We start from the raw sequence: 576716 nt of genomic DNA, 5'->3' as shown, positions 1-576716 counted from the left end.
ACTTGAAGCAATGGAGTTTGGTGGAGTTTTTTGAGAATTGCTGTTACAGTTAAAAGAAGGAAAAGGGGCTAGGGAGTTCTTGCCTTCTTAAATTTCTAAGTAGATTTCTGCACAGCTACAGTTCAGATACAGCATCTCAGTAAAGAATGTTGTTGATACACGTGTCCGAAAAACAAGATTAAAATAGTTATCATACAGGGAAAGCTACTTAGATTGGCATAATTTATATTTTGGAATGCAACATTTCCTTTCATAATCGTGATCCTTTTGATGTTGAAGTGCTTACTTTTTTGTAAGAATTTTTTTGTTTAATTTTTGTTCTATTTTCTTTACACCAACTACACTTCTCTACATTGTTTTCTAGAAATGGGAATCCCTTCATCAGTAGACCTTGTGAGCAGTGACCCAAGCCTCATGGTAGCATCATTTAACAGTGGACACACTAGCATTTTTAATATGGAGACAAGGCAACGAATTCTTACCCTGGAGTCCAGTGTGGATAATAGTATGTATCAAAAGCCCCAAACCAACCAAAGGAAAAAAATAAATTGCTTGTTTAAGATTGATACTGTTGATAATCTTTTCAGTGTTTCCAAAGAATCAGGCAGTGTCATGAGAAATTACAAGATGAATTATGAATAAGCTGTGTTCTGAGATATAGTGGTGAATTGTTACTACTACAATAGACCTCATGGGTATTGAAGTAGCAGAAGGGTGTGCATACTTTTGAAATAAGACAGAAGAAACAAGGTCACACTCTGAATTCCTCTTTAAGGGATAGTAGCACGAGAAAAAGCACAGATTTCTTTAATACAGCTTTGTGATCTTTGCAGATTCAATATATCCATTTTCTCTTCAGTCCAAAATTGCAAAATAGAGGCAATATCAGGAAGATTTATGTTAAATTTATTTAAAAATTGTGAGTGTGTGTCAATTCTTCTTTATTTTTCTTCAGAGGTATCCATCTTCTAAATTTTATTGTACTTTTGGCTCATTTGGACCTGGGCTTTATTTGAAATTTTCACTAGGAGGAAAGCAAAGCTCCAGTGAAAGAGTATTAATTCACAAGGTCTCCCATATAATGCCTTGGCTCATGGCAGTGGGCAATATTAGAAGTTTCAGAGGATACTGTGAAGCACCTGCTATCAGTAAATTATTTTACCCTGACTTTACAAAAGAGACCAGAATAAGCTGAAGCATAAGGTTTCATATTCAGGCCACAGTGGTAAAACATTGAGTCTTTTAAAATTTTGATACTTCTTCCCCCACCCTTAGGGTTTTATATCACTGAATTCTACAATTTAATTTTATTTTTTGAAAGGACTAGGCCATTCTTGTTGGCTTGGCTTGTGTGTTTTAAAATATTTAAATGATTGTCATAAGAGCCGCATCTCTTCTTTAGGTTATTCCTTACTGTGCTGTAAAAAAGATTTCTTCTTTTAACCCACATATTTGTTCCTGTCTAAAAAAACCAGTTCTAAATTAGTTAGTGCAATTCAGTAGAAGCCACCTTTCTTCTTCCCTCCCCTTCTCCCTTCTATTTTTTTATCTTCTCCTTGCTGTAATTCCACAATGTTCCTTTAGGAAAATGAGACACTGGTATGGCAACCAGCAGTCCCTGTTTAGTATCTTTAGTTACGTAAGAGTACTATAAAGCTTGCATGTATTTTAAAGAAATAAATTATTATTTCTACAAGAACTAGACAAGAGGAAAGTGTCACCTGAAATGCCCTAGCACACTACTTAGGGACTCTGCTGCTCAGTATAAGCCTGTGCTTGGCATTTTATAGCTGTGAGGATGGCTGGCTGTGATGAAGGTTCATGTGCTTTTAGTAATTTTAGGGGAGTTTGTTAATATGAATGTGGAGTTTTTTTCCTTAATTTATACTTTCACAATTTCTAAGTGTCCTGTGGGCGCTGACACTGCTTTATGGTTCAGATTTTTATAGATAGGTGTAAAATGAAATCTTTACCATTTAAGTAGCAAGTGAACCTTCAGTAATACTCTATTTTGTTTATTTTAATAAGAATTTTGATTAAATGATATGAACGTTCTTTTGAAGCAAATTACCTAAAAACAGTCAATGTGGAAGACAATATCTGTAATTTGAGGTTCTGTGTAATGACTATTTGTGGGTTTTTTCATAATCTATGCCTCTTAAGACCCCTCTTGCATTAATCTCTGCATCTCAGCAATGCCTGGACTTCAACCAAAAAATTCCTATACTTTTTTTCTCTGTGGGTGTATATATATCTACATATATGCATGCTCTTTCAGAATTACCGAAGGTGAGGAAATTGGCTCTCCTATGAATAGTCTAGCATCCTTTTTTTAAATAATAATTTCAATACATATATATCAGATAATAAGAGGTAGATTTTGTTTGCTTCAAAAATACTGCCTGCAGTGTTTATTTTCCTGTCCTGAATGTTATGAAGGAAATTTGAACTTGGCAAGAGGAGGAATTTGTGTGAATGAGGTGTTTTCACTCAGTTTTTGTTTTCACATTTTTGCCTGATGTACCTATCTAAAACCATGTCCAAAAGCTGGACCTTTTTTGGCATACATGTGTTTTATATATGTCTCTGTCCTGTGTAGTTTGGAAAGTATTTTAGAGGAAAGTGCATAACAGAAGGTGCTAGCTGTGGGTTTCCAGGATATATATGAAAGAAGTATTTTGCAAGTTCAATTGATTACAAATGTATTTCTTATTAGTAATCTTTCAAAGAACTTAGAAATTTACATATACTGACATGTGTGGGTTTTTTCTTAGCAGTCAGTTCTTCCTGTCAGATAAACAGAGTCATCAGCCATCCAACTCTTCCAATTAGTATCACTGCTCATGAAGACAGACACATCAAATTCTACGACAACAATACAGGTACGCATCTTTCCAGCAGGTCTTAGCCATAGCCATTGTATAATACAAATCATATTCCCAATTCTATTATGATCAATATTATTCACACAAATGCTAAGGGATATCAAGAATTGGATAGCCTCTGAAAGCAGAAATCTCTCATCACCAATAAAGTCTAAAGATTGCCAGCCCACTTACAGCTTTGTTGGCAAAGTGATAAGGAACTTGCATCTCTCTGTCCATTCTTTTAGAACATCCTATGTATTGGGTTTATAAATATTTAATATAAAATGCATCTTTTTCAAAATCTACGTGTTCCTATGTTTATGTTTCTTCTCTTGGTTGTCTGAATTATTTTGCTCTTGAGGGCAGGAACCTCTTGCACTCCTTTAGTGCTTCCTAGGCCTCTACCACATTCAACCCATGATTTCTTATTTTTAACATGAAATCATTGCTGTAATTATAATAAGCTGTGATAAAATATTAATTCTCTCTGAGACAACTAACATTATCCCCTATTCCCATGTAGTTTATATTCATTGCTTTTAGTATGCTCAGCCCCTGACTTCCTTCCCATTCAGGATCTTACCTGAGAACTTTATTTGCTTAAGGGGCAGTTATTTAAAATGCACAGTGATTGCAGTGTCAGAGTGGCTTTAAGCAAAAGTCTCATAAACATTGATGATACTGCTACTGTGGTTCTTGGGAACTGTAAACATTAAAATACTCACTTCTTGTATAATTTTAATGATTCAGTCAGGGGACAAGATCTTCTGGTGTTTATATCAGCTGTGGTAGGGTCATAAGCAGTGAATACAGATAACAAAGTTAAGTGCAAAAAATAACCTAAATAAATCTTTTCTTTCAAAGGAAAACTGATCCACTCCATGGTAGCTCACTTAGATGCAGTTACAAGTTTAGCTGTTGATCCTAATGGCTTATATTTGATGTCTGGCAGTAAGTACATTCAGATTTCATTTTCTTTTTCTCATAATGGTGGCAGACATGCAAATTATAAAGAAAACTGTTTTCCATTTCTTTAGGCCATGACTGCTCAATTCGCTTGTGGAATCTCGAAAGCAAGACCTGCATCCAAGAATTTACTGCTCATCGCAAAAAATTTGATGAGTCCATTCATGATGTGGCATTCCACCCATCCAAATGTTATATTGCCAGTGCAGGAGCAGATGCCCTGGCTAAAGTGTTTGTATGACAGAGTGCTTCCCATTCAACTTTAGCTTTGTATATATTTAACCAGCTGCACAAAATAGAAGAGGAGGGCATGAGTTGTTTTATCTTGCCCTATAATTCAGAGAATGTTTGTAAGTGTTTAGTTTTGCAGGGTGCTGTTTTCTAAATTGATGTTTGTTCTGGTTTCTGTGAGCTCAGCTGGTGCTGAGAGCTTGGAATCTCTCAGTTTCAAATAGTTTAAAAAAAAGAAAAAAAGGAAAAAAAAAAAAGCTTTTATTTAGAGGGTGAATTTTCGTCCAGGCAGGCCTTGGGTGAAACTAGGTCTACATATTCTCTATTAATAAAATGGAGTACTGGAAAGAAGGGGTCTAATTGCATCAGGGAGTAGGAAAAGAGGGAAACTTCCTAGGATGCTTCTCATTGAGGAATCTTAATGTACTCAAATCACTTGGAAAAAGTTAATTCCAAGTCAGTTCACATGCTCATTACTGTATCATGTGAGAGGCACTTTGTCATCCCTTTGGTATGAATAAAGTAGATCTTGTTCAGAGAGCAGTAGTGGATAGTTAATCTCAGCCACCTGGCTGCTAGTCTAAGATAAATGCAATTAAAGGAAGGCAAATTACTAACATAAATTAAAATGCAGTAAAGTTTCTGTTACATCTTCTATGTTTCTCAGTAAATATTTAGTTTGCAAAAAAATTTGTATAATTTTTTTTAAGACTGTATTAGTGTATGGTTAGAAACTGAGCCTTTAGTCTAAATCCCAATTAACAATGGACTGATGCAGTCTGTGTATACAGTAGTAGCAAATTTAACTTATTCAGATTTTAATGCTGTTTATTCTTGGAGATCTGGCACAAGAAATTATCACAAAGCTTTCTAAAGAAGCTGTCCTACAATTTTAGCTATCAAACATTCATCTCCTCTTTCTGTTTCTGCTAAAAAGGGTATCATTCTGGGCATTAAGTATAACAGTGAAATACTTTGTTTGAAGATAAAATTTGATGCTTTGTATGAGTCCTTTTAGTGGAATAGGTGAGAACTGTACAGAGCTCCATGAGTTTGAGAGATTCTGCTACTGCTAGAGATATTTTCCAGCTGCACCATTTGAGGGACTTTTTACCTTGTCCACTGCACTGGGTGTACGTGCCATTGATTGGGTTACCTGAAGAATGAGTGCTTCTCGTAATCACTCAACAGATGTGCTTTGTTTATCTATTCAGAGCTTCTCTGTTGATTTGACAAATAACTTTTAATCCAATCTGTTAGTCTCTTTTTATCCCTTCTTAACGGAAGGTGAGTGGATTCTTTTCTGTTATGTGTCATCATCAGAATTCTTACTATTCATAAGCATGAAGTTGGTGTTTTCTATGATGGGAATGGAAAGCAGAATTTCTGCTGGAGTTGATTTCTGGTGCTGATATGAGTAGGAAAGAACCCAGTGCAACTCTTCATATACCAGCCTTAGGTTAAGACTGGAAACTGATAAATAAATATTTACCTTTAAACTGACACTTCGTAAACAGGAGTCACTGAAAGATATCAACAATAAGGTTTGATTATGTTGTTTTTAGAGTGCCATTTGGGGATGGGACCACATTTGAACTTGATCTCAGAGTTTAAACCAAGTATATTATTTAGAATAAAAGGTTGACCTGTGCTGTTTGAGCCTGCAACACATTATATGTACTGCTAAAATATCCTGGAATACCTTTTATTGCTCAGAATATTCACATATGTCACTTCATGATAATGATATGCAATATATTTCCTTAGATAAGATTAGAACTTTTACCATGAAACAGATGACTACAATAATAATACAGATTATTTAGTTTTTATAAAATGTTTTGGTTATGATGAAAAGGAGGAAAACTTGGCTGCAAAACTGAGCATTCGACTTTGTGAGAATTCTCTGTACTTGACTCATATTCTTTCAGTGTCATTATTTTATTTCTTTTTGAAGAGAAAATTACAAAGATTTATTTGGAAAAATCTACAAGTTATGTATATTATATATGTGTGTATATATATTGTAAACATGTATTAAATATGTCTGGTAAGGGAAGACTCCTTGGGTGCATTTTAATGTTTTAGTATTAAGAGTTCTCTTGAGTTTGTGTACACAAAGGATAATGGTGTGTGTATGAAATGAATGTTGTGCTTTTGCTTCCACAATACAATATGTAGTCACAGTTGTTTAAATTGCTGTATATAAAAACTAATAGGCCAGCATGCTTGTTTTTAAAGACTGTCATTCTGATTACAATTGGAATGTAAGAAGTGGCTGTTCAAATGTGAATTGAAAGATGTTTCCTTCTCACTATTGAGCTCTTGCTCAAACTGAAAAGTGATTTTTTAAAAAGCTGGCAATAGCTAGAGGATGAGGTGCCTTTAAAAAACAAAACAAAACAAATGTAGCCTTACAAAGAGGTTGTGGAATATATATATTTTTGTGCTTGTCTTCATAATTGATGTCAATGTCTTTTTACTGTACTTGCTCACCTACTTGTAGGACTGCAGGGTATTGTGCATGAGCCTGTCAGATCTTCTGAGCATCATCATAGGAGATAGGGTTGAAAAAATTATTTAGGTTATCTAGTCCATATGCTCGCTAAAGCAGGGTTGTAGACTTGTGCGTTCTAGTATTGTCTTGGCCAGTGAGATTTTATATGTTCTAAAACAATTAGGCTTCCTTTTAAAGATTATTTCAATGATTGCATCTCACTGGCAGGAGGATTTATGTGATATTTAGTAGCTCTTTTTTGTAACTTCATGCCAGTATTCCAAGCCATGTTTTGTGCCATTTTACATATTCTTCATAGTCTTTGTAATTCGGAACCTGCATGCACACACTGGTTCCATATTTTCATTCCTTTCTGCTTTCTACAAGCCATTTTTTTAGTCTGCTTTTTTTTCACAGCATTTTCTTTTTTTATCCTTTAAGCTCAATTCTCCAATTATTGGTATCCATACCACCATTCCACATGCATAACTTGTTGGACTTAGTCTGAGGGTCATCTGTTAAGTGTGGCTGTTATTTGGTTGAGTTTATCCTCTGTAACGCGATGCTTTTGTGTAGGAAGACCAAGCTTTTGATGTCTGACGAACTAAAATCGTATTTCTTTATTGATGATAACTCCTTTAAATAACATTTGAGCATTTCTGCTTTTCTAGTTTCTTCTTCACTTTTAGTATGTTATAATTCTTTTGCAGCTGGAGACTTAATTCCTGTTTTGTGGTTATCCTGGATATTACAAGCTTTGAACTTCTGACCTCTGAGGGCACTAAATTATTTTTATTTGTTCCCCTTTTATGTGCAGTTCTTCCTGGTTCAGTGTAATTAGTAACTTTGATTAGTGTGATACATATGTTTATTGAAAGTGTAAACAAAACTGGACCCAAGGCTTATTCTTGGAAAAAAACATTTTTCTGCAATATCAGTATATAGCATTTTACCATTACTATTTTTCCATATCTAAATTACATGGTAATTTTTTAATGGTTAGCTCATATAATTTTTTGTGTATGTTAGCCTGTGCTAATGATTTTGATTTTACTAACTAATTTAATGAGAGAATTTTCAGTCCTTCTGTAAGTTGAAAGTTGGTCCACTAGTTTTAAACACTCTCACTTCTATTTTACTTCACTGGGCTGTTTGCTTTCACATATTTGATTCAGTTACCAAAACGTTTGCACAGAATGATTTGGAGTAGCTTGGAAGAATTGTAGAAATATTGTGTCGCTCTTACCAAATCCTAATGTCTGCATTTATTTTTGGGCCTCAGAGAGAAAACTTCCACATAAAAGATTCACTACTTTCATCTTATTCATCTTTATTTTGATAAAATACGTTCTTTAGCAAGAAGCCTGTAGAACTATATGCCGTATACTGTAGGCTATTTTTTTGGGATGTGTTTTTTCAAATAATGTTATGTTAAAGCAGTCCCGTGTAATTTGGTTGAATAAGTGGATGGTGTTAACCATACAGCTTTGTGATTAGGTCATACAACACTGTTTTTCAATTGTGAATTTAAAGTAAACAGAGGCTTATTCTTTTGAATAAATGTGTGGGAGATAAAGGATTTAGTTACACCACCTTTTCAGTACATTTGTTGGATCACAGATGTGTCCCCTTTCCCTGCCTCCTTAGGCTTTAACAGTGTAATTTTGGGGAGCAGCAATTTCTGTAAACTCATGTGTTCTTTGAGCAGTGTTTGATGGGCAAAAGTGTGGAAACAAAGAGTTGAAAAACGGGCATAACTATCAGATAATCAAGTCTTGGTTTTATTAATGTGTTTCAAAATGTGTATTTGGAAACATTTGCAGGCTGCAGCTTGGCAGTGTGTTTGCTGATTGTCCCAGGTATCCGAGAGCTACTTGGTGCCTCTGTGAAATACCTAGTCAACCTGAGATGCATTAAGGAAGAAAATTTCTTCATTTCTTCTTAGAAATGAAGAAATCAGAATATGATAGTTAACCTCTTCCATGTGGTAAATTGGTTTGTATAAAGATGTGGTGATCTTTGACATGGCAATGAGTTTTCTTGGGCAGCTGCTGTTCATGAGCATTGTAGAGATGCTTAGCACAGTTGTTACTATTGAGTGACTGAAAAGATGAGAAGATTTCCCTGAAAAAAATGCACAGGTATTTCAGGAAGCTCATTTTTTTCATACGGACATGAAGGTGTCGAGAATATTTTATCTAAATCTGATAATCTGATATTTAATCTAAATCTGATCTGTGTTTAGTTGAAGAGACTTACAATAGGTGAATATTCTTGACTCTTTCATCATCAGTGTCTTTAAGCTTAGAGAAAGCTTAAACAGAGTTACAGAAATGGTTCGCCTGTGAACTGCCAGCAGAAGCCTCTGCCACATTCCTACTGAGCAGCAGAGAAACTGGACAGCAGTGTTGATTCATCCAGTTATGTTAGGGGTATTTTACAAAAAATAACCTCTGTTGTTAAAGACAGTGTTAAATACAGCAGAGCAGATGAACAGAATCCTGGGGGGAGGTGGGGAAGGACTAGGATGACTATTGTGTAAATAGTCCTTGTTCGGGCAAATGCTCTTGTTTAGCTAATGGGAATATTCCCAGGAGAGAACATGATTGGAAATGTGACCTTTAAAAAAATGTCTGTGCCTGTGCCAATGAGCATACCTGTGCAGGTTATCTCTCCTTTTGTGCAGATTATGTATCCTTTTGATATGTGCTTCTTGATATCTTTCCACTTAAATTTTCCTTTAGGATACATTTCCTGAGAATCTTAAAATCTCATCTGCAGGGAGCTCTTACTTCAGGATAAATTTCATAAAGGTCTACTGATTCTTCTCTTGGAGCCGTTTTTTGAAGGGTGGTAAAATTTCAGCTTCAGCCCCCACCCCTCTCACCACCAAAAGGCTGATTTGTACCTCCTTACACCCAGGTCATTTAATTCTAGTGTGTTATCTCAGCCTGCCTTCTGACTTGGTATTTCTGCTCTGTAGTCAGTTGTGAAAGCTTATGAATTGCTGTTTCATTTAAGATATTTTTGAGAGTCTGGATTCCACTACAGAAGGCATAAATCCAGTTGAATGGTATAATTTGTGGATCTCATGTGATTTGTTGTCAGGAGAGACTTGATGTTAGACTACAAAATCCAAACTATGGCTGAGCTAAAAAGGCATTTGATAATATATTCTTCTTAGCCCAACTTCTTCCTGCTGAAGTGTAGATTGTGGTATTGTGTGTTAGACTAGTTTTGCCCTGCTCATGCTGCCAAGCCATGCTGTGATCCTGGGAGATCACACCAGTGTTTAGTCCATGCCCCATGCACGGGTTTCTAAGCTGCTCAAAGCCTTGTGTTGACGTGGTCCTCCAGGCCAGTCTTCTTCAATTCCCTCAAGTTTGAATTGCAGGCTCCCAAAATTACTTCCTGGCTATTTTGTGTAACCCTTGGTCCTCACACCAGAGTATTAGACTGTGGTGTTGGGAAAAGATCTATACAGCTGGATTTGTACTATTCTGAAAGGGAAAGGATGACTTACTGCCAAGCCAAATATTGTCATTATTTTTTGATTACTTGTGAAAAGCAGCCAAAAACATTGTATAAGGGATAAATGATGGACTTCAAGCTAATATTTTTCCATTAAGAATTTATTTTTTTATGCTTCCTGTCATCAAGATCCAGTGCTTTCGAATGTAGCTTGTTTTCAGATGTGTGGCTCCTAGAATTGTTTCCTTGCAGTTGGACATTTGCAAATGTGCATCAATTTTGAAAACTGTCTCATATGTGTTAGCACTTCTTTTGGAAATGCAAACTGAGCATGTTAGCTACTGATTTCTTGTACCTTTATAGTCCAAGCAGACTGAAAAGCAGTCTTGTGCTATGCTTTCCTTGAATAGTGCACCTGAAAAAACTTGTAGAAGGAACTCCATGATGAGATGACTTTTGTTGCTGTAAGGTTCTGTGTTGACATTTGTCAGCTTTGCTTTGTATTTTGCATAATTATCTTCAGTTGACTGTCAGGTTAAAAAAGACAAATTCTTTTGCCATATGGACTGTAGCTTGGATTTTTTTGTTGTTGTTGCTTGTGTTAATCCACTTTTTTCTTTTCTACTAGAACTTAGAGATACCTGACAGCTCTCTTTAGGAAAAGTTACTACAGGTAATAACCACTAACACGTTAGTAATGACAGTGGCTTCCCTTCTGGTTTGGGTCACTTCTGTGGCAGATTGTTGATATGAAAAGGCTACTGTGGCTGATATACAAACAACTAAAGGAAATTAAGGTTCCCCTTCAGAATTATGCTGAGGTTATGATTTTATACACCAATTTTGAATGACTACTTTGAAACAATGTTGGGCTTCAAGTGTCTTGCAGAATTTTGGATCCAAATGAGAAATACCTACTTGTTGAGTAATAGTCTGCTTGTCAGTTTTTTGTGTATGGCTCAGTACAAGGCCGTGTCAGAATTGCAGTACCACCAAAATTATCTTGTTTAAATGCAGCTGTTGAACAAAAGTGAATGTTATTTTGAGTGAGAAATTCTGTTTCCTAATTTATGAAGGAAATCGTTTTCTTGGGAATAGGCATCCATAAATGTAATATATTTCATGATTTTGAAAAGGCTTATTAATCATGGGACATGAGAAAAACGAAAGTGATTCATTCTCCAAAGATTTGTTTAGCGTATATTATTACAAGTATAAATTTTTGCTTTAAATGGAAATGCTTCTTCAAAAACTTAGTATTAAACTTCTTACTAAGACTCAGTAGTTTAAAATGCTGGATAAATATCTAAAATGGCAAAGACAGAAAATTCAGAGGGAGATTATTTTGAAATACGTCAATGTAATTTTGAGCTTCTCAAGTGCAGCCCTGAATTTTCTCTTTTTCACTGCAATTCATATTTTGTGAATCTTCTTGGATAGGTTATATTTAAAGCTACATTCACTTGCCTGAATAAGTCAAATAAATATTTTGTCATTTAAAATTATATAGATCTGCTTATGTTAGTGTGCCATTTAAAATGAGACCCCATTGAGGTAACCATGCAGGTATTTGTGTTGGTATGACAGTAGTGAAGTGGGGTATCTGTGTACTGTACCTGCATTCTGTGCTGAGCAAAATCACACGGACTTCCAGAAATAAGCAATGGTTTTTAAGAGCAGCTTTATTTAATGTTGCAGCAGCAAGTGTCATTTGTACCATATAATTATGTAAATTGGGTGCTAATAAATACTATTTTTCAACATTTTGCATTGTGTTCATAATTCTGCATTTTATCACAAGATATGTGTGGGTTTGGATTGAGTGCTAGGAGGGGGATGTGCATTAAGAGTAAGACAAATAGACTTATTTGCAGGGGCTTGAGGTAACTCCATGTGAAATTCCTACTGAGCTGTGCAGCATGTTACCATTCACAGAAATGCCTTGGTTTTTCTGTTCTCCGTATGTCTTGGTTTCATTCTGCTGCACCAGCCTGGCTCTCTTGACACCCCACATCCTTCCATGTGCTGAGACACGTGGTCCCTGTGTGGGGGTGAATGTGGGGTGAGCAGACACGTGGAGTGGGTGTGGTTGTGCAGGAGCTGCTCTGTCAGCAGGCGTTGTTCACAGCCACACACGTGGCTCTTCCCGAGGACAGCGTTCATTCAGCGTAAAAATAAACGCGTGGTTCTGCCCTTGGGGAGAGGATGAGGGAGAGCAAACCACACACCACAGATGGCAGCTGCCTTGCTACAGGAAGGTGCTCAGAACGGCACTGAGGGGGTGGCAGGAGAACCTACACAGAACTGAGCAGAACATGTTGTCAGTGAGCCCATCATGCTTTTTCTGAGCTTGTAGGTGGGATAAGCGAAGTTCTCATCTTTCCTTGGTAGATATAAAATAGCCTGATTTGGTCCTACTCATCTACCTCAAAGGAAAGGAGGAATTGCTTTATGAATTGACAGTACAATCTCATTCACCCCAGTGTGAATGCCTCTAGAAGATTCCTGAGGTGGGGGAAACAAGATTTAGTAAATAACTTATGAGTGACCCTCACATGTGGGAGGCCTTCTTAACATGCTTATGGGTTTGCCTATGAACAAGATATGGCTCCAGATGATTTGTATGTGAGAAAAGTGAATATACTTGGTGATAGAGTGGAGCTTCTACAATTTCTTGTGCTTAAAAAGAAGTAATTTCTACAACTGATGGAATTCTTGAACTGCACTATCAGAGTTCTTATTAGAACTCAGAGAAGGGGTTAAACTGGTGTTAAGAAAAATGACATGTTTCTTGCCATTCAGTAAGACTGGCACAGTTGATTGTGAGCAGTGTTGCTGATGCAGTGCTAAAACCCTCATCCCCCTTCCTCCCCGAGTTTAACAAGGAAAAATTATTATTTTGAGGAATTTGAAGCATTCAGCTGCATAGATGTACATTTGTAATATTTTCAATATGCAAGTGACTTAGCAGATGTAAATGGCCTGATACTGTCTAAGATGTCTCAAAATGAGATGGGAATGGAAAAGGGATCAAGTTGTTTCCATGGTGTTGCTCATGGACAGAGGAAAATAGCTAGGAGAATGATAGTGGCGTTGTTTCAACTGTGAAGTAATTTAAGGTATTTATACCACAGAAAAGTGGCTTAAATCTGGTGTCTAGGTAATACTTCTTCTGATACTACCTACTGCTTACTTTGACTTTCTAAGTAGATAACGTGGACAATTTCCTGTGGGATTACAGGTAGGGTGTTAAATCACTAAATATATTCAGATTGAGTTGATCCTGGGTGGATGCTTAAGTCCACAGCTTTTCCTCATGACTGGTAGGTTCCTCCTTTGTACTGGAGAGCCTGGAGGAAGGAGTGCAAGGCGGAATAGGGAGCTTATCTGCCCTGTCGTGGAGAAACTCTTCTGTGCAGGGTGGCACAGTGGCAGCAGAAATGCTCAGTATCCTGCTCTGGGGAAACAGGACTTTGAGTTACTTCTTTCTGAGGAGATGGCTGAATTCTTAATTGAATTTGGTGGCTCACTGAAAATGTGAGTGGCTAATGCTGGAGTTGGCTGAAACTGAGCTCCACCAAGGCTTCCAGAGCATGGACATCAGTAGGTATTTCCAGGTGAGTGTTCTGCATTGTGATTGCTGAGCACGGATAAGCCACCAGCCCAACTCTGAGTGCAAAGATGCTTATTTCTTAGGGAGAGGGTGATCAGACAACACTCTCTAGAATGTGTGTGACTTGTTCAGACAGCTCCATCTCTTCTCTTGGGGATGCCTCTGCCAGACAACAGGTTTCCACTTCGCTGGTCAGACGTCTAAAACTAAGTGGCCCAGCCTCAAGTGACTAGACATCTAGATCCTCTTTTGATTCAGTCCCACATCTAGAAAGTGTGTAGAGCCTGTTTTATTTTTTTTTTTTCAGCTTCCTTTGGAAGTCTGGTTCCAAATAAGACATGATCTTGGAGACCTTGAAAAGTACATATAATTTTGATGCCCTTCCGTCATTATGCACTGTTTCAGTTGACTGATTCCTCTGACAGGTAATTTTGTGGTAGCTCACTCTAAGGATCTTTTTCATCTGAGCATGTAAAAGGAAAACACTGAAGCACCCCGGGTTTTTCCAACCTTGCTAAGTCTTCCATAATGTAGTAATAACCTCAGCTGTGTTTCAGAAACTAAAATGTCATGGGCTGTATTTACTGTTTATTTTTTAACCCCACATGATATGACATGCACTGCCTGTGCCTTTGGGACAATTTTATTGCAAAATATATAGCAACTTATGTTGATAAGCTCAAAATAGCTTGTATATGTTACAGAAGGAGTTTGGCTGCTTTCTTCAAACAAATATACCCCTTTGAACATTTACCTATATATGTAAGTTACCTTGTTTTTTTAATAAAACACTATTTAGAGACTAGTAGGTGGGAAGTGATTTGATTACTGTGAAAGGTAAAGGTGAAAAGTAATGTGTTCTTTGATTGCATGGGAGTATTCTTCAAAATTTTGAGGCTGCTGCTTAAGGTTAAAGTGTTTATGAATAGGAAGGACATCTAAGTTTAGACAAGAGTTGGATTAAACCACTTTCACAGTTTGAGTTTTGACAATTTCAAGATCATCCCAAGAAGTAAATAAAAAAGCACATTGAGAAACAAGCATCGTAGTTGTTCTGTAAACTTAGGAAAAAGCATTTGAACAACAAACCCTGACGTGCCCTTTATAAATGCTTGAGAAGAGATAGCTGTGCAACTTCTCTGTGAAAAAGCATTTGAAATCCTAATGTCATTGCTCGAAGTTTAAGGTTGAGGAAAAAATTATATTCCATATGCATATATCCCTTATGCACATCCTAAAGAACATGTGTGCTCTAGCTGTTCCTAATGTCTTGGCCATTACTGCTGTGTTTTTGGCAGAGCACAAGTGAAGCACTGGGGAGTCTCTGCAGGGTACCAATCTTTGGTGCTGCAAGAGTACATTCAGTATGGAGAACAATATGTGGTGGTGAGCTGCTGCATTAAAAATTAAACCACAGTATTAAGAGTAACTCTAAGTGAGGATTTAGCCCTCTTTCTCAGACAGCCCCAGACAAACAGGTATTCAGACAATAGATCTGGTGTCTGAACTGAAGTCCCCAGTAAATTCTGTTTATGGGTTTGAGTTTTGTCCAGCCCATGTAATGTCCCTTGTTGACAGAGAAAGTTGTGTTCAGAACAGTAGTGAGGAGCTGGGTCAGGAAATGGGGGATATCAGGAGTTGCTGTGCTCGTGCCTAACTCTCTATCCTTAATCATTTTTTCAAGCCAAAGGCTATTGCTGTGAAGTGCAGCAGCACGGATTAGTGGTAAAAACTCTGCATACAAATGTATTTGTGGAAGCTGACAGTGTCCTGTGCTTTCAGTCTGAGTAGAGTTGAATTGATGATACTCAGTTAAAACTGGAACTTAATGTTTCCTCTAAGGGGAAGTAATGAACTTTCACTGTGTAAAACCACTGTTTTTGATGGTTTTGGTAACCTCTTGAGAAGACCCCAGCCTGGCTTATGTTACCCTACCAGGGGCATCCTGCAGAATGCTGTTTTCATTAATTTACATTATGCTTACTTAGTTGACAGGTTATGAGCTACTTCAGTTATATTTCCAAACATAACAATTTAAAAAATTGTGCTACTTTTGCTGATAAAATGAGTTTCCCTTACAGCAATTCAATTAGAATTTATGTGGCTAATAAATATATTGGCTCATGGTTATTAAAACTATAAATGCTGTTAAGAGCCTGATTTGCAAGTAAATATGGCAAATCTGAGTTTTACTTTCTTTCCATTTCCTGTTAGTTCCCCAAGCCTGGCGCAGCATGGCTTTGATTGCTGTAAGGAGTGTGAACACTCATGTTTTTATTGGCTCTTTTGATAACTTTGCTTAACGAATGTATTTTCTTTAGTGATACTGAATGAAACATAACCAGCAACTGCTGCTTCCTAAGTAAAGTGGAGTTATTTTGGTCCTCCCAGTGCATCCCTCCTCCTGCACTGACTAGTGACATGGGTAGTTCTCCACCTGAGAAACTACTGTTTGTTCTGACTGATCCAGGGCTGTAATACATACATTTTGAAACCAGTCCACAAAAGAGAAGTCAGTCCTAAATTTGAGGGAGAGTGTCTTTAAATGCTTGAAATTCTGATTTTCCCCATGTGTAATACAGAACTTCAGATAATTCCCTCTTAAATCCTGTTAATGGCTCTTGAATAGCTTTCCTGACACTAGAGACTGCACTTCTGAGTGTTGGTTTAATGACAGAGTGGTGGGTCTTAAATGATTGTGAGCAGCTTAAACCCACATTTTTTCTCAAGGAGTCTCCTGTGTCCTGACAACATTCCTGTGGTCCTGCAGGCCTTGAACCACCCAAGAGTGAAGCTAAGGGGGAAAGACACTTCTCAAGATCAAGTAATTAATGCAGTGTTGTGGGAGACCAGGTTCCAGTTCCTGCATGTTGGCTGCCTTGTGGATTTGAGGCTTTATTGGGGTTGTAGGGTTGTAAAGGAGGCAAAGGGTTGTAGGGTCCTGGGGCTTGAACCTTTCCTCTCTCTTGCTTTCCAGTTTCTCAGGGTTTGGATAAATCCCAGTGTTTGAGTTGACACCAGCTGAAGCTTAACTTATTGACAAGACAGCAGGATGGGAAGAGTGTCTGCTTTTAAGAATGTACTCAAATTAAGTTGTGTTCCTCCTGCAAAAGAAGTGTCTGGTATTTGAGCCCTGATCTGTGTGTCATCTGGTGGGCAGTGCCACGTGAAGTGTTTCTACCACAGCAGCTCAGAGGCTTGGCCATCCCTGAAGGGACCTGGTCACTTCAGGAGCAGGTGGCAGATTTTAAGGAACTCGTGTGTGTCCAAAGGTGAGAATTGGGCAAGCTGGGGCTCTATGCTGGAAACAGCTCTTCAAACAGCTGCAGTTATTTCCTCCATTTTTACTGCCTCTTCCACTATCCATGTAAATCTGATGTTTCTGATGCCCACGAGAAAAAAAAAAAAAATCAGCAATCTACACAGAGCATTATTATGCATCAGGACAGAGCTGGAATCAACCTTGCTGACTGGAAAGTGCCAGAGGGAAACACCTCCAGCATTTCTTGAACTAAGGACTGGCATTATTTCTGTGGCACTTGGCATGCCTTCAACACAGCACCCAAGGGTCCTGCCTTGCTTGAGTCCATCAGTTCCGTGGCTGGGAATTAAACTCTGTGCAAATGTTTTGGATGAGCCGATTAACATAGCGGTAGAGGTTGTCAAATTCATCCACAAAGAAGGAATGCTCTTTAGCAGGGTCTGATGCAATGGCTTCCAGTTCATCTGGGGCTGCCCAAGCAACTCCAATGGAATAAGCAATGACTCCTGGAAAGAAACCCAAAGTTTACAAAAGGCATAAAAGTTTTCATTGCGGTAAATCTAATTTAAGGTCAATACAGCAAATGAAGTTTCCAGGCCACAAAAAAATGGGGAGTGAGTTTCACTGCTTTCTGTATAAAATAGGTGTTTTCAAATGGGAGGAAAGTTCTAGCTTGTGCTTTGGAAGTACCTTTTGCTGACAGCAAAAAGGCTTAAACAATAGTGAAGTTTTTGCTCTGCGTCTAAACAACAGATCCTGAACAATAGGATATTGTCCAAGGGCAAATGTGTTGGAAGATATATGTCTATTTTGACTAGAAAGCCAAAGGAGTCCTGTGTTAGTAAGACAGCAAAAATCCCTTGAGATCTCCTAGACATAGCTGTATTTATGATGATTTATAAGGGTTTTTTTCTGAAGTTCCTTATTCAGCTATTAAGCAGGTGCTGATCTTGTTGGAGCTCAGTGGCACCCCAGGGAAAAGCACTACTCTTCCTTCATAAGGTTTCATCCAGTGCCTTCAAATTACAGCAAACTGCATTTATCTAACCTGGGTAAGTGCTGAGGCATGAGGGGAGAGCAGGCAGTGATAGATGACCTTACCATTTTGGTGAGCTGCCATAGCTGGCAGGCTGACATCATCGTAAGACCTGCCATCTGTGATGAGAATCATGATCTTCCTTTTGTTGGGTTTGGACTTGCTGAACAGCTGCTCTGAGGCGTAGCTGATGGCTGCTCCCGTGCTGGTGCCCCCACTCCAGTAGCTGATTCTTTTGATAGCGTTCAGCACGTCCTGCTTCGTGCTGTACTTGTCGAAGCTGAACTCCAGCCTCTGCTCGTAGGTGTACTGCACCGCCCCGATGCGCGTGTCGGTGTCCGAGATCTCAAACTCCTTGCTGATGTTGGCCACAAACTGGAGGACCGTGCGGAAGTTGCCGGTGCCGACGCTGCTGGAGCCGTCGATCACGAAGCCGATGTCGGCGGCATTGAGGCAGGTCTTGCTGCAGGCCAGCCTGTCTGTGTCACACACCCGCTTCACCAAGGGCTGCACCACCTTCTGCAGGCTGAACCAGCTGGGCACGTTGAGGGAATAGAAACCATTTGTCCTGCACACTGCCTGCACGGCAACAACATGAGGATAAATGCAATGGAAGTTCAGTTTGCCTGTTTCGGTTGGGGTATGTAGCTAAATTGTGAATATAGGCTCCTGGAAAGAGCAATGCCGGAGTCTGAAATGGCCTTTCCTAGAACCACCATCTGCTTCCCTGGGAAATGATGTCAGTGTAACATCACAGATACTTGTGTAATGTGACAGTTTTTCCTGCCTTTTTTTAAAGCTGTGGGATGGAGCTGATATTATAGTAGTGAAAGGACCGTAATAAGCAAGTTTGCCACCTGTCAGGCTTTTTTATGTGAGTTATACTGTTCATGGGAGAAACATCCAAATCACAGAGCTGCTCTTAGCATGGATCCCATGGACATTACAGGAGCCTGTGTGTTTGCCAGGTGGCAAATTCAGCTCCTGTCATTCAGGACAAGGAGGAAAGTTTTGTGTCCTGACAAACCCCACTGCTTTGAAGTGAAACCTGGGGCTTGAGCTGAGGATGACTTGGTTCATACCCTTCTAAGCAGAGCAAACCCATGCGCATTGTGTTGGCTCTGCCAAATAGTAAAAGAAACAACCAGAAAACCCCCATTAACTTTTATAAGTAAATACTCATTAGAGCCACATCCGTGGGAGGCTTCTGTAGGGTTAGTGGGAGTCAGATGAGTGTGGGTAGGAAGTAGGGCTGGCAGAGAAGAAGGTGTGAGAAGTCAAGGGGTGGAGGAAGGGAAGGGTGGGGCAGGGAGGGGAGTGATGCAAATAGGCTGGATCAAATTGTCTTCAGCTTTAGTGCCTTTTAAATGCCAAATCCTCAGTTCTCTGGATGAGAAAGTTTTGTTAAGCCAGGCTTTATCTATCAGCTTTGTGATGGTGTATCTGACTGTTTTAAAAGACCAAGGGACTGGTCTTGACTTGCATAAAGCCTAACAGCTCCAAGGGAGTCACAGTTCCCTCCTGTCTGGGCTCATTGTGGTGTTCTGCTCTCATTTGCTCTTCTTACTACCTCACTTCTGTTTTAGTGTTATGATGCAGCAGTATCAAGCCACCATTCCCTCATTACCTTCCTGTTCTGAGCCTACTCTACTCTCACTTCTGCTGTGTCCCGGCAGGTTTGCAGAGACTCACTGTAGCTTTGTTCTTTTAAAAACATTAAATGCAAATGAGACTATATGCTGACCAGAGACAGTGCAGCTCCTCGGAGCAGCCTGGAAACTCATGGGAGATTATTTCATGGCAGAGCAACCCAGCTCAGATGGGAACCTGTTTTCTGAAAATACCAGATAACTCAACCCTGTTTCCTAGGCCCAGCCTTGTCTGCCACTTGGTAGATATTTCCTGCCCTAACTGGGTACCAGCTTGTCCTGAAGCACTGTCGATCAGACAGCTAGTGTTGCTGCCAAATACAAATCAATCAAAGCTTGCATTTTCTTTTTTTTCTGCATATGGCAGGGATTTATCCTTTTTCCAAGAGCTACCATGAAGTCCATAGCAGCAGAAACAAATAACTGAAAAATAGCCTTCATCAATGTGAAAAGAGAATGTTTGAGTTGCCCAGTACAGCTGAAAAACTGGGATGTGCCTGTGTTGTGACTGTGCCAGCCTTTGCTTGTGTAGGACCTGTTTGTAAATGCAACATTGACCTTAGGTTGACAGGGCTCCTCACCCTTTCCCTAGTGGGAGATGCACAGCAGGAGGTTGGTGGAAAAAACAATTCTAACTTGCTCAGGCTGCAATTTTACTTTGTCACACCACTGTGTATTTTGAAGATCCCTTGTCTCAGTACAACTGCAGATGTATGCTGAGGCTTAGTCAGTCAAAAGCCATTTGCTTGATGATGTACCTTAAACCAGAACTTTACTGACTTCCTCCCCTTTCTGACCTCAGCATTACTGCCTGGTTTTTGTACAGAAAAACTCAAGACAGCATGTACAAGAAGGAAAAGTGGTAAGAAGGAAAGGGAAATGCCCCAAATGAAGTAGGTTGGAAAGTTTAGTCAGAGCCAAGCTCCTGGTCAGACTCAGCCCACTAAGTACCTTGTCCACAAAGTTTGGTTCAATTACGTTCTGCTTTTCACTTTGAGCAGCTGCTTCAACAGTGACAAAGAAAATGTTGATCCCTGATTCTCTGGCCAGCCTGGAGGCCTCTTCCACTCGGTCAGTTGGCCAACCATCCACGATCACTACAACCACATTGGGTGCTCCACCTCGGTTTCCATTAGCATCCAAAAAGAAGTTTTTGTTAACAAATGAAAGTGCCTTCCCTGCAATAGAAGAGGAGTTGAGGAGGAGTTACAGATCTGGAAGCACTCTGTCTGATAATATCCCATGAAATAGTATGCAGAGAGCTGACTCAAGTGTTGGAGGCTGCAGAGAGCTTGGGGAAAGCAGTTTCTGTGGCTGTGTGAGCAGGAGGGGAGACCACTGCTACTGGTGCCAGTGCTTCCTGACCTCACCTGCACTGAACTCCCTCCCTATGCCCCAGAGAGGCTGGGGATGATGAGCCGGGTTATCAAGGATCCCCAAAGCATTGATGGGAACTGGCCACAAGGAGACAGATCTGTCCAATCAACTTGTGATGGATTTGCAGTGCCTAGGATCAACACATGCAGGTCATGGTGGGAGCAGTGCTCTCTCACCAGCCTGGCCCTAGCACTAAGCACTTTTGGATCCAGCCTCTGCATCCTGTGAGGAGGTGTGGGCTTGCTATAGCCCAGACTCTGAAGCCCTCTCTGAGCTGAGGATATGCAAGCAGCCCCATCACCTACCAACATTGGAAAGTCCCCCTTTCTGTTGAATTTTCTCAATGGCATTCCTCAGATCCTTGGAGTTGGCATAAGTTTTTAAATTAAATTCTGTGGAAGGGTCATCACTAAAAGGAGAAAGTAGAGCAAATGTCAGTGTTTTGCTTCACATACAACACAAAAGCCGTAGGCTGTGCTACCTGGCTCCTGACTGCAAGCTGGAGTGAGGCCTTTAGCATGTATCAGCTTAGAGCTAGAGCTGCCAGAGTGTGCAGTCATGCCCTGTGGCAATGGGAATGTCTGGGAAACTCTTACCCATACTGAACAATGCCCATCAGAGGACCAGTGCTACCAATGCCAAGGGCCTGAGCCATGTTACCAAGGAACCTCTTCTGGAGCTGAAAGCGGCGTTTGCCAATGCTCCAGCTCCCATCCATTAAGAAGGACAAATCAACCTTGCAATCTGAGGAGAGATAAAGAAACATGGAAGATATTTTTAGTCCTTTCTGATTGCTGTGCTTCTTGCAAGCAGCAACAGCCTAAAAAGTCTGCATCCAGTGCCTTGTCCTGCTGTGTAAATTCTACAAAAAAGCCTTTGACAAGGACAAATCACAGTTGGCAGCTCAAGTGTGTCATACTCATTGGTAAACACAGTCCTTGGCATGACTTTGTCTCATACAGCATCTGAAGTTGGCTGTGTGACAAAAGAGCAAGGATCTTTTAACAGGGGTCTGTCTGGGAGCACTGCATTTTGGGGACTGGGAAGGTCAGCCCCAGAGGAGCAAGCTGACTTGTATATCCTGTGCCCTCAGAGCCTCATCTTGGGCTCAGCATGCTTTATTAGTAGCCCAGAGGTGATGGGAGTTTGTAAAACCAGCCATGGTGCTTGGATTTTGTGGTCTGACCACCTGCAGAGCACAAACTAAGGAGATTTCCTTGGTGACACTTTTGTGGACTTAATTAATGTAACAGACATAACAGGAACAGTTACTGTGTTAATGTTTCTCAGAAGGGAGGGAAGTTCCTGAAATGTGTGATGCTTGGGATGTACCTCAGGGGAAGGACACTGTGGGGTCTCTTTAAGGCAATTGCAATCCATGATTGCTGACAACAATTCTTGCAGCTCTGCACTTCTGAATGAGAATTGTTCATCAGTTTCCTTCTGGGCTGGAGCTAACATCATGAATGATGATTTTGCTTGGGATGTTCAGATTGAGTGGGGGCTGTTCTTTTGCGTGTTGTTATAGCCTTGTACCCATGTGTGCAGCAGCACCAGTGTGCTGTTGTGTGTTTCCTCTCTGGGCTGAAAGCAATATTCTATAAAAGGTATGCCAGTACCCAAACAAACTTTTCCCTTCAATTGCACAGATGAACTTCATCTTTGTGCTGCAAATGCTGTCTTCATCACTGCCAGCCTGCCTTCACATTTCTGCAAGTTAGTGGCGAAACATTCATCTTCAGTCTGCGACTGGGGGTGGGATCAAAATTTGGCTTAACTAGAGCGCTAATTAACATTTTCCCCCTCCAGCGTCTGGGTCATCCTCATCTCTTGATTTCCCTCTGATGATGCCTCCCACCAATCAGACTGTTCAAACTACTGTGTTTTAATCATTAGGTAGCCCAAAGGCTACAAAGCACCAATTGTTCTTAGTTGCTTATGCAACTGCCTCCCATCTCATTACCTTCAATTTTTTCTCCCATAGCTGTCTCTTTTTTCTAATTCTAATAATGCTGAATTACAGGAGCGTGACTGAGAACCGTGTCCGCTCGCAGCAGATCGTGAGGCAAGGTCGGGAACCCACAACAAATACCTCAATTAACAGCCAAGTTCTCCTGAATTTCTTGTCCTTCAAAGGGAACTAGTTCATGAGATCTATATGCAGAAAGTGGGTAGTTTGTGCAGCCAGCGGGGTCTGGGAAGACAAATATTTACATACACTTATAGACAGACTTGATTTCTGGGGAGGATTCTGATTTGGTGCCGGGACATGAGAGCGACACTGCGAGAGCACAGACTAAAGGTGCTTCATGGGGAGGTGAGCACTTTCTGATTTGCAGGGATGCAAGATCTGAATTAGGGCTTTTATACTCCTAGAGTTATCAGTGGGATGAAAATTTTGTTTCTGGTGTGACTTATTTCAGTTGAACAGCTAGAAACATAGCTGTCCTTGCTGGCATCTCTGCTGCACCGAGCTCTGTTTTCCTGCAGTGCAATGGGGTCTGTAGGGCAGAGCTTTCCCTTTTTCTTCTTCTTCTTTCCCTTATTTCTGTATCAGTTTCAGGTGTATATGACATATTTGATAGGGAAAATAATTCTTTAAATATTAAGAGGAATGCCTGTGAATACATAGACATTTGGTTCAGTAGTTACTGTAAGGAGTCCAGGCAGTCTTCAGCAGCCCAAGGATGGGCAAGAGAGGACCCAGGCACTGTTGGAAGGGTGAACCCTCTCTTTGGAGTGGCTTCTAATGAAGAGGTGGCAGGAAACCCCATCTCTCCACTAAGAACTTACTTTCTCTTTCTTCTGCTACTTTGGGCCTCAGCTAAGATGGGTTAATGGGTAAATCTGCCTTTATACATTATGGCTGTAGAGGAGGGGGGACCTGCATTTTCCTCTCTGAACTTGAGGGGTCCTTGATGCTCCCTCTGTATCCTCTCTCTCCTGGCTGTGGCAGGCATTGGGTCCCTTTCTCAGGTGGTTTTCTTGCCTCCCACCCACTGCTGTGGGAAGGGTGACTGCACACAGCATAGCTATGGGAACCTGCTCTGGTCAGCAGGGCTTGCTCATCTAACCCTGGCTGAGCACACTGGATTGCTGTCCTCTGCCACCAAAGCACCTGAGTGAGGAAGCTCTGCACGCTGGGAGCATGGAGTTGATACTGTCTGGGAAGAAGTGGTCAGAGAGAGCAGCCACTATCTCACTGCCCAGGTAAGCTAAATTTTGGCTATTTTTTCCTTCCCTGTAGAAGCAAAAACCATTTCTTTGTATAAGTGGGGTCAACAAAGAGTGCTCACTTTTTCTATGCAAGTGAAAAATGTGCTCCTGGATTTTCTTAGGCTTTCTTAAAGACTTACCTTTTGCTATTTAATTTGAATACATCCTAGCAATATGTAGTTAATAATATTGTTTAATTATGAAGTTAATTCTGAAGTACATACTCTGATTCCCCTGGGAGATGGATTCCAGTGGCTTTGCATTCAATTCTTCCTTTGAACTGAAGCCTAAAGAGAGAAAGGAAAGGATCTATCAGTGCGTGCTCAGTGGCTGCCCTTGCTCTTTAAGGAAATGAGCAACAGAGTCACTGCAGAGACCCCTTGGCCTGAGGATTGATGTGGGAGGGAAATGAGGATGGGAGGACAATCTTGGAGCTTGCCTTTTTTTCCATCTACATCACTGCTGGGGTAAAACAAAAGCAGAGACTTTTTTTTAGGAACGCCACCAAAATCTCTCTCAGCACCAGCTTTGAGGTGCTCCCCTTTGGGAGTCAGTCCCCTAACTGCAAGAGCTTGGGAGAATCATGCACAAGTAGTGGGGTCCTCAGGTGGCCACTGTGTGGGACACTGACTCCCAGCAGTCTTCCCCTGAGAACCAGCCCTGCCACCCCACTGGCTCACTGTGCCTTACAATCTGAAGTGAATGAGCAACAGATTTTTCATGTTTTCTGTCTGGAGAGGAAGGCACAGGCAGCCACTCACTCCAGCTCATTGCAGCTGGGGAAACAATGCAAGCCACAGCTCCTCAGGTGCCCCCAGAAGTCTGGGTATTTTGCAAAGCACAAAAGAAACTGTAACAGAGACCTACAGTTAAGTTAGGGGAAAGTCTCATGGGTCACTAGTAGATTCTAGTGAAGTATTTGGCTGGTAGCAGCCTTGAAAATATGACTTGATGTCCTTGTGAAAGGTACCGACTCACAGGACACCATCAGGCTGGTGTCAGAAGGTCTGAAAATGCTGAACTTCACTCATGACTTGAATGTCTGGCAAGACTCTCCTACAGTCCAGCATCTCCCTTCCAAGCAAGGGCAAAGAGCTCTTTCTTTTCAGTACAGCATGACAAGATTAAGGGGATTTAGCTGGGATAATCCTCAGAAGAGGCAGCAATGATCAGACATGCTACAAACTGAACACTCACCAAGAAAGCTGCTGGTCTAAAGAACAGCAGAACAGTTTATTATTTTTGTAAACTGAATGTTAGAACTTTTAAGAAAATTAGGAGGAAGACTTCCTTAAATCTTCATCACCAAGTAACTGAGGAAAGATTACTAATTTCAGAGAAACAGTGAAAAGGTAATTTTATGAAGCATGAGTTTTATAAAGAAAAGTATGAGAAATTACTAGATACCACAGAGTTTGTCTCTCCACAGCAGCCAGCCATGAGTAAGCCAAGCATGAGAGCATCAATGTATGTAAAGGGACATCAGGGAAGGTCACCACCTAAATATGATGGGAGATGTAACAGCCAAAGCTGAAGGTATTAAGGACCAAGCCATAATGAGGCAGAGTACTGTGAAGAAAATGGAGGGAAATACCAGCTCCATCCCCCTCTGTACCCACTCTATTTCTATTCCAGTTAAGTCTAAAAATTCACCTTGCATAATTGTCAAATACAACATTTTTGAGTCCTTCTAGCTGCCTGCTGAAACCTGCACGTAGTTTTGGGCCAGGGGCAGTGTTAGTATCAAGTCTGAGTATGCAGGAGCTGGTCTAAAGCTGACCTGATTGGTACCTGATCCCTGCTGGGAGGCTTCAGCTCACAGCAGCATCCATACTGGACAGGGGTGCTTTGGATTCTCAGTTTGGAATTCAGCTGCCAGTGCAGAAAGAGTCTGCTGCAGGGACTAAACAGAGCTGCTAACAGCAGCACCAAAGCAGTGATTTCCCTCTGCTTTGCTTGTCCCCAGGCATCAGCTATTGCCTATTGCTAGAGACAGGACGTGGAACCAGCTGGAGCACTGGGCTTGGTCTTGTACAGGAGCCCAGGAGGCTGCCTGTGAGTCAAGTGGGCAAAGTGACAGGGTTGCCCTACTTCGTTTACAGCAAGAGCTGGTGATTGCTTTGCCTGTTTTGTTTGAGAATTTCCCTGCTATGTCTAGCCAGGTTAGGAGAGCCCCAGTGCTGGTGTTCTTTTTGTCACTGTGTATGTGGTGCCTGCAGTATCTGCAAACCCATGTGCAGCTTCTCTGTGCTCCTGCCCAAACTTTGGACAGGATGCTTTCTGGACAGGGAATAGGAGCTCTCCAGCTATCCTGGTGCCAGCTCCTGTGACAGAAATGCCTCTCTCCCACAGTTAGTGGAGCTGGCCCTCTTGTGCCAGAGCAGGCTGGTTGCATTCAAAAGCAGGCTGGCAAGCCAGGCTCCAACTGGCTTCATCCCTTATTGCTGGAGCTGTTGTCCAGCACGCTGCTGGCTTGTGCCTCTTGTCTTGCCCCCTGGGGATGAGCTCCCAAGCAAAGAACAGGCAACAGTGCACCTGGTGTTGTGTATTTGCCCATGGCAACCCATTTGGATGGGGGAAACACCAGCAGGGAGAGGCAGTGTGGTGGTACTGGGGCAGCACTGCCTGAGGCTGGCCACTTGTTCCTGAGTGAGGAAAAATGATGTGGAAGAGGGGTGACACCAAAAGGTTCCATCCAGTGATATCTGCTGCAGGAAACACTTCTGACCTCTCTCAGGTCTGAAAGTCTTGCTGACATAGACCAAACTTGCCTTAAAAGGAAGGCAAATCTTGTGTGAGTTCATGGTTAGTTTATCTGATGTGGAAGATAAAGGTGACATGACTTGGCCATGCACAGCCTCTCTTGGTTAACCACATGGATGACAATGATTGGGTTGTTTGGTTTTTTTTAACCTGAGATAGTCATCAGCCTTCCTGAGTGTATACTCCAGTACAGGCTTTAATTACACAGGCACATAGTAGTTCCTCAGCAGCAGACCAAAGGCACACTTCATCCTGCAGCCTGCACACTGCATACCTCACATGTGCCAGCTTGGTATCCCATATGTGCAGTTCCCCCACACCCCCCCTTGCCTTATTTGCAGAACAGAAAGTAGGTGGATTTAACACTGTGGTGAAATTAGAAATTAACATGTACCATCCATTTTAGCAACTAAATTGTATATGAAGGATAATTCATAGTTAGCTATTTGCCTCATGCCTTTTTTAAAATCCGTATTATTTTCCCAGGCATATAGCTGACATTAGCTTTGTCAGCATTGAAAACTCAAGTGTAGGCAGTGCAGCATTTTTCATTTTTATTTGCCAGTGCAATTATCAGTTCTTGAAGGTTTTGGGTCAGCTGCCTGATTTGTGCTTAGTGGAACAATAAGGTCACCCACCAAATACTCTTCCCCAACTAATTGGTGAGGTGGTCAGTCTCTATGGGCCTCCCTGTTCTGCCAGTCCAATTTAATGTTGGTATTGCCATGGGAATTTCAACTCTCTGCATGGGCAGTCTACGCCATGCTAATTAAAGCTCCCTTCACTGATTGTCACAGCTGTCCATACTGATTAGACCTCCCATTCATTTAAGTAAGACAGCAATGATTACATCCATGCCAGAAACCACTCCTTTGAAGTGACAATCTGAATTCATCAGACTTTATCACACTAGTCTATGCTGGCACTTCAGTTGCTGAGAAACTATTAATACAACATCCCTTCCCCCATGCACAACCTTTCCTTGCATTTAATGCAATCTGTCATTTTCTACCTCAAAATATCCCTCTGCACCCTGGCCCTCGTGCTGTAGATTTTCCCTAATAAGCACACTAATGGCTTTGGGGTAAGGAGAGTATTCAAGGAAATGGCCTTTACAAGAGCCACCAGCACAGCCCTCTCCAGCATCAAGACCAGTGGTGGGAAAGACATTTTATATTGGATGGTCAGGCCCCTTGTAAGAGGGAGAGTACCATGTCAGGAATTGGTCTGTATCTTGTGTATCTGTTTTAATGTTCCCAAGGAAAGGGAACTGCTCCTGATTAAGGGTTGCACAAGTCTTGGTCTTGGTCTTGTTGCTACTAAAGCCTGTTACAGGGGTAGGGTTTTTTTCCCTCACCAGTGCTCATAAAAATATTCTTATCTCCATATTGTCAGTTTTTAAGGCTAAAATGTCAGAAAATTTCAGTGGTGTTCATTATTCTTTGCATTTGACATAAACCCTCTTTTTCTTATCTGAATGTCTTCCCTAAGTACATTGACATCAGGATAATCTGTCATGTTCTTCACTGATTGCAGCTCTAAACTGTGACCTCAGCTATGGCATTCCCAAAATACCTTCTCATTTACAAATGGATTTCAGTAGTTAGAACCCCTTTCCTGTAGGTGCCAACTCTTTCCAGAGCTTGTCTCTTCTGCTCCTGCTTTAGGCAGGAATTCAAGAGTGATGAAAGCGCAGAATAAGCTGCTAAGATGTAAACAACGTACCTTATTTATAATTTTGAATGCTGTAATTACTTCTTAAAATGAGATTGTTATCACCAGTGTCATGGGCTTGATGAATAAATAGATTTAGCTTTTCCCATGTGTGATGGAAACCACTTGTTCCCAGACTAGTTACTAGAAGCTTTATATATTTACCTGTGTCAAAAAGGCTCAGTCCAGGTTTCCATGAGTCTATTTCCATTGCTTTCACACATGAAAGAGAAAAAAAAAAACAACTATTACTGATAATAGTGCAAATACTAGAGATCACAAAGTTCTGACTCAATTTAGAAAGGTCAGTTCAGACAAAAACAACTTAAGAGCTGAGGAAATCAGTAAACCTGGGAACTTTTATGTGCACATTTCAAGCCATAATTAGGAGCCTTGTATCACTGCCCTTAGAGCACAAATCTTTTTTAAGGTTTTAAATACACCTCTCTCCATCTATTTTGGTCTTATTCCTCTAAATTGCTTTGATACTGAGGCACAGACCTCAGTATATTTTTTTTTTTTGGTTTAGGTTGTTTTTCACTGAAAATCTACAAGCACCTCTCACCTACAGATTTCTCTATCTCCTCAGCCTACCCAAACACAAAGAAGTTGTCTAAAAATTGCTTGCCACTTATTAGGCATGGATAACTTCATCAAAATTGCTGCCCTTAAAAATAAACCCCAAAATATCTTTTAAAAGATATTTTCTTCTCTGCTGAAAGATGTTCCCAAAAAGTTATGTTTTGCTCTGGGTTGCAGCCAAATGAATGCCCTTGCATCTGACTAGGACAGAAACAGTTCCTTGGAATCCCAGGAAGAAAAGATTTAACTCTATTGAAGACACAATAAGCTGCACAGAGTTGGTGTGTGCTTGACTAGACCCAGTGGGTGAACTACAATGTGGGCTTCAACAAAGTTATGCACGGGCTTGCCAGTGTCTTCCAGCCTAGAGAGAGCACTGACCTTATCCTTAGGTTGCCTTTCCCATGAGGAGCAATCAGCTTCTCTTTGAGAGGGAGACTTGCTGGAGGAGACTGATGGCTGGATAAGGTCTCCCTTGGGGCAGGAGGAACCATGTCATGTTTCACTGCTAGGGTGATTTCCCTCCTTATGCTGAGCGCTACTTAAACACCCTATGAAGGATCTAAAAACTGAGCAAAGTGAAGGGCTAAGTCAGTCATGATGCACACAGAAGTTTGGTGGTTTTTTTGGTTTTTTTTTGTGATTTTGCTTAGGAGGAGAAATTGGATAAAGGAAGGGCAGGCCTGGGTAATGGGAAAAGAAATAAGAGGAAAACCAGGAGGACTATTCGTATATTCTGGCAATCTTATTTGCCAGTTGTATACATTCTTCAGCAGAGTCATGAGCAAACAGCAGTGACAGGAACTAGGGATGATGGTTGCAGAGCAGGGGACCACACTCAGAGAAGAGCTGATGCTCATTTGTTATCAGAGTGGCCAACATGTCTCCTGAATGCTGTCACTGAGAAGAACTAATTTCAGTGAAACCAGTTTGTGAGTAGATAATCTCCAAAGGTGTGCCTCCCCCTCCCAGGTTGGAGGGGAGTACCCAGTGACTGTGGAAAAGGAAGATTTGTATTGAATCATCCTGACCAGCTGAAAAGAAAAGGCAGACAAAGAGCAAATTACTAAGGAGACCCTGCACTTCTTGAGTCTTCTGCACAAATATGCTGCTCTGTGAGTGCCAGTGGCAAAGTTGTTTAAAGCAGTAGGAACTGTATGGCACATGGAACCAGCTGAGGAGCTGCATAAAGGGTTTGCCCTCTTTTCTCCTCTTCATGTGTTGGGATGTGAACTGAAGGATCAGAACAATGGAATGTGCCCATCGCACATGTCACAGTTTTGTTTCTGCTGCCACCTTGCAGGGAGCACCCTCAGAAACCAGGCTTCTTTAACATCTCTGACTGTTTACAAAGACAGGCAGATGCTGAAAACTACTGTTTTTATCAATAGGAGCAATGCTAAGGTCTATATTAACAATTAACAACTTCTTCAGCTCAGATATCCACAGGTACTCAAGTCTGTCCAAATCCCTGTGGGTGGGAGCTGTCTATTTCTTCTTCAACCAGTCTTCTCAGTTCACCCATTTACAACTTTCTGTGGGAATTTACTATCCTAATGAAGAAGATAAGTACCAAGAACACAAGATGAGTACCAAGAATTTGAGGTAGCTCTCTGCAAATATGCAAAATATACAGCTTTTTGAGTGACCTGTTTATCCAGGCAAAAGCTCTATTTCTTGCATATTGTCCTAGACACATAATGAAGATAGCTGTCCATGAAATGCATATCTAAAAGTGAAATGATTATTTTTATAACTAGGGCTTTCTTTTTTTCCTCACTTGAAGATGCCCATAAAAAAAAAAGGGTGGATTTTTAAAATACTCCAAGACTGGTCTCTTTAAAAAAAAGAAAGACACCATCACCAAAACTCTTCAGTGTAATTGCCTTGAAAAACATTCTTGAAAACTCAAGACTAAGTGAGCACAGGATTTCAAGAGACTTAATGTGCATTGCACAAGTAACTGGTGTGTTGGGGAAGGCATTTTCCCAGCACACCTTTTTGGCAACCTGAGCTGATGAGAGGAAGTTCTTTGGCATCACGGCCAAACCCTCAGAACAATCTGCTGCTGTTTGCACACATTTGATGGGATCAAGAAGAACAACCTGCCTCTCCAAGAAAACAAGGACTGGTTCAGGAATTTTCCTTTGACTGTTAGAAAAATTTGCTGCTTGAAAGCAGCACATCTGAGCTGCCATATTCTGGACTAAAAAAAGGATCAGGACTTAGTGGAAATACTGGGAATATGTGTTTGTATTTCTTTTCCTTCTTGCTCTTTGGTGAAGAAAACAGAATAATTTATGATGGGAAATTAGTGCCTTTTAATCACTTTAGGGTGACCTTAAGGTGCCTTAAGCAATTTTGTGGAGTCAAACATTGGCTTGGGTTTAAGTAAGACTCAGCAGTATTCTCCTGTTTTTCTGGCAAAGATTTGGCTAGCCTGAGAATTAGCCAGCACATCCTGTGGTATGACCAAAAAAGTATGAAAAAGACAAACACAGATGGAAAACAGGAAGAAGAGAAGGAGATTGAAATGAGGAGGAGTAGAAAAGTGAGGGAATGGAATACACCTTAAGACAAGTGGATTTTAAATATGATGCAAATCAGTCAACTACAAATTGTCAGTTTGACCAGGAGATTGCTGGGTGAGATTACTTGGCTGGAATTATCTGGGAAGATAATAACACATCCCACATAATGACATCCTCTAACCTCCACATGAATGACCACTTGGCTCTTCCCTGCTGCAATACTCCTCCTGTGATTCCCATTTCTTTCCAAAGCCCTCAGGGCCCAGGGACACCTTCATCTGCTGGAGTCTCTCCCTCCCTGGTGGGTTTAGCTGTCCATGCCAGAGGTTAGCACTAGCACAGTACAGCACTTGCCTTTGCCAGGGCTGTGTGTGAGGAAGGGCTGTGGGAAGCATCCATGGCACAGCACAGAGGTGCACACACTTGCCTTTGCTCCTTGTACCTGTGCCTAGGCTTGTGCCTTGCTGTCTTGACCCAGACCTTGCCTCACTTGATGCCCTGCCTCAGCTGGTCAGACCTGTCTCAGTCCTGGGGACCTGCCTGGCAGCCTGGGCTGTCAGCTCATCCTGAGAACTACCATCCTGGACCTGCTCTGCTGCTCTCCTTGGGGCCTTTGGGACTGCAGCCTCTGTGCAGCCCTGCATGCCTTGGTGCAGCCCTGCATGCCTTGCTGCAGCCCTGCATGCCTTGCTGCAGCCCAGCTCCCATCCCGCACCCCACCCTGGGTGCTCCCAGACAAAACCTGTCTCTGAGAAACTCTGCTGTACATCAAGGGAGAATTAGTGTTTGATATGTTTGCTGGGAGCTCTGGAGCCCCTGGGAAGTTGTTGTAGGCCTTGCAAAGTGCCTGCTGACTGGGCTGCTTGCTGGGGAAGGGTCAATTGCACTTCCAGGAAGAGAGAACAGTCCAGAGGATGTTTCTATGCTCAGTATTAAAAGCAACCTCTACTTTCACTGTCAGCCTAGAGGTTTCTGGGAACCACAGGAACACAAGATCTAGCTCTATCGAAGACCTGATAGGCTGCACAGAGCTGGTTGGTTGTTTCCTGTTTTGACTAACAAATAAAAAAAATTGAAAATGCTTTGTAGATGTTGCTTCCCATGGCCTGAAGAACAGGTCACCAGTGGCTGAGTTTTCCTTTGCCTTTCCCTTTCAAGAAGCTGTGAGTTGGCTAGCATGTGTGCATGAGTCTTGCCCTGGTCCTCCTCCAGGTTACAGGAAAACAATGTGCAGTACAAAAGCTAATTTGTGGTTGATAAAACTATTAAAGAGAGTGGAAAATCTGCTGGTAGCAGTCTTGCTCACCCAGGTGGACTGGAGAGCTGGCAGCCCTCTGGAAGGTGGCAACAGGCTCTTGGCGCTGAGCACCTGCATGATCAGACAAAGAGGCAGAGGTTAAATAGATGCCAGTGGATGCCAGTGGGTGAGGAGGGAGAGAGAAGCATCATCACAAGGGATGCAGTGGCTCCAAATTGTCTTTCTGCACATTTTCAAACCACGCAGAAAAAGAAGATGGAAACTATGAATTAATTAAAAAAAAAAAAAAAAAAAAGACTGAAAGAGGTTGGCAAAAGAGTTTAAATGTTAGTAGGTGTTGCACAGTGCAGGTATTAGCTGGTCCACTGGAACAACTGGTAGTAGATCCTGGGATGCTGACCATGCTTAGGACCTGCGAGCTGGGTCAGGCCTTAGTCCTGCAAACCTACACAGACACAATGTTTGTCTCTCATTTTGCAACAGCAAATGTAATAAAAGACCTCTATAAATTATTTTAGACTACTGTTTTGAGAACAATTCCATGTTTAATCAATCTTGTTTACTTTTTTCCTTGAAAGTTACACTATTGTCACGCAATGACCACTGTGATGTCTTCTCTCACTGCAGCCTGCTATGAACATGGTCAGGAGGGAAAAACAGTGTGTTACTTGGTAGATGTAAGTGGTAAAAATATCTGTGGGGAGGAAATAGAGGAGGATTGCCTTTACCTGTACTGTGTCGTAAAATATTCCTGATACTTGCAGAGGTGGAAGTGCCCCTGAATGCTTTGAAAATATTATATTGGTTAGCACATGTAACTCAAAAACAAGGTTTTCTAGTATTTGAGCAGTACAAATCTACTGGTTGTTGTTAAATTAAAACATACCTGTATTCTGTCCTCTTCCTTGTGCAGCCTGAACCTGTCCTAAGTAGACATCAAAGCGGAGAAGTGTGATTTATTACACCATATTTGGTTCAGTACTACTGCTACATAGCTTTTTCACTGAGTCTCACTTTATAGCTCTCAGAATTAATGGTTCATATCTAGAGTTGTCATTAATACACCTTCTTAGATGTTAACTACATATTTTGAACCTGCTTAAAAAAGGGTTGTCTTGCTCTGTCTGCCATGTATTTTAGCCTTTTTAACATTCCCTTCAGTTATTGATATTACTTCTACAGGTCTCTGGTCTGCATTTAAGAGATCTGCAGTTACTTCAGTGATTTGCTTTCCTTTATAATTTTCTTTCTTTCACTCACACTGGTGATCTGTGTTTATTTCAGTACCATCCAATTGTCCTGGTTGTGTGACAAAGTTTTTAACCCCAAACCCAAAACATCCCTCCCAGACCAGATACTACCCTTTCTGCAGAGATTAAGTGGATATGAGCAAGCAGGCAGACTGTAAGTAATGAGACAATGGAAAAATAATGTGGGAGAATTCATGTGTCTGACATGTCTTCTACACAAAAGGCTTTTTACTAAAAGGTGGTTGGGTTATAAAATTCCCATTGTTCAAAAATACTAAAGGCTCAAAGCATTTGCAGATGAAAACCATGTCTTCAATTATGCCTTTCATTTCATTAATTATTCTTAAGAAGCCTGTTAACAAACTTATCCTTTAACAAGCCTTTATTCATTAGTTTTCCCAGAAAGATTAATTTAAAAGCCTGGTGAAATCAGTGGGAATGTTCTAGCTGGCCCTGTGAACACTGGACAGGGGCCCAGGAGGTTATTTTATCAATAAGATGTCATCAATGAGACCATTTTGAATGGTTGTCTCAGAAAACAGGAATTGCTGCTCCTTGGTAACTTGACATTGCAAAATTAGGTGACAGTAAGTAGCTTGTGTTTGACCCAAACTTGAACCTTCAGGCCACTAGAAGCCCTTTGATGGGATTTCTAGGAGCTGTCCTGAGAGACCTTGTAAACTTCAGATGCCAAAGAGATCCTGTTTATGGAAGTAAGGGGCTCATCTGCCAAAACTGGCAAGGCTTTTAAACTCTAAGCTTGTAAGGCTCCAGATGGACCACAGCTATACCAGGCTGAGTATTCAGATTTCAGAGGGAAAAATCTGTGTGTGCAGCAGTCAGTGTTGTATGGGATTGTGCAGGGCAGGCTTTACACACAGGAGATCAGTATGTGCCAAAGTGGTCGTAGAAAATTAACTCAGTCTCAGAGCTGTCCTTGTTTCATGTTTGCCATGACTGAGCCCCAATGTGTATCTAACACTATTTACAAGGTCAGTAGAAACAGAGTACAAGAGGGTAAAAGAGAGAATACCTCAGTATCCAAGTATTTTATGCCACTTTTAAATTTTAATTTGATGTTAGCAATGTGGATTTCTCTCTATGCCCCTTTTGACTGTGCTGGGCTGTGGAGCTGCTCCCTCTTGCTGTACCTCCCAAAGGTACATTACCCCCCATCCCTGTAGTAAACTGCTTTCTGCCATGCTTTTATTGGCTGGGGCAAACATGGTAGTGGTAGAGGAGGAAAAGCTGGAATTGCACTTCCACATTGCAAGGCTTGTTTTACCTCCAAGTGTGAGATGCCAATGAGGCTGTGCCATGAGAATATGTGTCCATTAGAACAGAGCCTTGTGCAAGCTGGAGGCTGAGCCAGGACTAGGAGAAGTCTATAACAAACTGGGGATGGATAGTCCCAGGAAAATTCCAAGAACTGGATGAAAAATCAAGGTAGTGGAGCAGAGAAACCTTGCTTGGGAGCAAGTGCTATGGTAAGCAGGGAGGCATGGAGGCAGAAAATTATGAGAACAGCAGTTTACGTGCAGTTTAGAGTGAACCTTCTGAGTAGTGAGAATTGATTTGAGAAGAAAAGGAGCTACTCTGTGCATGAGACATGCCTGGCCATCTGCAACTTGGCCAGCACCCTTGATGGGTTAAGTAGTCAGGGATAACTTGGGGAGAAAGGCAGCATCCAAAAATAGACACCAGCTGTTCTCCCTGGTGCCAGGATGGAATGTTTGTCCAGTGCATCCTGAAGGCATGAGCCCTACTGGTCTTCCTGCTGGAGAAGGGCTTCCAATCCCCTCTCTAGCACTTACACTGCCACTGTCTCATGTCCTTGCAATACTTTTCTGTTTCCTGCCCTATTAAGTCACAGCTGGGGATGAAATCTGTGTAGTGGACCATGGCAGGCAGTGCTCAGCTTAGAGTCCCAGTCTGAAAAGAAGTACAACCATTGAACCCATCTGGACACAGAGGGTAGGAAAGCACCTCACCTGGGGATACCCAGGCAATCACTGTCTGATGCTTGGTTGCCAGCTCAGTGCTTCAACACGGCACCAAGGATCATGACACGACTTATGATTGCAGTGCTCACAGAAGCACTGGATTTAGTCCCAGTCCTCAGCTAGGGTCCAAGCTGCTGTGCAAGAAAGGATTGCTTGAGAACAAGTGAGCTTGTGGCCCTTGGGAGTGTGCTGGGTTAGCTGCTGTTGGACAGAGGCAGAAGCCCTAGTAGGGCAGGAAGGAACCAGATGTCACACCAGTCACATTAGTGTTTCTTCATTCAGCAGTTTTGGCACATCAAGTCTTTGAGGCAGGTGTCCAGCAATGGAGCAGAGTCTCCATCATGTTTTCTGTTAATCTATTGTTGGCAAACAAAAGATAAAGGGGAAAGAACAGCAAGAAATAGGACAGCAGTTTTGCCCCTGCTCTCATGCTCTAATCTGCAGGTCCTGCTTTTCTTTTGCTCCTGTGAACTATTGCCAGTACCAGTGGCTGGAGATGGAAAGGGTGTGTTCATTCTGACTGTGCTCTGTTTCATAGCTATTTACTTTTGAGGTGTCTTTTGCAGGCAAACTACCAATGCACAGTGAGAGGTAATTTGTGAGTTTCTGTGAGCCAGGATGGACAGGAGTACATTTGATTCTGTTCAGTCAAGCCAAACTCTGGCCTGAATCATAGCAGTGGGTCCTAAAGGCTCTTCAGACAGAGAAAACTGCTTTATGTACAGTCATGACATCAAAACTCTCTTTGTACTTTCTGTATTTTTTAATTTATCCAGCTCTTCCCTTTCAGAATCAAGAAGTGTTCAGGAGAATTCAGGAAGTCAGATATCAGGTACTGACATGCTGGACATAATCCTAGGAATAAAGTCTGAAATCAGAAGTGGGTCTCTACCACTCCAGCTCACAATAACCTGTTCTTAGCTCTGATCACTTTAATATTTTGAGAATTAATTTATATTTAGAACCTCAGTAAAGAAAATTTTGAAGAAAGATGGATCAAAATTACAATTAAGTAATAACTGAATACATTGGAGAATTTGAGAGGTTTTTGGTTTGGGCTAGTTGGTTTGGTTTGTTTTGGTTTGATTTTGTTTTGTTTGGGTTTTTTTTCTGTTTTCAATTTTTGACTAAATTATTTGTCTTATTAAAGACAAATACAACCTTCCCACTGATTTCAGTGTTGCCAAAACTTCACTCTCAACACTCATCTCTTCCTGACTGGAGAACCTTAAACAGAGTTTCCTAATTTACCTAATTGGTAAAGAGAGTAAAGACTTCTACTGCGCTCAGCCTGTGGGAATAGGAAATAGGAAAGCAAGGAACACACAGAACCAAGATAACAGGCACATTAGGTACTGAATGATGCAGATTTCCACAGAGTTTAAACCCCTTTGAATTGTGTGGTCACTTCTGTAAATCTTGCCATGCACATACATACCTGCACATTTGACTTGCTAAGATTAACCCCTTCAGCCCCTGCCTTTATTCTGCACTCACAACTGAATTTTACTTAATTATGCTTTCTCTCAAGACCTGAATTATCCAAAGCCATGTTCTTGGCTGTGAATTACTTGGCAGTGGGAATGACTGTAGTAATGGATGTGAGAGGAAAGCTGAGTTGAAAGCACTCAGAAATAGCTATGGAGCATGAAAGCTAATGATAGCCCAGCTCCCTTTTCACTCAAAAGCAATCCTATCCCCATGTTCAGAACCTTTCAAACATATTGAAAATATTCTTTTCTTGACTGCACAGCTGAGCAATTGCACAGTGTATGGATAAACACGTCTATATAGTTGCATTGCAGGCTGGGGGCTGGCTTGGGAGCAGGCTCCTGGCCCAGGATGCAGCCTCCATTCTGCTGTCAATAACAAGTGGCAAGCCAGGAATAACATCCCATGTATGCCAGGCTCAGAACCACAGCCGGAGGTTTTTGAGAGAAGAGTGCTTTAACCTATGTCAGCATTTCAGAGCTTTCAGCCCTAAGCTTAGATGGCTGTGCAGCCCTCTGCATTGTATATTTTACAACTAAATCAAGTCTCCCTTTGAAAGAGTATGACAGAAGGAAGCAATAGGAAAACATGATTCCAACAGCAAAATCTTTGTCTCAAGTTTAGCAAAACCCAGCTTTTGTTACAGCTGAAATGGGCAGATACTCACTAGAAAGGCTTCCTCAGAACTGTGGGTGATCAACATCTTTGACATTCAGGCCAAGTGTCTGTTTTTCACTTTAAATCCAGAGTTGGATTCAGTCATTGAGTTTGCTGAGGCTTGAAAGGTTATTGAATCATTGCTGCCCTAAAATACACTGTGCTGCATGCCTTGTGGCGTACTTACTTCACCATACTTACTTGCTGCTGCAGCTACCACAGATGCATAGGCTGGGTGGACACTGCTAGAACCTAAAAATAAGAGATTTTAATTTTGAAGCTATTGAAGCAAAACACCACAATGCTAATGAACAATAATAAATGAAGAAGGAAAGATTAAGGAAAACCAGGTGTGCAAAAAAAAGTATGAGATGTTCACAGTGTTTTAATCTTTAAAATTCAAAAGCTGTTATAAAAAATATATTACAACTTTATTCTATTGAAAGTTATCACAAAATTAATTCTAAAATGAGTCTTCACCTATCTGTTGAACTTTCAGTCTAGACATGAGAATCAAAGGACTATTTATTGACTTCTATACCTGAAAATTATCACAGCATTTGGGGATGGAGAGCTTACCCTCACATGAATTGGTCTGCTGGACTTACATATTTTTTTTTTCCACTCCTAGTATTTCTACACTGAATTACTGAACTTGTGATCCTCTAAATCATGGTATATCCAGCTGTATATCTTACTCCTTAAATTTTAGGAAAGCTGTCAGTCTGGAGGGAAGCAATTCAAACATCCATGCTACTGACCCATGTCTCTGACCCTGTGCAGTCCAGGTCTGTTCTTGGCCGGAGCTGCTGTGGTTCTGGCAGCTGCAGGTGTTGTCTTGGGCTGTGGCAATGTGGTGGAAGGATCTGTCGTGGTGGTGGTCGGCGTGGGGGTTGTGGTGGCCATTTGTGTGGCTGGGGTTGGCACTGGAGTTGTCTGGTTCTCTTTGCAGGCTGTGTCCCCTGTAGGAATATTGACATGTCACTGTGGCTGGAGGTGTGACATGTATGAAAGGAGCAACACTCAACATTTAAGGCAACTCAGAAACTGGCATCCTCTTCAGGATGCCCACAAGCATCCTCATGTGTGGAGCCTTAGTGCCTTCATTGTGGTGCCTGCGTGATTCTCTGCTCTCAGAGGGTGCTGACAACAGCCTGTTGCAGCATTAATGTCCCCCCTACACTATTCTGCTTTGGCCAGAAACATTTATCAAACTGACAGATGTCTCAGACCTATGAAATTGTTCAACCAGCCAGTTGCAGATTCTGTTTTGGCATCATCTTTTCTCAGTGTAATTAAGCACTTAGGAGGTCCATATAAATGGAAATCAGCTGGCATCTGGTAGTAAAGATGGCCAGTCTGAGTCATATACCAGAAAAAAATTGCACTGAAATGTTTTTGACAGAAAGACAACTTTCAGATAAAGATGATTTGGGGGAGTGGGTCGGGGCCAGAGCAGGGAGCGTTAGGGCTTTGGCTGAGGGGAGTGGGGGAGAGCACCACCTGGAAGGTGCCAATCTCATCTGAGTTTGACTCATCTCACAGTTGTTACTCCTTTTAAAATGTATCATCTGTTGTGAGAACAGTGACAATTCTAGTTGCAAAATATACATCCTAAATGTCCGTATAAAATATAGTCAACGTGATTAGGTTCTTTCAAGTAATTTTCTATAAGAAGTTTCTTCACTGTTATAATTTCCATCTAGCTACACAAAACTGCCCTAAAATATATTCCATGTTAACCTCAGTGTTGTTCCTCCTCCCTGCAGATAGCCCTGGGGATGGCCTGACACCCTGTCTACATTAAAAGGATATGGTGCACACTCTAGTCACTGCTGCACAACACAAGCTTGTATTTTATTGCTATTTCTGGATGTTCTCCTTTTGGAAGGCATCGTTGTGAAACTGTCTGGTGGATTAATTATCACCTAATGCTAGGCAGTGAAAAACTCAGATCTCAGACAGTTTTAATGGAATAATGCTGAAAGAGGGCTCATAAGAAAAACAAAACAACTCAGCTGAAAAAGCCAGCATGAATGGCTCTTTTTGGGCTGAACAGTGCACTGCTCCATGAAACTGTGCTAAAAGAAAGAAAACAGAGGGCACAGTGAGTCTTCCCCTGTGATCCTGTGCTGCTGGAGCAGGGAACAGGCACACTGGCCAGCTTTATACCCCAGTCTGTGAGGAGCAAGGAAGCTGGAAGTTAACAGTATTAGCAGAAAAGCTGAGGAAGCAGCATAGTAAGAGCAGAGAAAAGCTGTTGCCTTGGTGCATGTTGGCTGGGTTTCTTGTGGATCTTTTAACACAAGAGGAGGGCTCTGGAGGGGTTGCTATTCCCAGTGCTCCTTTGGGTAGGGTACCCATCTCTTTCACAGTATCTTCAAAGGGTGTGCAGGACACATGTCCTGCATAGGAGATTGCCAAGAACCATAATGCAAGATTTTCAAGTTCACAAAACCTGAACTCATCCAAAGCACAAGCAGAAATTAAACTCTGTAGGTGCTCTCTTCTCTGAATTAGCAGGAGTTCTTCAAGCACCATTGCAGTTTGGTTTGATGAAATGGGCTGTGGAGAGGAGGTTGGGCTGGGGAGGTAAAGCTGTCTCTAGTGTCAAAATGCTTCCTATAAGCACCTCCAGACAGATTAGGTGGGTTGGATACTGTAAAGAGCAACAAGATCCTCAAGCCCTACCTTGATCCGATGCTTTTTCTGATGTGTTAGTGGCATCTGCACTCTTCATACCTTTTAGATCTTGCTCCGGTTTTTTAGGCTCTGAAGCAAAATTGAGCACATTAGAAAATGCAGCTTAGTAAGAAAATAATTTCAAAGTAAGAAAATAATTTCAAGTCTCCCATTTAGAGATTATCAGTCCGCAAAGGAAGGCATCTTATCACATGCCATTAGGTAGGTCTGGCAGTCCAATCAGAGCTTTATCACCTACTGAGAAAAAGTCATGACTGGGGAGTAGTCACCCTCTATCTTTCATGCCAAATGTAGGCATTTTTGCAGCCAAAAGCACCTGCCAGTGTCAATGGAGTTTCTGAAGTGAGCGAGAAGTGTGGGGATTTGCCACCATTAAGGCAAAACTTGTAAGATTTAATGCATCATATTTTTTTCCTCTGAGTAGTAGCATGTTCTGAGAACCAGGGTTATGATGTGTGTATGTTGTTTGGGAAATACTTACTAATATGCAATCTTTCAGTTTTTCACTGATAACATTAATTCATGTTCAGATATATTTCTTTCTTGCCTGACATTTTGAGATCATTACAGGGCCAAATGCTGAATGCCATAGACTGGCTTAGAAGGAAAAGGGAGATTTTTTAAATTTATTTATAAGACTCAGAGACATTAAAATACTTGGAATACTTATTACAGTTTATTTACTGATACCTCACAAAATAATCTGCTTCTACTTTTTTTTAATCTGACTGAGTACTGGAGGATTTTCATCTTCCTTTTTTTTTTTTTTTCATTCTCTAGCTCTTTTGGCAGCATCAAACTGTTTAGAATTTACTGCAGTGTTAATGTTTTCCTAAATTTTTTTACTGTTTTTTCTAAACATCTTTTAATAGTTTTGAGCAGCTGTGAAGAGTTACAATTTTGGGAAGGCTTTTCTTGCCATGCCCAGCATTTGAGAAGCACTGTAATCACCAGGAGCATTTAAAGAAATGTCAGGCACTATGAATCTCTGGCATCTCTGGGAGGAGAACTAAAATTGCATCTCTGACAGCTGATCAGGTATGAAGCAGGATTTTTTGTTAATCTGACAGCAGTGAGTGTAATACTCAAAAGACCACTATTGCCTCCTGCAGATAATGGATTTAAGTGTCAAAGTGAATAGTGTGGTCTCTGTAATTAAAATTAGAAGAAAAAAAGTAGCTTTTCTTAATATTAAAAGGTAATTAGGAAATTCTCTTTCACAATATGTCCCTGCCTGCATATTGCAGAGGTTTTTGTCTTAAAGACAAGCTGTTTCTGGGCTGAGTCGAGGTGGCAGATCTAAGGAGGGCTGATAGGGCCAAGTAGGGCCTGAGGAAGATAGGCTGTGACCATTGGATCTCTTTGCTACCTGTGGGACAAGGCTGGGCAGAAACAGGCAGTGACATTGGCTTTGATGGAATAGTTACTTGCTCCTCTGATAATCCTGGGCTTTCTCTGCATGAATGCACTGTCTTTGTTGTTAGGATCCTGGCAGTTTCATTCTAATTATTTGATTCAAGAACAAAGTGAAGACTTGTGTCTTTGGTTTGCTGCAGGAACAAACTCCTGGTATTTTGTTTGTGTGACAGAACCCTGGCTGATGATGCTCCCCATTTCTACACGGATTCTTATATTATGTGGCTTTTGGCACTGGTGGAAAACACCATTGTTTACAGCCTGCTGAGCTCAGTCCTGACTGTGTCTCTGGTCTGCTGGGAAATGTTTGGGCTGATATTTCAAGTATGCCTACACTTGGGAATGATAAGCTGTGATTTAATGAACATTTCTCAGAAAAAGTCAAGACTCCTGAGATATTGCCCTCCCTTCTAGCAGTGCATAATATTTGGGTCAAGTAATTTCTGCATATGTGGTCAAGAAATATACAAATCTGTACCAATGTGATTGTAAATGCAAAGGTATTACAAATTAAAGGCATGGAATTGAGCAACACATATTTCATCTGGACAACTACAGCTTTGAGATTTAAATTTGCTTTTGTTCAAGTGAAAATATAATGATGAAGAGGACCAGATGAAGCTGGTGAAGGGTCTGGAGCACAAGTCTTATGAGGAGCAGGTGAATGAACCGAGTTGTTCTAGCCTGAAAAAAAACAAAACCCCAAGACTCAGAGGGGACTTAATGGCTCTCTACAAGTACCTGAAAAGAAGTTGTAGTGAGGTGAGGGTCAGTCAAGAGGAAATGGCCTCAGGTTGCTCCAAGGAAGGTTTTGACTGGATATTAGAAAGAATTTCTTCATGGAAAGTGTTATCAAGCATTGGAGCAGGCTGTCCGGGGAAGTGATGGAGTCACCATCCGTGGAGATATTTGAAAAATGCATAGATGTGGCACTTAAGGACACAGTTATGATGGACCCAGCAGTGCTGAGTTGTGCTTGATGACCTTTTCTGACCATAATGATTCTATGATTCTGTGAGAAAAGAGCTCTGTACTTCTCTTCCAAGGACCAAACAATAATGTACAGGAAAAGAGTAGGTCTCCAAGTAGCCTCTCTGTGGTCTTGGATGAATTTATACAATGCCAGGCATTTGAGTTCATGGAGAAGATACAGCACATTTCATTATACCACAGTGGATATGGTCAGGAAGGCTCAGGCTCAGCAATCAGCAGAAAGACTATGTAAGGGAAGTGCACTGTGATATGGGACATTAATTTTCTTTTTGTTTGCATCTCCAAGGAAGAGTCTGAACCTTACACAGCTGTAACAGGGAGCAAAACCAAGTGTCATTTCAGTGACAGAGGTAATCCATGTGCACTTGAATGTCAGCTACCCACCAGTGTGAAACTTGATCAAAGACCTCTTCAAACAACTGAATTATTTAAACTGAATTGAGTCTTACCGAGTAGGATGCTGACTAAAATGATTATACAGAATAGTCCTTTATTGTAGAATTCTCAGTTAAGCTGCTGTGTATTACCATCTCTGTCATTTGTACTATTTACTATTTAATATTATACTCTCAGCACTGACTATCCCAAGAGATGAGTAACGTTAGGAAAAAGCCAACATGTATAACCTCAAATGCTTGCATATAACCAGTACAACATCATGTTCAGTAGCAGATCTAAAGCAAGGGGGAAATTATTTGGAAATGGAAGTGTGTGAAACATGGTATGATCAAAAAATAGAAATTGTCTGAGATGATTTCCATATGCTTAAGATAAAGAAAATACCATGAGTGATTTAGATGACATACTAATGGATGCACGAACTTCTGCCTCTGAATAGTTATGTCTTTGTGTTATACAACGGAGAAACTATGACAGATAGTTGTGAATGGATGTAAGGGAAAGTCAGTCACAAATACTTGCCTGATTTAACAGCTGTACTTTTTGAAGAAGAATATTCAAGAGTTGATGGATATGTCACACCTTTTCTTGGCTTGCCCTCTACAAAAAATATATATTAGAAGGCATCACAAAATATTCTATGTTTTCTTGATAAATTTATCATCTAACATAGGCATTCAGAATGAGATCTCTTTTCTTTACTGCCCAACCCATTTTCATAAAGATTTCTTTTATCTGATGGCAGAATCACAAAACCATACCACTGAAAATATTGGTGCCAGCACCATAAAAAGAGCTAGAAAGCACAAAAACACAGTAGTGGGGAGGATTTGCAGAGGTCAGTTCATTCTTTTGCTCTCAAATGATATTAAGCACAAGGGGGCCATTCCTGAAGGACATCTGTACAACTTTTAATTAAACCCACAGCTTCCCTAGGCAGTGTTCTCCAATTCCTGACTATGCAGTTGACTTGGAAAACATGTTTGATGTGGGATTTATTTCATCACGCATACAGCATTCTTCTCTGACCTCACTTTTGCAAGATGCCATTTCTGGCAACAGTCTTTTGCAATAATAACAGTGAGAGAAGGCTGTGCTTGTGTGTGGGAACATATGGTACCTATATTTAGATCTAAAATGAGAGTCCTGTCTTGAAACAATGAGGTATGTTTCCCAGTTAAGCTTTAAACCACAAATCTTTTTAGTGCCAGAGCAGACGCCATCTCTATTGGTACGAGTGGCCACGCAATTCCATTTCTTGGGACAGTTATTGTAATCACATACATCAATGAATGAGAAGTGTTGCAGAGAAGCCCAGGCAAGACTGCTTTGGCCTCTAGGAGTTGATGGATGTAGGTCTTCCAGACCCTGGTGACAGTCTCTATGTGATGCTGTGCTGCATCACGTATCTGGACCACTTCTGGGGAGACCTACCTCCACCTCCTGCAAAGCCTGAGTCAGGATGATCTCTCCTCTATTCCCTTGGGGGATTCTTTAAGGAGGTACATATGGCACTGCAGGCATGTCAGTTGTCATCCTGGGTGAATAATCCAGAGACCAACAGCACTGAACAGAATTAATTCCTACAGACTGAGCCACTCCTGGGAACTGGGAGCTGTTTCCCCCATGATGGTGATGCCCTAAGTTTTTAGCTTTAACATTTCTCAGATCCTGCATTCGTATATAACTCTGAACTCCATATAGGGTATTAGTAAGCTCCCTTCACTTCTTTGTCAGGTAAAACAATCCTTCCAGGCCTGAGAACCAGGGACACCTACTGCCTCAGGATCCAAAAGTATAAACAGAAGTGAAGAGGGGGGAAGCAAACTGGAGGTCTTCATTTCCTGAAGCTATAATTGGACAATTAATCTCTGTTATGCAAATGGACCAAACTTAAATCTGTCTGAGAAACTGGGGAACTGATGTCCATCTTGGGTGTAGTGTCTGCAAAGCTTTTGCACTGCCCAAGGTGTATCTATTGAAGGCCTTTAATAAATACCTACTTTATTATTTTAACTCTGTCTGGCCTCTGTTCTAGGTAGCCACTCCAAGGCATCAATGGCACACAAAGGAAGGTACATGCTAGAGGAACTTTAATGAGCTGGAGAATCCCTGTCTTTTGTCCATTTTCATGTCTCTATCTCCTTTGTTTTGCTCCTCTCTGAAATTTCAGATGTCATTACAAAACCATAGATAAAGAAGTTAGTTACTAATGAGGTAATGATGTAAAAAAGCTATTCTATTTCTCATTTACAGTGGTATAAGCTGAGAGCAGCTCCACTAATATCAACACCAATCCACCAAAGACTAAAGCTGGTAAGTTAGAATTTGTGGGCAAACTGGAAAGAGCTTCCTTCTCTCCTTCTGTGCTTCTCTCATGGAAGCTGGTTTAAGTGAAGGGCGGCAGGTTTTCGCATCCACTTCCCCCTGAGCTAAAACTGGAATCAGGAGCCAAGAAGGATTAGAGACATCTAATTTGGTAGAAAGACACAAAAGTTACAGGATTGCAGATGATTTCTAAATGCTTCCCTTTATCCCCAACAGAGAATGAGTTGTCAGTATGAGCAGTTGATACATGGATGCAGCAATAGCATGATAATCTGATCTTTTGGATTTGGAATGTATTTCTAATTTCTAATGCAAACCTGAAGCCTGCTGCTGTGAAAATACACCAGCTAGGGTGGAGAAGCTGGATTCTGCGATTTTTGATCAACAGCAATTTGCATCCCATATGTGACCAAGAGATAGGCCTGAATGTGGCCCTGCTCTCTGGGGCAATGGTGATATGTCTTTTTCACTATAGGGAAAAAGTTACATCTCGGTTGGAGTTTGTTTAATATACTTTAAAATGTGTTTTTATGTGGGCTGAAAACATCAGCTTTGGCCATTGAAATGCAAGCTATGGCATAGTGGCTGCTATAGTGCAGTGGCTGCTCACCCTCTCACACTTATTTGTGATTACAGACCCAGAAGTTCAGGACTATTTTCTTAACCCACTAGCTGCAAAACTCCCACTAAACTGAATGGAGTCATTCAACTGAGTGCCAAAGCATTTCAGTGCTTGAAAGTGAATACCAAGGCATTTGCACACCTCCTGTGTGCTGGCTGCTTTAGTCACAGAGGACAGACCTCCTTCTCCACTGCCCCTAAATCATGCCACTTTATTCCCTGGGTTCCCCAAGGAATTCTCTTCTGTTCTCTTTTGTGTGGATGTTCATTCACAATTTAAACATCATAAACTCAGTGACAATATCCTAACTAGGAATAAGCTGTTGGCACCTTTCCAGGGTACAGTATTGCACATAAGTCTGGTCTGATGAAAAAGAATTCAGCTGGAGAATAGGAGACTCAGTTCTAAAGCTCGAAAGCTGTACTGAAATTAATGCCTTAGGTGACTTTATATTTTTATTGGGGAATGCTTTATGCAGCTCTGGCTTTTTATGACTCATAATCATAAAAATCCATCCCTATCTGCTCTCTTTCTGAGACAGAGATCTTGTATGCATTCAGCCTCAGGCTGCTGAGATGAGCCTTCCTGGGTTTTAGTATTCTACGTTTCTCTAAAATTCTGAATTTCTCACATTTTCAGAGGTATAGTGAAAGTTTCCTTCCTGTTCACATATAAAATATGGCATGTGTGTTATATGATAGGTTAGATTTACATTTGAGCTAGTTTATAAACTTAGAGTTCTACTGTCATGAGTGAGAGCACTCAGTGTGCATAAAATTACAGTGCACAAGGGACAAATCTCATCATGCCTACACATACCCAGGTTTTTCATCATCTCCTTTGGTATGCTCTTGTAACTTTCTCTTGTATCTTTTTTAATAGTCTCATTAATTAATAATAAAGACCTATTATCATAAATAAAAAATTCCTACAGCTTCATGGAAGAATTTCTGAAGTTTTATTGGATGACAACTGAGCAGCTGCTGAGGTAAAAAAAAAGAAGAAAAAAAATTCTATTTCCCACTTATGTGCCAGGATTACAATGTGCTGTTTGTTGGAGGAAAAAACTGCAACAAGTACAAGTAGCGATTCAGCTATTCCAGGAAATCCCTACTCATCCAAAATAAATCCTTCTCATAATATGGTATACCCATGGGCAGACTACTGTAAAAAAAGTGCACACAAATATATGAATGCAAAATTAAGATGACAGCTTCGGTCAGTTTCAGAGACCTCCTTTCCTGTTTACAAATTTTCACATTATTTTTAGTAGCAGTTCAGTTGCTTGACCTGTTGATTTTTCCAGGAATGATGTAGTTAACTAACATCAGTTGATCATGCCTTTCTTAAACCTCCAAAAGTGCAGACCAGCAAGAACTGGCCCAATGTATCAAGAAGTTAGATTTAGAATTTTTATGTAAAGCAAGGTTTCACACATGTAGAGTCAGTGTAAGTAGGTTTAAGATAATCTGAAGCTGCTGTAAAGGGGGTCTAATTTGCAAAAAAAATTTAAAATCCGTGAATTTAGTTGGTAAATGCAAGTGATTCCTACATACACTATGAGGAGCAGAAAGGAACCAACATTAAATTAAGATGGATTTACTTGCACTGATAAGATATCAAAACTATTTGGCTAACAGAGGTGCAGAGAGTTCCTGACATACTTGGGATGCACCAGTCAAATTGCTTAATCTAGGGTTTGCACCCATACAGCAGGGCTATATGGGGTTTGACCTAAGTCTGAAGTCACTTCAGGAGATAGAAATTCAGGTGCAGGGATGAGGATGTTTCAAGTGGCCAAAGGGCCTTTCAGTTCCCTCAGCAGTACTGCTTACCAGGGTGGGGAGCAGTAGATTTTATGCATCAACAGCTGGAGTTTAGCCTTCCAAGGCTCAGTCCAGAGCAGGCATCACCTCCTGCAGTGGGCTCAGACCTGCACTGGAATGGCAGGGTCGTGTCTCATTGTGGGCTACGTGGGAAGCCCAGAACAAGAAGTGTCTCAAATATCCTGTTCCTGCCAAAGCTGGGTTAGGTGATTAACCAGGTGTGTGCTCAGCAGGTGGGGAGTGCCCCAGCCCAGGATGGTACCTGACACCAGGAAGGATTCCCTCCAGCGCGGCAGCGACAGGGACCGGACACCATTGGAGAAGCTTCCACGGTAAGCAGAGTGTCCTGCCACTTTCTGCACGAGAATCTTCCCACCTGCGTTGTCAATTATACCGCTGCAAGGAAGAAACACAGTGTCTTAGGGTAGAAATTCCACAAAAACCTTCAAAATTGTTCTGCAGTGCAAGAGATATGGAGTGATTTCTTTCACCTTTAAAACAGGGGTGGTGATGGGGTTGTGATGTTACTACTAAGCTTACTCCTAAGAAATATTTGTGCTCCTTCCACATAGAGAAGAGCAGTTTGTTGCAAAGTGCTGTCAGGATCTGTTTGCTCTTCCCACTGATCTACTGGTCCTCTGTTTAAGCTTGACCTAGTTGCACACAAGAAAAAGCTACTGCCTTTGTTAAAATTCCTGCAAGCTTGATTGAATGACTGAAGATACAGGCAGAGGTTCTCAGAGGAGTTTTCAGGCCAACCATGTGACAGTGTGTGTTTCTTTGAGTTTCAGTATGTGTTTTCTGCAAAAACCCAAGCATGTTTCTGACCTCAGCCTGGAGCAAACTGGACACAATATTGCTAAAAGCTGGAGAAAACCTGGCAGACTCCAGGTGTGGTGCACATCAAATGGTGTTTAACACACACTGTAACATGTACCTCAAGATGAACACAAAACCTTCAGTGTGTGCAGCCTGCTCTGGCATCACTAGGAGAGCAGATCAATTGGGAAGCAATTGCAGCTGTAGGGGAGCTGTAGGGCTGGCAGTAATGACCAGACAGGAAAATAAGTACTGGGCAGCAAAGAGGGCTGAAGAGTATGGAGGTGCATTTTCCTCTGGTAACTGAGAAACTGATGTTAAAATGAGTGTATGGAGAAGAAATTCACTGCCTGTGGAACTGCAACATGTAAGCTAACAAAGCCAGAACCAGCTGGCAAATGAGAAAAACTGAAACCTTTTCTGTAACTATGCAGCCAGCCAGGCTGCAGGGAGATTGCAGTTGCTATCAGTATTTTTTAACTTCCCTTGGGGACTAATCTGCATGCCGAGACAATTTCCATTGTGCACTAGTATCCGAGGGAGGAATTTGCTGCTGGAAAGCCATCACCTGGCAGTGATCTCCCCAGCCAGGGCTGAGCGGGCAGAGCTGCAGCCAGGAGGTGGCACAGGCACCTCAGCCTAAGCCCTGAGCAGTGCAGAGGCAAGGGGTGAGGTCTCTAAGCCTTAACTATCCCACTTTACCCCAGATCCCAGGTATTTCACAGAACCCGAAGCACAGCAGTAGCTCAAATAACTCCAAACTAAGTCAAGTTGTCAATCAGGCTTTATAACTTGCTGCATTTTTAGCTGGGTACATTCTGCCTCTGCATCCCGCCTCCAACTGCAGTGTGTTGTGATTGGGCAGTTATTCTCCATCAGAATTTTATGCACATTTTTGCATGGCTAATAAAACTCTGAAAAACTTTTGCTACAAAATTTATGTTACTCATTTCCTTGTGCAGTGTCCTTTTATGTGGCAGGAAAGCACATTACTCAGTCTTTGGTGTCAAGGACAGTTAAATTCAAACCCAGGGAACCAAACCAATCCCAGAAGTATGAGTATTATATGTATTCATCACTGGTGATATGCCTATTTTTTCTGAAGATTTATTAGTAGTAGCAGCTCCATCTCTATCTTCCACTTGAATGGTAATAGTACAATAGTAATTTGTTATGCATGAATGAGAGATCTGGAAATCTCAAGACACTTCTCCAAAGGCTGAGAAACTTCTTCAAACACAACTAATTTCTATAGGATACAGGATTGACAGCACTTTGGAAGAATGGATCCATTCCATTACACATGGACTTTCTCTCAGGTTTTCTACAGCAGCCTGCAATCAAACCTACAAGTGGGAAGTGGGAACTGTAAAGAATTTGAAGAGTCAGAAGCTCCCTGCACTGAAATGACAGTTTTGTCTGAGTGCCTCACTCATTTAAACTCACTCACCTGTGAATTGCAGCGCTGCAGACACTGGAAAAAGAAGCATAAATGTCTGTGCCATAAACACGGTATTTTACATCTTGACATCCAGGAGGGCATTTGGCAATGAATTCTGGATTGATTATCTTCCCCGCCTTGACATCACAATCAATCTGGGGTACATCTGTGAGTGCAAAATCTTGGTAAAGTCAGATTGAATGCTTTCCTGGCTGAGTGATCTTGTCATGAAACAGTGAGAAACTGAGTGACAGGGATGCCCTCCTCTTAAGCCTTCATATCAAGGGTTTTGGGATACAAGACATCCGTGTTTTCTGCATCTACAACATAACACATAATAACCCCCTACCAAGGGAAGTGGAAGTAGCTAAGGATGGAATAAGGGAGCCTGCGGATATTTCTGACCTTCAGTGTTTGCTTCTCTGAAGGAAATATCTGTTCTGACACTTTGCTGGAGAGAGAGAAGTGTAATCACCCAGCCTGTGGTTAAGGAGGGGGTGGGGATGCTTCCCAAGCCTCCTGCTGTGCTCCTGTAGCTCTGTGCCATCTATAATGTCAGGCTGAAGTCACAGCCCATTATCTTGCCCTGAATTTTTAAAACTTTTTGCTGGGTACAATTTACTTTGAACAAGGGATTTAAGTGTGTGTTTACAACCTCGCAGCAGGCTTGTTTGTCAGCTACATGAGCAAAATAATCTGTGGACAGAAATGTTCCTGCAGCAGGATAGCTGAAAGTTAAACATCCTAGTGAACAGAGATGCAGCACTTGTCTCACACTAATCAACAACATATGCTTTGTGTTACAGCTGGTTCATCTCATGTATTTATGTCTCTCTCTTTTTCAGTGAAAACCTTACTGCTTGCTTTGATCCTTGTGTGGTACCTAATGGCCAATGAAGATACATTTTAGTAGTGAATTACAAAATTTTCCCTTTATAAATGTCAAGTGACACATACTTTCCTTAGTGATTTGTTTTCAATAAAATAATCTTTTAGCTAACATATATAATGCCAGTGGCTCCAGACAATAATGAAGAGTTACCAGGATATAATCTCACTTTGCACCTTTCTTATGCATTGGACATGTCTGCTGTAAAAAAGCCAAAAATTCTACTGAGACCACTTACACAGCTTAGCCTTTTTTGTCTTCTTTGTGGCTTCCTTGGCTGTATATGTACATGTAAGAAACACACCTAGAACAAATAAACACAGTATCAGGAAAAAAGGTGGACTATCAACATCAGTAACCACAAGCTCCTCTACATGAGATTTCTCAAATTTCAATCAACAGATTGAAAACCTGAAATAGGAATATTCTCAGCCACATCTAAGTTTCTACTTGGTGGTTAAATTTGCAGTCAAGGTGGTATCTGCTGTGGGGAAGTTCTTTGAAGGGGATTAAAGATCAGTTCAGTTCACATGTTTGTCTGTGTAGCTCACTGTCTAAAGATGCCATGGATTTCATGTGGTCCAGAAAACCACACAAGTATTTCCATAAGCAGTGGGAACTCTTTGTAATTGGTGTGATAGAGATGTTAATGAATATTGTGCTCTGTGCATAAAGCAACTGGGAAGTCTGGGTGCAAAAGGTTCTTCTTAATAACCCTTTGGGAAGGTTATCCTGTAATTTTGTGTTGTGGCATTTCACTCACTGGTGGCAGCAGGTATGGGATATGGGGCAGCATTACAGACCATATGAGGTTCTAGGATGGCAATGCAAGGGCACTCATTTTCTTCAGTAAGCAAGATTATGATTTGAAAAGTGTAATAGTAAAAGGGACACATGCAGTTGCATTAAAAGATAAATCACAATATATGCATGTAGCTTACCATGTTGTGTTTACTTGCTAAGTGATGACATACAAAATCTCTTTATTCTCTGTGCTTATTTTATAGGCACTATATTATGGGAAACTGATAACTTCATTACAATATCTTGACTTTCCTATTCACCTTTCCCTTCTCTGAGCTTTCAAAGGGAATTGAAACTCTCTATGATGTGTCAGCTGATCCTTTTATCATTTGTTAATCTTACTAGAATATGCAACAGAAGTGATTTCTTTCTTTTATATTCCTCTCTCCCTAGACTGATTGCAAAGAGTTTGTAGACTTAATCACACCTAGGACTTGCTCGAAAGTAAAAGCAGTGTCAGTGTCTGAAGTGACAATGCATAGATGCAGTATTTGGGCCTTTTGTCACTGGTGTAACCATGGCAGAACTGTAGTTAGATAAAAAAAAAAGGAATGCGTGAGTGGAAAATAAAGTGCAATATCTCAACTACTTGGAATGTTACAGCATAATCTAATGTGGGGAAAGTAATCTGGTAATTTATGTAGAAGAACTACATTCAGATTGCTGTGAATTTGAACTAAGAACAACTGTCCTGACAGACTTGAGGATAACAGCTAGAGGGAATATTGCCTGGGAATGTCACAGCCAGAGGGTTCATGTAAGATGAATTGCAAGTTCTGGAGTTTCTACATGTTCCCAAAAAGTGAAATCCTGTCTGGCTGCCAGGGGAAAGAAAATAAGACACATTTATAACCTTTTGGTACCATCTTGTTCATAGAAAGAATAAGAATAGGGAGAATTGAAACAGCTGATGTTTCTTTAGAGGGAATCTTAACATTACAGACATTTTTCAGGCCCTCCTGATATAGACTGCATGTAACTGGTCATATACTTGGAGATCTTTGCAAATAATTAATATTTTTTTCTATGTCAAAGTCAAGAAGTTTGTGTAGCCCATTTCTGAAAAGCTGTGCCAAGGCTTATACCTGCCAATGAGAGCTTCATCACCTGTGCAGTCCAAAGGGAAGGGAATTAGTCAGTAGCCACTGGGCAACCAGGATGGGAGAGCACAAACCCATTGCAGCACGTCAACTGTACTTACCAAAGAAGGTTGCAATGACTGTGGCCTTCATGGTGAGTAAATCAAAATCTGGATGTTTTGCTAAGGAGCACTGAAAAGGAAAAGAAGAGTCCATCAGGCTGCATTTGGAGGTATTGCAGGTGACACTGGAGTGGTGGGGGAAGAGGGACTATGCACTCTTCTTTAACCTTTCACAGTCCTCACATGCTGCATCCTCTTATTATTTTTTAGGACAACTGATATCCTCAGAGGAGGTGATGTTTGGACTATCACATTCCCATGGACTAATTTTTTACTTCTCTCCAAAATTTGTCTTTTGCTCCAGGAAACCAAGATTTCATTCGCCTACTTATTTCAGAAGCCAATGTTGGCAGAGGGCATGATGGGCATGCTCTGGCATCTACCCAAATCTGTTCACTGCTCTTCTAAGAAATATTCATAGAATTGTATTTTCTGCACATCAAAGCACAAAGGTAATCTCACACAGATATGGGGAACATAAACAAATCCATTTACTCCTGAAAGATATTACATAAAGTATTTTGAAATTGTTCCATCTTTTGTGAGCCAATTTACTTGTTTCTTTTCTGAGGATGTGTATGTGTGTACATGTGTGTGAGCACCTGAGATTAAGAGGACTCTGTTGGAACATCTGGAAAACACTTTTTTCTGGGTCTGCATACGTGGTTTGTGACCCCTGCCATCCCTGAAGCTCTTGGCCAGGCTACAAGAATTCAAATTTATCAGAGATAACCCCCCTCAGCCCCTCCTGAACATCACCTGCTGGTTTTGCTCTTGTTTCATGATGGTTGAGGGAATCCTGTGTTGGGCACTCATAGTTAATTGTTGTCATTAAAGTACTACATAATGTTCGACAGACTAAAAAGTATGAAAGGGAGAATATCTTTGTCTGTTGTAGAGATATATAGGGAGAATCTTGAGCATCAAAATAAACTTGATCTTCAGAGGAGCTTAATACATGCTTATGAATGGAAAGATTTGTACTTAAAAAAAAAAAAAAAAAAAAAAAAAAAAAAAAAAAAAAAGAGCTAGCTATCCAAAAAGAAAATATTAATGTTAAATAAGAATGTTGAAGCTGCATATGACCAGGGAAAGAAAGCAAGATATCTGCCTCCTGGAAAAATTACAGATTTCATCCAATTTCACATAGCAATTCATATATTCGGAAGAAAGGCTTTGTTACCCCAGAAAGAAATTTAGAGAACAAGGCAGATAGAGGAGAAAAAAAAAAATCTACATTCTGTCTTCATATAAAATGTTTCCTTATTTTTACTTTAATTGCTCTTCTTTTTCAAGCAAGCCACGTGCCATGAGTGAGGATGGCTAAAGTAGTAGTATGCTAATCTAAACTGAGTTCAGCAATTTCTGGGTCTATATAATTTATAACTCTTTTTACATAGAGCAGATCCACCTCTGATTTTTGCTTCTGTGCTACAGTTGGAGAACTTCAAACATGAGGACATACTAACAGTGTCACTTCCTAATAGCACACTGTCTTTCCTTTCCTCTAACTTTGAGTCAATCACAGAAAAAGAAGAGGCAGAATAAGAGTTGCAATTAATTTGCAGAACTACCATGCACCATTAAAGATTGTACTGACAGTGGCTTAGACTTTGCAAAAGACATCTTAATATGAACATTCTCAAAATTTGCAGTGAGTAAATTTAGCATTAGCATTTTTATTTAAAGTCAAAGAGATCTGTGTGAATTTTTCCTGACAGTATTTGGGTTGGTGCTGAGGTGTTTTCATCACCAGTTAATTAGAGTAGAAGTGGTCTGAGATGGTAAAGCATCCATGTAAAATATGACTTTGTGGGTGGGCTGCTGTGTGTTGTGTGAAGAGTCCAATGCTCCCTAACTTTTCCTGTCATACAAAATGTGTAACCACCTGTATCACCAGGGCTGCACAAGGCTTCTCATTGCTTCCTGAAGGCCCTGCTGTCCCCAGGGCATGGCCAGCCACCCCAGGAGCCATCTCAGTCCTCTTGGGTGGCAGTACCCTAGGCTTGTCTGCAGTTGCATTCTCTACCTAGTCAGCTGGTGGGCATTGCTCTTCAAGGCAGCAGAAAGTGGACTTTTGTTCCTAAATTATTATGAATTAATTGCAGAAAGAATCCAATAAATCTAAAAGGATTTAAGACTTAAAACCTATCAGGGGTTCAGCAGAGTTCAGCAGACCCCTTAGCCTGCAACAGCAGATGTTTATCAATAAGAAAGATACTGGAAGAATTTAGACAAGGCTGTTAGGTTTACTTAGGTTGTCACAGCTAAAGAGAAAAGCATCTTAATGTGGACTCTGTATCTTTGGTGGTGCAGTTTATACTAGTATCCGCATGGAAATAAATTATAATAGTTTTGCCACTATATTAATTTCTACATTAGGCACTGGCACATCAGGAGAAATGCACAGACATCCTGTGACAGCTCTGGTGACAGTCCTCCAAGGGGTGGTCCTGGCCTTCAGACCTTGGGCCGTCACATGGGGAAATGCACAGGAGGATTTACATTGCTGACTATTAAGTATCAGGCATAGAAGCTCCAGGCTTTCTGTTGTGGGAAGTCTGTGTGCATTCATTGTATTGGGGGTGTTACCTGATTTAAGCTGTGTGAGATCTGTGCACTACCATGGCATCTGCTCCTTCAGACTGCTAAAGGGAGCAACAGCTTGGAAAAAAGCAGTAGGGTTTTGTGTTTCTCTGGGAAAGAAAAGCAGGGCTCCAATCCATGCTTACAACAATTTTTTAGTCTGTGTAGATCCACTGAGATATTTGGGGATGTTTCATCTGTAGCTCAAGAATGATACTTTTCTATTAAATACAGAGCTGTACTTTCTTTTTTCCTTTACAAAATGAATAGATCCCATCAAAACAAACCGAAAAGTTTCTACTTTGTATTAGTCTGGAGCATGAGTTTTGCTGAGATTTCTCCTAATTAGATTTCTGTTAAGGCAGTATTTCCAGTCCCAGTCAGAACTGGGAAGTAGTGACTAGTCACTATTGATTCTCCTAAACTGTATGCTAGATCTCTGTTTACCAGAGTACATTTTCCCATCTGAATCTTTCAGAGTGTCACAACAGAAGTTACCTTTATGTCAGAAAAGCTATTAAGTAAATGCATTTCATTAACATGTGCTTAAATTCCGTGCTGAGTACAAATGTAGTAAGAAGTGTCTCCTTCACTGTTTCCCGGCGCTGCTGATATTTCACCTTTTAAAATCAAAGTCCTATTTGAAAGAATATTGATTACTTTTTTCTGACCACAAACACTTGAAAACTCTTGAATGTTAGTGAAGAGACAGAATTAACAAACTATTCTTTCTGTGTATAAAGTAAGATTTTTATACTGACCTTTCATTAACAACTTGACTTTTATAAGGATCTGAGAGAGCTCCTACAAACTACGAACAGATGGTTTAAATGCACAAAAACTGTCACTGTATGGTAAACTGTAACATTTTCTGGAAAAAGTGCAGATTTTAAGTCCTTGATTTTTGGTGTCAGGCACTGCTGTCCGTTCCACGTGCAAGCTGAAATTCTCTGCTAGTGCCATGTGCTTTGCCTCTGCAGGAGTAAGCAGTTTATCTCCTGTAATCTCCTGTGCCACAGAAATTAATTTGTATACTCTCTTTGTACCACAATAGTGTGTGTCATTGTTCCTCTTCTCAAGGGGTTCTAATATCTCAGCAACACTGGCACCATAAAGAAAAACAGAAGTGGACTTTGTTTGAAAGCTATTTGAGCAAGTAGCATGCAGTTAACAGCATGATCTCTAAGCACTGTGGGTTGAGTTAAATATGTGCCCTTTATGGGAAAATCAAGTGGGCTTGGTGTAGGTGTGAGTAAACTGGTTTGGATAAACAATAGCTGATCATCATCTTCTAGAGGAAAACATTTTTGATTTCTTGTTTTCCTTTTTTAAAAATTATTTTATTTTTATTATTTTTTAACCCTTTATTTGTTTTGTGCTCATACTCTGTACCCATGGTCTTGTGCCTTGCTTGGCAGTGCAAGAACTGTTAATTTTGGAGCACACTAGGTAATATGACTAGCACTAGCCACATGTGATTTAATTTCACCCCCTTTCTTGTCAGAAGGATGAAGTTATGTGCCCTCAGTGCACTGTGTTGCTCTGAAAGTCTGTACATAAAAGAAAGTATCTAAGTGGCTGTTTTTTGAAAAACTGGAGGTACTGAGTTTTGCTGAGACAGAAAGGTTGAATTGATAGCTGTAGTTTTTTTTCAGAGGCCTAGACTGCAGGTGTACCAGGCCAGGTCACAAAATGTAAGATCCAAGGTGCTATTTTGTGAGGTGAACTTGTCTGCATGGGAGGATAGACTTTATTCTTTCTGACCCCATGTTTGTCATTCATGGTTGCAAAGGGGCCCTTCTTTGTCACAGAAAATTGGGATCTCCCAACATTTTGTGCCCTGGAGTCTGATGATGGGGGACTTCTTCAGTGATAAATAAAACATGGGTCCAAACTCTCTGAGGCCATGGACAATTATCCCTGATTAAGGATTCTCACTACTTGGTTCTCATCACAAGACTTTGATTGTTGTGGCTGCCATATATCACTTTAAATGGTGCCTGCTCTGCTCTGGGAGGTTCCTGACAAGAGGAACAAGACGGCTCTGGGGACTGCTGGTAGCCAGTACCTTGCAGTGCACCTTGACCTGTCAAGTCACTCTCAAGTCATTGAAGTGAGCTATGGGTGGATTCAGAGGTTTGAATTCTATCTAAGTTGCACTTTGGGCACAGGAGTAGTTGGTGATTGACCAAATGTTTATATGCAAGTTGGCAAGAGGAATTTAGTCCAAAATAGCTCTCATTCAGGTAGGTATAATGAAGAGATGATATACCCAGAAATTTAGAGACAAATGGAAACATGCAAGCAGCCTTGCACTACTCATTTTGTGTTCATGCAATGCCTTGAAATTAAAATGTAAGGTTGAAGTAACAGTGACGATAACTTCTCTACTTTCCACAGAGCTCTTTAAGAAGAAAGTAATTTATTTAAGACTACAGTGTCATTTAACTTGCCAGACCTTTCTCAGAGCTTAAATAAAACTGCAATGATTATACATTTTCGTCTGTCTCAGCAAGAAAACCATCAATTATGTTGGTCTGACCTGCCCCTTCCAGCAAAGGAAGAGATACATTTAGAATATGTCACCCACCCACAGAGAAAATATAATTTGGACTATCTGGATGATGATTTTGTTGGGGGCCATTACACTGTACTTTCCTGGTTTCTGCTAATGTATTATGCATTAATTTTTCATTTTGATGCACAGCTTTCATGCCTCATTGGGAATTTCTGCCAGCTTAAACCTGTGAATCCCTGTCCAGAAAACTTCCTCCCTCTATTCTCTTCCCCACAATGGCTTTTTTCTGCTCACGTATCTGCCACCCTCACTCTCAGGCAAACTTCTTCTGCTTTTCTGATTAGACTACTACTTCTGCTTAATATCATTTAGACCCGAGCCAGGTACCATCAGCCTCTGGCACTGCCATTTTCCCAAGAAATAGAGGGCAGAGGAAAGTACTTGCAATTCAGCAGTGCTGGAGGGCTGTGCTAGCTTTGTAGCATGAGATTTGTGGCAACATTCCTTTCTTTCCTTTTTTTTTTTCCAAAAATGTGCAATTTTCTATTTCCAACAAATGTTTTAAACAAGTCAAAGTGACTTTTTAAAGTGCAATACATGGTTTCTCAGATTGGATGCACATTAAAGAGCACTGAGTAACCCTGCTATTGTGCTGCCTGCAAACCAGGAATTAGTGTCGTGTGTCAGAATTCCCCTGAAGGTACAGATTTAGTCTAAAAGCAAGGAATTTCTGTTAAAGGCACTAAAAAACCTACACATAACCCTGGGGATGGTCTTGGAATTTCTGTAGCATGTTCAAACAAAACATTTTTTTTTTTTAGGTAGAAACTTAGAAGCAGAAATTTAGAGAAACTTTAGGATGTTTACTCTCTGCTTAAAGTTACACATAACCTGTTACTACAAAAATGAATTGTATGTCTAGATCAAAACCCAAACCCATCCTTAAGCATGCTAATAAATTTATACAACAGCTCACAGAAAACTTTTATCAATCCAGTATCTCCTATAGTTTGTATTACCAGTGATGTCCCATGCCAAAGCCGTGGCCTGTTTGGATAAGGATTCAGAAAACATTTGTAAATAAAAAAAATAAATCTGGAACTACCCTGGGACATAGCACTTGTTTGAAGTAAGGCAGGAAGTGGTGATATTAATTTATGTCTAGTAATGACAACTTGATCAAGGAAGCATCTTTCACAAAAGGTCTTCAGCAAATCAGGAAGCATGGGAATCCTGTAGAAAGCACTTTGAAAAGCTAAGCTGAAATCCACTTCTGTAGTGGAAACCAGTAAACTGAAGTTAAGAAATTAGATCCAATTTTGCAATCTCTTAAAAATGATAGTCTCACGCTCCTTGCACTGCATAACATTTTCCCTTATGTATTTTGTATTTTTCAAAAAATATTATTTCTTCCTAACTGCATTACTTCTATTTGGAAATGTTTTCTCCAAGCCTTCTCAGCTAAATATCTTTCTGATACCTTTAGTTTAGGAAGAACTAACCCATGGAACAAGGGCGGTTGCTACCAAAGGCAAACCAGAAAACAAACTGCCTTCTGCCCCTCAGTCATCTTCTACTGCTGCTTTGTTGGGACCTCCAAATCACTTTCTTCCTTGCAGACCCCATATCTCAGGATGTTCTGCATGGCCACCCTCCTGCATGCCCTGCCCCTGCCCAGCCAGTGGTCATTGCTGCTTTGGCTTTGCTACAGACTGTTCCAGCTGTGTCCCTCCCAGCTCGTCTGCAGCACATCTGCAACCCAACAGGTGCACTCAGGCTGATGTCTCTCACATGAGGCTGCTCTGGGGACAGTTTGGAAACCATGGATCTGTGAGTTTCCATTTTTTAATGATTGAAGAAGACATCTCAGGGCTCCAAGCTGCTTTTGGGAGGAAAGCGAGCTATGGATTTGGACGAGTGCCAGCATTATAAATGAGGCTCTTATGGGTAGTGCTGGTTTCCTGAAGACATTCTGTTGGTGGAGGTGCTGGTGAGAGACATGACACAGCGAGGGCCAGGCTGTGCAGCCTTATGGCAATGTGTGTTGGCAGCCCTTGGCACCTGGCAGGGGTGGCCTCTCTAACATATGGGTCATGGGGACAACATGAGGAATAGCTAAGCTTCCAAAACGACATTATTCAATGTCTGAGTGCCCTGGAGGGGAAATTAAGAGCTAGAAAACATGGTGGCAGAGAAAGTGGCCTTCAGAGCCCAATCCTGGATACTGTGACAGTGTAGGTGCAGCCAGAAATTGCTGAGAAATGTGCCTCAGAACCAGGCTAACACTGTTTTACTAATTTTGCATATTTGCATCCCTGTTCTGGTTTTGCATAGGGATGGATCACAGGATTCTGTTTCTGAGAGACCAAGATCAAAAAGGGAAACCACATGGACTGGGAGCAGGAACTCGTAATTTGTGGTCTTTTGTTTTGAAAACAAACTAAGACTGCAGTCCTCAGTATTGCATAATCTACTTCCATGCTCAGAAATTTTTAACTTTGACTTTAGGAGATTACCATATGAGCTTCTACTTCAAATCTAATTATTGCCTAACCTATGTATTTCTTTCTACATACAGATTTCACCAATAAGGATAGAAGACATAGACTACAGAAGACTGACTGTCACAAATCACCACATATTTTGAGATGCAGTTTAGTGGAAAGGCTTTCTCCAAAACAGGGCAAAAGTATGTTTTTCTGACTTACGTGATGCCAGTATTTGCCCTTGTAACATTTGTACCAAGTTGTTCCATTGGAACTACTCTAAACTTTAACTTCTCATCCTGTTCATCTGGACATTCCTCTCCTTTCCATGGAGCCTCATCTCCAAACAGCCTCTTTCTTCTTGTGCTTCGTGTTCTAAAACTTCTTCAACCAAGCCCAGAAGAGCAAAATTCTCAAGTGTTGAAGATGCATTGCAAAAGAGGTGAGAAGGATGGGCTCCCACCGAGGCAAGCAGGATGGACTCCCATCATCCTCAGCTGGCTGGCAGCTGTGAAAATACCCCTGCAGTCAGGGAGTCCTTACCCTTTTGTAGCTCTGACTCACTGAAGTTGTCCACAGCCAGAATACACAGCCCTGCTGCCAGCTTTCCTCTATGTCTCACCCCTGTTCTATGGGCTGAAGGGTGAATGATGTATTTGGGGGAAAACAAAAAAGAATGGAGCCTTCTGAGTCTCCAAAGGAACCTGGCAGGGAGATCGAGAGGCACAGACATGGCGGTGTCCAAACTTCCCTGTAAATGAGTGGTTTTGAGAGGCAAAAATTTCCACAGTTTTGTGTACAAGCCTGAAGGTGTTGGAAATCCCCACATCATCCTGATGGGGACATTAAAGGACTACATGAAGCTGCACAAGAACATTCAAAATTTTCCTGAAAATTTTGGCACGTGTGTAACTGTCACTTGACAATTATGTGCTTTTTTTCATATGAAACAAGCTGCCAGCTGAAGGACTGTTGGCTGCTGTGTTACATGTGTTACATTTACAAAGGTATTTTATAAGGTGATAGGCTGATTAACAGTTTGCAAATGCAAACTGAATGCATTTTTTATATCTGCGTCTATAGGATGTTTTGTAGAATGGGATATGTTAAGGATAACTGACACAGTTGTGTTTTTAATTTGCCACTGATCTCTGAGTGCACTCTGAAGTTCTGAAGATAAAGCAAAAATGGGATGGACTTTATGGGTGCTAGAAAGTCAGTTCAGCCACTACAGCAAGACTAATGTTAAGAACTGCTTAAATCTAGATAATTTGAATGAACCAGAGATGGTTATAAATACTCTTCTGAGTGTGAATGTGTTTCCAGTTCAGATATGAGACAGAGATTTGGGTGTTCTGCTTAAAAAAAGAAAAGAAAAAGTTGCAGATGGTGTTATTTCTTTTTTTTAATTAAAATGAATTTTCATGAGAAATATTGATGCTTCCAACCCATTGGGAAATTTTCTTTCTGATCAACACTTTCTGTTTTTTTTTTTTTTTTTGTCCCAGGCCTCAGTCACTGAGAAATGAGCCCAAAGCAGAAAGGCAGCCCAAGGCAACCCAGCCATGTCCTGCTGCAGAGAAGACCAGAGAAGATGGCAAGAGAGATGAGGGTGAGATGGCTGCAGGAAGCAGGAATGAGCTCTGTTCTCTGCTGGCAGGGCACCTGCAGAGGATGTGCTAGCAGCCCTCAAACACCACTAAATGTAGAGCTGCCCCAGAAGAGTTAGGAGCAGAATGTTTGCAGAGCCCAGAGCAAATACTAGGGTAGCTGGCCCATGAGTGCCATGCTGCCAGGACTGCCCAAAGCTGGCACCTCCCGGTGTTTGCAAGGGGCAGCTACACCCACACCAGCTGCAATCACAGCTGGCCAGTACAGCTTCCCCATAGATGCCTTTGGAGCCTACAGAATTTCAGTAGATCCTGACTTGTCTGTGGGCCACAGTGCTGGAAGAAAAGTTCATCAGTAATACATGCTCCTGTTTTATCTGAACAAGTCCCTTCACATCCCTCTCTTTGCTTTCCACAGGGCATTATCACGAGTCAGCACAAAGCATTTTTACTCCAGCCCTGCATTGTGCTCACAGCAGTGCCTGCAACCCCTTTGGCTGGGGGCTCACAGAGTTCACAAGGGCCATGCAGGCTCTGGCAAGAGTTTAATTTACTAACAGAGATAGACTCTGAACAGCTACAGATTTTTCTGGGCTTTTCTGCACCTTTCTTAGCCTCTTGTGTGGCAGCAGGAAGCTGTGCTGTCTGTGCAGCATTTACCCAGGTTTTCCAAGAGGGAAATATGCAGCAAATAAAGGAACGGGGATGCAAAAGAGTGGCAGCTGCTTTAGGACTGTTAGAGAGGCTCTTTTACAGACGAATGAACCGTCAATTTGTAGTAAGACATTGTTTTCTAAACATAGCATGAAAACTGTTATCTTGCCTGGCTGGTCATTAGAAGAGAGATAATTATAGTCTCTGTGCGACAGCCGGGCCCAGAACAGGGGCTGCATTGTCCCAGCTCCAGCTGAGCTCCAGCACAGCCTCCCCAGGCAGCGCTGGGACAAGGGGGCTCCTTGTGCCCCGGCAAGTTCAAAAGAGGAATTGAAGTGCTCTAAGTAGGTGTTAAGCACCTATTTCTCTCTCTGACTGCGGACTTAAAAATCTGCTCCACAGGAGAAAGATGTGGAGGGCAGACTCGTGACTACTGTAGCTGCATCCTCCCTGGCTTTTTGTAGATACATGCTGTGATTATTATTTTTCTTTTATTAATATATATATGTATATATATATATACACACGCATATACATACACATATATATATACATATATATGTATATATATGTATATGTGTATATATATGTACACATATATATACACATATGCATATATATACATATATATGTATATGTATATATATACATATACATATATATAATGTGTATATATACACACACATTATATATATTATATATAATGTATATATAATGTATATATATACACATATAGATATACACACATATTATATATATGTATATAATAAAAAAAAAAAAAAATCAAACCCCAAACCATCAGTTTTGCAGTTCTGTGTTTCTGTTTTTCAACACAGATTAATGGGATCTGTATGATGGACAGATTTTCAGAAAGAAGGACATATCATATGTTCAGTGTCCATTCCTGAGCCCTGAATGAGAAACCTAAGCCTCAGCTGATGCTGCAGCAGGCCAGAGGAGCCTTGTGTGTACCCAGAGCTTCAGGGGGCTAGGACATCCCTCCAGGACTGCCAGAAAATTCCAGACTTTTGTCTTTTTTTATCCAGAAAAGACACTGCCACCATAACCAACTGCAATGGGCCAACACACACCTCACTGCTCTGGCCCCTGTCCATGCCAGTCCCACTATGTGGCCAGTGCATGTCTACAAGTGCCACAGCACTTTTTTTTTCAGGAATACAGTCATAGTTGCAGGGAGTAAACTGAGCTGTCACTTTTTCTTGCTCATTTCATCCAGATGCCTTAGATGACTTACCTATTGACCCTTAAACTGAAAGAGAGTAGGTTTAGATTAGATATTAGGAGGAAATTCTTCACTGTGAGGGTGCTGAGGTGCTGCCACAGCTTGCCCAGAGAAGTTGTGGATGTCACATGAAGTGTTTTCTGACTAGAGCTTTATTTGTGGTTCAGAGAGGAAAATGTTCAAAGTTCTCCAGGCAGACCAGATACAGTCAAGTTTTTTATGGCATTGTGACATAAACTTCAGGTTTATTCTTAGCAATATTTTCTAAGAAGCAATGGCCAGAAATAATAAATAATTCTGACATTTCACATGAAGTAATTGGCCTGTTTTTCAGCTTCTGTGTTCACTATGCCTCAGGTAGTCCCCTTTTAGAAATACTCCAATTAATTTTGACAAAAAGCAGTGTAATAATGAATTTCCTACTACTTCTGTGGAAGTCAGTAACTGGGTGAAAAGAGAACACTTTGTTAATGCCTCCTCTAAAGGAAAGGCTTTTGTAGGATTTCATCCTTATTAGACAGAAGAGACTCCACATGGAATACCTTTCTTGAATTCCAACTGTGAGGAAACCTGGTGCAGCCAGTAAAACTGCTTGGTTCAACCAGTCAGTGGTTAAGTGCTGTAATTATTCCACCAGGGATAGAAGTGTCTTACATCAAGAAAAGGTAGGCGCAATTACAGACCAAATGAGGCACATAACTTTACTATACAGGTGGAAACACAGTATTGGCAGTATATTCAAAGTTTTTTCCTAAAAACCCCCTTTTTTTTGTCCTGAATAACTAAAAGACAGAGAGTCCTTTTTGTCATCCCAGTGACAACAACCCCAGCAACTCAAAGGATTAAATAAAACATGCAAGCAAAATAAGTCTGTTTAATATACCAACTTACTATCTGAAAATTAATGTTTGTAATGCAGTTATTTTTTCTTGAGTTCTTTTTGCATCTTGAAAGAGATCAGTCTTACAGTCATGACTGTCATTCAAGTGATGAATTGAGTAAAGTCTGAAGAAGATGGTAATATAGAAAAACAAAGATTTTCTTTGAGAGTAGACAAATGCAAAATGTTTTTCATTTCAGGATGTATATAGGAAAACACAAGATATAAATATATACAACTCCATGGCTTTTCTCACTAAAATGTATTTTAAAAGAAATCTAAACAAAATTTTCTCTCTGTGTGTTTTCTTGTTTTGATATTTTGTTTAAATTTTGGAGAGGTTAAAGAAAAAACAGTGTTCTCTAAGGAGGACTTTCCTCTGTGTAAGTTTGCTTTTTGCTTTGAATGTGGAGTAGTTCCCATAAACTCTAGGAACAAAATATTAACTAGAGTTGATATTTAGCTTGGGGCACTTGGTTCATGTTTGTACTAGTTGGAGAGGAATCACATTTTGAAGAGACTTATCAAGACTCTAATCTCTCTGCAGAGAGCTGAGTGGCTGTGGCAGGCTTGACAATGCTATTCATTTTTGGAGCCTAACCACCAAAACAAGCACTCAGCACAAAAGGATGTATAGAGTCTAGGCTACTGTACTGTTCATACATCTGTAAATATCCATTACCAAGAGAATTCACACCACAGAAACACACATCACTGGCATAATACCATTTTCCATTCCGTGCCTTGGAGATTAATGTTCCCCAGTGTCAGGTAGTGTTTATTAATGGTTTATTAACACACACCTTCCTATTGATCAAAAAGACTTTGTGAAAAAGTCCTGAAAGCAAAACAGTTTTAAACCTAGAAACAAGTTGCATTGTCTATCACAAACTGTTTGAACACAAGGCTTATGTCTGTTGGTGTGTGGCTTATATACACCATTTTTTATCACATAGTTAAGCCCTTGCTGTTCAGGCAGTGAGTATATGTGTCCACTTTAACAGTAGGGGCTTAATGCTTTCATAAATACTTCATGAAGTGTATATGAGTAAAGTACAGTTTCATTCTACAGTTATGTCTTCATCTTCTTAGGTCTTTGATCCTAAGCACACAGCTGGAATGCTAAATAAAACATTATGTCCCTTTCAATTTCTCAGCAGTGAAAATATTTAACTATTATCAACAGGCAAAACCCCCCAACTTCCCCCCTCTCCCCTCTAAATAAATATAGCAGAAAAACAACATCAGAATTACCTTGCTTGAGGTGTGTAACTTTTTATTCCTTTTCTCCACACAGTATGAAAGTGCGTTTTTTTCCAAGCTTTTCTGTACCCCAAACTCCAGCCAACATTATTCTAGAGAAGGAGAGGCAGGCAGCAGAGGGAGGCCTGGACACCTTTTTTCTTTCAGAGAGGAGCTAATCAAACATTCCCATCAAGCTCCGAGCTCTGTGAAAGGCACATTGCTCTCTCTCTCCCCCTCCCTCCCTCTGCTCCTCTCTCCCTCTGTGTCTCTCTCTCTGTGTCTTTCCCTCTCCCTCCCGCACACACGTACAGAGCTCTTACACTGATTTAGCAGCAGAATTAGGCGGTCCTATTTTAAATATACGTTCCCTCCCACATATTTTTGGTAGGGATTTCTCTGCTCCTTTTGCACTAGCCTGTCAGATTTGTCAAGTTTTTCTGTTTTGGGAAGTGAGGCTTTACTCAACTGATGCTGTGGCTCATTTTTTTTCAGTCTCCCCATGCAGTTCAGCACTGTAGTGACATGACTAGTAGATGAGAGTAAACCACACAGCCTTAAAGATTATAGCTACCAGATTAGTTGGATACAGATCAGGTTAAAATAGAAAAAATATCTTTTGAAGAGACAGACTGTGATGCCTTTATTTATGTGAATAGCATCATATTCCCCCAGCAGTTTCCCTGAAGTCAGAGGATTAGTGACAGAATAACTCTGCAAGTTTGGGCACAGAGAAGTAGAAGTATGGCATGAGGGTTCTTTCTGATGAAGTTGGACAGGACAATTTAATAAAATGCTCTCAAAGACTTATAAACTGGTACTTGTTAAATGTGACCTGGCCAAATGAGATGTACAAAAGGAGTAATTTCTTTAAGTATCTGTATGCAGATCTCCTAAAATTCTTGGGTAACTCTAAGAAGAAAGATATATTGAGATAATCAAGATCATAACATTCACAAGATTATCACAGAAAGTGCTGGTATCGTATTCCAGGATACTAGAATGTAAACTATAATTTGCAATTCCATCTAGGTATTCAGAAGTGTATAGATAACATCCATGGGTGAGCATACACTGTTTTATCTAGGATTATTATGGAGCAAAAAAAATCTAATATAAATACAGAAGATTGACTTCCAAACACACATTTTTGAGAAAGACATATAATTCCTGATTTAACAATCCCCTAAATGTGTTTAGTTCAAAGGGAAAGTGCTTATCTGATATTTATAAATATCTACGCCAGTACCTGCAGAAACTGTGCAACAGCTCAGCATATTAATGAACAGTACAATATCAAAAGTTCATCAACAAGTTCCAACTGTGTTACTAAGATATAATGATCCATAATTCATTTGATTCTCCTAGTACAGGAGCTCTGGCTTGCTGTGGTGAGTCCATGCAAGGCAGGATGCAGTGGACTGGCAGAAAGCCTCTTCAGACAGCAAATATATTACCAGTTCTACCTAGAAGATCTACTGAAAAATCCTGAAACACCACCTCCCACTCCCCCAAATCTTATTAATTCAAGTTAAAAATTTCAGAATATCATAATCCTTTTAATAAAGGCTTTGTGAGGTTTAATTATTCAGATAATGAGGGACAAAAGGGCCAAGACCATAGGACTACAAGTTTAGAGGCATATAGGTAACTAGGGGACAAATATCTAAATACTGAGGTCCTGTGTCATTTCCCAGCACTGGTGAAAGGCTGAAGTCCCCATGACAGCTCCTTACCTGGAGATGCTGATAGATATACTCAAAAATCTTTGGGCACAGACCTTCACTTGTCTTTAGCCACTTTCCATTCATGCAGCTTATTTTCAGAAATCCAAGGGAATCTGTAGACACTGATTTGCCTGTATTGCTTTACAGTCTCAGGTCAATGGATTACCAAAGAATCTTGATCTCAAACCAGTGCAAGTGAGAGGATTGAAGACTGAACTTCTGGCAAACCAAGCCATGACTGGGTGGCAAAGACACCTGCAGAGCAAGCAACAAAACTGCATCAAACTAGCTGGACTGGTGTTGAGTGAAGGACCTGAGAAGCCAGACACATCAGATGATTGGGATGACTGGTCCAGACAGAAAGTCCTCCTGAGGTTCATCTTCTGGTTCCAGTGTCAGCTCACTGAGGGGTGTAGCTGTTGGCATGTGGAACGTTGTCGACAAGGCGTCAAAGCAAGAGCAACGGCGCCAACACCAAGGTCATGCTTCATTGTTGTTGCTGCAGGGTGGCAGTTTTACAAAAGAAACAGCTGATAGATCCACTTTTCATTTTCCATGGATGGATTATCTTATTTGAGGGTAAATTGTATCATGGGCAAAGAGCCAGCGTGGTCCTGGCAGACTTTGCCCAAAGGCAGTGGTGTGAGAACACATCTTTATTGCTTCCAGAAATACAGCAATAGTGGAGCCCTGTCCACTCTGCACCCACCTTACTCTCCCAGCCTTGCTGGCTCCACTCCTGGCTCAGGGTCAAGAATGCTGCCAGTTGGATGGCATATTTCTGCATTGCTGCCCGAGACCTAACCTGGCATCCTGGAAATGAGCATCCCAGGAATTGAGGAGCAGAAACACTGAGTGGGCAGAAAAAGAAAACTATCTGGTTTGTTGTTATTCAGGGTATTCAGCCTCTCATTATCGTTTGTAATGGAGAACTGAAGAGTATCAAAACAAAACACTGAGGAGGGCACTGACTGTCTCTTTTTATCACAACATTTCCGAGTGCCGTCGCCTGTGCTCTTTCCTGACAGAGGCAATTTCCAGCCACCCAAGAGCTGGCAACACAAAGAGCAGAAACAAGAGGTAGACCACATTGAATGGCTCTACTTTGGTGCTGGGATTTGCCACAGGGAAAGATTTGTTTGCAAAAGAGGTGGCTGTGCAGTCAGGAAGCCACTAATTTGAAGACAAAAGCTATTTAACACCATTGTCTAGGGGATGGACAAGTGCTCCATATCTGTATGTGTTCATGTATCCCGCCATTGCTTCTAGTCTGAGGCCTCTACCTGAGTTTTCTGATAACTCTTAGTAATATTTGTGGCAGTAGTTTTTAAATTTTACTGTACTGTATTTTCATTTGTTAGTTAAAGCAGGATTTATTTGTTAATTAAAGCAGGATTTATCACAATCCATTGAAAAAAAGCCTGAAAGCAAAAGAATGCCGACCTCTTATCTGTCCCCTGAAGTGGCTAGTGAATTAGAGAGTCAAAGAGAGCTGAGATGGTTTTTGAAACTTTTTGAAGAAAATTTAGTGTCCTACATAGATATTATCTTCACTCTGAAAGATAATAAGGCAGGAAGAGATATAGGATGTGTATAAGCAGTGTTAGCACTGACAGAGGAGATAATCTGGCCAAGACTCATTAAGGAAGTTTGGAATTTTCAAATAGAGAACAACAACGAGAAGACTAGACACTTGTCAATGGACCTTAGTCACAGACCCTTAAACAAATCTGTATTTTGAGATCATCTGTCATGTAGAATTTTCAAAGTACACAGAGTTTGTTTAAAAAACATTGCTTTGGGTAACAGCTGGATGGTAGCAGCTGAAAATCTGACTTCACTGAAGGGAAGCTCACTGCACTTAATCTAATCCTCATTAAAATCTGACTTCAATAATTTTTAACAAAGCATTTTAAATGACATAACTAGTGGATTTACATATTTCAACTGACACAAAAATGTAGGATTCCTCACGCTTCTCTCTCTCTGCATGCAGTCATTCACAGGTAGATGAAATAGGGAAAATCTCCCCTATTCTGAAGTGCAAATAAACTCACACATTCTGGGTTTGATGCTCACCAACGGTTATGGCCCCTGATCTGAGAAGAGGCTACTGTGAGGGAACCATCAGAGAAAGCTGTAGTTTTGCACTTTTTGCACTTACATGTCCAAATTCAGTCCAAGTTCATTACTGACTTGGTCCATTATCTTTTGATCATAGCTGGCCTTTCTGTAGTGATTCACATGAACAGGTCAAACTTTTGTTGAAAGAGGAAGAAAGAAAGGTTATACTGTGTAGTAGGTTCACAGAGTAGGTCAAAATCTAAATGAGAGCAGAGGATGGTGGTTTCAAAGGCCATAAATTGCTTCCAAAAGGTCTGTGCAAAGGGTTGTCAGGCATATAGATCCTGTAGAGCAGGTATATGCCGCAGCCCAATCCATTCTGTTCATCTCCCCAACACTCAGGAGGGATTTTTGGCTCCACTGCTATAGGCATAGGCAAAGAGAATACTCTTCAAGTATGTTATGAAATAAGATATGCCTGCACAATTTTTAGAGAAATCTAAACTTTGTCTGGGAATTTTTTCCCACTGGAAAGTAGAGATTTTCTCACATACCAGATCTTTGTCCCACTTGTGGGACCCAAGGCGCACACTGCTCGTCTGGTACGAGGCTGTGGCCACTCTTCTAAAATCATGGGATCATTTTCTCTCCAGGTTATTAGTAGGAAATATCTAAGACCTAAGACTGAACTAACTGGGTTGTGATCATTACACAGAAAGTGCTGAATGTATCTTCTCAGCTGATCACTGTGGGCTTAGTAAGGTAGTCCTGACTTCACATACAAGGACAGAAAACAGACAAATTAAATGATTTCTGCAAGACAACATGTAGCTATGTCACATCTAATCCCATCCAGGTGCTTAAACAGAAAGGAAAAAGTTTTCTGCTCTCAAGCAATTACCCTCGAGCCTTTTCAACCAAATACTACCTCAGGAATCAGAGACCAGAATTTTACAACACCCCACAATGTCACGCACAGCCTGTCAGTGCTGGCTCTGTTCAGAGAGCATAGTTGCACATGTGAGAGCTAACCCCTAACAAGTGGCAGTGGAGTTCAAGTTCTCCAGTTTTTCCACATTTCTCAAACTCTGTGAAATAGAATCTTAACTTATGCACTATTGCATTTAAGGTAAATTCATCTTAAAAGCCATTTATATCTGAAAATAAGTCAGAGAGAACAGAGTGGGGAGTTAAAAGTATAATTAGGATGGCAAGACAACTAGGGGGTTAACATTGTTTGGCTTTAGCTGCTTAAAGCACTTGTATTGAAATGGGCCTGAGGTAAATAAAATAACCAATGTCCTGTAAGGCTTATATAAAATACACTGATGTGTTTGTCTAGTTTTTGAGAAAGGTAGGGAGGCTGAATTATGTGTGCTGTAGCCCTTGCCAGGATCAGAAATGTCTTTAAATAATTAGAGCAATTGGGTAGCCAAGGCTCTGCTTTTACTTGTTTATGAATGAGGAGACCTCATGGGTCAAATGAATACATAATGTTGGCATGCTTGGTTAAATGGATGTATACCAAACTCACAGTGTGTAAATATGAACCACTGTGTGTTTCTCAGAGAAAATGGCAAAGGCCATGTTTCCTGAGACTGTAGAGAAGTTGGCTCTGTCAGTAAGTCCCAAGTCTCCCGTTCATTTGTGTGCCTCAGACTGAAAAAAAAGTGACAAAAGAAGCCCAAATCAGCCCTTTTAGTTTTGGTGGGGCAATGTTCAAGAGAGAGCTGATAAATCCCTTACCCTGGGTCTTCTGCCACATATAGCAGGGAATGGGGCCCTGGGAGCCTGCTATCCTTATCCCAGCTGGGTAGGCTCACAGGCTCCAAGGATGAAGGTTCGTAGTGGGGAATGGGAAGGGACCCTTTTTCTGTGATTGATGTGTGAAGAGTTTGAGTCTTTCCAGTTGAACAGTAACAATTTTAACTTTCATGGATTTTTATTGTTGGTTTTTTTGTAAAGCTCTAGGCAGTCATTTTTGGAAACTTTTGACCTTGCCAACTTCTACACTTACCAAAAGACGTAAGGAAAAGTGAACTTGGGCTTGAAAGGAGAATCCAATAAGGCATTTGAGCAAACTCAGAAGTTAGTACTCTCTGTTCAGTGTTTGTACACTCTGAGAGCATTTTAACATGTACTACATTAACTGGACATGCAGGCAATATTAGTTAGGACCAACAAGTCTGGTCTTTTGCTTATAGTTCTCAGACTGTAGCAGAAAGAAGCAATGCTCAGATATTGCTTTCCTTTATTATTTCAAGATATATCTCTATAGGAAAAAAGAAAAGAGGTGCTCTTGCACTTGAAGTACAACACAGAGCTGCCGTGAGCATCAAGAAATTGCCGTTATTTTTGCCATGCAGCTGAATGTACCCATACTTCCCATGCCCCATATTCCCAATGCCTGATTTAGAACAGAGGTTGCTACAAATGCTGTGCTTAAATAAAGTGAACAGTAAATGCAGGGGCTGGAAAAGCCTCCATCACATTTGGGATCAGGAAATCCCAAGGGTGGTACTGAGGAGAAATTTGCCTCGATTGTGTCCACAGACCTTTGGATCTGAAGAGGTGTAACCAGCTTTAAAAGCTGTGACACTATGGAAGTGGACTGTGCTGTTTGTATCTCTCCAGTGTGCTTTCAGAACCCAAGATGCTGCCACAATGGAAATCAATTTTAGGTACCATTTTTTGAGCAGAACTTGCAGACAGAAGTGTATTGCAACTGAACAGAACTGGATCTGTAAGAAATGCAGCACATGGATTTTGTTAATCTAGAATCCAGTATAGCTAGGGATTGAGTCTTCCTGGGTTAAGTGGGATATATTCATTGCTCTACTACCTCATATAAAACCTGATTCATCACCATAAGTCTTCTTTTATGAGGAGTAAAATCATCTGTTCAGGAGGGTGCTCTTTGTTAATCAAAAGTCTCAGCAGTGATGGATTCAGTGTTGAAATTTGCAGCTGAGGACCAGAGCCCTCAGAAAATACAAATGACTTTTTCAGCATACTTTCCCTGTCTTGCCCACTTCCAGTGCAAGCCATGTGCTATCATTGGCCCCGTTAATTCCATTTGCCAAGGTCTCATTCTGGATACCAGTGCCCCTTACCTTGGCAGTAAAACTCAACTATTCACTTCAAATCAGGCCTGGAAAATGTAAACCCAGTAACAGTCTTCTGTCTGTTTTCCTGACTATTTTCCAGATGCGTTTTCTGTTTATGCTCTGTAGGGCATCAGGTGTCAGAGCAAATAGGTGATGCCAGTAAAAGCCACTTCACAGTAGAGAGCTCATGGCTGCCTCCCAGCAACTGAATGCATCCCCTCTGTGGTGCCCTTAGCCTTGTCTCCTCCAGCTTTGGCTCTTGGCACTGAAGACTGTTCAAAATTCAGGTTGTTTCTGGAGGCAACATGCAGAAATTAAAGTGCTGCCCTGGCAAGCAGAAGTGTCCAAACATGCAGCAGGGCCAGAACTGCCAGCGTGTTTAGCGGGTGGATTGATGTATTTTCTTTACTGGTATTTGCCAGAGTTCATGAAAAACCCTTCTGCGCATGACCCTGTGCACAGCTTCATCATGTAAGACTTAACACTGTTCTCTCCAGTTGAGTGCTGGTGGCTTGGCCCCCCTCTAGGCTCTCCTTGTCCACTGTTCTTGTAGAGACCTTTGCCTCTAGGGAGGAAAAAATTTTCAAGAAGACTGTAACTGGTGGAAGGGGAAATGGGGTTGCTTGGCCTTGTGCCGGTGTGTAATGAGGGATCTCAGTATGGGATGGGAATACACAGGTTCCCTTAACTCCAGGATGGTGGTACACCCGTAGGAAGCTCTTTTTGTGTGGATCCAGGTCCCAGCAACACCATCATTGGAAGAAGGCATGCATTATGGAAGTAGACTGTCCCAAGTTTCCTCACGGTTGAATTGAACTCGGAAGGAAAGGAGTGAGACCATAGGGGTGCTGGGGGCTGTCAGAGTGGGGGAAAGAGAAGGGGAAAGCTGGGTTCCTACTGGAGGGATGGGGCAGGAAATAGGTGCTGGGGGTGCACCTGGGGACCTATGATCCAGGTACAAAGAGGATACAGAGTAATGCAAGGGCCTCCCTGGGCACACAGACTGCAGTAAACTGGCAGAAATGTCAGCACTATTCCTTCTTGACATCCCTGTCCTGAGCCTGTCCTCCTTTCACTTCCAGCAGGATGTGAGAGAATGTTTCTGGCGTTTCTTTAACTGGTCACCACCAAGGTGTTCATTGCTGTGAACAATACTGTGAGAGTATTGAAGCTCCAGACTGCTGGAAACTACCTAAAACCACTCAAAAAATGATTCTGCTTTGTGTGAACCAGCCTGACATTGGAAAGGCTTTTGTCTGGCCATGGCAGCAGGGGAGTCAGGGCTGCAAGCAGGAAACTCACCTCCCTTCCTCCTCCTCAGGATATTTGTGACCAAGGTTTTATTGCTGTATGTGTGCAAAGGGGTCAGGGTTGGGGAATGCAGGCTGTGCCCCTTTTTGCTGCTAATTTCCCACCATTTTACCCAGGCAGCAATTTTCCAGCCCCATTGCCCAGAGCAATACATTTCCAGTCATAGAGAGGGATAAGGTGTTCCCTAAGGGACAGAAGATCTAGACACAAGTTTCTGCAGTGCAGTAGCCTACATCTATGCTTTTTATAAGCCACCTATTTTTCATGATCAATTTCTACTCAAAATGCAGAAAACAGGCAGTCTGCATAAACATCACTCAATGCAGTAGCAATACAATTAACTATAAACTCAGTAACGTAGAAATACAGTAGCAAAGAGAGTGATCTTTCTTTTATGATACTTTTGAGGGCCACAAAAATTTCTAATGTGATTTTAAAACCTTCTCTGAAATCAGGCCTTGAGAAGAAATGCTGCTCTTTTGTTACACGTAAAAGAAAGGAAAAACTCTCCAAATTTTATTAGCAAAATAAATCTGTCTGAATAAGCTCTATTTTCCATTCCTTGCCTCCAGTGACACAACCATATATCAGAAGGTGAGTTTGGTATTTTGATCCACAAATCAAATAAATGACTTCTAATAAACTGCTTAGTCACAAGCACAGTTTAGCTGGAAACACCATTTGCATTCTTATAATTGCCAGCATTAAATCTCCCAAAGAATTGTAAGAGGAAAATCTCTACATTTTCTACTTGCTAACTCCTCAGAGTATTTTATACTGTGAAAAATACTGTAAATGCTTTCCAAGTATTTCAAAAATTGACATTTCCACCTTTGGTTTTCAAAGAAGGGCAAACAACAAAAGAAAATGAAAAATAGTTTTGGGAGAGAAAAACCCCATGCATGTTCTTAAAAAGTATCAGAAGAAAAAAAATGCAAGCAGCTTTTACAGAAAAAAAAGCTGAGATGTGCCGAGCTTACAGAACCAAGCCTGAGAAGGTATTTTCAGTACTTTCAGAATTACAAGTAAGACAGGGACAGACTTTTTAGCAGGGCTGGTTGCAATAGGTCAAGAGGTAGTGGTTTTAAACTGAAGAAATAAGAATGAGGGTGGTAAAACACCAGAACAGGTTGCCCAGTGAGGTGGTGGGTGCCCCATCCCTGGAAACTTCAAGGTCAGGCTGGATGGAGCTCTAAGCAACCTGACTGACCTGAAAATTTCCCAGCTCATTGTAGAGGGGTTAGAGCAGATGACCCTTAAATGTCCCTTCTAACCCAAACTATTCTATGATTCTATGAAAATTGCCTACTTTTAATAAAAAACCCAAACATACAAACCAAACAACCAACAACAACAACAAAAAAACCCACTTTGCAAACAGGTTTTGGGTTTACCAGCCCTATGAGGGATGCCCACAATCCCACAGACATTAATAGAATCATAGAATCAAAGACAACTCAATATTGAAAGAGACCTTTAGACCATTAAGACCAGCTGTCCACCCAACACTCCCACTATAATCCTTAAAGCACTAAACCACCACCCAGGGCCACCCAGGCCTCTAAAACACCTCCAGGCATGGTGACTCTACCTCTTCCCTGGGCATCCTATTCCAATGCCTGACTATGATAAAAGTGAAAATATTTTTTTCTAATATCAAACCTGAATCTTCACTGTATCAGTTTACGGCCATTCTCTCTGGTCCTCTCACTGCAGGCATGGTAGAAGAAACTGGTCCCCAGCTCACTACAATCTCTTTCCAGGTGGTTGTAGAGAGTGATGAGATCCCATCTGAGCCTTCTCAAGAGCAAACAAACCCAGCTCTCTCAGCTGTTCCTCATCAGGCATGTTTTCTCGTCCTTTTACAAGCCTTTTTGCTGGACATACTGCAGCACCTCAACATCCTTTGTAAAGTGAGGAGCCCAGAACAGTATGCAGTGCAGCCTCATCAATGCTGAGTACAGGGCAATGACCAATTTCCTAATCCTAATCCTGCTGGCCTCATTATTCTTGAAACATACCAGGATGCCTTCTTGGCCACCTTGGCACATGCTTGCTCATGTTCAGCCAGCTGTCAACCAGCATCCCCAAGTTTCTTTCTGCAGAGCAGTCCTCCAGCCATTCTTCCCCCAGCCTTGAGTGCTGTAGAGGGCTGTTGTGACCAAAGTACAGACCTGGCACTTCTCCTTATTGAGCCTCCTCCAGTTGTGCTCAGCCCATTGATAACTCTGTCCAGATCTCTGCAAAGCCTTCCTACCCTCAAGGAGATCAACATTCCCAGGCAACCTAGTGTCCTCTGGAAATCTACTGAAGGTGCACTCAATCCCCACATCCAGATCATCAATGCAGATGTCAAATGGGACTGGTCCCAAAACTGGGCCTGGGGGAGCATCACTAAGTGATTGGCTGCCAAGTGGATTTGACTCCATTGACCACAAATCTCTGGGCCTGGCCATCCAGCCAGTATTTTACCCATCAAAGAGTCCACCTGTCCAAGACATAAGCAGCCAGTTTTTCTAGTAGGATGCTGTGGAAAACAGTGTCAAACACTTAGTTGAAGTCTGGAAAGACCACATTCACAGCCCTCCCCTCATTCACCAGGCAGGTCACCTTGTCATTCAGGGTTCTGAAGACACATGCTATGAAAATGCATGTGCTGGGGAACAAGCAGCTCAGGACCAGACAAAAGGGAAAAGTTTCCTGCTGCTTCATCTGCAGCCCTGCAACACCCTGATGTGTGCTGGGATCAGTGTTTGGGCTTCAGTTTGCAAAATTGGATGGTTTTTCTTGCATCCTGGTAGGGGTTGTGAGCCCCAGGCAGAAGGCCAGGGAAAAATAAGGTCAGAGGAATGCTGAGTGAGGCCTCTGTTGTGTTAATTTTAGTGAGTTACAGCCACAGCCATACCTTGGTGTGCCCAGACCCTGGTTCAACTCTTCTGTGTCTCCAGACACCTCACCAAGAGTTGTCACCAAGACAGCTCACCAAGGCAGAGCAGCCCAAATGTGCTTTGAACTCTGCTTGGTGAGTTTATTCTAGGCTGTTCAGTGCTAGTGATGGTTTCTGTGAGCCCCTTACCATAGAGTAAAAGACATTTATTATCAGAGAGAAACATCTGGCATGTTGTGTTTGTGCAATGCACTCGCAGGGGGAACAGAGGAGACAATCCTGATTCCCACCAGTATAAGAGAAGCAGGTGTCAGGCCTGCAGAGATGCCTAAAATGGTGTGTTCCCCTCCTGAGTGAGCTAATAAAGCAGGAAACCAAGCTGTGCCAGCTGCAATGTGAAATATTACATGCTAGTCTCTTTTACAGCTCCCTGATGGCCTTGGCTGTTTGCTCCAGTGTGCTGGAGCAGGGAAGCTGCTGCTGCCAGCCCAGGTGAGCTGTAAACAGTGGCTGCTGAGGCCTCTGGTGCAGTGGTTCTGTGTACAGCCCCTGCTGTGTTTGGTGAGCTCCCTTTTCATGTGTCCTCCTCATGGATTTTCTGCCATCCAGCTTTCACTGTTGTGGATTAGGATGGCTTATCTGTATACACTCTGAATCACTACTTACAGGAGTTGCCTGACAAGACACCATCAGAGGCTCAACTTTGTCTCCTTTGTGGCAGTAAAGAACCTGCAAGTACTAACTGTAATTGTTTCCATCCAACTATTCTAGTCCAGCTAAGCAGACACTAATCTTTTTGGAAATGACGTTTTAAAGATTCTACTGCTTTAAAGTGAATTTCTTTGGTCTTCAGAAAATGAATGCTTTACAGCTTTCTTTTTAAATTTTTTTTCTCCAATGACTGAAGAGGTTTTATCATCTAGAAAAAAGTGAATTTACAAGAATGAGTGAGAAAATTGAAACAAGTCCTGATTTGTATGCAATAAATAAATAGAGTTAATTTGTGGAAAGTAATTTTTTTTTTTTAAGTCTGTTGCTTCATTTGTTTCTTTTCACATGCAGGGGTGGGGACAGGAATTAGTGTTACAGTGACACATTTTGCCAAACAACTCTGCCTAGCTATAGGAAGTTCTGAGTAAACTCCCTGTTTAGTTTGCTTCATGTTTCCAAACTCTCTGAAGGGGTTGGGGCACAGAGTTGGGGCACAAAATCAAGGTGATGTCTGCTAAAGATCCAATAAATGAAAGAAAAGAGATAAATTGAATTCAAAAGTGGCTTTTTTTCCATCATCATTTCTTCTCTTCTACAACAGTGATTCATGCAAATTAAGACAGACAAACAAGAAAAATGAGTGATCAGAAAGTGAGTGATCAAGAGCTTAGCAGCACCTCTAGGAAACTGGTACAAATTCTACATTTCATTTATTTCTCTCTCTATTTATTTTTTTTGAAGAGGTTTTTGAAAACATTTTGCAATGTCTTTGGTGTTTCATCTGTAGGAAATTGTGGCAGTCCAAGTGAACCTTCACAGTCGATTGGTATGAATAAGACAGAAACTAGAAACTAGATGCTAGTACTTGGGCTGGTATTGCAGAAGACATTTACACCATCCTCATTTCTACCATCAACTGTTTTACAGAGTGGAAATCAACTGATTGTCTCAGGCACTCCATCAGTGGAAGAGTGGAAGTGGGATGTGCATGTTCTATGCCATAAACAGTTGACAGAGAGTGTCTAATTCACTGCTGTCAGTGTGGTTATTGTTTCTAATCTACAAAACTTCAAAAAGCTTGGGAAGAGTTTTATGCACAAGAATTTCAATAAGAGAGACTAGCCTTATCCTGCAGCACCCAAGCACTTGGCCTTGGTGTTCTCCTTTCTCAACATTTCACATGTTCTATGGCTTGGCCTCATTTTAGGGTCATGTGGACGAAGTCTTTGCAAGTTGCAATTAATTGTTTTTCTGTCTCATATCTCCAGGATATAGGGATGGCTTTTTCTCTTCCCGCTCCAAGGGACATACAAACATGTAAGCAAGGGCATGATGGAGAAGGAGAGGGGATGTTTCCTCTCTGATGCCCTCTATTTCTCCTTCCTTCAGTACTCTGGAGGGAAGCTGTAGGGTGGCTGCAGCATGATCCTGGCTGTTGGGTGTATCAGAAGCAAATGGAGAATACCAACAGCTTTTTCTTCAGTCCATCAACAACAAATCTCACAGGTCTGGTTGTGTCCTGATATTTCTGTGGCCATAAACACCAATGTTGAGTCATTACTTGAGACTGGGAGTAATTTCATCCTGGATTTGTAAGGGTTAATATTTGTAGTGACTCTTCCTAAAAAAGCTGTCCATGGTGGAGTTTGTTGTAGTCACATATCTTTTCTATCACAAGACTTGACACAGTGAGGCTGAGGATTGGAGAAGTGGTACAAGGAATTTGAACCAAAGCCCTGAATTTCCATTCTTCCAGGCAGGCAGAGGAGTTCTCTCTCTCTCTAAATGATATTTAGGGATTTCTGCAGCTGAATGCCATTATCAAAGACAACATTTCAAATGAATAGCCCTACACATATTCTCCATGGCTGCCATATGAATAACTATGAACACTTCTCAATCTTCCTCTTCCCACTCCCCTCTCCCACCTCAGCTAAAGCACAAACACTCATTTCAGGGCTAAAGATATACTCTTAAATAACTTCTGACATTTCTTTGTTGCTGCCTAGTGAAGGCTGGGTTGATGAGCTAGAGAGAAGTTTTACATAAGTCCTCGCTGAGATGTGATCATAGGATCAGAAGTGGGCAGCACTGACATGACAATTGTTAGCATTTGTCTCTGGAGTTAATTTAACTGCAGGTCTGCATGGCATACTGGGCTTTGTTGTGTTGGTTTTGAGCCCCAGTGATGTGTCACAGTCCTGAGGACTGCGGGGTTCAAAGAGCAAGCCACACTGCTGTCCCCACTGTGCTAACAAGGAGTTTCTGTGTGCCTTTGTTTGGAGGGAGATGCCCCACCAGGGACGTGCCAGCTGCTCCTCTTGGCTTCTCCAACCCTTTCAAAATACTTTTACACTCTGCTTCTTCCATTAATTGGATTATTTGTTTTTTAAGCTTGTAGCTGAGGAAGTCAAATTGACCACGCCTGGTTAACAAAGCCTGAAATAACTGTGAATAATTCAAAGCAGTGCTGAAGGGGAGGCCAGCTACAGAGACCAGGCCAGTTTCCTGGCCCTGCTGAGAGTATTTAATCCTTGCTGGATTTATCCAGGTGTCATGAAAGGATATCTGCATGGCAGCCAGAGATGGGAAGCATGACCCCTTGGTACCTGGTCTGGTTGTTCATCCTCTGTTTGTAACCTGTGCTAATACAGGGATTTACAGACCAACAGGATTGAGCTGGTTTTCCTGTGGGATGTCTGGAAAAGCTGTCTTTGCTGTGTTGACCTTAACCTAACAAATGAAAATGCTTAGTTCAAAAATGAGGGCTTCCTATCCTTCCTATCTGTAGGTAAGGGTGGCAGGACACTTCTGCCCTTTGAAGGTTAGGTTGGTCAACAAGATGCCATAAGTCTGGGAGACCAACAGATGAGGTAAACCTGCTGTTGTGATTAAACACCTTTAATGACTGCAACTGCCCATACAATAGCTAGTTTTTACTTTGCTTACTACAATAAAAAATTAAGATAAAGATTTTTTTATTTTTGTGGCAGAAGTTCTTTGAGTACATTCTGGTACTCAACAATCAAATTCTCCAGGATTAGAGGCAGATGAGGTATGTCATCTTCATCAAAACCTTTGGGATCTACAGCTGAGAGACCATATGCTTAGCATCCTTAGACCTGACTGTGCTCACTGAACTACAACTGAACTTGCTGGGTGAAGTTCTATACCACATTTTGCAGATGGAAGCATTAGGGAAAAGTCTTTAGGTTATTGAGCAGATTTACTGAGTGGGTCTTATTTGGAGACTATAGTTTTATAAGGCCAGAAAAATCATTCCAGGAATAGATTGTGGCAATCTGACTAATGTTGTTACTTTCATTTCTATTGCATATATTTGTAAAGGTATATTCAAAATCCATGTTGTCTTTGCAGGAGACATTCAGGGAGATTACTCTCAGTACTGAGTTTTTGATGCATAGGCTAGACCTGTTCTTTTCTGTTAGCATGGTAAGTGTTTAAAGGGCTCTTTGTATGAGAACCAGGTATGAGTTAACCTTGTGTCCCCATGATTTCCTATTCCATGGTGTTGCTCCACTTTCATAGTAGGTTGGGTGAAAAAAAGCATTTGGCAAAAAATGTACTCTTCATAGAAAGAATTCCTATTACAAAGTTTTGGTGGTGTATTCACCCCTGCTATCTTTCTGATTGTTGTGATTGTTGACTGTGCTCTTCTCCATCTGTTGCCAAAACCCACCCCTGACAATGCATGTTGGGTTATTATGGGATGTGCCAATAAAACAAGCTGAAAACATGAAGCTTAAAACATGTGATTTCTGTTAGACTGAAAATGGGGAACTGCAATGCTGCTTCTCCTCAAGTCATGGTGAATCGACAGAGAAGTGAGTGGACACCACCAACCATTACAGAGAGCCAGTGAGTGGGGCATGAGCAAACAGGAGGTCTAACCTAACCTGAGAAAGACTCAAGTGTGCTGCAGCCCAGGAGTTGATACAGTCCTCCTCATAACTGTTTTAATTTCTGATGTCAAGCTTTTTGGCTCCTTTATCACCATAAATACCTGTCTAGTCATCCTACTGCTAGCCAGGTCTTTTCTTACAGCCCACTGAGAGTCACGTTTTCGCAGACTTCCTGAGTCCATGTGCTTCACCTCTTGTAAAAGCTCTGATTTTCCTCAGAAGTCAAAATACTTAAGACTTCCTTGTGAAGAATGTGTAGCAACTTTCAAAAACTAAAGTGTATCTGCTTTCCAAAGTGGATGACTCCAATGACGTGGAATGGTCTGGCAATAGCTCCTCCAAATTGTAGATATGGGTCTCTTCTCTGGGGCCAAGAACTTAAACTTCCAAATTCTTGAACTGGTCATTTGTCTGTGATGATTTTTTTCTGATAGGGCACACAATAATATTGATGTACTGCCTTTCAACAAAGGAAGCTGAAGGCTTGTAACATGGTATCAGTTAAGGATGAGCTAAAGTCCATTTTCTATTCCCTTTAAATCCTTGTATAGGCTGCATGTTATTTCATGATTGGCTAGCTTGTTCTCAGAGAGGTTAGTATTGTTCATTTCCCACAGCAATTTTCCAGTGGTGCAAAACATGCCCTGAGTTCTCCCAATTCACTGTATGAACATTAATGTGATATGAATCCATCAGAAATTTGTCTTTGGCACATGATAAGGCTTTGCCAGGTCACATCACAAAGAGATGCTCATGCTCTCACTTGTGCTGCCAGACATTATTCTTGACTTCACACTTTGTTTTGTGAATACTGTGGCAGATGTGACACACAGAGGTGCCTTGTGCTTGGGCAGCTTGCAGTGACCTTGTGCTGGACCTAGCAGAGGTGCCTCTGGCCACACATGCACCCTCCAGGACCGTCCCAGCTTTGCTCTAACAGTGGTCCTTTCCAGAAGCCAGGCTGGCTGGTGTACAGTGTCAAAGGCTATAGAAGGCTGTCAAATATCAGCCAGGGAGGGCCTTTATTGCAGTGATTTTTGTAAGTCCTTCCACTCTCCTTTTATTAGGTTACATCCTATTACATAATTAAATGCTGTATGTTTGTTATCCCCGGAGGGCTTTTGTCTCATTCACTGAGCATCAAAGAAGATGACTATTAGCACAGACAGCTGGTAGTTATTTTTTAATTTTTATTATTCAGTGTGGCCCTGTTTTCTCTATCAGCAATGGACTTATTACATTCCATTTAGTAATTTTCCTATTGTTCTGTGTTCCTACCATAGTACTATTGGACATTCTTTAAATCTTATATTTATTCTTGTGCTTCTCCTGCACACTAAGACATTTTCAGTCTTGCTTCCCTTTCATGATGATACAGAAATAATCCAACCCAGAAAAGAAAGTAATTTCAGAAGTATGTGTTAAATGCACATGTGGGTACTCAAAGCTATAGAGAAAAGCATAGGTCTACATGACAAGCTTCTGCTCTCTCCTGCAGCCAATGCAATTCACTTACCTCTTTTAATCTGATATATGAAGCTCTTTAAGAGTCTTCCAGGCACGAAGCTTCTTGCAGGATCTGTGGATATGTGTATCCAGTAGTACTGTTACTCCATCCTTCTGGAGAAGACCGTGTTTTCCATTTTAGCTTGCTTTATCTGGAATCGCCTAATTGCCATCTCCCTGAAAGGAGGAGTATATGCTGATAATGAAGACCTTGGAGGTATTTTTTCCCAACTGCACAAGATTGTAGCTTTTCATATTCCCTCATCATCAATGCAGGAAGAGATTAGGGAGTCTTTGCTGCAGATGGGAATTAGGCACTTCAGACCAAAACAAAGCACAGGGCCATTTTACCCCACAGGCACCTTCACTTGGGTCTGCAGAGCTCCTGAAGTACTTGCAAAAACCTTTCGTATTTGTTGATTTACTGAGAAGGTTGGACTCCATGCTTTCAGCAATTTCAGAGGTAGGCAGAGGGACAAACAGCATTGCAAGAAAACTTGGTTTGCCAGGCTGGCTCAAAAACAGAGCCAAGGTAGTGTTACCAACCCTTTTTGTTACTGCCTGAGGTGAAACTATTCACCGGGGTAGCAGCAGAACAATGTTCTTGTTGAGCCCTATCCTCAGGAAGGGGTTTTGTCTCCATCTGTCTCTCCTGAGGAAACTGCTAAACCATAGGCCATACTTGGATGGGCACACTCTAAATCTCTCTTATTGTGTCAAGAATTAAGAACTTGTGAAGAGAGAGCAAGGGGGTGCAAGCCTGAGTAATTCACACAGTAACAAAATCACTGTCTTAAGGGAGGATGAAAGGTTTCTTGTTTTCTGGTCTGTGCTACAAGAAATAATTTTACATGAGTCACTAGATAAAAATGCATAACAACACTGAAAACAGGGACTGGACTGGAGTAGGCTATCCCACTCCCTCCAACTACACACTCAAGTTATTCACGTTTGCATTAGAAATGTCAAAGCTATTAAGAAATGCTGTTACGTATTTCGATGTGCCAACATCTTGAAGGATTTTCAGCTTGGCAAAAATGCTAGCGGGAGAAATGTGGGCCCCAAAGGTTTTCTTGGCATAAATAAACAAAGGATTATAATTCTTTCCCTCTCCCCAGTCTAGAAGAGGCTATTTTTAAATGTGGAAACTGAATAGAAGTAATCCTGAATTAACTTAATTGTTTGAAATCTGTAGCCCTAGTGAAAGGGTTGTGTCAGTGACAGGGATGTTGGAAATCCACTTACAAGGCCAGGTTGTACATGTGAGAATTAATAACTGCACTTCATGATTAATAACTGCAGTGATTTTGGTATAATACTGGTATGTTGATAATTATGAATAATATTGATAATAAGAAGTAATCAAGTAAGATCTGATGAGATTTTGATACACATGAATTATGTGGCCATTAAGAACTCACCTGCTGAGTATACTAATCAATAGCTAATCAAAACAGTTGGGAAATTGTTGGAAATTAATATGTAGAGCATCTAAAGTCATAATTTAAAGGGTGGCTTAAGGGCTTCAAGCACTTTTCAAGGTGACTTCATTATGCATATAATTTTTGCCAGGGTGTTTTAGCAATGTCAAAAAGGCTGTGATTACAGAAATGGATACTGAACAGCTAGCAAGGAGATTTTGGGTGGGTTCCTTTCATCTAGAATAAGATCTCTGTCTCAGATCCTGTTGGAACAAGCCAGAAAATGCTGACAGCATCCTTCAAAAATGGTAGAATTGGTTGGCCTACTACCTTTTACCAGATGCTGCTATTGTTTTGGTGTGCCATACATGAAAACAACCCCAACAATTACAAAATATCACAGTAGAATCCAGGGCTGATCAAGAGAGACAGAAGGAGCCTACAAGGCAAGAATTTCTATGCCAAAGGGAGACAGATCTAAATATTGTTCTCCTACCTCATGACAAGAGACCATTTGGATACTAGCTATAGACATGAGATCTCATTTGTGCAGGCTGGCACTAAACCATTCAGTATAAACCACATTGAAATAGGCCCATGGCTGAGGCCGTGGAAGAACTAGGTCCTGTTGTGGGGCCCATGCAGACTGCCTGCTCTGTGCCCTCACAAAATGGGAAGAGGCAGCACTATAATAGATCACTATGTCACGGAGGTATGACATACAGCCCTGCCTTTGGTACATCTATCAGCTTTTGGTATTAGAGAAATGTAAGACATAGTGTTGCTAAGCAGGAAACATTGGGAGAAGGTTCATTGTTCATCGAGGTGAGTAGGACCTCCCTTGTAAGACTATCTCAGATGGAGAACATTCAAACCTGCAATTTTCCAGAGAAGCCTCCTTGCCACCAGAATATCAGTCAGGACAACAGCTTTCTCACATGTCTGCTGCTAAAAATCACTGGCTGTAAAAGAAAATCCAAGGCTGTGAGGAGCAGCAAGGTTATGGGGAGAAGTGAAAAACATATTTTTCCTCTGCTCTGCTCCTATTTGGCTTTTTTTTTTGTACTCCCTCTTCTTCCCCCAGTCTAACCTCACCATGTGTGCCCAATGGTGTGTGAACTATTAGAGATTTCAGCTGGAGTTTGGTGAGAGTCTTGGAAATGGTTTTGTGCTCTGCCTTCCTCCTTGCCTGTTCCACATCTTTCTATGTCTAAGTCTGAATCCTGCACGTCAACAGCATTTTGCAATTCTCTCTAGGTATCTGTAAAGTAGCAGAAATACAGATTACAAACCAGACTGGCACCTATAGCCACAGAGGGCTTCTGGGCAGGTGTCTGGCACACCTGTGGCTGTGGGTGTCTCTGGGAATGCAAGGGGGCTGCACGGCCCTGCTGCCTCTCTGTGGAGCAAAACCCAAGCACTTCCAGCAGTGAGAAATCTCAGTCCATCATAGTTACTAAAGTGGATTTTGTGCTACATTTAGAAGCTTTCAAAGCAGTGTTCTAGCTTTGGTTACCCCAGCCTGGCTTTATCCAGCTGCTATAGGATTTTGCACGAAACAATTTCATCTATTTCTGCAGCTACTGCATGCACTTTCATCTGAAAGCAAACTATTTACTTATTTTCTTTTAATTATTTATGGTAATGAAATAGCATCCATATCTCAAAATTTTCCATAAAAATGAATACTCTTTTAGTTCAGATCTGTGGCCATGAAAGAAAGCACAGTTTCCCAGTGTTGCTTATAATGTTTATTTGTTTTTAACTTCAAAACACAGGTGATTTTCTCAAAACAAATAGAGTAATGGGGGGAATGGAAGTGGGCTCTCTTAGTAACTTTCCCAAGAAACACATCTGGAAGAGCATATTTTCGCAAAACAACTACATTTCAGCACACCCAGGCAGCAAGGTTTCAAAAGTTCATAAATAGCAGAGGTTAGCAAAGAGTGTTGCTGGTTTTTTTCTTTTTTAGTTTTTTCCCTTCTTTTCCCCTGTTTAAGTTGCAAATGGCACTAAACCCCCAATTTCCATGGCTAACACAGGGACATTTCAAAAGAAGTCTTTGAGTATGCAGTTAATTTACAAGATGGGGAATTATGAAAACATATCTCCTCATTTTGATTCTGTAAAATAAACTTGGTGATATAATTGGATATTATAACATCTGGTAGTCTGGCAATTGATTTAGGCCTACAGTATAGCTATTAAAATCATTAAACTTAGTTGCTACTTAGTTGGGTTTACAGAAAAGTCACTTTTTACCCATAAGCAGGTAACAACACTTTCTTTAGAAGCAAAAGTGAAGTGTTTGATTATATTTTGTAAATAACACTGCTGCCACATCTCATCAGTACTCTTAAAACCTAAGTCACTTTGGTTTCACTACCTGTACATCTCTTGCTCCACCTTCAGAAGAAGGTAGAAAAACAGTCAGTTTGGGGACAGATCAGTAAAATCAAAGGCCAGATTTCCTGAATCAGAATGCCACAGCCAGGCCCTGCTCACCAGGAAGGTCGGTGGGGGTAGAAAAAATTCTGCTAACCAATGAGGAAAATATGAAGCCACTGCTCAGACTACAGTGACTAGAAAATACCAGGCTAGTACTTTCAATATATCACAACTCCTAGTCCTTGCACAGACACGCAGAGAGTCAGGCAGAGGCCATCAGAAAATGGCCTATGAAGGCGATCTATGAAGACAGGCTGAGAGCTGGGGCTGTTTAGTCTGGAGGAGGCTTTGGGGAAACCTTACAGAAGCCTTCCAGTACAAAAGGGGAGCCTAGAAGAGAGATGGAGAGGGACTTTTTAGAACTGATAGGACAAGAGGGAAAGACTTTAAACTGAAAGACAGTACGTTCAGATTACCTATGAGGAAGAAGTTCTTTACTGTGAGGGCAGTGAGACACTGCAACAGGTTGCCCAGGGAAGCTGTGGGCGCTCCGTCCATGGAAGCATTCAAGGCTAGGTTGGGTGGGGCTCTGACCTGGTCTAGGGGAAGCTGTCCCTGTCCATGGCAGGGGGTTGAAACAAGATGATCTATAAGGTTCCTTCCAACACAAAGTATTCTCTGATCCTATGATCAGACACACTCCCATGAGGTGCCTGTGAGCCCTGGGAGCCCTGTGGAGGGCACACCTGTGGAGGGTACCATGCAGGAGGAACATAGCTTTTCCCATCACCTTGCAGCCTTTGGAACTGTAGCAGCTCCACAGCAATCTCAGCAGGGCTTGCCTTTTCCTACAGCCATAGCTGTGAAGTACCGCAGAGTTAAAACCGTCATCTATGCCTGTTACTGTTAAAGAGCAAATGACATGTTTGGAAATGTAGTCCAGAATTGATAAAATTTGGATAGGAACATATTAGTTAATTTTGCTAGCTAATGCCTGCTCTCCTGAAGTCAGTGTTCTCTATGAAAATCAAATGTTTCTGGCACTGGGTGTGCTGCCCACATTTTAATGTTCTTTGGAGCATTTTGTACCTACATAGAAGGAAATTATCCCTTTACCATCTGATTTGCTTGAGTTGCATAGTCATCAGTGCTATAGCAAGTAACAGATGGAATGGGAATTAGTAAATTACTCAAGCACTGCTCTGCAGAGGGTCTTCCTGAACACAAAGTGTGTGTGCATTGAGCAGCCACAAAACTTACAATCTATCACATTCAATATTGGGGTTATTGGATGGTGTATCAAGGATACCAAAATACACTTCCCTGTTTGCTGGAGGTGGGGTGTTGGTTGGGCTTCCCACCCCAGAATCGGGGCTTGGTGCAGGGTGCATTTCTGGTGCATACTTCTCTTCTTTCTGAGAAGGCTGTGGCTGCTTTGGTTTGAGGTTTTTGAAACGTTTGAGCTTCACAGGGTCCTTGACTTCCTTGGCACAATGGAACAAGACGAAAATGTCCCTTCGAAATTTGGAGCTCATTCCAAAGTAGATAATGGGATTGTAGAAGCTAGCAGACTTAGCAAACAAACTGGCAAGGATGCTGGTAAGGTTGGGCACTGGGTGACCATAGGCAGACCATATAGAGATGACAGCATATGGTGACCATGCAATAATGAAGGCAGTGCAAATGACAATAGAAACCTAAAAGACAGAAGAAGAATAATCTTTAATCTATTTTGGAAGACGACATCAGGGAGCAAAACACTGAGAACAGTAACTTGAACACTTGGCTGGAAGGGAAAGGTCCGGATAACCCTGAGGGTATGGCTTATAAGAGAATATGGGCAAGGAAATGGTTTGCTTTGATGCAGCCAGGCAGACCTAAGAGCTACATCCTGAATTTTGGCCTGGTGGTGTGGTAGAGAAATGCCTCATCTAACAGAATGAAAATAGCTACATTCCCATGTGTTTATCTGAATACCCAGGGTTTCAGGTCGATTTAACTAAACAGTAAATAAGCTGAAATCTCTACTCTAAATTCTGAGTATGGTCAGACATAGTGTAACTTCTGAAAGAAAAGACCACATGGCAAACCAAATTTTTGGGGTTTGTGCTATATAACCCACTCCAATTATATTTAGATTATTTTTCAAATGTGATGTAGCACCAATATTAACCAATCGATGCAGTAGAAATTTTAAACAAACCTCATATTCTTCAGGGACTTCAGACTCTGTTGCTAGAGTTATAGAGAAAGGAAATGCAATTGATTGGTTTTGTTCTCTTCTGTCCTAGCTGAGATCAATTTTTGGAAAGACAGATTTCTTTGAGAGGAATCCCACTCAACATGAAACCCAAACTCACCCTGGTGACGTCCCGCTCTATTCTCCTCTGTCTGTCTGTGGGATCACCCAGCCCTGTCAATGTATGGCTTAGTTTGACAGTGTTGATGATTGACACGTAGGAGAAGACCATGACTGTGACAGGTAGGAAAAAACAGCAGATAAAAATGGAGACAATGTAGGACTTGTAGATTGTAGAGAAGTTGGCTTTTGCCCAGTCTATCTCACATGTGCCATACATACGATCTGGAAAGCAAGAATATGTTGGTTAGCATTTTTAGAATATTTATCTACTTTTGAGCAATTAAGTTATTAGTTAAAATGCTGTGTTTGTCTTCTGTTAAGCACTACTGAATGGGTTGATCTTTCTGATTAAATGAGACATGGCATTATTTCCTACATAAACAATTTTTCAAGACCATTTAGACTGTAACAAATTTTGATGTGTATTATCATTCTGTTGTATGGCCAGTGTAAATCTATAAGGAAAAAACTGTTCTTTTAGGATAGGAAATTATCCTATGATGACATTGAGCAAGGTTTTATATTCTTGAGTGATATGTACTCTTATTTGTCATAATACTCTACATAGTAACTATGTAAGATGAGCACTGTAACAGCATAACAAGCAATTCCATAGACAATATGCCAAATGTAAAAAAGTCACTACTTAGATAACTAAGCAGGAAATAAAAATATTGAGAGTCCTTGAGGAAATGGAGCTTCTACTGCAGTGAGAGCCATGAGACTAAATTGCTACAGCTAATGATAAAGATTATGAGAAGGTAAAACATATAAAATACTTAGAAATATATGAGACCTTTCAATAAATGGGAAACACATAGTCCTGCATACTTTTAAAAATTAAGTCAGTCAGGTTGCAGGGTCTATCACCAGTGACACACTAGCTGATCAGGGGCTTAAGGAAAAGACAGTGGGAATAATGTGTAGTCTTTGGCTTGAACACTTTTATGAATAACAGTTTAGTTCTTTAGGTCCCCTGATATGTTTGCAAAGATGTCCTGATAGAAATCTTGAGTTCTATAACATTGGAGGTTTTTCTATAGATTGTGAATTACATATTTTTCTTTTTAAGTGGAAAAAGCTGGGTTTGTTTTTTTTTTTTTTTCTGACAGCTATGGTAACAAATTGAATTACATATAAATGAAGCATGAATCAAAATTAGGTAAGTCAAGTATTAACAGGTCCCAGAGAAACTATACAGGTGAAGACTACATGACTTAGTAGCAGATCTCTCCCTAACATCCAGTGGTAATTTTGAAGAAAAAAATTCCCTTAATTCCTCATAGGTGATAGGAGATTTAAACAGGAGGAATTAAATGAGCAAAAGTTTGAAATCTCTTTTGTGATTCTCATCAAAAAGAGCTCGGTATTTTTATCACTGAAAGCTCTATCTGTTGCTGTCTGAATGTGTTCTGTAATAGAAATAGATTTTTCTCTCCTTTGCCTTTTTTGTCAGTAGCCCTCAAGATTCAAAAATATAACCATAAAGTCTGGCTTGATTCTGGGTTTCTGCTTTTGAAAACTTCTGCCTGAAAAATGAAACCAGCCTCCAGATGACAGGAAAATAAAATCCAGCAGATTTTCCACAAGTCAGAATTCAGAGCTATGTTTTCCCCCTCCACAGGGGCACAAACATGTGGCTTTCCCAAAAGTCAGTGCGGGCCTGGGGGCCCCTGAAGATGCTGTGTAGTAGTGAAAGGCTCGAGGCAGCCAGCTGTAATGTGCTGTGGTCTGCTGGTGCCTGCTGCTGGATTTGCTGCTGCTGGGCTCCCTCATCTCTGTGGGTGCCCTCACTGGAGCTGTGTTTAGAGACAGACAGCCCAGGAACCCGAAATTGCTGTGAGTCTCAGCAGGGGAAAGCACTCCTAGAAGCAGTCTTGAAAACCACTGTCAAGGAATTGAATTCAAAAAGGATGCATGGAGGCACTTGAATGTCCTGACAAAGTAGTGTTGCCCAAAAAGTCCCTGGCTCCAGTTTAAGGCCAAAACCAGACATTAGAAGTCCCCCTATAAATGAAGAGCTGGTAGATTAATATAAAAACACAGATCACCAGAAGATACACAGAAAATTACCAGTCCAAACCAACCAAATTCATGACATGTCCAGAGTGCAAAAATATGACATAAAATTCAGACAGTCTAAGAAACAGTTTGGATTTGTCTCAAACCAAAGGTTCATTGAGCCTAATATCTTGAGAGTATTTTGGTTTATAAAGGATGGAACATTTAACCAACCATAGGAATGGCTGCTTTTTTCACATCCATACTTCAAGAGTCCAGAGGTACCTCAAAGCTTATGTACTTAGTAAGTAAGAGAATATATGCACTCTTAACATAGCTTAATATATATTCTTAATAAACAGAATATAGCTGCTTCAGTAAGTCTCCATAGATTTCATGACTTGTCAAAAAATGCAGAGGCCTACAGGATCCAGACAGGTAACTACTGGACAATGTCACACAGATGATTTCAGTAGTTGGGACTTCTGTATCATTATTATTTGTTCCTAGATATTTGTTTTGTTGAATTCTTATGGGCTTAAATTGAGGCAATTTCTCCATCTTTCCCCCATGAAGAAATTTTCTGGTCTGTTACATGCCTTAGCCACTGAATTTCTGCAATATTCACTATACATTTTTTTTCCCCATTTTTTCCCTCACCCTCCTTTTTTGGTATGGCCTTATCTTGCACCCCAATTCTTCCTTGGACTGGCAAACTTCCCAACACCTTTGAGTTCCTGTGCTATGTAAGTTTTCATATTTTCAACAAATTGTTTTGCCAGATCTTTCTGGCTTTTCTTATTATAGTTTCAAGTTTAACTTGCTGGAACTTGTGTTCTTTGCTAGTTTCCTAAACTTGACAGTTTTTGAAGGATGTATTTTGATAGTTTTCTTTATCTCACTGCTTAACCATGCCAAGCATTTCTGGCCTCTCTTTTTCCATAGGCGATATGTACTTGGTCCAAGTCAAGTGATATCTTTAAAAAAATCTCTTTATAGCTGATGCCAAGGCAGCAACACTGTGCCTACGTCACACATGATGAATGATCTTCTCAGTTCCACTGATAATCGGTCTGGTTTATCACAAACAGCAAGAAGGAAAGGTAAGTGTCTTTGTTGAGTGGAGAGGTGCCAAGCAAGTACAACTGGAAGGTACCTGTTACCTGTATAACTGCCCCAGCCAAGCAATGGGGCTGCAGACCAGAAGAAAGCTGCCACCCAAATGAGAACCAGAGACACCGACATGCTGCTGTTGCTGATGCAGTGACCTGCAATGACATGCTTGGGTCAGAAAATAGTACTTGGAAAGGCAAACATATCTCTGAAATCCAAATGTACTCCTACACCTCCAGCTAAAAAGTAAAACACAACTATTTAAAAAATATTCAGATAGAAAAATGCATATTCATAAGAAAAGTTTGATTTTGAAACCATCTATCAGGCCTGTGTTAGCATTGAAGAGTGGAAATTAATCTTTTTTAAACAGGAGACAATGGGTTTGTTGAGCACTGTGGAATTAGCGAATTTTGTTAGACTTATGCTTTGAAATCCTGTAAAATGCAGGAAAGAGTTGTGTTTTACATAGAAATGAACAAGATAAATCTAAATTCAGGGGATTTTCTTACTCACTTCAAGATTTTTCCCTGTTAAAAAGGAGAAAATATCTCAGACTGTATTAACCATTCAGTACAAAAGATTCAATCTGTCCTGCTGTTGCCATACACTGTGGTTATTTCTTCATTTATGTGGGAAATATTTATGCATCCACCAGTTTCTCTTCCTCAAAATTTCTGTGATGTTATACTGGGTACTTGCTCAGATTTACTTGAGATTCAAACATAAATTGCGCACACCATCAGATGGATATGTGGTAGAGCTTCACAAAAGAGAAATGTGGGTTTTAAATATGACTTCTTACATGCAATGAATAGAAGATGTGGGATTATATCACAGCCAAGCCCTATCAGCTACAGCAGTACTTTGTGCTGAAAGTTAACTTCAACAAGTCTATCATTACACCAAACTGCAGAAGAACTTTCTGTGGAAAAACTTACCTCCCTGCAGAAGTTCTTTTCACAGAAAATATTCCTCATGCTAGTAAAGAGAAAAACTCATCTGATGTATCCCATGTACTTACACATACTTTCCCTGCAGATATTGATAGGTGCCTGCATGAAAGATGGTGCAAGCCACTTGCAACAAAGGCATGAAAACTGATCTGATCCCTGACCAGGAACTTCTCAAACATCATCTCATAGAAGATGGATTTTTTTTTTTCAGTGAGATCCAGACAATGATGTGAAACTTAGGAGCAATTTGAGTCATATTTTGAGGAATACAGAGGGTCAGGAGTACCTGTGGTGTCTTTGGCACAAGGATGAATTTACCCATGGCGACCCAAGCACACTTGTAATAATTTGGCTCTTACTGGAGTTAACCCTAAAGGATTCTATAAAAACATGTTTGTAATGTAAATGACTGTATTATGTCCTGGTTTTCAATGAATTTAATTTATATTTAACATAACCTGCCTGACTGCTAATAGTGACTGAGTGAAATAGAGATTTGCACCAGGTTCAGTGAAGGCAGAACTGGACTTGCCTATGTTCCTTACCTCTCTCAGGATGGCAGCCCTTGATATAGCGTGTCACACTGATCACTGTAAGGGTATTAATGCTAGCCAAGCCAAAAAGAAGTGTCAGGAAGCCATCAACCTGAAAAACAAAGCAGTACAGGATGTTCTGTTACTGCAGAGATTTGATGGGGAAAAGAACTACAGGAATTTTTCCTGTCATTTTCATGTTAATGAACCCGAAAGTTTTTCCAGAAACCCAACTAGCAGGGAAATACAAAATGTCAGGTGCAGTTATCTTCTATAGGATCAGTGAGCAAGTAAATGTTCAAAAATTATATAAGTGCTCTGTCATGTACATACAATAAGCAAGCAAGCACACCCATACATCTATGCTTCCCTTAAATGACTTGCTAAATGAAGGAGAAAAACTTTAAACTGGAAAGAAGAAAAGCCCTGAACAGGCAAAAATGCCTCGGATGCAGCTGCCCTGCTCATACAGAACATGCAAACATGCAAACTGATCCTGAAGAAATTCAGGCCAAAGAGGGAACAATGTAGGAGGTGAAGGGCTGAGTGAGATAATACCTTTTTTTTTTTTTTTTTTTTTAAAGGTCTCAAAACCTAAATGGATCCAATAGATTGAGTGTCAATGTGTGATGTTGCTGGTTGCCTGCTATTTCTGCAGCCCTGAGCCTCATCCCCTGGCTATGACGCAGGGAGGGCTGTGCAGCTCTGTGACTCCTGCTGACATCAGTGCCTCAGCCACATCCCAGGACAGCCACAGCTCTGTGAGCTTCATGTCCAGCTATAACCAGGAAGATCTGTTTGCTGTAAAGGACATGGATGCAGCCATCTGCTAGGGAAATGATCCAGGCAAAATGCTGACAGCCGGTCCCTTATTTTTTTGGAAACTTGCAATGGTACATTAAACTGTCCAGAGCAGAGGAGCTCTTGGAGGTGCCAGTTTTACACCTAGTGAAGCAAGAATATTAAGCAAATGTCTCTGGATTGTAACTTGACGTTAAAATACTAAAATTATTGGCAGAAAGGTACATCATTGTTCTACAGGAACAAGCTCTGTATTAATGGGCACAACTCCTGTGGAATTCAGTTTGTCCCAGCACTGAATCTGGGACTTTAATCCAGGCTTAAAGCTAAGACCCTGGCAGATTGTAGAAATTAAATTGGGTGAAGGGTTAGAAAAAGGACTGCTTCATCACTTCCTTCACTGGTGCTTTTTCTTACTACCAGTGCCCTCACATTGACTCTAAATACTTCTTATTGCCAACTTTTACAGACCCATCACATTCTAAATGCACGCAAGGCTTGCAACTACAGCAATCTACACTCACCTATGCTCCAATTACAGTCAGCTCATGCTTGGTGTATGAATACAACCATGTTTAAAGCAGACTTTCTTGGTTGTCTCAGCTACTTGAAGAAGAAGCTGCACTTGACTGAATTTCTTCTGCTCTGTGCTGTGGATGTTGTAGAAATATCTGGATATGTAAATGTGCTCTGCGTTTCATTAGCCTCACTTGTGCAAATAGCTGCCACTTCTCCATTTGCTCTAATACTTCATGGATGCAGAAAATATAATGGCCATAATCTTAAGTAATTGCATTCGTTATTAGATTAGAAAAGAAACAGTATTTCAAGAAGGATGTAAATAAACACTTTGAAATTAAGCCTAAAGAGCTATGAGATTGAATGCTAAAAGAGCAGAACAGGCTTCTCACAATGTATCATAGGCCTAGTTAAAAGTGGGGGGGGGGTTCTGAAATAAATCTGGTTTTTTAATCACTGGCATATGTGACTATTTTTCTCCTCCTTTCCTGATGTCAAAGGGAAACAATTATATCCAGTCATCAGTTCAAACAGCCTTTGAGCACACCTACAAGGGAGGAAGGTGGGTCTAAAAATACACTGTTGGCCTTTAAGAGGAAGCTGTCACCATAAGAAAGAAAAGCCTAAATGTTTTCTTTGGAGTGGTGCCTTGCTAAAAAAAAATGCGGTTTCATCTAAATCAGCATAGTTCATAGGACTGAGCCATTGTCAACACCACTCTTGTTCTCATACTGTTTCAAGCCAGCATTTCATCAGCTCTTCTGCTGGTGTGGTGGCTACCAGCAGAGATGTTACCAGGGCCTAATGGTTTGTAAGTGGCTGAGTGGCACCTCCCAGGGCAGCTGTCACTGCCCCCATGCTGACCACAGGCTTGGTGGCTTTGCAACAGGTGACAGCATAAAATGTCATGAAGCCGAAGGAGCTCTGGGGATGACAAGAGATGAATAAAAGAGGAAAATGGTGGCTCTCAAGCTGCAGAAGAGCCCATACAGGAGCCACAGCATCTGGAACATTTAACTGCTAGAGACCATCCAACAGGCTGCTTTGGGATGGTCAGACCACTCTTGTCCCAAACTTTTATTGGCAACAAGTGGCTTTTGAGCCCTGCTGTGCATAAACCATTTCCCAGCAAGTTTGTCAATGCTGCAACACTTTCATATCATTGTCACTTAGACATATGTCTTCAGAAGAAGACAGGGGATCTTCCTCTAGATACAGCCAACTTACTTCAAGCTTACACCTACAGAGTTTGGAAGAAAGATCTCTGCTACTTTTTCTGTTCTTGAACAGACAACACTGACTGTAGGTACCAAGGCAACTGCTAGGCACCCAAGTAGATAACAACAGAAAAACTGCTTTGACATAGTCCCAATTTCTATAGACAAAGATAAATATCTGCAGGTTACAAAAATGTGGGATAGTTTCAGTTTTCTGTGTCTTTAAAGATATATGGAATGACAGCCAAGGAAATACTAGAATAGTAAATAACATTTAATTACTTTAGAAGATTGATGCTCTTCCCCTTAACGCAGTTCTGGTTTTCCTTTTATTCTAACCCCCAGCCAGCTCCTTCCTTCCATAGTCATAATATTTCCTCCATTTTTGTGTAATGCAATTTTGTCCTTCCTTATTATTAATTATGATCAAATAGCAGCAGTGTTAACAGGCAATAATGAATTCTGACATAAACACAAAGTTGATTGCATGGTAATTTTAATAAACCAGCTTTCCTTTTTACCCATTAAGAAGCAGGAGTAGATTAGCAATTTTAAAAGCTTTTCTCTCAGTGCTCTACCAGCATTACTCCCTTGGCTATATAGATACGGATGGAAGGTGCTCATTATCTTTATGCTGCCTGGAAGCTAAGACACAACTGAAGAAAAAACTGTGGGGTTTTTTTTTCTGCTTTGTACTTGTGCCTGACTTTAAATCTCACTAATGCTCTTGGAGCACTATTTACAACCCACAATAAATAGAGCTCCTACTGCATGCAAATTCATTTACTTCAACACCAGGAGAGTTAGGAATCCCCAGTGCACTACAAAATCTTTAGCTGTGAGCTTGGGTGTGCCTCACTTTTACTACCTTTAATACTTATGAATCCCTACTGATTCATAAGGGTTGTCTTCATTTAAATCAGAATAAAATACAACTTATTGTTCTTATTATTGGATTAATCAAGGTTTAATTGCACAAAAGCAGATTGCCAAAAGAGCTATTACATTTCACTTTGGGCCAAAACATTGATCTCACCAGCCACAGAGGCTGCCTCACTCCCTCCTCTGGCCAACTGCTAAATCTGTTAGAATTTCCCAAAGTCCATTTGTTTCCCTTCAGAACCACAGCATCCTGTGTTTTTCTTCTGTTGAAAATGACACAATGAATATATAATGAAAAGCATAAACTTCAAACAAACAGGGATTAATTGCCCACAGCATATACTTAAAGCTGCCACAATAAGCTCTCTCAGAATTATTATTTTTTTAAATACAGATCAGATTATTGTGAGATCATAATGCAAATAGATAATGGCAACAAACCTCATTCAACATCAAGAAACAGAAAAGCACTTGAATCAATCTTCACAAAACACATATGTAAAAGCAATTATGGATACCTTTGAATAGATGTTTTAAAATTAAGAACCTTAATTTTAAATTAAACTATTTCTTAAAGTTTGAAGTAATTTTGAAAATATTCCACCTGAGTCTGATGACAATATAATTCTCCCATCTCTCAAATATACTATGATTTGTCAACTGGACAACAGTAACTCTTTAGTCACTGGGGTTCTAGAAGAATTACTGAATTCAATAATCAAAACTAATCTTCACAGAAGACTAGTTAAAACTCACAATGCATAGTGTTCCTAAAGCACTCAGATAGTTTCTTTGAGATTTCCTACAATGCGGGAGCTGAAAGACACTCATCATTTATTACAGTTCCCACAACATCTTCTGCTCATGAGACATTGTTCTGGTATGTTTTCATTCTGCCTTTTAAAAGGCCTCTGTAGGCTTCAAGGGTAGTTATGCTTAGAGGTGATCAACACAAGGCATTAGAGGCCTCTGACACAAATGTCACTCCATATGTAAGTAAACAATGAGAATTTATATGCTACATAATTAGAGAATTTAAACCATTAAATGAGAGGATCAGACATTCAGTATTTTCCACTCACAAAGTGATTAAATCTTCCTGTGGATGGCATATATTCTAAAGATAGAAAACTATGAATGCAGTATTTAGAGTATACTATTATGTGTCCAGCTATGTAATTATACTAATTATACTATATAGTTAATGTATGTTCAGTGCCACTATTAATTTGGCTTTAGTTAATCTGGGGAAACCAGTTTCATCTAGCAGGTTAATCTACTGAGTTTCAAGGTATACTTACTTTGGGCTGACCTTTGGCTATTTGTAGCTGTAGCCTCTCAGGCCATAATTTCTGCTCCTAGTTGTACCTGCCCCCATCAAGGGGAAACAACCCCACCTTTGGCAGGGATGCCCTTGAGTGCATGGCATTTAGTGAACAAACAGAATTTTCTTACACAGCCTCATCAGATAATAATCTTACTTCAAATACTCCCTCTCCAAATGCTTGGGAACACCTCCTTTCTAGCTCTGGGTAGATGCTGTGGAGACACAGCAGCTTTTATGCCTCTCATGTCCCCTCATGAAGAATAAATGGGGAGCATGCAGTTCATACCCCCAGTTGATCCAGACACAATGGAAAGATTCCCATCTTCAGGTTAAATGCTGAATTGCCACTGTCTTTCTGTGAATTAGTGTAGAGGGAAATTAAGAAGCGCTAGATAGGAAAATCCAGCATTGCCCTTTGAGAACATCTGTGCTACACTGTAAAATGCTTTTCAGTGAGTCTGAGCCAAAACTGCTCTCTACTTTAGTGATGTTAATTCAGAGTCTACTGGTTTATTGTTAACATCACCATTAAGACAAACAAAAATACACAGATAAAAGAAGAGAAGAGTCATCTGTCTTATCTTTACATTACCATAGAAGGCAAGCCTTGGCTTTGTGGCCTGTAGATAATTGAGATCCATGAACAACAGATTAAAATCATCCTTTTGTGTTCAAAGTATTTTCTTTTCTACTTCAGAATATCATGTTAAATGTTTCTTGAGGTTTACACACCTCAAGAGAATCAGAGGTTCCACTGCTCATGGACTTTGCCAGGGCAACACAGAGACTACAAAAGACCCTCCACATTCTCCAAAGTACAATCCTCTGGGCTGTTTCCCAACAAGAAGGAATCTGCTTATGTAGCCACTCTCAGGTTTATACAAGGACATCTCTGACTGCTGGCTGAATGCCTACAGTTGAACTTGTTCTTCTGCTCATGAAGGTCCTAGGCAAAGGGCAGGGCAGATTAGTGATGATACCAGCCCGGCCTAAAGTGGAAGTCAAGTCTGGAACATGTTATTTTCCTGAAAATCTGAAAAAGCTGTGTGACTACTAGCAGATCTTCTCCTAGGTTAATACTCTTTTCCTCTACCTATATGGATCCTATACCAAAATAACAGGAGAGTCACAAGCATTTCCAAGGAGTCCTAGTAGACCAGGGAGAGCATGGAAGGAAGTATAAAAGATACAGTTTATTCTTGGCCTTAAAGAGTGATCTGGAAACATGCCAGGTACAACTTCATCCCTTTCTGCAGGGACAGTGGTGTGGAAGTTCTGGATGTCATGTCATATACAGCCCATTACAAGCAACAGTCATCTTGTCTTTGATTCACTCAGCACAAGATATAGGTCAGGACCTGTTTTACTTCCTAAGTACTATCAGTGTACTCCCTTAATGGAATATATTTTCGTGATAGACAAGATGAGTAAATACGAGATAGAACTATATAAGATATTTACAAATTTTATCAGAGTAATATTTTAATTTCAGATCAAATTTTGCTTAAAAGCCAGTGAGAGGATGTAGCACACAGAGAGAAGTCAGAAGGATATGATTTGTTCAGCCCTGTGGTGAGAAGAGCTTGAATGATGGAGTGATTGTCAGGATTTTTTGAAAGAAAACATTTAATATCTTAAACATCAGCACAGAAGGATGTGGAAGGCTACTATTTTCCACATACAGAAATAAGAAAAGGGTATTTCAAAGCCCTCTGGGAGGAAAAGCAAATACAGAAATCAAAGCTTAGGTTTGTAAGTTCCTGGTTCTCTAGGAACACTCTCAGGCAAAGAATGCCCAATCCAGGCAGCAATGTGTGGTTTGACACAGTGCTCGGGTATCACAGCAGGGGCTACATCAGACTTGTTAAACAAGGAAACAGATAGTTTGGATATTCATAGTTTTTCACCACCAAATATCTAACTCACCTAATTAGTTGCAATTGACTGCAGAAATAATAATTTAGAGGAAAATGAAGGAGAATTCATGACTAATGAAAACTGGCGGAACTTCCCTGAAGTCACATTAGTTACACTGAAATGATCTTCTATGTTGCTAATGATTCTGTTTGTGCAAAGGCAGTCTTTCCCCCCTTGCCTGCAGATGAAGCATTTTTCTCATTAAAATTCAGCTCACAGATGTCTACATGAGTTGCTTTTACCTCTTTGACTGCAATGTGTACACTCTTTAGACTATATGAAGGCTGACCAGAAATTAAGAAATAGGGAAGACTAGTACCTTTGCAACTTTATATTTCAGTATCCAAATCTCAGGTAGGCAAGGAAACAAGAATGAGGATACATTCCAGTGCTCATAATTGAGATATACATTTGTTTCAGAAAAAGTGAAGGGAAAAAAATGAATGGATGCTGGAGCAATGTGAATGGGTGGTTAAGCTGGAACAAGTCTGAAAAACAATGCATACAGACATTTGGCAGTAGTGGCTGTCTGTCATTTTCCTCAGTAATCTCCCTAGCAGCAGTGCAGGGAAGGCAGTAAAAAGAAAACTTGTGAGGTTTAATTTTGTCCCTTCCTGTCTGACACTGCTTTTATTACTGGACTTCACATGGTCTGTGGAGCTATCACTGGTCTCTCATCTCCCCAGAATGTGAGGGAGTACTACTCCACATAAAGTAATGTGTAAACATTTTCTTGGTATTTATAAAACACATAAAAAAAATCCTAATCAAGTCAAGAGAGTCAATAGTCTAGCTAAATAAACAATTGGTTGGCATTATGAGTTATATTAAATAGACAGAAATCAATGTGCTCTAAATTTACTCTGTTTATAAGAACATAAAGGACTTCAGAGTTTTTGATTTATCAGACAATTTACAGAAGATTTTGTTACAAGAGGAAAGTATTAATCCTCTGTTTCCTCCTCAGACAAGATTAAGCAATATTTTACAATCTGTGTATAGGAAAAGAGATAAATGCATGTTCTGAGAAAGCAAATGCTATTAATAAAATACAAAAGAATTTGTTCAAGATGAAAAGCCTTGCCCTCAAAACTTCTGAAAAGAGCCCATGTGTTTTTATCATACTTTTCTCAGCATTTCTTACTGTTGTGATTTTCTTTTTGGTGTTTCAGGTATTCAGTTCTAATTTTACACAAGGTGGACATTATTTCTTCTCAGAAATGTCATGATAGAGCCCTAGATATTTAATAACATCCAAAATACTGGAGTTTTTCAAGTGCTAGCCAGAGGGAGTGGCTGGAAGTTTAATCTCCAAAAAGGGGCAAGGGTTAATGTGCTCAGCTTTTCAGGTCATTTGCCTGGTGAGAGGAGGGTTGTTGCTCTGAGCTCTGCTCCCAGATTGGAGGTGGCAAAGCTGGTGAGTAAATGAGGCTCCTAAGGGAGCCAACAGAACAAGGTGATGGACATGTCTCACCCTCTGTTTGATTGTTCATGTTTTACTTTTCAATGTAAAAGATTGTGATTCACTGGTATTCACAGCCATTTTCTTCCCTTAACTGTACAAGACCTTTCAAAAATTAAGCAGTGTCACTGTAAAAAGCAGAGGGGTTGATGCCCCATTCTCCCTTTACCCCTATGGACTGTGTGGGAGAGCTGGATTCACTTTTCTCCATCTAAAGGTGCTCAGACCCACATTCCCTACCTTGGAACACAAACCCAAGACTATTCATCATAAGGAGGTGCCCAACTATTCCTAAAGCAAACCAATGCTAGAGACTAAAAGAGGCTTCCTACATTAGTATCATACATCCATTGGAGGGAAGGGAACCCTCTTTGTTCAACAGCAGCCTTGTTAAAACAGTGATTTCGCATGTCTAATTTAGCTTTTCTTAGACATTCCCATTTATCTGGGATTTCAGATGGCAACTTGGTGAGCTACACCACCACAGTCTGGAAAATCAGCTAAAATGCAAGAAATCCCAGACATCTGTGGGCCACTTACTCCTCAATGCATACACACTAAGTGTGGTGCTTCCAAATAATTTTTGACTTCCTGGCCACACCATGCCCTTTTGAGATGCATATACTCCACAGATCTGGTGCTGTCAGGCAAGCTGTGCATGAATGCATTAGGGCTAACAGAGTAGAACAACAGCTGTGTGCATTGTGGGGCTCACTGCTGACCACCACATTGCCTTGTGCTTCTATCCAGAGCATGCCAGAAGTGCTGTGTGAAGCATGGAAACACTGCAGGATTCAAAACCAGATTTCCTCCCTGCTTTGTAGTAAACCAAGCCACAGGATGAAAAAGTAATTTCTCTTTCTTCTGCTCCCCTCAGTGTCTTTATTATTCTGCACTACATGAAGTAGCTTTGTGAGGCTGAAGGCAGGTCCTTGAAGGCTGGCCCTTGTGATGCTGAGAGCAGGGACAGACTCAGTGGGGGCTGTCCAACAAGCTACTCTGGTGCTCACTAATACCTCAAAGTGGAACTTTTTTTTTTTTACATGGCTGCTCCAGAGGCTGTTTCTGTGCAGAGACAGATCTGCTGGAGATGCTTTGGCACCATCTGGCTGGCCAGATGGACTGGGAATACCTGGGCTGACAGGGAGGTGAGTGGTAACAGCATCAGTCAGCACATCAGGGACAGGGGGTACCATGACCTGGAGATAACCACCCTGTGCTCTGGGGTGCACAGCCCAGACACATCTTACACGTAAGAAACAGTCAGAAATAAGAAATGTTTTTTAAAAGAAGCCTATGCCAACAGAGTGAGCACATGGTAAGAACAGCCAGTTTTCTTGATCCTCATAGTAAAACATTTAAGTGTTTGAAAAATCAATGTTTAAATAACCAAACTGCATTATCAAAAAGAATTAAAAAAATTAGAAAAGTGAACTACTGGAGAGAAATTTAAACTGAAATAGCAGGATTGTGAAGGATTTCAAATTCTAAGGCATTAGAATTAGAATTCATTCTTGTTTTCAGACATGACTGCAATGTACCTATGGAGTCCAGATAGGTTATAATCCTTTCCCTGTATTTAGAGGCCTCCTGAAGTCTGCATCTTCTGTTGTATTTTTCACGTGAATAAAAAATAAAAGAAAAACTTTCTATCCTTTGATAAACAAAGTTCAGAAGAAGTCCTATTTGCCTGTTGATGATGAGTATTTCTCTATTCCTACACGTAGGAACATTTGCACACTGTTACTTACAGATTTCAGTGCAACTTCTGATTCAGCAAAACATACAAATAAAAAAATACATGAAGGACAAAAATATATTCTGAGATAGCTTTTTACTAGGAATATGGTTAGTGGGAGAACAGATGGCTCTTGGTCACTGGGTTACATTCCCTGACCTGAAATTTACTATATGAACCAGTTTACTTACTGATCATATTGGGAGGGGCTGAAAAATGGATGGGCCAGACACTGACTGTCCTTCCTCCGTCCAGTTCAGGAGTGAGACAGTGATAGAGCAGAGTCATAAAAGTGAAAGCAGATACCAAAAGCCTCAGTGGAAAACTGTATTTGTACAGAGCATTCAGCAGAGGCAGCATTTGGATACAGACATACCACGTAACCTTATTAATGAGAGAAAAGCCCTGTCAGACTCAAAAAATAATGTTTGGCATGGGAAAGAAAAATGTTGCTTTTTCTATACAGAGGAGGACAGGAGAACCCCCTCTGTCCCTTTCAGTGAGGTGGTCCTTGTAGCTGGAGATATATTTTTTGTTACAGAGAGTTTTCAAAGACTAGACTCTTTTGAGAGAAGTACTCTTTGTCTGTCTTTCCCCCACTCCCTTCAACCGGGGCAGCCAAGGATGGTGAACCTTAATGTTGAAAAATGTTACCTGAGGGCACAGAAGGAGACCCGAGTCAGAGGAAAACAAAATAGTTAGGTGGATTAAGTGAGGTGAGCTCATGAAGTTTCTTCATAAACAGAAATGACAGGTTAGCTTGGGAAAATAAAATTTCCCTAAGCATACCTGACAGAAGAAGCTGACTGATCAATAGCAGCAAATGTGTAGTGAACCAGACAACAACAGAAAGCCAAGTAAGGCCATCCTCTGGACTTGGCAAAACAAAGCAAGTAAGGGAAAACTCATGGGCCATGCTAAGGAAAGGGCCATGCTCATGGATGCAAAGTGCCACCCCAGATACTTGCAGGGAAGCCTGAGTGCATGAGGGGAGCAAGAGCCACCAACTTCAGCAGGTCCTGACAGAAAGCATGGGCTTTGCTTTCATGGGACAAAGGTTCTCATTCCTCACGCTCTACCTGTGTGACCCCTTCTAGTAAAATTACAAATTCTGACTATAGCAATCAAAATACTATTGCTGTTCAACTTTAAACATTTTCAGAATTACCTTTGTGCTGGCTGCCCATAGACACATGGAAAATTTTGCACCTTTTATGCACAGAAGCTTACTGCTATTTCTGCACAATATTCTTGCTAGAATCCAGCCACTCTACTTCTGTAACCTATCTTTGCATCACTGGCTTCTGTTTTGTCAAATTTATAATTCAAGAAGATGGATGTCAGGGTTTACATATATTTTTGAGGTTCCCCGAGACAGAACAAAATCTTGATGGAAATAGGAATCCTACATGATGTTCTCTCAACAGGCCATAACTAGCTTGACCACTCGACAAGTCACAACAAATCCAAACCTAATTCAAAGTATGAATTGACTTTTCCAGATTACCATTAATTTTTAATTAGTATTAATAACAAATTCCTATTTTGAATGGTTAATGTTACCCTCTAGAGCCTACAGAGGATTACCAAAGCAAAAACTTTAGTGTTTTGCAAATCAGATGTTAAGAAAAGCCAATACATTTTTAATGTCCTGCACAACGTCTTTGGATCCCAATACCTTAAAAGCTTGCTTGATATCCCAATTTTACAAATGAATAGTCTTTTAAACAAGAAGATCCAAACCCGATTACTTAACACACCCTGAACAATAAACTATCTGGGTACTCTAAAAATGTTAGGACCACTTCTCCACTTGAAAAGGCAGATCAAGCACAGCAAAATTAAGCATACATCCATCTCACAAAGTTCAAACACTCCTCTATCCCAGTATTTTTAAATCTTAAAAAAAAAAAAAGTCAGATCATCATAACAAGGCTTAGTAGCTCCAAGTCAGCCAAAGAGAGATTCCCAGGCAGAAGCATTATGGAAGAAATCTGCAATACTGCTGACAGAAGTTCCCATGCAAACCAAGATGCATAGATGCAGTGTGCCATTCCTTGCCAATTCCTGTGTGCTGTTTTATATGGCCCCCCAAAAAGGAGTCACAGTACAGACAGGGATATAAAAGACCTCGGAGTAGGGATGCAGAAAGGTCATTTAATGCTACTTCTTTCAACCTTGTGAATTGTAAGCATTAAGTAATGCCACTGACCTTGGATCAGGATTTCATACTGAAGGGCTTACCCTGTCTTACACAGGAAATCTGCAACAAAGCTAGACCTGAACCTGGAGATGCAGATTTTATCTTTCTCAGTCATAGCTCCAGCCTTCCTTGAAAGAGAGGGAAAATCTGTTTAATTCTGAGTATGGATGGGAATTTTACAGTTTTCAGGTATGTGTTTATTTATCTGATGACTTTTAGGTTTTCCATTAATAAAAAAATTCAAAGTTCCTGCTCAACAGTTGCTTAGATTGCAACTGTAGGTGATCTCATTAGAGAAAGAGTGTGATTTTACTGAAAAAATAATTAGCTTCATTTTAATAAATCCTTTTCTGCCAAATGACTATAGAAATACATTTCAAATAACAAAATAATTTTTTAGATCAAGGTACAGCTCCTAGGCTAATCAGTCTCCTACAGGAAGTCTTTCTCTCTGCATAAACTGAACCTTTTTATTGAAATGGAGGAGACATGACCTGTAAATGTTCTTTCATCTATGTTGCACAATAGCTCAACTTCCTCCTTAAAAAAACCCAAAAAACCAAACCTCCAAGAAAAGAGGATTATTTCTCTTTCCCTTTTCCTTCATCATGATCTTTCTTATTCCTTGCCGTAGGCTATCCTGTCATTTTCAGATTTTTGATTCCCTGATGAAACAGAGTATAATCTTTCTCACAAAGATTGCTGAAAGCACCAGGGAGCCAGCTTTGTGTGTATCTGTCCATGGGGCGCATTTATAGTCTGCTCACGCAGGTATGTTTCAGAATTAACAATAATAACTTTTTCCAAGTACTCCAACAAAAAGCTCCCCCCGAGATCAGGGATGATTGTGCCATAAAGTTAAATCACTCATTCTATCACAGGCAATGAATCAACCAAGAGTTTAGGAATGTGAGTGAAGAGTTACAACAGAGTTAGTTGTATGCTAAAATGTATGGGTATGCCCAAATGCTGTGTGGAGGCTTTGCTCTACATGCCTTGTCAAGCAGAAGTTGACATCGGCACTTTAACATTTGGCTTAAGGCAACAACCAGTTTGGCTTCAGGTGTCCTGAAGACAAGCACAGCCTATACCTTGATTTTCCAACATGAGTGTGATTTCTGACATGAAGTAAAAATGTCCCAAACTAGTAAGAACTATTACGAATACACAGGAAAAAACCTCACTGAAAATTGGTGAAGCACCAATCAAATGCATGGATTTTTAGATGTAACAAAAGAGAACATTGTCCTTTTGAAAGGTTGGTGACTACCTTTCATTCTTTGGGTGCTGTCTGGTTATTTATATACAGCACACCTGCAGATATAGCTACATCCCTTTTGTCTAATTAAGTGTAATCCAGTCTTACCTGGCAAGTCCATACTGACGTGATAATGAATCCATCATCTCTGAAGACATTGAAGATTTCAATGATGCCCCGTGAGTAACCAAACACAGAGATACTGGCGTCTGACACTGCCAGGTTAAATGTGAGGTAGTCGGTAGGCTGCAGAAGATGTCTTTGTTTATACAGGACAAAAATCACAATGCTGTTTCCAAACCAAGACAACCAACCTGGAAAAAAAAATTAAATCCATGGAACTTGATGACTTTTAAGGTCCCTTCCAATTCAGTCCATTCTATGACTCTATGAAATCCAAAAGCAAATAAAGAAAGAAGCTGTTGAGTATGTAAATGTATGACATATCTTCTAAAATTCCCTTTTGTTCCATTAGAAGCATATTAAACTAGATTATCCACTAGAAAACTATACGTGAAACCTTTTTGAGCAGCTGGGTACATTTCAGAAGTAGAGCAAGTGAGTGAGTGTAGCAATAAAACAGAACAAACACAAAGAGCTGCTGTAACACCTTCTAAAGATGCACCATTTAAGGGCCTAAAGTGGATTTTTTTGCTAAAGCTTTTTTCCTTAAGTGGAAAGATGAAACTTATAAATGTTACACCTGGGAAAAATAGGAAGGAATAAAGATTTGCTAGAGTGGAGCAGAGACTACTAACAATCTGCCAAAATTTGCAGCTGTTTAAGTTCTTCATATACAATAACGGATACAGAAAGTTCATGCACATATCCAGAGAGCTGCTTTATCAGTACTCCTTGGAAAAGTGCAGCTAATACAACTAGGTTTCTTCTCTTAGGACAATCTAGAACCTTGCAGCAAAGTCTGCCAGACGGGAATATTTTTCAGTAATGCACATAATCCTATATGAAGAGAATGTTTGGAATAGGACTTCAAAGTCTCTTTTATTTAATTTTAAAGAAAATTGAATATTCTCTTACTGTCCAGGAACAGAGATGCCTGCCCTGTATGTGTCAAAGTATGTGAGCAAAACACAAGGGAGATAACTGTAAAGCTGGTGAAAGTCAGACACCTATTCTTCTGGAGAGACCTAGAGTTTCCAAATGTCCATGGCTATTGCTCTGCCCATCAGTGCAAGACCCTGGTAGCTTGCATCCCCCTTTTTGAAATTACATAGATGTGCAGAGATGAATGACTTTTTAAAAGTATACTGATAAGTGTCAGGTTCAGTGGCTTGGCTGGTTAAGGTGGTGGAGGGCTGAGCAGTGTGTCAGGCAGCACCTGGCTCCCTGCTGGCTCCTGCTTCTATCCCACAAATCAGCTCTGCCACTGGTGGCCTCACTTCACCTTGGCAAGATAGAGCAAGATGTGACCTCTTTTGAGTGTCTGCTGCCTACGACAGGATAAGGAATGCAACACATGGTGACTTATGCCAGGTTACAATATTACCAGGTGAGGGAGAAAAGAACTGACCCACAGCCCTCTGCTCAGGCACAAGCAGTAGATACCCCAGAGTAAGGCGGCTGCTTTATACTGACCCAGCAAGAGATGAACAAACACAATAAAGAGGGATGTGACATGATGGCACTGCACAGCATCTCTGGATATTCAAAGGAGTCTCTGTGATGAAAGAGATCTTGTTCTGGCCACTAGGTGACAATGTTTCTTAATCAAGACTTGTTTTGAACAACTGCATGCACTTTAACTCAGGGATTTTCTGACTTTTATTTTAGTCTAGGTATTATAGATAGGCAGAGCAGGGCACCGGGAGAAGAAGGCTTTGGAAAAGAATGAGGATAGCCTGCAATGCAAACATGGGAATTGTGTTGTTTGTGTATGTTGGTTCTACCCTCTGCAAGGTAAGATAGTTATAAAGGCAGTAGGTATAAAATATTTTTCCCTGTCCATACAAAGACATAGTACTAAAGTGGCAGACAAAATAAAATGGCACCTCCTTTGTAAATAGCAAAATTTTGCCAGTGTAGTGTAATGGGTAGGAGGGCTACCCTCACAATGTCAGACACCTGCTCTTCCTGGGAATATAGAGAGCAAATTCCCCCTAGCCTGGAGGGTAAGGCAGTTTTCAGTTAAAATGTCTTAAGGAAGAACTTAAGTAAAATGTCACATCGAACAAGATTGCACATTTTAGAACAATGAGAGGTGGGAGAGACACAATACCTGCAAAAATTTTTGGGAGCTACATTCACAAACTGAGCCTGGAGATGAGGGAAGCATTGAGGGAGATAAGGTTACAGAGCGAGTATAATTTCTGCAGATAGGCACAATTCTTTTAAGCAAAGCAGTTGAGAACCTGCACTGGCATATCCAGTCCCTAAAATGGTCTGTCTGGGTAGAAGACTATATTAATTTGGATTTAAAAAAAAAAAAAAAAAAAAGAAATGGAAGAAAACCAATTCTTGGTAACCCATGTAGTAACAAAAGCACTGCTCACATAAAAGTAGACTACTTTTGCACATAATTTTTTTTTTACACATAACATTACTTTTTACACATAAAATCACTACTCTGTCACCTAGAGTAGTGACTATGGGACACTGAATCTCTGTGCCATCAGATACATTTGCTAGTCTGTATTGCTGCCTGTATTGACTGATTGACTTAAAAAAACTCAAACAGGCCACCCCAAAACAGAAAATCACCCCAATCAAAAGAGCATCTCAAACCAAACAACCCCTCACCCTTCCTCCCCCAAGCCCTGACAGTATAAGAGGGAAGAAGGTTGAAAATGCAAGGCAAACACAGCAATAGCTCTGACACTATCAGTGAGGGCAGAGATCTCCTCAACTGCATTGCAGGGGGTGCTTGCCTCAGGGGACATGAGAGGTAGATCAAGAGCCTAGAAAAGAAACCTCTGAACTTTGCAGTGCCTCCATGTTACCAGGTGTCATCTCAGTAAAACAGAAGATAGAAAAGAAACAATTGAGGGAACTTGTTCTATGTTTTGCAAGCTGTCCCTAATATTCACTCCGAAGTGCATGCAGAAAAAAATCTCAAACCAACATCAAAATCCAAACTCAGCATACTAAGGTAATCCTGGTGAAAGAGACAGATTTCAACTGAGGTCAAAGTGTGGCAAGAAAGAAAAAAAATAGCAGCTAGGTATACACTGAGCACTGCCACTCAGCATAAGGTTCAGAGAGAGATCATCACATCTTTCCCATGAGCACACTCTGACATGAGGTGTTCTTTAGAGAGATGCTGGATGTTCTGACGTGGCAAAATACATATGCAAATACTGAAGTAGTTTTGCAAACATAATGAGGTAGGAGGAATAGGATGGACAGCAGTATTAAAAATGTTGTATCGCCCCAACATAACTCGGTAGTAATCCTTCTCCTGCAATAACTCTCCCTAAGAGAGCATTTTAATCCACAGATGTCAAAAGCACTCCACAAGGGAGTCTGGTGCTGTTATCCATGATTTCTTGGGGAGGTACAGAAGAGCTGCCAGCAAGCTGGTGAAAGTCAGCTTGCTTGGCAGCCCTTCAGCTATCCACAAATTCCTGTCCCAGTGTGGTGTCCACCAGCCCATGCAAAGAAAGGACCAGAAAAGTAGCCAGAAAAAGTGACTAAGGAGGCTGAAAATTTTTCCACTGAAAGTAACTGAGAACGCTGAGATTAACTTTAAAAATACTGAAAAAGTATGTTATAATTTTACAAATATTTCTGTCAAATCACACAAGATTTGACATCGCTATGCATTCAGACATGCCCTATTTTTCTCTCATGTACCTGAGATGGTCTTTGAACAAGCATTAGGAACTGGAGGCTGCATGCAGTTTCATTGTTAACCTTGTTTCTGAAGAACTAAATATGGCAAAAGTGAATTGACAGCTCTGAGCTGGTCATCCACATTTCCAATAAATTAGTTCACCTGTGCCCAGCCAAAATTAGTTATTATGCTTTCTACTTAGACTTGCTCTTATTAGACATTGTTGTATGGCGTTTACTTGTAAAACTTGGCAAGATTGAAATAGAAAAATGGGTGTTACAACTCAGCCATACACAATTTAATATATGTAGTCTTAAGTGGAAGAATTCAAGAAATGATAGTGAAAGGTGAGGCTCAGTGTCACAGGACAAACTAGGCTCTTTCCTCAGCAAATAACCCTTCTCTAGGACAGAAATGGGATTGAGCACCTTAATGCAGAGCAGGGATGAATGAAATGAGTTACTTACACAACTACATATACACAAGCATAAATGCCTATCAGAAGAGGCTTGCCGCAAAAGATTTTCCACCCAGGAAACTTTAATTAAAACAGTGAGAAAATCCAGAGACTTTGCAAAGCTGTCATTAACTATTGCAACTGTGAAGTGACCCTACTCTGTTTTCACTCTTCACTGCCAATTATACACACAATATCCTGTCCAGGGCATATTGCCAGTTCTGGCAGGAAGGAGAAGAGTCATCTTGTTTTAGACTTGACAAAGCATGGACAGATTATTTGTTCAATAAATGCAATAATTTTGGGGATGAATGTTCTGTGAATAGCTTGTTTCCTTTCCCACCTTCTCAGATTTATCTGTCAAGCAAAATCTCAAAATAACACTCATTCTGTCACTTGTCAAGTAACAGTTTACTATTACCATTCGGAAGTGTGTGCCTTTTAAAGGCATGTTTGGATTTTGTGGTCTGTTCTGATGGGATCAGTAATGCATTCAGCATGCCTTTCTGAAGGAAGCACTCACAAAAAGTCAGAATTTGTTCTTTAATAAATACTCTCTCCTATTAATTTAAAATTTCCTTTTATGCTTTGTATTTACTCTAACAAGCCCAGTTAAATGTGAAACTTGGGGAAAAAAACAGAGAACAGATTGTGTATAAATGCAGAAAGAAACTCAAGTTAAGAATTCCAGTTAAAAATAATGACGCAAAACATGCTTTATATTTTTCCCCCGTGTCTAGCAGCCAGCAGCAATGGGCAATGCTTTTAAATTGCCCATCATTTAAACTGTACAAGGATTTTGCACAGTACTGCACCACTTATGGCATAGGCAAAAAGGGGTCAGATGTAATCCCAGCAGCAGGACAAGCTTTCACCTGTCTGTTAGACACAGTTCTGAGGTCATTGAAGGGAAGGACAGGAGCAGAGTGCTGCCTTCAGAAAGAGGATGCTGACGCAGGTGACCTGATGCAGGGTAACACAGCAGTTCTTATCCCTTGCAGACAGCCTCTCTAAGAATGGATCACTGCTGTTGGATGGGCACTGCACCTTCCCCCCACTTTGCTGGTCCCCTGGCCAAAGCTTTAGCAAGGAGAATGGTGGAACAGTGGCTTGGGTGTCAAGAAGCAGTGCAGTGACCTCAACATCCATCAGCATTTGCAAAATGCACCACGCACTTCCCACTGGTTTTCTTGTGACATCTGCGTGCAACACCACCGTGCTCAGGCTTCCATGCAGGGTGCTGGGGACTCCTTATCTGCATCCAAAACTGCCTGGCTGCTGTACCATATACAACACCTACATCAGTGTCCTGTCTGTCACAAATAACAGCTGTGCTACCTGTGACCTGTGAGAATTTCCAGAAGGTGGACACACAGAGGTGTGTCAGCAAAAGGTTTCAGATCATGGTTCTTGGATATTTGTGTCCTCTGTCAAGATGTGTGACTCTGGGAAGGCTTGGCCAAATATAGTTAGGTTTTTAGGACTTTATCCTGTGAAGGTGAGGAGGTTCAGAAGAACACCATCTTCTGGATAAATGCTAACATCGATCACAGACATCTCTGGTTTTGGAAAAGTACATCAGAATTTGCAAGAAGCTGCACTGCCATACTTGGATTCAAAAGAGAAGCAAACATTTAGTAACTACAGAAGTGTAATCACTGAAGCCATTTTCCAAGGCATCAAAAAACCAAGAGTATGGAATATGACCATCTTTGGAGCTTTGTGTGAGAAAGTATCCATAGACTCCTGCCAATGTAGATTGTCTTGCCTGACCCCTAAAGCACCAGAAGTACAGGAAGCTAGCACATGGACTGGCCTTTTTTCTCTACTGCCAGAAGGGCAAGAGGGTGTCTGTATGACAGAGAACTTGCCCTGCCACCTCACAGCTCCCTGGATAGAAAGAGTTATTGGTGTACAGAAAACTAATAACTATAAATATGCAGTGCCTGATGCTTGCAGAAGTGGACAGTAGACCTTTGAGAAGAAAAGAAATTAGGACTTTCCTGATTTATGTATGACTAACAGATTTTTTCAAAAGTTAAAATTTCCAAAAGGTATACTTACATCCATCAATCTTAACCAGACCTATACTATACTTAACTTGGTGTAGTGCTACTGCTGGTTGTACATACTTTGCAAAAAAAGGAACTTGAGTTTTGAATCTTGAGGTAAGTTTCAAGAACATAACTATGAAATGCAGAGCACTTCTAAGCTTGGCTGAAGGATCTGAAGAAATCAAACCCCAACAGCCTGCAGTCTCAGGCACCTAGATATTTGCTAGAAGATGTGAGATCACTCCCAGGAGGCAGGAGAGGAGAACATCTCCTGACCGATTGACGGAAGAAATTTGAACTACCAGTGTGATGCAGAGGCAATACTGGGAGGGATCAGTGGAGTTGATAGAGTGTAAATATGAATGTGAATAGTAATGGCAAGATCTTGCTTGGATGCTGTATTCAGTCCTGCCTATAAGACTGCTGGGATGATAGGGGAAGAGATATTATGAGAGTAGATAAATAAATCAACAATCAATCAATCAATCAACAAAATAAAATTCTCCCAGTTGCTTAATATAGGAATACAGAGGTTAACCTCAAGGTATGATTGTTCCTCCAAGAACATAGATTGGCTATAGGATATAACTTGCAGGCAAAAAATAAAAAGAAAGAAAGAAAGAAAGAAAGAAAGAAAGAAAAAAATCAATTAAAAGGAGTGACCAAAATTTGTATTTGTATAAAGTTGTTGTCATCACTTTAGCTAATAATTTAGGTGAAGGCTCCTATCCAACCAAGAAACAAAATCAGGAACATGCTTTCAATTGGAAGAGTGATAACAACACCAATAAACTCCCTAGCCAGTTATAGGAAGGAGCATAATAGCTGTGTAAATGAGATTATACATTGTCTCAGTAGGGAACTGGCCTTGCTGACCCAAGATGTTCTTTCTAGTCTTAAATGCAACTGCTTAATTCTTTAGTTGATCTTGCAGACATTTCCCAGCCATTCATGAGGGGGATACACATACATGAACAGAGTGGGAATAAATTGGAATACCTCTGATTTACCTTACAACCACTCTCCTAATCAACTCTCCTAAGATAGAAGCCGTGTATATTTCTACTAGAATATCTGGTTTTGTTCTAAGCACAACTTTCCCTAGTTCCTATAGACAAAAGTAAGAAAGTCTCACGTAAACATAATAAAATATTTAACATTAACATTTTAACTTCCTCAGGCCTTTGTCAAGTATAAGCAGAGGGTTAATAAGTTAATTGAAATATATAATAAATTTAGAATTAAAAAAAAATCTGTTAGGCCAATCATTCAAAAACAGAAACATTTTTGTACATCCTGTTTAGAAGAACAGATTTAATAAAAGTAAAATTTTCTTCTATTTTTCTGTGAGGTTCTATGGTTGAAATTTTTTAGTACCTAGCATGCTTGCACTCTTTGAAATTACATAAAATTTCCTTGTTTCAGGCAATAAGTCTGCCCAAAATAGATAATATTTCTACAAAGAAAACAAAATTACAAAAATGAGACCAGAGTGCATTTATACTGAGTGCCATTTTCAAATCCCTGTTATACACTTACACTAACTGTCTTCCAGAAAAACTAAAAGAAACACTTGTGACTAACACAGGATAAGGCTGCAGTACCGAGATCTTTCTTAGAGCAATTTCTATTTGCATCCAGCATTTAAAGCAAGAAAAATACAAACAATAAAGTTGAGAACGACAAAAGATAATTTGTGTCTCTCCAGAAAATAATTGTAGGATGCCAACTGATGGTCAACAGCCACAACTCTGAAAATCAGGGAATATTTATTCAGTGCTGCTAAAACACAAGAAGACACGGAATTATCATATACTTTGCATAAGGTACTTCTTTTATCTTCCTACATATTAAGCTTAATGAACATTAGTTGAAAGTTTACAGGCTTGACTATTTATTTTTCCTCAAGATTTCTGCATTGATTATAAATCTCTTTTTAACAAAAGCAAGCTGTACCTCTCTGATCTTGCAACTACTGAAAAAAAAAAGTTACATTTTCTACTATCCTGTTCCATTAGGGATGAAACCCAAATGAATCACTTTCAATTTGACAGCAACATCTATTTAAGAGTTTCCTTTCACACCCAAGCCAAATACCTACCTAAAGCCAAGAGGTAGAAACCGATGATAGTCTCTCCTTGCTCTGTTACAGCTGCCTCTCTGGTCAGAAAACTGATGTTGTTGTTCCTCCAGGGTGCCTGTGCAGAAAACTGGACAGACATTTTCAGTGGAGCTTCTGACCCAGAAATCACCCTTCCCCAGAATTTCCTGGTGAATAAGATGGTTCCAGCCTTTTCCTCAGTTTCTGCTCGCTGTACTCTAGGAGCTCTCAATAAGACTAATGATCTAAAGAAGGAAATCTCTAGGGACAGGAGCTTTGCAGCCTTCTGACCTATTCTCTTCACTAATCCTATCTATTAATACAGCCTGTGAACCTGTGGCCAGCAAAAGACAGCGGATTTCCTTGTATCCTCATTACTGCTATGTGCAAAAATCTCTAATGAAGAGTGTGTATCTTACAAAACAGACAACTTCCTTTAAAATAAGGTGACACCATGAAAGCTACAGGCTCACAGGCACACTCACACCATACTGATATATTGCTTACCTAGCTGTACTTTCATCTTTTTTTCTTCACTGAAGATGAGTAGAATATCAGTTCAAATGAAATTCAGGAAAAATCTCACACAAATTAAAAAAAATGGCCCAGTGGAAAAAAACCCCAACAAAACAGGGAGGAGTCACCACCTGAGAATACGACTTTAACATAGCAGAAAAAACAATCTATTAACTTACTTTTCTAGCAGGATAGTTGTTAATTTAAAAAGAAGGTAAGGTAATTTCCAGTACAGGTTGAAAAAAAAAGTAAGTACTTTGGATCATTTTTTTAGACTGCTATGCACCCTCCAGTCTTGGAGTAAGCTCCAAGTATGATGTGAGATCTATCCCATAGTGTTGAAAAATGAGATCTTGTGTTGTTGAAGTGCATGGGATTTGAGTCAGCCAGGAATACTTTTAGTCTTCTCTGAGGTATCAGTGATTGTAACTAAGATATGGCCTCTCTTACCAATCAGGTAGGTAGTAGTCATAACTAGAAAATTTGAGCTCAAATTAATTAATCTGAAGCAGCAAAGTTTCCTGGTGAGGAACACATTCCTATGGCACTGAAATCCCTGTGCCTGTCTTGCACTGGCTTGTCCTTTCTCATGCTGGGCAGCAAACTGGGCCCAGTGGTGGGACCCAGCAAAAGGAAGCAGAGCTCCTCACTGTGATCTCCCCTGTCCAGAGGCTGAACTTGTCCTTCCTGGAGCAGACTGACTGCTCCTGTCAAGCTTTCCCTGTTTGTTATGAAAGCATCACCACATGGGAGGGGAATAATGGTAATGTGAAAAGAATTAAAAGGGAGAGCAGTCCTCTACAGTGAGGAGGGGCACACAGCCATGTTGTCATGAAAGAGGGAAGCCTCTCACCTTCCTGCTAAAGGTGAGGACAGTGACCCACACACTTGCTTCAGCAAAGTGCCTTGCAAGGGTCGCAGGCTCGACTTGTCCCCAGCCTCCCGCTCTTGTAGCAGGCATTGAACTGCTGTTCTCTCTTTCTCTGGCCTAAAGTCTGCAAGACGTGTCTGGCAGCTCCTAAAGATCACATTTCTGCAGCTGAGTGGCCTGATTTTCCCAGCCCACCTCCTGACTCCTTGTGAGACCTATCAATAGACAGCTGGAGTTGGAGCCTGACAAGCCTCCCAAAGCTCACTGCTTGGCAGACTGTGGTGGAGTGACCAGGCTTTACTAGTTTAGTGATTAAAAATGGCCCTAGCAGGGCTCTTTAGGCCAAAGGACTTCACTGCTGTGCTTCTGAACAGTTCCAGGTTGGCCCAAATATTCCCATCCCACCTAACTAACTTCAGTCATCTCTTGACCTCACTAGGCTGTCTGACATGCCTGCCACATGTGGCCTTTCTCTGTTGAGATGCTGCTCTCTGAGGTTGCCATTTAAGTACCCTGGGCCCCAAGCAAAACCCTGGATGTGCACCAGCTTTCCCAGGGAACATGTGCACAATCACACATTTTCAGCAATGAGCTGCAGCAGACATTTCTAGGTAGTTATTCACCTGTGAGTGGATCAGATCACTGCTCACATGGAGGGTAGAGATAGAGTTCTTGCTGAAGGCAGTGACCAAGGACATTCATAAATGCTCAAGAGGGCCCACAACAAAGCATGACAATGTCACTTACTTTCAGAACAAGGAATTTGGGTCATAGAGGAGGTCCTCAGCATAGAATCCATCACAAAATCTCTGTCCATGAAAGCTTATGTCTTCATTGGAATGTATTTTATCAACTATTGAGTGAAAGATGTACAAAAGGGTAACCCTTTACATTGGGCAGAAACCTGGTCCATGCCCCCTCTACTCTCTCACTGGAAATGAAACAGCCACCCAACAGCCCATTTGTGGGACAAGTCCAAGGGTCCTGGGCAAGGCTCCTCAGCTTAGTGAGAGGAAAGATAAAAGCCCCCCAAGAGTTTCCCCCTGCATGAGACACAACCTCACACAGTGCAGGTCTCTCCTGCTGTGCAGCCAGGACCTGCTATCCCAGAATCAGGTGTTGTTTCCCACCTTGCAGGAATCCACATTTGTTGTAATTCTCTAGGGAAATGGTTTCTCCCTCCTGACCCCCTGGATTCCCTGACCACTTAGAATGACCCTTACTTCCTTCCTTGACCCCATTGGCCGTGGTCCAGCTATCTCTCCTCTGAGCTGGGAGGCTACAAATTGTCTCCCCTTCCTTTGTACGCTCTCTTTCCCCCCTGGAAACTCGAAGAATAAATGTCTGGGACAAATGTCCTGGGGGAAAGGGCCTCTTCTGAGATATCTCGCCTCGTCCTTGATATAATTCTCTCCAAATCCTCCTAATAACTGAGCTAGCTGAGCCCCCGGGAGGAGGGCAGGAGAAGGAGTATATCACACACTCATGGCAAGCATAGGGTGTATAGATCTGCTACATCACAGGCAGGGCTGAGGTGGCAGAGCATGCTTGCTAACCACTTATCTTTGTGCACAAGCAGTTTTCCATGGCATCTGACACAGGCCTGGACTTCCAAGTCTGAGTTTGGCATCTGTGGTCACACTAGTGCTAGTTCTCCCTACTTCGATTAATTATGAAGAGGGACAACCAGCAGAGAGGGTTTTTCATGCAAGGAAACTGCATTATTTACATAAATGTGACCTCTTTAGGCACAGGCACTTTAAATAGTAATAAGTAACAATGATAATTATTTGCTTTTGCCAAAATAAAAGGTAAGTTATATTATTTGCCCTGATACCCTGAACTTGAATTTTGATTTTTCCCAGCTGTGAATTTCTTCTGGCTTCATAGAAATACCACAGCTCCACGGACACTTCGACTTTACATTTTAATGAGAAAGTCTTTTGCCAAGCCTTATCCCTTGTAATAATAGTGAGAAGGAAGAAAGAGAGAAAAAAACCTTTTTTTGGTATTTAAGGAAAAAAAAAATAACTAGAGTAAACTGCTCTCCATGGTTAATCATCCTTTTTGATGATTGTTTCCCCCTCACCCCGGTCTTGACACACTAAGAGTAATTAATACCTTGACAGGCTTGCAGTTTTCTTCTTCCTCCCTCTAGTGGCATCCTCCAGTGAAGAACAGAGGCTTTGCAAACTGATGTGGATTGTTTGGTGGGTCTGCAGGTCACCGTGCTTCCAAACGAGAGAAAGGCTCCCTCTGCAGATTACAGGAGCCTGGTTTAATGTCTCTTAGTGCTTCAGTGGCGACCAATTTAGTGGCTTCACAGAGATTATCCCCGAGTGCCTTCACTATCTTCACAAAGTGCTTTGAAAGGATTACAGCAGCATATGCTCTAGGCAGTTCTATAAGAGGACAAGAAAACAAAAAGCTGTGGTGGTACAGAGAAATTTGACACACCTGTGAGTGTGGGAAGGCATGTGAGAAATGGACTCGGATATGAAAGGACACTAAAGCAATGGACTGCAGGCTGGGTCTGCCTGCAGAAGGGACACGGACAAGGCGAGCGCGCCTGGGGACACCGCGGCCCCTCTACTGCCCCAGCTCAGCCACCCCTCCACACGGTGACCTGTCCCTGCAGGGACAGCAGGAACCCACCTGTGCAGGGACAGCTCCGGAGCAAGCCCTGGCTGGGAGCAGCCACAGGGCACCTCAGCGCTGCTGCTCCAGGACCTTCGGTGGCTGCGGTCCCCCTGCCAGAGGTGTCCCGCCATCACCGCTCGGGGCTGTGCCTGAGAGCCCAGGGCAGCTGCTCCCCAAGGGAAATGAGCCAGGAAAGCCCCTGAAACCACTGATGTCTTGGAATATCTGACTTATGGTCCTTCCGAGCTTGTCTGTCCGGCTAGCTCTGCTCTTCAGACACCATACAAACGAGTTAATCCTTTGGGTCCAGAGTTCAGACAGAGACGTGACCTTGCTTAGAAGAATGGAGCGGACTCACACTTGGTGTTGCTTAGGAAGGGGTTTATTCAGGGCGAAGGCCCAGGTGGTCAAAGCGTGAGTGGTTGCAAAAGTTCTGGCTTGTTCTTATCAACATGGGCGTTACAGATGGAAATGAAGGGGAAGGATTTAGGTACAGGGGGGCTGGACTTCGACATGTAGGGGAAAAAGGGGTGTGGATGATACCCGAGGCCTGGCAGAGCCACCTGGCTTCGACAGCCATCAAGTACTTGAGAGTGTCCACAGGTAACATACAAAGTTATACAATGGGCTAGGCCAAGCTATCAGACATACATCGGGGATGGCTTGGGCCTATTATGTGAGTTGATGACAGCCATTGGGGTGGGGGTGGATGAACACTTACAGAAACTTATTAACAAAAATTACAGACATTTTAGAAAACCCAAAATGCACACTGCAACACTGACTAAAGAAAGAGATTAAATGACCGGATTAAGACACAATGCATCAATAAAGCCCACTTCACATCACGAATACACCAAACCAAGCAGTGGTCTCTGCGGTAGCAGGCAAAGCCAATTTAGAGCAGATATAAGGCAGCAGTAACTTCTATTTGTGCTGCTAAAGTGTGTAACAGCCTTTGAATTCTCCCTATTTGCCTCTCTAAGTGCTTTCAAAGTGACATATACACCAGAACAAAAAGGCAAGCAGCACTAACTGGCCTGACATACTGAGTCTGGTTACATTAGAATCCAGTGTACTGTTTCCAATACAGAAAAACAGAAAAATCCTAAAAATGAAAATCTTTATGTGACAGAAAACATATGATGAATGTTTCTAACAAGCACCTGTTTTCCCTGAGGAGGAGAAGAGAGATTTGGGCAATAGCCAAAGGAGTAATTATGTCAGAAAGCTGGTGTAAATTCTCACAGCACTATTTTTTCACAGTATCTGTTATACATGGGTTAAAGGAAGGGACCACAGAAGGAGGAGGCAAGGGGTGGGTTAAAATAAACCATAAGCAGATAGAAAATTGGTTGTGTGGAATGAAAATGCAGTTTTGTCTCTGTAAGGCATAAAATTTTCTGAGATTTTACAGAAACATAATTGAGGGATTTCAAGGAAAATACAATGGTATGTTAGTTGGAACATGCCTACATAGATTCTTTGTGATAAATTATTTTCATTTTTACTTCACATTTTTAATTAGTATATTCACTACAAAATGAAAAAACTGTCTCTATTCAACAAGATATCACTTAGCCTTGCAATGAACAGTCACACAATGATCAGGTATGCCTATGGACTTCATGGAGGTAGCCAGAAAATGCGCTTTATATCATTGACAGAAGATCTTTCCAAGTTCAGATCACATATTTTTCCCCTGCCTCCAATAAAATACACTTCTTGAAAGTATTTGCACAGATTCTTTCTAACACACATTGAATGAAAAGGAAAAAAATCCTGAGATCAAGTATGTAATGCTTAAAACATGTTGATGGACAAATGGGAATGACTGTGCCTGCTGCAAGCCATTTGGAATTGCTTACCTGTAAGAACCAGATCTGAATCTGCTCTTTTGTTGCCAATGTTCAATTTTGTGGAACAAAACCACATTTGAAATATTTAAACTGAAGAGTGATCATTATGTGGAACATGCTTGACCACTTATATTTCAAAACATGCCTGTTTAAACCTGGACATTAACCTTTGCTGTGACATTTTAGCATGAAAACAATTGCACTGTATGTATTCTCTAGTTAAATGTCTGAACCACATTTCTTCCCCTATGTTGGGTTATTTGCCAAACTTAATTAAGAAAATGGTTATATCATATAATGAATATATTGTAAAATCCATACTCCTACCTTGATTTCTGCGGACTTTAGCCTATTCAGTTTCATGCATTATTATTGTTCTCATCAATCCTGAATGCTAAGTTCTCTGAGGATTTGTGTTCTATAGCTTGTGTCAGATATAGAAAACTACCAGACAGAAAAAAAAAAACCAAACAACAGCTTAGTCAGTGCTTATTACCACAGTATGCAGTTTGAAATGAACTATTTCTCAAGGAACACTGCTTAGATTGATGGTAATGTTAAGACATATTAAACCTCGCTTCTTCAGATACATTCTATTTTCATGTTGAAAGATGATTGAAGAGAATGAAAAATATTTTGTGCAGATTAGGCAGCTGAAGTTTTTATTGTTTAAACTCCCTGCTCTGAGCTCAACTTATACCAAGCAGGTTAGGTGATGGTAAATGAAATTAAAACCTTTTGGGCAGCTGAATCATTTTGTGAAAAATCTCAAGGGAAGTCCTGCTTCTGAAGTGATAGAGAGTTTCCTAATAAGAGGTGGGGCCACTCTTGGCAACCACTGTCAGAGTGGCTAAAAGGCAGGAATCCCTCTGTGGCACAGAGGAATCCAAGATTTGAGCTCTTTTATTTCTAACCTGCCTTCATGAGTTGTACTGATTTTTTTTTCTTTTTAATTATTGAAAGAATGTTACTGTAGCTCCTGCTACAGTAAAACTTGGCTTTAAAAGCCTTCCAGTCATACTTGGTGAGCTCATTATAGTAGCAGGTTTAAACAAACCCACTTCAAAAGAGTGGCTGGCTGGTGTTTTGTCATTGGGGTGCTTTTACTCTCTCTGTTGCAGCAGTGCTTCACTGCTCTAGTTCAGAGGGGAGCTCAGTGAGAGCATCAATTTTCCCCAATTATGAGCTTACATCATATGCCTGCAACTTCAAAATGGTACGTGTTTTAAAACATGAAAAGTGATCCCTAATTTCTTAGATGTTGGTTCAAAAATGGAGAATGTATTGGGTTTTTTCTGCTTACCAAGATCTCAAGTACACTAACAGGGGTAGGTGCATTGGATGATCTGTGACTTTGACTCATGTGAAGAAACTCTGGAGAAAAGGCAGAACAAAACCTCCACCATTTCATGTATCAGCAGGACTTTAATGTCAGGAGAATTTTAAAGTTGCATTCTAGGAACTAAGCAACCTATTGCAAATTCAGCAAATTAGGGAATAAGACAGGGGAAGAAAAAGGGAAGCATAAAGCCTTTCAAATGTATTTAATTTAAGACAAAAGCAAATAAATAAAGAACACTATAATGGGGAAAAAGTCTCAATAACTACAATAACTATTCAATACAATGCATACTTCCTAGCACCTACCATTCTCCCTGGTGTTATACTTACCTTTCCACTCTTTCTCTTGAGTCTTCAGGCAGTTGGCTTCAGTCAGGGGAGGAAATGGTTACAGGAAGCATCATTTTTCCTTTTTTTTTTTTTTTTTTTTTTTTTTTTTTTTTTTTTTTTTTTTTTTTTTTTTTTCCTGGAAGGAGCACAATGGTGGTGTTCAAACAGCATGATATTGAAATCACTGATTTCTTCCTTCTCTTTCTAAAGTCCGCTAGGGGCTTCTTTTGGTACATTTTCTTTCTTATTTTACAGCTTGTTCTCTTTATTTGGTCTGCAACTCCCCATTATGTCTGAATGACCTTTATAAAAAAAAAATATATATATATATATGTTTTATATCTCTTATCTCTTTCCTCTGCTACCTATAAACCAGTTTTGCCTATATCCAAGGTTTACATATAATTGTGTGCTGCTGAGCTGTCCATAGCTCTTAACTGACATTCCCATGCTCTCTTCTCTTATCCTCTTTATGTCTGCACTCCTCTCCCCTGCATCTTGGGTTGCAGGCAGCCCTCAATCACCAGGCCAGGCCTTTTTTCTTTTCCATAGCAATATTAAGATGATGGAATAAATACTTCTCTTTACACAAAATAATTACTCGCTATTCTTGTCTGTACAAAAACTGTGATTATATCCCATGATCAAATCAGGAAATAGTAACATGATAATTAAAATAAACTGCTGTCACAGCTAAGCCAGCTAGAATGAAGTTCCAGGCAGGCTAAGGCAATTTGAGGCAAAGCAAATCTGACATGCCTTAATACTGCAGTGCCAGTACATAACCTGTGGTGTATCACTAGCAATAGAAATATCTGTATTTGTGGGCCCACAGGTTACACAGATCAGGCAGTGGCTGGACAGAGCTGCACTGGCTTCACTAAAGCTTTTTCCATCACATGAAATTATAGAAAAAAGCAAGCCTCCTGGTTAACTCCATCTGTTCTTGTGCTATGTCAAATTATGCACAAGTTGATTCCGACCACTTTGAAAAAGTGTGGGTTTCCTTTTGGATGATGCTTTTTAATCACTTTTGATGACACTGAGCATGATCAGCTCCAACATCCAAAACAGCAAAACAACAGACTTTTATCTTAGCATGTTCATATTGTGTGCAGAGATTGTGTGCAGGCAGCATCAAATAGAACAAAACCTAGGGCACTGTGGTTTCATAGCATCACCCTTCCCATCATGTCCAAGAACAGACCCTGTGAGGCTTCTGTCTTCTTTACTGTTACTTGTGTTTGCCTTGCACAAAACAACCAGAACTTACAGGGTAGCAAGGTTCACAGCCTGAAACTTCCCATTCAAACCTCAGGTATGTTGTCTTCCTAGAACTTCCATTTGAAGTGATGAGCTTTCCAAGGACTTACACCACAATTAGAATTTAATCCTGGATTAAGAGAATACACAACAGGAGGAGGAAATCACTGAAAATAAAAATAATCTAAACTTGGTGTTATGCTTCTGTCAGCTGAATCCATGTCAATTTTTCCAGGTGCCAGTTGCTATTACAAACTACATCCTGTAGACTCCTATGAAATATTTAATATTAGCATTCCAGAAGGTGGGGGAGCAGGTAGTAGGAGTGGCTCATAACAATGACCAGTCTAGGAAACTTCTGCATCAGAGGAGTCCTAGACATGCTGGTTTCTCCTCTTTATGGACTCTTACCCCTTATGGACTTCTGGTAACTTTCTGTGGAAAATCGGAAAGAATGCATCCTCCCAGAATCCTGAAAAGGAAAGATGTTTTTCTTCTGATACCTAGTTCATGCTCCTGCACATCTCACACACTCACAGGGATAATGGACATTTCCAGAATACCAAGAATGTAATTCACACAAACAAGATTAGAGCTCGGAAAACATCTAACCTATTAGGAGGTCACTTGAAAACAGTACAAGTATTTAGAGAATCACTTGCCAGCTACATAACAATCCACAATCAATTCAAGACTATGAAGTTTTATGGACAACAAGACACTTTTCCTTACTTCCTACGTTGTTGCTTAACATAACTATTAACCTTCTTCTTTTATACTGGGCTTTGATCCATACATTGAAATACCAGTACTCACAAGTCTTTATGTCTGAGCTCTCAAGAAAGATGAAAACAGAAATTTTCTTTCCTTTATATGATTTAGTTTACTTCAGGCTAGTACTTTGCTATATATATATGAAAAGGACCCAAACATTGTATTTATACTTACACAATGGTAAAGGTCACTTGTTCCCTTGTTGAACAGGATGTATGACTCTAACATCCACACTCTGGGAAGTTAGTGGGACCATTATTCTTGGACAAACCATATCAGTTTTTCTTCCAAACTTGGGGAAGAACTTAGAGTACAATTTCTAGAAAAGCAAACTGAGGTTTGGATTGCCACTATGTACCTACTGGCTCTTAAGTGTGACTGCCAAAGGAATTCAGCATAAATCTCAGGTATCTAGGGCATATGGTAAAACCCACAAATTTTATCACAGACATTATTTCCTGACATGAACAGTTTTAACAGAAGCATCATTATGCCACAGAATACAAGTGTTGGGTGAAGGGACTGCATTCTGGCTCAGAATTTAATTTGGCATTTTATAGCAGACAGATTTCTGCCAACAAACTGTGTATAGACAATATTTTATAACCAAATTGGACATACTCACCCTATTAGAGAGGAAGGAGCTGCACATCCATAAAAGCAGTGGGATTTTACAGAAGCAAGTTTGTCTCCATTAAACTTTTATTTACTAAAGACAAGACTCATGCTCATTTGCAACACCACCGGTGAAAGAAAGTGAAAAATGTCACCAACTATGTATATTTCTTAATGCTAGAAAGCTCTGTCAAATTTCAGAGCTTTGGCTTCCCTAAGACTATTTTGGAAGCACAATAAATACATTATAGGCTACCCTGTAGATGAAACACAATCAGTTGGTGATTCCAAAACAGTGCACCTCAGAGGAAGAGCAGCAGAGGCAGCACTGCTGCTCCTCTGACTTTCTAACACCTGAGCACCAGCACCAGCTGTGCTTCAGCCCCAGCACCTGTGAGGAACAGCTCGTGCCTCTTGAACTCCCAGTGCAAGAGTGCCTGGTTTCACCTTGAAGGTGGATAAAGCCTGCATGCAGTCACACACGTTTGCCAAAGAACTGGGGTGATGGGATGACAAGAGCACAGGCAGATGCCCGTGTCTGTTGCAGCACTTCAGCTCCCCTCGTCACCCCTGCCCACCCCACTCTCTCTTCCTGGGCTTTTGGGTTGAGAAAGGCTGATTCCCTTTACAGTCCCTTCTGTAAGGATTTAATGAAGCTGAAGTACTCATATATTTTCTTTCCCTTCCAAAACCCAGGACTTGTACAAAATCAGAATTTATTCTTTCAATTCACTGGGTTTATTTGAAGCTGACTGGTTTCCAGCAATGTTTCCTAAAGAAAAAAAAGCAGGTGTGCCATCAACCTGCTCCTCCCTGCAAATTTGAAGCAATATGCCAGTCCCAACACCTGCAACAGAGAAGTAGTTTCAGATGTGAGGATTATAAGAGGTTTCAGGTAAAGCTTTCTCAGCCTATAGTAATGCCAAGTGAGAATTACTAATAAACATTCCTAGCCTCTCCTCTTAAAAAGGTATAAAAAAGGGCAATAGTGGTTATTTGTCTGTGTCTTCACCACAAGACTGGTATCAACAGTCTTACAGAAGACAGAGATACCATCACCTCAGCAGTCTTCAAGATGCCATGGTGGTACACAGGCTATAGCTGCCAGCATTCCTTATGGGAAACATTGATGCAAGACAAAAATAAAGACAAAAATTTTATTTTGTTTTTTTGTTAAGCTTCCAAGCATTTCACATTTCTAAGTTGATCTCTATAACAAAATGGTATTGACACTGCAACTTGAAATTAATAGGCTGACAAAAATGTAATGAGTACCAGTAACTTTCACTGAAAAACCATATGGAGCTACAAAGAGCTTTTCCGTGTGAATGAATGCAGCATTTCTACAAGAGAAATAGATTCAGAACAACATAAGACCTACAGAAAAGTAAACACTGTCTCTCTTTTCCCTGGAAAGTTTTAAAACATCAATGCTCTTTGCAGGGACTCTGCACTGAGATGAATTTAGGGAAAGGAAGAAAGCAGAAGACCTCTTAGAGAAGAAACAGGAAGAGTCAACTCCAGTAGGGATTTCATAGTGGCTTGCCTGAAAATTACAGTCTCTTTGATCTTGTAAATAAATGGCAAAGTCTTCAGCACATCAAAAGAAGCAGTATCAGCTTTACAGGGCTGTTTGCCTGGTGTGTATACAAATGGGCTGCTTATTTGGGCAAGAGCACATCCTACCAAGCAAGGTCAGAAGAGGTGAGGAGTACATCCAAACTGCTGCTTGACATGGTCAAGAAGTTGGGCACTTCATCACATTGCCCACTTTTGCTCATAATCCTTTCAGCAGGTCAGCCAAGGCTGTATCTGCTGAGGCAAAACAGAGACCATCACTGTTCACAGACACACAAGAAGTGAGCTTTCTAAACACTCTCAGTTCTCAGGTCACTTTACCAGTGCAAACCAGAAAAATAAAGGATAAAATTTGAATGGCATTTTGCACCATTAGGTGCAAAGCCAAAGTTTTTCACAAAGAACATTTTATTTTCCCAGGCAAACCCAAAAATCCCTGTCAGTCTCAGGGCTTGGCCACAACTCAGGCAAGTGATCTGAGCCTCGCTTGCACCTGAGGGGAGTTTTAAGGTTCTTTTCTGATACTAGAACAGAGATATTTGCTTTCTCATAACTCTTTCAATTACATGGTATCTCTTGAGAAGGAGAAGTGTAAAGCTCAAGGCTACTGGAAGTTTCCTTTAAAAGGCTACAAGAACTGATTCTCTAACATCCTGACTTGAAAGAAGAGTTGGTAGAGCTATCCATATTGTGGCAGTACTACTACCAAACATTCACTCCCACTTGGAGCAAGAAAAAGTCAGACTGAATCTGTGTAATTTCAAGTGACAGAGCAAACTCAAAAAGCAATAGCAACTGGTCACACACAGAAGGTTTTGTCTCCATTTTCTATGAGGTTCCTTCTTTCCCCACAGCAAAACATCCAAGGAAGTAATTCACAGCATGGCAGCCAAGATTGTTCTCTGCAGAAACGCTAGATTTTCTAGCCTGTTTGGGATTTGTGGGAATGAAAACTGATGGCAACAGGAGACTGAGAATGGATGAATATAAACACTGCAATCAGCTGTTAGTCAAGAACAAAAACCTTCTGACCTGTATAAACAACAGAAGGAAATGTCCTATCAGATGCCTTGTGATGCTCTTGATGAGCTCAGGAGCCTGCATTGCTGCTGCAGGAACAGGAAGTGGATAACTCTGACAGAACACACCTAATTCACAATTATCCTCCTAAATCTTTACATCTGTAACCTAAATCTCTATGCCGTGTGAGATCATACAGATATTGCCAATAGCTCAATTGCTCCCTCTCCTTACATAGAGCTGCTAGAATCTCAGGGAGGAGGAGGTACACTTTGTTAAATAGATCCTTGATCCCGCCTCTGGCCTGACACTCTCAATGATGGTAAATCTCAGCTGTGCCTTTCCTACCTCCCTCAGGATTTTCCACGTGTTGTTTTGTTTTCTGACTCTAAGCATCTTCACACCCATCACCAAAGAGTATGATTTTTGTCACTTTAGATTTGAATGTGCCCCCATCTACCCCCATTATATGCAGCCAACACTGGAAGGAGTATGTCTCCCACACCATGGGAAAAAGGGTTCTGCAGTAAAGAGAAGCTCAAGTCTTTCTTCCCTCAGTACTGTTGTATTCCCAGCATAGCCTCAGATTATTGACTCTGGTGATATGAAAATGTGTCATCCCAGTATTATACTGTCACAGGATATATTCCTTCAAATACCTGAAATGACTATGCAGACCTCAAAGGGACATGGCATCAAACAGTTGAGCAAAGACTTTCAGGGCACTTTCCATCATCTGTGCAAGAAAATAAGATCAACAAAAATAACATATTTTTTGGATTGCTCTGGAACAGCAGCTGATGCATTTCTACATGGACTAGCAGAAGCAGCCAGGGAAATCTACCTATCAGAGTGCTATTACCAGCTTTAAGAAAATTCCATGCCTTCTCTGGTACTGGGCTCTCCATACTGAGTCATATGAGAATATTATTAGCAAGACAGTTGACATTTATAGCATCCTTTTGTTTCTCATTGTGAAGCTAAGATTTGCCTTCATCTTACACTTTTACTTTGCTACCTCTGTCATGGTGAAGCTGAGCACCCCATCTCAAGCTGCCTGGAGGAGCCCAAGTCTGCTCCTCTGAAGTCCAGGGCCTTCTCCCTATCACTTGCCTTCCTCACACCCCCTTTCACATCAGCCACCATGTAGACTTGCTCATCCCTGGCTTTATGCTCTGCTGGAGGAGTTTCTAGTCTCTAGTGCTTGCACAGGCACAGGCCAGCTCCGGTTCTGTGAGCAACTGAGACACCTCTGCAGAAGCACCATTAGGGTTAGCACAGCTCATGTTTGTAGTAATTTCTTAATTTCTAGTCTTAGGGGTGAGAGAGACTGGCCCTGCACTCTGGTGCACACCCGCAGTGCTGGACCCCTGGCTGAAGGCAGCATGATTTACTGTCTGCCAGGGCAGACAGCTTGCTGGCTACAAATCCTATTTTGCCTCTGCACTTTTTGAGGTTTAAAACTGTATTCTCTAACAGAAAGGATCAGCTTTCATGAAGTAAGGTCTTTGAAGAGTAATTTAATTTCACAAGATTCTTTACATGTTAATGGCTATAAAGCCCCCTCAGCTTTCACAGAGTCTTGCTTTTACCAGTCAGTGCTGGGGCAAGTCACTGACCACAGAACCAACCAGGGACTGCTACAAGTGTGGTCAGATGCATGGATATAAAATTAATTTATTGTTTCAGAAGATATGACAGCAAACTCATTATAAGAAGTTGTATAGTAATTACTGGCTCCAGGCACTGAATGTCTTCAAAAAGGCCCTGAATTCCAGGGAAAAAGAAGGTATATTGCAGATGGGCATCGCGCTGTAGTAATGCATAGTTTATATGGCCTTAGGAAGAGGAAACACAGGCCTAAAGGTGAAAACCCCTCAGATATTGGTAGGAAATACGTGCTCACTGGGGAACACTAAAAAGAGATTACTTACCTTACCCGCAGTATTCAACCCTCCACAGGATGAACTCCCATACTAACTGCTATATGAGAAAGTATTCAGAACTCATCCCTAAGGTCAGCTTTTGTTGCTAAGCAAATTATCACACTGTAAAAAACGTTGTAAACCACGGCCTAAATTAATAATGAGTAAGTGCACACAAAGCCTTTCCTGTGCTTGTCATATCACCTTCACAAACTGATCATCGCCTGTGAATAGCTTATCTTTGGGCTTCGTCTTGAGATGCAACGCTGGAACTGAGCGACGCTTCAGTGCTGACGGATTGCTGCCATCCTGTGGCAAGCACATGCATTTCAGACTGACACTTGCCTGAGAGAAAACAGTCCTCTAAGGGTGTCATTTTAGAAAGAACTAAACAGTATTATTCTTAAATGCCGCAGAAGCCAGTCATCTGTAACCTGCGATATTCAGATCTTAGAAAGCCATGAGCCATTACAGCGATTCTACTACAAACTACTTTCTGAAGGAGAAAATAAGGACCAGGTGGGAACGGGCTCATGTCACCTTTTAACTTGGAGAGGTATTGCAGCATTCAGTGTTTTAACTCCAGAAAAGATGTTAACCTTAGCCCAGTTTTAATCCTAACCATTTTGGATTGCTAGTTCCAGAATGGACATAAATAAAAGAATATCCCTGTTTCTGATGGCAACTGTCCCGGCGTCTTCAATTGGAAAAGCCATCAGACAGCTCAAATAATGTGAGCCCTCTGCTGAGATTATATCCAAACTCAATACAAATAGCACCATTCCTAGCACTGAGTCTAAAGGGTGCATTTAGGGAGGAGTGTGGCATAAATGAAGAAGTGAATGACCAGTAGATAGTTACTTTCTGAGATTCTGTTTCTCACATCAGTAGAATCCTGGGGTGCATTAGGAGGGGCACTGCCAGCAGGTCAAGGGAGGTGATCCTGCCCCTCTGTCCAGCCCTGCTGAGGCACATCTGCAGTGCTGTGTCCAGTTCTGGGCTCCTCAGGACAAGAGACATGGAGCTCCTGCAGTGGCTCCAGTGGAGGGGAACAAGGATGATTGAGGCACTGGAGCATCTCTCTGCTGAGGAAAGGCTGAGGGAGCTGGGCCTGTTCAGCCTCAAGAAGAGGCACTGAGAGGGGACCCCATCCATGTCTGTGAGTGTCTGCAGGGAGGTGCCAAGGGGATGGAGCCAGGCTCTGCTCAGTGGTGCTGAGCAATGGGACAGGAGGCAACGGGCAGAAACTGATGCACAGCAAGTTCCACCTGAACATGAGGAAGAACTTGACTGTGACTGAGCACTGGAACAGATTGCCCAGAGATGTTGTGGAGTCTCCCTGACTGGAGACATTCCAGAACTGTGGGGACACAATCCTGTGTAATGTGCTCTAGGATGACAATCCTGGTATCCAAGTTCTAGACACTATAAAGGAAAAAAAAGGAGGAAAAAGTGCAGCAACAAAATTCAGTAACTAGATCTCCTGGTTCATAGAGTTTCTTTATGTACTGTTAGGATGGAACAGCTAATCCAGACAGCCATTGCTGATCAAAACATTCAAACAAAACAGCCAGAATTGCTGAGGTAGGTCCTGGTCAAAAACTTTAGCAAGGGAACAAGACAGTTCATTTCACCAGGACAAACCACTTGAACACATTGTTTCTGGTTCCTCAGGTGTAAGAAACTTCACACGGAAGGTAACTAGCACTTCTCCATCATTAGATGGCCCCTATAAAATGCTCCAATCACACTGCTATCTGCAAAATTGTAGATACCCTGAAATTTAATTGTATTGTCTTTGCATTAGAACAGGTACACTGCCTGTATCACACAGTGTTTCTGTTCAGGATTAAAATAAACACTGCTGGGTCCACAAGAAAAGCAGAACGCTAAATTCACACAATGTGACTCAAGATCAATTTTGTTCTGAGATTTTGTATTTTACTCTATGACAGTCTTAGTAGTTTTTGGAGCGTCTTTATATCCAGGTTTAACTTGGGAGGTTCATCAGTTTTAAAAATCAGAATCAAACAACAATTCTATCATTGTGCAAAAGAAAGATATACTGCAGAATGACATGAGGAGTCAGTAGGTTCTGGTTTGCATCCATCAGAACCAGCAGCACTCTGCTAGAAAGATTTGCCAGTAAGGCTGCTGCTGTTGGCCACTGCCTTGGCTGCCAGAGCTGGAGAAGCAGGCTTCCTGCTGCACAGGCTCTGCACCATCTACAGCTTCATAAGCTGAAACCCAGATCATAAATTGTCCCTTTGGAAATGAGGAGGCAGCTGCTGTGAAGGGTCCTCTGCAAATACACACTTGATTATCAACACTCTATCCAAGCATGCAGGGTGCCATTTCTAGTCTGGCTACAGTTTCCAAGTGACAAGCACACAAAGAATCCCAAGGTAATCCACTCTGGAAGCAACAATCATGTGAACAGCTACCATAGTACTCCAATTTAAAGGCTACAATTACCTGGCACAGTCAACAGCAGATGTTCTTTATCACCAATTCCCTACACCAGCTGCGAGTCCAGTTACATCATTATCTATCACCAGAAGGGAACTGATGTTGTTTTCAAGTTTCTTCCCTTAACCAAAAGCACATAATTTTAGGACTCTTGACTACCTCTGACATTCTGTCCAGACAGACTCTGACTTAGAATTTTAACTTGATTCATGAAGAGAATAAACTTCAAACAAAATAGCTGAAACACAGAAAGAGGGTTAGATAAAAACAAATAAACAAACAAAGCAGGTGATACAAATAAATTAAGTACCTTAAAATTCAATTACTTTAGGGCAACTTCATTTCCAGGACTCTTCATATCAAAAATGGAGTGAATTTTCACAAAATCTCTGCTAAGGTATCTGTCAGCTGGTTTTGGGTGGCCATTTACAATTGTCACATGCTAAAACTAAAAAGAAGAATGAAATCCATCTCCCTGAAAGAATGGAAGATTCAATACCGGACCTGGAAAAAAAGGGTGGATAGTAGAAAATACGAAGTACAGAGAATTCAGCAGAAAAGCAGATTTGCACAGTTCTTTTTATTCAAATATTTTGAGATCTGTTTTTATTATGTACATATATAGGTATACATATAATACTTGCCACATTTGGCAGCTGTTGTTTAATGCATACAAGGTAAACAGGTACTTTTCATAATGAAATCTTGTTTAGTCTTTGAGAGGCATGAAATTCTCAAGCAGATGCTTAGCTCACTAAAACTCTTTCTGGTCTGTATTTCCAGTTTCATTACTTTTAGTAGTTTGTGACTTAAAGTCATCCAAGATTTGTTACAAGTAACATAAACTTTGACAGAAGTTTTTTTGTTGTTGTCCTTTTCTTTTCTTTTTTTTTACTCTTCTCTTAATTTTTGTTGTTTTATTTTGCTCCATCTTGTCACTTCAAGCCTCATCAGGAGATTGAAGCACCTCTGAATAATCTCACACAGAGACATGGTGGGTTTCACATGTGCACCTTTTTTAAAATAAAGCAGGGTCATCCCCTTTGCCCATTTCCAGGCATCAACAGACAACATCAAGAATTTCTATATAAAAAGCATGCTGTAAAATGAATTTATAACACATCAGCTACAGAAATAAATGGCTGCTTTCTTTTTAGAGAAACCACAAATGAATTAAAATAAAGCAACAAAAAGCTTCTTCACATATGCCACACTTATGGAGAGGATCTATTTATTCCTGAGCAGGCTGGCAAGTATCCACTGGTGGCCAAGTGGGGGAGAGGGAGGAGAAAAAGAATTTTAAGCTGAAAAAGGCACAAAAGACAAAAATATTGAGGCCTTTTAGAAAAAAACCCAAACATCATGAGAACTATCTTCAAACCATGTTGTTTTACTGATCAAAGTAGTATTTGCTGATGATGATAAAGTTGAACATTAAAGATGATGCAAGGTATTCAGGATCAAATTTCTCTTTAACTAACAAAAGCCATGAGGGCTTTAGATGGAAAAACCTGAAGAAAACACGTTTATCTCTTTAGAACCTTATATTCCAACACCTTCAGATATTCAGTATATACATCTGGATGAAGAATCAACAGGAATTCAACCTAGAAAAAAGTGAGTTTTTAGGGGGGTTTTGGTGGTTTTTTTAAAATTATTTTTAATTTTTTAAATTAGTACTCCTTATATTTGAATCTCATCTTTTAGACTGGGAAAATTACTTGTGATAACTATTTAAAGTTGAGATTTTGGGGTATGTTTCTTTTACAGGACTTGTAAAATACATTCTCATCTGTTTGAATACATCATCACAGAGGAGACAGTGCATACAATTTACAAGAGATATTTGTAGTAAAATTCAGAGATACACAATAACAAATATTTCAATATAATACTACCTTTGAAGCCAGGTGCAAGTTTTTCAAACTGTACATGTATTTTTAAAAAGATACTGCCTTTTAAAATGTTTATATATTGAAGCATTTTCATTAAGATCAAACACCTTTTAAAACCAGTAAAATTATAGCAGCAATATGGGAGAATATCTAAGCCACATGAACATTATTAATTAAAATAAAACCAAACATGAAATATTACATTAGTCAGATGTTTGTGTTAATACCAAGAACAAATAACATACAATTATTCATGTCAAACCAAGAAATCTGGATTTGTTAATCTATGAACAAATCTGTTATACAGTTCAAAGTTACCACTTACAAAGCAGTGTTGATTGCTGACTTTCACAATCATCTTTCTGGAGTGTTATGGAGAACTCACTTGAATCTTAAATTCCAAGTCGACTAAGATTTTTTTTTTTTTCATCTTCATTAAGGAACTAAGGATGTTTTTAAATATGGGTTCTTTAAAATGAGGCTTATTTTATTTACACTATTCAAAGTTTACCTTTCCTTCCAACAACAAAATGTGCAGGAGGATTTACTACATGCTATACAATGTAAAAATAGACTTTAAAAAGGCAGAACAATGCAAGTAAAACTGTACAATGTTTGTTCCCTGCTCCAGTTCATTGCACTATTAAGTTAAACTGGATGAGTTGTCATGCCCAGATGACTTACTGTAGGATCAGAAAATCCACACACACAGAGGAGGTAAATGAATACTGCTTTAGGTATAGTGCCAAATGAAAAAATACTATGAGTTATATCCAAGGAAAGCTTCTCATCACTGAAAGGAGCATGGCTAATTCTGAAAGGCAGCCCTCTTCATGTAGGACACAGAACTGCAAAAAAACCACAAATACACATTGATAAATATCAGTGAAGTGGTCTGCCTAAAAATGTATATACTAAAATACTTAAATTTTGGATTCTACCCTATTAGTAACACAGTAAAATCTAGTAATTAATTGAAACCAGCAATTAAGTTTTCAGCCTCTCTCAAAAGGTAACGAAGTGACACAACCCACTATCTTTAACTAGTTATTTATCCAGAAATGAGTTAACTAAAGGTCATGTCTTAAATAGTGTTTTTTAAAGTGCTACATCAGAAAACAGAACATTAAGTAACAGGTGACGCATGCAGTTATATTTTAAAAATATGCCCTGACAATTTGAGATTCTAACTCTACTTTCTAATTCTGGTGCGTGTACTAGAGTCACATAGTGGCAAGATAAGACATGTCCTTCATGTGTTTCTCATTCCTGTTTTGATATAAGACACAAACCTCAGAGCAATCCAGCTTTCAAACCAATGCTAGCACAACACAAAAGCAAATAAAGAAGTCAGGTGTAACAATACAAACAAAAACTTCAAAGGCAAGAAAATAAATGTTCTCATTAACTGAAATACTTGCATAATTTAAAAGTAGAACAAGATGCAAATTCTTGCTTCATTAAAACAAAAAGAAGTTTTTACTTGAAAGATCAGGTATGAAATAGCAAGGAGAAAGACGGGTAATTCTCTGCTTTCAAGACATCTACATTCAGAAAAAAGAAGAAAACAATACTAGACACTTCATGCATTTTACTAACTAGTAATGTATAGCATATTATTTTTAGCACTCTATTTTGCTACAATTACTGTTTGAGGACAATTAGAAATGAACACAGCTCAGAAAAAAATAAATGTTATAAAGTTTACTGTAATAACACATCTGATTTCAAAGGCAAACATTTCAGCTGTAACTACATACTTACTTATTTTATATAATAGCTACATAAAAATTATCCTTGCACACAAAGCTAAATCTTCACATTTTGTAAAAATTGGAAGTAAAGGAGTAGCAATCTTGAAATAATGTGTCTAGATGTGATACCAGACAACCTCCCCTAACACTTAATTCTGTGTATACACTGATTATATTTCATATATATCATTGATTTGTTCTGGAAGTAGCTAAATTAAGGAACTCTTGTTTCCAGCAGATTTTGTCAGATATTCTTCACTACCCATATAGCAATAAAACAAGCTAATTCCCCTTCTCACAATGCTGTCCTCAGCTTCTACTTTAAACCTGCTGTGAATTCCATCCCAGCAGGCTCTCCCCATGTTCTGATGCCCCCAAAGAAACAGGAGCCCCTGTATGGGCATGGAAGTAGGTGAATACATCAGACCCAAGGAGATGTTGGCTTTTCAAGGCAACAGCCATCAGCTCAATGCAAACAGCAGCTTGAGTCCTTCTCCTACCTAAATGCTGTTCCCTACAGTATTCCTGTTACTCCCACAACACCTGCTTCTGTCTTCTGTGGGGTTGAAATTGGCAATTACTATTTGTGAGACTGAAGAGACAAACAACTGCACTGAGGCATTTTCTTCAGAAAGCAACCTAAACTTGCATACTGCAAAGATTACAGAAGCAACTATGCTACATATAATATACATAATACTACTAATAAAAATATTTGTTTTTATAATATATAAAAAATACTACTTGCATTATCGTACTTGGCAAATTAATCATTATGCAGAAAGTCATTACATTATACACGCAACAAGAAAGACTGAAAGCTTTAAAAAGAAAGTAAAAATTCAATGAGCACTGTCCATACAAACACACTTTCATCAAAGGACTTATTACTGTTGCAACACCTAAACCCAATGCAGCTACAAGTTGTGACAGAGATATCTCCATCTGCTTTACAGCTTAATTTGTGCACAAAAAACTTAGCTTATTTAGGTCCTTCAATGGACATAAGCAGAGTGTTTTCAAATCACATTGCATTAGTTCAACCATCAAAAAAGGTTAATACAAAGATGAGAACAAAGAGCATTTAAATACTGTGACCTTACTAATCTACCAGCTTCAGTCCAGAAATGTGCTTTCTAAGATAAAGAATTTCACTCTTGGTTTGGTATTTCTTTCCCTGTCAGTAAATTCATTCCCCTACCCTTTTTCAAATCCCAGTTTCTTCTTCATGACTCCTAGTGATAAAATATAATAACAATATTGATATATTAAAATACATTCGGAAAAAATCAAGAACAATTGCAAATGCTGATCAGTTTCATGTTACCATTAATTTTAAGTCTAAATCTATAAAATGTAATATGAATCATATGCTAGTGGGAGAACAACTAGAGTTCACTTGCAAAGCAAATCACTAATCCCCTTTCATTATTATTAAGTTCAGGATAGAAATGTTCATTGAGAAGTAAAAACAAACAGAATCTCACAAAAGGAAAAATATCCCATTGAAAATAATTTAGGCTGCAATAAGAGGAACACGAACAAGAGAAGATAAGCCGCTACACTGTACCAGACTCTTCAGAGGGTATGTACTTAGTCTGGTTTTGGGATACTTACCTTTGAGGAGATTTTCCTTACAGAAAAGATCCAGGGGAGAGCTAAATGACCCCTGGAAAGAGGGACTTAAGCATGACAAGGAAAATGATGATATTTTTAACATTTTGGGGGACACAAGGGGGCAGTAGAAATTGGGGAAAGAAGGTTCTTTAAAGAAAGCAAGTGCCAGAAATAATTTCAAAACTAATAATCCCATTGAGAAATGCATATAGAGGTGGTTTTATCCCCTAACATGAAATGCACTGAGTTGTTCTTTTTAATTTCTTTATTACACTGGATTTGCACACACCATGTTTTGAAGATTTCTATTTCCAGCATTTCAGAAGCTGGTTATGAAAAAAAAAAAAAAATCTAAGAACAATCTGTGGTAAATACAGGTCAATATCAGATCTGGCTGCAGAACTGTAGAACTGTCCTTCAAGTTCCAGCTCTTGTTCAAACAACTTTACTCAATCATTACTAAATGAAGATAGTGAGTATTAGCACACACAGAGGGGGTCTGTGTGTGTCTTCCTACATGATCCAAATTTCAGAATTATTGGATATTTAGTTCAAGTTATTCAGGATAACTGAGAATTTGTGAATCCTACAAAACACGCTGGAATTCAGAGAAAATATAAATTTATTTCAATACCCTCAGAACACCAGTCACGTGGTAAGATTTCTTGTTACATCAACAGTTATGCTCAATCTTACAGTTCCATTCACAATTCCATGTTCACAGCATTTGTTCCTTTACACTGTACTAACATTAGTCAGTTCTTGCTTCTGAACAATTCTGAACTTTTCAAAAGTGACCACTAATATCTGGGCAAGTCTATTAATAATTCTGTGGACAGTTTAACACCCACATAAGACTATATATCCTAATTTTTTACACACCACAGAATAGCAAGACAGTGCTGCTTTAAAAAAATAATCAAGACCATGTTTGTAAGATTTTTTTTTCTGCACTGAAAAAAAAATAAATATATAGAACAGAATATGAAGTTTGAAAAAGAGTTTTACCTCTGTGCAATCAGATGCCAAACTGGATTTCCCATAAAGCTACACATATCCTAATGTCATATGTAATTTATTGTCTGCTTTTTCTGCTGCAAGACTGGAAAAAAATGATCCTCAAAGGAACACGTACTTAACAGATTTTAACAGAACCAACTACCTTTGGTGATATAATTCACATGTTTCAAAATTTCATTTCTTGATTAAAGCTTAAGAAAAAGCAATAAAATCCATTCAGTGTAAAATGAATACAATTACCACTATACTATATGGATTATACCACTGGGTTTTGAACTTCTTTCAGAAAACAAATTTAAACCCTCAATCTCCTTAAACATTTTTACCTTGCCAAGACCTTGTTAATTGTTACAGTGAAGAGAGCAGAATCCTCAAAAAGTAGGTCACTCCTTTTATTTTGGAATTTAAGAAATAGGTTAGAATTTCAGGTATTAAAGCTCAGCTGAAAGTTGATCTAAGTGGTTGTAAAGAATTCAACCAAACTCTTCTTAACAAGCTTTAAAAATAATGTCCCAACAATGGAGTGGTGGCTGAGAGTATTTTGTGCCATGAAAGCCTTGCGGGAGTTTCAGGTCAGAAATTTAAGTGGCAGATAAAGAGCAATAGGTTACAACATCAGAAACAACTGGGAGACTTTGCCTGTGCCACAGAATAAATCTACAGTACAAGGTAACTCTGTTAGCTGAGTTATAAATATTTAACATAATGTCAGCCTAGCAAATGAAGCTTAGTTGAAGCTATACTGAAAGGAAGAGTAAAATTCCATGCTCACTAGCTCTGTGCTCACAACTGTCTGCCATGGAGCACACAAACACACACAGGATGAAGAAAGGCTTGTTTCTGTTCACTAAGGAAGCGGTAGCTGGTGGCAAATTGCCTTTTCCTTTCACTATGAGTGACCTGAGTGATTACTCTTCATGTTCCCACAATTTGTGTTACAAAGTTTAAAGATAACACAGTTTGCATATGACCCACGACCAGTTTCATCCAAGACACTTAATGCATGATCTTTTTGCAATTGTTGCATCTCACTAGAAGAACATCCTTCATGATTTTTAAGTAATGAACATACAAGAGGCAGGAAGGAACTGCAGTTCAAGCTTCCTAGATCATCCTCTCAATATGTTCACGTCATCTACTTTTATAAGCCCTCTTTGCTTTTAAAAAAGATTTCTCCATTTCCCTAACCTGCCAATTTCTTCTCAATATCCCAGTAATCTGAAAGTTCTTTTGGATAGCTACATCTAAAAATAGGAGAAGACACTGTGAAGAATACTGTTAAATCCAGCCACTTACTACCAGTTGTATTATGAAGAGCAAACAGTTTTAATTACCGACAACAGTCTATCCTCTTGGGTCAAAGATTCTGCTCCACTACAGTTTAGTGCCATCACCACTAAAAAAAGTCTTGACCATGATCCCACATGTCACACATCTGTCTAATTCAGGAAGAACTTTCAGAAAGAATAAGTAAACAATGGAAAATCAAAGGAATCAACTGGGAGGATCTCTACATTCTTATTGCATGTGGCAGTTCTTCAACCCTACACAAAACTTAGAAATGGATCTCTTTCAACAGGAAGTCTGTTGGAGCTTCCAGAATATTGAATGGCTTTTTTCAGGTTTTTTGAGTGACAGCACACTATATGTCACCCATAACTTAAACCTAAAAGTACTTTCAAATACTTGTGAGATGAGATTATGAGAGTAAGTTTGTGTAAGAAACTCAAAAACCTTTAAAAATCATATGGAGTGAGTTAAGTCAAAAGACAGTATATTTGAAAAAAACATGAGACTTGGAATGTATGAGACCCAAAGAAAATAAAAACTTTTGGGGCATATGAAAATCAGACTATTATAAACATTTTGGTGGCAAACAAAATGGCCTTCATCCTCCTTCTGTACAGGTATTTGCTCAGATCTCAGGAGTTTGATGCATTTGCTAAACTTTAAACACTGATGAAAATTGTATCATATGCCAAGAATTAAGTAAGAACATAAGCATTAGCAAGATCTAAGCAAAAATGAAGTCAGATGAAGACATTTTAAAATAATTTAACTACCTGGAACAACTCCTTTAAGCTAAGGCAAACAGTATTTTTCAATGTCTGACATTTTTTAAACACGATCAATGTGTAAGACTGGAAAAGAAATGACTTATACAAAAACTTTTAAAACAAGATCTGAAGAAGGCATAGTAAGTAAAATAAATACTTTTTTTTATTGCTCAGAAGGTAAAACTTGAAATGAAGCTGTAAGCACTTTGCATAGCAAATGCATTATTACCATGGGCAGTTTGAGTTCCAGCTACTGAAAGAACTGTACAATGGAAGATTTTAACTATACCCATTTCACTTCATAAGTCAGATTCCTTTGTTCCTACTGATTTCCTTCAGCAGTTTGCTGTATTTTACTAACACAAACAAAATAAACATATTTTATTTATGAACTGTATGCTCAGAATGCCTGGACAAAACAGAACATAAATGAGAACAGTGTTTGATTGAAAGGCAACATAATTCATGAATCCTGTAGGATCACTATTTTCAAATACACATTATATGTAAACTAAGTTAATTTCAAATCAAATCCCAGCTGAGAAAGATACTCACCCTTTAAAATGTAGTCTGTTAACAAGCTTGGCACTTTCTCGCTATCCTCTTTCATGGCATGCAGAACTAAAATATGAAAAAAAAAATCAGATACTTAGCATAAATTAAACACAACACTTAAAAGAAATACCTTGGAGCAGTTCCAACTACTCATAGAGATACTACTATGGAATGTAAGAAATCTCTTAACTGAAAGGTGAGAAGATACAATGAGACATCACATCCTCTCCACCTTTCACTTGTGTAATTCTCACTGAGCTCCACAGTTTATGGATACAAGAGTCCCTTTTCATGTGGTTAATATTACAGTAAAATGCCATCAGTCATAACAACCACAAATACAACAAGCACCTCTTCCCTATCAAAAATTCTCACCAAAAGAAAGCCACAACATCCAATACTAAAGTATGCTAACAACTATTGATGAGCTGGAAATCTCAGGACAAAAAAGTCTGCTACATTACTTAATATGTTTGATCATTACCTCATATAATGGAAAAATTATGTTAATGATTCAATGGAAGTATTAGTGGTGCTTTTTTTCCCCTCCTTGAAATGATGATTATTATCTGCTGTGGGTTTGAAAAATCTTAACTACATGACTAAATGTGTCATTAACTTACAATAATGCAAAAATGTAATTTTGTGACATACATGAATGGATCTTGTCCATCTTGCCTATTTCTGAAGAAGGAAAACACAAGGACAAGTTTGACTGGACACATATAAGCCTGGCTGTCACTACATAAAGAAAAACAATAACTATTCTTTATTAAGTGCTCAGGACATGACTGAAAGAAGCAAAAATACAAAATTATACTGAAAAGCAATATTTAATAAACTCTAAATTCCTCATATGAGACTCCAAATTATAATGTGGTTTTTTTAACTTTTATGTTGAAGTAAGACATTAGTGTTCATAACTATGGAGTAATACAGACCTTTGAAATAAAAACCAACTGAACAACCCTGAACACCTGCTTTACAGCCTGCCTTAACAACAGCAGAGACAGTGAGTCACAAATCTGTAACTGACTCACAGGCTCAAGTTCCAACCAGCCCACAGAAATCAATATTGTTAATACTCTTTACAATGCATTTGTGTAAGACATTTTGTTAATAAACCATCGAACAACACAAAACGTTTTCAAGAGGCTTTAACACACGCTTAATAGTGTCAAGTGAAATTTAAATATGGCAGGAGGATAAAATTTCATTGCAAAAATAAACATAAAATGAGAAATCCTTTGTCACAAAGTAAGTATGAATTAACACCTAAGGCTGCCAACTATAGAAAAATAAAGGGAACTTTAATTCCTATTTAAACATTTCATTTACTCTGAAATTAATGTAATATTTATTTTCTCTTTCCAGGAACCAACCAGTGAGCCTTTTACCACCCCTCAACCACCTGTGGAATCACAGAACTGCTGCTGAAAATCACCTTAAGACACAGTGAGATTCTCCACTGAGAGCTGATCAAATGCATTGATGCCCTCTACCATCTATTTTTAAATTGTTCCTATAAACATCCAATGAAGGAGATGCTATTGACTCCTAGTGATGCTCTGTTGTATTAAACCACCTTAATAAGTAATTTTTTTTAAACACAACCTTGACTTCTTGCAAACTAGAATTAAATAAAACAATAAAATCAAACAACTACAGGGCTTAGAACTTAAAATAATTTTGAGGATCTGGCCTAAAAAAGGTGTGAAGAATGGGGAATTCAAAGCATTGCCAAAACTCTGGTTTGGAATTTCTAATTATCAAAATTTATTAACAGCAAAACTCCCCCACTAAAACCACAGAGAGAAGCTATTTTAAAGGCAATCAAGTGCAGTCATTATGGAACTAGTTCTAAGTGTCTTGACATCCGCTCCATTTCATCAAAGTCAGTACAATAACCTCAATAAAGGAAATGTAAACAAACAGGGATATGTCAGGCTCTGTAAGACCCAATTGCATGATATGTGGCCAACATCAAAACATGGCAATATTTACTTCCTGATACATGCAGGTTTCTGGCCTTTGGAGTTTCAGACAACAGCTAGGAAACAAACCCAACATGAAGGCTCAGAAAAATCTATGGTTAAAATCATATCTTTACATACATGCCTTAGGGGAAGGGGAAAGAGAGAACTGGATGGATTCATTGGCTTTGAGGAGCCACAACAGAAAATACGAGGAAAGGATATGGGGAATTTCATATGCTCACTTTTGGTTAATGTTTGAAGATCTTCCACAGATGGGGGTCCATTTTTCTTCTCATAAGGGATGACGGTTGTTAAGTACTGTCAAATGAAAAACAGAGTTACTTGACAGTCCTTTCATGCAACTCTGTTGTTTGCATTTTATTTTGTAAAATTTGTAGCAAGTGAAATTGCTAGCCACAAATAATCATATTTCAGAAGAGATTAAGATTCTACCTTTCTATCTCAGAGCTTTTATCACAGAAATCAAGGTTGTTTTATTTTTTCCAAATCAGGTGGCCACTAGAAGTCATGCAGCTAACTGTTCTCTCTGAAAAGAAAATGATGTTGCCCCACAGTTAGGTGAAAATTGAAACAGATGGCTTTCACCTTCTGCTGCTATACACTTCCAACAAAAAAGAACAGAGCAAGCCTAACAAAACACAGTACCCCAGAATACAGAATTTGATTTAAATTATCAGTTTTGATAGTTGACTGTGCCAACGGATAATTTCAAACCAACTCCTTTTTATTTCTATTTACTGAAATCTTTAATTCCTGTCTGCTTTAAAAAAAAAACAAAAAACAAAAAACAAAAAAAAAAAAAAAAAACCCAACAAAAAAAATAAACACAACAAAATTTCTTAAATCTTTCAAGATTTTCACACCTGCAGTGCAACTAAGATTAATTTTCAAATTCTTGACGTAACCCTGCTGGTCTTTTATTACAGGCATTTTAGGTGACATCTTACTTTGCAGCCTATATGAATGCATAATCTCCTTAAAGAGGTCAGAATTTCAAAAGTACTAAAATAGCTGGAATTTTCCCCAATGGAAAAGTTTCCTAAAATTTCCCTCAAGTCAATTTTTAAAGAAGTAAACAGGAACTTTATTCTGGTTTTAGAGCTACAAGGCAGTAGGCAAAGTAACCCTCAATTTTCAATTTCTTTTCCAGGAGATGTAACCAACAAGTATCACCAGAGAGCTGTGCTCTTAATAAAATGACCAGAATTGATAGCTAGATATAAGGCTGCTGAATCTGCCAATGGCAGAGATGAAAGTGGATCTACTAACACAAAAATCAGATTTCTGGCTGTTTTTTCCAGCCTTCAGAACTAACCTTCATTCTACCCTTTACCTGGACAATAAAATACTAGGATATTTTGCTGTAACAGATATCAACTAACCGTGTTTCCCTTCTCCTGTAAACTTCACCTTCCATTTTTCCTCTCTAACAGTAGCAATTAAAAACAAAAAAAAGGAATTCCTTCATTTCCAGAAATACTTTCCTTCTACTCATCAACTTCACAGCTGTAACAATCAGTCTCTATAATAGCACTATAAAAACTCATTTCCTGAATTGCTGTGGGAAGGATAACGTATTATGAAAAGAAGGAAGGAGTGACTGAAGTGTAGCTTACTGACGAGACCAAATGTTAAATCTGCTGTGACCTCTAAATTTTTGAAGCAGATTTGATGACATGATAAAGCCGCAATTCCCACTGCAATTTTTCATCACCTATGAAAAGTGTTTGATATGCCTCAAAATCAAAATGAAGATGACTGTCTTGAATTTTCTTTTGGATATATGATCACAGGAAGAGCTACCAATATTTCAGTATCTTTTTTTTTTTTTATTATTACATTATCAGGGAGTTCCCACTGGAAGTTTCTCTTTACATGGTGAAAATCTCTTAAGTAATTTTTACTTATGTCTCAAACACATGCAGAGAAAATGGGACTAAGATTTTAAAAAGGGAAGTACCCACTATGAGATGGTAGTAGAAGGTAGTAAATACCATTAAAATTAAAAAGTGGAAAAGAGTTATGAAAAAACTATAGAAACCTGTCAAACTTTTTTCCATTGTAACCTTATGCATAGGAACTTCTGGCTTCCAAGGTACACAAAAAATTGTCTGTCCTTGCATTTTTTTTCATCACAATTCCAGATTTCTAACTGACTCCTCCCTGCTAGTAGAAAACACTTGAACGTGAGTTTATAATGACATCCTGAAAAAAACCTCTCAAATTTATACTGTGAGAGCAGCATTAAGAAATCGAAGATTTGATACTTGTTCAATTTTGCAACTTGTTGCAAAAAGATTACACCAGCATCTCAAAAGCAGGGCTAGGGTCTGGTAATGAGACAAAGAATCCTAATCAAATAAAAACCTTCCAAACAGAAAACAAATGCCATAGGAAAATGGATTTCCAGGCATAAATCATAACAGAGCTGGTATCTTTTCTACCTTTCTACCCTGTATTTAATTTTAAGTTCATATTACTTCCATGATTTGCTTTAATCAGGAAGGGGAATTAAAAAAACCCCATAACCATAAGGATACAGAAAAAGATAAATCAGAAGAAAAGCATGATCAACATGAAGAATAACATTAGTAAATTAACTCAAAAAATGACTGGAAGAGTTACTCAATCACTGTTATTTTTAACATATGATTACGCTACTTATGTTTGCATAGGAGGCAGTGAAAGTCTTTTAGCCAAAAGTATGATGGAGTGGCATAGCTAAATAAGCTCACTTTATGAAAATATATTATATTTAAAATACCTAAAGATACAGGTATAAACAGCTGTAATTTATGATGAAGATAACCAAGAAAAAAACAAAACAGCACATTGGTACAGCTTTACCAGTACTGTGATAATGCAGAGTGATAAAAACTCCCGTAAGGTAAGCTCTGTGCATGTGTTCAAGATCCCCAAAGCTGAAGACAAACAAATAACTGGATCAATGTATTCATAAATTCTCATACATACACCTTGCCTGAGAAAGTAGGCAGGTCTTTGATTTCTAGCCTCATGATTACAGAATTACTTGAAAGGAGTTGTTTTACTTATCAAACTCCTCTGCAGGATACAACACTCATCTTCCAGACAAAAGCCTAATCAGCCTTGACTTCTAAACTACCAGTCAATTTATTGCCTCAGTGGACTTCTCACCAGGGAAAAAGAATAACTCTAATGGACTCCTCTGACAAAACTGCATAAACTAAAATAGTGGGTACACATTAAATAATGTAAAATACCAATACTTTGTAGTGTGCCAAAAGACTAAACAACAGCATAAGCATTAGCAGTTCACTAAAATTCAGAATGCAGTTAATAAAATACACACTACAGATGTGAAACAGCAGGCAATTTATTAGTTGGAAATAAGGCATAAGAATCTTGCTTCCAGGGTACACACAACATCGATGTGATGCCCACTGAAGCTGTCTCTCTGCTCTACATCTCAGTATTTAAATAGCCAATGAAAAGACACAAACTTGCTCATAGCTCATGTATTTTACATTGGTAATCTGCATTGCACATATTTGGCTACTTTTAAAATCATGCCGTTTTCAAAGGCAAAAGACAATACAGTCTATACATTTTCCAGGTGCTACTCTGTAGATGTATCAGCTATGAACATTTGAAGAAAAAAGAAAACAAACCCTTTTTTCATTATGCAAGTTGCTAATGCTGAAGGCTGAAACACTACATCTAACATGATCTACATTCTTTGACTGGTTATTGGATTTTTATAGACAATGTAAATGTTATGCAATGTATCTAAAGCATGCATCATGCTAAAAGAGACTTTTAGTCTGGGCTAAGAAATAGGGGTTATTAGCTCAGTGCAGCAGACTATGAAGTGTTGAATCTTTTGAGCTGCTGAGGAGAGAAAGAGACTGCAGGCTGATCAGAAACCTGAGGTAGGGAAGTAGAGATTCCAGCATTTTTCCTGCTTTTTCCTGTCTCAGCATTTATCTTCAGCTACTGTCAAATTTCAAGCTCTCAGCTCCTACCAAAAGTGCAGGCAAAGAATGAGAAAAAAGGGAGAAGATAGCCCAGCACCTGTTTCTCTCCACTGGAGTTTCCAAAGGTGTGGCGGAAGCCATTCTGTATGACATTTGAGATCCCTTCCATGCTGAAGCGCTAGAAGTAGTGAAAACATAGCAGAAAGAAAAAAAAAAAGAAAAAAAAAAAGGGACAGACAAAAGTTCAGAAGACTAATAATCAGCATTTATCAAGGCTATGAAAGACAAATGGCAAAGATAAGCTCCAAAATGTATTTCAGCACATTTGTATTTCTTCACTCACCTAATTAATTTTTTAAATTAAAAATCAAACCTTATAACGGCAGTTAAGCCTTATTTCTGCACCAAAATTTATTCAAACGGAATCTTCACACTGCAGACTTGATAAGAGACTTGCCTTTTATGGCTGTTTCATTTAGAAATGTAAAAAAATAGCATTTTTCAAAGTTCAGCTCACAGTAAAATCCCCTCTAACATTTGTGTTTGAACAATGTAAGTTCAGAAACATTACTGACACCCATTTTTCAGATTTTAAGCATGTACTAGAAACACCAATTACACATTGGACTAATTTTCAGTTCCACCTCTTTAAAACTTTTTATGCTTTCATGCTTCCTTTTCCACAATTGAAACAACAATTAGTATTCTCTATTTTCTGTAACATCATAAAATATACACAATTAGATAATAACACTCCCATATTGATTTCAAGCTTCATTGCATGGAATCATGGAATCCAAGTGAAGAAGATACAGTATCTAATCCAACTACATATTTTTCCTTTGCAATCCCTTTTGCTTGCTGGAGAAGTAAAAAAAAATAAAAAAAATCAAAACAGTTTTGATGTTTAGCATGTGATATAAAATCAGCAAGTGACATGAACATAAAGAGAAGAAACAGCCAAGCTGCTGACACGGGGCACTATGATAAGCACACCTCAGCATGTTTATCTGAATGTATTTATTTACGTGAGGGGAATAAAATGTGCTGGAATACAGTATTCTTTTACTTTCTAAAGCGCACAAGGTCAGTAAAGACATCAATTTTGCTGAAGCCATCTTAACTCTTTTAAGATATCCTACTTGAAGGAACGGGTATCTTCAAGCCCTGACTATTTCTAACTGCTCCCTGATTTCCCCTTGTGAGAGAGGTAAAAGTTTAGAAGTCTAAGAAACTAAATTATCCAAAGATAGTAAGAAGGAAAAAAAAAATTAATATGCCTTTTTTTATATGCCTTTTTTTTCAGTTATAGTATCTACAGAAGAACTCATTTTCTTAAGAGTATGAGAATTTAATTCTTCTTCCAATCTTTGTATTTAAATTAGACATTATTATATTAAACAAAATGACCAATGAATACATTAGCAGAAACTCAGTCTTCACTGAGCTACTAGAACATACATACTATATGCACATTCTCAGCACGTAAAAAAAAAAAAAAAAAAAAGGAATAAAAAGGATTGTTGAAGAAAGGAACCTTGAACCTTGCACCTCTTTCTGGGAGATGGCTCTCAAATCTGTCCTTGACGGCAGTGAAATCTATTTTCAAAGGAATCACACACATGCAGCTGCTGTCTCACCTGCGAGGTACTCTGTTCAATCCCTCTTAGAAAGAACCTGACACATCTGTATCTTAAAGCAACCAAATATGAAAATGTCTTATCCTGGGACCATGTAAATTATACCTGAAAGCATCATTCAAGTTTCTCATCTTTAAACTAACCAGAACACGTTTGTCAATCACTTGATTCAAACTTCAAAACAAAGTAATTATTTTTCTTTCGAGGCAGAATATCCCTTTTTGGTTTTCCATGACTAGGAAGGAAAAGGGAACTATTCACTGTGCTCTTATAAAAGGATGACAATTTTGTATGGTTTTCCAGACATACACTTTAAATTTCAGTAAAACTTGCCACACACACAAACATCTCTCATTTGACAGACAAGATCAGAATCCTACTGGAGTTACCTGATATGACAGGTATCTTATGCTTGTAAGTTTAGAAATAAATTCTGAATTATTAATATTTCATTATAAATGTTTATTCCTTACATTTCAAAAGCAAACCCCAAAACCTTCTGATGATGAACTGAAGCATTCTTTCTGGGACTTAACCAAGATCTACAAAACCACATTTTCTGCATCCCAGAAGAGGCACTAAGAAATTCAAACATTAATACGTCACCTAAGTAATTTTAAATTATACTAGACAGATAAGAAAAAAAAAATTGCATTGACAAGGTGACAAGCTAATGACCTAATTTCTTTTGCTCTTTGACTCCTCTTATCCAACTCTACTTGAAAGACATTTTTTCCTTTTGTTGCTATGTTCTGTAAAGAATAAAAAATTTATCTCCTCCCTGTACACATGCACTACACTTTGGCATCCTTCCTGTCTCTTGTTGAATGTAGTAACTCTGCCACAGGTTAGGAGATCCATGGTAGGACATTCACTTTTTCCTACCTAGAAACCAGCATGATCAATAAATATCTGTGCAACTACAGCAATAATAGTACTGAATTTCCTGCAAGACTAACACATACTAAAATTCACCCAGTGAAACCAAACATATAAATGAATTTGCCAACTGACAATAGAACACAGAGCAGTACATCCAAAGACAGTATTTTTTTGCAAGAAAGGTATGCTAGTTCCAGGTTGATTTGCAAACAGTTGAAGAAACCTTTTCTGAATATGAGAAGAGTAAAATGTATGACCCTGTGAAAAAAAAATCTCAATAGGAAGAGCTTAAGCCTTGTTTGTGAATGAAGGCATGGAAGTAGGAGTACCAGGTATCTTAATATAATCTAGGACTACTACTTTCCATAGTGAGAAAAAAAATTAAATGTATAAAGACTTATAAAAATTTTCTTACTGTTCCAGGCATATGACCTCTTTCTTGTTTGCCATTCTGAGGACTACCATTTTTCAGCTTCTTTTTCTTCTTTGCTGTTTCTTTGTGTTCTCTCTGTTTGTTTTGTACTTCGATGAGGACAGAAATGAAGCTGTTTTTCACTTCCTTCTCAAACTCCAACTCATCTCGCAGAGCTAGCTGCTGCACCAGTTCCTCAGAATAATCCTTAATAGCAGTCTCAATTTCTTCTAACAGTTCATTTAATTCAGCAACAGACAATCTTTTCACTCCTACAAACAGTTCATACAAAAAGTAGTATGTCAAGATTTTAAGCATGAGAAAACTTGTGGGAGTTACAAGAAAAACATACTCTGAAATTTCTCAAAACAAAAAATTCAGTTTTAAAGCCACATAGAACAGAACAATATTCCTAAAGGAATAAACACATCCCAGAGGTGACAAGATTAGCAACAAAATATAAAAGATGGTTACACTTTCTACTTACTTCCGAGAAATCTGTGATAATCTGTAAATATGAAGAATGTGCTGGTAGTTTATGCTGGAAGCTGAAGTAAGTGCTATAAACTATTACTATAAACTATAAACTATTCCTTTCCTCTGCACTCACTGTTCAAAGGAAAAGGCTTTCATATTTTCTGAACTATTGGATGATGCATTACAGATAGTGCAAGTATGACCAAGAAAATGTTTTGAGGCTTGCTTGGGTTAAAAGTGAGCAGATCTTTGAGGAATGCTTTCTGTTCCAGTTTAGGTCTGAAACACCCAGGAAGCTGGCAAGTCCCAACAGTTGCTTTGTCAAAGAACATAATCTTATTTGGCACTTGAGAAGCAGCTAGTCCTGATTACACTGACAGGTACAATCTGTTTAAGGACACTGCATGGATGCTTTAGATGCTTGCAATTATTTAGTTTCATTGAATTAGTATAGCAAATATCCTGTTTCTTGTAAGGGAAAGCACATAAAGACAGGTGTTGAAAAATACAAATAAGACAACAAACTACAAGAAAGTGTAGCTCTTAGAAGCATCAAAGGTAGTAAATAAAATCTGAATTTTTTCTCTTAAATTTCAGCAGGGAAAATTGATTGGAGAAAGCTCCTTGTCACTTAACTGAAGAGAAGGCAATGAAACCTGTTAAGACAATTCTGTGTCAAGGAGCCACAGTTTTTCAAGGTAGCTCAGGCCTTAAACTCTGTTCCAACACTGTAACAGTACTGAGAGTGAGCACCCGTGAGGCCTGACACTTAAGAACCAGCCTCACAGCCTGAAATACCAATTGTTGTAAAAACATAGCTGTAGGTTACCCAACTGCAGTCCTGACTGATGACAGACCAGTTGTCATTATCAAAGTCTTGGAAGGGCTGCATAGGAAATACACAGCTAATGCAGTTGAGTGGAGACAGAGGAATTCAAGTGCAGGAGACTACATGGACTGCAACTTAGTAGGCTGAAGAACCCACTCGTGCAACCAAGCTTTATTTTTGGACTGCCTTAATGTATGTCTTTTCCTATCCAAGAAAAAAGTAAATACAAGTGATTTCCTACTCTAAATCCTAAACGAATGAAAATCTCTGATCTATCCTATAAAAACCAGACAGTTTTGAGGAAAAACCTGTAAAAATTTCAGAGACATTCAGACCAATTCTGAAGCACCTTCACACACTAAAAATAGGTAGCAAGAGCTTTTAATAAAATAGTGACCTGAAAGACATGAAAGCAGATTCTGAGAAAACTGGTGAAGCAAAGTTAAATTATCTGTCAAAATAACTCAAGGCATTATTTGGTCCAGACTGACCTTTAAACTGTAAAGATGCAACAGACAAGATGGGCTCCTGAGGCAAAGCAAAATAGATATGATATGAAATACCAAGCAAGCTTGATTAGCTCCAAACCTTAAGACATATGGAACTGTCAGAAAAGCAGGAAGCCCTGCTGAACACAATACATTTTGCTTTCACATTCCTGAAATTTATGTGTTGAGACAGTTAAGAGACCATTTTCATGGTTGGAATCTCTTCCATAAATCTGAAATGTAGCAGAAACTCTAAGTCATGCCACAAGAGGTCAGCCAGTTTTCTGAATCTCCTACAGAGTTGACCCAGACTACAGGAAAGAAAGCACCAAACTTTTAAAGAAAGGGCAAAGTAAAAAGATCATCTACCAAATATTCTTTGTGTCCCTACTACCTTCTAGAATTCATGTTGGCAAATGCACAGATTAAATAAAATTTTCCATCACAAAACTGATTAGTCACAGGTTTTTTACATACAGTTCAACCTACTACAATTAAATTATTCATCTAATTTCTCTTTTGCTTCTGTATAGGGAAGCACAGATGATTTCATTTGAGTAGAAGATACAAAGGATATTTTTAACTTTTAAGCTTTCTGAAGAGGAATGGAAAGGGAGGGCTGAAAAATATGCATGGTCCTTATGGGGCAAAAAAGAAATGGTTGCTTATTTGTGTTACTGTCTATCAAGATATGTTACAATGACTGAAACTGTATCAAAGGTATGGCAAAACTTTATTTACTGAATAAGCTTTCAAGAACTTTAGCTGATCTTACACAGTGTACTGGCATCAAGAAAGTGTCTCACTTTACAGAAAATAATGAACTTTAATAAAAAATGACCAACTTACCACTTTACCCATGAAGGAATTTCACAGTATTTGCTTTAAATTGAAATTTCTATAAGGTCTTATTTTTGTTCTTAGTCATAAGAAAGCTGACAAAGGTTAAGTCCTCTATGTACTAAATCTAAGCTATTATTTCAAGACATTTTGAAAATACTTATGAATGCAGATATTTCATAAGAAGGATTTGCTAAGAATCAAACACATGACAAACTTACCCTTTAAAATATTTTCACTAAGCATAAGAGCAAAAATACTAAATAAATACCACTTACTCTCTTCATAGCTGTTGTTTGTACTGGATCTCTTGAGGGTCTGAATTTCCTGGGAAAGGATAGAGAGTCGATCTGATTGGGTGGGTGTTTCATCGTCTTCTGGATCAGGCGATTCCTGCATCATTTCCTCTATTTCTTCAATCACCTTTGAAAAATGAAAACCTTTATGAAAACCCTCCTACATGAAGAGCTTGCAATTTGAAGCAAAGCTGGATGAAACTACCACCAAGACTGGATGGAAGAGGATCAGTAGAATTGTACTGACATGTCCTCCTCATCCTTGCTCTCTCAGCATAATCACACCTTGGAACAGTAAATTGGTGATGGCATAGCAAGCATGTGTTGAAACCAAGGGGGAATTTCTATATGAAGGTATTCATGATTCTATTTAAGAGAACTAAATTAAAGACTAAGCTGGAGTATTTTTTCTGAGTATTCAGTTGAAGGAATACACAACAAAAATCAATTATCTCTCCCACTCTCTATTTTATCACATTTCTCTATGTAAAAGAAACACTTCTTCCTCCCTCAACAACAACAACAACAACAAAACCCAGAAAAGAAAACAAACAAAAACAACAAAGAAAAACTCACAAAAACCCCTTTGAAAAACCAGAAAGCCCCTCTTAACATGCTGAAAATCAACTGTGCTTGTGAGAAGTTTTTTGAACTGATCCACACCATAACCTGAAGCTGATTTGCATCCCTGGGCATAAGACCTGAGCCAAACAGAAAGTATGACAACAGAAATTCTGTGCATGGATAGCTTACTTTACATCACATAAATGATTACATTTCTACAGGCTAAATTATTAACAAAACATCTGAATAGATAACACAGCAACTTTTAGAAGTGTATAGGCTGTAGTCAGTGCTGAGATCCAATTCAAGTAAAAAAGAGCCAAGGCAGTTCAAGCAGTCCTGTCTCCTGTACTATTAATAATCGTGTTCATCAGAGTTCACAGCTTAACCATTGCTTAACCATTTAAGCAACAACAAAATAGATTACTTGTTTGCTTACTAAAGCAGGATCTTAACAGACCTTATTCTCATTAACCTTACTCAGAAGAGTAATTTTCAAGATAATTGAAGTAAATCCATGGATTTAAAGACTTTAGATACCAAGTAATTTGAAAACTTAGTAGCAGAAACACTGATCTGCCCTCAAGTTAGGCAAAAACTTCAAAGAGTTTTTGCTAACAACAAAGCCCTGTGAAACCATGAACTGCCCAACAGCCATGCTGGAAAACTACAAACTCGACCATACCACTAAGATTCTGAAAGTATCTTTGCTTTTTAACACATATATTTAATTTAGTAGCATTCCTGACTAATTCATGGTAAGAAATAGACACAGATTTTGAAGACCCTGCACTATCAACCTCACCTGAAGTACTGAAACATTTTTCAAATCTGAATGATGTAATGATATCTCCCACATTATTAAAACCCTAAACAAAGAACAACCAAGAAGCTCAGCTACAGTGAAGAGCAACAACAACAACAAATAAAAATAACAGATTAAAAAACCATTCTACACCAACAACACTGTCTTGCAGAACACTTTACCTGCTCTGCTGTGAAGAGTGGCTCTTCATTGATGCAGGAAACAATGATAGAATGCATATCCAACTGTTCTCTCAGCTCTTCATCATCTGACAAGTCAAGGTTCAAGTTGTCATTTACCTAAAAAGCATGAAAAGGTGTATTTATATAAATATATATACACACCTAATGTGAGGGTATAAAATGCACGTAACGCGTACCAAAAACAAAAGGGGAACTATCATTGAATTTTAAGAATGAAACTGAATTTTGGCCTACAATAACAGAATCAATAGTTCTTTCTGTCAAATAGCCTGGAAAATGAAATTAAAACTGCAACTGGACAAAGTTAAAATTGCTGTCAGTCTTTAATGTTGGTAAATAATGTCCTTACATGAAGACAATATACACACTGACATGCAGATATCTACATGGGAGGTTGTCAAGTAAATACTTAAATCTTAACTGAAGACTGACAGATGTCTACGTGGGGTGAAAAACTTGCCTATAATGTCTAATGTTACACAAACCTCTGACTTTAAGTGCTTTTATGGTTCCACTTTGTCACGTAACAAAAGACATGGAAAAAAGCTGAGAAGAGTCGATATTGAATGGTGATATCAGAACACTGGTATCATCTCAGATTATTAAAAAAAAAAAAAAAAAAGTGTTGTTGACTATCTCAGGGTCTTTTCAAAAAGAGAAGTAACACTATTCCCATATATATACCACCAAATGATATTCATCCTTTCAAACCAGAGATATACTTACACTAAGAGACGTAAGTCCCCTCTTTAATAAGTCAGGCATATTTTACTCTCACACAGTGATATATCCTGGTTTATTTACAAAATTGTTTCTGTACTTTGTTTATTACTAGATTCCAGCCTAGAAAAGCCCCTCAAAGCTGCAACATCTGCCATTTGAGCTCAACTTCTTCAGCTGATCTTCCTAATTTACAAGCATCATGACTGGCTGTACGAAGTCCTTGGTCCCACAGCATCAGTTTTCAATTTTTCTTGTAATTCCTTCAACTTTCTCAGTTTCTCCAGAAACCTTAATAATTCTCAGATTAATTTTGAACCTGCAACCAATATCCTCAGATAGCTCATCTGCAGTGGAAAACACACAATTTGCACTTCTTCAGCCCTCAGTACGAAGTCAAATGTCCACTTTTTTCCACAATCTGAATTCCAGTGACTGTGAAGTGACAAGGCTCCACTAGGACTCTCTCTTCCCCTACTACACAGACACACTCCAATTTGACATTGTTTAAATGTCTGCTTTCCTCAAATATTTTTTCATGCACATAGGATATGACAACAATGATAGGACAGTAAGCAAGGATAACAGTTTATCTAGAAGGAGATTTGCTTTCCCTCCTGACATTTTCAGAAACATTTTGAGAGACCTTTGAATACATTTTGATAATATAGACTAATAAACCACCAAAAATGGCATCAGCTGTAATCTGGACTAAAAGGAACATCTGGCTTTCCACCCAGCCACACTCCATGCCTCCTCCTGTCCTCCTGCTACCAGGGAATGACCCATTTAAAAGTAATCTAGTGAAAACAAAGCAAACAAGGAATTGCACAACCCCATTCCTTGTACCACTATGCACAACACTTCCACCCAGCCACTTCTTTCAGTGTCAGAGATGTATAAAAAACCCAAATGTATAAAAGTGTGCATAGACCCGCCATGCAAAGGAACCAAGACCTTATTGAATTTGTATCCTTCCCTACTACAACAGGAGGAGAAATCTTTCTGCACTATTTCAGTAGCATATTATTAGGTTCAAATGCATCAGGGAAGTGTTGCTTAGCTGTTAGTTTTCATTGTAAGAAGATAAAACAAGATACTAGCTGGTCCATATGTGCTGTCACACATCCAGCAATACTGCTGAACACAAGGCAGGAGAAGAAAAGTATGTCAGAAGTTCCTCACAGCCTTTACACATCAGAAGGCATGCCATGTGGAGTGAAAGCTGAAAAAACTTGAGATACGTTTAATTTATGAACTGGTTTTCTCTCTACTGGCAGCATACCTAAGATTTTTTCTAATCCAGCAACACCACTTTCCACTTTTCAATGTACTTTCTTCATAACTTCCTGCAAGGAACTTTCAAAAACTATATGAAGCATTTTCTTATATATTATATTTAGCTCTTTTTTCAAGAAATCCATTAGCCTTCCAGTCCATTTTTCCCTAACACAAGGTAACAGCATGGCAAGGTTGTATTTTTAGTTAGAATGTAAGAGTTTAATTACTCTAAAACCACTTATAAAATCTGAACAAGGACTCAATGAAAATTAGAAAAAAAACAAGTCAGATTCAAGGGATAACCATGAGACTCAAACCAAGGAAATGAGTTCCAAATTTGCACCTTTCTCTACTGAACCCCAACGTCTCCTCTTCAGCAGAACAATCTTTGCTCCTGTCACAGTAAAAAGCATCTATTGATTACCTAATGGATGGGAGAAGCCAAAGCATTACCTGATTCTCAGATTACACACACTCAGGTATTTTTACAACATAACTGAACTTCACTATGTATAAAAGATAAGCCACTAATTTCCTCAGAAAACCTGTGAGATAGGAATTTCTCCTAGCTTTTCCTTCTGAAGTGTTTTAATCCACTTTTAAGATCATCAGAGGACAACCCTTTTTATAAACCTCTCTGAAGCTCTTAATTCCCTGTTCCTGCCCCAGAGAACAATTTTAACTCTTAAATAAGGAAAACAAAACAAACTCTTGCACTTCAGTGTCTCCTGGGCCACCTTTCTTGTTAAAGAAGTCATCTGACTGTGGAATTAGATGAACTTTAGAAAGTCTTCACTGGATTTACTAAATCAGAATACTCCTGCCTCTTTTCCTCCCTTACCCAGACCAGGTTTTAACATGAATCACAGAGCAAAAAGATTTTATGTGAAGCACTTTCTCATTTTATGTTTTTTTCTATCATGCTCTGGCTCTAATGAAGAGTCGTTCAAAACTAACCCTGAATTATTCCAGCCCAGGGAGATGCAAACATACATCAATGTTTTTTTTATTTTATTTTTAAAAAGCCCTCATGTATAATGGCAAGTACTAAAAATATTTTCAGCCACTTAATAACAACATTAACATTAATAACAATACAAGTGCAAACAGTTTTACTTCCCTGCTGAGAACTAAAGATCCAAAGAGGTACTTCTGCTGATCAGAGCTTACCCCTTTTTCTGAAAGATTCAGTGTTGGCAAGTGCAAAGCTCTGGTGTGGGAAGATTTCCAGTCAACTGGCATCACGTTACCATAATTATCAGTCAAGGCATTCCAAATCCTGGAGAAAAGAATAAAGGAACAAAAATGCAGACCCTAAAACAAGCAGCAACTGAATCAGCAATAACCATAATCCTAATAATCATACATCTCTACTAGTAACTCTATTTTCCTCCCTAAATATTCATCTGCAAGTTACTGACAATAGTGTTTTAAAGCAATGAGGAAATGTTTTTTGAGAAACATAATTTACCTCCCTTTTTAAACAACAAGGTATGCACAGCAGTGAAACAAAACAATAAATGAAGACACGGCTTCCACACTAATTATGTAACTACACTCAAAATCCTTTCTGGGGGTGGATCAGCCTTTCCTTCAATGAAATTTGAGCTGAGCTATAAATTACATTCCTAATGCTGTTTAGCACAGGCTGAGTAGCAAATTCTGAGCCAAACATTTTCTTTTTTTTCCTTTCCATTTATAACAGAATAATGAAAATGCACAGATCAGACTAAAATTTTGGAAGATTTTTTTTTTTTCCCTAAAAGTACTCAGCCCATCACTCCTGTCCTTGGTCAGTCTTTACTGTTTTTCTAGAGTGTACATCCTCTCTGGCTTCATGGTTCACTGAACTTACCTCACTGCTTACACCACAGAGCTACTATTTTGCTAACAGGCTTTTTTTTTTTTTCTTTCTTTCTTTCTTTCTTTTTTTTTTCCTTTTTTTTAAATATTTTTTTAAAATTTTTTCCTTTTTAATTTTTTTAATTTTTTATTTAATTTTTGAATTTTTTTCCTTTTTTATTTTTTTTTTTTTAATTTTTTTTCTTTTTTTTATTTTTTCTTATCTCAGACCAAGACATACAAAATTTACTATAAAATAAGAAATAAAAATATCAGTAAAATAACCTTAAAAAGTGTACAGCAGCACGGCTCAGAAAGCCTCTATTCCTCAGGGGGAAAAAAACCCCCAAACAATTATCACAGTTACAGCTGTAATTCTGCTCTTCGCCTGCTTTCTGCAGTTTCCACGCTCAATTCCAAGCACTGAGACAGCGGGCACTTTGCAAGAAGCTAAACAAACACTAACCACCACTAAGCACTTCAGAATAAGTACTTCTCTCTCTCCCGGCGGGGTAGGGAGCTCTGGGATGCTCACACGCCTCCCTGGCAGTCGGGGGGATGAAGCCGGAGGGCTCCAGGTCCAACCCGCCCCGGGAGGCCGAGAGTGCCCCTTGCCAGGCCCAGAAAGGCTCCGGCCGCAGCCCCGGGGCGGGGAAAGCTCCGCTCCCGCAGCCCACAAGCCCCGCCGGGCTCGGCCAGGCCCAGGGGCAGCTCTGACACGGCAGGGCAGGGCAGGGCTGGGCTGGCGGGCAGCCCCGTCCCCTCCGGCCGGGCCCCCTGTCCGCTCCCCCCCGGCCCGCACTCACTCGTCGTCCTGCAGCGCGCTCTGCTCCGTCAGCGGCCGCGGCGCAGCGCGGCTCTCACTGCCGGGCCGGGCCTGCGGGGGCTCGAAGCACAGGGACAGCTTCGCCCCGAGATCCGCACCGCCCCAGCCGCCCTTGTCGCCGGCAGCCTCGGGGCCGCTCCCGGCGGAGGGCTGGAATCCCGAGAAGTCCTGCCAATCGCCCGGGTCTCGCTGCGAAGCCGCCGCCGCCGCCGCCATGGCCGCTGCCGCCGCAGCCGGGGACGCGCCGCTGCGCGCTCCCGCCACTGCGCGCTCCCGGGGGCGGGCGGGGCCGGGCCGGGCCGGGCTGAGGCAGCGGTCACAGAGCTGGGCTGAGGGCTGGGACAGCGGTCAAAGGGCCGGGCCGGGCCGTGTTACTTTTGACTTTTTTGCTTTTGAGTGTTTGAGTTTTTGCAGCAGCTTCTCACGCTGCTTTGTGTAAACAATATTGTATTCTTAGAATTTATTTGTATGTTTTGCATACTTGTTCTCTAAGAGAGAACTTGACTGATGTTCATAGTGACCAATGGAGTCAGGAGGTTGTAACCTCCTTGGGCCAATGTATATAAGCTATTGGAGTCAGATAATAAGGAGCCTTCCATGTTTGACCCTGCTGCTGCTGCTGTCCTCTGTGAGGGTCCACACCCAGTCACAACGTGTTGCCCCTCTAAGGGCAGGGGTAACAGAGCTGGACAGCGATCACAGCAATGGGCCGGGCTGGCAGAGCCACAAACACACACACACCCACCACACACACACAGACAGACACAGCGGTGCCCGTCCTGACTCACAGCTCCAGCAGGGCTTGATGGGGAAGGCATAGAATGGTTTGGGTTGGAAGGGACCTTTAAAGATCACCCAATTCCAGCGCCTCTGCCGTGGTAGGAGTATTTACAGTTTTGTTGTAATTTGTTTTTATTACTGTCACTGATGCCTCCATTCAGTCACCTAGCAGGCAAGAATCTGAGCTTTGCAGATACTTTCCTTACCAGCACTGTGACTCCCCTGCCCATCCTTTGCTGGCTTTGTATTGTGCCCTTATGCGCCATAACTTAGGATGGGCTTTTGTATCCTGTATTTTTTTTTGAGCAGCCACGATCTTTTGATATCCTAAAGTACATAGCAGGAATTTTCTCTGTTAACTTACTTGATTCAGTTTGAGCCTTCTTTAATTTTCCTTTCTATACTTTCTACTTGATGTCTGGCAACAGTGCAAGTGGAAAATGCATTCCTAGTTAAGCATCCGAGTGCCACTGAGGTCATTGAAAGGATTTGCATCCTATCCTACTCAGGATTATGACAAGCTGACAAACCCAAGTGTAAATAGGCATTCCAGATATGATTCTTTCAGACATTCTAAGGCAGAGGAGGCCAGGACTACTTATAAGTGTTAAAATGGGGATGCACCGTTGTTTTATACATTGGTACAACGATGTTTTCTGTTTCATTCTGATGAAAACCCAAAACGCTTGCAGAGTTTTAAGATGCTCTTCTAGAAGATGTAAGTCTTCCGCAGTCTTAGTCTTGGGAAGGAGCAATAATGCTGGAACAGGTAACTAGAAAAGGAGAAAAAAAATCAGCATATGGAAATGTAAAGGGATGCTGTCCTGGGTTGTAGTGTAGGATGTACACAAAGTATTTATTCTATCACCATCTTCATGAACTGTTGAAACCAAGTGGGGCAGTGCTCTAGTGTTGGGCTGTCTTCTGCTAATGGCCCATCAACGCCTGGCCCATGACTCACAGGTAACTCCCTCCAGGAGTTATCTCTGTTTAATGGGCCATCAAGGACCCACTTCACACTCATCATCCCATTGGGAGATGCTCTGCCCAGGGGGAGGAGCCAAGCATTCTCACCTGGATATAAACTGGGATTTGGGATAGTACAAGCAGCCCTTACCTACTGGATTCCCAGAGGACTAGAGCTCCCAGACCTTTCTACAGGATCACTGCTTCAGGAAGAGCACCTCACCTGGACTGCTTCCACCATCCTGCTCAGGTTGTATTCTGACTCTGTCAGTGGTCCTTTGTGTTATTGCATTTATTTTATTTTTACCTTTTAACCTTTTTTCTTATTAAATTGTATCTCTGACTTGGAGCCTCTTACTTGTTTTGCTTTCAAACCATGACAGCTTGCAGAGTTTTAAGATGCTCTTCTAGAAGATGTAAGTCTTCCATAGCCTTAGTCTTGGGAAGGAGCAATAATGCTGGAACAGGTAACTAGCAAGGGAGAAAAAAAATCAGCATATGGAAATGTAAAGGGATGCACATAAATACAGATCTGTCCTAGTTAAAGTCAATTATGGGCTTTGCAATAACCACTGGGCATTTTGTATTATTGCAGCTGGCTCTGCAAGAACACTGACTCAGTGGTCAGTAAACACCACGCTGGATCCAGGGAGTACCACGTGTGACCAATGTGGACATTTTCAGTCCCCTAACCCTTCATCTTAAAGGATGTTCATGGAAGTACAATGAATGGCAACGTTGGCCATAAGGCATGGAACTACTCCTGAAGAATCGCATCTCAGGATTCTTAAGAAAAAGTGGAAAAAAGATCAAGGTCTCTAAATTAATGGGTGCCATATAAATACTGACCTACTGCTGCTTTGAATACAGTGTCAGGGGTGTTAAATGAAACCATTAGGAGAGTAGGTTCAAAGAAAGGAGGCAGTTTTTTACAGAGCAAATAGTTAAGCTGAAAACCATCTTGCCTCAGGATCTTTCATACCAGAACTTGGACATCAAGGTAATTAACTTAAAAATTACTAGAAATAAACCCCCCCATTATAGCCTAAGAGATAAGTAGTTGATCTGCAGTTCAGAAACTCCATGAAGTGCAAATTCTGATTCCATACACTTTTTGTAGGATCTTGCATTAGAATCTTATATGGTTAATCATGGCTTTCTGTCAGGTAAGACTAGACCACACAAACTCCATGGCAGGGAAAAAGCCTAACTTTGCATTTGATTCATCTTTACTGTACGTTGGAACTACCTGGAATTCCACAAAGCTCTCTAATGTGAAAGTCCTTTAGTGTAATATGCAGAACTTTCTGCAGCTGCAAACTCTTCTTTACCCTCAGGACTTTCTGACCTGTTCTGATCTCAGGTCAGCATGACAATAATACGAATTCCTACTCACCACAATATTAAACTATAAACTAATGTCTCAAGGACCAGCGTCCAGAAGTAATAAGTATGAGTATTTAAGAAGACACACATCCATAGGTTTAAAATTTTTTATTGTGCTGCCAAGAGCCAAATTACAAGAAACCGCCTTACAGTTAAAAAAGTAAACAAGCAATCTGCTGAACCGCAGTGCACTCCAAGTGCCACATATGCATCTATTTTTCAGAAAATTATATCTGCATTTCTCTTACAAGAGCACAACAGGAACCAAAGTAGAAGAATGTAATGGATACAGCACATAGGATAAATCATATCTTTAAAATAATAATAATAAAATAATAATAATAAAAACATTTTACACCATGTCCTATATCCTGCTAATATTTTCAGAATATGGCCTTGATTGTAAAACAAAAGCAAGCATTTACAATTTCTGGATAAAGACTGCTTACTCTTATGCAAGGAATGGATGTTTTGTCTTGACAAAATCTCTGTAGTTACTGGACAGAAACATCTCTGTTTCATTATCAGATTGAGTACAAAACACTGGGGAGACTACATTTTTTCTTATTGGTGGTTGGAAACTGAAGTTATATAAGCAGAAAAAATGTTGACCCTTAATGATACACCTATCTTTTTCTTTGATGCGAACAGCTAGAACACCTTTTTTGATATTCTAAAACAAAACAAAAAAAATTGTTAATCTTCAGATTAATAAATTAGGTCATTATAATAATAAATTAGGTTTTTTTTTTCAGTTTTAAAGTTCAGCAATCTCTGACCAAGTATTTACAACAATACTTGAGAGTTCCTTTACAAAAAATACATTTTCTTTTCACATTAAGCATACTGGGTATCTGTGTCTCTTATGACAAGCATTTGTAAAAGAAAAAAGGCAATGCACAAATGGGTAATTAGTATAAAAGTGCCAAGACCTGTTTGGAAAGTTAACATTGTATTATACAGTCAGAGTTATAAATGAGGCAAGCTACAACAAACTTCCAGCTTAATGCGGACAATATTCCAGTAGTTGTTTCAAACAATTGTTTGCAAAAAAACAAAAAAACAACCAAACAAAACAAAACAAAACAAAACAAAACAAAAAAAAAAAGAAAAAAAAACAACAAAACAAAAAAAGAAAAACAAACCCAAGCAAAATCCAGGAGCTGATTGTGTTATTTTAAGGAGTTGATTAGTGCTGCACTTATATTGTCATCAGTGTCTCTAGCCAATGCATTCATTAAAAAGCCTTTTTAAGGCTAAGCAGGAAAAGAAAAATAAGAAACACCCTGAAATGTAGCAAGTAGCAAGAGCAACGCTTACTGCTATAATCGTGCACAAACTGAACACACGCCAACACAAGAGTGCACACACACACGCACGCACACACACACACACAAACACTATCAAATCAAATCCAAATCAAATCAAATCAAACTGTAGGTAGAATGAGATGCTCTTTTCTTGTCTTTCCTAAACTCACAAGCAATTAAGCATTGATATGGAATGCCTGTTATCTGTTTCTGCTCTGGGTAAAATCTCTCTCAGATAAAAATACATTCAACAAGAAAAAAAAATAGAAAAAATATATACTGTATACATAGTATTTTATATATACAGTATATATATGTATAGTGTATATACACATGCACGTATATATACATATGTATACCTACATGCATTTGTATATACATATATATACACAAACATACAAATACTTTTTGTTGTTTTTTAAGCATAATTATATTTACATAAATATTCCTATAATGCTAAAGTTTAAAGAAGCATGATCTCCTTTTTTTTTCTGAGCTTCAAAAAAGGTGCTTGAGTAATATACAATTAAAATTAAGCAGCTTCCTAGCATGGAAGTAGTTTCTAAATCTGCATACCAGTAAATAAGAACATCAACAGGAAAAAAAACAACAACCTTAAAACAGTCTCTTTTTTACTCTCTTGTATGCAAGAGCTTTGTCCAACAAAAATATTTTTCCTTCTCCTGTATGAACAACCAGAGAGTGATATAAAATAACAAAACAAAACCACAACAGACAAAACAAACAAACAAAAGCCCCTGGAACTGCATGGTGTTCTTGACTTTTCCTTCCATCCTTCCTTCCTTCCTTCCTTCCTCCCTTCAATACTGCTGTCAAAAGATCCAGTGCTCATATCAGGAATTACTTAGGCCTCAGTCATTTGCTAACTCTGCTGAAGTCTGGCTAATCTAGCCAATCAGCTTTGAAGAAAACAAAAATAAAAACAAAATAAAAACAAAAAAGCAGCACAAGGTATAATTTTATACATCCTTAATAAACCCACCCTTTATTTTCTGCTATAATCTTTTCCTTGCTATTTCATTAACTACTGCAGCTTCTCATCATATAGAAAAATATTTGCAGCTACACCACACCTGTGATGTGACAGATTCTGTTCTAGGAGTATATTACTGTAGCAACAGCTGGAAAAAAAATAATCAGACCTTTTCATTTTTTTTTTCACCTGGGGTTAGGCTTTTGCTGCAACAGATGCAATTTCAGAGCAACAAGGAAAACCACTATCCTGCTGCTCGGCAGTGTATTTTTATCTCTATCCAAGCATGACCAGCTTTTCTCCTCTGAAGCTTCTTTTCACTTCATTGCCTACCCCTAGCCCCTGATTCCCCCTCCCAGAAAACCTCTATAGCTATGTTACAAGCAAATACATCTTAACAAGTTTTAAAACTTTGGTTCTAAGAAAACACTTGGTCAGTTATCTCAAGGGAAAGTTGGGAATGCTTTTTCTGGCATATTGCAGGAGTCAGAGCTCATCCCAGAAAGGTCTTAGAGCTGTACATGTAGTCACAAATCCAATACAATCCACTAAGCAACTGCACAATTCTAGTTTTATTTTAATAGCAGACTGTCTCTCTCTTTCTCTCTCTCTTTCTTAAATCCTTGGTAAGGGTGCAATTCTTCAAACTGTTTGATAGAAATTATCTGCCTGTAGGTTGTTCTGTTTCTGCATGCTGTAAAATCCACTGTATCTTGAATCTGGGTCTGCAATTCTTAGCATCCTCTGAGAACTGTCCACCTGGACCATGGTACCTTTCTTGCAGTCCACATATACCAGTTGATTGTTTAGGCAAGAAGGCTGTTAAAACAGAAAGGAAATATTGAGTAAATCATACAATTTTTTATTCTACACATAATTTTAAAAGTCCATTTGGTTCAAGTCCATAAGCACAAAACAAAATCAAATGGAAGGGCTTGGACTTTGGTTAAAGTTGGCTTATATCAGACATAGTAACACACCAACACTCTCTTCAGAGTCACCATTTTTCATCTTCTGAATGGAGCTCTGGTATTCTCCTATCCCAGCTGGGCTGGCTTAACTATTCTCTGTTAATTCATCACCACACAAAGGCTTAACCTGGTTGCCCCAGATGTGCAGCAGCTTTTTTCCCAGACTTTTAACAGCCTCTTTATTGCTTAACATTTTCCACAATGTTTTGTTGCTGGTTTTGTAAAAATGGGAAAGCCTGGAAAATAGACACGGCACCTTTGTTGGGGCTTTGTAGCAGAACACTGGAATCCACTGCTTTTTCTGGTTGAGGAGCAGGAAGCCGATGATCAGTAACAGAGCTATCGTGATTGGGATTGTCACCAAGGCAACAGAGCTGATGGATGTGTCTTCACTGGGGTGGGGCCCGCTGCCACTCCGGTATTCTCCCTGGAGATGGTTCATGTCTACAAGGCAATGGGAGTGTTTGTTAGTAATTATAAACGGGCCTTGGCCCTAAGGAAGGATGAAAATATAAAAGTCTCTTTATAAAGTACATCTTGCCACTCATATGAATTTGGACCTTCTCTCCTGCAATGTCACCTTATTTACATAAATTAGAACAGCTAGTATCTTGTAGAGGGACTATGTTAGTCAGGAAAAGGCCATCAAAAAGAGAGGAGATAGAAGGAAACCTAAAGCACAGTAACAACCAAGTCCAACAATAACCTCTTAACTCAGTTGTGTTTGCATGATCTTATCTGATCACAACCAAATTCCGACTTGTAAAAAAAAAAAATCAGACTGTGTTTCCAGGCTGAGGAGAACTTGGAAATCTTAGGATGAAAGTAATTTTTTCTTTTCTATTTTTAAAAACTGGTAGGACAAGTACAATGTGTTCACTCTCTCATTTGCTGAGAGCGTATTGCAATACCTGCAGCACTCAGCCTGTGAAAACAGACTGCTGGCAGCCTACTAGACTGTAGCAAGCTTTGTGTGCAGTTTCTAAGAATGGTAACTTCCAATGACATATACAAAATTCCCTCACAGTTTGTTGTGTGTGTTTGGAATTCCCAGGCATGATAGTTGCAAGCCAGCTACTGATGTTTGAGAAATTAAAATGCTGTAGTTATAAAAGGGTAAGCTCAGAACTTTGTTCTAAGTTACATTTCATGCATCCTTTCTCCAAACAATAGAATACTATGAGATCATCCTCAGATTAAATAAAAGACATCCTCAGATTTAAAAAAAATACATAGTTTAGGTTGTCCTCCCATTAGGAAAGGTTAACAAAAACTGTGGCACAGAGTGTTTCCTCTATGCTGGAAGAATATTACAGTGCAGTTTTAAATAGAAGACGCATTTACATCCTTAGACAACCTTATTGGCTGTATATCACTATATCTGAGGTGCTTTTTTTGTCTAAGATATCATGGCTATATGTTGGGCTGTGGAACATGTTTTTCCACCTTTATCTATTCCTGAGAATGTCAAATGGATCAAATGAAGGTCTATCAACTCCAATGGCTTGCTTTCTAGTTTTTGAATAAGAAAAGATACTGAAGAATCGCTTCTGATTCATCATTTTGTTGTATTCTAAATTTTACAGAACTTCATCATACCAATACAGATGTTTCTTCTATTCAGAACATGGACTGATAATGAGACCAGAATGTATAAACATAATTTAATCGACTGACTCATCTTTACTCAAAGCAAAATGCACATAAGAATTAAGCACTGAATAATATTCTCAGATAAAACTGCTACTTGAATAGAAAAAGTAGATGCATTTAAACATGGGGAATAAACACAGTCCTAAAATATCCCAGTTTATATCAGTTCTGACCTCTGTGAATGTGGATTATATCATTTTCACCCGGTGTTGGCCAGTTTGGTACTTCTAGTTCAACATCTCCTCGATGGTTTGTCTTCTCAATGGGGATGTTAGTGGGTTCAGGTACATACATCTCTGTGAAATGAGAAAAATGTGTTTCACACGTTACAGGCTGCTTAACTTCTCAGTGCTGCTCTTAATTCAGGAAATATACTTGCCCATTTGCAGTCCTTTAAATTCTTTTATTTGTTTCAGAATTCTCATCATTAGCCTGGGATTTTGTTTGAAAACTTATTCCATATTTATATGGGATACATGCCTGTTGCCATTATCATAATGTGAACGGGACAAAGGACTGGTGAGGACAAACTTGCTTTTGAAAATACCATTTCAGAATAGATGCTTTATGACAGACTTGCTCCTCTATGATACTCAACAACCACCCAAACCAAACCAAACCCCCTCCACAAAAAAAAAAAAAAAATTAAAAAAAAAAAAAAAAAAAAAAATTAAGGGAAGGCTATATCTTCCCAGCTGATATGTTAACAGCCCCACAGCCCCTACTGGTTTCTTTGCCTTGCTTTTTTTGTAATCCTCAATGGAGGGGAATTGGAAGAAGGGGCATTGCTGAATCTCCCTAGTTGTCCTGCCTGAAGCAGTTACCAGCTGACTGAATAAAGCGAGCAAACTTCTGCAGAAGTATATAAGGACTCACATTAAAAACCACTTGCAATTCTTATGGCCCTTGTGCTGATAGCTAAGAAAATGTCACATTGCTTTTAAGTCAAGTGATAAATAAAGCAATGTGATATTTGAAAAGTAACCAAGAGTCTCAAAAAAGACAGAAATGTTAATCACTGTGACATAATCTGCAGAGATGTAAGGATATTAATTTTCCCACTTCATTAACATATTTCCATAGCCTTGTGAAAGGACAAAATGGGGGCAAGGAAGTAATTTTTCAGTTCACAGTTCTCAGAATAAGTGAAATTCAAACTATGTTTTTGCACAATGTGCCTATCTGTTAAGAATATTAATTTTCCTGAAATCTAAAAGTCTCTTGCCTTTGTGATGCTGTTCAAACATGGACTGACATTCAAAACCCAATTTAAAAACCTTCTTATCGGCCCTAGGAAACCAGCATCACAATAAACTGGGTTGTCACATCAGGTTACCTGGACACATGGGACAGCAGCTCCCCTCCACATTGATGGGTTCAGCACAAGGCAGAGGTGGGCAGCTGACAGTGGAGCAGAGAGTCTGACCCTGCAGGCAGTAACAGTGTGTGCAGCTGTCAATGTCCCAGCGTTCCTCATCTCTATACGTTTCTCCACTGAAGTGGCAGACCACTTTCTTTGAATCTGTATCTTCTGTGGAAGGAAAACATTGCTGTGATCATGCAGTAACAGCCAATTTCACACCAACCTGATTTCTTTCCTAGACACAGAAGTGAAACAATTGGCACAAAGAAATCCCAGTGGTAATTAAAAGATCCTCTCTTCGTCTTCCAGAAAATCTTTGGGAAAATTATGTAATTTCTGCTTCTTTATGAAGTACATAATTAGCCTGGGCTGCTTCTCCTCATTTTCATAATGCAAGAGGCTAGAGGATGGATGATTGGGACATGAAAAGATGATATCAAAAGTGCTGTGAAAATGAAGAAAAATGCATTCTCTTTGACTGTTTGAGGCTGCCAACTACTCATCTTCCTCCTTGTTTCCTAGTGAATCCTATTAAGCTAAAATAACCCCTAACCCGTAACTACCTAAATTTCTAACTACCAAAGCTCAAGAATGATGAACTCTGTCTAGAATACTTAAAAAAGCAGATTAGGCAGGATGCTAAAAAAGATTGGAGCAACTCTCAAGTTAAATAACGAGAAGTGTTTAGACTAATGATAAAACAGATTTGAAGGGGATCTGATATTTTTCTGCAACTGCATCAGTGGAATACCCCAGGAAAAGAGCAACAACTAAACTCAGTATATCTTTTTTTCCATAGTTAATATTATATAAATTGGAAATCAATGTGATCTTTCCGCCTAGGCATTCAATTCACCAGTTTTTAATGTTGCATCCTATGCAAGCCTTTTAGGTGGTCTGCAATAAACATGTTTCAGTGAGAGAAGGCAGTAATGAATCCCTTAGCCTAGGATGTGTTTTGGTGCTGGAGCTCTTTAAGGTTAGCCAAAAGAGACACACAACAGAAACTCCAAAAGCCAAGCAGTGCCTCATTTTCATCTTAGCTTCTTCCTACCTTTGTTTCTTAGAGGCAAAAAATATTACAAAACCTGCTGATGAAATGAGCTTGCACATTAAAGATACAAATGAGATAACAGAATGAAATCATAAACTTAAAGTTTCAGATAAACACTCGTTTAGCATTCACACAGATTACATCTTTAAGTATGCCAGTTAGACATAATTACCCTATGTCAGCCTTATTATATATTTTGGCCATGAGTAGAGGTGTTAATTAGTGACAAAACAATAGAGTGACATAATCTGGAATAACAAGGCTAACAGTCAGCACACCAGTCCAACGGATCTGAGAGAGTGAATTCAAATACAAAAGAAGACCAGCAAGAAGTGCCATTGTGAAAACATTAATGGAATCATCTAAAAAGTACAAATGGTTTCTGAGGTCCTTGGTATCTCATGTCTTTTATGGCTTTTGGTGATCTTGTCTGTAATCAAATAGATACCTCTTTACCCTCCCTAAACTAGAAGGTTATCTTTCCAAATTAATCTTTCTTTGGATGAGAAAGAGGCATGTTGAACAAACACAGGATGAATTTGAAGATTCAAACAACAAAGCATCCAAGACTGTAAAATTTTGAATTTGAGTCTATACAAACTGGATCCAGAAAGAATCAAAATAAAATAATGCAGTGCTAAAATACTGCATAACTTTTCAAATTCCAAAAAATGAAAAGGGCTGTTTCCAAAGAGTTTGCCTATGCCCAAAGAAATGACAGAATCACCATCCCTAGGGGTATTTAAAAGATGTGTGGACACAGCATTTGGGGACATGATCTAGTGGTGGACTTGGCAATGCAGGGTTAACAGCTGGACTTGTTGATCTTAAAGGTACTTTCCAAGCTAAATGATTCTGTGATTCTAAACATTTTATCAAATATTACATGAAAACAATTAGAAGGAATCTATATAGAGATGTTCTTCACAGTTCTCAAAAATGAAGAGTAAACCAGTATGAACCAGAAAGATGAAAATTAAGTGCATGACCTCACTCCTCTAACATCCAAAAGTATATATATTTCATGGAAACCATAAAAAAATTAAATTTCCATGAATTTCAGTTATTTAAACCACAAAAAAATCTGACTATATAGGACAACATGTATTAATAAAATGTAGCATCACTGAAAATCTTTATATCTGAGTGTTAATTAAAATCTGGCTTCTGTATTTTGCTTTGCTGAGAGTTGCTACTAAAAAAAATCCTTAAGCTTTCATAGCTCACACGTTTACATATTTGCGATATTATACAACTATTTAGGATTCAAAGTAAATTATTTAAAGCTATATCTACGTGCTGTGTGTATATATTTGCAAACCTGACATACAAGATGTAGGAAACAAGGTTTTAAAGGTTTCATTTTTGTAGCTCATTGCACAAGTTGCCCCATGTGCATCTCCTCCTCATCCACAGGATATTCCAGTGTAGTACTAAGGCTCATGTTCTGACTCTACGGGTTTGATTGCCCAACTTTTCAAACACTCTGTATTTTTTTTAATGTTAAAATGTTTTCTGGCTTAAAATCATTTCATGGCTCAAACTCCCTGGAAGGAAAGCCTGCAGCAAGACAGCTGTCATGGAAGATTTAAATTCTCCCCATTGTGTATGCAAACCATGAGAAGAAATAGTAATAGGATTAACATTTTACTTTTGCCTCAAAATGTCCTCATCAGAGGTCTTCATGAGAAAACCTCATCAGTTTCCAAAGGCAACTGAAGCTTGGATACTTTGTAACTTTTCCAGGGATTCTTCCATGGAATTCCTTGTACATCATATAAAACTGTATCACCTGTTATTAAAGCTATTCTATCTGCAATGATATAAAGATTTCAAGAGTTGTATCAATGTCTGAACATACTTCACAATCTTTCTGACATCTTTCTGAAGAAGGACTGTTTTCTTTATAGACAGGCAAGTTGACTCACATGTTCAATTAAATATTTAAAGCCCATCAATTTTCATATACTCCTTCTTACTGTTCTTTTCTACTGTATCTCTCCCTACTACTTTTGCACATGAAGGTAAGAAAGCTTTGAATGTTTTCCAATAATGCTACAAAGACTTAAATTCAGTAACCATGTTATATGATTTTTCTCTATCAGCAGCTTCCATCCTACAGCTTTTGTACTTACTGTGGACTCACAAAATAAGTCATCTGTACATAAATACTCCTATTCAAAACACAGCAGAAAAGTGATCAGCAATCTCCAATTTTGCTACTCTAAAAAGGCCTGGCAATTTTTGCCGTCTACAGCAACGACCATTTACTTCAGCTTCAAATTCAACACCAGTGCATGGCCCTAGTTCTTTATGCATTTTCAGTATTTAAAAATATTTTCCCTATTTTTATCTCACAGATATTACCATTAATGAAATTCCATTTCTTCCTGTATTTTTATTTAGATACCTTATTAACAGTTCTCCATTCTATGAAATTTTAGAATACTTCAGTTCATCATCTGCAATCATAATTCATGTTTTCCTCAAATTATCACATAAATCTTGTCATAACATACATGTTACCTGGCAGATCTTCCTTTAAAAAGTAATTTTTTTGTAATGCCTTCATTCAATAAGGTGTTTTACTAAGATTCCAGAAGGATGGCCTCTGGACTTTGTAGGCAAATTAGATGTGTATCTCCATGCTCTTCTACCTAAAAACCACAAATCATGACCCTCAAAGCTCCCTATGCAGACTTCACTCTCCAGTTCAACTGGGGGCATAGACTGCCTCTCACCAAACAGGGAAAACATTTCTGTTTGGAAATAAAACTTCTCTCTTATTCCCAAGAAGGGAACAGCAAATTAACAACTATTTTTATTCACTCACCAATACAGTAAGGACAACACTGTCCCTTTCTCAAAACAGGTCTCTCACAGGATACTGGTGGGCAAGACTCGGAGTAGCATCTAATCACACCATCCATGCAAATGCAGCTAGTGCAGACATTGGGCTTCCAGGACTCAGCTGTCAGGAAAATATCTCCCTCATCGTTTTTGCAGTAACTGGGCATGCTGTCATTGCTAGATGGAGAGGGTTGAAGAGTCTCATCTGTAAATAGAAACATTATACAGTGGGTAACTTCTCTCATAGCTCCTTAACAGAGGGTTCACTCTTGAAGAACACAATGGAATTGTTACACATTGGCTTACTACTTCAGAACAACTAGAAGGACAGAGCCTCATGCCTTTTCAGTCCTTATATAGGATGAAGACCACATGATATGCTCTAGCATAATGTTTATTTAGACCTTTGGTACAAAGAAAAAATAGAAAATTAAGCAAGAAAAAAAAAAAAAAACTTGAAAAAAGGAAAGCAAAGTGAAAAACAATCACCATCAGAAGCAGCCTCTCAGAAAGTGACTCCGAATGCTCTAAATTGCATGGTGTATAGGAATTCATCTCAAAAAAGAGATCTAAAACCTGAATCCCATCTTCTACCATGTTAGCCCAAGTTTTTGAATGATGCAAAGTGAAAAGCTATTATGCTGCTATCACCTTCACTAGTGGCCTTAGATGAGCTAATTATAAGCTGTTGAGAAACAAATGGAACTTGATCGTGCTTCAGCCTGATGCCAATGGTTTACTTTAATTCTCATGCCTGTCCATGGGGGAGACATATTCCTGCAATGAAGCTGTAGCTTAACAGACATTACGGGTCAAAAAACAGGATTAAGAGAAGAAAAGAAAGGATTCATAAGAGCACTGAGATCACATTCTCAATCTAACTGCATTAAGCTATGAGACTAAGCTTATTATATAGCCAGTAAGGAAAGATCAGCTCCCCTGAAACGGTATTTTGAAGTAAGCAAATGTTCATTATTAATAATGAAAAAAATGTAACTCAGGAGAACTGGCTACCTTGTTTACTGAAAATATTTTATCAGGAAAAAAAGCCCCACACTCAAACCCAAACAAATACTTTGTAGCAAAACCTAATGTCAAAAACCTAACTTCTGTTTTTTCCTAGAGTAAATTTTTAAATTTTGGTTTTAATAAAGGCGCACTTTCTTTGTGAGTTTACATGCAATTCACAGGTTTGTACTAATTTCCACTGCAATGAACTCCCCATTTTCTATGTAAAATAGGAATTTATGTTCATTTATAATTGAATATCTTTCCTTGGGGGAAAGCAAATCCTGTTATCTTCCTGACACTGTGAGGCAGTTCTAGGAAGAGTCTGGCACACCTGCCAGGCTGGAATGCTTTGATATTACTCAGCTGCCTTCAAATCATTCTCTGAATGACACCACGTGAAAGTAAAAACAAGCAGAAGTATTTTTGAGACTAAAGCCCAAATAGACAAGATAGTAATAAAAAAGTTCATAGAAACCAGGGTGTGTGGAAAGAAAAAGAAACAAGCCTGTATCTACTTAACACTTTGATTGTTTTCAAAGTTTCTCTAATCCTGCATATCTCCATAAGCGAGTACATGTTTCAAAAACCTTCCAAGGATTCTGGGTCTTACACAATCCCTACATTTTTAGATTGCCTTCAAGATTTTCTGACTTCAGGGCGACAACTCCCCTTTACACATAAGACCTCACTTGCACAGTCAAGTTTTCCATCTGAATTAGAGGACTGCAGGCTGTCACTCCAAACTGCTGAAGAACAAAGGCACCACAACAACCACCTACCTGAGCACACACTGAAGCATTCTCACACTGAAACATCAGACATGCTCAGATCAAGGAAGGGCTGTGATAAAAGCTGGATGCCAGCACATACCTGGGCACTGGGGACAGCAGGAGTCCTGTGTGCGAGTGGGGTTCTGACAGAGAAGAGGTGGACACACTTCAGTCTCACAGAGGACACGGCCACTGTGGCATGTGCATTGTGTGCAAGAGTCAATGTTCCATGTCTCTCCTTCTACAAAGGATCCCCCACCAGGAGCATGACAGATTGATGGACTGGTGAGATCCGGCTTTTGGACTATTATTTCATCTGGGAAAAACAGAATTGGAAGACAGGCAAAATCAACACTGAATCTTATAGTTAACAACTGTACACAAGATGAAAAATTTCTGTTATTATTGAAAATACATATATAAATTATTCTTAATGAAGTTCTTTTGATTTTATGGCATCTCATGAAAAATAGGATATATCTATAAACAAGAAATAATTTGAAAATAAGTTTGAATAAAGACTAGTTAATATAAATCCGAGATAACTTCAAGCATTTTTGGCATTTCAGAAAAAAACAAACTAACTTGTGATTTAGGAATTTCAAGAGACAATTGTCATTTTCTGAAAAATTCTAACGATCAGACAGTTTCTTAACTGCTAAATATTAACTTCAGATACAGTTCCTGAAAGGATGGATAAGTAAGATTCTCCTCTGGGATTTAGGAAGTCCAGGTAAAGTTTAAGTTTCCCAACAGATATGTCTATATTATCTGTATCATTAGATGCTACATTAAAAAAACCACCAAACAACTCCCCCTCAAAGCCCCACCCCACCAGAAAAGAAAAAGCAAAATACAGAATCCCCTCCTCCCAGTTCCCTAAAAATGTATAAGCACTTAACATTGGTGGAAGTGCTTCATCACTGTTCCATAAAAAAATGTATCTGCCATATTTGAAAAAATCCCCGGCTGGATCCAAGGAAATGCTACAGTGTGTAGCCTCATCCTTCTAGCAATTGTATCTCACCAAATGAACCTTACTTTCTTTTCAAACAATTACATCACCTCTGCAGCCCTGGCTAAAAGATTCACCCTGGCACTCTAGAGAACAAATTTCACCTCTTTCATGTTAAGGAAGAAACTGAAACTTTCCCTTGTTCAGCATGAGTATCCTCCAGCCTCTGGAGCATTAAAAAAAATGGGGCAACTCTTCACCTCTTGGTGCTTTAAAATAAAAAAGAAACCTATCTGGTACCTTGAGTGCTTAAGCACTTACCATCAAGAAAAGGTTATGCCATCCTCAGCTTGCTTAAAATCCTTTGAAGTGTATCCCACACTAGGGGCAATAATAGTTGCCTACTTGCCATGCTGATTGTTTTGGACCTGGAGTGAGTCCACCAGGTTTTTTTCCATGCATTATGCATAGATACCAAGATGCCTCACACAACAATTTTTTTTTCAGCTACAGAAGCCATGAGTTTGAAAGCTGCAGGCTATAAAGTGAAACTTCAGGCTTATAAGTGATGCCCTTCAACTGGAATTCAACCCATTTGACATTAGAAAGCTAAGTTAGTTGCCTCTGTTAAGAACTGAACATCCTCAGCTTTCCTATGCTATGAATGAAGGAGAAGAAAAAAGTGACTTCTTGCTAATTGTGCTACATCTCTAAACCACTTTCTGAAGGTGCCTCTCTCTTACATCATTATAGTGATGCCTAAAGTGAACATCATCCTAACCCAAATATCTATGGTTAGGGAGAGAAAAATTAAGTGTATAGCAGCTCCTCTAGTCTTTTAGGCAGGCCAATGTTCACAAAGTGCTTGTGGCTTCTCTTCATGTTTCTAGTACTGTTGTTCCTGTCTGGTGAATGGTGTTTGTGCCCTTTGCTCTATGGCACTGCCACATAGAAGAAACACCACTCAATTGTTTGTTTTCATTTCTGGAGAATGATCAGCAGAATTCAAGGAAGCTGACTCTGGCTGATCTTACTTTATTCACAAAGTACCTGTGCTTTTCTTTCAGGGAATTATTTTATCTTTCACCAATTTGCTTACGCTACGCTTTTCCAGTTGTTTGCATTTATGAACCACATACATGATTCAGCAGCATTTACCTGAAATACGATTGCTAGTCTGCTGCCTGGTCACTGTTAGATTTTTATTTCAGGTGGAACATGTTATGCAATGGCATCATAACTCACCATGGCAAAGGCAATACTAAGATTTTCTGTAAATCTTCTGAGTCATCTCCTTTCCATTTAGTTTTCTGCAAAGTCACAGGCCTGTTTTGCTACATCTCATTACTGTTTCTGAACAAAAAGCACAACCAGATAGCACTGCTGTATATGTTGCCCACTGTTCCCTTAGCAGCATCGATAATGAGGTATCACTGCAACTGAAGTGCCACAAATGTGCAACTACGTTACCTCAAGAAACAATTGGTCAAACAAATACTTTCTACATGGCAGGGTTCTGTGAAACACTAGCAATTAATGGCTTTTAGATCTTACAGGAAACCCTAAGATTTTCACAAGCATTGTGATGATCCATATAAACATCTTAATATATAGAAACATGATTATAAGGGATGTTTTAACATTCAAGGTATATTTCAGCTCTGCTGAAAACTAACTAAATGTGGAATTGAATGTAACCACACTTTTTTTTCAGTTTGCAAAATGATCTCTGAGGGCTGCCACTTCCCTGTTGATAGGTTAAGAGTGAAATTCCAAACCCAGTACATCAAGAGTGCTAATTACTTCAATATCCTTATGGCATATACATTTGAGTGACATGCTCACAATCTCACAATCCCAAACTGCATTCCAATCTACTTATGGCCATGATGTGTATTTAACATCATCAGCGGGGAATCAATATGTTGCAAAATAAAATCAGAATTACATTTCTAACAAATATAAGACCTCAGTGGGGAAAAACCTCCCACCCTGAGACTAATTTGGCCACAGTAATTCCTACACTTATATATGTCATCTTTAAAATGCCGTGTTTGCCCTAGCATTGTAAGCGTTTACACCAAGTATGACTTTCCTTATACAGAAGCTAGGTGACCAGTGATTGATGTCAGACAGTGAAACCTATACAGACCCTCTCTCTTGAAGGAATGGACACTGCTGGCTAAGCAACTGCTCTTTTAATAAAGAGACCAACATTGCTGGTGCTCAGAATCAAGTGCTGATCTCATCCACAAGAAATGTCCAGTGTGAGATAATAGGGTCTGCTAAATTCATATGGACCTTTCTTCTACAAACTGAGCATTAGGCTTGTGAATGATTTACCCACAGTCACTCTCCATACACAAAGTAACTAGCTGCTGGTCAGCTGAAAGACCAAAATTACCATTGCTCTTATTTGAATGCTCTGAGGTGTTCTGTACATGTTCAGTAGATCAAGATGCATGAGTATGCTGATAGTAGAATGAAGTCAAGAATGACTCTTGGGGACCTAACAAGAGAATTGCTGGAATTCCAACTATCAACATACATTTTAAATTTTGAATCTTGTTTGTTTATATAAGGCAAGAGTGATATGTTAACCTGCCTCCATCTATATGAAGTATATCATCCCCTACAATACTACACAAATCATTGTGAAAAAGCTGAAAGAGAGACAGACTCTTTGGAATCTTCCATCTTTCTGGGGACTTACTGAATTTTTCCAGTTACCACAAGGTGTGAACTGGATGGATCATCATTGTCTAAGCAATCTAAAGAGATCAGTTATCTTAGGTCACAGGGAGGATGCACTCTTCTCTCACTTTCAGAAAGAGGATCTGCTTATTTTGCCCCTAAGATTTCCCTTTCTTTACAAAGAATTTGAAAAAGTTCCTAATTGCTTATATCCTGCCAGTACTGTCTTATTGTTCTGCTATTTATAGAAGTTTCATGAGCCTCATTGTTCTTACTCCTAGCAGGAGTTCCAATAAAGTCATAGACAATATCACTGTATTACAAATTAATCTACTTAGCACATAAAATACTGTAGGAATAATTCTGAAAACAGAGGCATTAATCTACCCATACTTTTTCACAGATGTTTTTCATATTACACTTATTAAAATTGTATTGGAATGCAATATGAACTGTACTTTGCCTTCCCACTGAAAGTATTGAAATAATCTACTGCTGGTGGCATAGGAGCCTTCCCTCAGAACACAGAATCATAATGTTTAATTACATAAGACATCTGTTTGTGTACATCTTCGAGGGGTTGTAAAACATACATCAAGAGATACATTTTAATAAAACTCCACTTTAAAATTGAACGTGAAAATGTAATGGCTTATTATAGGTAACACACTAGAAACTTTTATTTACTTTTACTAGTTTAAAGATTCCAATGTGTCAAAGATTAACATGTTAGGACCCACAACTTGCATATGCTTTAAATATGTAAGTTCCCATTCTCCACAGCTGAGAACTTAATGGAATTAGGGCATAGAAACCTTCAATCTCTGCCTGCTACTGAAGTATGCATGAGATTATTTTCATGCATTAAGAAACAGAAGAGAAATGAAATGAAACTCCATTACAAAGCATGTAGAAGAAATCATGTGTTACCTGGACATGATGGACAACACTGTCCTGGATGTATGGTGGGGTTGGCACAAGTGGGAACGGGGCAGGTGATCAAGGCACACATTTCCCGTCCGTTGTGACAATAACATTCCCTGCATCCATCGTGCCAGCTCTCCTCATTCTCATGCCGGTGCCCATCCATGGACAGGCAAGAGCCTGTTTTTACAGGAGGCAGAAGAGAAGCTGATGCCTCTGCAAAATATCAAAGGAAAATGAGGTGTCCTGATAAGCATCTGTTCCTTAGGAAGAAACACCAACTTTGTGTCTGGGTTGCAGACACACTGGGTTATTTTTTAAGCACATATAAGACCAAATAAATAATAGTTCTATTCTTTACACTTAAAAATAAAGTAAAACCAGACAGGAAACAATTAAAAGGTATAATAGGATGTAGTAGAATGTATTTCCTTGTAAAATATAATCACTTCCCACAGTTAAACTTATACTTTTTTTAATCAACCAGAAATGCAGTAGCATCTAAATAATATTTAAAAAAAGGAAGAAATGCAATGGAGAGAAATAGCAGAAGACATGAAGCATATTTAAAACAAAATATTTAAATACCATAGCACATTAGATTTTTCTATAATGTATCTGTTAGCAAGTAGAATATAAAAACATTTAAATGAGCTGTGGATGGTCTTATGAATGATAAAACATTGCAATCAGGTGCTAACAGGGTAATGGTAGATACTGGAAACATTGCATAAAGTACTTCCTGTGAGATATTATTTGTTTATATGACTATGATAAATAAGATATTTGGAAGAGAATGATAAAAATTCCATCCCTCATTTCTTTCAGCTTTTACTGAGATAAGTATACAATAGCTTAGACTGTGGCATTACTTGTACTCTGTCAGAACACATAAGCAGTTGGCCTAGGGAGGAGAGTTTCACTTGTATCTTAAGGTGTATTTAAGTGCTGGAGGATTCAGCCTCAATATATTGTTTGTTAATCAGCAGAGTCAATTTAGATCCAAACACTCCCTCATCCACATCACTGTTATAATGAAGGATGCAGGATCAGTTTGTCAGTGAATTGACTTGTTTTCAGAGGTATGTCAACCATGTTCTGCTGACATATTTATAGGGTTATTTGTACTCAGTTCTTTTTTTCTTGTACTCATTTTCTTTTAAAAAAGGATCATGTATGAGAAGCAGTAATGTTTACATGTAATTTTAGGAAGTGTTCAGTTTTTTTGCTTTTTTGGCTGGTTGGGGTGTTTGTTGTTTCTTTTTTTTTTTTTTTTCTTCCCACACTAGTATGTAGGTCAGCGCTTCTTTGGCTGTGACAGATCTATCAAAGATGATCTCACAAGCAGATGGTACAAAGTTAGTTTGAGGCATATTATCAGAATAGAAAGCCAGTATGCAGAAGTTACATTAGTGTACATTTTGCCAAACAAGCAAAAATGCTGCATAAGGATAAAATACTTCTTAGAACAGACTTCATCCTGTTGCATGAACAGAAATACTATTAAAAAACTAAAATTCAGTTACTATACTTTCATACTTAAGCATCAAAGTATTTAAATTATGATTTTAATTAAAGATATTAGTATTAAATTCTCTGTCTATTAAAATTATTATTGACACTCAGAAGTCCTAGATAGTAAGAGTTCATTTATTTAGCAAGGGAAAAGGGTATCTGAAGCAATCAGACTTTTTTTTCTGAAATATTTTAAAGTACTTCATAATTTGGAGAAACATATATAAGCAGGTATTGAAAATTAAGTTCACAAACCGAGATTGTAATTAAAAATTGGAAAGTGAAAACAATTAGTACAAAAGCTAATACTTGAAAAAACCTAATGTGTAAATACAAAATGGGAGTAACTAGCTAACTAGAGGTATGGTTGAAATGATCTGAGATACAGTAGTTCACAAGGAAAGGAAGTTGTGATACCACTGCAGAAAAGGCAAGTTCAATATAAGACACAAGTACAGGAGCACTGTAAATTTAAATACTGCACAACTACTTCTACTAGTCTGAAGATTTTACTACGGCTAAAGTACAGTATGAAATTTTTGAACAGTGATGAGAAACCACAGTAACTGGGTTTGTTTGACTTAGAAACCTATTTCCCACCCAAAAATGTTTATAAGTCTCCAGTTCCAACCCCTTCAACATTGCAAGAATTCTAAAGGGAATGGTGCTTAGCTACTCCATGTGTCTGCTAAGCTCAGGACAAGAAGTAACCAGTTCAATGTGTATAAAGGCAGACAATAATTTTAGAAAATTAATTTTAAAATGTCATATGTTTCTAACCACGGGAAAATGTTATTTTAGAAAGGTTTGGTTTTTTCTCTTTCTGTTTTCTTCTGGTTTTTGGTGTCTTTTGAAAGTGGAAATTCTGAATAAATTAAATCTTAGACAAACATCTGTCAAGGATTATCCAGATACACTCTATTTTATGCAAGGGTAAAGAAGTGGACTCTCAGTTTTTCAGAGTACTACTCCAGGCTGTACTTCTATAGTTCTATTAATCCTAGCATAAGCTATTTCTGGCAGAAGCAATTTAGAAAGTGGAGCTAATTCACAGGCAGGGGATTTACCCAACCCTTCCTCTTACTTAAGGATTCTGGGTCAAAATTTTAACAAGGGCTCACATTTTCCCCAGAACATACTGGTGATTGTTCTAATCATTCTTTGACAAAGCTGCTAATGAAGTGATGTTGAAGTGATATGCTCATGGTTTAGTATCTTTATCGTGACAACAAAAAATACTACTTAGAGATGGATCAAGTTAATTTCACTAAATAATTGTGCATGTTTCAAAATCCATACTTGTTAGGCTAAACACTTAAATGTGTGCATACACATAATTAGTGACCAAAGTTTATAGCCTGGGAGGCAATTATGGTACCTCTAAGGGAACACTTTGTGTCTATTTAGTCACAGCACTATGACAATCAGGAAAAGTGTTCTGATTGTGAACATGGAGACAAATGAAAAGCTGAGTGGTAAGAATTATCTCAATGGGACACCATTCAGCAGTTACCCTTTCTTATTTAATTTTTTAAATTTTGATTTCTAGTAAAAGTGATATATTGTAGCTTGTGTCAATGAAATCTCTGCTTCTCACATCTGCAAAATATGTTTATAACAATGCAACTTTTATTTTGCTATAAGTCTGAACGTTTCTTAAACTATCTGCAGTGTATTATGTTATATAGAAAAAAAGATAATGTTGGATATTTTTGATTCATATTATTGCATGTTTGCCTCCAACTACAGGAGAGTGACTTCAAGAACTCATACATTTTTTTTTCCAGTGCTATCTTCCCATAGCTTGTCCTTTTACATTTTATAATGCTTTTAAAATGCAGAAGAAATAATGAAAAGTTAAGAATAGAGTCATTACGCAAAGCAATGGGAAAGTAATAAAATTTACTTGACTGCAGCTAAAAATCAAAACACACAAGTAAGAGTCAAAGAAAATAAGCTTGAAAGAGTAGTTAGGAACAGAGAGACACTGAGCAAAACCAAAAAGTTATTAAATGCAATACATGGAGATGAGCAATGAATGAAGTCTGATATCCAGACTAATATAGAACATAACCTGAAAATAAAGAAGAGATGTGCTAAAAGCAGCACAAGTATACAGCAGACAACAAATGAACATCTGATCTCAATATCCACCTTGAACTTGGTGGTTACAGGTTTGGGATGTGGCATGTGTGAAATTTTTAGCTTAAGAATACCAAGTCCTTTCTCCTGGGCAGCTGCCCTCTCTACTCATTGTTCATTAAGATTGCCTGAAAAGCATCCAAGAAACAGCACTCCATTTTTAGGTGATAGATTGGATAGCTATCAAGTCCAACACTTGTATGTAAAGAAAAGGCAACGGTGAAGAAGCCAAGATGATCATCAGTACTAAAAAAAATGCCCTCAACTAGCTTATTACTAGTAGTTGCTTATTAAAAGCCTAATCCAAATTTTATTAACGATAACTTTTTGTGACTTTGTAGTGGGAGGTGAAAGCAGAGCTGAAGCTTTCAGTTGAAGCCAAGATGAATAGATAATAACAAACACCAGCAAAACAACACATTCCTTTAAGCAATGTTGAACTGGTTCTTCCCAGTTACCATATTTCAATTTGTAAATATTCTGTGCAGTGTTGCTTTTCCTTCACCTTGGTTTCCACCTGCTTTGAAAACAAGTTGTAGTTAGAGGTGGTGATGCATTGGCACGTACCTCTGCACTTGCAGATGACACAGCCATGACTGTTCTGCTGGAAGCCCAATGGACAAATTTTACCACAAGGCAGGTTGGGGCACTTCTTACACCGACAGATTTCACAGCCATGCTTGTTCTTCCTAGATGACCAAAATAATTTGTAAAAGGTCAGCAAGTCACTTTAAATATCTACATCTTTAAAGCAAGAGCGTTCCCCCCTAAGGAAGTGACTGATGAGCAAAGAAAATTATTGTTAAATGTCGCCCTTAGATTCAGTGGTTTTTTGGGCTGTACAAGTCTCCATGCCTGGCATACACTCCCTCCATTCAGAAGATTCTATGCTGAATGTTTCCTTGTCTTTTTTCACAAAGGCAGATAATACTATTCAAACTTTCAGCACAGATGTACGAAACAATGAAAAGACATGGGAAGTTACAGAACATGATCTAGGAGGATAGAGTAGAAATAAATTATGTAAATCTCTAGAAAGCCTGGCTTCAAGTTGTAGAAAACTTTATTTAATTTTTAGTTAAAAGGCTGAGAATAACGAGTTGCAATACAGTAAAGTGGAGAATGAAAGGCTTTCTGTCTTCCTATCCCATTAAAAGGAACACTTCTTTCCATTACTGTGTAGCTTTCAAACAGTGAGCTTTATCTAGCAGATTTTTTCAGTTATGAAGAGGTTTTGGTTTCTTTAAAGATACACAAACTCAGTATTTCCAATTATAAGCTTTTAACAGTTTAAAAAAATCACAAATACGATGATTACTCCTTAACTGTTCCTTCTCTAATATACTTTTCTTGTAATATTTCCTTCTTTTGTTTCCTATTTTTGACTAAATGTTTACATTAAAATAGAGATTTTTCCTCCATTTACACCCCATGTTTTTAATGATCACAACACACATGGAAGTCAAATACATGGCATTTTAAAAAAGAATTTGGCCCAGTGGCAGTAAGCAAATATGCTATCCAACCATAAATCTAAATAATTTTCACACCAAGGTAAAACTCTAAGTGAAGTGATCCTAAAGTAGTTCTTGCCACAACTTGAGCCCTTTATACTACAAACAGTTCCATACAAATGTATCTTTAAATGTTATTAATTTCATTCAGTGTAATTATTCATATATTTTGTAGAAAATGACAAGATTAAAGTACTCAATTGCAGTTTCTAAAAAATTATCTTAAGACTTTATTCAACATTCATAATTTAAAAATATCAGCCATTGTGCATGATAAAATTACATTCTGCATGTAAACTCAGAATTGAAATTGAAAACAATTTTCCAAATAGCTCAAAAGTTTTAAAGTTCATCTATTTTTCAAGTGTACAAAATGTATGGGAAAAATCATCCCAAAGACAGGGTTCCTGAAAACACTGGCATCAGCTTAAAATCAACTGTTTTTTAAAATATCTCAATCTTACTACTACCATACTATGTCCATTAAAATGGGCTGCCATTTTTAATATGCTTTTGCTATATAGTTCACATATATTTTCTAATTAAACTGTTTAACACACAACTGAGTAAAAAAATAAAAAGGAAGAAGAGTGTGGGTCATCTTATCCAAGTAGAAAAATCACATACATGAATTGTAATTATGCTCTGTAGGCCAATATATTAAACTCATGATGCATACACACTAAAATTACTGCTCTTTACAGGATTCCTTTTCTATAACTTCCCTCTGGTTCTACTTCCTCTCACTTGCAAAACTGACAATAAGTCTCAACCACTCCTGAAGTCAACATGCCTGAAGATAATTTTGTTAACTCCTTAATTTAAAATCCCTTGTTTTCTTCTCTCATTTACTATTCAGTGCACTAAGAGGACACATCACATTAAAGATAGCTATTAAAAAGCATGCAACATTTATGAACAAGGGCCAAAGAGAACTCTAAAATGAACCAGAAATTTAAGTATTACTATCAAACACTAGGAGCTGCAAATGTAGTAAATTTCATGAAAATCCTAAAAAAACCACCCCAAACATTTGAATGTTATTTGAAGATCTGCTGTCATGAGATAGAAATTTAACTATTATGAAAAGCAGGCAGCAACATGGAATGAACTCATTAAAAAAAAATTACTGGTAAGATATATAGATGCACCAGAACTAATGAGAAATTTCTGTGACAAAAGATCCGCTCAGTTTTCATCACCTGTTTCACAATTGAATAAATACCAGAAATATTTGCTTTTATGGAAAAAGAAGTCCAACACGAATAAAAATTTTGAACGCATTTAGAAAAACATAGATAAGATATAGTACGATTCTTCACAAATCCTGTAATTACCAAAAATGTCTAACTACAACTAGTCTGCTGTCAGATCAAGATTAAAAGAAACTAGATAATAATTTGAATAAAATTAATGGACTATAAAATGAAAGGTTATCAAAGCATGCCAAAAGAATCTCAAAAAGAGATATTACTTGTAAGTAGCTTTCTTATCTTATTTGTCAAATTCTTCAAAAAAAATTTAGCACTGCTTTCCTTTTTATAATCTGTTGTTTTTTGAGCTTTTGTTTCTACATCTGTTTAGCAAAATCCATTTTGAAGAATTCTGCACTCTCGCATCTGTAATGCCATTTCTCTTTTCCTACACTTCCCCCCGCTTTGCCACAAAGCAAACACAAATACTATGCCTGGATTTTTGCGTATTTTCAGAACACACAGGGGTTGCATTAAGCACGCTTTCAGGATGAGAATACGTACAAGTATCCAAAGGGACAGTACTTGTCACATACAATGGGTTTGCACTTCTTGGGCCGTGGCCGGCACTGACAGATCTCACAGTTGTGCGCGTCGGTCTGGAAGCCGAAGGAACAATCCAAGGAACAGCCCGAAATGAGGCCGGTGCACAGTTCCTCCCCTGCAAAGGACACACACAGCTTAGCACAATATGAAAACTGTTTATATCAAACACATCCTCAGCACACTAAACCCTCTGCTCCCTTTTACTTTCTAACTTTATTAATACTGCTAGGCCTTACCTTCAGACTGTCCTATTTTTAAAGTATTTGACAGAATTCTCCAGTAACAACCCAAACTGTATGAGCAGACACTACAGGATTCTTCAGTTCCTGTCAGCAGCTTGGGGAGTACCACTTGGTACCACAAACTAACAAGATTTTATAAACAGATGCACACCCAATGGAGTCCAACATCCATCACTCCATTGGCTTTTAATAATACATCTAAAATAACATGTAACTGCCACACATATGGGTTTAGTAGGCTTTTGTTCAATATAGATCATCTTTATTTCTCTTCTATTTATTTTAAATAAGTACTGAAAGCGTGGGATATATTAAAAACTTTTATTCTGTATGCTGTTTGCTGTCAATTTCATTAAGATCTGCTTTTTAAAAATATAACTGCAATACTCTAAGATGTGATCAAAGCTTAGAGATGCTAGACTAAAAGATCTGTCTCTTGAAGTCCAGTACCAAGTTTCATCTGCTTCTTGGGGCATAAGGAAGATGTTGAACTGTTGGCACCTCAATTTTTCTAGTACAGAGATAAATAATGGTCATTAAATCCCCTCTCATTGCAATTTACTATTTTGAGATTGATCAGTTTCTTTTTGCTTTTCTTGTAAAAAAAAGTTCCAGAAAGACAACTCTTAACATATTGTGGGATACAATGTTCTTTTATTGGTTGCAGAGGTGAGAGGAAACAAAAAAACATGGGTTTTTTTACATTAAGGATGCAAAACACAAGGGAAAGAAATGACCATTATTACGATAGCCAAAGTGAGATCAAAATAGAAAAAGTGGAAAATGAAATTAAGATTCTTCAATAGAAGAATATGACGGATGATAGCGAAAGGCCTGACTTTGGCAGTGATATTTAAAGGATGGCTAATCTCTGGCTGGAACATCCACACCACTATAAAATACTGGTTGAACAGAGGTCAGCTGAAGATTATTCTTCCAAATTTGCTCCTCATTTGAGACCTGAAGACCACTTCATTCAGGGGGATGAACATTTAGGGACATGGTTTTTCCAAAGAGGAGATCAGTTTTTAAGACTGACTTATTCTCTAAAAGGGTAATTTACAGAAGGAAAACTACAGAAGGAATCTTGCTTTACTTAAATGCTTCCTCTTCTGTTTTTGTAATATTGCATTTAAGATTCCAAAATACAGACTTAACAAGAAGTGTTTCCTTATATATTGTACCAAGTTAATGCTCATTTGGTAAAGAAGGCATGTTCCTTACTGTGTCAGAAAGAGACCAAAACGTCAGAAAAACCCAGCAAATTCACTGCCTACTTCTAAGGTGAAATTTGGGCATGCAAGTGCCATACAACTTAGAATCTCCTTATCCCAAACAACAGTGCTCAGTTGAATAGGATGAATATAATCAGGGTCATGGCTCTAACCTCTCCACTTTTATGCAAATTTGGTGTCTGAAGCAAAAAGGGTGCACGTTTGGGGTTGGTTTTGCCATTCAGAATACAAAAAAAGAAATGCCAAATCCTTTCATAACCTCTAGAGATTGTGTCTGGAAGCAGAGAATCAATATCACAAGATTTAAGCATTTACTTTCAGTCAGATCTAACCTTTGCACAGCAATAGTAACCCTTGTTTTAGGTTCTTGCTTTAGAGAGAAACACAGATAAAAAGATCTTCATGAAGTTTTACACATTTTTAGAAGATTAAGTCAGGCCGATCTACAAAGAACACTAATCTTTTTAATATGCAGCCACTAATGCTCATTTTAAAGTGTTATAATGCAGAAGAAACTGATATTTTTCTCTGGTAAAGAGTGAGTTATGTGTAATACAAAGACTTTTCTTGAAGCAAGTTAAAATAATGAGAATTTGTCTTTCATTTATAAGCTTTTATACTAAGATGTTTTTACAGAATTACTCTCTAGCAAGATGATTGTACAGAATTACTCCTCAGCAACACAAAGTGATAATAAAATTAACTAAACTTTCCATTATGCAAGACTTTATAAAGTAGCCATTATTTTTAAAGCTAGGCATGAACTTTATAAAGAATGTATGGAGAAGTACACTAGGATATCTCCAAAAAGAATTAAGTCCAGGTATGACCTTTGATATAATGTAAGTTATGGTATCTCCTGCAGATGCTCAGAACTGATCAGTGAATAAACCTGGAATTGCACAGGTTGAACTGAGCAGAGCCATTTCTTTCCTGAAGCAGACTCTGTCAGGGAAATGAAATGTTTACATGGCTGTCTATAAACAGTAGGATCATTAAGACAGGTAAAGAAAAAAGAAGGTATATATGCAAAGGGGTGGGAGAAATAAATAGGTATTTTAAAAAAGTAAAAGGAAGAGCTGGAGTTAACAATTTAAAAAAAATCTAAAAAACCAGAAAAAAGAACTTTTTTTTTTAGTCGGCTTATTTCTTAATCCTTTTTTGTTTCCAGATTATCTGTTAAGGAGAGGTATCAAAATATGACATCCAGGTTTGACTACAAAGTTACAGAAGATGACAAAATAATGATGCCTCAGAATCCCACAGCCAAAAACTTTGTTTTCAGTCTTCTATTTTGCTGTGATTTGGCTAGTGAAACTGGTTTTCAGAGATGCAGAACAAGTTTGTTATATGTAAATTTAGTATACTTCATTAAAAGGCCCAGGGTGTCTAAGGTCAGTGCTACACAAGCAGGAAGACATCCCAAGTGTCTCATCCCAAGTAGCTTATGATGTTAAATATACTTAAAACTCAAATAGTCAACTGATATACTAACCAGGAGATCCAGTCTCGAAGCAATATCCTCCTTGCTTAATCCTTTACATAGTGAGTTATCCTTAAAAGAATTTTCACTTTGTAAGTGGCCAAGAAAGAAAAGCTCTTTAGAGCCTTGAGGTGGGTGACTAATAATCACCATTACTTCTCAGGAATAGACAGTAAAGAGCATAGGAAAAATCATTAAAAGTCTGGCTATGTGAAACAAAAAGGGAAAGCTTGCTGAAGTTAGTGCAGACAACTGTTAATGTATGGACTTTCTAGTGTTATGCCCATATTATGTATGAGGTGATCAGAAAAATATCCACACACCTCTGCTTACAGTCTTTCTAATAAGATGCTGAAAATTAAATTCTGATGCTTTTTACTGAAATTAAATTATTGCACTTAAATTTCTGAAAGTATGACAGTGCAAACTGTAGAAATAGATTTTAAATAGTTTTTGAAAAAAATTCTCTATGAAGAAATGTAGTGTCGTGAAACTAAGAATGTGAATTCTGGTCTGCTTTCTGAATTTACATCTAATCATTGAAATGTCTCCTATTAAAACATTATTAAAAACACGACAACAGCAGGGATTCTCTAAACGAAGTACCATCTAGAACACAGAGTTTATGTCTGCTGCACAGGCCTGATGAAAAGTATAGTCAGCATTTTAGGCCAGGGTTTTTTTCAGAAAATTAAGTCAATCACCAATGTCACAAAGCAAAGTGTAGCTATCAGAGAAAGAAAGAAAAAAAGAGAAAAAGATTGAAAAGATTGCAAAACTAAATATTCAAAAGTGGATGAAATTCAGCATATACAATTGTCATCCTGACAATTCTCCTATAGCCTTAGCTATTGCTTTTAATTAATCACTACTAAAATTATGACAAATTCATTATGAAAAAAAAGTAAAACCAGATTTTTTACTAAGGTTTTGAATTTCAAGTGACACATATGAAAGAACAAGTAAAGTTCATGAAAGTCAACTGCAATGAACTGAGGAAATCTATTATGACAAAATATTAGGAGGGTATTTGATTGAGGGTGTTTTCCATCTCTGCCTAGATAAATTTCATGAGGAAACTGAATCCCAAATCATGAATGTATTTGCAGAGAAGAGATACAGTCCTACCTGGTCTAATAACTGCTTCAAAAGTGTACCAGAGCAACAAGACAGACTGAAATGAGGGTAAAACAAACATTTTAAAAGCTAATGCAGAAGAAAATTACCATTTGACAGAACTGCACTATGCACTTGAACATCACTGCAACTCTAACAGAATGGGATTAAGCTTCTAAACACACAGTGTAAGCTATTTTTTTTTTTGGTAACTGATTAGTTATAGGGATGTCACATAGGGAACTAAACTGATGGTTAGAGAGGAAGTAGAAGACTAAAACAAACAAAATGATGAACAGGAAATCAAAGGGAAGACATCTCTCATTGTGCTGCTTAGGGAAATAACTGGATGAAGAGTAAAGCTCTAAAAGGTTGGTAGAAACATGTTTATTATTTTTTCTTATGAAACATGAATTGTCAAATAAGGTCATGCCAATGTACAAAACGATTTGCACAACAAGCTCAGAGTTCGGATGCAGGATATTGGATGATTCCAGAATGATACTGATGAGCTGTGACTTTAGGAAAAGATGAATGCGTTCCTCAATGTCTCAGGCTCATAGAACTGTATTTTTACTACAAATACTTAGCTTTTTAATGTGATTACATTAGCTGAAATACCACATAAAATGCTGAAAGAATCAAGTACAGTAGAAGGCTAAGACACTAAACATGGAAAGGCTGTTTGTCCTGAACCAATGATGTTATTAAATAATCTCCTGCTTAGAACTCATTCTCACTTGAGGACTAACAAGCACTGAGTCCTTATAGCAGTGAATCCTGCCCACACAACAAGACCATGCAGTTTTCTTTGCTGTGTGCAACCACAACTGCAAAAGCAGCAGCAAAGTCAGTTACCAACAGGTCCAGTGGGTTGACAATCCAGTCACAGTCTTTTACTAGTCCTCATCACACTGGCAAAAGCTATTGCTTACAGACTTTGAGTCCTCTAAAGACTACAGTACTAGCAAATACTTTGTTCTGTACTTTGATGCAGTTAAACACATTATATTCTGACTTGAATATGGGAATTTCAAATAATTGGATTCATTTGGATCAATTTAATGTGATGCTGTTGGAAAAACTACAAGCAGAAAGAACAGCTGAAGATGAATTAGTCTTCCAAAAAAACCCACTTGTGAATTATTAACAAACAAACAGATATTGGTGAGGTATTTAAGCCTGGTTACCATTGCCCATAAACTCCTTTTAAATATAGAGATTTCTTTCCCCACTTTCTCCACACACTTACAATCCCTTCCATACACACAGACTATAATAAAACAAATACTGAAAGTTTTGAAAGAGCATTACACTGTTTAAGAGGAATCTCTTTGGGATATGGAGGATGGAACAACACTGTAGAAGAAGTCTTGAGAACTGAAGATATGGTGAGCATGCTACACACAAACTATCTGGTATTTTAAAATTCTTTTCCAGTAAGTATCTTACTCTCAAAGGCTGTCTGGTGTCTAAACTGAGTCATTAGCTGCTGAAGGAAGGAAAAGCACGTTCACAAATCTGCACATAAGAGCAGCTGACATGCTGATGTGACCTACTACAGTTGAAGTCCCACCTTGTAAACAAGACAACAAAAACATTCTGTCCCATGATACGTTAGCAATGTCTGCATTTGGCAGAATTAACTTAGCAGTGGAATATTTTGGATACAATGCAACCTCTCCTTCACAGGTATGGCATCTCAGGGGCAACGCATCTCAAAAGGAATCACAGCTCTTCATCCTAAATTCAAGCCACTATTTGCATTACTTATTCCCAATTTCAGAGTGCTTAAATCCCTACCTCATGTGAACCTATGAATATTAGGAATGTTATAAAATATTGCCCAGAACCCCTTAAAAAGTAAACAAATTCAATTCCATGAATTGCATGTTAGCTCTAAAAAGGGTCTTCTGCTTGAATTTCTAATAGCTTGATTGTAATTCCAGCTCTTTAAAAAAAAAAAAAATTCCTTTTTCTAGCATATATTTAGTATTTAAAAGCCTCTAGGCTCTTAAACTGGAATATTTATATTATTTTTCAATATATTATTTTACATACGGACACACTGATATTTGTCCCTTAAGGACTGAAAATTATCTTACTTTAAAAAGTTTTGAAAATGCATTCTATGTTGAAATACTTTTAGTTTTCAGTCCTGTAATTCACAGATGAAAAAAAAAACAACTGCCAGAGAATATTAACAGATACATGACAAGAATTATGTCAGTATTCAACTTGGCTTAGGCTGGTGTCCATTTTTACAAATTTGTAGCATGGCTACACAAAGCTAGCTACATACCTTTACCAGTATTATTTTCTTGATGCTGAGGACAGATCATATCAGGAGAACTGTTTCACAGTACCTTTATAATTAAGCACTCCTCAGCCGTCCTCTTGGTGTGGATTGCTACTGCTGCTTAATCTTCGGGGGTGGGGATCTGGGGAGGCAAATTTATGAAGGAGAAAACTAGGTTACTTAACAGTAACTGGAATTCTCTGAATATATTGCCTCCACAGATCCACACTAACCCTCCCTCCTTTTGTTAGACTTAAATCATGATTCACAAAAGCTGGATAAAAATGAAGGGACTGGGCGTTGTGATGCTAGAAAACTCTGTTTAAAGAAATCATCTTATGAGTCCGTTGAGGCAAATTAACCACTTGGGTGTGTGCTCTAAACAAATCTAGGATTCACATACAACACATGAATTCATGAAAATGAAACTGTAGCAGTGATATCTCAAAGGTGGAATTACTGTAGAATGATCAAGCTTCAAGCACACTGGCTTTTTGGGTTTTTTTTTCAGAAGTCAAGCCAAATGAAATTCTTATCTGCTTCTGTTGCACTAGATATATTGTAAGCAGTAACTCCAATATATTGTAATCTTCAGAAATCCTGCCAAAAACTCACTCTAATGAAAATACAGGTAATATTTATTTGGCATGAGTTGTTCATCATAATTCCATCCTCTTCGGGGAGTATGTACACTATCTTGCACGTGTGCTTAGAGTTAGTACTTTTGTTCTACTAAGAATATGTATTTTTTTCAGATCTGAGCCTTAAATTTTTAGGAAATGTACTTCATCCTGAATTTTCTAAGGTTGTATTTCATTAACTGAAGTCTTGCATGTAAGAGCTATTCCCTTTTACATCACTGCAGAAGGATAATAAAACAAACATCCTTTTTCTGTCTTACAGAATTACTCAAAAATCTAATACGTGCTCTTCTTCGCACTAAGAAAGATTACCTACATTTTTATTTTATAACTTTCATTTTCCATGGAATTTGTTGTGAAATCAAAGTAACAATGGAAGACAATTGCTACTAAGACAGGAAAGCGTTACCTAACTTGTATTTTACTTTACTATTTCCAGGATTTTTGCATTGCCTGGAGTACATTTTGTGTGATTAGTGCAATTACTGTCTGACCTCAGTTTGACATAGAAATAAACATAAAGTAAGTTTATTTAAATGGGAAAAATTAGCACTGAGAGAGTTTAAGTGTAGAGAACACACATCCCTGACTAAGGACTACTTACAGAAATACAGGAATGAAATATTCAAATTTTGGCTATAGGATTGAAAGGCTAGGACTCTAACTATTGAAGAACTAGCACCAAAACGAGGAATTAAGATGGATTTTCTCACTACAGTCCCTGCAAAGTTCTCTTAAGCTTTTTCCCATCATCAGTCTCTAGGCTTTTTTAGAGCCTCAACTGTTGCTATTTATAGACAGCCTGCAGATAAACCTAGCTGCCTTTTCTCAAACCCACCAATCCTGCCTATGAATGCCTATACAACTAAATAAAGACCCACATTGTCAAACCTAAACTCCATGCTGGAATTTCACTCTGCTTCATCAGCTGTAAAGGGAGATGGTGTGACTTGCCAGAATATTGAGGACCATGCTTCTGGTGTGTGCTAGTATAGACTGAATGTTAATGCCTCCTTTTAACTCCATGGTAGAAAACATGTTCTTCTCTTTAAAGGAAAAAGTACCAACACCTCCAAAGTTATTTCTGTGTGTATCCATAGGATGTGTTTTGGGAAGAAGGTGGTTTCATATTGAGAAGACTGTGCAAACACATAATATAGTAAGATTTCTTATTTTTGACTAGTGATTGCATGACTTGCTTTGACAGACAAAAGAGACCACGACATGAAGTGGAAGGTGACGAATTACAATGTGCAGGGAAAACAACTCATCTCAGCCTTCTCCAGTTGCATCTCTCCACAAAGAGCCTGAAATTAATGAAACTGCATGACAGTTGCATCTTGGAGCAGCAAAGGTAAGCATTCTGAATGATGCAAACCATTTTTAAAATTGACAGCAGCACTCTAATTCCATTTTAGTAAGATTTGAAATGTTAAAAAAAAAATTAAAGTCATACATGTTCAGTAATATCCTGAAGAGTACTATATGTTCAATTCATTTGGGGTAAAACACTAGTCTCAGTCGCAGGAGAGATTTTAAAGTTGGTTTTTTTTTTTTTTTTTTTTTTCCCATGAAACTAATCCAGGGAACAAGACAACACTGCAGATGCCTGCTGAAGAATGACTTTGTGTGCAGCAGCAACTAACAATCAGATTTTAAATCCTATGTTGCTTCAATCAGCAGGCATTGTTTAATATGCCATTAGTTTCCCTTGGGACAAAAGGAGTCCTGCCTCACAAACAGCAGACCACTGGTCTTCCACAGAGACTCCTCTGAATGGATTTGTCTTCCTAAAGACTTTATTCCACTCCAGTTCTCCCTATGAACGTAAAGGCCTAGACAATCCAAACACAAGAGCAATTGCTGCACACCACAATTCTTTTCTTATTTACATTTTTCTGTTTGTGTTTTCCTCCTCTATCATCTTATACCATCCTTTCTTTCTCTCTCTCTCTTTTTTTTTTTTTTTTTTTTTTTTTTTTTTTTTTTTTTTTTGGGGGGGGGTGGGGTGGGGTGGGGTGGTAATGCTTAACACAAATTTTTCCTACTTGTTTTAGTTTTATTCTTGGTATTCTCCAGTTGTTCTTCCTAGATTCTGGATTCTACTTTTTACCTTTTACTGGATTTTACTTTTTACCTTTTCATGTAGTGCTGCTTTGGCTTCTAGATGCTTCTGGTCAGTATGATGATTCTTTCTTCCTCATCATTTGTGGTTCCATGTGTACTGAACTTTCTTCCCATGTCAGTCTGTGCTCACTCTTTGCTCAGTGTTTGTTTTTTTTTTCTCCCTTCTCTTACAACTATGGTCTAGCTCTGCTACTTCAAAAAAATATTTCATTTTACTTTACAGTATGTATGTTTTCACTTTGTGTTGCTACAGAATGTTTTTGCATTCCCTGCAGAAACAGAAAGAACGATAAAAGACAAAGTAAACTACTTCTATTAAAATAATATTCTAGAAATGTTTTGATTTGCTTCTTTCTTCCTTCTCACTCTGCAGTTGGCTTGAACCAGGTGAGTGACTTAAAACTAGATTACAATGAAGCACCAAACAAGTTTCATTATACTGTGCTTACATAACCATTCCAAATAAACCTGTTGTACTTATTTCTGGCAACATGAATGTAAATGAAGGTAATAAAGAAGAACAAATTACACCTTCACTCTATGTTCTTCCGTTTTATTATTTTGTTTTTTATTTTTCCTGAAATGACTGAAGTATAACAAAACTTCAGCAGAGGTACATAAAGATAAATTAACAAAAAATGAAACTTTATTGGAAATAGATTAGCAGAATTAGGATATGATGACTTCAAATGTTAGTGTGGGCACAGGGGTTTCCTCACTGAGGCAGTTAAATTGACTCTGTTGAGCAGCTTAGACAAGCAAAAAAGCAACTGGACGCAGTATAAAGATAATGATGTTCCCAAAAGCCCACAGGAGTCCTACATGAGCTAAAGATAATACATGTCCTGACGTCCTTAAGAGAACCAAGATGCAACTGAACGAGTTTGGACATTAAAGCACACAGGATCTCAAAACACAGAGAGCTAGCACAGTACATTTTCAGCATATTTGACCTAAGACTCTTCTCTTCTCATTTCTCACACACACTTTTGTCCAGAGGATGAGCCTTGCAAGTGACAGACATCACTTGACAGAAAAATTCAATTTCTGTCGTCTTGATTGATAACCACTAAAAGATGAAGATTTCCAAGCTGTTATTTTTCTTCACTTCCTTAGAAAATAAAGGTCCCTTCTTTCTAAATGACTGAGATTTTTAAGCAATCTACTAGTCACATTATTTAACTGAGAAAAAGAGATGATAAATGATACTATTAACTTTGCTCCAGACAGTTTGCTACTGTAAAGTGAAGAAAGTTTAAAGCAAACCGGGCAAGAGAAAAATTCCCCTGAAGAGGTTCTTATGCACTATTTAATCAGAAATTCTCTAAGCAAGAACATCCTGAGATGGTTTGTGTTCATATGCAGCCTGGTAACCTAGGACAAAAGAAATCATTCTTTGGAGTAGTGTGCCTCCAGTGCACCAAATTGGAGGGAAGGACTGCATGCACAGGCATAGATGATGAAATTTGCCAAGTATGTCCATCTTCTTGTTTGTGCCAAACTCCCCAGTCAATTTAATAATAATAGAAGGAAAAAGAAAATCAAATTACAATGTTAAAAGCAGACCTTAACATTTCTCCTGTTTTCCTTAGGAAGAATTAAGTAAGGCAAGTATGCAGTAGTTTGGATGTAACCTAAGGAAAGTCATTCTTCCACAAATACAACTTGTGATCAAAGGTAGTATTTCTGTATTGCCATGAGAATGTTATGGCTTACCATCTATTTACTTTTGTAAAGATGTCCTCTCCAACACCAATCCATTCCTAAAGCTCTTTAGTTTGTACTACTTAAGAATTTTATTATGACCATTTCTCCTTGGGACCTCTATAACAGTCATATTGGTTTAGAAAGTGGCTGAGAATGACTGGACTGAAACCAAGAGAAGAGGAATAGTGTAATACTTTAGCTGTGGAAGCCTTAGAGGCTATAAGAAAGCTGAAAAACTCCAATAACATTACAAAGAGAGTTTAAACCTAGGTTGGGTTGGCAGCCACAGAGATGCATCCTGCAGCTGAGACTAGTACTCCACAGGTGTTCTGTGTTGGCCAATTCCAAAAACCAACCTGATATTGCTTTACATTTCATCTGTAAACACTGAAGTCTTAAGGAAACACATACAGAAAATATGTTTTTCTTGATACACACAAAGTTCTCACAAGGCACAGGGTTTTTCCTTTGGGAAGAAATAGGTGTTAAAGCCTGCAAAAATGGTAACTAAAATATTATATATGTATATAAAATACATATAAAAATGTTATAGAAATAAATATAAATATGGATATACTTGTATATATACAAACACCCACTCCCAAGCATATAATCTTCAAACATTTATCCTCAAAATCTAAATTTTGACAAAAAAAGCTAAGTTGGAAATAGGCTGTTTAGCAATAGGAGTTTTTGAAGTGCAGAAACCTAGATGCTCTTAAAATTCTTTAAGCAGAGGAAAATAAAATGTAGAAGTCTTGTAACACTTCTCAAAGTCTATATGAATATTAGGTCCCAAATCATTACCTTTTTTGCCAGCTGTCAATTTTTCACCTCAAAAGTCAAACACTGTACATTTTCCTCCAAACACATTTTAAGCAAGCAAGCAATGCCAGAAATCAGGAACCAATTCTAGAAAGATGAACAACTATAAAGTGCACATGTGCTAACACAACACATAATCAACATTATGAATGGAAAAAAACACCATAGTACCATTTTCACATATAGCTTGATATAAAAGGTAGAAGGCACTGTATTTCTGCATACTCACTAGTTTTGCACTGACAAATGCGACAACCATTTTGGTCCAGTTTGAAGCCATAGATACAGTCCTTTTCAGTCAGAGTGCAGTTCACCAAAACCTCACAGATGGGTGGACCTATTGTGATATATGTTGGTTCTGCGGGTAAGAAAAAAAAAAAAATTGAGATTCTTGAATATTTTAATTAGGTTCACAAAAATCCATACACAATGTAACAGTAAAGAGAGTAACTTTAATTACTTTTGTTTCTGATGAATATTCCTAGTATTTCAGAAACTATTTGATAAACAGACTTTGTTTCAAAGTGAGGTACACTCAACAAAAACAGCATGAAGCTTCAGAAAACTTTTGAAGTATTGAAACAGAAAAAAAAATCACTTTTTTTTGTTCACTATGAAATCAGCTTTCCTGCACATGCAGTTTCAAACTAAATGCAAAATATTTATTTTGCCCACTTTTCTCCAGAAGTATTTAATCAAAACTTCATGCAGATTTCTTTGCTTGAACAGACTTTCTCTAAATCTGAACTGATTGATACTACCAAGCTGCACATCAAATATAGAACTCAGAAGTCAAATCTTTCTCTGTGTGAATAACATCCCATCTTCTGAAATTTATAGCAGAAGAGACTCTGAATACCAAAAGGAAATGTAAGATGCACTATATGTAAAAGATCTCTGGAAAGCATTTAACATGGTGATTTATCAAAAACATCACTTCTTATAATATACTTTGCAGCCCCAGATTATAATTTCTGAAGTTAAAGATATTATTGGCAATTACAAGTTATTTATCAACAGTATAATACTTACTTTTTGACACCATTTAAGTATACTGGAGTATGAAATTTGTTTTGATACATAGGGTAAAAGGAAATATTAAAGTGCTCTGATGTAGAAAGTTGTTAAAATAGAACAAAATCCAGAGACTTACAGAAATGACGAGAAACCTCAAAACGACCATCATAAAACAGGATACAGAAGGAAAGCAATACCTATCTTTTCTTGAACAAATTTTTGCTCTCTGAGACTAATTTTGTCTATCTTGTGTTTTTCATTGAACTCAGGCACTGAAGAACCAATGAATTCATAATTATGAGCATTATTAACATTATACAAAATATTCAGGAAATAAAAATTGCATGATGTAAAGAACTGTGATCTTTCAGTGCTTCAAGTGTTTAAGTGTACTCTATTCTCCATCTCAAAAAATGAAGACTTATACAAAATAAAATTTAAAAAGCCTTTCATACTTTAAGTGATAAATTGTAAAAATATGGAGGAATTTTATGGAGCGAGATGGCCACATGTTGCCATCGTTCATCCTCAGACCACAGATTTTGCCATTTATACAGGCAGCTAGTCTTTACTTTCACAGTTAGGGTAAAATATTACTCAATGTAGATTAAGCTGCTAGAAATATACATTATTGAACAAAATACTGATTTCTGTGCCTATTGGCTACATTCCAACAGGCAGCTTTTGCACCCATGCCTTCCAGTGAACTGAAAATTGTTCTATTACAAGAATTAACTTTTCTGCTTTCATTGTCTTTCACAATTTTCAGCTTTCGTAGCTTCTCTCCAGCTTTGCTCTTCCCAGCACAACAATGAACATTTTTAATCCTTTTAAAATTAGGTCAGCTAACTAGAGTTTGGAGTGAAAAAACAGCATTAAAGACACTACAATTAAATTAGATAACTTGAAACTTATCTCAGAGGTCATGGTTCAGATTATACATTTGCTGAGTAACATTCAAATTCTGTTGCTTGTATAATTTCTAGCAGAAAAGTAGCAATACATTTAAAAAATACATAGAAAAGCACCAATAGCTTTGTTCATGCACAAACTGGAAGTCTGGATAATGGCATCAGGTCTCTCTAGATTCCTCAAATATCATCTTATTTAAATTAATTTTTTTTTGGTAGGGATTTATTATAAATAACGAGTTTGGAGGTCAAAGGGTTGGTTTCCATCAATTCTTCATTTCACAGCTCTGAGTGTGCATGTGTAGCGTAGAAGAAAAGCCATAATGAGCAAAGTGTTCCAAAATCCATGGACTTCCAAACTAGACTTCTAGTCTAAATGAACTCTTTGTAGTGGTTTCCAAATTCATATAGTACAGTATGGACTAAATCACATTCACATCTAATACTTAACATTTGCAACTTCACCAAACCATTTGTTTAGGAATCATGAACATTTTGCTATATACTAACATATATCAATAACACAATAAATTGCATTAATTAATCCTGGCTGTTCAGGCCCCTGAGTACATAAACTAGTTCTGCAACCAAACTGATTTTTAGCATCGCTCTGTTCTCTAAGCAAAATATCCTAAACCATAACTTTATATATCTATCTATTTGTTGTATAATTTTTGGTGGCTTTCCAAATTAAACATCTGTATTTTCATGCTCCCTTGCCTTGGACACAGTTTTTGTGCCTTTGATACATGCAGCAATATGTTATTTTTTACAAAGGATGAAATTAAACTGTTGTTATATTAATCTGAAAAGTTTTTGCTTGTCCTCTAGTCATTGTGTTTTATTATTCTGTTACTTTCCAATTTTGGGCCTGCTTTCAGCATCCTCAGTGTTTCCAGTCAAGCCTACAAATCTGTTTCTTTCTCCCTTCTCTCCCTAAAGGTAAGCCCTGAGATACAGTAATTTTATATGCATGCCTGCTTCTCAATGAGCTGCAAGCAGAGGACAAAAGAAATAATTTCATTCCCTACCCCCACATGTGCAAAAATGCAGCCAGAAAAAAAAAAAAAAAAAATCAGGCCTTTTCACTTCACTAGACAAGACTCAACAAATAAAGCCAGATCTGCTCTGCCAGACTTCTGGCTATTTGAATAGGCAAGCAGTAGCTAAGCTTGAAAAAGCAAGTACCAGCACACGATCTGAACTGGGCTTCCACTGCTGCTCTTGGTAGAAACGGCTAAAGAAAGATCCAGTGCACAAATGCACAGACAATGGCTGGGAAAAACGGGTGCTGTTTCTGCCTGTGTGCTTTACCAACAATACAGCTATACCATAGAAAGAAAGAGAGAAGAAAATAAAGAAAAGGGGATTGAAGAGAGTCTGGATGAAAACAATGGATTATTTAATGGAGCACAGATTTTGCTGATACCAAGTGCTTATATATAAAGTTAAAGGCAGATTCCTATTAGAACACCATGCTTCCATAAATCATCTCCAATACTTTCTCTGCTGAATTTTGGTGCAGATTATTAATTTGCTTGCTGTGAAGTTGATAAAAATATTTGAATTAATTGTTTGCAATGCCATTTACTTAAAAACAACTTCAATGATTTTAAAATCTACACCAGATATTTCAGCTGCCCGTGGACCTTCAGTCTGATTAGTCCACTGAAAAATGCTACAATGTGTGATCAAACCCTGAATCTTATCATTCCAGCTTGAAATCAAACTGCATTTATGGTGAAAGAAGAGTGACATTCATTTAATGCCTGGAGCTAGCTTTGTTCTTAAGGACCTATATTAACAATAAAATGGAAGAAGATATCAAGGTGGAATAGTATTTTCACTGTTTTTTTTCAATCTAGAATACTTTTGTTATATGAGCAAAACCAATCCCTATACCCCTCTTTTTTGATTTCTGAGACCTCCCACTTCTCCTGAGTGATGTGACACAGCTTGCAGTACAAAGAGCAGATATTTTCTTATTTTAACAATGTGAACTACTATATACAAATGCACAAGAACACAGGATGGTCAATCTGGTCTAATACTGTATTTGTTATATTTTGGTCTAGTTACTGGTCTAGTACTATATTTGTTATATTTTGATGAGTATTGAAGTAGTAAGATACTGCTCAAGTGTTCAGATATGGAGAAAAATTGGTACACCCATGTTTCAGTGAGAGTAGGGAAAATTTGTTTCTCAGCATTGCAGTTTTATTATATACATAATTTGATCAATTATTAAAAAAAAAAAAAAGAAAAAAAAAGAAGAGAATGAACACTGAAATATACCGTTGATTGCTGAAGCCTTGGAAAACAAATAAAAACTCAGGGACTATTTACAATTTATTGCAATCTTGTTAACTTCTAGTGTTTATTTGCATGTCAAAAACAAACCATTCACTGAAGATTTAACAATATCTGCTGTCTGCCCCTCCTTAACCTGGGGGTACAAAGATGACAAGGTCTGGCTAATCTTGGAGGTGGCTACAGGCTACGATGGGAGGCAACAAACACAAGCATGAAATGGGAAAAGACAGCTTGATAAAAGCTGTTTTGATCTTTCTTTTAAACCACTTGGGTCATCAAATTACAACATGGTCACGGAGACTTGGGTGATCACCATCCTTCAAAATATTCAAAATTTAACTGAGACAGGGTCCTGATATCCTTCTGGCACTGGACCTGCTTTGAGCAGGTATGATAGGACCAGAAAAATCTCTGATGGTCCTTTCAAACTTGCATGACTCTGTGAATTTCACTTCCAAATAAACTCAGGACATTTCCAGTGAAAGCAGCAATATTCTTGGTGGATCCTAATCAAGGAACTGAAATCAAAATTTAAATTTCTGATTATTTTTGTGGGCTTTTTTCAAGTACTGATTACCTTCCTTTTGCAAAATAAGAACATATTTGCCTAACACTATCTCTCTGAATCTACTTCATGATTTAAAAAGTAGCTTTTTTTATTCAGGAAGCAAAATTTATTCCAGGTGTTTGTAAAAATAATTCTCTGTTAAGCATTATTTGGTAACAGCCACAACCAGCTTTAATCAGTCTAATTTTTTTGTTCTCCTTTAACACATTACGCAGGCTTCACCTCTCGGCAAAGTACTTTTTATTATTATTACATGAAAAACAATCTCTTTGCTTTGTTTCATTTGGAATGCAATATTTTTACTCCAAAAAGGTTTTGTTTCATACTTTCAGTAACATCATGTGAGGGAAATAGCTACTCCATGGTTTTACAAAATTGGTTTTAAGTAGGAAAGTAACTATTGTATTCTAAGCTTTTTTCTCTGTACAACATTTCTTCTGAACAAGCTCAACGAATAGGATTCTAGAATGTCCAACATCTCTTTTGTTTTCATAAAATGAAAACCTCTTCTAGGGGAAAAAAGAAAAAAATTAATAAAAATCATATACTAAACAAGGAGAGAGATCTCCAGCATGAATAATAAAGAACATGCCCATGTTTGGGGAAAGTGAAATAGCTCCCTCTTCTGTAGTAATTCATAACACAGACTACATTTTAAAAGAAGCAAGACGTTTTGATCCTATGAAAGTATCAACTGACTTAAAAAAATTAAAAATCAGTGCATTTCAAATTCAATTCAAAATTCAAACATTTACCATTAAAAAAAAAAAAAAGGAAAAAATCCTCAACCAAACAGTAGTCTAACTTTTAACCTAATGTTTTAAGTGATAACTGGCTCAAAAATGAGCCTGAAGGGCCTGAAGGGTGTGCTGCTCAACAGCCTTTCATTCGAGTCTGCATACTTGTTTAAATTTTGTCTACTGTCCAAAAAAGTTAACTGCAGCCTACTAAGCAGCAGCATGTGTGTTTACTTAAGCTTCCTGTAAAAACATTCATATCATTCCAAGAGTGGCTAAATGTTTTCCATCCTCATAGTTCACATTCCAGGCTTCCCCGCCCCTCCAATTCATTACATGAAAAATATCAGTCCTGAGTACTAGGCTAAAGAATTTCCTTCCTGGGTTTGAAATACCTAATGCCTCACAGGAAATTTTTTCCCAGAAAGTAGCTCTCTGTGTCAGCTTTCAGGGTTCAACAATTCAGCATCACATAACAATTTATAAATGCATGCAAGGACTTAGGTGATATAATTTTCTAATGTCACAAGTAACTCTGAAAATACATTCATTAATATCTTAAAACACATAGTTCAGTTTGGCAGCCTTTTGTCTCAAATTTTATTCATGCTGCCAACCTAAAACTGCTAAAATATATATTTTTTCTTTGAAAGTAACTATTATAATCAAAGACTATTTATTGCTGCAGAGTAAAGAAGCCAGGTGTATATGTATGCCTTTTTTGCAGTGATGCAATCAAAATATATACTCTCTACTCCCAAAATGTGAAGTTAAAACCTTTTGTCTTCATAATCAATTCTAGCAATTTTTGGTTTAACAGGCACATATGCTCTTCAAATCAATTTTAATGCTGATAAGAACTTTTTTGGACAATTTTAGGTGGAATGACACTAAGAAACCACAACCTTGTTGAAGCAGAATCAGTTAAGTCTATCAAGAAATGTCCAAATACATTAAGAAGGCCATTCACTTATTTTATAGCTGAAGATAAACTCTAAATTAGTGGACATCTGGGTCGAATCTATGAAAACCATTGGTGCTGAAAAAAATTAGGAGGATCCATGAGGTTTTTATAAGTGAGACATCCTCTAATACATATTCATTAGGATTCTCTCGTTATTTATCCTTTCAGCAGCCTTCCACTGAATTCAACGATGAAAACCATGAAAACGTTATTTCATACTTGTATAGTCTTCCTGAATTTCACTGGCTTGCACTGGACAGTTTGGTTTCATCATACAGTGGTTCAACAGGCTCAGCTGCCTTCTCTAGAACCACTATATGAAATTATGATCTGGCAAACAGAAGCCCAGTTCTCTGCAGAGTGGCGTTTGCATCTCTTAATTGACTTTGATGAAAAGGCTGGTTGAGATCTCCAGTGCTGCTGCCGAACAATAACTCACATTTCATGCTCGAAGGAGGACTCTGGGCCCACACCCCGTGTCAGTGAACACTGCTCACTAGCACTGACTTCATCCTGAATGAATCAAATTTCTTTTCACTGGACTCTGCTGCCTGTTTTTACTTAATGAAGTGCTAGACACGCTAAAGGAACTGAACTGAATTACATCTCAGCTAGAGTTTGGATTCCTTTATTGATGAAAATGTTAATTTCTTTTTGTGAAGATAAAGTGTCAGCCATAATGACAGCAAAGTACCTTGGGTCTTATTCATGAAAATCCTCTGAGGGGATTTTGTTTAACACTTAATTTCTCATTCACAGCTTATGCTGGCACCCTGCCATTTGTACCTGGGGGCTCTCTTGCAGAAGGACGTGCTGTGAGATAACCAATTACTGTGTATCAGCTTCCTCTATGAATAGCCTGAGCCTCTGAGAGATGCATGGCAATAGAAGCAACTACAGACTTTCCTAAGAGACATTTTTGGCATCAATGCCAGTGCTGAACACTTGAATTTATTATCTTGTTAAAAAAAAATTCATGCTATCCTAACCAATATTTACTTCCTGTGAAGACAGCTATTATTCGAATTTGCAGATGGCTGCCCATAGATGCAGATGGCCTGAGGGAAACAGTTATTTCTATCGCTGTATCTTCTTTAGTATTATTCACATGCTATTATATATTCATATGGTATATTCCCTCTGTTTTTGTAAAATTTGTTTAAAATGGAATTGCTATTTAAACCACAGTAATGTTACTTAGGAAGCAAAGTTGTTAGCCCAGCAAGAAACAATCAGGTCTGTGAGCAGCAGTGGTAACTGCAGCTGATTGCCAATGAATCTGGTTAGCTGCAATGGAACAAGAACCCAGACCAGCCCCCATGAAGAGCTGGTCTGGGCTTAAAGAAGTGTGAGCACATATCAAAATTTTGCAGTCCCTTATGGCACTCTTTCTCCCTAGCTGTCTCTTTTAATCTGAAGAAATGTGATCCCTTCCTTGTGCTGCGAAAAGAAGCCATTGGCTCTAAAACCATGGGGAAAGTACAGAAGAGCAGTATGATTGCCTAAGCCTTGGTGCTTAATGAAGAGAAGTCTAGAAAACAAAGAAAAACAAATGAAACAGATAAACAGATAATAGATTAAATAAACAAAGTCAAACCCCAGAGGGCCAATATCACTACAGGAGCTATAGAAGCTATACAGAAGCATCCACCAGAGCTTAAAACTAATCCTTTGTGCTGGATCCACAGAAGTGAATGGGCCTGCTCTTCCCAGCTCTCACCACAGAAAGAAGGTACATACCTTAAAAAGCTGTATCAACTGAAGAGCTTGAGTTTTTGGATAGGCCAAGGATAAAGGAAGGTCTTGCCCTCCACACTATCGTGTCTCAATATGCCTCTGTCTCTAATTTCATGCCTTTTCCGTGGAAAGGCTTTCCACCTTTATCCCTATGGAAACACCCACCTCAAAGTACCCAGTCCCCTGCCTCATACATTGGGTATTTATTAATCCACCCCATGCACAGCCCATGGGCCTTGGTGCGTCAGGTAACTGGAAAGAAGTGATTTAAGGGGACATACTATAACAAGGTGTCTTGCTAAAAGGGTTGTGATCACTTTGATGTTTAGTTAAAAAGACCCCCAACCACCCTCCCCCTCCAAGCCCGCAGCTATATTTTGGGCTCTATATTGGTAAGATACAGTCGTCACTTGCACGAACACTGAAACCTACACGTGAATTACCATTACTGCTTTCAGTTATGCAAGCAATTTCCTGAGCAAATCTCTTTTCAGTGAGGCTGAAAATACAACTGCCATGCCCTGAACACATCAAAAGGACAATCTTAGTCACAACATGCCACAGAGGGAACTTTGTTTTCCTCAACAACTTTCTGCCTTCCTCTAAATCCCATCTTTCTCTTTTGTAATCCAATTCCATTATTTTTGCCTTATCTTTTTCTTTGCAACAACCTTTCAGGCACTTGAGGACTGCTATGTTCACATTCTGACTTCACAGTTTTATTTTAAGCTGAACCAATCCCATTTATTCAGTCTGTCTCCCTAGGATGTGTTTTACAAATTTTGGACCGCGCTCATAGCACTCCAGCTTCCACCTTTATCAGAGAAGCAACGTACAGAAAAGAACCAAGTACCTATGATGTCATCCAGGGACATACCAACCCACTGGAAAGAGAGCAAAAAGGATTATTTCAGATCTTGTGAATTCTCCTCTTGATCTTAATTTCAGTATGGTATTTGCCTTTCTCAAGGCCCTGTTAATCCATGTTCAACATGTTCTTTCCCCATAATCACCAAACCTCTCCTGGAAAGCTGCTATTTAACAATCACTCTGGTTCAGGACTCCTGAGGAATCTCCTCCAAGCATGTCACATTCCACTAAGTGGGAACCGCAGGGGGTTCTTTTAAAACAGGTGATCCAGGATGGAATTAAGCCAAACGAGGCAAATGTTTTATCTGAGGATTGTTTATTGGTAATGCCCAACCAAAGAAGAGTAGGAAAAAGATAGAAAAGGAGGAAGGAGAAGGAAAAATAATTGGGAGGGGAAGAGAGAGGAGAGAGAGAAAAAGTGCGTGTTACCACCAGAACTTCATCAATGTCCATGCGGACACATCATGGGGTCTGTGCACACTCCCTGCCAAGGAGCCCATGCAGCTCCTGGACAGGCACAACTCCACAGGTACAGCTCCTGTGGCCACAGGACTGGACATGAGGTGTGTGGGGATTGGGCAGGAGGTTCAGAACCCTGGACTGGGTTGTGCCAGGGATTGTGGTAACAGGCTGGATTGGCAACACGGGGCTGGAAGCAGGTGGTTCAGGCAGGAACATGGGCAGGACAGGTGACGGTGAAGCAGGTGAGGAAGATGGAAGTGGGAGGACAGGACACAAGAGGTGGTCAACAAGTGTCCAGCCAGCAAGAGGGAGAGCGAGCGAGCAAGAGCAAGCAAAAAAGGTGAGGGCAAAAAAAGAGGCCAGCAGCTTGTGACACAGTTACTATACCCCCCAGCTCCTCCCAAGGTCTGCTCACTAGCAGGAGGCCACCGGCCCAGTTGAATGTTTGACTACAGTCCCTTGGTAGAGACCTTTTGCCACACAATTGGAGAATCCCTCTGGAGGACACAGTGTCTTTGGTGGTCTCCTGCTGACTGCCTATTCCATGTGAGAAATGAAATGGCTGTCAGGCAAAATCTTTCTAGAGACAGGGCTTTCCTCCATCTTCTCCTAGCTGCCTCCTGCAAGTGGCACATGTGGAGACCTTCCCTCATATACCACTGGTCAAATAATGTGGAGACAAAAATCAAAATTTATCTAGTTCCTCACAGCATAGCACGTTGTATTTTCCCTTGTTGAATTTGGTCAGCATCTTTCTGTCAGTTCTCTACTTTTAAACACATATAAATTCATACTCTGCCTTCCAAGACACTGGCTGTTCTTTTTAGCTTTGTTGTCTATAGCTAAAATAAATTTAGCTTTGATCTGAGCTAGTAAAAACATCAAACAGAGCTAGTAAAGATACTAGTGGATACCAGCTACAGCGCAACTCAAGAGAGGCTGCCCACAGATTTGGAAATTAAATCCAATTAAACCCATTGTATTGGCACACCATATCCACAAATACCTCTCTCCTTCATGTACCCACCCTCCTGTGCTCCTGCCTCTTCCTCCTCATCAATCTTCCCAGGGAGCTCCAGTGTAAAGCATCTCAAGAACCTCACTCAGCCTCTCTCTCCCTCCAGCAGCAGCAGGAAAGACTGAAGTGAGGGGATTGTTATCATCCTCCCTAGGCAAACCCAAGGCAGGCATATGGAAAATAATACATTTCAAACCAATCTGAGCATCCAATCAACACAGGAACGTGTATTGCATAGCACACATACAGAATATACACCATGGATATACATACAGCAGCATGTCAGGAAGAACTGAAAAGGGTTTACTGCAGAGAAGAGATACAAATCAACTCTTTATAGTAACAGAACTATCACAATTGCTCCAAGTTGGTCTATAATTTAGAAAAGTGTTAACAGCTACTTTTTTGTAACTTCAGTCTCTACAATTCTCACAGCCTCGTTTTCTCACTGCAGTAGTAAGAACATCAGGATTTTCTTCAGGAGGGAACGGGAATGTTCTAGTTTGGTCTGAATTTACCATATTCAAAGGCTGAATACACTTGTGTGCTGACATACTGTGCTCATATTTCAGGAATCTTTATACACAGAAATTCTAGTATGTTATATGTGATCTCTGGCAGCAAAATTTTTTTGCGAGTGTAAGCCAAGAAAAAATTTATCCTTATGAAGCTGCTGGAATGTAAACTTATCTACAGGAACAAATATGTCCTTCATTGAAACTGATTATAAACCAGCCAAGAAATAACTGAATTGGCAGAATTGCAGGTACAGCAGCATTTAGATCAAAGACAGAGAGGAAGAGTCAGAAGTGACTGATACTAATAACCTTTTACTCTGGATGAACCACAGCCAGGCAGATCCACAAGCAGTTTTGATTAGAATTTTCTTATCAGTTTCATGCCCCACAAATCCCTGTATCTCTCAACTCTCAAAACAAAATATATGATAGAAATACCTTTGACTAAATGTTTTAGTTTGCATATTAAAGAGCTTATATCTGACATGCTTAAATTAAGCTCACACAACTGAAGCTGGCTGCTGGAAGTGGGTTCTCTTTCAAATGTAAATAGAAGTCCAATGAGAAATAAATGCATGCTTAAAAATAGTGATAAGCATATAAAATGTCTTCCTTATTATTTATCTAATACTTATTTCTAAATAGAAATATGGGCATGAACTGGTCCATCAGCAACTAAACTAAGATAGTAGGGAGTTCTCAGCATGTCCCATTCTTCCTGCTTTAGATCTGATGCATAGTTAAGATTCTAAAATATAAATAATTATTTCCTACATTATTCTGCATTAATCTCCACAAAAAAAGTGAAAAAGTTAATGGAAAAAGTAAGAGCTAGAGCTGAATCAAGAAGTGTAGTATACAAGTAAAAGCAAAAAGAGAAGTCTATTCATGATATGATTACATAATTCAACGTTTTAAAAGAAATAATTTTAAACTAATCTGCAAAAACGATGTTATTTCTCTATGGTATATGTTCTTGTTGAGAGTGTTGAGATGTTAGTGAGGACTGGAAGTCATTCAAAAAAGGAGTGCAAAATGAGGTACGCTTATCTTTACAATCACTAGTAAACTACTATTTCAAAATCAGCGGCAAAGTTTACATTATTTTTGCCAATTTGTTGAACATATCACTAAAGTACACTGCTTTTTCCCCTTTAATCACTTACATAGTTGAAAATATGACACTTATATAACATCACCGATGCCAGACCTTTGCCCACACTAGGTAAGAATTCTGCTTCTCTTTCCTGAACAGGAGGAAATTAGAGAAGCAGAAGGATGGAGAACGCAAACTGGAGAGCACAGGGCAGTCAATGCTTCTGCTCATACAGTGCACTGCAAAATTCAGGTTAAGCTGTGGATATGCAAGTGCAATGAGGTGGTATGCAGAAAAGTATGAAATGGTTGACAATGGTGCATTTTAATTCCTCTTTAGGAAAAAATGTGCCTGGAATTTACTTCATTGCTTGTAGCTCCATTAAAAGGTACTGCACATCTTTTTCATTAGAATCATTAAAATCAAGGGATTGATTTGTCAGCCAACTTCCCAGCCAGGACATCATTCTCCCCTGTTCCCACCACCCCTGCAGGTCATGGACAACACAGTGAGCATCATCAGCAGAACTTCATCATCAACAACAAAAAAATGCTCTGGAGAAAGAGTCAGAAGCTGATTTAAAATGGGAAGGAGCACTGATCCATGCAGCTTACCTGATTAAGAGAACAGAGATGTCAGGTGGTTGGATGATGGCAGAAACAAAATAGCATTTTGGATGGGACTAGGTAGTCATTAAAATGATAGCACTAAAATTCAGGAAAAATCAATTGTGCAAAGGAAGTAAGAGTTTTTATCTGTCTTCCCATGGCATGCATACTTAGAATGAGGAGAAAACCAGAGAAGAGAAATCTAAAGAAGCTCCTTGCCTACTGGGTTAGCAAGCAACAGTTGCATTGTAATGAAAGCAGAAGTACTTGTTTCCTACCCCACGCATTAAACTCCAAGTAGAAACACTACTAATCTCAGATTTAAGGCTTAAAACACATGAAGCTATTTGACCTTGGAGGTGGGCCAGAAGTCTACAGCTAACACACAAGTCCCTGCTGCCATCAGCTCAAGCATCACCTTTTTAAAAAATAATTTTAAGATACACATTCTTAATGTTAAATGCAGACAGTCAACATCTAACATTGTTTTTTTTTCCTAATGTTTCGGGATTTTCTCAATGTGTGCTTTTAAAGAAAAATGTTAACAGATTCAGAAAGACACACAGGGCTCATACTTCAAATCAGGGAACACCTTACTCTCATGTATCTAAATACTTTTATTTAGTACTTTTATTAGTATTAGGCTGCTAATCACAAGGGCTAACAGCCTTGAACTTATTTGATGCCCCAAATTCAAGAGATTTGCCAGTACCCTTAATGGTTCATTTCTCAAGGATTTTTAAATTTAATTTTATTGCAAGGTAAGTTGTTAAGTCTCAGATGCTGAATAACTTCTCATCAAATCATCCAAATGTGCTTATTGCAAACTCAATTTTTAAATCCTAGGTGCTAGCATCTGAACTCGCTATTGTGTTTTAAGAGTCCAGTATTTTTTGATCCTTGAAATAATCCTATATCTGGATTCTTGGAATTAAATAATTTGCAATAATGAACCATAATAATCTGTTTTGGTTATATTTGTTTGCTGTGGGAGAGGGAAGGGAAAAAAAGAGGAGAGGATTCAAGTGTTTTCAGATGTTCTCTGACCACTGGTACCTAAGTATGCTGAAACTTTGTCCTAGCATGAACTAGAAGCACTTCTACTAATTGTTGGTTACACCAATTACATAATTTCATTACCTGTTGAAAGAAACCACGAAGGCAAATGTGATGCTTTTAAGCTTAAAACTTAGCAAGTTCCACAAAATACCATTCAGTACCACTGCCCTCCAGACGACACACTCAAAACTAGATGACTACAATTAAGCATACATTATACAACAGCTAACATGACAAACAAGTAAGAAGTCAGATTATTTTTTAATAAAACATAATATAGATCACACAAGGACCCCATTTAAATATTGATCCCACAATTCTATTGTGTCAGTTTTCATCCATTTGTATCATAAGTATGATTGCACTCCCTATGTCACTCACTCCAGCAACTACAAAACAACTTTTATGGACTTAAAACACAGTTGTAGCTACATCTTCTTCTAAAAGTAGAAATATGTTATTGCACAGAATTACACAGCCTACTCCAGAGCTTGTGTCCTGAGAGCTCTGCAGAGGCATTACTGTGGTGTGTTAACGAAGCACCAGCTTATGTTGCAACCTTCAGCAGTGAAGGATGGAAGCCTACACTTGACCCTGTGTTTGCTTCCCACAGTTCTTCATAATTAGCTTATATACATACATATATATATATATGCATTTAATTCAATTATCTCTCATCTATTTTCTCCAGTCTGGAAGGGGAAAATAGAGACAATTTGTCTATCCTTCCTTCATTAGAGGAAAAGAATCCTCTCAGTGTATTAACATGTTGAAAATATCAGCCTCTCTCTCTGCACTGCCTTCCCAAGCTGGCTCAGACACCTGGATAATGAGGGGTGACAGCACAGGCTCTGTGATCCCCATCCTGAGGTGATAACTGAGGATTAACAGCAGTTAATCTGCTTCCGAGCAGTGACATTAATTCAGTACAAGTAGCGCAATTCATGGGCAGCTTTTACACCTTGTATCAAACACCTTTTTCATACCTAGTGATGCAAATTCTGCAGTTAAAGAGCACCTGTAAGAAATCCTTATGCTTCTCAGATTTATCTTAGAAAGTATCCCAGTGGATGGATACAGCAATCCAAGAAGGGCCCTGAGACACATGTAGACATACAATTTTTTTTTTTTTTTTTTTTTTTAAATCAGAGATGGAATGAGAAAAACTTAAGTGGCAACTCACTGGGCAGCACCCACAAGTGTCTGCATACTGTGAAGATGGCTCTATGTCTAGATGAACCATTTCTAATTTATCTGGTGTTTTTCCTGATGAACATCTACTCCATAAAATGCAGCTTTAAATGTACATTTACACATACAATTAAAAGTATTTTTTTAAGGTCTCAGTTTGCAGGTCTTCATGCTTCCATTGTCAGGCTGGGCAAGCATTTTACTTTACAGTTAGGTTAAACCTCAGTCAGTTATATCATATACATGTATTTCCACAAATGAAAAAATAATTGTAAAGTTCAAACATTAATCTATCTCCCAGGTAATACCCCTTTTTATAACTTTCACTGAAATAATTATGCCCAATATCAAACTATGTTGTACAAAGAGATCTTAGTTGCAACTAAATGACATGATGAAGAAGAAAACAGGAATAATCCAATTAACAGCAATACCTAGTGATAAACATTTTGGCCTTCAAACTTCTCCTGTATTTATTAATAAGGTTTAAGCAAAGCTAAGAGAGAAGTTAGTAAACAATGCTGATCTTAACCACCTCTTACTGCTGAAAGAGCACCAGGGATTGCCAACGTACAGGTGTAGTTAAACCGCACTAACGTTTTCTGCCCTCAGCAATTATTCAGTAATCAGCCAAAGTCATACCAGCTTCTTAAATCCTCCAAAATTTTAAAGTAAACTCTTTACTCTTACCTTCACAGACCGGGCAGCACTCCCCAGGGACCTTGACGGGGTTGAGGCAGCTCTGCCCGCAGGCCGTGGCCACGCAGTGCGGGTCCCCGTTGATGCACTGGCAGAATGTGCAGTCGTCCTCGCGCCAGCGGTCGCCGTGAGCCTGGATCTGCCCATTGGCATAGCAGCCAGCAGGGTTATTGACTGGAGAAAGTGGGTCTGAAATGAGAGCAATTGCAAGAGAATGCGTGTCTTAATTAATGTTTTAATATTTTGGTTTTGTTCTTCAGGACAAAATGGTTCCTGGGTCTGTTGATTCTTTTTTCGTACCAACATTTCTAAATGACCCACTGGAATGACTCATGTCAGCACTGCAACAACTCTCTTTTACACTATGAGCAAAGATGAGGCCTCTGACACATTTGTTGCTGCACCTCATCCCAGTTTTGGAGATATACTACCTTTTTGAACAGGGTCAGTTTTCAATTTCATTTCAGTTGAATTTCAATTCATTTCAATTTCATTTTCAGTTTGCCCTTTGAAAGCCACAAGTCCCACTTAACTGCCGGCAACCAAATTAAGATATGGGTATTTAAAAAACAGAATTTTAGAGAGCACACTTTGTGCAAGATTTCTCCTTGAGTTCCACACAAGACTGTATATGTCAAGCCACTACTTGAAATAAAACAGCTTTTACTCTTCAGAAATAATAGTACTCCAGAGACGTGGTAAGTTGCACTGATATTAATAGTTAAAAAGACATATACATTACATGAATGCATACAACTTATCATAGTGGCTAATAAAAGGTACCTGTCAGGCTCAGAAATGAATTATCTGAGAATGTACAGTAAGTAGGTCAGGTTTGCAAAGCAAGCAATACTACAAATTACATATTAAAGCAAATCTAATAGGTTAAAAGCAATAAATATAGCTGAAAACATCTTTTTTAGCAGACATCAAATAAGCACAGGTTATTTACTGTAAGTTAATTTTCCTGGAGTGCTAAGATAGAAGGACGTGGGAGAAATAAGTTGCCCTATCTGAAGGAAAAAAAAAAGGATTGAATGAAACCTGGATTATTTCTTTGAAGTTTATCAGTCCCCTTTGGAAGGCAGGCAATGCATTTTGAATGTAGATAAAACCTATAGCAGTGCCAGTAGCTGTTGTCCTATTCTAAGCCACTTTATGACACTCTAAACATTTAGAGTGAAATGGCACACAGTGTCATCCCCATCCTTAGCTGTATCGATATTCAGAAATTTAGTAAAATTCTGGCTAAGCCCCAATCCAGATGGTGGTGAAAATAATGCATGTAAAAATTAAAATGCTTCCTAAATTCTTAACTTTGCACCTTTCATACTTTAGGATGACCTTGCATCTGTAAATAAATGGTTTGACCTAGCCAAAAATCAAATCATACACAAAGAAATGAAGTGAATTTTATCATTCAACTGCTGTACAGAATTCTGATTGAGAGAGGAATACAGAAAAAGCACAGAAAAGGCATACAAGACTTGTGCTATATGCAATAGTCTTCTGTGCAACTCAAAGCACAAAGTTCCTGGCACCCTTAAAAAGTCAGTAGCATTAAAACTATAAATTGAGTCCAGCAAATTACATTTCCTAATGCTGTTATAGCCTACAGAACTCTGAGAAAGAACTCCTCCTGGAGTTAAGTCAAGAAGGACTTTCTGTGCCTGTACTATGCAACTCACACCAAATTTAGTACTTACCATCTTAGAGGTCTTGGTAAAAAAAGCTTTCTATTTCTTGATAGCTCTATAATCAAGTAAATATTTGCAGGAAGTAACTAATCACCTTGACAACAAACCATGAAATACTCAACAGAAGAAGAGCAGGTAGAAAAAATGCCAATTCTTCAACAACTAGAAAAGCATGAATGGGTGGGCTGATATGTTCTGCTCATTTAAAATACTTGACCTTGTCAATTTAGGTGTCAGCTTTACCAAAGTTATTTAAAGAGGGACCAGAGTCACCTTTTTTTGTCTCTTTATTTTCAAAGTGTGTAAAGGAACCAGGACAATTATAACATGTTAATGGAGCCAGATGTCTAGGCTCACTTAAAAGAATGTCACTAAATCAAGAGGGATTTCTAGTAAAAAACCACCATGTATCTTACTATCCAATCATTTAAAATTTAGAAGTCAGACTTCCTTCCTTTAGTGCCATAACCCCTATCAGAAGAACATACAACAGAAAGAAGCAAGCCATACAAGACCAGATGGTTTAACAAAGGACCCTGTAACTTGGCATTAAGCCACGGTGATTACTAGAAAAAAAAAAAAGACTACTTATATAATTATGTAAGATTATCCTTTTTATTCTTACTAAGGACCCATTTTAAAGAAATTTCCAGTGCAGACTAATACACCCCAAATCATCAATCTGAAATGAAATGTTACCAGGTTTTCTTGCTAGCCTGATTCAAACGTTGCAAAAATGAAGAAATCAAATTTTACTGTGGTATGACGATACGACAGAACAATTTATTGATAAATAATAAGGTAGCTGAATATTTAAATCATCAAAGAAGACAAATAACATATATCTACATGTGCAAGTCCAATGTGGAAAATCAGCACCCATATCTTAATATGAGAGAGAGAACAGATAGAGCAGATAAAGAGACACATTATTTATATATCTATATATATTGTCACAATGATTTCATAATGCCATATATTGGAATACTCACATATGAGAAAAAGTAGTAATTATGGGAAATGAGCCCAAGAGATTTTATATATTCTATAAAGTCAGTGGCTCACACAGCAATTTCTTCAGGAGCGGATAGGCACTTGCTTAGGGGGGATTCATCACATCAGACACACCTTCCCTAGACTTTTTCAATCTGTCATTAAATGACAATATTGCACAGGTTTCTGGGTTGTTTTCTTACAGCATGAAGGCTCTTGTAAGTGTTGGTGTAACTGCACCAGGAAAGACCAAAAATCTTGGATCCTGCCTTCAAATATAGTCAGCAATGAATGTCTAATGCCAGATCTTAAACTCAGGGCATACATGGATTGGTATCTCTCTGGAATACTTAAACTTACAATATTTGCCTTTCAGTTTCTCTGCACATGAACATCATGTCTCAATCTGATACAAACTTACACTAAAATATGTAATATATACACCAGAATATTAAAAAAATATATAAATACTCTTTAAAAAATGGCTTCCTAACTTACCCACCACATGATATTTTGTTATTCAGATTTTGGGTTTAAATCTCTGAAGCTTTCAGTAGCTTATAACAAAACAAGCCATTTTTCACCAGATCCTGTCCTGAATGAGAAGGTCCAGCTCTTACAGCTGCCTCTATTAGATATATTTTTATGGGGTACTTTCTAATTCTCTGCTGGGAATAAAACATGACTACAATGGATCATCTGGCTTATTTGCTCCTGCAAAGAACTACAGGAATACTGATATTAAGGAGACTGCAAAATGTTTGAAATTCATAGTAATTACTAGATTCTTCTCTTCTGAGGAGGAGATTTCAGATTTCCAGGTGATTTCACTTATTGAGAAGATATTCCCAGCTCCACGTTAAAACAAAGGGACTAGAGGTGCTTTCACAGGCCATAACACGACACTCAACTGGGGCAAGAGCCAAGTGCACAGCACCACCCTGGTCTTCCTCTGCTGGAATCCTGGTTGTATTCTGGCAGAAGCTGCCTCCAATACTTTCTAATATAAGCAAGAGGGTCAATGTGAAATGGAGTAAGGGAAAAAACACTGACATTGGGTTGCTGCCCCATTGCTGTGTTTAATTGTAGAGGAAAGCCAGTTGTGTGTGTTACTCTAGCTGAACAGAATATAAGAAGCAGGTCACAAAGCAACCAAAATTTCTCTCAGGGCCACAACTGCAGCTCTGGAGGTGGCTGTCTAAATGTCTGTGCAGAAATTAGAATCAGCTTTTTATGTTGTCAAGAAGGCCCCCCCAAAAAGCACTGCACACTTGACCATGTCTAAGATGTAGTGTCAAGGTCAGAGAAGCACTGCAAAGAACATGACAGCACATTCAGGCACAGCAAAAATGTAGAAATAAACTGAATTATAGAGGAACCTGCAAACTTCAGAAGAACAAAACCCCTTGTTTGCTAATTTCTATTGAACAGGCAATTAAAAAAAACCCAAAAAAGCAGCAGAATTAAAAGCAGACAGGATTAGAGACTGTACCTTCACAGACTGGGCAGCACTCTCCTTCTGGCACGTAGTACCTGTCGCAGTGTAGCTCACCACACTGGGCAGAGAAACAGATGGAGACTCCCCCTTGGCACCGACAGAATCGACAAGCATCCGTGCGAAACATTTCTCCATCATGATATTCCACATTGTTAAATATGCAAGTTGGCTTCACTTCTGAAAGAAAAAAAGAGAAAAAAAGTACCTTACAGATATTGTTCAAACAGGAAATAGTTAAGCTTATGTTGCTACTGACAAAAACTGATATAAGAGAGACAGTTTATTTTTCTTTCATGTGGCAAACTAAAATATTATTTCATTTTAAGAACATGGTATCTTTTATTTTATGTTCCAACAATAGAAGAAAAAATACTGTTCAAAGTAACCTTCAGAGCAACTGTCTACAATTAAAAGTCTCAATTAAAAAAATTAAAATCCTGGGAAAAGGCTGCAGTGCTGATATTTCTTTGTAGGTGCTAAATATTTCTCATTCTCATGAATCTGAAGCTACTTCAAATTTCATCACATGAAACAATGTATTTTTTCTGTTTTAAAAAAGTCAGTTTCTGATGTTTCTTAAGTGTAATCTTCCTCTCTGTAGGCCTTGGTACTCAGGTGGATAAATTGCACTAAAGCTATCCAATCGACAAGTTTAAAAAAAAACCAACACAAAACCCAAGAATTGTGACTGCATGATCTATTATGCTGAACTGAAAACTTCTTTTTCAAGCAACCTGAAGCTGTAACAGCCAGCTCACAACCATATTCCCACAAAAAACCCCAAACAAACAAAACCAAAAAAACAACAAAACTAAAAAAACCCAACAAAAAACTAAACCAAACCAACAAAAAAAACCAAACAAAAAACCCAAAAAAAAAACCAAAACAAAAAAACCAAAACCAAACAAAACAAACAAACAAAAACCCAAACAAAAAACAAACAAACCAACACCCCCACCCCCCCCCAATTTTAGTAATAGATGCATGACTCTAGTGTTTCAAAAACATAAGATGGGTATATCTTGTTTGCCTCCATCTATAGCAGAGCCTTGACATATAATTATAGCCAAACTTTGTGGGAAACTAACAGCCTCTCAAAATTTTGAAATATTTTGGGAAGAACACTGCCTGTTTACTTTGTTAACATTAAAAAAAAAAAATAGATGCTAATTAAACCAATGAAGTCTGCCGATTTAATCAGCTTTTTCTCACTATTATTATTATTTCATAACAAAGAGATTTGGTTCCAGATTATGAAGAAGGTCTACACATCATGTATATATCTTAAGGCCTTCACAGGGGTTTCGACCTTGCAGTTACCCCACATTTATGAACCCACTTCCATCACCTATTGCCAGCAAAGCCCACTCAGTTCAACCAGCCCAACTGATCCCTCCCCTTCCATGACACTGTGCAGCTCCATGGCTTAGGGCTGAATTATTTTGACTCAAGACACTGTAGAAAATACACTCCAAATTTATGTTCAACTACAGTACTCCACATTAGTCATTAGGAAACATTGACTTCACAGTATCATCATTATACTACTCAATGACTTAAGCTCCTTCCCTCTTCTCCACTTCAGAATAAAATTTTGGCCTCCTATGACACTAGCCCAAAATCTGTGAAAGCAGCCACCTGAAGTACAGCAGTATCTAGTCCACCAGTCTGTGTTTTTCCAGAAGCTGTAACTCTAGCAGTCTGGAAAAACAAAGGTTCTGCAAACAGGAAGCTATTTATTTCAGCAACAGCATTATCAAATACTGTCGGTAAACCCAACATATTTCATTGACAATTGTCCATGTTTCTGATTTCTGTAGAACAGGTGGTAAAGACTATTTACTTACATATGTAATGATGCCTAGCCCCACACAGTTGAAAACTTCGCCCACTTTATGTTCAGGTGATTTTTCTTTTGCTTAGTGATCAATCTCACATGGGATATAAAATATACTTAAATGAAAAATCAGCATTTGCAGATTCCTTTCAATCCACCCAATTCTCTTAACTTTTGGGAGCTAAGAACTTTACATCTGAGTTTCTCTTGACAATGACACAGGTTTTCTTTAAAACTCTAAAGCATTTCAAGTATTTCTTTCAACATATGCTTATACTGTGGTCCAGCCTTGAGTAATTTGAAACGATTGTAAAACATTAGAGCTGAAACTTGGAAGTATCCTGAGCAATGTTTGATTTTTATATGCCTGTTCTGTCTTCAAGACACAACGTAGAAAGCAGCATTAAAAATAAGAGCAAGAGGAGGAAATACCACTGTGTCCGGGAAAACAGCTATGACCTCATTAGAAAGCAATTCACATAAACAAACACTTGAGAAACATTTCAAGTTTATGCAGCTCAAGCTGTTAGTTTAAAAACCTTCTCAAAAAGGAAAAATGCCAATACAACTCAAAAGGCCTTTAATCCATTTGCTTCTGGCTTCACTGTTTTGATTGCAGCTTTCCAGATTTTTACTGATTTCCCCATATCCAAACAGTAGAGATGAATTCCTGCCTCATTAGAAGTAGAAACATCATCTCCCATTAATTATCATTATTTTTACACATCCAAACAAGACTATGCAAGTAACTGCAAATCCTGGAAGGAAACAGCATTTTTTTTCCTACAATGAAAACCACTGTAGAATTTCACTATGTGTGCATTTTTACCATCCAGTCTTATGGTAAGCATATATATCCAGACTAAGCTATAGACCTAAGCCTATACATGCAGCTATGAGACAAGGATTACTTTTGTTAGAACCATCTGTAAGACTCCAGTCTTGAGACTGAATCAAGGCAAAATGAGCCTAAAACAAACTCTAGCTTTAGATATTCCAGGTGGAAACCTGATGGAGTGAGCAACACACAGTAAAATTACAATAATACATTTCTTCCACCAAATATGCTGAAAGATCTTTCAGTTTCCTGGTTTGTTTTTTTTTTTAAGTGTCAAATTCATTGCCTTATTGATCTAAGCATGACAGTCACCAAGGGATAAAAGAACATAAAGCTAACATTAAATAAATGCATCTTTTCCTAAATTCACGAATTCATTGTTCTGCCAAAAAAGAGAAAACTACAGGTAGGATTCTTCAAGCTTAACTGTGTCACAAAGGAATTCAAATTGCCAAAAGTTTTAGCACAAAGCAGTTAAACATATCTGAGACTCCAAATCCTGTTTGTGATGCAGACTACCCCAACAAAGCAATGAGCATGAGACACAGGCCATGACTTTGTGAACATAAATTCAGTGTCTGCAAGCTCTCAGATAACCCAGTAATACAAGATCGATTCAGCCCAAGCACTGACACACACCTGGCCATCTGTGAAAGAAGCCAGGACAGAGTGGACAGTCCCCAGGAAGATATAGGGTTTTTTCGGCAGTGGAAGAACAAATGACATCTCTGCTTCTATATAAAGCCAAGCATGACTACGATTGACTTGATTTGGTATTGAAGTCCTTGTCACAGAGTTCTGTGGCAAAAAATAGTGCTGACACAAATTTAGCTCTACAGCTCCCATGGCCACAGCCTTTTTATTCTGGGGGTGAGAGCCAAAAAGGTGGCACTAAACTCCACAGCCTCACACTACACAAACAATGATCATTTCTCAAAACTTTATCACTAATCTAAACTACAAAGGGACACTGTTTCATCAAATTAGTTTTCAAAGGTATTTTACCTTCTACATGTAAATCTAATGAAATACATATTAGTTCAATGGGCTGAGCTACTCCAAAGTAAAACTTCTGTTATTGAGATTTCTGTAGTTTCCTAATACTTATGGTTTTCTTTATTTAGAGTCATGGAACAGCTCAGAAACACATGCAAGTTTAGCAAACCATCCCTTGTGAGGAAGCACACCAAGCACATGAGATGCTTCAGGGCATCAGCTCTCTGCAGGCAACTTTGGGCATTTTCTTTTGCAGTATCAGAAATTCCAGCTCTCCCAAAGCGGAAGCAAGATTCAAAACAATTTTCTGTTGTTCAAAGGATTAAATGGTTCATGATTCCAGGACTTCAGATGTTCCTTCGGTATAATGAAGTATTTGTACCAGAGCCTTGGAAGGAACTTGGGTAAATGCTGTGAACTTTCAATTAAGTGAAAGGGAAGGAAACTGATAAATTTGAATCCTGTGTCTGAATAAACAAAATACAGAAAAGCTTTCCATTTCTCAAAAGCTGAGCTGATAGAGAGTTTAAAAAAGAGAAGGTTACATGACATTGGAATTGGCCCATAACAATATTACAGGACAACTGTATGCTGTTGCTTCCTTGCAAGCATATAAAAAAAAGCTAGACAGAAAAAAAAACTATTTGGATTCTAACTCTTCAGGTTGTGCTTAGTTTCCCTAAGCAGCATATTCCTTATTATTGCAGCATATTCCCTGTTAACACAATTACAGGGCTGCTCACAAAGTCCTTTGGTCTTGGGATATTCTAAAAAGGTCATCCAGAAACAGAGAAACCCAAATTAAAATAAAACTGTAACTATTACTTGCAAATGAATGCATTTATTTATACAATAATATAATTTCACAGCTTAAAGGAATGTAATACTATTTTGTGGTAATGGTAGTCTGCAAAAGAAATTAAAAGTTAGTTGGGATGCTGAATACAGCCGATACACCCCTGTCTCAATCTTTTCTTTAAAACCATCAGTAATGGAGGAACTCCAACCTGCCTATTAAACAATTCCACAGTTTTATTTACTGTAACAGCAAAAATCATGGAAGGGGTAATTCAGGTTAGACAGAAACAGCAAACAAATAGAAAGGAAGCTTCCTCAGCTTCATTACACTCCTCATCTTTGACATCTCATGTTCTACAGTTTTTTTCTATCCTCCAGTATACAAATTTCTCGCTAAGAGGACTCATCCTCAGGACACCTCAGAGTGTCCCTGCCTACATCCTCTCTTACAAATAAAATGTACACCTTTCCTTCAATCTTAATTTTTCCTCCATCAGGCAATGTTTTTTAGTGTTTGAGTGTTTCTATGACTTTCTACAAGACTGATCCCCTTCTTTCTCCTAACTCCTTCTAGAAATTAAACAGTGCTGCTTTTTAACATCCTCCAGTCCTATTACAGGAAAATCCCAGGACAACAAAGGAAGAGCTGGAGCCACAGAGGGTGGTGGCTATGCTCTAAAACCCCCAAACAGTGACAGTTGTTCTTGATGAAATTGCCAAACAATCTTTTGAAGCAAGATGCATTCTTCACAACAGAAGAATATGTTTAAGTCCCAGTGGTCTCTGTCAGTCCATCACAAGAGAAAATACATGTTGCGATCTGGTCAGACATAGGCATGTCAATAGGGCACAGACATCTGAAACAGTACCACTAGTAGGTACTGGCACAGCCCATCATGCATTGCCAGGACATTTGTGAGAAGTGCATGAGAGAAATTAAAAAATAGCAGAAAGGGGAAAAAAACCCCAACTCTAAAGCTGTAACACAAGGCTATGGTCTGGCGTTATAACAGGTCTAGCCATGTCTTCCATGCTTTGAGGAAAATACTGAATTCTAACCTTGTCCTCCAAAGTACTGGCAATTTTGTCCAAGTTTAAAAATCCAGCAGTATCTGAGCCAGAGCATTACTGAAGATATTAGTCTACCAAGACAATTCACTTTGGCAAAAAAATTTACTATTTTACCAAAGTAAACACTAGAAGTTTAGACTTAATTTCTTTTAAACTTAAACCCAGGCAGAACTGCACCATTTGACATCTAATATTCTTTGTACATGTCATATAATTTCACAGAATCTATACAGCATCTTGTGTTTCATTAGCTGACATGAAATAAGTAAAACAGATTTTGTCTCATTTTATTTAAAAAAATAACTTTGTTTTTAAAGCTCCGTCTCTCCTTCCCATTGAAAAACTGTCCTGCTCCTAGTTAACCACTGTCTAGTTTTGAGACTGGTTTCACATCCAGCTGTGATCCTGACAATCTCTACCCCATCTTTATCTATTTATCTACAGACTATTTTTTACCAGGAATTTTGGATTGCCCAGCCTTCAGTTTTCTACATTATCTCTCCTGTTTTAAATGAAACTGGTAATGACTTGCACTGCTTCACACACTTTTCCCAATTTGACTAGGGCAAGTTATATAGGTTAAAAGGATCTAAAACATTTTACTTGGTTTGGCAGACTGACCAAATTTTCATTATACTAGACTAAATTCTCATCCAGCTGTGATTAGCCATGATTTTCAAATACCTTTCAGATGTTCTGACTGAATTAAAGACAAAAAATACACCCCAAAACCAAACCTCAGCCCACAACAACTAAATCCTTCTACCTTTTTGGTATCAGATTATCTTCCTTTAATGTTAATCTTACTACATACCAAACAATTTGTTATCTTTTGCATCTCACAAGCTGCATTTTGCATCTTATTTTTTTAAGCAGCTGCCTATTTGAAATCCACCACAAAAATCTGGGGTTTTGGATGGCCAAAGAGTAATATGCAGTACTGTTCAATTAGTATTGGACTATTTAGTTCTCTGCTCTGAGATAGACTGTTACCTTGGTCAAATCCTTATTTCTTTAGAGCACATATAAAGTAAGTTTAATGAAAGTGCAATAAAGACTGCCAAGATTAATGCAATAAATAATGCGAACTCCATGGTAGGCAGTGTCTGTGAAGTACTTCACTTAGACTTCATTCCTCTTTCTAAGGTGAGTCCTTTCCTTCCTGACCCTATATTCCCCATCAAATCCTTTCAGTACTAATTGATGTTCCCTTTAGAAACAGGCCATTCTTATTTCCTTTTAGAAATAGAGGAACGACCTTCATCCTTTCCTGCATTATTAATCTCATATTCCTGTGAGATTAATAATGGATCTGCAATTGCTGTGAGGAGCAAGTGCACCAATAGGTGACAAGAAGTGTGATTAAAGAGGATTTTTAATCTCTCTTCAGTACCACTGTGTCGAGATGCAAGCATGAAAATAGCCAGAATGCACAGAGAAAAAAGAAATGTTTCCTTTATGTCAATTTATCTTTTCAAATGAGAAAAAAAAAAAAAAAAAAAAAAAAAAAAAAAAAAAAAAAAAAAAAAAAAAAAATCACAGAAACAGTTATAAATACTGAGTATGAGTCACATCCAAGTGGTCTTACTGATGTAGGAGATCACTTCTGTAATACCACACAATTATCAATACAGCCTACACCAGTAGTATAGGAAGGGTCAAAGTCTTAAGTCCTGGGGAAGGTGTAATTTGATCTTCCCAAGATCAATGCCAGTTATTTTCATGCATCCATCAGGCAGTCCCACTTTCAATGGATAGGGCAATGAAAGTCCACACCTCAACCCCCAGGGAAAATGGATTGGGACTCCACAGCCATCCTTGGCAGATCTGGACTCTAAAATCACAGTGCACACACAGCCATGGCAGAAAGCAGCCTGGTCCCCTTGACCCAGCACCATGCTGACACATTGATGATGACCACTCACACAAGTAATTTATCATATTTCACAAAACAATTGACAATATTTTTGAAGTAGCAGTTGTTTTCAAGGAAAATTACTGAGAAGTGAAAGCCCTGACTGACAGAATGCAGCAGCTGCAGGATGCCTGGTAATTGCTCTCTCAAATTTCTAAGGCACAGCTCACAGTCAGTATGTGCCTTAACTGCAACTTACATTCAAGAGATCCACGCATCAATACCTAATTAGAGAGCAGGCAAGTTTGGATACTCTCCCTTGTTTCCAAGCACTTGAACTCTTGCTGCACATGCAGTTTTTAATCTCTTTAGACTCACTTGTTGATGCTTGTAATTTAATGCTGAATCAATTTTCTTTCTTTACAAGGTCCCCATGATAAAAGCAGCAGACCAGGATTAGCAGACAAAAGTCCTAGTGAATAATATATTTTGTATGGATCAGAAGAAACTAGCTTCTGTAAAAAAATGCAGGATTTTTGGAAGACTGCACGTCTTGGGAATTTTTCACTCAATTTTCCCCAAATAAGTATCACATACTATCTAGTATTCTCTAGATGAAAAGTAGTTTTCAGGTAAGTGCAGGTGGGGAAACTTCACAGCAGTTGGCATAGTCTGCCTTTAAACAAAGCAACACTAACTCTCGGTTTCCCTTAAACAGAGCAGCAGAACCACACAACAGACAAAATCTCTTTGTTCAGTTTCATGGAGTAAGATGAAATTATTTACTACAGATTACCCATGTTGCCTTATTTCCTTTATATCGACTTCAAACTTCTCAGAAATGAATACATTTGACTATGGGTGTAGCTCTTCCCTGAAAACTTTACTACTGAACACCACTGTGCAAATCTCTGATTCCCATAGGCAAAAAGCAGTGATGTATTTACCTGCATCATTATACCTCTAGTGATACTATTTTATGGCAGCCAGAGATCTAAATTCAGCCATTTGTACTTCTGTCTCCTTCAGGCTAAAATTGTGTTACATGCACAAACTAGGCCTTGTTCTGATGGTCATCAAGAATATAAGATTAGGAGAAACAGCCAGCCAGCCATCTAAGCACAGATGACTGACAAAATCATATCCCTATTGCATTTTAATTCACTGTTTGCCAACAGTTCCATAGAGTTCAAAGGTTTAAGTTAAAAATTAAACCTTTTTTTTCCAGACAAGGAAAAAGGAGCAAAAAGAAATAAGAATATTGCAGCCATCATTCTTGTCAGAGCTCTCATTTTGACATCCAAGAAGCAGGCAAGATATGCTCAGGGATGGCTCAAATACTCAACCTAGATAAACCATGACAAGGAACTTGATCACATCAAAAGGGAACTTTGGATTGATTCCTACCACCATTTAACAACGCAGAATGATTTTACTTACAAAGATGCTTCCCTTCAAAATGAAGGAATCAATGCATGCCTTAAAACTGACCTTTTCAATTGACTGACCTTAGGAACAAGAATCACATTCTAATGACAGTAAGCATTAACTGTAATAGTGGAATCTTTTAAATACAGCAGTGCTTCAAAAAGTACAACTTTATGTCTCTAGTTAGTGTAACAGCGAAATACTCTGATATCTGCATACATTCATGACATTTAAAATATCACACAGAACAACTGTAATCTATTTGCAATGTAGTTTTTTTCTTCTCACCAATAAGAAAGTTGTTCTCAAGACTTCCTAATTTTTTTTTGTATTAAAAAAATCCCCAAAAAGCTTGACCTATGCAAAGATTGGACAGTTACAGATGTAGCTACTTAACAACAAGCTCCAATTAAATGAAAATACCAGGATCATTTTCCAAGCAGGAATAAATGTTATTTTGATGATTTATAATGTCTATATAATTATAGAATAAACTATGAGAAGTAGCAGATTGCATATGATGTGAAGCATAAGGACACACCCAATATAAATCTGAAGCAGGAAAGGAAAGTGTATTGACTTAATGCCATATTTATAATCAAATAACACCACCTACTGCAGAAGTTTCTTTTGCCACAGATTAATATGCTTTTGTTAGACAGACTAACCAAAAGCTAGTTTGAGACAGTGTATATCAGTAACAAAGATAACCACACAAAATCATATATTGTAGAGCTTCTACATCAAGTTTTATATTAAATCCAGAAAAAACATGTGCAAAAGAATAACTGATCTGTCCCTAAACTGTTGGCAAAAAACAAAGAGAACATACTGCAGAGTCTCTCCATGACATGTATTTTGCAGGCATTATTAACTATCCCTTCAACACTGGCCATTGTTATTCTACAATTCCAGCAGAGCTCTTTCCTACACAGCAAAGCCAACCTACCCATGTAACTCTGCATCTATCAGATTAGCCCAAAATTCCAATAAATATCACTGAAGTCTGGCCTGCTTTAACACTCTGATCATCATTAGAGTTACCTAAATATTTAACTTGGATCTTTTGCAGTCTACATACACTAATTTGTAATGGTTTATTTTAAGATAATGATGATCAGTATTCTTTCTGATCAGTATTGCTCCCCCCACCACTGCCAAAGGAGTAATTTAATTCTTTTAATTATTTAATGCAATAGATGTTACAATAGCAGGAAAACTATACTAATGTGAGTATGCAAATTTCTTTTTTATTCCATCTTCTTGCTTGTTTTCAGAGGTTTTCAAACACAGGAGTAACTAATGAAACTTGTTGGTAATGCTGATTATACAACTTCCCCACTTACTATCTATAAACTCATTAAATTCCATTTGATTAAAACACATGCTTTAAAAAGGCATCTGATCCTAATTGGAAAGGATGAAGATAAGGAATTCAGCATCCTCCCAGCACTTTGTGCCAACAGTTAACCACCCTCATTGCTGAGAACAGCTTGTCCTAGATCTTACAGATTTGACTCTTCTTACTCTGAAGTCATTTTTTTAATGAAGCAAAGACATTGATCTAAGCCTATCACTGTAAGATATTTTCTCCATCTGTTACTGATATCGATTGTATCTCCTCTGCACTTGTTAGTATTTCAAAATCCTGTAAAAAAACAGAACTGGACATTGAATTCAACTATCAGTTCCACTAAGAACATTCCCTCCTCATCTTCATTTTAAATTGACAAAAGTAATGGTAGGGATTTATTACATACATACATGTACCAGTTTGTTACTGCATTAAACATTCATCTAGAAGTTCTTGCCACTAGTTTTCTAGGAATTTAGAGGTTTCTAGAGGGCTTATTTGTAGTATTTGTCCATGATATAAAAACCACCTGAACATGCTAAAACGCATTTGAAAAAACCTGAATTATAAATCAATGCAGATCATCTTCTCTGAATATTCTGTCTTCTCTACCAATGATATGCCACACAATACAAATGTCACACACTCATGAGCAGTTTCACAATTGCTCACAGATTGTTATTAAAAATATTTATCAACTTCAGTTTTATAACTATTTCTCCTTTCCAAAATGGAGCATCATTAATAACTGCACCTGGAAGTTTGCTTGAAGCACTTCAAAATCACATCATACAGCATTAGTTTTTAAAACTTGATAGCAGCATTAAGTACCATAATGATAAATATGTTTTTCTAAATAAAGTATTTAACTTTTCTGACTTTTCAGTTTTCTCAGGATTATTTTCTTTTTGTAATGGAGAACTTACTGAAGATAATTTTAAGATTGGCCTGGAATATATTAAAACTTATTTTTAAGGACATATATAAGACAAAACCCTTAATTTTTCTCCAATCTACCCTTTCTGCTCCCTTCTGTGGCATCACCTTCCCTTCAAAAACTCCTATTTTTTCTTCCAATTTACTCTGTATTCATAGGCTACCAAGGTATAGAAAGCCTGAGAGGCAAAAAGGAATTTTGACCCAAAAGCAGCTTGGATCTCTAGAGTGAGCCACAGTGCACAATAAAGCAGTGAAGCCCAGGGCAACAGTGCTAAAAGACAGTCCAAATTCACTGATATCAATGAAAAATTAATCTAACTTCTACTTGGAGAAAAATTGATACACATAGCACTAAACAAGAGCAAATACTGCTGGATAAATATTAATTAATAAATACCGCAACAGCTTGTAATTTTTAATGGCCAGAAATTATTATGCAATCCTTCAAGAGTATTTTCCCCCTTATCAATGGTCAAATATTGTTTCTTCACAATTTACCATATACACAGCATATATGTATATATACATATACAGCTCTATATATAGAACAGTTGTCAGATGAGAGACACTTGCATTGACAAATTTAAGGTTTTTAAGTATTTACTAAACTTTTAGACTGAGAAGCAAAGAACAATAATAAATATATTCCTACACTGTCTTATAATTTCTAAAGATTGTACACATGTGTTAAAAATTACTTTGCAATTGATTCTTAAAGCAACCCCCATAGTCTAACCAGCATGCTTCCACTTATGTGCTGCTACAAGCAGCTGTGATGATGGTTAACAAAAATTTCACTTCTAGAAGGCCTCTAGTGTTTGCTACTGGAAAAAGACTACATGAAAGACATGCAGTCTTGCTAAAACTAATTTCCTGAGTCACAGAGAAAAGTGCTTCAGAAACTAAAGCAGCATGACAACTTCAAAATGACAGTTTCCCACCTCAGTGTCTTCACCTCAACTTCCAATTCCTTCTTACTGAATGAAATTCAAGAAAATTAATTCTCTTAGATCTTGGCAACATAATAAAAAAACCCCAAATGCCCAGCACCCCCTAGACAGACATAAACCCCTCCTCTTCAGGTGCAAGAGAGAGTTTCACATACCATTGACACATTCAAAGACATCACAGCACTTGCCAGGCGTTCCATCTCCACGCGAGACTATCTGCGGCACGGAGCCTGCCTCGCACATGGGGAAACCACAGAGACCAGTGGGACACTCGCACCTGAAACCAAAGAGCAGCAAGGAAAAACCCGTAAATAAAGGGAGCAACGTACAAGGTGAAAGAATAAGCAAGATAAAAAGTCAGAGCACAAGTTACAGCTTTGACGTTCATGTCTTAGAATCATCTTTTATTAACTCAACAACCAAAATGTTTTGTCAACATGAAGGGTTCTTTTTAACCAGCCAAACGCTGTTGGCTGTCAAGCAAACAAAAAGGCAGTAGTGTGCAATACCAATGGGGCTCTTCTGCTCTCTGTCAAAATTTGAAAACTGTAATAACTGTGTTCTCCAGACTTGCAAAATAAGGCTTCTCCTCCAATTCTGTCTTGAATAATCAAAATTGATGAAACACTAATAACAGAAATTGCATTCCCTCATCAGAAGGGTGTTCTCTCATTAGGAAACCACATTATATCCAGTGTAGTCTTGGGAAAGATTAAAGAGAAAGGAAGACCAGAATCACTAAATCTAAGCTGAATGAAAATAACTGGAAGTTCCCTTTTGGTGTTGATGGTGCTGCAGTTTGCAGAGGGGGAGCCAATTACGTGGGACGCCAAATAACGTGGGAAGCTAGGTATATTGAATACTGTGGTTAGTTTTGGATCGTTCTAAAAGGACCATTTTCTCCATGTAAGTAGTATTTATTTGCTTATTTAAGAAAACAGCCTAACAAACTGGGAGATATCAAATGTGGATCAACAAGTCACGTTTGCTTCCAGATTCTTTGCTTTATGATTAACGTAACAGTTTAAAAGTCAAACACTTCAGACTTTTGATAAGTTTACATTTAACAGAGTTCTTGCCCTGAACAATGGGCACATTATAGGGATAAGCAGCAATGACTCCTTCATAGAAGATCCTGTAATTATGAGTTAAAAAAGTAAGAACTCTAGTTGTTAATAACTATTTCAAATATTTTAAATATCCCAAGATAATCCCCACATTAAACAACCCGTTAGGAAGAAGCGGCACCAGCCCTTAATGCATTTGCTTACTCTTTATGCTCAAAAAGCAAGAAGTTTGGTTCTCCTCTGCCATTCATGTCTCCTTAATTGCCCAGCAGCCATTTCATCTCAGATCAGCATCCAATGAATGAGGAAGAACCATCTCTCAACAGACAGGTTTTTAATATCTCTCCCTTTAACCTCATCAGTGTTTGATAAAATTGCTATATTCTCCAGTGTAAGGTATTACTCAAAAGGAAGTTTGCAAGAAATACAAGTCAAGGAATCTCACAGAACCTCTATTAAACTATTTGAAAAGGATTCTTAAAATACTGCATTACAGAAACATGTTACTGTAAAGAGATAAAGTCCATTTCATGAATAATGTTAAATACATCAAGATAAAGTGAAACAACTTAACTTTATGTGCACATGTATGCTACAGTATAGTAATAACTTTAAAGCAGGCATTTGAAGGTTTGGTGGGTTTTTTCTTTGTTGGTTTGGTTTGATTGGGGTTGGTTTGTTTGTTTTTAATTATACTATGCTTCTCATAACAATAAGGGATAATGGATTAAACAAAAAAGTAAGAGTACAAAAATCAAAGTTTTATTTATCACACCTTTGCTTGTGACATTTTCTTCTCAACTTATTTGTAAATACAAAGACAGAGGGAACCCAATTATTTTCTTTACCATCTGTTATTTGCCATTAGAGACCTAGAAGGAAGAAAACACATTCTGGCTTCTACTGCATGCGATCAAAAAATCTAAAGGATTTGTGACAGCAATGATTCCCTTTAAGATACTTTAAATAATTTTACAGAATTACAAGTATCTTTTACTTTTTCTGTCACAATAGTACAGGAAGATTTTGGGGGGAAACAAAAAGATGACCTCAAGTAATCAATGAAAAAGAAAAATTAGCACTGTTGGGTTCATGGAATTTGTACCTCAACCCACGTAGCAGACTGTTTTGAAAGATGCTTTTAGTTTCTGAGAAGGATGAAACCCAGAAATAACTATCTACATATTACTAATGAAAAATAATTTTTAAAATATCGATGACAGAAAAAAAAAATGCAAATGCAATCTGAAAGTGGTATTAAAAGCTTAAATAAAAATTCAAGTCTCACTTCAATAACCCTATATTCACAACATCCTGATAACCTCTGGGAAAAAAGGTAGATCAAACTTCCTAAAAATTCAGAGAAAATAGCACATATTAGGAAGATAGTGTGGACGTTGATTTTCCAAGTTTCACGAGATGAAATTACTACTCTTAGTTCTACTGCCTTCACAGTAAGCTTTCTCAGAAGTATCTTCTTTCTTTTTGTCTCACATTCCTTGTAACTCATGGAACTGCAACATTAAATTATTAGATTAATAACTTGTACTTTCCCCCTCTCATTTTTTTTCCCAGTCAACAGCTTAAAAAAAACCCCAAAACAACCCAAACCACAAAACTAAACCACAAGAAACTATGAATCACCATTTTAAATAACTTAAGATAGGACAATCTTCCATAAAAAAGGATGAAAGAGATATTTAAAAGATTGGTAGGAGCCGATGTTCCTTTCTGCAGAAAAGACTTCCTCCTATTTAGAGTCATGAAAGTTTTGCATACTCATAGTGTAAGCAAACAAAACCTCAACACTCCAAAATTTTATAAATTGACTTCTCATTTGGTTAAAACACAATCCATGCATAGGAGAATGTCAAAGTAGAAAATGATCTCAGATGGACTTTTAAATAGTCTGCATTCTTTTCAGCCAGCTCTGCTAGGAAAACCTTTGACCATTGTCCAGGCTATTAGCATGGAAAACATTGTTTTGGAGACAGAAGTCTGTCAGAAAGAAACCCAAGGAATTCTGGTAGCTGAGCATGGCTGTCACGCTGCCAAAACAACATCTGGAAATTCACAATAAGTGATCCCATTCTCAAGCAAGAGAGCAAGATGAGCTTTATAGAGCCAGCTTTTTCTGAAGTGCTTTCTGGAGCAGAGGGATGGATGAAAGACAAGTTGCAGCCCAGGTCTGTGCTCTATCCACCTGTGTGTATCTTACCCTTGGTAATGGAACACTAGATTTGAAGAAGTTCAGCAGGTCAGTTTAAGTTAATATTGCAAATACAGAATCAACCTGACTGATAAAAGAAATTAGCTCTTCAGGCTAAACAAAACCAAATGAAACAAGCCAAACCTCCAACCCAACACCAAAAAACCATCACCCTAAGAAAAACCCACCCAACAACAACAGTAATCCTAGAAATTTCAACAAATGAGCAAGGCAAACTTCAGTACATAAAGAAACAGAAATGAGATGATGTACATTAACCAATGCTTTATAGATTGAGGAAGGTGACTCCTTCAGTAATATAAATGGCCTGATTTTTAAAATCAGCTTTTAAGTTCTTCAGAAGATAAATTAAACTGATAACAAACTTACATATGTTTGAGATGTGTTAGAGGTGGGGTTGTTTTGGTTTGATTTTTGTTGTTTGGGTTTTTTTTTTAAGGAAAAGATGAAAAAAATCAAATCGAATACTTGTAAATGACAACTTTTACTTCAAATCCAATTATCTTGGTTCATTTACTTCTGTTGTTAAACAGATTTAAAGAGAGAAGGGCTTGCTTAGCCTCAGAAAAGCTGTTTTGATGGTAGGATCAAAAGAGTTCTCCAGGCACAAGGCATAATGGCTATGAAAATAAGAACAGGCACCCTGGAAAAAAAGATTTATCAGTGAATGGGAGGGTTGAGGCAGGGGTGTATTGACGAGAGGGATATTTATTTTGAGGATCAAAACAAAATTAAAGTCTAAAGCGCTGAGACTAGAGAAAAGCATTCCTGAAACATACATCACATTCCTGTGGAGATTTTATCACAGTCCTTTTTTCCCCCCTTGCAGCAATCTAGTACAATTTCCATTAACATTATTAACACTTATATCAGTCAGTGTAGTAGATAAAACTTCCACAGATATGTTAATAATAAAAGGACTTAAGGGTCCTGTGAAATCAGGAATTTTCAGAAGAGCATTATCAGAGCTTGACAGTGGCAAAGAAAAGTTTAACAGCAAAACCCCAGCTACCACCAAGCACATGATAGAAGTGATGATGATACAGCAAAATTAAATATTGACATAGAAATCTCATGGAATTATTGAAGAATTATCTCCATGCTATTCACACCTGAATCCACAATGTGAGTTAAGCAGGCAGGACAAAGCCACAGCCCGCACTGCAATCAAAGCCAAAGCCATTGGGACACCATCATACAAGAATTTCAACTAGAATCTTCCTACATCTTCAGTCAGAGACTGGAGAGTGTTTGCTCACAATTTCAGTATCACTATTTCATGCATTTTTTGTTTTAAAGATAGTATTCAGAAAATCAGTAATGACAACATTCATTTTTTCATGGAAATCTTTCAGTATTTTATTTCAAAGATCAATAATAAACCTCTAAAGAGAGATGACAGAAAAATTGTGGAAGCTGCATATAACACTTACTATGAGACTGTTCACAAATGCTCAAAAGTTTTTATATCATTGCTATGTAAATAGACTCATATGGAAGTTCTTCCTATTTTAATTTTTCAGGGGTTTACTCATTAGAAATCAAAGTTAGTGTGCTCCCAAGTAAGAATTCCTTTTTAAAATCTGGATATTGTTAGAGACATCGAACATAACAGTGAATTTTTCCATGAGTATAGTAATCTTTGTACATAGGGGGCTTTCAAATATTACAGAAGCCAACTATCTAGCTTTTAATTAAAGATACCATGAAAGGGAACTTTTTTTGGTGCATCTTTTGCATATTATTAGCATTAAGAAATTGCAAACAGATGCTAAGCAAGGGAAGTTGTCATAAAAATCAGCATTCACATCAAATAGACTCTAATGCTGATACGGATCTAAAGAGTCCATTTGACTAAAGAACTTCATTTCATCCTTTGACTAATATTAAATCAGTTCCTCTGTTTCCCTGAGGGCCAAGACAGAAGAAGAGGGTAGTCACAAAAGAGTGATGCCAGAAACACAGTAGGCATATAACCAATGGCCAAAATGCACTGACTTTTCAAGTGTGCTGATTTTTTTCAAGTACACAAATATATGTATAAACCCTTTTGATTTCATCAGTATAGGAAATAAAATACAACATAAACTAGTTCGACCTTGTATTTTTCTCACATTTTGGATACCAGCAGATTACTTTTTCTGTTGATGGCCTCTATGGTTTTTACCACTGTGTTCCAGTTACTCTTTTTTTAGATTCACCAACTTCACCTTCATAACAAACATTTCAAATCTAAAAATAAGGTACCAGTTAAGATGTCACACAAATGTCAGTTTTCTGATATTATGAAAAGCTATTTCTTTTTTTATTCAACCACTGTTTAATGAGGAATTATAAATATCTGACCCTCTTACAAATAAAGCACAATTCCTGAGCACATCTTGTCAAAAATCACTTACAGATAATTGCTTTATAAATAATGAATAAACTTCCATATTCCTATAACTCCAAACTTTCTTGCTCCTGGATGATACATCTCCCTACAACTAAGTCATCAGAGATGGTTTTGCCATAAGAAAAAAAAAATCCTGGAAACCAACAAAAAAGCAAAATCCCCCACATACCTCCCCAAAATTCATTTTTGTTTAATTTCTTTGACTGTTTAGTTTCATGACCAGTTTTTCCTCTTTGCAAGAAAAGACCCAAAACCCTAATAATTATTTCGCATTTAGTTTTTCCATGCCATTCATGGAAACGCTTTCTCAAATCCCTGAAGGCAATTCTGTACAAGTTTAGGAAAGGTAAGAAAAAATGGATTAGGTTGAAAAGGAACCTTTAAAGGTCGTCTGGTTCACTCCCACCCCACGCAATGATCAGGGACATCTTCAACTACATCACGTTGCTCAGTCCCATTCAACCTGACCTTGAATAAAAACAAAGACCAAAATTTGCTCCAAAATCTAAGTGGTTTGAGACCAAACAACTCCACTCAACTAATTTCTGTGTAGTAGAAACCATGCATGCAAGAACTTTAACATTTCTGTACAAACCAGATTGTAATTCACCAATGACGTTTCAAAAAACCGCACTGAGAAACTTATTTTCATTTTAAAATGGTCCACTTCAGTTCCACTTTTCAATTATTCAATAATTTGAGAAGGAAGAAAGAAGCAGAATTTGTGACTGCTGAATTCTGACACAATGTTTCCTACTGTTTCCTAGAGGAAACACAACTTCACACTCTTCATATAACCTCTGTAATGCTGATATTATCATCTGTCCCAAGTACCATTGGAAACTGCTGGGGAATTCTCATATCTACTTCCCTTTTAAAATGCAAGCATCCAAATTATATTTCTATTGTTTTATTATGTACATAGGTCTCCCTAGACATCTGTGCACCTGCAAGTCTGAAGACAACAGTCAGACATTATTGATCTTTGTGATGCAAACAGATATTTGCCTGTTCAAGTCAGAAATCATTCTCAGCTAAATCACTTGCTCAATTTCCAAACAAGCTAACAGCTGATTAAGTAGAACAAATGAAACAAAACACAGTGGGAAGTCTCAGGAGAAAGACGAAAAACAATACTCAGTGTGATCAGGGCACACACTAATTGTTAGACTGACAATTGAAAACAAAAACTGAAACAGAAAGACGCATCTACCAGCTTATTAGAAGCTGAAAGAGTTGAAACACCAGCTTGCTTATAAAGAAGGGGAGCAAACCCAAATTCTATAGACACTACAACCTCATTCTAATTTCGAGCATAAAACACCACCTAAAAGTAGATTCGATTAGGAGTCACTTCAGTTTATTTGGCTTAAAATTTCTTTCCCAGTTTCACAGTGGAGGAGTAAATATACCATTAACTCAGCATGTGGTCAGATTAGAGTATTACAGATATTTTTCCATAAAAAGGAAACTGCTTGCATAGCTATCATTGATACTTCCTTCCCAAGTGCAAATGGGGTTTTTTGTTTTGCTCTTGGGAAATGTGCTTCTTCCTTTAGGTGGCATTGTCTTTCAGGTTTTCCAATTCAGTATTTCCTAGAAGTTGGTGAAAGACCATGGATGCACATTTTTAACAGATCATACAGGCACAAAATGCTAATCTTATAAAAACTGCAAGCAGGGACTCTGTATTTACAATGTCTTACAGCTTCTTCTACAAAAGATTTACATGCTATTCCTTCTGCAAATGTTCTCATGTTTCCTCTCCTTGTCTGAGGTCTCTGACACTCAGGAGTCAGCCATCGGGCTCCAGAAATGTCTCGTGTTTCAAGAGCTTCTGTTCAAGTTTTACTGAGATGGCTTTAAAGAAACAACCAACCAAACAACCAACATGTCATCTTTTTCTCATTTGTGTACTTCAGGAAAATATGGTTGCTGGCCAGAACAACCCACATGGTGAGGATCAATGCCAAGGCAGCAATAACTACCATCACATTGAGAACACATGGGAATTCCTAAGGCAGCTGTAGTAGGGAGGAAGGGTAATGCTTGAACTCTGAGTTCAGCAATTCATTACCTCTCCTGGAAGACATCAGGAGTAGACAGTCAGGAAACATGGGTCACCTATAAAGGTTACACACCATGCCCTGTTATATTTGTGTCTTGTGGACATTTAGTACAGTGCAGTCTGTAAGCAGGATTTAATATCTCAGCAGACCTGAATGAAGCAAAATGGTTTTCCTGGGAAAAATATTCACTATTTCCTAACTTCCGAGGATTTTAAAGACTAAAATGAAAATGCCTAAGCACCTATTTCCAGATATTACAAAACTTAAAAAAAAGTGCAGTGTTCTATTCATCAACCACTTCATTAAACAAAAGCCTGCTGCAAGCCTGGATTGAACATGGGATGGCTTCAGCTGTCATCAATGTAGAGCTTTCCTCCAATATAAACGTGCCTCTTCGATAAGAAAGTCTCCAATTCAACACCAAGTGTTACACCACCATGGTATTGATGCACTTGAGATGGCAAAGTGGTCTGCTGGAGTTAAAGCGCAGGAGAAACAACCTGAGCAAGTTGGCCAGGATTAGAAATCAGAGTTTTTAAGAAGCTGATGATAGAACTGAAGGCATAAAAAGCTTCTGCAGAGTCCTTAACACAGACCTTTGATCCAGCTACCCAGGTTACTCAGAAGCCAATCCCTGAATAGAAGTCTCAGGAAGATACAGGTCTTGCATCAATGACTAGTCTTACCAGTTCCAGCTCAACCTTCCTTTAACAAAAAATCCACAACCATTTTCTCCTGGATACAATTCTTGATGATGAGATGGGTGGAGGAGAAGAATCTAAAATTCTAGAACAAATACAAGGGAGACCTCTGTATCAGCAAGAGTTGCTTAAGAGAGGTGACTGGCACAGGGGAAAATGAAGAAAAAGTTACACTTGCTGGAAAATCACGACTGTCTCCTAAAGAGGTTTGAAGGAATCCAAGTGGTAAATGCTGTATGGAACACCAAAACCTTATCATAAAATAAAGGTCTTCCAGAGACAGAAAGACCTAAGAAAATCTAGACAAATGTGAGAATCACAAGGAATGACATAAGGAGATCTGAAACAGCCAAAAAGCTGAGAGGAAGGAACAGAACACACAATACCCTTCCTACTAAATGGTATATGTGCAAAGTTAATCAGGGACTCAGAAGTGCTCTCAAATACAATGCTAATATATTTGATAATAGCTTTAAAGAGAACTTAGAACAGTAAACTTCCCAGTTATTATTCTGGTGCTGACACAGAATAAAAAGAACTGTGGTGATTTTTGTGTTGCTGGCACTAGATTGCCTAGACACTGGTGTAACACGAAATACACAACACTGGCTGGTAGGTCTAATGCTGTGACAAGTTGTAGACACAACACAGGATACAAGTCCAAGTGCCATAAAGGCAGATAAAGTAAAAGCGATTGCTTACTGGACAAAGTCAGCTAGGACTATAAAAGATCATAGAATCATAGAACAGCTGCCATGTGTAGGGACAGCTTCTGCTAGACCGGGCTGATCAAAGCCCCATCCAAGCTGGCCTTGAACACTTCCCGTTTGTTCTCCAGGAAACTTGTTCCAGTGTTTTACCACCCTGATGGTGAAAAATTTCTTCCTAATATCTAATTTGAATTGACCCTCTTTTAGTTCAAAACCATTACCCCTTGCCCCATCACTACACTAATTCTACATAAATTTAAATGCTCTCTGAAGAGGTGTGATTTTTTGCATAATTATCTGCCACAGGACCCTTGTTTCAATTCACTTACATGAAAAGGCAACAATGTCTTTTAACATATCTACAGGTTTTCTGAAAAATTCAAGTGAAACTGCTAATGGTGAATTTCTCAAGTGGCATCTATGTTGTGCCTAAAACAGCACAAGTTTTTATTAGAAACGAAAGATTAAAAGTAACAAAATAGGTAATTTCTTCCTTTGGAATCAAACCCAATTCAGCAACAGTATATACAAATTTAAGAGACTGATTGCTAATTTTGATTGCTACTTAGCCTTAATGCCTTTAGAACTGCAAAATAATGCACACTCATGTTAAAAATATTTTAGCACAGGACAGATAAAAAAAGAGCATTCTCTTAAGAAGACTCTTAAAGTGAAGTACATTTTTGTAGATTTACTCTTCTTCCTATCATGTTATAAATTGAAAAGTAATTAAAATTCTAGTCTAGTTCTGTTCAAAGTTATATTCCATTGCTATCCAGATAAAGCCTAAATTAAACCTTATCTAAAAAACTACTACATCAAGATATTACTCATTTTAGTGAGCTGTATAAAAATAAAAGTATTTAAAAACTGGGGTGAAGAACTGGGTTGTTTCCTATGTAAATCTGTAATGCACCCTCTGACCTTCCAGTGGGGCTGAGTAGATGGTGAAAATATAAAACGAGGTTTTATCATCCAGAGACTTAACACTTGGATTTGCTGTCTAAGCACATTTCGCCTCTTTACCAGACTGCAAATCAAACAGTTGCCACTGTTTTGCCACTGAATTGCCATTCACAGCAGCCCCAGATTGAGACATTTTAGCCACATACAAGGAAAAAATGACATGGCAAAGACTGTTAAACAAGAAAAAAGGAATTCTATGACTAATTCATTCAGAAATTTTTTTCAGAGGTTTTCTTCTAAACAATACAAATATAATTCTACTCCTTCATGCTACTTGAGCCAACTGAGAGGCTTGCATTTGTAATGCCATTCAGCTATCTGTAACTAAGTGATAGTGAAATGGTCCAATTCAAATCATCTTCGTTTGCTCATCCATCAAGTCCAAGCCTTTTGAGCTCCAATCTTGCAAGACTATCTGTAAAAAGCTTTTAACCACTATTTTGGCATATGAAATTTATCTGCTCCTGTTATGCTCAACTTAGAATTGCGTTTTCTTCTCCTCATCCCACCACATCTTTCTTGAAATGGCTTTTTTTAAAGATACGACATAGGTAGAAAAAGTAATGGAAATTTTGATAGATAAACTTATATAAATCATTTCTGATTTTTTTCCAATCTAGAACATATTCAGCATTATGGTGTGTGCTTTTTTAAGAAGTATGTGAAACAAACTGATTAATGGGATTTAGTGAACATACTCCTGGATGCTTCTCTCCTCTCAGAAGAATACTGCAATGTCCTATATTATCAGCAAGATAGTGAAGCCAGCATACATATGCTGCAAGAATTCCTCTCAGGAGCTAAAGGACAATGATGCTGACTCATTGAGACTGAGTCACTCCCCAAATCTGAGGAAGTATGGGAAATGTCCTTCAATGTTAAGTGGTTTGGGGAGGGGGATACATTTCCATTTTATAAAGTAAACTCTGAGACAAAAATAAGTAAAGTCCTAGTTGGTTTTTCATTTGTTTGTTTTGTTTAATGCCAGAATCCAATTAAAAACAAACAAGCAAACCAACCTAGTGATGATGGAAGACAAAAATTGAAAACGAAGGCACTCTGATGATCAACTTCTAAAGGCAAGCTTAGTATCTCCAGAAGACAAAATGAGATTCCAGCAACTTTGGTTGCTTCTAGCTATAATTACATCCCTTAATCCTTAATTCAGTCCTCTATCAGTTTTCCTACTATTTTTCTCAGAACTGATAACAAGACAACCAGATTTAATTACTTGGGTTTTGTTCATTTTAATATTGGCACAGTGCTAACATTGCACTGTTTTCTATTGAGTTTTCTTGGTTATCTGCTTTTATTAAAAGACTGACCAGAAATAGCTGGGGGTGGGGGGAGGAGTGTGTATATGAAATATCTCTGAGAACAGAGCATTGAGTGATTCTTGAAATTACCAAATCTGTAACAGATGACAGCACAGAAGCAGGGGTATAAAACATTAGCAAGAAGCAGAGACCTAATAAAGACTAAACTTCCAAATAATTCTGACAACAGTCACAAGAAAAAAAGATAATACAAAAATATTTGGTGCAAAGCTATCCAAACAGGCCATGTACTATGTTGTAAAAATCTTATGAAATGTACAAAACTATGTGAGTAATAAAATATAAGCTGTTTATAATCACTCCCTGTTCCACTTTTCACAGATAAAGATTTTTACACCTAAAAATCAATTCCCAAACGAATCTGAAAACTTGAAGAACCTTCATTTAAGCAGGAAAAACTTGGAACATCTGAAGAGAATAGATTCTGTAAACTTGATCTTGATCACATTCAACTTTCTAATTGAAGACCACAAACTTACATTGAAAAAACCACAGCAATGTTTTCTGTTAGAGCTGTAATACATTTTTTGTTCAAAAACCTCCTTGGAGAAGTGAGCATCTTTACCAAGACCAGAGACAGACTGTTCTAAGCTTTTCTAACATAATAGCTGTTTTCCTGTTTTCCAAACATTCAGCTTTCTTAACATAATTGCTGGAAATTTAAGATACGTGTCTCATAACAGCCTGATGAAAGGTGAAGTAACTGGTATTTTGATGTTGATGCCAAATCAGTATGTTCTGTTCTGTCAGAACCACTGCATTAGAAATCAGTGCAACACTAAATGTAACCTCTGAGTGCAAGAACAAGAATTTATGGTATCAGATGTTTACCATTCTCACTTTTCCCCGGCATTGCTCAAGGAGTTTTCATTGTTATGAATACGCATTCAAGAGTTTGCTCACAAAAGAAATGCCAATTCATCATCAGATTTAAGGATCTCCATTTTCCTAGCACATTATGTACAAAAAACACACCAAGAACAGGACGTGAGGCAGAAGTCAATCTGCTCCTACTGTATATGACAATATCAACTACTTGTTAACCAGCTCAGTGACACATCATCTGTCCTTAACCAGGGCACCTTCCTTTGTTTTTTGGTTCTGCTTGTTTTACGCTTTTATTTCAGTGGAAGTATATGAAAAAGATGACCATAACTTCTTCAAAGAGTTCATAGTCTTAAAACCACAATCTCATCTAGTCTAAATGATTGTCTCAATCTTATAGAACAACGTCTCTGCTTTTAATAAATTATTCTCAAATATACAATAAAAAATTACAGTGCCGCTTCTTTTGAACTTAATTCTAACAATGAAAAAGATGTGATATGCAATTAGGTGATTCTAAACTGAATCTCAGAAAAGGGAATGTTGATATTTCACCATTCTTAATATTTTATTATGAAATTTTGAGATTATGGAAAACCATCCCGCTTTCCTATTGTAGACTCATTCATCCATAAATCTGCACTTTTTTTCTACAATTTTGACATGCAAGTCTCACAGAGACCCTTCAAACATGAACGGTGTCTCCTCAAATCTGAGGAAACACTGAACCTGAAGTCAACTGGCTCAATTTTCATGTTCCAAGAAACTGCTATTTTGTTTCCCTTTTAGTTTTCTCTTTTTTATACATGCACTTCTCTTTCCTCTAATATTTTTAAAGCTTTCTTTACTCTTATTCCCTTGCCTGTGTTCCTTTATTCCCGCCTTCAAATAAAATCTTTACTTAGAGCACATGAATGATGAGTATGGCACTGTCTTCGTTAAGAAGCCCAGTGGTATATGAAAATCAAAGTAATTAAATATATTTCTAGCAGGTACACAACATATAAAGCATCTACATGATCACACTGCTGCCAGATTCAGTTTTTCTTCTTTCCTTCTCACCCACTCCATTTGAAAGTGTAGTATTGCCTTCAGCTGATTGAAGGCAATCCAAATAGGAACCCACATAATAACAACACACAGCAACGTAGACTGAGCCATGAAATTAAAAAATAATGGAGGACTACAAGACACCTACAATTGTTTCTACCTCCCTGCAGACATACTAGGTTATGCTAATTGTGGAGGTATTTTGTGGTTTTATACATCAAGGAGGGCAGAGGTATTAACACAAAACCCCCTTCGATCGTAAGACCAGATTCTAAGACTCCAGGAGCTAAGTACTCATCTGTCCTAGCTCTGATCTCTTGTTAAACCCTGATCCCAGGAATGCACAACAACTGATTTCAAAGAAGTCTCAGGAATTCACAATTATCTAGTAATTCACACGCTATAAGCTTGCTTGGACAATTGGGACCTTTGTGCAAAGGAGAAGAGAATACTTGTTTTATCACTGACTTGCCATACACACAGACAAGGACACTTCAGACATCAGTTAGTGCTTAGCAAACCAACTTTATTTTTAAACATTCTCAACAAAATAAAATTATTCTTTCAAGAACATGCTTGCTCTAGGTGTTTTATTTAAAGTCAGTTCCCATGTGTGTACTAGAAAAAGAAGGTATTTCAAACTGGTAATTTATCTGAAGCAAATTAAGATATATTTTCTTGATATTTCCTGATAGAAGGAATATTGAAGTTATCACTGACAAAGAATAAAGTAGAGATTTTTCATTCCCTTCACCCAAGCACTAGAAAAATCAAACGAGCTATACTAGACTGCACAAAAATAGAACATAATTTTACTTTTGTGAAACCAAAATAATTTGGCTTATGTATCACTTTTTAATCCAACAAGTTGAAACAAATTTGGAAGTAAAAAAGTACCATTAATCTTCCTGATGTATCAATGTTACTAAGTGTTAACCTAAACTCTAAATTTATGAAATATTAATCTGTGACTGCTTCTTTTACTTTATAATCTATCTTTCTGAATACAGTCCTTAGCAGCATTTTATTCTAGTTGTCTTGGAAATGCTGAGCTATATTAGCAACAATGGCAATATGATAACTGTATAAAATCTGCAGACTCCTGCACAGTCCCAGTTAGCCATGTCAGCTCTAAACTAATACATGATTGCAGGTCCTAGGAAGTTTACAGAAAATATGTCAAAGAATAAAGGGAGGATACTAGAAACCATACCATGGTCTGCTACACAAAACTCTGAATTAAATAACATTTGTAGCATTCACTAAGTAAGCATAATAAGAATAAGACTAATATTAGTACTCTATTCGATTAGTATTCTATTCTACAATTACAAATGAAACCTGTCAGGTTTAGAAATATATTTTCAAATTTTAAGAGGTAGGATTAGTGCAGTAAATTATTTTCCATATCTCTTTTTCTGCCTTAATTTTAATAAAGGTCTTTGATGCAATAAGAGACTCTCATATGTCACAGAAACAACAGTTTTAAAGAAAATGCCACAGTAAATGGGCACCCAAAGGGTACTCAAAAGAGAACAACCTTGATTATACAATCTTTGTTGTCATCTACTATCTGAATTCTTTGCAACTTTTTTACTACTTTATACAAGAGGCTGAGAATATGACAATATTATATGGCTGCAAAACCTTCCACTAAGTAAGCTTACTAGCTACATCTACAAGAAAAACTTTCTTTTTGGTGTAAAATCTTTTCATTTATGTTAATTTTTTCTTGAATATGTATTTATTTGGCATATTCATGAATTGGGGTTTGGGAAATTTGTTGTAAAAACACAAACTCAAATAGTGGTGCATAATTGTGGAACAAAACCAACTCTAAAACTTTTTTCTAATCACAGTAAGTTATACTTGAACAACAACAGAAGGAAAATGTAAGCAAGACCTTGAAATTTCTGTTCCCCTACAGTTCTGGATCACTTTTTACAGTGATTTTCCACTTACAAAATATTAGATTTTTTTTTCTCCTTCAACTAGATGAGATTTTTACTAGCATGTCTTCTGTCATCTTCATCACTTAACTCCCTACCATCAAACACCTTGAAAAGTTAACTTTTGCAAAATTAATTGAATTAATTAAAAATCAATCTAGAGATACAAACTCCTCAAATAATTTAAGCAGAAACCAATTTCACTCACACCTGTACCATAACAACTTCTTTTCTGCTTTGAAAATACAAGAGTCTGGATTTCCATCAGACTGATACAACCTACTTCAGTCTGCTTTTAGCTTCAGTAGCTTTTATTCAGTATCAAGATTTATTGTCACAAAAGTAGGCATTATTATCTGATATTTACAATACTTGAATTGTGGAGAAGGAGTTAAAAGTACCGAGCCATTGAGACACCAACCTTGTGGGCAGGGTGCAGCAGCCATCGGCCGTCAGCCTGACTTGGGTTTCATAGCTATCCAGGGGGCAAACAACTTGCTGAACAGGAGGGCATTCCACTGTGCTGCAATCCACACTGAACACTAGGGAGGAAGGGAAGAAGAACATTTCTTTTACTCATGCTTTAGAGAGCTTTCTGCAAATTACTTCCTCATAAGCAACCACTTATGCATCCACCTTTTAAGTCATAAAAATTATCCAGTGAATGTGTGCCTGCTAGGTAACATACACAAAAAGCCTCCCTTTCTCTTTAAGATTCACTTTTTAAAATTATTAGGGAGCAACTGAACTGGTATTAGTTAATAAAAAAACTTACAGAAGTTTGACAGGCAACTTTACACAATCATCACAGTTGTGAATATAGAAGTACCCTAGTTATGAAGAATATGGATCACCCATAGCTTTTAAAACGGTAAACAAATCATTGTTTAATTTTTAACTAATTAAAGTCTGTCTAAACAGCAAAACACTTGGGTTATAGGAAAAAAATACATTATAGATATATGCATGTGTAAAGTACATTTTTAAAGACTATTTTAGACTATTTTATTAGATTGTCTTATTTGTGTATTTATATATGGCAAAAATTAAATGCAAATTAACAAATCTTTCTGCATTAGTGAGATGAAGAATTCTACTTAACAAGACTGACCGACAGTTTTTAGAGAGCAACAAATGTCTAGAAATGCTAAAGAAAAAAACCCCACAACCTCAAACCAGACTAAATATATATATATTTAATGTTCCAAGTCATACTCAGGAAAGCTGAAACACATCCTTCTCTTACTTGGTACTAAATCTTCCATGTAACAAATACTACCATCTCAGGTAATATGTATCTGCTATACCTTTTCATAATTATACTAAAAAAGTGCAGAATAAAACATAGTTCCTTCTTTAAGCAATGAGCTACTTTCTGACTGAGCAAGCAGGATGAACAGAATGTTACCAGACTGCAAATTATGCAGTATGATAACCCTGATTACTGATTAAATTTCACTGCAATATTGACACTATCACAGCAGCTTACTGAACTGCTAAAACAGCTTGACAATGCTACCCACATTTCTTGCAAGAACTTATTATCTTCAAAGGGCCATTTTTTCTCTTCCTGTCCTACATTTTTCAAGCTTGATCCTCAGTGGTACATAGCAATAACTGACTCTGTCATCATGAGACATCAGTCTCAGAATTACCTGCTTTGCACATCTTCATTGCAGTGGTTATAGAGTGATAGTACATGGCTCACTAATACTGAAAAGCAGCCCAGTCTGTCATTTTTAATCAAGTACAAACTTAAAATTATCATGAACAACCCCTAAGTTAAGACTACTCAAATAGAACTTTTTCTCTTTATGACTACATTATTAGATTAATCATAAAACAGCTGAGGTAGGATAGGACCTCTTAGAGGTTCCCAAGCCAGCCCATGTAGATCTGGCTGCCCAAGATTATATCCAGGTGGCTTTTCAGTATCTCCATGGATGGGGACTCCACTACATCTCTGGGAAAACTGTGTCAGTGTCCAGTCACCCTCGTTGTGAAAAAGTGTTTCCTGATGTTCACAGAGAACCTCCTGTGTTTCTATTTGTGCCTCTTGCCTCTCTGGTCCTGGTCCTGGGCATCACTGAAAAGAACTTGGCTATGTTTTTACACCCTCTTCAGATATTCATACACATTCATGAGATCTTCCCTGAGCCTTCTCTTCTCCAGGTGGAACAGACCCATCTCTCTCATAATTTTCTCACAGGAGAGAGATGAAAACAGATAAGAAATGAAGAATATTTGAAAAAGGAAAAAAAGTTGCTATTTTCTTTCAGATTTAAACAGGTTTCTCAAACTGGAAAAAGCACTGACACAAACTTAAGAGATAAGCTGAAAATATTCTGAGGTTACAGAACAGCCTGAAATTGGATTCTTCGTTTCTTTAAAAGGTATCTCCCAGATTGGCTCCACTACTGTCCTGAAAAATAAGACTGCAAACATTTGCCACTGACTGTTTAGTTTTCTTTTCACATCCTACTGTGACTCCAATAAGTAACACGTGTACATTTCATGAACAGTTTATTATAAACTGTTATTATATATCTTATTCTAAACTAGTTTTTTTGCATATCATAGAAACTTTAAGCTTTAAATACTTAAAGCTTTCAATACTTACATCTGTGTCTCCAAGAACAATGTCCTATCAGTGAAGATTCACCCAATCACTTACAAGTCTTTGAGAATTTTCTCATGTACTGAATTTGTATATAGAAGCACCTGAGAGTGACCACTTTTCCACAAGAATGTAGCAGAAACCCTGCCATGGTTGCAGGGCCTGTAGTAATATACCTGCACTAATGTACTACCTCCTTTGTAGACTACAAAACCAAAGGCTTTGAAACCACTAATGAAACCAAGTGAAAAAAGACTTTGTAGTAGAGTAAGTTAACAAAGTATATTAAGTATGTTAAATTCCACCTTTACATATTTCAATTAATAAAATGTCTGGCTTTTCAACTAAAACAATATACAGTTTAGGGCAAAACCTAAATAAATACCTATGCATCTAATGGTGAAGGAGCAAGTCAGTATTTGCATTTCTGATGAAACAGTGGCTCAGCACAGGCTAATGTTTCAGAAGTTGCAAATTTCTGATGGTTCAGTACAAGGATACAAAATCTGCTTTTACAGCATGAAAATATCAAATGACATCATCTGCTTTCAGTTCAGATGCATTTCAACTGGTTCCTCATGAACAATGCAACACAACAAAACTACATGTGATAATGGCAGCCACATTGTCTGCTGTGGGAGAAGTAGAAAGGAAATATCTCTCCACAACAAAGGATAATTCCTTTTTACATTCCATGGCACTTCAGAACATGTTACATACAACCATAGCATTCCTGGACCTTCAATGCAGCTGTATCATTGCCTGAACCACTTTCCTAACTGCCCTATCCCAGGTATTTCCCAATGTGGATCTCCATATTTGCTGATTTTTCCCCCTCCTTCACCTTCACTGTCAACTAAAAAGCCAGCTCATTTCTCCAGCTCCATTAGAAATGCATCTGTAATTCTTCCTCACTCATTTTGTCCAATCCTTTCCCATTCTTATCTCAAGTTCTGTCAACACAAGCCTTTAACAAATCATCCAATAAAACAATGTAAGTACTATTCTGTAAGTAACAGAGGATAAAGAAAAACGTTACAGAATTCTATTTCTCTGAGCTGTGTATAAAAACTTGATTTTGCTGAGCACTGTCCTTAGTGCAAGATTGTATGAGCTACAGACCTGATTTTCAATGCTGAAGCTGTATCAGGGTGGAGCACAAGCTACTTCCCTGTGCCTCATTACACACTACCTACTAAATTATGCTGCTGATCTCAGACTTTCCATCTAGCCCTGTCTGCATAGAATTCCCCAAAGAAGTAAGGCAAACAATAACATTTTCTTTACAATTGTGTTTAAACCAATATTTGGAACAGGAAAAAAAAGAGCAATTTTCAGGCCATGCTGCAGATAAGTGAATGAAAGCTCTGCCAAAAAGACTTCTGAAAAAAAAATGACAAATGAGTGGTCTTTTCAACACAGGTTATGTCTACCATGACAGACATTTCCCAACACTTACCCAAAGATGTTAGAAACTAAAAGATGACACCCTCCTTTGCACCATATACAACAACAAAAATTATCAAAAAAGGCACAAAAAACATCTGTTGGACAACTGCCAAAGTAAACTATCTAGCTTGTGATATTCAGAAGTGACAGCTACAGTTCCCATCAACACTTGAGCAAAATAAATTTTAATTTAGATTTTAACTCAAACTCTTTAAATAAACAAACATGATTTTAAAAGCATCCTTGTTCATAGTGGTTTAGCACATACACTCACACAAATCTTGGGTTATTTTTATTTTTGCTATTAACACATTATGCAGTTCTATTTGAGATTGCTCATTCAAACTATCTTTAAGAAAAAAAAATCTTGAAAATACATTTTGAGAAATGTAATCCCCAGCTTAAAACTAAATTCAATGCACATAGACTGAACTCCCTACTTGTGAATGGACAGTTATACACATCTTGTAGGAATAAAAAAGGTTGCTAATGGAACCAAACTAGGGTTATCTCATCTCTGAACTCTGCAACCACAGTAAAACAATGAGCATGACACACTTGTTCTTGTTGCAGCAGCCTCCTTGTTAGAGGGTGGAAATGAGCTGAGACACAGACTTCTTGTTTATCACAGCATGAACAGGGTCCTGGTTTATTCCTCTTTACAGCTCAACCATCCTGACTCCAACCATTCACTGACTCTGGCTGCAGCAAGCTCCTGCTGGAGGTTTCCCTTACAGCCTTTAACTGCTGGTATTAGTATTATTTCCTGCTAAACTGGGATTGCAGGTATTAGTTTGCAGACTCTGAATGCAGCTGTTACCCAACTAGACTGTGACTGCAGGTTCCAACAACAGGCTCTAACTGCAGACCAAGACTGACCTCACAGCAGGTGATTCTCTCTCCCCAGGAGCCTTCTTCCTCACGGTTTTCCATAATGAATCCCTCACCAGCTAACCCCACTCCCTTTTATCACTGGCATCTTTATTGGCTATAGCTGTGACTCATCAGGGGCAATTCTTGATTGGGTAATTAACACAGCTGTTACTTATCAGCAACAAGGTCACCTGTATTCCCTTCTGTATAGTTCTCAGTAGGTGCCACAACTGTGATGAGATGCTTGGTGGAGCAACAGGTAAGAACATTTAAAGCAAATTAATCTGGAGGTTAATAGACATGTATGACTAAGCTACTAAGTTTCTTCAGTATTCATTTTAACTGAGTATCAATGCCTTCAATTGTATTCCTAAAGTAAAATGGGCAGAAGAGGAAGTGGATCTCAAGATGAAATATATAATTTTTATTCTAGCATTTAGTGTTGAGGAAACGCTTTCTATTTTCCTTTCACTAACTCCACTGCCAGTCACAGCACTTGAACATACATATTTCTCAGCCAAAGGCTCCCAACTCAAAAGCCGGAGTAAACTAGGGAGAAGTGATATTTTTTTAAGGAAGAAAAATAAACACAATTTATGCTTTAATTGCACAAGCACTTTATCTTGGCATAAAGCAGCACTGCTGTCATAGGAAGTGGTCCTCCCAGTTTTATTTCCACTAGAAAGCCCTTGCTGTTGCAAAATCCCTGTTGAGGCTGGTTAAGCAGACATGGAGGTGCGTGAAGAGTGCTTTGGAAACATTACTCACAGGACTGAAGTTTTTAAGTCTGTGGCAAATAATGGAAAAATATATTTCTCTGTTCAATGTGGTAAGTCCATAGACCTGCTGACAAGTTTACTTGCTGTAAAACTGATGACATCAGCCCCACAAGAGTCTCTGCATGAACACCAGCCTCCAAGGCTTTACTCTGCCCTTTACCCATATTTTTCTAGCAGCATGGCATTTCAGTAATAATTCATGTAGTTCACTTTCTCTGTAACTCTTGCCTACAATTCTTCAGGATACCAAGTCAGACTCCAAAGATGCAGGGTTTATTACCAGGTGTGCTGGTTTTGCATTGATTTACAATCAGTGAGGAGAGAAGCCACCCACAGAAGCGATTTTTCTAAGAAAAGCTGTGACAAAACCAATCTGTGCCTAGTTTTGAATATTGACCTGTTGTTAAAGCACTAGAAAGCTGGACACGCCTCTGTGAACACACGTGAAGAATTTCAGCCTAAAACTAGGCATCTTCTCATTCTCTTCTCATCTAAGACTTGACTCCTCCTTCCCTGACCTTGATGTCTTCATATTGTCTCTCTACATGTTTTCACTCTGTTCTTTTCTCTCTTCTGAAATTCTTTTGTAAGGCCATAGTGATGGACTGTAATATGCTAGAATATCCCTATGTCTTGGAAGACATGTATGGGCAGATGAAGAGTGTTCAAAATGCAGATATGAGCAGAAGTATTTGTTCTAAAGAAAATAAATGTTGAAGTAGCTGTGATCTTATGAAAAGTTTGAACAGAGAGAGAGAGAGATGAGATGAAGACCTGCTCCCAGGAACAGAAGAAGATGACTTCTGTTCCCAGAGATAAAAATTATCTCAGAGAGAGATGAAGAGAAGCTTTGCTTTTGAACCGCTCATCTTTAAAACGGTAACCCATGAGTTTACATGGCCCAAAATGCAGCTGTGGGAAGGCTGCATGAAATGGGAGGGACTTCATGAATGTAGATTCCTGGGCAGCTGACATTTGTGATAATTGAAGCCAAAAGATAACTGTTTTTCTTGTGGAGAAGTTTCCACAGCATGGAAAAAGAGACTTTCCCTCTAAAAGAACTGGTGAAAGGCTATTTTTAGAGGTGGTAAACTGACCTAAGTTCTGAGTTTTGTCTGGGCACACTGTCAGTGAGAAGGAAAAGGAGCTCGTGGGGGAGAGGAAAAGTGTTTTGAAGGTTTTATCCTGGTTGTTCTTCTTTTTTCTTTCTCCTTATAGTTTTGGTAATAAAGCTTTCTTTATACCTTTTAAAGTCTGAGCCTGCTTTGCTTTTTTTCTCTTAATCCTATCTCACAGCAGAAAGAGTAAATAATTCTGGTGGGCACTCAACCCTCCACACCAGGTCTCCTCATTTCTAACCCCCATTTACAAAGCTCTACACTTCCCTTATATCCTGTTAGTTTCTTTCCTTCCCCAATCTCTTCAAAGGCCCTGCTCTTCTACCCTCCTAAAAAACACCTTCATTCTTCCAGTCCCATGTACCTTCACCTCTACAGCAAAAACCCAAACCGCTTCAGAAAACAATACAGATAGAGTTACATAAATTCGCTACTGTAATACACAGTCACATTCAATTGGAAGATTCTGTAAAACTAGCAAGCTGAAAACAGCCTTGAAGAAGTAATTTCTATGCGGAAGTCTGGATGGACTTATTTGCCAACTACAAGATGGGAATTCAAATATTTGGAGGACAAGATCAGAGCTAAAATTTCTTTTGAAGATGATAAAAAATCCAAAGTCAGCAAGACAAAATTTAGTAAAGGCATAATTGAAGTATATAGGAAGAATTAAAACAGACAAATATAACATCTCAGTAGCAATCATATTACAAGAAAGATCCTGACATCACAGAAATAACTAGAAATAACTCTCACAGAACAGTTAAAATCTTAAGTTTTGCATGAGAAACAGAAGACCATTTTTCTGAAGTATTTAGTGCTGATGACTCTCCCAAAATATTAGTCTACTTTTGGATACCACATATTAAAGTGTGAACTAACTGAAAAAACTTATAGAAGGAAAACATAACCAGGGAGGAGTCCAAAAACACCATGTCACAAGAAATTACAGCTAATTCTAGATGAAAGAAGCCCATGGTTGACAAAATGTTCCAGAACAAAAAATTATAGTAAAGACTTGTTCACCAATACTCAGGACAGGGTACAAAAATTTTTGCTTATTTCCACACAGATTTGCACTGAGTAGTAGGAAAAAAACACAAAGAGAAGCACTAGAAGATACAAAGACTGTACAATCTTCTTCTGTGGAAGATTAAAGAAAATGTTAAATAAACAGAGGAAAGGCACAGTTTAAGAACACTTGAAACTGTTTGCTTATAATGTTTTGGATTATATAATTTTATATGCTCACTTTCAGTCCTCTGCTTTGACTATTTATATTGCCAAAGTCTGGATCAAAGAGCGAATTACATCTTCCACTTCACTTGGAATAATAAATCACAAGAAAGGGTGATTTGTGTTCTTATGAAATGGAAGATGAGTAAATACTGAAAATGCTGTACAGTCTTCTACTATGCCTCTCCATAATCCTTTTGCTCTGCAGTTTTTTCAGGGTCAACACTTGATCATCTAGAGAGACCTTAAAACAGAAATCCTAATACCCTGTCCATGCACATTCCTATTATGAAAAATCTCTTTATAATCTTATCAAAATATGAAGTATGTCACTTGCACTAGTAGCATTCACAGAAATGCAATATTCTCACTAGGTCACTTTTACTTTTCCCTTACTATTCAGTTTAAATTATTGTCTAAAGAAAAAAGGAAGTAAAATTTACCATAATATTTTTATCCTTTTTTTAAAAATGGGCATTGCTTACATATAATAATTAACTTTCAAGAATAATCAGAAGAATTTAGAGGCTCTATAGGCTTTATTGTATGCAATTACATAGATTATTTTGCTTGTCAGACAGAAAAAGTTAAAAGATGAGAAAAGAAATTGTATCTGCTTTTACCTGGCTTGCATTCATAGAGATCACAGCATTCCCCTGGCTTTCCTGATGCCTTAGAAACCAATATATTCAAATAGCCAGGTTGGCAAACCTTCCTCAAGCAGCCTGCAGGATTACACACACAACGGCTTGGGAGTGGACAGCATTCACCAGGAGGTGCATAGCCTTCAATCAAGATGGAATCTTCTGGACATCGAGGAGAAAACTGGACCTCACAGCGAGCCTTGGAGCAATCAGGTTTCTCTTCTGAAAGGGAGAGAAAAATCATCATGCCATATGTGTCAGTAAAACACTGAAGTTGTAAAGATAAACTCGGATAAGCTCCCTCTCTTCTCCCTCCCACCAAAACAATAAAAAAAGGAAACAGCTGCTGATGAACTGATTAGCAAAAATTATCAAGCACCTTTTAAAAACTATAGTGTTTTCAAGATGCTAGGTGTCTTATGAAATCTTTTAAAAAATTTTTAATTCATGCCATGTGCATGATGGCTGAACCTACACAGCCTCAAGCAGAGCTGTGAACTTACATTTGGCCAGGATGTTAACAAACACCTTTTCATACCATGTCAGCCCTGATGTTCACACCTATTCATTCAGTTTTCCTAAGACCTTCCATTATGGACTGATTCAAATTGATTGATTATTAACCTGAACTAAGCTGTCACATATTCAAAAAGCAAATGAAAAGTTCAACAGCTAACATATTTGAATACATTAGCAGAAGAGGATTTTTCCTGTACACACTTCCAATATTCACATTAGAAGTGTTGTTCCTATGTACTTCAGCAGCTTGAATACTAAGAGATAAGAGGGTTGACTATGGTGATGATGAGGTTTGTTGATGATCCTTATGCATTTCTTCTAACTCAGGATATTCTACAATTCCTTCAGGTACAAGTACTTTATGTTTTTTCTTACAACCAAAGATTACTAACCTAAATGTGCTACTAGATAGCGTTACAGTTCTTTTCTTATAGTTAAAAATCCTACTATTTCTATCTTTAAAACAGCTTTGACTAGGTATGTATTTTGCCTAGAACTTTAAATAATATTTTTAAGACCAATGTTTTTTTTTCCTATTCCTTATGTTTAGGTTCTTGTCTGCTTTATTAAACACATTGTTCAGACAGAACATTACTGGTTACAGAGGTTCACTGCAGAGAGCTGTATAAATAATAGATAACATAGTAGTTTTAGTATTTTATTGATAGCCTTTAGTTTATGGATATAATAAAAGGCTTGACATTCTAGCTTTCAAAATTATTTTCATTTTCCACTGCATGTTTGCTCAACATGGACAGAGAAGTGATAGAACTGTTGCAGTAGCAGTCCTTAAAGTACATACTCACGACAGGCTCTTGATACACCACTTGTACTCATGATGATCCTTAAATTCCCACTGTTCATTACTTTATATGCCCTAGCATTATGCATACAGTGATCTTCCAATTTCCATGACTAATAGATAATCCCATTCTCATGCAATCTCCCTCATGAAAATACTTTGAATTATAAGAATTTTTAAAAGCTCACCTGCTCTTTTTTACTTGACTACATTTGCACACATATATGTATCTATATGAAGATAAATGTTTCCTTAAGGACTGCTTAGATAATTCAATACAAATAAAATTTGAGCAATGCAAATGGTCAAACACAACAAAAACTATTTTTGACCAATTTGGCTAACTTTCCAAAAGGCAAGGTTTGTCAGAAATGCACATCGACTGTTTGAATTCAGACTATTCAGGACTCTAAATGTATAATTTTTGAAGACCAATGCAAAGTCTACTGCTCTAGTTGGTAAGATCATCCATCAATGGTATGAAAACAAGGATATGACACTATCAACACTTAAGAAGCATCACAAGCAACAGAAGAGAGAAATTTAAAATAGAGAACCACAACAAGTATTTTTGTATGAAAAATTCACTCAGTGTTTTGCAGTTATTTTTGATAGACTTTTCCACATTAGAGCATTGTGCTCAATGTAGTTAAAGGTTACAGACAGTGACAGGACTCTTACATAGAGCCAGCACCATTTCCAGAGGAAATGATTTAAACATAACCACCACCTTACAAAGACATGTTTATAATAACAGGGAATATTATACCACCAAAGGTTTTCTTCTTAATCCAGTGTCACTATTACTTTTGTACTTCATAGTCCCAAAAAATAAACAAACACAGAAAGCCCTACTAATAACTCCCTATTAATACTCATGTAAATATTGTGCTTCCAAACTACATCTCAAACTATGTACATGTTGAAACATTTCCTTCCCAATACACAAATGCAGCTGAGCAATAGGAAAGTCAAATATATTCACCCAAGCTGGATCAATCGATGGACAATTACCTTTCAGCTTCCCAAATTCTAGCCCACAGCACAGTCAAAAGCAGGCTAAGAAACTTTTTGCAGACTATGGCACAATTTTTTTCTTGATTTAGATGTTGTTTTCCTTTATGGAAAGCAGCTACCGACTAAAACAATATGTGGTCAGTAGTATATAAAGTGTTTCCTTGAACATAATCATTATCTAATACATGAAAATCCAGCAGCTCCAGGTAGAGCATTACTAAATGTTAAATCTTTAATTAATTAGCGTAATGCTAGTGTAATTGCTTTCCAAGTCCAGAATTCACTGCTATGTAAGAAGATGGGAGTTCAGTTTTACTGCATTTCAGTAAAAGTTGATGTGGGCTCCTCATTTTGACACCAAGTTTGGATAAAAGACATTACTACTAAGCAACCATTCAGAAAAGTTCCAAGGTTTTTCTTCTTGCTATCTCAGCAAATGACAAAATCCTATCTATCCACAGGGATTCATTACACTAAACTAGTTCTACCTTCATGTTACTTCATCGAAGAAGGCATCCAAATTTAATCTGTTCTCAAAATAAATTACAAACATTAATACAGCCATAAATGTCACTGCTACAGCAGAATTCCTATTGATACAGCTATTTAAGATTTCATCAAACAAGAATTGTTTAATATCTCTTTTTTCCTTTATTAATAGACACTTCTACCCCTTATAAAAGGAATATTAAAAAAACCATGTAAGAACAAAATAATTAAAAATACACCAACAGCCTCAAAAGACAGAAGGCAGGGTAATGCCAAGCTCTATTCCACAAAAAAAAAACCCCTGTCAAATCACTCACAAGAGCCTACTGCCTCTCTGTCAAATAGACACATACACTACAAAGCCCCAACCTGTCCCTTGGATGTTTTAAGCTACTGCCTGTTACACCAATCATGTTTTTCCTGACCAACATCTTCATAGTCAAACAATGCATCAGGACTTAAACTTCATTTTGATAATAAATATATTATAAACAAATATTATGCGCGTCCAAGAACAGGAGAACTTCATTTTTCAAAGCACTGTGGTGAACCTAAAGAATAAGGCTTTTAAGGAAAGGGAGAACTATGCATGAGACTCTATATATGACTTACTATGAAATAAATTAGTACAGCAAATATATACCTATTCCTGTATAGTAGGGTATCTTAACAAACAGATTACACAGCAAGATACATGTGTCACATCATTCTCATCCATAGTACAATTTCCTTCACAAAAAGAATTTCATACAACCCTAAGTGCATGTAGAGACTGTAAGATTGCTATAGCATAAAACTCAAATCTCATTTCAGTATGTCATTTAAAAAAATACCCCGACCATTAATAAGGGGAACAATCACTTTTCACGGATGCATCCATCAAGCTTGGAAGTTTGCACAGATAACCTACAACTCACTAAGAAAAACATAGTTGGTGGCAAGTACTGCCTTTATGTTCAAAAAAGCAACATTTAAGTAGCTACAGAAAGAACAGAAAATATTGGTTGGTTTTCTGAAGTGTCTCTGTGGTACACATTCTCTTTATAGCCTTTTGTCAAACACCACTGAAGCTGGAAGTGTTCTGGTATCCCTGACATCTCAGCAGCCTGAGCCAACAAAGAATCTCTGCAGAGATAAAGGAAGAGTCTGGATCAATCAAGCTTTAGCAAGCTATCTACTCTGAGACAGACAATTTTCTCAAGAATTTCTGAAATGTAGCTAGAAATACAACATTCTTAATAAACTGAACACAATCCAGACAGGAAAATTAACATTTTGATAAATTCCAAGTAAGTTTTCTATCCTTGGAAACAAACTTAATCCCTACTCTAAAAGGCATCTCTAGAGATAATTTCAAAGTTCTTCAGTCTACCAGTGACAGCATTATGCTTAGATATAAATTATACTAGAAGATGTTTTTCAATTCAAGACAAACTTTACAAGAAGCCTGAAGGTTCAGGCTTCTTGTACTTCGCTATAAGCCTATAAGAAGAACTGTTGCTGTTATTGAGCACATGAGGGAGTACACCCTACAGTTATTAAGAATAACCTAAGTTACAATGTATAATGGAAAAAAAATAGCTGAATAAGATATAACACACTGTGTGCTTTATTTATTAAAACAGGCATCAATCACTTAAAAATTAGGATGTCTCACAAAATCTCAGAAGTGCACAGGAAAGTTGAGCATCTCAAGCTGAGATACAACATTCAAACTGACCTTTCATTTCCACAGCATACTTGCTATAAAGTGAAGGAGAGGAGAACCATCTTCAAAAGATATAATAATAAGAAGAAATCAGGACACACATTTGGTTTTTTTTTTCTTTCAATTAACTTTGGAAAGTGTCTGTCATAAAGCAACAGCCATAAATCCAGAACTTTGTCACAAAGTTTCTCCATATCAAAAACTACAATGTATTTTTAAAATTATACTTCCCATGACTGTACAAAGTTATTAGGGGGAAGTTGTGATATGATAGCAAGTTACTGAAGCACTCGTACTGCAACCAATGCTTTCCTTGAGAGAAGGCAGCTTCTTTACCTTCCTGAAAGGTTTATCCAATACTCAAACTGGGTACTAGTTAGATATGTTTTTATTAAGACAGTCATTGAATATAGGAAGTCTAAATCTCATGCATTTTCTATTCATTTTGTAAAAGTAGAGCAGTTGTAACAAAAGCCAACCAAGCGAAACCATATCCCAACCCTCCCCATCTTTGTTAATACCAAAGCAGCATGGAAATAAAAATAGCTCCTTCAGAAAAATTAAGCACTTTGCTTTCACCTCTGTATTAAATTCTTTTCCTTTATTATGTTTGCATCCTCTGCTTTGACACGCAGAGAAAGTACATACCAAGTTTATTTAATGAGAAAAGCAGAACAGTTAAAACATTGGTTAGTACAGTGAAAGGATCTCTTAGGGTATAATCTGGTGTGGGAGAAACAGAGAAGAAAAGCCCTGACAGGAGGGGATGGGAGGGTCTTCTCATTCTTCAGGTGAAACAGAACAGATCTGTGCTTCTCAGGAAACCATTTCGGGGAGGAATTTTTATCATTTTGTCAGAACTTCATGTGATGCTCTTACTCAGTCACCATAGAAACGAGGGCAGAATGTTATACTGGAGGAGATGGCTGAAGAGAAACTGGTATTTCTCAGGTCCAAATGTTTCCATTGAGATATTTAAATGGTTCTACAGTTGATTCTTTAATATCAATTTTTTAATACATATACATATGGATATACACATATGTGTATATACACAGAGATGGACGAAATACATTTTTTTTTTTCCTGTTAGGTCCATACAGAGAACACAGAATAAAAAACACTTTGAAACAGCAAGCTTCATATTTCATTTTTCTGAGCAGTTCAGAATAGGATATGGTTTATAAAGACGAACATTTTGCATGACTAAACAAACAAAGCAATGCACTACAGTTGGCACACATGCTTTGAAGGAAAGTGTTCAGCTTCACATGTTTGTTTCACTATAAACCATTTTTGTGAAATCTAGGCTAAAACACAGCCACTTTTATTGCACAGTCTTACAGTCATCATTGAGATACATTCCAAACAATGGGCATACTGTACTGTTATACAGTGGCAGGAAGGAAATATTAAAAGGATTAGGGATAAACAAGAAAAATGATTACCCAGCTGAAGCAGTCAGACAGACAGGGATCGATATCGGAATGCAAAATACCCAAAAGGATTTTGAAGAATCAAAAGGGCAGTTATAGTAGATTAAAAAATGAGATTAACTTACACATACAACATGCACAGTACTGTATACGGATGAGCTGCTACAAATAAAAAAGGGAAGTGGAGCCTGACCTTTTACCTGAAACTGAACTTTATTTAAAATCCATTCTATTTTCTACATGAGTCTTGCTACACTTCCCAGCATTCTGGTGCTCTGCATTTTTTGTATCACACAGTGGGGCAACCTGTCTTACCCACATTATAGCGTCATCTTCTAATGGAACAGCCTGGAACTAACCTGGGTTAAAAAAATCACACAGAAAAAGACAGTCACAGAAATCAGTTTTAAGAAACATGCATTCATTGATACATGTCTTTGCAACACAGTATTCACTACAGATTTGCCAAAGCTTTTCCATCTCGAGGACCAAATAACCAGAAAAAGGGTTATATCATTTGAGACACCTACAGTCAAGGAAGACAATAATCCCCTTTGGGTAGATAGCAAAGCTATTACAATTTCATAATTCCATTTCCTGAACTAGTTTCTTTTCCTGTACTGGAAATATTAAAAAGAAGGGTGGTAATTCAAAACAAACAAACAGACCCCCCCCAAAAAAGGACAGCAGAATCACAAACAATCCTGACCTCAAACTGATGTCTTGCAAAGAAAGAGTTAACTGACTCAATGAGGATCTATCAAATACCTGCACCTCAATGGAAATGCAAGTTATATAAAATCAGTAGCGTTTGTGGAAGTAGTTGCATTTGGGTTCAGACCTCCCAGCTCACAGCATTCCTCTGTTATGCTTAGAAAAAATCAGATCTTGAAAACTCAAAGAAATTTTACTTTTCCTCTGTTTCATTCAAAACCTGCTTTTAACAAATATGTATTAGCTTGACATCAACAAGTTAATCCCAATCAATAATGGATGATGTTAGCTGACAGAACTGCACATGAAGGTGTCCTGGGTTGCAGTGTAGGATGTACACAAAGTATTTATTCTATCACCACCTTCATGAACTGTTAAACCAAGTTGGGGCAGTGCTCTAGTGTTGGGCTGTCTTCTGCTAATGGCCCATCAATGCCTTGCCCATGACTCACAGGTAACTCCCTCCAGGAGTTATCTCTGTTTAATGGGCCATCAAGGACCCACTTCACAACTCATCATCCCATTGTGAGATGCTCTGCCCAGGAGAAGGAGCCAAGCATTCCCACCTGGATATAAGCTGGGATTTGGGACAGGACAAGCAGCCCTTACCCACTGGATTCCCAGAGGAGCAGAGCTACCAGACCTTTCTACAGGATCACTGCTTCAGGAACCTTCACTGCACCTCACCTGGACTGCTTCCACCATCCTGCTCAGGTTGTATTCTGACTCTGTCAGTGGTCTTTTGTGTTATTGCATTTATTTTTTTTTATTTTTACCTTTTTACCTTTCTTCTTATTAAATTGTATTTCTGACTTGGAGCCTCTCACTCGTTTTGCTTTCAAACCACAACAGAAGGACAGAGCCCAGCCCACTGTACAGAACACAGCAAGCTGTGCTATCCCTGGGAAAGGATCCATTTCTACTGCTAACTGCACTGCTTTCAACAGAAATAAAACACCTTTAAACTTCAGTAGTAACAATCCTTCAGAAGTTAGTTGGAGAAATGAGCAGATAGCTGTAGTCAGATTTGCAGCTGTGTTGCCTCTACTGTAAAATAACATTTAAAAATGTTTTCAATATTGTCATGGATGGAATAACATGGTACATAGTAATTTCTTTATATAGGAGAGCCTATTATGCTGGATGAATGATACTACTACTATTGCTCAATCTTTATATTGGAATCTCAACTGAAATTTTCAAAGAAAGACTATGTAAACAGTAATGAGATGGTCTCAGCTACAGAGTTAAGACTTTGAAGAATGCCAAATCATTCTGGGAATAAACCAAAAAAGGAAATACTAGATTTATAATCAGTATAAATGACATATACTTTGATGACTTACAAAAATGTATACCAGTAGTAGATTTACTTAAAGCAGAAAGCGTTATTTATTGCAACTATATATTCAGCTGCAAGACTAAAGGTAACGTTGAGTAAGTACCAAAATAATGATAAAACACAACTATTTGGAACAATTCTGCCTAATGCAGCTTAAGAAAACAAAAGGAGCCTAGCTGACATCTAGAGAAAGAATCACAAATATTCACTGAAAGAGAAGCACCATAACACAATGTTTCATGTGACAAGGAAAAAGGGATTTGAGGGCACAGCATATATTTATCAAACCTCTGAAGGCAGCTCAGAATGGAAGGAGCACCAAACAATTTACCACATAATCATGCCCAGACTAAAGTTACAAATTATTCCTCACTTCTTACTCAAAATCTAAAAACATAAACAGAACAAGGCCTTAGAAAACACTTTCATTTCAATAAATGCAAATTATAATGAAAATACATACATGAGTTTACAAAGAATAAGAATTCACATATGTATGAAGCTAGCAACTGAGACTGAACAGCAGGAAGGGCAATCAGATTTCTAGATGTGATTAACAAAAGCAACAGAGTTGTAAACATTAACTTAGAAATGAGGGGTTTGGTATTCAAAGAAATGTAATTTTTGTTGTTAGTGAAATTGAATCAACTCCTGTCTGCCCCTCAGTGCTTTGCTTTGTTAATATAAATGAATTTAAGGTATGTGATTTCTTTTAGTTGTCTTTGATAATTGCTAGTGTTAAAAAGCCCCACCAAAACCCACAACACCAAGCCCATGCACAGTAAAAGAAGAACCTAAATGCTTTAAGACACTTCTGGCAAGTAAACCCCAGCATGCAAATTATTTTTCCAGTTACTATGTTCAAAGAACCTCTGTCTCTTACCAGCTTAACCTTTGTATGTTTATTAGGCGTTTAACCACGTGTTTCTAAAATTCTTTCACAAAAAGATGCATAACATTTGACTAAAAACACATAATATTAGGAAAATCAACCCTGTTCAACGTTTCAGTCTACTCTTTATTAACCTAAGACATCACAATAGTCAGAAACTACAAAGAGAAGCATGGCTTTCCTTCTTTTAGGCAAACAGAAAGTGACTGCTTTCAATGGAGAAGGCCAACATTGTTTCAAGATATTTTCACACTCCAGTTGCTATGATTAATCACTCTTGACTTCTCTGAGTTAGCTTCTTCCTAAGCCCTTCAAAATAACCTCTCTAATTTAGAATTTAAACTCATTTTTATTGCACAGGATTTTCCATACAACCAGAGATCTTCCCAAATGCTTTTTTTCCCTCTATTTCTTTTTTTAACATTAACATTTCTGTCTCCCCAGAACGAGTTTCAATGCCAACTAACTGTTCCTTTGTTACTCATCAGTTACCAAATCTATATCATTATTGAAGAACATTTCCATGCATTACTTAAGACAACAGGAAAAAAAACTCTACCTGCAATAAGAAATACGACAAAGCAAAAAGGGGTCATTATAATTTTAGGGGAAATCTACGCTGACAGAGATAATTTTGATGCAAACTTTCTTGGTGTCCTGCAGGGAAGAGGTTTTACAAACTTTTGGGTAGTTTCCAAATTTCTGCATTTCCAAATAGAAGAGAAATTATCAACCTGAAGGAATTTTAACAGCTCAGTCCTCCAGAAAAAGTAGATGTTGGTTCTTACCAGATTTATTTTTGGTGAGAAATGAAACCAAACAAAACTGTAGTTAGGAGCATTTCACTGAACACAGAAATGGTGGATATTTCACATAAAACATTATCTTTTCTCCAAAGGCAAAGTCTTCTAACAAACTGCCATATATGACACTTAAAATGCAAAATCCAGAAATAAGCAGCTTATCAGAAGACTCCAATGTAAAAGAAAGAACTCTGTTCTTGGGTTCTTATACTGAAGGCAACTTTCTCATATTCCATGTAAAATTATGGAATAAATAAAAATAACAAAAACTGTGCTTTCTTGACTCCAGAGAACATTTGCACTAGGCAAAATAAAATTAAATAAAGCATCTAAAAATCATGCAAGGAATTCCACTGAATTCTGAGTGCTCCCGCTTGCAATACCTGTTTTCAGTGCTAGTTTGAATGTGTTTCTGCATTTTTACAACTGTCATTCACACAAATAAAAAAGGAAAACCAAAATATCTATTGAAAAAATCCCAAAAAGACAAAAGAAGGACAAGAAATTTTGATTTTATTCTAAGATCCAGACAGTTTAAGCTTGAGAAGACAGCTACTCGACTGCTTGACCAAAGGGTTTTGAGAACTCTTTGGAAAAATGAACAGACATTTGAGAAGTTTGAGAATCATCTTACTCATCCTGCTTTCAAACTACAGCAATATCCTAAGCAGAAATACCTACACATTTCAGGGGTGGTGGGGGGTGGCATGTGTGCAATACATAACCAGCCCTCACACATAGTAACACCACAAGGAATCACAGTATGAGAAGTTTATTCTGCTCTGCAGTACTGCTGCATAAAATCTAAGAAACCAGATTACTTTTAAGACAAATTGAGAGTCATGCAATATCCACAGTCTTTATTCCTCAGATCTTCACTAAACAGGTGCCTGCACAGGACTATGCAGGTAAACAAATAAAATATTTGATGATTCCAAATAAACACAGTTTCAAGACCACACTAAATGCTACTAGATATCACAACCTTCTTGCAGCATCCCTTATTCTATCTTAAAGCAGAGGGAATTAAATGTCGAAACTACAAAAAAGCAGAAAGTCAGAGTTTACACAGTCCTGAGCTTCTGTTAACACTAGAGTACAAGTATTTTGCTGACTTCAGTAGCCATTAAACTTGGACCCCTCTGTTTCAAACTGGACGAAAGCCAACACCTTGTATTACAAACAAAAGACAGCAAGGTTGGAAAAAGACCAACAATCCTATGCCAAATATATAAAAATAATCTCTCAATTTCAGAATGCTGTTGGCTGTAATGTTCTTTTAATTAGATTCAGTTTCTGATCTCATTTGAAGCATACAATTGTGTATTAACTACCTGGAAAGTTTTTTTCCAAGAGCAGCTTAAAGGGGAACGATCTAGAGGATTGCAAGCATGGTAATCTGTTTTTTCCCAAGTATATTTGTTTAATTTTTTTTATTTTTAAATCATAACTACCAAAAAGTATCACAAATCATCCTGGCTCATGCATTTTTTCTGATTCATTATCCTCTGCTTTTCTTACTCTTTCTACTTCATTGACCTCTCCTCTTAAGTTTTCCACTTATTGTTTATGTCCTCTTTAAAGCAAACCTCAAATACTACTTACTTCACACCTCTTCTAAACTGTCTTTCCCATTATATATCTCCATCAGTACAATACACAGCAATGTACTTGTTTTGTGTAAAAATCTACCTTAATACAAAACATTACTTTCTCTTAAGCTCTAAGGAAAAGCACATTTGTGGCATTTTGCACAGCAACTTCCATGACGCAACTGAAAAAAGAACCAACTAGGAAATTCAGATGTAGAAGCTTTAGATAAGCATAATCTCTTAGGGCAGTCTGCCTTGAATGCAGACTGAATTTACAAGGACTAAAATGCAGGTTACATACCATTGTGGAACATGGAAGAAGCTAAAGGAAACTGCAGATACAGTTGCACTTCCCAAATGAAGCAAATCAGTATTATTTCCAGCAAGATTCCCCTGATGGCACCCATTGCAGAAAGTCACATCCAAAGCCATTCCAATTTTAGATTGAACCCAGTCCAGTGCATGGCACAGGAGACAGTGTACAATCAATTCATCCTACGTATAAAGGTTTCCAGCACATGTTACAGTGTACATGATTCCATCACCAGAGACATGCAAATGGGCTTATTAATAAATTGGTCAAGTATGAAGATGGTGCACTATCCACAAAAGTTATCAGCATCTTATAAAACAGCTGAGAGACACCAGGGTTGTATTTGGTGAGGACAGACTCCTCGGCAAACCTGGAAAAACCCTAGTGGGGGAAGACAGCAAATGGAATTTTGAACAATATCTACTGAGTACCCCAAGGAAGGGACTGTACACTCTCATGCTACAATGACAGTGGATTCTACCTCACAAGCACACCCTGGGAGGCAATGGGAGCAGCAAGACCAGAATTTTAATTGAGAGCTATTGTGAACAAAATGAAACTTCAGCGTGCTTGAAACAGACTAATGAAAAGAGAAGAGACGAGTTGAGGTTACTAGCAAACACTAAGAAATTTTTTTCTCAAAAGATGCAATGATCCTTAGAACCATGATACTGCACTGACCCTATAAACTCACACAATACATTCAAGAAATCCCAAAACTCTAAATTTATTCCTTCATATATGCCAGGCATTGCAGAAGTGAGCAAAGCCTGAGCAGTGCTAACCAGGAAAGCCTGGTGACATTCAAAAAGGTAACAGCAGAAAGCAAAAGCCACAAAAAAGCCTCATCAGATACCACAACCACCATCTCAAAGCCAAGATTTCATTGTTTTCCCCAATTTGACTGGAAAAAGACAGCAGAAAGTATTAAATCTATTATTACATGATGAGGTATTGCAAATGTCCCTTAAGATATCTCCTCCACAGTACACCTCAGTGAACAGCAGTCCTCACAGTAAAGCAGCAACAACAGAAGTAAATAAGAAAAAGTGAAGAAACCAGGTCTTTGCTTAAAGCAGCTGTAGGTGCTCGTTGCTAACAAAGGCAATATTAATAAAGTTTTAAAGGAGACTTTTTATTAGCAAAACTCAAAATTTACTTTTCAACAAAAAGATTAAGGTGCAAAACATGCCACTGAGTATTACTGTTGCCAATCAAATAATTCTGCTCTAATCTTTCATCCAATCTATGCAATGAATGCACTTTCTCAAGACAGAATAAGTACTTGCTTTCACTGAAATCTAGATCAAGACATACTAACATTTATCCGAAGTCTCTGTGATATAACCAAGCAGGAAAGATGAGATTAAATAATACTGATAAATCAACAATAGCAAAACAGAATGCAACAATGTCAATTCTGTCACCTGCATGCCTTGTGAAACATGCCTTTAGAATCTCACCAGCATAAAAGGAAAGAATTATTGAAATACAATAGAAGAAAGTTAGAAATTTTATTTCAAATTTCTTACTACATGCATACCCTCCCCATGCACTATGACCTATAAATGCCTTAGGTGAATGCTTAAAAGGAAACAAAGTTAAGTTGAATAAATCTCTTGCACTTAACCTACTAATGTCCTATAAAGCAAGATTTTAATTATCAGTTTTAACAAACTGGCCTTCTCCCATTTCACATAATTTTCTTGAATTATGCTGTAGATTTTAAGACATTTTAAAATATATTTAAGCATCGACTATTTCAGAAAAAAGGTTAAAAAATAAAAATTAAGCTGAGTAAATGTCAAGTTTAGCTACAATTTCTATTAGGCCACAAAAAGAAGCAACACTTGGATCACATAAGAGTGGACAGTACAAGCTTAAATAACCTGTAAATGCACTGTTTAAGAAACGTGGAAAGACAGTCTCACCAGATGAATTATTTATGCAACAAGATGTAAGAACAAATATTCTGTTAGCATAAATTGCCTTAGCTGCTTGACTTAGAAAGAACTTAGAAGTATTTGTGAGGATTTATACTGTCTCTTGTCCTGTGAATTACTACGTGGTAACTAAGATCACAGACTTAAAAAAACCCGAAACAACAAAACCCCACAAAACCATTCCCTACACCCCAACAAAACAACAAACAAAAAACCCCACCCAAAACCAAATTTTAAAAAGTGCATCACAAAAAGAGAAGAAAATCAACAAAAACATGACCAAAGGAATAGAGACACTTATATAACAATGAAGTATTCAAACCAAGACATACTTAACCAAAATAGAAAGGATACAGCAATGGACAGAAAGTTCAGAAGACTTAGGATCAAATTTCAGGACCACATTTAACTGGACTTAGTTTCTACTCCTGATTTCAGTAAATTCAGACAAGCTATTTTGATTGTTTCACTCCCCAATTTACCATCCTTTTTAGCAACACAAGTTTTCACAAGCACAGAGGAATTTGATTTGCATGTGATATCATGCTTTGTGTAACGCATAATCCTTTTTCCAGTCAGAATTCTTAGGTGCTACAAAAAAACACACTCCACTCTAACCACACAAAATCCCATCTCTGTAGTATGTATCAGAAAATGCTTTACAGCTGCTAAAAAATCTGAGTATTCAAGAAAAAATGGACAAGTTTTTCTTCAATAGAAAAATTGCATCCGAGTAGTCATCCTTCACTAGATTCAGTTGAAAAAAAGGTAATACAGATATATTTTCACCAGCCAGTCACTGGCAACTAGTTGTGAATTGGTGTCCTGCAAAGAAACTTCAGTTCACTCAGTTCTCAACAGGCAAAATTCAGTCTAAACCAAAGCATGATGTATCCATTTCTCTTCTTTAAATTAACCAATACGCCCTAGGCTATAGACCCATATGCAGTTGAGAGAGTTTGCTTGAATTGTGCTATTCTAAATAGAACAAACAAGAATGGAAGAAAACACGTTTTGGTTAACTGCTCCCAAACAATTTTCTGAGAAGGGAGCTGCTCCTAAGAAAAAAAGAGCCAACCACTGTCCCAGCAGGGTGAGCTCTATGGAGTAAATTTGCACACTATCTCAAATGAATCCTAGAAATAAAGATACAGGAGATAGAAACAGCAGATAAACCAATCAGGTTATGTAATATATTAATGTCTCATAGGTATCACCTTCTAATGTACTCATGTCTCACAGAAATTATCTGTTCCAACTGACATCATACAGAGAAAGAGAATACCAAACCCCTTCAGGTAATAAGCAGTCCAGAACTGCTTCCAAGAATGGTGCCACTAAGTCAAATTCCTGAGCATTTCCCCCACAGCAAGTATTTTCAAAACTTTCAAGACAAGTCTGAGACTTTCTTCCAGTTTTGGTGAGGATCTATCACTTTCAAGTCTGCCAACTGCAGAGTAATTCCAGTGCAACTGGACATCGTAGGGTCATCTGGTCTGCTCCCCTACCCTTATGCTAGTCAGCTGTTCAGATCCAGGTGAGTTCAGATAACCCTGAGGATGGCAATTCCACTTCCTCTCCTCCCGCATCCCACTGTGCATTCAGCATGTTTTTGTTGCAGCTGATGTCTGATGTTTCTCATCCTTCCACTATGCACCTTGGTCTATATCTACATCTATCTACCTACATCTTCTCTGCGGCCAGATACGAGGCTGCTGAAAACAGCATCAAAGTCCCTTCTTCCTTTTTTTTAGACAGAACAAAACGTCTCCCGGCTGTAGACGGTGTCCCCCAGCCTCTGCTTCGATCAGCTTCTCCCGTGGGCAAAACAATTTCTACAACTAGTAACATATTGCTCCAGTGGAGCATTTTAGTACACTAAAATAGTGGGCTATTTCTCATAGTATAAACTTTAAAATTTGTAATTATTTTAGTTTGAAGCTAGAAGTCTATGACCAAGAGATGTAACAAAACAAAGTTCAAGGACATGTATTTTTAACCTTGGATTCAGCTTTTGGATACATCCTCCATCTATCTCAGTTATGTCTCCTGAAGCTGTTCAAATGTTCAGGAGTAGCACAGGCTTATGCATGGCAAAAAATAGAAATTAATTTTGTCCACAAATTGCAGTGGGGAGTTTATGCACTCCTCATCTCAAACTGTGACCTGAATTCAACTTTACCTGTAGTAGACAAATTCTGAATAAAGAAGAGGAAATTTTCAGAGTACTTCACCATATTTACTGCTCTGTTTGTAGAGAAGTATTTATTATTTTTATTATAAACTTCAGCTTATTTGGGCTATGAAGGAAACAATCTTGACTAGTATTTTGTCATCCACCCTTCACAGTTTTGGTATGCAATATAATCTCCACAGAGTCAGATCAGATACTCTTTTCTGCCCTTGATCTAAATATTAACTCTGAACTTAGATTAAATCATTAGTTGAGAGAGCCATATAGACACTAATGTGCCTCCTAGAGTTAACATATGTTCTTCAATAATTTACTGACTTGATTTGACCTAAGGGGATAGTGCCAGAAGCATTAGGGTGAGATATGACAACCTTCCCTCTCATCTCAGCATTGCTATTTCTAGTACTTGAGGATGGTGTACAAGGGGTGTGCTGTACAGAATAACAGCTGAGGAGAAACAATAGTGCTCTTCCCCTCAACTCCAAGACAAATTTGTCCCTAAATATTTAACTTATCCTAGAAGCTCTTTTATTTCCAAGCAAAAAGACTGACACCCAAGAGGGTGGTGCAGTTTAGGAGTTACCATGTCCTGCATCTCCACTCACTGCAGCTCCTCTTCAGATGCCCACTCTTGTCCAGAAAAGACCACAGCCACGTTCATACAGAGTCTAAAAAGACTACAGCCATGTTTACACAGGTCAAGTAGGAGCCTAGTCCCAGCATAACAAACTTTGCTACAACAGGCTACATTCTTCCATCTAAACACACCCACCCTTATCAACAGCCACAGTTCAGCTATCACAAACTTCTGATGACATCGAGGTTTACCATGCATGTTGTGGTAAATCAAAGTGACCACACAGAGTAATGAGACACACATGTTACTGACACCAACACTGTGTTTACAGAAATAACTAGCCTGCAGTAACATTTTCTCTTCTTCTACAACTCAACATTAGGAGTGCAAGATTTTCAATAAGAAATAATTTCCGTTTCCACTACAAAGCCTTTGACTCCAAAAAAAAGAGACTTGCTTGTGACAAATACTGGAATAAAACAAACACACTTGCATTCATGCCCATAGCCACAGCTCTGTGGCTGTAATACCAGTCACACAGATGCTCCAATTGTGGATGCAGTTATTATTACAAAACATAGCACTGTAGTAATCATCTGAAAATAAAGTTGTACAGTGGCCAACATTAAGTGGTTGACATTTGTTATGCTAACAAGGCTCAGACGCTATAGCTACATAACTTTTGTGCTTCAATAACACTATCCTATTACAGCTAGGTAAAAATAATGATCTATTTTACAGTGGTGCAAAATGCAAATTATTTTAATACCTCCGTAGCTTTCAGAGATTTTAAGTACTCTTTTTCTTTATATATAATATACTTAAACATTATTAGAATATTTAATGTGACATAACTAGTGTATTAATATATTTGTATTTTTATACATAGATTAAATTCAGATCTGTATACTAAGAAAGACTAAATGGCAAATGCACCACTGAGAAACAAGAATACTGAAGGGTTTTTTCTCTTCTTTTAAAGTTAAAATCTTTTTTTTTAAATTTTATTTTTTAAACAGAAAATAAACACTGCTTGGACTTTAAAAGAAAACATACTGAGGACATAGTGACAGGACACTAGAATCTTGTATATTAAAACCAAACAATATGCATATTAAACAACACCCATACATCATCTTACAATATGTATGTGTGGAGTAGAAAAACTTCAACTGTAGCAGGCTCACTGCAGCCTCAACTTCACTACGGTGATTCAACTTCATGAACACTAGTATCAAAGAAATAGTTTCTGTAATACTTTAGATTCCAGAAGAAGAAGTCAAAGTAAAACAGAGAAGCAAAATGTCAAACCTAACAAATATGGTGAAAGCTCCATATAAGCAAGCAAATCCTTAAAGCACCTATAGAGGAATGTACACAACACGCCACTAGCAGATTGTGAAAGCATGTGAGAGTCTAGATTACTATTCATATTAACTCAAAACATTCAGCAGACAACCAGCCAAACTTTTCAAGACTTCATTTTGATAACTTCTGTTCATTTTTGAAGGTTTATGTCATGGTTTAATCCCAGTTCAAGTACCACACAGCCGCTGGCTCACTGCCCACCCACCACTGGGATGCGGAGAGAACTGGAAGGGCAAAAGTGCAAAAACTCATGAATTGAGATAAAGATAACTTAATAAGGAAAAGGGAGTAGTATAAAAAGAAAAACAAAAAAACCTCACCACAAATAATGCAAAAATCCCACAATTGCTCATCAACGGCCAACCTATTGAACTTCAGCCAGTCCCAGAGAAGAAGCAGTGCTGACAAACCTCTCCCCTTCTCCCCAGGCTCTGTTGCTGAGCACGACATGGTATGGTGCAGTTGTGGTCAGCTGTGTACCCTCCCATCTCCTTTGGCACCCCCAGACAACTCACTGCTGGGGCAACAGGAGAAGCAGAAAAGGCCCCAACTCCATGTTAATGCTGTTTAGCAATTCCTAAAACACCAGTATATTATCAAAACTATTTCATCACAAATCCCAAACACACGAGTCCCATACAAACCACTACGGAGAAAAGCAATTCTTTCACATTCTAAACCAGCACAAGGTAATATCAGAAGTCAACTTGCAAGTTAGTATCCTAGTGAATGCACACAGCTTTAACCACCCTTAAGTACAGCTCTTAGAGATCAACCCTTTCTGATTATTCTGAGATATTCAAAGAGAATCAGAATTTAGTTAAATACCATATTTTCTTTCAGCAGAATATTTTCCCTAACAACTCAGTTTCCAGACCAACTCCATGCCCATTACTTTATGCATTTCCAAGCCCCACTACTGTTGCCTAGTAAATAATTAAATGCAGAAACATTTTACTCTACTACAGCAACTGGAAGACTATTAAAAACATAAAATACAGGATATATTTACAGATCCTTTTGAATGTAACTCCACATGTACCACGTGAATTCAAGGATTTGTGAGACAGCACTTCTTTTAGAAAGTTGCAAATTTGTATTCTATCCTAAAAATAAATGCATCACTTGGAGTTTTATTCATTCACAAATAAGAAGGATATTTATTATATTCACCATAGATTTACAATGCTTGCAAATATTTTCCAATGATAATAAGGAAGTAAGGCAGGGGAACTCATGAATTTCTATCTGGACCAACATTAGAGTGACTCAAGACCTAACTAACTTGGTAAGTAAATACATGAAACCTGTCAATTATTCCAAGCTTGAATTGCAGAGAAAGTACAAAACCACAAACCTTTGCATATCTTCCTTCCCTACCTCCTCTCCAACCAGCCCTTATCACTCTCCCAACTGCCCTAGTTCTTCCTTTCTAAATTCCCCCCTCTGTTTCCCTCATCATCCATTCAGCTCATGTTTAATTGCCTAGCCCTCCTTCAGATCCCATCCCTATTCCATTTAATTCAAACCTCCTTGCAATGCACTGTCCAGATTCAAGGGGAGAAGAAAGAGCCCAAAAGTCTGTCCTTGCTTTCAATCCTTACACCTGACAACACAGAGTTACAATACTGCATGAAATCCTCCCTTGCCTTCTCATGTCCAAAAGCCCACTGGAAAAATTTTTTTTTCTTAAATCTCTACTGATCTTTTGCAAACATTTTTTGAATGGTTTATATCCTGGCCAACTACAAGCAGTGTCTATTTTGACAGATAATGTCCTATCAAAAAACCAAGAGACAGCTGGTAAGAGTATAATGAATACAGATTCCCTACTGGTTATCTCCAAGTACAAAAATCATCAATGTTAAAGTAAAATCTGAGGTACAGAGTTCTTCGTGGGTTTTTTGGTGGTTTTTTTGTTGTTGTTGTTTTGGCTTTTTTTTTTTTTTTTTTTTTTTTTAATAATGAACATTAAAATGTACTTAAAATCTTTAAAGAAAAAAAAAAATCTAAACTGATTATTTGCTCTGGGATTGCACTTTGTTGTTTTTACTTTGGTTTATAATCAACCAGAAGCAGATGTAGCAGAAAGCACTTCAATTTACATGTTTAAAATTCAGCAACAAAAATATTTGAATCAGTAATCTAATCTCAACACTAACTGTAATTTGCTCCCTCCCTTACCTTTCTGACAGGAAATGTCACCAAGAATGCAGGAGAAGAATACAGTAACGATCAGGGCAGGTGTTGCCTTTTTGTCCCACACCATACCATGCACACAAAGAAACAAAACAGTAGAAGGAAATATGCCTCATTCACCCTCTTAGGACTTTTAAGTGGTACATTCACCTATATTTAAATGTATACATGCTGAAGCACAAAAACTAGACCTCATCCTTAGCTTGAAAGAAGATTTGATGAAGAACGGACAGACAGAACCCAATAATTGCTGAAATATCTTCTGGAGATAATAATACAACTGAGAGGCTAGTAATACTAAACTTGCACCTGAAACATGGTACCAAACAAGGTCCTGATCTAGTCACTAACACACAGAGAACTAACACCTACTGTATTTGCATGTTTGCTACACACAGCACAGCTGTACCAAAAAATAACCACAAGAGTGCCCTAATGGCCTAAGCCACCAAAATTCAGGCAACTTTAGTTGCTGCTAGTTCTGTTGACTTCATGGGTATCATGCTAGCAAAGCTATCCATTGTGGCTACACACATGGACCAGGCTTTCTGAGATGCATGTGTTAAAATGTTACACTTGTAGTAAGTACTTTGTAATTGCCATAGTGGTTAGGCAGCAAACTTCTAGAGAAATCAAGCCTGCAACTGGACATTTACCCTCCTCAAAATGTCAGCAGAACATCAGCAATGAAACAGTGTAAGTCAACTACAGTTTTCATACAAAGACATTTTCACAGAACAGCACAAAATGATGCAAAATTAAAACCTGATGAACTTTTTATTGACAGGAAAAGACGCCATAACTATTACAAACAAAACTAGGTTGTTAAGATTACGTACTGCACCTGAGGTATTCCATCAGTGGTGGAATAAACACTGTGCTCTTAAAAAGTAAAAGTAAGTTAATTGTAAGGACTTTATGGCAGAGGAGTAAACACATGCAGGCACACCCTAACAAGTAAAAACATTCTAAGTTTACATGCCTAGCTGGCAACAAACAGTAAGAATTGTGTCATTTGCTGTCTGCTGGGATTCCTTTCTACCTTTTTTTAGAGTAGTTTCTTGTTGGTTCCAGCTGAAACCTGACAGAGTAAAGACTCATTACTGCTGACTCAAGAAAAAAATGCAGTAAAAAGAGAACACAGAGAAGCAGTCCTCATAAACGAGATCCTTAGAAGTATAAATTAAAAGTGAAGCTTTTAACATAATTGCATCAGATTTCAAGAGAACTAATTTGTAGCACTGAAAAGGAAAGAGACTACTTTAAGACTAAATGCACCCTCCCCATGACAGTATGGGTTTGGTTACTGCACCAGAGATGATATAATGGAAGCAACTACACACATGTATGAATGCAGATGCAAAATGCATAATCCAATGAAGTATAAAGCACAGTAATTTCTTTGAAAAAGTAAAAATGCAATAGACAAGAATGATAACTAAGAAGGGCTACTCCCTAATATCAGATGGTTTTTATGAGAGAAGAAAAAGGTATGGAAACACCTTCTGTAATAGTAAATAAGCAAACAGCAGAATGAGTATGCAGACCTGAAATAATTGGTTGGATGTTACACCATGTGTATGCTGTTTCTTTGTTGTGTCCAGTAACAGAGGCTATAAACATCTCACAGACATGGTGCTAGAGTTTCTATGGATATGGGAACAATCAAATTAGCCTACTTGAACAGCTTCCAAGCTCATACCAGAAGTCACCATCTTAATATCAAATTAAATGGAATTTTTTTGTAGCAAATTTTTTTTACTAATTTAAACTATAAACAAATGTTACATACAAACAAATGTTTAATATTCTATTCTGTATTACAAGGATGGAAGAAAGCAAAAAAATTATTAAATCTTGTTGGGAGACAAAAATGTTAATCAATAAAACTGTCAATCTGTTTATACAAACAAAGGTTCAGAGAACTGGAAATGCCTCTGGCTTATAACATATATTTATTTAATCCTGGATATATAATCTCTTCAGCATCAACACATAGCAGCTTCATTACATACAAAGAAGCCTGCCTTAATAGTACGCCACAATAAATGAAGCTAAATACCATTGATTACAATAACAACAACAAAAAAGCAATTTAGCAATTGCTAATTTACTAATGATTACTAATTTAAGACTGATAACCTTTGGGGAAAACCAAACAGACACCCTCTATTCCATTACCATTACCAGTGTATTTTTCTCACCAGCATACTGGTTTACCCCAGTTATTTCTGACCATGTTGAACTACACATAACATTGGAAATATATGCAGCTATTCTTTGAAATGATACATAAACAATAGGCACTTTAGATAGGTTATGAACCAGTGCTGCATCACATTATGAAATTTTAGTCAGATGGGTCTGTAGGTTTAGTTTATGTTTATATATATGCACACACACACACACACACACATGTATATCAACAAACCCCCCCCCCCCCCCCCCGAGCATTATGACATTATGGAAAATCCATTCATTAAAATAATTACTGAATTTGCCACAATATTATTTATATATCTCCTGCTACTGATAATAGCTATGAAATACATCAGTGAATTTTTGTCCTATTATTGTTAACAGTAAAACAGAAGCATAAAGATCACTGGGAAAAAGAAATAGCTACCAGACCTGTACCTACAGAAAATATGCTACTGTCTCTTTGAAAAATATATTTCTAGAGTAGTCAAATCTCTTCAGTCATACTCTAATTTCTCTGCATCACCACAAATGCGGATGAGAAAGAAACACGTATCAAGATCAATCAAAAAAACTCTACTGTATTAAAAAGAAAAGGTGTTTGCTATTGCACTGGCACTACAGAGAACACCAAGAATGCCTCCCTCAGGCAGCACCACACAAGTGGCTAAAAGTAAAGGAAAAAAACACTTTTGTCCGGAGACAGAAGAGTTACTCAAGGGTACCACAAATCTGGGAAGAGTTAATTATGTTTGATAGATCATGAGGAACGGCACAACTGCAGAAGAGCACAGAAAAGACTGAGAAAAATCCTGTTCTTCAAACAGGGAAAATTGCATAGAGAGAATCATTGGCATTGACAGCAGGCATTTCTCGTGCAAACTTCCCTGGCTTGGCCTCCTGACGGGACCAACAGCACCACAGAAGCCACAGGAAGCTAAGAAATAAAAGATGCAGCTAATGGAGAAAAAGTCAATGTTTTGATCAGCCTGGCACAGAGTGTGCGCTCAGAAACATGCTGGAAGCCATGAATCAAGAACACATCCAAATAAACCTGCAAGCAGGTCAAAGCCTCCTTCCCCCCCTCAAACAACCCTCAGCTGCATTTTGCACACCTGCTCCAAGCATATGCTTTCTCCATTAAATGTTACTGCCAGAACCAAACAAGCTATGAACTCATCCACTTTGTCCATAAAAGCACATGTCGGAGAAGAAATATTCAAATTAACTTCTACTGTGATTTTAAATGATGATAAGAAATATTCAGAGCTGACTAGAATATCAATTTAACTGGGCAGCTGAGGAGTCCAATACAATTCTGCCTGCAGGTCGAATCAATATCAAAAAAAAGGTCTTGTGCTACCAAGAATATTTACCATCAGATGTGCAAAAAACTAGTTTGGGAGAAGTTTAAAGGGGTGGAAGAGGTGATAAAGTTGAGAAGGAGTATCATACTGCGTAAATGGCTTTTATTCAGTGACGCAGTAAATGTGAAAATTCTCCCTCGGTGCGAGGCAGAGTAAACAGAAGAGGATTAACACCACGGTTCAGATCTCTACCTGAAGGCAGTGCCAGGGCAGGCGTCTGACTGCCCACACACTGCTGCAGGAGCTGGCACCACGGCTGTGCACGGAGCAGAGGGAAAGCTGGCAGGGCTGCTCGCTCACTTACATCCCAAAACAATCTCGAGCTGGACTCGGTCAGCATCCTGCTCCTCTGTGGTGTCTCTGCAAGCCAAAGCAGCTTTGGCCACCTGCCCACTATGGGTTTCTCTGCAATGAAAATCACTCCTGTTGCTGGCTAAGAAGTCAAAGACTGCAGATAAACACAGGCACACACCTACCATTTCTCTCTCTGATCAGTTCTCTATGGTGGGATTGAAAATACATGCATCAAAGGCAATTTTCATACCACCTTCAGCCTTCATTCTACTAGTGAAAAATGTTTTCAAGATACATTTCTGACAAATGTATAACATGTAACTTCATTCTCCAAAGATCTTTCCACACAGAGCAAAGGGAAACAATTGTGCAATGGAATTCTAAAAATCTTCACATCAGATACTTAACACAAAGATGATTCCTTTCACAGACACCAAATAGCTACATTCACTATGTGGATGTGGTATTTGTGTGTCAACCATGTCAGTTTTAATAGAGAAGAGTATCCCATCCCTTCCCAAGTCTAACATCTATTTAAAATATCATTCAATTAACCAGACTCAATAATATGAACCAAAAAGACTGATAAAAACAATGATATAATAGTCATTTGAGTGCAGATACTGCTTAGTCTCTACCTTGTATTAAGGTTGATTAAGACATGTAAAAAACAAGCACAAAAATATAAGCCACCCCTTAGCCACTCTTACTGTAATTATAACACCACCACCACTCATCATTTAATGCATAAACCAGTGCTGCAGTTGTCTGCAGAACTCATTAAAAGAACAAGACACAAGCATCTCCTCATAGTATCTGTTAGGATTTACCACCTTAGATGATATCAGTAGCTGGTTGTTTGGGGGGTTTTTTAACCTTCTGTATTTTCTAACATTAATGCAACAGTAGCAATACATTACTTAACACTGGACTGGACAACAGTTCAAACAGTTCATGTTAACTGATATTATTTTTCTGGAAGGATTTTTCCTATCAAAACAAAGTATAGAGAAAAAGTGAAGGATTACAAGAAGTAATGTACAACCAAGACCAAGACAGCAGTAAAGAAACATCAGCCATAAAATGTTTCAAGAAACTGAAGACAGTATTTCTTTCAAAGTTTTTCACATCAACTACAAGTTGAAATGAGAAAAGCTCCAAATTAACATAGTAAAGTTAATCTGATTTTGTAAACAATGCATTGGTTTTTAAACTGAATTTAACATTTCTTACATTGCCCTGAATAACGATTCGCTAAGTCTACTTTAATTGACCACCATTATATATAATATGGAATTCTGTAAAACAGTCCTCAACTCAGATGTTGAGTGCCTAAATTTGAGTACTATTTAATTAGGCAAATGAATGGAGATTCTAATAAATTATATTGTCTTTAAAAAAGATTATATAATCTTTGTATAAGGTAAAAAAATACTTATGCAGGTACCATGAAAGCCTTCTCCACCTCAAAGTACATTGACTTCAGAAATCGCCTCTTATTCTATTTTGCTTGCTTACACATTTTTTGTAGACAAGAGGTGCTTATTTTAAGTAATGGAAGATGCTAAGGAACGGCAATGATCCTTTTACCACCACTTTCTTTACAGTCACTACAAATTACTATCTAGTGCTGGTCCACAAACTCAAGCACTCATTAACTAAATGCTTTAACAGATTATTGTCACTAAATCTTGAGTAGATGAACCTTTCAGATGCTCATTTGGTACTAACAGCTACTATATAGCTTTTGAACTACAATGGTTTATTTTAAAGACAGCATTATGCAAATCCTAAATGGAGCTACTAGCTAACAAAGTAATGCTCAGCATGAAGGTGACTTAATCCCACCACTTAAGGAAAGCAAAACTTTGATAGTTTGAAAAAGCTTGTCTAACTTGTTGAATCAAGGACCATTTCAAAGCACCACTTTCAACCAACATGAAAAACTTCATGATCAGTGGTTAAGTATCTTGTTGAACAACTTCAGGCAAAAGATAAGAAATTGGTCTTTAAAAAGAAGAAAAACCAAATATATTGTTTTAACCGATGATTTTCTTTTAGCTAGGCCAAAACATACCTCCAAAAATATACAGGTTACAGGACTCCTACTGTAAAAAAAAAAACCACAACAAACCAAACTAAAAAAGATAAGTTTTGTTGGTTCTTCCCACACCCATTGCTAACTAGCAGTCCTGCACATCTCTACCATTCCTAAGAAAGCAGGACTCCAGATTTCATCAGTGACAGATCGATGAAGAAAAAGAAAGAGGAAGCAGCAGAGTATGTTCAAGTCATGACCTATAACACTTTGTGGTCTCTTAGCTTTGTGACCAAGATTTCTGATGGAAGGAATCACAGACACTGAGATGCCCATGGGAATGGAGGCTTCTTTCTCACTGCAGTTAACAGACTAACCAGGAGCTTCCACACAACTGGGAGGCTATAAAGATAAAAAAATTTCCCCCAGATAAAAAAAAAATTGTAACAAGACCTCCTCCACCCTGCCTGTAAACTGGAGGGAAATGCAAATGCTGCATGCCAAAAACGTAGAGTTGGAGAGGAATTCACAGGCTGCCTGGCAAGAAGAGAATAGGGGCAAGTAGGTAGGAGGAGAGGCACTACTGTCCAGGCCTCCATCCCAATGGCCTCTACTCACCCATGGAATGGCTGAGGCTGCTCCTCCTGCAAGGAGATCATCTGGGCATCAGCAGCAGTGGGAAAAGTCCCACTGTGCAACCAGGAAAGTGGGGAGAGCACCTACAAACAAAATGGAACAAAATGTAAAACTGAATTTAAGGAAGATGAGCTCACTGGATTCTAAATTCTGAGGAAATATATTTGAAACTTGAAAGGAAATCAAATCATATATCCCAATCATAGCAACTGTTGTCTAGTGTGTTTTCATCCCAAAGAAATTCCTGGAAATATCCTGACTATAAACAGCTATATGAGAAATTCAGTTTACATACAAACTAACTTAATGAACAACAGATACAAGTTAATTAGAAGAAATCACGAGAAATCTGCAGCCAGTAAATTAAATCTGTATTCCATGTACTAATATTTTCACACACATGTCAATCTACAGCAAAACAATGATGTCTTTGTAATGACTTACTGTCATCTAGGACAAAACCAAAATAAAAGTACACATGCTCTATCTGAAAAAAACTGAGACCATCCAAGTGGTATTTGTTTATGTAAATATTTCCCTTCTGCAATTCCCAAATTCTTGTTACATCAGAAGAAAATTATAGAGGATTACATAGCACCACAGTGTGACACCCATTACAGCACAGTATCCTAGTCTGGGCCTTGAGGTCTACCAGTATTAATAAAAAATAGATGAAATTGCCCATATAAGCTCTATGACAAGGAGCTTATGAGTTTGTTTATAACATTTGATGTAAACACAAAAAACCATGAACTCCACTACTAATCTTTTTTGTCTGTGCTACAATGTAAGCCTTCAATGGATCTATTACCTACAGCTACTGTTAATTAAACATGTATACAAAGAGAATATTTTCTTCCATGTAAAAGACAGCTGGCTAGCACCATCTTAATTAAACTGTAAATCCTGTATTGAAAAATTATTAGATAAAAACATCTTAATCACCTTTGACAATCAATCTCACCCTAAATGTTTAAAATAATTAATCATGTTGAAGACAGATGAGTTATTTGTTTAAAGGCTGCAGTCATAAAACCAATAAGGTCTCACATTTATAGAGCTATTTAGAACTAACACAAAGGCATTTTTTGCATGAATAGCTTCCTGCAATTCCAGAATCCCTGGAATGCAAATTCAGTTATGAAACCAATTAATCTTTTTAATTACTTAATTATCTCTCAGATCCAACAAACAGGCAATTGTAAAATACGAGAGAAACAGGAGGCAGAATGAAGGCATTTGTAACTGTACAATGTCTAACCTATTCCAGAAAAACAACTGCCCTCTGGAAGTGGCAATTTCCTGTGCCAGGCAGGAGCCCTGGTATATCTGCAAGCAGCTGAGCTTGCAGCACTCTGGCTGGAGTGTTTCTCAAGTGCCTGGGTATACTCCATTTGAGATCTGCACATACTGTCACCAGAAAAGGTAAATGTGAAACAGATTGTCAAGTGCAACAAGTACCTTGGATTCAGCCTTCACTTCAAAAGGCTCATTTCAACCTTTCTGGAGCAGGAGGTTCATCTGTCTCTCCTACCCTGAAGTAGCCTGAGCAATAGTCTGAGTAATTTTACTTTATATATAAATATATATATTAATTCTGAGGAAAAGTTAGGTTTTCTTCACTCCAATCTATCAGGTTTATTCTCATTTAGCACCTGACCCCATTAAGAAATACTTTTTCCCCAATTTACTTGATTTTTACTAATTTTCTCCTATTTTGTCTACTTGCTGCATTAACCCTGCACTTTCCTCTGCAGAGGTTTGCCCTGATATAACACTGGGAACAGTGGTAAATATGCGCTTCATGTTCTCCAGAGACCAATGCAGTACTTTACACACTTGCCTATTACAGACTCCCAACCTTTTCTTCACGTCTGGGTAGATCATGGTAGTTACTTTCTTTTGCTAGCAGTAACTGTTCACTTTTTAGAAATGTCAACATAAATGATTTTTAATATCACTTGTTTTTTTAAAAGCAGCCTTGGCCTATTCCATTAAAAAAAAAAAGTCTTAAAATAGCCTGTTTCTATTGTTTGCCACCCAGTCATTAGGTCTGCAAGCCCATTCAACACACTGCCCTTGAACTCTTGATTCCAAACACATTTCAGATGCATGTCTGGTTTTCTTTGAAACCAAACCACAAGTGCCATAGATATTGCTCAAAGTTTTAAAATAAAAAATGCATTATGTTGAAAGACTATATATAGAGAAAAAAAAAAACACAAAAGAACAAAATAAGGTAGCAGTAAAAGTCTGGTTTAGATTACATTTCATCATTAGAAACTGTAACTAACACTTTTTATCATTTCCCATTGAAATTGTATTTTGGTTGTTTCTAGCTGGCAAACTTAGCCCTTTAACCCAGAACTCCTTGTATTTCAGCACCAGTATTTTCTATTAAGGAGAAAAAACATCACATTTTAGCAATGTCAACACTGATTTCTTCAAAGAATCGAGAGAAGAGAAGCAATACTGGCATTTCTTGCAGTGCTAAAAGCAAGTTAATCCTTTTTTATTTGAATTTCTCAAGATTATGCAATCTACTAGCACCTCTACCTGAGAGGTTTTAAACTGGTTGCCAATTCCAGTCAAACATGGACAGAGTTTAAAATACAGGAAAATTAACTCTTAAAAGGTAATTATAAGGAAGAATAAAGCCAATATCTGATTATTGCCATTATCTAGTAACCTGAGGGACAGAAAAGCTGAAAAGGTGGTTTCTTTGCGGTTGGGTTTGGGTTCGTTTTTCAGAGGGATGGGGTGGGTGTTGTAATTTTTTAAAATTCAATTGCCTTTTAGAAAAGTTGGCAATCACCATATGTTTAGTTGTTAATTACATACCATGCATCTTTCTTTGCCTAGTGCAGGTACCGTGGAAAATGCAAAAAGAGGCAGAAAAAACATAACACAGCACAAGCTTTTCTAACAATGAAAAGGAGCTTTCTATCACCTAGACATGCTCAACTTGAGACATCCAGCTGAAGTATCTGAACTATGAATCCAATTTCCCCATCCTGACATTATGCTATGGACAAGCTGGATACCTGCAAAGGCATTTCAGACCTTTGGTGACCTGGGTCATCTTTCCCACTTTCCCTGTTAACCACAGTGCAACATATCCATACTTCTGACACACTAAAAAATGTGCAGAATGTATTACAATCACACCTACCAGAAACTATCCTAATCCAAACAGCCCAGTAAAATCTTCAACCCTTTAAAAGAACAGATGTATCACTACACATATATAGGTTTTCTGGGCTTTTCTTTGAATAGAGACATGGTAAAATAAGACTGTGATGCAAGGACAAAGCACTCTAGAAAGGAACAGTTTAATTACTTGCTCATATTTTTAGTATTATGAGTAATTTTTACACTAAACCTATGTTTATATGCTAATAACCCTACCAAAGCTAAAAGAGATGCCGCAGTGCTGCTAGACACCATAGTCTGCTATGAAAGAGACTGTTTTAAGTAAACTAGAAGTAGCAAGAAAATATATATTTTTTATTTATAAACTTTGTTTGGGCCTTGTACAGGAATGTATGGGAGAAGGTAAGATCTGCAGTATAGAAGAGACATTTCAGAGGGGTCAGAATTGGCTGATCTAGACAGACAGCTGGAAGAGGGCTGAGAGGAGCTGTTCAGCCAGTGGAGGAGAGAAACTCTCCATGCTAGAAGCACTCACCATTAGTCATCTGGTAGTTTCAACTGCTAGTTGAGAGGACAGCTTTAAACTCTATGACTCTTCTACAGGGCTGCTTTTTGAAGGCCTTCTACTTCAGACACAGAAGTAAGTTCAAGTGCCCTCACTAAATGAAGAAGTTTTGTCAACCTGGTAATACAGACTAGTGGCAGATGATAACTTCAGGACATCCTTTAAGGTTATACTGCAAGCAGCAAATGTAAAAAGTGAGCAAGTACAACTTGATTTTCACACCTTCCTCAATGAGGCTTTAGAGATCAAAGTCTGGAAACAAGATGTCCTTGTTCCTTGACTTCAAGAAGTTCAAGGAACTTCTCACACAATAAAACATTATTTTTTGTCTTGCTGAAGTTCTCTTATTGGAACAAGTCAGCATGACATGAAAACCATTTTGAAAGACAGAAATTCTGTAGTTTTACAATACTTTCTTAGCTTTAAACTAGCTCTATGAATCAAATAATTATACACTTAATAGGGAAGTAGAGAACGGTCTAAAAATTCTACAGTACCTTTCAACTTCTTGAATTTAAAGCAGCTATCACTATAAAAACAGAAAAGTAAGGTTTAGTCTACTGTGCAAGACAGTATTTTGACCCTGTTAAAATGCTAAACACTGTAGCACTTTCGGTGAACCAGAAAAACACCAAAAGATTGCTGAGGCAAAGTAGGACACTCATGAAAAGCAGCAGGGAGAGAGGTACAAAACCCCAAAAGCAGAACAACAAAAAAGCTCTTGCCGTTACTCTATATTTACTTGCAACAAACTTTCTTGGAAAAATTAATTTTGGATGTCAACATTTGTTGGACTTTTTCCTCCCCCAAAAGATATATGCAGAGAAAATGTTGATCTATATTTTCAAACTGTTTTAAAGACTGGATTTTTCATAACTTCATGGTTACTTCTTCTACAGTTCCGAAACAAGAAAAGAATGTCTCAATTGAACTATGAAATTAAAATCTAGATGCTGTATACGAGGTGAGACACACTACCAAGAGTCAATTTTCTTCCAAATCTGAATGGCAATTGTATGAAAATTAAGTCACACTCTAAAGAATAATAATTACACATGCCTCATGCAAGGTTTTAGGGCAAGAGATTGCAATAACCTTTCAAAACATACATGAAAGTTATATGGAAAATGATCACTTTCTTGCAATATTTTGGCATTGTGACACAACTATTAAAGCAATAATTTATTGTAGCTTTTATACTTTTACATATTACAACCCTTGCAGTTTGAAGATAATAAGATGGAAGCATACTAAGAATACAGAAGAATAAATTCAAATATTTAGTTCGCAATTATCACAATTTCTGAATTGGATGTTATTTCTACTGCTCTACAATTTTTCAAAGAAACAAATCCCTTAAGGCTTTATTTTAAAAGTTGCACTGACAACAATGATTAGTCTCTCTGTTCAAAGGAAAGAACAGCATGATCCAGCTAGTGCCTTCCTGTCTTACATGCCTACCCTAGAAAATTTCCCCTGCAGTAAACACTGAATTTTTTTTCAGCCAAGTAATAGATACATCACTCATCCTCTTCCTTGAAGACCTATGCTGAAGTTCACAGTTGTGTGGAAGAGAACATAAAAGCCCTTGCAAGTAGCCTTTTCATTTTTAATAAATTCATTTTCTTTTCTTCCATAGAACAAAGTCAGTTGTATTATTTTATTTTAATCAGGAAGACAGAAATACACAAGGACCAAATCTACCCAAGCAGGGCAATCCTGAACAAGCTGCCCAGGATCACATCTAGATGGCTTCTGCATATCTCTAAGGATTAAGACTTTGGTTCAACCTTTGCCAGCACTTCACTCTCACAATGAAAATGTTTCCTGATGCTCAGAGGGAACCTACTGAATTTCAGTGTGTGACCATTGCCTCTGGTTCTGTCACTGGGCACCACTGGAAAGAGCCTGGCTCTGTCTACTGTACACCACACCTTCAGCTAATAATTGTAGAGACCACTCCTGAGCGTCTTCTTCTACAAGCAGAACAGCTCCAGCTTTCTCAAACCCTTCATCATGAGAGACATGCTCCAGTCAGTAATCATCCTTGTCCTCTTTGATGGACACTCTGCTATGGGCACAGCTCTCTTATGAACCCTACGGCTGGACACAATACTCCAGGTATAGCCTCATCAGGCTTGAGTAATGGGAAAGGATCACCTCCCTTCACCTGATGGCAACATACAAATGCAGCCCAAAGATACCATCAGCCTTCTTTGCTGCAAGGGCTCAGAGCTGGCCCATGCTCATCCAGACAGCTTTGTCAAGCTGCTTACCAGCTGGGCAGCCCCCAGCATGTACTGGTGTTGTCTGGGTTTTTTTCTCTTCAGATGCAGAACTTGGTGCTCCACCTTGTTGATCCTGCCAGCCCATTTCTCTAGGCTGTTAGGGCCCTTATGGATGGCAGCACAACCTTCTGGTGTACCAGCCAGCCCACCCAGTTCTGTATCATCAACAAATTTGCCCCATCATCCAAATCATTAAGGAAGATGTTCAACAGGACTGGTTCCAGTACTCAGTCCTGGGTACGCCACTAGCTTCCAGACTCCAGATAGGCTTTGAACTGGTGACCACCACTCTGTGGACCTGGCCATCCAGCCAGTTTTTACCTTACTGTCTGCTCACCCAGGCCCTATTTAATCACCTTCTCCATGAGGATTTTATTGGAAGCAGTGCCAAAAGCCTTACTGAAGCCAAGGCAGGCAACTGTCCACTGTTCTCCTCATCTGCCAAGCCAGTTATATCATTATAGAAGGTTATTGAGCTGGGCAAGTGTGACTTCACCATGGTGAATCCGTGCTGACTGGTCCAGATGACTTTGTCTTTACTAGTGTAGACCATTACTCCTTTGCTTTACACTCCATTCAAATAAATTTGTAATCATTCATACATATGCATCCCCAAACTATTTCAATACCAAGTGGGAGAATCAGTATTATATGAACTGATTTTTGTTACACTCACATAGCATCCTACCAAAACAAACAAAAAAGCAGCTATTGTCTCCAATGAAGCCTATGAATCTTTTTAGAAAGAAACCCAGAGCTTGACTTTAAAAGTGCAAATGATAGGAAAAACACTAATTTAAAGCTTAACCAACCTTAACATTAATGATTTTTTTCCTAAGTTTTAGCTTGCAAGTTCTAGATCTTCTACATCTTCATCTGTAAAATCCATGTATGTACTCCATTCAATGGGATCTTTTCTGCTGTTACAGAATTATAATAAAAATAACCGTAACACTTCTCTTTATACACTAAACAGACTGAAGAAAGTAGAATGAACTTTTTTTTTAATTCTAAAAAAGTTACAAACACATCTAGGAACCTTTTCCTAAGAGCACAAGCTAGTTATCATTACTAAGGTTCTTGAACTGATTAAAAAAAAAAGAGCTATGCACTAAGAGCAAGTCAAAATGAAAACAAGCAGAACACATATCTAACTCCAATACCTAAGGCAAGGTTTGGCTCACTGCCATGCAAAAGCAATCTATATTTTAAAATCACCTGTATTTAAAATGTCCTGCTTAATAATCAAGTAATGAATATTCAAGTAGCATAATTATTCAGATACATTACTTATGTCCCACTGTAACCATAACCTAAGAAAAAACAGACAAGAAAGATAACAATTAAATAGCAAGGTTGAAGAACAAATGATCACTCTCACAAAAAGTGCAGCTGCCACCCTCAGATTACCAGACTGTCCCACAGTGTCATTATCCCTAGATCCTTATTAAGCTCTTGCTAAGATACCAAATACAAATCTTGACGCTGCTACATTTCCAATGCTAGCCTTCATGCTAACCAGATTTCCCGATTCTTTGCAGTTACACATTTGTTGGTATCCTGTGCTTACTTTCTATATAAGTTGAACAGAAAAAGACAGGTTTTTAAAATCTGCATAAGCCTTAATCTAATTCGAGATGCTTATCCAGGCTTAAATTATGGCAATGCCCTTTTAAAAATCAAAAAAGCATCACCACCTCAAAACACGATCAAATGCAGCCTGTCTATATTGCTAGCCACATTGATCAAGCTATTTAACTGCTATCCTTGATTACAACACCTCACAACAAATAAATATTGGTTCTTAATACATACTATAGGTAAAATAAAGTGAAAACTACTCATGAACATATGACTACAGCACAAGACTATGATGTAATATTAAAGTTGTTATCTTCCGTAATTCAAGATTCCTGACCAGTCACATCAGCTAAATGTCAATAAAAGTAAGCTTTCTACACAAACCAGCTGGTAAGTATGCACTTTGAAACAGTATGATAGATGACAGGGCAGGAGACCAGAATGGGTGACTACACCTCAAAAAAAGAACTGCAGTCCTCAGCATAGGACAGACTGGTAGGGAGTTCAGCTCATATTAAATAATCACAGGGAAAGTTCAAGGTTTGGCTGAAGATGCTAATTCCTTGTGGAAGTAAAATGTCCTTCAGAAATACAACACTTGGGAATGGGTTATTATTACAAAGCCTTAGTGAAAAATCACAGTGGAAAAAGATGAGGCTTATTTTAGATAACTGACTTTGATTTATGTCCTTTCCTTGGACTTACTATTTGTAGAAGCCTTTGGAGCTGTACCAGCATTGGAAACAGCAGCTGGCAATGGTCTTGAGCCAGATTTCCTATGATTCACCACAAAGCAACTACCCTGTGGTGAACCATAAGCTGCAGGGCTGTGGGGACACTGCAGCAACCCAAGGCACACCACAGTTGCTGTGGAATTCTGCCTGGTTCCCATATAGACACATCTGTCAGGAGAGACAAAGGATTAACCTGTCAAGTGCTCCTTAAGACAGCTATGCTCTTCCTGTTGAAGTATTGAAGTCAGGTACCAGAATGTGCAGGGTATCCCCAGGGCAGGAGCACACTTGTACTACTCAGTCCTAAGTGTGTTATTCTTCAATTAAACAAACACTCAGCATTTGGTTAAAATCCATGAAGGAGATTGCATGTTTGCTGTGTCCAGTGTGCTGAGCTCTTTCAGGTGAGATCTTATGGAAGACACCAAGTGTCCCTTTCCCTGGGGGCAGCTAACCATACCCAGGCCAGGGGAAGCTGCCACAGTCCCAGGATGAGACAGCAGACAGGCAGAGGCACAGCAAGCCCAGGATCCCAGTGCACAGGAGATCCCTCAGAAGGCACACAACAGGTGAATAAAACAGCCACAGACATGGAAAATACAGCAGAATCTTCTCAAGGCTTAAATGGGGATTTGGAAAGGCTTACCATGAATTAGAAAGCCTGTGAAAACTGCCTGGTTGGAAAGAAAAATGCTGCAAGACAGAATAGATAGCTCTGATTCTAAACCATTAATGTTAACATTTCACCAAGCAGACATGAGTTCTTGTGGTATGCAGTTTGACCTAATATTTTGTACTCTTACATAATCTATTTTTAAAGCAAAAACTTAACATTTTGGGAGACTTACTGTAAGCATGGTACAGGACAGTTCTACCTGAAGGCATCCAAACCAGAAAATCCAGTATAGCAAGTAGAAAAAGGATCTTTGCTTCTCTTTCCAAAATGTTAAAATTATTATGAGCTTAAGTTCTGATGTTACATACATCCAATTTTTTATCCAGCACCCTTGCTTTTATTACATAATCTGAAAAAAACAGCCTGAATGCTCATTTTTGTTGTAGTGTAAGGAAGGCCTGAATTTCAATGTAAAGGTGTTTTGGGGAAGAGTCAGAAAGAGTTCTATGGTTTATGGTGTGTACTGCATTTCAGTATTTTCACTGGTTATTGCATATGAGTAATCTTGCTATCAATCTCTTGGCTAAAATTATAGTTGTAATTTTAAACTGGAGGTCAGATTGGATGGTATCTGAAGGCTTAAAATACAAGAATCTGGTGTTAGAAAATGCTGTAACCTGAAAGTATGCTGAATTTTATCAACTAAAATTATGTAGGAGATGAGGCATAATTAGAACTCTACTGGAACTACTACTCCAACTATAAATGCTCCCTTTCTTTTAGAGTAATATCCAAGAAATAGGTGCCTGGGTTTCATTAATTTCTATTATTTCAGAGTTAAACCTGTTACAGGCAGCACTATAACTCTCCATATTTGTACTGCAGTGCGAGGTAAAGCCTGACATGACTTGCAACTTAACAAGAGAATCCTTAGAATGAATACTAAGCATATTCTCCATTGTGTCTTGTCTTGTCCTCTGAAAAATATTCCACTTTGTGCTGAAAATATTTCTCCTTTCATTCATAAATATCCTTCCAGAAATTTAGAAACTAAGAACTGGAGTATGATTTTAAAATGAAGTATCAATTAAAATCTTAAGAGCTCTTAAGAAACTACTGAAGTAGGAATTTATAATTAATGAGCAATGCAATTGCATGAAAAACTAAATGTTAAGGACAGAGTAAAAATAAAGTGCCAAATTTCCTTGAATGACGCAGTTCCCAGAATGTTATTTTCCTGTAAGCTACTGCTAGATCTGACTGTGTTACAGTCCAAGTCAGAAAGTTTTAAACTGCATAAAGTGTTCTTTCACATCCTAAAAATATGACTGATACACACATTGAAACATGCTTGCTTTAAAAACAGGGAGCCCTGAAATTGCAAAAACCTGCATTTACTTCTCTGTGCAGAGATTGCTCAAGAGACTGATTATAAAAAGTAGGAGATAAAGGAAATAACAACTATGATTTACCAGCCCTAAAATGCCTATTTATGAAATCTCAATATTAATAGATGCCATGTATATATATTTGGAAAGAAAAAAAAAAAAAAAAACAACAAAAAAAAAAACCAAAACAAAACCAAAAAACAAACAACTATTGAAGGAAGAAAAATTAAAACCTTGACTCTCAGCAGAGCTTCAGGGAAGATCTTTTATTCCAGGTCAAATGACCTAATTACAGTATGCCCTTTCAGCTCTATCCCAACAGACTTTCAGTTCATTAAATAATCAGTTTTTAGTCTCCCCTCTCCCTCCATAATGATTAAGTTTCTTTCTCTTTTGCCTCCCTACAAAATATAAGCAGCATAGTCAGAAACTCCTGGTTTCCCTGGACATACATAATATACTTTACCTCTTGCATAATTCAATCATGTGGAAGCATTAATACATATCCTACCATTTCCAGAACTGATTACAATACAAAAATCTACTCTTTTAACAGGACACAGTATCCCAATGTACTGATGCTCCAGCATTCAATGTTCCAGCATTTAGGATTGCCCTTCATTATACTTATGCTGCTCTCCAATACCTCTATTTCAGCTTCTGGTGCAATTGAAGTCTTGCTTTATTATATTAATAAGTCTGTGTTATGCAAGGTGTTAATTACTCAGTATTCCTGAAGAGCAAAGTGAATAATCGTCATCATCACAAAAACAAACTCACTGTTTTTGCCACCCTTCTTTCCTATCTTGCTTAACATTATATGACTCATGAGCCACCTATACAGCTCCCATCACCTACTTAATAAAGCAAGTATGAGGAATTGCTGCAGTAAATTATAGTCAACGAAAACAACGAGGAGACTACAGATCACCAAGTCAATGCAAAAAATCACAGGGAAGAAGAGCTACAAAGCACAGAATTCTTCCCTCAAGTGTACACACAATGTGTTAAATCTCCACAGGAGAAGCCTCACAAAAATGCTTTAATCTGAACTTTTTGCTGAGCAACTAAGTGGGAAGTGCTGCTCTGCCCTGCAATATTTATTAATCACATACCCAGGCACAGCACTCTCTTGCTTACCTTCATCATGTATGGCACATTTGCTGTTCAAAACAGGTATTAGAACTTTCTGAATGCTTCAATTTGCTAGGAAAGCATGAAAAGAAACTTATAGACAGCTATTGTCATTTTCTTTCATAGATTTTCACATATACTGGAATAAGGCCAATTTCCTGTCAATGCCAAAACCAATTCAATTAGGACTAAGCAAGAAACTCCCAAATGCTCATCATCTGGCCTTTTGTTTTAGTGATAAAATTTATCAAATGTTGCTTTTCTGAAGCTTTTAAACGCACTTCAGCCATGAATATTTTTCTCCATACTATGTTATCAAGGAAGACAATGTGGCACAGTATCTTGGGAGAAGAGACAGACTACAATAATGCTTTTCACCAAAATTTTAATGCTGAGTTTAGAAAAGCCTCTTTCCTTCTTGTGTACCTGAAAGATAGCTAACCCCACTGCTGCAAATATTTATTAAAATTTGCTGTCCTTGTTTTTCAAAGGTCAAGTTTTTCCTCAGTCTACAGTGTAGACCAGTTCATATATTCAGTATACAATAACCAAAGTTAACGCACAGCTTAAAGTCCAGGTACTTCCAGAGTAATTTATATAAACTCAAAATATAGTGTATGCAGAGTTGGGCTACTCAGAGACAATTGCTCAGACACACCAGGATGACACTGAGAGAGCCAAAGCTGTACTTGAAACTGGTAGTGGGGGTAAAAACCACAGGGACCTCTGAAGGCTACAATGACAGAAAAAAAAGATTAAAGGAAAGCAAGAGCAGCTACCCAATGGAAGGAAGACCTAGCAGTAAAAAAAAAAAAAAAAAAAAAAAAAAAAAAAAAAAAAAAAAAAAGAAAAAAAAGAGGCTGATTTACTCTATGTATCCAGCAAACTGGACTTGCAGAATTCCTCATATAGAAGAGTAATATAGAGCTTGTTACTGTGGAAGTTACTTCTGGGTACATGAAGTGGCTCAGAACAGCCACCACTGTTGGAATTACACCTCATCACTGCCTACACTAAAGACTGGTTTGGTGGATGAGAGGAGAGCAGTGGATGTCATTTACCTTCACTTTAATGAAGCTTTGAACATGGGTCCCTTGTAACACCTCTGCAACCAAAGGAAGGAATTGACTGGACAGGTGGAATGCAAAGTGAGTGAATAGCACAGCAGACTAGCAGCCTCAAAGCACAGTGGCTACAGCACTGATGACAGCAAGTGACTCCTTACTGGCAGTGCTGCTCTAACTGCTGGCTCCAAGTGCCTGACTGGAGCTACAAAAAAAGCAGCACACAACTCTTCAGCAAGATGCCAAGTACGAGAGTGGGCACAATTGAGTCACAAACCACAGCAAGTGCCGCTCCAGTTCAACACACACAAAACATGCTTCATGCAAGGGTGGTCAAACACCAAATCTGCCTGCCTGGAAAGCAGCCTGCAAACATCACACTTTCAAAGTGTTACTTCAGTTACATTTACTTCTCAGCTCTAAACAATTTCTGGGTTATGTGTGAGTTGTTTTGAACAAACTATTTCAGCCCAATGTACTAGGTTACAGTAGGCATTTCTTGTTTCATAGGAAGTTGGCTGCATGCTTCACCACTTAAGACTTCAGGGTTGATTTTTGTTGTGTTTACGTTTTTTGTTGGTTTTTCTTTTTTTTAAATCACACTGCAGTACTTCTCATTCCATATCACTCTACTGCTTTCTGCAACACCGTTCATCTTTAATTCTACAAAAATTTCCTAACTAACCTGTCGTCTTTTCTCCCTTACTCTAAGTAGAACACACATTTGAAACAATTTCTGGTCTTGGAGTATTTTTTTTCTCTTTAAGGTCCATGCATAATTTATAACAACCACCATTAGCTATAATCACCTATAAGTTATCAATTATTAGCCAGGTTGCTAATGGCTCCCTGTGCATGGAATGGAGTAGCAGTAACTATGGCACTTCCACATCACATCATACACTATTTTGTAGTTAATGTCTTTTTATCATCTCCATATGGGAAATTTCACACATAAGCAGAAGTTATTCATTATACTCATATATTTCCTTTGAGGAGGAAAATCAGCTGTTGCCAGAGTGGGGAAATGCCACTTTTTCAAAACGCATGGGAACAAGTGGAATGGGAAATACAAGCTGCACAGAACCCTGCAAGAATATTATGACTACAATTTTCTGAACAACTCAGAGGAGTAGGAAGAGGGAAGAAAGCGATTAAGGAGACTTCTCATGTTTTCTAAAAAAAGTGAGAAAAATAAAAAAGGACCCATCTTGCATTGAATCTGTTTGCTTCTTCTTGCAGCTGACTATCATGCCCTTTGCTCCCAATCAGAAGCAGTAAGATGGCATGGGTACTAACTAGATGTATCAAAGCAGAAATCAATGCTGTTTACAGCCAGAACTACTAATGGACATTCTCCCAGTAGCATCAGTGCAAGAGACAAACTGTTTGTGAAAGGGTCACTGTGTAACTCACAGCAAATTAAGGACTAAAGACTTATTTGCCAGCTCTTAACACACCTTTTATTTGACACGTGTAGCCAAAGTGTTTCTTTCTCCTTTAAGATGTCTGCAAATAGATGCAAGGTAAATACTTATGACTTTTAATAGCTCCAAGGAGATGCCAGTAAAGTAAGTTCTCAGAACTAATTCACTATTTTCTTTTCAGCTCCAATAACCTCACCAAAATGTAACTGTCCACTAAAATCAGCTAGAATAACTCCATTTATCTTCAGAGCCCAGCAAGCCTGGCTCTTTAGCCTCAACTGCCTTGGTTATTAGAGATACTAAAATACTAGAGCACCCTCTAATTTTTATTAAATTCACAGAGATACATAGTAGTTTCTCACATTTAGAAATTGAAGCAGAAAGAATATCTCTACTTCAAAGGGCTTAGGAGGAACCCTGCCACTTACAGAAGACTTCATATATTCTGTCTTTCTGTACTTGCTGAGCTACCAGACTACATACATATAGAGCTGAAGTTAAGAAAGTCTGATCAAGCATTAATATGTTTTTAAGACATTAATATGCTTTCAAGGCATGAAGGGTGAAAATCTATGACAGCATGGTAACATTGCCAAAAATAACTCCGTCTTGCAAAGTTGATGACAATAAAACCAAGGGAAGTATTCAATTACGAATCAACTGATTTTTTTTTAAGTAAAACCCTCTGAAGGCAATGCTTTTATGTAATTGGAGGTCAAGTAAAAGTTTGACATTTGCAAAGATTACAAGATTAGTTTATATTTACATATTTAATGAAAAGCCCAATAACAAATCAAGTGTGTCTCATCCTCTAATGTTTCCCATTCTTGTTAAAGTACTGTTGAAAGATGCAAGAGATATCAATTTTAATTTGTAACAATGCTTTATTTTATCCTGTAGAAAGAAACCATTTATCCTTGCATAGTCAAGATCCTAAGGCAAATTCATGTGACACTCATTTGTAATCCATCTGTCCTGCTGCTTTGCCCATAGCTTGTTTTTTATCATCATGCAGATTTCAGCAAATAATGGGAAAAATTACTTGCTTAAGCAGATTTCTTTATCAGCATAACTACCTTAGCAACTCTTCTCAAGGCCTTCTGAAGACTTAGGTTCTGAAAACACAAATTTATCCCAACTCATTGCTAACTCAGAAGGATGGCAGCCACTGTTCGATGATCGATCATTCCACAACCTGTTTCTGTGATTACACCTGCAAAACTATTGCAAAATTTACCTGTAAAGCACTGTAACTTTCCCTGTTTACTCTGACCAGATTTTTTACCATGTGCTATCATTGCATTCTAATACCTTATGAAACTTACCAGGCGGCCAAGGGCAATCAAGGACAATTCCTGAAACCTCTATAGTAATTTTTAGTGCCAGCTCTGGCAAAGTAATCACACTCATGCAGTTTACACTGAAAATCAACACCAAAAAAGAGCTGCAATGTTGATGCTGTACATAAAACTAGTAATTTTCATCACACAGCATCAAGAAGTTGAGAATCATTTTCAACACAAAGCATGGGGAAGTCACCAGCTTTTCAAGGCTATACTAATGGCAACACATACTGATTTTAAGTGGTACCACTCATTTTGCTCAAGTACAGATGGACAAGACAGGCAGCTGTCATTTTTCACCCTTCTCTTCCTCTAGTTACAAATACATGTGCTTTTTTACTGGGATTTACTGATACCAATATCCAAACACCGAGTAGTCCATCCTCAAGCCTATTTTACCACCACCCAGAAATCTTAAAGATTTTAAGAGTACTAGAATGAAACACATAATTCCAAACACATATCAGAGGCAACTGAATTAATGAACATACATTTGTCTACAACATCAAAATGCTATACAGATAAAGAGCAGACATAGTTTTGTAATGTCTGTATTCCTTTTGCAGGGAAACCATGCTCTTCTATTTAACAGATAATAATAGAAAATTCAACTGCAGCAAAAATTAATACACTGCCCAACATTATATTTGAGCACTTTTAATCCAGAAATATAGTGGAAATACCTGCTACTCTGAAGCCTTTCATATTGAGACTGCCCTTGGCACCCTCAAAACTTGAAACAACTATTCTTAGCTATTCTAACATTCTGAGAGATTAAGATATGTCACTAGGTAATACAGAACATTTTCTGGGAAGCCTCAGGAATGGACCTTTTCATTCAGATTCAAACATTTTTTCCAGAACAATTGCCATAAATTGGGAGTGCTTTTATGGGAGGGGGGATAAGTGTTACTTACCAGTAATCCTCTTTATTGCAGTCTTCCTCTTCCTCCAGCCTACAACAGAGTCCTTATACTAAGAGTTACGGCTCCCACCTACCAGGAAGCAAAAGAATTGTCAATCATGGTCATCAGGGAAGTACCAGACTGTGCACTTCTGTGTCAGCCACATCTCCATATCATGGAGACCTAAACTGCATGTGAAAATCATCACAACTCAGAATGCAGAACAACAAAGGAAAGTAATTGCTTATTGTAGTAGGAGGCCAGAGAGAAGCATTGGCTCATTGATATCTCTTTCTCCCCTGCCACATTTTTCTTACATAAGAATCTCTGCTGAAGAAATCAGAGAGGAAAGAAAGATTGCTATAAATAGTTACTAGAGGCCAAATGCACACTTGAGGCGTGCATCCAAACCTGTGCAATGTAAACACTAGGGGAACTGTTGAAGCTTAATGAGGTGTAGCAAGTTACACAGGAGTAGGTTTATTGCTACTACAGACACTTACTGGTTTTGCTATGGCAAGACCATGTGCTCTTAGGCAACAAAACTTCAACTGTCTGCAGTATTTAGCTGCATTGGCTACTGTCCTTTGAAGGCCAAGGATATGAAAGGACTTACGCTTTTCTACTAATGCAATCTTCTCTAGCCTCCAGAGAATGATCACACAAAGATTACATGCATCACCTCTATATTAAACTATTCTGTCTGTACACGTGTATAAGTAAATTCTTTGACTGCATTGTAGACACAGAGATTTTTAAAAAGGGCCTGGACAAGCACGTTATATTTACCTATTCCTTTTGTTGGAATTTAGGAAAGTTTCTGCAAAATTGATCTAATCTTTGTACAGAGGGGGAAAGAATTATCAATTCTCAGAAGTCTTTGAAGAGGAGGAATATAAAATGTATTGACTAGCGCAAAAGATTGTTTTTAGGAACTGTGTGAGCTAATTTAAGACAATTAACCTGTCTAAAATGAGGACACATGACAAAGTTGTCATAAGATTTCATGCTTCTAACATGCTTTTTACAAGTATTACAACTGTTTTATCAAAAAAGGTGGCTTTTATTTTAAAGTAAAAGTGACAGGCATCTCAGTTGCCAAAGTTATTTGCATTATCACATTTGAAACTCAATCTTTGTGGAACTTAGAGGTATAAAATCTTAGCTACAGACAAGAGGTTGATGTGATGACACATAAGATGATTAGAGAAAACAAGAATGAGATCATCTTTCTATCTGAGGTTCACCTTCCCCTGATGTTAACTTCCTTTACAAGAAAGTTTTCTAAATAAAGTTTTTGAAATTCCATTATTTAGGAGCTGAGAATCAAAAATAACCCACTGATTCCACAAATTATATAAAGTTTTCAAGGACAGTCACATTTTACTATCACTTACAGAAAACACTCTATAACTCAAAAGCCTCAAAAAAATAGCTTTTTCTATATTAGCTCTGTCCATCATATTACATGTAGTTGTAAGCATCCTTGAACTGTAGCTCCCTAGGAAAGAGGGGTGAAATGAGAATGATAGTAAATAAGAAAAATTGTCATTATTTGATAAAATAAAACCACGGAAAACATCCTGTGTGTCAAATAAAGACAACACATCAATGAAGTCACATCTGTTAGAATTATTGACTTGAGATACCTGTCAAGATTACTTCACTTAAGGTAAGCATGGCTCACACAACACCCCAACACCAAGGTGAAAAAGTTGAAGGAATAGAGTCTCTTCTTTACAGACTGCCAAGGAATATTCCTGGAGGGATACTCACAGGGATAGCTCAAAATGTTAGCTGGAGGAGCAGGCCCATGGGAATTTCATGTGGTTTAGTAAGAGCAAGGGGCTGCACCTGGGTTGGGGCACCCCTGGTGTCAACACAGGCTGGAAGTGAATGTAGTGACAGGACAAGGGGCAATGGCTTTAAATTGAGAGCAGGTTTAGATTAGATATTAAAAAGAAACTCTTTACAGTGAGAGTGGTGAGACATTTGAACAGGGTGCCCAGGGAAGTTGAGGATGTACCATCCCTGGAAGTGTTCAGTGCCAGGGTGGATGGCAGAAGGAGTTCCTGCTCAGAGCAGGGGTGTGGAATTAGATGATCTTTAAGATCCTTTCCAACCCAAACCATTTGATGAATCTCTGATTCTATGGAAAGGTCATAGTTTTATTTCTCCAGAAAAAGAGAGTTGGATGTTTACATTTGGGCCTCTGTATTTTTCAGACAGTGCTTAAAAAAACCACTCAATCAAAATTATGGTAAAACATTTACCAGCAAAATACAAGCAGGAAAACAACAGCAAAGGAAAGTCTGGAGTTATAATAAATGGGGAATGAAACAAGCATTAAGCTTGCGTATGAACAGAAGGAAAATAGAAGTGTACCCAATCTTCCTGCCATGCAAACAAATGCAACACCTCTATGAAAATTAAGAATATTTGCATATGGAATTAGCCAGGATAACTGAAGAGGAGCTAAAGATTCCCAGTTTGAAGTCAGAAGCTGAATAGCTCCAAAATTTTAAAGCTTAATACATGTCTCTTTAAGCATGAAGACCAGCAGGTTTAAAATAAAAAATAATATTAAAAAAAAAAAAAAAAAAAAAAAAAACCAAAAAAAAAAAAAAAACCACAACCACACCCCAGGGCACTGAAGGTTTAACCCATACTATGCAATCAAAAATCTTGACCCAGCAGGTACTCTACAATGAAGTGCTCAAAACACCTTCAAACACCTAACCAACGCTTTTAACGTTGCTTTAAGTGCTACTCCCACTCACTGCCCATGAATATAAAATTAATTACAGTAACAGAAGGATGTTCTTCAAACAGATCCATTGACCTAGAAAAACAAGCTTGTAAGTGGGCAGTACTGTAGTTCTTCACTCTGACAGACTGTACCTTGCCACTACTCAGTATCTATCTTATCAAATGCTCTCTGAACATATTTGTAAACCACCAGGCTGCCAAAAGCCCTTCAACAGGTATTTAACACTACAATGACTTTCCAGGATGGCAGTATCACTTCTGTTAGCTGTCATGTTTCTGTCAAAATCAAAAGCAAAGAGAGCCCTTAAATTCCAAATCCACAGCTGACCTTTCTGCCCCAGAGAATTAATACTCTTCACTTTGCTCAGCTGTATCTTCTGTACTTTTCCCTGTCAGTGATTCATCATCCAGTGAGACAACTTTGCTTAAGAGTGACACTCTTCCACCTGCAGTGACAGGTGTTCTTCTCAACTGCTCTCAAGCAGTTCAAGCATCTTGCAGCCTTCTCAAGCCTGTCTTATCCTCACATAGCTACAGAGCTGGGCTTTTATTTAGTTATTGCCTTCTTCACCCTTTTCCTCTTCTCAAAACTGCACATAGCTTAAACACACTCAGTTATCTTCCTCAGTAATGTTATTAACACCTCTTTTGTTACTTCCATTCCTAGACTTTCCTGTGCACCACACCAGCTACCATCACACCTCAGCCTTTCTTCTTTGATACCCACACAGACCTTAAGCTGTCAACTTTATAATCTATTTAGTCTCTCTCTTCTGTTTTTATATCTAAATCATCCAGTTCTTGGTCACACCACTGCCTGTTTTTCTTTAGTCAAAGTTCCCATCAACAGGCATTTCTTACTCTATTCCATTTCAGTTTTCAGTTCTTTGGCAGGTTAACAGAATTCACGTACACACACTGATGCTTGTCTGGTATCACTTCACATCTTGAAGACAGGCATCTCAGGACAAATGCAGCTTGTAAGAGAGCTTTTGTGAGGCAGCATCAGTCTCTCAATATTCAAATAGATGGCTTTAAGTTTTCTGTCCCTTGAATTTTTCTGTCTCATAGCTAAAATTAACTTTGAGTGATGGAAGTCCCTTAGGGCCTTAAGCTCCAAAATACTACCTAGAGACAGCATGGCATTTACTTCAGTCCTTACTGCAGTTAACAGATGTTTCTATGAATGTTTAATAAAAAAATTGTCACAGAAAGCCTGTTTGCTTCTCAAGGTTCACTATTAACTACGCCAGTAATTATAATATGGAAAAGCTTTACCAGGAATGACAGCACCAGAAAACCAAAATGCTATTGAGAGTTTTCAACAGCTGTGCAGCAGAGAGGACAACTAGTATTTCAGAAAGTGTTTTTGCTTTTGTTAATGTAAGCAAAGTTTGTAAGACAAGCAAGCAGAGATTTGCTTAAAATACAATCTCTCAAGCCATTAAGAACCATGCTTGACAACAATGAATGGAAACAAGGATTCCAGCCTATACTGATGGAAAGCCTGCTACATGCTGCTCCTCCCAAAAAAGGAAAGAAAAAATTAAAGTGCACAAAAGTTCTAGGTCTCACTGGCATAAAATCATTTATGGTCTGAGCATAACATCTGTAAAAATTTTCAGTCAATGACAAACATCTAACATCTGAAGCTATTCAGAACTATGCATGTGAAGGTGTCTGGAGTTGACAGAATTGACTAATGAAAAAGTGTATTTGAAACTTTGCAGAGGTAGGGGTAAGGAGTGTAGGGAGAATTAATTCAGAGCAAAGAAAACCCAAAGCACCTGAAAATGCCTGTGTAAATTTTTCCAGGAAGTTACCATAATGAAAGGTTCTCTAAAAAGTTACGAGAATCTATTTTATTATTGAAGGCTTCTCTTGGGCTTACAAAACAAAAACCCAACCCAAACCAAAAGTTTAATGTAGAACAGCAGTAATGTATAAAGCAAACACAAAGAGAATAGAAATTAAGGATTGATAATAATGGTCAAATTTAAAATTTCCACTTCCAGCGATATCAAGAACACAAATCATGCTACATAAGCCATGTTAATATTACCTTGCCTTAAAATGACAGCATGGATCAGCTAATCAGTGACAAGAAATGACAGGGTGCTCACTGTGTCCCAACTGCAAATTCCAACTAAATCTAGAAATCTGAGTTTGCATTTGCAGTAAGCTAAGCATGTGGACAAGAGCAGTTACAATTTAATGAGCTGACATTCACCTAGATATTATCAGATCACATATCCCCCACATCTTGGAGAGACAAAGTAAATCTGATTACAGAAGGTTCAAAATGGTTTGAGTGTAACAAGCACTCAACATAGTTAGCAAATAAGCAGCACGACTTTAAATGCAGATCCAAGACACTTTCATACATGCTTCCATGGATACTGCAGGAAGGAATTTCCCCCTCCACCAAAAAAAGTAGTGCTTTAATTATGTGGATAAGCAGAGTTGCTGCTGAGAAATATTCTTCCTGTGAAAGGAACAGGAGAATATACTGTAAGGAAGAAAGCCAGTCAAGACAGGTAGCAGCCTAGGGAAAGCAACATCTTATATTGTCTGAAAGAAATGGACAACTCTAGATCAAAGATGAGAGAAGAAATATATTAGACAGATGATTAACTTAGCATCATTCAACTTGAAAAGCAAGCATACATTTTCATCTAAACAGTAGTCCTGTTACAGGACTGCTAAAATTAAAAGACCATAGACAATGTTTTTCCAGTTCATTTAGTACACTTACCAGCACTTGCTGTATAGACAATTTCATTGATGAGTCAGTTGTACTTCCTCTCTAAAGTGCTTTGAGGGGAGCTCAAGTGCATCCTCTTCCTCAATCTTTGAAGTGTTTACCTGTACCACCAGCTTTGAAAGTAAAAGGCAACAGGCAGGCAATGCAGAGACAGGAATGAGGCTGAGTACAATTGTATATTACTCCAAAAATATTTTGGTGTTGCTTTTGAAATCTTACAGGGACAGACTGTCCTTTTATTTTTTAACTGAGACTTTAGATACTATTTAAAAGACACTTTTTAAAATTAACATTTTAAAATTCAGTCAGCAATATATCAGTTGACAAGAATATGAGAACAAATAATCTGAAATCATATACATTATATACACAAATACATAAAGCAAACAGGATTTTTTTCAGTGAATAAAATCATAGGTGTGTTATCACAGAAAACAATTAGAAAACTCCCAATATTAAATAAAACAGCATCAACAGTGGGAACTAAGAACTACTGGGAGGACATTGTAATAGGAATGTTATGAATGTGGAATTACAAAAAATAAACTGTATAAACATGGCAGAGTAAAAAGAATTCCAACAGCGGTGGAAATACTACAGGTGAAGACTACAACTGGCAAAGGTTTATCCACACAGTGGGGAGTGAACAGAAGAGGGGAACTAACAAAGAGAGAAATTTTGAGATTTATTTAATATCCAGATTAAATATTTTATATTTCAAAAGTGATTAGAAAAGCTAAAGGACTCCGCAGTCTGTCACAACTATAAAATTAATAAAGTTATCTCCAAACTCCATAAATAAATAAATCTTAAGAAAGAAATGTTTCACAAGAATTAAAAAGAACTAGCAAGGAGTCAGTATTGAGTACTTCCATTTATGTTACTCCTCTTCACGTTGAAAGGACAAGCATGTTGTGAAAGCATGAGAATGAGGTTATGTCTGAGCTGAAGACTGCAACTAAGCAATTTCCACCACACTTAAATGTTAGGAATCTCTCCAAGCACTAATGCTTTCATGGTATTTCTTTCGTGTCTGCTGACCTAGGAAAAGTAACCTGCTTCTTATATAACTTGGAACTTTAGGAAAATAAAAAAAATCGACTTTTTTTATCAAATCTAACTGGGACACAGGCAGGCTGCATAGTACTAGAGAATCTAAACATGATTATGCAAGAGCAAAATACTGAAAATTAAGGCAGTTTAGATTTTAGCTCTTCTTTATAGGGAAGACATTGAAAGGAAAAGACAGTGGTTGTCACTTCTACCTTATCCAAATATTGGGCTTTTTTTCATTTTGGGATGTTTCAGGATTTTTTGTTGTTTTGGCAATGTTTTTGGTTAAATTTAATTTTTAAAATTTTCATTAATAACATCTAAAAACACACTTTAGATTTTTTTTGTCCTTGACCATGAAAGTATAGAAATGAAAGTATTGTAAACAGCGATAAAAACTTATCCTGTACTTCCACATAAAATTAGCAAGGAGCATTTGTAGCATAATATTGAAGTGGGAACATTTCATAGTTTCTGGGGAATACAGGACAGAATAAGGCAGATGTCTTGACTAGAAGAGAAAGGATTTTTTTTACCAGAACAATGAACTTCTCCCTAAAATTTTCATCCTGTAATGTTTTCATAATGTAAGAATATAAAGCTCCCTCAACTAGCTGAGAAAAAGTCAACAAATGTTAGCATGTAAAAAAGAAAGTGACTACAGTTAGAAAACCTAAAATCAATGACAAAAATAGAAAAGAGTCGGTTACTGTTTGTTGACTGAACAAGAGGAAGTTTCCATGTCAAGCTACCTACAATGTAGCATGGATAACAGCTCATATTTGCTACATCAGAAAATTCAGTATGAAAACTACAGTGCACCAGTACTATAATGTCAGTGAATGTTCGCTCATGATTCAGCACCTGTTTTCCAAGCAAAAAAAATAGAAATATGGCAAGACAAATTCAGTATCCTCTGCAGAGATGCTTCAAATGGATCTGAAACCGAATATCTCTCATTATTGTCTAGAAAGCAAGTCGGGAACAGTTCTTAACATTTATCCCTCTTCCCCAGTTTTTTAATTCTTCCATCACTTTTTTCTTCATGCTCTTTCCTCTGTTTAACTGCTTTTTCAAATTCTATAGAACCAAAAACTGAAATGCATTTGAATTCCTATGTGGTCAAGACCTGAGGTGGGGGCAGGTGAGTTGATTCAGACAATGATCATCATTCCTTGCACTGCTGCACAATATTCACTGTGGAACAGTAAGACTTGTAAATATCCAGACATTCTCTTATGCCACAGAGGGTGGAAGTCTCAATCACGTCCCTACTTTTGGGCAAAACCACAATCCATTGATGAACTTCTAAACAAGAGAGAGAAAGTTGTATGACCTAACTCTACCTGAGAGACACAAATGTTTTCCACAAACATCTGTGAACTAAACATTCCTTTTGTTAAATCTTAACGAGGTAGTGAAGGCAATAACCACTTTTTGCACTTGAAAGAAGATAATTCTACCATAATTTTCAGGAAAGGAGGTCAGCACCTTCACACACACACACACACACACACAAGGAGAGTGCCTCCAAACATTTGGAAGGCATGGCTCTTGCTCAGCTCATTTGTTTCTGCACAGTTCTTTGGATCAGCTGCAACCCCACCACTGCAGAGTGAGATGAGCAAGAACATCCTTCAATAGTTTCTGCAGATGCTTGGTGCCAGCAACTGCAGCCTGGAATTTGTCTCCCACCCTGTCCAAACAGGACTACACAAGGAAGAGCCACAGAACTGCTCTTGAGCACTTTGTGATCCCCCTGGATCCGGCAGAACTTTGTCAGACTCAAAAAGTCACACTGAGAAACACAAGAGCTATACTCCAGGTTATGGTATTTGGCACATGCAGCATTAGTAATAAAGGGCTAAATACAGAGCACTGACTCTTCCAATTGCCTCCCCAAAATTAACTGAAAGTGATGCTGGGTTTGATGGGGTGGTTTTATTCCAAAGAAAATTCCCTTTTAAGGGACTTACCTTTTCCAGTGCCAACGAATCCACAGGCTCAAGACTGATGGAAGCCAGGGACTGCAGAGCTGATAGACTTAATCCACCTGCTAAAAAGGATCATGCTGGAGCTGGTAAGAACCACTGGCTGCACAGTCCAAATCTAATTCACTTAACACAGTGTGACATCTCTAGAGAGCCTTACTGCCCAGCTTCTTGGCCAGGCAGAGGCACAGAAGCTCTTTGAAGCCAACAGCCCTGGGTCACTGAGGTCCCTAAGGGACACAACACACACCAGATTGATGCATCACTCCCCAGACACACCCCGGTAAATTCGCAGAAAAATAATACACCACATCAAGCTACACTAGAGAATTAAAATATTTGCATCCCAGTTAGCAATTACATCTACCATGAAATGAAAAAAGACTCGCAAGGGTGAAATTAAATTTCTTCACACAGAAGTCAGCAGAAAATTCATTTGAACCACAGCCACGATCTGGACATTCAAACAAGCATTGTCAGTCTTCTGTGCATCTTGTTTTAAGAAGGACTAAAAGGACCATCATTATCATTTCAGGAATTTCTAAATAAAGCTCACTGCAGTCATACAGCCTCAGTACAACCCTATATACATCAGGACAAAAGAGTGTTTTGAAGCCAAGCCTCTTTTCAAGAGTGTCACCCAACCTCATGGGCAGATATCACACACTGTTTCACACATTTCAAAACAAGGCTGATGAGTTACACAAGGTATTTTCTCCCACAGTGGATTTCCAGTTCTTCTCTTTCTAAACAAAAACCCATCAAGACCCCATGCAAGACCTCTATCACAAAGGGGAACAACTCTGCAGTGTTAGTCACTGCCTCATGAACAGGACAGAAATACACCATTATCTCTAACAGTGCTGTTCTTAATGCATACTCCACAGCTATCTTTGCAATTTTAGTATTTTCAGTGTCTCCACATGCCTGCTACATTTCCCTTCAGTAACCCCCTTCACCAACACTGAACTCATCAGCATCTCACATCTGCCAAGGCTGCTTTAAGGAGTTTATTTTCTCTCCACCTCACTGCAATAGCTTCAACAGGAATCACCACCACTCCCAAATAGTCAACGAAATTGGGATGTTGCATCCAGACAACACTGCCCAGTACAAACTTGCTTTCATCATCACTTTAGTAGGCTAGGTTTATACTGTCTCAAATGGCGATAGCAAGATTCACCAGGCATTACAGAAATCTTGTGTGTTGGAGCTCCAAGTTGCAACTATCCAACCATTAACTATTTTCAACACATGCCAGGAAAATACCAAGTCAACAAATTTCCTGGGAGGAAGACTGCTTTCTATGCACAATTTTTAAAGCTCTACTTACAAGTAGGAAAAATAAAACATAATGTAATTTATAACAACCAACCTCAAACTTTGAGGAAATACCATCTTTCCTACTGTATTACGTAGGAAAACAATAACTTAAGCATAACTTGGAACTGAAAGCATATTATGCATAAATACCCCAGGCTGTTACACCACAAATAAAGCCTGTTGAATGATATCCATGGTATTGGTTTGCAAGTGGAAATTAGACAGAGCTAATAACTTGAACAGGATACAAAAGGGAAACTACACACAATTCTGAACATGAAGATGCTTCAGGCATTTCTGTCAGCGTAGTGTATTTTTTAAAATATACATAAATTAAAAGCAGATGACTTTTTTGGTATTTGGAGTTGTTATTTCAATTTACCTTTCTGTGATAAAGAGACTGAGATCCAAAGTAGCACTTTCCTGAAAACTACTCTACTTTTGGCTGAATTTCTTTCCTTTACAGTACTGTAAAGTCATAAATTAGCTAATTTTTACTCAACAAATGAAGTAAACTGTTATCCCTTCATATTTCTTTATAGGTGGTTAGAAACATCTGAATAAAACTACCCTTATGTAGCACAGCTTCAACTGTATACAAAATGCCGAGTAGGTATCACAATGTGTTAATTCTAATTAACAGATTAATTAGAGATTAAAGCTTGATTCTAATAGCTTTTGAAAACCCTAATCACATTGCTTTGAAATCTGACACTTTAGTCTTAATACTCCAAAGCAAAATATCTACATGATGTTCCTCAAATCCAGGGCCAAAAGAAACAGACCCAAACTGCTTCTAGATTCATCAATCAGTATTTATCAGATTCATTACCAAGCATGCACTCAGATGTCCTCATTAAAAGAGATGGCATATTTATGAGTAGATCACAAGGACATGGATGTCTCCTGCCTTAGCAGCACTGTACCCCCTGATACAAGATAAGGGCTGTATCCCAGTTAATACAACATGGATTTGTACACAATACATCATTGCAGAATTTATCCTGTCCCCACCACCCACAACTACATAGCCCTCTACTAGTAAATAGAGGCAGGCAATCACCCTATTCTTGGACTCTTTTCAGCCACCATCCCAGCTGCTCTATAAGTCAAAACAGCAATAAAAGAAAGCCAAAATGATTTCCCACAATGAATGGATGACAAGCACATTGCAATCAAAGACAAGCACTAAGAGGAGCCTTATTGAAAAGAATCATTAACAGGTATACTTCAACACACATTTGTTTCCCAACTACTCATCTACAAGGGTCTCACCAACAGAAATTAGTCACTCCAAAACAATAAGGTTCCCACACTTGAAAATCACACCTTCTACCACAGGTTAAACCATTCACCATCTCCATGTTCCTGCCACTGTATTCTTTACAAAGCATTCCTCTTAAATGCCATTGTCATGTTTTCATTTCTCATCTATTAACAACAGGATCAAGAAAAATGGAAAGAGTTGTGTTGACATCTAAGTGCAACTAAATGCAAGGAACTGCTTTGAGTAGCAGGCTTTTCAGAAGGGGTAGCAGTCTGAACAAGTAAGAATAAGAGTGTGTTGCAAGCCCTCCACGTTTCCCACAACAGCAGCCAACAGGAGCCCAATTAGGATAGCATGTAAACATCCCTACTGATGTCTATTCTCATTACATGATAGCTGAACAGTATTTTCATTCAGAAGTTTCATACTCATATGAAGAATTAAGGCACAAAAAGAAATCCACAAAATAGATGCAGGGGTTCTGCCACCTAGTGGCATCTAGAGCCTCAAATCACTGTATCTACCATATTATTATTGCTTTTCTTTTTTTATGGGAAGCATTTAACAGCAGAGAACAGAATAGAGAACGCATAGTTTCACTAGCACTGAAATTACTAAGCCTGGCTCCCTGCGGCTTCGTTTCAGAAAAGCATTCTGCAGCACTCAAGATGATGAGAGTTTCAATTGAAGCTTTTCTAGTTGTTCAAACAGTAATAGTGTACCTCTCTTCATCAGTCCTCCAGCTCCCACAGGTTCTCTGGTGCCTCATGCTGAAACTGGGTTTCCTCTTGTATAGTCTCATAGTCACCTGCCCGTATTCAGTACTTGCAGAATGGTAATATCTTTGAATATTCATTGAAATTGTTTAAATATAATAAATCTCAAAAGTAATCATGAGCAGGAAACAGGGAAAAGCAGAGACAGAGAGACAAAAGCAGCAGAATGATAAAGGCCTCATTTCTTCACAACACCATCTGAATTGCAATTTGTCAATAAAATCTTTGTTGGCCTCAATAGCTTAAGGGATTCCCCTCCCCAGGTCACAGCATGGACACAGAGCATGGGAGAAGGGACACAGAGGAGCATAGAGAAATGAACTCCTTAAGGCAAGAGGCAGCAGAAACCCCCCTTTTCACCAGGCCATAAACTCAAAAGCCCCCTTTTCCACTTGGGATTCAAAGCCAGAAACATTTTAATGCCTAAACTAGGTCAGTCTTTGTTTACACAAAACACAGATGAGAAAGGAAGTATCAATTCATTCAACTTAGTCCGGATGGGTCAAAAACACCAGACTACAAGGCACAGAGCAGCTTGCTGGTTTTTTTATTTATTTATAAGAAAATGAATCTTTTCAAAGGCACATTCAGAGAACACATCTCATACAGATGTAGCCAGGCAACAAGCAATTACTTTAATTTAGGACAGATACGCTTCTTCTATGGGAAAATTGACAAAACTTAAAGTCATGTCACTCTCTTAATAGGCTATACCTCACAGCTACTTTAGGTTTCAGCTCCCATTTGCCAACTTTCATAACCCTGGAACACCAGGAGGACTTCTGGTCTGTATCTACTACACATACCTTAGTAAATAATACACAGGTTGAGGTATTTTAACTTCAGTCCAGAAAAAAACCTAACTAACGCATCCCAAAGAACAACAAAAGCCCTCACTAAGCAGAGGAAAACAAGCCATCATGCTACAAAACAGAAAGGATAAAAACCCCCAAAACACAAGCAAAATAACAAACATGATACAGTTGTCTTATCTTTTGGACAAGTTTCCTTTGCCTTCTCAAGTTTTTCCTCCAACTCCATAGCAACCCTTGCACTCCCCATAAAGGTTCCTTAACTATATGCAGCCTATGACAATTTTGCTTTTAAGAGGTGGGGAAGAAGAGGGAGGAGAAAAACAATAAAAAAAGGGGAAGATCTGCCACAAGGGGTTCACAGGTGAGCTGCCTATCCTGAAGACCTAAGCAATGATTCACAGATTTCCACTGGGCTTTTAGGAGAAAATAAGATTTCAGTAAGTTTTATTTCTTGCTCCATATTCCACAGATTTGAATTTCAGTTATGTAAAATACGAAGCAAGTAAGAACTACCATAGTGATGGGAAGAGGTGCACGAGTGACTTGATGTGAAACCGTTTGATCTCAGTGATGAGTTTTGTGGACTGCAGCTGTAAAAACAGACTAGATTTCTGCTAGAAAACAAAGCACTCTTTCCCTTGTCAATGATCTCGTAGTTTTTACAGCAATAGGATTGAGAAGAGAAACATGGATTATTGGAATAAGTGCACTGGCAAATCAATGCTTCACAAATGCAGGACTCTGAGTAAATTCAATGTTAGACACTTCTGTCTACAACCTCCTGAACCAAACAAATGGTGGCTTACAGAAAGTGTGGGGCTTTCTTACCATGAGCACTCATGCTCTGGGGTCTGCATGGAGGACAGCTACTCACATTATTGGAATGTTAGAGTGCCATTCAAAAGAAGTTTGAATGTGCTATTGTGAAGTTTCAGCTTTACCTCAGTTTTCAAGTTTCACTTAATCTCATTTCACATTAGTACTGAACAGATCTGCTGAAACTCCTCTGCAGTGTAAGGAACCTGCAGAACACAGCAGTAAAGCACAGTTCCCTATACAGGACAATCCACATAAGGGATTGTTAAGTAGGTTAGCCAGAGTCCTTGTTTAACCTCATTTCAATAAACAGCTTGCTCAGACAATGGCAAAGGAGAGAGTAAACCGTTTTTGGTAGTACCAATGTGTACCATCCCTTTATATGATGTTAGCTCCTGTAGACCTGGTTTAGAAATCCCAGTAATACTCCACAGAGTTTTGAATAAGACTAAGCAAGCACATACCTAGAAAACAAAAAATCTTGCTAAAGCTAGAATAACTTTATGCAGTAATGACAAGTTCTAAAACAGCCCACTTTACTTGTTGAAAACGGCACCATTTTCCTCTTCTCCTCATTTTCCACCACACCTCAGACTCATTCATTTGGTGTTATGTATACATGTTCTGTAAGAGACTCAGACCTCTCAGTGAACCAGTCAGATTCTTTGTAAGGGTCCTGCTACCCAGGTACAGCCCTTGAACCAGGATCTGAATCCCATCCACCCTCGGTTACCTGCATGCTCTCCCAAATATCCACTGAGCTGGAATACTCTGTTTCTTGCCTAACACACCTAAGGCCACGCAACAAACAGCATTAGCATGCTGATCCATTAAGCATTTTAACTCTCCAACACTAGGAGGAGATGTCAGGGGAAAAAAAAGATGAGTATATCTTTCTCTTTTCATTCTCCCCACCACTCACACACACACTGCACTTTGATCTTGCTTGGCTCACTTGGAGTTTCCAGTTTCCAGTAAAGCTGGGATGAGGAGTCCTGCCTTACTGTCACGAGTAAGGAGTCTGCTCTTTTTACTCATGACTTGGCAGCTGCCAGCATCTTGTTCAAGGACAGATCCAGTTCAAGGAGACTGACAGCATTTAAATCCCAATAGTTCTTCAGCCTTAGCAGATGAGTTCCAGGCTCAAGGTGTTTGTCCTTCTACCTGGTATGCCTACACTGCAGGATATTCTAAAGCCCTAGCAGAAGGTATCCAGTCATTGAAGGCTGGAAGCCATGGCATGCACCATGGCAAGGATTAGATGCTCAGAGTGACGGAACAGACTGAAGTATATGCCTTAACTCTTCAACTGATATGGCAGTATGAAGTGCAAGACTTCTGAAAAGCAACAGCATCAAGATTGCTCTTTTAGTTTTCTGTCACAAGTGACCTACCCAAGTAAAGAATACCCACACTACCCACAAACTATAGCAGCACAGTAATTTAAAAAAATAAAATTGTTTAACAGACTTTACATCTTGTTTTCTATCCATCTTTGTAGTATGGTGTATCAGTCACAAGTCTATTAAACCATTCTAGATGCTTGAAGTGGTTTTCTTCAGAAGCACCCAGATTAGCTTTTTAAAAATATATTCTTTTTACTCAAGTTGTAAAACCTTGATCCTAGTATTCTATCCTGACTTCTAAACATTAACAAGAGTTTAGGAACTTGTATTCAAAATTCCCATAAGGCAGTAAATACAAAATACGGAAAGACCCAAAGTAGAAAGATGAAATATGTTGCTTTTGGCATTACCCTGTTTCATATTTACGTCTACAAGAAGCCTGACGTGACAACTGCAAAGAAAGACCTCAGACATACCCATATAAGTGTGCCAAAAGGGCTGGAAGCCTCAGCTCACATGAGGAGAATGTAAAGCATTTCCTCTGCTGCTGTGTATGACTGCACCTCCTAACCAGGGGTCAAAAGCAGATTTCCAGTTTGGGGCTTGGGAGTCTTTTTATACTTGTTTTAAATCAAGAGTGTTTTCTTTGTCCTTCTAAAGTTTTATGCTAGTGCCAAAAATGTTCAACATTTAACATTATTAGTGCAGTCATTTATAGAAGCTGCAATTTTGGCATATATATCTGACAAGTCATTTAAATTCTAGCACCTTAAATTATGTAGATTGGTTTGTCACTATGACAACAATTTTTACATGCCTAAAACATACAAAAGTACTATTTTTTCTGTTCCTTAATGAAGTCAAGAATTATTGAAAGGTTTACCTCTTCTGGACAGAAAGGCAGAACTTACATAATATCTGACTCTAGACAAACTATGCAGGTTACTTGTTGAATGAAGAAGGAAGCTTTAATGAACTTGAACAGGTATAATTTAAAAAAATACTTTGAACACAGAACACTTGAAGGAATCTAGAACAACAGGGAAGAGAACATATGCAGGAATTCAGGAATGGGTAGAGCTCCTTCTTATCATTAAGGCTAAGAAAGTCATTGAATGGCTTTCTCAAAAGAAAATCCAACCAATCTCAAGGTCAGGCTTCACACTTAAACCTGAAGTTTCTCTAAAAGCCACCTGGTTAAAGAATCTTGCTTCAATTCAAGTCTCCATACATCTTAGACACAAATACATTGCTGGTAATGCTTCATTCTGTTAGAAAGAAAAATTAGTCTGATGATGTGGAAGTGGTATAATGTTTGTTTTATTTAGAAATCAACACCACAACAACATCAAGGCCAAAATTTGGAGACAGAGTGCTAAAATAGTTTGTCCCATGCTATACAACTGTTCAGAATTGCAAAATATTAGTAAATCATTCATTTAAAGAGTCAATTGTGAAGTTACTGGAGGTGATCTGACAACAACAAAAAAAGGTTGATTTTACAATAAACTGTTTCTTATTATTTATAGAGACATAGCCACTGTACTAAAATTGTCAAATTGACTAGTATGTCATTGATACCAGTATCACTGCATACAGTCATTCAACACCCAGTTATCTCAGTCAGCATCAATGCCACATATATCCAAACAAGACTTGCCCTGTCAAAACAAGACCTGTGACCCAGGCACAGGAATATAGTTTCCTGCTACTATACAACGTTAACCCAGTGTTTACACACCATTCCATTTGAGATCTTTGCTCAGGTCTCTTCTGTCACTTTTGATCCTTAAAATCAACACTGCATCTGCTGAAAGTCACCTGCTTCATTTTCACTCTCTTCCTCAACTTGAACAGAAGTAAGGTCAAGCATTCATTTAAACCTGTAGATTGCCACTACAGTTAAAGTGGACATACTTCAAGCACAGCCTACTTGCCAACATGGAAAAGAGCTTTTGGGAAGCACAGAATTTATCAAGTGCAAGATCTGACCAGCTGTAAGATACCTGCCCTGTTTTTTCCTAGTCTCATAGAAGCTCCGGGTACAATCAGTTATCTTGTATTCAGTTTCAGGTGAATGCAGGTAAGCATTTGAAACAAAAAAAAGGCAAGAAGAATGCTCCTTTGTCTCAAGGAACAACTCTGCCTTGGCCATCACATCTGACTGCTGGCTTTGTAGGAGGCATTTGTTACGCAGCCCTGTCCCAGGGCCAACAGTAAAGGTTACACTTCTGTCCACAGCAATCTTGAAAACTGCCAGGTTTGAAGGAAACTGAAGTGTCACAAATTGAAGATCCAGTATGCTCTCCATACACACGACACGCCCAAGCATAGAGATGTAGAAAAGCAGGCATGGCATCTGTACAGCAGCTCACATAAGCAATTGCAGCACAGCAAGGCAATAAGCTCAGTTACTACACTGCCAAAACACCACATATTTACATAAAATGGCAAGGAAAAATAGAAAAGATACAGCACTAATTCCAATTGTCAACAATTTTTGTGATGGTAACACTATAGGGTTTTTTAACCAGCTGCTCAATTTTGTGTTCTATATTCAATCTTCCCACCTAACAGTTCCTGCAATGCAGCTTTTCCCCTGTTAACACAAACTGCATTATTCATAATCTAATTAAGCCTAAAATTAGGTATCCAGCCACATCAATACAGAAATACGAAAGTCTGTTTTCTCTTTTGATATCTTTCTGAAACTTCTATAAGATTTTCCTCTGGTTAGCTTGAAATCTCATAGCATAGATTTTGTCTGTGTGTGATCTTGCCTTAAAAACAGGACATGCTAATATTGCCAATATATTGGCTAAAAAGTTCATACCTCCTTGATCAGGGAACAGATCTCTGAGCAACCAGAGTCAGGCAAAAGTGACAAGTGCTGCAAATGTAACACTGCACTGTCATGCCGTGAAAGCAACTGCACTGCCAGATGTGCCACTGTCACAGAACCATCTCATCGAGTTAATGATGGAGTTCTCTTCCCTTTTTTGTTTTGGAAAAATGCTTTGTATATTGAAGTTTCTATTAGCAATCGGTATTATTTCCATATCAAATGTGTTTTTTCCCTTCTGTCTCTATGCATTCAGAAAAATAAGCCCAAAAGCTACACTTCTGGTTTTCTCTGTGTTCATGTGAAAATTTGCCTCCAAATGCACTCTACTTGGCTCTCACAAGCATGTTTAAAGGTAAAATCTGGATCTTTGCCACAACTGCATTCCTTATTGCAAATACATGCCAACCTTCAAAGTTCAGTTATTTGAGCAAAAACATACGTTAATTGTTGTGCAAGGGGAGTGGAAAGTATATCAGATTAAGCACATCTGAAAGTATTTCACTCTTTGCTTGATAAATCAGCATAAAGCTGGATCTATTCTCTTCTAATTTTTCAACACAGCCATTAAGACCACACAAGTGAAGTTTTACACAAAATCAAACTTAACAACAACCCAACAAGAATTCAGAATAAAATTACCTTCTCATATTTGTTATTCCAGGACTGGTCTAACAGGTATTGCAACATTTGTCAGCATAAAGTTATTCAGTTACATGTAAAAAATAATGGAATGCAAGGAGTGTGTTGCAATAAGCCAGTTTAATAGACACCAGCAACTTAAAAGGTCTTTTCCTTTCACCTATGAAGGACAGTAGTGAATAGCTTGGAAAGGTGCAAGCCAGGTAACCAAGAAGCATTCTTAAAACAACCGTTTCAATGATTCAGTATCAGCAGGACGTTTTACATGTGGACAGAGATAGAAGTGAAAGAAGCTCATTTACCTAAAGTATTAACCATATCTTTCACCAAAAAGGGCACAAATTTTATCCTTCACATTTGTTCTGATTAAAGACTGAGTTGAAGTTTGACATGGAAAATGCTTATGGTTTGGAGAGAGTAGAACTGATGAAGTTGACTGGTTTCTCATCTCAGAGCTCAAGTGCACACCAAAGCTATGAGGCAAAACCACCATCATTGTTATGACTGATGGCACCTATTCTCTCCCTAGAAAACATGTTTGTCTGTATCACATCACAACCTGGTATTATCAAAGCAAACTTTTTGAAAGAATCTGCCAAGATTCAAGAAGTCCAAAGTTTTTATTAAATCAGTTTAAGAGAACCCAGCCCACTTAGTGAAAGACTGGATACACTGACCCCCAACTTCCCCTTCACTTCCTAGAGGGAAGAGGAGATAGCTATTCTAGCAGGGAACTTTTAGTAAGAAATCAGCTATCATTTGAAGACCTGATAATGCCTCTGAAGCAGCAGCTCATAAGAGCACATATCCAGGCCTGCTCTAGTAGAGGAGGAGCAGCAGGCTCAAGAACATCCTTAGGTTCCTGTTCTTTAAAGCTCTGTAGGGCTATCTGAACTAGTGCCAGTTGGGCATAGAGGGAGAAAAAGCAGAAGACTGCAGAACTGGAGTAATTGAAATTAGATTTTCAGCTAAATGAACAAGCACTACATTACAAGTTTTCCATGCTACTTCCTACCGATGCCCGACAAATTTATCTTGATGAAAACAAATTACTTCCTCTCTTAATTCCTCATCCCCGATCCTCAGCATCTCACACCAAGTCTGAAAAACTGACTCTTTTGGCTGCAGCTAATTCTTCACAAATTGTGACTGCAAGAATGCATAGATGCAGTTTATTAAGACTCCTGTCTGTTAACTGTGGCTCACAAACAGAAGACATCTCGTCACTTTCCTGGCCGTATTTTTCACAGTCCACTCCAGCAGTCCAAGTTCAACCAAGCTGTCATTATTAGCAGGCTCCTGAATAAAAACAAGCTTTCTAAGCTCAAGAACACAGGATTTCCTGAACCATATCAGAACAGGCACTCATCAAGACAATAACCAAAAGCATTTTAAACAACAATAACAAAAATGAAACCAAACCCAAACACCACAAGACAGGAATCTATTATTGTTAGTATTATTATTACTAGGTATACAATAGCTTTTCCAGACAGTTTCTTTCTAGGCCCAAATGTGTGCATTTCCTCATAGTAGGATGGTTCATGCCCTCCATTTAAACCCTCTCTACGAAAAGTCACTGATGGTCCATGGAGAGAAACAGGCACTTCAAGCCTGGTGATGGAGTTGGGAGGCCTCTAAGCATAAATGTCCTTTATGCTTTATACTCTATTGAAGTAACAGCTCTTTAAACATTTCCAGCATGTCTACATGAAAATTAGACAGAATTTGGCTACCAATCCTTTCAAATGTATCTAATCCTACTGTTTTCCAGGAAAACAAAGGCAAGGGAGGGAGACAACAATTGCCTTGAGTACCTGCATTACTGAAAGTTGCACTTTAGCCTCACCACTCTACTCTCCCTACAGACATCAGTGCCCTGAAGAGGTTACACACAATTAAGTAGGGATTAATTTCTTCTCATTATAGGCTTTCCCAGAACAGGGTAGAGCAATTCTCAGGGAGACAAAATAAAGAACATGGCTCCAGGGCCTGTCAATGACATCTCAACAACATGACATTAGAGCCCATATGATCTGATTTTGGGAAGGAGGGATAGAGGAAGTTGTTTTAAGTGAGCTGGGATATAAACAGAATTAAATAGGTAGGCAAAGAAAGGGACAGAGAGGTAAAGTCGGAATGAAATATGAAGAGCCCAGGAAGGCATGCAGAACCCAAGCCAATAGGAAAAGAAAGATCCTACATGAAGTGAGCAAGAGAAAACTTTAGGTTAACAGAATAAGAAAGCTAGAATTGATATCAAGCCCAGAAGAGAAGACCACACACAGCTGAAAAGCTTAAGTATAAGGCAAACCAGATAAAGAAGGAAGATGACTGCAAAGGCTCTTGAAAGGGAAGATGTTAGCAGAAAAAGGCACAAGAAAATGAAGTACATGCAAAAGCCTCAATCCCTTAGCACATTCCTATATGGAAAACAGGATTCCAGCTTTCAGCTCACTGTTTGTTACTTTGTCAGGTTGTATCTATGCAACAGATTCCTTATCTGCAGGCTTTCAGCAATCTGCGCAGTTTTCTTCAGAACCTCTGATTATGGTGTATCCATTATTCAGGTATTCAACTTATGTCTTTTTAATCACACTGTGTATTTAATTATCCATGTAAAGTGTGGTTAGGAGAGAGAAGTTAGACTACCCTCCTATAGTTGCCACTTTCCATGGCAACAGATTCTATTAGAGTATTTAAAGGTTTAAATTACTAGTTTCAAATCTTCCTGCTATTGTCTTTAACAGACAAGCCAAAAGAGTGAACTATACATCAGTACTTCAGATTTCAGGAAAATCTTAATTTGACATATTTAACAGATCTTATGAATCACCCCTTTTTACATGACACTACACTTTAAGATTTATCTTGCCTGAAATAAACTGAGATTTCTCTATTTTAACATGCTCATTGAGCCCTCTGGTTTGTGTACCACCTAAGCCATGTTTCAGGTGGACTTTCCAAGTGGTTGAATTTCATTTTCAGAGTACTAAAATCTGAAAACCTGACATATTCAAGGAATAAATACTGGCTCGGACACACCAAAGTGTCTATTCCATTTTACCTAAGAGACTTGGCTTGCTTAGCAAACAGGGACGTGGCAAGCACCAGTGGAAAAAAGTTATTCTTCTTTTCCGTTAGCTTAGGTACAGGATGAAGCATTACTTTGGTTTTAATTACCAAAACAAGGACTAATGCATTTAAAGACACAACCTCTATTAGCAGTCAGCATTCAATTACCAATCCTAGTTGGAGAAGCATTTACAGTGCAAAACTCAGTAGGCAAATTTAACAGACTACATCTGTAAAATGCAGAAATCAAAATTATATTATGACTTCTGCCTGTCTATTAGGAAATACAAAGGGATTTACCTTCCAACATCCCTCAGTGGTACAGTCTGACGGTCTGAGGATGCAAATGCAAATTCACATTCTTATGAGTAAAAGCTGGACTGTTATAACACTCAAGTCATAACTGCCAGACTTCTGTTATTTAAAGGTACCGTTGTTGCTTCAACACTTGCATCAGCCATCCTTTCCAACTGTGAAAAATTAAAAGTTAACAGGCCCTAAACACTTCTACTGGTGCCCCACAGTCTGAGGCTTTGGAAGAACACCCCTCCCCCCCTGCTCCACAAAGAAAAAAAAAACTGAGGGGAAAAAAAGAAAATTACACCTCTGAAAAAATAACTCCACTCCAGCTCTTATACCAGACAGTTTACATGTAGAATATTGTTACCTCATGGCTAATTATAAAATGCTGATGCTTTAAAATGAAAATTTAGCTGAAAAAAAGAGTTCACTGAAAGCGAGTGACTCAGAATCAACCTGCTTCAGCTATGCCATTCCCCAAGTTAAGTCCATTTCTTCCAAGGCTGCAAAGCACAAAAAGACAACCCACAGCAGATTTTCATAGTGAGTTAAACACACAATGAACTGCCATGCCAGTGGAGTCCTGCTGAAGTAGTACAGACTTAGTCACATATTCACAAGTCAAAAAAGAAGTGGTAAGACTGAAGAACCCACACGTGCTATCACCCACTATCACAACAACAACAGACCAAAGGTTCTGCCTCTGCTCTTCCTAGGGCTACAAAAGGAAAAATCCCCACAAAAATCCAAGACCAAGCACTTGTACACCTTTAGTGAGCAACATCATGAACAACAATCATGAGAATGTTTCTTCAGCTTCTCACAACATCTTCATGTAAGTCTGTAGCACAAAATCAATTTTCCTGACACAAGAGAAGTACAAGAAATGACATCACATCACACTTCTTTAAGTCAAGGATTCTCCTAACTTAAAATATGGTCAGTAGCCTTATAACTACATTAACTTTTTCAATGCTTTAAACATTGGTTTAAAGTAGTCTAATTAGCAGGTCCACACCACTAATCAACTCCTGAACACTTTGGAGAATAAACAGTTTTTACAGCATCATCTAAATGGTCCAAGATCACTCCTTTAATTGCTGTTCAGAACAATCCAGAAATACACCATGCAAATTTAATTCCAGCTGGATATATTTGAGCCAACTCATTTCCAGTTTAGCCATAAGCAACAAAAAGAAAAAAAAAAAGCAAAACAAATATGGATGCATGCATAAGCATAAACATATGGGGCCTAATACATATCTTATCAAAAGAACATAGGAACCGTAAAATACGAGCAGTAAGGTAAGGTTATGTAAACTTCAAGAAAATAGCATTTTCTACATTCATATAATAAAAGATATAAGTATAATCAGTAACAATTCCTTTTTCTATGCCTTTACACTTAAAATCCACTGTATTTATTCACAATTCAGTCACATCAACACACCTAAGGAGTGTTCCACACTGCTCTGCAGCTGAAGATAAGCAAAGGTAGCTACCACAAACTACAAACAGAACCGTCTAGTCTTAAAATCTGCAAACATCACAGCACACCAAGCATGTTTTTTGTCATCTTAAACTTAAGCATTTGGAATTCCAAGCTTGAGAGGTACTATTTTCCTCTAAAACATACACCTGTTTTCTGAAATGCAGAAGACCAGAGGTATCTGAAACTACACAAGTCATCCTTAAACATATACACTATATCTCTAGTTTTTCATCAACTACACAGAAAAAATTACTAACTCTGAATTACTGAAGAGGAGTGCTTACCTTCAATCCTTTTCAAGGCTGACAGACAAGTATCCCGGCTTGGAAACTCAAATGGATTATTACAGGTCCGAATGGTGTCACAGTCGCACTTCCCGTTTATTATGTTACAACCTGTTATAAGGTTTTCATTGCACGGTTCAAATCCAAGAAGCTGATCATCATCCCAGTTTTCATCTAAAATAAACAAACAAACTCACTCACTACTGGATTTCAGCTGCAGCACATAAATTTCAGCTGCTTTAGAGTTGGGTGCGATTCACTTCAAGTTCAACACAGTGCTAAACAGAAGATAACATTAAAAAAAAACAGATTAATCTAAACAGTGGGATTTGCCAAATACTATGTCTTCCAGACATTTTACTGCCCATTTTGCTAGAGCAACAGGCATTGTTTACTTCCATCTGTATGAAAAACCATGGCATCTCAGGAAAACGCATAACTGTAGTACAAGTGAGCACTATTCTAACAGAAATAACTTTTACAGATAGATGAAGTTATATTTATAATGGAAGTGAGAACATTGTACAGAATCTGCAACTGTTACAGAAGTCAAAATTGAGTCAGAAAGAGAGCATTTTAAAAGATGATTAAAAAGTGCTTCACATAGAATTCGCTCCACAGAGATAACTTTTTATTACAGAAAATATGCCAGACCTCTGATTCTGTTATATGATCAAAAATGAGTTTTCCAGCAGCCCTGAATTATCATACATATTCTTGGAGAATTGATCAAGCACATTGCACTGCTTGGTGTCAAGGGTCTAGGGATAGTGGGGCCAGGATGAGTCTCTCTGCTTAAATAACTCTGTTCCTTTTGAATCAGTTCTGTCAAATGTGTGTAACTGGCGTTCCCACTCTACAACTGTCCATCTTCTTCTAAGAGGCCACGTGCAATGAGATTTACTTTTTTCCCCCCCCTCCAGAAAGAAATACAAATCTAGTCAATCCAGAATTGCATTGATTACCAGTCCTACAGTACCTCAGTTTCCCTAGATCAAGTGCACGTACAGCAACATCCCACCAAACTCTGAAGATTAATCAAGGTAGAAAAACAGAACACCCTGGATTTGAAGAGACCTTCAAGACCAGCCTGTTCCAACCCCCCTGCCATGGACAGGGACACCTTCCACTAGACCAGGTTGCTCAAAGTTGCATCCAGCCTGGCCTTGAACACTTCCAGGGCATTGACAACATCTCTGGGCAACCTGTTCCAGGGCTTACCACCCTCACAGTAAAGAATTTATTTCTAAAATCAAATATAAGCCTAGTCTCTTTCAGTTTTAAACCATTCCTTCTTGTCCTATCACATGCCTTTTTTAAGCAAGATAGAAGAAACTAAACTGGGCATTATGTATTCTTCACTACACAACACCAGATGTTTTATAGACAGACAAGCTGGGAAAATTTAGTGCTACAAAACAATTCCATAGAGTCCACTAACTTCTACTAACAACAAAAGGAAAAATAGGTATTTTCAATCTTTATATCCTAACATTCACAGCAGCACTCCCATTGTGCATTCTAAGTAGTTCACGCCAATTTTATTTATCATCAACAAGCAAGTTTCCAATATAGATCCTGCCAAGAAACACTTTAAAAAAGTTAAAATATCCTCCAGTTAAACCAGGGTGGGTTTCTTCTTGTTGTTGGGGTTATCAGAGGCTGTCCTCCAGTATGAGAGGCCACAGCAAATACAAAACTGTCATTCAGTAGCCTGATGCTCAACAGAAGCCTAAAAACTAATAGCAAATAACAGTATATACACACATATGCTGACGTTGGCAAGTAAATTCTTTCAGAATATCTGCTAACCTGAAGTTTTTCCTGTTTTGGAAAAAAATAAAAATCTAGGCAGAGCTGTTTACCAATTCAGTACTGTACATGATCTACAGGAAGTGTCACAGCAGATTCTCAAAGGTATATTTCTCCCTGTACAACAAACTCCTCGCCTTCTATTGTGAGCTGGCAAAGTACTCTGCTGACAAAAAAGCACTGATAAACAAAAAAGTCCATTTTAGATGCGAAGATGGGAACCTCCATGGGAACCTCATGGCTCTTCTCCATAAAAAATAACAAAGGAAGAGTAGTCAGTAACCCGAGGAAGTAATTTTTTTTTTCTAGCTTAACCTATCATCCAATACAGCACTCTATCAATGAAAGTCAAAGGAAGCGCAGAAGTTCCTGAAGAGAAACTATTAAAATTCTTTCAAAGGAAGATTCCTCTCCAGTAATGCTTGGGACACTCATTGTGATAAGGCCATGCATACAAGGGAAAAAAAAAAAAAACCCTGAGAATTTGGAGAACAATAATACATCCTGTTTTTGAGAAGCCGGAATACAGCCTGGACAATTTGTATTTTAGAAGTCACAGCAGCAATCCCTCTAAAGATAAGAACACAAGCTACACCTATGGCCCAGGATTTGCTGTTTGAAACTCTGTACCTGCAAGGACCACAGCTTCATCATGATCAGCCTAACAGCTTAAAGTGTTTGTGTTGCTCTCTGTTTCTGACACTCCTCCTGCACTCCTGGGTGCAGAACAGGAGCCCAGAGGCAGTGCATGCACCCTCAGCCCTGCTCTCATAAGTTTCCAGAAAAGGAAATAGTAGGTGCACCTAAAGTCTTCACTGCCACACACCTCAAAAATTAGCTCAGTCCATTAAAGTCTTAATGAGAAGAGAAATCGCTCAGTAATGCTTGTTCAGGCTATACTTCTAACATGCTGAATCTTCAAAGAAGGTGTTTATTTTTCATTACTTGATGTGAATAGAAAAAAGTTACATTCAGACAGGAAGAATGCAAATCCAGTTTTAGCCTGCACATCTTCTACTAGCCTGCTTTTCACACAAGCTTATTTAGAAACAAGATTTCCATCAATGAAGTAGCAAACATGTAGCAAGAGCTTATTTTAGTTCAGTAAATCAGTGCCAAGTCTATCATGATTTTTCGTGCAGACTGAAGACTCACTCCTTTTCCCAGTTGATTCAGTCCTTTTATGAACAGAATTTCAAGGTCCTGTTAGATGAATAATTGTTTACCACTTTGAACAAACTCTCAGAAGTCACGTCAATACAGGCAGAACAAAATTCTTTTTAATGGAAGGTACAACCACATGAAAGTATTCACATAACCTAAAGGGATGTGAATATCCAGCATATCCCTTAATTCCAAGCTTTGGAAACTTGATGCAGATAAACAGTGGTCCAGTACAGCTCACACCTTTAGAGATCAGTAATATTCAACTGACAATAGAATAACTTGTACAAAACATATAATCTAGTCTCTATTACTCACAAAAGTCATCATGTTCTGGGGACTATTCAAAAAATAAACTTGTACATGCCAGTGGTTTGGGACCTGGGACAGTTCACAAACCATTCCAGCTGTATACATTTTCCTGCATGCCCTGCTTGACCTCTATGGCTTCTTTTTCAAAAGACTGGTTTTTTATGCCTACCTCTCAAATCTGGATGATGTCAGCAAAGAAACTGAAGAGTAATAATTTGTGAAAGCTTTATTTCTCCACAAGCAGGGGCAACAAACCCCAAATATAGGAATCTGCCTCAAACCTTGGTATGCACATCCTATCCCCTAGCTATTTCTAAGACACTTAAATCAAGTATGTACTTGACACTCTGGAGTTTTTAGAAGCAATGCAGCTGAAAAGAAGCCTAAGTAAACTACTAGTTTTCATCCAAACTGATCTTTGTTTAGCACTGATTTTCACCATCTCATTGTGCTGGCATGATCAGGTAAAGGGCTGCTCTTTTTAGCCATCCTGAGTTGTCACTGGAGTCTTGTTATATGGTCACATAAGTACCTTTTGCACACAAGCCTCATAGCAGTTCAAATGCTCCCAGCAGGTTCATAACTACAGCTTCAAAGTCATTTCTCTTTCAAATAATTTCTATCTGCATGCAGTTCCCCACTCTTTCCAACTCATTCAGGCAAGTTCCAGATAATAAAGTAGTTCTGCATTTACTCAGATCAAAGTTAAGTCTTGGACATAATACCTTTTTAATTCTTCTAACTGTGCTTTCATACCAAAAGGAAGCCACACAGGAAGGGAGACTTCACATTAATTCCAAACTCTTTTCCTTTTCTCTTCTATCATTCATATAATCACTTGTTTTCTGCAAAGCAAATGTTTCAGCTTGCTAAAAATTCACATATTGCTCTGGGTTGCTGAATTCCCAAGTCCTGTCATAGCATGCATCTAAAGTAGGGAAGAGGATTAAGGCATTAACAAGTTGAACAAGAGGTCCTTAAACAGGTCTAGTCTGGGAAATAGCTTGAGAAATATGTCTCTGGTAAGCAGCATTCCATCACTTCTTCCATACTAAATCCTACATACCAGCACCATGCAAAGCATGATGGTCATGATTGAAGCATTCATCTTCTTTGCCTGAAGAGCTGCCTGTGTTTTCAGAAAAGCAAGAAACTAACTGAGAAACTAACTTTAAGCCTTACTTCCAAGGCACACACAACCTCACTATAGTTACATTTATTATTTATTACTCCCCATTGGCAAAGGTTCATCTCAAAACTGGTGCAAGCTAAAAGTACAAGCAAGGAAAGACCTTTTTAGAGACTGCTTCTCCATTGTTTAATTTTTTTCTTTCCCTTCCTTCAAGTTCTTGATTTCTCCTGCCTACCACAGAAACTTCTCTTTTGTGCCCCAACCCTCCTCTTTCTTTCTGGACATCTAATGAATATCAGCTATTGTTTGGAGAATGCTATACTGTGCACCTTCATAGTTTAGATAATGCATCACCTCAAAAACAGCAAGAAACACACTGAAATGATCACTAAAGTATCACTGTTGAAAACAAATGCACAAGCATTTTGCCCACAATAATCTTCTGTTTACCACTCTATCCTTTTGAACTGTAATTTAACTGGAATGGATTGAGTCAACTCCTATAATTTACATTTAACTGCAGCATGTTACTCCGCTACTTCCACCTGTAGCTCTTAGGATGCAGAGAAGAGCAAAGACATCATAAAATACATTGAGGACCTGAAAATTAAACTGTCCAAGTCACAGTTTACAGACTCTTGCATCCTTTTAAATCTGCATTTGAATATAAGAGAGAAGCAATCCTTTCTGAGACTGGTACTGCCCTCTGGGAACTGGGAGGCAGAGGGGGAGAACCTTTCAGAAACTCCTGCATGAAACTAGACCCCAGGTCTGACCTCCAGCACACTCACATACACAACAGCATTTTCAAATCAGTGGTATTCATTAAGATGGTATGACACTCTGAAAGGATTCTAACTTGCTAAAATAAAAATAAGGAAATGCTTCTTGCCAGTAGACTCTCGCTTCTCTTTGAACAGGAAAAAAGAATGATGGAAAGGAAATTCATGTTTTGGAGGAGTTGAACAATAGAAATGACTAATTACCACGAAAGAATGCTTGAAACTCAGCCCCAGACCTTGAAAAGCAGCAGAAGGAAAGACTAGCCTCAAAGTGAGTTTGAGCTCATACACTGGCTTCAATCCTCTTCCCTTTGCAACTTATTCCTCCACTGAAGTCATGAATCAAGGACTACAGCCGGCAGAAACTCTTATGGTAAGACACACAGCTGAGAGTTTTGTGAGAAACCATTTTTTTTTTTTTCCACATTTTGGAATGGTCCATTTTCCAAGATCAAATCTTCGTGTGGAATATACAGCAGTACAAAAGGGTTTTGCAGCTGCCTGAGAAAATTTCTAGTCAAAGCTAGAAAGCAGAACTGTACCATAACATTTAGATACCTCAGAAACACAAGCATGTAATACTTGTCTCCAACCTGACTGCCTGCTTTATCTTTATCTCAGGTGATCAAATCCCCAACGTAATGAGAAAGATTTTCACTGCAGCAGCTCTTCATGTGTTCGAAAGACAGTTATTTCATACTAAGGAATGCAGAAAGTATTTAAACAGACCAGCTTTCCAGTGAATTATCTCTAGAAACTCTACAGAAGTTTGGAGGAAGGCAAGGAAATGTTAAGTGAAGCATGTGACCTGGACAACTATTGCAAGTTTAGAAGTCTTCTTTTCCCCACACTGTCTGGAATATTTTACTTCTCCAGGTATTCCTCTCCCCACCTTTTTGGGGGGTGTGGGGAAGGGGGAATGGAGGGAGGGATGGGGAGGAATGTGTTTCATCTTTTGGTTTTTTATGACTTTCACTCTTAGGGTTCCCTACAGCAAAAATAGATGGTACTTCCAAAAGCCTTCCCCAAAGATGGTCTGAAATAATAACTCATGAGTTTTGAAGTTTGACCCCTACCCATTTACACACCTGAAAAAAGACTCACAAGCAAATTATTTTAATCCCATGACCAGAAACATGTCTTGTTTGTAAATAGCTGACTGAAAACACTGCACTGTGTCCCAGGATTTAACTGGTCAGAAAAAGCCTCTGCCAGTACTCCCCTGATTAGAACAAGCATGGACAGCAGTGTTTCAGCTGTCATAGCAAATTTTTCCTCTAGCTCTAGAAAATTCTTTGCAAAAATAATCGCTAAAGCCTCAGAAAAGGGCCAAAGCTTCATAACCATTTTCCAAAGCAGTCTTAAATTCCAAATTTCTTTTTATTTTCCCAAGCTGCACTCTGCACCCACAAGCTTCAGAAGGCTGCATGTACAGCAGCACGCATCAGCTTCACTGCAAACAAGCACTTGGCTGGCAGCTTGCTGAAGCTGCTAGGCAAAGGCAAAGCTGACGGGAATAGGAAAAGTTTTGTCAAAGACAAATTCTGAAAGAGGGCCATGAGTAAAGCAACCTATACCAAGAACAGTCCATATTGTAGAAATCTGATATCCTAAATATTTTCCCACTCCCGCCCCCCAGTCATTAATGCAGCACCACTGAACACCATAATTACAACCTATTTCAGAGGAATTGCACCTCATCTCCTAGTCTCAGAAGACTACAGGGAAAACTCAAGCCTGGATTTAGAATTACCCTCAAGGTTTCTTTTCCTAAAACCTAACTTAGAGATAGACATTCAGTTTGTCATTTCTATTGTGAAAGCAGCACAGGTTACATCAGTGCATGTAACACCATCATCAGTATGATCCCAGCTTCTTATCAACAACTCATCAGTGAGTGGAAGAAATACTTCCACACACACATCCAGCCTTTCTGAAAAAATCTTGAGGAGATTACAACACAGCCTGTAGCAAAACACTAAACTTTAATTTCAAGGATAAATAACCCAATAGAATGGGCTCTCTTGGATTCAGAAACATTACACTTGCTAGATTTTTCACCAATAAAAAGAAAAACCCAAGCCCATCCAAACAAACAAACCCCAACCAAGAACTGAAGCCTAACTGTGGTTATGTAAGGCTTAAAGTTTAGGGAATGAGTAAGAACATGGGAATTGGTGCATGCCTAAAGTCAGTGCTTTTCCTCCTGCCCACAACCCTTGTTCCCAAGTTCCTTTTCTTATTCAGTGTTAATAAAGACCTGCACAATCATGACCCACAAGGTGGTGTTAACATGATTTGCAGATTCTCAAGTTAAGTACCCACTAAACCCAGTGAAAGTTGCTGGAGACTGAGTATTGCCTCTGGTAAAGGTGTGAACTGCTTCCATTCTTCTCAAAACATTAGCATGGGCTTCCTTCCCCAAAACAAGGCCAGGCTAGTCTGTTTAGATGAGAGCTCCCCCAGGGACTATTGTTAATCCACATGCTTATGTGGAATTTAATCTAGATGGTCTCTATGCAAATTTATCTTCCCATCTCAGTTTATGTGGGTAAGTTTCTCCATATACATAAGCTTTCTGTGTCAATATTAGTCATTTTCCAAATTCCAGTATTGTCAGACCCAACCTGTGTCACTCAAAGTCTCAGGCAAAACCCTGAGTTCATGATTTCCAAGTTTACATTCCCTGTGGATTAAATGCATTCTCAAATGAAAAGCAGTTTATAAGTCACAAGAGATACTTAATAGGTCACCTCTACAAAGTATTTAATCCATTAAAACACAGAACATTTGGTTCTGTCTGTAAGATCCTATAAACTTTGGTTATTAAGATGAAGAATACTGAAGGGGGGCACAATGGAAGGAGGGGAAAAGGACAGCATTTTTGAACCATATTAATGGGTTAATTATTGCATAATATGCCTGTCAGTGAAATAACATTTTGGTTGACTAAGTACCAGGCAAGAAGTTAAATTATGCAAGAATCCTTGAATTAGCTAGAGGGTGCTTAAACCAGCAAAGATGCCTAGGGGCAAGTTTGAAGGTAGTTAAAAAAAAATTAAAAAGGAAAAAAAAAAATCTTTATAAGCATCATGATTTTGGGGAACCTGGTGAAATAATCACTTTCTCTGTGGAAAAATTCACAGAAGCAGAGAGGATGCTTATACAAAGTTTTAAAAAACTAAAACTAAATAAAAATAATAGTTCTTTTACAAAAGTTAAAAAACTTAGCAATCCAGCCTATGCACAGTGAGATTTCTAGTTTTAAACTAACTGTGCTGATCCACAACAACAAAATCCTACTAATTCCTGCATCGTATCTGTTAGACTTTTCAATTTAATTTTTGCTGAAATACTGGAACCAAGTTATTTCTGAAATTGAAACACGATGCACAGAAACAGAGAGGAAACCATTTCCAAGTCAAATAAGCACCTGATCCAATTCAAATTCCATGCCACACTCAGAGTTACATGTTCTTACTGATGTTGAGATTTCAGCATTGATGGAATACAGAATAGAAATAGCTTATAAATTATCCAGTCTGTGTGTAAGAAGTCAGCATTCTCTTAGTAAGTGTTTTTGGGGGCAGCAGGGAGGAGGAGTAGGGGAAGGGAATTGGTAAATTTGATCAAAACTAGCATATCAGAAGCTGAATCTTCACCAAAGAACTACTTCTCATTCCAGATACACAATTTAACTAATTTTTCTGATGGTTTTCCTTTTTGACAACATAAATATTTTTTTTCTGTTTGTCACCCTGATAGTCTGGATTGCTGACAGCCTTTGAACAAAGTATTTTGACTGTCTTCACACCAACAACCATTGGTACACCACTTAATATTGATGAATACAGATCATCAGTTCTAACATTTGATGTTGCCACTTGCACTTGCACTTGCACTGAGGGACATCAGAACCACTTGGACATTTCCCCAGCCACTCACTGCAGAACAAAGAAAAAACCCAACCAAACAAAAAGTTAAGAAATCTGGGCAGCACTGTTCCAGTCCAAAGTGATGTAAACAACTGGGTTACCCACATGCAACTTCCAGACTACTTGAACTTCAGTAACTTGTAAGGAAAGCAAAATACTGCCTGATCTTTAGGGGTCTGGACTGCATCACAGGCAAGAAGCCAAGCATGTAGTATAGCAGTCTGTCTGAAAACAGAGCACCAAGTTGAGGGCTTTGTGTCCATTGACCCATTAGAGAGCACAGGACTGAAAACAACTGAAAACAAGGTTATCCAAAGGGTACTAGCTATCAAAGTCACTTATGATAAAAATACTATCAAGTCTGCAGGTAGGTTGTTCTTACTTTAGTAAAGCAGGGAAGAACTGCATTAGCACAAATGTAAACCAATGCCTGAACAAAATAAAGAAACAAACTCAGCTTTCCTCTTCCAAATTTTGAAAAACCCCTAGGCTTTCAAGGTCTAAATGCGTCTCATCAGCTCCAGTTTCACTAAGCTTTAGCTACATACCATACACTGTGCCCTTATATATTTCTCAGGGAGGAAAACTAGGCAGACTTATGGGTGAGGAGAGGAAATTGGACACATCCAAGCTCTCCCAGCTTGCCCCAGACTGTAATGCTCCAAACTCCCCAAAAGATGTAATTCAATAAATGAGATTAGGACTAGCCACAGTAAGGAATCATCCTACAAGATTAACAAACACACTTCCCAATCCTTGCCTAAAATCTGCTACAGCAAACTTCTCCTGGTCCCAAGGGAACTTCGGTTCAGAAGTTATGTACTAGGCAAACAAGCCTCAAGTACTCAAGGCAAGCCTTAAATTATCTACAGTAAGAAAAAAGAATACAACAGTAACTATATACCCTCACCAAAAAAAAGACCCCAACTAACTAAAGCAAGAAAACACACTCAAACCCCACTAAAACCATGCTAACAAACCAAAACCAAACAAAGTAATAGATATTATTGGTAAGCTAGTTGCACAGTGATACCTTCTTTCAATGTCTACCTAGAGGCTAATTCATATGGAAGTATATTCTAAAGAGAAACTAAGAACACCTTCAGACTGGTGGTTTTGTTAACTATGTATTTCAAATATATCACAAAACTTACGTTTCTGTTACACAGTCAAAAATTATTTCTAATCATTTTCAGTGTTATATTATTTGCTTCTATCACGACTTTGAAAAGTTTGGCAAAGCAAGCTAGGCCTCTTCATCTAATAGCACCAGAAACTGGGGAAGGATGGAAACAGACAAGACAGTCATCTCAAGAAATGCCTTCATAGAGTAACCTAACTTCTTTGGCAGAGCTTTTTCAAGGCTCTCTGATCCTCTGGAAAGCCAGAGCCCTGCCCAGCTGCAGAAGCCAAAGCTAAAGTGTTTCTGGAGAACTTCAGTCTGATTCAGTGGTGGCTCTAGGACCACCTTTAAAGTTAGATACTAAGGGTAGTTCATGTTTTGCATTCAAAATTTCTCAACCTTGAGTCTTTGGAAGGGGGTGTAGCCTCTCAACACCTCGCAGAACTAATCCAGCAAACCCCTGTAAAGGATGTTGTAAAGTCAGCAGAGGCTGGAGGTGTGCAAACTCTCTCAAGAATGCTCTTTAGGAGGTGCAGCTACCAGCACCAGGACCTCAGAATAATTACTTACTAAGAATACAACTGCATTCAGGAAAGGCATTTGCTCACTTCAGGATAACAACAGAAACAGAATGGTAGAACTGCTTAGAGATGTGAATAGTTAAGGTGGTGAGAGAAACAAGAACTTCCTTCAGCTTTTAGAATGATAAAGGTAAAAAAACCCTCAGGTTCAGCAACAGATTTCATTAATAAACAGTGCTTTAACAAAGAATAGTCTGTTTGTAATTTCAGAAAGAGAAGCTACTAGCAACAGATGCCACGGAGACTTCTCCGTCAGGTGTTAGGGAACTCGTTTATGTCAAGAGTGTCAAATGCTAAAAACAAGTTAGCAGACCAGTGTTTCTACCTGTTGCTATTGCAGCTCTCAAAGTCTTCTGTAACCTAGCATATGCTGATACTCTGAAATAAGACAGGGATGAAGCTTCAAAAATGATACAAAAAAAATGCTTATAACTGTAGCCAGTAGGGGTCATTTCAGTGTAAAAAATTGCAATGAAAGAAAAGGCTAGAGACAGGAAGGAAAGTAAAAACATGAATTTCTATTCACAAATTCCATAAGACACTTCCATTTCCTCCTCACTGGACTGGGGAAGGAAAGGGCTTGCACTCCCAATGTGCAAGACAATAAAAAAAGCAGAGTCTTTATTCTGTTAACGGATAAAGGCATGGCTTAATACTACTCAGCCTGTTGCATGTGTGCCTGTCAACTGAACAACTGTTTAGGTCATCACAATCAAAAAAACAGAGCTATTCAACCTCATCTTAGTGATCAGAGGCAGTACAATCAGTACCCTTTTATCCTTGCTGCCACCTCATGTGCAAAACATGCACCAGGAAGAACAACATATTACCTCTGCTCCTTAGAATGTGGCACTTCCCTGACAATTCACTGATAGGACTATTCCAGGACTATTTATTAGGCTGACAGCTCAGCTCAGTTCCTTTTAATTTATGAGAATGAAAATGACATAGGTAAGTTAAAATAAGAAAATTAAATAGGAAAGTTATCTCCCTTAGTTATAGTTAATAGATCATTATCTCCATCCCCCAGGACTATTGCTATAGGGACAGCTGGAACTAGTTTCTAACCACAACACTAATTGAAACACAATCTTGCCAACAAATGCTTCATACTATTTTCAACAGTAGATGGGACGTGTTATGAGTTGAACTATAGCAATGTACAGATTGCATCACTTCAAAGGAATGAAATACTCCTAAACTGCCAGAGATGTCCATACTGTGATACAGTAAGAGAACTGGAACATTAAAGCCTTTAATGACTGTAGGCTTTTAGCTCCTTTAACCATCGAGATGGCCCAGCTTTTACTCAAAAACACACGACAAGAGAAACTCCTGCAAAACCAGGTAGGTTTTCCAAGTACCTCTGCTTGTACTTTTCTATTTACAAAAACTTTTTCAATACATATTAAAAATAAGAGACTACAGCAGTGTACATAATTCAACGACACAGTCCCAACCAAAATCTTCAAAATAGTTAAGAGACATTTTAAAATGCTTAAAAATCCAGCTTTTAACCTAGAGCTCATTTTACCCAAGCATCAGCACAGGTGGGGACAGACTGCGTGCACTGCTTTGCAATTTATTTGTTATCGAGGCAAATGGAGTTTTAAACTAATAACGAGCGAGCGCCAGGACAAAGGTCAACTGCCCACTAAAAATGACCCGGTTCAGCTTTCTTAAAATAGTGCATCATTTTAAATGCAAGTTTTTTTGGACAGATGCTGCCTCACCAGCTCTCTGGACTTTCTACTGCCCTCTACCCGCCGAGAGGAGACCGCTGCCGTCTCCTTTTCCAGAATTGTCGAAGCTCCCGCTCCCAATCACATATACATTTATACATTTCCCAAACTACTGCTTATTTGCCATCTCTTTACAGCGCCATGTTTCTCCTCAACTTGGGGGAAAAGGCAATTGGAGGTAAAAGAGAAAGAAAGACTAAAAATTTGTCTCTGGCCTTTCACTAATTTATAACACATAAAAAAAATAAATATTAGGAATTCTGATAGATAAAAACCGGAAGGGGGGTAAAGTCCTTTTTGCATTTCATACCAATTCATCACCTCACAAGAAGTGACTTTGAGAGGAGTTCTACCGTGGGTGTTTTCCCCTCCTTGATGCTCCAGCAGGGAAAAAGCCACCCCTTATTATCATTATATGGCAAGCAGGACAGGCAGGGAGATATTAAATGACAGGAACAGGAAAGAAAACTTTATAACAGATGATCAGCCTTTGTTGTTCCTTTACACAGGAGGGAATACGGAACAGGCATCAATGTGCACGACTGACCTGGCCGGTCTCCATCTGCCAAACTCTTCCCGAGCCTTTTATCAAGGAATTTTACTTGGGCATCAGCAGCTCATACAAGCTATTAGCCGTATACCAGTGACACGCCACGGAGAATTAGTAAAACCCTGAAGTTTAGGGTAAGGAAAATTAAGGGCGAAAGTTCTAAGTAGGAGTTTGCGGGGGTTTTTAAGCAGGGAAGGTTAGAGGATGGGAAGGTTAGACGCAGATGGGACGGGGCGGGCTGGAAGGGAAGGGAAGGAGGGAGCACCGGCGCCTAAAACATCTTAGGTGCGCCCTCCTCCCTTTCCCGGCGCCCACTGGGCACCCCAACCCGGGGATGGAGGGATGGAGGGATGGATGGATGGATAGAGGGAAGGATGGAGGGGGTCCCGGCGGTCTCACCTTCGCAGACCCCCACTTCGTACTCGGTGATGGAGTCCCCGTTGAGCGGCGGGCGGATGACACAGCGCAAGCCGCGGTCGCACGCCCCGTGCAGCCCATAGACTCCCCCGCAGCTCTCGTTCCGCTGCCGGGCGCACATGAAGCAGCAGCGGCAGATGCCCAGCACGACGCTGCCGGGGCAGCTCTTGGGCTCCTCGCATTTGGACTCGTCGCAGGGCAGGCAGACGAGAGCCCGCGTCCCCGACTCGCCCAGCAGCAGCAGCAGGGCCAGCAGGAGCAGCCACCCCGCCAGGTGCCGGCCGCCGTCTCCGCCCGGGCGTCTCCTCCCCGCCGAGACCGCTGCCAGGTACATCCCCGCCGCCGCAGCCCGGCCTGGGCCGGGGGAGCCTCTGGAAGCCCCCTGGCCGGGCTCCTTCCCGCCGCCCCCGCCTCCGGCCCCCCGAGGAAAGTTTCCTCTCTCTCGGCGGCGGCGGCTTCGGCCAAACTTCTCCTCCGGGTGGCGGCTCCGCCCGCTGCCCCCTCCGGGAGGCGGCGTCCCTCAGTCCGTTGGTCCGCGGTTCCCGGTTGGCGGCGCGGTGTGTGCGGGGAGCGGCGGCGGCTGGCTGTGCCCGTCCCCCGCGCGTCCCGAGCCCCGACTCGCCTCCTGCCTCACTCTCGCCCCGCTCCAAGTGCGCCCTCCGCCCTGCCCCCATTGGCCGACGGCCGCCTCCGCCCCGCCCCCAGCGCCCGTCCTCGCCGCTCTCATTGGGCAGCGCCGGGGCGGGCCCGCCCCCTTCCCTCCCGCGCCCCCCCGGTCCCGATCCTGAGCTGGAAGAGGCGCAGCGGAGGCGAGGAGCGGCCTGGGCCCCACGGCGGCCGCGCCTCCGCCTCCTCCTGCACCTCCCCTCCCCCTCCGGGGCTCCGGGCGCGGAGCGGAGCGGGGCGGCGGCGCCAGACCGCGGGGACGGGACACCGGGGGCGGGGAGAGAGAGAGGGCCCCGCGAAGGGCGCAGCCCCAGCGGGGCGATGCTGAGGGGAGCCGCGAATGGGGCCCCGCCGGCCCCGGCCGTGGCGGCGAGAGCCTCCTCCTCTTCCTCCGCCCGCTCCCTCGAGGGGCGGCGGGGATCCGGGACGGGGAGCGGCTCCGCGCCCTCTCAGCGCCGTTCAGCGCCGGGAGAGGCGGCCCCGCCCCGTTGGGTGCCCTCAGCCCGGCTCGGGCGCGCCCAGGTGCCCGCGCTGTGGGGCGGCCCAGGCGGGGCCGGGAGGGGCCGTGCCGCTCTGGCGGCGGCGCAGCGCTACCCCGGGCTCATAAACAAGCGGCGGTGCCCGCCGACCTCGGCACCGAAAGCCGGCCCCCGCCCGCCCGCTGCCCTTGGCCGGCACACGGGCAAAAGGCGCCCGCGGCTGCCGGCCAGCCTTCGCCACCGAGCGGCCGCCGCCACTGCCCAGAGCTGCCCGGGGCTGTGCGGGCCCAGGCCGGCCCGGAGCGGCGGCGGGAGGCGCTGTGGCGCTGGCCCGGCCAGGCCAGGCCGGCAGGCGGCGGCGCTCGGCCCGAGGTGCTGCCCCGAGCCGGGGCGAGGAGGGAAACCGAGAGAACGGTGTTGCCGAAGGTCAAAACGCTGCCTGTCCGCGGGCGGAGGAGACGGCAGGGAACAGGAGGTAGCTGGCCGCACCGAGCAGCCCCTCGGTGTAATCTCAGAGCGGGACCTGCCGCTGCCGTGTCCCGCCCAGCCCCAGGTGCGATGGCAGCTTTGGGAACGATGGATCTGGCGGTCAGGAATGCCCGGAGCTGGGGTCATTTAGAGTATGAAGCCATTAGCCAATCCACGAGTGGATTTTGTCAGCTGAAGGGTGCTGAGCCCGGCAAGGCTCCCCACTGCCAACAGTTTGGGAAGGAGGCTCTGGAACCTTAATACACATTATTACAGAGAGGCCAAGGTATGGTTTCTACCGTTTCTCTAGTCCCACACACATGTCCACTTTGGCACAACCTGCTCTCATATCAGCCTAGGAGTTGCCATGGAAGAGCAAAGCTCCAAACTGGCAATGCAAAGTTGCCACCAGGAAGAGTCAACGCTGTAGTGTAAAGCTCTGTCAGTGCTAACATACCCTTTAGGTGAGTTTTAAAAGCACTGTAATTCATGGTTGTTGACTCCAGCCTAAATATCTACTGTATCAAAGAAAAGAAAAGGCCCACTGGTAATGGAAACAGTGTAACCATGTAACATGAAGTTGAGAAATAAAGCATTTCCATATTTGTCTAAAAAAGTGTTTTCCATATTTGTCTTTTTTTAAATAGACATCGTTAGACATTATTGCAATGTTTATAGCAGGATAGCAGGCTATATTGTGATCCATTCAGATCTTAGACTAAATTGTAGGAGATACTTTTCAAGAGCTACAATGTTTTTATTAGTCTCAATAGTTTGCAAGACATTGGTCTTTCTCAGTGAAACCCCATTATTGCAATAAAACACTTGATACAGCATACATTACATGGATTAGGGCCATTCAGCTGACATATCTCAACAACAAATGGACAAGCAGCGATTTACTGGGCAGTAGTATCTGAAGTAATACTGTGATATATTTTTTAGTAGATTTAGAAAGTAAATGACAAGCTGGTCTTGCTAAATGCACTGTGTTTTGGTGTAAACAAACCCAGTGTATACCTTTGAGGACAACCAAAAACATTGTGTGTTTCTGAATTCTGAAAAGCAGTAGGTCAGGAAAGCACCTTGAAGGTCATATTAGACAAGGCCTCAATCTCTGAATGTTATGCAAAATGAACGATACTCCCTGGTGAAACAACACACCAAGTAAAAAGTTTTGTACCGTTTCCTCCAAAATGCAAATTTTTCTTCCCCTCATCCTCAGCCCTCTCGTGTCACTTTGCCGAAGCACCTGCAGGGGTCAGAGTACCTTTTATTCACCAGAAATTTCCACCAAAAAACCCGCTGTGATTTGGACGAGAGTAGTTTGTAAAAACCTACTGTTTCCTACAACCTGGAAACACTGCCTTTTGGATATGTATTTTACTGACGAGGCACATGAAGGGGTTTTGCCTTCCATGTATGGCATCACTGAGATTGCTTTTTGAATGAGGCACACAGTTGCTGCGACTGTATTTTTAAAACACTGTTCACAAACCTGAGATTGTGCAGAAAGGAATCACAACAGTGATTTTAGCGCTAGGGAGGATGCTGCACCGTACAATACGTGGTCAGAGGCTTGAATTTAATAGGCTTAGTTTATCAAAAGATGAAAAGTGAACTGATTACAATGTATTAATCCCCTCATGTGAAAAAATGAACTGGTCTATGAAAAATACGTAGGTATTTTTCCAGGACTTATGTACATAGCCAGCATGGAAATCCCAGACATGTTGGATTGCATGCTCAGGCAGTTCAATATTTCCCAGACATGCCAGACCTACCCGTCATGTACTGTACTGATGTACAGTATATTCAACACACAAAGAATTCACTGGACCTACTGTGCCTGTTTGCTTGTGTGGGAATGAACAAAGAAGCTCTAGAAGCAGTACAAAAACAGATGAAGAGTAAAGCTATGGACAGCTTAGATAAGAATGTTGTAGGGCCCTGAGAAAAAGAGAGCAAACTTCTGAGCTGACTGCCAAGTGAGAGAGGCTTCAGCTGCAAACAGGATTAGTACCCTGATTCATACACTGTTTACCCTGTGGTAGCTGCATGTAAGAGAGGAAAATACAGAAATATGTATGGAACAAGGACCAAAAGTTAGGCTTCTTGTCTCCTTAGGTCTTGCCCTTTAGGTACAAGTCACAAATTGTTCATGCTTAGACTTGTGTTACCCTCTTCTGGCTCCAGGAATCAAAATACTTCAGTGCACAGTGTCACAGATTCAACAGGAAAGTAGAGAATTCTCTTGCCCCAAACCTGAGAGGAGTCTGTAGGGACAATGAGGTACTCCTTGGAAATCAGCAGATCTGATACCTGATGACTTTACAGGGAAAGTGAATATTCTGCTTTTTCCCCAGCAAAAAAACACTGGATCTATCTTCTTCTTATCCCTACTCCTACCTGCTTCATGATTTATTAAGGGTCCTACTGATCCAAATAGCTTAGGAGTAAGTGGATTCAGCTACTGAAGTGAAACCCAGCTCCTTATTTCCCCTAGAAACAGGTTAGTAAATACTGCTGAATACAACTGTGGGAGGAATTCTGATAAACAGGCTGTAGCAGCTGGAATTTCCTGGGCTTGTTCCCCTGTAATGTTACTGTTGTACTGAGGCCACATTTGGATGAAGTTGCAGCAGTGACTGAGTGGAGCTGTATGGCTGTCTTGGTCATCGTGGAATGCGGAGCTTTTGTGAAACCACAAAGTGATATGAGAAAACTACCATCCCCTTCACAGATTCCTCACTGTACTCACTACCCTTTCTTCTGGTATATTTCCCCATGTGAAAAATACGTGTTCAGTGTAAATTTCCTGTAAGTCTGAAATTCACAATAACAATAACTGAAATTATTTCATTTTATTACATGGTTGAAAACATTTATACTACCAAAAATAAAAACATCTCCTCCCCTCCCCCCCAACACTAAATAAAATATCAAAATGTCCCCATTTCAATTCAAAAGGCTGTTTCCACTGTGCTGATATATGCTGGTAACTCCCTATACATCTCTGAATTTGGGAACATGGATGCTTTTAATATCAAAACTGTATTTTTTTCCTACACAAATCTTTTGTTTCTATTCTGTACTTCATTGCATTGTCTTTGCAGCACATTAAATTTCTTTTTTCATTCTTTAGTTTGTTAAGATCATTTATGTCTCCTTTGTAGCAGTCTCTTGACATAAATTCTTTTGTAAACAGGTTATACACATGAGCAATCTCTACTACCAGAAAAGAAAAAGGATCAAGATGAAACCTGCCACTAATACAAGCAGTGCTGAATCAGTCTAAACCGCATGAGAATAATTTCTGTCATCTTCACAGAAATATCATGGGCTTATTACATTAGTAGCTGCAAGGTGTTTCAAAACCCCTAAATGGAAATAGGTGGGAAATTGAGAAAGTGAATATAAGAGTTCATTTTAATACAAACAATCTGTGTATGGATTGTTTTGAACCATTTCATGTGAATATATATCCCATCAGTAAGTCTCTGGGGTGTTTTTTAGCCCTTCAAGTTTCTTCTCTCAGTTGAATCCTTAGCTTGGGACAGCTCAGTAGTTCAAAATTTAAGTCTGGAATACCCAACAAGCAGGTTTGCAGCTTTTTCCTAATACATCTTTGATTCCTCATGTGGAACATAGAAGTAAAAGTATCTGGTTTTTTAACGGCCTTAGAGCAACTGCATAAGCAATTTTGAAATACAATTGCCTGACTAATTTACTTTTGAATATTTTTTTCTTAAATTTAGAAGCTATATATTAATGCAAATTGCAAACAAATAAGCTATAAATGAATAGGAATGACCATTTACACATGTAGTTCTTCAATTTGCACTTAAGTCACTGAAACTGTGCATTCAACCCCAGAATTTTTTGAGACCTTAATGTGCTAGAATATATAACTTCAAAATTGCAAAGCTGAGGAACTAGAGAGTCAATATCTATTTAAGGATATGTACCAGAAACATACTGGGAGAAATTCCTACTATATCTAGAAATACAGTGTTGTATGTAAATTGATCACGCTCAAGGTCATGTTGGATTTAGCTTCTTTAGCATGAAGAAAATATTCTTAACAAATAAGCATACTTAGCAAGGAAAGACAATTTGCTGTCAGTTTACTGAAGAAAAGTAGAAGTATTTAAACTGGTATGTCATTCTAGGGATTATTTGCATTTTTATTACAGGAAATCTGGCCACCAGAAAAGTAGGTGGATTAGATCAGCATCCACAATCCTCTTCATAGTGCTGCATACTGATAAGATTTAAAATGTTAGAATATAAATCTGAAAATACTGTGTTTATTTCACTGCAATCTGCCATGTATCAATAACTGCAGTATAAAATAGATGAAATCAAATAGGATCAGGGATACACTGGATGTGAACGAGGGTTTGTCATAGCTAATCCCCTAGCTTAGTAGGTCCGTGGAAAGTTCATAGCATTCTAGTCAAGGCACTTCCTATTCTGGACACAGTTTTGAGCTCTTGAAGGAAAAGCAGGAGGGCTGAAGCTGGTGGGTACAGACAAAGCTGGTGGACAAAGCTTCTTACCAGGGTAAGTCAGGGCCCAGCTGTAATACTTTCTATTTCAGCTCAAACTCATCAAAACTTGTCTGAGCTTCAAATGATTGATTCAAATGTCTCTTCAAATGACTGATTGGAATAGGGACAAAACAGCTTGTCTTCTGGCTTTCAGCTTAATCAAATGCTGAAAAGGGAAAGAAACAAAACACCTGAAACCCAACTCTAACTCAAACCCCAGGAAGTTTAGGATGAATGCAAGATGGTCTATGAGATCACTCCATGAGAATGAAATGGGGAAAAGAGAGATCTGATGGCAGTGGTGACTGCAGAGTGTGGAGGCCTGGTGGATATGGAGCACATCAGTGTGTCAGTGTCCTGCCAACACAACTCTCCTTCTCATGGATTTGAGCTGGCTCATGCAGAGCCTTTCAGGAGTCTCTGGATTTGCAATGCAAGTAGTACATAACCCAGGCAAGCCATCAGTAGCTGATTGAGAGGCAATTATAGCTGATCCTGCTTTATGGCAAGAGGGCGATATAACCCCCTGTGAGTTTCCTGACAATGCTTCTATAACCTTTCCAGGCACTGTTGCGTATTCTGGCTGGAACTCACAGATGCCAGAGGTTGCTAACGACAATTTCAACCTACCCCATTACTTACTTAGCAAATTAAATCTATTTTTGATGTCTTTATTAAAGCTGGATACAAGCTTTCATTCCAAGAAATCACAGCAAATGTCCAGTGTTTTTTCTAGCTCTTTTTAGATTTTAATGCTGATAGATATAACTGGCCGTAAAAGCCACCTATCCCTACCAACTCGATTTCCTTCATGTCTATAATCACCTTCTCAATTTCTGTGGATGATGATATGGTTTAGCAAAAATGTTTAGGACACTGTGAAAGCCTGTTATGATTACAGCAACTTCATATATGCCAAATTAAGAAGTTTGTCTCCTGGTATCTACCAACTATGTTGAGGGAATCAGATTTTGCTAGTTCATCCATTAATCCTTGGAAGATAATGCTGCTTATGACAGTAAAGCAGAGACATTTTTCCAGAGTATTTCCAGTGTATTTCTATAAAATGTTTGAGCTTCTTTATTTCTCTTGATGGGTAATTAGCAGACAGTCTATCTGCCCACCATTCTAATATCTTGGTTAGAACCACGTACAGCTTGGATACCATTTGCAAAGTCCACATGTCTAAAGTTACTGGAGTATGGTTACAGTGAGAGAACAAGGTGGTATAGGTCAGCATTCATAACAATTGTTTAGTCTGTGTTAGTTTTTATAACATCTTAGGGCAAACCCCCACATATAACTGCTTTTTCTGTTTAGACCTTACTCATACTGGGATTTTTTTGTTAATATTTTCTTATTCATATCATGATACGAATTGGCTTTCCATGACTGATTTCAGTATATTAGCAATATCTATTTGCTAATCTCTGGGTTTTATTGGGGTTTTTTTTCTGTACATAATTAGAAATATTGTGATTCATATTGTAAATTGCTAAATAGCCTAAGAGATGTTGCAAGTCTGGATTTTGTTGTAGGCTTCAACAAATGTTAATAATACACCCATCTGACATTAGGAGATACTCAACGTCATGCAAGTTCATACACCTTTTCTTTCATTCTGCAGGAAGACACATTTAGTAGCTTTCCTGATCAGGCTTGGCTGCAAGAAGCAAATGAATGTAGCTGCATACCCAGTGCTTTGAACAGCACATGTCTGTTCAAGTGTGACCTTGGAATCTTAACTTTAGAGACTTGGATGGGAGTTAAGGAAACAAGCAGGAAGGTAAGATGACTTGCTTGTAACAGGGGCAGTGATGCAGACAGGAAGAGAACACAGCATCTCCTGCTTCTTAAAACATTTCTGCCTCACAAATTGCCATTTCACATGAAAAATGATGGTGAGAGAAAACAAGCCCTGAGGAGAAGTCTCAGCAATAAGAAAGATGGGAAGGAAGATGTTTTGATTAGTTCAGACTCATAGAGAATAGGCAGACAAGAAAAGTTTTCTCAGATCAGGGGGATAGATGGGTTGGATGGAGTTATGGGGAATAGCATCCTATAATTGGTAGGAATTTACAATTATTAGCAGTTTTCTAGATATATCAAATTCTACCACTTCCTAACAATAAAAGGATAAAAACACAAGACATTATCAGTATTATTGTCCCAGTCCTTCCCTCTTAATATATAGGGGATTAATGTCAACAGCCTATTATTGCTATCCCTTTTAAATCAGAAGAGTTCTTCTCCCAGTGTTCAGGTCAACATTGCTTTTGAGCTGAAGCTGACCCTCTTTCTAGCAAATGCCTTATTTTTGGGATTATGTTAAAGCAACAATTCCCATCTCCTTTCCTAGTTAGTTGCTCTAGCCCCCACAGCTGATTACAGCCTTTTATAACCCGCCCCCATGGTAACTAGGTCCTAGAGCATGTAGGTAGATTTTCAGTGTGATTTGACTTGACTGTTTTGGTTTTTTTTTTCTCTTTGCATTTTTATTATTAATTTTTTTTCTTCAGAAAAAAACAAAGAGTTTAGGTTAGAAGTTTGAAAAAAAGTTACTCAACCCTCACAAGCTAATCTTTGAATTCTACCAGGAACACTGCTACAGGGCTCCTGTTACCTTATGGCAGTGAAGCTGTTAGAGTTTTCGTAGTTAGTAATAAGGAGAAAGATTTGCTGTTATGCTGTGTCTGCTAAACTCTTCACAACTATACAGAGTAGGAGTAAAAAGGCTGTTTCCAGTTTACTGTGCAGTTGATTTGGTTCTACAGGTAATTTTTTTATTACTAGATTTGCAAGCAGCAAGTAGATGACACTTGTGGCTATTGTACAGGCTGTATACAGCTTTTTCACCCTCTGTCTCAGCTACAGTCCATTTTGGGAAAGTGTAGCACTGTCACTGTACTGATGTACATTTTGGAAATGTTTTTCTCAGCCTTCAGCTGGATTTTTTTGTCAGACCAAGACTAGAGTGGTGTTCCAGTCCTGTTGATATACCAGTCTTTGTAGTAGATTTTATGAGGATAAAACCACTGATACTGTCTCAAGAACTTGAGCAGGCAATAGGAAAAGGGCAACAATTTGCAGTTCCTTTGACTTACGGGAAAGAGACTCAGAGCAGCAGGCAGTGGGATGTAAAAAAGTCCATGTCCTCTCTAAACAATTCTTAATTTATGTCCAGCATCAAGGCAGGGCAAAAGCATCTTGAATCACCTTCCTTTCCTTGGTCATCCAATATTACTTTCAGCAGATCAAGGTGCCAACACATTATTTTTTTAATAAAGTTTTCTTATCTCTCAAATTACAGAGAGAGTTTGGTGGTTTTTTTGTTTCTTTGCTTTGTTTTGGTTTTTTTTTTTTTTTTAATTTTTTTTTATTTTCACTTGTACAAGAAAGCAGGGTCCTTGATTCAGCTTAAATGATGCAATTGGGTTTAGATCATATGTTTTATTGAGGACCTTTTGGAATAAACACAAACAAACTGTACAAATGGACTCTTCTAATTCTTAAAGTTCTATGGGTATTCATTCTCAAGATAACAATTCTGAGACACAACTTTAAAAATATGAAAAAGATATGGTATTTTTAATTCTTTACCTGAAGCTTTAAAAACCTGTAATTATGCAGTCTGCAGTATTTCAAGTCCACCTGGGTGTTTATATTACGAATTATTCCATAATACCTTTGATATTTTACATCTGTTATAAGAAAAGGATTTTAAAAAAAAATACAAAATGGTCGAAGAAGAGTGAAAATTATCAAAAGGAATACTCCTAGGACGTTCATTATTCTCTCTGTATCAATTAATTTTTCCAGATCACCCTGAATAATTCAAACAGACATCTCAGTTTATATTCAACGCTTTGTCTTTTTGCTATTAAAATGCAATTTTTAGTAAGTGAAATTTAAAGCGTAAGAGTGACAAAAAGAGTTTAGTTTAACTATTACTGTCTGATGAACATATTTTTAGTAGAAAAATCTTAATTTGTCTCACTCCTAAAACCCACTGAAGCTAATATTCCATTAGAAGAACTTTATGCACATAACTAAAGGACAGAACACCTAGGGAAGCTGGTAAAAATGCTCTAATCAACTTCATAAAGTTCTACTTAATAGTTACTTATGTGAAATACATGTAACTTTATTCAACTATAATTCTGATTTTTTTTTTTTTTTTTTTTTTTTTTTTTTAACAGAGAAGGAATGTACAAATCTGGAATGCTGGAATGCTTACTTTCACTCTAAATCTCTCTTCTCTCAGAATTTTTGTACATATGTATTAATAATTTATCTGGACTGTAACCATGACAATTTTGATGGCATATGTAGAATAAATAGGAAACAAGACTACTTACCCAGGAAACATCAACACATGGAGTATTATCAGAATATTTGAAATTCTCAGATATGAACAAGCCATTAGTTATTAATAATGTTTCTTATATTATAAGGTATTACAGGTTATTTTTTTTTAGTTGTTTTTCCCCTGTTATATATTTGTCTATCAATAGTCTCAACCATTCAACAGTCGTGACATGTAAAAGGTTAAACCTGACAGTTGTCCTTTAGATTATATTGCTTTAAATGCCAAAGTGTGTCTTTCTATTTAAACCTTCTTCTGGGGAAAATATTAATTGAGGAAGAGTATTTAGTATTCAATATGTAAATATTAGATTACATTGCTGCCATATTATCTGAAATTACTCTTTGGAGTTCAAATCAGAGCAATTAGGTGCTCTGTCTTTTGCAAAACTTCCCATTCATTCCAAAACACTATTTTATTTTTGCCTGTTTTCTCAGTTACTTTCCTGTTTTATTGTTCACAGCTTTCATTCATTGGAATCAATACCAAGGTGCACTAGGGCTATAAAATGAACTTTTTCAACAGTTTTGGGACAGTGCAGACAACGTCTGTCGCCTGTTGTGACATGTATTTCAGATGAATGAGATGAAAGCTCAAGTTCTACCGTGCACTGGCAGTTTCTGTCAGGTGGGACAGGTTATTGATGACCTTTACTGCTGGATAAAACCTAAAGGAAATCAGAAACTGTCAATATTTTTGGGGAAGAGGGGCAGAAAAATGGTTCTTTGGTAGTCCTAGGATGCCATTTAGATGTATTTTTCTGCTTATTTCACAGCTACAACATGTGCAAGACACTTCCTTTCTCTTTATTACTATTGTTAGAACAGCAACAAAATCACCAGTATCTTTAAAAATAACATTGAAATGGCCAATATTAATGTTAATCAAAGTGCTGTTTCTACATCTACATATATTTGTAGGTCTTCCTTCAGGTTATATGAGAGTTAAAACTATACTAATAAAATATTCCAAATAGAAAACCTGAAAAATCAGCAATTACAAATAAATATAATCTCAACCTAATATAAGAAAAAGGTAGTTTCTAAAGGCCACTAACTAATGCTGAACTTCTAGAGTGATGATTTTCTGTCAGAATTGCATGTTAGTTTAACCTCTGTATTGCTTTAAATGCAATTAGAGCCAGTGCTGGTGAAGGAAGGGAGTGGTGGTGTTTGAAAAGGAGGGCTGGACATTGTTGCATCCTTTGAGTAAGATGTGACAGGGAAGTTGGTGCCTGGCAATTTTGTCCTCTTTGAGTAGTACAGTTACCTTCACATTTTGGGGTACCACTGGTTCCTAATCTCATCTGTCAGGTATTGCAATCTTTGGAGACAACACCTCCAAATTCATCTTTACCTGGAATTCTGCTAAGGAATCCCTAAGGCCCAAGGAAAGTCTTACTATATGCAAACAAAATTTCTCTGAGATATAGGTATGTATGCATGTGTTAAACAATGAAATTTGGACATTTAGGGGAACCATCTGTAAGCTGCCTTTACATCTGTAAGACAATTCTCACCTCTGTGAATATTCAGCCTTGGTCTTCTTTAGTATCCTGGCTTCAATTGCTTCCTCTCCTCTCCTCTCCTCTCCTCTCCTCTCCTCTCCTCTCCTCTCCTCTCCTCTCCTCTCCTCTCCTCTCCTCTCCTCTCCTCTCCTCTCCTCTCCTCTCCTCTCCTCTCCTCTCCTCTCCTCTCCTCTCCTCTCCTCTCCTCTCCTCTCCTCTCCTGTGATAGGCAAGTTTAAAAAGCACACATTTTCTACAGATTTCACAGAATTTCAGCTATCTCTATTCACACAGTCCTGTGAATTTGAAACTGGATTTATAAAAAACTCAGAAAAAGATTTCTGTATTTTGAGTATTTAACAGAGCTCATTTCTTATTTGAATGAACTCTGTTATGTTATGTGTAAGTTCTCCCAAAGATTTTTGGAATTATTTAAAGTACTGTCTAAAACTGTAACCTTAGTAAAGAAATGGAGGCAATAGGAAAAGGATATAGTAGTAAATGAGGGAAGAACAGTAGCTCAGAAGAGAGGCTGAAGTTCCTATATACAGCGTACTCTGGCACCAAATACACACCACAAAAAAAAAGATAGAGTTGAAGGTGAATGTTGCCAGTTGGAAAAAGTGATAGTTAATAGACTAAATTATCATTTTACATGAATTTACCCATATCACATCAGTCAACAAGAGCATATTCTGTCTGGGAAAAATGACATTTTATGACATGCATTAAAATTCAGTATTAATTAAAATAATTTGTTCAAATACCACTTTTTGTATGAAGAACATTTTGTAACAGATAATATAACTAGATTATCCAGATTCTTGGAAATAGAAACATATGTGCTCAACAGATGACGTTTTTAGCTCAAGTCTCTTCTTTTTATACAAAAGCAAACAACAGCAAATGTAGTAATAACATCTTTTCCAGTACAGGAGATATGGTAACAATGATATTACTGTGTCTCAGTGACCATTCACCTCCATCAGCAAAAATTAGCTGGAAATCTAAGGGATAATGTGACAATTTTTTATACCCCAGCGAGGCAGATGAGAAAGCTGAACATCTTTACGTGTATCCAAGTGTGCTCTACATGATCACATGGATTCTTGACAAGCCAACTATCATGAAATTCAGTAAGAAAACAGAAAATGAATTATTCAACACAATCTGAAAGAGTTTGTCCTTGAAGGGTGACACTCATTTTTACTGCATTACACAAAGGACCTTGCTTGGGGGGCAAAGACTCTGAAGTGGTTTCTTGGTGGGTTTTTTCTATTTATTTTTGGGTTTTGGTTTGTGCCAATTTTTTATTCAGCTGTCAAACCAATTACACAGACAATAAAGCCATTTGAATATTTTTATTTCTCTTCATTGAGATTAAAATCTGGAAAATTGAATGGAACCCAATTCACCCACATTGGGGAAATCTGATTTTTGATTCTCCAGAGCTGAAATATTTTGGTAGCTTTTAGTCATTAGTTTGCCATTTAGGACACATTAAAGTATTTTGGGTTTTAGGTACACACTAATAAAAGTCACATACATAAACAATATTATGTTGAAACAAACAATCCATTATGTAGATACGCCAATTACTACTTTTTTATACTTTAAAAATTATTCTGCTAATATTGCATGGCAAATTAAAACCAAACTAGTGACCATTTTCTGTATGATTTGGTGACATTCTCACAAAATGTTATTAACATATAATGTCAGTTTCTTTGCAGCAAAGCCACTATAAGAAGTCTAAATACACTCTGAATGACAAAATTTTAAAATATTAAATTCTGTATTATTTTAACAAAATATTACAGAAAGGTAAATTAGAAAAGGGAACTCTACAAACAAAAAACTGTACTCCATTACATTCCTACTATCCAGGGAAAGCCATTTCCATTAGAATACTTACAGAATTATTGCCACAGAGAATAAATCAGGAATTCATAACATTTCATTTCTGTTTCTGCCTTCTTAAGAAAAATGATCATTCAGATAATCTTTCTTGATACAGTTGTTTCAAGTTACTCATAGACATGGTTAATTCATTTAATGAAGTCTGATTTCTTGCTGTTTTGGTAATAATTTGATCCTATAGAAACTACTGTACTCTCTTGTGGCAGCCAGGTCTCCTTCACAGCAGTCTTCTCTTTTCCTGACGTATTTTGGGTAAACCAAGCTGTAATGTAGTTTCCTAAGCTCTGAGTATTATGCTGTCCTCTTTGGCTCTTCGCAGGACATGGTGATCTTACAGAAAAAACTTTACCCAGAATTACTGCCACACAAGAAAAGTAAAATAGGAATCTGCTTAGAAATAGTTTAAATTAAATACTAGTGCCATAACTTTTCACACCTTTCTACCTGAAGCCTTTTCTCCCAATTAATTTGGTCTCAAGTAGAATCAGCAACCAGTTGATGACTTTCTCTTAGAACAGACACCTCAAATGCTCACGCTTTAAGCAAAAATACATAATTTTCTTCTTCTTTTTTTTAAATATATATATATAAAATTTTATATATGCCATTTGGCAACAAGAGAGGAAGAACATCATAATACAATTTTTGGGAGAAATAGATCAAAAATGCCATCAGAAGACATAGGAGTTTTATGTGTGATTGATACTCCTAGACCCTGAAGAATCCTGTGAGAGCCCCTTGGACTGGGCCCACTGATCATTCTGTGGGAACACAACCCCTCTTTCTCCCTACAAGAACAATACCATGGAAAATCTGCTAAGAGTTTGCCATGGAATTTCCATCCCCCCTGAAGGATTTTCCAATACAGGATTAATCTGGACAGTTAATGGCTTCTTAGCTGAGCTTTAACTTAGGTTCAAAAGCATATGAATGCTCTCTTGGGTGGAATAGCAGGCTACTGGAGGATATGAAATATTTCCTCAATGGAGGCATTTACCAAAGCCTCTGTAGGACTTCCATGAATCTGTGAAAGCCAAGCCTTCTGAATATTCTCATGTTAATTTATATAGATGTTTTAAAAAAGGAGTCATGGAATCCCATACCTCATATACATTAATTTTCCATGCAGCAGAATAACTTTGGCCATCTTGCACTTCAATGAAAACCTTCTCTGTAAGCAGAATGTTCCTGAATAATGGAAAGTTTCACTTCCAAAATATAATAAAAGTGCAGGAATAGTGAAGGAAATGAACATTACTTGCACTTATGGTACACTCATTTATGAGTTTACGAATATGAATTTGTGGTTTCCTTTTATGCTGTTGTTTTGTATAAATGAAATCTACCACAGCATTTAAAACTGGATTAAAATGTTTCTTTTGTTTCTGCTTTGGAGCCTTTTACAAAACAATTATGTTTTAATGTTAGTATTATAAATGTTTATGCATGGGCCTAGTCCAATTACCTCTTAACTTGGTGGAAAGATCCCTTCGATGTTGATGGGAGCAGGATCAGGCAAATACATTAGTATACAAAATTGTTAATGATCCATAAATTAACAAAGATCTTCCTGTCATCTGATTTTCCAATGTGGATATATTACCTAAATCAAGTAGTTCCATAAACAGTGGAACTAATGAAGCCTTATTTTATATTATTTTTTTCTGAGGGTGAACTTCCATGTGGATTCTCCTATGCCTAACCACGACTGCACTCATGCTGCAGCCTTTGCTGCCAGCACAGCAATGTCTGTATCCCCTTGACCTTTGAGGCCACTTATTTTCATGAGACTTGTAGGAAATGTAGACAGATGAGTCTTTCAGCTCCCTGTTGAATTTGGGCAGAAGTAGCTAACAGATTTTCCAGGGGCTGGCAGATAGGCAACACGAAAAGCTTACAAATGCTATAGCCGCAAGCCATACTCCTGGGGAAACTGAACTAAAAGTAAAGGAATGCACATACTGGACTTTGTATCATCAGACTTTGATAATATGCTAAAAGAATGGTTAATAAGAAACCACAAATGTAGACTTAAAAGGAACAAGAAGTAATCTAAGTTTTAATAAGCAACACAGGAAGCCTGGTTATCCCCGTAAGCACAGCTCAGCATTACACAACCTCATGACTTCCCAGGGGAGGCATCTTGTTCCACTGAGACCCCAATGCCTCCTGGAGCTTCCCAGCGTACAGTTGGTATTTGAAATATTTATGGTACTGCTACATGCCTTTGGGAGCAGTTGACTCCACCAAGAATTAAGACTTTTTTTATAAGCCAGAACAGGATGGGAACAGACCTTGGCTTGCTTCCCTCTGCCCTTTGGTAAGCAAAATAGGGAATGATTTTACTTAATTTCTGGGGAATGCACTCTTAAGAATGAGGAAAGAGTTCTTAAACTAGCTAGAAGGGGGAAATGAAGAATTCATAGTGTCAGGCCTTATAGTCTTTATTTCATTCTTCTTTATTCTTTCCATCCTTCTAGTCTCCATTTTCAAAAAGACTGCTCCAGAAGTAATAGTAAGTGTACTGACCATTGGAATTGATCTTGCTTCAGTTATTCTTGGATGACGTTAGTCCTTACACTTTTAAAGTGAATTGATTAATAATTAATAATTGAGAACATACTATAATGTTCTATAAATGTAAAAGCTTTAATTCCAACACATTTCCTCATTATGGAGTAGATACTTCTATGCTGCCACCCTGGAGCTCAGATATGGGATATTACTGGGGCTCCCTGAACTAATTCAGCCCCCTGATTATTACTCTCTGCTGGTTATCCACATGGGCAGTGATAAGGTTGATAAGAAAAGTACCAGGGTAATTAAAAAGGACTTCAAGGCTCTGGATCAATTGGTTGATGGGACAGGAGTGCAGGTGCTCTGCTCACTTCCGTTGGTAGCAAGGATGGATGATCAAAGGAACAAGACATAACCCTTGTTATCTATAAATTTCTAAAGGACTGGTGCCCAATCAGCACAATTTTAGGAGCAGAATAGACCCCTGTAATCCAGGAGGAAGCAACAAGTGATCTGCTGAGCCACTTGGATGCTCACAAGTCTATGAGACCAGATGGGATCCATCCTAGGGTGATGAGGGAGCTGGCAGATGAGCTTGCCAAGCCACTCTCCATGATTTATCATCAGTCCTGGCTCACTGGGGAGGTCCCAGATGACTGGAAGATGCCCAGTGTGATGCCCATCCATTAGAAGGGCTGAAAAGAAGATCTGGGAAACTACAGGCCTGTCAGCCTGACCTTGGTGCCTGGCAAGGTTATGGAACAGATCACCTTGAGTGCCACCACACAGTACCTACAGGATGGCTGGGGGATCAGACCCAGGCAGCACAAATTTAGGAGGGGCAGGTTGTGCTGACCACCTTGATCTTCTTTTGTGTCCTGGTGACATGCCGGGTGGATGCAAAAAAGGCTGTGGGTATTGCCTACCTGGACCACTGGCAGCCCATGGCTTGGACAGGAGCACTCTTTGCTGGGTTAAGAACTGGCTGATGGCTGGGCCCTAAGAGTGGTGGGATGAGAATTAGGGGATTGAGTTCATCATTAGCAAGTGTGCAGATGACACCAAGTTGGGTTGATCTGCTGGAGGGTAGGAGGGCTCTGCAGAGGGACCTGGACAGACTGGATAGATGGGCTGAATCCAACAATATGAGGTTTAACAGTACCAGGTGCCAGGTCCTGCACTTCTCCCCCAAAACCCCCCTGCAACACAGTCAGTTGGGGTCAGAGTGGCTGGACAGCAGGCAGGCAGAAACGGACCTGAGGGTACTGATTGACAGCAGGATGAACTTGAGCCAACAGTGTGCACAGGTGGCTAGGAGGGCCAATGGCAGCCTGGCCTGTGTCAGCAATAGCATAGCTAGCAGAACTAGGGAAGCAGTTTTCCTGCACTTGGCACTGGTTAGGCCATAGCTTGAGTCCTGTTCTGGCTCCTCAATTTAGGAAGGATATTGACATGCTGGAGTATCTCCAGAGAAGGGCAATGGAGCTGGGAAACAGTCTGGAACACAAGTTCTATAAGGAGCAGCTGAGGAGCTGGGGTGTTTAACCAGGAGGCTCAGGTATGACCTTCTCACTCTCTACAACTCCCTGAAAGAAGAGTGTAGCCAGGTGGGGATGAATCTCTTCTCCCAGGCAACCAGCAACAGGATAAGAGGACACAGTCTTAAGCTGTGCCAGGGGAGGTTTAGTTTGGGTATTAGGGAGAAGTTCTTCACAGAAGGAGTGTCTGGGCATTGGAATGGGCTGCCTGGGTGGGTGGAACAGAGGATTCACATCTATTCTTTTTTCCAAGCAGATTTTTTATTTTAACTTAAATTCAAAAGAAAAATAATGAATTAAAGGGAAAGAAGTGTCTCTGCAAATGTTCAGTCATCTCTTTTAACAAATCATTACTTACTAGAACCATGCCACTGCCATCAAGATTACTTTAAGAGATAGAAAGAACAGTCCTGATATAAGACAGATGAATGTACCAATCTAAGCAATATGCAGGCAGAATTATCTAAATTATAAACCTTTGAGGATATAATTTCTATATCCTCAGTAGAGTTTGTTAAAGATGTACTGATAAAAGGCTCAAAATTTCTTATTTACACTTCCTGACTAAACACTTGAAGTGGATGTCATTAATTTTGTGCACATTACATGTTTTGTAGCCTTCATTTGGCTAATTTATATGCCTAATTTACGCTGTATCCCTCTCTGCCATTTAGAGTTGGAGATAGATGGTGAATGAAGCAAGAGAGATAGAAAGAGGAAATAAATTTTCTCTTTTACTTAGTTTTACCAAAGTGAGATCTGCAAAAGCTTTTCCTTGCCAGGAACTTTTGTGTACTGCAGAACAAGACTGTTACAGTGCATATGTTCAAGTAGGTTAAACCAAAGTTCTTTAATTCAATGACATTTTATCATTTTCCTACTTTAATGTACTTCCAAGACAATTTTAATTTAAAATCAAGCACATCTGATTGCGTTAAAATCTACTACTTTAGTTAACAGACCATAATTTACCTGTGACATGCATTAAAAGATTAATCAATTGTTGTTCTTTAAAGGATGTTAGAACTCATGGTGCTCTAGGGAATGATTTGTATCCTACTGGATGCTCAAGAGGGTAATTTTTCAAAACTCTAAGTGTGTCAGTGTTTTTCTTGCAAATGTTCTTCTGGACATAAAATGTAACATGGAGAATGTTATATCCTGAATAGGTAGTTTATAGTTCATTTAGTGGTGTATCATCTTATGAACTTGTTGCCATATTTTTGTGACTGTGTATCCATCCTGTTGCAGACTTCCTCCCAAAGTATTTCTTTGTGGGCGTTTTCCACAAGATGAATGATTAAAGAGTTTGAAATCAATGCTTCATGCTCTGCCATGTAGGTGGTATATAAAAATCTCTTCCAAATATAGCTATGTGTTTTGTAGCACCTGTTTCACAAGTTCTTGGTGCCTGCTCTGCTTATGGGTGAAAATTAGCATTTACCCCAGTAGATAAAACATCTGGTCCAGTTTTTGTTGGTAGTCCCACAGGATATCAATAGCTGTACTACTAGAAGGAAAAAAAAGCTTCAGAAGAGCATGAAATACTGGCTCACAGGTCCTTCTTGTCTTAATCCTTTGGCTATTTCTATTAGACTTTGGAATTTACTACTCTGGTAAAATGGGGAGGATGCAAAAGCTATACTTCCCTGTGTGATTGTGGTAAAAACAACAGGATACAGAGAAAAGTTTGCACAGTATGGCTTTCACAGATGCTTTATGCAATCCTCAGGATTTTTTTTTTTTTTTTTTTTTTTTTTTTTTTTTTTTTTTTTTTTTTTTTAAAATAATACAGCATACAGCTGACTTGGGAGGGCAGCCAGTGAGCCTGTACAGTCTACCTCTGCCACTCTGGAGGTCAGAGCAGCTCAGGTCTGCACTGGGGAGTGCTTCATTTGCTGTGGCTTTGTGAGGCTGTGAAAGATCTATCCTTAGCCACTGACAATATTCTAGGCAGTAGAATTTGAGGCTTAGCAAGCAAGCATTTTAATGGAGCACTGCAACACTTAGAGGGGCCAGGACAACACACAAGAACGTTTGTGCTGTCTATTGTGACAGCTTATGAGATCAGAAGAGTTTATGTGTAAATTCTTAGTTAGAATTCTATCTTCTGCTTATAAAATGCCCAAAAGTGCAATGGTGGCTACAAATTAGGCTTCCTGATTTTTTTATTACAGTATTTCACAATAAGTGTATATTACATCCCTGGGAAAACTCTGATTTATGAGAACTTTGAGGTTTAAGTTTTAAGATTCTTTTAGCTTACCAGAACAGAATAAAAATTTTTAGCATATTTGAGAAACAGGGACAGAAATTTAAACTTTGCTGGTACATACTTGATCATCATTGAACAGACTGACATTCTTTACTATTTAAAGGAAAAATGCTCTAACAATTACCAATGACCATTCATTTGTCTCCTATTGTTTCAATTAAAAAATAAATGTAAGGATTGTAGTATTGTCATTAAACATTTTGAAGCACTGTATAGAAGAGATCAAGACAATAATAATAGAGAAACTGAGGAAGAGCAGGAAACAAAGGAAAGGAAGAATATGACCCCGCAGTATTTTTCTCAGTGTTGCCAGGTCCGTAACACAAGTAGTCCATGCTCAAACTATGGGACATGAAGAGACAAAAAGGAAGATAGCTTTACAGCCCATTGCAAAGCTAAAATCTGGACAATCTTAGCTTCTCCATTGGAGGAGGGAAGCAGCATATTCTACCCCTTTTTTCCCCTTTCATCTCAGGACTAAAACCTGGGAAAAGTGCTCTGTACTTATTTTTTAAAGAACATGGTCTAAAATGAAAATGCTTTGCTAAATTTAATATTAGCTTCTCAGGTAAAGTTAGTTTGCTACTTTTCCTGGGCCTAAAAAAAAAAAAAAAAGTAAACAAATTCTTAATGTTCAATGTACAGCCATTATTTACTATTAAGATTCCTGTATGCTTGAACTGGTGGTAATTTTTTTCCAGTCTTATGAATCTTCATTTGGCACAAATTTGTTCAATATATCCTAATTTGTTCTAAGTTATTATTGCCTTTGCAGCTGAACTTAAGCACTGATTCTGAAAAAAAATGAGGAGTGCAAAAGCAACTCTTTGCAAGGCAGAGCTAGATAGAGGTTTTATCAGAGTAAGAAGTTCAGGATTTCATCCCCTGAGCAGATTTTATTTACAAGGCGGTTTCCCAGAAGCCACACAGAAAAGGGAAACAAAGCTAAAATTGGGACAAGGTCAGCTGGATATAGACATGACTGTAACAAACCTCAAATAGTCCTGTTATTTTTGTTTCAGCTAAAGTTCACAGAATTTTTATTAGGAATCTAACCTAGATATTTACATAGGAATCGGAAAGAACAACTTTCTAACGGCTGCTCAGCAGGGAGGTTGTATTCATAACTGGTGTTAACTTCTTACTCCATGCTGACAGATGTCACTTTAAACATTCAAATATTGGGAAGCCTCCCTTTCCTAAGGGTATATGATATTAGGAAGTAAGAGATTGGAAAAATATTTTGAGTCAATTTTTAAATTACTTATTTCTTGGAAAAAAAATATACACACACATGTAAATATACACACATATCATATAATCCTGTAAACACACGTATTTTATCAGAGTAAGATGTGTATCTTTTTCATTTTAAGGGCTTCACAATTAATGTGAGTAAGAATGTCAGTTCTTATTTAAACAAGATGCAAATGCAGATAGTGCATATTTTCCAGGTAGAAATTCATGACTTCAAATCAATTGTTAGGATTAGTTTATCTCAATTAAAGAAAGACACACCTTTTACTTTAGACACTCCTCTTCTAAAAGGAACTTTATCATAGATGTAGCAAATACTTGCATGCCTATGGTGTTTTCATGCAGGACTTCATTCTGCTGCCACCCCTCCAAAAACTGCTCAGAAACATTAGGTATCAGATAACATAAGTCACAGAGGTGCTCAAAATTTCCTCTGTTGCTAAGAATAGACATTGCTGTTAGAGGTTTCTCTGAGAAGGTGTCTGCAAATTAGAATTCATTTTTTGTCCAAACAAAAATAGCTTAAATTTATTTGTTCTCCTAGAAGACATGTTACTTTAAAATGAGAAATGCTGAATATCCTGAGTTGGTGTTTACTTGGAAGTTTTAGATCTTGGAAGATTTAATTTAGATAATTTCTATATTTTGTTCCTGATGTGCATATACAAAGAATATTCTGTCATTTTTACTTTACATGTTTGTGATGATTTTTAGCTTATTTTTCACTGTTGAAGCATACAGGTATTATTTTCTTTTATGTGCATTTAAGTGAATATTAAGCCAATATGTAAAATACATAAACAGCATACTGGGAGCGTAGGTATACTCTGTATGCTTGCAGTGAAGGCTGCTGTCCATTCTTCTGAAAGACGACACTTGACAATTCATGCGACATGGAAAATACAGAGGTTTAAATAAGGATACAGCTAAAATGCAAAACTCAGCCAAGGGCAACAATATCCCTTGCAAACCGTTTTTAACAGTCACATACTGCCAAATCCTTTAACAACAGAATTAAGTCTAATTGACAGCTGAAGAAAAGCACACCTGATACTTAGAGATAAACATGTATCATTTTCAGTGTCATAAAAAAGTTATGCTAGATCTAACCTTCAGCCTGGATTCACAATATCATGATACAAAGGGAAATGCAGTTTCTTTTCGTTCAATCTTGGTCATTATCATACAGGCTAAGTCAGGAGCTGTCTCTAAGTCTTTCTTAAAAATTAGAGCAAGATGACAATTTAATGGCCCCTAACTGCAAATATACCACAGTAGTCTTTCATACTGTGTGACTAATCCTAAGGACCCTGTATAGAAAGGCCATATAAAGAGCATCTCAGTGGGACTACTCCTATTCTTAAAATCACAAATATGTTAAATTTGTTCACAAATTATGCTTCTTATTGTATAATTAGTGAAAGCTCTTGATTCTCATTGCATAAAGTTGCAGTAATGCGTGAAGATGGAGACTAAGAGATGAACTACAGTTTTTCCATTTTACAACAGGTAAACTTGGGTGCAAGAAGATGAAGAGTCCTGTCCAGGATGGGCAGGGAAATCCTGGTGAAGCCTAGAACTCTTAGGTTTCATCTGGGTACATTTTCTTGACAGCTGTAATTTTAGTTTCAATAAAAAAAGCTATTTATTTACTAATTCAATCTAATGACAGTTGACTAAAGGACTAATTTCAAGTAATTCAAGTAATTTGAAAAGAGAGGATTTTTTTTTTCTGCTGTCCACCTTAAAAGAGCATGAATAAATTAAACAATTAGAACTGGTTACAAAGGTAAGCTAAAATCTACACATAATAAGACACTGTTTTCAGCATTTCAAAAGAACGAAATACAACACATCAGCAGCTTCAAAATCCTTTTGAATAAGTGCACTCAGAAACAACTAACTAGCAAACAAAGCTTTTTATGAAGACATTGTGGTCAGTGAACTTTTGGCATGTCAATTCTATAAAATGTAGGCCTCTAGAAATATTCCTCACATTTGAGTAAGTAGAAAAGAGCCAAATTTAGCAACAGATGCTCTGGATGGGGCATGATGATTTGCTGCTTTTTACAAAGCTTGACAGGAAAGAATTTCTGTGAAAAGAAAAACATACTCCTTATGTATTGTTAAAAGAACAAAGTTTTTCTTAAATTTTGAAGGATTGAGAATAATAAAGTGATCAGAATCTCAGAGACCAGTGAGATGATTTTATCAGATTACTTTATATTTAAGTGAACTTTGATTCTTTTAAAGTAATAAAATGATTAAACAACATCCTGTATCAAGGGATAGCTGTTCTATATCCTAGCATTTATCATAGTTTCTAGGCAATAAAGCTAATTCTATTGATAGGTAGACCCTCTTTGTCTAAGAGAGTGGGTCAAATAGTACAGAATCACAGAATATTCTGAGCTGGAAGGGACACATAAGGATCATTGAAGTCCAGCTGCTGGCCCTGCACAGGAAAGCCCCAAGAATTACATCATGAGCACTACATAAAAATGAATGTCCTTTGAAAATAAAAAGCTTTACGTTTGGATTTTGTATTTTTTAGCTATTGATTTCATGTAAATATGCACATGAAGATTTATAGGAGGAAAAAGTGCTTCAACCTCAGTAATAATAAAAGTGAAATAAGTAGGTAACTGTATCTCATTGTCTTTGGTGAATGTCAAAGCAGAATCAGCATATTCAGCAAACATAGTGTTGGGGTGTCTCCCTTCCCATGTCTTTCAGAAGGGCTATTTTACAACTCCAATAGGAAATCTTCATGCTTAATGTAGGATTGTAAAAATGCCAAATGAGAATATCAATTATTAAAAAGGATAAGGGCATCAAGGTGGATTGATTCTACTGATATGACAAAAATTGCTCTGCCAACAAAAGCTATTAAAAATTGCACCAACAAAGTTGATTTTCTAGGTTTTGATTCAGGAAAGGGATTAAGCACACGCTTAAAGTTAACTTTCCTGAACTGGAGGCCTTTAAGAATTAATATAGGCCTCTGAAAATGGGATACAGGATATTCAGAAATATACTAGGCTCCAGATAAAACAGGGCAGAAGTTATAAGCCGATATAACAGTGTCTCTTGTACCACCAGAACCACTAAAAGAATCACTACAGCAAATGCAAAGCCAGAGATGCTTGGCTTCAGCACATGACAAGAACAATCTTGCCTTTTTGGTTTTGCTCTTTATTAGTTCTCATTTTGCTCAGAATTCACAACAAAGTTGCTTGTACCAACTGAATACATCAATTGCTTTAATAAATTTTGTTGTAAGCTGGAATTGTTTCAGCACTTTTTATTTTGTCTTCCTTTATACTTGCATACTTTAGAGTTACATAATCTATTTGTTTGATTTCTGAACATCTTTTTTTAGATAGTGCATGGATTCTTAAAATAGGAAAGATATTGTGTATGCTTGTGTCATTAGAACATTGTTCAGCATATTGTTTCATTAAGAATGGATATGTTGCAAACTTATCATGGCAATTACTGCAATAGAAGCTCTTGTTTCCTTAAGTTTTTTTCCCCACTTGGTTTCCTACTATTAGATTTAGATAACCTTTTAAATGATGTCATGGTTCTCATGAAACCTTCATAGGTTTAAGACATGGTGATATGAAAGATACAAAAAATAACATGTTGATATAAAATCAAAATGCAAACTCTGGGCAGCATAATTCAGATCCCAATAGTTAAAAATAGAAATGTAGCATTAAATGAGAGGGAAAAAGAAGAGGGAAAGGAATTAAGATTAGACAGCAAATCAAAGCTGATAAAGTATGTTGAAAAGGACAATGCTGTTCCTCACTGGCATCAATGGATATAACTAAAATTAGCTCTGTGTCATTTTGATAGACATAAACATTAATTCAAATGACAACTGTAATTTTTTTTTTTCTTGAGAGTTAACCAAAACAAATAAGAGTGCCCTCCCCAAATGATCCACAATGAAAATGCATTCAGTGCATTTTAAAATTCAATTATCATTTGCTCAAGTATCATTATTAGACATTTAAACTATTAACTGGTATGCTTAATTGAGTAAGCATGGTAAGCCACATATTATTCATGTTACCTGATAAGATGAGCATGCAAGCAAGTATTAATAAAATAATGAATGGTCTAAAGTCTACTTCTACAAGTTCAAGCCTGCAGTTTTTAAGTTCAGCAAACATGAATGTCCCAAATTTAATTGCTAAATATTCCCAGAAAATATGTGTTGAGGATGTATTTTTTTTTAACATGGGTGATTGAATAATTTGAGTTTTTGCAACAATATCCTGACCCTTTTTTTTTTGTTCGTTTATTTTTCTCTCTTGTTTTCTGCCTGATCACTGTTCTAGGCACAAGCTCAAAGCTATTTATGGGTAAAAACACCAATGATGAAACAAAAGCCAGAATACAGAATATATGAACAACTTCTTAAATATTTTATGATACTTGGAAAAAACAGAAAGTGAATTCAACTGTTCAGACTAGGATACTGTCTTTTGCTAAATCTGCATGGGATACAATAAGGATAGACAAATTACTCAAAAGTGAAAGTTTGCTACAGCCTTTGAATCCCTAACAAGTAGACCTGTGGAACTATTGTAATATAAGTATGAATTTATATGGAATGTAAGGACTGAAATGAATGAAAAATGTGGAAGAAAAACGATGGAAAATAAAATTTCCATGAAATATTGTTATTTATAGGATATGTCTTTTATCATTTGTCTTTTATATAGTATATTTGTTTTCCTTAATGTAAAGCTGTTGAAGAGAGCAGAAAATGTACAAAGCCTAGGTACTCCTAATCATCATTCAGAGCACCTAAATTTGACACCAGCTTTGATTTTGATATCCCTGTTTTAAAGCTGATCTAATACTGTTGTCCTGGAAAAGAGCAGTCCTGTCTTTTCCCCTTTCCATCCCATCCAGAACTGATTGTTTCTCCCCATTGCCTTGCAACAGCTACAGTGACTTGTTCAGTCTCAGGGAGATCAGGTCAATGCACTAATGTTGCTTAAAACTCATCATATTCTTCCAGGATTAACTTTAAATTGATTTACCTTGGTAATAGAAAAGAAGCAGCAGAAATGGGGTGAAAGCTGGACCATGCATCTTTGCATCAGGCTGTTTTTAGGTCAGCTTAAATTCATCATGAAACTGATCTTCAACAAGATGTCTAAAAAATATGATACGAACAGAGTTTGGTTTCCTCACTTCCATAAAGAATGGTGATGATATGAAATTTCTCAGCCAACACGCACTTGGGCTTTTATTCACTTTTCTTGCTTGTTTAATGACAGGGGACATAGAGAACATTTTTCACTCTAGTTTCTGCTGCATCTGTTGAACATCGGTTCCAGAACCATATTTACCTTCTCTTACTTCCTCAACTATACTCCCTGTTTTCAATCACTCACTTTACCATGGTGCTCCTCTTTACATCAGTGGTAGCTATTACTGTCAAGACTTATATTCAAGACTTATATTCAAGACTTAAATGGATACATATATGTTCCTCTTTATATCAGAACTCATAGTTCAATGCTTAATAGCAAAGGAGATTTTACTTATCATGTTCCCAACAAAACCTCTTAAAACCTTCTCATATTCAGGCTCAGAGGTAATTCTCCATCCTTACCCAGAATGTCTTTCCTAGACAATAAGTAGCCCCCTTTTCTTCAACATCACACATGCCTCTGATATCACTGAGGCTTCTCTACAGTTGTGCTGCAGTGCTGTGTTTAAACCCACTAATATTTCCATTATAGCATCTCTGAATATGCCATTTCTTTTTACTCTGTGAGACATGTGCTACATCTCAAAACCATTCTTGTTTTTAACATTTACTTCTTTTTTTTTTTCCCTGTAAGGCTGACAAAAGGAAGGGGATTCATTGACAATTCTGCTGCAAAGGCTGGTTTTCTCTTTCTTGTCTTTGACATCGTCTCATCTGTTCCTGTGCATCAACATGTGGCCTCCCTGTTCTTCAACCCTACAGAGCAGTGTCCTGCTCTTCCCACTCAGGCTTCTTCCTGTATCAGTCCTCCCACTCATCTCTTTAGATCAGGTTTAAAATCCTGCCTCCGCTTCCTGTCATGTTAAGATTCTAGCATCTATCATCCACCTGTTAACATTTTGGATACGCCTTTCCAAGTTTGCTTTTCACATAGTGAGAAGGCCATGGGCTGTCCCTGTGAACCTGTGCAAAAGGAGCATGTCATCTGCCTGTAAATATTTCCTAAATAGTCTCCTGGGTGACATTTTCTGCAAATGACTTGGAAAAACCCCATTATAATATATTAACAATTATTAATTTGCTCATATAAAAATAATATACCACAACCAAACCCTAAGTCTTTCGTTACATTTGCAACCAGACAAATGTTAGTGTTTTATCAAATTAAAAATTACTTTATCTATTTAAAAATCTCTTCATTCTTTAAATTAAAATATTACAACAATACAAAAACATTGGTAGAGTTTCTATACTTGAAAATTGCGAATTAAGTCACACACACACAAAGATGGCACATTTCTTGGGGCTTTCTTTCACCTCTCTAGGTGACCTCTTTAGTCAAAGAAAAGGGCCATGAATGGCTATGGAAGTTGCTGGTATTATTATGGTAGGAATTTTATATTTATACAAAGGAGAGATCAAGTTATCAAGTTATCTAATTATCTAATTATCTAAGAACAAAAAAGTAACTAATTGCAGATTTTAAGCATATGTACGAATAGAGAAGAAATACTGTTTTTCCAGATTGGATTCTTGTTTTCTTAAGGTAAGAAATGGTGATGGCTCTTCACAGAAAGCAAACAAGGTCTCGGTAAGATGTAGACATTCCTTATTTTCATTAGCTTCATTTTAGCAGATCAGAAAGATCCTGAGTATAGAGAGGAGATGAGCTGGATCCATTACCACATGTGTATTATTCATAGGGTTAGACCTGATTATGCCTTCTGGCATCAAAATCTAGAACAGTAATCTAGTAGTAATCCGTGAGGACAGCCCTCATTCAGAGTAATCTAACTTTTTAAGTTTCTGCTTTTCAGTGTCCTTTCAGTTGCTGCAGATGAAGACACACTGCTCCAGGGCACCTACTCTGAGCTCCCTCAGGTCCCCAGTCTCTTTGTGTTGGGGAGGTCAGGGATGGCCTATGACAGCTTGGTGATGAGCAGCTTGGTGATGAAGTGCTCAACACTTAGGACTTTATATATTGAAGGGAGGCATGAAGGAATGATTTAACAGATGTATTTGTGCCTGCAGAAATTTATGGGCACGTGGATATTCTGCGCCAGGACTTTTGAGCTGCTGGCAAATATCCTTGCCAAAAGTCATGGAGCTCAGATTTACACAGAGTACATTTGTCATTAGGGTTGGTATTCATCAAATGTAACCTCAGTATCTTGTATTACTAAATGTCTCAATGCGAGTTGTTTTAATTTTTTCCAGAGATAACCCTGGAATTATCTTTAGAGCACTCAACATTCAATCCCCCTCTCTGCTTTTGCCTTTGCTCAAGTCCCAGCTCTCTGTGTTGACTGTGATTGGTGACATTTCTAAAGAAAGGCATCATGACTGAAAGTTGCCTCACTGTCAATGTCCATACTGTTACAGTTTGGAGGCAATGGGGTTTTGTTGGTTTGTTGTTTTTTTTCCTTCTGAAATACCATAAAAGCTTTGGCTTTATAGAAGATTTCACATTGCTACAAGATGATGACTGCAACTTGAGGGGGTGGCCTCTACAAGCCGCTGGCATATGGGTTTTATGTATTAGGGTCTGTAAAGGAGATACCACTTGCAAGGATTTACAGTGTGCCAGGACTGTGTGCCAGATGGGAAAAGCCATATGAGAGTTCTTGAAGGATTTTTTTTTAGTTTGTTTTTGTTTATCATAGAGAATACACTTCTGGGTTCATAAAGTTTCAGCATGTTCTGCCTACTGCGTCATGGAGAAAAATATTAACTCCATCCTGAATCCAGGCCACCCGGAGAATAAAAATAGTATTTAAAAAAGGAGGTAGGCAGGCCATTTCCTGGGACAGAAAAAATAGTTGGTTTAAAATACATTCTTGCTATTTTAATACTAAAATGAATAGATTGTTATGGCTGTTATTCTCTGAAACAACTTATCAGAACATTAAGCAGAGTTCTTTGAAACAAGTGTATTTAAACACGCTGCTTATCCTGTTCACCAGGAAATGCAAAGTTTTTCTTGTTAAGAAGAATTACTCACATTTGAGTTTGAGCCTATGTTCACTCAGCATCATGGAGGGGCTTCCCCTACCACAAAGATGAATATCGGTGTAATATGGCACATATGGCACACATGGCAAACCCCTGTGATGTGAGGCCACAGGTAAGGGAAACACATGTAACTCAGGGGACACTGGACCTGCAGGAACTCCAGGTACACCCCACATGGTGTGTAGGGGAGTAAGGGATTAAGGGAGTAAGGGATAAAGGGAGTAAGGGAGTAAAGGGAATAAGGGAGTAAAGGGAGTAAAGGAGTAAGGGAGTAAAGGAGTAAGGGAGTGAGGGAGAAAGGGAGTAAGGGAGAAAAGGAGTAAAGGGAGTAAAGGAGTAAAGAGTAAGAGAGTAAGGGATAAAGGGAGTAAGGGAGTAAGGGACTAAGGGAGTAAGGGAGTAAAGGGAGTAAGGGAGTAAAGGGAGTAAAGGAGTAAGGGAGTGAGGGATTAAGGGAGTAAGGGATTGAGGGAGTAAGGGAGTAAGGGCACAGTGTGCATGGGCTGTAGGGGGGTGGTCGCAAACCCACAACATTTGAAGCCAACTACTCTGTTTGTGAAAATTCCTCTAAACCCACCATTTCTCCACCAGGACATGCGGTGGTCAGGAAGACTATGGAGACCCCGGGCTGAGGGGAGCCTGAGGGCAGAGAGGTCCATCCCTCGGGCTGCGGGCGGGCTCTGGGCAGGGAGCTCTCCCCCCCGGTCCGCCGCTCCCCCTCGAGCTCCGGTTCGGCTCCGTGTTGGGGTCGGGGCCCGGGCTGGTGCCGGTGCCGCCAGGTGGCGGAGCGGGCGGCGTGTTCCTGTTATTGTCCCTAAATATCTGACCTTGGGAGAGCCCGCCTTATCTCTCAGCCGCTTGTTTGGCTGGGCGAGCCCCAGCCCCGCCTGCCCGCCCCGCCAGCGGCCCCGGGGTTTTTCCACCAGCCCCCACGGATTTCACTTGTCTCCTCACAGCAAAGCCTCTCGAAGCACCGGGTAATGCCCCGGTTTTACAGCCCGTGTCCCCCGTGGGGTGCGACCAAAGCCGGCTCCGAGCCACACCCAGAACGCCGCAAGTTTATGTGAAAATGAAATAATCGCAGGTTCCCTATAAATTCCTGTGTTAAACCCCCCGCTACGTGCTTCGAGTCTGAGTCACTGCAGCTCCACCATTGACATACAGGCGATGGACGGGATCCAGGAAAACAAGATATTTTGGGAGCGGTGAAGGGCATCTCAAGTTTGTATTGCTTACCAGTGAAATTATTCATTTTTTTGTTGAAACCTGCGACTCCTGGCTGAGCCATGCTGTGATAAATAGGGGGAAAACACGGTTTGGGTGACTATTGATAGTAAGCAGCATGCAGTTTTTTGTGAGGGAGAGATCACTGCTGCTGGTGGAGGCGTCCCCGTCTAATCCCTTCCACAGACAGAACTGACAGCACACAGCAGATGAAACTGCATCAATGCTTTATATTTATGTTATTAAATTCGAAGTGTAAATTGCTAGTGAGAATTCTGTTGTAACCACCAAAAACACCCGTCCCTCGTGGAATTCTCCTCCATGTTTCCTGATACATCTTTGGGGTTTTTTCCTTCCTTTTTGTCTGCTGCAAAATATAGAGGGTTTTAGTCAGTCTCTCAGCCATTTCAAGGATTTTTTTTTCCTAACTGAGCTAGTACAGTCTTGTTTTCAGGCACCTGGGCCTAAGAGATTTCAATGGACATGGCCATTTATGTTCTGAATGCACTGAACACCCTCATTTTACTCTCAGTTATTTGGAGCCAGTTTGCTAACTTAAATGTGCCACTGTACACACTTAGGTGATTGCTTTTTTTCCTTTTTCTATTCTTTTTCTCTGTAATAGCTCAAAAATATACTTTTACACAACAAAAATTACAACACAGGCCAAAGTATAAAGTGTTGAGGAGCTCCCAGTCAGACCCAAACTTGTAGCTGCTGATCCAAAGTTTTAAGCCAATTTTTGATACATCTCATATATGGGAATGATTCATCACACAGAAGCCCTTTAAAACCAAGCAGCCAGATGCAACCTATATTTCCAGCAGCAAACAGATCCATAAAAAGAGACAACAAGTGTATAGAAAATAATTCAAATAATTCTTACCAAACAGATCTAGTTGGCCTTTTTTTTTTTTTTTTTTTTTTTTTTTTTTTTTTTTTTTCATTTGTTTATTTTATTTTGATAGAAAAAGACTTTGGAGCTGTTTTTCAGAAGTTAGTGCAGCTGTTAGTTTAGTTGAGTAGAAGGAGGTTTTGGCTTTCAGTGTAAAGTAAATATTTTCAGGGATCAAAGAGGTAGAAAATGGGGGTGAGGTGAGTGTGCACGTTGAGAGGTCTGAGTGGGCTATTACACAAACAGGTATTATGTCTAGGTATTTGTCTACCACACATCTAATACCCTGCCAGTGAACAAAAATGTATATTGACTTATGTTTTGGATAATTTGAATAAAACAAATCCAGAAAGAAAACCAGAGAAGTTTCTTGTTTTTATGGTCTCCTTTCTCCCTTATGACTCCAAGAGATGTGGTGTCTTGCCACACCTTTCTCTACTGACAGAAATGCTTTGAGTTTCATTTGGAGGGATTTGGATTAACCACTAGATAGAGGTCAAGAAATTCTCCATTCATGTGGAGATGAGCCCTCAGACTGAGTGTTCTCCTTAATCTAGCAACTGCACCTCAAGGTTTGTCTTAAAAGCAGGTAGAAGGATCTATTAGGTGTTTCAATTGTTTTCACTTCTGAGGATTTCGGGATTTAGGCACAAATATTCATAAAACTGACACCTCTAAAGCAACAGCTTGAAGCAAGGGCCTGAGTCTGAAGGGATCTCACAAGGCAAGGAATGGAGGCCCCATGGAGGCTTCTCACACCTTTTTCCCAATAGTCTGACCAAAGTGATACCACTGCTCCAAAATGTGGCTGTCCTTAGGTACAGGCAGCCAAATCACAGAGATGGAGGAGGAGACAGGTTGTAGAACCCCTGAGAATATTCAGGGGCCTGATAGATGTCAGCTGTCATGAACACAAGAATCAAAATAACTGCTCGGAGATTTTTACACCATTCCTCAACATTTTCTTTATACACAGCAAAAAGGAGGAGATGTAACTTGTTGTGTCACAGAAGAGGAACAAAGCACAACACTCCCATTAGGCCTGCAAACTCTTTCAGCCTGAAGTCTGATGGTTCAGTAACAATCAGGTTGAAAGGACCACCTCAGCTTCTTGCCTGAATTAAGTCCTTCCTCTGACTCCCCATGCTTTTGGTCCTTACTTTCAGAGGTCCTTGGGAGTTCCCTGGTCAGTCCCTGCAGCAGCCACCTTCTTTCCCCATAAAGTTTGCATTTGTCAGTCTCTGCTACAGAAGTCACCAACTTCTGCTGCTCTGTGCTGCTCTGTGTTTATGGAGAGCCTCCCTTGAAATTATTTGGAGAGCCATTCAGGCTCTACTTTTTCAGATCATCTGCCTTAAAATTCTTCCTAAGGAGGAGGCATTTAGAAAATCAGTCAATTATCCTAATGGTGGCTAATCTGAGGGGAAGGTAGGAAGAGGGTAGGGGGTTTCAGGTATTATAATTTTTAAATAATAATTATTTATTAACATGTTTCTAAAATTATTTAAAGTTTAGAGGCATGTTTTTTACCAATCACTCAATTTCAAAATTTTTATTAGTTTTAGACACAATCTTTCATCTTGAAATAATTTTCTTTCACTATCTAAAAGAGGTGATTTTAAGAGGTGATCTTAATTAAGAACATCTTAATTATGCTCTGATTCAGAAAAACAGACAAATTAAGTATGTCCTAAAGAGCTATGCAAAACTGGAACCAAAATTACTAGTGTTTCTTGTAGTATAATTTTGGTCTGTATTAATTTGTTACCTTTTTCTTAATTGTAAAAAAATTACTTCTTTCTCTGCTGGGGATCTGAGCAGTGAGAGTATTTGATGCATCAGGTTAAGCTATGGGACTGTCTTTTAGAACTTCCATGGAAATTTTATTTTTCTTCTTTGCCTTAATTTAAACACCATCTCTGATTTGTCATGAGCAAGGAAAAAGATCATAAAGGATGGCAATAGTTAGTAGGTTCTATCCAGTGTTAGCATGCCCAGCCTACTAGCAGCATAATATTTCTTTTAACAAATATGCTGGAGTTTTTATGTCCTGAATTGGAAGAGTTCAAAAACACTCCTAAAGCATGAAGGAGAGGGCACTGAAAGGGTGCCATAGTTAGTATGCAAAATTACTTTGAATAAGTAGGCTTTTGAAAGAGCAGCCTCAGAAAATACTCTGCTTCCTGAGAATGCAGTTTGTAACTTTAATAACTGCTCTGGATGGTAAAGTGACAGAAAACAAATGGGATTGAAATCCTTCACTTTGTCACAGGACATATAAATGAGATAGAAATTATCTAGATTTCACAGAGATTAATAATCAGTCATGTTGGTAGCTGTAGCTGGTTCTCGTCCCAGCACATAGCTTTGTTGACTGGCCAGAATATCAAAAACTCATGGAGTTTATTGATCATTTCTGGATTATCTGAAGAAATTGTTTGATAATAGTCTACTATTGTTTTGAAACAATTTCAAACACATTCACTAAAGCATGTTAGAACTGCTGCTTATCTCCCAGGATCAAATGGATAAACAAGGCTTTTGTACATACATTTGAAAAGGCTCTGGGGAAAATTAAGTAGAATTTTATTTGCAGATACAAACTCTATATCAAAGTCTACCATACCGGCAACTTTAATCAAAGGCTCTCTAGACTTTATGATTTGTTACAGATAGCATATATTTTGCACAGGAACTGGATAAATATGGTGGAGGAAGTAGAATCTATAATATATGGCTCCCAGACATTCTGCATCCATCAGTAGGATGTGCATAAAATTACAAAGGATGAAACAATTAGGACAAAGGTGTTGTCAAGAAGGTATATTACTGGGATCATGGCATGGCTGATTTTGAAAAAAGAGGCATAATGAAGAAATATATTGACCAGCTGTTACGAGACAAAAAGGTTTAGGAAGAGAAAAGTGTGCTGAAATTAAAGCTGATGTCCATGCAGTAACTGAGGAGGAAAATGATTATGCTTTTTATTGGCCTGAAGGGGTTGTAAATGAAAATGTTACAGTAGGATGTGAATCTTTTAATGCACATGAAGGACTGAGAATGAAAAAATGCCAATTCTCTTCCTAGCAAGCTACCTTCAGCCATAGGGCAGATACAGAATAAAACTTAGCCTTAAACATGTCATGGAAACGTGTTCGGTATATGTCACACATGGTTCTGTTATTTGTGAATCCATTACAATGAACAGTAATTAATAAATATATGCACTATATGTGTATTTATATATAAAAAACCATCCTGATTTATGAAGACTTTGAGTTATGTGATTAAAGAAAGCCTCTATTTAAGTCCCATGAATTTAGAGCTGGGCTTGAATCCTTTCTTGATCTGGGACCTTAGGCAGTTACTTTCCTTTTCTGGGCATCATGACATCTTGAAACTCACATTTTGCAAGGCAGAGTCAATATGATATGCTACAGAAAAGTATTTTCTCATGAAGACTTTGTTATTGTTCCCATTTTCTTTCATCTCAAATAAAAATAACTCATGCTGAAAATGCAGTCTGTGTATACTGGCAATTAAAAACAAATCAGGAAATCTCTCAGCTATATTAAATCACACATGCCTAGTTATGATTTAACATGCTGGGGAATGAAACCAAATTCCACCCTGAAGTATCAAACACTGCTTTTGTAAACACTAGGTTTCTCATTCAGAACAACTTTTTTTTCCCCATGCTTATACCATTAATGTATGCATCCCAAAATTCCTGTGGAGAATGAAATTATTGGGTTGCCTACCAGTAAATACATGTGGTTCCTGTTTAAAGCAATGTTCCAGGTAAGTGAAAATGAGAAATCTTGGAGAGCAGCCAGGTTTGCTTTTTTAAATGCAAGTAAGCTATCTTGCAATTGGCTATGCTTCTTTAGGGAAAAGGCAGCAAGAGGAGATATTAAAAATAGAGAGGAAGCAAGAGAAAGAAAGAGCATGTGGGAACCTAACACAGCACACTAGGTACAAGTTCCACCTTTGCTTTTACTGAAGCAACACCACTGAAATAACTTCTGCAGGAAATAAAACTTGGCTTATCAAGATATCCAGTAAACAAAATATCACTGATGTCACAGTACCTCAAAGTGGAGGAGATGTGCCAAAGATTCTGATGTAGGACATTCAGCCAAGCTTCTTATTCTCATCAGAACAAGTTAATTCTCTTGTTTTTCACAGATTTGTTTCAACTGCTGTCTTTCTAAGCAGTGAGACAGTCTACTGAGTGTATGTAAAATATTTTCTATGAATAAGCACAGAGTCACGAGGCTGAGATCCAGAGCACATGTAGGCAGTTCTATGGAGAATTAATATTGAAAAGTATGATGATGATTATTATTAATATTGACTTCTGAGGGAATATTGAAACAGGCCTAAATGTAGATAGCAAGTTCATATGGCTGCAATACAAGATGGCAGTAGAAAAACAACATGGTAATTTGATGCTGCAACACAGAGAAGCTGTATCAGAGGGGAATGAGAGAGCTGCAGGAAAGCAACGGTGTAAACACTACCTGGAATTCTCTTTTTAGATTGCTGGCCAGGATGCATTGCCAGATAAATGACACCTAAAGAGCAGCAAAATACCAGGGAAATGTTCAAGGTAAGACTACAGTCTTGAGAACATGGTGGTGTTTTTTTTTTTTTTTTTTTTTTTTTTTTTTTTTTTTCCCTGAGAATGACTGAAGAGAAATGTATTTTAAGTATGTAGATTTAAATGCCAAATAAATGCAAGGATAACAATTAGAGAACTTTTGGCACTTCTTTGTATCAGGGGCACTTGGTGTGCTTGTTGACCTTGCATACATTTTTCTCAGCCTCTCTCATTTAGACTAGCTGCTAGATATGACCTGATTGCAGTGAACTATCTCAGGACACTTGTCATCTCTGATGCTTGCAATTAGCCTCGTCAAAATGTTAGAACTACAGGCTGTTGAGGATATGGCTGCAGGCAGAGGGGAGTCATAACAGGCATTGTTGGAGCCTGTCTCAGTCAGGAAGGCAAGGCAGCTTGTAAGCTGGTGCACCAGAGAAGACCCTGTTCTTTGGGTGTCTCATTCAAGACAGACAGGGCCAACTTGCCGCTCAGGCAGAGCAGTCAGTAGACTGCAGTAGCAGAGCCAACAGCTTTGCCTGTGCCAAAGGGCACAAGGACTGTTTGTAAGAGGAGAGCTTGCTGCATAAACAGCAAATTCCTGCCTACTTCCCCTCCTCCTCTTCCTCCTCCTCCTCTGTTCCGTGGCTGAGAAAGGGGAAGAGTTTGCCAAAAGACAAACATTACTAAAATCCTGTTTTACAGACACCTCAACAAAGGTCCACTGCTTTGTCTCAGTTTGACCCTCATACCCCAGGGTCTTTCCAAATTCTTCCAGCCCCACCATCTGCCCCAGTGCCCATTAGCTGTCTTTTAAGTCCTTTCACTCCACTGGTGTGCTGAGCCACCTTAGTCTTTTCCCACCACCAGCTTCTGTACAGTACATTTCCTGAGACAAAGTGAGTTCTCCCCGTATAGTGAGTTGCTTTGAGGGATTCAGTTTTACCACCCAAAAGACAGATGATTAGTCACATAAGGCTGATTCTTCACTGCCTCAAAGGGACATCCTAGCTAAGGATAGACAAGTCGGTATAGTAACTTTCACAGGATGAAAGTGTGTCCCAGACTAGGTCTGCATTAGCCAGCAGAAAATCTCAGGGTGTGCAAGTCTGTAGACCAAAGCAATTGGGAGTCCCTATGTACATGCCTCATGCATTTTGAGAGTTTGTACTCATTTAGATTTCTTCTGATACAGTCTGGAGTTTAAGTACACAGTAGCATTTGAAAAGTCACAGGTCTGGTTTATGCCTGCATATTCTGATTTAGATCTGCCTGGAAGAAAACCTTGTGCATTCTGAGGCAGCTCCACATTGTAACTCAAACCACAGGAGGTGGGGAAGATTTGAATTAAAACTCTGCTGTAGATGTACTCTCAGATGACTTCCAAATATTCTTAAGAGCCACTTGTAGGAGATTTGATTTTCAAAAGTCTTTGCAAAGAACAAATTAGTTGTATCCATCAGTTTGCTCTTATCTATCATTGTGTTATTTTTTTCTGAGAATTTTAATGGGATAGACATGTTTACTATTACAGAAACTGAATTGTTTAGTTCTTATCATTTTATATTAATCAGTGGTGCTTTTCAACTCTCTATTCAATTATGTTCTCATCTGTTTTTCTTTGCACTGAAATAAGACTATAAACAGAGTCCACAAACATAATATTGACTGTGTAAAGCATCTCTTCTCAATGTATCAAGTGAAAGGAGGTTGTTTTATGAGAGGAATTTTGGAAGATCTTTGCCAGATTTTCTGCCTTTCAAATGTTTATACCAGTTGGAACAGTGAACATATCACTGAATAGATGGTGACTAAAATCTTCCCATTCAATGAGACCAGGAGATCAGATACTAGATCAGACACCATGTCTGGGAGATTATCTTAAAGGCCTTTCTTGGTCTAAGTGTAATTGTCATGGCTCAGTGGGACAACAGAGAGCATAAACAGAGGAAAACAGAGGATTTCCTGTGAATATGTAAGAGGTAGGGGTGGGCATTGATAGGAGTCAATAAAAGAATGAGCCAGGGTCTGCTGCTGAGCAATGTAATGTTTGCATATGTCTTGTATGACCTGAAACTGAGGGAGAAGGGTCCTAGGAACTGTACTGCGAGAAAAGAAAGACTAAAACTCTGAAGAAAGGATTTCTCTTGAATCTTAGGTTCACACATTCTGATCAGCTTTGCAGCTTGTTATTTTTCACCCTTTCTTTGACTCCTAGCGATCATGTTCAGGTAAACAATGCTGCTTCTCAGAAAGTTGAGGGTTCCCAGGATATCCCTTTTCAGCAGCCAGAAGCTGGCACTGCAGGGCCCTTCTGTGTGTGCATGAAGACTGCAGCTCTGTAAACTCTTGATGGGGCAGGGATTGGCCTATCTGCCCTACTGCAGTGGGGTACCCTGCCTGTAGAAGGGCTCAAAGGCATCTGGAGAAATGGTAATTTCAATATAAAGGAGGTTATAATTGTGAACATGAGAATAATAGCACAAAAAATAATAAATCTTGTCCTTTCCATGTAGCAGTGCCATGCATACTGGCACTGAGTTAAATCTGACTCAGTTAACACTCAGTTAAATTTGAACTACAGAGCTCTAAGTAGATGTGCAGGAAAAGATAGCACACAATAGGCCAGAGAAAGAAACATAGTTAATTCAACAGCACTATCTTTCACATGCATTTGTTGTGGGGAGAGCTAATGAATTTTGATTTTTTTAGGTCTGATGCAGTCAAATTCTCAAGGAAATCAGGATCATTCATACTTTCTCTCTACCAGCAGAAATGTTCATCTGATAGGATATGATCTCTGTTTGTCATCTGCAATGCATGATGGAATCCTTTTGAGTCATGTTTTAAAAAATATTAATGAAAGCAAGAAGACAACTGGAAAAATTGCAAAGAGAAAGTGCCAAAACAAATTAAGTAACTTTCTGTAGAAAAATTCTGAAGCAAGGCTTCAAGTGCAATTTAGGACATCACATAAAGGAAATAAGATACAGGACAGAAGATAAGCTTTCTTTTGGAGCTTGAAATTAGATTGTGAATCAGCAAGGTACAGAAATATAATGCAAATATTTCAGACAGGAGGTGCTGCAACTAAGTCCTTGTGAATATTATATAGCTAATTACTTTTGTGTTTTCTGTGTAAACCTAATTTTAGGTCTTTTTTAATAGATTCACAAATAATCTTCTGATAACCGTATTTGTGGTTTAAAGCATCTTCTGTTATTAAAGTTGGGAATCAATTGCTGCTTACCAAACAAGTTTTGGTTTCTAAGAGGTATATCTTATTTATGTATAAAATTCTGTCTTAATTAGGATTTAAGGTGATTTTTTTTCTCAAACAAAAATGTCAGACAAGGAAAGGGAAAATATAGATTTTTTTTTTTTCCTGAAGTATACGCCTTTGATTTTTATATAAGGTACTGGTACCTGAGAATGCAGAATATCTCAGGTCAGAGAAGAGGCTGGAACTAAGTTAAAATTGGGGATTGATTGAAGGGCATTGATAAAATGTAACCACTTTCATGACACAGAGTTCAAATGACTTTATGTTACTTGAAAACAAGTTTGAAACAAGAAATATACACAAACTAAGAAAGGGATAGACGATGCAAACACAATTAGGTTTGTCAAAAACAAAGCCAGCTCTCACTGAATTAGTTTATTAATTTCTCAGCCTATGAAAAATATATCAGGCTTCATTCCAAAATACTCTATTGTCATTTTGAGAAAAACAACTCCAAACAACCTTGGAATGTCTAAAACAGTTTGAAATGAATCAGTTAGCATTCACATTTTGGAACTGTTCACAAAAATGTTGACAAGCACTATATTCTTCTAACAAGTTTCAGATTTGACGGATTTGGGTCTTTACTCAGAGTTCTGGAGTTTTAGATTGAAGCCTGTTTTTCTTTTTGCAGCTATCTAAATTGGCTGTTGCCATTGTCCCTGCAGCTCTCACATTTTACAGGGAGAAGGGTACAAAATGCAAAATTGAATTGAGGAAAAATCAGACAAGGTCACTTCTGTAGGCTGCAGAGGAGGCATCCATGACCTGATAGCCTATGCATCAGCCTGTTGTAATAATTTGCGCATTATCAATGCCGAATAAAAAATAGTCAAAATAAGATCCGTGCTGTTGTGAAAGTTTAAATAGAGCTTTCAGTAACTTGCTTTTTAGCCTGCACCCAATAGAGAGCTTGATGATGTGGGGTGCAGCAACTCAGGGTGTGCATGTGCACTGTTCTGGGGTGCTTTTTCACCAGATGCAGGTAGTGCATTGTGGATTGTAGGGTGCAGCATGGTTCCTCATGAAGTGACAGCATCCACATCTCCCTCTGGAGGTGTCTGCAAGTATCTGGACTCTCAGAAGAGGAGAACTTGTGATCCAACTCCACTGTATGTGTGTGTGCATGAATGTGTACTTATCTGTGTGTATGGGGCAATAGTTCTTCTTGGGATTACTTGTAGAAGGCAATTTAGAAACTTATGGGTATTTATGAACATTTCATGGCATATAATATTATGGTTTATTTGTTTTGTTTATTGATATTGGTCATGATTGCCAGTTAATGATGTCATTAACAAAACACTATGATTGTAGTTTGGTTAAGGTAAGTGTAATGAGCAGATTTTCCCTGGGACAGGAGAAGAGAGGAGAAATCTCTTCTATTTCAGGAATAGGAGGGAATGCAGGTTGCCAAAGAAGAATGGATAAGCAGTCCTACATTTGCAGTACAAATGGAGTGGCAGAGGTGGATTCATGGGCTACACAGAAGAAAAAATCTAACTAACATAGATAGCAAAACTAAGTTGAAGAGTGAGACCTGGAGAATTTTTGGACAAGCCCTGCAGAAACACATTCTCACACATGTTGGTGGGAGTCTGAGTAGCAGAAGTAAAGGTGAAAACAGAAACTTTCCTGGACCAGGGGAACAGTCAGTATTAGCTGTGTTTGAAGGCATTGGGAAAATGCATCATGAAGAGCCTGACAAGTTTCATAGAACAACTGAAGTTGCCAGCTGAGGTAATGAAGAGATAGAAAGAGCAAAGTCTGAGACTTTATAAGGGAAAGAACTAAGGAGAGATGACCTGGTAAATTATAAAAAGGAGTGTAGATGGAAGTGGAGGTTAATCTACTGTTGTTTTTCACGGCTTTGGAGAGAAGAAATACTCCAAGTGTAGACCTGAGCAGTTAGAGCTAGGCTGCTCTAGAAGGAACATGATTGCTCCATATCCTGTGACTATATCTGTACCACTGCAGCAGCACTTGTCTTGTCTGTGCATACAAATCTCTGGAAACAAAACTAGAAGCTAAACCTTGAAAGAATTACAAAACTTTGGTAATTTTCAGGAGAAATAGGGAATGTGTGGCACCACTAAGATTATACCAATAAAAAAACCCTACCATTTTTTACTCCATACAATTTATGAGATTCTATATTTATGTGGTGGGTTTGTTTATTATGCTTACATAGTAGCTACTTCCTCCTCAAAATCACTCACTTTTTATAATCTCTACAGATTTTTGGCAACATTGAAATGTTACATTCTTGAATATTTCTTAACTTCATCCAACTTTACTAATGGCAGGTAAATTCTTTTTCTTAAATTTGTTGGTTTTCAATCACAGACTAATGATGGCATTTCTCACAAAAAATTTTGGAAAATATTAGTTTCTCAGTATAAATATAATTGAAAACTATTTTAAATGTGCTGATTTGGAAGTACAGGATGACTTACTGAGACTCTCAGTGCTATTTCTTATTGTGATAGTATAAATATAATTAATGATTCTCAATAATTTTCAAGTCTTTCAATGACAGTCAAAGCCCCTTTCCCTGCATTTTAACTTTGATAAAGTTTAGCAGTATGAAAACATGTGTGAATATTGAAATTATTTATATATATACATATATACACACTTTTAAGTCACGAGGAAATGTATGTAGAAAACTTTTGAAGGAAAATATGATATTGTGATAATTTTACATAAATTGTAATTGGGAAAATTGTGATTAGATAGGTAAAATAACAACAGTTATTAAATGAGTGGCCTCATGCTTTCACATATACTTAAAAATCTAATGTCAAACTGACAGTTAGAAGAAGTTGGTTCAGGATGACTTTTGACACCTTTTGTTCCCTCTCTGATTCTTTCTCGAGCTGAACACTTTTTTTCCTTTACCAGTTTTATGAAAAGTTTGTTAACTTTTATAGCTCTTCCTTTCCTATCATAAATTAAAAGGCTTAGGGAGGAGCTGCTCCCTTGAGTTACTTCTAAGTTCCGAAATTTTTGGCACAACCAGCTTCTAATGTTCAGTAACTTTCTAAAGAATACGAGCTTTCTGAGAGACCTGCAACAGCTTCATCCTGTAACTTTGGGATTGCATTCACTGTTCCAAAGAGGAGTGGCCTTTCAACTTGGCACAGAGTCAGTGTGGTCTGATCAGTGTTGTCAAGAGTTTGCTGCTTACAAGTTATTGGAATGAGGAGGTAGTCAAGAAAAGTTGCTATGGTGAAGGATTGTTTTGATTAAAAAAAAAAAAATAGGGAGGAGGGCAGCACAGACCTACCACCAAGAATGACTCTGTTGTGCTTTTGTATTATGAATCAAAATAATGTAAATACTGTGTTAGTAAAATGACAGTTCTGAAGGCAGTGGTGATGTAGGCCTGAAAACAGATTAAGGTGAAAAGAAGTGAAACAAATTGCCTTTGGAATTAATAAAGACAAAATGGAAAATTTCACTTTTAGATCAGATCTATAATTAATTTTCATTTGGTAGTGACTAAGCTGTATTTTATGAATGGTATGAATAGTTTAAAAGGGATACCAAACTTTTGGGGAAAACCTAATGAAACTGTGACTAATTTTTACATAAGTTTGGAGCCCCCCAAAGTATTTTCTATGGCAATTTCAAGGCTTTATCCTGTGCATTATTTAAATTGTTTTTCAGGTAAACCATATGGCTTCATTCTAACGTTGCAAATTTCTCACAGGGTTAATGAAGCCATTGTCTTTGGGGCAGCTGGTCCCCTCCCCTCCACTCAAATTCACATAACAATAGTCAGATATGCAAACCATCCTGTCATCCCCTTTAATTTAGTGATTCTTGTGAACTTTACTGGATTGGAGAGTGCTCCTTATTTTGAAAACGTTTCCTCATGGGGTGGGGAACCAAGACTGACAGAATGAGTGCTTGCTTGGAGATCTGTGCAAGCCAGGGTTCCAATTTGCTGTCAGCAGCTTATAGTCATGCACATCCTTATCAGACACTGTGCTTCCAGACAAGAAAATACATTGATGCTTTGCTTTTTTTTTTCCTTTTTTTTTTTAACCAAACTCTGCCAGCCCTCAACAGAGAGAGTGAGGAAGTGTGAGGAAGAGGTTTTTACCTTGGCTGGCACAGTGCAGGTAGTCCAGTGGGGATCACTGCCCAAGTGACACAACAAAGGATGGATCTTGTGAGACATTATGTCCCATAATGGGAGTGTGGGAATAAGAAAGGAAGCACCCAAACCAGTGGATGTTGTGCACTGGGGTATACAGGACTCATGAAGACAGGCCCAGCTCTAGAATGGGCCAGAGCTCATGATGGATCTTCTACCTTTCAGCTGCAGGAGACAGGGGAATTGGAACAAGAGTTTGGGCAGTGAATACAAGAGAAGTATTTAACTGCCAAGAGTGTGGTGTTGTGATCACTGCTGTAGAGGAGCTTTGACCAGTATCTACACAGCTGAACAAAACATAAATAAATTACCCGTAATACTCTGTTCTTACACAATGCTCTCCACCCATAGATTTCAAAGTTCTTTCCAAAGAAGCCTGACATTATTATTCATACTTTTCTGTGGGGAAAGCTGTGGTAGAAGACAAGGGAATGACTTCTCCATGGTTACCCAGCAAAGCAATGATACACCTGGGACAAGGACACAGTTCTCCCAAATGCCAGTGTGCAGCTATGCACATGAGAAGCCTGCCTTCCCATGTGTGCTGGTATCCTGCTCTTTATAAAGGATTTTTCTGGTACTAAGAATGTGTTTTTTAATATTTCAAGGTAAATAGTAAAAAAATCTTGCTAATCTAAAAACTAGCATAGGCAGATTTCATGCTTGAGCATAGAATTAAACTAACTATTTTCACAGTTCTTAAGAACTTGACCAAAAAGCAGAATCCATTTTTTACCTTTTCATTCTGTGTATCCATGTGATTCTCTAACAACATCTGTAGGAGATCATCAATAGCCTGTGATCTGTCCTTTCACCTTTGCAGATGATTTACTGGTGGTGTTTTTTTTTTTGTTTTTTTTTTTTTCCTAAATTGTTTGATGGGTGATACAAGATTGTTGTCTTCAGTAAATTATTAATGGTGATGTTGCAGCCTCAAAATCTCAAACCCATCCTTTTTCAATGCAACAGCAAAATTTGTGGCTAACAAGTAGGTTTCAGCCTTTATTTTTCCAGTGGGCTAAAATCACATCCTCAAAGGCCACCCCTTCTGAATGTGAAGTGATTCAAAATGCCTCTGTCTGTATCTCCAAGCCAGAGAGAACAGCATAAGTGTAGGGCCATGCACCAAGGCAACCAGAGATGAAAAATCTATGGAAAATTGGCAATGAAACATTCCTGGAGACATCCTTGTAGCAGAAATTATGTGCAACAAAAGGACAGTCAATGCTAATAATTCATTCAGATCTAGAAAGGACTTACTATGTTTTCCTTGATTGAAATGATAGCTAAATGATGTCTGTCCAAGATTTTGTGTGCCCAGTGGGGAAGACGTAGCCTTGATCTGCCTAGAACCTCTAGTAAATCCATGACTGCCTTAACACATCATTAACAGAACAGTTTAATACATACAGTATTAAAATGATCAGATCCTTTGAAAGTCAGCCAAACAGCACAGAAACTCATTTCCAGAACTGACTTCTACTGCTCTATAGCTGCCCTCCTTGTTCTCTCCAAAAACCACAGGGTGAGAGAAAATCCTGAATTCTTACCTTTTTGCCTGAAATCAGGAGCAAATTCCCAAGCTACTCTGCATGTTTTAATTTTTAGCTAATATGTTTTGTTCTTTTTCCCCTAGCCTAGGTGTTGTTTCAGCATGTTTATGCACTTTGTCACATGTGCAGCCCAAGGTGCGGAGAAAAATCTTGCAGCCTTGGGTTGTGCCCCAGCTCTTCTGTTCGGTGCTTTCCATGGGCTTAGCACTGATCAGTTGATGAAAATAGTACAGGGCTAAAAACTGGGGAAGGCCTGAAGGAAGTATTTCCCATGAGCCCTCAGAAACATGAGTAGGCAGGGCATAGTCAACATTCCTGGGGCAAGAAAAAATCACAGTGATGAGTTTGGGGAGCAGCCCCACCATTAGGTGTGCCAGTGGGATGGATGGATTACTGCTGCTCCAATAGTGCTCATGGCCAGTGCTGGGCTAGGGCTGGTGCTTCTGGAGTCTTCTCTTCTCCAGCATCCCTGACTCCTCCAGTCTCTCACACAGTGTGTGTCAGCAACTGTGCCTACATGCATGATGCCAGGCAGGGATCAGGCTAAATGCAGCTGGTGTCAGCAGCTTGAATTGCAATAAATTATACCTGTATGAGGCAGCTGAGTCGTGGACTCGCTGTTAGATCACTGGTTCTATTTTCCTTGTCTGTCTTCGTTTTGCAAAATGGTGGGTAAGGACCTGAACTGAAAGACTATTAAGAATCAAGTTCTTTAATGCTTTTTGGACACACATTGAGAGAGAGAGAAAACTATTTACTGAGGAATTTCATCTGGAACCTGGAAAACTGCTTTCTTGAACACAAATGAAATGAGCACTCTATGTCACAGTCTTTAGGAAACACTGCATTTCGTTTTAGTTTAGAAGCAGCTGGTTATTGCTGGATGGTGACAAGGTAGAGGATGCAGTGGAGGGGTCACCCTTCCACAGAGCCATTTACCAAGTTCTGATCTAAAGGCAATCTTTAAAAATAAATGAAAAGGGGACACAATCTGTGTGAATTCAGAGATGACCTAGCACATACTTTTAAGATGCTTATAAGAGGAGAATTCAGTCAGTGTGTGTGTGGGATGCTGGAGAGCTGCCCTGTGTTTGGATATGCAAAATAAAGATCTGTTTTGTAAAGGAGCTGAGCACCTGGAACTTTCTTTTGGCATTAGCCTACTAGTCAGATAAAACAGGTAAATGCTAATCTAATCAATCTATTAAATAATTATTTTTCAATTAAATAGAAGCTAAAAAAAAAATCTTAGTAACAAAGCTCTCCAGTCAATATCTTTGCATAAGTAGTGTGTGGGTACAGAATGCTAAATTGAAGCTACACTGATATTTGTGTATATACAGAATGTACACACACACATATTTCTTCTCCCACCCATATCTATACTAGAAAAGACAGGATAGCTGATGAATGAGCCAAGAAAAACATTTGTTTTGGACGATACCTTTTTAGAACTGACTTCTCTGCAGAATTCAAAAAATATGTTTGAAATTAGAGAGGACTTTTTATAGAGGATATAAAAAAGTAGATGGAAGAAGAAATCACTTAGAGAAATGCTAATCTCCTCCTCCACAAACTGCCCTTTGCTATGACCCTGACCTTTACTTCTGTCAGTTGAAAAGATCCTTAAATATTTGTTGTGATATTTTGGGAATAGACAGGTACAGATAGAGCTATATGCTGAGTACTCTGACTCATTCCTTCCCTCCAGATGAAGGTGTAAGGAAAAAATCTATCTAAACAGTCTTACAGACACATTTTTTGTCGTGAACTAAGGCATGCCTGTTTAAATCAAAACAGTCTCTCCAAGTTATTAATTTTTATTAGTGGAAAACTGAGCTCTGAAACACGAAATAAGTAAATAGTGATTTCAGTAATCATCATATTTGCATATTTTCTTACTGCCTAATTACTTAATTTCTATACTATCTGTGCTCTCATGGACATCCTCTTTGCTGAGCACGTTTGTTCTGTCACAATCCACAGTTTTCTGTGCTGTAGATGTCCTGTTTGTCTGCACCAAATGTGGTTTCACACAGGAGAGAGACTGTGAGACATGCAACTGTGAAAACAGTTTCTGCTTTTATTTGCCACTGCCAAGTACTGTGCAGTAATTACAGCAAACTACTTAATATAGTGGCCAGTGGGAGAGGAGGAGACTCTTTCTGCCTTAGTGGTGTAGTCAAATGCAGTAGCTGTTTTAGGGATACAAACATGCACACAGCTGGCTTCTGGGCAGTTGCTTTTGTTCACTAAAACACTTGCTGTAACTACACATAAGCAAAGCATGAATTTCACATTCTTGGCATTATAATTCAAGATCTCTAGTTGACTTTTTGGAGAGCGAGTTTCTGTCATGCACTCCAAGTTTTTATTATATGAACATCAAACAATGTGTGTGTTGATTGCGTTCCTTGAACTCAAGTTCTGAAAGACTTTGGAATCTGTCCCTCTTTCCTTTGTGATAATCTCAGGATGTAACCAAAACTCTTTTGAATAAGAAGGTAACTTGGAAAGGATATATTGGCCTAGTCCAGTGCATACTGGTTGCTACCCCTTTGCAAATAAGGCTCCTTTCAGATGTGTTGCTATTTGTACACCTGAAACTGCTGCTTATCTGTGCAAAAGTAAGCCACTCCGTTTAAACAAATGACGGAAAACATAAAATCAATAGGATATCCTGTACAGAACACTGGGGGATTTTTTTAGTGTTATCAAGTTTATGGCATATCAGTAATTTGAAATTACTGTTGAGCCAATAGCACTTATTATAGGAAGAATGAACCCTGTGATAATTTTTGATATGATTATTTGGTTTACCGTACAGCCACATTTTACTTTGTCTAATTGTTTCTTTCCCAAAGTTCAGAGTTGGGTTGCAGTATTTCATGCCTACTTTGCATGACCAGAAAGGACCCATCACACATGTGACAAAACAACCAAAAGCCAAACTCAGACTTGCAATTTTATAAACCCTTAAGAAGTGATTGCAGCCTCCTCCTAATGTGTTGTGTTTCTGCAGTTAAAAATCTTACTTATTATAACTAAAAGACGGGTTTCATAAGCTAATTTAAAGCTGAAGTGTGCCTTGTTTTCTGCGTGTCACACAGAAGAATGCACTATCTGCTCAAAAATTAATTTATCTTTTCTCTTGGAATTCCTTTGCAGCTGTGCTGCAGAGATAACATAACAGTGTCAAACATGCCTTCTTTTTTCCAAAGAAACCAAGCAAACAGCTGGGAGTGATTCCCCAAACCATCATTCATTGTGCAACGTTCAGAAAGTCACAAGTGGAGATGTGGATTTCTCTCTCACATCCAGGGCTGCCCTACGTATGTAGGACAATTGACTTCCTTACAGTAGCCATTGGAAAACTGGAGCTTCTGTAGTTGTGTGCTTATTTATAATCAGTTATAATTTAATATAATTTATAATCAGTTAGTGTAAAGTCAGAATCTCAGAACAAGCCGATAGCTCACGAATACAGCAAAAATGTGGATTTATGATGTGTATTATCAGTTTTTGTCTTTTTTACAAAGAAAATCCCTCCCTTTTTGTCCATCTCTATTTTCTCCTGAAGCCAAGCTGATTAGAAACAGCCTGTACTAATATCTTAGAGCACATACACTCTCTCAAGTGATAAGATCTTGGTCAGAGAGATTGACTATTGATTAGTTAGTGCTCTTGAGGTCTCATATTTAAAGGAAAAATGTTGATATTTTGAACATTTTTTTAGTAGATCCTGATGTTTTATAAATGAAACTGACAATTCAAAAATCTGAGGTTCAGTAACACAAAATATAGCACACTGAAAATCCACATGCTGTGATTTTATCAGGAGTGAAAACTTACTGTTACTCTAGAGAGTACAGAGATTTCTCACAGTTCAAATAATAGAAAAAAGAAGAGTGCTTTCCTGGCATTTTTAGGTCATGTTTCAATACATACTGAAATATTCTCTTTTATTCCAGTGTTGTTCCAGATTTAATTATTTTCATATTTCTTCCAGCAAATTCTTTAATGGAATTTTGAACTCTCATTAGAGCAATGATTTATTTTCTCCTTTCAGTTGTGTAAAGCTGCTGGAGCTGTGTGGCTATATTGGGAGCTAACTGGATGGCAGATGTACAGAGGTATAATTAATACAAACCAAATGCACATCCACTGTAATAATTATATTTGCACTTAATCTAGTATGTATTCATAGCATGGGTGAGGGGATGACTTCTTACTCTTTCACCTTCAGAGTTTAAAGTAATAAATGCCACTACGCAGGAAAAAGACAACAGTGAATCTAGAACTCAGTAACGTAAATGAAGAAGAATCTGCTTTCTGTTTTGCAAGTAAAATGTTGGGAGTTTTTTCCAAAAAAAGGAAGGTGGTCGGTGTTAAAAGTGCTGCTATGTGTGCCTGTAGCAGCTTCCCAAGTGAGTCATCAGCTGTGTTTGGATCCAGACCTTCAATTTCACTGCACAGACACCACTGACTTAAAGGAAAGGATTTCCTACATTAGCTGGCAGGAACAGTAGGTTTTTATAGTCTGAGGATCATCGACTTGAGAAAAAGAACTTACACTGAGTTGCAACTTCAGGAATTGCTTCACGACTACGTTAGACAGAGCCTGTCCTGTGGTGCTGTAGCTGCTTGGTTCAAGGGAGAAATGGACAGATTGGTTTCACCTCTCGTTCTGCAAAAGATGCAGCCTCTGGCTCCCCATTTATTCCTCAATAATTAATGCTGCAAAGCACATGGCAATGCCATAGGGAGCTGAAATATACAATTCACAATTCATAATACCCCTGTGTCAGGTCTAGTATGAAGTGCTACCTGGACCTGAGATAAACAGTAAAAGCATCTTTCCTCTGTCCTTAGAATTATGTATCTGGGTGCCATTGGGCATGTCATTAGGTGCTTATCTGCATTTTCCAACACTTTTTAGTTTAAGGAAGTCTGTATTCCAACATCTTTTTTGCCTGTGAAGAGAATCTAGAATAAAGATAAACCAAGTCTAACTGTTACAGAAGGAATTTAGTTCTGTACAGATTCTGAAATAGAGGAGAATTTGGTTACGGTTTCTTTTGACAGATATTGTAAAAGATGATCCTAACTTAGTTAAAAATAATATTAACTGTTTTGAAGAAGAAGCCTCGGTGGGTTTTGGCAAGCCTTTTTTTTTTTTTTTTTTTTTTTTTTTTTAAATTAATACTGATTTTTGCCTAAGTGATTTTCTGTATGAAAAATCAAAATGGAACAAAAGAATGACATAAGTGAAGATGTCAGTCTTTTAATATGAAGATGTCAGATGGCAAAAAAACCCCCAAGCCACTTTCTGAACAATTTTATTGAGCTTGGAAATATTCTGTTCATCTTAGTGGAGTTTTAGTAATTTCATGTTACTTTTGTTCATTATTTTTTCCCCTGTAAGAAAGGGAAGAATTGAGGATCTGCACAATTTGTTGTGATTGATATCTCATTTTGGCTGTCAGTCAGCAGTGGGCTTTGTTGGCAGTGGAGGTCAGCTGTGAGCAGGCAGAATGCCCACAGGTACATCCCCATCCTGGGCAGAGCTCGGCCGTCATTTCCAAGCCCGGGGGCTCTCAGGTGTCTCCTGAGATAACTGTAATGAAATCTGCTCCCACATATTCAGTAGATGGACTCAAAATGAACTGTTACAATTCTTTTGTTCATTGGTTCTAGCTATATTCTTTGCCGATAGCCAGTGTCAGTACAGGTTCTCCTGCAATGTTCTATGCAAACATAAAATTACAGTTAGTCAAAAGTCAGGGTGTGAAAGCAGAGTGATACCTTCACTCAAATACCATTACCCCAGAGTTTTAGCCATTTCTTCATGCTTCTTAATCATACTTGGTTCAGATGGATCAAAGGCACATTTCCCTTTGCATGGAAGTCTCACTGAGCTTTCTGTGAAACAGGCTGATTAATCTCATTCAATTTATGCTTGTTTCCTTTGGGGACAGATGTCAGTGTCTGGGAAGGGAAAGTCCATCTGTGCCTACAGGGATCAATCACATGGGGGCAATTAGTCTATAACAGTTCATAGCCTCAGATCAGTTCTGTATGAGAATGCTTTTCACAGCTGGCTCTGGCTTGCTTGGATGAATTCAGAGTCACACAAGTTATTAAAAATTGCCTTGCAAAGTTTGAGTTTTAGCTGCTGGACAGAAATAAATGTTCATATGTCCATTTCTGGGATATTTCTCCTAAGAGATTTGAGTGGTGACAAGAACACTTTCTCTCAGCTGCAAATGCAATCCACATTTTAAGTACAATGCTTTTATAATCCTGGGCTAGGAACAAATTCATCAGAAAGCTAGAATTATTTTCAATTCTTATAATTACCATTTTACATACTGTAACTATGTTGATTTTTCTTTTCTTTTGAGAGGCTGGAAAAATAGAAGAAGCCCACTCTTCACTTCTTAATAGTGTTTGAATGGATAGATACTTTAGACTTTACTGTGCTATTGTTGTCATGTATCACAGACTATTTTTACTCAAAATAAAACATTTCTTACACAAGCGAAATTTTCCCACATTATCACAGCTTTAGAGGATGGTTGAATGAATTTTAAGGGACCATTTTAGGCAATTAGAATAGATGAATATGTAGTCTGACACAGTTTGATCATTTTGATGCCCATGGCTGGGAGAACAAGCACACCCTTAACCTTAAAATACAGACTGTTTTCATTCTCTACACCAAAAAGTGTCAGATATGTGGTATCAAAGCACACTGACTTACTTGCTGTGTGTTCTGCTCTGTGTTGTCAACATACTCTGTACTAAAGAAATGACAATGTACACTGGTCCTGTACATATTCTGTAGTGTCCATTTACACCAGCTGCTGCAATCTTGCATCTTTGCTCTCCTGCACTGCAATAGAGAGTATTCCATGTAAACTTGTTTCCAGAAAAAATTAAGCCATATGTCATCCACTGATAAGACTTTTCCACATGGTTATAAATGAAAGTGCTGTTCTGCTTCCTTGTCACAGAATTTAATTAACTTACACATCTGTGTCTACAGAACCAGTTTGGCCACTCAGTTGGTTAGTCACAAGTTCAAAACCCAGGCAGAGGCTTGCAGCCCAGTGCAGACTTGCCATAAGCCAGTATCTCTAGCATGCAGAGAGTCCAAGCTGTTTGAAGAAAAATGCTTTTTTTTTTTTTTTTCTTTTTTTTTTTCTTTTTTTTTTCTTTTTTTTTTTTTCCCCCAACAAAAAGATATGTTACTGAGGTGAAAACTCAAAGTTATACACACCATACAGCAAAATTACTGTAAAGAAGTTCTTAGATGAGCATCCTGTGGTCTGGATGTGCCTAGAAAGGGGTATGTTAATGGAAAATATATTAGCAATGCAAGCAAAATACCTGCAAACAAAATTAACTCTCAATGTGAACCATTAGGAAAATAAAAAACCAGAACACATTTAAAAAACTGAAGGTGTCTCCTGGTGCTCCTTCCAAACAGTGAAATAAAATTATTCAGAGAAACACAGAAGGGGTTTTTATTGTTAGTATTACTTTTTCTTTATTAATAGACTTTAGTAAACAGATAAAAGAAAAGGCACACATTTGAAAAACATCCAGCTGTAGCCTGGAGTTACATGAAAGCTGCAGGAAGGCAGGCCAGGTGTGTGGATGGTGGCAACAATGAGAATAAGAGGAAACAGGGCTGCTCTTGCTCCTTTAAAACCTCACTCAAGGGCTGCATGCCCATGTGAGGGCATCTCCTCAGCTGCTGCTCACCAAGAGTGTGGAAATCATGGGGCTGAATAGTTAAGGGAGAACCATGAACTCTTTCTCAGCAGAAGTAACTCTTCTGTGGCCTTTTTGTTTAATGAATCAGTTATTTGAATTATTCAACAGCGGCCTGAAGTATCACTGCAATGGCAAAAATTGCTTTGATTGACTTTGCTTTTGGTTCTCCCTTGAACTACTCTCAATTTTTGTCTCTAGGAGGCTGTATTGGGTTCATCATGCAAAGGGATGGAGGCTGCAACAAAAGGTTGAGAAGCATCAGTGAAAATAAATGGTGGGAAGTAAACTTTTCAGTGTATTTTGGCCCTGCCCAGGACTTCTGAGAGGTGAGGTGTTCCTCACTCCCAGGCTGGAGTGACTTCCCATATTTCCTGTGACTTTTATTGGTGTAAAATTAGTTACTCCTGGCTGTTTGTTTCTCTGCACAGGTGGTGAAAGACATATCAGGTTCTGAGTATTTTACATGTCTGCAGTGAGAAGTCTTCATTCATCCATATAATTGCTACATGCTTTGTCCATATAAAGGTAGATTGGGATTTTTGTCATTTGACACTATTGTCATTGAGCTACACAATTCTTAAAATTTATTAGTTCCACAATTCCATAAAGCAGCAATTAGCTAAAAAGGAAAATAGTTATTTCTGTTTAAGCATAAAGAGGAAAAAAAATACCTGAAAAAGTATAGTAACTTAACTTCTTTTCAGAAGTTTACCAGGGGTGATCTGGCCTTAAGGTTTAGAATCTAAAATACTGGGGGAAAAAAAATATTTTGACAATATACTCTGTCTTTCCTATTATCTCCCAGCTATGAATCTTTAACTTTTATTTTACTAAAATCTCAGTTATAAAATTTATTCTCTCTAACAATAGGTTTAGCAAGTAGGTCAGTCTTTTTCACATCCCATTGCTACTGCCATATTCTAGGCAGTTGTGTAGATACTTTAATATGTTCAACTGGGCATAAATTATCTTGGAGGACATTCATAGTTGTTTTGGGGTGTGCACTGGAGCCAAAACAGTATTGCTATGGAAAATCATCAAAACTTGTAAGTCTCCATAGCAACTTAAAAAAATAATGACAGCTGTACCAAGAAATTTGCTAATAGAAGGCCTTAACACATTTGTCTAGACTCAGTCATACTTCATACTCATTATAACCTGTAGAAGGATTGAAAAAAAATGAAATGTAGAGAAAAAATATAGGGAATATCTGATTTTCCTGGAATTTCACACTGGCTTCATTTAAGTTACCTGACATTGTCTATGGCAAATATAACCATAACAGTGAAATTTAAAAATATTTAATAAAATAGATTAATTGCAACTTATTTGATTCCAATATATATAGCATTTCATTTATTATGTGCTATATACACAGTGGAATTTTCCCAATAATTAGCATAAAGCTAGATGTTCTGAAAACAAACAAGAAGACTCCCATGTTGATAATGTTAAATTTTTTGGCTGTAACAATGTGAGAAGATTGAATGAAAAATGCAGCAGCATGAGAGAGATTCTGTTTTAAAATGGCCTCACTCAAGTTCAAATTACAGGCCGTGGCTAAAAAAAGAGAAACACAAAAGAATTGGCCAGCTTTGGTCTGCTAGAAATGCACAAACACACTAGAGAATAAGAAAATTGTCTGTGCAACCATTAAACTACAATATGTAGCAAGAACAAATATTTTTATGGGTTGGCATTAGTTCGAAAGACGTGATATAAGTTGCTGATTTTAAGGCAGCCTTTGAATTTTTAAAATTTTATATATAAAAATTTCCTATACAAACAAAAATTGTTTCTAATGGGGTAGAACTCTATTCAAGACCTTACGAAGTGAAGAGTTAATCACAGAACTGAAAAAATAGATGAAACTGATTTTATCTTGATTACATTTTTATTGTGAGTTCTGCCAAGAATACATATTCTCAGGGGGTTGAAAAGGACAAGTTAATAAAGCTGAAAATAATATTGGGACCATCAACTGGAGAAAATGTAAACAGAAACATGAGAAATATAATTGTCCATTGTTGAATAACATTTTACTGGATGCCCAAATTGCCCATTTCAGAATGATGTTGTCGCAGTGACTTAAGGAAAGAACAGTATGGGTCAAAGTAAAATGAAAAACATCTCTAAATCATAGTGAAATATGAAAAAAAAAAAAAAGCTGGAACAATCATAGTAACAAGTCTCATGGATTTTAGGAAGTAGATGGTGGAAGTAAAACGTTAAACACAAATATCTATGGTTATCAGAGCTAAGAATGGAAAGGTAGATAAAGGAATTCCCAGTTGTATCAGGAATCCCGATGATACTATTGCTCCATGACTACAGTATGATAGCAGAACTGACAAAAATTCAAGAGAAGCAGAATCTCAGTCATTTGGAGTCTGTACCTGGGGAAAGCCAGATGGTAGAGTCATAGGACAGGATGATGCAGGCCTTTTAATTCTAACCAATTACACAGTAGTTTGTTTAAGTTAGACATTTTAAAATCTGCATGTCTAAGTAACTTTCATCTGGTAGTTTTAAAAGAACAAGTAGAAGACTCTCATAGGCATTTTATTTTGGTGATTACAGGGTTGAAACATGGGACTTTCAAGCTGGGAAAAATTTAAAGTGTACCAGTATTTGAAAATGGTAACAGGACTAGCCAGGAAATTAAGAACCTATCAAGATAAGATTTCTTAAACAGAATTAATGTCTATCAACATTAGTTTCACAAAAATATTTTTTGTCAGACTAATTTGATCCCATCTTTTGATAAAATTACAAGTTCTTTTCAATCAGGATAGTTATTGTTGATGTAATAAAGTTTTCAGAGGACACTTCTGGCGCCAGAAGACATTTTTTAAGAAAATGAAGGAATAGAAAACCAACCAAACACCTATGAATTTTATTAAAAATATATTTAAATATAACTGCAAATGAGGAGCCATCATGATGAAAATTTGGTCCTCATGAGGATCATCTCTCTCAAACTTTATCTTTCTTAATGAGACAAGAAAACATGACATTTTCTTCATAAAGTTTTCTTATACCATTAAAACTAGTGGAGGATTAAATGATAAATAAAGCTGGTGAATGACAGCGCAATCTGATTTTCTTTACAAAATGGGAAAAGTTATTTTTTTGGAAGCCTGTGCAGTGAGGAACAATGTGAGCCATGCTTGTAGGATGGAAAAGACTCCATGCTGGGAAGTAGGGACTGAAAGGGATTTGATTTTATAATGGATAATCAAATACACGTGGAGCTCCTGCAGTGCGCCACAGCCAAAGTGCTAAAATGATCATTGGACTATAATGAGGAGAATATGAATAAAAGCAGAGAGCTTGCGTTATTCAGGTGAAGATTTACTGTGAGGGGAAAGGGAAAGTGCTACACAGGCCGTAGTCCCTTGGCAAGCGAAGTCTGGGGCTTTGTGCCCCTGTTGGAGGAGAAAGAGAGGCACTGCACAGCTGCTCCCAAGTGCCACTGCTGGGGTCCAGCAGCCTGCCACCGTGCTTCATCACTGCTCATCCTGCCCTGTGGAAAAGCATTTTGGTCTTCTTTCTAATTTTTTTTGGCCTTCTTTCTAATTTATATATTTTTATTTATTTATTTCTTTTTACATTCTTATTTATTTGGTTTTCTTTAGAAAGAAGGGTTTGATAGCAATTCTGGTTGAGCTTAAAGTGCAAAATATGCTGAAAATGAGGGACTACAAATAAAAGGCTTGATTTACTAAATAATAGAAAAATGATACAAAGGCATCTCTAATTTCTCTGGAAAAGACTAGCAAAATCCATTGTCTGGAATTAAAGAAATTTAGCCTTGAAGTAATTTACCTCAGAGAAGGGAACTGACCACTGGAAAAACTTACTGTAGCCTGCAGTGGGCTTTGTCTGAAGAGAAAATTTGAAACCATGATCAGTTTTTATTCTGGCTTAGCTGCACTATTGCTCTTTGATAACAGAAATTCATTTAGGGGAGTCCTGTAAATGTGTGATATAAGAAGTCACATTAAATAATCAACAGAAACCTTCTTATATTAATGTATTTTGGTCAAAAATATGAAGTGATCATGTTATTCTGTTGAGATGATCTGCAATAAGGTCTTAGTGATGTTTTAAAAAAAATTGCAAATAATTTGCAACTAATTTTAATTTATGAGTTAAATAGCAGACGTATAAGATATGAAAACTTTAAGTTCTCTACTAAGTAATAAAAGATTGATTTTTGTTTGATATAAAGAACAGAAATTCATCTAGATCACAAAATGTGGTCTTTTGTCTCCAAATATGCATGTCAGGAGGCTCTGTCCTGCTGTGGGAATACAGCCCACAGCCCCAGCCTGCCCGTGGGACACCCCTGTGGTGGGGTTATGCAGGAGATGTGTTGGGGCTGGGCTCGGGGACAAGGGGAGGAGGTAACAGAGGGGCTGGAGTAAGGGCATAGACAGAGACTGCTGCCACTGCTATGATATTAGAAAATCTCCTTTATACTTTATACTAAAGATTTCTTTATTTGTATAGTTTGCAAAGTTTTGGTTATTTTAATTTTTGACATTTCTACTTTAAATTACATCTTACCTCAAGCCATCTTGTTTCTTCTTTCTTGTTTCACCTGCTGGCATGAGTTTCACCTCATTATACCCACTGGCATAATGTCACTTGCCTTTTGAGTATTGGAGCTGATTAAGCCATCTACTCCTCTGCCACCCTGCCCTTCCTGCTTGAAGTAACTCAGAGCCTGGACTTCACATGCGACCTTCACCAAGAAGTCAACAAAAAAGGGAAGAAAGCCTTTTAAAACACACCACCACACCCTGCTTCTTGTACGGTTGGTCATTTGGTCTGTGTTACAGGCACGCTGTCTGCACTATCAGTGAAGTGACAAAAACTGTGCCTTCTTGTATGTTCTTGGCTGGCAAAAAATTCCAAGATAATCTGTGCAGTCTGTGAACAACATCTGTGCTAAAAGAAAGAAAGGCTGAAGTGACTAGGGAATAGGATGGAGTTGATTTCAGTGGGCTGGGGAACGGTTCCATGTTCCTTGGGAGAAAGCACTGCTGCAGGTTGCCCCTAGAAAGACCAACATCCCAAAAGACAAGCATTCTGCTGATGTAAACGGGGAAGGGCATGTCTCCTGTCTTCTTCAGCCAACTGATAACATTCAGGGTAACCTGAACACCCAAGTCCCTTCAGAGGTTGCCTCAGAAAACATACCATATCTTTGTTTTATTCTCCATCTTTTAATTTTTTCCTCTCCCCTCCTTTTTTTTGAGATTAGTACCCACCTGCCCTCTGAAATTCTCCTGGGTTACCCTCTGCCTCAGATACATTTTTATAAAGGTGCAGCCTCAGCATTACTTCACTTTTACGTGTGTTTGAGTGTGTGTATGTACTATCTACATCTGGAATGAGGGGCTGTATTAAAAATAAAATAATTATAAAAATAAAATGAAATGGCCTCACATGGAAAGCATTTGGAAAGGAAAATACCAGAGTAAAAATGGAAAAATAAGTACGTGTCAGGCCAGCTGCAGGTTAGGAGCAGCCCTCTGGGAAGCCAGTGGGATTTGCTGGTGCCCTGCATGGGAAGGCAGAGACCAAGTCAGCACAGCTGCCCTGAAGCACTCTGGTGACCAGGACTTCAGGTATGCCTGCAGGAAGACTTTAACCTTGCTGGCCCCAGGAGTATTTCTCAGAAGCTAAAGACATCAACTTTAGCAAGACTCTGCCCATAGATAGTAATGACCAAAAGGGAAATCCCTGGGGTTGGCTGCAGGAAGCTTTTGAAGGTACTTGTGCCAAATGATATCTGGGGCATGGGAATAAGAAAGGGAAGTTCCTTAACAGTCAAATTCATATATTAAAGCCTTCTCAATTCATTCCAGCACAAAGGATAAAGGGACTCTATGCTGCAAACAAAGACATCATACACTGAGTTATTTGTCAGCCTCTAAATTAAGAAAGTATTTTAACACCTTGCTTTGAGAGATATATTCACATGATTAAAGTTCGGCATAAATTTAGGAACCTCAGAAGATCAGCCACATGATAAACTTCCTGCTTCAGGTTAAAATAAATTACATTAAAAAAGCATGTTTCTTGAAAAAAAAAACACAAGGAAGAAATATTATAGCAACAAAAATTTGTCGTCAAAATTATTAAATCGTTTGGTCTCTCAATAATTGAAAAGGCTTCATTACCATGCAAACAAAAAACAGGTTGGCTATTCACCTTTTGGAAGATGGCATTTGCATTGCTATAAGAGGAGAGAAGAACCTTAGAAAACTAATGAAGGAGCATAAAAATGCAAATTACTGCAGCTAATTGGCTGTGCCTTCTTACACCTTCTGAATTATTAATTTATGACCGAGTAAATCTGCCCCTTTTAAATAATATAATAAAGAACAACATTGTGTTCTATGCTGTTGAGTGGATAGTGTTTGTTCCCTTAATTTTATGGTGAGTTGCTCTTGTTTGCACTAGCAAGATGCTTGCAGTGCTCTGTATAACTCTGCAGGTCCAGCACTCTTCTCATGCAGACTGACACCATTTTATTTCCTTCTTCTAGTTCCTGACTGGGAAAAAACAAGACAAAAGATGATGCCATTATTACAATAATGCTAATTACATCTTTATTGCCATTGGCAGTAAAGTTTAATCATAAAGCAGGCTCAGAATTCTGCAGAGACCTATTTACATGTCAATATGTGAGTAATTCCATCCAGTTCAGTGTAGTAACTTAGAGCTGGTTGCTGCCCAGGGGGTTGAAGAAATCAAAAGAAAATATTTGATAACTGGGGTTGATATATGCACTTGTTTTCCCCTGAATATTATCTCTTCTCCCATGAAAAATTTGGGAAGACTCTGAGGAGCTGCTTATTTTACCTGGGATTTCTAGCCCTGTGATACAGCCCTTTGGCATACATGAGCACAATTTTCCAAGTGCCAGATATTCTACCTGGCAGACCTGTAGATTCACAGTGTACATGTATTCACAGGAAGGCCCTCACATTCCCTGTGCACACTCACTGGGAATGTGCAGGGCATGAGCAGTGTGTCCATTACTTTCTGAACTTGCCTTACATTGCTTGAATGCTCCACAGTTATCTGAAAAACCTTGGAGTCATGTGTTCAAGTAATTCTGTGCAACAAGGGCTTAGAAATTTAGCTCAGCTTCTATGATTTCCTTTTTCCCTGATGGCTTCGTGTATATCCCTGTAGCATACTTAAATTAACAATTTTTCATTTAAAAATAGATATGCTACAGCACTGGGCACTTCTGTGTAGGTGCCACCTGCAAGACCAAGATTGGAAGAATTTGGCCTGTGGGATGGATCATTGCTTTAGAGGACACAGGCAGCCACCATATGCAGCAGGTGGGAATGCCTCTCCTTTTCTCTTTCTGTAAGGCAAAATGTTTTTTATTACAAAAATCAGCCCATTGCGATGAAGTTTCTCATTCTCCATTTTAGTCTTCAAATGATTTCTTCTTTTAAATGTAGCCAAAACAGGTTAAAAGTTTTGTTGCATTTGATTATATGTCGCTTAGTGCATGCTACTCCAAACCAAAAATAAATCCACGTCCCAAAAGAACTCTTTGTTTGTAACAGCCACTGCTGTGGCTGGGGTGCCTAAACCACAATGAGGCACCTCATGGAAAAAGCTTTGCCTAAATTTAAGCGACCTGGCCAGCTCAAGGCTTCAGTTATGAAGACAACAACAAGGGAATAGCAGTGAGCACAGGGAAATTCCAGTGTTGAAGGTATGTAAACAAAAGCCAAAGAATATTAAATCTGATTTATTTTGTTTGTCTTTTAGGACTTTTATAATTTGACTGTGCACAAGCTTTGCCTAGGTCTTCCTTTATAGCATCCAAATATCTCACTAGTATCAGTGCATTTCCCAGGTGGGAAAGGAACATTATCTTCAGTTTATAGAAGTGAAATTGAGAGATACAGGTTGGGTAAAATAGCTCCCCAAGGCTGCCTATGAAAACTTGGGCTGGAATTCGGTCTGTCATCTCACTTGCTGAAAAAACTACTGAGCCATCTTTTTTTGCAGTCTCAATTTTCAGAATATTTTCTAAACAAAAGAATACAAACCTTGCTCTAGGATGACAAAGAGTTATGGTTTTCTTAGGCAAAAGAAACTTGGTGGCTCTAGCATGCCAGTTTTTGTTGACTAAATTTCCATATATCAATCACTGAGAAACTCTCTGTAGTGGATCTGTGGAATATTAAAGTCCAGGATCAAAACCAAACTTATTGCTATTGCAAATGGGTCATATTAAACATTAGGTTTATATTATGTGTTACCTAAAATATTAATGATGTATTTAAGAGCTGTTAAACTAACGCCAACAGAAGCAGGGAAGAAGATACCCTGATGTATTACCCAGAAAAGCAAGGAAGCAAAGACTCCAGGGACAAGTTTCAGTAAGAGCCTATTAATTAAAAGTGGTAATTAAAGGCACTTAGACACAAAAGAATTTCATCCAGATAGATGTATGGGGAATATAGCATTTATCAAAAACTTGCTGATAGTGTCTCCTTCAGTCATCTCTGCACACCTGGAATCTTTTCTCTTAACTAGGAAGGAGAAGAGTAGCAGATGTTTTTGTGCTCTTAGAGTTGTTGAAGAAACAAAAATTACCTGAAACAGACAATAAGTGCCCATAGATCCACAGAGAGAAGGAACAGGAGTACAGAGACTAGTCATTTTTGTTTGTCAACAGGCCAAAAACTAAAGGGATTAGCCTGCAGAAAATCAGATTAAATATCAAGGAAAAATATGAATTAGTCATGAAGGGAACATTTTAGAATTAACACCATTGCGACTAAGGCTAAACTTGCTAAAGCACGGCTGGAGATGGTTAAGGTCAGTTTAAGTCTTCCATCACAACAAACCATAGTGCAGTTTATGAGGAGAGGGGTTCTGTCATGTTCCAGCCATGGGCTCTTTTGAACCTCAGAGAGGGTTTTCTTCTCCCTTCTGGAAAGTGGCTGTCTGATCGAGTAGCCCTCTCTCCTCCTTCATATTTTAGCCTGTACACTTCTTAAGCGAGTTTCTCATTAGCATCTGAGGAAAAGCAGAGGCCTGGAAATGCACTGTTCTCCCTGCCTTGGAGGGAGGAGGTGGAGATGTTCATCCACAAAGGCATTTTCTGCAAGACGGGAGAGTAGGCGCAATCTGAGCTTCTTTAAAACCAGAGTTTTGAAGACAAAGCCAAAAGAATACTTAGTACCCCACGAGGAAAGAAACCCAGTACGGCGATTGAGAAATGCTACACTGATTATTCGTTTGGGAAGAGCCACTTTGCTTCCTCCCAAGCTCTGTGCCTCAGCCCTGAGGTGACTTTTGTTTATCCCTGCTGGCGAGGCTGCAGTGTCTCCTGCCCAGCCCTTCACTGGCAGCATGAACCGCCCATATCCCCTCCACTGTGCTGGGCAGGGGGAACGGGCTGCTCCCATCCCATCCCGCCGCGGGTGTCCCGGGGGGAAACGCCACGGCCCCGGGGGTGGATGGCGGAGCGGCGCTTCCCGGTGCCGGAGCGCCCTCTAGCGCCGGCAGCAGGGCACGGCCCCGCCGGGAGCGGCCCCAACATGGCAGGCGCCCCCTTGGCACCCAATATGGCAGGCGCCCCTTCAGCACGGCCCCGCCGGGAGCGGCCCCAACATGGCAGGCGCCCCCTTGACACCCTCGGCGCGGCCCCAACATGGCAGGCGCCCCCTTTCTCTGGTTTTATTCCGGTTGTTTCCTCACCCGAGATTCCAAGGCTGGTGGTGGTTCGTCTGGGCACGAAGGGAGTGATTTTCCCTCTCGACCTCGGAAGGATTTAGGGTCTGCTGTCTGACTCTGTGTCTCCGTGTTCTGTGCTGAGCTCGGTGCTCGGTGTTCAGTGCGAGAATGATGAGGAGTCTCAAGGTCTTGGTTTTCTGGTTTCTCGCGTTGTTTATTAGTTCTTATCTTACAATTCTCCGTGTCCAGCCAAGATGTTCACAGCAGCCTGGACACGAGGTGACTCCCCCTGTGATGGGAGGTTGCTACCTCTTATACAGATAACTACGTACCCATTGTTTACAATTCTGTGCCAATGTCTATCACCTATACTAACAGGGTCATTTCTACTTTGATCCAATCCACTGAAACTACTTTGTGCCCACGTCACTGCAGAAGATGGATGCCAAGGGAGAAGAAGAAGAACCCAGGGCACTGCTCCAAAAATCTCCATCTTGTCCTTTTGCATCTACATTCTAAAAATCCAAAACTACAAAATCTTCTGCACAGTGATAACTACACTACTCTCAGTAACACCTTTGTGACTTGCAATTCTTCTCTCTGTTGGATGTTTTTCTCATGGACCAAAATCAAAGACTGTGTCTTCCTGGGCTCTGTCCCAGGCAAACCCCCCTGCACAGACCCCAGACCCTCTTTTTCGGGTCCCAGGCCTCTCTACCGAGGTCTGTGACTTCCCAGGGTGCCCAGAGGGATGCTCTGGACTCCAACACCCTTGGCGCGGCCCCAACATGGCAGGCACCCCTTGGCACGGCCTGGCCCGCAGGAATGGGAGCGAAGGCGGGACAGCGCCCGCGGCTGCTCGTCTGCCCCCAACGCAGCCCCTCACTGCCCACCCCTGTACGAGAGGAGCCTGGTCTGGCCAGAAGTACTTTTGCCACAGGATGCTCTTGTTTTACCTTAATTTTCCATAAAGCAGTTCAGTACGGAAGACACAAAGCAATGGGCAACCCATGCTTGGAATATTCGTGATGAATAAACCCAAACCATTTTATGGATACAGTTTTATTTAAACTCATTAGACTCAGAAGAGCATATTCACTAAATGTGGGCAGGGAAGCTTGCTCTTTGTAAGGGAAAGGTGACAATGTGTTGCTCAGCAAATTGTGTACCTGGGACTGTTTGAACTAAGAGAAAATTATTGGCTATATGTGATGCAAACAGACTAAAAATGAAGAAGGAAAAGATTTTTAGTTCTTGTCAAGCCTCACCTCCTTTGTTGTGTATTTTAATTTCCCAGCTGATGGGAATTTTATTTTTAAAATTATAGTGTGAGGCAGCTTTATAATACTGCTTATTTCCAGGTGACTTTTGATGCCAAATCTCATCTTTTCAATATCTAGGTCTCCCAAATCAAGAAGAATTAAGATAAAATTATCTACTTTTCATTAAATCTGCTGCTGGAAAAGTGTTGACAAACCAGCAAGTCTATTAGGGACTGCAGGGCAAAAAACCCGTGTGACATTCCACTCCTGTGGAACATGTCACATCTGCTCTCAGTGAATCACTCACTGTGGGTTTGGGTTTTCTTTTTGAAGAAGATACTACTACCAGTTCTGACTATTGTGGAGATAGAGTTGGGATGTAGGTGAAGACCCTGTTGTGGTTTGACACACAGGAAGATGCCTCAAGAAGCTCAAGAAAGTGAGTGACATGCCCTTCAAACCCAGATGGGGTCTTCAGAGAAGAGCCTGGGTGAGATCTTTTGAGAAAAGCTTTACATCTCTTCTCGAAAGATTTGCCAGCACTGAATGCACTGTTTTTTTAAGGACTGGGGAAATTATTGGCAACATGTCTTCAAACACTTCTCTGGTAGGAATTTCCATTTTGTGTTATATTCAGAGTTAGTCAACCCACATAATTCCATTTGTTATGTTACTCACTGTTGTGGGTGAGGTCTGCTTCTGCAGTAGCCATCATTTGCTACTTCAGGTAGTAACTAAGGAACCAAGAAATGGTCATTTAGCAGGGGGGGCTACATCAGAGGGAGTAAATCACTTATGACTAGATAAAGACATAATATTTACCCTTCCTGAGAAACTGCTCCCATCTGTGTATTCAGTACCAAAGTCTATCTGAAAGATTTTTATGATTTTGTTAGGGAACACTTTCTGGCATTTGAGCAAATATTAAAAAAAAAACAAATAAACTGCTCTTGATACAGTTTTCAAATGTGACATCTCACCACACATTTAATCTCTTTAGCAGCAAAAGATAATTGTCTCAAGAAGATAAGAGCCTCTTGGGGAAGAAGGCCATCAAACTGGTAATACTACTGGTAATACATGATGAACATGAACATGTTTTGTTGAATTAAAATGAAAACTCTTTTTCCTATGTTTGAAATAGCTCACATTGGATTGCTATCTAATCTTTTACTTGGAATAACAGAGGGTAACTACAGCTTTAGCACCTGTGCATGACAGAACTTACCTGTGATGGCAGAGCCATAATTAACCAAGTGATTTATTAAGGGAAGGGACTTTAGAAGAACGACTTGGATTAAGTCATGTGAAATACTAAAGCAGCTTCTTAAGATATTTTTCTTTGGCATGCTCTAGAATTTCTTGAAAAACTAAAAGTTTTCTAAAGTGTCAGGAAATTTACTGGCTTGTGAAACTTGTGGAAAAATGACAGCTAGGTTGAAGTGACTCAGAAATCTGTTCAGAGATTCCTATTGAACTGAATGTTTAATCTACTTGAAATAACAGTATAAAAAAAGCTTTGCTTTTGGTTATTTTAAAAACAAACCCCAAAATTCTGTTTCACTTTGACCTTTTCTTTCACATGCCTTATGATTTTTTGGCATAGCTACTGACAATGAAGCTGAAGAAGAAAGCCAGCTAGGGCTCCAGAAGAACTTACTTGGTGTGGTAGAATGATGCCTTCTACAATTGCTTTGCAAATGCTCTTCTTGCAACAGTCTTGTTTATGCAAGATTCTGGAAAAATAGCAAAATGACAAAACCAGAAGCTTTGTTCAAATATTTCCCTTTTACTAAGTGATAACTTCCTTAACTGAAGTCAAATGCTTCTGTGGAATGTATGTCAATCTGTGCAGGCATGTAGGAAAGAAAGGCTGAGATCAGCCTAAATAATTTCTGGGGGCTTTGGGTATGTTCTGTGGATGGCAGTGCTGTAAAAATGTTGATAATTAATAATATTTCCAGAGAAAGAAATTTAAATTGCTCTGTTATCTTTAGCACGTAGCGTCCCCAGATTTCTGCTCATAGTTTTTGCTTATGAGATGGCCCTAAAGCATGTACAGACCAGGCAAGCTTTCTCTAAAATTTCTAAAATGCTGCTGCAGGCCTAGTTTTGTGGATGTTATTTACTTGTTTTGGACATCTGGAGTGTCATGTAAAGTTTGTTTCCTTTCTCCAAAATGATGTGGTTAAGGACTTTAAAAATAAGTGGTATGCAAAATTTTACTTCCAAATATAAAGATTTAAAAATGCTTAGCAGTTTAATTTGGTTTCAGAGAGATCAGTGCTTTAGAAAAATCAAATTATTTTTTAACCTAAATTTAGACACTTACATTAAAAAGCTCTGATGAGTGTTCCAAAGAAATAAGTTAATAGAAATTAATTATCACCCTAACACTTAGCTTTAAAGAAAAGTATTTTGAGTAATAAGAATCTGGTAAAAAAATTCCTTCAGATAAAGGTACTTTAAAATATGAAAATTATTAGAAACCAGTGTGAAGGCCACCTGGAATAATTTCTTGACAGAAATAGGTACAACAAAAATCAAGATGGTAAGAGCAAACATCCCAGACACAGTGGAAAGGTTCAAATAATTTTTCCTAAGCAATCAGTAGGTCTTCAAAAATTATAGTGTTACTTAACAGAATGAAATAGAGGACAAAAAAGATGAGAATTCAGACATGTGGGAAAGATGGGAAACACAAATAACCAGAGATAAAGAAGACCAAATAAAGCTTAAGTCTTCAATAATGTGAAATCAGAAAACCTGCATGAAAACCTGTAAGTTTTCTGAGCTGTAGCTAAGGAGAATGAATACTGAAATATGCTGAAAGATTTGTCTCCATCTTTACCATGTGAATTAATAGCAGATATATTTTTCTGAAAACAGTTCTTTATAAGGAACAAAAGTAAAGGATTTTATAAGATCAGGGTGGTGACACATGGAGATACTGAAATAATATTCAGATATTTTTAATCCATATTCTGTTTCATATGACAAATCATAACTGTATTAAAAAACCACAACACATTGAATAAATTAACAGAAATCTAGTAAAGAACAAGATGGCATTTAAGTTGGATTTTTCTTTCAGAAAATTCTTTATCTCTCATTAGAGGTATGACTGAGGTTTTCCTGGAAGAAGGGCTGAAGAGCTGCAGCATCCTGACTGAAAAACAAGAAAACCTCACTAAAGTGGGATTAAATGGTTAAATCTTAGTAGGGGAAAAGGTTAATACTAAAGTGCCTCTGGCTCCCTTTCTGCATATACATGTTTACATGTATACTTTTCTTGAAAAGCAGGTGAACAGAGATGAAAAATATGCAGTAGGCAAAGTGATCAAGGTTAGCTTGGATGAGAGATGACTGAAGGACTTAGAGGAACAAAAGCAAGCTAAAGCATGGTAGAGTGGGAAGCTAAAAAATATCCCTCAGTAGTGCTAGGCAAAGAACATGGAAAAAGTAATTGGAAAAAATAGCTTCAGCTACTCTGGAAAAAGGAAGAACAAAATGTTATTGCTATTTTAAGTGGAGGTCAAAGTAAAAAAAATATATTGTAGGTATCTTAAAAGAAAAAAAAAACATAAACAAAACCCCAAACCCCAGGATAAACCAATTTGACAAATTAAGAACCACTCCCAGTCACAGTTATGGGTGATATTTTTCTGTTAGAGAGGTAAGTGGAAGAAAATATCCTGCTGACAACTTTAGCGTTAGGAATTCACTTGTTTTCATTTATAGTTATGCTTTAATCACAAGGATATTAAAGTTGAAGACCAAGTTCATCACACAGCTGCATTAGAACTGTGGTTGTTAGGAATATCACCTAGTGGACCACTGGTCCAGTCCAGCATTATTATTGTTCTTCTGGGAAAGCAAGCATTTGCTAAAAATCAATTTTAAAAAAAAAGGATCCTATGCAAACATGTCATAATTAGAAATGCTCAGTGAAGGTTTATGATAAATATATTGAAATGCATGGAAAAAAATTATTAATCTGTCACTCATTTTTCATGACAGGATGACACCTTCATTCACTATTTATCTATTTTTGGACTTAAGTGTATGGGTTTGGTTGCATTTACCATATCTCTATTGTTTTATAAACCTGCTATGTTTATAAATAATTGTGTAATTTAATATTTGTAAAGTGTGAGTTTTACAGAAGCACAGCACCCTGGTAGCTGTCACTAATATTACCTTATAAAGCAGATAATATAAAGTGCTTTAATTTATTTTTAATGTAATAACCACAAAGCTGTAGGTGTGGAGCTGAATGCAAAGTCAGTGAGTCATTTCAGTTCCCCAGTGATTTGTATCATTTCTCTGTTCAATACTGATCCCTTGCCAGGCTGTTGGCTTTATTTCACAATATGTGGCACAGCAGACACAGTGCATAACAGAGCTCTCAGTGAATCAGATTTTACCAGGGGAAGAAGTGGGCACGGTTTTGGCCTTGATCTTGCCAATATCACAGCCTTGGCACATAAATGTAGGCACTACCTGGCTTTCCTCTAAGGCAGCCTTCTGAACAAAAAAAGGAGCATAGCTACCAGGGGGTTTGAGAAAGCAAAAATGTCTGTTGCATTTCAGCTTAAGCAAGAGAGAGCTCATGCCTTCCTCTTTGTCTTGGTATTGCAAGAATAAGAGTTACAAGTTAAAAAAGAGAAAATATAAGCATATGTTGCCACTCAGACTTTGGGAAAGCTGGCAATGCTCTCTAGAGGACCAGTTTCTTTTGGTCCCTTTCTTCCCTGCAGAACAAGAGCATCTGGTGCCAGTTAACAGAAAAATGATGCTGCTCTACTTCCTCACCTGGTGAGAGCTGTACTCTGGGGGAGGAGGCAAAGATAGCAGAAGAAGAGCTTGTTTATCTTAACATGGATTTCAGACTGTGAGTTCACCAGCATAATGGCATCCACTGGTTTGCATTCCTGTAAAGTTTGTAAGAACTCCCAGTGTGCATTTTTTTGTACTGATTTCAATTAGTTGGAAGCTCACTGTGTAGGAAACCTAACTCCTCATGAAGTTGAACAATGACACTTGCAGAAGTCATGTTTTGAGAGAGGTGTTTTGCTTCTAAAATTTTCAGTTTCCACTTAATATAATATCTAGCACAATACAAAGGTTTTTATTCTTTTTAGGGCTTGGAGGGTAGTCTGTGGGGTATAATGTACTTTTAGCTACCAAAACAAACCACCTCACTGGTTCTGAGGAGAGGCTTGTAATGGCACCATTTGTTCAAATACTCAAATAAAAGTGAAGCAGTTAATCTAAGAAGTTCTGACAGACAAAAAGCAGTAGCAATAAAAGCTAATTGTCTGTTAGCTCCAGGTATATTTTTATTGAGTGTTTCAATCCTAGCCTTGAAGCATATATTAAGAAAAGGCTCTGCGATTTTCACAGATCAAGCAGCAATCGGAGCAGGCTGCAGTCTCATTTCTCTCTTTGCTTCCCTTCCCAGCCCATCCCTGCCTCACTGTCTGCTTCCATTTCAGGGAGCTTTTAATGCCTTCACGTAGCTACTGAAGCTCTTCTCAGTAGATGACAGGCCACGGTTAATAAGGTGATTCCTGATATCCCCACTTACATCTAGTGAAGCATAGAGTTAAGGAGGAGGTCACTGTAGATCATATGTAGAAGGAAGGAGCAGCTCATTTTCACATGAGTTTGTTTTTTTTCAGTGGCAGAAAGCATTTTTTTCTCAAGGTCAGTAGCATAATCAAGACTTTAATTAATTACTTAATGTGCTTTGTGTATGGCACACTTTTGACATTTCCTTGGTAGGTAGAGGACCTGCAAATTTTGTGATATTCTTTTGTGTCTGATTTTGTTTTATGCAGCCTTTCCGTCTGGGCATCAAGAAATTGGACTTTTTTATGATGAGATGCCCCAAGTTATCTACTATCTTCTGTGACTCCATCCGATCTGGGTTTCTGTCAATGGAGCCTCCTCATGTTTTCCACTAATTTGTTTATTCACCCAGCAACAACAAAAGCCACATACTTCAGTGACTTTAAGCTCCAACACCTATCTTGAAATATCAGGGCTTTGGTTTCTCTGGTATATTTACACTAATAATAAATAATAAACCAATTTTTTGCTGTTACCCTCCAGATCATGACCAGTAAGACTGTGCACAAGTGAAAAAAAGAAGTTATTTTCTATTTCAGGGAAGTTTTATGAATCAGATAACCCTTAGTAGACCAAAGATGTGAAATGAGTTTTTCCTTTATAAGACTTTGTCGTAACCCACAATGATCAGCACTGTTGTGAACACACTGTATTTGGTTATTTTTATCTAGCACATGGCAGCAACTTGTGCATCACTGCTGAAACCGTCAATTGAGCTATTAAGAAGGAAGACACACTTAGTAATCCCTGCAGTTCCCATCGCAGCAGGGCTAAGTCTAACAGTGACGTTAGTAGCATCAGCACTGAATTTCAGTGCTTTTTTTTACATTGGCCTTGTTTCATTAGAATTCAGCATTCTTCAGGTTTCTTAAAAAATGTATACTTTGTACTTTGCAAATTCTGTTGGCTGTTGTGGGTGGACTGGTGTGGCTAGAAGACCAAGTGTCAGTGTTCACAAAACAGAGGGGAAAATCAATTTAACTAAAATGCAAGCACTTACTGAGGCTAGAGATTAAATAATGGAGGCAGGCTCTTCTGACTAGCATGACAGGGGGATCTGAAAGCAAAGTAAGATACAGAGGAAAAACAGAGTAAGCAGCTGGAGTGAAATGCCATGTTTGTTAGGCAAGAAATCAATAATCTTTGATGGGCAAATCTTATACACACCTTTATTCTGGGCCTGCTCTGTTTGGAAATTTCAACAGAAGGAACAAAAGTTTATTACTTGGAAAAATCCAGTCTCTTGTTGTGCATGTTTACCAAGCTGAAGAAGTGCCTGGAATCGTTCTTTTGCAGAAGAAAGGCGAGTGAGGAGGATTTTGCTGGTGAAGGCTGAATATGTACCCCTCTGGGAACAGAAAACACATGGATTTGATCACACCTCTTTTCCTGCTTCCAGATATCTGTGCTTGCCTGAAGAACGCTACTTTCCCTGGGGTAGTTCAAAAAACCAATGTGGTCGTTAACTTTTCCAAAGATAGCAATGGGGAAGCAGAAGCTCAGGCAATGCAGTGGTTCCTGATGTGACCCTGGGGAGTCCCTGGTGCATCTCAGAAGAAGGTCATTTCAGGAGATGCAGTCTGGTGGAACCAGTGGGAAGTAGACCCTAGGGAGCAGCTGGATTGTAGGAATATGTTTTCCAACCTGCTTACTCAGATTGCAGCACTGCCAATCCCAGATGTTCACAAATCACAAGAAAAGCCTGAGAAAGGCCTGATATTGGTTAAAAACTTAAACCTCAGATTTTAAAAATAAAATAAGTTTAGGGTGTGGTTTATTACCTTCAGGTTTCTTAGCCTTTAGGGTGCACTTGAGTAATGTTTTAAAGTTTCTCTTTGCTACTATGAGGTCTAGGAAACTTACTTAAAACCATAAGCCAAGATTCTCACCTAATCATTTGGCTGTGGAAGCTGAAAAATACAAACTTATGAGAGGTGCAGCACTGACTAATGGGGCCATACATATGGCAAATACTTGGGAAAGCATATTCTCTTGGAGAGAGAGGGGAGGCAGCCTGAGAAGGGAGTGCAGCAAAAAGGCCTGGGAATTCAGTGTGGATAAATGTTGAGAGGATGGCAGGGGAAGATGAGCTCCTGTGGAAAATGAAGTTGAACATACCAAATTCAAATTTGGAAAGGAGATGGTAAAGTGTTTCCTACTATGAACCCCATCAGTTAAGCCCTGTGGTTTCTGTTTACCAGGTGAATTTGCTTTCCCACAGAGACTATTTGGTTGATTTACAGAGATTATGCCAGCACAAAATGTCACCAGCTCAAGGGAGGTGATCCTGCCCCTCTGCCCAGCCCTGCTGAGGCACATCTGCAGTGCTGTGTCCAGTTCTGGGCTCCTCAGGACAAGAGACATGGAGCTCCTGCAGTGGCTCCAGTGGAGGGGAACAAGGATGATTGAGGCACTGGAGCATCTCTCTGCTGAGGAAGGGCTGAGGGAGCTGGGCCTGTTCAGCCTCAAGAAGAGGCACTGAGAGGGGACCCCATCCATGTCTGTGAGTGTCTGCAGGGAGGTGCCAAGGGGATGGAGCCAGGCTCTGCTCAGTGGTGCTGAGCAATGGGACAGGAGGCAACGGGCAGAAACTGATGCACACAGCAAGTTCCACCTGAGCATGAGGAAGAGCTACTTTACTGTGTGGGTGACTGAGCACTGGAACAGATTGCTCAGAGAGGCTGTGGACTCTCTCTGACTGGAGATATTCAGGAACCATCTGGACACAATCCCATGCCATGTGCTCTAGGATGGCCCTGCTTGAGGAAGGAGGTTGGCCCAGATGACCCACTGTGGTCCCTTCCATCCCAGCCCATTCCACGAATCTGTGATTCTGTAATTGTTACTTAGAGAAGTGGATGCTTGGTCTGAGTGGAAGATGATGAGTGACAAGTCCAGACTTAAACTAACTGATAAGAAGGTGACCTGTGGCAGCCCTAACTTAGCTTTTCAGCATAATAATACAGTAAAAATCAATCTCTTTAGAGTCTGAAGAAAGACAAAGAGCAACTGAACTGAAAAGATGATACAGTTTTAAGGTCATGAACATTTACATTTCTCAATCTTTTAAAATATCAAGTCAAGACAGGGGTGCATGAGGGTGTTGAGAACTGTGAATTAGCCTCACTTTAGCTATGGGGTGCTTGCAAATGCAATGCAGAAGTGTAGACAAGGCTGCCTCACAGTTCAAACACAAGGTGAAGATTTTGGAAATTGCAGTCCTGCTGTCAGCTCAGTCACCACTGGCATGGTGAGTATACTCAGTGTGACGATGTTACAGGTGAACGTAAGGAGCTGTGCATGCAGACCTGAATCACTCTTCCTTTCATTGACTGTGGAGCAAAGAAATGGCACAAAACATTCCACGAGGGGTCTTCCTCACAATTCAGCCGTCCCTGCCTCCTACCAGAAACCCCTCAGCTGAATGCAAAAATTGCATTTGCATTTCTGCATGCTCCGTGGACTATTTGCTCTACCCAGTGTTAGGCATATAATTTAGAGGACTGGTCTCTGACAGGTGGAAGAAATAAGTTCTTGCAAGTGGTGACTGTAAGTGCAGCCTTCTGTCTCCTCTTGCAGTGCAGGTGCATGTGGACTCTATCTGGATACTTCAGATAGCTGTGCCCAGGTGTGCAAATACCCTTTTGCTCTGTCCAGAAGCATCCTTGGGTGGCTCATGGTATACAATCATGGAAGTTCTGTTCTATCTTAGACATTGTTGAAAAGGATTACTGTCAAGAAAATAAAAAAAGTCAAAAGGAAACAGAGCTTTTCCTCTTCCCCCAATACCTACTGCATTGGATGATGCTTTTGTTATGCTTACTGCTGTACTGAGCAAACTCCTTGCTGCACTGAGAGCTAGTTGGTATTTTGGGTTGGTTAGCTCATACTTACCCATGTCTTCAAAGACTCTGCAGTGGTGCTGCATACTGAAAAAATTGTGCAGATTAGGCACTTTTGAAAATCCCATTTGAAGGATCAGTTCAATATATTTTGTTAAGAAACTTGAAGTAAAGTAGGACCATGAAATCAAAGCCAATCTAGCATTAATATTCCACGAAAGTAAAAGTGGAGTATTACAGACATCAAATCAAAATCAAGTCAACAAATTGACTGTGGGCCTGGATCAGAATAAAACCAAATTGCCAACTTGATGAAAATGCACAGTGTTTATGAACTCCAACAGTCTATGAAAGCACGTGTCTGTTTAGCCAGGAATTTCAAAAAGCATGTTTTCCCAGAGCCAGACAGAAATGTAGCACTGAGCTGGGTTATTTTATGGTGAAACCACCATTTCAGAGCCAGTTATCTAGCTTCCTTCTTCAGATCCTATTCCTCAGTAATGAGTAAATCCTACCCCTGCCTCCCAAGTGCCATCATATGTACCACAGAAAAGGACATTCCTGACAAACAAGAAGTTTGATGAAAGTTATTTACCAGAAATTGCAGCTGACAATTTCAGGTCTTTCAGGATCAAACAGAAGCCCCAGAAAATACAGTAAAGAGCAATTTTATGCAATGTTATATATAACTTCTAAGCTTCAGAAACTTTCCTTTCCACCTCTTCTCTTTTGTGCATACCTGGAAATATAAAGCTGCATTTTAGCACTAGGAAACTGAAAAGTATAAAAAGACCTGGGTGTCTTCTACATAACAAAATAAAGAAAAAATAGATGACTAAGACAAAGGAGTGTAACTGCCTCTTGAACTCTCTTACTCCTTCACACTTGCAGAAGAGTGGTGAGAACTACAGTTGAAGAGGGAAATGGAAGTGGTCAGAGCCCTGTTTGAAATCAAGGGTTTCCTACTTTTGAAAAAGACTCATGAAATTCTGATGCTGCTGGCTGGTGCCATAATTCCAGATAGCCAGAGTTTTTAGAAGATCTTAAGTTTCAGTCCTTTTCCAGCAATACAAGCTTCTGTCCTAAAGTCAAAGCATGTTTGAATTTTCAGATGTCCCTCAATCAGGTTTGTAGTACTTTCTTCCAAGGATGAGCCTTGCAATTTGGTATAACAGGGCTCAAATGCACTCTTACACATCAAGTATCATTTGAAAAAAAGCTTTTTAAATCACAAGAATATTGTGCTTTGAAAGCCACAGAAATGGGTACCTTAATAGACTCAAATGCATCATATGGATACATGTCACTAAATAGCAGGAGCACAGCTGACTGCTTTTGGGAAAACTGCCATTATTTTGATGAGGCAGAGGTTTCAAGATTGCACCATGCCATTATCCTATGGAGTGCTCTCAACATTCAAAAGAGTTTTTTAAAAGGTAGCTGTTTGGGAAAAATAAACTCCAGAACAACTTGGCAACAAGTGGTGTTGATACTGTCAGCAAAATTAAGAAATAAAAATGTAATATGTGTCTCATCACCTCAGCTACATTTTAGAAGTTCTTGCTTTATGTCTTAGAAATGAACCAGACAGCTTCTCAGCAGGAATCTTTGTCTTCATATGCTTTATACAACAATATTTATCAATATGAAAGTTACCATAAAATCTTTCATTTTTATATGCAATCTGCACATAAGCTATTTTTTTTCAAAACTGTATTTTAATCTTGTATTTTCACAGTACCATTTCTGAATTTGTTATCATTCTTGATCCACTTGATTTTTACTGCCAGAGTCACTGCTAGATGTTAAAATGCCAAAGGACCAACCCATGACCAAAAGGACATTATGCTTCCTGCCTGAAACCTACTGATTTAACATCATGTGGGCCAAATTTTCAGATGCAAAGTTCTGATTTTTTTGCCACTTTTATTTTTTATGGTAGACAACATTCTGTCAACACTGTGGGAGAAATTGTGCATCTCAAATTCTCACCCTTCTAGCTAGCATGAGTGCATGCTTCTCCCTTTTAACAAGTTATTGCACCCCTGACTCATGGCTCTTGTATGTGCAGCATGGGTGACAATAATGATTTTTCTCATAAGAACAACTGATTTAATATTTGAGATTTAAGGCATTGTGTATTTCCCATTTTATTAAGAGTAAAAATTAATGCTTAGATTTAAACTTTTTTTTTTCACCAGTGGATATATATATATATATGTGGTTCATTTATTTATTTATTTATTTATTTATTTATTGAAAAAAAAAATTAAAAAAACAAGCAAAAAAACCCAACAAAAACCCCAAAAAACAAAACAAACCAACCAACCAGCCAAACAAACAAAAAAACTAACTGTGCAGAGCACTAGACAGGAGGGTGACTGAAGAAGTGTAAGGACAATTTGTGCCCAAGCAAGAATAGCTGAAGTAGAATAAACTTTGGGTCAGTAATTTTCATTCTAATAAAGTTCCTTCAGAGTTAGGAAAGTGTAAGGGTTTTTTTTTTTCTTTCTTTAGTTAAGTGAAAACTCAAGATTGAAGTCAGCCAGTAAAAGAGAAGCCTGCCTTGTCAGATCTTTTGATTATGATAAATTTAATCAAAATTTAACTTCCACATTGAAGCTCTTAAGCCGATTTTACTACTGAATTTAAGTTAGAATGCACGGGAAGCTAGGAAAAGTTAAATATAAAACAATCTCCAACTTAGAGATCCTGCAATCTCGAATTGTTTTGAGGGGAAAAAGGAAAAATTCTGAGATAATATCTGAGATAATTGGAAGTTTAGGATTGCCTCCAACTTCAGAACACCATTTTTATATTTTAATAAAACTTGAGTTGTTCTCTTGCTTTGTAGAGCTTAGCTGGAAAAAAAACCCCAAAAATGAACAAAGAACTGTGCCCATATTGAGTCTTAAGGTTACAAACATGTTGCTGTTATTTCTTCTGCACAAAGTTTTGCAAAGAAAATTGCAGTTGTGTATAAAATGCTTGTTCAAAAATCGTTTGCTATAAGGGAACATACTAAGCATAAATACAAAGCAGCAAGTTAAGTTGGAACCTTCAGGTTAGCTTTTTTGGAATGAACTTCCTCTGTGTTAGAGACAGGCAGCTGAGATGAATGATAAAGTGACTGGGTAAAAGCTCTCTTCCCAGTCTGTGATCTCAGAGATCACAAACGAAAATAAATGGGATCATATCATAAGCCCTCAGAGCCTTTGCCTAAAACTGCAGTTATATTACATATTTTAGTAAATGCATAATCCCTGTAATATGTACTGCTAATGAATGCAAAGGCTAATTCCAATGCTTTCTTCCTAACAGAAAATATTTCCTGTCTTTTTAATAGCAGAATTCAGCAGATATTTACATCAGCTGATGCTAGTGGCCTGTTCCACACTTGCTGCAGTGAGGACTGGGACTCATTTCTGTTACTTTTAATTCTTGTCTTTTTATTCAGCAGAAGACATAGAGATGAGCTTTCTTTTTGATGAGAGAGCTGTGAGTTTCTATCAGAATTAAACCTCAGGTCTGGTTGTCTCCTGCCTCCTTGTACCCCTCCTCCTGTCATCCTCCTGATCAGAGAAACAACACTTGCAGTAGTTACTCAGGTTTCAAATATATATTTTTAAGAGAGTTCTATACTACAGATTCACAGGCATTTCCTTCGTTTGGAAGAGGGATGTCAATCAGCAGCACTGCTACTTTATCAACTGCTCCTTTTTCCAAAATCATTTCTATTGTTACAGTGTGACAAACTACCCAGAGAGCTCAAAAAATTTCTGGCTGCAGGGGCTAATTCAGATCATTTTTTTGGCGTTTCATTCTTTCGCCCTGCTATGATTACTGTCCTTTTTTTTTTTTTTTTTTTTTCTTTTATAATTATGTATTATCAAAGCTCCACATAACAGAGGAGTTTGCCTCGTGATTGGTGTATATAAAAACAAGCCAGGTGAGTGAGTCAGTGAGGGTACAGATGTGCCACTCCACCTGGTGCCTGTGGTAGCACTTATTCACGCCTTCCCTTTGTTCTTCTGGGCTTCTTTTGCTTTTTACTGCACAGCTAGAATAGGTACTGACTGCTGCATTATGTGTGCTTTAATGTTTTTTTATTATTACTAGGGGAGAACAAAAATACTGATAAAGGTTTATTTTCTTTCTGGCAAAATTTCTCAGAAATGCAGTAGCTTCTTTGTTGGGGAACTTTAACCTTGGAGAATGTGACAAAGATTACTAGATGCCCACTTAGTTTCCTAGCTGCTCAGGCAGTTATTTGGAAGAAATGAAAAATCCCTAAGCCTCCTTCCACGCTGGTATGAGTTCAACAGTCTGCAAATATCAATGTAGAAATTTTCATGCTTATCCCTTGAGAAGTCTGTGCACATATGGTATTCTTTTTCAAATTATTTAATTAAAGCTCAAAAAGCACATGAAATCTGGAATGCTCACTTCCGAGAACACCTACCACATTAAGTCAAACTCCCCAGGTTGAAACATGGAGGGATTAAAAAAAATGTAATTTACCTTTCCTTTTTGTATTCTTCCCCCCTCTCCCCCAATTCCCTCACCTCTAGCAACAGTGGGAGACCTAAATTCTCTTTGGCAATTTACTCAATTGCACAAGTGAACCTGTGCAGAGATGAATCTCTGCAATACTGAAATATGAAGGTTTCTACTTTACATGTTAACTATGGGGTTTTTATTATATAGAGGTAAAAGTAAAGGTTTTTGTTGTCTGCAGAGTCTTGTTCATGTTGATAGGTAGAAATTCTAAATTTTCAGGTCTCAATGTGACCTGACAGCATTCCTTCTATGTTTGTTTAGTACTTGGCAGTTGAAGAAATACACAGAAAGGGAAGAGAGAATTACCCACTCTGGGGTAGGAGGTTGGGAATTGCCTACTATATTCAGCTGCCACTACTTGAAAAGAGATACTGAGCTTGCCAAAGCACACTGCCTATAATTATTAAACCTGTCCATTTGATTTCTGCTTTGAACAAATGGGGGAAAAAAGTGCCAAAATCAAAGAAAAACTCCCACCTTTGGTAATGAGATTGTAACTACTTTTCAGAAAAATGTGATTTCCTTTGCCCAGTTGCTTATCTTGGTACCTGAGTGCATGGGAAACAAATCCTGGATTTTCACTGGGCTGTTCTCAAAGGAGAATGTGGAGCTATTACTGGCTTTGTAATGAACACCCACAGCCTTCTGTGAGAAAGTTGTTCTGCCAGAGCCCCTCTCTCTGCATCATGTACATGGGCTGGCAGGTTACCCTACAGTCTACAGCCCTGTGGTGTGCTCTACCTGGTGGACTACTGTAATAACCAAACCAGCTCACAAAGAAATGGGCACAATTTCTCCCATTTCACATGTGGATTCAATAACTTCTGCCTTGTGCTGTCGTACATGCATGGTCAGAAAAGATCAATGTTTTTCAGCTCCAGCTTTTATAGCTCAAGCGTGTTTTTAAAGAGAAAAAACATGGAGCCGTGTAGCCCCATCTGCTCTCTTGCCAAAACTGCTTCTGATGTTCATATGGACACGCCCAGCCTGGCTTGAAGCAGGTGATAATGTAGCTGTGGTAGCCCACAGAGCCAAGGTCTTGTTGCCAAGCCTTTGGCTCCCTGGGCAGCTGCAGAGCTTGGTCGCTAGCTGCCATGGCTGCCTGCCTGGCAGGGCTTCAAACAGGGGTCTAAAGATTGGCTCCCTTATGGTCTCAGGGTTTAATTTGGTTGTTTCTCACTCGAGATTCCAAGGCTGGTGGTGGTTCGTCTGGGCACGAAGGGAGTGATTTTCCCTCTCGACCTCGGAAGGATTTAGGGTCTGCTGTCTGACTCTATGTCTCTGTGTTCTGTGCTGAGCTCAGTGTTCAGTGAGAAAATGAAGGGAGTCTCAAGGTCTTGGTTTTCTTGGTTTCTCGCATTGTTTATTAGTTCTTATCTTACAATTCTCTGTGTCCAGCCAAGATGTTCACAGCAGCTCGGACACAAGGTGACTCCCCCCGTGTCTGGCCGAGGTGTTCACAGCAGCCTGGACAAGAGGTGACTCCCCCTGTGATGGGAGGTCGCTGCCTCTTATACAGATAGCTACGTACCCATTGTTTACAATTCTGTGCCAATGTCTATCACCTGTACTAACAGGGTCATGTCTACTCTGATCCAATCCACTGAAACTACTTTGTGCCCACGTCACTGCAGAAGATGGATGCCAAGGGAGAAGAAGAAGAACCCAGGGCACCGCCCTAAAAACTCCATCTTGTCCCTTTGCATCTACATTCTAAAAATCCAAAACTACAAAATCTTCTGCACAGTGATAACTACACTACTCTCAGTAACACCTTTGTGACTTGCAATTCTTCTCTCTGTTAGATGTTTTTCTCATGGACCAAAATCAAAGACTGTGTCTTCCTGGGCTCTGTCCCAGGCAAACCCCCCTGCACAGACCCCAGACCCTCTTTTTCGGGTCCCAGGCCTCTCTACCAAGGTCTGTGACTTCCCAGGGCGCCCAGAGGGATGCCCTGGACTCCAACATTATGGTACACACAGGCTTTTGTCACAAGCAAATAACAAAGTCTCTAAGTACGTTTGTAGGGTTATATCCATAAATACAAGAGAATGCAAGCCATTGAAATCTCACATTTCCACAGGGTTCCTCCTTCCCCCCGCCTTGTTTCCCCTCTCAAAGTGTCCCTCTGGAAAATATGCAGCTAATTGCAGCTTGTCAAATTACTGGGGAACTTCGGATGGCTTAGGCAATTAACAGAAGTTTCATTTTGATTACTTTGTGCAAGTTTTGTACAGAAACGATGCTCTGAAGGCTCGTTTTAGGGAGAACACTATTATATCAATGTAGGTGGCAATTTCTATCTGATACAGTAACTTTTTGGTTTCAGTGAGGAAAACTCCAAGACTGCCTCTTCCAGCAGTGAGATCTAGTGATTCTTAAAATGAGGGACCCTTAAAACTGAAATGTGAGAAGTAAATAATTACCTTCAGTTATAAACAGTGCTAATTGTAGAAGTAAAGGAACCATTAAAAGCTGCAAACAGAGGGTTCTACGACTTCTTTTCTGATTTTGTGTGCTGTAGCCAGACAAACCCATTTGGTTGAGGGAACCTGGCAGTGAAAAATGCTGTTCTACAACATTTACCTGAAAGTGACAGCCCAGAGAAAAAATAGGTTCAAACTTGCATCAACAGTCCTTGGATTATTTTCATGTGAATGGCAGAGTGAAATAATTTGTGATTGCAGATAATGGCTTGAAGCAATTACCAGAAATATGGTATTTTGGCCCAAGGAAATTCGTGTTCAGGCAATAATTTTGAATGTTTTAAATTCTACACTTCTGTAGTAGGTGACACAAAATCCTTTTTTGGTAATGATTATATCACTAAGTCTGTCCTTGCATGCCCTTCCTTGTTAGCTATTCAAGCATTAAAAAGATTTATTAACCTTGTCTTAATTTCAGTAGTCTCTTTTTTTCTACTTTTTTAGTTTGCAGTATTTGAGTGTATATATATATATGCAAAATGTTATGGCTTTTTAAACCAAGTGCTCCAAGTAATAAACTACTGAATTTAAGAATAAATAAGTGGCTTTACTCTTCTTACTTGGACCTGGAGAAGTCTGTACAGTTACAGAAACCCAAATAATTCTATTCTTGGTCAGCCTAGTCCAGCTACTAACAATGAAGCTGAAAATATTAGATATTCCAGAGGTATAAGCAAGATATTTCAAGATGAACAGTATAAAGCAATCAATTCTTTAATAATATACTAAGAATAATGTGTGGATGTTTATTCTGAATTGCTTTTAAACCTATGCAATGACTTTCTGAAAATTTGACAATTTAAATTAATAAATAGACTTCCACCAAGCCTTGAAAGAAATTCAAGTCCAAAGGCATCTTTCCTTTATAGCACAAAAAAAGGATATATTGAATTACTTTCTCTAAAAATCCATTATTAGATATATGTACTGCATATCATCTTTTTCATTTTGCTCTGTAAATCTTTACAGTCTGTCTTCTTACGGATAGTCTTCCAGTTTCTTTATCTTTTCAAAGTATATTTTCAGAACCCTTCCTGTATCTAACTTTTTTTTTTTAATAACATGAGAAATACAACATTCCATATGCAACACTGAAAGAAAATGGAATAAAACTGTCAGTATTTTTTTTCATTCTCTGCATTTTGCATCCTTTCATAGCTTCTGGGTTACACAGGTGACTCTCAGGTTTTTTTATTTTATTTTATTTTATTTTATTGAATACTGCTACTTAAATTATGTGCATAATATTTGAAGAAACTCGAATTAAAATGAAACAAGAACAGAAATTGAAATCAGAGGGGCAAATAAATGGAGCTGCAATAAATGACCAGAGAAAAAGTAAAGAGATCAGCCAACAGAACCCAGGCTTTTCTATTATTAATATCTCCTGGAATAAAAATAAATTTGCTTTCAGGAGAAATGCTTCAAAACTTTTAGCTGCTGTAAATCTTTGATCCATTTCCTCTATTGGGAGCAGGGAAGCTGTGCAGGGACATGCACTGGACACAGCCAATTCAGCAGCATTTCCAGCCTGAAGAATGACATATCTTCAGGAGAGAAGCAAGCTGCAGTTTGTCAGTTTGCAGGGAGAGGAAAGCCAGGGGCAGCATTATCCTCAGCCAGTTTTCTACATGACTAGAGCTGTCAGCAGTCTCTAGCAGCTGGAAGGAAGGTGTTGGTGGGCAGCCTGGGTGGCATGGGCTCTGCCACCATGGGCAGCTTTAGAACACCGCCAAATGTGGCTCAGGTACAATTGCAACATTTGCTCTTGACGGGAGTAAGTGACAATTTGCATGCCTGAGGTTGTGGAGGTCTAATCAGTGCCCAGAGAGTGCAGCCTCAGGCTGTGCCCCCAGCAACACCATCCCAGTGGTCACAGCTGTGGGCTGGGGTGGACCATGCCCACAGCTGTGGTGTGATGTGTATTGGTGTATGTCTGCACCACAGGGCCCTCCTGTTCTCAGTGAACCTGCAAGTGTGACCTTCAACATTGCCTGGAGTGCTTCCCTTCCTGGAAGTGTGGGCAACTCCACACACTGGGGTGACTCTGGTAGACCCTACTTTGCACAGCCCCACATTGATGAACTGGGGAGCACACTGTGATCTGGAGTGCTCCTGCAGCTAGCCTTCAGCAGGAAAGAAACTCTGTTTTGGGGTCAAAAACTTGAGGTCACTTATTTCAATTTCAGCATCCGCCTCAGAGAAATGCAGTGAGCTTGCTGAGCAGCACACAAGGCCTGGCACTTTTCTGCTACCCTTGGGAGGACACTTTTGGGTTGGTGGGGGAGCTCTGGCAGTGACAGGCTTTCTTTTCTGGTACTCTTTGGTGCCAGTCTGGCATTGTGGGGTCAAGGGGAAACTCATGTCCCTGAGGCAGGAGGCTGCCTTCAGCCTACAGAAAGGGAGGTACAACATATGCCTGCTGTAGCACATGGGAATAGAAATGTGGGAAATCACACCCAAAATCACAGAATATCCTGAGCTGGAAGGGACACACAAGGATCATGGAGTCCAACTCCTGTGCCTGCACAGGACACCCCAAGAGTCACACCATGTGCCTGAGAGAATTGTCCCAAATCTGTCAGGTTTGGTGCTGTGACCACACCCTGGGAGCCTGTTCCAGTATCCAGCCACCCTCTGGGTGAATATCTTAAACTTCCCATGACACATCTTCAGGCCATTCCCTTTGGTCCTGTCACTGGTCACCACAGAGAAGAGATCAGTGAGGGAAGTGCAATGAGATCTCCCCTCAGTTTCCTCTTCTTCAAGCTGAACAACCCAAGACCCTCAGCTGCTCCTCATACAGCTTCCCCTCAAGATCCTTCACCATCTCTGTTGCCCTCTGGATGCTCTCTAATTGCTCAATGTCTTTTTTATATTGTGTTACCCAAAACTGCCCCCAGCACTGGAGGTGAGGCTGCCCCAGTGCAGAGCAGAGCAGGACAATCCCCTCCCTTGCCTGGCTGGTGATGCTGTGCCTGATGCCCCCCAGGACAGGGTTGGCCCTCCTGGCTGCCAGGGCACTGCTGACTCTTGTTCAACTTGCCAGTGACCAGGACTCCTGGGTCCCTTTCCATGGAGTAGCTCTCCAACTTCTTGTTTCCCCAGTCTGTATGTACCACAAGAGTTGCCCTGTAAAAAGCTAAGAATGCTCCTCCTACCCCAAATGGGACGCTAGCATGAACTATAACAACACATGCTGTAGTACAGCTGTCTGCCTCAAGTGTACATGGCATGCCTGGGTAGATGTCATTTCATAATGACCTGATACCATCTGTAAGTTTGCTTTGGATAACAGGGTTGAGCAGCCATTCTCCCAGCTGTGGATGAAGAGCTGAAAATATGTGCACGTATTGCTTATGTGCTGTGGATGTGTTAAAGTGCTTTTTTCCCTCCCAGGAATGATGTAGCGTGACAGGGTGGGGATGTGATCAGTCACTGGTGTTACTGTTACTTTTACAATAATGATCTTTTGATATTTGCTCTTAAACTCTGTCACATATTTTTATTCCATCTTCAACAGGTGTTAATCTCTTTGCAGAAACAGCTGAGCATTTGGCTTTGCTCAGCTGTTTCTAATCAGAGCCAAAGGCGGCCCTGAAGCAATCACAGTATTTTTCTTTTTAAATCGTCTATGCATATTTTAAAAGAAATATTGCATTTCTGTGTGGCTCTAGCTAAATGCATGTCTTCCTCTGCCTCCATAATACCTGTTTAAAATAACGCAGAACCAGCTGTAGCCCAGTTGGCCAATTTTGCTCTTCCAATACACACTGAAATGTCCAGGGGACAGACACAAAGCAGGGGAAGAGCCAACCAGTGAGCCTCCCCTTCATTCTGATTTGCTGCAGGGACCCAGTGCTCTGTAAGGTGGTTGGGATGGATGGGCAAAGTCCTTGAAAGATGAAATCATCTATACAATAGTGGTGGTGTCATGCACAGAGCAGGCAGCATCACTGGCTTTAATAACTGTAGGTTAACATTCAGCAAAACACCTCTAATAACCTTGCAAAATAATCACATGGAGAGCAAAGAATATATTGCAAATCTGCCACAGAAACACACTCTGAATGCAGCAGCTCAAGGGATGTCTGTGCCTTGCTGAGCTTGCAACTGATTTTGGGGTTGCCACTGCCTGTTCTCCCTGACCATGGGTTCATCAGAGAGAACCTTCTGGGATGGCCTTTTAGGCTTTGGCCACTAGAAGTAATTTCATCAGGCTGCACCATGTGTTTATTGCCAGTATGCTGAATGAGTTTTGGCCCTTGATGTCAATAACAATTACTGCTTTTATAAGTCCCATCAGACATTCTGGTCCATCATGGACTCACATATGAAATGTCTGCGTTTGAGGACCATGTTGTTACAACAACAACGATGCCTGCTCTAGTAGAGGGGTACTTGACTATCTGTAAATCTCATATTGCTTTACAAAGGAAATTCCAGAACATAAATCCTGGAAATTGACAGTAAATGTCAAACCCAGAAGAAATCCAAGGACATAGTGGTATTAAAATGTGCATACCTGAAAATGTTATTTATTTGGTTTCCAAAGCAGAGAAGGCTGGTAAGCAGTCAGTTAGGCATTCCTTTCTATTGATCTAGGGCTATTGAAGTAGCCCTATAGAAAAAACCTGGAATAAGGATATCTCAATGAAATGGTTTGTGGTCTTGTGGCAAACCAAATCCTCACTTCTTTCTCTTTCTCTCTGCAGCTGCTCTGCCCCTGCCATCTAAAATTATTTCTTTCTTTCCTTAATGTTGTAACCCAGAGGCAGTGCTGGTGGCTGCAGAGCCCTTGAGCTGTCCACAAGGAGCTGGGGAGAAGGAGGAAGCAGTGACCAGGGTGTAGGAGGTCTGGCACTGCCAGATCACTCTGCCCTGAGGCTGGAGGGAATTTCCCTGGCATTCCTCCTTACCAGGTGTCCTACATATAAAAATATCCTCCAGAAAATCACAATAGTAAAATGTGGCTTATTTGTGTTACTTCTCAGTGTGACAGGGAGATGGGAGGGCCCTACTGCAACCCCAAAAATGTCCTAATGGCTACAACTATTTCTCCACATCTCTTTTTTTTTTTTTTTTTTTTTTTTTTTTTTTTTTTGAATAACAAAGAGATCTGGATATAGTCAAAGCCCCCATATTTTAGAATCATTTCTATAATCTTTGTGTCCTATATTAGATTGTGTTACAGATCTAGAGTATTGTTAAAGAAGTCTATTTTAATTTTTGTTCCACTCTATCACACAGGGGGCTGTTTCATCTGAAGTACATATAATAAGGGGGCAGGGAGAGTATAAGATACTCTCAGAAAGCTCTGAGAGGCAACTTAGGTGTCAAGACAAAATACCTATTAAGTCTTGCAGTTAGAGCAGCAAATTTGGTGGGCTGTGCTAGAAAGGCTGCTCAAGGGTTAAGGCATCAGTGCATTCAGTATCAACACTGGAGGAGCCTGGGCTAATGTGGAACAAACTGGTAGTTAGCTGCAAGATGATGGGCTCTGTGTGGCAGTGTAGGAAGTACAGACCTTTGGGCAGGGCTTGTTTGCCCTTGACTGTGAAATCTGCCCTTGACTCTGACTCTCCATGCATCCTCATTTACTCATGAGCATCATACTTACTAAGTCATTAGGTAAGGTCTTGAAGGAGCAGGGAGAGAAAGAAAATTGTAAGCTTTTGACAAATGCAGGAAGCAAAGAACACAACAGGGAAAGCTTTAAAGAACTAAACAATTTTTGCTTGTTTTCTTCTTTAAGAATTAAACTGGCCAGTCTGATTATTTTGCTTTATCAGTTTGTAGATATTGAACAAATAGGCAAGAAATGAAAATGCATCTCTCCAATTAAGGCTTTTTCAGCAGTATTAAAACTAGAACTGCTTCTGATCAGGTGCCAAAAGAAACGTTACCTACTGTATGATGTCAGAAAGAGAATTTCCCAATTCTTATTTCTGCTCTGATGTTGTACTTGCGTATGCTAAGAAAAGAAAAGAAAATTGAACACTGTGGAGAACACATAGGGTTACTATTCTACAATAGGCAGACCATTGGACAAATCAATATCTGAGTTTCTATTTGCTTTTTCCTCCTCCCCAGATTCAAATACAGCTATTAATTAGTGTTATTCATGGTGCTGCTGCCCTTTGCAAAATATACTCATTAAAAATGCTTCTTGGTTCAAATGGTGCTTCATAAATTGTTCTCAAATGCGGTTTACAAATTAGAGAGTTTGAAGCAAAAGTACATATTGTCCAAGAGGCAATCAGAAAATAATAAATAGAAAAAGATTTTTCTCTAGAACACGTGTAGCACAGTAACATTATTATACTTCAAGCCTAAACAATAAAATGAAGAAAATCGTTAAGTACCTATTAGGATTACCTACAGGAGCTCTAGAGAGTTGGATACCTTATTTAAAAAAGAGGCATTATAAAACCACACCAAATTCCCCAGCTCAGACTGGAGTTCATTATGGGCCTTTTTGCACACACCCATCTGTGGGTTAAAAAGGGGCCTTACTACACAGCCCTTTGTGCTGGAGAGTGCTGGTCATGGTCATGCAACACCTCAGAAATGGGGCCGGGGGCAAATTCCCTGAAATCTGTTTCTTTACCACTTGAGCAGCTGTCTTGGGATGGCTAGACACAATGAAGTGCTGTACATAATTATTTTATCCATGGCTGAATGATGGCCAGCTTTGCTGGAAAGCCAACAGCTGTTTAATGGTGTATAGTCACATGCTGTACCAGCCTATCGAGGGAAGGGATAAATACATAATCCAGCTGATGTCTTAGGTCATACTTGAATAACCCAATTTGGAAGTAAGTCAGAACAAAAAAGGCATCCTGATGGGTTCATTTTTACCATAAAGCCTTTAGTAGCACCAGGGATGCCCAGGTGATGCCTTTCACCCAGGTGGCTTCTGAGGAGTGCAGTGTCTCAGAGCAATATTTGTGCTGAGCACTTGGCATAGGGCTGTTTAACAGCTGTGACACTCCTCTGAGTATCCTTTTGAGACTCAAACATTTCATATATTATGTCTTGCACTGTATTTGCATTCTTAGCAAGGCTCATTGCTCCATGTTTTCATAGTAAAATACGTATTTCCCAAATCTGGTCAGTGCTACAGGGTTTATTAAACATTTCCCTGTTGGTCTTCCCAGGAAGTCCTGGAAGGAATGTGAGTCACATCTACAGTCACCTTACAGGCTGGTGTCTGTGGGGGATGCCAGAAAGGACAAGGCTGAGCCTCTTTCCCAGCTTCCAGAGGCAGGATGGAGAGGATGAGTAGGGCTGTCTGTTGACCCATGGCTGGTGCAGCTCCAAGGCTGGATGCTGCCTCGTTCCCTGGGCAAGGGGCCAGTGGTGGGGACAACCTCTTGCATGCCCCACAGCACAGCATGGAGGAGTTTAGGGCTGCAGCTGCCTTTTGGAGGCCTGTGTTGTTCTGATAATAATATTTTCTGCCTTTCCTAAATTAAGTCTTGTACTTATTCGTATATCAAATCCTTTTCTTATGAACTGTAGCATAAATGACATACATGAAAAGCCACAGTCCTCTCTCCCCAAGAACTTGAACTCCGTATGGCAGCTGGTGTCCAATGCTTCCCTTCCCTTCTCCTGGTGCTGCATTTGGTTGTCAAAGCAAAGCATAGGAAGGCAGCCAGGTTGTGAACCCTTTTAACAATGTGATGGATTCTACTTCTATTAAAATTTACTGTCAGTGGAGCCTAGAGGAAGGAAAAACTTGAGTTTCTTTTGTCTTTTCTCTTTTATTGCTACCTGTCCTATCTCAAATTTCCTTCCAAAGTCTAGTGGTTTGGACTGTACTCCTTTCCTTCTGTCCCAGAAGGTTCTGGCTTTGAGGAAGGAAACTAATTTCTGGTACCTGTATATGTGTTTCATTTACAAGGTGCAATGAGAGGTCCTGCTATCAGTTTCTGATTCATGCTGTCAGATAGGGTCAAGTCCTTAACATGACAAATGAGTAGGGCAAAAGCAGGCTGCTTGGAGCTTATTAATTAAGCTTCAACAAATGAATCTTTCAGAATAATTTAACCCCCCCCTACCATTCATAGAGTAAGAATCATACATCCAGAAAGTAGTGAAAAGTCGCCTTCCAAAATTGGCATGTAAATGTAGCACCTTGTGATACAGATATTGGGTTTCTCATAAATTATTTTTTAAACTGGAATTAAGAAACTTTATATTAAAGCATCTTTAAGGCTAATATGAAACGAGACTCATCTCTTCTCAGGAATATCTTTGAAAAATATTGGCATCTTGATAATTTCCCATTTTGCTTATTATCAGCTAAGACATATCAGAGTGCTATCAGTGTGAATAAAATACCTTTCCTTTGAGAGAAATTATTTAAAAATTATGATTTGTGGTTTAGAGTGACAAAAATGGGAAAAGACAATCTTCAGCATTGTCATTAAAGAAAAAAAACACACCATTTAAAGAATATATTATTCTCCAAGGAAAACGCTAAGACAAATGGGACAAATAGTCCATATTTTGCAAAAAGAACATTTGAGGTCTTCCAGTGCTTTACGCTAGTTGTCAAAAATACTTCAAAATAATTTATCCTCTTTCTTATATTATGTAGTGTGGGGTACTTCTTAGCTCTGTATTCCTAGTCCAGGATCCAGGATGAGAGGAAATGTGAAAATACAGGTTGTATTTATCAGCAAACAAAGATGAGAAATTTGTCACCTGAGCAATGAATTGCCTAAAAAGAATTGTCAAAGATGGTGTGGGACACTGCAAATGTTCATGCTGCCATAGAGCTTCATGTCACTAGAGGTATTGGGCTGCTTTTAATTGGATGCTGTATTTCTATAATGGCCTGTGAAGGCAGATCCTGTATTGAGATTGAATTTCTTTAAATTAGCATAAAAATGGATGACTTTTTGATCTCTTTCATGCAGCATACAGAAGCGTTTTCACAAAACCCAGGATCCAGTCACTGAATCACAGTAGAAAATAATTAGAAACGGAAACGCCCTGCTGGGTTATTGAGTTCTTTCCTCTTAAAATGCAAATATATTTCCTGTGATACATTTTTTTTTTGTGAAGTTCACTCTTGAATCATGCTTCATGACCATTTCATCATTTTCCTGTGCATATCATCCCACAGATTCAACTATTAAGTGCCTCACTTATGTCTCATTAATCTTGGTTTTACCTCTTGACTGTATCCTTGTTATCATGTTCTCTAAGAATTAAGGAGAGCTGTGGGAAAATCTGTTTGCATGAAATGACATTTAGATTTCTCCAAAACTGCAAATGTAACATTTTTGAGGTTCAAATATGTTTTGCTAACCTTTCACGTTTGTTCATCCTTTGAATTTTTTTTATTTCTGATCAGGACAAGAATCTGAAATAGCAAAATACATCAAGAAAATTATTCCTATGGTATTTTGGGACAGAAAGAAAATTAGCATCTCATAAAGCCTCCCTTCTGTCTAGGTAGTTCTTGAGAACCAGAAGGAAAATTAATTAATTTTGTGTTCTTCTGATTTCCCATGAAATTATCCCAAGTAGTGTTTCATTTGGTGGGCTGTTTCCCATATGGTGGACATTAAATATGACCTATACTTCAGAGGAATCCTGAAAAATAGAAATAAGAAATATACATATTTAATCACAGACATTACAAATATTCAAAATAAACTTTATCCTCTTAGTTTGGAAATCCTAAGTTGACAGCATTCTTGGAGAATGATGATCTACTAATAATCCTGGATACAATTGAGAGAATAAGGTAGAAAATTACTGGTGTGCATTCTTGTTAATTTAATAGAGTATTTTAAAGCTTGTTCTGGGCAAAGTAGCTGTAGCCCTAATAAGTCTGTTACCTTGATGGAGGAGAACGACCATGCCATGGCTCAGGAAAGGAAGTCCCTAAGGTGCAGACAGGCACAGGAGTCACCATCTGGAACTGAGGGAAGGTTCAGACAGACATTGCCATGGATACCTGGTCCAGTAGCATCCAGGAAGATATTGTGACCACTCACCAAGTCATGCAATTACTAAGAGTCAGCAGAGGCAGAGGTCTGCCCTGCAAGAGGATTGCCCATGGAGAGCAGAAGACGACTCTTGCTGACTGCTTCATATACCTTATAAAAAATATTACTTTATTTTGAAATCCTCATGGCTCTTCTGTAGACAAAATAACTACTCACTCTAGGTCTGAGTAACAGCTCCAAATTCAGGTCCTGTCTCTGAATTATTCATCAATTTCTCCAGCTCCCTGTGAACATTTTGTGATCCTGGGAGTGAGTGATTTGATATGCCAAAGTCCTACCTAATCCTCTGTGAAGGGGGCTACATTTCATCTCCTCTTGTCCTGAATGCAGCAGCTCACCAAGGAAGTGTTGGGACACCAATTTTTGTCCCTTTGTCCAGCCACACTTGATGGTGAATCAGATAAAATTTAATGGAGGTGATAATTGCTTTTCCCAGTCACTGTATTTTTCTTTTTAATTTCATTGTTGGCTAATGATCTGTCTATTTTTTCATCTTGCTTGTCTGTGGGGCTGAAGAACAGTTCCTCAAATTGCTCCCAGGTGAATACATCAGCAAGTGGCTACTTCCTAGGCATTTTATGATATTCCACAAGTAATTAAATCTATTTCAGGAGATGTAAATCAGGAAGGATTTTTTCTTATCCAGCACTTTAAAGCTACATATCTGAAAATTTTCTATGAACAGGAAGGAAATGCCTTTATCCATTTGTGATCAATAAAGCTTCTTTTTTGATGATTTTTTTGTTTTGTAGCTCAGGTGCATGCCTCATAGACCAGACTGACATTGCTGTTATTGGCCTTGCTCACAGGGACTGTCCTTATCCACTAAGTGCTTTGGACATTTCTGGCTTGTGGACAGCCTCTGCAAGCAACAGATATTTTCATTACTATGTAGAATTTGCAGCTAGGAACACAGAGCTATTGCATGACACAGAAAATCTGTCAGAGAACTCAAAGATCTGACTCAGATGGTGCATGACAACTTTGCATTTGGTCTGAGCCCTGTCCAGACATAGAAAACATGTAAGGCCATAATAGTTAAAAAGTGATAATTTTGAAATGATTGAAAATGGACTTTTGTTTGTGAGTTCAAAGACAGCAAAGTGTTCTATGGGCCAGTAGTGGTTTTGACAGTTTTTTGTGAAGAAAGCACCTTGTTAGGGGCCACTGCTTTCTTTTCTCAGTGTTGTCCTGCCCAAGAGTGAGGAAATGGCAAGCAGAAGAACAGACAGAGTTCATATCTTTACAAAAGTATTCCTACCTTCCCCATTTCCTGTCTTCCCTGTCTTCTGATGAATGCCATGCTATGCCACTCATTCATCATTTATATTACCTCAGTAAGGTAGCATAACCCCATGTGGATTTTATGGAATCTGGAAGGCATTATGTAAATGTTGAAAAGACAAACTTCTCCAAAATGTTGTTAGCCCACATATTCCAACATGTCTTCCATCAATATTTGGCATTTATGTACAGATACTTTTTTGTAATTGAGCACTTCAAGCTCAGGCATCTAAATAGGATGGGTGTTCTCAGTAGATGATGGATGATTTTGTGTGTTTGCAGAAACACAGTTGCATTCTTTTCTTAGTCAATCATCTGAAAGTGGAGGAATGAAATGCAAATTATTACTTACATATTTTCTCTGTTTGCACATCTAGAAAACTAATTGTGAGATAATTCACTTTGATAATGAGCTATGACCAAAATTTTCTGGTCATTAAAAGGTAAAGAAACTTGGGATATGAGAAGTAGAGAGACCAGACAACGGCAGCCTAACTAGACAATGGAAAGGGGTGATGTAAAAACAAGAAAAGTTGCCTTTTCCCTCTAACTTAGCCAAAGATTTGTTCAGTATTTGCAAGTAGTAAGTCCATTATGCAAATGCAATATATTGGTTTACTGCTGTTTTCTTCAGGTTCTTTCTGTTCTGACAAAAGCTACCAATATATAAGCACAAAGTTGAAAGTCCTGTAGTTATCAAAACTAGAATTTGTTTTAAATCTTTTCCTGTGGGGCAGAGACATTTTCTTGCCTCTCAGATTTATTATGTTGCTTAGCATCCCCTTGGTTTTCTGACAGTACAAATGTTAGTGGAATCATATTGAAAAGTGGATCAATGACATGAGAAATCATCACAGACAAAACCAGGTCAGGACTTCTCCATTGACCCCCAAACGAGGATGGTTAATTTCTGCAGAATCACCCAGTGAGGTGATCCTGCTGACGCTAATGAGGAAGACAGGTTTTAATTATGAAACAATTGAGGAATACAATGAAGCAACAGATTAGGTGGAGATGACTGAGAAGAGTTGGTGACTTTTCTTTAGAAGGTACAGACAGCAGAAGAGAGGATCTGGGGTTAATTAAATCCTAGCCAGCAGGCTGTGAGTGTTAGGGAGTGTGAGGAAGGGAGGAAAGCACAGAGCTTCTGACTTCGGGGGCAGGAAAGAGAAAAAGCAGCAAAATGGACACCACAGGTAGGCAGAAATCTGGACTCAGCTGAATCAGTGGTGATCTTGTTCAGGGCCCTCAGGAAGCAAATCTGGGTAAAAGGAGCTGAGGTGAGTTGTGTGTTGCTGACAAAGACAGTAGGAAGAGCACAGCTAAAAACCCTCTTTGTGCTAGGACAGAGAGGATGGGTAGTGAGAGACCCACTGGCTGAATCACCATCTTCTCACTTACCCAAACCAAAGAAACATTTGTACAGAAATTGGAAATTAGGTTGACTTAGACAAGCAGGAGTATAAAAAGTTATTACAGACAAAATAAGAAGGCTCTACTGTATGGTTTGATGGTTACAAAGGCTGCTTTGAAAATGAGCAAAAGTTGGATATGTATAAACAACACTAGAAAGAAAATGGTTGTACTTGCCTCACCCTGTCACTTGATTATTTTTTTCTGTTGTTCTGGAATATTTGCTGAACTCCTTTTTTTTTTTTTTTTTTTTTTTTTTTTTTTTTTTTTTTTTTTTTTTTACCTTCTCATATCCCTGTCCTTTTTAAAAAAAGGAGCATTTCTTGTCATATTACTTTATTAGTTTTGGGACAATGGGACAGATTTGCTACAATGAATATGGAAAAAGAATCCAAAAAACAGTGAGAAAACCACAGAATTCTTAGTTTAAAATCTCAAAGAAAATGGGGTGATTTAAATTAAGAATGACTTGCAAAAGCAGGGCTCCCTTATAATGTACCCTCTGTAGGGCTGAATTGTGAAAATTATAAAAATTCCAAATTCCCCAGAGCAAAGCAAGCACCTGACATGCAGATGTATATGAACAGCTTAAAACTATCTGCTGTAGCAAAAGCCTGGGGCAACGCCCCCCTTTTAATGTACTCCTAAATACATGAGAGAAGGGATGAGAAAAGATGTGCTCCAAGAGACTCTTGTCTCAGCTGGAGCTGACCCCTGGGCGAGTACCAGGGTTTCTTAACCCTGTTGCCCAGCCATCTGAGTGAACAGTTCCATCACCTGGCCTGTAAAGGAATTCAATTCAATCTGAGTTTAATCTTCCCTAAAAGCAGGTCTTGGGACTTCCTACCTATTATCTGTGACCTCCTTTGTAGTTTTCAACTATCCTTTGGTTATCCTTTGCTTAACCCTCTGCTGCATCCTTTTTCTTTCCAGACTTGCCTTCACCCCTTTCCTGCTGTAATGACTGTCTGTCTCTGTGCTATGCCTGCTCATTTTTTGTCATTGAATTGTCTGGATTGGTTTCTCCTAGATGCCTCTTTTCTTAGAATTACATATTTTGTTCTTTCATCCTTCACCTCAGGTACAGCTTAGTGTGCTTTTCTTCTAAGTAGGTGCTTAGCAGGTAAAGTTCACTTGCTAAAGTTCAGATCCTGTGAAGAGAGAATTGATTCTTACCAGGTGTGGCTATTCAATAAGCTTTTTAGTGGGAGAACTTCATCTGGTTCCTTATATCCTTCATTGTTTGGTAATAGGGCAGGATCTTCATGCACATGTGTTTGAAGTCAGCATAGAGCCCTGCATCCTAGTCACTAATGATGCTTCAAAATCTTTCCTGCTATATCCATTACCAGATTGTTTTTTTCTTTTCAGTATTTTGGATGGAATGTGTATTCTACACATGGAATGTGTACAATGGAATTTTCAGTCATTTCTTGGTGTCTATGTAAAGCAATCTATTTGTGGCATTTGAAGAAATTGGAGACTGAGAAAATTTTAAATTATTGTCAAATCGGTGGCAATGAAAGTGAAGCAGAAGCTGTGATCAAGAGTCCTTATCTTGTTTTTTATTTTGGCAAGAGAATTTTAAAAATGCCTGCAGTGCAAGCTGACTGTTGCACTTCCCTTTCTTAAGAAGCTCCCTTTCTTTAGTCTTCAGTGTTTCTAATTATTTCTCTCTAGTGGTATGTGTTAAAACCCTGTCATTTATTTCTTGTTCACTGTTCTACCTATGTGGGGAGGGCAAGGAAAAGCTCATTAGATGAGTCACACCCCCTGGAAACATAACAATGATTTGAATTAGGGCAAAGGCTTCCCTGAAATACACCTTCTCTTGCTCCTTCAAACACCTCAATGTTTGCTCATTATTAGACACCTGCAAGTATGTGAATGTATGTGATATTTGTATAAAGGCTGTGGAGATCTGTATTCTATTGTACATTCATTTACACAAATATGATGATGGTATCATTATAGCAGGCTTTCAGTACCTGAAGGGGACCTAAAAAAAAGTCAGAGGGGGACATTTTACAAAGGCATGTAGATGACTTCAAACGGAAAAAAGGAAGGCTTTGATCAGATATGAGGAAGAAATTCTTTACCGTGAGGATGGTGAGGGGCAGATTGCCCAGAGAAGCTGTGGATGCCCCATCCCTGAAAGTGTTCACGGCCAAGTTGGATGGGGCTTTGAGCAACTTGGTCTAGTGGAAGGCATCCCTACCCATGGCAAGAGGATCAAAATTTTTTGATCATTAAGGTCTTTTCCAACCCAAACCATTCTATGACTGTATTCATGATGATTCTATTTGTGTCATTCTTGTCTGCAGTAGTAAAGCTCTCTAAAAAGAAAACTAGAGGGGGGAAAAGTGGACAAGGAGAGTTCTACCTGATGACCCACTGATGACGTGATTATTCTTGGCTAAAGTCAGATGATGAAAGGAAAAAATGAAACTTTTGTTTCTTTTCTCACAGGCTATATACCAGGAGATTATGTGACTTTGGTTTATGCTTGTATTACAGTAACATGACTGATTTTGAAGGACTCTTGTTACACAGCTTCTTATAACATTTGCATTTATATATTTCTCTGGAATTGTTTATTACAGTTATGAAACCATGAAACTAATTTTAAAATGTATATTTAAAGGAAAAATTAATATAAAACATTTAAAAGGTCACTTTGTATTTCAATCCTTGAGTTTTTTATTTGATTTTATTTTTTTCCTTTAAAAAATATGTTTATATCTTGATCAAGATGTATTAAATTTTTTTATCTAAGCCTTTTTCAATATTAGTGAAAAAAATTATCTACAAATTGCTTCTATAAGAATAGGAGTAAATTACTCCATCTAACTCATGGCCCCAGTTGTCTTACCAGTGCTTTCCAAATGAAGTTTATAATGAAACAAGTTATATTATTATGCTCATTAAAGTAAGACTAATGCTGAGTTTGAGCTCAAAATTAAGTAATAGACAAGCACATTTTAAGAAGCAGTTGCTGTTGCTAGGGCAGCAAGAGGAGCAAAAGGCAGGTATGGGTGAGTAAAATTGCAGAAGCTCCGCATCGCAAAGGATGCTCCCATCCCAAAGCCTTGAGGCTCATTAATATCCCTTCTAGCAGTCAGGATGGCAAAAACCTGCCTAAATCTCTTGGTTTGATGAAAAACTAGACCTTGCAGCAATCTCTTTGCAGAAAAGCAAACTTCTGCCCTACCTGGTCCTGCTCTGAAACTGTTAGTTGTCCTTAAATGTATTTCCAGTGGATATTGTTTCTCACCCTTGTCTGACAATCAGATGCATTTCCTCTATACCTCAAGAGGTCTAATGCATTCTACTTTTTGTGCCCCTCTGATCTCTCAGGTGCTTCTTACTTTCCTCTGTCCTGCTGCTGGTGCTTTTGGCATCATTTCTGGGCTGTCTCCTTGTGTAACACACCATTCCCCAATGCCTCCCACCTCCAGCACCTCCTATTAATCTTCCCTGACAAGATTGGCTTCCTGTGCCTCCCCTTCATGAAATGACTCTTATGGAGGGAAGGGATGGGGACATTTATTTCCCTCTGCTGTCAAGCCTGTTGTTGCCTCTGTGAGCCTTTGGAGACTGGAGAGGAAGAATCATCCCTTTCTTCTTTGGGGTGGCTGACTGCCCTTCATACTCTTTCCATGATCCTTACTCCTTAGGTCCTCTAAACATTAAAGTAATTTGTGGTGCTTCTAGGGAGATCCCAGGATATTGTTCTTAGAATGGAAATATTAAAGATTTTGCACAAAACTTATTGAAAACCTTTGGGATTCTTTTTATTGTTTGAAAGCTTTCAAGATCTAGGCCCACATTTTCCAAATATTTGGGATTAAGTTGTTTGCAATGTGATGCTCTATCCTCTGGAATGCATGTCTTCAAAAATGTGTCCCATATTGTTTATAATAGAGAAAAAAGTGTATGAAAGGCGTTTCATTCAGGTTTGTGGGCAAGGAGAATTGCTACCAAAATCTTTGGAAGTCAGCCTGGAGTGAGGATGATTTCCACATTTTTGTTAGTTGTCTTTCCCTTTTCTATACACTTCGCTAATTTCTTACATGTATGGTGTTTTTTTTTTTTTTTTTTTTGTTTTTTTTTTTTTTTTTTTTTTTCCCAGCATTGATAATTTGCTCAAAACTTGGTTAAATGATAATAATGCTATGGGCAATTTTACCACATTATTTCAGATGAAATTAGAATTTACTGTCTAGCCTAATACTGTGGTAAGACAAAACAAAAAAATACTTGAGCATCCTGTTAGTAATGGATAAAATAATTTCATCTCAGCTGCAGAAACATTTTGAATAATCTTTTTTTCTTTCATGAAATTTAAAACATGGAAAGTCAGGATCTTGGTTTCACTTTCTTAAAATGAGGCCAGTGTAGTAACTCAGACACTGTCTGGTGTAATTGAGAGAAGAATCTGATCCTTGTATTTCTGCTGAATTGTGCCTCGCAAATAAAAATGAAAATAAATGAGAAAAAACCAGACTCAATTTACTAACAGCCTGCATGACACAATCTCCATAAATTGTGCTAATAGAGCAATTTATAAAAATTGTGGTAGTATACTAAGGAGTGCAATTTACAAAATCCTTTTAGAATAATAAGCTAAGAATTGCTGGTAATGCATCCATATTTTCAAATATTGTTTATGTATAAAACAAATTGACTGTCTGTTCTTGTTTACTCTATGTTATGTTAATACCAAGTATAGACAAGTGTGAATAATGATATACTCAGATTTTTTGTTTATCTACAGATTGCATTGATGGTCAACACATATTTTAGATACATCACACTTTTTTATGAGATAAAAAACTTTCTCAGCTGGACCATTGCTGGGGTTTTTGTTTATGAGTTACTGAAAAATGTTTCTCTGAAACTGTTTATCTTGTCACTCTGATGTAAAGCTCAGCATATGAAATTAATACATTTGGACTGTAGTAAGCCACGCTCAGCTAAATGAAATGCTTCAAAATCCATTTGGAGTTTAGTTGTCACTCCTAACATAACAATGAAGATTTAACAGTGAAGTTTTACATGGCTGACACTGTGTAAGGATTTTAAGACAAATCCTTAACAGACAAAATAATGGAAAGACTGCAAGATGTGCTGCTTTATCCTTGATCATGGAGGGATAAATCCTGCCCTGCAGTTGCTCAGGTCCTGGAGGCAGGCTCCTCTGAAGAATGGCTGCATTGTCCCAGGTCGTTTGGAGAAGCATGATGACATGAAGTCCTGAAGGCAACTGAGTTTGCATCCCAAGTGTAGGGGACTCCCCTTGGCTGAACACAGACTCCCTTGAAGAGATGGGTCTGTCCTGCCAACCTTCTGCTGCCTCCTCCTCACTCACTTTCTTCTGTAGCACCTTGCTGCAGTGTGTGGTGCCCCTCAGCTAAGAGAACAAATTGAAAATACCTCTGGCTAAAGCTGGCTAGATGGGACTGCAGAGTGCTGTGCATATCCAGCTACTGATGAAGCCAGGATGAGGTGGTGGTGGGAACAACTCCATCTGCTACTTTCAAGGAATCAGTGTACATGGAATGATTCCCCAGGGCCTGAGTATAAGGTTTTCCCCCCTGCTGAGCTCCAGGATGACAAAAGCTCACCTCAAGCAAGGACTATGCCATGGCTTGGGTAAGTTAGGGGGAGTCAGGGGTTGAACACAGGTTTGGACTTGTTTAAAGAAAAATGTATATGCAGTCATGGGATTTTCATTCATGTTGTTTTATCTGGCAAAGACACATGGCACTGCAGAAGAGCAAACGTAGGAATCGAGGTGGATCAGTGTGTGCACAAATGGAAGTCAGAAATATGATGACCTGCTCCAGGGGTGGGGTTGGTGGTTTACTGCTTCCCATCTCTGGCACATCAGGGTGGTGGAAACAAGTCTGAAGCTGCAAAAAGGCCCTCAGGCAGTGCCTTGCACCTCCCTGCAGGGAAACAGCATGTACAAACTCTCACTGCTTATGGGTACAGTCTAAATTCTCTTTAACATCCCCTCCTGGAGGGGACTGCTCAGCTCTTCCCATTGTCGGCACATTCTGCTGCCACAAAGACAAATAATTTAGTTAGAGCCCTGGGGCATGGAGCAGAGATTCACTGCATGTTTCTTGGTGTTTTGTGGTGACTTACTCACCTTTAAGGAACCCTGAATCTGCTTAAAAATGTTCAAGGGATTTTTTAAATAATAGCATAACACTGAAATAATATGAGAGTACCATCTTCCTTCTCACACTATTTGAAAGAGTTCTTTGCCTAGCTCTGCCACTATTGAACACCTCAATTTTCAGCAGAAAATTTAATTTAATTTTCATTAAAAGGCATCGTTCAGTTTGCTTTAAGGAAGTGGAAGATTAGCCAACTAGTCTCTCAATATTCAGGGGAGTGAAGACAGATATATTTGCATATTCTTTTAAAACACTGCTGAAAGTGAATGTTTCATGATAACATTTTTAATAGAAGTTAGAATAATTTGTAAGCCAGTTCATATGCCTGAAAGAAATCCTAGTAGACAGTGACATAAAGAAATACACAGACATAAAATACAAAATATTTTCAGTACATACTATTTTACTTCTTAGTTTGTAAAACATTGAAAAAAAAAGGTTTTGAACACTGAAAAATTCCAATTTATCAATTAATTACTTAATTACTTCTATGCATACAAACACATAGCACTCTTACGACATCTATTTTTGTGCCAATAAAGTGTCCATATACTTTTAATACCAGTCTTTGTTCTTCCACTGGCTGCAACCTTATTTTATTTTATTTTGATTCCTTTCTTTTCTTGCACTTCAGTTGTTGAAGAGATTTCTGGGATGTTAACTTGCCTGCTGTCACCACCAGTTCCTGCCAATGACTGATAAGTGGACATTCCTCCAGTCCCTTCTTTCTTCTTGCTGAGTGATGCAAGAAGGGGGAGGAGGAATCAGAGCACAGGCACACTATGCACACAGTGAAGTGGACTACAGCCACAAGGCTTGACAAAGAATGTGAAGAGAAGATGGAGATAGAGTGGGATTTTCTTATTTACTAAATGCAAGATGTTATCTCAACATAACTTTGAAGAAAGCATAAATATATGGTTAAGACCAGAGTAGTCAAACAAAACCCCCTAAAACTTGCCCTGTCATTGACTGTCAAACTGTCTACAGACAAAGCATTTTGTACATCTCATCTTCAATCAGTTTATTAATTTGAGAAAATATATGGTACTGATACAATTAAGAGTTTATTTTCTCTGTGGTGAGACTTACAGAATGGTCTGACTATTATGGAAGAATAGATAGAGCAAGGCACACTGTTCCTAATAACTGAGTTTTTTAAGTTAGTGGGCAAAGGTGTCTAACACCCTAAGAACCTTGGACATTGTAAACTGTGGAAATTATAGTTAGTAATCTGTGTGTCAGATTACTGTAAATTCTGAACTTGCCATGAAGTTCATATCAAAGTAGTTTTCTGAAACAAGTGGTGGCCATGGGTAGTTGTCTCAGCACATCCACAGGCTACAGAAGGAGTAACATGAGGACAATGATTTCTTTCTCTATAATTGGGGGAAAGGATGGGCATAAGAATCTGAGTTCCATTGTGTGGAAATGGACATGTACTGGCAAAATTCAAGAAAGAGAATACTAACCAGGAGTAAAGTATTAGATTTCTATGTCTCATTTGGTTCATAAACCCTGGAGGAAGTTGAGGTGCTTGTGACAAATCTGTTTGTGCTTGATGGTATTTAATAGAAGACTTTGTGGACAGAGTTTTGTACCTACAAACCAAATTGCTGATAAAGCTAAATATTTGCACGTAGAAAATGTAAAATGGTACTGGAATATCTATTTTGCCTTTTGGGTAGACAGCAGCGTATTTGAGCAAACAGCACTCAGCCAGAAGGAAAGTGCTTATTTCCTATGGATTGCCTAAACTGAAGGAATATCTTTTTCTAATTTTTGGGTTGGACACAGCTTGTTCTTTCAGTTGGGAATAGATTTTGATCTCAAATTATCCTCAAAGCACTAGATGAAGAGGCAGATTCTTTCACTGATATAGCACTACAGTAGTCAGGGCACTCACATTTTCTGGCTAGTTAGCAGGACATCTGGGTCAGCTCAGAATCTCATACTCACTGTAAAAACATCCCAACAATTTGTTGGCTCTTTCTATATGAACTATTTACTCTTGAAAGAACCCTGGAAATCAGGCAACCACAAGATATTAACCATAACAAAAATTAATAATTGTTTCAAGTAGCTCAAGTGTCCCCACTTTTAGTGGGGCAATGGAAATTTTTTATAATCTCTTTTAAGGAAAATATTTGATTCAGCTGAATTAGTTTTAATGGGTGAGATGGAGAGAACTGGTAGATGGTGTGGCAGTGAGTAGTTATAGGGAGAGTGACTCATTTTGGGGAAGCATGACCAGGTACCTGAGAAATGGAACCTTAAGTCTGGGTGTTCAGAGAACAGGATAATGTTACAAGGGGACAAAGAGTATAAAGTGCTGTCCCCATACCAAAGATTAGAAATCAGAGACCTTACACACATGGGGTCATAATTGCTTCCAAATTCTTTAACATTTTTATTGGAGAAGAGGTGGAGGCTATGGTGAGGTAGTAGTTTCCTTTAGCTAATGGTGATGTAGGCATGCTTTGGAAAAGGGATTGCAGATGGATAGGCTATTTTGTTTTTTAGAGAAATCATGATTTCTCCTGATTTTCTACTGCTAAAATGATAATTTAATGGATATGATGGTAATTGGTTCTGATTCTGTTTGTAACTAGTTTAAAACCTGGGCCAAGTATTTGTGGGAATTTTTGTCTCATTGAAAGAAAGGAAGGACTGATTTCTGTAGAGTCTAATAGAGTTGAGTGCAGGGGGTGGGGTGGGTGATAATAAACATAGTGGGGTGGGTGAAAATAAACACAGTGGTGTAGGTGGAAGGAATAATGAACCTAGTCATGAAGTATGTAGCATGGTGTTGTCAGATCAGAGAAACACCCCCCTCCACCCTGTATTTCCTTAAAAGAAGGAAACATTCACAGAGTGTGTATACCCCTAGTTAAGATATAATAAAAAAAGAAAATGCATAAAATCTGCTCTCAGCTTGCAGAAGCTTCCTGAAATAACTTGGGAAATTCTTTGTTCTGAAGTGCTTCAAAAATAGAGATCTGAGACAGGAAAGTGTCATGAACTTCTTATCTGATAGAGTGACCAAGGGAAGAACAAATAGGAAACTTCTGCCAGATCCTTCAACTCATTAGGAGAGCCAATGACATCAATTATATTCCTGCTAGCAGGTGCTGAAAAAATGGCCAAACCAAAACAGGATGAGATTCAAGTGGGAGGGTGGTAAACCTTTGGAGCAGGCATACACACCCAGCTACAGATGGGGACTTTGTAACAGGTGATGAGAGAAGGACATAGGGCTGTGAAAGTTGAGAGTGGAGGGGTCTGAATGAACATGATATCATAAAGACATAGGAGGTTCAGCAGTGACAAATGAGGAAATCACTACAGGTATGCCCAAAGCCTCTCAAGAGATTGTTGGCACATGTGACATCTCCTGGATACTCCATATTCTTAAATCTGCACCTTTACCCTGAGGCTCCCTTTGAAGATCCCCTTCATTTGTTTCTGAGATGCTTCCCTGAGGACTCTCCTGCTGAGCTGTGCCAGGGGCTGGTGGTGGGATTTCTTTGCAGTGCTGGTGGTGTGCTCTGTGCTGAGGAAGACAAGGATGAACTCGTGCTGTGAGCTATGTGTGCAGTCCTGGGAGATGTGATCACTCATCTCAGCTGTATCTGGATAGCGTTGGCTCGTGTTTCCTATTAATGCAAAGTAATAAAAATATTATTATTACAAAAGTCAGGCTCAATGACAGCCTGAAATAATGAGGGAAAATTCTTGGCTGCCTTACAAAGTCCTCTTCTGAATAGCATAAAAGTACTTTTATTTTTGTTACTGTTTTATTTTGAACACAAAGTATGCCCTGGAAGTAAAGGGAATGTATTGTTTTGCAGTGCTTCAATAACACATTAGCTTAGGAATTCTTTTTCATTTGTAGAAGAAAAATCTCAGTTCAGGATTTGAGAAAAAACCCCGAGAGCAACAACAGCAGCAGAAACCACTCTGAAATACCACAGAGTCACCTTCGGGATTCCTATGGTGCTTTTGTTGAGTAGTGAACACCTTGAATTTAATTGACAATGATCAGCCATATCCCATCCTTTCCCTCAGCTATGTATGTTCAGTGTGATTCACTGAGAAAAGTTTCAGCCTTTTTTGTTGTTGGTTTTTTTTTTTTTTTTTTTTTTTTTTCCTTCTCTTTTCCCTGCAGTAAACAAAACCAGCTCCAGAATTAGAGGTGTTGGCCTGGTGCTGCTGTGGCTGGAGGGGGACCAGGCACTGCTAGTGGAGAGCTTCCACAGAAAGTCCTGTCTGTGTCTGCTGCTGCTCAGGGTGGTCTGCCTGGGCCACATTAAACACAGAGAAAAACTGGATTATTGCCAGACATGGGGCTCTGAAGCTGAAATGATTCCATTGGCTTCAATCCTGTTTTGGCCACGCTGCTCTGCAGAAGGGGGTACAAGGTACAGGGTGAGACTGGTTTTGGAAGGGTGGCAGGGTGGCAACAAGCCTGTTTATCAGAGGTTATGGCTGGTGTGCTTATCTGCTCTTGGCCTTCCCTGTGAATGCTTGCCTGAATTAACTCTGTGCAGAGCTAAGCCCAAGATGCTGCCTCATACCAGTGCCTGGACCGAGCCAACTTTTCTTCTAGGAGGGCCTTATCTGTCTTGACAAAAAGTCACATTTTTCTTAACAATTAATAAAAAAAAGAAAAAAAAAATAGAAAGGAAAGGAGGCCCAGCCTGGCTCTACTTTACTTCAAGTGTATGTAACAGGATTTTGTCAGAACCTAAATCCATCTGAAGAGGCATTCTCCTCACAACTGCACCTGAAAGTACATACCTGCTTCAGGACAGTAAATGGAGATCTGAGACTGAGGTTCCTGCTCAAGTCAAGAAGCCAAAACACTTACCTGATCTGTATGAATGGGGAGGGTGCAAAATCATTATTAATTAATTATCATTATCATTATATAGTTCTCCTATGTGCTGAACTCAGCCAGATTTATGAACTGACCTGTTCCACCTTGGGACGGAAGAAAAAGGAGATAAACAAAATGGCATGGAGTGGAGAAAAGACAGAAGCAAACTTCATTTTCTGTGGCAAATCTCCCAAAGTCACTTCTTATTAGCAGGGTCTCCAGCATTCAAGCATGGAGTTACAAGTCCCAGTCTGCCTCTTTGTCCAGTATTACTCATATAAGATAATTGCTCAGTCCTGTAGTCCATCTACCCCACTCTTCTCTGTCTTCTCCATGGGGTTCAGGGTACATTTATCTTCTCAAGGCCATTCCTTGGAGAATGGTAAGCTGTGGAAGTTATTGAATGAACTTAAATAATACTTATCAGATAATTAAAACAATGAAAATGAACATTACTAAGCATTGGATTTCTAGGTTATTTCTGCTTGCTCTTGGATGCTGAAGTTTTGTGAAGAATTCAGAATTAGTCTAAGGCAAATGTCAGGAAATACAGATGTGAAATGAAGCCAAACCACAATATAATTTCAATAAGTGTAACAGGCTAAATTAGTTAGTCCGTTTCTTATTTTACGGCACCAATTTGTGCTTTAGTGGTTCAGATACCAGAATTCCTTCTGATCTCTCTATATGTGTCAGGTGTGACTGGAAGGCCATTCCCATGCACTGGGTCAGGAAAAAGGATGATAAATCTTAGATAGAACAATCCAACAAAATGACTAAAATAAGCAGAGATTATGTTCTATTTAATTTTGTATTTTTTTGCAATAAAAAAATACAGAGCTCAATTGCAAACACATGCAGCAACACAGATCTGTCCTTGGAGTTCAGAGGTGTATGAAGCTTTAGGTCAAGAGATGGCTTTCCCAAGTATAAAAAGAAAATACATTCATATTATCACTGTTCACCAGTGTACTTGAGTAATTAATTGAGGATCTTACCATCATAAAAGTAATTCATCTAAAGTTTGTCATGGTGCTTGCTTAGAGAAGATTTTGTGCTTAAAATCTCCAAACAGGACTTAAAAAAATGGGAAGTTCATCTTTAGAATGGATTGGGAAGCACATGAGGAAATATAGGAATAAGAAAAAAGGAAAACAAGGGGATGAAATTAGCACCTCAGAATTTATTTTAAATTAAAGGATAAAAGCTTGGGACTTGTACACTCAAACAAATCTGCCACAGGACATGATTAGCATCTTCAGAAGGAAAAAAAATCAATTTCTTAGATAATGCAGTCAACACATTATAATTAATGCTTTTAAATATGTGCATTTCTTAAGGGCAGGTATTATGTTAGCAATTATGGTTTCAGTAATTTTTGCAAAAGAAGCTATATCTCATTATGTAATCTTTTAGACCCATGTTATTCTTTCATAAAGGAGCCAGTTACTTTGTTTATGGATTCTTGAGAGAGCAAAGCTGGAAGCATAAAGTATTAATGCAAATGCCTGAAAGTACATCACTGAAAATTCAATCTCTCTTTTCCTTTTCAGATTTTTTCCTTTTTCTAAAACTGTTTTTGTTGCATTCAGAATGTTACATATGTCTGTGGAAAAAACAAGCCAGCTTTTCATTTACAGAAGCTACAGACTTATACTTTTTGCTCAGGCAAAGCATCTGATTTAGAATCCTTCTCTCATAACATGTAAATTTCAAATTTATATCAAATATAATGAATCAAATAATTAGTATAAAACCAAATTAACTCTTAAAATATTAAGGAAGAGAAGGCCTTATGTTACAGTGTTAAATTTGTATTTAGTGTCTCCTGGTGCTTCACAGAACAAAGCAGAAGATGATTAACTCTGTTCTCAAATAATTTAATATGGGTTTTCAGTTACTTTAAGTAGAAGCAGAATTAGAATAAAAGGAATAGGCTTTTACTTGCCTCTTTCAGCGCCCAGTCTCTGATGACAACTTAGAATTGCATCTGAAATGTTGCAAGTAGAAAATGCAGGGGTGGTGAAAGCTGTTTATACAGAGAGACACTTTGCAAGTTTACACCAGAGTGAGTTTTATACACTCACAGTCTCTGGATCAAGTTCATGAAACGGTCAGGCCCCTGAGTGATTGCTGTGCACCCAACTTTCTTTGCCCTGTGCTGGCCATGCTTGTCCTGGCTGCTGCCCATCAATCCAATCTGCCAGACAGAACCACTGGGAAACACTGAAAACACAGAAGTGTCCACATATAGGGACAAGCTGGACACCCCATGGCACAGGGTTAGGGCACAACTCTGCCATTGCTTGAGATTTCCCCAAGCACTGTGACAGGTGCCAGCTGAGGAGCTTGTGTGAGGCTCTTGCATGAGACTGTATAAGGTGCCTTCTGTGTAAAATGAGGTCACTGTGTTTTCTGACCTAGTGTAGGGCAACTCAGAACTTATATTTAATGCATTTGAATTAATGTACATAACACTCCACTGTTCATCTCCAGAGGTCTGTGTAACCCTGAAGATGCACACTAAGGCACTCAGGATTTCTCAGAAAGGAACTAGAGACTCCTTTCATTTTCCAGCTTATTTTGAAGTCTTCCTCATCACAGATACAACTGTAGAGACTGAGAATTTTCCTGTCCTGATTAACACTTGCACCACAGTGCTACCTTGTAGGGAGTAAAAAAACCAAACCAAAAAACCAAAACCAAATACCTTTGTAAGCCAGAGGTTCCAGTTTCTCTCATCTAACTCTAGATGTTCATAAAGTCATTTGAGCCATACTGTGATCACTTTATAATCAATGGAAAAAAAGAAGAGCTCCAGGAGGGAAATTTATTGTATCCTCATGTAGAAGTCACAAACTGGTCAGATGAAATACACCCTAAAGGATCTATTTTCTTCAATTGACTATAAAGACAAGGATTTGGCTGAGGTGTAGATATGTTTGCTTTAACTGCACAAGGTTAAAAGAGGGGAATACCATTCTATCCTGGGTTGTAGTGTAGGATGTACACAAAGTATTTATTCTATCACCATCTTCATGAACTGTTGAAACCAAGTGGGGCAGTGCTCTAGTGTTGGGCTGTCTTCTGCTAATGGCCCATCAACGGCTTGCCCATGACTCACAGGTAACTCCCTCCAGGAGTTATCTCTGTTTAATGGGCCATCAAGGACCCACTTCACACTCCTCATCCCATTGTGAGATGCTCTGCCCAGGGGGAGGAGCCAAGCATTCTCACCTGGATATAAGCTGGGATTTAGAACAGTACAAGCAGCCCTTACCTACTGGATTCCCAGAGGACCAGAACTGCCAGACCTTTCTACAGGATCACTGCTTCAGGAAGAGCACCTCATCTGGACTGCTTCCACCATCCTGCTCAGGTTGTATTCTGACTCTGTCAGTGGTCCTTTGTGTTATTGCATTTATTTTATTTTTACCTTTTTACCTTTTTACCTTTCTTCTTATTAAATTGTATCTCTGACTTGGAGCCTCTCACTCGTTTTGCTTTCAAACCACAACACATCTCAAGTGACTTCAGTGGGCATTGGATCAGGTCTGCTATGAGAGGTAAGGACATGCATCTGAAATCTGTATAATGTGTTCAGATTTGCCCTTTGAATACAATGCCATTGTGTAGCTTTAATGCTCAGCAGCCTTTTGGAAGGAGGGCAGTAAAACTGTGACTGCTTCATTGATGATACTGCCAAGCAGGCTTGGCTTAACCTAAAGGTCAGGAGGAGAGATTGTAATTCACTGGTTTCTACTTTGCTCTCTGCTGGTTAAAAGGTTTCAAGGAGAGAGGAATCGTGCATAGTATGATTTGCAATGTCCAATGACCCTCCCAATAATGTGGATTCCAAATGAATTTTTTTGATAATCACCCAAAAATTAAAAATTGTTTTACTCAAATTGTTTGGTGAATCTTCATGTTCAGAACAAATTCCTATGTTCTTGGACTATTTGAGAGCAAGCACAAATTAGAAATGTTTAAAAATCAGAAAATTTGCTTGTGGGCAGGAGAAATAATGTTTGCAGGATCAGGTTTTTAATTTGAAAAAATAATACTATAACCAAGGAAAAAAATAAAACATTTTTACTGATAACATTATATTCTCTGGTTCACTGGGAGGTAAATTCCATTTTACTTACTCAACAGCTTCACAGGGCACAATGGTTTTCTGAGGTAACCATCATAGATCAGAACTTCTTCAGATAAATACATAAATAAGAGTTTATCTTATTTACATTACAGTAATTTTCGCCCTGTATGTAATATAATTTTTCCTGTATTCTGTGACTGTAATTGCCTTTTCTCTTTTATAGTATGTAATCAATTATTTTTTATAGTCGGGTACTTCCATTTAAGTGAATTGAAGTTTTATCATTATATTGCAAATATTCATCAGAATTTACTTTCTTACAGGTGAGAATAATTTCTGGCCTTCCCCAAGAGATGCTGAAAGCTGATGTCTATTGATTTAGGTGTTTCCCTGAATTTAGCCCTTCTTGCATACATCCAAATATTTTTAATCAACCTCCTCCTTTATACTCACAAGCAGTAGTCTTTTACTCTTGGCAGCTGAGTCAGCCCTGGGTTTTCTGTTGTGTGGCAGTGACACATACAAGACTTCAAACATGATTTATTTTAAATATAGTGCTGATAGAATACTAGAGTTTGTTGTTGATGGACTAAAAATTCCCCTGCCAGTCTGGAACTGTATATTATGCACTAAATGTGATCTAATAGTGGAGCTGTGTGAGTGTATCTACACACATACGTACTTAAAGTGTTTCAGAGGGTATGGACAAATGTCCTCTCAAAGACCAGAGTGGTTGGGAGATACATATTTTTATAAATCTGTTATAGAGCCTCCTATGAGGATGTATTCATTGGAAGTTCAGCCTCTTTTCTCTTATCCCACATTGCTCCAGAAATAGAGGGAAGAAGAGATGCCCTCCATCTATGACTTCTTGACCTGAAGTGAAGCTTTTTCAAAGCTGAGGACACAGGGATTTATGGACAGGATGAGGAGGAAAGGGGAGTCAAATGGGTTGCAGTTCACCCACTAGCTCTCTGGCAATGCAGATCCCCAGACATGTGCCATGGTTGTTTTTGCCCAGTCTGCTGGTTCATATTACAGTTGTGTCTTCCCATAAATGATGCCTGTCTTATAAATTAGTATAATCTTATGTGTCAAGGCTCTTGGGAGGTCTAGAGACATCTAGTAGCCTTTATGTAGCTCTGGTTGTTAGGACCTTCCATTTTAAGTTAATTGTTGCAGTGAGTTAATGTTCCAAACTATTAAAAGGCTGTTCTCCTGTGATTATCTTTTGAATATTCAATGGGAATGAAGAAGTGAGAGTTTTTGTTAGTGATCTTCATAAATTTCAGGATGTTTATTCCTGAAAGTGAGGAGCAGTTTAGTTATAACAGAGAGCTTATTCTCTTGTCACAAAAAAATGGATAAAAAACTGTGTGGAAGTTATAGATTGTGAAAAACGAGGTTCACTTTTTGGTAAATTTAAAAAAAACTATGTTTAATAAAATAATTAAGACAATTAGGAGATAAGAAAAAACCAAGAACAGCCGGCCGGGTGACTTGGTATTCAGCCAAGTCCACACCTTGCTTTCTCAGAGAGACTCATTAAATACCCTTCCCGTTATATTGATATATGAAATTCCATAAACTAGTTTCCATATTCCAGGAACCGTTTTGCATGGCCCCTCCTTGGGTCCGCCTTTTTAGAGCATGCGTGTTTCGTGGCTGTGTCCTTTTTATCGCTTCCAGTTTGGGCCTTGGTCCGTGCTTTCTGCGGGTGGTAGATGCTGATAGTTGGTGTTATCAGTAGCAGAGTCTTCTTTACATGTTCACTGGATGTTATCCCAACCAAACAGACAGTTTAAGCATACTTACATCAACTACTCCCTTTATATCTAGTCTTCTTTTACCAATAGCAGAAATAAACTTATATCCTATATCCTTACTATGTTATTAATCATATAGCATACATCTCGCAAAAAGCCAATTTTATAATACACATTTACAACAAGATTGAGATGTAAGTGCTGATAATTGTCTCCTGTTTTGTCAGAACAAGGTCCTAACCTGACATTTCTGTTCAATACTGAAGAATGAGGATATCTGTTTCCTCTAGAGCTGTCCCATTCCAGCCTTGCTTAACTGTTCCTTTGCCTGCAAAAGGAGAAATGTGACACTATTGTGTGATCATAACACTCCCTTCTGGCCTTAGAAAGCTGTGAACCTTCTTAGCCATGGGGACAGACCAACAGGGCATTCCTGCTCTGCTCCCTTGGGAGCCTTGATAATGTGCTGCTCTGACTGCTGCAATGACTGCCACAGGGCATTTTGCCTTTAGTAAATAGATCCTTCCATGTTGCAGCAACCTGTACTATCACAGGCATGTGAAAACACTAACAAAACATCCACAGGAAGCTCCTGTTGAGAGCACTATTGTATGAGAGGACATAGTTCATGTTTACATTGGATAGGAAAGGATCTTGATTATATAAGAGTTTCCTTTAATTAAATCCAACTTAAATCTTACCTACATAGTCTACTGCATCCATCTATCTTTTTCTGGAGGGTGGGAGTTAAAGACAGATCTACTTGAAGGATTACAAACCAAGCTGAACATGGGATCTCTATATATGTTTGAGAGAGTTACATGGTTTTGTTTTAAAACCAGTATTGGCCAAAAAAAGAAGTTTTTGAGAAGGTAGGAGGACAATGGGCTGTTGCAACATGCTTGCACTTGGTGGGCATTTCTTTTAGAAGATCCCATCTGGAATTTGTAATTCCATTCAAAGCTCAGTAACCTCCAAAATACAGAGCTGAATACCTCAATATTTGGACAAAATAATTGTCTGTTCGTTCTACTGTTCTTGGACTCTCGTGTTGGTGACTTTTCCCAAAACTGTTAGTTTTTTAATATTTGTTTGCCAAATGATTTAAACAACTCTCTCTGGTTTGTGGAAATCCATAAATTGCGAGCAGTGAGTCTGAAATTTGGTAGTTCCTTTTTACCTGGCTTGTGATCTAATTCATAGGATGGAATTTCCTTTTCCTAATCAGGTGTCCAGATTCAATGAACAGAACAGCTGATTAAGCAAATAATTGCAGGTTATCCAAGCAGAATGAAAACTGAGCTATTCAGCAAAAGAGATGGCTTGCCTAGGGAGCTACAGACACAGATTTCTTTTATAAATCTTTCCCTCACTTCATTGTAAATTGAAATATTTTTCATAATACTTACAGGTATCAGTTGTAAGTTCCTGAGCTTGACTCTTGTGGCCATTCCACTGATCCCAATAGTTGCTTCTGAGTTGGAGAACCCATTGCACAGTCTGGGTCATGCCACATTGACCTTTCTCAGTGAGGTGCTTGGAGCTGATGTGTGTGTGATAAACTCCTGAGCTTGAATTTAGATATTTGAGGAATAATTTGGTGTATTCATTTAAAGATACCTGTGCTGTACTTGAAAAAGAGAAAATATGCAGTCCTCTTGGTGCCTACCTACCTGACTTTATATCCTGTTTTATTTTATCACTGTCACACTATTGCAGTAAATAACAATCATTTTCTCTGTTTATATTATGGGATTAGATGCTCTGACATTTATTTAACTTGTTCCATGTTAATATGCCAGGACTGAGATCACTGGAAATAGGAAGCTGCTGTGTATTCTTTGTACAATCAAATACATCTGCCACATATGTGGCTTAAGTTCACAATCTTTAATGGCACATCCTTATCCAAGCCTTTCACTTTATTGTGCAGCTTATAAAGGGTCTCTCAAGACGCTGCTGTGCCTTTTCCACTGATTTCATTGTAATAAAAGCAGTGGACCATGGGTGAGCCAGCAAGAGTTTTGACTGTTATTTGCTAGGGAATGTATCTGAAATACATTTTAAAAAAATTAGGTAGTTTCCTTATGACCAATACAACAGGCAAAATTGAGGATGAATCAAATGAAAAGTAGATTTTACTCAGAAATAAAATATTTTCAAGCCCTTTGAAAATGCTCAGCTGCATGTAGAGCTCTGCTGTTGCCAGGTAAGAGTGGTGAGAAAGGAGCTTGTCCAGCAGAGATGTGGCTGGATTTCATTCCCATTTTTCCAGCAGCCAGCCCTTGGCCCTGCTTTTGAAAAACCTGTAAATTAACACAGGTGCACACTGTTGCTCCAAATAGTGTTATTAAATATATTGTTTACTGGGATCATTAACTACTGATGTAAAGTACAGAAAAAAAAAAAAAAAAAAAAAAAAAGCAGCCTGGTTTCAATGCAATTTATCTTGTGCCTCTTCAGAGAATGAAGGAAAACAGTGATCATCACATTGACTCTTTCCCTGCCATGTTAGAGATAATCACATATGGGATCATGCAGCCCTGTGAGCTCTAGAAGCCTTTACCTGTGGCCTGTCTGTGGTTACTGAACGTCTCTGAGCCTGTGCCAGTGAAACCTTCCAGATGGGACCCCAGGCTCTCTATCAAGAGCACACAAGAGACTTTGCTATTAGGTAAGTATGTACATTCATGACCACCAAGAGACAGAATGAAATATGAAAACACAGGAGAGAGAGCACAAAGAGTAGACATGTAGGCAGGTTTGCTGCCAGATTTGGGTGACTTATGGCTCCTCTGGTGCCTGGGAGCTTCTGGAAAAGGTCAGAAGGTTCCTCCTATTTTGAAACATGAAACCAGCACTCAGGAAAGGGCTTCTCATAAAGACTGCTGTGCACAGAGCAAGGAAGGTATTTCAGTGAGGAAGTGAGGGTGTGGGAGATAGTAGGGATGTTAAACAGTAAAAATGTGTGTGAAAGGGGTCAGCAGCTCTTGTGTATGTCTTACTTCAAGGCAAGGACTGAGATATGCCATTGGTGGAATACTTTGGGTGAGCCTCAAAGCCAAAACCTCAATCAGGTGCTCCTGAAAGGCAATGTATGCATAGAACTGAGGCAAGGGGAATTCCCCTTATGTAGATAAAAGTGATTAAAGAAGTGCAAGTATAAAAGTATAGCTTTGCAACAGATTTTTGCACTGTTTCTTTTTATTATTTTTGGTTTGGTGGCACCAGAAACAAGCTCTGACCTGAAGGAATTCAAGTAATAGTGAAATGTATCAATAATTTTGATTATTGTAGCAATAGGTACAAATTCTTCATACCAAACAATCTCTACTGTAAGATTCAATGTACTGTGATGAAAATAAATCTGATTTGTGGGAAATTTATCTGGATATGAGAAAATATTTTAGGTGATGTGAGACTGATTGCATTTCTTGCAACAGGCAAAGCTCACTGTTAACTGGGAAGAGATTTTGAATAAGTATTGATATTTGGATATGGTCTATTTTTTCTGAAAACACACTTGTGTAAACTTTTTACATTCTCTAGTACTATGAGATCTTTGTTTATATAAGTCAACAACATAAAAAAAATGGAACTGAAAACCCTAAAGTTTTTGGTAGGTTTTTCATCACTCCTAGGTGCAAATAATTATTGCTTGGTTTTGCATGCTCTTCTCTTCATAAACAGATGTTTTGAATATTCTCATAAACAAATAAAAGAAAATGTCCTGGGCAATCTCTTCATAAATTTCATGCAAACACTAGGAACAGTTTTTTCATTATTTGCTTGCTATTCAAGTTCTAATATTTTTTGTGAAGTGGGATTTGAGGAAGGAGGAAAAAGATATGGTTATATATTGCATTATCTCTATACAGGTTTAGGAAGGGATACTTTGTTTTGGGCTAGGAAGGGATCACATAGCATAGTACTGTAATGGAAACAGAGTAATAGAAATAATAGTAATAGCACTGTCATCACAGCTAAAGTTCTGCCCTACCTGGATTTGTTGTACATAATAGCAGAACAATTTTGTCCTGGAGCACACATTCTCCAGAAACCTTTGGAAAAGAAAGAGGAGACAATAATTATAGAGCTTGGGCAAAACATCTCTAACCTAGTCAATTGCTACCTGGACTTGCAAAAAGCTACAGTGCAACTTTTTTGCATCTACTCCCTGTGGAACAATTAACTTTAGTTAGTTAAAACCCCATGACATTCTGGGGGACTTTTCATTATTTGCCACATTTTAAGGTTAAATTTGGCACATACACAAGTAAAAGCACTACAGTGGTGGTTTAGGTGGATCAAAGAAAAAGCAAAAAAGAGAAAATTAAATTACACTTTCTATATTAAAAAAAATCAAGAGAAAGGAAAGGTTGTAATTTAGGTCAGTTAAATCAAAGATAGTACAACATAAAGTATTGTGTCTCATAAAAGTAATTCATTTAAGTAGTAAAAAAAAGACCCAAAATAAGCACTAACATATATTTGTAAAAACATAATCCTAAGCATTTAATAAACAGAAACCCTTCATAAAGCCACCAGATCTCTCTTTTTAAAGCCTCCTTATGATTTGTTAGTGGGATTTGTTTAGAAATAAAAAAATACAGGGAACAAAACTCTACTGATGTTAAAGACTGTCCAACCAGTTAAGCACATACTTATCTTTCAGCACACAGGACAGGCAATCATATTTGGTAAAACACTTCAGCGTGCGTTTACTTTCACATATGTGATATATCAGCTATATTTGTCATACGGGGATACATTTTGAACTTAAATTTTAAAAATGCATTGAAAGTTAATCATGTGCCTAATGTTTTGCGGAAGTGAGGCCAGTTCACAAGAGAAGCTTTGTCTGCTGTAATATTAAAATGCTTTTGTTGGATATAAGACGAAAGGAAAGATATTGGAAAAACCCTCTCAGTTGCTGAGAGCTTTTGGAAAGCTTTTGAAAGGGTGGAGTGGAACAGCCCCTTGCTGTTTAGATGATATAAACTTGGGCATGGGGATACATAAATCCTGAAGATTCAAGGTACAGTGAGATATATTTCAGGAGGATTTCCTTTGCATTAAAGCCAAGAATGTTAACACTAACCTTTATTATTTGCTATCCTAAATGAAACTTCAAATAAGTGCTTAGGTAAAATGAAAACACCATGGGTGAAAAATAACTGCCAGTGGACATAAAATACCTGAATATGCAGATGCATGATTGTATTTCCAGTAAAGCCAATTATCTCCCCAAATTTAATACCTTTAGATGAACTGTTTGAATAGTTCTGTAGATTTAAAATGTAAGAGTTAGCATGTAGTACCAGAAATTCCTATTTCAGTCTCTTAAAAATTGCCTGGACCTATAGCTTTATTAAAAAACCCCATACTTTATAAAAGCACTTTACAGTGACTACAGTTAGGTAAAATGTATATTTGTATATTCTTTTTTTTAATACCCTCTTCAGGGACAGAGGATCACTAAAATCTTTTTATCTCAAATAACTGTAACTTACATTTTGGAAATAAATTTTCAAACTTATTTTGCTTGTAGAAATAGTTCCTATAGCATTGTCTCAGTCTTTCCAAAACCACTAAAATTTTTCATATGCTTTCATATGTTTTCATATGTTCCATAGTGGTTTACTAAAACAGATAATCGAATGTTTCCTCTGTAGTGCATCATCTACTGTTATTTAACTAGTTAAATAAAAATTAGGGAAAATTAAAAAAACCTGATTTTACGAATCAAACTAGAAGTTTGCCTAATAATAATCATCATCCTAATAATCATAGTAAGTAGTATTTTTGCCTGATCTCTCTAAATACGCAAGTAAGATTTATGGTGGATGTTATAATGGTTTATATCACTGGTTTCAAGGAGTGTGAGACTCCAGGCTCTCCATTAGGGATTTGATCACTTGTGGTGACAGAGATTTCCCCTTAATACACCTTGTGTGTATCCAACCATTGCAGTTTTTAAGGTCATAACACAAAAAAATTGTATCTTCTTTAGCCACACTGGAGATGGCAGAAGGTTATGAAGACAGCATATTAGAATCATAGAGTCATTTTGGTTGGAAAATTTATAATTTACATTAAGATCATCAAGTCTAACCACGAACCCAGCACTGCCAAGTCCACCACAAAACCACGTTCCCAAGTGCCCCATCTACACATCTTTTAAATGCTTCCAGGGGGTGGTGAGTCAACCACTTCCCTGGGCAGCCCATTGAAGTGTTTAAGAACCCTTTCCATGAAGAAATGTTCGTAAATATCCAATATAACCTCCCCTGACACAACTTAAGGCAGGTCTCCTGTCTCGAGTAGTGGGGCCTGTGTGCAACTTCTCCCCTTGAACTCTGCAACCGCTTTAGCTCAGAGGGCTTTGAGGTGTTTCATGCCTCAACAATACTTAATGTACATTTAGGGAGGCACACAGAGAGGATTTTCTACTTGTTTCTTGATGAACTGTGAGGACATCTGAGAGGCTAAAAAACACCAATGTGACACTGTGTGAGCTGGCTGCTTAAGGCTTTCTGCAGTGCCAGACTCCAATGACTTCTCATGGAGAGTGTTTTGCTCCAAACACATACATTTCTCTCTGAATGGACACGGCACTCCCTTCCTGTGTTCATAAAAAGGCTTCCAAAAGACAATTAACAGATTCTTTCCTGTGCTCTGGTGTTCCTGAGAACGTTCCCAGTTACTACTCTGCTGGAACGTGTAGTCCTGCAGGAAGGTAAAGGCAGGAGTTTTCCATGCCCAACATCACACAACAGAGTTTGCTGTGAAATAAAATGTTTCAGCCCATTTTGTTTAGTGAAATTTAAAAGAGGATAAGAAAATAATTTAACTAAGCTCGCTCAATTTTTTTTCATAATTTTTTCATGTTTATCCACAGCTACAGATTATTTTTTGTCCTTCTATAATTTTGCATGCAAAATACCTTCATTGACAGGTTGTGAGTAGCCACCTGCTATTTAGGCTATTGCCTTTCACCATAACACCTGCCTAAGGGCACAAACCTGATCAAAATGCTGAAATGAAGCAATATCACAAGCAGCCAAAGATGTGTGCCAGTGTTATGCAGAAGACACATAATCTCAGGATCAGATTATGTCTTCTCAGGCCATGGTGTAAGAAGAAGGCAGAAGAAATGTCTTCATAACATATATACATGTGAAAGGAGGAGCCCAGATTCCAGTTTCTAAATAGCAATGTTGAAAGTCATGCTTTGTACTTGTCTCAGTCAGACAAGGTGAGACAAGTGCAAAGTGTTTGTCCTAGATGACTTCTAGGTCTACTGGCAAAGCTGTCCTCTCCTGAAGGAAACAGTGGGTGTTGGCAGGACTGAAACGTTATCCCTTCTTTATCTGAAACATCCTGTTCCTGTTGCCTTGGCAGCACTTGCTGGGTGTGTGTCTGCATCCCAGCATTTCTCCTCTTTTTTGTGTCTAGCATGCAAATAGGTCAGGCGAAAGGAGGGCTGTGTCTGAGGGCAGCCCTGAAATAGTTATTGGCTGGGACAGGGTGAATAAAGTAGAAGATTAAAGCCTCCAGAAGATATATTGTGATATTGAGGTCTACCCTTCTGCAGAAAACTTTCCATAATGAACTGCAAAAGCTTAAATGCTTTGGTCATTTAAAACTAAATTTAACAAAAAATTGTGTGTAGAGTTTTAATTTTAGATTAATTTTAGAGTGTCATGTCTATGAAAAAGATTACCTAGCTGGTATTGACTTCATGTGGTTATTGAACTCTTTGGTATGTTGTAGATACAGTCTGCACTGTAACATTTGAAACTAAATTATACCGAGCATACCTCTATTTGGTACTTAGCTGCACTGAGCAAGCATGGAAAAGTTAGTTTCTCAGCAAAGAGCACCACTGATCAAAAGCATTTTTTAAAGTTTGCATCAAACAGGAAAATAATACAAAAAATACAATAGTTTTTTCTTATACCACTTCTGTGTGTATAAAACCCAAATATTTGTGCAGAAAGAAGTAGCATAAAATGATACAGGATTTCATTTACTTTGTTGAAGATTGAGTGCCATATAATAGAATTATTTCCAAAGGACGAAGGTTAAAAACATTGAAGTAGAGAAAGTAATTGTAAGCCATTGCATTTTAAAAAATTATTGATTTTACATGCCAATTGACAGCAGACTTGAAGCTTCACAGTGGGATACGTGAGGAATGTGCAAACTTTATCTGTCCATTAACAGTGTTGAACTGGGAAACTAAAATTGTCAAATTACAATTAAGGCAGCAGAAGAACAACTTAATCAAACACAGAGCAATGTACCAGCTTAGCTGTTCAACACAATTTGGTGTTAAATACACACTACTGGTCCTGATTCAATTTTTAGACATGTCTGATGGGACACAAGAGGGCATCTGAAATTTCCATTATGAACTACAGATAATAAAAAATGAGTTTGCTAGTAGGATTAAGCAACACCTTAGCTTTTACTTAGTACTCAGAAAATAATCTCTGTTTCAGTTGAAATGAAAGTGGGCCTCATAAATAAAAAGAAAAAATCCAGCCATCAACAACCCTAAGACCTGCACATTGCTAAAAACAACAGTGGGAAGAAGTATTGCAATGATAGACTATTACTTTATTTCTTTTACTTTGCAATAGAATACAAAGTATTTAGAATGCAATCAGTATGTTCTGAAGAGAAGTCAGTATAATTCCCACTTTGAGAGGCATCAAATAATAATTTAAAAGAACTGTTGAAATTAAAATGCATTCATTTTAGAAATATAATCTAGGCTACCTGTGAGCAGTGAAGTGATATTACACTGAGGACTGTGATTTGCAGCCTGTTACAGGAGACTTCTGGGGGGTTTTTTGAGACTAGGATGCTCCCTTGCCTGATGCACAAGCAGTGGCCTGGAGGCAGAGGCAAGCTTTCCTGGGGATGAACTCCATGGCCTGTCCAGGACCATCCATGCCATGATGTTCCACATCTCCATCTGCGTTGCTTGTGAATCTAGTCTTGAATTTAACATCCCAACAAACCTTGACGATAATCCTTGGAGTCCATGTTGTTCCTGGCAAAATGGCAATATTTTGGTTTAGAATAACATAGATATCATCCAAATAGTCTGATAAGGAAAGAAATGGCTTTCACTTAGGCTCCTGCAGAAAGTGTAAAGACAGAACTGACTGGGAGGAGAAGACAGGAATGGGAGGGATTGAGGGCATAGGTGTCCCAAACCAAAGTTTACTTAATGCCCAGCTAGCCTCTGGCTTGCCTGGGAGGTGAAAGTTGACCTCAGGAACTGTGGTTTTTTGGCATTGTTCTCACTAGCAACAGCTAGATCAATTCAGTTCTGTACAAATAATTTACTCTTAAGCTGGGGACACACTTGCCAAGATTTAGCCTGATGTGAATAAAAATGGCCACATTATAAAACACTCAAATAGGCAGGTCTTAATGGGAGACCTGAAAGACCCTATGACCATTCAGTGTGACTTCCCAGTTGGGTGCCACTCTCTTAAATAGTGAGAGAAAGCAGGCCTTTGGAAAAAACCCCATCTTTATATAAAAAAAGTTAATTATAAAGACACATGATGTAACGTTAAGTGCCTTTGGACCACAGAAAGTAAGATTTTATTTTCTTTTCAGGGGTTTTAAGAAAGGCACCCGAGAGACAGGATTGAATAGAATTCTCTGGAGGTTAAAATAAACAGCACAGCTATTATACTGAGACCTAGATTATACACTTGCATTGCTTATGAGTTTCAAGGAATGGCAACGCAATTGTGTGTTATTGTGAAAATGTTCAGTTTCCGATTGAGGAGAGTAGTGAGATATCAGTCAGCTGCAGCTTTCCAAGTAGCAGACCCACAATTGAAATAAGGGTCCCTTTGTTTTACTTTAGTAATTAAAATAAAGATTTATGTATTCACTCCCTGATCAGTGACAGCCAATTTTTAACATAAATGCAAATGTAAATGTTCTATGGCTTTCCCATGGAAAAAAATTCTATTGGAACATAAAATTTATGTAGCAAGTCTTACTGTAAAATAGTATCTGAAAAATAAACTGTTTAAATTCTATTTGAAAAAAAATATATATTTCCCAGAGTGTGAACTTCTATATCATTGGTATAAATTAAATTTACATTCCTCTACAATAATTGTTTTGGTAATCTTCTGTATAGTTTATAGTTATCTTATATGGAGCCTTATCACCAAACGTTAAAAATACAAAAAGGTTTCAGTAATAAACCCTCTTTTCTTAGACTAATAAATTATTAAGGGTGATTTGTCTCTGCAGATCCTACTTTCTTTTTTTGGCTTCCCCCCCAAATGCATATTTTTGAAGAAATGAGCAGAAAAAAAATTTATCTGGTTTTAATCTGGCTAAGGAGAAAATCAAAGATGTCACTCTACACCTCTCAGCAAAGAAAAAAAGTTCCACAAACCACCAAATAATTTTTAAACAAAATCTCTAGTCAATCACTTTCCAACAGGTAACTAGTCTGATATCATATAGATGCCTCACTGTGTGTTTCTTGGAAAAATGAAACAAGGATGGCTAAATAAAAAACTGAGTAACTGTAAATTTTGAGATGCCTTGCAAGAAAAGTTCTACTAGCAAGGTGCTTTCAGTTCTTTGTAAACACCAAAGTCTTATCTGACCATGGAAAATATAATTTTGGATGGCTTTAATGTGTAAGTTAATAGACAGGAGAAAAAAACGCTAATTGTGCTCAAATGTTCAAAGGTGTAATAACTAACTGCTATTCACTAAATAATCACTAAAGCTACAATAGGCAATATTTTATTAGACTTGATTTAGGTAAGCAGCAAGTGAAGCTGTAGAAGAAATGATATTATAGAAAATAACTGTGAACCAAGTGAACATGAACTAATCCCATTTGAGGCACAAATAGGACAGCTAAGACCAATAAATTGTAAAACTTAAGTTTGATTAAATGTGGCAGATAATTTTCATGAGACTGGACTGGAGAATATAAAACCTTAGTGCAGAGGAGTGTCACAAAGCTGTTTGTATCATTAAGAGTTTGTATCAGAAGTGACATGGAAAGGTTTTTGACAAGAAGCACTGGATGTAAACACATAAATAACTACCTTATTGATATTGAGCCTGGGCAGTCAGACAGAGAGCCTCTAAGAAACAGAAAAAAATTGTGATGGGTGGAGAGAGCTGTGTGTTATGAGTGAAAAATCGTAGTGCTGAGGTGAGAATTGCTAAGTCAAGCTGACACATAACTCAGAAGGAACACTCAAAAAGAGGCATGAAGTTCTTCAGCTGCATATTTTTAAAGAAAATAGTGAAAGAGAAGGTGAAGTGGATACAGATTCAGAATAGGCAGGTATTACTCAGAACTCAAATAAAGACTGCAACTTTTTGCAATAGATGAAATGAAGTTGGATATGGAGATAAAGACAAGACTTTGGATAGCAGGAATGCATCTGGCAATGGATACTAGAGGCAGAAGTAAAACTGAAAGAGGTTCCTGTAGTCAACAAAGGATAAATGCTTTCCCAGGATTTTGGCAGAACATTTGCATGAATTTGCTTGTCCAACAGTATATTTCTTTTAGAAAATGATAAAAATGTGTTAATATCCTAAAGCTGGATATTAGGAAAGATGATACACGTATTTAAGAAGAGGGGAAAGGAGACAAGGTGTTGGTAAATCCATTTGTGTGTGCATGGATGAGACCTCTTGTAGAAATGTTTAATCTTGCTGATGCCTTTCATCTCTGCTGAGTAGAGTCAAAGGTAATTCAACTTTGCTGTCTACTGAGGGCATGAAGGGCCTCAAGTGTTCTATCCCTTTGTAATAAATAAGCACTCTACAAGATAAAATTTTAATAGTCCTTTAATAAATGTTGAGGGCTTTTGTGGCAATTGAAACTTGTTTAACAAAAATGTGTTGTACAGGTGACCAAAAGTAAAGCCAGAGTATCAATAGGGAATAGGAAAGAGGTTTGGCTAAATTTCTCAAAGCTGGGAAAAAATTCTCAGAAGACTCAATAAATACAGAAAAATATCATTCTGAAAACCAGGACATGAATAAAAGTTTCCCAAAGGAGAGGAGAGAGGGTTGATTCCTATGAGTTTCTTTGACCTCTCCATTTGTATATATTTCTCATGTAGGAATTGAATTTTACATGAATGATGAGATCATCCAAAGTAAAATTAATAGTGGTAATAAAAGGATCCCAGAAGGCCTGAAACTTTATGTTTTGGAGTGGAAGGAAATCTCTGATTTGGGAGCAAGGAAGAAGACTTCCTGTTTGCAGACATGGGTCTTTTCAAGGGACCTCTTGCACTGTTTTCTACAGCCCTGGCTTCCCTTGAGGAGGAGACATTGCGTGGGAGGGTTGTGTGGTGACTTGGAGGGTCCATGAGTGGATCTTGGTTTGTCCCTGGCTCTGTGTCTGCTCTGTGCACCCTTTGTGGGGCCACGTTTGTCACCAGGTCAGATCAAACACAACAGGACAGAGCAGGAGGTAAGAAAAATTTAGGTCACTCAACCCTAAGCATTAAGTATGGGAAATTTTGATTTTGGACTCCTCTAGTGATTTCCGGAGTCATTATTTTATTTCTTAGCATCTTAATGCCGTCTTGCAAGAAAAGGGGCAATAACACCTACTTTGTCTCCTGTAGATAGATTGTAAACCTTCAGACACAAGGACTTTTACTTTTCTGTGTAAAGAACACCTGGAAAAAAGCAGTGTTGTTATCTCAGCTGGAGCCTCTTTGTGTTACTGTACTACAAATAAATCCTACATGCATATTTTCACCTTTAGACATGCAGGAAAAGAAGGCCTCTTTCTATGAGAGACCTCCTGCTGTATATGCAGGAAAATTCACTAAAGTCTAGAGGTTGTTTATGCTGATTATCAGTAGCTACATCACTTTCTTTTCCTCAGAGAAACTCAGAAGGATGAGCAAAAATCACAGATACTCCAAAGTAAGGTATTTAGATAAGACCAAAGGCTGACATTTCTTGTCTGTGGATTAAAAATGTAGTTTCCTAAAGGATATCTCAAGTACGCAGAGGCTGTAGGTCGTAGCACCAGTTATCTTTATACAATTCTCAATGTAAGTCTCTTTTTCTCCTGTGTTTTCCTTTTCCTGTTCAATTTTTTAAGTGCTTTTTTCCAAACCATCATATGAATACCTCTTCTCTTCCTTTTCATGTTAAGAGTGACCACCAGCAGGGCAAACCTGGTGAGGAACATCAAGATGAGAACCACAGAAAAAGAGACTTTTCCTAAATATTTCCTGAACTTAAGGGTTCTGAGTGCCATATCCTACCAATCTCTGCCTGAATAGCATTATTTTCTCCAGGGCACAGCCAGTGGAACTGCAGTCCAGCAGGGAGCAGCAGGGATTTAGGAACTTGCCCATATTGGATAAAAAGGGTTCTACTGCTGTGCTGTGAAGGGGAGGCTGAGGTTGACTTGTAACTTGACAATATTCATGGGGACATAAACATTGCAAAATGCACAGCCTATATGCCATCCCTTATAATATACAAGCAACCACCATCACCTTCTGGGTTGTAATGGAGTTTTAAATATTGTGTGCTTCATGGAAAATTTGCTATCTTTTAGGGAAAAAACCAAGTTCCTTCCACTGGTAACGAGGAAACCTGTATGAATTCCTGCCAAACTGTTCTGTGACACACTGCTAGTAATGTTAGCCAATGGTTATTTTGCACTTTAAAAACACGATTTGTTTTGCTTATCATATTTCCAAAGAACACTGCATCCTTAAGTGTTTAACACCTAACTTGATAAGGGAACCCTTTTTCATTTTTATATGATATGGACATAATGCAATATAATGTATTTGTTATTTTATTGTAATTATTTAACAGAAGCGAAATATGTTAATTTTTATACTCTACTTGAAATTTTGAGGTCTTGGTCACAAAAGACCCAGTTTGACAGTGAGACTGGCACAAAGATGTGTTCTGTGAGGTTTTGCATTTTTTCTTATAAAGAAACCCTGCAGGGTGGCAGTAACTGAACTTGTAGAAAGGAGGAAAAAATTTGGTGAAAATTGTATGAAAATCTACTTGTTCTTGGCAGAGTTTAAATGAACTAGCAACCTGGTGCCCCTTTAGGGAAAAGATCAGGGAGAAGAGAAACATTAAACAGCTTAGCTCAGTCTAAGCTTTGATGAAAGTAAAATTTCTGGGCCAACCTGATGTAACCAAGCCCCCTTTCCATGTATAACTAGGGGTGATTTTAAAGAAAAATTTTCTCCCAGGGAGAAAAAATAATCCTTAATATTTCTCACAGACTCTTATGTTGAATGTGTTTCTGATTTTACCCCCTTTCCCCACAGACCATCAGTTCCCTTTCAGCATTTCCACTGAGCAGATTAAAATGTGAAGGGATAAGAAGGTAGGAAAAAAATCAATTCACTAAATACTTACAAACCCCCTTGACTTTTAATAGGAAAAAGCCATAAATAACAGAAATTCCACCGTATGTTTCTTTCAAAATCCTCTTTCACACCTTCCTGTCAGATGAGGAGACTCACAGCCAACAGCACTCTGATGCTTCATAGATGGCCAGGCTACAACATAAACTTGTGGACAAAACTCAGAACTGAAAGAAAATCATCCTTTTGACAGAGATCTGCCTTAAGTGGTGTCAGCCTTGCATTAGGTTGGAGTCAAGCCCTAATTAGTGGCTCTCCTTTGGCCCAAAGTCCTGCAAAATCTCCTAGCCTTTTGCCTGCTGGGTCTTCTCCTGATTGACAGAAAGACCATCATGGACAGATATCCCACTGAAACTGTGCAATCCATCAAAGCTCCAGGTGCCCAGGCTTTTGCACAGCGCCTCTGGGAGTGTGTGAGGTGGATCCGGATGAGAAGGTGTGTGCAGTATGTTCCTGTTGCTCAGCTGCAGACTGAGAGATCCAGTTGAGGCAAATTAGATGATGTGTTCATTTTCTGCATGTTTTCCTAATGCTTTCTTGGTTCTGTAAGCATTACAGATGGCACGTCCTGAGAGTTTAATTTCACTGAGATATTCTGCTTAGCAGAAGATGACTTTTAGCGAGAAGTTGGTTGCCAGTGTTTTGTAGGAGGCCTTCAGGAAGCCCACCTGTTTCCATTTCAGCCCCATACGCCCATTAATACTTATGCACTTTCAAATGCCACACAGATTTCAGTATCAGTCTGCTAAAGGGTACCTTTTAGTGTAGAAGTACTTGCTGAAGAGTAAAGATGAATTACAGCTGCTGTAGTCAGTTTTCAGTGTCTACATCTGCATAGCCTGAAGAGTTAATAGTGGGGGATGACAGTCATCTTCTTGAGAAAAATGGTAGGGAATGAGAGAAAATCCAGGTGAATTGCAGCCTTTCCCCTCCCCATCACTGCTATCTGTTATTGCCATGGTCCCTACTGAATCCTCTGGACGACTTCTGTATTTGGTGGCAGCTATTCCAGATGCCTTGGGATATCAGCTATCTTTACATGTATTCACAGACACAGACTGACACACTGGTAGCTGTCTACTGCTGAAGGTATATGGGAAGAGACAGCAGGCAGTATTTTTAGAGTTTCTAAGTTTCTCTCTGGCTAAGATTAATTCACACTTTTTATCTCCTTTTCCTTCTGGCTCTGTTCAAAGTTTGCCACATTTCCTTAGCACTCAGATTGTTCTTGGGCTTTTTATTTATTATTATTACAATTTTAGTTTCTAGGACGCTGGTACTCAAGGTAAAGCTAGAGATAGCAGCAAATCATTTGACTGATAATACCACCATTAAATTTAACTTTGTTTTTTTTTCAATCCAAGAAGTTGTTCTTAGGCTCACGAATGAACATCTCTGAGATGGCAAACAGTCCTGTAATATTAAAATCACTAAAATAGTGTCAAAGAGCTAAGCAAGAGAGTCTGCTTATCTACTGAAGGAATTTAACAACTCAGAAATCTACATAACTGACATGGGTTCTAATTGCAATTAAATCACATTCCAAAACTGAGCAAATAATTCTTGTTCATGCCTTGGTTATCTCTGAAGTGGATAGGGGAGTGTTCACTAAGCATTCAGATGTAAAGGCTCCAACATTTCTTATTAGAGAGATGAAAGTTGTTGCCTGGCTGCTGGCCTCACTTTTCCGCCAGAGCTACTGACCCTGCACAGTGGCCAAAGAGCAGCCCATGGACCTGCCCCTCTGCTGTGGGAGTTTGCTGTTCACTGCATTAGGTTAGAGCATTATTTAGGTTTATACTGAGTTCCACAAAGTATGTGGAAGTCTATGGACAGTAGTTTTAATTATTAGCTTTTGAAATGGAGGAGTAAAAATTTTGCACAAGAAGTCTGCGCAAGGTCCTAGGTTTACTGACTTGAATAAGTATTGATTTGTTGGAATCCTCAGTGGTACAGCTGAGAATTATCTATATAGATATATAATGGTATATACAGTGGTTGTGTTTGAAGCCTTTCAGCTGCCCTAGTGAAGGTCCAGAGCGACACAGGGTGCCAAAGAATAAGTGCATGAGCAGTTACAAGGTTATGTTTCATGTATTGTTCAGCTGCTTAATAAAATGGTGGAAGGGTTTCCACACTCAGAAGACAAAAAGCCTTGTAAAAATGAATACCTCTGAGGACTAAGAGGAACACATGAACTTTACCAGTGCATCAATAGAAATGGCAGAGGTGATTCCTCTAAATGTCTTCAAGCCAGGGTTTCTTTAAATAAAAAGTAACATTGTGTGTGACAGAGGTGAAATAATGGTCTATCAAAAGATAATGAAGCTGGAGTCTGACAACAAGAATGAAATGTAAGGATGACGAGCTGATGTGGCAAAGCAGTGTGGTGCATACATATGAACAAAATGGCACTGGATATGTTTGGACAGGAGGTTAAGAAGAAAATATAACTGAGGGCTCTGATAGTACAGCAAGGTTTTTGTTAAAAATTGAAAGGGAAAGAATAGACCCACACTGCATTTACCTGGAGCTTTATTTGGAAGTTAACCTCTTAACCAACGTATAAGGAGGAAAGAGAGTTGAAGTCTCTCTTGACATCACTTTCAATGCAAAATTAAAGGGTGTATAAAGACCTGCCTCTCCCAAATTCTCCTTAACCTAACAACAGTTCTCCCTGCAGAGCACACATCTCTGTCTTTAGTCCATTGCTCTAAGCAGCCCTTGACAAAGGTGTTGCCAACACCTGTACTCTCTGTGTTATAAACAGTGGCCACAAACAGCTTTTGCACAGTCTTGTTGTGAATCTTCTTGATTGCCATTGGCTAAAAGACATTCACTCTTTCTCCCTGAGTTTCATTCTTAGGAGAATGCACCTCATAACATAAGAGTGAATGCTGCAAGAGGTATAAGAGGAGAAAGAGAAAGGTATTCAGGAAAACATTCATTTGCATGGTGAGAAAGAACAGTGTCCCAGCCTGAGCCCTGGCTTTTACCCTGTGCTGGGCTTCTATTGCAGAACTGTACAAAGACATAGGAGATCTGCCCAGACACATTTTAGCCTAATAGCCGTTATTTGGGAATGAAAGAAAAATATTTGGCTGTCGGCTGTAACTAGAAAATTATAATCAGTAATCAAATAACTACCACCTCCTTTCCCCCAGAGTTAAGCAAGCATTAATAATTAGCTGTGGTACATGGGTGTAATTCATTACGACTGATTATTTGTAAATGTCCGTAACATTTTGCCACAGCAATTAGTCATTCTTGTTTTACTTATCTGAATTCTTACATGACAACCATGAAATCATAAAATATAAGTATTGACAGCATTGATAGTTGGCTTAAGCTACTATTTTCTTGAGGGCAGGTTTTAGAAAGATCACAGTTTATTAAGTACAATGTTAGCTTACCACCCAAGTAAAAAATAATATGCTTACAGAGCAAAAATATAAATATAGATATTATTTTTTTCCTTTCAGGAAGAAGTATGAATTGTAGTCCTTCATGAAACAACAAAGCTTGTTCTTTGAAAGAAAAACAAACAGACTATTTTGTCTGTATGCAATGCAGATATCAACTCAACAGTGACCAAAACGCCCCCTCACATGTTGAACTGATTAATTCTTTGCCAGGAGGGATCACGAGAAACCTGGATCTAAAAGGCTTTTTAAAATGTCATTTGTCTACAAAGACTGCTGCAGTTGGTTTGGTCAGTCAGAAACCTGATATCTATTCTTTAGTAAATACTACAGAAGAAGAAAGGCTGTGTGTTTCATTACAATATGTGGTCCACTCTGATTTTTTGTCCTGCTCATGTTTCCTATCTTATGTATATTTGTTTTCAGATGCAAGACAGATAGCAAATAACAGGCTTCATGGTATAGAGTGGATGTGCGAAAGGGATGTGAAAACCTGCTGAGCTGGGTACAGATCTGCTCCATAGGGTATCTCAGACCCTGTGCTCATCTCTCTGAGGAACTGAGGAAATAAAATAAAAAACATAATACAAGTTCTTCAAATAAAACTGGTTAAGATATTAAGAACATATTAAGAACTCGTTCCTTGGGAAAAGTAATTAGGATTTGTAGGTATTTCTTACATAATTCCAACACTGGGCTAATTTCTTCTGGGGAAAATTTCACAAGAACCTGAGCAAACCTTGAGTTCAAGTCCAGTTTTTAAACTTGTAATTGTACACAGATCTGAAATACCTAAGGATAATAACACTGTTATAAACAATTTTGCATTGCAAAAAGCATCTTACTGGAAAATGGGAACTTAATACTTCTCAGCACTATTTAATGCTTCTGAATTTTGAATGTTTGGTGCAAGGATACCATCAACACCTGCAAGAAGCTGTGCAACTCAACACCCTCCATGTAGCTGCCTGTGTAGGGATGGTTTGCCTTGGTCTCTTACTCAGTGCTTCCATAGGGACAGGGTCGAACACCTCCTCGATCCTTTTGTGACATCCCACTCACCAGGGTTGGACTGAAGCATGTTGCAAGGATGTTTAAGCTCTTTTGAAATTACCTGTGCCAACTTGGGCAGTGGCCCCCAGTGCACTCCTGCCTCACACCCATTGTCACCGTGCCCCAAGCACATAAACGTCTTGGAAGGAAGATGGCCTTGTGCCTATCTGTTATTGGGATTTTTCTGTCTGTTGCTGGTGGCATGCTATAACACTTCTCTCTTCTGCGTAAATTATAGAAACTCTTGTGCAAAACAAGGTAATGAATGCCTGGAATATTTTGTGGAGTAAACAGTTGCACTGAGTTTCCAAGACTTGCAAGGACATTTAGAGTGCAGCCTAGACACCCGAGTGCTTCTTGAATATTGAATATCATGAAGCTACAAATCAGGATAGTCTATGCCTGTGGTTTTCATATGAGGAAGGAAAATTCAAATGAATTCTTAATAGAATTTTTTATCCATCTTTAGTTACAAGACTAATAAAGCAAAGGCAGACTAAGCTAAAAGAAAAAACTGTATCCCCTCATGTGAAGATAACATCTAAGCCCCAGTGCACACGACTACAACACCTATGATTTAGTTTGGGTCTGTATTTTAAGCTTCACATTTCACTTTTAGGTCAACATTTTCTCGCCACATCAGACTCCTAACAATTACCTAGAACTTTTGCAAAAATACACAGAGTACATGCAAAAGTGAAAAATCATGAGTCTGCTCCCAGATGCCTTTTATCAGCCTGTTTTTCCTGACACATTGGATGTGATGCACAGCCAGCTTCTCTGAAAGCGGGCTGAGACCTCCCACACTTGATAATGCTTTCACAACTCTTGGACAGAGTCCTACCATTACTAAACTCAGTTCCTTGTTTATTCCCATAAAGCCAAGGTTTTACCTTCAGAATATGTTATTTCAGTTCATTTGCGAAACAAAAGTTTTCCTGATGAAACATACAAATTTAAGGCTCATAATAAGTGAAAACTGTATTTACAGCTCTTATTGCTTCATTATGATAATAAAAGTGCAGAGTCCTTAAACACTGTTCATTTTCTCTATCACAATCACAAAAGGGCAAAGAGAATTTGCACTTACTTATTTCAGCCTAGATTTTGTGTAGGCTTAAGGATCTTCTAAATGTGTTGATTGTTGAAAATTACCTTGCATTTTATGAGCAGAAGTTAAGTTTAAGTTTAAAATAAATGGAGTCATTTCAGGAGGGCAAAGTTTGTGAAATTGAACAAAGTGGTCAGTAAAGTCAACTAGACTGAAGTGTTCAAGGGTTTGAATTTAGAGGAGGCTTGAACTCTCCTCCAATCAAAATCACAAAACCTAGAAGGAATTTGCCAAACAAGCAGAGGGTGAAAATTGTAAGAAAAGATTCGCAAAGCTATTTGATTCAACAACTGCCTGTGAATGATGGTAGGAATGGGCACATCCAGCAAACAAAAATTATTACAGGGACACATCAGGAAAGAAGTCAATTCATACAGATCAGAAAACACAGGAAAATGTAAAAACCACCAAATATTAGGGTGAAATAAGCCTTCTAAAAATGTTTTTAAAAAATGAGAAAATTATTTAGCCTTCAAGTGATGGGCTTGAAAAAAGTAACACGGTGTCCTGGGTTGCAGTGTGGGATGTACACAAAGTATTTATTCTATCACCATCTTCATGAACTGTTGAAACCAAGTGGGGCAGTGCTCTAGTGTTGGGCTGTCTTCTGCTAATGGCCCATCAACGCCTTGCCCATGACTCACAGGTAACTCCCTCCAGGAGTTATCTCTGTTTAATGGGCCATCAAGGACCCACTTCACAACTCATCATCCCATTGTGAGATGCTCCGCCCAGGGGGAGGAGCCAAGCATTCTCACCTGGATAGAATCTGGGATTTGAGACAGTACAAGCAGGCCTTACCTACTGTATTCCCAGAGGAGCAGAGCTCCCAGACCTTTCTACAGAATCACTGCTTCAGGAAGACCATCTCACCTAGACTGCTTCCACCATCCTGCTCAGGTTGTATTCTGACTCTGTCAGTGGTCCTTTGTGTTATTGCATTTATTTTATTTTATTTTATTTTTACATTTTAACCTTTCTTCTTATTAAATTATATTTCTGACTTGGAGCCTTTCACTCGTTTTGCTTTCAAACCACGACACATGGGTGGAGGAATACATTCAATATGGGACAGAGGTTCAAGTTGACTAAGAGTAGCTCAAATTCAAAAGTATTTTTTTAACCAGAAAGAGAAGGAAAATGGCTCCTAGGAATCGGGAGTGGCAGGAGAAGGCATTGGAAGAGAGGAAAAAAAATCAGCTGGCAGTAGGAATTTTTTCCATAATTCTGAAATATCTCTGAAATAGCACATCTGTTTCTTTAGGCATGGCAGGAGCAGAGCATGTGTCCCTGAGCTTTTTGGGATGCCCTAGTTGAGCAGCTGGAAACTCAGCCTTGGAACCTTCAGTCTCAGACCCTTTCCCAGAGCCTGTATCATCAAGGAGGAGCCACCTGTGGACCTGCTCTGTACTTCTGTTTGCAGCAGTAGCAGAAACCCCTGATCCCAGGAGCAGGTGGGTGAGAGTGAGAGATGGGATTTGTGCACTCCCCAGCCCTGGGTGAGGTTGAGGCTCTCACTGTAGGGCACTGGTTTCTGAACATAGGTCAGAGGCCAAAGGCTGAGTGAAGGGTGTTGGATCCAAAGCTGAGAGAGAGCACTCAATACAAAGACTGGGCACACACAGGCAAGAACAAGGAATTTGGCACAGGAATCTTATGGGACAGTTCTGGAGTTTCTTCTGCTCTCTTAACATACCCTGTGATTTCTCTATGTAAGAGCAGCACCATAAAACAAATACAGGATTTGAAATTTGCCAGTAAAAGCCAATAATTCTAGTCTCACTCAATAGAAATTAACAAAGTCGCAGTGCTGAATTTCCGGTTTTTTAACCATGTACATTTAAGATGTAGCCTACCCAGTGTTGTGAGTATAAAGTTATGGCACCACAGATGAATAGCTAGTTTTTCAGGTGAATGGCTCATTTAGTAGCCTGCCATAAACAAAACTTAAGGAGCATTCAGTAGAGGAAGAACGGATTTTGAAAGAAACAATAATGAAAAATAGAGGTAAGTGGAACAGAGGACAGAATTCAACAAAACCTGCCAAAGAGAGGTTCACACTGGACTAATCTGATATTTAAATACTGATAAGGTTAGTGATTTTCTGGGATAGTGAAAAATAGTACATGTACAAGATCAAGGAGTGAGATCCAGAATATGTACAGATAACATGATGCCTAAATATTACACTTGGAATTGAATTAACTTTCAGGTGTCAGGCTTGTAGCCTCCTAATTTGTATTTGTACAGTGAAATGGCACTATAGACATTTATGATCAATTATACAGTTGTATATATAAGAAGAAACTGCATAGAAGCCATAATGTTTATCAGGGGAACACAAAAAGCTAATTAGTAGAAGGTACAACAGGCATGTTCGAAATGCTCTTTCTTGCCTCATTTTAGTACATCTGTAAAAATGGGATTAATGGAATAAATCTTTTCTCACACACCTAAAAATCCTTTTTTACACACCTAAATGGTCTCTTTTGGAACCAAGCAAGGGAACAATACTATTTTAGGTAATTTTCATTTAAGAAAACCTCTGGGTCTTGTAGGGAGTGTTGCTCCTTTTCCCCCTCCTCAGCTGGAATGTTTTCTTCCTGATTGTGGCACTTCTCCACAGTTTTCTGATGCCCCATGTCTCCAGATTTCATGCCCAGGCATAGGGTCTTTCTGTTCATCTTGTTTGTATTCTGTTTGTATTACAGGACAGGGAAGGAGATGCAGCCTGTGGGCAGGAAAAATAATATGGTCTTCTCCCATCCAGGAAGAACTTTCTTATCCCATTTGCAGTGTGTTGTGGGGCTCTCCTAACTGAGTTTTCAAATTAGGCTACTTCTTACAACAAGTTCTTCTCCCTGGAAAACCACAGGATTCTCCTAGTCAAAGTCCCAGAGGCAGAGATGTCCCAGAGGCAGAGAGGTACCAATCCCTAATCTCTGGGAGAAAAAATTGTGCTGATTAAGATCTGCTCCTCTATTTTAGCATGTCTTGAAAACATAAAGGAGAAACCAGCATTTACCCAGCCAGTGAAACTAGCAGAGAAACACAACTGTCCTTTTGCCTTCTGAAGAATGCTTCCTCTCCTGGTCAGTGGCACTCTGCTGGACAGAGAGTATCCTGCTTTTCAATTCATATCTGAAGAATCTCTGGCTGCTATGGTCAAAGTTCCTCTTTCAATCTTTCAAACCTGTAATTGCTCGGATTAGAGAGAAGGACAGATGATAGAGGGACAAGGGAGGGCAGTACAGCAAAAACTTGGATAAACCCTTAGAAATGGGTCATAGCTCTGGCCAGCTCTTGTAGCCTGTCCTCTATTCTTGTAAAAAAGAGGAAAGTTCACCCAAAAGACCCGATATATCTACAAATTTGTTAGAAATGCCAGAATATTTTGAGCTGATTCTCTGTGAAAAGGACCTCTGGAGTGCTGGGGCCACATTACCAAGCAGGGTCCTTGAGGAACAAGGAAGCACCTCAGAGGAGTGCTAAATAAAGAGCTGTGGCCTTCAGCTGTTGACCCATCCCTTCACTACTGAGTATCTTGCATGTCTCAGCTGGTTTCCTTGCAAGACCATCTCAAAGTTTGGGTGCCAGACATGTCTGGACATCAGTTACTGTCTCCTCATATTCCCAAGAGGTGACAATAAAAGAGAACCAGATGTATTGATCTTCCCAACCCTTTTATGAGTTTAACACTCACAATGGAAGCTCCTCATGTGGCAAATGCTGAAAGTAATTGCTTCATCAAGTCCTTTTTTCTTTTTTTTCCTCTCCGTACAACCAGACTTCAATTCTGAAAAGGCTTTTAGCTGTTTTAAAACTGCATGTCTGATGGCTAAATATTTTGCAGGAAAATGTCCCATACAATCTGTCTGTAACTGTGAAAGAGTGACTTCCTTCAGTGATAGTGTTTCATTTGCTCTAGGTCAATGTTCTTATCAAAGCCCATCTGCCACGTTTCCTTCGCCTTCTGCTCTCCTTATCTGTAAAAATTATGCTGTTCCTACCAACAAACAGAGAGGCCATCACAATAGGGCAGGATACAACAAGTGGAGGAAATGATTCAGGCATGGGCAATATCATCATACATGTCTTTGTCAACTAACATTGGTTCAAAACCGGCATTTTTCAAAGTGGCTCCTAGGTGATTTTTGCTCACCCTCGGCTGCTACAGGTTTTCATTCCTTGTCAGCATCCCAGAATAGGTACGTCATGAGGAGGAACTTGAAGAAGGAGATAAGAAGTATCTTTCTGCCTTGATTCAGGGAGTATGTGCAAAAGGATCAGTGAGGGAAATTCGCCTGAAGCTTTACAGATACACCAGCAAAAAAGAGAGAAATATGCATTCCAGATTGGCAAAACTGGAGCGGGAGAGCCAGAAATTATGTGACAGGAGACATGATAGATGTAACTATTATGGTAATGCTGCTTTGGTCTGCTACAAGAAAATTTAAAGCCGTACATATTTTTGTAGCCCATTCACTTTACCTCAACTTTTTTCAGCTATGCCTTGATGTAGGGCAGGATGTTCTGCATAGTGATACTGAGAAATTCTGTTTGCCTACAGCTTTCCAAAGCTGTTTGCAGATAATTTCTTAATCCATTACCAGGATGGATATTTGACAGATTCACTTGCATTAATTAAGCAGATGTAGGAATAGATGGGTCATTTTTCAACAACCCTTCAGGACTTGTTGAAGAATCCGATGGAACAGTTCTGTATTTTTTTCCTTAGGAAATAATAGGAAATGTATGCTCTATAGATTATTTGCATATTTAGCTAGTTGTCCATTTAAAAACATTTGCTCACAGCATTTTTTCCTCTTGTCTCTACTGACAAAACATCAGCTGTTCACTGGTAAAAAATTTCCTATTGAAGGGGGAAAGTCCCTATTAAAAGCAAATACTTTTATTGTTATTATGAAATTATAATCAATGTACTATTTATATTTTCTAATATTTTGCAAATGCTTTATCCAAATTATTTTTAACGTCTTGACAGAAACTCTGCATTTCCTGAAAATGGCTTATTTATTTAGAAATGAAACCTTTCTTTCTTGCACATTCTGAAAATAGATTTATTATATCGAAAACTATTTTCCAAAGCATACAATGTGAATGATTGTCACATGTCTGTGCTATAGCCTCAAAATCATGGAAGTGTAGCATGATCTGATGCCCATGTTAATATGGATTTGAATATAAATGTGGTTAAGGTAGCACAGCTAATTTCCTGAGATGCTCAGGACTCCTTTGATAATGCCTTTGTTTAGAGTGCTACTTACTTCCAGGAGGGCTCCAGGAGGTACAAGGCGATCTACACACCCTCCTTTCAGTTGTTCCCAAAGAAAACATTTGTCTTGAAAAATACCCTTCCTCTTGTTTTTATCAGTAACATTTGCTTTTTAAAAACTGTTATCAAACTGTACTGCAAAATACTCTTCTTGTATATGCAAATAAATCTGGAGCATGACATGTTTCTCAAATGCGACACTGGCTCTGCCTTGAGGAAGTATAAGGTACCTAAGCTCACAATGAACCGTGAAGAAAACAAACCTTGCTCTACTTTTTGAACTTTCTTAGTAGTTTAATTTGAAAAGATGTTCAGGTTATGATAACTGGAGCAGAATTTCCTGCAGATATCTGCTACAAACACAACCATCTCTTTCTTTCTGTGCTCTAAAAGATTTTTTGATGGTGTCTTTTTTTCACTGTAGATGCTTTCAAAGAAAGAAAAATCCCCCTGAACTTAGGAATCACAAACTCTCATAGGGCAATATATACTAAGGAGATTTTTATAAGGTACAGCCAGATTCTAGATTCATGCTACAGGGTATGAGCAAAGTTTGATCCTCTACAACTTTGCAATGTTTTTTAGTTAGGCCTCTTGCTTTTATAGGTAATTTACTAACATGGGACAGAATATTTTTTTCAGCACTTGGACATTTTCAGTATTTTTCAAGGGCCTTCCCTCTGATCAATGGGCACATTTTCAAGCCTGAAGACCTCAAAGTATTTGTTTGAAGAAACCACTAATTATTAATTTTCCCTATTTTTTTTTAATTAACAGAAAGGATTTTTAAACAAATTAAGTAAACCCAGTTACTCATCTTGGCCTAATTCTTTTTGGAGATTTTCCGCATACGAGAATTGGTAAAAATCAGGCAAATATTTTCCAATTTGGTCACTTTACCCTCTGTGAAGGTGAGGGATCCTCTCCAGGGCCTTGCCAATGGCTGGGATAGTTCCTTTTCCATGGAGGCACAGTAGGATATGTCAACCAACCATTGCAGTAATGTTACAGTGTGTGCTCTGCATCATACAGCCTCATTCTGTTTTGTGACTCGTGGACATTTTACTGGATGGGATTGAAGATGTAGGAGGACAGTTTGGTTCACACTGTTCGGAGCTCATTTTGGCTTTGAACAGCTGGGCTGCATTTGGGAGACCTCACAGCTGCACTGATGTAAACAGAGCCCTTGGCAATTTCTGGCTGGAGGAAGGACAGCCTCCCCACAGCTGCAAACCGCAGGACAATCCGCACCCGGCTCAATGGAGGAAGCGGCAGCAGCTTCATTTTCTGTGACCAGATGGGGTCTGCTGGCCGGCCAAGGATTTGAGACCCCCACCCAGCTTCCTCCTGGCTGCCTCCCTGGCCGTGACCACAGTGTGAATGTGCCAGGGTGAATGAGCATCTCTCCAGGAGCCAGCTGTGCCTGGCTGGCACGTGGGATGCTGGAGTGAGCCCCAGGAGCTGTGGGATGCTGGAGAGGGCTGTGCTCCAGGCACATCACCTCCTGCTCTTCAGCAGCTCTGCAGAGGAAATCTTTTATGTCTTCATCCCTGCTCCCTGCGTGCTCGTGCGATGGCCAGAGACAAACAACCTAGCCATTATTGTATTACCCAATGCAGAGAAAAACCACCCCAGCTAATCTTGTTTTGTGTCAAGGGAAAATAAAGTTGTTTTTGGTGGTTTTTTTTTTTTTTTTTTTTTTTTTTTTTTTTTTTTTTTTAAACCCAAATGAAATCATGGTGCTTTATGGATATTTGTGTCATCCTAAGAGAATGATTCCATTAAGATTAAAACAAAGGCTTCTTTTTGCTAATAACCTTTGAAATGAAATTTGTTTTCTCAAGAGTACTTCTTTTAAATAGGAGTCTTTCTCTTAACTCCAGGGAAGAAAAACTGGTATTGTTTTTCATAATTATTCAAGAGGAATTTGTATTACAGTAAATATGTGGCTATGTTTCTCACAAGGAACAATGATTAATGTTACTTAGCTAAGAGATACACATTTTAAAGCTAATCAACTCTTTCTCTTTAAAACCTTAGGAAAATACTATTATTTAAATTTAGAATTATTATCCTAAATGCACTATATCTAAGTAGCATCATTGTGTTGAATTCAATGTAATCTTAGATAAAAATGGTAAATTATGTATTTAAGGCAGTGGATAAAATAATTGCTATATGAAACAAATGCAATTGTAGATGAAATTAAATATCACAGCTGAAATTTTGAAATTTGCCTACTAAATAGGTTATAGCCACATAGATGCAAAAAATATAGGATCTGCATAGCTTTTAATAATCTCTTCTTGTGCTATTGTCAGTGCAGATGTTTGCAGTGGGAACAGTCACTCCTTGTGGGACTCGATACTATAGATTACTTCCTGGAAAATTTGGCACAGGGTGGTTTAGAGAGAAGTTTGCAGATTTTGGTTTTGCACTGGCAAGTGGAAGAGAAAGAGAAAAATTGTGTAGTAAGTGAAACAAAAACACAGAGAACTTACACATCCCTTGCCAGCTTTTAGGGGAATGAAAGCACTTGGGATTTTGCAGTCTTACTGGAATAATTAGAACTACATAATATTTGGAATACTTAAGCCCAAGAAAATCTTGGGAATATTATTAAAAGGGTGATGTTAAATCCCCTGTCAAGGAAGGAAGAGCCTGGCCAGGCTTTGAAAGGATGCACAAAAGGGATGATCTGTGGTCTGCGCTGGATGTGCTGTCTCATTGCTAACAAATTCACGCAGATGTGAGAAATACAGCATGAATGAAAGCTAAAAGAAGATCCATCTGGAAGAAAAAACATAAAGTAATGCTTTTATTTTTCCAGCTTCCTACAGGTCTGGTGATGCAGCCTTCTCAGCTTCCACTTTTGGTAAACTGATTTTATCACCTGGAGCTGTACAGTGTCAGATAAGGACAGTGTGTTGGCATTTATAGGGGAAGTTGTTTGCAGTGTCCCACCTGTCTGGTCCTGCTGCCAAAGGGTCAGTGGCTGTTTAATGATAGGAGCTCTGATTTTGAAAAGCAATATGACAAGTGTGATGCCAGGCTCGTTTCTGATAGCTTTATCATACACTGTGGGACTATTCATAAACTCTGCTCATGACTTTATGTACTACACACCATGAATAGTAGCAAAAATTGAACAGCTGGAAAATAGTCAGATCCATGGTAGCAACAGCATGAGTGACCCCAGTGTCTTAATCCCTGAGCTCAAAGATGGGGATAGAAAGACTGCTGGCACTGACCCACAGCTCAGGAACAAATGACAAATGCATGTAAGGAGGATTACATTCAAGATTAGACAGGCATTTTTGTTGCCTTTGATCTTGGTTTCATAGATGACAGCAGGTTGCTAAAATCTTCAAGGCTTAAGAGAACAGAGAGGATATTCCATTAAAGGTGGGAGTTACACCATGAAAATGCAGAAGGGATGAGTGAGGTTACCACTGGTGGTTTTCAGCTGGCTGGCCCATACGAGATGAAGGCTATGCTCAAACTCTACTTGGATTTCACCATCCCTCCCTTCTTAGGGCTGGATGAAACTGAATACCTCTAGAAAGTCACACTTTGACCATGAATTAGAGATAGGTGTAATTCCAGCAGGTTGGAGGGAAAAAGCTCTGCTCTTTTTTTTCATCCGAGGTATGCGCCTTAAATTATAGGAAATCTGTCTGACGTCTTACATTAACTGTTGTCAGCAACAATTGCACAGGAATCAAATGGAAACCCTTGAGGTGCTGATGTCAGACTGACCCCTGTCTCTCACCAAGCAGATCCAGACCAAAACCTGTGATGTGACTAAGATAAAACAAGGATAAGATATCCTCCTTACTACCTTTATATCACTGTGGGGGCAAACACCTCTCTCTGTCTCTTAACTTAGAAACATTCTTTGGACTAAAGTGTCAGTTTTTACAAATTCATATTTTCCAGTAAAGGAACTGGCCAGAAAATTCCTGGCCAGTTCCAATCACAGAGTCAAGTCCTGTTTGCCAACATTTAGCTGAGACTAGAAAATGTTTACTTTAGTCCTAACAGGCTTAGCAAGACTTAAGCAAGGCATCAGAGTTGACAGAAGAAATTCTCTGTTGCCAATTACCAGCTGTCATCTTGATTTGCAGGAAAATGGTCTTCAGTGTCATCCTTCTTTCTTCTGAGGAGGGAAGCACACCTATGTTTGACCAACCAATAATCCTTTTGGCATCTCTAAGACATGTTCACACTGACTGTCTCAATCTGTTTCATGCCAAAACCTAACAGGACCCCTGGAAACATGAGCCATGCTTTCCAGTTTAAACAAAGGGAGTATTAACTGCTTTTCCTAATGTCCTAGGTTAGACCTTAAGATATGAACAATTTCCTTACTGCCTCCACAGAAGGCAGCAAACTTCATTCCCCTCTATTTCTGCTCCATTATGTTGCTGGATGCAAATCTTTCCTCATCAAACTGCCCTGCATAGCCCTGATGATCTATTTCCTTCAGCACAAAAGCTTTCCTGAGAGCTTCTGTGCTTCACTCTGCCTGTGATCAGAACTAGGAGGCATCTATGGCTCTTGCTGTCTGTTTGGGCTTATTTCTTCCCTGCAACACATGTTGAACATGTGCTGGGTGAGCATTTTCCTTTCTAACATAAGTTCACATTCCTGGTACTGCTGCACCAGCAGCATCTGACTGGCTGGGAGCAAGGAAGGAAACAGTGAATGCATTTGAAAAATCACTGATGGCCAGGCAGCTGAGTGACATGACATATAAACTTTTCAGAAAATGTTTTAAGGGGCAGACATCCACTTAACCCCATCTGGAGCACGTAGCAGGCTGTTTGATTTTGTTCATTCTTCTGGACAATTGTAGTGATGACAGCATTGGATACTATTTTTATGAAGAATACCACATTGTGAGCACCTGCATGAATAATGCTCTCAGTCCACAGCATTTTGTCTTACATGCTCTTAGTAGTCTCCTTTTCTGTGCTGAGTTGCATAGTTTTACCAGTTTAATAATGCAGAATTGGTATTTTTTCACAGAGACTGCAGGACAGGTAAAACCAGCCAAAAAATATATATTAAAAAAATCTGAGTTCTGAGAGGAAATGGATTCTTGAAAAATGTCAGATGAAAGAGACTCTGATCCTGACAAATCCATTATGTTGTCCTCATGCAATAGCAAAGGCATGGGAAGGAAGAAAGCTGTAATGAGAACAGAAAATATTTATTGTTTGCAGTGAGAGAGGTTAAAGTGTGCTAACCAGTTATCAGGTACACAGAGAGGATATTGTGCCAGATGCACAGATTGATGGGTTATAAAATGATTTGAAAACTGAAGGTCATATAGATGGCATACTGCAAATTAGACATTTAAGCAGATGGCATGGATATTCACTAGTCCACCTGGCTGGAAGAGGAAATTTTCCAATGCTGTACAAAAATTTCAGCAGATAAATAATAAAAACCAATTCAGATAAGTGGGGTAAACTGTTCTAATTACTTTCTCGTCGTTTTCCACATTTCTGATCTTGTTCATTTTTCACTTGTAACAGTTTGTTTTCCTATATGATAACAACCAGCCTAGTCTCAGGCAGTACAAGATATCAAAAGCAAGGAGTGGGGAAATTCTGGGTGAAATTTCATGTCCAATAATTGTGGTACCTACCTTTAAGATTTTTCCTCTAGGAGTGCAAAAGTAATTAGTAAGAAGGAAGGAAATTTAAATAGCCACTCTTGTACCTTGTCACTGTCATAAGCAGCAGAGAGGGGGACATGGAAAAGTGAACAGGAAGGGGAAAATAACCCTGTGAGAAAGTCAGGATGAGCAAGAGAAAAAGTAATGAGATAGAAAATGTGACTCTCCAACTGCAAGCCCTCACAAAATTCCCTGTGTAGAGACATGATGTGGTTGACTTAGCACAAAGGCAGCATCATGCCAACTATCTGGAAAGTAGAAATAAATGTAATTTTGATTTTGAGGCAGAACTAGGAAATTTTTGGCACCTGGTCCTCCCAACAGACCCCTTGGCACCTCTTGCTTGTCCATGTCACATATGACCCTCTAGCTGAAAGAAAACCACCTTCCTTCCACCATCAGTTCTTGAAGCAGATACAGCTGTAATAGAGAAGGAGGGAGATTTCATTAGCACCACTAAGCAGCGGCCCGTGCTCTTTCTGGGATGGGATTCATTGGCATTAAAATTCAATGGCAAAGAGCCACACACACAGGATAGATGCTGGATTGATGGGAATAGTTTATATTCTCCTGCTGTTTTGTTTTTCGTGGATTTTCTCTTTGGTATCAAATAAGAGGCTCAAGAGGAAGTGAGTGCTGAAGAGAGACAGTGCAGTATCAGACGGCTGTGATCCCACCAAGCAACACATTACTGAGGCAAAAACAGAGCCTCTTTCTCTGCTCCTTGAATAGTCTTAGTCAAATCCTGAGAGTGGAAAGGTCAGAATAATTAGATAGAAGCACTCAGCTCCCTATTCAGTGGTGAGAGAAGGGAACTTTGAGAGTTTTGTTTTGTGCTAAGGGAGGATGCATTGCTATGTGTTCTTGTTAAACACAGTTCAAAATAAATCTCAGCTACAGAAGTACATGTCACGGCCTCAGGATATCTTTTCTTTCTTGAAATAATATGCAGCTATGTTAGAGATGAAGGCAATACTAAGAAAATGATGGGTCCTGCTGCAGAAAGGACATGACAGTCCACAGCACTACGCAACTGAGCTGTTTTCCACCACACCCTTCTGCTCAACAGAGAGGTCTGATTGCAATATTTGCTTATTTTTCCCAGCTGACATAGTATTACTTCAAGAAGCATTCTCAGAACAGCAATAGAGAAGTATTCTCAGAACACTGAGTTGGCAGTGGCCTTGTTTTGAAGACAAGCATTGACTTCCACCAGAAAAAAATAGGCTGTGTTTTAAGGATCATGCTAAATATTGAAGGAAGAGTAAGACCGTAAATATTTTGTGATTTTATTAAGAAATGATTTTATGCAAAAATGCATTAAAATTCATGAAATTAATTGATTATTTGCTTTCCAGCTAGTATAACGACCTTGTTTCTAGTCAGCAACCTGATTAATCCACAACAGTCCTACCTGCACATGGATGGGATTCATGTGATTCTGAGATGTTCATTGTTAGCTATCAGAGTAAAATTTGTCCTCTCCTTTCCCACCATGGTGGGATCTTAGAAGAAAAAGGAAAAAAAGTTGGTTGTCCTGGGGCAGGGTAACAGTTTAGCTAGTCCAGTGCCCAGTTTCCTAGAGGAATGACAGTGGATGCCTTGGACAGAACATGAGGCAAGGGCCAGGCAATACTTTCCTAGACCTCTCTCCAGCTCCCAGCAGCTTGTATTTCTGGTGTCCTGAATTAAAAATAATGTCCTTGCATTTAACATCCTTATTGGGTGCTCCACACAGCACTGCATGAGAGTGGGGAAATATTGCCTCTTTTGGCAGCAACCTGTCTGTGGGTAAGTGGGAGAAAGCAGGAGCAGAAGGAGCATCTCCTCTCAATTACACAGCCTACAGGAAGCTGATCTTCTGCTTCAAGGCCTGTGGGTTTCATGGAGTGCCAAGGACTCCTGGAATGGTAAAGCCAATATTTTCCTGTCTACCCTAGAGCACACTTGTGGGGATGGGTGGGTTCGGAAGCACATGAGGAAATGTGTCCATATATGACTGCCTGCCACATGCCTGGCTCTTGGGGCAAGTCCTTGCCCCAAAACTCCGCAGCTCAGCCCTGCATCCACAGGTTCTGTGGTAATCAGGCACCACAGAGCTTTCCTTCCCTAAAAAATGGCATTTAATGTGTCTTTGAGCTTTGTGCTTATTTTTAAAAGGAATATCTGCCACCAAGTGGAAAATGTTATCACTTCACCAATATTTATAGATTATTACCAGGAATGATCTTAGCATTAATCTTGCTTATTACTCTAAAAGAGTTCAAAACAAGCAGAGAGATAGAAAAATGTGGTGCTGGAATAGAGCATCCGTTGTCGTGCTGGTTCCTTTTCAGCACAGGTTAGAGACCTTGCTGAGGCACAGCCTGCTGCATGCCTAAACACAGAAAAATGACAGAGGGGCTGTGCTGTGGAGACAGACTTTCATTCTTCAGCTCTACAGCTGGGCCTCTTGACATCAAAGATGATTCTCCTGAAATACAGGAACAGCAGAAATTCACACTAAAATTTGAAACTGCTGGAGCATTGGTTTCTAATTCTTGTAACAAGCCTCATTTTTTGCTTTGACTTAAGCCATTTTCAACTAACCCTAATTACAGCATGTGTAATGTTGCAGAAATCTTAGGAGGAGTGCCTTGATGCATCAGTGACTGATAAGAACAACTGTTTTGTTTTTTCCTTTCGCATCCATTATATTTTCTATAAGAGCTTCAGGAGGGACCAAAGAGACCTCTGAAAAAGACACCTCTGAGAAACCAAAGAGAAATTATTGCCCTGGCCTGTGGATGTGTTGTCAGCAGTTCCCAGCTGCTCATGGCCAGAACCTCAAATGGCTAGAAGTCAGCTCTTACACTTCTAGCTCTGCTCCAGGCTCTTGACCTATTTCCAGACACAGAAGAGATGACATCAGGGAAAAAAAAATCATGACACAGTGGCAAAGATAGGATAGCGTAGAAGCAAAACTGAAAGAAAAAAAATCAGCAACATTTGGGTTTGATTCTTCCAACAGGGCTAGTACTTCACTCTGTTTGCTGGGATGTCCAGGTTCTACAGGAGATGGTCCCAGTACTCTGGCCTAAACTTAAGAACAGGCAAGAGGCGGAGAAGATGGACTTGGGGAAGGTCTGGTGCTGGTGGAGACCTGAAACATTACAGAACACAAGGCCAAAATAAGTGCAGATTGAGCCTGTACTTAAGAAGCCACACATAAGTAAAATCAGTGGGTAGCTGCTGGCGTATTGACCAGATGGACACAACCAGAATGACCAGCTCCCATCATCCCAGCCTACTGCAGAACTCCAAAATGAAATTGGAGTCCTGGGTATTTGAAGCAGGGAACCCTTTAAAAATAAATGGCAAGTTGGACAAGAGCAACGCAGATCCAACCAATATGGTTAACATACTTTCTCCGTTTAATCTGTCTAAAATGGAAGGTTATATACACTTCAATATAGTTTACAATTACAAATACATTCTCATTGGTATACAGCATAAGGAAAAATGCAAACAGACATTGTTTATCTCATTCTTAAGGTGGCTAAAGTGTTCACACTACAAACTATACGTATTAATACATAGAAAAACCACTGTCCTTCGCTGGTACCTTAACACAATTTCTAACTGTGCCACAGGCTTCACAGAGGGCCCAGCGACCTCAATCCAAATATAAATCATGCCCTCGTTCTCTGAGAAATTCTGCTACAGGTATTCACCCAGTGCCTCCCCTAAAGGGGTTGGACAGGCTTCCTGAGAGGATCTTCCATGACTTAGAAGTAATTTTGTCAAAGCTTCTGTGCTTAAACAAACTGGATGTTAAAAGAAGTTTTATTTGCTACTGGTAAGGCAGGAACAAGCAAGACGCAGTGACATTTTCTTTTGCCACTGGCTGGACCATCAGCTCCACAAAATTACTTTCTTCTACTTGGGAAGCCAGGCAAAATGTGTAGGTACTTAATGACCTTTTAAAAATTTCTAGATACAACACATTTTATTCAGCTTTGGGTACTCTAAGATAGGTTAGAGGTCTCTGCCTATAGAAAAATGCCATAAAATGCAGAAAATTTTACTAGGTAGTAGGGAATGTTTACAAGATAGCTTTTGTATAAAACAACACTTTTTGTGTTTGCTTGTAGACAATGCAGGTTGTACTCTAAAGGCCTCAAGGCTGTATAGCAAGTAATTTTTGGGAGGAAGGGATAGATTTTTAAAGTAAGTATTTTCTTTAGTTATGTTTTCTTATCTGATCAGCTCTCCAGCATGGAAGGCAGTAAATCACTTTTTAGATGAAGGCTGTACAGAGATGCTGTTGTTTCTGGTTCTTTTAGACATTGCTGGCTTGCTCCAAAGAGCAAGTTCACACTTGCCACCTTACATGAGTATGAAGCAAGCTTTGAATAATACTATAAGCTCATCCTGGAGTAGCAGTGGTGGTCCTTAACACAAATGTTTGGGCTTTTGAATGATAAATCCTGGACCAGGTCTCAACTGTGCAATGCAGGAGGCAGAAGATAGGCAAAATGATAATATTGAAAATACTTTATCTTGACTGTAGAAAGAGAAATCCAGCCAAGGAAAGTGATGTTCAATTCCATATCAATTGAAATTGAGATGTAGGAAAAATTATATGCACTGTAAGTAGATATAAATTTTTATTCTGTGTATATACTGGTTGAAATAAATTTATTCATAACTCATATATTTGAATGCCCTCGTGAACTATTGAAACTGCGTGTCTCTGGGATGGTGTAGTGGTGTGGAATTGGGGTTTTTAATATTTGTATAATTTTTGTATCTAAGTTCTGTAAATGTTCATCCACTCCCATCTCCCTTCCCATATACCTGTAGTTAAGTCACATAATAGGCCCGGGCTAGCTCATTGTATGTCCCTTAATGGCCCAGGCCCAGTCTATTGTATGTTATCAATACCCAAGGCCAGTCTTTTCTATGCTGATAGCCTTGGCTCCAGTTGTTAAGAATCTATTATATCTTATCTGTGAACACATCCAAGGTTCTTGATGGCCTGGGCAGGCCAGATGGCCAGATGAGGCCTCAGGTATCATCCCACCCCCTTCAACCCTAAATGGTAATGTCACATCCTCTCCTTTTTGGGTCACTCCCCTTAATTTACATTGAGTTCCACCCCTGTTCATAAGAGCAAGAGAGACCCAAAAATCGCTCTCTGGTCTTCACTCTCAGACACACACTCAAGCTTTGACCACCTGGGCCTTTGCCCTGAATAAACACCTTCTTTACCACTGATTGTGAGTTGCTCCTTCTCTGAAATAGGCACGCTTCTGCCTGGGGTCTGGACCTGCCTAAAACTTCACCATATCACGACAGAGCCCAGCAAGCTGGAGGGCGAACTGGGAGCGGTGATAGGGTGGATGCAAAAGCATTACGTCGTTTATGTCTCTACATATGCAGTCATCAGAATTATTGGCACAAACAACTCGTGGTGCTCTGTGTGGACCATTTTCCATGAAAACTCAGTCCACCTTGGGCTTTCATTAGGTTTACATGGTAGTCTATAATGTTATCAGCTGTAGGGAAGGTTCTAAGTAAACAACCTATATTTTTCTGTTCCAGCATATCATCTTAGCAAGCTCAATTTCACAACCTTCAGGAGAAACAGAGTTCCTGATCTTTTACCCAAAATACTTGCACTCTCCTCCCTTGAGGGAGCATGTAGTCTCCCAACTCTTCCATACTTCCCTCCCCTCTGCTGATCTCCAAACAGAGCCAGGATAGCTTCAGTTTCTATGTCAGCATCTCCTTTGCCAGAAGTCAGCTGGAACTGACTCCTGCCTTGCTGCTGTGAGCTCTCTGTTCCTCAAATCTTGGATTCTAAGTGTGTCCATCTGAGTGAAACACAGTTTTGCAAACACCTTCCCAGTGTGTCAGCCTCAACAGCAGCAATGATCTCAGTCTGCAACTCCTTGGGGGAGAACCAGGTTTGTCCACCCTGGATACAGGCAGGGCTCTGGCAGCCTGTGCAGAGCTGCTTTGCTGCTATGAAACTGTCCCCAGATGCTGCTTTTCCTTGCTCTGCCCCCTTATTTCTCTGGCACTTCCCAGGGCTGCCCACACATACAGCTTTAATTGCTTTGCTGCCACCCTGCAGTCTGAGCACTTCCTGCAGGACAGATTTATTCTGGTTCATCCTTTTCCTTTTTCAAGTGCCAGACACACTTAAACCAGAGTCTTAAAATCTTTAAAGATATCTCTAAAATATTTAAGGATAAGAAAGACTGGAACCAAGTAAAAAAGGAGAAAAATGCAGTTTGACTTAAACTCATCCAATAGGTACCTTATTGTGTTGTGTATTTAATCCAGTCAAAGCATATCCTGGCTGCCAGATGTCAGCCCTGGTCTCCACTGCCCACAGCAGCAATCCTAGCCCCAGGCAACATCCTCAGACAGCTGGAGTCTGCAGTGACACCCTTTTAAGACAATCTTACAAGACGTTCACATGCATATCCTGATGACTGATGGCTCTATCTGGAACTGGATATTAATTGGACGCTCAATAGTGGCAATTTCCTCCTTGCCCAGGCTAGGAGCTACCATGAGAATTCCATCTGGATATGTTTCTGAAGCATTAAAGTTAATTTTTTTCTCTTTTTCATATGTTCTACTGAGTGAATGATGTAAGCTGCTGTGTCCATAATGAAGTTACTAGTAGCATTTTTTAGGGTTTATACCAGTAAAAGGCTTTACACTAGAGGAAGCCCATGGTCTCTAGCATATTGTTATCTGTATTTGGAGAGCACATGGCATATTACTAACATGTGACAGATCTCATTAGAAGTTGCTTTGCTGGATGTTTCTGAAGAAATAAGCTTTTCTTTAACTTGGAGGTCACATCACACCACTCCATCATTCTTCTGGCTTCCTTCTCAGCTACTTCTTAGCTTCAAGAACCTCCTCCACACCTTCAGGGGCTTCAGCTGTGCTACTTCCCATTCTCTCTCTTTCTGGTTGCTTCAGCCTCTTTGTACCTTTCCAACAGCTGCCTCTTGGCCTTCAGCTATCCTCTATCCATCTGGGATATAGGATATATCCTCCAAGGCACTATTCATCTATAAGTCAAACCCTTACTAGGAGCAAACTTAAGCTGTGGTACTTATTCTACATAAACAGCTGAATAAATTTGGCTGAACAATCTCATTACTTCAGTGATAACTTATGGACATTGCTTCACTTTCTTGGACCTTATAATTGTGATATATTTGATGCAAATTTTCCAAGGAAGTGATTATGGCTGATCTGTGTTGGTAGATCCCTAAAACACCATGGGGTACTATACAATAACCCTAAAAGGACCCATTAAATTGGGTCTCGAAGCTGAGAATATAGGAGTACTTTTAAAAGTTCAAGAGGTATATTGTCCTTATTACAAATCTCAGCGTTAGCAAAGTTGAAAAATCCAGATTTCAGATTGTTAGAAGGATATCAAAATGTGTTATATGAGAGGATGCTTAAAATTTCCATATAGGTTTAACTCAGTCTGGCCATAGGAACAACCAAAGGAATGCCATTAAGAATTACAGTAAGAGTGAGAAACTGGGAAGAACTAAACAAACAACAAGAAGAGAGAAGTAGAAACTATTGGAACTACTTCAGTGTATCCAATATCTAAACTCACAAATTTAGTTTAGCAGATGCAGCTAACCTGAGACGGTTTGGATAAGAGCTTATTTTAGTTTTTAGTGTTTGAAATGACTGGGATGTTATTATTTTATTCCAAGTGGTCTTATAGTAGTTTTACCTTCTTCAGGGTGTTGATGACAATGAAAGCTTCCATTTGTCATGGAACAGATGACAACTTAAAGAAGAAGTTTTGTTGGGCATACAGCAACATTAAAATTGAGAACAATTTGAGTGAGTAAAACACAGGGGTTACAAGGTAGATTTATCTGCTTCAGAAAATATTTCAATGTAAAATTAAGTTGATATCAAGGGGTTTAAATTCAGCTCATCCATCACACACTTATTTAAAATATTGCAAAGCAATATTTCATTATTTGCAGCAGAATAATTTGATGTTTCAAAAGGCCTTTCAAAATTACTTATGACATAATTATTAGGAGTTATTCACTGAGTTCATGGGTAGACATTGTTTACAACATATTTCTGCCAAATTTTGTTTTCTCTAAATGTTTAAAAACTTTAGGGAGCTCTATACTGTATATAACAATATGCAGTGGGTAACCTTAAAAATAACACATTTTTTCTTACTGCATTTATGCAGAACTACAGGTCAGTTTACTTAACAAAATTCAGCAAATGCTTCTAAAGATTATCTAATAATTCCTGTGTTCTCATCAGTAGCAGAGGATTGTCGTGCTACATAGTATTGGGAATGATGCTGATCTATAGGAAAGAAGATAAGAAAGTGTTACCATGCTAATTGCATGTGATTAGTGATGGCAGCCTACTGCCAACCATTCTTAGCCCTATGGTCTTGCTTAATTTGAGGTAGCTATATATGGGCATTGTCTCAAAGACATCTCTATCCTCTCCTCCTTGGGATCAGTGTCTTTTAAAATAAAAACCTATAATTTTTTTGAGTTTTTGTTGTATTGCTTCTCACTCGAGCTGAGCCCTCATTGATATAGAAACATCCAGAACAGACACTGGAAAAGATTTTCCAATCATCTTTGTGGGATCCATGTGTCTATAAGGTGCTTGCCAGAGCTGGGAGTTTGAGTAAGGTCTCTCATGCCAACAAAGACTATGGAGCCTTCAGAAAACCCATCCAAGCCAGTGGATGTTTTGGGGGACCTTTATGGTTGTTTCTAGTTTTGAAATCCAGCAAAGATTCTAACACTACTGAGAAAACCATAATGAAGCAGCGGGGTGATTTATTTCTCATTGTTACAGGTTGGCAGCTGGGTGACCTGGAGGCCATCTCAGCCCAGCTGGAGAAAAAAAATACTGGCTTTCAGTAAATAATACAGTGATAGAGGATTTTCTCTACATTTCTACAAAATATTTTTTGCTTTCATTTCAAAAAAGGAAAAATCAAGAAATTAAAACAAGAAATTGTGTTCTGCTGTGGTTTAAAATGTGACAGTGCATGATGATCAAAATGTTACTATAAATATTAATTGTAACTAATTTGTTGTCATTGCCCTCGTAAAAGGCAGCAGTAAACAAATGAGGGGATAGAAGAAGATGATAGAGAGGACTTGCCTTCGCTTTACTGTTAATTGATTTTAATCTTGATGCCTTCTCCTGGTGATCAATTGATGTCTGAGTTTTGTGTATCCTTCCAAATGCCAAATCTGCACATGACAGAGATAGACAGCATTCATGTTATGGACTTTGATATCATCTCTGTATCCTTGCCAGCTTGAATTCACATTAGTAAATGAATAATTCATTCGATGTATCATTATTCTTTGTAAAGAGTATTTTGATATGCTTTTATGGCACTGAACTAATATTACTTAAAGAATACCTTTTTAGGACAAGGAGTTTTAGAAAATTTTGTGGAAGAAACTTTCTGTGTATCTCATACAAAATATTTGTTTGCATGTGCCAGCACAGTTACACTTCTTGAAACAATATGAGATTGGTAATTCATGTTCAACCTTTGATTAGTCTATAGGTCTCAGTGTTCCCTTCATGAAGATTTGATGTCAAGTGAATATTTCTACAGAACATTTTTTCAGTTTGTTAAGACCTTTTTAAATTCTTACCTCGTTTTCTAATTTACTGTGTCATATGAAAATGTAGTAACCATACCTTCTTCACTGTTTGCAAGCCATTAATAAAGAGTAATGTGAGCTCAGGATATATCTGTGGTGAAATGCTGATGGAAACTGCCTTCCTTTTTGACTATGAACATTCCTCTGCACATCTGAGCAGCTTTCCTCCAGGCATTTTAGTAGTTTCACCTGTTCCAAGTTTCTCTACTTGAGACAATGTCAAGAACCTCAAGAAACGAAGACTTTTGATATGTTTTCCTCTGTCCACAAAGCGTGTTCCCTGTCAAAGAGGGAAATTGTATGGGTTCAGATTGATATATGCTTCACAGACCAACCTGTCCTCCTACTTGCTTCTTTGGAGTCTTAGTTTTTACAAACAGTTTGTCTAATTTTTCTGGAATTTCCTGGGAACTGATTTTAACTGAAGTCTCCATTCTCTTACCTACAGCTTTTTGAACAGTTGGCTTGTTTGATCTTTTTCAGTTCCCCAGACCAAAACTTTATGAAGGCAATCACTAATGACTCTAACACTTACCACATTTCAGCAGCTAAGGTGAATTCTACTAGGCCAAGCAATTTGGAAAAAATAGAAAAATGGATCCCAAACCAAAGTGTTCAGTAGCTTGTCTCTCCCTTAAGTAGCCTAGATCTTTTTTCCTCATGTGTGATAGCTTATCTTTTCATGTGGAATTTAATGAAGATTGAGTCAAAGGACTATACCAAGCATTTCAGCCTTTTAGCTTCCTCTGTCCTTTTTACAAACTTTGTCTCTGTCTCTGTCTGTTTAACCTGCTGTAGTGGACTTCTGGATTGTTTTGTCATCCCTGACTTGAGTCATATCTCATTTCACACAATGACCTCTATGACTGTAGTAATTCTGAGTAGTCAAACTTTATTTCCACTTCTGGTATACCTCTTTCTTCTCTCAGAGATCCGCATGGTTTATCAAACTGCATTCCTGATACATCTCCTACCCAGCTTGCTAGAATATTCCACAATTTTGCTCTTATTATCTCCTTAGGGGTCAACAATTCTGAACTCATTTCCCTGTTTCCCATGGGATCTTATTTATTGGGTCTTTGAGATCCTCTTTGCAGTCCAATATCTTGTCTTTGGTTTTTTTTTTTTTTTTTTACTTGTGGAGACTCTTTAACTCCCATTTTCTCAGCTCACTCTTATTTTTACCTTCCACTGTAACATTTTCAAATAACTTTTCTACAGGCTACACTGAGATTCAGACCTACTTCCCTCCTGGTTGCTTGCACAGTTTTCTGCATCAAAAAATCATCAAACTTCAAACTTCCTCTTTGGGAAGTTTCTGGAGAGCCTGCTCTCCTCTTTCCCAAGAGATGCTTGAGCTTTCAAGCTTCTTACTGTGAAGCCTTGTACCTTAGGGGTTTTCTGCTAATTTCTCACAAAGTGTCTTCCACTTGATCCCCTTGGTTTGACGGCTGACATGTACCAGGATAACATCTTTGCTTTTTCCTCATTATCATCAAGATGCTTCTCTAGAGATCTTTTTACATTCTGCCTCTTAGCAGCACCTCTTCCCTGTCTGAATTAGCTGGTGAGTATTCCAGCCATGTGAGTATTCCCACCAGGTCCCTATTCTAGTTGACTCATAATTTTGTTCTTGTTTAAGGACATCCAGCTCTGCCAGATAGCTCCTCATGCTTTTTGTATTAATACACAGGCATCTGAGATGTTCAGAAATGCAGTCTGTTCTCGGCCCTTTTTGTTCTTCCTATGATGTTGTTTTCCTCCGTTCTGTTACTCTTGTCCCTCATCCAAGTCAGCACTGCTTACACTTACTTGTCTCACTTGTTCCCAGCTATCAGGCTTTTGTCCCAAGATGCTGTTTTTCTTTGGAATGAGAGAGATCCCTTTTCTTCTCACACATTCTTCTGAGACCCTCTTAACAAAGTTAGCTGTGCATGAAATTATTCTAAGGATGTCTCCGTCTATGTAGCTATTAAAAAACAAAAACATTATTAACCTTTTGATATAAAATGGAGGATTTGGCAATGCTGCTGAAAGTGTGTTTTTGTGTTGTATCACTTCCCACTGCTGCTTACAGTGCCTCTTCTATTGTTATTATTTCAGATATTTCCTGGGAATGTTTTAGTATCTTGGAATGAAGACCTGGTCTGATTGCATATCCGGAAGAGAGAGATAACTGCTACTAGCTGTTCTTTGGAGTATATATCATCACAACAGATCACTCACTCACCTGCTTACAGAGCTTTTTTCCCTAGGCTTACTTTGCAGTAATGCATCAGAATTTTATTATGTTTATCCATTTTCTTTTCTTCATAGCTCTTTGCACTCCCACCTTGTGCCTGGAAATTTTTCTGAGACAATTTTTATGCCTCCTGTGATGACAGAGTTTCATACCTACCTAGGACAGTTACATATTTTGGGTTTTTTTCTTCTTTGTGGGTTTACATAGAGTCATGGGGAAGAGATCTTTGCACTTTAAAAAAAATACAATATTTTCCTGTATTTGTTTACCTTTTTCTATTATCTTTTATCTTGTTATCTGATTGCAGCATAACTGATCCTTATCATACATTGACATGATTAATATATTTTCAAATTTCTGGTTTTATTGTATGAAATGCTGTTGGTCCAGAAGGCTTGCTAACTTGTTCAAGGCCACTGTGTCTTATTATTACAAAGTATGCACTTCTATGCCTGAAGATTTTCTGGAGGCTTACCAAAAAAAAAAAAAAAAAAAAAAAAAAAAAAAAAAAAAAAAAAACAAAAAAACCACACTTACTGCAATCTAAAACCAATTCTATTTGTTTGATTATTTTCTTTTAAAGCAAACATGTCTTTCTAAAGCTGAAAATAGCTCCAGGGAATACAATACTGCAGAAAGATATTCAAAAGATTGCTTAAAATTTTACATAGGTATTATACAGACCTATAGTAAGAAAAATTTTACTAGAGAGGGAAAAAAGTCCTGTTCTTATTCCAGATTATGCATTGCACTATTAACACCGCAAAAATAAATGTGGGGTTTTTTTTCCCATCTAACCTAGGAGAGTATGTGAATAATCATTTAAATCAAGCACTGACATCTGCATGTGCTTTACTTGGCTTGCTTTTAACCAACAAACTGTCAGCCTATGATATTACAGTAAGTACACAGTTCAAGTGCCAAGAAATTACAGGCCATTTTAAGTCCTGGGTCTGTGTTGGTTAGTGAGTTAATACAAGTGCATCTAAGATGTATGCCTCGTGCCTGAACAGATACAAAGTATGCTTATTTTGGCTGGTGGAAGTACATCCTGGAGTGTGTTTTTTGATTTAGAACAGCTTGATGAAAAAAAAAGAAAAAGGAATAGTAAAAAAAAAAAAAAAAAAAAAAAAAAAAGAGAGAGAGAGAGACAAGAAGACGATTCTAACTAAATGCCAGTTTGGTTTATGAGTTATTAAGTCACCAAGGATTTAAAAGTAGAATAGTTGCTGGTCTATGATGGGAATATATGTGTAAAGAATACCAGAAGAAAAACCAGGGTGGAGGAAAGGGCAATCAGGAGGTGAGATTTAGTGCAGTTTTAGTTGCATTACTCCATGTTTGCTCTCACTTGCCATGAAATGGCTGAAGATGCTCTTCCTTTGATGTGACCGCAGCAGCTCAGTTGACCCTTTCAGCAGCAGCTCTACAAGGTCTGCTCGGAGTCCTGGGACTTGCTTCACAAAGCAAGGCAGAGGCCAGTTGGCATGATGGAGTTTGGTTCATTGACTGTAGCATGATGGAAAACATCCCCATTCATCAGAAAGTTGTGAATGTGAAACTCTGCTATACCGATCCTTTTCCTTTCTTATGTATTTTTCCTTCTTTTTCTCTCATTTTCTCATGTTTTTTTTTGTCCCAGAACAGGAAGTCAGCAGTGCCTCAGAAAGTAACCCTCAGCACTGCTTCTCCAGCCTTCTTTAATTGGAGAAAACAAAGCTGGAGAGAAAGAGGGGCTGGTGTTAGCCTCGTTTGGTACCCATCATCAGAGATGCCACAGACTTCAAGAGAGTCTGGCAGTCCTTGTGTTAGCAGTGCTCTTGGAGGAAACTCCACTGCTAAGATGACTGAGAGCAAAGTGGCAAGTCTTCAAGGAAAAGCTGCCTTGATTTTGTGCTAAGGCTCTTTGGACATTTAATCAGCTGGGCAGTGTGTGACAAACAGCATTGGAAGGCCAGGTTGACCTGTAGTAACTCTTGTACCCACAGAAGAAATTGTCAGCTGAGAAACAGAGGACAAATAAAAGTGCTGCTTTGCCATGCTCATATCCAGGTTGCAAATAAAAAGTCATACTCAGCAAGAAATCAGTTTCTGAGCAAAATTTGAGGATGTGAATGTGATGCTATATTGATAGGGACATATATGCAAATGATAAGTTGCAGAAAGGGGAAAAAGAGATGCAGCCAATTTTCCCATTTAGAGAAGAAACAATGAAGTCACTTAAAATCCTGCTTCCTATAATCCCACTGCATGGTTGAACAGATACATTTTCTTTTTCACATCTCTGGCTTCTGAGACATCAGATACTATCTGTTGTTAGATGCAGGATGCTGGGTTAGGTATGGTCGTTCTTGTGTTCCCAAGGGATTGCTCTACTGGGGTTGCCACTGTGTGTCTGCATTCAAAGATGGATTTAACTGAACTGATAAAGAAAGAAAACTTGTAAAAGCATACAGAAACTCATTCTGTTAAGGATTTGGCATGGCATTCAAGGGAAACCAATTATGATTTATGTCAATACAGCACAGATAATTTCCCATTGATTGACTGCCAGATCCTTCATAAAATAATGAGTTAGGCCTGATGCCAGTGATTCTTGAGCACCATCAGGCCAGTGTTTCTATTTCATATGCCCTTGACAAGGCTTCTCTCAAAAATTTGTGAGTTAAATGAGTTTATAAGTTCTCTTCAAATATGCAGACTCAAACAAACATAAGCTGTGATTCCCTTTTGTGTTAGTGGAGTTTTAATATGCATGCTCTTGTCTAGGCATTTGGCCACAGGTCTAGCAAAAGTGAGTTTTCATTCATCACTTAAAAACCAAACAAACAATAGGAGTTTCTCTGTTTGCTAAGAATTCCTCTTAGGAGATTAGTGCATGCCCATATTCCAAGTAGTTCTCAGGGAAAAATAACTCATGTTCAAGCCTGAGGTTGTCTGGAAAGAAACTGTATATCTTGAGGACTAACCGGAGTGGGGAAAATCCTCTGTGCTTAATCTGGAAGAGTCATTTACAGAATTTCTATTGCTGACCAATGCCAGTCATTGTGTAGTGTGTGTGCTTATTATTCAAGAGACACAGAACTGAATTTTCCTGCCTTAAGAATGAGGAGATAGGGGCTGGCCATGTCTGAACTGCTTGTAGTGTGGGATGGGTAAGTGGCTAAATCTCCCTTTTCAAAGGTGTGAGCAGAGTCAAGGCAGAAGCTGGTGCTTCTAGAGAGGACATATACCCTCTGTATCAGGAGATTTTGCCATCCCAAACATAGAACTTATCCCTTGAAAGTATCTCCAGCTATTCTGTTCTTCTGCTCCATTGCAATAAGTGGTCAGGTCACAGACATCTAGTGTGAGCAGTGCAGTCCTTTTTGTGCTGATTTTGGCTACAGTGGAGTTAAATTTCTTCCTAGTAGCTCGTAAGGGGCTGTGTTTTGGATTTCTGCTGAAGACAGTGTTGATAACACAGGGATGTTTTGGTTATTGCTGCACACTGTTTACACAGAGCCAAGGCCTTTTCTGCTTCTCATCCCAGCCCACCAGTGAATGAGGTGGCAGTGCACAAGAAGTTGGGAAGGAACATGGCCCCAACTGACCTGAGGGATATCCTGTAAAATATGATGTCACTCTCAGTATGTAAAGCTGTGGGAAGAGGAGGGAGGCAGGGATATTCAGAGTGATGGCATTTTTCTTCCTGAGTAACCATTTCCCATGACAAAACCTGGGTTCCCTGGAGATGCCTGAACACCTGCCTGCCCATGGGAAGTAGTGAATGAATTCCTTGTTTTGTTTGCTTGAGTGTGCAGTTTTTGCTTTACCTATTAAACTGCCTTTATGTCAGCCTATGAGTTTTCTCACTATTACCCTTCCAGTTCTCTCCCCAGTCCAAGGCAAAAGGAGTGAGAAGTTGTGTGGTGCCTTGTTGCCAGCTGGGGCTAAACCCATACACTTTCCTATTGCTGACTTCTGTCTTAGGATACTGCCTTTCTTGCCTATCCAAGTGACATCCAAATATGTTTCCATGGATGCTGCATATCTAACTATTTAGAGAATTCCACAAACTAAGTTTTTTCTTTCCAAGCAGAAAATCTAGAGAATGTCTTATAAACAGCCTCCATCTCCCCTTCTGAGATAAGAGTAAACCTGTTTGGTGATGTTCATCTGGAGGCTCACAGCCTCAAGGGAATTTGAGTAGGAACGCAAAAGAAATAAAACCTAGATATGGTGAAGAAGAAATAAATTTTAAAGGAGAAAGCAAAAAGATATCAACTGGAGGAGGTAGAATTTCTAGAAATGAAATAAGTCTTACCAAGCCTGGCATTTTTTAAAGAGTGGGTAAAGTGAACCAGCTAAAGCTGAAATTAATTAATATATGGAAGGTAATGGGAATGTGCAGTGTTTTAAATGCTAATGTAAAGTTTTAAGTATTTTTCTAATGGCTGTGTGCTTTTTGGTTAATAAATACTCCACTCTTTTCAATGGAAGAAATTTCTTGTGTGCACTTAAACCAAAAGTAGCCTCCTAAATGCAAAACTATTGCAATGGCAGTTATGTCCATAGTTAATTATAGATGGAAAAGCAGAGGAACTACAAACTCAGACGCTATTTAATAGTAGGTGAGCTACAGATATTTTTTCTGTGAGAGGAAGACTCCACTTTGAAAAACTCTACTTTTAGTGCTACAAGCCTAAAAGCACTACTCACCTTATGACTGTGGGAGAGGTGAATGAGAACATCCATAAAATACAGACCCTTCCAGATCTCCTTTCCTTACACACACAGAGGTCAGAGCCAAACAGGCTCCACAGGTGTCCCGGCTCCCAACCAGATTTTTACATGATACTTTTCCCAGCTGCCCTTCCTGCCGACCTGGCAGGAAGGGTGAGAACTGGCTGTGTTAACTTCAGCAAGAACAAGGCTTAGTCCTAAGGAAGCTTTAATGTTTGCCAGAATTTTAGCCATTAACAGCTTGAATCCTTGTGAAACTGCCAGCTCTCTACTTCAGCTGGTACGACATGAGCTTGTAAATTCACACACAATTCATGGAGGTAGCAATTTCTTCTCTTCTGCATAAAGCAGTGAGGAGGGGTCAGATGGACTAGGAAATGTGGTGTAATTCACCATCTTCTGTGTACAAAGATTTCTGATAGATCACCCTTACCCTGGCAGCATCCTGTAATTGTTCAGTGTTATTCAAGAAAACACACAAGGTGCTCTCTTTGCATGATAATTTTTCTGGTGAGCACTGAGGCATATTGATTTTTTACTTCATTGAGGTTTTCACAGAGGTTATGACATTTAATGTTCAGATTTAGCTGCTCATTGCTATCTGGGATATGAACTGAATGTGGCCCTGCAAAATTGTCTCTCTTCGTAGCACTTCAGCAGATGTAAATAACAATCTGCTGCTCCAAGTTGTCCACACATGAATGTTAAGAAAAAAAATGAAAATTCAGTTCCACCAGACTAGTTTCCATATGCAGACTGCAACAATTCTCTAGAATAATAAATTTTCTCTTCTATCCCCAATCCCAATCAAGAATCCTATGGGAACACCCTGAGCAGGATGATAAGATTTCTGCATGCCTTGATGGCCAGGACATCTGGTTTCTGCTGGAAGAAGAGGCAGGCTGGCTTCCTTCAATGAATAGTCTTTAAACAAGGACTTGCTTTCACCAAGTCACCCAGTGCCTTAGCTGTAAAACTGCTCCTTCAGAGTTGCAGCCTGTCCCATTAGGTGCAGTCTACAAAGAGGGAAGGAGGTTTCTAAAGTGCCCTCAGCTTATGCCACAAATGATCCTGGGGTTTAAATCAAATACATTTGACCTGGTAACCAATGTGTGCTGTTGAAGATGTTCCTTCCCTAGGAAGCACCTGGTGGGTTGGGTGCAGATGCAGAACAAAGTGAAACGTTTCACCTGAACTCAAATGCAGGGCACAAGATGGAGCAGAACAGTGCTTGGTGCAGAATAAGCTGAAACATCTAATGTCAAAATGTAAAGAGGTCACAGCTGGCAAGGAAAGAGGTCTTAAGAGGGATGTTTCTACACAAGGGCAAACCCAAAAGAGGTGTCCAAGCAGCCCCGTGTTTGTTCATGTTCTGTTAAAGGCTGCAGGGCATCAAGAGAAGCTGAAGCTGACTGAACATGGCTCTAACTCTGTGATGTGTTTGGCTCAAAAATTCAGCAAACAGGAGCCAGCTTCCACAGCTTTTCCTCTCTCTCTTTCTCAGGTACAGGAGATAATCAGCCTCAGTTACCTCACTGACATAATGTGGGAAAGAGTTCTCGAAATTGGCGCTAAAAAGCAGTGGACATATGCCAGTTTTCCATTTTTTAATTTTAAATGGTTCATAGAAAAATATTGCTGGTTTGATTTTCTTAAACATTGTGTGTTTAGCAACAGCCTAATTTTCATCAAGTGTATTGCCTAGGTGCTCCGGGAGTGCTTAGGCAGCCTCGTTTGGAAGCCAATCAGGTTCTTTGAGGGCCAATTTTCTCCTCTCACATTAGAGTGACCGTCGAGCTCAGTTTTCCACTGCCAATTCATACAGCAAAGACTACAATTCACTAAATGGATGACCAGCCAGCTCATTAAGAAGTAGTTATTCCATAATTTTGTTCAGACTGACAACAAAATCCATGCAAAGAATTTGAGTGATGGCACTCCTGTAGGAAAGCATCTGTATCACCACAAACTCTTTGTGTAGACGAATTAAGGGGTATTTGAAAGTCAGGCTTATAGATTTGTCTATTGGTTTTGAAAATTAAGTTAGGTAATATTAAAAAACCTTGAAACTCTATTCATTCATAGGTCCTACAGGATCAAAAATATAGCAGATTCTTTTGTCTGAATGGGAATCAGTCTATAAGTATATAATCTTACCTTAATCCTTGTAATAAGGTGTAATTAAAAATTGAGTTTTATTTTTGTATCATTTATATTAAAAACATTGAATAAATCATTGTCTAAGAGATCATGTTTTAGGTCAGTTGCAAAAGAAACAATTAGTATTAACTGTGTGCCACACTAAACTTTGTTTTGTTTTCTAGTATCACCAAGATGTTTGATAATCTTACCCATTCTCTTTTGCTCATAATTTTTCTCAGTATTTGAGAGCCAGGATGCTTTTGTACTCATGAAAAACAAGCAAATATATTGGTTCATATTTTTGCCCCACCTTTTTCCCTATAGGACACACAGTATGTCTGTGTTTTTGCTAACTGTTGTTTCCTCACCTCACTTGTTACTGACAGCTGTTTTCAAGGGTTCCTTTACTTGTACTAAAAGGTTTGTACACAGCCTTTTTTTCCCCATGTAACTTAAGGCTAAAGAGAGGGAATATTCTAGATCCCTTCTTTGCCGAAGCGTAGAAATTATGATGGTTTCAGTTCCAATTGTAGTATTTTGCCACCTAACCTGTTGCTCGTGGATTTAACACTGGATGCATCTAATCTGTTGATGAAGGGAGTGCCACTGTCTTTGATTTTTTGAGTCATTTGAGTACACATAGAGAGGACAGTCCCTGAACAAGGGCATGTGAACTGTAAATAAGAACAAAATTTAGAGAAGAAGAAGACTGAACAGTTCCTCTCGTTGTTGCAAGATCATTACTTATTGTAGGTTTGCTTATATTTGTCAAAGTCTATTTTTAAAGTTCCAGACAATGCAACTTCCACCTCATCCCTTGGGAAGTTATTCACCAACTAATACATCTTGCCATCTGGAAGTTTTTTCCTTATATTCTCTGTTAATTTTTCCTTTGTTAATACCTTTTCTCTATCAGAAAAACTTATTAAATCACTTACAAAATTACAGCTTCTCTGTGGGTTATTTGAATCATCAGGATAAACCGAGCAATTATACCTCCTGTACCAAATTCTATATGATGAAATTAACTCCCCACCAAATTTATAGAATAAAATATGCTGAGTTGGAAGGGACCCTCAGGATTATAGTATGGAGTCATAGCATAGTGTATCCTGAGTTGGACAGGATCCACAAGGATCATGAAGTCCAACTCCCAGCCCTGCACAGGATGTCCCAAATATTCTATCATATGCCTGACAATGTTGTCCAAATACATTTTGGTGCTGCAACCACATCTCTGGGGAGCCTGTTGCAGTGCCCAACCACCCTCTGAGTGAAGAACCTTTTCCTGACATCCAAACTAAACCTACTGTGACTCAGCTTCATGCTGTTTTCTTGAGCCCTGTTGCTGCTTATGCGATTTAAGAGATCAAGGTCTGCCCCTCTGCTTTCCCTTGTGACAATGTTGAAGAGCACAATGAGGTCTCTCCTCAGTCTCATATTCTTCAGGCTGAACAAACCAAAAGACCTCAGCTGCTCCTCATAAGGTAGTTCTGTATTATATTCATCACAATTGATCTGAAATACAGCTTTGGAACAAATGGAAGAAAAAAGACTCCAGCACTCTGCTGGTAAGTTATACTGAACTCAGTGTCCAGCCTGCTGTGCTCTACTCTTTTTCAAGTGTGTCATACTTTACACACTATTTTATCACCTTATCAGAAACCAATTTTTCAGCTACTGGTTTCAGGACATCTGAAAATTAAGGATTGTTGTTTGGTATTGTTATCTTATAGTATCTGGGGAAAAAAAATTCCCTTTATCAAAATACTTCTTATCCTATGTTTTTTCTGTCTGAGGGCATAGCTAATCATTATGGGCTGTTTTAACCCTGGATAATGTAAACTACTCTCAGCTGTTTTCTGCCCGAGTTTTAATGTGCTCTTCCCGTAGTTTTAGAGGAGATGAACAAGGCATGCAGCTCTTCCCTGGACACACAGCTTTGTGGCCCAGAGTACTAACATAGACCAAAATTGAATCACTGGACATGATCTAACTGGAATTAAAGGTGCAATGTGAGTGTTATTGCAGGGTGACTCCACAGAGAACTCTGTTGCTTGCATGAGGCTGAGATCTTTGAAATATGAGGCTGGAGGGAATTATGTGATTGTCACAATTGCCTTATTTATTAAATCTTCTCTGCCATTGCTCAGAGAAGATGGGATTCCAGTGTCAAAGAATGGCTTTGCAATATATAAACTGAAGAATGAAGGAATGTATATTCTGAACAAATTCAAGCATAGAAAACTACTGTCAAACAGCAGCTAACCTCTATCTCTGCTTGATAAATGTCAACCTATGATGTTTATTAACTTATACTACCAAAATAAAGGTGGGTAAAGAAATTTAGTTGCCATAATTTGATACATCCTTTAAGAACCTGGGATGTTTAATCAACAGGTCTTAATTGACAATCAGCAGTGCCTATTTCCAGAAAAAATAAATGGAAATAGACTGATAACAATAGAAATGAGCCACAAAAAAAAAAAAAAAAAAAAAAAAAAAAAAAAAAAAAAAAAAAAGAGCCTAATATGTGAATCAAATTGTTTGAGAGTCTAAATAAGAAAGGGAAAGAAGGAAAAGATGGTTATTTAGCCTTTGCTGAGAACCTAATGAGTGTAACAAACAGATTTGCAAAGGGCCATTACAATTTGCTTTTGAGACATGACAGAAGTTCAGAGTATTTAACAAATCAGACGATTCTACTGCATTTTGGCAAAGCCATCTGGATGTAATGAATGCAAAGATGTGCATATTTCCCATATCCTTTTGGGAGCTACAGTGTGTGCAAACTGCCTTCTGACCACCTTGATGGTCACCAAAGTCAGGGAGAGGAATACAGTGATGAACCAGGGCTTTGAGGGTAAGACAAAAGGGAGAGGAATGCCTGGATTATTCCTTTGTTTGTTTTATTTAGGTTTAAAAAGCTTTAAATGTTCATTTTATCTGTTAAGTCCTGCAGACAAAATTTCTGATAGGGCAAAACAATTTTTCTTTCATATGAAGAAGTTTTTCCCCACTGATGCAGTAGTAAATTCCTCTTCAGAGAATTACAGAGATTTCTCTGCCTTTCACAGGCACAAATTAGGAGCATATCCTTTGTGTCTAGTACCCAAATGAACACCAGTGTACTAGGGACTGGAATTTGATGTGCTGTCTTGATTTGGCAATGGACTTGAGAGACTCATGATTTAGGAGCTGTTGTACAAAATGGCTTGAAGAAAACAAGACGACTTGTTCCAAAAGAAGGATGGTTTTTCCCAGGAGAAATGATGATATTTTATGAAGCTGAATCAAAAACTAGAGAAATTTGTGTCAAAAATGTCCAGGCCTATGAGTAAAGTTGAAGCATATTCTTGCAGGGCTATTTGGTACATTTATCCACAAACTTGGCTGATACTAAAAATAGTCAAAAACCCCCAACACATGCAATGTGATGTTCATCACAATTCAAAGTACTCAATACTCTTGTGTCAAGTTACCACTAGAAATGTCAACATGTCTCAAAGGCTGAATCAGGAGATTTTTGACCACAACTGAGTGGTAAAGATTAGAGATTTATTATTGGAGTGTATTGAAATTTGACACATTACATCATGGATCTGCACATTATTGCAACAAAGATATTTTCTTTGAATACTGTCTTAAAAAAGCAACTGAGATAAGTGAATCTGTAACATAAACTGTCTGGTTGGTTATATAAATTGTGTTTCTTGTCTGTTTGATTCTGTTTGATTTGTGCAGCTTTTTGTATAGCTCCAGGTTCATGTTTTGTCCCAGCCACTTAGCTTGGCTGAAGGGGGAATGAACAGGCTGCCTCATAGGAGCTAGAACTATCACAAGGCTGCTCTGACCTGGCTCCTGTACCCAGGTCCTCAAAATGTAACTGCATGGGAGTGAGAAGACTCAATGAAACCTGGGCCCTTTTGACTTACAACATGGGGAGGGCAAAACAGGAAAAACAGAGTAAGAAGAGGAAAACTTACTTCTGCACATTTTATCCAGTATGTGGTGTTTAGTTCTGCTGTACAGCTGTCTAACCCAATCTAATTTAGGATTAGTAGTCAAAAGGTGCAAAAGGCATAAGATCCTGGGGAGAGGAGGGTGCAAAATGCTGCCTTCCTGAGTCTGTGGATATATTCAATGTTCAGAGAGGAACATTGAATGTGGCAACAGAATGTGTGAGCCACAGGTAGGGATAACAGTCTGTCATTGCCAGAGATACTTGGGTTCTGTTAACTGGAACAATTCAGAATATTATTTTATTCTGGGAACCAATTAAGACAAGTTATGTAAAAAACCAATTCTCCCTTAAAGCTGATTATTCCATAAGCACACCCAGCTTTGTCCTTGGTATTATTGCCCATGGCAGGCACTGCACTGATCACTCTGTCCATTCTTCATATTGTCCATGGCTCTGTGCCTCAAGTTATTCCCCCTGGTGAACCAGCCCTTCGTCAGCCTTTTAGCCTGTTGTTCTGGGAGCTTAACTCCCCAGAGGAGATTCTCCATCTTGAAGAGTGCTGTTGAGCATAGCTAGATACCTGATGGGCGTCTCCAGCATGGCTCATACTCTTCATACAATGCCAGTGTTACTCTTTACTAATAGCTGGTGAGTACAACCCTTGTCAGGCTTTGTTTGTGCTCATACTTGGATAATTCTGGTTTTTTCAATGCCAAAAAAATGTTCCACAAAGGGAAAAACATGAGCAAGTTAGAAAAAAAGCAAAAGATGTCTAATGAAGAAGGATGATCCTGTTATGCACTGTCTTTTGACATTTTTCCAACATTTAGAGACTGTAGGAGTACCCAAAAAGGAAAAATAAATTTATTTCCCAGCAAATGTCTTTCTTCACAAGGGGTTCAGAGTTGATTACAAGCATATGCACATGCAGACACACACAACTGTTCCACCTGTGGAAGGAGACAATTTCCAACAGAGTAGTTGCTTGTGAGCCAATAGTGAGAGTCAAGAGTCCAGTTGTGGTGCAGCTGGTTTCTGCTGGGATGAAGCTGACCCTGGGGCACTGGGCTGTCCTAGAGGCAATCACTGTCCAGGTCCTGGTGTGGGCATTGCAACAAACAGGAATGAATGTGCAGAGCTGCTTCCAGTTGAGACCCACTGGAAAAGCACTCCTCTAGAAGATATTCACGGCTTCAGCACTCTGAATATGATCTTAAAATAAGGACCTGTTGTCGAAGGTGTGTTTGGGGAGCCTGGCCTTTTTCTTCACCAGAAACTGACTATCAAGCTTGGCATCATTAGATTTTCCCCAGTTGTACTGGATGAGGTATTACAGCCCAACGCATACAGCTTTTTCTTGTAAACTTGCTTATGGATCTGTTAAAACTTCTCAGAAAACACCATCCATCTTTATATGTACCATCACAAATTGGGATCCAGAAAATGTGTCAAGAGAACAATAACCGCATATCATTGCCTGATACTCAATAACATTTTGCGTGCTGTTGGAGAGGCACATAGCAGATGCCTGCTTTAGCATCACTGACAAAGGATGTGTTGAATGCCAGGGCTTTCCAGATGTGTGGGTGTTTTACGAGAGAATAAAATTGACATTAGTCTACATACACAAATTTTCCTTTAAAAACCCACTAAGAAACCATAAATGAGCACAAGCAACCAGCAAATGGTGACATCAGAATACTGTATATCAAATTCTTTCCTTCTATCAGCTACATTTGCACAGGATTTTAGGCAAGATTTCTGCTTCATTAGGGATTCGAAATAAAGGTAAGAAGGGGAGCTTTGCCCAGCAGAAATACTCAAATGCTTTTTAATCACTCCTTTCCTGATCAAAGCATTTTATTTTAAATAATGGTTACTGCTCACAACAAAGATTTCCCAAAGTTTGGGAAGCAGGTATCTTGAAATAATTTCTACAATGCAGAGTAGGTATTTTCCTGCTCCCCAGTTACACAAACTGTTAATGGGTAATTGGTGGCAGGCTAAGTGCAAAAATCTGGTACCATTACATTGAATGACACTCTATAAAATAACATCTGTCTGTGTGTAACATGGCCTTAATTCCCAGCACACTGACAATCTGTAATGAAAACAGCATGCTGTAAGCACTGGACATATGTATTTTAAAAAAAGGAAGCACAAGTAGAGTGCTTTTCTGATAGAATTCAAATAGGAAAAAGGCAGCCTTATTTGTTATCTTCCTGTAGTTTATAATATAATTTTATTTTATAAAGTGCATTTATACATCTATCTTTCTATTCCTCTACAGCATATATACATATACACACACACACAAATATATGAAAGCATAACTATTAATGTGTGTATATACATATATATATAAACATAAATAGGGTTAAATGGAGTTTCATAAAAAAATTAAATACTACTCAGATACTAAATTCAGTGCAAAGATTCCAACTGGATTTACAGCTGGAATCAAGATGAGGCTGTAACAAGCTCTAAATCTGCAGACCTTTCTTTTGCAATGATCACAATATTACCTTTGTCTTTGCTGCATCCTCCTCCTAAGAGTTACTTAAAGATTCCTGATGTTAGATGGGCCACATATAAGGTAAAAATAATTTTGTGTGAGTACCCCATTACAGTGTATTTTGTGTTTACAGATGATGTCACAAACTGCTTGCAGTTAAACTGATCTCAGTCAGGGAAATCCAGCCTCTGATGTGTGAAATACCAACTTCAACAACCAATTGAGACAATACATTCAGTGATGGGGGTTTTAGGACTCAAGAGCTGAAACAACAGAACTGATGAACCAGTGATGAAATTTTATCTTGACCATCAGATAATTTTCAATGTTGAAATTTAGCCTTGTGTTTTTCTTTTTTATCACATTTCATTTGATGTAAGATAAGCTTACTAAAAATGTTAGTACATGTTCATAATAATAGCTATCATTTTTGATTTCTATGCCAAAGGACAAGAGCAATGTCTCAGTACATTCCCACATGATGTATCTTTATTTTTTTAAGCTGTGGCTTGATAATTAGTACAGCACTATCTTATCAATTAGTAAAACATTATCCAATAATGATATCAGCTCTGACACATCCAGGTAACATTTGAATAAAGATATATTTGCAGTTACATTCTCATTTACCACAAAGTCATGTTTTTTGGCAGGAACAAAAAATGGAAATATTGGTATGTGCTCAATGTTAGGAAAATCCTTCAGCAATGTATAAGATTATTTGCCGCTGACAAAAGCTCATTATAAAGAACCATTATATTAGTCCTGGAATAACAAAACCAAAATTATAACAGAAAAACAACCTCAAAACTAAACATAACACCACTCCATAAAATAAAAGAAGAATGAAAAAAAAAAGTGGAAATAAAGACATGCTGTCATGACATTTTTGTGTTTTCTGTAGAAAAACTGTAATTTCTTAACATAAACTGATTTAAAGTGGGATTTCCCCCCATAATGTGTTTTAGAAACGCCTCATTTTTCCTGTTAAGGGTGTTGAAACTTCTTATCTGGTATAATTTTATACAGAATTTTTTGACATCCTCTGCACATATCTATTCTAGGGAAGGAAAACATATTTTACCAGGTAACAATTTTTTCCTAGTTGAAGAAGTTCTGTGAGAACATGATCGTTAGGTAGCAGCATCCCAGGCTTGGTGACAAGATTGTGTTTTTCCTATGTCCTCACACATATGAGCTACACAGACAGACATTAGTCTGGTTATTATATGCTATTTTTCTCCATGGGTTTCCTATTCTTCATGACTCAGCTGCATTTGTAAAGCACATGCTAACATAAAGAAAAGGTAGTGCTTAAGCATCTCCTTCTGGAGTTTTGGGTGAGGCAGAGATTTCTGCATGTACCTGTGTGTGGTTGTTTTGTGTTTTTTTTTTTTTTTTTTTTTTTTTTTTTTTTTTGTGCATTTGTTTTTGGGAACAAGCACTTCTCTCATTTTCAGATTTCCAAATTGTTTTGTAGTGCAGGAACTGATGAAGGGAACATTTCTGTTTTGCAGTCACTGGCACAGCTCAAGTATTTAATGATCCTCCTCAAGGAAAACTTCAGCAGTCCTTATGAAAAGGAATATGCAGGCTGTGTAACTAACCAGAGCAGGGAATGAGAGTGTCCATTCTCCATCATAAGCACTGCAGGTCCTATGGAGTTTTTTGTATTTCTGAGTCCTCAGAGATGATAAAGTCTTTGCTTGTGATGGTTAGTTTGCAAAGGTACCTCATGCTGCCATGCAGACTACTATAGGACAGAAAGAGAAAATTCTCTATCAGGTCACATTCTCCCGCATATTCCAAACTGCTTGTAAAAAATAAGTCAATGGCAATCAGTCCTTCAGTAATCTCTAATGTAATTCTGCTTTATCTTTTCACATGTAAAACCCTGTTTACTTCATATTTTCAAGTTATAAAAATTATATTCTATGATTCATTTGCTCAGATTCCTGATACACATTAGTTATTTTCCCCCATATATTATGAAGAAAAGTCCTTTGCTTGAAAGCTTCATGCTCTCCTTTTCATTTTCTTTTACCTGCTATTTCCACTCTCATCATGCTTTTCAGGAAAATAAAATTAATTTCTTTTCCCCGTTCCCAGATAGTCCATTATGGGGAAAACAAAAGCAAAACCATAAGTTGTCTGGATTTATATCCTGTCACTGCTTAAGTCCTCATGCTTGAGCCTGGAGAAAAGATGGAGATAAAATTGGAAAATCCAAGACAGACCATTGTCTCAACTCAGCTCCTTTGAACACTTCAGGTATTTGGGATTATACAGGAAAAAAAAAAAAAATCAGTTTCACAATGACAAGGCAAACCTCAGCAAATTTAGCAATGTATTGGCAGAACTGTGCCTCGTTGCTAGATGTGTTGGTAAGTAGGTGTCCAAGAACAATTTGTCTGCAACATACAAACAGGCTACTGTGACTGTGGTTGATGCCAAGATTACCCTGGGGAATGATGTGCCTGTTAGCTGGAGGCAGAATATCATAAATGTGAAGGCATTTCTCACAATGATGTGGAATGATCAGTGTGGGCTCCCTGGAGATCCCTGGAGCATGGATGTGGAAGATGGAGGAGGAAAAGGAGGAGAAGGAGGAGGAGGAGGAGGAGGAAGGAGAACTCTGGGGAAGAATGCAGGCAGTGATAAATACAGCCTATCTGTATGTATCTCCCAGGTGTGTTTCTGTGTGACACAGTAGGGAAGCCAGGGATCTCTATCTTAATGTGTTATGGAAGATGCACTGAAGTTTTAAGACACACGGGGGAATCAGAAAAGGAAGGAAAGTGTTATTTAATTACTCAGAGGCTCAGTGGAAGAACTAAATTATTTTGAGACTCAGGGACAAGAAAATGACTGAAGGCTCAGAGGATGTGCCAGTGAGCACCATACAAATGATCAGGGAGGCAGACAGGATTTCATGGAGGTTTTAGGATCCAGGGTCTTCTCCTGCTTACCTGGGGTACTGGGCAGAGCCAACACCTCTCATATCCTGAGGTCTGAAGCACAACATCAGCAGGGTTCTGATGTGGGCACTGACTGACAGTCCAGGCTAACACTCAAATGTCGACAGTGGTTTGTTTCTGAGCTTCAGTGGTGAAGCTCAGCTCCCAGAAAGACTGTGCAGAGTAATATGTTATGACTTTATTTGTTAGATGTGTGCGATCTTTGGGGAAAAGGTGATAATGCCTTTCTTCACTCATTTATGTTGCATGGAAGAAAACATTTACTTAAAGTGTGTTTGTGTTCTACCTGTTACTCTAGAAATGCCAGAAATGTCAACTCTGATCTTCATGTTTTCAGAGTGGGGGATGACTTAGTTGTGACAAGTGCAGCACTTAAGGTTTGTAAACTGTGTTGAAAGAACAAGGTATATCAAAACTTATAGTTTCCCAAATATTAAAAAAAACCCAAAACAACCAACCAAAGAACAAAAATCTCTACCACAAAACCAAAACAAAGGATTTTGGAATATGCATTTCCTATCTCAATAAAATTTCCCATCTTCAGTTTGGTTGTCATGTGGCATGGTTCTTCGCGTGTTTGGTTGTCATTTCTACTGTTATTCAAGCAGAAATTGAGACTTTCAGGATATACTGAGAATGAATTTTGAAGAGGAAAAACCAGTGAAAAAGAGTTTTTTGCATCTGTAAAAAGGTAAAACTTTATTTTTCGTGGCTGTAAAACTCCACAAGTTCACATTTCCCCCTCTTTTTTATTAGTTCATCTCAACATGAAATTCCAGAACTTCTGCCTTCCTTTTAGAGTGGCACAAATTTGACAGTCATATGTTAAGATTTATTTCCATGTTATTTTCATAATACTTTAATTTAAGTTGAGTTTTGAATTCTTTTCAAAGCAGTGATTTTGTTGGCTGCAAGGCTGGATTTGCTTTCTTGGTCATAATACTTCAATCTAATTTTGCTTAGTAGCTCATTTGTCTTCATGGTATCAAATCTGTCTTCTTCTGAATGGCTCTTTTTAAACCATTGCTTTGATTTTTTGATAATATGTTTCTTGGTCACTCTCAGATTTTTTTGCTTTTTTCAAAATCAATTCCTAGCTGCAAAATGAGAAACTGAAAAAAACTCTTTTATTTCCCCAGCCATAGCTCCTCCTTGGAAATTAATTAGATGGAATAATGTCTATCATTAATTGGCTTACTGCAAATTGTCCCTTTAACTCTATTTAGTGGACTACCAACAGTCCCTGTTTCGCTCATTAGGCAATGAGGTGTCCTTAAATGTGTGAAACCTTCTTCCTGGGATCCTGTAATAACACAGTCTTCCTGCTTGGAAAAAGCACTTCCCTTTTTCTCTTTGCCTAGAATGTAGCATGAATGGATGTGTGTCTACAATGCAACAGTAGGCAAGGCAACCACTGGGTTTTCATATACACAGGAAAAGCAGGAGATACAGAAAACTCATAGAGCTGCATTTAGCAAAGACAACCTGGTCCTGCTGGCACAGGACCAAAGTTGCTAAGAAAGAGCACTCAGCTATTGTGTGATCTTAAAAAGCAGTTTGCTTGTTTTGAAAGGGCATCATATCTTTTCTGGGAGACCAGCTAAGCTGAGCACCCACATGCATGCATGCAGTGAAGTTGGTTTTGACTGGCAAAGCCCTGCACCTTCAACTCCCTTAGAACACTTCCAGGGAAAGACTGATGTACAGTCAGTCCTATGACTGGAAAAAGCTCAAGGATCTTCGTTCTTCTCTCGTCCTATCTCTGTGCCACTGTCCTTTCCCTGAAGCAGCAACCTGAACTCCCCACATGGAGCTTTGCTGGTCCTTCCAATAGGGGACAAAAATGTTTCATAGAGAAGTGGTGACTATGGTAGGTTTTAGCAATGGTCACATCTGGAAATCCTAAAAAGCTGATGTATGTTAGAATAAATTACCATTTGCGTAGAAAACTAAGTTAAATAATGTAAAGAATGGGTCAGTTGGGTGGGTTAACTGCTATAAAACGTGTAACAATGGTTACACACACTGGAGGTGCAGTGCTGCCAGGAACAACCCTGAGCAGAAGATTCTGTTCTGGTCTGTAACTTCCTCTGAATGAGAATGATGCGCCCAGTCCTCAGTAGTGGCCAAAAAGAACATGGTACATGGTCTTCTGATCACCAGCCTGCACAGGGCTGTGCTGGAGAACACTGGCACAGCCTAGGCTTGGAGCAGCTGGTGTGTGCTGCAGACTCCTGCTAGGGTCCCACACACTGCCATTAGCTGGGGGTCTTGCACCATGGAACCTGAAATGGCAACACTGCAAAGCCTGCAGTGCTTCTTTGAAGTTGGATGAATTAAGTTTGAAGTCTGTTTTACGTTGATGGAGCAGTCTAAAATGACTGTGCCATGAGCCAGGATCAAGGGCAAGGTATCACTCCTGGCTGGAAGTGAAAGCCTGTGTAACCTGCCTTACTTGAGTGCCTAAAAATAGTGCTTTCATATTCACCATGGATTACTTTCCTTCTGCAAATTTCTATGCCAGGAAAGTACCTTAATGGATGCTGAGTAATCTTTACTCGAATAATAAGATATTTTAATGGGAATAATTTAACAAATAAGCAAACAAGCTTCCCATTTCCTCTTATTCAAAGCTAAAACCTATCTGTAAAATCTTTCATCTAAATTATCCCAGCTAGTATGTTGGGATATTTCAAGATCCCTGCTCATTTTCACAGATCTGAGACACTTCTGTATTTTGCTCCATTTGGGCAAAAGGGTGAGGAATAGCAGTTTTTGTCGGTGTTTGCAGATCAGACCCCACTACTGGTGATTAATTACTAAAAGATTATAAACTCCTTGCAAGACACCTTAGCTACTCTATTCCTTAATCTCTGTTGTCTTTGCTTGTCACTTTGTCTTTAACCTCTAGAAGGACAAGCGGCAGGAGGCTGATTTATGCTCCTAAAGCGATTTACTCTTTTGCCCTGTCACACAGACTTTATCTGATTTGTTACTTACTCTTTCTAAACAAGTCCAGGCAGGGCTTTCTGAGGTAAACATGAATGGTATGCTCATAGAAACAAGGGTCAAACACTTGCTACCAAAAACCTCCTAGCCATACAAAATTGAAGGGTGAGGGGGAAGTAAAAACCTTGAACAACTTCAGAGCAGATTGCAAGAGAGAGCATCCAGCCATCCTGAATGAAAAGTTGCTGGTGTTCCATCTAAGAGTAAGATGCCTCTGACAAATCCCATATCACGGTGGATGACACATCTGTATTGAGACCGCCGCAAATCCCTTTTCCACCACACTCTGAGTTTACTTTGCAGGCATTTATGGAGTGAAGGATCAGCAGTGGATGGAAGGGGAGGGCTTCCTAACATCATTACCCCACAATTCCTTCAAGCTCCCCAGGAATGGTGGGAAGCTCCCAAGCAGGGTGAGGCTGAGTTGAAGAGCCATTAAAAATAGGTCCCCAACAGAGACTGCAAATGAGTCTGAGCAGAATGACTCTAGGTCATCCAACCTGACCTACATTGGGTCAAAGTCTGGGCTCAGTCCTGAGTTAGATGGGCAGTGAGACAGAACACTGAGCTATGTGGTGAGAACACAATTTCCTTCTGAGAAGAAACATGTCTTTGTCTACTGTAGCTTCAGCAGAATAAATTCTACTTCCTTTGCACTCCAAACAAGAGTAAGATCTAATGTGCATGTGTTTTTCCTTGTTAGATCTTGCAAGTATGGAGCAGGCTGACTTTGTATCCTGTTACTCAGGAGACCTTGGGGCTGGCATATGGAAGGTGGAGAGTAACCCTTACTAGAAATTCATTGGGGTATAAAGGGCTTTATAACACTGTGTAAGATGAGAAAGAATTCAGGAACTTTGGTAATGGTTCTTCAAGAGTTAGGAAGACTTAGATATGGAGGAGACCTTGAAAACCTGCAACCCATTACCTGGATATATGGAACCTCGTTTTTCAGCTCTCAGAGTGGGATTAATGGGGTAGAGTGGCAGTGAAAAACAAAAACTGTCATTAAAGGAAATATAGGAGTATTACCTTGCTGCCATGGTACTATTTCACAGGCATTTAGTTATCCATTGACCTGCACAGAGAAGCAAAATCACTTAGGGTTGGCTCCAAATGAGATTGGTCTTACAGCAGTAAGTCTAGTAAAACGTGAAATGGACATCAGATTGGCTCCCTTGGCTACCTGAATGACATAGTTTCCGGGAGCTATGGAAGGCTTTTCTGGGAACCTGAAATATCTATCTTGAGGGAAGACTGTTTAAAAAAATGTTCTGATCCCTAAAGTAAAGATACATCATAGGAACTTAAAGTTGGACAAGAAAAAATAATTATGAGCTGAAACTGTAGTACTTAGTAGGCTTGACTTTTCATTTTTATAGTGACAGTGAGATCTTGAAATATATTTCTTTAGACATTCACAGCCAATTTCCATTACATTAACCAGAATCTCCAGGGCTGTATCTGTAGATTTTGATCTGTTAAGTCCTAAATACAAATTTTTTGAATGCTGACTAAAACCCCTTGAAATATGAAATTGATTTAAGGAAATCCAACTTCTCAGAAGAATAGTAATAATAGGGGGTGAGGTTCCTTGTCTATTAAGCAGTCTTTTCCTTTGCTGCTGCATTTACCATAGTCATCTTGTGAAATTCTGCAGTATTGTCACCACCTACTCAGAACAAAACCTGTAGTTTAAAACCTCCTCAAATGCAATTAAATGACACAGTGGTCTCTCTCACTGGAAAGACAAGTTTTTGTGGTTTTTTTTTTGCCCAAACATTCCTGTATTGCTGCTAGTCAAAACATAGCTCTGGAAATTAGCAGTATTTCTAATCTTACCAGAGGTGAATTGCTCTGCTGAACTAACCTGCTCCTCAGTATGACTTTGATACTATTGTTCAGACACTGAGCTGACTGTCAATAAACAGCAAATTATGTGTTGTATTGTAGTGCTATGTGAGCGAATCAAATTTTTGCAAAAGAACTTAATTCAGACAGATTTTTCAAGGCTTTTTTAATACATAAATTCTCTTGCCTTGTAAAATGAAAGTAAGCAATAGATGAACAGATCACTGGTTAAACTTTTAAACTTGAAGTATATTTAGTAATTTTAGGGAGACAGATGAAGGTAAGGAAGTGAAAATGTGCTTCTTTTCCTTAAATTAACCCCTAGTTTGACATACTTCAACAGTATCTGCTACATAGCAGAACACGAAAACTACACAGAGATTTTTAGTGTCATTTGCTCCTGTCATTCCTGCAAATTGTCTTGCATGTGTATGAGTCAGAAATACTACAAAAGAAGACCTAATAAAAAGGATCCCGGATTCTAAAGGTTGCAGATACTTCTGAGTTTAAAATTCGCCAAGTATTTTTGTTAAAGGCTTTGACATAATCCAGTCTGGTTTTGCTGTGTGGAGAGTGGATCAAAGGTACAGACATATTAGCCTCCTCTGAATTTCAGCCCTCCTGGGGATTAGTTTCCTAGGGATGTCCTAAAGGTTTTCCTCTAATACAAACATAATATCAGAGGAGCTGTTCACATGGACTGAGAGTTTAAATTCTCAGTTTATATAAGCACACTTTAAAGAGCCAGTTCTTTTGAGTGCAGTGTGCCGTACCTTAGGTTAAACAAGTCTCCCTTGTTATCATTACCAAATGCACATTATACTAAGCAAATTATCATGCTAGAAAGAAAGTGTATTTGAATTTCTTTAAGAGATAAAATGAAGATAAATCACATTCAAACATCTGTGATGCCTCCATTCGTCCTTCAATGCACACCAAAAAGTGCTTCTATAAAATTTTGCACGGGCTGCTGGTTGTACTGTACAGATCAGCCATTACCATTGTTACGCACCAGTGGGGAAAGCAAACATAGATAATATATGGTGAAAAATTCACAGCAGATGAAAATTAAAAAAAAAAATCAGAAAATAATACTATGTACTTTCACAGTGAGATTTCTGCTCCAAAGGTATATTCTAACAATATACAAAGATATATTCTAAAAACTGTGCAAGTGATTATGAAGAAATTTGTCCTGTTTTTTCTTTTTATAAACGCCATGCCAAGGAACTGTACAGACAATTCACAGGCTGCACAGTAGGTTTCTGAAGTTAGGGTAGCAATCCATTTTCCTGGATGTTCTCTTTCCCCATAACTAGTCAATTTACACTATTCTATATGGTTTACTGTTTATGAGAGGTTTTTTTCACAGTCTACTGTACTTTTAGGATTTTATTATAAGGAAGTGTTAAAGAAACTCCTTCAGGGGCATAAAGAGATACCTGACTCCTTGATCCTGGGAGGGACTGAGGTGCCTCTAATGCTCCTCTTCTGTTCCTGCTGAACCTGGTAACCAAAGAAGGGTATCCACATATTTTTCAAATCTCCAGGGAGAAGTGGCCCAGATATGATCATCATTTCTCACCTTGATCATGTCACATTGACTTCATGATACTATTTCTGTGAATAATTAATTGAATGAAGTTTAATAAATGAAATTTTTACAGGCTATTAAGAAACTATCCTTGGAGAGGTTTTTCTTAGGGAGAAAGCTTTGATTATCACACAAGTTGTCAATACAAGATATTTCGAGCCTGAAAAGGAGATGGTAAATCATTATTATATATATTATATCATTATTTCACAACATTATGAGGTCATTATATATAAAGCCTTTTGATAATTTAACTATAAAATAAACATAAGAGATTATCATATGACATGCAGCGTACACCCACTATTGAGGTTGCAAAACTTTGTAAAATTAATGTAAATGTGAAAAAAGAAACCAGAATTTTGTTTTGGAAGAGCTGAATGAAACTTGAGGTAATTTGAAATGGAAATCTATACTACGCTGGTATTATTTCTGTAATTTACTTCAGCTTGGGTTTTTTGTAAAATATTACTGTTTTCAATAAATACAAAGCTTGGAGTTTTGGCTAGATCTGTTTTCAGGCTGGTCAACAAAACATTTGTGATACTGTCAAGTGGGCACTCTGTGGCTAGAGATGCTGTTAAAAAAAATAAATACTGGGATAAGATGAGCAGATTTATCAGGAGGTGGGGGACATCTGCACTGAGCCAAGTGACAAATGGATTTGGGGAGAAAGAGGGTGGAAGAGCAGGGTCAGAAGGACAGCTGTGGCCTTGCCAGGTCCCTGAGATATCACCACCAGCACAGGGTGCTGTGGAAGTGGCTGGTGAACCACACAGACCCTGTCGTCATTTGCCTTTCCACAGGAACAGGAGTAGGAACTGGATTAACTCTATCTTGGTAGAAGTTTTATTTTTATTAATCTATTCTTCCTCCTGAAGCAGATGGGAAGCCTGTTGTTGACAGAATTGAATACAAACACTTTGTCTAAAGGATGTCCTGATAAGTTTTTTTCTCTATATTCTCTTTTCTGTGCCCTTGAAATGCTAGAGTGTCTCACCAATGACCAAGGTTTTGTCTTCTCAAGGAAGTGTAATTACCTAGTTTTTTTTTGAGGTGACATTTAGGAGAGTTCTTCCATAACTTTCACTGCACAGTAAATGTATCTGAGAGTCAGAAATGTCACCAGTTTTATTTGGTGAAATACAAAGGAGAAAAAAACACTTAGGTCTATGGCAATATTGTCTGTGCATTCACTTTTTTTGCAGAGTATATTTGTGACTTCAGTACTCAGTCATTTGTTACAGTTAAAGATCATCTGAGCTTTTCTAATTATTTTTTCTGCTTAAAATACTATGGTAATTTTTCTTATTACCAGAATCATGGATTTTATTACAGGCCACTGTATGAATTTTCTTCTTTGCCCCATCCTGTATTATTAAAACTTCTTTCTAAACATGATGCACTGAATCTATTTCTCCATGTATGTCTCCATATTTCTCATATGACTATTTTAACACAAATATATTCTTTAGTATTTGTAATTTTTTTTAGTATTTGTAATTTCCCACTTTTGCCTATTTCCCCAATATCCCTTATTAAGTTTTATTTCATTATTAGCCTGATTTTCAGTATCGCTTCCTCAGAGATTAATATATTTTTTCTAAGACATTTGATACTATTTTAATTCTTCCTTCTTGAAGATTCATACCCTGTTTGAATTCATTGGTTTGATGAGAGCTCATACATACTGAAGTTAAAAACAGACTTCTGAAGTACCAGAAATTTTTTATTCTTTCCAGTGCTGCTTAATATACTTTTGTTCTTCCATAATTGCCATTTGTAACTACCTAGCCCTCAAACTTACAGAAATTGTCAATTAACTTAATAATTTCACAGTTCAATTATTTTTAAATACAGTAGGTGGCCTATAAATCTAGTGGTCTATAATTAATTCACTCAGCGCAACATTTTCAATCCCATTTCATGTGGATTGCCAGTGGACCATAAATCAGAAGTAAATAGGAGAGCAGTGAGTGAGGTGAGTGCAAGTGTGTGTGAGGGCAGTGCATCACTGCTGGATGTGGCAAGACTCATTACATACAGTTGTATCCAGTAAATAAATATATGACCTGTTAGGAAGAGTGGCCAGATAAGAAGAGCACATTATCCCTCTGGGATTCCCACTTCCTAGTGTGTAAGCAAATATCTCTTGCAATCTGTGTCTCAGGCTTATACAACAGCATGAAGTTTATTGTTAGCAGGGAACTACTAGATCCATAGAATGCCTCTGAGCTGCCCTGGCAGAGGCTAGTACATAAGGGATTGCTGGCCCATACTGGCCAGGGATAACAAAGGGTTGATTAAGCAACAGTAATGGGCTAGTAGGAGATGCAGGTGCAGAGGATGCTGAATGAACAGATGCACAAACACGTACTCCCAACTCTTGATCCCAGGTCAGCAGTGGGTGCCTTGGTTCATTTCCCAGAGGACACTGAAGCACTTTGCAGGCCACACCTGTGCCAGCCAGGGAGCTCAGCACACCCACTGAGGAGCTAAGGACTAGCCAGATCCAAGGCCAGTCTATCCTGGTTGCTGAATTTGACCATTCCTTTTTTGGCAGCCAAGTGGCAGTGGCATGGAAATGATGGCATTAGCCTTGTAGCACCCTACATGTTGCATGTGCTGGAGCAGTGCAGTGGACACAATTGCAGTGCAGGGTGCTACTCACTGTTATTCAGATTGATTTTTGCTTCCTTTAATCCAAGATATTTGTGTTGTTGTGCTTGCTGCTGTATTATGGATCACTCGATCCTCCATCTGATAGACCTAGGCATGTTTTGTGGCTTTCCTGGTGGTGCTTGTAGGAAGTAATTCCACAGAGCCTCACTATATCTTTCCCAGACATCACATATGGCTATAGAATAACACAAACTGTTGTTGTGACCTAGCCAGTCAAACAAGATGAATCTTGTGTCACTCTTCATTGGCACATAATTTTTTTCTCTGAGAACCTCAGTGAGAGAAAGGTACCAAGAGGTCAAATCACAAATTACAGAGCATCCTGCAAGTCTTAGGACTCTGAGTGTACAAGCTATGATCTATTGCCTCATTTCTCTGTTGTCTCTTGCTGTAACAGAGAAAGAAAAAAAGGGTGGAAAATTCCCACTGTGTTTTGATTGATACACATTTCTACATACATTTCTAATGTATGTGTTATGTGACTTCATCTGTCACTAGGAAGTCAAGTAGGTGAGACCTTTCCAGTTATAAATGTTAATACAGTGACTTCAATAAGTTTATCTGCCTGCTACTGTCTTCTCCAGAAACTTCATTCAACACCAAACTTTTGAGCAGGTTCAAAGTGATGTCTTTTTCCCTCTTTGTTGCAGTCTAACCTTCCACACATCTATTTCCTTTCCTGAGCAAGCACTTATATTTCTCCCTAAAGATATAGTAGTCCTAGTGTCAGAAGACCAAGCAAGAGTCCTAGAAAACTGTAAAATTCTGTTTCTGTAAGACTTGCATAATCTGTAGATCTCAAGAAAAGGAAGAGGATCTTTCCTACAACAGGAAGGGGATAATACCAAAGACACTCAGGATTTACTTCTAGCCTTAAAGGCGCCCGAGACAGAGAGTTTTGCAGCTGTGAGATTGATATTCAAGCTGAAGTTTAGAAGCATATACTCCAAAAAAGCTGTTTTATGTAGCATGGCCTAATTTTGTGGCTTTCAGCACTGCTCTCTGTCTCCACAAATGTGTCCAAGACATGATAACTATAGGGTGGATAGCAGTCACCCTGCTGTGGCTCCTCAGCATTAGGGACCTAGTGACAGGAGATGTGCAATCTCTGCCAGCACCTGGTAGAGTAAGAGGAGACAGGCATCCATCCTGTGCTCTGGAGGCAAATCAGAGCAGAAACCTGACAAGAAAGCAAATTTCTCCAATGCTCTCCAGGTTGTTTAAGTGGGAAACATATGTTCAGGCTATTTCTTTTTCAGATATATTTCTCACTATTTTGGTACATTTCTTTCCTTTTTTCAGCTTAGAGATGTCTGTAGACACACACATACATGCCTGTCTAAACACAGATGCATATTTATAGAGAATATACAGAAAACACGGATGTATTGCTTTTTCAGAACTCACTTGGATGTAACAGTAATGGTCTCAAATTTTTGTTGACAACTATTATACACCAGACTCTATGGATTATATCTATAATGGGATACAATCAATCATTATTTCTATTCATAAATCATGCTTTATATAGCAACAAATATATATTATAAAAGGAGATACTTTATTGGTTTTTGTTATGAATTAAGAATGCTAATGTTACCCCTGTGACAAAACCCAACTCAAATCTTTTAGGTCTCATTATATGATGTTTAGCATATTGACATAGCAGTTCAGGAAGACTTTCCTTCCTAAGTGTACCTAACTTTCAGGACACGGATAAAAGTTCATAATGCAGGGATTTTTGAGGATTGTCGTACCTGAAACACATACAATGTTTTATATATGAGAAAGATCTCTTCAGTGCAGTTAATCTGTTTGCTTTTATTGGAAACTAGATATGATTGACAACTGGGTTTTTCCATAGAAGCTGAACTATTAGATAGTCTTGCTATTTTTAAAGAATGTAATTTATCCAAGCTTAAAATAAAGAAACAAAACCCCTCAATACTCTTCCCAAGTTTCTTCATATGTAATATTTTAACAAAAGGTGATCTTTAACCAAGAATGCAGCAAAATCGTATAAGAAATGCATTTTTTCCTTTACATGAGAAAATAGCATGTTTATCATTATTTTTCCACTTTACAACCCATTTCAAGAGGTTATGTTCAGTTGGAAATCAGACATAGCATTGGTGTGAACAAACCCAATACATTCAACTATGTCCAACAGAGATCTTTCCCAAACTTGCATTTTGGCAAAATCACCTTTTATAGTTTGCAGCTTCATGTTTAAAGCAATGTAGAAACCAAACTGGTTTAGAAAGGGAAAACCAGTAATCTATCTTGTCCAACCTTTGGCTTTTGTGCTATATATTTATTTGTTTCTGCTCACAGTAGATTTTCTGTCAGTGTTTTCAATTAAAACTGTGGTATTGGCATTTTTTCTTTCTTCTTGAGAGAGAACAAGTTTCTTAGAAATCTGATAGGACTTTCTTTTGCCACTAGGTCTGGTGTATTCCTGGGACTTATGAGCTTTCTAGTTTGCCTGTAATTAGTCCTTGTTTGGCTGATCACTAGTATTTCTCTCAGAGAAGTCTCACCCAGTTTCTATTTTGCATCTTCCTAGCTTTTGATGTACAGACAGGCAGGACACCAGTATTATTTTTGTGTTAGTTAAAACACATGAAATATGGTACCAGATCAGATGAGTTATCCAGTGACCTGCTCCCACAAAGGGCCACTTTCAGACATTTCAGAGATGAGGGTAAAGATTTATATTCATATGTGATAGATGTATGCAAAACAACTTCTTCAAAAAAGTTAATCCACTGGAGGGAATAGCTGGTTGCTGTCCTGAGCACTCTGAGTTAATGTCCTCCAAGTTATTTCAAATCAGTGTAAGGTTCACCCTGAGCTATCTTGACCCCAAGAGAGACACAGATCCTGAAATATTCCAGTGCCTTACTCAATGCTGAATACTCTTAAAGAATATGGATTAGGTGGAGAATGATTGGAGTGAGAGCCCCATGTGGTACCAATGCACTTATGTAAATGCATAAGTGCATGCTGTTATAGCAGAGGATGAGCATCCCCTATCCCCCAGAACACTTTTTCCATGAAAGCATATGCAGGGATAGAGTGGATAGACTTTCCTCAATGCCCTGGGTGGCTGTGGATGGAGGCACCAAGAATCCCATGCGTATCAGGCTTGAGTCACCTTTTTGCCCCAGTGAGCAGTGAAGGAGAGCTCAGCCATGGCCTTTTGTGGGCAGCCCAAATTGTGGCTGCCCCTGCCTGGAAGGTGCAGACACCTAGCCCTAATTTGGGAGTGAACTAGCACCCTGTAATCTAATTTTTTTTTTTTTCCTTCTGTTCCCTGTTTCTCATGTTAAGATCCTACTTCCAGAAGGCAAACTGTTCCCAGAATACCTTCAATCTGACTAAAAAGTTAACTGTCCCCTAAATGAGAGTCAAAAGACTCCTCCATAAACCAACCTAGTCTCTGGGAGCAGGCATCCAGAAAAACACCCACCCTTCCTCCTAGATATCAGATACAAGTATATTTATCCTCTCAGACAGAGATACCCAGTTAATCTGCTCATCCATGTGGGTAATAATGAAACACTGAAAGAGACAGATAGTCACATTAAATACAGGTCCAGATCCACCTTGTGTGTAATCTGGGCTCATTATTTTGAGATCAAGGTGGTGACAAAATTTTATGCCAGCTGAGAGATTGGTCTGTAAGGATGAGCAGGAATATACTTCCTGTGGGATTATGGTCAGAAAATTGCACATATATATTAGCAGCATCTTTCCATTTGGACTTGACTGGATTTATTATAATAAAATATCTCTTGGGTGGTGTAAAAAAGGAAAGCAGTAGTGGTGTGCATCTATTAAACAACCACCTTTTGTTATTGTTGTAGTATTGTCTGAATATTGTCTTTTATGAATGTGTCCACAAGCGTTTTGCTTGTTTGAAATAGTTATTTTTGTCAAAAAGTTTTATATTGGTCCCGGAAGTGTATTTTTTGTGCATGTTTTTTACCTAAGAAGTGAGATTTCCACTAAATACAACACGAAAATCGTATTTTTAAGTTGAATAAAAGCCATTTTCATAGGGAAGACACATTTCCTTCTAATGATACGCCACAATCTGTTTCATCATTCACTTTTGTAATTTCAGCAACAAAAGACTTTTCTGAATATTTTTTTTCCTTTTTATTTTTTTATTGAGTTTTTCCTCCTTTTTTCTATTTCCACTGGTTAAATATGATTTCCTAAATTGTGCCTTGTAGGTACATAATTTTCAGAATACCTCCTTAGTATTTTGAGTTCAGCTCTGCCTATTGTTTCAGATTTTAACTTCCTCTTATTGTTATGGCTATTATCATCACTGAAAGTGTGCAGGATGCTCAGAACTCAGAAAGAGGTTAAATATCTCACAACCTGAAGACCAGATTTTCCTGGCTTTTTCTTTAAACTGGTATATTTTTTATCCCTCTTGGGGGATAAAAAATCCCTCAGTGCTTTCAAGGTGAATGTATATTTTACCGGTATATTTTATACAGTGTTTTGCGGGCAAACATAAGATCATAAGCCTTATTTACAGAGGAAAACCAGTGTCTTAAAGCACTGAAAAATACTCCGATCTTTGGGTTTTTGTTTTTAAAGTAACTACAGACTAAGCAGGTGGACTTTATTTCAACAGTTTTAACAGATTTCTACAATGAACACTGGGCTAATTATACAGTAGTTATCCAGCATTAATGAAGTTATACAGACAATGAGATTTGCAACATTAACTTTTAATCTTGTTTTCTGTAATGATTTTTCTTCCCTAATGGAAACACATGCTTACCTAAGCAGATTTTTTGACCATTATTTTACAATTAAACTATGAATTCCACTTGTTTTAACTCCAGCCTGAGCAGGCATTAATAAATGTGGAAAGAGTGGCTGTATTCTTAAAGCTCTTTTAAATTTCTAACCTTGAATAATTTGTCTCTGATGCTTTTCTTAATTATAATCCATTCAGAATAAAAGAGGATGAATTTTTCCCCTTGAGCAAAGCCAGGATAAATTCTAATATATCTGCTCTATACAAAGATTTCTTTTTCATTCTGCCAAAGTGAATACTGCATCTTAAACTACTTCATCGTTCATTAGTGTACAATTAGGCCCATATTCACTGGTATGTGCTGCCTGCTTTGGGCCATTCTGGTGATGCAGAGCAGCTGTAAACTCGATTTAACAGCCTGGTTAATCCAGGTTTACAGCTGTTTTGTGTGGCTGTTGAGGAGTGATGTGTCTGGGGTGTACTGGTAAATCTGGCCTGTCGAAAAAGAAAGAACTTGCATTATTATTTTATCACTTCTCAAACTGTCTCTGTCATAAAGCAGCCTTTGCAAGTTTTCATTTGATAAGACCTTGTTCTCTAGTTCATTGAATAGTTTTACCACATTTTCTCATTAAAACAGAGGAAAAACACATTGTAAAACTAGAGTTTAAACAAGCAGACATTAGAGATATATATTTAGTAGAGAACATGGATTAGGAAGTATTCCTAATTAAGGATTAGTTAAAATTATATGACAGAGCGACTATATTATAACATGGAAAAAGAAGGATATCACCCTCCATAGCCCCAGGTTTTCCCAATTAGCAGCAAATTCCTTGCCTGAGAATCATAGAAACCCTGTACTTCACCCTGGCAGCCTCAGCTCCCAGGTACTAACTCATCTGGATGGTGCAGACCCATGGAGGTAACCAGATGGTAATTATATACCAATCACCTTCCCAGACATGGCTTTTCAGACCTCTTCTGCCAGAAAGGGGTGTCTGCATGGCTCCTGAAAGGGATTATTTTCAACCAAAGAGGGAAAAAAGGGATGGCTTTTCAACCAAAGTCTCCTTCTTTGTTCACTGTGAACCCTTAAGAAGACCCATCTTAGGTTCAAGTGAAAGAGGATTTCAGTAGCTGTCTCTATTCTGCTGGGAAATCCCCTTGTGCTGGTGTCAAAAATATTACTGTGAGAAGCTTTCCCTCTTCCATGGCAACATCAGACAGGACAGTGGTGCACAACACAATCTGAAAGACAATCACAAGCAAACTTCTGCTGAAATCAACCAAGTTTTGTCGTTTCATGTTTTCTCTTTAATTCTTCATCCTCCTGTGCCTGATCAGGGCTTTGCCATGTTGTGTTCCTTGCAGTTGTTGTCATACCATTTACAGAACTTATTCTCTCTCTTACCCTTTTGTTGATTCCTCTGCTAGCAGTCAAATATGTATAAGCAAAATATAAGTATACCTAAATCCAAACCTGATTCAGAACAAGCAGTCAAGAATTTACTAGGTTTTTCAATATTAAATTACTTAAAATCAAAGGCAACTGGTAATATCAGCACACTCGGATTGACTTTGTTATCACTATGCCTTTGTCTTCTTTAATACCTGTATCTAATGTGGTTCTTGGTTTCCCTTTCCTCCCATTCCCATTTCTGATTTCAGTTGAGGCTCTGGGAATTCATCAGAGCAAATCATCATCAATGCAAAACTCTGGTGCATGAGGGTGATGCAGATCAAACAGAAACTTGGCTCATTGGAGAGGATAAGGAAGAGCATTTTCTGTCTGCGAGTGCTATAAGGCACAGTGTTGGTGTAACTGGAAACAGAAATTAATGGAAACATAAAATATTTAATTTATATTATCATGATGGGAAAATTTCATAAAAATTGGTCTTTCCCTGGAGATATTTCGATTTGCAGAGCTTCTGTTTTCCCAACAAAAAAATCCTTCCCTAACAGTTGTTTCCATCAGCCATTTTCATGCCTTTTACAAAGAGCAAACAGCTCTAAAACACAAAAATCTTTTATTTCCAAATGAGTTTAAATAGTGAACTAAGCCATGAAAATATTCAATGTTTTCTCTCTCCTACTACCCCTTTGTGTCTAAGCTTACAGAGTGGTGGTGTGAACTGGGATAAAATCTATGGAATTCCAGGCTTTACCCATGCATGCCAGTTTTAGTGGAAAGGACACTTCAGTGATGGAGTGTTGTAAAGTCAGATGAGACTGAAATCAGGGTTCTCCTCCTGTTTCTCAGTGTGCAAACAGATGGGGAGGAAGAGAACCAGTGCCTGTAGAAGTGATCTGTCTCCACACATCAGCCGGGCAAACGGCAGTGAGGACTGCAGGCATGGAGGAAGGTGTTCAGCAAAGCTCTGTTCTCAGCAGATAAGACCAGAGCTGATATATGGTGAGAGATGGAGCATTGTCCACCCCAGCACCATCCACTCACTGCCAGTGGCACCAGTACCTTGCATTTCTGGTTGTTTCCGATCCCATCGCAGCCAGGAACCATGGATGGCTAAGGGAAGTAGAGGGGAAAGGGGAGGAAAATATCCTCTTTAGTGTTGACAGTGTTAGAACCTAAAATGAATACTTCTGTGCCTACCACCTTTTCCAGACTGATGGGCTGAAGGGCCAAGCAAAGCATCCTGTAGGGAAGTCTGAAAAGTGCATTCCCACTGGAACTGATGGTATCATCACTGCCAAGGAGGTCATTTGGCAGCACCTCATGCTTTTATTTCTCAGCTGCCTTTTTGAGATTCACCAGCTGCAGTACTATTACCATGTAGTTCTTCTACAGGCCAATAAAAATCATAACCATTTTCATTTTCAGAAATTACATTGCCATCAGTGTTGATTCCAGTGCCTTTTAACCCTGTTGACCCATTTTCTTTTGGTAGCAAAGGGACCATTATCTCTCTCTGTACTTCTACCAAATGCATAACTACCTCTACTATTTCCTCTATCCTGCATTTTTCTCCCATTTCCTTTTTATTTGATTAGGTGTCATCAAAATCTAGGCATAAAAAAAGTGACAAAAGAAAATCTTCTCTGGACCCATATGTAAGTTTCATTGACAGCCATGTATTTGGTGTAAAAACAGGTGTTCTCTATATTGTTTCAAATGAAAGATCCACACATTTTTCCTCACACTGACAAACCACTTCTCTGGTAGCTTTTAAGGTTGGCTAGTTCCCATCCTGCACTGTAAAGGGTACATTGATGGTTGAAATTTTCATAAAAGAAAAGGAATTCAAACAGCGCTTTCACACTATGTAACAAAAATTTGCTTCTTACATCAAACTGTCCTGTCCTGTTACGGACAGTAACCAGTCACTCACTGAAAAGCAAAGAGGAATTCTCTCTGTGGCCACTCTGAGCTGAGATACATATATCTGCTCATCAGAAAATCCTACCTTCTTTCCCATTTTGCCTGAATTTTCTGCAAAACACTATAAACAAAAGAAAAGCAGCTAGACACCTGGCTGGAGAGACTATGTCCTTTTTCATCTTTTTTTTTTTTTTTTTTTTTTTTTTTTTTTTTTTTTTTTAAGTGTTTCTTCGGATCTGATTTGAAATGGATCTGGTGGAGAAAGATGTGACTGTATTTGTCATACTACCAAATAAATAGTCTTCCCAGAGAGGTCAAAAGAAGGATGTTATATTCACAATAGTTCTTTTAACAGTGAGACAAGTTTGATGCTTGGTTTCAAAAGAAGCCCAGTGCTTAAGCCACACCCTTCTCTCTGGAATGGAAAATGTCGTCAACCCTGACAACATTATGCTGTCATTAAATATGTTCACAAGTTCTAGTAATAATGCAGTTGTACACTTACAGGCATCATACTGTCTGTCCTGACTAGGACAATTTGAGAGGCAGTGTAGCTGTATGTGCTTGGCATGGCAATTCAGACATCTGAAACATCTCCCTGTGCTTTCCCATATTCACGAGGGAGTGGTTATTTTCTAGACTTTATGAAGACACTTTCTTCCAGTAAGAATTTTTCATAGAGGTGTCTCATCCAACTCCTTCCTTCCTTTCCGTAGCTCCAGCTACTGTCTCTTACATCACATATCTTACATCTTACCCACTCTGTATTTTGCTTCAAAGCTTATTGAGCAAGTTGAGACCCAGCCTCACGTCTGGAGAGTGCGACAGCCTTGCCCCAGTGATGCTGGCAGGCAGACTGGTTTGTTCTTACAGAAGCAATATAAACCATTTTCTTTCCTCCAGGCAATTATTCAAGAGAAGTGATGACAGGCCAAGGAAAAATATTTCTGTGTCAGGAAGGTAAACATTACATGCTTCCCAGGCAGCTCCCTCTGCCTTCCCCCTTGGCACATGCCAAGGCTGTGTCATGGCCTGTTAAAACATGACACATATTTAAAGGTTTTTGCCTCTCTTTTTGTTGCAGATTGCAGCCATTTCATAGGCTGGTGTGTACTCACTGTGTTTCCAAAAGACAGAAATAATCAAGGCTTGCCTCTATCATGCGGCAGTAGATGCAGAGGGAATTGTGTTGTATTTTTGCAGCCCTGGTAGTAGTTTTGTTGATTCCCAAGGGAAAGGGAAGAGAATACCCTGGAAATGCATTGGTCTGTCGAGTTGCTTAAGGATAGACAATCAAAGATGTCTAGTAATATTAAAAAAAAAAAAAAAATTATAAGTTAATCTAAAAGAAGGAAGTTTCCACAGCATTGTTTTATCTCTGATGTGCTTTATCTTGCTCTTTAAGCTTCAGTGAGATTTCCCAAAGTCATGATGATCAACAACAAGACATTTAAAAAAGTCTTGCTTTCTTTCTTACCCAACTAAAAAAATTAATTGTGTGGAGTATTAGAGACTCCAAAACTTCTGGATGTCACCATAGGAAGTAACCAAGGATTGTATGCAGTGGGAAGATTAGATTCACTGAAAATCACATTGCAGTCAATGAGTGTGTGGGGCACTGGGATCATGATTCCTTTTAATATAGCATGACAGGTTCTGGAGAAGGATGAAAGGCACTAATTAATTTCTAGGGGCTTCTCATAGTTTGTTTTGCTGTATTCCAGAATTTTCCATAGCTATAGAAAACATAACAATTTCTCCAAGCTAGTTTATAGAGGGTAAAACTGGAAATACAGGTCAACTGAAACTGAAAGTTTTCAGTCAGGAATTTCTAATTCCTAAAAGCATTAAATTTCTACCCTAAAGTTTATCTAGGGGTGGTATTTTTCACCCTCTTTAACTATTCTTTGTATTATTAAGAAAAATGGTGTTAGACAATTTTGGCATTTGTACCCTTTTAATGTCACATTGGACATCATTCTCCCCCACAGCAATATCCGAGCCAATCTCTATATATTAATGACTGCTAACCCCCAGCCACATTTGTCATTCTATTCTAATTTCCTTTGTAATTATGCTTATCTTATGATATTAAGAAGCAGAAATATGTTTGCAGATTTCAGTGTGGAATCATAATCAGATTTTGCATTTACCTCCCAGATAACATCTATGGCTTGATGCAAAGTCCTTGTCTGTGTGCCATCACCAGTCATACATTTACACCCTGCTTGGAGCCTGGCCCAAGGCCTGCTGATGTCAGTAGAAATCTTTCTAATTATCTTGTTGATGACCTGTGGTATGATTCAGGAATTAGGGGCAGGGCATGCTACAGCCCCATGGCTGTTAAATGTTACCTCATGCAATTTTGTGTTCCCAGAGCTTTGCCTTGTGTAGGGTTGCCACTTCACTTTGCAGAAGAAGAAGTTCTTTCTCAATGGAGACTGGCAGATACTCTAAAGCCTTGAGCAAATTAAATCTTTTTTGCCTGGTTCCTTGTTCATACACTCTGCTAAAGCTCTCCTGGCATTGGTACCACTCAGAGATGCTCCTTTTCTTGACATGCTGATTTTAATTCCTGCTACCCTTTTCCAGAGAACATGATTAATTAATTTGCATTTTTGCTTGGGCATGTATAATGGCGGGTTTTTAAATTTTATTTTTTCTTATTTACATTTTCTGCTGTTTTCTGTATTGCTTGGGGAAAACTTTACTTTGCCCTCACATGAGTCCAGGCAAGTAAGAATAGCTTTTGTAATTCCTATTAATGAATTTTACCAACATGCATCCTGTAAGGGAGTAATGAAAGGAAAACATACTCCTAACTTTAATTTAGACAGAGCAAAAGAGATGACTGTGTCATAGACAATATTTAAGACTGAAAAATATCTTTAATGATCTGGAAAACTGCCAGGCTAAACCGAATGAGCTAGACACCACTTTTGCAGAAGAGAGTTATATTATCTATTATCTTAAAGAAGGGAGATAAAATTCATGTAAAAGGGAAAGCAAAAATTATTATTATAATTAAATTAAATACTAAAATCTTGTCATGGTTGAATTTTTGGAATCATTTATACTATTAAAATGTACAGCATTTGGTAGAGTCCATAAAAAAGGCAGTCTTCAGTGTTGTAGGGTTTTTCCTCTGCAGGCCATGGAGTTTTCCACAGGCACAGTGGAATGCTTGGTCTTGTGTAGGAGCAGTAAATATAGTGGTCATCAATACAGATCTTACCTGAACAATGTGTCACCCTAATGGCCCTTCTGCAGTCTGGAAAACAGAAATGTTAGCACAGGGCCCAGGGGCAGTATGTGAAGATTTCTATAAGATTTCAAAGAGTATCATTACACATGATTTGCTTGTTGTCTTTTAGTAATTTATAAATAGTTAGTACATAAGTTTATTTATGTACACATTTACAGATATGAGTAAGGTGGCATTAGTCCTTACAATAGTTGTCTGTGGGACAGAATTGCTGTGTGACCTGCTAATGTCACTTTGTCTCATGCAAAATATTTGAAGAGCAAGGTCTTCCATTATCTTTCTGTTTCATGTGTATTGATTATCTTCCTATGAGTGCAGGCAAAGGACAGCTAAAAGGACAGAAGGGGAAAACCTTGATTTTGAGATTGTTAGCTGGAGTAATAATACAGGGAGTCATCATGCTCAGTTGTTAAAGTCTTACATAAAGCCTCAGTGTCAGAGAGAATAATTTCATTGATGCAGCTGAAGCCTGAATCTGGGGGAGTGAGTGTGTGGCTCACAGCAATTTTACATAAGTGTCTAATTTTGTTCCCAGGTTCTGTATGCAGACAGAAGTGACTGACCCATCCTTCAGCTATGGAGGTTTGCAACTGAACCAGGCGCACAGCTACACAGTAAATGTTGCCTTTTTCCCAGGGCAAGTGACTCTGTTCACACTAGGTATAAAAAAATGGAGCAGGGAAGATAATGAGAGCAAAGACCGACAGAAAGGCTACCTAAGGATTTAAATATGTTTAAAAGTTTAAAGTTTCTGACATGGGGAGAATACAAAGTATCAAAACTTGCTCATTTGATGAATCCACATAAATAATTTCAACAATAATTATTTCGTAAATTTTGAGGCAGAATTTCAAATGACAGTCCCCAATCTAACACCTGCAGTTACAATCACTTGTATATGCAGGTACCTGATTGCATCTGTAAATCAAATAGTTAGATGTTCAAGTAAGTTCATCTGTTCCTGAAAAATTGCAGAGGCAAAAATTGCAGTCCTTGCTGAGGGCATGCTGTGTGTTTGGCCCTGCATTTCTATCAGATGCCTCTAGTGAGGGAAAAAACTGCTCGATGCTATAAAATCTTATAAACTCTTTCTTCCAGGATAAAGTAGCATAAACTTAAAAAAGAGTTTAAGCATGACAAAAAAGAAGATATCTTTTAATATATTTTTGCAAATCTTCGTCATACCTAGTAGTTGTGAGTTTCAGAGTGAAAAAAAGAGAGTTTGCAGAAACTCTAAGTAGAAGATATCATAACCTTTAGAATTTTGTATTAATTTTTTTTTAATGGTATTTTTTCTACATGTCTTCAGCTGGTTTTCCAACATAGTAATTTTTCACTATGAAAGTTCAAACTCTGTTGAACAAATACGATTAACTTATACACTGTGTTCTGGAGAATATACTGAAATTTATGTTCAGATTGTTCTGGTTTGGAAAGGAGATTAAAGATCAGATAATTTCAAAACTGAAAATAATTGTTCTTAAAATACCTTTTCATATCTTAACTAATTTTATCTATTCACTTTTTTTTCCCCCAGAAAGTGAAAGATCTATTTTTCTGTTTCTATATTTTAAAGTAAAGGCACTGGGATTGACTTTCCTTCGCAATGCAGGCATTTCCTATATATTTCACCTTGTGAAAAAGCTATGACTATCAAAGTTGAAAACAAGGTTTAAGGTAAAATATTTGATGGGAAAATTTTCATTTGAAATGCAATTATCAGCAATTAAATTCATGAGTGTTTTCATAGCAATTGATAACTTGAGTTACATATGATTAATCTGCACAATTTGCAAGAAACTCATCAGAAATAAAAAAAAATGTTCCAGCAGCGTGATCTTTGTGTAGGTGCTTCAGAGTCAAGGTGGTAAGATACAAATTTTATGCTAGTATTATAGTTTCACCATTAATTTCTGACTGATATGTAAGGATAACCTCTGACTAATAGGTAAAGATATTTTCCTACGAAGTGCTAGGATAAAGGAGTTTATAGAATTGATATTCCTTCACTTAAGCAAACTACTGCAGAGTTACTGACATGTGCACGCCTTCTTTAAATGTCACAAAAAATAATTTTTATCCATACATTGAAAAGATCTTGCTGTCAACATACTCTGGGCTTTGCACTCTATTGGGGATCTGTAATTACAGGAACCTTTCAGCTTTTTAATGGTGATGCATTCTTTGTTTATCTTTCATACCTTTGGTCTACAACAGCTGCTATCAAACTGTCATCTGCAGATCATTAGGAAACATATGACAAAATGTGATTAATTTTGTCAGGAGCAATTGTGGCGAGTGACATTTTGGCTGAGAGGACAGAAAATAAGCATTAGCACCGACTCCTCCAACATGCTGGAAAGCAACAGCAATAATTTCGCAGTGTTATGGGGTTCTGTGTTACTGCATTGTATGTCTCATCCCTCATCTTTTTTCCAAGATCACTGTACATCTGTAAAGTGTATACATGGGAGAATATTGCCAATCCATATGCTGTGGGACTGTATAATTATATAACATTACTGAAAGTTTGAATTAGAAATGAAAATATTATGTCAATTACATATCCTTAGCTGTAGCATGGTCCTTTTTTCACCAGATGTATTTTGGCATAAGGCAAAATAAAAGGAACCATTTCTTTAAAGTATGTGCCTTGTATTTAAATGTTTGTGGAAACAACAGTATAGTGAGGAGTAGCAGATGCAATGGTAAGTTATCTTAGCCAAGGTAGTTTGGAAGAGGGGACAATACAAGAGTATTTCACAGATATACTCTTCAGTAATTCTGGTGGAAGTTCACCTTGAAAGTGTGAACTAAGCCCGTGCAATGCAATACTGCATTAATGAACCTACAGACAACTTGAAACAATAACTCTGCAAACCATAACCAACTCCATCCATTCACTGGGCTGTTAAGCTTGAGACATAAAGATGAACATCTGAATGTCATAATTATACCAGCAGTGATTATTTTACCAGGGAAATCCAGCTACCTTAGATATCCAATAAGTTTCTATGCTTTCTATGTACTAAAATGCCAATAGTAATCCCTCCATCCTGACAACTTCTATAATATTGTGAATTATTTGGCGTTATCAAAGTACAGATGAATTAAACATTTATAAAGCTAGTGATAAGAGAGAAAGAACCAGTGGATCTACTTAGCCAAAATGTATCCCACAGATCCTAAAATTTCACCCTGTTACTTTGTTGTGCGTTGCAGCCATCTGTGCTGGACTAAAGTATGTTGCTCATTAAAGGGAAAAACAATGCAGCAATATCAACAAAAAAGGATTCTGAAAGACCAGACAGGAAGTACTGGCCTGAAATTGGAGGGCCAAAGGTGGACTCATCTCATCCAGGCACCCATTTTCTACAGAGCAATTCCTAAAACATTGCAATGCTTAACTGGTCATGTTAAGAGAGGTTGAGATCACAGGCACAAAGGCCACTGGGAAAAGCAAATTCTCTGGTAGAATTCTTCATGTAACCTTCCCACATATCAGATGTGATGTTGCTGAAAGGCAGTTGTGTGTTTTTCTTTCAAAGGTGACCTGTCAGTGGCATGCAAGAAACAACAGTATTTTCAAAGTCTAGTCTCTGTGGGACAAGGTATTGATTCTTGACAGTAACAACTTTAGAGCCATCCCCCAGTCAGTTCTCTGGATCTACCAGAAAATTCTTAACCCACTTAAAGATGCCTTATTGTTGCCGTACCTAATAACACATATCAAGAACTCCCTAATATTGAACATCTTATTGTAACGCTCATAATATACCTAGCCTTCCACAGGGTCCACAATCGTACAGACTTGCTTTAGGCACCTTTAAAAGTATCTTTACCATGTGTGTGGAACAGAAGATGAGGCCAGAGTGGTATCACTCAGCATTGTGATACTTATTGTCTCGCAAACTTCATGTAAATGTTATGAACATTATTTATATGTGTCTATCTATGTGTGTGCATGTGCAGCAAGTCCCTTTGTTTTCTAGGCAGAGCATTCAAGTTGCCTAAGTATGTCCCTATGCATTGCTGTGTCATGCAATTGCTTAGTAGCCAAAGCACTTCAGTCAAGAAGTTTAGAATTCCAGGTAACTATAAAGAAAATTTTAATCCACACCCCTCATCCACTTTTCTTTTCATGCAAGACTGTCTTGTAAATTTGTTGACTGTAGTGCTTGAATCCTTATGGCAATTGCAGTGTTACTCAATTATGAGTAACAGCATAATGCAGCAATTTTGATTTAACTGTACTTAAGTGATGATGATGTCTAGTACTAAAAGCAATATTCTGAAAACCCACCAAGTTAATAGATTTTTATGCATACAAGAAATATTCTCACAGTTTTCTTTTTCACATTTTCAGAGGAGTTTTTTAGTAGAAACCTACCTGTTTCTACAAACACCGTAGAAGCTAGATTTCACATTATGACCAAGGGTGTGTGGGACTTCCAACCCAGATGTAATGGTTGGGACTAGCTAACTAAGATGTTGGTATTGTCTTAAAAAAAAACCCAAAAAGCTATGTCAGTGGAAAATATTAATTTTGAAATGTACCTGACTTCTTCCTACCCCCACTTGCTTTACAGTTATATTATTTTTTCTATCTGCTTTAAAAGATCAGTTTGTTTTGCCTGCTTCCAATATGAAGTAAAATCCACATCTTCAACAGAGTGTTGTAAGTGCTTCTTCACGTTAAATGGTTTCTCTGTTTATGTGAGTGCCTCACAAACAGCACAGGCCTCTCCTTTTTTTATTTTTTTTATTTTTCCTGAAAGGGTAAAATGTTTTGGGCTGACCCAAATACTAAGGGACACATACTCCTGGTCTCTGCAATTCAGGACACACTAGTTCAGGGCCCTCTCCTGCCTAAGGGACCTGAATTCATGTCTTGGTACCATTCATGTCTTGGTACCATGCCTGCTTACCAAGCCTCTAGCTGTTGCAGTGCAGGTTTCCCTTATTCCTTGCTCCCAGAGCTTTTCCCAGCTGCATGCAATAACAATTCATGAGGCCAGGGAGGGGCTGAGCAGGTCTCAAGCTTGGGAGTTAAGGCACAATGCCAGGAAGCACAGTGCCATCTCCCACACTCTGCTCCTCTGGTGGGCTGGTTATTTGCTTGGTTATTTACCCAATGCAGAGCTGGTTCAGTAGGAAAACACTGAGCCAGACTGCTTGCGTGATCTAAATAAAGTATGATTGTAATTTGTTTTTAAACACACTCATATGAGTGAGACAAGTGTGTATTTTGGGAAAAAGATGTGAGTATTGTGCGTTTAGGTCTTGATGTGATAATATCTAGGTGTAATATCTGTTGTCTTTGAAAGACAGATGAGATAAAAGACATCTGGAAGATACTAAAAAATCTTGCCAAGGAAATACCATTTTACACTGCTGAAATTACTGGACATTCACCTTGACTGCAGACTTCTCTGAAAATCATTTGTTGTTGCCAAAATCCACATAGTTATTTTTAAATCCTAGTCCATGTTTTCTTACAAAAGTAATAGTAGGTTTCATATTTATGTCATATGTGCATCGTATTTCCTAAACTGCTGTGCATCCCTCTCTTGGAAAAGGTTCAGCTGTTATTGAACAACTAGAGTAAGTAATTTAAAAGTTACAGAAGGGCTATATCCTACATTTTGTGTAAACTCAGATCAATAATAAAAGTGCAGAAGCAACAGATAAAATGTTTGGAACGAAGAAGGTTTAGAGCAAAAGCCTATATGTGACATCAGTAAAGGTTAAACTTTAGGCCTTCTCTGTACAGAGCTGAATGAATTGTATTGTGCTCAGGGGAAAACTCTACGATAGGTAGAGTCTTCAGATAGCTCTGATGCTACCAGGCTGTAATAGCTTCAGCTCCTTCCTGTCTCAGTACACAAAATCTGTTCAAAACTTGGCTTTGGTGATTGCCTGAACTAAAACCATTTGCTCCACCAAATAACGTCCATTTGTTAGTTATGTGAGAAGGGCTGTTTATTCTACCTTTTATTAATTCCCATATTCAGTGCCTCAATTGAAAGTGCAATAATGCCCTGAGGTTATGTTATATTCAGTGGAGTTATTCCTGAATAGATCACAGTTTACTGTGTCCAGAACAAGAGAGATATGGAGCTCCAGCAGAGACTCCACCAAAGGGCCGCTAAGATATGTGACAGACATATAATGACACCTCTCTTATGATGAAAGGTTAAGAGAGTTGGGACTGTTCAGCCTGGAGATGGGAAGGCTTGGGGGGTAACTCATCAGTGCATGCAAATATCTGAGGGAGGATGTAAAGAAGACAGAGCCAGGCTGTGTTCATTGATGCCCACTAACAAGAGGCAATGACACACACTGAAACATAGGACATCAGGAAACACTTTTTCACTGTGACAGATTTGTTTTTTATTTTTTTTTTATTTTTTTTTTATTTTTTTTTTTTATTTTTTTTTTTTTCAAAAAAAAAAAAAGGGGCACAGGTTGCCCACAGAGGTGGTGGTATCTCCCTCCTTGGAGATATTTAAAAGTAGTGTGGATGTGGCCTTGGGTAGCCTGCTCTAAATGACCCTGCTTGAGCAGGGGTTTGGATCAGACGACCTCCAGAGGCCCCTTCCAACCTCAGGCAATGTGTGAACCTGTGATCCTATGATACTGTGAAAAACTGAAAATAAACATTCATATATTATTAATGCATATGTCAAGAATCTCTGCCAAGTGTCAGTTCAACTCTTTTCTTGAATTCTGATAAGCATTTGGCTTTGCTAATAGAAGAGCTAGTCTGTTACAAGGGTCAACATTGGAGCAGAAGTGAAAGCCTGATGAGTTTTCCTGCTGATAAAATTCTCCCTTTACCACAGACTATTTTATTAACTCAATTTTTAGGAATAACAACAAATATGAACTTCTCTTCCCTATAGTTCTGATATATAATATTTTTTAAGATCTCTTACTAAGGAATATCTGGTGATCAATACAGGAAGTTGTAAGAAAACAAATCCTGTGTCTGTCTTCAGAGAGTGTTTAGAAAAAAATGTTTGACTTTCACAGTGGTCTCATTAAAAAAAATCTGAGCACCAAAACAACATATTGGAAAGGTTTAGCAAGATTGAACTTTTACTAATTTCTGGTGTTACTGAGCCAAATCATATTGTCCAGTTACCAATAAAGAGTAAGGCCAATACACAATGGGTTATGGACATAAACATCATGCTCCTTCAATGTGATTAACAAACCTTTTAACTTCTATGTATGATTTTTTCATGTGGAACAAGATCTTTAGACCCACTGAAGTCTGACTGTTGGCCTAGAAAATTTTGTGACTTGTAATTCATAAGGATAGACATTTGATTTACAGGTGAAAAAACCCAAAATATGTCTTTTGAGGACTGAACTGCTTGCCCTTTCTCAATTTGTGCTGTTCAGAGCATCTCGGACTGATGTCATTTCCTGTGACAGAGAAAAACCTGTCTGTGTTACTGATGTGAAGGATAAAATATTTAGAAAAATTGAATAATCAAGGTATTTTGAGATCATGTCTCACAGGTAGCCTCCTGCTGAGACAACGTCCTGGAAATAGAACAATGGCATTGGTACAGCGCTTTGTTTTTATGAGATGAAAGATGAATGAAAGAATGTTACTGCCCATTCGTCCCCAAAATCTGTCTTGAGAGAAAGTGAGATCCAGTGGGTCAGTGTCAGAAACTATACATTTCAAGCTCAGAACTTAACAAAAGTGTTTCAAACTAAGAAAACTCCCATACCAAAATAGTGACATGCTCATCATTCCTTTGAGGTCTTTCCAGAGTAATATTTAAATTGCCTACAATTTTAATGTTCCTTGTTTTTTACTTTGTCATAAAAGAGATTACTAAAAAACATAGATGATTTTAAAATGCATTCTTTCCCCTTTATTTTATTTTTATGGGAGATTAACAACAAAACTATTAACATAACCCAATTACAATAGGCACAAAAATGACTAATTTTTGTGAATTAATATAGAAATATTTCTGTACTTTGTGTCTGATATTGGGATCTGATATCCACATAACATTAATCCAGTGGTGGCTCAAATCTCAGAAAAATGCTATTACTCCTGCTGTCACACAGCAAACTTTGATTGATTTTGATGGGACCAGGGTTCGCCTCTTGGAAATCTTTCAAAGAAATTGATGGCTAATTTTGCACAAACTCTGGAAATGCTAATAACTATTTTCTACATTAAAAAATAGATAAGTAAAAAGAAGTATTTTAAAATACTGATTATGCGAAAGCAATCATATCATAGGGTTGGTTTGGCTTTGTCTTTGCAAATTGGAACTACACAAACTGTTTTCAGCCTGTGCAAACAGAAGAAAATGTTTTTCCTGCCACACACTTAATTTTTTAGTTAAGTGGAACAAGGCTTTAAAAGCACTAGCAGAACAAATATTAGAAATTTTGGGGAAGTAAAATTGTAAAAACGGTTGTATCACAGAGGTATTTCCAGAAACATACATGATAAATCACATACATGATAAATACATGATCCAGGTGATGTAACTAACTACTGAGTACTTTTGTCCCTGAGAATGTTGAACTGGTTGTTTAAGGAGTTTCAGCTCCTTGGAAAATATGTATAAGAATCATATGACCAGAAAGCTTTTCATACAAAATAGACATTTCATACTTACAGCTAATATTTGCAGAAGTACTCAAGTTTAGAGTTGAGCAATATTTCAAGAGGTTAAGAACGGCCTTCTATTTTTAAGTTTCTTTTAGAGAACCAATAAAGTATGCTTTTTTACACATACCTGCAGAAAAAAATGTGCTGCTGATAAACAGAGTAGCTACAGGCAGAGTTTATTCTACATTCTCTCCAATTCCCAGATCAATGTTTCTGACTTAGAGGCTACTCAAAAGACATAAAAGTGAGGTTGGATACAAAGGCTGCCCCTTTAGAGTTTTTCTCACACACACACACAAAAGTAGAAATAGCTTTTTTTTGGACAGAGCTGCTGTCTGGTGTTGTGGAGGAGAAGGAAAAGCACTAACTCCATGTGCTGGATAGTAAAGCTGCAATGTGCAGGATATTCAGCCTATCCATTAAGAGGAAGTGTGGACCTTATCTGGAGTAGCAGCTCCTGTGTGGTTTGGCTGCATCTTATACACTTAATGTCCAAGCCACCTTTTCTCTTCTTTATCGAGGAAGAGATTTCTCTAACTCTGTATGTTAGCCTGTACTATCTTGGAAGAATTTAAACACCACTACCAGTAGACTTCCAGAAGCCACCTGCTTTACCCAGCTTCCAAGACAAGTGGCAGAAATTCTGGCAGCATCTGTTAATAATGTATTGAATTACTTGAACCCTTGGAAAGAAGTGAAACATGATGATGGGTACCTGATCACAACAAAATGTGTTTTCCCTCTCCATGATTCCATATTTCCCGAATTCCCCATTTTCTTGTGAGTTTGGACTGTACAGGACGGTCTGAGCTATTGTCCAGTCTTTGTATTTTCACTGTGTTTTAATATTTTCTCAATGTTGTGTGGAACTCCTTTTGGAAAAGCACCTGCTGCCTTGTCCAGTCTCACCTCACCTTGGGCTCCCCTCTAATGCTGTTGTTGCCACTCATGTCTGATGGCATCACCTCATGGCTTCCTGAAAACATGGGATGGCAATTTAAACCAGCCATCTTGGTACTCGCTCTGACTCTCACAGGGCAGAGGACGAGGGCAAAGAACCAGACATTTGGGGAACCTGTGGGGACCAGAGACATCATATTTATCTTCTCCACTCCAAACTTCTGGGGTTTGGAGGATGAGTCTCCTGACCCAGGAATACTCAGCCCATGAGAGATTTCTGGATGTGACAGAAGATCATTACTACAATTTTGGAATTTGCAATACCTTCACCTCATTCCTCTATATAATATTTACCATTAAAGTTTTGGAAAAAGTCAAAGTTAATAAAAGTATGCAAAATATTGGAGTTTAATTGTTTCTTCTTCTTTTTTTTTTTTTTTTTTTCCTTCACTTATTTATTTGTTCTCTGTTTATTTTTACTTGGGAAAGTCCCTCACAACACATAGTTTAAGTCCACAATGCCCCTGGAAAATAAGGCATATGATAGACCCCCTGCCCAGTAGCCAGCATCCAGTTTCAGCCTCAGACTATGCTTGCAACAAGCACCTGGTCACTGTTGTCTTCATCACATCCAGATGATTTCAAGTCTGCCATTTGTGGTGTGCCACAGAGGCTGAAGATCCTGTTACGCCTTCATTTAAGTACATACATTTCCAAGGACTAGAATTGAACTTACATGTATTTTCTTTGGACTGAAATTTGCCTCTAATTCCCCTATAAAATTGGCAAGGGGAATGGCAGGAGTCTGCCACAGCGAGAAGTTGTTACGTGGTTTATGGCAATTTCACCATGCTTACTTGACTCATCGTCATGAATTAATCACATCAAAAGAAAATTACATGGGAAATATTATGGGGTACCAGATAACACAGTGATGCCACATGCCATGGAGATAATATCTTTTTAAATTACTTAATTAGGTGTTTGTGGAGAATCCAGGTCTTCTAAAAAATTAAATAATTACTTTTTTCACTCACTATTTTTTAAGTGACTCAATACTGAGAATCAATGCTTTCAGTGGGACAGAGAAATGAGAATTGGTGTGAAATAGGAAGGCAAGACCAGTTGACAGGACTAAGTTGCTAAAGACAGAGAAACCAGAGTTAGGTGGAGGTAGAATAGATCACCCACTGGGTGTTTTCTTTCAGGGAGCAGCCAACAAGGCAGTCAGAAGATGTAAAACTAAAATAAGTGCAGTTTAAAAAAGAACTTAATTTGCTGGAAACTGCCGTAGGAGCTCTGTAGGCCAGGAAAGTGAGAGATGGAGAGAGATCTTGGGTATGCTTGCAGAAAGTGGTGAGTAAAGCCAGTGGGTCTGGCCCATGCAGATGCTGTGGTTTTCCCTTCTACACCAGAATTACACAGTGTCTTATGTCACCAGGCAAATATGAACAGGCCTGTTCTGAAAATATCTGGTCTTTTTCACTGAAAACACACAACCCTGTCAGTAGTCTGAATTCTAAATTTGGTAAGCCTCCAGAAGAATACTTATGACTTCTTGGAACTATTTGAAAGAATCATGGTGAGAAATCAAGGTGTGGAAGCAAGTGATAATCTTGGAGCTCTGGACTATACTGCTGTAAAAATGTAGAGTGAGTTGTATTGCCAGCAGCCTAGAATTTCATCTCCCTCTCAGGGTGAGCACATAAACCTTGAAGGCATTGCATAGCCCATGGATCTATGATGACACCAACATCTCTTGTGGGAAAAATAATTTTTACATTATATAGAATATCTAATTTTCCAAAGTTATACCGTGTGTAATAAGAGTTTAAATTATGTAGGATTTTGAAAACTGGCTGGTAAAGCTGTCTGGTGATGAAAACAGGACTGTTAATAATTTTTTAAATGAAAAATATGTAGGACAAAGCTGGTTACCTCCAAATTGCTTATTGCACAGCTGGAGGCTGATTGTGTATGACAGGTGACAAAACCAGATCTAATTCAGTTGCATGCTATATTCTGGAATTTTCTACATATTGCTGTTTAAAAGTTATAATTTCTTCCACATAAACACAAGATTGCCTTTCTTGGCCTTAAAATGCAGAGAGCTGGGGTAGAAGACAGCAGAAACTTTCACAGCCAACATATTGGAGTTTAAAGTTATGTAAAAGATAGCTCTGAAGGCTTCAGGGAGTACAGCTGAGATCATGCTGAATTTTAAATTATACACTCTACACAAATAGCTTGGGGCCACACGATAATTAATAACTACTGTACTTAAGCAGTTGGGAACCCAGTTTCATTTATTATTAATTATAGCTTTGTTTAGCAAATGTTCTCTATGGTAATTGCCTGTTTATCTTGTCTATATATGATGTTAGCAGATAGCTTGGATGAACAAACTGATTAGCAGGAGTCTCAATTATGTTGCAACAGTTGTCCCTATTCTAGCAGCTAATAGGAAAAAATCCCTGTAAAACAGATAAGATAAGTTGCATATTTCCAACACTGGTATGCATCACTGGGGTGTCTGCTAGAGCAGTAAGTCAGGTTTTGTGAATGAGTAAGAGTAAAGAGTAAGTTTTAGAAAAACTATCCAACAACTTATGAACTACCCAGTGATCAGCGGGGAGTAACTGTGAATATATAGGAGAGGCAATACTGCATTTTTGTAATGCAGTTCTAACAGTGACTCATGATCACATCCATAAATCCAGAAGGAATTTGCTGAAAGAGGGCAAACAAAAGAAAGAGCATTGGTAAGCAATTATTTCTGGTTTGCCATCTCTGCAAATGACTACATCTGTACTCACAGATAAACTAATTTCTTTCCACAGTGGCAATAATAAAAACTGGCTGTATGAGCAAATAGAAAGAATACATTAAAAGTGGTTTACAGCTAATCTGGAAAAGTAAGAATTTTTATAACCAGCTATCAAACATCCACTGCTTGGTGCAGGCTTAAAAGACTGATAAAGGGCTGCAAGAGGGTTAGGATTATAAGTAGTCAGCTCTGGATCAGATCTGCTTTTTCTTACCCAAAACCTCCCAAAAATTTATTTTCTCACTGTCCAGTATTTACTGCTTTGGGGATTTCCTTTTTCTCTGGGTGGGGATGTTTCTGAAAAAAGTAACATTAGCAGGAAAAATAATAACGCCAAATTTGCCATGTACCTAGTCAACTGATAATCCATAATTAGATCAAAACAGAAATAAAAAGAACAAATTTACCAGAAACTGTAACACCTTATATGTGCAAAGGCAGAAATGTTGCTAAATGAGAAAAATGCTTTCCCCTGGGATTCTTATAACACAATATAGTGGTGATTGAGCTGAGAAATTGGTCTTGAGCAAAACCAGCAAGCATCAATCTGCTCCATTAATCACTAAAAGAAGTGAACTTCCTGTATTTATTGCCCAAACTATTGGCCAGTCACTTTTTTTAACATGCTCTAGGGGTGGGTTTTTTTCTTTTTTTTGTGTAGGTTCTTCTTTTTTAATGTTAATAATGGTTTTGTACTGGCTTTTGAACACTTTTTTCATCTCCAGCTATTTCTCTTGATCCTGATTCTACAAGCAACTTAGCATATACCCAGAATTAAGTACATGAAGAATCTCGCTTGGTTAGTTGGGTTAGCAAAAATTTAAACAACAAGAGTAAGTGCTATGTTTGAATCAGTGCTCTGAGAACTCAGTCCACAAATGGGCACCTAATTGGTATTTTCACCACCATATTTAGGCACCACAGAGAATTTCAAATTGTTTCTCCTATCAGCTACCTGAATCTGTGAGAAGTCCTTTTCCTGGTTGCTGCGCCAAGGTACTAATATCACCATTTCTAGGTAATGCTTAAAGCTTTGTGAGGGGCTTAAACTTGGCATCCTTTTAGCAGCAGGACTGAGGAGACCCTCTGAAAGAGTGGCTGTGTGGCACAGGGGGTAACAACAATAGTACTTGTAGTGCTGGGGACAGTAGTGCTGCATTGCCCTGATGGCCACTGCCTCTCGTGGTGATTCACGTTATGGTTCTAGTTTGGAGCAAAGAGTCACAAAAGCTGAGAGAGATTAATGCCTCAAGGATAATAGTCCAGACACCTGGGCAGAAAGGGGAAGGTGACCATTTCCCTTTGAAAAGATTACATTATTCTGCAGAAAAGAAGAAGAAAAGGGCAAAGGAAGGTTTAAGTCTCCTGCAAAGGTGGTAGGGCACTGGTGGTGAAGAAAGGAAGACCTGTCCACAGAAGAGTTTCAACCATGGATGAATTCCAACAAGGCAAAAATCAGGAAGACACATCTTGGAGAAGTGATAGCTGGATGGCTGGGATGTTGCTTTGGGGTGTAGGAAGCCAAGATCCAGGCCCTATTATGAATCTACCAGGCTCTGGTAGATTCCCAGTCAGCTCTCTAGCTGGAGCATGACACCATGGCTCTCTGAAAGATCCCTGGGGAGTGCAGGGTACAAATCTTAGGGCTGCACAGCCCATTGGGGCAGGGGATGTTCACTTTATAGCACCAAGCTTCCTTTGGGAAGCTTGTCCAAGTCAGAAAATGTTGTCACAGATGTTGCTGAATTTGAATGGGGCGAACTTTTATGTCCATAAAATTAGGATCGAGCCACAATCTTTCCCTGAATCTTCTTCCGAGAAGTATTTTGCATCTTTAATCTGTAACAAAATCCAATCTCAAGCCAAAATTAAAACCACTGCAATGGACTGGGTTTGGATCTGGATGTTTATCTCAGAATCTGAGGTCCAAGAAGACTTGCAGCTGAGATTTCTGATTTGGTTGACAGCAGAAGAAAGATATCTGGGTCTGCAGTTAGAGACCCAACACAAGGGTGAGTCTGAGAAGACATACAGCAAAACCTAAGATTTAGCCTTTACTGTTGGCTGAGTGAGGCTCAGTGCAGTCTGTGCTACCAGCATAGCACTGTGGCTGCTCACAGTCATTTGAGTACCACAGAGCTCAACACTGTCTATTCAAACTGAAATACGCACTAGCTAGAACACGATGAAAGACTTCAAAATTTGCCTTTGCATCTTCTCTCTGATCTTGCAATCTCTTTTGTGGAGCTTTCTACAGAATAGCCATTAGTGCACTGGAATTGGTGTGAAGTGCATCATTATGACTTGATCATCTGCCCTTTGTAGAACTGGCAGGCACACCTTGTCTGTTTCAGTAGTTTTCATGTATCTCTGAATTTAAGGACTGCATGACCGTAATTGTAAAACAGCCTGAAGTCACAAGTGGTCTTGACTGCCTGAGACTGCAAAGACGTAACTTGATTTTCAATCACAATTCCATAGTGGGAGAAAAAGGAAGGAAGTAGCAGGTGTGGAGGTGATGTGTGTACCTCAGGGCATTAAGTCCATGTAATTCCTGTTGCTCGTTTGCATCAAGTCCATGTACATTTTCCCTGAATACCCATATTGTGTGTTTGCATTTAGCAACTCTACACACACTTTGTTTTGTATAGACTTTACAGTAATTTTATTTTCTAAGCTGGTTCAACTTTTGGTCACATTTTCATGTTCAACTTTTGTCGGCCTGTTACGGGGAGCTTCTATTCATTTTAGCAGAATCTAGAATGAACCTGTTTCTATGTAGCTGGGACCAGCCTAGCGTAAATTCTTTCTAGTGTAATGTACTCCAGCTGTTTGAGGTATCAGCCATTTCTGATATCACTTTATTTTTTTCCCTGTCAATTTTAAAGAAGAAAAATTGAATCATGACACTTCTCCTCTACAAGTTCAGGCACTTTCTACTTTGTCCGAGCAGGGAATCATTGCAGACGTCGCATTTATAGCGTAGTATTTATAGTGTCTCAAAATCCTTGATACCTTGTGAATTGATTTGACACTTTTCAAACCTATATGGTAGAATAGCTGCCATCATCTTCCAAAAATGAGCATAGAATAAGGTTCTGGAGGAAGGTGGGAGGGAGTTAATATGTTCATGGAAAACAGGAAGTGGGAGATATACTCTGAAGGAGCACTGCTCTGCTTGGCTCTTGTCACACAGAGGCTGAGCCAGTTGAAGAGGTTATCAGTAGCTGGGTTAGACAGCTCAAAGCTTTGCATACTGGTGAAGCTTAAGCTGTGCAGGGAAGGTGTAGGAGTTGTGACCCTAGCTGGAAAAAGCTGCTCTGTTTCTGAATCTTGGTCACGTCATTGATTCCTAGCTACAGGAGGCTAGCTTTGAGGTGCTGACTGAAATGCTGACTTTGATTTCTGGTACACGTTTTCTCTCCATAAATCCTTGAACAGAAATCCAGTAGAAGCATAGAAATGAAAGTCAAGTCTTCAGATAGACCCAATTGTGGGGAAAAAATCCCCAAAACACAAGTTTTTTAAGGTGTCTACTTGGGTGATCACTGTTTGATTACTTGCTGTTATTGTTTGTGTTAATTGTTAATACTCCTAGTTGTTTGTCCCCTACCTTATACATATACCCTCTTTCACGTCAGGTTGTGCCTCCACTGCTCCCCAAAATAGTGTACATGCAAACGAGGAGACCTCGAGTGCTCATGGGGTACCACTCAGGTGTAAAACCACTAAAAACCACGAGCCAGTACAACACCTGAGACAAAAAGTGGCACTCCCAGGTGAGGAAAATGACAAAGAAGATAGAACCACCAGCCAGAGCCTTTCTGCCGCATCACCATAACCTAAACAGTATTCTACCAGCAGGACACCCCAGCCAAAAAACCCAACGGGGCCTTCCTGAGAGTCTTTGTGAGAATGGAAGCCCCAGCTCTGTTGGTCGCGTAGCAAAGCTGTTTCACCTCCTCCTCCTCCTTGTCGCTCCAGGTAGCAGCGGTGGTGTGAGTAACCCCTCGGGTTCCCTACCCAAAGCTGTCCTAATAAAGGTGTTTAAAGGGAGATTCATCTCCTGGCCCTATTTATAACACCAACCAGTTTTTAATTTGAGCAACCAGCAAGAAAAGTCTAAGTTCTTACAACTAGTCAGTTTTACAGAAATTTCTGTTTTAGTATTTATATCATAGTATCATCCCAAGTAATACCTAGAATTACAGCTCTGTTATGCTGACAATTTTGAAAGCAAGTTCCATGGAGCATATTTTGATTTGGTGTATCTGCAGGATCAGAAGTAAGTTAGCTAAGCATATCCAAAAGAAAAATGTCCAGAAAGACTAAGGCATTTTTACAATCATCATTTACTGAGCCGTGACTGATACTCTTGGTGAAATATTGGCATTATTAAAACACAGTTTGACTGAAGATCCAGATAAGAGGGACTAGTAGGATCTATTTTAAATTAGCAGAATATAACTCTGATAAACTTGAAAATTTTATAGATCTTGAAATGTATAAGTGGTAGGCCTCAATATTCTCACATTGCACTACTATTTTTTTTCTTCTTTATTCCTGATTTTTACTGATAAAGTGGAGTGATATAACCATAATATAACCAAACCCATAAGGGCCCGAATTTAGTGACTTTTGTTTTAAATGAGATTTTTTTAAAAAGAAGTTATGTATGAAAAAAGTAAATGTTTCAAGCAACATTAAAAAGAGTTTTTCCAGAAATTGTATTTACAATTTCAATGTTTATTACACCATAAAATTATACCATTTGTGAAATGATGCTTCATTCTTGAAATAAAGTTCCAGGGAGACAGACTTTGGGTAAAAGAACTGATTTCAATAATCAAATTCTGCCTGTCAGTATCTACCACAGTTGTTACTATATTGTTAGTGCATTTGGAAAAAAGCTCATATGCCAGATTTTCTACTCTTGTAATTAGAAAATTGTGTTTTAATTACACAAAGAAAATTTGTGATTGTAAATCTGGATGATATGTCTGTTTTCATTTGTCTGTAATAAAATTTAGATTCCATAATATGCGCCTTTATAGACTCAAAACCTCACCCGCTTTTTACATGGCTGATTTACTGGGTGCACTGTTTCTAGCAGTAATCACTATGAAAATCATCATTGTCCTCTAATTAAATGCAAAAGCAAAAAAGTGTTGTGATATGAGGTAGTGATTCACAGAGCCTGGGGAACACAGAAAAATATTCTAGGTGTGCAACCTGCATCCCTTCCATTGCTGTGGCTTAGTGGGACAGCAAGGCTCAGGGCTCACAGTGCTGAAACCTTTAGCATCGCCTTGATAGTCCTGCTGTAACATCTAGAAAGCACAGTCATATCACAGTGGATTTACTGAGCTGTTGTTTATTGCACTCAAGATATTGATGCTCTGTGACTTACGGTCCCAGAACCAGACTTGCAAAAGCCTCTTCTGTTGTCCTGGATGAAATGATTTTCATCTTGAAGTGTGGCCTTCTGTAAGGCATCTGTTTAAGTTTTGGCAGCAAGAGGCAGGATGGCTGTCAGTCTGTCTCTGCCCTCGCATGCTATTGATGTATAGCACTGGAGCTTAGGAGACTCAGTAGTGCAAAGTCATTTTAAGAATATGAAAAAATAATTTTAAAAGAACCAACAGAACCCTCTCTTTGCAAAAATGTGTTTTCCTTTCCTTGAACCACTGCATATGCAAAGACAAACCTTTTAGTTGATTCTGTAGAGAGACATAGCTAATTTATCTATTTGTAGGAGTATGCAGAGAACAGATAAAAATAGATATCTCTCTTAAAATGAACAGACTTAAAGGAAACAAAATTATGAGTGCACCTTCATGTTTCAGGATTTAAAAATAAATTGTGTAATAAAACCAAATGAAGTAATTTCACGCTATTCTATAAAGTGTTTTCTCTATCTGACTTCAAGTGGGAAATCTATGATGCTTTAGGGAGAGGCAGGATAGTTAAGATTTGCTAAAGTGGAAGAAATAGTTGAAGGAAATTAATGACTATATAATCACTAGGTTATTTTATAACACCATGTATTCTGAACTGAAAAGAATTTTGAAATGCTTTCAGTTTTTCTGAGACACAGGCCATGTAAGACAACCCCAGACAATTAGTAGGAATAAGGTGTATTTGCTGTTGGTGGATTACAGATGAACACAGGACCAGCAGTATGCTTATAGGAAACTCAAGTTCCATTGCAGCATTCAGGGCTGACTTACGGTTGTGGTAAATCCCAAGATGTCAAGTATTGTCCTCCCCATGGTGCTATACATACAAGAGGAAGGATGATGGTTAACTCTTTCTTGGCAATTTTCCTGCTTAAGTTGTACAGGTATATTTGTAGCCTGTATTCCATACTTTTACCACCTCATTCAAAAAAGCACTCAACTACCTGAATATTTTTAGAAGCTGCTGGAATATTATAACCAAATCCATCAAAACAATATGATTAATTATACATAAGCATGTGCTTAAGTAACTTGCTGAATACATGATGAGAAGGTGGATAAATCACTTCTGTAGAAATTGATGTTTATGGAACACTAACAAGGCAAAGAATATAAGAAAATTCACTTTCATCCTCAGTAATTTATCCTCAGTAACAAATTCAGAAAACATAGAGAGTGATTAGATAGCTGCACAAATTTAAGTTCTTTGTTATGGGTTCTATTTTTTTCCAAACATTCTAGCATAGCTTCAAAGTCATCTATCTTGTATCAGGAGTTTCTTCTCCTTACTCTTCTAAGTCATCTGAAAAAAAATTAAGAAAAGGAGTCAAAAAACCTCTCCAAACCAAATAGACAAAAACCTCATCACCAAATCAGTGGTAAATAACTGAGACACTTAAACTACTGAGCCCATTGCTAAGGTTCTAATAAAATATATTCAGATAAAAAGAAATCATAAATATTCAAAGATGCTTTCAGTGTTTTATGGCCTAATAAATGCCTTATATGATCTCATTAATACCATTATGATTCTTTTTCAAGGAGAAGAAGGAAAGGAAAGATGCAAAGTCTGAGCATGGACTGTGCAGAGCAATATACAGGGAGCAATAAGAAAAGAGGACACTGAGAGAGCAGTAGCAGCAGCAGGTTTATTAATAAAGCAACAATTTCAGGCTTTGCCTGCAGTTATCATGGTTTGGAACGATTTCTATTTTTTCCTGTCATTTATTTATACCTTTCAAACTTACAAACTTCCCTGTCTTCAGAGTCTGTAACAACCTCCATGAATCACTACAAGCCATGGTATTTTCTGTTCCTTGCTATCCCATACTTGAACACCCTTCTCATGCAACCTCATAGGGTACCAGCCACTACTGCTGTCTCTTCCTAAGTAACCCTTTTGCGAAGCAGCAACGATCTTGTTTTAAACTCCAAGCTTTTCAAAAGCCCAAAATACGGCTTAACCAAGATCTGAAGTGTCATGTTTGGTTTAAAAAGAAATAGGTGTAATTGCAAGGATGTTTTTGGTTCTTTCTATTTGTCTTTTGTGTGTGTGTATGTGTGTACATTTGTGTAAGCTGCCAGGATTCTGTTTCCCAGATTTCCTTTGCAACCACTCAGAGATGGAAAATGTATTACTTTTAAATCTAAATTAAACCTAGGAAGCTGACAATAGTGTAAGAACCATTTGCTGAACTAACCTTTTTTCAACAGTACTGATTGTGGAAAAGAGATGGGGATAACTGAGATTAAGGTAATGCCATTTCTGGTTGCTCCAGCACATCCCATTAATTGAACATGCAGTTTAGATCTTCACCTGTCAGTCACAGAAAGAGAATCTGTGTATTGCAAACAAACACACAGGACTGTGGCCACCACAACAGCAAGTCAAATGCTTTACATATGGCTGGTTCATATGTGTGCTTCAGTTCTTTGATAGTTAATACCTTTTCCTCCTGTAGGAAATTTCTTACACCCTTTTAGAAAATAGATGTGGTATCTGAAATGAAGACCAAAAAAACTCAGTAAAATCTCAATATATTTGCCTATGACTGAAGATTTTTTTTTTTTTTTTTTTTTTTTTTTTTTTTTTTTTTTTTTTTTTTTGTTACAAGTAATGGTAATAAAAACTGGGACAACAATAAATCCTGCAATTCTCAGAATTCCTGGAAACTATTTTTTAAGGATTGATTTGTAATTCAATATTCCATTTGCATGTAGATACTTTTTAGGCCTTCAATTATCTGACCATGATAAATACTCCTGGCTCCAGATAGCCTGTACAGTGCTTGCCAAATTCACATCTTCTCTTTCAGCCAGCTTCCTGGTCTGCTTGAAATACTTTGCAATGTACAAGTGAAGCTACGTAATTCTGGATTCCTTCTCTCAAAGTACTGTTTATAGAGAGACATTTTTTTGGCCTATGAACATATAGCCACATTTTCACCTTGTTCCAGGAGCAGCTTCCGCCTTTTAAACTCTGTTTCTTTTTAGGAGTTCCAGAGAGCTCTAGAGATCATCTCATTCCAGAATGTTTTGCTGGAAAATGACTATCAAGAAGCACCTTTCTGGAAGCCTCCTGCTGCAGAGGACATACTGGTAATTAATGTTTCTATTGGCTTAGTATTGGGTGGTTTAGTATGACAAATATGACAACTGCCAGTTTTGTTATCAAAATCCATGCCAGTGTTGACACTGAAGTCGAAATTTTTTGGATTGTCCAACTAATGAAAGCGCCATCCGTCTTCTGTGGATGATCTGCATAAACAGAAGTACTGATACATGATACTAGAGGACCAATAGAAATGACTGTAGATACACCAGGTTCCTTCTAGCAGCTCTATATGTCAGTTCTCCTGAACTGCTACCAGGCAAGAAGCCTGTTTCCTTTAATCAAACTGTGGAGGTTACTGCTCTTAGCATTTAAAATCCTAAGTTCTACTCCTTACCATGGACTGGGCATGGTCTCTTACACAGTCTTTAGGGTGTTATCTGCTGGTACTGGTTAGATACTAGGAACTCCAGAAAATGGCACCAGGGTTAAACTCTACTGAGCAGGAGCCATAAGTATGGAAGTTTTTCATTCAGCTCTTGCAATATGAAGTTTAAATGAATTGTTACTTGAAATACTCTGTTTTGTGTCTGATTGGTTGCCATCCTCTATGTTTATTTCCCTCAAGTTAATAGTTATATCCTCAATGATTTCTACAAGGTGTAAACTGCAGGAAGATTTAATTCAGCTTGGGCAGAGAACTTGACAGCTTTAGTCCAAGTCAAAAAATTAAGTGCAGAATTTGAGAACAAAAATAAGTTCAGAGATGGCTGAAATTTTCAGGAAAATCTTTTTCTCTAGGTTTTTGGCTACTAACCCCTAAACATTAAAGCTTCCTTCAGCACAGGAGTATGCTTGTCACAGCTCTGATGTCCATGAAAACAATGTACCACAGCCAGCAGCTGTGCTCGGAAATACTTCTCTCTTTGCTAAAATGATGTGGGATATTTTCTGACTTAAGCAGCTCTTCTCCAGGGGAGCAGCAAATTCTTCATCACTCTGATATCTATAGACCTGGACTTAGGAAACCCTGGGGAGTTTGTAACAAAACCAGCTTTAATATGGTGAGTATCTAAAACCCAACAGCCAGGAGACAAAGCACTAGAGATCAATCCTCTTTTTTAACATTTTGTCTATAATGCAAAACATTAAAATATTTGTCTTCTTTTTTTCCCATTTTTGGGAGGACAGACTCATGCCTTGTATCTTTAATTAGTAGTTGAGCACCTGAATTTCACTGATTTCTCTGTGAAAAGCTACCTCTGGCCATTTACAGCTGGAGAGAATGACCTTAATGGTCTTTTCCAACATATATGATTCTATGATTCAGAATGAGGAATTTTGTTTCAAGAAACAATGTGAAATGAGAACATTCTGTAATATTTCTCTAACAGCATCTGCCTTTCTGGTACATATCTCCTCTGAGTGGAAGTGGCAGGTACTGGAGGAAAAAATTCTTGTTTCTGGAAATAATAAGGATATAAACAGTAGAAAGACTAAAAAGTATTTCCCAATTCACAAATGAATGACTTTTTTCACATAGCTTTTCCTCTTCTTGTGACAGATGGCCCAATTACAGGAACTAATTAATAAATTTTAAAGCTCTATTAATGAGCCTCTTGTTCAGGGAATTTCAAGTACATGCTTGATATTACATATGTTCTCATGGCATGGAAGGTGATTTCTGGAAAGAAAATCAATGAATAGACTTTGTCTAAACAAGAAGTAGAAATATGAAGTACATATTAAAATTTATTTCTAAAAATTAAATATTCTAAAAGCAAAACCAAAAAAAAGTTTCTCCTTGAACATAAAATTTTATGTTTTTCATCTTTCTTCCTTCTTTCGTCCAGAAAGTTGATTAACAATCCATATTTTCTTAGATTTATTTTAAAGTCATAATTCTGAAATTATTTATTTAAAGGAACCACATCAAAGCATTCAAGCTTATCAGAAATGGAAAATTTATAGCAATATAGCCCAAAGCTTGTTTTCTGAATGATATGTTTATGTATAAAACTATGATATATTAAAAAGACATTGATGGAAAGAAAAGGAAACAGTAGTGGAAACAGAGGAAATAGAAGAACATAGCCATAACAACTTTTGACACAAACAAAATGTGAATGGAACATGAAAGACAGGCTCTATCAAAGGTGAAGGTGAATTATATTTTAATTACTAGCACAATTTTAACAAAGCATGACATTAAATTAATCAAGTAAAATATATGCCAATTTGTAGGTTGTTGATGATTTTTTAAGCAATCTTTTTGCTCACTAATGGAACCTATTAATAGTTGTAAACACTTAATTTAATCTAAAATTACAGGATGCTCTTATCATGAGTTAGAAATACGCATTTATTTCAGTTTTATTTTTTGGGTTTGTTTTTGATGTTTGGGTTGTGGGCCAATAATAAATTACAGACTGGCAGCTGTGAAAAAAATGAAAAGAAGAATGACTGAAGAAAACTCCAATAGTACTACCAAAACATTTAAAAACATCTAAAAGCTGCCAATAATTTCCTCAGTAATTTTTTCAGATCTGTCTTGGTTTGAAAGGCAGGTGTCTGTAAGGAACGCAGGAATGGAAAATGGAATGGAAAATGTAAACTCCTTCCCTCTGAATTATTGTGAAATTAAGGGGCTGTCAGGCAAAGATATGAGAATAGGAATAACAGTACTTTACTAGTATGTATAATAAAACAAACAAACAACACCAACTCTGGCGTTAACAGCAAACAGCACCAGGAGTCCGTGACTCCTTCGTGGCCTCAGGCACTTTCCCCTCGGTGCAGTTCCGGTCACGGCCAGTGGGGGCGCTGGTGGCTCCTGGCGGGCAGGGCGGGTGCAGGGATTCCCCCGCGGCTGCAGGGGACGTGTCAGAGTCTGTCCAAGGATGTGATTTGCCTCACAAGTGTCTCCGATGGTTGGGGACCGAGACCCCGAAGGGAGCCCCTGGCCTGGCTGAGGTGGAACGTTTGTCGAGTCTTGGAGGACTGAGAACAATAGAACTCATTACAGTAGACTGAGCTCACTATCCTGCCCGTACCAGGAGTGGGGTACGGCTTGCAGCTTGTTCCTGAGCACCCAACCTTAACACAGGTGCCTGCCTCGGCTCTGTGCCACTTGCTTGGTTCTCTTTGGCTCCGTGCCACTTGCCTTGATCCTCACCTTAACCAACCTATAAAGACTCCAAAGACCCCGAACACCTTCGTGATCACCCCACTGGAGAAGATCGTGTCTATGGGCATCTCTACGCCTTGAGGATTCCGACTCTCCACATTGGTAGCTATAATCCCCTTCCCCTCTTTCTCTGTCTTTCTCACTATTCTCTATTTTCTTTCCCTACTATCGCATTGTGGGCACTAAATAAAAGTGCATTTTTTGTTTAAGCAAACTGAGTTATCCCCTGCTGTCTTTTGCGGTTTGAGGTCTCCAAAATGAACCATCAGGTTCCCCGCATATGTTTGCGGGCCCTGACAGGGCGCTGTGGTGCAAACTCAAGGAGTGCGTGGGAACGGCGGCTCAGCCCAGATGGGAAGGGATGGAGGAGAGGTTTTGCTTCACAAACCCCTGGAGCAGGTGATCCTGATGCACCTACAGGATGCTCGAGAGCAGCAAACTGGGCCGGCAAGATGTCTTGGCAGGTGCAGCGAAAGCTCAGGGCAGTGCTGAAGAAGCTGCAGGGGCGGGACAGTGGCAGCCCGGCTCCCAGCAGAGCAGGGAGAGGTGAGCCCAGGATCCTGGGCATCCGAGCAGATGGGGACAGGTACCTCTTTTTGTGAGGTGGGTGATAATAATGTCTCAGTTCAGTCACTGGACTCATGAAGAGAGGCTCACCCCACAGCAGAAGAAGCAGGACTGAGCTGGGCTCTGACAGCAGCAGCAAATTCCCTTCCCCAGGCAGCAGCTCCGACTCTCTCCGAGCAAGAGAGAGAGTGCCAGCAGCTGCCCCAGTCCTGTCCTTTACCTGCCCAATTCTCCTGGAATCTCTGCCCCTTGGAGACAACCTCCCAGATAAGAGAAGTGCAACCAGATGCCCTCTTCCCCTGAGCTTGGCCATTTCTTTTCTTTTTCTTAAGCATCCAGTCATTAGTGTTTCCTAGCAACTTATGGGAAAAAAATTCTGTAAGTAAAAAGGAACAAAAGGAAAGGAACCTAACCCCCAACAAGATCATACTTGTTTATAATTATTTTCCCAAGAGGAATACTTTGTTTTACGTATTATCATTTTTTTTTCCCTGGGATGCATAAAAGAGGACAAACTTGAGAGTAGCAATCAGGAGCACAACTCAGTTATTCTCATTTACAATTTGTTTCATATTCTTCAGCAGATTTTCCATGAGATGAGGGGAGCAGTTCAGAAGCTGTGGATCTGCTGCTGCTGCTGCTGCATCACAAGAAGTAGGACACTAAATGTGCCTAATTAATTACAAAACGTTCTATCTTAGGCTAAAACAATGATTTGATCACAAATCTCTAAATACTAAGTGGAGAGAGAAATAAAATAATATAACATACAGTCATCAAAATAAAGGCATAACAACCTTCATTGCAGGGAACTTGGAAGCAAAACAACAGGAATAAGAATTGCTCTACCTCAGATAGAAATTAATGTCTTTGTGATATGTCAGCACTTCTGACACTTGCTCCAAGCTGGTTGATATCATACTCAGAGGGCAACTACTCTTCAACTTTCCTTTTCCTCTTCTGGCTATCACTATGTGCACACAGTTTCTTTATAAACTGTAGTTTGACTCCTGTAGAAGTCATTTCATAGCACATAAGACACCATTACTGTAGCAGTAAGGGAACTAATGGTCAAGTTTTCTGGCTTATGAACTTCTTAGTTTAAGCATACACAGGAACAGAAGATGGAGTTTGTTTATACATAGAGGGAAATCATCAAAGTGTTGTGTGGTAGAGATCAGGAAACTGCACCAGATGTCCGCCCTGCTGCCTTTTTTCCCCTGTTTACTCCCACTAATTAGGGTTACTTCTAGCAATTAAGCATCCTTTGAGGGCAGTAGCGTTTCAATCCTCTCTGTGCAGATAGATGTCCTACTTTCTGGAAACCCATCCACTGCTTTCTAAATTCAAGTCATGGAGGCAAGCCTAATTGCTAAAATTTTCAGGTAGATTATTGAGCAAGGACAGAGCACAGGTGCTGCAGAAATGTATTGGGTGGAGCATTAGAGAGCTGCCAGCCTAAATTATCTTTCACACAGTTTACCCAAGAAGGTTAGGAGAGTATGAAAAATGGATCCCACAAGCCAGAACAGAAAACAAAGTCATTCACAGAGCCAAAATTTAAAGCACGTACTGACTTCTGAAAATCACAAGGGAATTGTGACGGAAAGTTGATATCCTTTGGGAAGGATTGTTCATAACTTGGCATGAGTTTTCAGCAGGCTATTCTCATAACACACAGTACTGAAATTCCTCTGTTAAAATCCTTGTAGGATAAGCTTTGAGCCGTCAGAGATTTATAATCATTCATGTTATAAGTACTTTAAACAAGAATAATGAAGAAAAGGAATCGGAGTACTGAGTACTCATCAGGTAAAATATTGTTGTTTCAAAATAAGAATCAATCAAATCCAAGTTTATTTTACAAATTTTTTTAGAATTTTTTTAGTTTTGTTATAATCTAAAAATTATGGTGGCATTAAAACCTAAATCTTAGCATTAATTTTAATTTTATGTTCCTTTACTAATTTCTCTTTCAAATCTAAGTAGCAGCAGAAAAATACATAAAATACATATATATCTTATAATATACAAATAGAATTATGAATTACTTCAAATAATACATTTTCAGTCAGTACTGCTTTGTTTTAAATTTACATTCTGCATATTATTTGTTACTTAGTCCTGTAGCTATATTTTCCCTGGCATCAAGATTTAGCTAAATAAAAATACAACCTACACCAAACAGTACAAGTTTTAGTGTATCAAGTCTGTGATAATATTAAGATAAAAATAATTCACTGAAACACTTGAAAATGCATTGAAATATGATATTCACTTCCCTTCAGCAATTTTTGTTATGGACATCATTGTGCCATATTTACTGCCTGCCACCATGTAGTTCCATACAATCCCACTTCACCTTGATGCAAAAATGGGTGAAGTAATCTCTCAAATACTCTTTAGACTTTCATTTCAATAAATTGCTTTTGTGTTACTTGGGGGAAGAGACCATAAGACTCTGTTCCAAAAAATTGCGCTCTGTAATTGCACTCTATAAAAAAACTCTGAACAACAATTATTGTAAAGATGCCATGGTATTACTTTCTAAGGGCATCCTACTTCTTGTAAATCAAGAAATATGAAAAGAAAGAAATGGATCAGAGATGCTTCCCTTTATGATATCACAAATATCAAACTCTGGGCTCATTTTAGCTGAACCGACTGTTATTCTTAGCTGTTGTGAAAGAAAATAAATATATTTGATGAAGTCTTTACTCTGATAAAATCAAGTTTGTGGGTCTAGACAGCTGAGAGAACTGGGAAAAAGACCTGGAAGGTTTCCCTGTTACCTTGTTAACTAAAATGGGTCCCATGGTGACAGCAGCAAAAAATCGTATCTTTGTTTCTCATTTGTCTCTGTGAAGTTAATTGGTGGTCCCAGTAAAAAGTCCATGGGAATATAACGGTATAACAAAATAAAAATCTTCAAACGTAAGATAAGATAGTTGTTCTCTATATGAATAAATTTGGGAGACAAATTTTATTTTATTCATCAGAAACTACAATTATTTCACTTCTAATGCACAGTTGAAGGGTAACTAAAGCAGTTAAGGACAGGGGTTTGAGAAGCAGCATCCCATCAGCACTGAGAATGAAGTGATGCTGCTAATGATATAAATACATGCCAACAGCTGCTTAAACCTTGGTGGCACCTGCTGTGGAGGCAAATGAGCTTCTCAGACATGTGAGAAATGGCCAGTGTCACAGTGACCAGAGTGTCGTGATTTGAAAGCAAAACGAGTGAGAGGCTCCAAGTTAGAGATATAATTTAATAAGAAGAAAGGTAAAAAGGTAAAAATAAAATAAAATAAATGCAATAACACAAAGGACCACTGACAGAGTCAGAATACAACCTGAGCAGGATGGTGGAAGCAGTCCAGATGAGGTGCTCTTCCTGAAGCAGTGATCCTGTAGAAAGGTCTGGTAGCTCTGCTCCTCTGGGAATCCAGTAGGTAAGGGCTCCTTGCAGTGTCCCAAATCCCAGGTTATATCCAGGTGGGAATGCTTGGCTCCTCCCCCTGGGTGGAGCATCTCACAGTGGGATGATGAGTTGTGAAGTGGGTCCTTGATGGCCCATTAAACAGAGATAACTCCTGGAGGGAGTTACCTGTGAGTCCTGGGCGAGGTGTTGATGGGCCATTAACAGAAGACACCCCAACACTAGAGCACTGCCCCACTTGGTTTCAACAATTCATGAAGATGGTGATAGAATAAATACTTTGTGTACATCCTACACTACAAGCCAGGACACAGAGATATGCTTTTGGTCACACCTGGGGTTTGAGGCATCTCTGGTGGTGCCAAAGAGGTCTGGCTGTGCTGAGCCAGGAGTGGTTTGTGGAGCAGTGAGACTCTTGCTCCACTGCTGGCACCTGGGCAGCACCATGACCCTCGCTAAATGCAGAAATCAGTGGGGGGCTGGAGGGACTCTGAAAAGTGCAGAAGGCACTGTGGTGAGAGGAATGGGAAGGCAAGTCTAGAGCTGTGCATTCTGTAAGCCTCCCCTAGGATAACAAAGGAAAAATCTGAGGTATTTCAAAACTGCCACTTATAGAGAGGCTGTGCTGTTTTGTGCATTGCTGCAGTGCTGGGCTGCCTGTGCTGCTGTGCCTAGCGCAGCTGCCTCCAGTGAGCTCTGGGAGTCTGAGCAGACTTTTAAGAGGATTGTTTTCTCTAGGAGTGGTGAAACATGGATAAAGTGTCACAACGTTCTGTTTATGGAGGAACATGCACAAATATGAAAATAAGTTATTGTTTGGGGATGTAAAAAAATGCATATTTATATTGACAATTCTGCTCTATTTTCCCCTGTCAGGGATGGAAATAAACAACTTCACAACAATAACAGACAAAACACAGCACCTGAGCTCTGAGGTGATGCTCACTGAAATCAAAGTCATCAGCTTTTCAAGGCAGGAACAGCTATACCTCTCACAGAGAAACACAAGTTCACAGTGAGAATTCCCATATAGTAGACAACACAGATAATAAGAGAGGTAATGAAAAAAACCTGCAAGCCTTCTTGGCTTCCACAGGCCACAATGATTTTTAAAAATATGGAGAGGGAAAGAGTATGTTGTGAGTAGATTTTTTCACCTTCTCTATTCATCTCTGTTCATGTTCGGTTCTCTCTTATGTATTTCCAAATTAGAAAAGAATAAAACCACAAGAAGCAATCAGTCTCCTCTGTTTTAGAGAGACCTGTCTCATTGTTTGTGTAGCATGGCAGCCTATTCTGTACGTGATTTATATGATCAGTCATCCTTTGAACAGAAAATGTTGTGAATTGGTTATTTTGGGTATCTCATTTGTCACCCCTAGCTTTTGTCACAAAATTACTGGTAAGAAAAGAATAGATGAAAAAATTACATTTTTATTCATGAACAAGCTTTGCATGGAAAAGAAGATCAGCTTCTTTATTCTTGGAATATAATACTTGTCTTCAGCATTACTGTGTGCTAAATAATGTTTTGTATCTAGTTCACCTTTGTGACCTTTAGAAGTGTTTGTCTACCTAGACAGACAGCTGATTTGATCTATTTAATGTCTAAAATTTTAACGCATGCCTTCTCAACCTCACCTAAAGTCAATACAACCTAATTGATAAGATATCCTTTCAAGAGTCCTTAATGCAGTAGGGTGAGATATTAATATATTTCAAATGGCTTTAAAGAAGTATCTCCATTTTCTCAGAAAGGCCAAAATCCTCCTTCTAAGGACATAGTAAACCAAATCTAATTTGACTGTGTATCCCTCTAATCATCTCTACACTTGTATCTTAATATGGTAAAAGTGGTAATTTGAGTAATAGCTTTTATCTCTCCTGATAAATTACAGCAGCAAAAGGCTCCACTAAGGCTTCATTTTATCTCTAAGAAAGTGACTTCAGAAAATTTTGGGAATTAACTCAGGACTCCAATGTCTAAGTCTATCATCTTGTTAAATTTTGCTGGCCACAAATTTTCCTCAACACCAGTTGCAGCAAAATGAAAACCAGATGACTGAATCTTCCTGAACCCTAAAATCTATAGGTCTAAGGAAAAAAATGTGGAGGAAGGAGAGCTTTGTCAATGATGTTTGAAGCCAGCTGACATTCAACAAAAACAACCCACCAAAAAAAAAAAAAAAAAAAAAAAAAAAAAAAGAAAAAAAAAATCTGTCTTCTGTGTGTTACTCTCTTCTGTTTCCATGGAAACTAAGGCTGGATTGGCAAAAATGGGTTAAGTGCTTTACAGTGACAGAGACTAATCACTGTTATTTTATAATATTACTATTACCAGTGGAAGGGAGGGCTGTATTCTAAGGAGACATAGGTTTGCAGTGAGTCTACTTCTTGCTGAAACTATCAAACAGCAAAAATACCTGATATGAGAAATTTTGATTAAATATACAGGAAATCAATATAGACGATACATAAGTCATAAGAACCAGAGAAATACTATATATGAGAAATCAGTTAATCCCAAAGTCAATGACTAGCAAAATCCAACCATATAGCTACTTGACTTTTCAAAACACTGAGAAAACACTCAATTACTTGGTAAATACAGAAAAAAATATTCTGTCTGTCCTCTTTTCTAGTGTGTGCCTTATTCTCAGGAGAATTTACCTCAGAGAATTTCCAGCAACAAAATCTTCAGCATGCATTGTTTAACTGAAAACAAGTTTTATTCTTCGTGGTTGAGAATCTAGACTTTTATGGGGTGGAAAAGTTCAGTACCAGTGTTAATTTTCCAGAGCTTTACTTACGGCATTAAAACACTTTCAACACTTATTTTCTTTTGAGCAAGTTAGACCAGAGGGAAAAAAACAAATCTCATTTCCCTCAGAAACATTGCTTTCTGAAAACAACAACATCCTCAGATTTTAGGTGGGTGTTCACAATTGCTCAGAAAAAAACAGTCACAGTATCAGAATTGGCACTCATTAAACAGAAAGCAACAGGCTTGTCTTCTGGGAACACAACAAAATGTTAATTGTTCCAAACCCTATTTAAAACTGCTGATGACCGTGCCAGAAATGTTTTTACTTTGAGAGTCTTGTTGTGTATATCAGGCCAAGTTGAAGATACTTAAGTCATACTTTGTCAAGTAGCCTTTAACATCCTGGAAAACAGGCCATTTTGGTGAAATATTCCACATACAGCATGCCTGTACCAACATGCAGGCTTAGGTTCCTGAGAACAACCCTTAAGCACTGTCAGACTCTTTTTCAGCCTCTGTGCAACTCCACAGACACCCTGAGGTTTGGTGTGCAAGCCCACCCTGACTGGTGTTCCAAAGCCCAATGCTCTGGTCTTGGCTTGCCTGGGATTTCAGCTGGTATGAGGGAAAACAAACAGGGCTGGATGAATGGGGCCAGGTTAAGTTCAGGCATTTCTGCTTTAGCAAAAAAACCCTGGGAATGGCTCCTTAGGCTGATGTTCAGAAGATCCCATTTGATTTATTATAGCTATCTGGAATGATGTATTTACCTGGGTTTTCCAAAAAACTAGGCTGCTGCAGGATACTCCACAGTGGAGCTGCCTCTTTGAAGTTGCTTGCTGTGCTTTAAGTCTTTGCATTAAGAGGAATAATTTCCGGACTTAGAATCTGTTTCAGGTCACACTGTCACTGGCTGGGACTGGGAAATGACCACCTCTTCTGCCAGGGTCAAGGGAAAGGTTTCTCTGAGAATATGTATTAAAGTGAGCAAAACAGTGACATATATGAAGTGTCCGTGTCTTCTGCAGGGGCTCAAGGACAAGTGAAATAAATTTTAGCTTTTCATTCAGTCTCAAGTCCAACAATCCCAGGGGAATCTTTAGAGCTTTGCTTAAAAAAAACCCAAAGTAGAATAAATCTGCTTTTCCTCAGTGTCAATTGTCAATTCATAATCCTGGGAACCTGAATGACTGAAGTACCCTTTTCATAATAAAATGAAAGTGTATCTCAAAGTGCTATTTTGCTTATATCAAACTTATTCTGCCTAATGCACATGTTAGTAGTTAATTTACAAGATGCTGTTAATTGAATTCTATTTATACTTAGAAAATGTTTTTCACCTCATAAGTACTTGATTAAAATATTTTAAGAGGTGATACAAGAATATAGATTTTAGAGCTGGTATTATAACTTGTAACTTAGGTAATTTGTATTGAAGGCAATGTTTTTTGCATAAATGAGAAAATGGAAGTGAAAGAGGGTATAGCAAAGTTTGTAAAAACAAGAATTATGTTCAATAAGAGGCATAGGGTAAGACTGCACAACTAGGTGAAATGGGGTCAAAAGTATAGCATATCGATCAGGATTTGAAGTGGAGGAGAGCAACTTCGAACTTATCCCGTTTTAGTTCAGCACAGATGCAAAAAATATAGTGATGTATAGCAAAGGAGAGACATGATCAGGGATTTTTAAGGCAATGAACGACAAAAGGAACAGTCTAATGACATGAAAAGCAAAAAGAGTTGGAAAAAAAAAAGAAAGAAAAAAGTATCACAACACTGAACATTGAAGAAAAATTATAAGAGACTCTGGACTCCAAAATCACAGTTCTTACAAATGATATTTACTATGGGAATGAGCAAAGGATATCAAAGTAAAAGAAAAAGAGCTTAAATAGTGATCTAGTATGCAATCTAAATAAAGAAAAAGAAGGCAATAATCATAAAAGCAGAGAGCAGCAAAATAGGTCAAAGGGAAAGCATTCAAGAAAGAGAATGGGATTTTCTTTAGAGAATTTTTAGATGGGCTCTGAGAATAGAGCTATTAGAAAAAGGATGAAATCATCACTATAAAAGAGTTGAGAAAATAGAGACCCTCTCAATTGGAACATAAAGAAGAAGGACTTTTTCACATGCACAAATGCAGCCACCTTAATTTTTTCATTCCCAGTGGGCCTCTCCCTTTGGATTTTAAAACACTTAGTGGATTATACCACTAATTATTCCTTCCATTTCCTTTCCAGGATGCTTTCACTCCTTGCACCTCCAGTCATCCAGCTGTTTATGCCACATTCCAATCAGTTCAGTGAGACTGTCCTGGTGTCACAAGCTATAGAAGAGTGCTTTACTGGAAAATAAATTTTAAAAACTGCTGATGAGCTGAACATTCCTGGTTTTAGGGCAGACTCTGTACTGCCCTGCTCCTGTGTAGTCCTTTATACTGGCACAATGTGAAACACATACTTTCAAATTAAGCCTGGTGTAAATCAGAACACAGACTAATGAGAATTATTTTGGCTTTTTTTTTTTGTCAAGTTTTCTATTCCTTCGTCACCTCTGCAAGAAAAATTAGCAATAGGCAAAACCCCCCAAAAAACCCCAAAACTAAACACCCCAAAACAAAATAAAAACAAAACAAAAACCCCAAACCTGAAGAAGCCTCAAAATTAACAGACACAATACAGCCTGTAATTGATGGTATAATTTTTTAGAGTCAGGATTACAAGAGCACTTTCTTCAGATGTTCTTTCTTCTTGCAAAACTTACGTTAGGAATGTGGAATACATGACCTCTAAACAGAGCATACAGGAAAGTAGCTTGAGAATAGCTTTATGCAAGTTAAAGTTTTTCAATAGCTCCATGACATTCAGGTTAAGCACTTGTGGTTAACAGAACTTTCCAGGTGCTATCAGGTCTAGGTAATCCATACCGACTTTTAAATGCACTGCAGAAACTGCATAAATAAATAAATACATGAAAGTTTGTATTTTGTGGAAGGCTTAGGGCACCTGGCCTTGTGTCAGCTTGTTTGTTTATACACACAGAGGCCTCATTCTAGCAAAGGCAAAAAGTGGCACTGCACTCCAGATTAATTCTTCTCAGTGCATCACATCCTGCCTTTCATGTGTTAATGCCCAGCCACAGCACCAGAGGGGATCTTTCCTTCCTTCCTTTTTTATTTCCTTGCCCTGCTGGCATGGAGAGCAGGGCTGCTTCCATCCATCACCAACCTCCACAGACCTATCCAACTTGGAAATGGAAATTTCACAGCTTTGTTGGGTTTTATTGTACCAAATGTGTAGATAAATTCTCTTTCAGAGATTAGGGGCCTGTACTTCAGCCAGGATACCTCAGCTCATTGACTTCAATAGAGCTTAGCTGATTGATGCTGGCTTTGGGACTTCCCTGCCTGGTCAAACTTCATTCTGGTTGTTTCATCTGAATGAATACAGACTGGAGAGTAGGGCTAAGAAAAATTTTAAGAACAAAAAAGGTGAAATCGTTCTGTGTAAGATCCTGTGTGGACCAGCTTCCAAGCTGACTGTTTACAGCCCCCAAAAACTGTGTCTCTCCAGGGAAATTCTGCAATTTCTAAGTAAATTTAGTAGGAGAAGTTCCCTGAAAGGAGAAAAATCTAGGATCAGTGCTGCATTCCTCATTTTTAAAATAATTTAATGGGTATACCAATTACACAATTTTTATAGAAGAATTACTTTTTATTAAAAAATAATTCTCAGTAAAACTGAACTCCCATGGTGGGAGATATCAATTACATATCCCAATGCAAGTACAGGGATGCTGAATTCTAATTTTTTTTTTCTTAGGGTGAATGTAGAAGATAAAGTAAATTAGTGAAGGACTGGTTGTTGCCCATAGAAACTGACTGAAGTCTAACAAATACTGTGAAAATGTGGATTGAATGAGTACCGCATGTTGAGACCAAATGAAAAGTTCTTTTGGAGCTCTGTTTCACATTATATTCTGACTCAGGAAGAGCAAAGAATCATTTTTATACTTAGTTAACCTAGAAATATTGTTTTCATGGCTAAAAAAAAAAAAGAACAACTAATGCTAAATATTCAATGATTTAAACTACGTATCTCAACTGACTTTCAGGATGCTTCAACAATTGAGAAAATTGGAAAATGCTGGTTCTTCACCTTTCAAACTGAATTTCTGCATCCTGAATTGAAAGAGCACAATATATTTTAAAGAGTTAGCTGCATCACACAGTTAATTCTGCCCCTCCCTCCATTAGTTATCATTTTTGTACTTTATGACAAGTCTCTAAATCTGTTGCAGTAGCTGGCATTTTGAAAAACCTCTGAGTTTTTCTCTTGCCATTTAAAATTAGGAAGACCACAAAGGTAAATCCAAAGTAATGTCTAAAGGAGTTATGGTCACATAGGTATCATGAGTAAGTGGTCTTTGCAAAACCTAAATGACCCTATGATATTGCAAATTTTTTATGTTCCAAGTGTCCTGACATATTCTACTAATATTAGGATATTATAGAAGAGTAAATAAAAAGGAGATAGGTTGGGATTTTTTGCTATAAAGTTAAATAAAACAAGAAATATTCTCTTTAAATATTGTGGGTTGTTCTGTCTTTTTTTTTTTTTTTTTTTTTTTCCTCCTGTAGAAGGACTTCACTGTTTTTGTGTCTGAGTTTTGAATTATTATGATGTAGAGACCTGCTGGTCAAACTAAGAAGCAAGTTCAAAGGCAGTTGAAGCTAGGATAGTTGACCTAGGAAGAGTATAAAGGATGAAGGGCAGTAGTGTACAGATGGAGTGAGGCCAAGGCCAAGGCAAAGCTGGACACAAAGAATAACAGGAAGGGCTCCTACAGGTAGGTTAACCAGAAAGGGAAGGTCGAAGAAGGTGTACACCCTGCCTCCCATCCATAATGCTGGAGAACTGATAGCAATGGAAGAGGAGAAGGCTGGCATACCTACAAATTTTTGTTTCAGTCTTCAATGGCAAACTCTCTTCCCACACCTCTTGAATGGACGGACAGCAGGATGGGAACTGGGAGAGAAAAGTCCCTCCCACTGAAAGGAAAGATCAAGTTCGTGACCACCTGAGAATCCTGAATGTCCATAAATCTGTGGGATCTGAGGAGAGGCATCCCAGAGTCCTGAGGGAACTGGCTGACATAGTTGCCAAGCCTCTTCCCATGAAAAATGGCATTTAGACATCCCAGGTGACTGGAATAGAGGAAATATTGTACACATCTTTAGAGAGTGGGGAAAGGAAGACTTTGTGAACTACCCACCTGTCATCCTCACATCTCTCTTCCAACTCAGACCACTCTATGATTCCATTTATAATGGTTAGGGTTTTGCTATTGTTTCATGTCTATTTTATGCTCTCTCCCTTGTGCTGACTATTAAAAATTTTGGAACAAAACCAGTACAAAAATCTTGTTAATTTTTGTCTCCAACTTTTGTTTTCATGACTGAGTACAATTTCTGTGCTGAATTTTTTTGACCAGATGGGTAACACTGTTTAGTTGCAAAGCCACTGCATTTTTTAAGAGCGTAAATTCTTGTCTGCTGTACTGTGTAAGATTCCTGGAATTTTAAGAAAAAACCACACCTCAGTGTAACCTTTTTTTCCCATTTTCTCTAAATATCCATTGAAAAGAAAAACCAGAATCCACTAAGCCTTCATGATTTTATGAATTTTGGTAAGGAAAGCATCCTTCCAAAGCATTTTATTGCCACAGATATTTCTTCTACTACTACAGGAACACTATTAGTATTATTCCATATTGGTTTGGATAGATAAGGAATTTTTGACATTTAAAAATATGTATTACAATTGGCTCAGTTATAACAAAGAATTCAGATTCTAAGACAGTAAAGTAATCTTATTAACTAATAGTCTAAGAGAAAAAAATATTTGTTGGGGTTTTTTGGATTGGTTGATTTTGGGGGTTGATTGGTTGGTTTTTATGCTTTTCCTGACATGATTCCTCTAAATGATCTGAATGGTGAGATAAGATATACTTTTGTCTCTGTGCTCCCAACCAGGCCAAGCTACAGCTGCTATGAAAGAGAGAAGTTGTGGGCTCTTCCTCATCCAGTAGTGCAGGTAGAGGTACTGGGACATGTGGGACTGATGCCCCATGTGCCCTTTCCAGTAACATTTCCAGGTTTCTACCTTCACTCCTTTTTTTCATGAACATTGAGCAGAGTGTAAGCTACAGTGAGTAAGCTTGCATTTTGCACCCCTGCAAAGAAAAGAGAAGAAAGAGGAATTTTTGTTTGGAGTGGTGTTGGGGTGAGCTGACATAAATATATGCTGTGAATCTTCTTATTTCTCACAGCTTGCCTTGTTCCAGAGCAATAGGAATGGGCATACGAGGGCAGATCAATACACTAAATAGGGCAGCTGAGTTAGGCAAGAACTATTGATATTTGCTGTTCATTTGGGCTTGCAACAAATGACCATCCCTTTCCTTGAAGCCTGAAAAAATAGAGAGGGTCTCATGCTCTGGAGTGATGTTATCTCTGGGGGTTTCTGCAGAAAGGAAGTAGTTTATGCAGTCTTAAAGGTTAGAATCCCCTGAAATGTTCTGCCTGTGTCTGGTAATGCTGTCCTCCACAAGCTACTCTGGACACCTGGAAGGATTAGCTTGGAGGTACTCTCCTGAGGGAAGTCTCTTTCTTTAAAACCATTTAGAGTAATTGCACTGAGAATTTCCTCACCCATTCAGCATGGGTCAGGACTTAAGTAATTCCTTAGTGCAGGGTTCCTCTGTGCAAAGCAACTTCTCACATTGCTCATTCCTTAGAGTGAGGAATGGCAGACCTCACCAGGGAAAGTTTGGGGCATGGCTGGAAGCAGCAATAACCTTGTGAAAAAAAGGCACACCAAACACGATACAGCTGGAAACATTTTTTTTTCTGGCACAAGAACATAGGATGTTGCTTAAGAGACTAGGGAATCTGGACACCTCTGAATTAGAGGGACAATAAGGGAGTTATGAATTTATGTACATGTGTGGTTAAACATGCAAAAGCCCCTCTCTGGATGTTACTTTGCCAGAAAACCTTGAAATTATTTGTTTCCTTGAAATTATTTGTTTCCTTGTCTGGAGAAAGGAGGGTAGGTAAATTTCTTTTCCTGTTGATTAAATTGCCCCTAAAAATAAGCATTAATTATTATATTTTTTTTACTATATTCACAAATAGTTCTGTGCAATTAATGAAAAAATGTGAAAGGGAAACAAAGTATAAAGAGTGAAGTATAAGTAGCAGGGACAGAAATGTTAAAAATTTCTAGGTCTTAGGAGACTTATGTGGCCAAACTTTTCCTATTTTTAGAGGTTAACCCACAATTTCTATGAATGTTAATCACCCATGATCTAAATCCTGGTCCCATGAAGTCAGTGGGAGTTTTGCCACCAAATTTAGCAGGAAGAGGACTGACTGAGCTGTGTAACTGTTATTTAATGCCACCACATATAGGAAAACTGAACACATTCATTTTGATTGGAAAAAACATTATATAGTAATTCTCCCAAATTCTGAGGTTATGGCTGGTAGGAAATATAGTTCTTGGGGGAAAAAGTTGCTCCAACAAATGTCATTTGCAATATATCACAATGTCAATGTTAATTCTAGTTAATGTGAAAGGAAAGTGTCTGAAATAATTTAAGATGCAAAGAACAACATTTGATGGAAGGGAACTTAAACATAACATTAGAATATGCCAACAGGCTTATATATTAAAAAAAAAAAAAAAAAAAAAAAAAAAAAAAAAAAAAAAAAAGATTTGCCAGGGAGTTGTTCACATTAGGCTACATCATGCCATGGGTAATGACTAAAATGAAGACTACGTTGAAAAGTACCTATAACACTGAGCCTTGGAGGAGAGCTTGTCCTCACTGATCACAGTAGGAGCAGGAAGTAATTTGTGGCACTTTGATTCAGTGGTGAAGCATCCTTTCATCTCACAAAGCACAGTCTTTCATTCCCTTCACCAGTGTATGATGGTGGCAGGGTAGAGTCTACCAGTGTTCCGCTGGGTCTCACTCTGGCTGGTCCATGGGGATATCTTGCAGCCATTCTGGAACAGGGTCTGTGACCTCCTCACAACACCTGGAGATGCCTTTCCCTCTCCTAGATTGCAATACAGATGCAAAATGCAAAAATGTCACTTAAAGCAAGCTTTTATCTTGAATATATCCTCAACGAGAGTACATATCCTTATGCACAGCATGTAAAAAAATATCTACAAAGAGAAATCACAGACTACTCAAAAATCTGCATGAAGCAGGTGCTTGTTATAAAGCAGTATGCATTACTAAAGTTGAAATAATTTATTTAAAACTAGGACAACTGTGCAGTGGTACAATTGTAAAAATTCTCTTTGTGTCCAAAGATAAGAATCTGAATGAAAGCTATCAAAGTTTCAAGAGTTCTCAATCATGGACATAATAATACTGTGCTTACTTGTGTGATGAAAATTGCTATTGGGAGCCTGATAAATCTCAGTAGATGTTATCCAGGGTAATAACCTTGACCAGTTTACTTCTTTCTAACATAGTGTATTCATATTTAGATGTGGTATATCCAGGATATCATTTAGACTCTATTCCTTCACATGCTGGGAAATAAAAGAACAGCCTTCCCAAATATGCTTTATCTCTTAAGAACTTCATTTTTAAAACAGAACTGATTGTTACAAACATCTAAGCCTCTCCTCTTTCTTCTTTCTGACTGAAGTTTCAAGCCAATAAGGCCAGTTCCCCACCAAGCACAACATGGTTTTTATAACACACATGGAAGAGACATTTTGCACATGAACAGCTATTGTGGTACTTTTCCCATAACAGAGGACTTGGGGCCCTGTGTCACAGCCAGGTGACCCGCAGTGACAGACACAGCAGAACCCAACCACCCCCAGGCTGGTGCAGCTGCAAAGTGTCCCAGCTCAGGTGGTGTAAATGTGACTGTCACGTTGGCTCCTGGATGGTTGTACAGGTAAGTTTCTTTAACATATACCCCCTCTGCTGATCCAAAAGGGCTTAATTCAGAGCAGGAATAAGAAAGATGCATGTGGGGTGACTAAAGAATGGGCCATAAGGCAAATACTGATCAGTCTTATCTTCCTTGCTCACACTTGAGGCTAGGTGCCATCACAGTTGGTGTTTACTGTGGCTGTAACTGGAATCCTGGACAAATCCAACCTTGGGCAGAGTCCTGTCTTGCTACTGCTGACAGCTGTTCAGTAAGGGCAGTCCGGGAAGCAGAAGGCTTTAAAGACTTTTTTACTTCTAAGGTGTTCCCATTCTTTCCTTTTAGGCCAGAAAGGCTTATCTTCAGTAGCCAGCAGTCTTGGCAGGAAAAATGAATACTTGCATTCACACATGAATACTTTAATTTGCACATGAATATCAGTATCACTGTGAAGAGCAGGAACTCCACAAAACCAATGATATCCAAAATCTCCTTTCATGAATAATATCAGAGAGACACATAGGCATGATCTGGCCAAGCTGAAACACAAGGAAGAACATACTGAAGCATTTGTGAATAAATTGCTCCTTTCCTTATATAGCACACCTGCACAGCATTTTATGTCATGGATTTGCTATTTATAAACCTTGGAAGAGAATTCCAGTTTGCTATACTGACTCCTATGTAGTTGGAGTAATAATTTAAAACAGAATAAAGACTGGCTATATTTTAAGAAAAGGGCAGAGCCAGAGTAAAGGTTGAGCCTACAGCCTGACTTCTGCATTTCATGACATTTGAGATTTGATTTATCAACCTTAATGTTGCATTAACATAAGCACATAATTTCCTAAGAACTTCACATGAAATTTAAGAAAAAAAAAGAAGAAGAAATGAAGAAGTATATCTGAGTACATCTGAGTATAAAATTATTTTAAATTCTTTCTCTGTATCTTGCATTGCTTCCACAAAGTGAACCAGGTTGTGCTTTGTAGCTCTATTGTCCTGTTACCTTGGAAGGAAGAAAAATCTGTTCAGCAAAAGGCAGTTGCTGCTGAGAAGAATATAATGCTTTTCTCTTTGGTGCATACTGACACATGCAAGGGATGAAGGAAGGAGCAATCCATGCCCCAACCACTTAATCAGAGGAAGTGGACAGGCACTTAGCAGCAAGGATTATAAGTGTAGGGTGTGGCAGGCTTTGATGTTGGAAGGTGTAAGTGAATTCCTCAGTCCCACTGGTCAGACAGACTTGCTCTTAACTGTGGTGACAACTCCTAAGCTGTGGTGGTAACTGTGCATTGTTTACTCTGTCCTGGGTTGTAGTGTAGGATGTACACAAAATATTTATTCTATCACCATCTTCATGAACTGATAAAACCAAGTGGGGCAGTGCTCTAGTGTTGGAGTGTCTTCTACTAATGGCCCATCAACGCCTTGCCCATGACTCACAGGTAACTCCCTCCAGGAGTTATCTCTGTTTAATGGGCCATCAAGGACCCACTTCACAACTCATCATCCCATTGGGAGATGCTCCACCCAGGGGGAGGAGCCAAGCATTCTCACCTGGATATAAGCTGGCATTTGGGACAGTACAAGCAGCCCTTACCTACTGGATTCCCAGAGGACCAGAGCTACCAGACCTTTCTACAGGATCACTGCTTCAGGAAGACCATCTCATCTGGACTGCTCCCACCATCCTGCTCAGGTTGTATTCTGACTCTGTCAGTGGTCCTTTGTGTTATTGCATTTATTTTATTTTATTTTTACCTTTTTACCTTTCTTCTTATTAAATTGTATCTCTGACTTGGAGCCTCTCACTCGTTTTGCTTTCAAACCACAACAACTCTTATAACTACTGTGGTTTCTAATATGGGGGGAAAGTTTACATTCAAACATGGATTCATGAATTTGTAACCCTCTGTGATTTTACTTTGGGAATAAAACGAAATCACTAAACACACAGACACACACAAAATTATATAAAACCCCATGTTTTATTCTGAGATTTCCTAGGTTTTGATTTCTAAATTTAAATTTCAAATTACCTTTTTTTTTACGTTTATTTGGACTGTAAATAATAATAATAATATAGAAAAATCAATTAAATATCAAAGAGATATAGTTTCCTGCACAATTAATGAATCACATAAACATGTCTTCAAGGCTACTGATTTTCCTTTAGAAGAAAGAACATTTTAGTCTCTCAGATAAATAGGATTGCAGGAGGTTAAACAGGCCACAGGAGGCTCTATGTTCAGTTCAAATTTCAGCTAGTAAAGCTAAGCAGAAAAAACCTTGCCAAGTTTTGTGCCAGATTAATCCACTTAACTGCTAGTTATTTCACAGCCACTTCTTGCCTACCTCCTATTGATTCACTGAGTGTTCGAATTTTTCTCTCTCGTTTCCTGTAGATGTGTTAGTGGAGTTTGAATGCTTTGAAGAAGGGAAAACATGAATTTTTGGTAAGTACTCAGGTCCTTGACTACAGATTCTTCAAGGTAAAACTGTCCACTTTACATTTGCTTTATGAAATTTAGCTTATGAAGAGCATACTTTTTTATATGCTGGACTTCTTAATAATGGTTCAGAGGGGAACTTCATTACAGTTTAGGCTAGATACAGTCTTACAAACCAGAAAATATAAAAGGAGAAAGATACTGGGTTTCTATTTTATCATTTTTGTATTTCATCCCTTTTCTTTCTCTTTCAAAATATTTTTAGCCAACAGCCAATTTTTAGCCATAGCAGTACTAGGCACTAATTATAAATATGACATGCTTAGCCAGTTGCAAGAAAAACCCCCTACAAATCCTCCTGACCTCATCAGTGGTAGACTGAGGCCAGCTAGGCAACACTTCTGTCTGAGGCAAGCCAAGGTAGCCAAGATGTTCTGTTGGAAGTTCTGTTGCAGTTCTTTTGGTTTGGAAATGGCTGGTTTTGCTTGACATTTGCACAACCTAAGGTCAAAATAAATATACTACTCTGAGCTCAAAAATCCTATTAGACCCCTGTCCAACTTGCTACAGTCAAGGTAGACCAGCTGTAAGGGCAGAAGAGATCTGTTGCTGGCAAGAACTAGTTTCGTTTTAGGAAAATAGCATTGATTGACCTCCTGGTGCTGCTGGAGATTGATTTGAACCCCCAAAGGAAGCTAACTAGTAATATACATACATTTTCATTCTCTTCCAGTAGATTGACACAGCATGTGTGTCAATACCTTTAGGACTCTTTAAAATGCCAGAGGGACAGTGTTGCAATTACATTCTAGAATATTTCTATACTGTACATCCTTTAGTAATTGCTTCCATTATTTCTGCCAGCATTCCCCAAAATGTTTCCTACCTCATCCACACTGACTCTACAAAATTTTCCAAATTCCTGCACTGATTCTGTGAAATATTAAATAATTTTCTTATTTTCTACTGAGGAAGGAACAGGAAGTTTCTCACATAAGATATATTCTCAACAACATGGATAAACAGAGAAAATTGATGTTATTACTATTGTATAGAGTAACCCACAGTGTTATTCTTTCATTTGGTATATCATAGCTGCTTCCCCATCTATAGTCAATTTACCTACTGTCTTCTGCTTTACCAGGTTGAGGAAAGATTACAACAGCTTCAGCAAAACATTACAGGCTGGCCCTTGCTTCTGTTTTCACTGAGCACTGCTACAGAGTCTTTGTGAGGTGTGGGCTGAAGGCTGCAAGAGGAAGTGATGGGTATAGAAATAGAGTTCCCAGTACTGCAGATGCTGTGGCTGAAATAATTAAAGAGTTAAAAATGATAGATGCTTCATTTCAAGTACATATTGCTTTATCAAGAAATTCTTTTGAGGAACCGAGGCAAAAAGATTTTCATAGAATGGATACCAAGAATGCAAAGCAAGTGCAAAGGACTGACTACGCTTAGTTATTAAGTCTATATAATTACTTTAGACTTTGCCTGTCTTCTGCTATAGTGCCTTCTTCCTTTCAAGATTAGCTATCAGACATTCTGCTCTGTGTTAACCTGTATTTTCAAATCCATTTTATAACAAATAGGACAGAAACTTCCTCTCTGGAAAAGAGAACTAAAATTCCGTGTCATGGAAGTACAAAAAGGCAATTCCATTATCAAGGGATTCCTATGAACTTTTGCTACCCATTTTGGGATGTGTGGCACCTCCAAGTCACCGTCTCTTAATATAGCTAGTAGGAAACTATGACCTTCTTAAACTTCCTCTACCCTTGCATGCAGAAAAGCTATTAACTTGTACAGAAAGCAAGTATTTATATCCGCAGTTGAGGATTCTAATACAGGCTTGTTTTTTCAGAGATGAATTAAACTACTTGATTTTGAACTGAAAGCAGCAGTATTATGCAATGCTTATTAGCCTTCAAATTTGTGTTGGAAAGGAATTCATGAGAGTTATCCCCCTTTTCCATGCTCTGACTTATTGTTGTCTCTGAAATTAGCTGTAAATGTCCTTGGCAGCTATGCAAACAAAACTTGCTCCTGCAACCTAAATCGTTTGAGCTGCTGAGCGCTGCTGGAGAGAGGCAGAACACCTTCTGCTGCCATTGTCTTCAGCACAAATTGACAATGACACATCACCCCTTGCATAGTTCACTGGGCTGTAGGGCTGGGTTTATAATTATTTCACAGGGTTTTTTATATGCCTTGTTCCAGACTATTGATAAGAAAGGTATGCTAAAATTTGGTGAAAGAAAAAAAGAAAGTGACAGCAATATCACAGGTTAAATCCTGAGCTTGTGTGAATCAGCATGGCACAGCTGATTCCAGTGATGCTGTATCAATCTGTCCCTGCTGAGGTTCTGCTTTAAAATTTTTAATGGCTATCAATTCAGAAGAAATACTTCAGATATATTGCTAAATAATGGCTTAGATGCCCCAGCAAGAAACAATATCATGCCACTTATTATGCCATTTTAAAATAATATAAGCCATGTGTGAGAAATTAAATCTGTCACCCTGGGAAAGAGTTCAGGCTGTCAAAATGGTAATAGAAATGAAATTCAATTACCTACTTTCCATGTTACGCATGGTAATTCCCCAGAAAATACTAAAGGAAATTGAAGAGGAGATTATCTTGTAAAGTGTTTCTATAATATAATTATTATTTTATTATTATAAGGAAAATTTATACAATTCTGAAGAAAACCAGATGAATTTTATAAGAATTGCAGCTGCTTGTCAGGCTAAGATTAGCTGCCATTGACCATGACCATCACACTCTGAAGGCAGCCACAGGCTCACCTCTATAGATTTTCTTCATGCTCAGCCTTTCTATGGCAAATAGTCTGGGGGGATGAGATTGATGTTGAGCTTTCAGTATCTCTAGAAGAAGAAAGCCACCAGAGAAGTAACTGCAGGCTGTTTGCCTCATTCATCTCTGCACTCTTTCCTTGCTGGAGCCAGTTCAGCTCCACCCCAAGTGTCAGGATCCCTTGGGTGGCAAACACTGTTGAAGGACCAGTGTCTCCCAGACTAGGTACTGGCCTTCATTTTCCTGTATGACTTCAGTGGAGTTTGGAGACTATCCTTCTCCCAATTTCAGTATGCCATGAGGAGTGGAATAACGCAGCAGGAGGTACTTGGAGATCCCATTTCATAGTGCAGCTTGAGGGTGAGCTGTAGGCTAACACTGCAACCAGCAGTCATGAAGACCTGGACCTCAATGTGTTTGCAGATCATCAAGATATTGCATAAGGGAAAAGAGGAGCTCAATATAATATCCAGAATGAAAAGTCAGCTACGATTTAGGCACCTTTGTGGATTTAGTCCTAAAGTAACGCACACATAGTCTGTACGTAAAAGTCGAAGATGAACTGCACTTACTCTACAAAGAAATTATGATTCCTCGAGGCAGAAATTTTTAAAAGTGATGATGGTGCCAAGTGTCTGTGTTATGGAAGAGTTAATGGGGTTTTTTTAGGTCAAGTTTGTACAAGAAAAAAATACAAAACAATCAAAAGGAAAAATAAGAAAAAAAAGAGGCCATTACCTGCTGATGCTCTCAAAGATTGGTATTTCCTACCCTATCACAAGCACATAAGTAAGAGCCAAAACAGAAAACTGATTATATTTTACATCTCAAGAAAAATACTTAGAACAGTGAATGTTTCACTAAGTGTGGGATGAAACAATATGGTGTGAGTTCAGGGTTATGTATTCCCAATCTCCTTAATCTGCTTCAAGATTTTCTGCTACCTTCACAGATTCTTAAAGGGAACAAATTGGAAGTTGTGCCAGAGATTTTAGGAATAGGTTGTGGTTTGTGTGTGCATTTCACGTGGTGGAGAGGCAGCATTGCTGGGTACAGAGCAGTGCAAAGGAGCTCAAGTATGACCTCAGCTTGCCTTTTCACTATGGACTACAGAGCACCTGACCTCTAAGTGAGCCAGTGATGAGATCTGTAGTGCTTGACAAGACTCTTTCTGATTCTTGAGCTGAACTGTTTACAGCTTCCTTGCTAATTTCTCTACTCTGAAACCTCTAGCACAGAGATGTCCTGATTATTAATGGCCTTCTTGTCAGCATCAAGAGGTCTTGGTGGTACTTGAAATAAACAGATAGTGTTCAGGGAACCTGAGTCCTCATCAAACCTAATTGTGAATTACAGGAGTTTATACCATGGCATGACACCGTGACCCATTCTGTACAGGCCAGTCTCAGTAGCAGAAGCAGTCAAGCACAGGGTCTTAGCAGACCAGCCCCACAGACTGGCTATGTTTATGAGCCTGAGCATCACTCTGACAAGGCTGATTTTGGGTTCCCAGTATTTCTGTGTGTGTAGATGTATTGCTAGCCTAGGGGTAGCTTGGGGCAATCCTCATGAGACTGCACCGCTGTCATGGTTTGGAAAGCATAACGAGTGAGAGGCTCCAAGTCAGAAATATAATTTAATAAGAAGAAAGGTAAAAAGGTAAAAATAAAATAAAATAAATGCAATAACACAAAGGATCACTGACAGAGTCAGAATACAACCTGAGCAGGATGGTGGAAGCAGTCCAGGTGAGGTGCTCTTCCTGAAGCAGTGATCCTGTAGAAAGGTCTGGTAGCTCTGCTCCTCTGGGAATCCAGTAGGTAAGGGCTGCTTGCACTGTCCTAAATCCCAGATTCTATCCAGGTGAGAATGCTTGGCTCCTCCCCCTGGGCAGAGCATCTCCCAATGGGATGATGAGTGTGAAGTGGGTCCTTGATGGCCCATTAAACAGAGATAACTCCTGGAGGGAGTTACCTGTGGGTCATGGGCAAGGCATTGATGGGCCATTAGCAGAAGACAGCCCTACACTAGAGCACTGCCCCACTTGGTTTCAACAGTTCATGAAGATGGTGATGGAATAAATACTTTGTGTACATCCTACACTACAACCCAGGACAACCGCGCTCAGCAAGTGCTTCCTCTTTCTCAGTATCTTCTGATACTTCTCTGTATCCCAGTCACTTCACGGAGGCTCTTGGAAAAGAGTTTAATTTTATCTTCTTCTGGCTCTTTCTCTAAGCACATTTTGCATTTCCTGGTTATTTGGTCACATGGGAACTCAGAGCACAATCACCATTTGGAGTTGAGTTAGAGTGGCCAGTCAGGATAAGGAAAGTTGCATGCTAATAATGTAGCTATAAAGAAATAATTATATAGAGGTAGATCATGCCCTCAAGGGCATGGCTTGTATTTGGAAGAGTTTTCACGGCGTGAATTGAATGTACTCTTACTTGGCATGCGCAGTGATGTGGAAACTGTTACATAACCTGCTGCATCATACCTCTGCCTGAGCCCTGGTGGACCACCACAACTTCCCAGAAGAGCAATTAGGTGTTAGCAATTCTGTTCCCCCAGTCACCCACGCTATGAGTTTGCCTGACCCATGTGCCACAGGGGAAAGCTCCTTATTCCTTCCCTCTTTGCTATGGCCATGGAGACCTGCCAGTCCATAACTAGTCCTGTTGTGATCAAACAGTTGTGTTGTGCTGAGAAGGTCCAGAGGAAAGAACAAAGTACAATAATTTCCATTCCAGAAAGAGAAGGAAACTCAAGATCTTACTGATTTGTATCACTTTATGTAGATAAAGCTGTGGGGTTGCAACTCCCTTGTTGTTTAAGCCCTCATAGCAATGAAGTATTTAAGAACAGAGGAAAAACAAGTGCTGTAACCAAGTAAATCTAAGGCAAATCCTCACAGCCGAGATGTGGTCCACACAATAGAGGAAACATGCTTTTAGCTTGGCTATTCAAAGTGTGTTTGTTTGTTTGTTTGTTTGTTTGTTTTATATATTGAAAGATAATAATGGCAAGGCTCTTTGAAGACCTAGGTTTTAAGCGTGGCCAAGGAATCTGCTCTTTTTAAAGCAAGAGCTGGAAGTACTGAAAATTGATTCTATTTTCTTAGTACAAAGTTGGTGCAGCTTTGAGTCCTCAGCTCCAAGTGAACAAACAATTCTGAAAGACAGTATTTAATGGAGCATCATAAAGGAACAGAAATGGAGAAATACATTAATTTGAAGTTAAATAAATCACAGTTCATATTCTAGTTTATATTTCAATATTGAATTTCACAGAGGAGTTTCATTAATTTCATTTTGCTGATTTTCTTATGGTCTTGGAAGGTCCTAGACAAGTCTAATTTAGACTTAAAAAGATTTTCATTTTAGAAATTCTTCAACATGACAGATTTAGGGGATCTCATGCATTGTATGTGTTTTTTATAGTTATATCTGTTTAATTTGTTTTTGATCATGTTTATGTAAAATTTCCTGTTTATGCTTGTATTTGTTAGATGCCTACCCCTCAGTTACTTTTATGGGGGTGGTATATGATTTTGTTTTAAGATCATTTTCAAGTACAGATTTTAATTATCTTTCTTTATAAGACATAATTATAATGTGATAACTGCCAGGACATTGCAGCCTGTGTCACACAGGCAGCCTTCTATGAATTCAGAACACCCAACTGTACATCTTATACCTGCAAACAACAAAAAGTCCCAGCAAAGCAGCATCACAGTCTATCTTGATAGTATATTGAAAGCAAGAAAATCAACAATATGTTTCCATTTCCTAAGTATTTTCTCATCCCACTTCTGAATGTTCTCAACTCTCCCTTCTGGTGTAGATGCAAATTTGAAAGGTCACAGCACGCCCATCAAATACACGGAAGGAAACAAGACAGGCAGCACAACAAACTCTGTCGGTGGTTAAGGACCTGTATTAGCAAGGACATTTTCTTTGTCAGCAACAGTACAGCCCACCCTTTCCTTAACACTTTTTACCCCTGTAGTTGGAAGACTTCTTCCCATCTGATTCTGTTCTTTGCAATTTCAGCGTGGCTGCATGGGTCTTTGAACAACCTTGTCTAGTGGAAGGTTTCCCAGTCCATGGCAGGAGGGTTGGAACTAGATGATGATCTTTAAGGTTCCTTCTAACATGAGCCATTCTGTGATTACTGTATTTAGCTATTAATGGAAACACACATACACATTCAAGAGCAATTCAATAAGTGAATGATTTCCAATATGAAGAAATTTTAAAAGTAAATTCCAGAAATCTCAGTATATGAGAGACACATGGACATAAAAAACAGAAGATGGAAATTAATAAAGAAGAATTGCAGGGAGAATACCATGCTCAAAGACCTTAATGACATCTTGGTGGAGTAAGACAGATATATTTTGAAGGCTAAGACCAGAGAAAATACATCAGAAGCAGTAGAGAGTCATGATCAAAGACATGATTTTGGGAGTGGGAAAGTATACCAGTAGTTCTTTATGAAATCCTGTCTCACAATAAAAGCAAGATATCCTGCTAAAATACCATTTATACTTTTTGTTGCTTAATTATTCTGCCAATTCTTAAAAGTAAGGCTAGCACTGAAATTCCTGTCAGTCAAAGATTCACAATACATAGAATAAAAAAGAAAAGGAAGGAAATAAATGGAAGTTAAATCTGTAAGCGAGCTTTGCCATCTGTTACCCAGACAGACTTTTTATCATATTGCTTGTCATTGAACAAATCTGTACACCAAGTGAAAAAGCAGCAAGGGCTTTACTGATATTTATTGAAGATATTTTTGTGCCATGTTCACGGATACAGATTTCCAAAGATTTGTCAAATTGAAATTATCTTGCAGATTACTACTAAATTAGATGATATTTTACCACAGAAATATGCTTGCAAGCAGAAATAGTTCATTTGGATACCCTCTTTTGTTTCAGTTTATTAATGAAAACTCATTTATTTCTTTATCCACATTTGGAAGTACCAGGTGAAATAATCCACAACAAGTAATTATTTACTTAATGAATTCTGCCAGTCTGCCACTCTGCTGCCCATGAATTGCCACAAACACATGAATTCTAAAAAGTACTCATGATTTGAAACTATTAGCATATTTCACCAGATTATATGAATAATTCTTGCCACGTGTATCAGTAAAAAAAATAACATTACAGGTTATAACTGTAAACAGAAGTGAATTAAAATGTATCAGATAACTTTTTTTTAGTACTCACAATTTTTTTCCTAGTGAGTATTTGTATCTTGATTAGTAGTGAAAAATATTAAATGCAGTCCATCTAACCTGAAACCAGCTCAGGTACTTCTCCAAAGATGTGACTGTCATGGAGCCAACACCTACAAAAGCCAACCAGCCCAAGTGTCCACAGAGAGGTCTGGGAAGGATTTCTGAACTTTATTACCTTGCCCTTGGCAGTCAGGCTAGCCAGGGCATGGCTAGTTCACGTAAACAAGGTATACCCTTTGTCTGCACCAGTTCACATAAAATCACTCGGGGCTAAATTTGAGCTCCAGCAACAAGGATGAAATGCCCTGATGTGCTCTGTCCTAGAAGGAGCCCTGGGTCAAAGACAAAGCTTGTTTTTTGTGCTAGAATTATCTCTTAAGAATATTGGAAATTTTACTATTACTGAAAATCATTAGCCTTCTCAGAAAGAAAACAGGAAATAGAAGGAATATTTTTTGTTGTTAAAACTGCTATTTACTCTTATACGCCCTGGCAAAAGCAGGGTAATGCAGCATCTGGAATATCCCTGAGGGAAGTCATCTGAAGAGCCACTTTCTTGAGCATGTTTTCTACACCTCTTGTTTAACTACTTCACATACTCATTTTCCAGTTGTCATAGACACATTAGTTAATAAATTAAAACACTGGCAGCATAAAAGAATATTATCAAGTTTGTACAGACAGTTATTAGCATATTTACCGTGGCCAAATTGTTTCACTTGATTTATTTCTAAGTCAGAAACATATCCAGCAAATAAATCAGCATTCCACCTCGACAAAAAGCATTTATTTCCTCCTTAGCAAAGAATCAAGTTGATAATATTCTGAATAATGCATTATCTGTATCCATCCATCCATTCACCCAGAACTCAATTCTCTTAGGCTGAGCAATGTTTTAGGTTTAAGTTTCTCTGTTTACATTTCTCTAAGGGTAAAAAAGATCTTTACAAAACACTGAGTCAAAAGGACTTA

The 576716-nt window shown here is 38.6% G+C and overlaps 5 protein-coding genes across 8 annotated transcripts in view; 1 reads left to right on the top strand and 4 right to left on the bottom strand.

The window, feature by feature from the left end:
* The window catches only part of STRN (striatin), a gene marked incomplete at its 5' end in the record, with an annotated part of 68306 nt that extends 56511 nt beyond the window's left edge, over positions 1 to 11795 (top strand). Inside the window, 4 exons of the mRNA XM_083855961.1 lie at positions 365 to 505; positions 2775 to 2882; positions 3732 to 3818; positions 3905 to 11795. Coding sequence (XP_083712087.1) covers positions 365 to 505; positions 2775 to 2882; positions 3732 to 3818; positions 3905 to 4074 — 506 coding nt within the window. The 3' untranslated portion in view covers positions 4075 to 11795. The remainder of the gene's footprint in view (positions 1 to 364; positions 506 to 2774; positions 2883 to 3731; positions 3819 to 3904) is intronic.
* A 5439-nt stretch (positions 11796 to 17234) lies between these two features.
* VIT (vitrin) lies at positions 17235 to 53905 on the bottom strand (the record flags this gene model as incomplete). The annotated part of the gene is made up of 18 exons (XM_083858575.1): positions 17235 to 17413; positions 18009 to 18522; positions 20544 to 20770; positions 21275 to 21378; positions 21566 to 21713; positions 24410 to 24472; positions 28827 to 28874; positions 33081 to 33143; positions 33761 to 33817; positions 33919 to 33957; positions 38635 to 38685; positions 39195 to 39395; positions 41125 to 41205; positions 44467 to 44544; positions 48983 to 49116; positions 50990 to 51146; positions 52108 to 52173; positions 53875 to 53905. The coding sequence occupies 18 exons, from the start codon at positions 53903 to 53905 to the stop codon at positions 17235 to 17237; spliced, it is 2241 nt and encodes a 746-aa protein (XP_083714701.1).
* Positions 53906 to 89394: 35489 nt separating this feature from the next.
* On the bottom strand, positions 89395 to 116950 carry LOC310907504 (visual pigment-like receptor peropsin; the record flags this gene model as incomplete). Its single annotated transcript, XM_083857763.1, has 6 exons — positions 89395 to 89835; positions 90499 to 90722; positions 93665 to 93769; positions 95116 to 95215; positions 108536 to 108741; positions 116830 to 116950. 6 exons carry the CDS (start codon positions 116948 to 116950, stop codon positions 89395 to 89397), a joined length of 1197 nt encoding a protein of 398 aa, XP_083713889.1.
* A 17641-nt stretch (positions 116951 to 134591) lies between these two features.
* On the bottom strand, positions 134592 to 161376 carry FEZ2 (fasciculation and elongation protein zeta 2). 2 transcript variants are annotated; one of them, XM_083856386.1, is made up of 9 exons: positions 160967 to 161376; positions 159489 to 159597; positions 156297 to 156413; positions 154728 to 154872; positions 151819 to 152087; positions 148979 to 149059; positions 145147 to 145222; positions 142929 to 142994; positions 134592 to 136773 (listed from the first exon to the last, which is right to left on the bottom strand). In XM_083856386.1, the coding sequence occupies exons 1-9, from the start codon at positions 161200 to 161202 to the stop codon at positions 136757 to 136759; spliced, it is 1116 nt and encodes a 371-aa protein (XP_083712512.1). In that variant the 5' UTR covers positions 161203 to 161376; the 3' UTR covers positions 134592 to 136756. The 2 variants fall into 2 exon arrangements, with proteins under 2 accessions (XP_083712512.1, XP_083712513.1); XM_083856387.1 differs by lacking the exon at positions 148979 to 149059 and having other exon boundaries at positions 160967 to 161372.
* Positions 161377 to 166561: 5185 nt separating this feature from the next.
* CRIM1 (cysteine rich transmembrane BMP regulator 1) lies at positions 166562 to 335443 on the bottom strand. 3 transcript variants are annotated; one of them, XM_083857560.1, is made up of 18 exons: positions 300263 to 300759; positions 298002 to 298079; positions 281774 to 281874; positions 255329 to 255571; positions 247055 to 247175; positions 231490 to 231611; positions 219263 to 219445; positions 215072 to 215269; positions 199542 to 199670; positions 187596 to 187752; positions 184892 to 185013; positions 180674 to 180883; positions 176195 to 176410; positions 174297 to 174518; positions 170383 to 170577; positions 169220 to 169342; positions 167650 to 167837; positions 166562 to 167241 (listed from the first exon to the last, which is right to left on the bottom strand). In XM_083857560.1, exons 3-18 carry the CDS (start codon positions 281775 to 281777, stop codon positions 167065 to 167067), a joined length of 2610 nt encoding a protein of 869 aa, XP_083713686.1. In that variant the 5' UTR covers positions 281778 to 281874; positions 298002 to 298079; positions 300263 to 300759; the 3' UTR covers positions 166562 to 167064. The 3 variants fall into 3 exon arrangements, with proteins under 3 accessions (XP_083713686.1, XP_083713685.1, XP_083713687.1); XM_083857559.1 differs by lacking the exons at positions 281774 to 281874; positions 298002 to 298079; positions 300263 to 300759 and adding exons at positions 321545 to 321718; positions 335077 to 335443; XM_083857561.1 differs by lacking the exons at positions 298002 to 298079; positions 300263 to 300759 and adding an exon at positions 321545 to 321648.
* Positions 335444 to 576716: the final 241273 nt, after the last annotated feature.

Source organism: Zosterops lateralis, assembly GCF_965231275.1.
Source record: "Zosterops lateralis genome assembly, chromosome: 3".
Taxonomy (NCBI): Eukaryota; Metazoa; Chordata; class Aves; order Passeriformes; family Zosteropidae; genus Zosterops; species Zosterops lateralis.
The sequence above is the reverse complement of the archived record's forward strand: the minus strand, read 5'-3'. Positions and strand labels throughout refer to the sequence as shown.

Bases quoted from the DNA above. Each gene is read 5' to 3' on its own strand.
- FEZ2 (XM_083856386.1), bottom strand. From the start codon at position 161,202: ATGGCGGCGGCGGCGGCGGCTTCGCAGCGAGACCCGGGCGATTGGCAG. The intron at 159,598-160,966 runs GTGAGTGCGGGC...TCTTTTCTCCAG, and splicing joins AGCGCGCTGCAGGACGACGA to GATTTGGAATGCCTTGACTG. The intron at 154,873-156,296 runs GTAAAGTGTTCT...CATTTTTCAAAG, and splicing joins CACTCTTCACAGCAGAGCAG to GTGATTGAAGAAATAGAGGA.
- CRIM1 (XM_083857559.1), bottom strand. From the start codon at position 335,428: ATGTACCTGGCAGCGGTCTCGGCGGGGAGGAGACGCCCGGGCGGAGAC. The intron at 247,176-255,328 runs GTAAAAGCAGAT...CTTCCTCCCTAG, and splicing joins TCTCTATGAATGCAAGCCAG to TGTTCAGTGTGGATTGCAGC. The intron at 180,884-184,891 runs GTACGTGCCAAT...GATATTTTGCAG, and splicing joins TGTCATCTGCAAGTGCAGAG to AGGCATCAGCTTCTCTTCTG.